Raw genomic sequence first — 483,024 nt, 5'->3', positions numbered from 1 at the left:
ACTCACCTGGTACTAAGTCTATGGCACAGTCATAGGGACGATGTGGAGGAAGAGAAGCAGCACAAGACTTACTGAACACTTCTCTCAGGTCCTGGTACTCTTCGGGCACGTTAGATAAATTCACAGTAATGGGTTCAGTGGCGTGTGAGATGCTGGGAAGCTGTTGTCCATTGAGAGCATTGACAGATATCTTGTACATGAGGGGGGTGATAGGAGTGTGAAGACGGTGAGCCAGTTCTAAATCTATAAAGTTACCTTCTGCCCCCGAATCCAGTAAGGCCTGGGTGTCGTGTGTGTTGGTGGCCCACCTTAGTCTTACCGGAAGGAGAGTAGATGATGATGGTGAGGATGATATGACATGGCCTTTATATCTTTGGTGTTGTATTTCAGTGTATATGCAGTAGTGTATATTGGAGTTTAGTATACGTTTAGAATTTAATACTGGAATTTAACAAGAACTAGTGTCACAATTCACTTGTGAAGAGCATGGAATGAGGGAATGAAGAGTTCTTAAACATCACAGTCTTTTAATAATCTAATCACAACGGGAACGTAGGAGACACAGAAACACATTAAAGGATGTTCAGAACTGACAAAACATTAACTGAATGGACTAGGGCTTTTAAATTCAGGATAATAAGGGAGGAACGAGACACACCTGGGATCAAATTAACAATCAACAAGAGGAAGAAACTGGGTCACAGGGAGCAAAAACACACACAGACGGGTCCATAATCCTGACAACTAGAAGTATTTGATTAGAAAAATGTTTGTAGAATGGTAACATACAGGTGAAACTTGTCATTTGATTTCTATGCTTAATCAAGGCTTTGTGGTTTTAAACATTGTCCTGACAGGTATACATTTTCTTGTTTGTTTGGTTTTCTGTGTGTGTGTAGTAAGCATTTGAAAATTTCATGATATAAAATATAGCTGTGGTAGTGTATTCATTGGTCCCACTTTATATTAGGTGGCCTTAACTACTTTATACTCACATCAAAAAATAAGTATAATGTACTTATTGTGTTCATATTGTGCAAGGTGGGATATGGGTAAGGATAGGGACATGTTTGGTGGTGTGGGTAGGTTTTATTATGGGTTAAGGTGTAAGGGATTGGTCAACAGTTTAATTATATAAATGTAATTTCTGAAATTAATTACAGATGTAATTAAATGCAGGTTTTTTTAAATGTACAATGTAAAAGCATGTATGTACGCAAAAAGTGCATTGTATCAAATATCAATTTAAATGTAAGTAGTTAAGGACACCTAATATAAAGAGGGACCTATTCATTTACACTTATCCAATCATAAAGCAGCCTTTGTTTTAAAGATCCTCTAACAAACCGCCAATTGTTGTTTCCATGTGCCAGTGTTTGCATACAATCTTCACCCCCCCACTACCACCAGTTTGCTGACCGTGTGTAGGCTCCTCATCCCTGCTGTCTTCCTCCAGAGAAATCTGATGTTTGAGCAAAAATCTGTCAAGCCCAAACATGATTGAGCATATTTTTGGGACATAAATCTCCTTAGACAAGTAGCCAGTACTGCAATATGATGATTTTTATGTTACTGATAATAATGTTAGATTCTCAGTCTGGTTCATCTATATTCTCAATCTTCATTGAAAGTGACTTATTTGTTGTTGTTTTTTTGTTTTTGTTTTTTTTGGCTTTAAAAATGTTTTTTCTTTTACCTTTGATGTCTGACTCATGATGGTTTTTGGCGAAGCCACACTCTCAAAGATGAGATTATAGGTAATGCTCATTGGCTAGCACATTTAGTTTACTGCCATAAATGACAACTTTATGTCAAAAAGTCTACTGACAAAAATGACACATTTATGTCAAAAGTCTAACTCAAATGTTTGAAAATAATTTCAAATATGGGTGGGCATCCTGTGTATATATATATATATATATATTAAAATTAAATTAAATTTATGCATTTAGCAGACGCTTCAGACTATCAATTTTTACATATCATGTGTTCCCGGGGAATCGAACCCCCAACCTTGCGCTTGCTTGCTTGCTATTGCAGTGCTCTACCAGTTGAGCCACAGGAACACTATATATATATCTATAGTACAGACCAAAAGTTTGGACACACCTTCTCATTCAAAGAGTTTTCTTTATTTTCATGACTATGAAAATTGTAGATTTACACTGAAGGCATCAAAACTATGAATTAACACATTATATGAAATTATATACATAACAAAAAAGTGTGAAACAACTGAAAATATGTCATATTCTAGGTTCTTCAAAGTAGCCACCGTTTGCTTTGATTACTGCTTTGCACACTCTTGGCATTCTCTTGATGAGCTTCAAGAGGTAGTCACCTGAAATGGTCTTCCAACAGTCTTGAAGGAGTTCCCTGAGAGATGCTTAGCACTTGTTGGCCCTTTTGCCTTCTGTCTGCGGTCCAGCTCACCCCTAAACCACCTTGATTATGTTTACGTCATATAGTGACGCGTGTCCTGAAGCCTCATAAGCGTCACCCTGGAAACAAACGAGGAACACCCGGGAATCTCATCACAAGATCGGTCGCGGCTGGCAGCAATCAAGCATAGACAGTAAAAGAAATGGACACAGCGACCCCATTGGATTCAACAGAGACAAGTAAAGTCAATTAGAAGCACGCACTTCCTGCTGGGTAGAACGTACTGCACAGATTCAAACTGAGCTTGATGATGTAATCATCCACGTTCCCCCGATTGCCTCATAGACAGTAAAAGATTGCCTGCGAGCTTCTCCTCCTGTCCATACGGTAATTTCTCTACTTTGTGCGACAGAGTCATAGGTTATGACCCAAATTTTTGCCTATTTTTACAAAAACTGCTTCTAGGGGGCCACAACATAAGGTAATGGGGCCTATTATACATTTTCGTGTTTCTTTAGAAATAATGAATGGACAAATGGAGTCTTTAAACGCATCAGATGCAAAGTTATTCACTGTCAAAATGACGCAAAAATGAATGGGAGTCAAAGGAATGCTAACAACAGCTGGGGGTCCGCTAGCCAATGGTGACACCTAGGGATGCTTCAATAAAATATGAAACCCTGCCCCCCTGCAATCAAGAGGTGGTAACATAAGCCACTAGCCTGGTAATACCAAACTCTGCTAATTTGCTTTGCTTCTGTCTGGAAGGGCATAATTGACAAGTGGTGCTTGTCTGAAGTTTAAAATCATTGGTTACCCATAAGCCAATCACATAACGTTTGGTTATGACGTGTGTTATTCGCCAACTCAGCCACCTCGAGCTTCCACTGTAAACACAGGAATGCAGCGAAAACAAAACCATCGAGTGAAATACCGGAGTGAACATGGCAGTTCACAATCACAATTATCACCTTGCCGGACTTTGGCCTCCCGAGTTTCTCGCTAATGATCTGTAACAGTTTATAAATTTTAAATTTTTCCCAAAACCTGTTGGGACTCGGGAGTAGGGCCACAACTTCACCCCCATTTAAAATATGAACAAAAACTCCTCCTGTTCAGGCTTCATTTGGCAAATGACGGGAATATTCTCCACAACAGAGCGAATAGCATCCCGTGTCTCCATGTCCACTGTCGTTTTCGATTTCCCTAACCTAAGCTACAATCCTAAATTCGGTGCTAAGTGTCTATGTCATGGCTCTCACCCTGCCCTCTGTTTGTTGACTGGCCGGCTGTTTTGGAGCCGGATGTAAACTGGGAGATAGGTCGCTATCTCAGACTGAGTATAGAAGCGAACTGAAATTGAGCCGAAGTACGAAGTCTGACATAGTCAGGCTAATAAGCCGCTGCCACCTACACACAAGAGAGTGTTCACTCCAGAAGACTGGACGCTTATGTTATCTTTTGGTTGTTCCTTGCAGAAAGCCAGTGACTGATCAGCACCCCACGCATGGACACGCCACACATGGGATACCGCCACTACAAGCACACCAGCCAATGAGCACTCCTGCACTTCCATTTCACGAATTGTAAACAATAAAACCACCCTCCAGGGCCTTTATGGTATTCCTCATTGTCGTGTGATTCTTCACCCATTACTCTGGTTCTTTTATTTATGGCGATTTTGGCTCACATTTAACAAAAAACCACAAATTCTCAATAAATTAGAATATGGTGACATGCCAATCAACTCAGAACACCTGCAAAGGTTTACTTGTTATGGATTGTGAGAAAGGACCCAAGAGTGAAATGCAAGAAAAAGTATTTAATGAAGATAAAGCAACAGGCCAATAAATCAGAAATCCTCTTCAGAGATAAATTCCAGCAACAGCCGTCAATACGATAAGGCAAATAAAAATATCCTCATGAAAAACGAATAAAAAGCACAGCAGAGGGAACAGGTCTGGCAGCGTCAAGCCTCAGTCTCTCAGAGGAGGTACGGCACACAGCTGGTGGGTAGGACGCTCAGGCCGGCAGACATCAGCAGGTAAACTGGACAGAGTGCAGAGCAACAACAATCTGTAAATTGTACAGACCAGATCCAGACAGGACTCTGACTATACAGGAACATGGAAAGGAGAGAAAGCCTCTGCATGGATAACTCTAGGAATAATCTGGCAATTGAGCAGGGAAATGGGAAGCAAGAAGTAGCAAACACAATCAGAGGGAAAGGAGAACAGGTGTGAGAAAATTAACACAAATGCTTATAGCAAACTGGAAACAGCTGACGTGAGTGAAGGTGCGTGTGGAAGAGAGTGAGTGTAATCAAAGTCCTTTCAGGCAAGTCGTGCCACTCGGCCACCATCTTGGCAACACCTCCGGGCAGATATTTCAGAATAACAAGACCAGCTCCTATCTAAATGAATGGGCAGAGAGTCAGAACTGCACTTTCACTGGTCACCGGGACATAAAAACAGCATTTATAGAAACAGCAGTGAAATATGATAAAATTAGCTGAAAAAATTGATGACTTTGCCCCAAAATAAGGTTTAAAACGCCTTTTTGGCTACAGGTTATACCTTTACTACGCATGCGAAAGGGTTCCTCAACTGTGCGCATACGTCAGTGGAACCAGACGATAGGCTTAAATGTTTCCCGGCTTGACTGTTAAAAGCAGATGATTGGCTTCCCAGCTGGAGGGGCGGGACATGTGCACACAACCGCTATCTTTGCCGTTACGGGTTTTCCTTATATAGTTGTATTGAGGATTGAGGAAGTGACATGTCTCTTAGAAACTGTCTCTGGTGTAATGGAGAGTGTGACTTAGTGAGTAACCAGTAGAGGGAGACAGAGACGGATACCAGGCCCATGACAGTAACCCCTACCCTAACGAGCACCCCCTGGCGCTCCCAAGGGAGGAACCTGTCGGGTACGGAGGAAATCTTTAACAAGCGAGTGGTCCAGGACATCCCTGGAGGGAACCCAGCTTGTCTCCTCAGGACCATACCCCTCCCAGTCCACTAAGAACTGGTGTCCACGACCCCGGCGGGCGCATATCAGGGAGCTTACAAACCCTGTAAACTGGAGCTCCCTCAACACAAACGGAAGAAAGAGTAGGGCGAAGAGAAGCACGCACGACAGGCTTGATGCACAAAACGTGGAAGACCGGGTGGATGTGACTTAGGTTAGGAAATAGTTTGAGTCTGACAGTAACTGTGTTGATAATCTTAACAATCTGAAACAGACCAATAAACCGGGGAGCCAATTTGTGGGATACAGACTGGAGTGGCTGAAACCCCAGGCAACAATGAAATGGCGACAGACCGGTGGCGGACATGGGCAGGGAATTATGGGCATATTCAGCCAAGGGGAGCTGTTCAGTCCAGGACGCGGGGTTGCGAAAAGCCAGGCTGCGCAAGATATGACCGACAATTTGATTGGCACGCTCAGCCTGACCATTGGTCTGTGGGTGAAAACCCGACGAAAGACTGACGGATGCTCCGATTAAGTGGCAAAATTCCCTCCAGAACTGGGATGTGAAATGAGGGCCCCTATCAGAAACAACATCAGAGGGGAGGCCGTGAAGCTTGAAAAAATGACTGAACATAATCTGAGTCATCTTCTTGGCAGAGGAGAGTTTAGCAAGTGGGATAAAATGAGCCGCCTTAGAAAATCGATCAACGACGGTAAGTATCACAGTATTACCCGCCGACGGAGGAAGCCCAGTAATAAAATCAAGGGCAATGTGTGACCAAGGACGTGACAGAATGGGAAGATTTCTGAGAAGACCCGCTGGAGGAGAGTTACTCGACTTAGTCTGGGCACACACAGCGCAAGAGGCAATAAAGCGACACGTATCTCATTCATGCGTAGGACACCAAAAGTGTTGGCGAATACTAGCGAGAGTACCCCTAACGCCGGGATGGGCAGTCAATTTGGATGTGTGACCCCAATGAAGGACCACTAAATGTGCAGAAACGGTAACAAAAAGACAATCTTAGGAATTTTACATGGAGAGGTGGAGTGAGATAGAGCGTGCTTAACCAGTCTCTTGATTCCCCAGATTGCAATTCCAACTACGCAACCCTGAGGAATAATAACCTCCTGGGTCAAGGGGACCTCAGAGGAATCAAAAAGATGGGAAAGAGCATCAGGTTTCACATTCTTAGAACCGGAACGGTAAGAAATTGAGAAATTGAAACGAGCAAAAAACAAAGCCCAACTGGCTCGGCATGTGTTTAGTCTCTTAGTGGAACGAATGTACTCTAAGTTCCTGTGGTCTTTCCAGACAATGAATGGAATGGCCACCCCCTCCAACCACTGTCGCCATTCTCCCAAAGCTAAATAAATAGCGAGCAGTTCACGATTCCCCACATTGTAATTACGCTCTGCGGGCGATGGGCGGTGAGATAAGCGCAAGGGGTGAACCTTCTCATCAGAGGAGGAGCGTTGAGAAAGAATAGCACCAACGCCCACCTCTGAAGCGTCGACCTCGACCAGAATTGTTTAGAGATGTCAGGGGTCATAAGAATAGGAGCGGTAGTAAAAAGGGTTTAAAGAAGATCAAAAGCTCTTTGGGCGGACTCAGACCACCTAAAACAGGACTTGACCTAAGTGAGAGCTGTCAACGGTGCGGCCACTTGGCTAAAGTTTCGTATGAAACGTCGATAAAAATTAACAAAACCAAGGAAACACTGAAGTGCAACGTGAGTGTCAGGGACTGGCCAATCAGTGACCGCCTGAACCTTAGTAGGGTCCATGCTAATCCCCTCTGCCGAGATAACAGATCCGAGAAAAGTAACTGAGCGCAAGTGAAAGAGTCGGTTCTTAAGAAGGCGCTGGAGGACCCGGTGTACGTGTTGTACGTGAACTTGGAGAGAGGGAGAAAAAAAAATTGGAATGTTGTCGAGATACACAAAAACAAAAATATTAAGCATATCCCTAAGGACGTCGTTAATCGGTGCTTGAAAAACGTCCGGAGCATTTACAAGACTGAAAGGGAGAACGCAATATTCAAAGTGTCCTAAAGGTGTATTAAATGCTGTCTTCCATTCGTCTTCCTCCTTAGGATAGCGATTCTTGACGGTTATGTCATTCAGCCCTCGATAATCTATATAGGGATGCAAAGAACCGTCTTTCTTCTTCACAAAGAAGAATCCCGCACCAGCGGGAGAGGAGGAAGGAACAAACAGACCACCCGCAGGTCAAGATACTCCTCCGGGACCGCAGTCAAATCAACCGGTTCCTCCTGAAAAACAGAGACAGAGGAAACAGGAGGGAATGCTGACGTTAAACACTCGACATGACAGGACAAATTCCAAGAAAGAATAGTGCCCTTAGAAAAGTTAATGTGAGGATCATGTCTTACTGGCCAAGGGTGCCCTAAAAACTACAGAGAAAAAGGGAGAGTGAAAAATTAAAAAAAGAAAGAATCTCGTGGTGATTACCAGAAACAGTGAGAGATAAGGGAACGGATTCACAGAGTACCCGAGGGAGAAGGCTACCATCTAAGGCGAAATTCATTCAACGGAATACCTTGTTCCAAAGCCCATGCCTTATCGATGAAATTCCCCTCTGCCCCCGAGTCAATCAAGGTGTTAAGGAGACAGAGAAACTGGGCCAGTGAAGTGTGATAGGAATGGTAGTGCAGGGAGGAGAGATCCGAGAAGTTGCACTCACCAGTAACCCCTCCTCTACTGGCGAGCGTTGGCCTTTAACGGGCATGTACTAATGAAGTGACTGGATGAGCAGCAAAACATGCATAAGCGGTGGACAATTCTGCATTCACGAGCTGAGATGCGAAGACCCCCCAGCTGTATAGGTTCAGACTCAGAGCTGGCGGAGGCAGGTGCTGATACGGCGGGAGAGGCGTGAAGTAGGGCGGTCTCTATCCCTCGGGAGCAGCGGCGGAGATCAAAACGCTTCTCAATATGAATGGCTAGGTCAATAAGAGGGTCAAGAAGTTTGGGTACCTCACGGGCGATAACCTCATCCTTAATGTCAGCGTTAAGTCCTTCTAGAAAGCGAGTGACCAGAGCAGGATCGTTCCAACCGCATGTAGTGGCTAGGGTGCGAAACTCAATAGAAAAGTCAGCAGCGGAACGTCTTCCCTGACGGAGGGGAGAAAGGATGCGGGATGCTTTGGCCCCATGAGCAGAGCGATCAAATATGCATATCATCTCCTCCTTAAACAGATCAAACTGATTAATGCACTCTTCCTCAGCCTCCCAGATAGCGGTACCCCACTCACGTGCCCATCCGGTAAGGAGCGAAATGACGTAAGCAATCCAGGCTCGATCCCTTGAGTAAGTGGCTGGCTGAAGAGAGAAAACCACCTCGCATTGAGTCAAAAAGGAACGACACTCTGTTGGCTCACCAGTGTAACAGGGCGGGTTGCTTATTCTGGGCTCAGGAGTCTCCGGTATTTTGGAATGAGTAGGTGGATCTCGACGAAGCTGAAGCACTTGCATGGAAAGATCTGACATCTGGGCGGCCAGGGTCTCAACGGCAGGTCTGGCTGCAGTCAGTTCCTCATCATGCCTACCAAGCATAGCTCCCTGGAGTTCGACTGCCGTCTGAAGAGGGTTCTCCTTTGCTGGGACCGTAATGGCCAGATTACTCTGTTATGAATTGTGAGAAAGGACCCAAGAGCGAAATGCAAGAAAAAGTATTTAATGAAGATAAAGCAACAGGCCAATAAAACAGAAATCCTCTTCAGAGATAAATTCCAGCAACAGCCGTCAATACGTTAAGGCAAATAAAACTATCCTCATGAAATTGGAGCTAGAAGTAGCAAACACAATCAGAGGGAAAGGAGAACAGGTGTGAGAGAATTAACAGAAATGTTGATAGCAAACTAGAAACAGATGAGATGAGTGAAGGTGCGTGTGGAAGAAAATGAGTGTAATGGAGAGTGTGAGTTAGTGAGTAACCAGTAGAGATGGAGAGACAGAGACGGATATCAGGCCCATGACATTACTGAGCCTTCAAAATGGTCTCTCGGTTCACTAGGCTACACAACCATGGGGAAGACTGCTGATCTGACAGTTGTCCATAAGACAATCATTGACACCCTTCACAAGGAGGGTAAGCCACAAACAAAGAAGCCAAAGAAACTGGCTGTTCACAGAGCACTGTATCCAAGCATGTTAACAGAATGTTGAGTGGAAGGAAAAAGTGTTGAAGAAAAATATGCACAAGTATTGAGTACATGTGCAATAAATGAACATACAATGAACATGTTTACATAATTGTTACATCATGATTAATTATTTGACAGAACTAATATATATATATATATATATATATATATATATATATATATGTACACACATCTCTGAGGAATGTTCATAAGTTTCTTGGCACTGTAAAAAACATGTGGACAGCATACAAAAAATGTAGGTATTTAACCATAAAAAAGATGTATATTGACAATATCATGGTGCTATACAGGATCTGTATAGGATCTTTACTTTACTTGAGTATCATTTTTGGGGAGTACTCATGACTTTACACAAGTACATTTGAGAGGCAAATATTGTACTCTTTACTCCGCTACATTTCTATCCACAACTCTTAAGTACCCGTTACTTATTCGGCCCCGTCCACACGGAGACGGAGCTTACCCCGATGAGATCTTTTTTTCCCCTTGTCTCAAGAAATATCCGCGTCCAAACAAAACCACAAAATAAAGTAGTATACATGCCAGACCAGCAAGTGGCACTGTAATTCAGCCACATAGATACACTTAAAATGGAGAAGAAGACATGGACTATGGTCATAAACCTTGCGCGTGGTATACAAACAAACATGGAACAATACATTTATTAATCAGTGTTAATGTTAGTTAATAAAAAGACAATCGTTCAGTGTTTGTTCATGTTTTTGTTGCTGTTACATGATGTAGTGGTGTCTTATTAGGGGCGAGATATTGGGGTGATGACGTCATCGTTTCAGAAAATATACGGATTCGCCATCCAGACGAAAATTCAAAATGGCGGATCCGTGTGGACGAAACGACTGTCCTATAAAAAAAATGTCTGCGTATTCACAGAAACGTGTCTCTGTGTGGATGGAAAAAAAGGACAAAATAAATTATTTCAGAAACCCTCAATATGTTGTGTCCCTCTCAAACGTGATTGGATTTTGCAGGCGCCACTGATTGGGACAGCCTATCAGCAATCACATTCAGCTTTCCCCCAAAGACTTCATGACAGTACGTACACACACACACACACACACACAAAGAGAGTTTAATGTAAGCTGAGCATTTGCTTTGATGTTCTTGAGTATGCGGTGTGTTTAACACAATCAGGTTCAAATGTGGGTGCAAAAAGTCCATTCAAACTCTAGCAGAGGTTTGTCAGAGCGTTGCCATTGTGCTGTTGCCTTGTGGGCAAGTGAGAAATGTTAAATAAAGAAAGTAGAAACATGGTAAAAAGATTGAAATGTCTTGATTTTACTTTCAATTCCTTTTACATTCTCCAAGGTATTAACATTAACATTTTTCATAACTCCATGTAGGACGTTTCTGTACATAAATGTAAGCACTGTTGCAGTAGTAATGCAGTGTTTAGAAAATGTACTTTTGTACTCTTGATACCCAAGTACTTTTAAAAACAAGTACTTCAGTGCTTTTACTTAAGTACACAACTGACTGTAGTACTTTTACTTGAACTTGAGTAAAATTTAGCAAGGGGTATCTGTACTTTTACTCAAGTAATTAAGCTGTGTACTCTGTCCGCCTCTGCATGGCATACATAAAATATTTTGTTTAGTCAAAATATAAATTACTCCAAAGCAGAAGGTAAGCATATGGAAAGGCAGAAGTCATGGTCATGTAGCCAGTTTATTGGGTGATTTATGATTTGGAGTGAAATATGCATGCACTGTTTGTTGCCTAACTAACCCCTGAGTACAGAGGGACTGTGTAAGGCATATTAAATGATGAAACTTTATTTTAAAATTCTACATTTATTAACACGTTAACACACTTTGACTTGCTTACTTTTTGTCAAAAAAAAATATAAATAACAATTGTATATTTCTCTTATTTCACTTGCGTTGCAAAGTTTTGCATTCCGTTGTGATGTGCTACAGTTCTCAGTCGATATAAGATATTTGATATTCCTTCACTCTACACTTGACACTGCACTAAATCACTGTTTTTATATTTATTTATGTATTTATTTATTTATTACATACAAACAAAAGGCCAAAGTTCAGACTGGCCAGCTGAGACATTATCTAATTCGAAAATGAATGACAGGTTTTCTAAATTGGCAAGCTTTTTTAAATGACTTGTCCAAAAAGACAAAGCTGTACAAAAAAAAAAAAAAAGATATTGGAAAGCATTTCAAATCTGAATGACAGCAGGAACATTTTGGAAAATTACTGCTTTCCTCATGTGTCACAATTTTTTTATTTTATTTTATTTATTATTATTTTTTTTTATTTTTTATTTTTTTTCATGAAAAGACAGAATGCAGAATAATACATATATTCTTAGATGTTATATATAAATGTTATCTTTTTATTTTCTGCAATCAGAGGTGATGTGAATTTGGTTGAAAGGGTGGTAAATTTTGACTTAAGTATTTAATTTATTCTGTAAAATAATGCCTGTGAGAAAAAGCATATGACTTTATTTATTTATTTATTTTCCTCTAATGGCTATTTATGAAAGACTTACTTTAGGGGATATATCACGTCAAATTCACTTTTGTTTCACCAGTGGGTTGATGAATCGGCCGTCTGAAGAAATGACGTGCTGTCAGATTTCACTACGGTGGCTCATGAATTTTGCTCCAGGACACTTGTTTCTCCACATCCACTCCTAAAGGAGGGAAATTACTTCAATCAATCATGTCAGGGGCCCGACTGAGACCAGACTTCATTAGGTCAGCAGCTTGGACACCAATCATACTTATTTTTTATTTCCATTAGCTTCTTTTTTGGCTTTTCACCTCATTCAGCCCTGTAAACTGCACAGCTCCTGATGCATTGCAGTGATAGTCCCACTGGTCATTAAAGTGGAAATGAACAAGAGGCCTTGTGTGTCAGTCAATATGGATTTCTTCATGGAAGCTTATGTTAGGCAGTGCAGTAGTAAGAGAATGCCAACAGGTAGCCACCCAATTGGCTATTACACTCACAAAATTATCAATTCACATTTAAGTATAGCATACACCCAAAAAACTGTAATATACACCCTATGAGAAAATCTCCAATGAGCCAGCAATTACCACAGTGATGGTGTGTTTCATCAATATTTTTAGTCTGGGTCCCCACCTCTCTTCATCTCTCTCTTTTGCTCTGTGTATCTGTGTTTCTCTCTCCATTCTGTTCTCTCTGCTGGTGCCAGCATGAGTTCTGGCCTGGGTGTGTTTTTGCAGCTCTCCTTCCCGACAGCTTGACAGCGGGAAACTGACCGTCATTTTCCCCCTCAGCAAACAATTTCCCAGCCCATACCAAGCCCTGCCAGCTAAACCCTATGGGTGCTCTCATCTTTACCTTTAGAGACCACATATAACCACAATTTTCAGTCATGTGTTGGCATTTTACTGATTAAAACAGGATGTTTGGGGAGGGACACTAAATATATTTTGATTGCAACTGTATATATATATATATATATATATATATATATATATATATATATATATATATATATATATATATATATATACTGTTGCAATCAAAATTACTCAACCCCTCATAGACTGCAGTACTTTACAAATACAAGCTTTTCTGAAGATCCAGGATAGAATAGAAATGGGGTCTATAACAGTTCACTGGCATATTAAAAGTGATATTGTCAATATATTATGTAATATTTTTGAATTATGAGATTTTTTAATAATACTGCTATGTCATGATTATTCAACCCCTATTCAACATTGCTGTTTTTAAATCACTTATTTGCATGCTGGGGAATCTCAAAACACAATTAAGCCTTTAGAAACTCTATTACATACATACATAGTTAGCCCATGCATGTGTTGAAGTTGAGTAGAAAAAAATGTCAACAGAGATCTCACAAAAGCTAAAGAGAATAAATACTGTATTACTTTAGAAAAGCTAAGGCTATATGAAGATTTCTAAGACATTGAAACTTCTCAGCCTCAGAGACACAGTTCTCAGCCTTATTCCTTAGCTTAAAGTGTGTTGTACCAGAAAACCTTTGAGGGTGTTGAAAAAAAAGCACAATATCATAAAATGTTTAATCTGAGCAACTGAGAAAAACCTGCAATGTACAGCCAAAGACTTGCAAGATGACCCGATGAAAGGAGGAAAACCATTTCAAAGCAGTGTGTAAGAAGAACGCTAGACAAGTATGGCCAACATGTTGAGACATCTTGATGAATACCACTCTTGATCAAGAAGGACAAAAGGCAGACTTGAACTTGATCAAATTAATTTGTGTAGACCTGTGGAGCTCTGGAGGAATGTTTTATGGAGTGATGTGACCAAACTGGAATTTTTTGGACCCATGGATCAGCAGTATGTAAAAAGGTAAAACTCATAAACAGAAGAACACCATCTCCATTGTCAAATTTGGATGTGGATCAGTCCTGTTATGGGTTTGCTTAACTGTAGCAGGAAGTGGAAATCATGACTGTATGAAGGACATCATGGATTCTTTAAAGTGTCAGGCCATTTTGACAAGAATTGTGATGCCTTTGGTGCAAAGACTGATGCTGATGATCAGTGGACTTTCCTGCAGGCCAGTCATCCCAAAGTACCCATCCAAATCTACTTCTGCTTGGTACAGTGATCAGTTATAGATTGTTCTTGAGTGGCCTGTTCAGTCTCCAGGCTTAATTCTCATTGAAAATATCTGGTTGAATTTGAAGAAAGCAGTGGCAATTTGAAAACCAAAGATTATCAGTTATCTGGAAGCTTTTCAGGCGAGGAATGGGCTAGAAAGACTGTATTAGAAAGGTGACAGAAGCTTCTAAACACTTACAGACAGTGTTTATTGATGATTTTAAAGAATAAAAGATTCTGCACAAAGGAGGTTGAATAATTTTGAAAATGAATGTTTAGAGCCAATTTGAATTTTATCATGATTCATCAATGTTCCATTCTCAGAATCACTCAAAAGTGTATTAACAAACTTCCTCTAATACTTTACTGATGCCTTTGTTGAATTATTTTCATAAAATGTTGTTCTCCACAGCAAAATGTCTTGCAGGTCAAGGGGGTTTAATAATTTTGATTGCAAATATATATATATATATATATATATATATATATATATATATATATATATATATATATATATATATATATATATATATATATATAAATGAACCTGATGAAATTTCCATTCTAGACAGCATTCTAGAATTCAACTTGAGTCATTTTTGAGCATGTTTTCCCTGAAAATAAATTTAATGTATACACTGTAAAAACAAATGAGTTGATTCAGCATAAAATAATTTGTAACCTGGCTGCTTTAAGATGTTGTGTTAGGTAAGGAATGTATTGTATGCACTAGTTCAATACAATACACTAGTTCACCTTGTATTAATGTTTGGGGTGACAAAAATCATGTCTGAACTTTGTATTTCAACTTTAATATTTTTTTTATTTTTTTTATTTTTTATTTTATTTTTTGTCTGTACCAAAAAATAAAAAATAAAAGAGCCATAAAACATTAATCCAAGTTGAGACAACATGATATTAGTGAGACCAACAAACTTTTATTGCTATCTTGAGTGGCATAAACACGAATAATAATAATAATAATAATAATAATAATAATAATAATAATAATAATAATAATAATTTGTTTGTATCTACACATCTTGTTGAATTATCCTACCTTATCTACATCCTATTTGAAATGTCATGTTTATTCAATAAGCTGAACTATGTAACTTAAGTTTGTTATCAGTACTACATTAAAGGGGTCAAATAATGTGATTTAAAGTTATCCTTTCTCTTTGGAGTGTTACAATCTCTTTGTGCATAAAGAAGACCTGTAAAGTTGCAAAGACTAAAGTCTCAAATCCAAAAAGATAATCTTTATATGCCCTCCTAAAATGGCTCATTCTAACACGCCCCCACATCTACATCACAATGTGGGAAGATTTGCATAATGCCACCCAAATGTTCATGCAAAGAAATAATGCATACTTTTAATTCTCATTGTTTGTCACGGCCACCATGTTATGCCACGCTTTGTTTCATTGTGAAAGCGAAGCTACTTTGTTTTGCCTTCCAAAAGTGAAATCAGTGGATAAGTTGAATTTACAAAACTGTTCTGGAATGCATTTTATGGAGGATGAGGGCTGTTTCCTGTGAGAGTAGCCTACAAAGTGATGTTTTATTAACAAATTTCAGGAGGAGCACGCACAGATAATCAATGTGGCCAATTCACTATCAATAACTGCACCATCCATCCAACCACCTGGAGAGAGAACCACACGCGAAAGAAACTACGAGAAAATCAATGCAGTCAATTCACCATCAGTAATCACATCATCTATCCAACCACCACGAGAGCGAACCGCTATAAATAATCATAGCAGCCTTACCTTCATTCTCTCTAGTCTTTCAGCATCCCTCAACCACCCCGACTCCTCACCGTCGGAGGATTTGCCACTGATGATTCAAACGCATGTTTTGAGCAGTGTATAGTAGCACTTGTTGTTTGTCGTTTCTCCGATCACAAATGCAGACATGGTATTATGTTTATGCAGCGTGATACACAACACAATGCTTAATAAGACAGTGGAAGTCATTATAATTATATGTATTTATGTCCCCACTGGATGCAACAAATGCCTCGTTTGTAATGGGTTTTAATTGTTTTTGTATTGTCGTACTGTGACACACATCATCACAGTATGGTGAGGGGCGTAATATTTCTGTCACACGCTTGAGGCATTCGTCCAATCACAACACACTGGATAGCTGGCCAATCAGAGCACACCTTGCTTTTCAGACCGATGAGCTTTGTAAAAAACGATGCATTTCAGAAAGGCGGGGCATAGAGGAGAAACAGTAATGTACAGTTTGTCTCATTTTTTTTTTTACCTTAAACCACATAAACACATTTCATTACACCAAATACACAAAATAATGTTATTTTTAGCCACATCATATGACCCCTTATGATTATTTATTCAAATTATTTATGGACATATAAGAACATTCAGAATGCTATTTTTTTTCAGTTACATTTACCACGGTGTAGCTGAATATTGTCAAACTTCATTAATATGTTTCTTCAAAACATTTATCTAAAAAACTGAATGCAAAATAGTACACATACAAAATCTTAACTTGAGGTGCTAAGGTTCACAATTTATATTTTCCCAATTTCTGTCATTAAAAAAGGCATCAACAAAACATATCAAGAGATAAAAATCACAATACAAACATATCAAGTGAATATCACTTGATATCAAATGTCAAGCATCTAGTATGTTAATATCTCAAAATAAAATGAAAATAAGATCTGTCAAAATAAACAGAAAATGTAAGGGTTTATGTTAAGTACATTAAAAAAGTCCCATCAAACTGCCAAAAGCAGTTGGTAGATCACTAGTGGTGTAACAATATATCGTTCTACAATATACTACAAAAATGCAACAATATGTATTATGGATGTGGACAATTGCATAATTTCATGTTTACCCTCTTTGGTGTGCTCAAGACATAAAGCGTCACAATGTATCTTCAGAAAACCACTACGTTGATAGATTACTTTTGTGTTTTACATACTTTTTGAAGTGTGGACTTTCAATTGAGGGACAGAAATATGCATTTGAAATATTAATCTAAATTGGGTTTAGAATTGATATTTTTGGTTGAACTATGCCTATTAATCACACTGTAAATTCACGCAATCGCATTTCACAAAAATGCACAAAACATTTTTAATGCAAATATATAAAACACTTGCACTGTAAAATAACTGTTGCAGTGCTGTAAAACTATTAACTTTTGACTAATACAAAAATAGCATTGTACAGTGAAAGAATTACAAGATTTACTAGTAATTATCTACTTAAAGGGGTCAACAGATTTTCCACAAGTTGCTATGTTTCTTTAGGGCATATGAAAAAAAAAAAAAATTTACCCTCAAAAATAGCTTTTTTCAGAGCAAGCAGTTTTGTAGCATTTTCTTTTAAATGTTAATGGGCTCTGCTGGCTCTGCTGGCTCTGCCCCTCTCTTCCGAGCTGCTCTCAGAGAGACTGTTTACTTTAGCTGCACTTATCGTGAAACTTGCTAATTAGCACATTATTAGGCAAGGCGATTTGCAAAGACCTTAAAGAGAGATATACTAACTTTTTTCTGTTGATGAAGCTAGACCACGAATGATTCGCACGAATATAGATGTATTTAGGTAGATTAGGGACATATTCCACTGCGTCTTCGACAGCTCAGATGTTGAGAGTAAATGACGACTGCTATGTTCATTATTATATCCAGTTGCTAGCTCCATACTTTACTGTTAGCTACAGGAAGGTTTTGGATGCCATATGTTTTTCATGTGACCTATACTTTTAAATTGTTTATGTGATATAAACAAAACTGTAAACAAAACATCTCAAAATGCAACCCACACATGATCACTGCATTGAGAACTACTTTTCAATTTTACATCGTCTTCTATGGGATTTGATGGTTCATTAGCGTGTGAAAATGTCATGGATCTGTCTAGTGACAGAGTGCTTTCTCAGTGAATGTGACAGATCTGCTGATGCGGCTAACTGGGGGCTCATACCTCAAGTGCTGAAACACAAAAATAGGTCAGTCTGCACCATAGTCCTCTCTTTCAACTGTCTTCAATAGCCTAATGAGCTGCTGTCCTTAAGCTACAATGTCACTCACATAGGCTTTCCAACTGTCATACTTTGGTGAGCCTTCAGCTCTGCTCCCAATATAAATTAAGACTGAGATAACTGCACTGTACGCTCAAACATGATGGCAGGCTATATTTACAGTACTGTGCTTTCATGAGTGTCTTGCAAAAAGAAAAAATGCATTTTGAATACAATGAAGCATATGCAACCACTGTATAAAAGGAAAAAGATTTAATAAATTGTAGAAATGTGTGATTCCCCCATTTACAAATATTGTGGCAAGGATAATGGAAAAAGCATATATATATATATATATATATATATATATATATATATATATATATATATATATATATATATATATATATATATATAAAAAGGGTTTTTTAAAGGGAATTTAAATTAATCCATCTTCTACTCACCCTCGAAGCATCCTAGGTGTAAGTGACTTTTCTCTTTCAGAATAGTCCAATCGAAGTTATATTCAATGGGGGTAAGGGGTGTTTGTTGTCAGCTGTTTAGAAGACATGAAATTAAGTGCACACATCTGTAATAAAACATTCCTCACATGGCTCCGGGGGGTGAATAAAAGCCCCCTGTAGCAAATCCATGCCTTTTTGTAAGATAAATATCCAGATTTCAAATGCAATAAACACTTTTTTTCCCTCACTTCTACTGACTGGAAATGGAAAGATGTGCGGGTGGAAGATGGAAGACGTATGCGTTGCACGCATGTGTGCCTCTGGGAAAATGCAAGAGCAAAGGAAACAAAGTTTCCTTACTTTAGTAAAGGAAAAACAGTCTCCTCTTGGCTTATTTCGAAATCCTCTGATGTTTTTCTTTTAAAATCCTCGTTTTGTACTTCTAATTCGTGACCAGCATTTCGTTTTGTTCTCTATCCACTTCTCGTCACTAACCACGCAGCGCTGACAACATCCACCTAAGATGCTTCGAGGGTGAGTAGAAGATGGACGAATTTTCATTCTCAAGTGAGCTAACCCTTAATTAATTTGATTAATTTTTTTTTTCAAAAAAATCTAAGTGCCCCTATTTCGAATATTGCCTTTCATGGAGTGTGTTATTTAGCTGTATGTGAATGTAAACGATCTGCAATGCCAAAAGTGCAAGATAAATAAAGTTACTGTCTCCGAAAAGAAAGAATTGACTCATCAGTAATTTGAATTCCACTTCCATGTTTGCTACATGTCATTGGATAACACATTAGCATAATGTCTGCCTGTGATTTATGTTGACTGGCCACGAACAACTTGACCTGACCTCACTGTAGTTTGCTTGTGTTGTTAACATCATGTCAAGAAGTCGCTGTACCCTACCCTGTGAAATTAAATTAGTTTTGTTTTCATTTCCAAAGGAGCAGGCTGATTTTTTCTCTCTCTCTCTCACCGTACCACAGCAGTACAGCCCCAGTCTTTTTTGTGTACCCATCATTTTACTGACTCTAATCTCAGGGAGCTCAACGTGGGATTCACAAAATGCTTGCTCTTGAAAGATGGCTCAGTACTCTGCTTATTTGGACTAGCTGGCTCCACTGAATCCCAACTTGTTAGTATGATAAATAATGTATGTTAAAATTTCTATCGAGCATTCAAAATTCAAAACAATGGCAATGGGCTTATCGTTTGAGGTTGATGAACGAAATGACTAATAAAACACTAAACTGACACATTGGTTGACAAAAATGGTTGCAAATACAAAAAATAAAAATAAATACAAAAAAAATAATTCACAAAGAGCCTTTATCAAAGGCAAATAACCTATTTTTCATCCTTGAAATGTTTCATCCTTGTAAAGAGCTGAAACAGGGTTAATAAAATGCCTTTGTCAGTGAAATTGCTAAATTACTTATTTTTAAGAGTTTCAAGCCTTAATTTGGCCATTTTTATGGAAAGTGCCTATTAGTGTTTCAGCTGCCCTGTCTCTGATAAGACTGCAGACAACACTGTATCTAGGTCATCTTATTCAGCTAATCAAAAGCAAGCAGCCATTTAACCTTTTGCGCCAGGCTTATGGTGGTTTCTAAGCAAACAGGGCTTTGGTTTTTAATTTTGAATAACCTATCTCTGCCTTTATCTCCAATGTAATTTCAGCCACAAATATGGGATTAGCCTTGCAATGTCACTTTGTTTGGTTTGATAATTGTAAATCTTGTTGTTATATTACTCACATCAGATTCAAATATTCCTCTCTGATTCTATTCAGTTTTAACATGAATTCATAGGTTTATGTTTCTACATCAAGTTTCATCCACTATTCTGAGTATGAAAGTACTGAACTTGGCATGCAACCAAGTTTGAATTGTCAAATGAAGGCTAATGGGACTAATATAGCAGCATTTTATCCCCCCACACAAGTCAGCTTTTCCCACATGCCCTGAGAAGATAAAGACTTGGCAGTGGATGCTAGCGGCCAAATGAATACAGGAGCTGGGGGAAATAGTGATGCTAATGAAAGCATTTTGGGCAAAATGGCATAAAGCCTCCTTATAGCCACTGAGAAAAATAATGTGTTAGTGTGACTTTGCCCTCAGCAAGCAGGCTCTTTTGCTTTCTCTCCTGCAGATCAAAGTGTATGATCCAGGAGACAAGCAGCTCTGCTGAATACAGAGTGCTTGCTGGAGAGGGGCAGAGGGCAGCAGCAAAATAAAACAGAAGAAGAGATTACTCAGAGCCCAGATAAATGAAGTGTCCTATGCGACCACAAACAAGAAATGATTTGGAGTACACATGCAATGGCTTTGTTTTTCCTGGTTCATTCTGCTTGTTTTGAAATGTGACATGATGAAGGGAGATGGTTACTGAAGAAGCTTTCTGTGCAAGACCAAGTAAAAGGGTTACAATGAGCTAAAACATGGATTTCTAACTTTTATTCAGGCTAAGAACATCCCGATTATGTATGTAACATTAATTCCCTAAAGGAGGGAATGGAGACATTACAACAGTATGACCGACGAATTCGGATCTCTCTTAGCGAGACCAATACATTTTGAGTGTAAACAGACCAGGAGCTAATCTTGTCATGATTCTGCCTTCATGTCCTGACTTTCCTCTAGTCTTGAGGCAGGATCATGACAGACCCGTGTTTTGTGTACAAGCACATGGCCTTGTCTTTGGGCCATGTGCTTGTGTTGTCTCGTTCCCTTGCCCCGCCCCCCTTGTTATCCTAGTTTTGTCGTGATTGCCTGTCCTGTGCCACCTGTTGTGTCTTGATAAGTCTTCTTATTTATATCCCCTAGTGTGCTCTGTCTTGTGCGGTTCATTGTTTCTATATTGTGATTGATTCCTAGTGAGATATTGTATCATTGTAACCCCTTGAAGAAGTCTTTGTATTACCCATGAGTGTTTGTCTGTAGTTAGTGTTCTAGTGTTTAGAGTCTTTGTTTATCATGTCTACCCAGTCTTGTTAAGTTATTTAGTCTCTGCCCTAGTCGTTGTTTCCCCCCTCGTGGGTTTTGTTTTCCCCTTTTGTGTATAATAAATCCTGTGTTTTCTACATCCTGTCTGCAATTGAGTTCATCCCTACCCTCCACATAACAAAATGAACCGCCAAACTAGGAACTCAGCAGACAGGAGGGCCTCCGAGCTTCAGCGACAGTTGGAGTTCCGGAGGCAATGCTGGATGTCATCCCCCACCGACAAGAGGAGTGTCACCCTCCCAGTGTCGTCCCAGGGTGAGTGGATTCTGAAGAACTATGCCTTGGCAGAGATTGACATCCGGTCATTGGAACACCAAAGATACTGCTAGTATGCTCCTTGTAGAGGGCCTGGCACATTTCATTGGCAGCTCAACTGGTTGCAGAGTAGAGACCTGGATTTCATCCCAGGGTCTCAGGCCTGTTTTAGGCTTCTCCTTATTTTTCTATTTTAGACATCTGTCAATTAGTGATGATTAAATGCTGCACTGGTGGAGACAACACGAATCACGTGCTATCGCGGATGTCAAGCACGACTCGGCGGCATTTAGTGTCCAGCAGTAGCAGAAGCGTGCGTCAGCGCAGCTAAATAGTTCTGCGTTCCAATGCATGCAATAAGCTTGCCACAAAGCACCAGAAAAAAAAGTAATTACCATATTACGGGGGAAATATTATAGGGATATTTGAATTATTTACTAATAAACTAGTGTTTTCTGAGTCACTGTCGCAAGGATGAAGTTGTTGATCCTGACTTATCATCTCCTCATTAGACACGCCTTTAGAGAGAAGTGTATCTTTACGGATTGTGAATGTAACTGAATTTTTTTTTTTCGAATTGTTTTATTTAATTAATTGGTATTTTAAAGCTTTCTATAGATATATTTATTATGTCTTTGAGGGATGTAGTCATTGAGTTTTGTTCATTTTTGAACTCCTGTTAAAGAAGAGACTGCAGAAAGCGCATCATGTTTGTTTTCTTTATTTTATAAAAGTACAACATTTTGTTGATATTGTGAGTGCACACAAATAAAAGTAGACCCTTTGCAGTTGTGAATGATTACTCATACCTTTATGAGCAAAAATTATGGCGTATCCACTGAAAAAAATGCAAGTGATTTTGCCTTGCACCTCCATGTCCTGCAAAGAGTATCCAGACAAACTATTGGATATGCCACACATTTATCTAGATTTAAACATTTTTATATGCTTGAACTGTTTTATATCTATAGATTTTATCATCATAATGAAAATTGCTAAATTGATCAAACAAACAGTAGTATCACTGTCTGCAAATGGCCGGTTGGTAATTATTTTCAAAAAAATTAATGAATTAAATTAATGAAAAAAGTACATTTAACGAACAAAAAATGCATAGAAAAAACACGAAGCAAAATATAATCACTTTGCTATTACAAATTTAAATGTAACCATTTTAATAGCTGAAACGTCTTGGTTACGAATGTAACCCTCGTTCCCTGAAGGAGGGAACGGAGACGTTACGAATGGGATCTCGCCTGGGTAGCATATTCCAGCTGGACATATGCTAGCAGGCTGCCTGCCCGTGGGAGGACTTACAGAAGCAGGTATCTACCAAGGTGGTGATACGTAAGAACTCAGGCCGAACTGAGGTACCCAGCCCGCAGGGTGGAAGTTTCAACGACAGAGCTGGCAAGAGGCTTGCCAAGGGAAAGACACATGCTGCGGAGAGACTTACTGTGGACATACACACGTGGGATTACCCAGAAAGGGGAATCACGACACAGGGAGGCACCTAGTCCCACACATGGCTGACCAAAGGGCATGCGCCCAGGAGGAAGCTACGCTCCTAGTTGAGTGAGCTCTCACCCCTAGGGAGCATGGCAGGTCTCGAGCCTGATAAGCCAGGACAATAGCATCCACTAACCAGTGGGATAACCTCTGCTTGGAGACAGCCTTTCCCTTTTGCTGGCCTCCGTAACAGACAAAGAGCTTGTCTGAGGTCCTAAGGCACCGAGTTCTGTCCACGTAGGTGCAGAGCGCACGTACTGGACAGAGCAGCACCAGAGGTGGGTCTGCCTCCTCCAGGGGCAGCGCTTGCAAGTTCACCACCTAATCCCTAAAAGGAGTGGTGGGAACTTTGGGCACATACCCAGGCCGGGGTCTCAAGATAACGTGAGAGTTAGCCGGCCCGAATTCCAGGCACGCTCCGTCAACTGAAAATGCCTCCAGGTCCCCAACCCTCTTCACCGAAGCCAAAGCCGTCAGGAGCAAAGTTTTCAAAGATAAAAACTTTAGCTCTACTGAGAGCAAGGGTTCGAAGGGAGCTCTCTGCAGTGCTGATAGAACCACTGCGAGGTCCCAAGATGGGACTTGCTGAGGGCGAGGCGGATTGAGCCTCCTTGCTCCTCTCAGGAACCTGATGATCAGATCGTGCCTTCCAAGAGACTTACCTTCAACAGGGTCATGGTGAGCCGAAATGGCAGCCACATAGACCTTGAGGGTGGAAGGAGACAGCCTTCGTTCCAACCCCTCCTGAAGAAAGGAAAGCACTGACCAAATCGGGCATTTCAAGGGGTCCTCACGCCGTGAAGAACACCAAGTGAGGAAGAGGATCCACTTCAAAGCATAGGCATGTCTGGTGGACATGGCTCTAGAACCCACACATGTAGGTTCCACAGATCGGGACGTGGGTGCCAGGGGGTGCCCTGTCTCTGAGAAAGAAGGTCCTTCCTCAGAGGAATTGGCCAGGGAGGGGCTGTCGCGAGGAGTACAAGTTCGGGGAACCAGGTCCGGCCGGGCCAAAAAGGCGCAACCATGAGGACCTGCTCCTCGTCCTCCCTGATCTTGCACAATGTCTGTGCAAGAAGGCTCACTGGGGGAAACATCTGTGTGCCAGGGCATCCGTGCCAAGGGTGCCCTTGGTCAGGGAGTAAAACAACTGGCAGTGGGAATTTTCTGGAGAGGCAAACAGATCTACCTGAGCGTCTCCGAAGTGTTCCCAAATCAGCTGAACCGACTGGGGGTGGAGTCTCCATTCCCCGGGGCGAGACTGCTGTCATGAGAGCTCATCGGCTGCACGATTGTGCCTGCCTGGAATGTGAATGGCACGAAGCAACCTCAGATGCTTGTGACTCCACAGGAGGAGATGGCGAGCGAGTTGCGACATGCGGCGGGAGCGTAGACCACCCTGACGGTTGATGTACACTACGGTCGCAGTGTTGTCCGTACGGACCAGAACGTGCTTGTCCTTCAGCAGGGCCCTGAAGCGGTGCAGAGCAAGATGTACTGCTAGCAACACGAGGCAATTGACATGCCACTGAAGTCGGGGTCCTGTCCAGGAGCCTGACGCAGCATGCCCGTTGCACATGGCACCCCAGCCCGTGGCAGAGGCATCTGTTGACACAACAACATGTCTGGACACCGGTTCTAGGGGCACACCGGCCCGTAGAAACAAGGGGTCCAACCACGGGGTGAAGTATCGGCGGCAGGCCAGAGTGATGGTCACTCGGAGCGTGCCCTGTTGCCATGCCCATCTCGGGACTCGGTCGTGAAGCCAGTGCTGAAGCGGTCTCATATGGAGTAGCCCGAGCGGTATGACTGCCGCCGCGGACGCCATATGCCCCAGGAGCCTCTGAAACAGTTTCAGTGGAACCGCTCTCTTGCCCTCGAATTGTCTCAGGCAATTCAGCAGTGACTGCGCGCGCTCGTTTGTAAGCTGCGCGAACATGGCGACCGAGTCTATTTCCATACCGAGAAAAGAGATCCTCTGCACAGGAGAGAGTTTCCTCTTTTCCCAGTTGACCTGAAGACCCAGTCGGGCGAGGTGTCTGAGCACCAGATCCCTGTGCTTGCACAACCGCTCTCGAGAGTTAGCTAGGATCAGCCAGTCATCGAGGTAGTTGAGGATACGGACAACTTGTTCCCTGAGAGGAGCCAGGGCTCCCTCCGCGACCATCGTAAAGACGCGGGGAGAGAGGGCCAACCCGAATGGGAGAACCTTGTACTAATATGCCTGCCCCTCGAAAGCAAACCGAAGAAACGGTCTGTGTCGAGGAAGAATGGAGACATGAAAGTACGCGTCCTTCAGGTCGATCGCTGCAAACCAATCCATCGGACGAATGCATTCGAAAATGCGCTTGGGCGTTAGCATCTTGAACGGGAGTCTGTGAAGAGCTCAGTTCAAGGCACGCAGGTCCAGGATTGGCCGTAACCCACCTGTCTTCTTGGGTACTATGAAGTAAGGGCTGTAAAAGCCATGTCGGCTGGAGGCACTGGCTCTATCTCCCTTTGCCAGCAGGGTCGCGACCTCCACGCGCATGACAGGGGCATCTTTGCCCACCATCGACGCGTGGACACCCCGAAACCTGGGGGGACGCCGGGCGAACTGAATCGCATAGCCGAGCCTGAGCGTCCGGATGAGCCAGCGGGAAGGCCTGGGGAGCTCTAGCCAGGTTCCCAGGAACCGAACCAGCGGGGTCAAGGGGACTACAGGCATACCCACAGTGGGGCAGCGTGGTGGAGCAGACAGCATGAGAAAGCGAAGCATTCTTGAGCCGTCTTTGGATGGAAACTGGCAAGGGGAGAGGGGAACGAGAGCGGCGAGGAAGCACGTCGCCGGCTGTCGTTCGTGGCCTCTTGGGACCTGGAGGTAGAGGAAACAGCTCTCTTAGTGAAGATTTGGGTACCACCGGCCGCAGGGCCAGTGGCAGAACAAAAAGAAAACGAGAACAAAGGATTCTCGACCGGCCCTCCTCCGGGGGAAGGAGTGGTCCTGCTACCATCTCCTGATGAGCTGACGTCTCCAACTCCGGGTCGCCCGTCTCAGGAGCGCCGCTTGGCCTGGCGTTTGGCAGGTTTAGGGGCAGAGACGGGTTGTGCCGCCCTTCTGCGGCCATCTCCTCACTGAGCAGGCTGAGGTTGCGCCGGCGGCGGGGTGGAAACAGCAGTGGGCCGCCGGGGCAAGATGTGTCTGATGGCCTCAGACTGCTTCTGGGCGGCAGAGAACTGCTAGGCAAAGCTCTCTACCGTGTCGCCGAAGAGGCCATCCTGGGAGACCGGGGAGTTGAGGAGCTGAGCCCGATCAGACTCCCTCATGTCTGCCAGGTTCAGCCATAGGTGGCGCTCCTGGACCACCAAAGTGGACATCACCTGACCCAAGGAGCGCGCAGTGAGCTTCGTCGCCCGGAGAGCGAGGTCGGTAGCAGTGCGCGCCTCCTGAAAAACCCCTGGGACAACACCGCCCTCGTGCAGCTGCTGGAGCAGCTTGGCCTGATAGACCTGAAGTGAGGCCATGGCATGCAGGGCAGAAGCGGCCTGGCCCGCAGCTCCATAAGCCTTGGGCACAAGCGTGGATGAGAACTTACAGGCCTTGGAGGGCAGCTTGGGACCACCACGCCAAGCGGAGACGCTCTGTGGACACAGTTGCATCGCAACAGAATGCTCCACCGGGGGAATCCCAGCATACCCCTTGGCCGCCCCGCCATCGAGGGCAGTGAAGGCGGAGGAAGAACCAGAACGGTTTCGGGCAGTTACTTCCTGGTGCACTTCCGGGAAGAAAGGAACTAGAGGGGGGTGCTGGCGATCCGCATGAGCAGCCCCCAGGAACCAATCATCCAGCTTCGAGCGCTCGGGACAGGGTGGAGGATTCCACTCAAGCCCGATGCTCTCCGCTGCCCGGGAAAGCACGGCCATCAGCTCGGGTTCAGACTCGGACAACGCTGGCACTCCCGAGGGAGGCAACGCAGCCGAACCCTCATCTCCCGAGGACTCAAGCCCGCCTTGTGATGCGGCGATCGACATACGGTCCTCTTCGTGAGCCCCGAATGAGATGTCAGGAGCCTGAGAGGGTCCAGCAAACTCATCCGGGAACTCGACCGGCTGCGGCATATGTGAGGGGGGTGTGGCCCGAGGAGGTTCGCTCGTCGGGGAAGCCCACACAGTAACCCTCAGATCACCCTGGCCACCAGCCGAAGTAGCTCTCTTACGAGAAGAAGAGCTAGAACGGGGTGTGGCAGAGGGGACTCTATACCTTTTAAGGTAATCGAGTCTCTATCTCAACCCCGAGATGGTCATGTCCCCGCAATGAGAAAATGAGCCATCCACGAACGCAGTCTCAGCGTGCTGGAAGCCCAGACACGTGACACAGCGATCGTGACCGTCACGAGGAGCGATATATCGACCGCACCCAGAAACACACGGGAGAAATGACATCTTTAAAAAGACGCAAATCGGCCCGTATCTCTTTTGTGAAAGAAATTTGTCTCTTTTAGAGGTGTTGAAGCACTCAGGGGAACGCGGGAGCTGTCGCAGGAAACCCAGACGAACCGCTGAATCGCGCCGTCACACCAACACCAGCTCTTGCTTGTAAACACCCCGGTGATTGCAGCAAGCGATGTGCTCGGCTCCGAAGCGAAAGCTTGAATGCGAGTTGCTCGCGTTGCTCCTTATATACCCGCTCTGCGGGGCGGAGCTCATGATGCAAATTCCGCAGACCAAGGTACTTTGTGTACCATTGGCTCGTTTTGTACCACTTGAAGTTGATTGGGCTCTCGGGCGAGATCCCATTCGTAACGTCGAACGTGACCAACTAAAAGGGAACTGTATTATAAGCTGTTTTGGGCAGAAGGGGGGGGGGGGGGGGGGGGGGGGGGGACGGCCTCGGGTTGGACTTGGGCCGGTAATTCTGATAAGCTGTTAGACATGGGCCAAGCTAGGGCCTGAGCGTCTCAGGCTCTATTGCAAAATGCCAGAGGAGCAATGGTTCATCGAGGGTTGGTTCCCTGGAGGGATTTACCTCCACTGAAACCCTCAGACCACCCGTGCCACTACCTGAAGTAGTCCATGCCTGCTTGCAGCCAGGACGAGAACCAGATCGAGGCAGAGGCAACGGAGCTCCACCCATTTTGAGGTAACAGAGCTTGGCCCGCAACTTCGCGATTGTCATTCAGAAGCACATGGGTGATACGTCTATAGCAACACAGGGGAGATGGCAGCCTGCAACACAAACAACTCTAAATGGTAAACCACCACCACTGAAGCGCCATACAGCCAAAACAAAGAGTTCCAAAGAGCACACTGAACTCGTTCAGTCTTCTTCTCTCAGGCCCCGTCCACACTGAGACGTGTAGCACTATATACGCATACATTTTGTATCGTATAGGCTTTTTGTTCACAGGAATCTGCCATTTTGGGAGAGTGAAACCGATATTTTTTTAAACCGGGTTCCAGAATGGATCAGTTTGAAAATGCTGCCTTTGCATTTTCGCATTGGACAACGAATCAATGTGACCAGCATCATGTTGTTAGTTTCCTCTATGGTGGACATTTTGAACACATTTTATGAGTTTTTTTATAATGTAATTAAAGTTTATTTTATCTACAATAACCCAGTGTCAACTGGTACATTGTTACAGTTTACAATATACATATTTTAATTCAGATATATATTCAAATTCGAGATTAACTTAATTAATTAATTTGACTAAGACTGCCAGTCAAAATGGTGAACTAATAATTAAATAACAATGCAATCATTATTTTATATTTAATTGTATATAATGTAATAATATTTAAATTTTTATTTAATAAATTAAATTGCAATGATGGAGAAGAATCAGGTAATGCAGAATTCTCATTTGTTTACAACCATAAAACAATTGAATCACCAATCTGGTTTCCAAGCTCACAATGACGTCACGCAGCTGCTGCATACCACCAACATTGGCAGGAGTGGAAGATTTGGTTTATTCAACTCATTATGCAACATGACTGGAACTGTCACAGAATCATACATCAAAACGTGTGGTTTGCAGACTACAGGCTCAGGTACCCCAAAAAACCCACGGCCCCTGCCAATGTATGGCTTCACTAAGTCTTTGTTCCACCCCCCTTCTGACATATCACAAATGCTAGATGGTTGATGAAAAACACACACAAAAAATTTACAAAATTTACAATTTAAATTTAAAGCAAATTAAATTAAGTCAATTAATTATTCATACCGGTTACATATACATAGTATATAGTGTATAGTTTGTTTTCATTCGAATGACAAAAAAGATATATGCCCAAATTGAAATGTACGTCTTATATTGATTCTATGCCATATTGATTCTATGCCATATATGCTCATATGCGGCATAATACTGGTGCTACATACCATACTTGTATTACACAGAGGGACCTAAGAGCCAGTTTAATGTGGGCCATGAATTATAGGATAATTTACCATCCTTCACTGATCTTTGAGGATAATCAGCATTCTCAGCATCAGTATAATTGGACAGCATCCATTTAGTATTGCAGAAGCATGCTAGCTGAAACAGAAGTTTTATACTGCAGCCAACTGAACTGTGAAAGGTAGGTTTTCATGCACATATGGGGTGATGCAACTCCAGAACACTCTGGTCAGTGGAGAAACATTCAGGCAGATGGGCTGAGGGTGAGGTAGTGGTCATAAAGACACTAGAAAGTTTGCCTTTGCTTCACTTCTAGAGGACAAAAGAATTTGCTCATCTTTTGACGCAGAAATAATGTTTATGGCTCGAAAACCTGTTTGCCTGGAGAGAAGCACAGGACACAGATTCATATAATAAGTATTGCAAAACCTGCTCTCACTATAAAGCTAAATATTGGATATGATCAAATTCTGATGCACCAGTAGCAACATGATCAAGTAATGTAAAATGTCATGCATACTGCAGACAGATATGAAGATTTGTTCTACATTGGTGGTATGAAAATAAATTATGATACATTTCATAGATTTCAATTTCTTTTTAGCTTTAAGGGGTTAGTGCATATGAAAATATCTATCACTGTAATGCGAGGGGCAGGTACATATGAGCCATTGACCTCCAGTCCTCTAGAGCAGTAAACTCTTTCCTCACGTCCTTTATGCTATCTCTTGAGGGGCATAATAGATAGAGGGGGAAATATCTCACCATAAAACAGTATCTCTTCTAATGCTGAGCTACTTCCTCATTGTTTTGTACAGTATGTGGAGATTAACCATCTTCATGGTTGATATGCAGAGCTGGGTACTGTTTTCATGGAGTCTGTATTATGTAATCAGATTCACAAAATTACGTACTTTTAATAAGATTAAATAACATTTTAAAATACTTGTAATAAGATTACTTTTTTTGTTTATTTTTTGCATGATTACATATCATTCAAACAATACCTTTCTAATTCCTCTTTTAATATTTTTAAATGTTCCTTTCTTAAATTGCCTAACACTTATGTACATCCAGAAAGTGTTTCTGTTTTGTGGACATTCACACAAAGACCAGGAACTGGTCAGATGGCTACACAGCATTTAACTTATGACCCAGGAGGTTATTTAACCAAATATTACAATAGCTTTGGAAGGCTTTTGTGTTTTAAACTCATTAAAATGGACAAATTAATGTTATTTCTTATTTACTTGGGATAATCCCAAAATGTTTGTCTTCTGAACATCTTTCACATAATATATTTACTTGAAGTATCCTGAGATTTAAAAAATAAATGTTTTAATAATTAAGTATCACATTTGCATGTTCACAGTGTTCTCTGCTTGGTTAATGGTCACATGAGATGCTGGTAAACAAATAAAAAAAATAGTAAGTGTTTTATTTAGATTTATGTTATTTTAAAATGACTTATTTTTATTTGACATTTTAATGATTTAATTGATGTGCTTTTCATTAAACTCATGAACCGCTGCAGTTACTATATGAACTATATGAACATCATGTTTAATGCACTTCATGTTGTTAATTACAATGAACTGAACATATTTTCTTAATCTTTTTATTTTTATATAAATATAAAAACCTGTTTAAATCAGTGTGATAGATGACTTAGGTCAAAAGTTATCTAAGAGTACAATCAAAAAGCAGTCTGACTGAATCAACTAAAATATGTAATGTAATATGGAATCATTAATGGACTACAATTTACAAGTAACCTGTAAAACCTACAAGTAACCCAAAATGGGTAAAGGGATTGTGTGCTTACTTTTTATAACTTATCTGGTAGTTGGATTTTTAACAAACAAACAAAGCTTGTAAACAAAGTTTGATAGATTTGCTTACACAACAGAAATGCATGAAGAATATGCAGGGGAACAGAGCAACAATGGAAACATTCTGGACCAATACCTCCTGATTAAGCAGATATGGCAAAGTATCAGGGGCTTAAAGGAGAGAAAAGACAATGGATTCTAAATATCATATACATCTTTTCTTTATGCACCTCTCTGAGGTTCATCCATGAGCCAGCCTTTCATAAAGAAAAAGATCTGCTTTATGTCTCTGACCTCTGTTTGCTTCAAGTCATCAGGTAAGCTCAAAAGTTTCTTACAGCTGCACTCTACTATATGAATAATTTTAAAGTTGGCATCCAAGAAGAATTAATAACAAAGTGTTGTATGTTTTAAAGTTAATGATGCAGAAAATTAAATTAATAAAAATTGATGACAAACCAGTTTGGTCTTTTTAGCACTACAGTGTTATTGTACAGATCTACTACAAGGACTTATTTTAACACTATTATGACACATTCTTGGTTATTTAAAAGCTACCTTGACTTGAGATATGTTTTATTAGAGCCGAATTCACACATTTATCAAAAGATATTGGTCGGCACAGGCTACTTCACTGTAAACAAAACCAATTGGTGGTATTCTGTCAATCATCTTTGTGTTGCCAGTCATCTTTCATAAAACAAAATATTCAATGTTGCATGACGGTGAAAAGAGATGTCTAGCTTTTATATCTTAAAACTGGGGAAGTTAAGATGACAAAACAACTCCATCGCCTTTTATGCCTCGCATCCAGGGAGTTTTCAAGACCTGTTTTATAACAACACTTTGTTTAATCTGGAGGAAAGGCAGATGGTGCCTCTCAATTAATATTTAATCAACACATTAACATTCACTGGTATCGGTTTTCTGAAGAAATTAAGATTGCGACTACATCCTGCAGCAGTGAGACAAGAGCATTATATTGTTTAACCTTGATGTCAGCTTTAACTTCACTTGATTTTGTAACTAATAAGAGCAGATGGAATACATTCAACCATATGTGTGTACTGTCTCTGATCTTTATATGAAGAGTATGATTTTACATGTATTAACGTAAGTCAGTAATGGAAGCTTTATCTGTTTATTTGGAAAGATTTGGTCATCCTTTCATCTTCTTTCAACACAAATAAAGACATAATGTCACATACATCTACACACTTTAGAAACTAAATGAATCATTATAAAGATAATATTGATAAACCTTGGTTTAATTAAGCCTGATAAGATACTGATACTGACACAGATACTGTAGAAAGTTAGGTCATACATTTTATTGGAACCGTCCTATACAGTATGTTCATTGACAAAAAATACAATCCCACATAATCTGACGGCATTTTGATTTTAATCTCTGTTTGAAAAAGGTTAGAATCTGTTATTTATTTATTTTTTTCAGATCTTTGCAGACAGATGGTGGCTTGTCCGGTAGCTTTAATCTCTTGCAGCAGAGTTGCAGATTGGGATGACAAATGTTTAATACTGTGAAATCCAAAGGTTTTAGCTGTACTTTAGCGACGTTGCACATATGGTTAAACATCTGGGGTGAGTGGTGAGCAAAACAAATGAACACTGTGTGCAGTTTGAAGTCAGACTACATATTCAAACAGTGAGGTACTGTAAATGACCCCAGTTATGACATTGCATAGTATGTAAATCACTCTCTTTCAGAAACTGGCCTAATATATAGTGAAATGCAGAAGTGATATGCTGGAAATAATTTTTATTTTTTTTTTAATTGAGATGCTATTTGAAAGTGACATTGTATCATAAGAAGTAGCAGCACAATTTTTTTCATCCTAAACAAACAGCATGCAGATGCATGATTGTGCAAAATAATAATAAAAAATACATTCTAGTGTTTAATTGTCAGCCATTTTAACAGGTTATAAAAACAAATGTGAAAACTACAACAAATAACTCATTTGGACTACCAAGCATATTTTCCGGGATTTGTGATATCACAAATATTGATGAATGGGACGAGACCTGGTTGAGCTGCACTAGAGAAGGCAACCAGTGTTATCACTATGTCAGAGACATGCTAGCTTTCCCAAGGCAGACAAACTTCCATCATCCAGGTTTAAATCGCGCTCAAATTGATTTGATTTTGACGCAATATTTACACTACAGCTCGCAGCAGGCAGCTATGGTAAGGTGCATGACATTTCCTGACCAGGCGCCAAGTGGTGCCAATCACAACACACACTGGCCCAGCAAACCGATCACAGCACATTTCATATTTCAGAAAGTGGGTCTTGATTTGATAGAGTAACTATTCGAGCTGTTCATACCAGACTGGGGAGAGAGGTGTTGTAATAATGTGTCCGAACAAACTATGAGAGCCTGTTCTTTTACACCCCCAAAACAAATTTGCATAATAGGACCCCTTTAAGATGACTTCAAAATAACAAAGCTTATGTTTTGTGTTGGATTTATATTACCATGATAAGTTTAGGAATGACTCACTGTAGTGTGTGAAAAGATCAGATTTATTGTCATGTTGTTAACACTTTAGAATACTGTTTCTTACTTACTAATAAGGAATTATTGAATAACTAACTAACACTGCTGTTAATTACTAAGGAAGATGTGTTAACTAATCAGTATATAATACAATTTTATGATTGTGTTAAGTAACAGTTTTATTTATTCTGTAAAATATTATATTAATTATCTACTAGTTAAGGGTCGAGAAAAATAACAATGAAATAACTACTACTGAACTGTTATATGCAAAATAATCACTATAATAATCAGGCTGTGGCCCACGAAACAAGTACTTTTACTTTCAATGTTTAATTCACATTAAATATAAACTCTTTTAAAATGGTATGGCATGGCACCCATATCTGTTAATTAAGAAAGGGTTTTATGCAAAGTTAATAGATTACATTATTAGGTTACTTTGACCATCGGATACTATAGATCAACATTATCTATAAAGTGAAAATCTAAATATTTAATGATATAGTTCATGCGTTTGGGGATGTTTCGAATAAAAATAATTTAATAAGTGCTCTTGTGGCTGCTGTGTGTCACATGACAACCCTCCCACCCCCACCACACACACACACACACACACACACAAACTTGTGCCCCCTCAAAAATAATGAGTGCATGACACCCCTGAGCATTATTATGGCAATACTCAATATAAGTGCCAGCTCCATTTAAATAGGTAAATAAAAAGATAATGTGAATATTATAAAATGACCGTTTCACATTAGAATGTAAAACGCAAGGAACTGTTACTCTGTGAATAGTTACTCTGTGAATCACAAGGGTATTTAGAGTATACTATTGGATTATTGTGAGCAATCACAATCATTGAATTGACTTTACTTGTGTTTTATTCTAACAACAAAGTAAATTCTGCTGCTTTACTAGATTTGTGATTCCACAGACCTTTCATAATCTTTTCTTTGAATTGCCTGGGAGAAGAAAAAACTCACAAAACAGCTTTTTTAAAGTATTTTTCATAAATTAGATATTTATAGAGAAAATGGCTAATTGTTACCCATAAATTCCCTGCAATTCCTGTTTCCATGGTGTATTTTTTTTTATTTTATTTTTTTAGGATTATAGTGTAGTGCTTCAGCAGTATAACAGTTAAGTTAAAATTGCAAAAAACTCCATCTTATTAACACTTGAATGTTTAAACAACATTTTACATTTAAGGCACTAAATATACACTCTCATCATGCTTGGGGGGCTTTTTCATTTTTCAATTTTGGATTCGGTGGAATACTGGCATTCGAAATCATGGAGAGAGGTAACATAATTTTGTATTTTGATAAGGCTTATGTTTATGGGAGCTGAAATGAAACACATGAAGCCCTCATAAATAGGGCCTACAAACAGCTATGGCTCCTATCCAGATCAACTTACAAAAAGTGCGTTTTGCTTCACATATGTGACTGCCGTGATCAACAGATGGTAAGCACACCATTAACATAATTAGAATTTTATCTTCTACAAACACAAACAAGTGCTACTAATAAACAAAGTAAAAGCTTAGTGCAAATAAAATAAAATAAAAACTTAATAAAAACTGTTGAAAGATGTGAGGCCTTAAGATTGACAAGGATTCTGCACATATGTGCTCAGAACCATCAGGTAGTCAACATTCTTTAAAGCCAATGGCAATACATGTGTGTTAGCAAACCTGTGTTATCGCTAGTTTTCTGTTTAAGCTGCTTTTAAAGCTGAATACGATTCCCCGAGGGCACAGCAAGAAGGCAAGTTGGTGGCATAATGAAATTCTGAAATGTGGTTGATGAGCTTAATAGTGAGTCTGGAGGTGCATTACAGCACAATAGATTAGATTTTGTGTTGTTTTCTCTTCCTAAGAATCTCTTGCTTTGTCTGCTTGTATGTCACCCATGTGTTCCACAAATAAACAGGCCCCCATTTATTTCAGAAAGACGGCTTGACATAAGGTCACAACTCCCTCGCACATCTTCATCAGAGTGTTTACATTTATTACATCTGAGGAAAAGAACACAGGAGCTTTATTCTAAACATTCGGTAACTCGGATTAGGGTTAGGGTTAGGGTTAGTTAGGGTTAGGAGGTTAGGGAGTAAATGTTTATTTTTTAACAGTTTTAACTCATTTGGTGTAGTGAGCACAAACAACAGGTTTCAGAGTTCATTCTTTCTATATGAGCAAATTTCTTATTTAATTTTTATGTTATTATAAGCTGCACATTACAACTAAAACCTTGATGTTATACCAGATGTTTGAGCGAGCCGTTGAATTGCCACATGATAAATACAAACTCAAGCTACACATTTCCCTCATATGACCCGTTTTATCTTCCCTTTTGAACATCTAATTATTCTCTCATGCCCGGTGAGCACATTATTCATTGTTGTTGTTTGTATTGTTAGAAATGCAAATTGGAGTCAGACATCAAAAACACATTTGGATCCCTGAACTGAAACATTGTAGGAAGCTAACAAATGAATCTTTTTTTCTATAGGCAGGTAACTTATACTTTATTCATAAACTTTTTCTGAAAATAATCTGTACACGTATGTATGTATGTATGTATGTATGTTTCATTGATTTTGTAATGTAATTTTTTCTGCCAGGCCACAAGATCATATTTATGGACATACTGATTCAGAGCCAAGAACGGGTTAATCACAAGGTTCAATGCGTTTGTAAAGAAAACCACAATTCTTTCACTTTTATTCAAAGGCCTCCGTAACTGCTCTTATTAAATGACTCTCCTCTTCAGAGCCAGCAGTTCTCATGAGAAAATAATATTGACATTTATCTGTGCAGGCTGTCTGTAATGGTACAATGCAAATAGCTCAGAAGAAAGGGAGGATAGGCAAGTGCTTTGATTAGTGGGGGGAGGAAGAATTTAAGAATTTGATCAAAAATATATTTGCTTGCTTTGACAGATGTTTCTGTCACAAGGGAATTTGTTTATTCATTACCAGTATCTAGGATGCATTACAAACAGAATTCGGCATATTGTAGCAGATTTTAAAGAAAGAAAAAAATCATAAATGTGCCAACATGAGCGTAAAGATGAAATGGGTTTTCTAATTAAAGAAATCAAGCTCCAGATTAATGCAAAACAAAAGAAATAAGAAAAAAGAACAGACTGACTGACTGATCATGACATTGAAATGGAAATAATTTTAATTTGTGTGGTGACAATATGAGGGTTTGATGCAGTTTGTGTCTATCAACAGCAATCCATATAAACCAAAACTGTGAGCAAGATACAAAAGGCTTGTCTGTGAAGTGCCAAATGAATTATTGAGGAAGACAGATAAAAGCGGAAAGAAGATGCCATTTATGACCCCATTATGGAAATTTCACTATTTACTGCCCTGAATGTGGCTGTTGTGTGCTCAACAATGACATCTGAGCAAAAATGATTGAGGTCTCAAGTGCAGAGAATTCTGATTGGTTCAGTTTTACCTGAATGCTAGAAAATATTAATGCATGCCACTAAATATGACCCTATAATGAACACTATTATTAATGTCTCTCCTGGAGCTGTTTGTAAAGACTTAACAAAACTATTTATGGGCAAAATGGATATTTTAACATTTACAATTTGCCTGTATTATGTGTATTTTCCAACCCAGTCTCATGTAACCCAGAAAATATAACTATTATTATGAGGTGATCGTTTTGAAAAAAAAGGTCCACCCCTAAAACTAATAATCAGTGATGTGTAAGCAGACTGTATACAAATTCAAACAGATTAGCCATCATAGCTACAGAACAAACTGCCATGAAAATGTATTGATATTTTCTTGGGATGTTCAAATATCTTCTCCTCACAGATTTATATACAAGTATGTAGTGTTGTGTTTAGAAAATCAGTTTGAAAAAACATTTTTCAGTTCCACTTGGTGATGATAATAAACTACTACTAAAACAGAAACTACCACTAAATCATTGCTGTGTGATGCCAGTTTATAATAAATGTTTAAAATGCATGACACGGAATGGTATATTATAGTAATAGCATAATTTATTATAATAATTTACACAAATACACTGAAATAATTGAATGGGCAATTTAATGTCATCTGTGTTCTCTCTATCATGTCAGAGATGAAGTATATCCCACTGTAAACTACTTTGTTCACATCATACATCTCAGCCAAGGTATACAAATTCGACTCCAAACAATCCCATCAATCAACTAAGAGAGCCAGAGGAAAAAAAAAAGGGCTCTGTCCTTTCAGAGCAGAATGCCAGGCAGGCAGATGGATCTGACTGTCTGACATGCTGTGAGGGAGATGGAGACCCTCACTCAAAAGAAACAGAAAAAAGCTCTTAGCTCTGTGGCTTAAACCATATTAGGCTCAAGGGTAATAGTAGACTCCATTATTACACTATTGCACTGCTCTCAATCACAAACCCTTGCACAGAAGACCACAAGGGACTGTGAGCAGCCATGGTGCGATCTCAACATCAGACTCTTTCAAGAACCTTTCAGCACTCTTTCTGAACATGGTCAGAAGCAGTGTGGTTCAGTCTCGTTGGGGCTTTAATGGAAAGCAAAGTCCTTAAATGAGCACTCAGACTGAGGATGAACTTAAAGCCTCTCCAACGTGTGACATTTCAGTAGAGCAGAGCTAGCACAGAAACCAAGCAGCTTAATAACCAAACAGGATTGAATGTCAGGTCGGCTTAAGAGCTGTTTTCAGTGGGATATTTGCCAGGGTTCCTGCTTGACCTGCTGCTACTATCGGACTGACTGCTTTTACATATCCAACCATCTTTCTAGTGTCCGACTACACAACGCAGCTCAGCATTCAGTGTTAGTTTGAGTGTTGTTTTCTAAGCAGCGAATATTGATTTAGTGGCAACTTTGCAGTGAGAGCATCTGTCTGCTATTGTATTCCCTTGATCACAAGTCTGTGTCAACTTCTGCCTCTATTTGTTGTCTATGTGATATGTGTCTCCACCGTGTCCTGTATGTGTCTAGAAATTCACTTTTTAGACACCATGGTTACTCGCTGGATAAAATATTGAAACAGTCCTCTCACGTCCTATGAGATTACAGTTAAAGACTGCAAAATATTTCGGGTGAGTACAGAGAAATGCAAATAAGCAGCTATGTCCTCACTGTTTAATCCCATTGGAATTGGAATAGTTCAGTTAACAATGAAAATCCCATCATCATTTACTTCTTGTCGTTCCAAACCTTTAAGGTTTTCTTTCACTTTATGGTTCACACAAGATGATATATATATAAGAATGTACTGGCTGCTCTTGAGTTATTGAATGGGTAAAAGCGCTAAGAAACATGGAATATTTCAAACCGATCTCACTGCAATTCGTACATTTTTTATGAGGTGGCTTATTCGTACGAATTCGTACGACCACACTCGTACAAATTCATACGATTTTTGCCAATCGTACGTATTTTACGAGTTGCACAATTCGTATGAATTTGTACAAATGACCTACACCTAACCCCGCCCCTAAACCTAACCGTCACTGGGGTTTAGACAAATCGTATAAAATCATACAAGTGAGGTCGTACAAATTTGTACGAATAAGCCACCTCGTAAAATACATATTTTGCTAATGTTGCACAATGTTGCTAATTTGTGCTAAAATGCTTCAAATTATTTATTTTTTCACCTCCACCAACATTCCATACTCCATAATGACAACAAAAAAAAGGTTTTTGATAACATGCATCAAAGCAAAAATCAAACAGTGAGATCAAAATAACTTCTTGCAGAGCTCAGAAACAGGATTGTGTTGAGGCATATGTCTGTTACACTGAAAGTCCCCATGAAAGAAGGAAAGAGTTAATGGAGGAAACCAGGCACCGCTCATCAGCACAATACCATCTAAACAGTGAAGCAATATGGTGGTAGCATGATGCGGTTGGGGTGTTTTTGGCAGGGACTGGAGAACTGGTTAGGGTATAGCAGCACCTTCCAAAAGGACAATCACTAAGCACACAGCCAATATGATGCAAGGGGGCAAACAGTAGGGACATCTCTGTGACTGTCTTTGAGTGGCTCAGCCAGAGCTCCGACTTTAATCCAATCAAACATCTCTGGAAAGATCTGACAATGGCTGTCTGTCAGCAGTCCCCATCCAGTCTAACAGAATTTGAGATGATCTGCAGAAATGAATGGCAGAAAATCTCCTAATCCAGGTGTACTTATCACACCCAAATAGTCTTGAGGCTTCTGCCAAAGGTGCTTCAACTAAAGAGTTAAAGGGGTCATATGATGCGATTTCAATTACCCTGTCTCTTTGGAGTGTTACAAGCTCTTGGTGCATAAAGAAGATCTGTAAAGTTCCGAAGACTAAAGTCTCAAATCCAAAGTCATATTCTTTATAAAAGTTAAGACTCGTACACACCCCCCTTAAACGGTTCGTTCTAACACGCCCCCACGTGTGTAGTATTTTTGTTGCCGCGCCCCATGTCGTATAGATGCTGTGTATTTCTCTGTGAAAGTGAAACTGCTTTGTTTGGCCTTTTTTATATTTTTTATTTTATAACATTAATAAATTTATTAATGAAGTTCTCATGAAACTGGATTTTGACTTGGAAAATAAGTGATTTTTAAAAAATTTGCATTCGATGTTATATAGCTGACTATTAACAAGTGATCTTTCATTTATTTGTAATAAGGGTTTTCACTTTATTAGTTTAAGAGAAACAGATTAACTTTACATAGATACTGTAATTCTGCCATAGCAACATCCATCTTTATCACTTACATTATACTGTATTAATCTTATACAATTTATTTCTAATTACTTGTCTATCTTTTTGTTAATACAATTCAGATAAACAGGGAGAAAGAGAGAGAGAGAGAAAATTATACAAAATATACATATTCATTTTATTTCTTTTTTTCTTTTTGGGAGAACTTAGGAGTGAGACAACTTGAGTGACAGTGACTTGAGTAGATGAATAGACTGCATCTCAGTGAGATCAATTCTGGGTTATTGCTGCACTCCTTTGACAGGCATGAAAGTAGATTTACAGTAATGGCCACTAAAATTACAGAAATTCTGAGCTTGAAAGCCATTGCTTTTCTATAAAGTCCAGGTTCAAATTTGTTGAATGTGCATTTTAGAGTGCACATTCCCACTGAGACTTTTATTTGCTGGTAAGCAACAATATTTGGTCATATAGATGGTATATTGTAATCCACAAACAGAATCGCATTAACCTACTTTGTGCACCTCACTCGCAGAGGCATTTTAATTGCTCTGTTGTGTTTAGGCAAAAATAATGACAAAAACAAAATCTACTCTAAAATGGATATGAATTGACTACAGCTAAATTCTAACATTGCTCTGCTGCATACCATCGGTCTCATGAATTTTTAAGCAGTAAAACGTATTGAATGCACCAGCAATACCAGGTGGGGGGCTATATGGTAATACAACTGAACTTATATACTTTACAGATATGCATATGTAGGACACAGAGCCTTGGGAGGAGTAGAATATATGAAGCATTGTGGTTGAAGCAGCCCTTTTCTCTCAGTAATTCTAATAGAATTTGAGATGCAGGCCTTGCCAGCTAATGGAAGGAGGTCCTCTCTGCTGTACGCCTGAATAACAACACAGTAAGTACTGCATTCCCAAAAAGACACACCAGAGAATTGAAGCTGTGTTAAATTCTTATGCTGCTATACTACAGCAAAGCTAGTTTGACAGGTACACTGAATAGGCTTTCATACTGAACCTGTCTTGCTCTTTTTCTGAATGTTGTGAATTTCAAATTTCATTGTCTGCCTGGGTATATTAATATATTAACATATTGGAACTGTATGCAGATTATTTACATCAGTGATTTACGGTACAAATACTGAATAGCCTATACTTTTGGACTAGAAAAGTTTTCTGATTTGCTCTTTGTTAAAATTATTTCTGCAGAGGCAAGCCAAAAAGGACCCTGTTGAGTGTTGATTTCCATTAAATATGATATTTTAAGCATATCCCTCATTTATGAATGATTTTCTTTGCATTTCTATGCTATACCATTCAAACTGGTAACAACATAGATAATAAGACCCTTAAAATAGCATTTGATTTTATTTAATGCTGTCAGATTGATCCTACAATATTAGATATTTGTATTATTACTATTCTAGGCCCGGTTCCCCAAAACGTTCTTATCGCTAAGTAGTTCTTAACCTATTCCTTAACCTCTCTCTTAACCTTATGGCACGATTCCCGACACGTTCGTACACTAAGTATATCTTCTGTAAGTCACACTTTCGTAAGGTTGGTCTGGACCATTCGTAAGCTCTTTCTTAGCGTTGTTTGAGCTCAAGACGCTACTGTACAGCAGTCTTTTGAAATCAGCGCAGTGAAGTACAAGTCAAACTATGGTATGTTGACAATGTTGTGGCTCAACAATGATTTTATGTTATTTTTTAAGACTCATAATATATTATGTTCGCAATGGATACAGGCCTATTTATGAAGTTGACTTCATGTGGTATCTGAACTAATATTGTGGTAATTACACTAGGCTTTTTCGTAATGTAATTAAAGCAAATTGGCAATCAATTTTTTTCATAATTAAAATCTGGCAAACAGTTTGGCTCTAAATGGCTAAGATCTATAAATGGGTAATCATGGTTGTGTCCAGTAAGTGACCAACTATAGCAGCGATCCAACGTGTCCTTGTATTGAATCAAAGACGGAGCCGGACACGGAGCCGTTTAGTCCATGTCAATTTTTTTATTCGGCAAAACTTAAGCCCTTTTGACATTTTGCCTGACGTGGCTATATAAAAAAAAAATTGCCTCCCAAGACAGCTCATTATGGAAGAGCTGGACCATCTCAGACCTGCGCTTGCCAGGCTAACGTGGCGGAATTTTGCTTTAAGCCCTAAAGCCCAGCGCTACGTGTTTTTTTTTTTTTTTTTTTTTTGCTACAGAGGTCAAGGTCAAGGTCAAGGTCAAGGTCGTGGGAGAGGGCTATGGCCTAACCAAGACCTCGGTGTGGAGGTGTGTCCACACTGTCACCAATGCCCTTCTGCGCCATGCCGGGTATTACATCCTGGATGGCACACTCATCCCTATCACCAATTCATCAGTGATTGATCAGGCGTAGGCTACTTATCGCGAAAGGGAGACGCGGCCATAAACGTTCAGGTTATAGTGGACCATAGGGGTGTGATCTCTGACCTGGTGGCAAGGTCCAGCAAAACTTCAAGTTCCTCTGACGAGAGGCTTGGTGCCCTTTTTTTACGTTGCTTCCCCACAATATTTTGTATCTAACTCTCTCTCTCTCTGTTCATTGTAGATAGGTTGCTTTTTATTAAAAACAGAAACCAATTGCAATCAATACCACATTAACAGAAGTAACTGCAGCTGCTTGCCAATCAATTCTGATTGTAAAGTACCTTACCATTAATATAAAAGTGTATTATATAATTTTTTATAAGTCGTTAAACCCATGTCAAGAAGCGGCACAAGTGGCACAACAGGATAAGGAGGGTGGATGATTAGCGAGGCATACCCGGTTTGTCTAACCGTCACAACATATCATGTGAACATATTACTGACAATTTGATCATTTAATTTATAGTCTATATTCTACTGATAACTTAAACTATGTTAAAATAAATGTTACTGTAATAATTTGAGGAATGTTTCATTTGCATAGAATGTGTTGTCTTTCTTAACGCTGTATTGCACCTTCGCGTGAAGTGGAAAATCGATTCCTGAGCAATCGATGCCAACTAATTCAGCACCCTAACTTTGGACAGCGCTCTTGTAACATCAGACGTAAGAGGCAGCATGCTAAGAAGCTTCCTTCGGCTTTATTTGGATATTTAGGGGTTGGGTTAGAGTTGGCCTGCAGTGCAATAATTATTAGAATATTTAAACTTTAAGTAGATACAATACTCATAGTTTTTGTTACAATTTAAACAAAACCAATACAGATTATTTCTAAAATGGGATTTTTAAAATTAATGTAAATTTTTAGGGTGAAAAAAAAATCTATACAATTAAAGGGGTCATGAACAGAGAAACCAAAATTACTTGGATCTTTTTGCATATAAGATGTTGTTATACTATACATTGTGGAATGTGCTAACCCTTTGTTGTAATAGTGCTTCAAAACACCACCTCCGCAGAAGAAGATCAACAACTGCTTCTACATAGCTGCCTGTTTAGCCACACCCACCGATTCACGCATGTAATGTATATAAAAAGAGAGGCAAATGCAGGTAGACTATGCAGAAATCAAATAATAAAGCTGATCCAACTACAACAAGATACTGTGCAGTGGAAAAACAGTGTTTGTATTGCCTTCCTTCTGGAAAGAGTGGATTAACTATTTATAAAGGAGTTTTGGTTCATATCAATAAGAATTTGGTTCTTTCTTCACTTCATTTTACCGTGGATTCATTTACAAACAAGGCAAAATTTAACACGGAAAAATTGAAACTTAAGTGTGAGAAACTGTTTTTATTGTTTGATCACTATTGCTTTGTCTGTTTAAAAGATTGTTTGATATGAGTATGTATGCGTTTTTAACCTTTAACCTTTTTAACCACAGCAGCATCCAACTATGAGGGATGTACACTGTCAAACTTACACAAACAGTGGGTGTTTACTTCTGAGTGAACAATCCACCATGCCTATTCAAACAGAGCGTTCTGATGAGGGGGTTAAAACAGTACAGAAAATAGCCTATTACTTCTAAATTATGATGTTTTTTATGTAAAAAAAGAAAAACATCATAAGTAGAGCTCAGAGAACAGTACAAAATAAAAAAACAGAGGCAGTTCATGACCCCTTTAAAGGCAAATCACACTTACATACCATCATTAATAAGTTAATATGAGCACAATTAAAAATAATAATAATAATAATAATGTTTGCACCAGCAGGTGTAATAATGGTTCAATGCAATGCAATGCAATTTGCACATTTTTACAGATTAATAAATATTCTTGAACAGGCCATAATTTTTCCATCAACTTCCACTTCCTACATGTTTGAATATTCAGGCTTCCTGACAGCAATGTTCAGAAGCACTCTATGTATTGCATAAAAGTCACTTTTTTCCAAAAACATTCAACTAGTCATATTCACTCATTTTAATTGGCTACACTTCATGGGAGGCAATTTCAGATCCAAGATGTCATTATCGTTCAAGATGTTTATCTGATAACAGTGGCCTAGTTAAACATGAGAAGATATGCTAGAAGATATGCCAGAAGACGCCTTTGCACCATATTTTATTTACTGCTGATTTAATAGAAGTGATTTTCATGATGTTTGTGTGTTTGCAATTTATTTCATGAGAATAATCGAAAGTTCCCATGTTTTCTCATTTGAGCCACAGAGCTATAGCTTTAGCACATAACTTTAGCTGCAGAATGAGATTTTTGCAATCTTTGATTATTGTTTTGCCTATGGCATTCAGGTGTCAAAGTAATGCCACATGCGTAAAGCCACACATCTCAATTGCAAAAAGAAAAAGCAAATTGTGACAGCCTTTACACAAAAATTTATAGTCTTTATTATGCCTTTCATGCTTGTCATAAAATTGGGGTTGGTTGCCATGGAGACCACCGTCTATAGTACAACCTCTATTGACTGGGAAGTGTGAATGTGCAAAACAAAAAGCAAAACCTGCCTCGTCCTCTTTATTATTGTTCTGTTTCTTTTAATACATATGTACATAATTACTTCCAACATCGTTATTATTTTTGCACTGTTCTGTTTATTGAATTACTGTCTCAAATGCTCATAAAGCACACTGAAACAATGAAAGAGAGACAGCCCCAGTGCCTCAGCCTCTGTAATAAAAGCTGAAGTCAGGAAAAATCTGCACATAAAAGCTTGCGTCTCTCTTATAGCCTCCCGACTGACCTCTAGAGAGCCCAGCATGTGGGATGAGCTGCGGAAATGACCCCAGTTTGTTTCTCGAGAATGACATGGGGAGAACGAGTGTCCTCTGCATCTCGCTGAATAAAAGATGGAATTTTCTGCTGTTAAGATAGATACAGTAGGTTCGCGCTCCATGAGTCATGAGTCTCCAACATTGGTTGCTTTATATAGAGATTCAAAATGAAATGCTCTGAAAAAAAAACTGCATAAACTGTAAGGCATTTGAGAGGTGGTACATTTACAAAGACATAATTTATTAACATAATTTCATATTGTTTTCTTGATAACACATGTATGTATTCATATCTCCTCTAACCACCTCCATTTAGCACTGCTTAACCTGTTAAAGAGTGAAAAAGAAAACTTGACACTTTGTGAAGAGCTTCACTGTGACCTACTTTCACGGTTGTAATATTGCTGATTGTGAATTAAATTAAGTGTATATAGTTAGAAAATTGCTTGCATATTAAAGGAGTATTTTTGTCAGTCAAACGGTGTATGTGTGTGTCTGTGTGTTTATTTGGTAAGCTCAGGAGGAAATTGATTGTGCTGATTCTATCTCTTGAAGTCACCTAAAGGGTGTCTGTAATTTGTCTCAGATGGCTTGAAAAAATGGAAAAATCTTAAAAGAAACTGCAGGCACATTATTGCAGAGATGTGTTGCTTTGCAATTAAAGTACAGTGGCTAAAAAATGCCTCTTTATCACAAGCAAAAGAAATCGTTATAGATATTTTAATGGGGGGTCAGCATCATTGAGAGATCTTTCACCATTAAAGATTGCCTGTGAGTTCTAATTATATGCTCATTTATTATGGCAACCTTTAGCTAATGAATGGGGTCAACCTTTGCCTGAATGTGGTGCTAAGAGGGTTTGTAACTCTGTGATTTGTGTTTAGGCCTATTACATCAGAAGTGAAATTCAATAGAGATCCAATTTTCTATTGTGTAGTCTTGACTAAGTGGCAAATTAAGTGCTATATAGAAACTGAATCTGTTGTCTTTTTTTGTGATCTTTTTAACAATGCACTACACAGATGAAAAGATGAGCAAAAAAAATGGTAGCAAGTGCACTTGAGTTCACAGCTGAGCAAAACAAATCAAAAAATAAAATAAAAAAACAGTAACAAACATTTAACTCTAAGGGTTTAAATTATATATATATATATATATATATATATATATATATATATATATATATATATATATATAAACCCTTTTAAATGTATTCTGACATATGTTTGTAAGTATCATAACACAGGCTCCACTGAGAAAATGTGGGATTTTTGCTTTCACCAAGTGCTAAACAAACAACAAGGGTGTTTCATGCCAGAAGCAAACAGTAAGAAATACATTCAGAAATGACAGTAATGTGTATACAACACTGAACTCTAGAGACAACCATGGTGCATACAGCCTTTTGTCTCATGAATCGGACGCTAATGAGGCTGTGCGTTTGCCAAATAGATTCTAAAGAGTGTTTATCATAACACTTTAGCATGCTCTTTCAGGTAGCAATACAAATGGTTTATTCTCAAAATTTTAGTATTATTATTCTTATTGTTTTTTCTGTCTATATAAGAAAATTTTCAAATCCTGATTATAACATGCTAATACCTCAAGGCTAAGAACTGTAAAAATGCAAAACCAATCCTGCTTTTGTTGTTTTGTCGAACTGTTGCATATGACCAACTAGCTACAAGTGAACAATTATGTCAAACTACTGCTTCTGACTACATTTTCAGATGTTATTTTTATTATTTTTGGGTTCAGAAGACTCACATTATGTCTAAAAGCTGATTTGATTAATTACTGATTTCAACCTAAACTGAAGTATAGAATCAGGATTCAGGAAAGAACTTTTAATAGTTAAGTATATGTAAACAAAACTGAGATTAATGCTAAAATGTAATGCAAATTTTAAGATCACATTTGGAACAGAATCAACCTCAAAAGCTTATAAATTAAAATTGAACCGCAAAATCTGTATTACTACCAAGTCCTTTTTCCTGTAAAAATATAAAATAAAATAAATAATAAAAATAAACCAGTTTAAGGTGCTAAACCAGCAAAATACAAGTTTTGCCTGGCTAAGAGTCCAGCTAGATCAACTAGTGAAAACCATCATGCTTTAGTCCAGATTTTTTTTTTTTTTTCATCAGGGTTTAACTTAGATTTTTAAAGACCTTTAAATAGTTATTTATATACTGATATTGGAAAACTTAAAGAGCCAGTAAGATGAAAATTCTAAGCTTCCTATCACTGTTTATAAGTCCTGTACATTAGGTTTAAATCCATCCAAGGTTAAAAAACATTGTCATTTTGTCAAAATATAATTTTAAAATTACCTCAATTCTCAGAGATCCCCAAACGGTTCGCGCAAAGCTGTACAAAAGATTAAGTTTCCTTAAACCCCACCTTTCGGTAGCATACTGTGTTCTGATTGGTCAACTAACATAGTCAGGTTTGACTGGTTGTTCCGCACACACATCCACGGTAAACTATGCGTTAGCATCTGTTTGGGGTGAATCATGTCTTATTCCTCTAATCGCGAAGCAAACAGTAAAATAAAAAACTTGAACAGTCTCACTGCTTTTTCTTCTGTGTGGGTGTATTCAAGCCGCGCGCTTCAGTTTGAATCTGAATAGCGCGTTCAGCGCGGGGGCGTGGTCACATTAGATATAAAGAAGGGAGACTTGAAAAACAGACATTGCGTTGTTTTCATATGGATTACTTTATCACAGAATATATGTTAGCAGCACTTGTTTAGTTTTAATGTAGACATGTCAAGCTTTCTATAGATATCTCTCTCATGTCTCTTCATTGAGTATTCACGTAGTTACACTTCATTTTAATGACGTGTTTGTACATGACGATCAGCACAGACAGGCTGCAGACAGCACACATACTGATAAGACGCTCGGGAGAAAACAAACACATAACTTCATAATCATACTTCGCGTTGTGATTCGGAGATGCTCGTTGGCCTAAATAAAGTTGGTAATGAACCCTATTTTATGGCCAAACGCTTTGAAAATCCCGCTGTACTCACCGAGATTAGAAAAGCAGTCATCAGTGAAATGTTGTGAACACAACAAAAGGGATTTGTTGTACTGCTCTGGTATTGTGGTGAAAATGAATTTTAGCCATTGGTTCTTCTGATCTTCATTCTTTGGCAGTGAAAATAAAAACACACTGTCTCCTCGACATGATACTATCACACCAACCAGAGCGTCTGTCTGTGGGGGTGGCGCAGGTCAGAGTTCCGTTTCTCTCAAGACGGTAGGCGGAGATTATTATGCAAAGTGCTCCTAGTGACGTACATAGAGTTTGGCAAAAGATTTGAAATCTATAACGACTCGTTTCAGCGATTCAGAGTCGACTCCTTACTTTAAAAGCCAATAACTTTATAAATCGTGTACTTTTTGGTTTAATTATTTGCACATTGTTTACACAGATGGACAGCTACATCATACACTGTAATACAGGTAATTTTTGATTTCCCATCTGTGTGGCTCTTTAAAGCCACATGCCAAGACATCATCCATTTGAGACATCGATGAAAGACACCAATCAGCAAGCCAAAATAAAAAATAAAAACACAGAACAAACACTCTCTCGCAAATACATTTGCTAACACACTTTGCAGCATTTAATTTAGTGAAAGGACGCATTTCTTGGCCGTCTCATTGAACCTGTGCCAGTCCAGCTTCAGAGAGAGGACACTGACAGAATTTAATCCCAAATAGCTTATTGATTGAGGCAGCTTTCTATTGATTTATACTATAAAGCATTCCAAGCTCTGCAGCTATAACTCTACAAAGGAAGAGCGACTGAAACAGATTTGTAAAGCTTGAATAACTTTATTTGAGTCATCAACAAAGCCCTTGCCACCTGCCACTGCCATCTTTGCCCTTCAGGTCACAATGGCTCATCAGCATTCCCTTCACCTTCACAGGTCATTAAACAAACATATACGCTAAAAACGTCTGATTTATGTACCATGGAAATGTTCACACGGGGTTAGATGCGTGGAATTATGACTAAAACACTCATTTTGACTTCAATAGGAGCAGTGAAGAGAGAGGTTTACACCTCAAGTCATAGTCAATAAAAATGTTGCTCTGGGATTTAAGGGGTTTGACCCAGAAGAAAACTGGGCTGTACTCTCTTAAAAAATAAATGTTTTGAAAGGAGGCTTTCACTGCAATGCCATAGAAGAACCAGGTTGGGTTCCCTAAAGAACCTTTCATTCAACTTTTCATAAGAGAACCATTTTTTATTTTTATTTTCTTAGCGTGAAGAACATTTCATGCAATCCAAAGGCATCATGGCTTGTTTAGCCATCAATGCCAATACAGAAACTTTAATTTTAAGAGTGTATGCTGTATGCACTTTAGAAACCCTTGCTGTGCAGAGACTAACAACAGCACTGTAGCGCACATGAAAGCATTCTGTAATGTGAGCTGGTTCACAAGTAACACTTTTCCTAACTTCATTTCTTTTTATGTTGTTTTCAATGTTAGTTGTTGTTCTTGATAAATAGTAAATGTAGGGTATAATTATATTCCACAGTGATAGTCTTTATAACAGTAGTAGATATTATTCGCCATCTTTTTGTTTCTCTTTTGTTATGGTCATGCAGAATAAGAACTAATAAACAACCATGTAACATTGTAAGGTTAATTTACTGCATGTAAGCCAAAGTTGAGAGCCCAAGTGAATTTTAATTAACAAAAGGGGAAAAAAACCTAATGAAACATGATATGAATGACTTAACTCTGGTGATAACCATGATCACCATGGAAAAAGGAAACACGGGAACAATGCAAAACTAAAATTCCATGAAAAAGAAACTGAAACCAAAACTGAATGTGACAGCTAGCTATATGAAATTATAAACCACAGCGATTACAATTATTATTGGTGTAGTGATACAGATTGCTTGCCTTCTGAATAACACAATGTGATTCTCAGTGACAGTGATATTAATGTGACACTACACCCACAGTCAACATGATCAGAATGAATATGTGCATCCATCAATGATTTGCATAATGCCTCTAATATCATAAATTAGATGTAATCTGCACTGCCGTTTTTGAAGCAAAGCCAACACTGGATTACTACTGGGCATCATTTTTCATTGTGGTACGCGTAATGAGACTGCTATTTGACACGAACCCTCAGAATTATGGCAATCATTTGTTATGGCATAACATTTTACAGCTGGAGCTTTGTACTGCTTCCTTCACAAAACCACTGATAAAATCCAAACTATTGGAATCAGGGCAAATCAAATGTTCATAATTTGTCCATCCTTTTTCAAATTATGTCAGTTTATTTCTGTAACAGCTGCTCTGTTGAGCCCAATCAGTAATCTCCCGACTTTCAGAAGAAACCTCTTGAATCCAATATAAATCCGGTCCATGGAAACTGTTGCCAATTTTTTTACGACTCCTGCTGTTTCTTGTTGCAAATAAATGAGAATACAGAAAAAAATCTGCAAAAATCAAGTAGTATGACCTTATGTTATATTATGAGATATTATGTTTTATATGTCCAATTACAGTTAATACAATTACATCTGTTTACTAATAACAAAACTGTCAGAGTTATTCAGTTTGCCTTACAATTTTATGAACGACTGTAAACAAACCCTGTGAATATTATTATACAGTAATTAAAGTGATGAACTAAGAGTTTATGTGCTGCTTATTTTCAAAATGAGTAATACCTGCATGTGTAATTCAAGATGTATTTATGGCTTTTTGTAAATTGGACCCTGGCTGCTTAGTATCAAAACTACAAGACAAAAAGAAAACTCAGTGTTTTGCCTTCAGATTAGAACTCTGCAGGTGTTGGGCTTATTATAGTTTTCAATGCCCTATTAGACTATGTATAATGCATGCACCTGCAATGCATAATAGATGTGATCTTCATGGTAAAATGCTAGCAAAAGGCTAAACAAATGGCAGGCAAGGGAATTATTCAGCTTCATTAGTAAATTATTAACTTTACACAGCAGGGCCAGCAGTGAATCAGCTCAGGCAAATGAACAATATGGTTGTGAAATGTTTATTGAAACTGGATAGACAGTGAAACAATATTGTTTTATATATTATTATGAATTATTTATTCTCTCTCTTGGTGAAATCTGGTCTCTATTTTTTAAGAAAGGACAGACAATTAAAATAAAAAATAAAAAAAAACTTTTAAAAAAGATGCTTTTTTATTAGATATTACTAGACAAGGGCTATACTTAAGCACAACAAAACATCACTTTAATAAACCAGAAGAGCAAATATATGGAAAGTGCATGGTGCAGTTGAAGTCACAAGGTTTCAAATGGATGGTGTTACCTGTTGCATTTCATGTCTGTAGGCAATCTTGATTGAAATTGCACACTTGAACTATGTGCATCATTGCTAACATTTTTATCTTTTTTTTGTGTGTGTGCAATTACAATGGGTTTTTTGCACGTACAGGGAATGTCAAATCGAAAGCACACAGCGCTGATCATGTTTGTTTGAATGCTACTAATAGGACTCATAATTACATGCTCTTCAGTGCACAGTATTTATTTAATGCTATTTAATTGACTTCAGTCTCTGCTTTATTAAAAGGAAAGAAGATTATCTGTGAAGGGAGACAACAGATGACATGAGCATGTCTCCCTTATTGAAAAAGCAATATTAAAAAACAAACGTTGTAGTCGAAGTGAGCTGTCTTCAGTATTGGGGAATGAATTTTCAAAAGTAATAAGTAAAATGAATAGATGTTTCTTCAGCTACAGGCATGTTTACGTCATGGGGTTGATTTTTATTAAAACCAGAAGATTTCAATGTTTCTTTTTTGTTATGAAGGTCACATTCTTTTACACATTCTTTATGATTTATTTTTTTTACACTGCTTTACACTGGATCAGATCCAGACTTTTCCATCATACATCAAACTGCATGATAATGAATAATGAGTAAATTTACTCATTTTAAATAAACAAAAAAATATTTTGATCGTAATACGTACATGTAATACATGACTGCATTGAGCTAAATCCAAAAACACTTTAAAAGTGTTTATGCTGCCTTGTATTTTACATTATTCAATTAGTCAGCTTATATATCTAATTTGTCACTTAGTACAACTTAATATTTCAAACTGAGTCTTACTCAGTCAGTTTTAATGTATAATGTTTTTGAGTGTTACAATAATCTTTGATTAGCAAATTAGGTCAAATTTGTAGTCAAGTGTTAATACATCATTCCAAAATAATTACTGATCGTTTGAAACTGATTTTAAAGCATTTATATCATGGTAACCAACTAGAAAAATATTACCAACTCAATCAGAAGGAAGTACTATCCCAAACCTTATAAAAACTCATAAGATTTCAGTTATTTTTTATTACTAAGGACTTACTATGGTCTTCATTAAGAATTACTTATACATTATGTTTTCATTTTTTAATTATGAAAATGTATAAAGAAGTTCTTATTAGTGCTCTTCAAATTTTGAAAAAAAAAAAATTTTTAATTAGAGTTTCTGTTAGTTAACAATAGTTACTAGAATGCTTATATTTTGTTACCCATTTGTTAGTTTTTCATTAATGATGGAACATGATTCTAAAGTGTTACCCATAATTCTTCTAAGCAACAGTACATATTATCCTTCTACAACCTTGTTTTATGGAAAGTATAACTACTCTCATGACTTGCAAAAGCAAGCAAAACATACACTACTTTGACCTACACTAATGCTAGAGAAAAGTTGAATTTGTTTGATAATGGATAGCAGAGTGTTTCTTTGTGTTAGTTTAGCCTCAGGTCTGCAGTATCTTGAGAAATATATTTTATCTGATTTAACCAGGCTCCCCAGAATAATACAAAATATCTTACTGCACATTCTCCCAGTGGATGGTGAAATGGCTATCTAAGGCCTTCTATCAATGCTGCACCAAACCAAACAAGCTCGGGGAGTCCAACTAGATCATTTATAGCATTAGACATAGATCATCTGTCAATACTGCAGTCTAATCTCTTTCCAAGACTGATGAGTAAATTTAGCCTGGTTTGCTACGGTAAGTGCTTGCTTGAGTAATTGACATCAATACATAGATTGAGGGTTTATCCCAGTCATTTTCAACTTCTAGTCCAGGCTATGTAGAGCTAATCCTTATAAATTATGTGGATTTCTTGTGTCAAGAATTAAAGCATATCATTAATGAATTTATTTTTTTCACGCATTTTCACATTCACAGTTATATTGTGTTATTAACTGTGTTGTGGTTCTTTGTTTTTATGTTCGGTTTACTTTCGGTTATAGTTATGGTTCACAGGCATGTGAAGTGTATAAATCTTCTAAGCTAAGGTCAGTGAACGCTTGAATGACTGAATGAGAGAGAACTATCAATAAATCTCTCATGATAACCTTCAGGACTGTATGTGACGGCTGTTTACATATATGGCCTGCACACTGACAGATCTCTCTAAATAATGAAGTCATTTAAAGCCCCATTTGACTCACTGTTTTGATACATCTGCTGAAAGGGTTTGTGCCCATCCAATAATTAGATGTGAGAGCACCAGAGGAACATTGATTGAGGTTCATTTATCCATGAATGCTGTTTGTTCAGTGAAACACTCTTTCCCTGCTCTAAAAGAGTATTCTACAGCAATTTGTCAGTTTCAAGTGAAGAACTGACTCAAACCTCTGTTATCTTAGTCACAAGGGGTGATATCACACATAGGCATTCTGGTCAACACACCAGAGCAAATCACTGGAGATTTTTCCAATTGAGGTCTAGAAATAGTATTTTTTGCCCTATCTTAGACATCTTTTGATGGTGTACTGTGAGTGGCAGCTGTCCATATTCATTGGGCTTCATTCACACACTTGTTTACATCATCCATACAGCGCTTTGTAATTATAATTCAATCGCTGCAGCATTATAATTTCAATGGACGTATTCTGTTTTTAAACAGTGAATGTGAATTAGCCTTTTCTTATTGACAATTAATAGGCATTATTAAGTGCACCCTTAAAGGAACAGTGCACCAAAAATGAACATTTGCTTAATATTTATTCTTTAACAGGCCAAGATGAGTTTGTTTCTTCATAGGGACAGAGACATTTTCTTGCTCACCTTTTAATGCCAATATTATGACAACATGCAGGGCTGTAGAGTGCGATATATGTTGCACGTGGTATGATAAATAAATCTGAAATCTGAAAAATAAAATCAGTAATAAATTTACCACAGCAGCAACTGTGCTATATAGTTTTGTGATACGATTGTTAACCTTTTTAGAAACCTGTTGTCAAACTAAGTAAGAACATTTAATAATATTTTTAGTCCAGATTCACTGAATTACATCAGTCGAGAGATTGAAATAACTTCCTTTTGTGTTCTGATGTGGTTACATATCAGAGAATGAGACACAAATTATACTATTTTATAGTACTCTATACAGTGATAGAAGGCTATGACAATTAACATTCCATTATAAATATATGTTATTCTTATAAAATTGAAATTAAAAATTATGCATTTAGCAGACGCTTTTATCCAAAGCGACTTACAGTGCATTCAGGCTATCAATTTTTACATATCCTGTGTTCCCAGGGAATCAAACCCCCAACCATGCACTTGATAAAGCAGTGCTCTACCAATTGAGCTACAGGAACACTTAACACTTTTTTTTATAAAAAACCAGGATGGCTTGATAAACACAAATAAATAATTTATTGTTACACTTGTTTATTGTATTGACTTATATCTGAATTTTATTTAGCAACAGCGAAAGCTGGATTTCTTGCCTTTGTCTATAGGTATTTCCTAGAACGGCATAAGTTCTATTATTTCTGTGAGTCACACTTTATGCTGGTTATGATCCTTTTTTATGATTTTATAGTGTATTTGGGCACAACTCCATCCGGCTTTTTCAGATGTACATCCAGCTTTTTCAAAGGCTGTGCATTTCAGAAATATATATGTATGTTTGCATGTATGTATTTGACTCATATTAATAACTACTGAACTGAAACTATCAGACGGCACAATACTAAACCTCCACATCATCACCAAACATTAACCTGTTTGCAGAGGAATAAGCAGTTTATATTTCAAGGCTTTAATCTCAATATTTAGTCTTCTCTTTTTCAAAAGAAAACATATTCTCTACTGGAGAACAAAAGTAATCCTTGGATGCATTAAGTCCTTGGATGCATTTATTTGTCATTGCGAATGGACATGTTTAATCAAAACACAACTTTATTCAATTTCCGCATTCAAAGTCTGTTAGCCAGCCATTTAGACCGATAGACAGAGGTTGATTTAAAAGGGAGGAATGTTGACTATTTGCCAAACATAAGAGGGAGCGTCCATCAGTATTCACATGATAAAGTGCAAACACTGAGAGGATCCTGCCTGGTGAAAAATGCTCAGGATTCATGAAAACCAGCTAGATTTGATAAAGCTGTCCAGCCATTCATGCAAATTATCATTGTCACCAAGTGACTTGCTTAAGTAATGAAGTATTTTTAATCATCTAGTCACTTAGTGTTGATTTTTTTTTTCACAGTTAGTGAAGACAGAGTCCACCTCTTCTCCTGTTATTTCTACTATTCTTTCACGCAAATAATTTTATACTCTATTTTTATGAACATATGAAAATAATAAATGGTAATTCATTCCTTTGACAGTTCATTCCCACCCTTTGTCATCCTTTTATTCACTGTCGACTTTCAAAAGACTTGTCTATTTTTGTCTCTTGCTGTCAAGACATTGATGCAGTTAATGCAAAATGACCTTATTTAATACACCAAACTGCACCACAACTGAGAAGGGAGAGAAAGGAAACTATTGTTCAATTTTCTTTACAGAGAACAATGGGGTTTGTTGTTACACTTTTGACTCTATTAAATATTTCCTAGGGTGGTTAATTTTTGAAAATCAATTTCTATACATACCCATTGTTTAAAATCTTGCAAAAAAGCCATTTAATATTTCTGCAGGAAATGGCCAAGAAAAAACATACAGTACACATATGACATTTTTCATTTAACACACAGCTCATATTATTGTCACACTATATTTGATATGCTCTCGAAATTGATAGCAGTTTATATAAACAAAAATTCATGAAACAGCAAAAATAATAAAAAGTAAAACAAAAACAAAATTAAAATTTAGGAGGATATTGATAACCAGCCCTATAGCCTCTCCTGTGTTACTGTGTTGAAAAGATAATATATTCAAAAGTGTGAACATCTCTGCAATCGTAAAACTAACATAACAAAATCAGAAACTGGGAAAGAGCTTTTTCAGCAAGATTTCTTATCCATTTTAATTTGTACTGTGGCACAAATAAATGTACCTTTCATATTTTTGGTTTCCTATCTCTCTCTCCATTTACAGGTTGCTCCGGAGATTAAGATTGAACATTTGATTTTGTTGTTTCTGAATGAAAGTGAGAAATGGGAGACAATCTGAAAGAACATAAATTACATATACACTGGTTCAATCCAGCCTAAAAGGAAAAACTGACATCTTCAATCTGAAACACCTAAGGAAAATGTTGATTTCACTGTTATATTAAATAGTAAGTAGGTCAAATGAAAATGTATACTAAACCTGCTGTCAACAGTTTTTTTTCCCTTCTGAGGACCAAAAACTTTGATGTATTATTTTAAATCAAATTATTTAACATGTTTTGTTGTTGTTGTTGTTGTTGTTGTTGTTGTTGTTGTTTTATGTAAGGATTGTTGTAAAACTTAAAAATAATTTAAATAAAAATAAAAGTTATATTTAAAAAATAATATGAGGGGTCTGGGTGCAAGTAAAATGAGACACTTGAGACAATGTGGAAAATAATAATACAATACAATTATCACACTTACAATTATAACACTCCAATTCAATTATAACAAACCTTTTGTCTAAATGGTTTAATAAAGAACCTCTAACATCTGAAGAACCTTTCACAAAAGGTTCTTTAAGGTGAAATAAAGTTCTTCAGATTATAAAAAGGTAAGAAAGAGATGGTTCTTTAAAGAACCTTTGACTGAATGGTTCTTTGTGGAATCAAAAATGGTTCTTCTATTGCATCGTTGTGAATAAAGCAATAATCCCCAAGAAGTCGTGGTTTACAGTGAATTTATAACAGCTAAGGATATAAAAGGGTTATAAATTCACTGTAAACCACGGCTTTATGGGGCATATTGCTTTTATAAAACGCTTATTCCACATACATAGTTAGGTTTTCCAGAATAAACAGAGCAAATAAAGTGTAATGAATTAAATAAAAACAGTATTCTTTCACCGAACAATGTAGTTCCTCGGAAACAGTTGTGGTTTCAACAAAGTGGTGGCCAAGCAACACATAGAAGTAAACAAATGTGTATCTTTGTAGTGTAATTTACAACAACTTCGAACGTGGCTCAACCAATCAGAATCAAGGACTGGAACTATCCATTTTGTAAGAACCTTTTAAGCACCTTTGTTTGTAAGAGTAATACATGAACAATAACTGCCTGCACATTTCAAGATCCTCCTGAATGAGTGCTGATCTTCAGTTGCACGATTTTATTCTATGGCAAATTTTAAATGCAAAAGCTGTCAATCTGGGTGATCAAAGGTTAATTTAAAAGGGAGAAACATAGACTGTTTGCCGAACAGAAGAGAGAGCACCCATCAGTGCTGACTTGATTAAGTGCAAACATTGAGAGGATCCTACCTGGTGAAAAAAAGCTCATGATTCATGAACACTAGCTAGATTTGATAAAGCCATCCAGCCATTCAGGCATGCAAACTGTCACAGCCACCAAGTGTCTTTTTCATAGAATTAAGTATTTTTAATCATCTAGTCACTTAATTTTGTTCACTTTTTCACTGTCACCTCTTCTCCAGCAAGCACTCAGTGATTACTATTCTGTCCACACATGCACAATTTTATGTGATCCATCCAATCCCAATATGCTCCCGCTATAAAACAACCCACGACTGCTCTTTCCTCATTTTCCCAAGCCAATTTCATCCAACATACCTAAAACCCAGTTTCTATAGGTTGAGCTTTCTGATGTTTTCAAAAAGCATTGTAAAACACCACATAATCTTTACAACATGATCAAATCCTGGATGCCCTATATCTTTAGCAAAGCAAAATGCAATGCCAGTCTATGAGATTTATCTCAAGATCTATGCATGTCTATTTATGCTGTTTAATTGTAATTTTAAAATAATTTACTTTAGTTGGAGAATAGGCACTGAGGTCCACCCTACTTCACCAAAGTCCAATCCTTTAAAAAAATGTGGCCTCAACACTGGCTCATTTACTGAAAGTCTATTATTTATATAAAACTAGAATCATTTGTTTGATATCATTCAGTCCTCACTAGAGCATGGCATTCTAACTGACGAGATACTGAATCATCAGGATCCTTGTACCAATGATCCAGAAGTCCTCCCCACTGGCCAGCTTGGGGTCGATGTTAATGACCTTCATTGTCCAGTCTGCTCTGAGTCTGATTGGAACGCTAACATCTATCCTGCTGCAGTCTGCTGCTCTACATCTGATTGCAGTACCGACATCCTCCCCACTCCAGGCACTTCAGCATCCTCCAACATTAAGTTTGATCTGTGTAGTTCTGGAGTATTGATGTCCTTTAAACTCCAGTTAACTCGTGAGATTGTGTCTTTGGAAAATAATAGCAAATTGGCGACCATAATTGACGGTCAGTTTAATGCCAAAACACACACACACTCTTAATTCAGTATCTGTAAAGCAGTACCATTTTAATGTCTTCTTCTATTTAGACAAGCTCTTTTCTGTCCTGATGGAAAAAGAGCAAAGAGCAAAAGAGTTGCAAATAGTCCTACAGTGTTTTAGTAAAAATTTAAATGAGCTTAGCTTGATTTAATAATGTTCACACTTGTCAAATTTCGTATTTGTGCCATTATTTAATGCCCAAAGATGCATGTCTTAAAGCCGACGGTAATTTGCACTGCTCTTGGTAGATTGCACTGGTTATTATGGAAATAAGATGTTGCATCTGTGTTTTTTTCCTTTGCACGTTGTCAGTAAATCACACGCAGAAATGTCCACGCCCATAGGCGCTGTTTTGGAATTGCACTCTTTCACTAATTTGCCCTTTTTAGTTAATGACCCTAACTGACTAAATGTCATTGTCAACAGCACTGGTTTATTTAAAATAATAATAATAATAAAACCTCCATCTAAGTATGAAACTATAGAATCTGCGGTTTAAACAGGACACTCTTGAAGAATAATTGATCTATTCCAGGACTGGTAAAACATACTAAAACTGTTTATAAGTTATGTATTATCTTTCAAAGTTCTAGTGCAGCTCTTAAACTTGACTGATGAGAGAATCCAAGTATGTGTCCTGTGTGGGTGTCCTGAAAGCCCTCACTTTTGAAGCACCACAAAATGGGATCATCGTTATGAAAAAAGGGAGTCAAAAATATTTTTGGTTTTGCAGACTTACACAACAGACAAAATTTCTATCCCTAGGAACAGATCTGTATTGCACTCCTCTGTATGCAATGGCGGGAAAGTACCATGGTGAGCCATTCTAGAAACTTTCTGTCAGAGCTCCACTGGACTCTCCATCTCATTCAACTCGTCACGCCTGCCTCCTAATCAGACACACCTGCAACCCATTTCTGCTTATTATGGACTAGATATAATTGAGTCACAACTCAGTTTAACCAGGGACTAGTGAGAATGTGATGCTTTCTCATTTTCCTTTAAAATTGTGCCCTACTCAGTGCTTTCTTGCACTTTACCCATGTGCTCCTCTGCTAATTTGCATCTTCCATTGTTTCCTTGTATCCACTGAAGTATTGGTTTTCCCCTTATCTTCTGCAGTACTGTACTGTGCAGCCTGTGTTGGGTCCTAGCATTATCCTTCCATGCAGTTTGCATCCATTAAAAGAAGACTTAACCACCGACATGGGCCCAGCAAAGGCTAATCTATACGGAGTACTGACAATACCCTTGAATAATTGGTGCAACAGCTCCATCGTTACCTCTAGTGTAACTGTGAGTCACCCCAGACTCTTTGCTTTGTGCCCTTCCTGCTATCCTATTCAGCTGGACCTATAGAAGAACTCAGACAAGAAGATTATTCTCATATCAGCCAATCAGAATATCAACACCACATCCAAAACCTTTGTATGTACAGCAGCACACCATATCACCTGCTCCCAAACTGTGCCCTTAGACCTTGATGCTTGCTGAAGATTCCAGTCACCTATAGTCCTAGAACTCACTCTTTTCTCAGCACAGTCGTGTCGATAACCAACAATACTCTCTCCTTCAATGTAGAGGCAGTCATTAATTCAGAATTGGCAGACAGATTTATCTCTGGGTTTCTCTAGTGCAGGCTCCACCTCTCTACCATACCTTGCGCCTCTGTCCTCTCCATCTGGTCAGGGTCAGCCAGTGGGAAAAGGACTTATCACACATCATACTGATCTGTGACTTTTTTTTAGATGGGCCCTAGGCATGTTGAACATATTCTATTCCTTGTACTTGAAAGAGTTCTACAACAGAATTCCATGACAGTTGGCCCTGTGTTTCCTTCTTCCCTTGAGATCCTGAGAGGAACAACAGTCTTTACAAAAGTAGACTTCCACAGCATATACAACCTGATATACAACCCCCCAAACCCCAATGTAATTTGCACCCGGGGTGTGCAGGGATTATCTGTCTGATAGTGACATGGATGTCATCAATCCAAACCTCTGGTCTAATGCTGGCTTATCAAAAGATGAAATCTTTATCACAGGAAAATAGGTCAATAGATATTTTGAGTCAGGAGGGATGGGCAAAGACCTTGTGAATTACAGAAGAAAAATCATCACCTAGAAAATTATTGTATAGCCTTATATCTTATAACTAGAGGAACAGAATCGCTAAAGACTAAATGGTATGAATAGAACTAAATAGGTAATGAATGAAATTTTGAATGATGCAGAAATCATACAAACATTTTCACTGATAGTTGCAGTAGTCAGTAGCATTTTGGAATATTGCATCTAAAAAATTCTGGATGGAAAAATTAAATGTGCATAATTCAAAAAATGTGCATTGAAAAAAAACATATGCACACCACTGAGCTGGAAAACTTTATCCGATAATAAAAATTTTGCATAAATTACATTGGAAACACATTTACTGAATAAATTCCACCTAGAGCACCAAAGAAAGTCATGTGACTATGCACGATGGGAAGGAATAACTTAACTAACTGAATGTTGTTTTGATCATTCTGGAATGACTGAGCAAGGTCTGTCATCAAAGTAGGCCTATTTCTGTATACAGTAATTGTCTTACACAGCTGCATTCCCAAACAGCAGTCATTCACCTCAGAAAGCGATGACAACGTTTATTGGGTTCTGTGTGCTCGCTCTAAGGCAAGTTTTTTATCATATATAAAAATGATTATATTTAGAGGCTATTCCTACTTTAGTGATATATAGTGCTTGTTTATCATGAAGTGACAATTCTGTTCTCTTTGACTCATTGGATGGAAACGGTGCTTTATTCACAAACTTTTTATGTGATATTCCAGTTTTGCACATACATTTAATTTGACTCTTTGGATGGAAACATAGCTAGCTATTGAAATAAACCAAGTCAGCACCCAAGACCACCCTAAGATCCGGATAACCTGAGAGAGAGAGCTCTTGGACTGTAAAAAAAACTCTCTTACTCAATAAAACCCAGACCTTCCTAGGTTTTCTAGTGCCAGAGCTTGGTCGTCGAGCTGTTTTCTTGACTTGAGTTCTAGAGCTCCACCTCTGCCAACAAGCCCTGATGTCTATCTTTAGAAATGGTAAATAATATGCATGAAATAAATTACTTTTTCCCATAATAACAGTATCATTGATATAATACGGAATTAAATGCTATTTGTACAGCCTTTAAAACCTACATGAACATACATATTACCTCTGAAAACTTTGACAGAACGATTGGTTGAAGAATCAAGCATCACTATTAGTCGGTACACTTCCTACCACCATACACCAAACATTTCAGTTTGACAATATCAAAGATAACTGCTTAAACAATCAATTACCTGAATAACAAATGCCTTAACTGCTTAACTCTTCTGTATTGAATGGTATGTTTAAGGGTGTTAACCGAGTGGGTTATAGATAATTTAAAAAGACTCGTGACCGGCACAATGGAGACACAACTGTTTAAATGTCTTAAGGGATAGTATCTGGCCTAAAGTAGAAATTAAAATTTCTAAAGTATGAATGTCTAGTGTCCAACTGTTTTGATATTCATGCAGAAACAGCTGCATCCAATTACTAGGATTAAGATACCCTTTTTAATTGCTGTGGTACTTTTTTCAAGTTCAGTTTCAAAACTTAGTACGAAGCTGCAAAATGATCATACAGCTCACTTGAAGATTAGCTTTAAAAAAAAAGAGTCAAAACTGCAATACATTGAGAGACTTTACTGTAGAATTTTCTTTTTGCCACGACTTCAGTTATTAAGACAGCTATTTCTGAAGCAGTTTCTCAAACTGTTCCTGGAAGCACATACATTTTCAAAGTTTTCCAAATCAAACACATCTAATTCAATGCATCAACTTGTTAGTAGAGATTCCATGACCTGAAATAGAAGGGTCAGATCAGGGAAAACATAAACTGTGCAGTCAGTGTGCCTCCAGGAACAGGGTTGGGAAAAGACCCTGGGTTGGAAAAGGTGACATAAGGCCACTTACTCATGATGTCCATGAAACAAATCATTGAATAAAAGCTGATTGGCTGTCAGGTGCACCCCACTAACCAAAACATACTAATGTTCTGGCAAAGAAAGAAAGAAAAATGTAGTTTCATCTTTCCTCTAGGTTTTTTGTTGGAATATCGTTCAAAATATTTAGCTGGAATCTAGAGCCTCTGCCATTTAGAGAATACAACCAATGAAAATGTGTCTTTTAAAGCATTTTATGTACTAAATGATTTGCAAAGTATTCACATATGTTTACAGTTATTACAAGGCTCAGTATTAAGAGCATTCACATGAATGAGCATGAGTTATTGAGAGGAACACAATCACGAATCTTGAATTTGAGGCAAAGCCTTGGTTGATATGAAGTCGCCTCGCTGCCTGTGTGGAAAACATTTTCATTTGAGACGAGCCTGAGGCAATAAGTCACTCTGCCGCACTGTTTCTCTCTATGTCAACATGAGAATAGTAGCCTACAAGTCATTCACACTCTCACACAACAATATCTCAGCATGGAGCTCAAATATGACTTTTATAGATCAATTCATGTTTCTCATGTTGTGCTGGTAATCAGTTTGTATTCATGTAAATCCTTCAGTGAAATGTCGTATCAGATTTGTGAAGGAGAAATTACAGAATATTATGAGAGATGTAAAAAAAGATGCATTACTTATATTTGTATTGTGACGTAAGAATATAAACTGCTTCAATTTGGGATGGACTGTGACTTTCTCCTTCAAACATTTATTAAGCTATTCACTACATACTGCATACAGTGTGTTCTTGCTATGTTTATCATCCATGACATCATTTATTTATTCATGATGAGCATTCATTGTGAGCTTTCTGTCTAAAGAATTGTTTTTGTACAGTGCACATATGAGAAAATACACAATTATGCATAATTAGCCAATTTGCCTTGAAATGTTTCATCTGATTTACTTAACATCATGCCTTGTTCATGTGTGGTTATTTATTCCATGAAACACAAAAGAGAAGAAGGGCCCTATTTTAACGATCTGAAACGCAAGTGTCAAAGCGCGAAGCGCAAGTAAGTTTGTGGGCGGGTCTCGGCGCTGTTGCTATTTTCCCGGCGCGATAAATGGCTCTTGCGCCCGGCGCAAATCTAAAATGGGTTGGTCTGAAGTAGCTTCATTATTCATAGGTGTGGTTTGGGCGTAACGTGAAATAAACCAATCAGAGCGTCATCCAACATTCCCTTTAAAAGCAGGTGCGCAAGTTCCATTATGGATTGCTATTATTATGGCGTAATTTACCAGGCGCACGCCAGGAGCGGTTCACAGCCGAGGAGACTGATGTTCTTGTAAGAGCAATGAAAGACAGAGAAGTTGTGTTGTATGGGGATGGGAGAAACCCACCCAAAATAGCGTCGGTTAAACAGGCGTGGGAGGAAATAGACACAATTGTTTCATCGATTTTTTTTTTCCTGGTTCTTGACGGACAAACAAATTTGTCAGATGTCCTTATATACATATATGTCTTGCCACTATTGGGCAAACAGGTCTGATCCTTAATTACTACAATTAGCCTGAATAATTTGTAAGCAAGATTTCACAGTGATTTCCGTCATCTCATGTGTTAATATTTTTTTAGTGTAACAATTTATGATTTGCAAAAATAACTGTTGCATCTGTGTAGATTACATGAGCAAAGTGTGTGCGCGTTGTGCACGCTATACATTATGGTCAAGCATGCGCCCTTAAAATAGCATAATGAACAACGCGCAACGCGCCACTGACTTTAGACTAGGTTTTTTCTGGTCAGTGGCGCAATTGTTTAATGGAACAGCAAAATAGCACCAGGGATTGTTTGCGCCGGAACACGCCTCCTTTTTTGCGCTGAACCGCCCAGGGAGCGCAAGTTCATTCACTAGTTTAGCGACGTGCTTCTGTGGAGGGAAAATCGCACTTTGCGCGGGTGCAAAATAGGAATGACACATGCGTCTGTGTACAAAGTCAATTGCGCTGGGTGCAAGATAGGGCCCGAATATTCATGCAGTTCGTTTCTACAGCTGCCAAGATCTGAAAAAGAAAAGACTGTTCCTATGGCTCAGTGGTAGAGGATTGCGTCAGCAGCGCAAAAGGTTGTGGGTTCAATTTCCAGGGAACACAAATACATACTGATTAAAAAATAAATAAATATAGCCTGAATGCACTGTATGTCGCTTTAGATAAAAGCCTCTGATAAATGTAAAATCATAAAATTGCTCATATGACTCATGAACTATATTCTGAGCTATCTGAAGCCAAACAACAGTTACATTTTTTTATTTTTTTTATTTTAATGATTTGGTTCAATTTTAGTTTCTGATCAAATCATTTTTAACAGAACAAATCATTATTTTTACTAACAGAAAGACACAAGATCTAGGATAACACAAAGATGGTGCCATTTGGTAGTAATACTATTTTTTTTTTAAGAAATTATGTAAAGCCTTTGTTTCTGCATAGCATCTCATATATTGCCATAATGGAGTAATGAAGAATTCTGCCGTCCTCTCATCTTGGCCAGAGTCAGAGGCTTCCTGATCCACTGAAAAACTGTGCTTGGCAAGTAATGAGTCTAGCTGGCTAGTCAGCACATTAGATTGTTCCAAATGAGCACTTAATTCGTTGCTCCCTGTTCAGAGATGTGTAGCAGAATTCGGATGGTAATTGTGGGGGAAACAAGGAGGTCTGAAGAAAGATTCTTTGGTCCAAATACAAAGCCTTTGTGATCTGAGGACTGGCCACAGTGGAAATCAAGCATCGTTGTATCAACATTTAAAAATTCATTGATATGTTAATTTTTTTTATAAGCTAAATTTGAGAATCAGCTTGCATGTTCCCAATACATGTAATTATAATAATAATAATAATTCTGAACAAAATTGAGCTTGCAGTAATGAAAGAAAACAACTTATATATAATAAAATAATTTTCCCAGAATTAACTGTAGAGGTGCCAAGTGGAGCAAATATAAACACTGCAAAATGTTGAGTATTTTAATAACTCAGCACTAATAAATGTGACACTTTAATCATTAGGCACAAATTCATTACATTTTCATCCCTGCACTCAATCTCACTTAGGAGTATGCAGTAATTCATCAACCAAAATCAAGCCCAACAAAACTAACAATTACAAAATAGAACTACACATTTTTGTGGTCCCGAGATGTGTTTTGATTAGATTCCAAGATACACAGAGGCATGCATTCATCCTCTTCACACCTTGTGTTAGTCAAGGCATTCAATAGGATTTTCTTTCATTTGCATGCCTACGGTACTCATTATAAGTTAATCTTGTTCTGTGAAAATTATGCCTTCTGGATATGACCTTAAAATATCCCTCATTTAATCAGTGACATATTTATTCCTGTGTAATGCGCTTAGAAACTCATTTGCATTTATTACATAGTACCATACTGTGCTTATCCATATTCCGAATTATACATTTGGACTTAATTTTGCATTTTTTTATTTTTTTTTTATTTTACAGTATATTAATTATTCAGTCTGCAATGTTCACACAGTGTGCACAGGCACTGTGCAATGATTGAATGAAATCATGCGACCTGCAGATAAACCGTCAACCCCAGTTTATTATGAATGATTGATAAATGCATAGTCATGTAAATGTAACATAACCTTCATTAATGTCATTCTCCAACTAGACATTTGTCTAACTGATTAAGGTCCAGATTTACTAAACGGTGCAGATTAGTATGAAAAAGCAATAAAAGCACTGATGGGAGTGGAAAGTTCTACATGATACAGATAATGAGCAAGTTAAAGAGAACAAACACAGCCATGTCAAGCACAAAGGGTTAAGACATGCTTTTTTATGTGTGTTAAATAATGGTGCAAATACCATTGCACAAGTTATTTAAATGCTCTCCTCCCATAAATTTTACCTATGAAAGAAAACTCATTCAAATGCATATGCAATAACATCCATGTCTATTTATTGCTAATTGTTCACTGCATGTCACAACTCCAGTAGTGTTTAATGCCAAAATATGGTACTAAATATGGCCCTACATTGCTTATTCATTCATTAAAGACCTGATAGAAGTCAAAAGTTTCCATCGCCTATGAGTTTACATTCCACCTGGACAATGCTCTTACGTTGTCATACTTTGTTTGTCTTGCAATTGCAGATAGGAAATGTGAAGCAAGTTTAATCACATTTTCCTCTAGACAATTCCCATAATTAGTTTGAAAAGCCTTGATTAACCTGCAGCTTTGTCACAGCAGATAGTGTGGAGGGATCACTGCAGACTGCTCTCCAGTAATTAGTTTGGGAATATTTGGGAACCAGGAAGGAAAAGTCGCGCCAGGAGTGAAAATGTCATTTTCACAGTTTGAGCTATACCTTCTGACACCTAATATCCTTGACCTCTACTTTGCAGCTGTGACAGTGAAAGAAACACATTTATTTTGAGAATTATATCTGGACAGTAGATACACAGCATAAAATGCGAGTATAATGCCAGTCAAAGTATAAAATATACTAATAAACAACAGCAAAATGTTTTTTTTTTTTTTATCTTTTCAGAATTGTGTGAATTCAACTAAAATCAATCTCTCTCATACAAATTAATGTACTCTCTAAACATAGTACTCTAAACATATACAACATATGCAATGCAATAAATACATTTAGTCAAACACAACCTGTCTTGAAACATGACTTCTTACGTGTATCTAAACCTTTAAATAATTCTACTAATCACTTTGTAAATAACCCCTTGCCTTCTAGTTTGAAATAACTAATCTTAAAGCAAATAAAAGCCTGCTGAACATAAGCATATTCAGGCTTACCTTGGAGATTTGAGCTCAGTATTAGGCCTATACTTCAAGTAAGGTTATCATCTTTCATAATTATATGAGCCTGCCAAAACTGGTCACAGTGAAGAAATCTGTGTACATTGAACATAATTAAGCCTTCTCTTGTCAAAATGTTTTCAAACAGTTTTTTTTCTTCTTCTTTTTCTTCTTTCTTATACAGTCTCAACACCTTGAAATCCTTAAACTTCCTCATCTTTGTATTTGTCTCGACTATCCAAGATATTGATTTGTCAGTAATTACCAGCCAGACACATCAGAGACTAATTTGCCCATTTGTCCATTTATCTGATTTGTTGAAAGGCAAGGATTGGTAATTGCAATCATTCCTACTTATTGAATGTGGATTACAGACATACTAGTTTGGCTTTTGCTTGGTCGTTTTATATCCCCAACTAAAAGTACTTTGCAATCTTAACATTAAACTCTTTACATAATGAATATTGTGCAGGAAGTTGGGTTTATAAACCTAGAATAGTGGAGGAAACATGTGCCCAAGTTACCCCGCTGCATGGTTGGCAATATGGCAGAAAAAGTTTGCTGCTTGGCTGTAGTAAAAACAACTGAAGCAAGGGTTGAAAGGCTCTTGAATGATCAAGAGTCTCGTTGCGTCCTTCTAAAGTACACAGTGTTTCACAGATGAAAAGCTAAAATAGATAAACTGCTATTTTTGAAACTCTGCTTTGCTTTTTCTCAAATTTAATCATTTTCAAATTTGAAACTAGTGCAGTGCCTCACCTTTTTACCCACACTAAACTTAAAAAGGACAAATCATGTACTTTAGAATAAATATTCAGCGTCTGACAGCGTCTTGCTACATCAAACATAATAATACTTTTAAAGCATACAACACTAAGAAAATGTCTATTTTTGGATAAAGTGCAATTCAAAGTCACTTTTATATTACTCTTTATATTTAGGATGGCATTCATCACAGTCCTGTAGCATGAAAGGATAATCTGCTTTCTGAATCTTTTTCAGCTCCTGCAAGATATTCTGCCACAAACACAACCATGACACCCTCTGAACTTGTCACTGGCGTACCATGTCAAACAAGCTTCCTGGCATTTTCCTCCATTATTTATGACTACAGTGATGATGGGACATATTAAGTACTTTAAGCTCACTGGCATAAATCTCTTCAATGTGCTATAAATGTAGTGCTGGTGATGTTTTGACAGTATTTTACTCATATTAAAAACAGTATCTATCTTGATCTTTCTTAGTGAGATTTGAATCCTCTACAATTAAAATCAGATAATGATTTTACACCCTTTATAGGGTACACCTTTATCTAAAGCAACTGAAGCAGTATTATTTGTAATAATTACATAAAATAGATGTTTCTTTCTCTTATTTAAAGGACATTTCTGCTCTGCAAATTTATATATAAACCTGTATACAGTATACTCCCAAAACTCTGTAGCGTTCCCTCACAACATTTACATTCCATCACTTTTATTATTTTAGCAGACCCTAAAAATGTCAAATGTTTAGCATAAAACCCACAATATTATTGGCACACAATGGCAAGTTTAAGTATAGATTTTCTACATTAAGTTGTCTAAATAAAGTTCTTAGCAATGCATATTACTAATCAATATAACGTGCTACTTATGACTGGTTTTGTGGTCCAGGGTCACATATTGTCAACTGCAAAAGTCATGACATGCAAATAAAAGTTAAATGATGCTACCTGCTATCAACCCCCTTAAAAGATAGATCTTCATTCTCACAATGCCTCTCTAAACAAAAAGTTATAATAATAGTAATTAACTCCAGTAATTAGCACTGTATTCATGCTGTATTCACTTTTGACCAGAGAGGTGATGAATTAATTCTGACCAGCAGTCCCAGTCATGTGCTTATTGTATAATCAATCTCACAGCTGACACTCAAAAGGACAACACTTGATGTTTAAAAAGCACCTAAATAAAATTAATTTAGTGTTAATGATGGATAAAGAAAAGACAAACTGCAAAAACCAACCATCTCTTGAGATTTGTCGGTCAATAGATTTAATTACCCTACATTAGTATCTTTCCAGATTTCAGTGTTTACAACTAAATCTACAGTACAATGCAAGGTGTGCACAGTTGTCGGTTTTGTTAAGTTATTTTGCATCATATCAATCAGGCAGCTTAGGGACAGGCTGTCAGTCGTGCTGAATGACAGGGATGATAATGTTCCGCTCTGTGTGACGGATTGACATGTCAGCGCTACAAAGTGGCATGGCAGATTGCTGCGGATGGGGAAATTAGGCTTCCATATCATTGCACTCACAATGATGAACCTTCAAGCCCGTCTTCAGATAAACAAGTGGCGATGCAGCATCTAGGGCAGAAACATATTTAAACAATGCCAGAAGAGGTGCTTGTCATTTTCCTTTTTCCAGAATAATCCATTACATGTATTGCCTATAGCATTTGAATACATTAAACGTGTCTGCATCATACAGATAAAAGAGCGTCACCCGGCGGGGGAGAACCACCTCAGTCCAGCCGTGGCTTTGTAAAAAAAATAATCTGGCTTCTTGTTTATTTAATCTCTTTTTGGTGACAAAAAAGACCGGGCCCTAAAAAGAGAATTCCATTCATCTTTTGTCTCTCTTCATTTCAAAGAACGTCACTTTCGTCTGTAATCGGTATCGAAAAGTAGGAAGATTGAGTATTTGAGCTCAGCATGTGCTTGCCAGAGCTCGGCTCATTTGTCAAAGGCAGCGTGCTGAGCTCTAACACCAGCCCTGTTTTGGCTCGTATTGATCAATTCTGTCATGTGTATCTGCAGCAGGTGATACTGAATATCTTTCCTTGTGTTCTGCATGACATTTAGAGATGGCAAACAGACAGTTGGCCAACGCACAAAGAAGCAAAAGAAGAAAGGAAGGCTTTATCTCACCTTTTTCACAACAATATGTATACTACTACCGTACATGCCTAATTTCCTGATAACAGGTTAGGATTATGAGATGTAACCATAACCCTGCCTCAAGTAAAAGGGAACATAACTTCATATCCATAAGTGTAAACAAGTTGCTTTCCATCTCTTTACAACTTAAGTGGACCCACTGTTGCCAGAGTGCTGCCTGTGGAGGTTTCCCCTTTTTTTTCTTTTTTTTTTTTTTGTCCTGGAGCATGTTTTCATTCCTGGGTCCAAAAATCCTTTCTGTCTTTTTGTATTTTTGTGTTAGGATTATGGTGATTTAAAAAAAAAAAAAAACACTGCATGATCAGCCAATTTTTATCAAAATGCATGAGGTGAAACCAGATATTTTTGATGGCATCAACATTTTGGTTATAGTTTATTTATTATTATTACTATTGTATTAAGATAGCGTTTTCACTTTTAAAGGGAATAGAATATATAAAGTTATTTGTCGTAAATTTATAATTTGAGGTAAGCTGTCACAATGCCATTACTAGCCCAGTTTGAATACAAATATAAAGCAAATCATGATGCAGCAAAAGTAAAAAAGGTATTTTAATTTATGCATTTGGCAGACACGTTTATTCAAAGTTACATTCGCTATCAATGTACACATTTGATCAAATAAATTTTCCTAATTGTTACGGAGTGACTGAGAGATGTGCAGATCCATATGCAAAACTTTTATTAAAAGGTGTGTTCAAAAACAGGCATGGGTCTGACAATGGCAAACAAGTATGTTGAGGACAAGACAAAGAGTATTCTGGTAAACGGGCATGGGTCAATCTACAGTGAATGTAATCCAAAGGGTGAGACAAATGGGTAATCAAACAGACAAACTATAGTCCAGACGAGGAGCAAACAGAGTCCGAAATGGCAAGACAAAGGGATATCCAAGACAGGCATGTGATCAGGAAATAGGCTATTAGGCACAACCAAGATGCAACTAGACTTGGGCTGAGAACTTGAAATGAAGTCAGGGAATTGTCTCCGTAAGGTAGCTATCACTAGGAAAGTGATAATTGCTAAACAATACTTCTGAGAAGAGTCTTAGTGGGTGTTATATGGTGTGTGTGATTAGCTGCAGTTGAGTCTAATCATTGCAATGGAACATGGAGAATGTGACAATTAGCCCCAGATAGTGGTTGAAATGTATTGTTTTTATAATTTTTTTGTATGATTTTCTCTTTAATAAAGAAAAAAAGACAAAAGGCAGCCATCTGTTATGTTGTGTAAGTGTTATATGGATGTGTAACTTTATACACACTATAACATTTCATTCTGATCACTAAAATAGCAGAGCATGGCACCAGCAATGCCATGGTTGTAAATTTTATTTCATGGAAATTTAAACACTAGCTCATTTGAAAACATGCTTTCACCTACAGATTTGTAAAACTGTTTCGAAAACTGTATCTATTTTAAGTACAACTCACTGAACAATTCAGTTTGAAAGTGTCACAAAACATGCAGACATGTGGTCGCCGTGATTTTGTCAAGTATGACATGTTCCTGGATCAACATCTTTTGTTGATCCTGGATCAACATTATTATTAAAAATATAGATTTAACCCAATCCCTACCCTTAAACCTTACCCTACCCATAATTTACTCCTATAAATCAGTGGGAAATTATAGCTGATTAACAAGAGTGTAGAAGCACCTAACCCTGATTTTAAGCCTAAAACAGATTTCTGAATTATCTGAATTCTGATTGGTTGATTGGAATGTTGTTCAAGGATCAACAAGGATGTTGATCCAGGAACATGTTGTACTTGGTGAAATCACGCTCACCCAGACATGTGGCTACAGGCACATTTTCCCAATAAGCCTGGGTTAAAACACAGGATTTGATAGAAAATAAATAAAATAAAAAACATAACACCATTCATTACAATGTAAGTGTATAATATTGAAAGAACTTGAAAATCTGCCTCCTAATATAGAGTTCACTTCCAGTTGTGTAATTTCCTCTTGCTGACATCGTTGTCATTTACTCACATTGTTGTCTTCTATGGATAGGCCTCATTACCCAGCATTGCTATGCCACCTTGCTGAAACCTAAATAATTATGAAACGTGTCTCTCCCAGTTTGAAGCAGTGAACACCTAATTGGGCTTCACATACCCAACTGTTCTCAAGCCTTATCTGCCCCAGTAAACAAAGAGCAGATGATTGGTAATGTTCAGGAGGCGGCAGGTGCTCTCATGTGATTGCATTCACCCCAGCGGCCATTAGAGGCTTATCGGCTAAGCTGGGAGGTGATGGTGGATAAATGTAGCTTCACCATTTGAAATAGCTTGAATGGAAAGACTTCTGTTATTGTGTCTAAGGTAATAGATTAGGCCTGGAAAAGGTGAAATATGTCTTGAGGGAAACAATGTTGGTAAAAGAGAATAGATGGCCATATTTACCATGCAGGCAAGCAGATGTATTCATTCCCTACACTGGCCTTCAGCTTCACTAAAAACAGACTTCGAATTCCCCTGGGCCAGGTGGTCCAGCCAAAATGCTCATTAACAACATGACCGCAGACATGCATCTATTGTCTCGAGGTCCTGGGCACCAACGTCTGATAACAGCAGTGTACTGGAATGACACATTAACAAGGCGTTATATCAGCAGAGTTGCAGGGTAAAGCAAGGGTCTGGGAAATAACAGGATGACTGCTGAAAGATAAAGAGGATAATGATGAAAATGGTGATTTTTTTTTTTTTTTTTGTGACTTCAACCAGACATCACATACAATGTTACTTTGTACCGTAGATACTGACTAGGATACAAGGATAAACTCATTATCATGCATGAGTAAGAAAATATTCTGAGGGAAAATCAAGTAAATGTTAAGATGTATTTGGTTTATATTTTGATTTGATTTATTGTGATTTTTGACATGTTGATTTTAAATGATTGAATTAACCAGGGCATTTTCTAGCCTTTCATCAGTGCCAGGGATTTTGATGCAGTTTTTTTTTTTGTATGGGTACTGTTATGGATATATTTATATAAATAGGCTTTGCTGTATTTATATAAATAAAATGTATATTAAAATAAAATGTCTGTGCTTCATCACTGACAAACAGGACATTTGCAAGTTATCCTTTCTACAGTGGATTGCAAATCTCATGCAGCACTCCTTTTGTGCTTTTATAAAGTCTTATAAAGTATAAGGTTACTATTTCAGTGTGAGAAATGTATGCGTATGTGTGCTTGACCTATTTAAATTAATCAAAATTGTTATGCAAATGAATTTAGACATTTTTGCAAACCTATACTGTAAGAAAAAAATAATTTTTGAGAAGCAATTTAAAATTAAAGTAAATTAAAAGAATATCTCTGTGTGATTGATTCCCATGAGTGTTTTATTTTCAGTTCTTTGTTTAGTGGATGCATTATGGTAATAAATACATTAGTGATAACTTGGTCATTTAGAGGATTTTTTGCTTATTGACATTAATTAAAAGTGCATTAGAAATATTGCTTGATGAAACAATGGAAGTCCACTGATCCGTTTTTCCACCATTTAATTGTGCAAGCTAAGCTGGACTGTTGCACAATCTCTAATGTAATGCTAATTACTACCAGATGGAATATTACACAACAGGCCTTGATGTCTTGAGTGGCAACTGAAGCCCATAAATTAGCGTATCGCAAAGTCACAAGAAAATTGTGAAAAAGGAAATTGCAAAATTATTGATCCACATAGCACTAAATATCCTAACCAAGGTCCATAATGAACACTTGAGGAATTAGCTTTGATAAATAAGACTTGAGAAACAATTTAAAAATAAACTGCAGTATAATAAATGGTTTATATCATCTGTATTGTAAGACAGATCCTGTAGACACACAACAGAAAATCATTCTTTTAATGACTGGTAAAGAAAACTGTGATGAGAGGGGCGGGGCCGAGAGCGTTGGGAAGGGAGTGAGGCCGGTGAAGTAAATGGTAATGCATGACACCTGCGCCATTCATCAGTCTCGAGTCCCACTGAGGAGCTCCGGAAGGATAAAAGGTGGAGTGAAGACAGTGTTGGAGGGAGAGAGGACCAGGCCTGGACTTGAGACTGTCTCAGGTGTAATGCATTCTCCATTCCCATGGCTCTCGGCCCCACCCCTCTCATCACAAAATCCATGATGATGTTGCTAGTATATATGCAAAACAGAATTCCATCTGCCTATCAAGCCCATCCTGACAGTCTTAAAGCTGGAGCAGCAGATGAGGAAAAAAAAATATATATATAAATAAGAAATAATAAAATATATATATATCATTCTCAAATAGAGAATTATACAAATTAAACTCACTTAACAACTGAAAATAGAAAACAAAACATGATAGATTAGTCCTGCATATTTGCAAAGTCATAGTAATGATCGTGCTTGATAAACAACCTCCCACTGAGAGAGAATTTCAGTGATGATATTAGAAAGATGTGATTGCCCGTTATGATCACAAAAAGACATAATAATAATAATACAGAACAATGCAAAAAATAGCACACATCAGTGACATTTATTCCACGTTGTCATGTGGTGACAAAATGTGTCACAAGTCAACAGCTCAGTTGTGTCAGCTAAATGATTGACATTTACTTAATAAATTCTAGCTGGAATATTTTTTTATTCACCATTCATCTCAGATAATTGCACCCACTGTGCTAGAATATATTTGAAATCTGTGCTGAGAGAGTTGAATAGCAGGAAGTTATTTGCATGAAAATTAAAATTATACAACGTCTACAAGATTGTTAAAGTTTTCTTATTTTGCTTGCTCCATCACATGCATAGACACACATTCTCTAATTTGAATACTGTCTCAACTTAATAACGGCACTCTGAATAGTTCCAGAGATTGGCAATATGTAATTCCCCAGCTACGGGTGACTCAATGGTCCCCTAATTCCAAATATCACAGCTCTGACTCAAGCTGCCTCTATTGGGTATTACATATGAGCAGTGATCATTTATGCTTAGTCTGGTTTTAAAGGAATTGTCTTGTCTAGTGTCCCTAAGCTCATAACAGGACTATAGCAAGAACATTTAAAAGCCTTAGGATGAGAAAATATCTGATAGTACAAAAACAAAACAAATCAGTATAACAAAATATGAGATAAAAAAAAATTGTGTAAAGCTCTTATCAAACAGCTGTCCAATAATTATACTAGCATATACAGACAACGCTCTCTTTTTTGCCTGGTAGTGCATCTAGGTCACTGTGATTAGCTGATTACAATGGAGAAATATAAAACTATTGATAGCAGTTTTTTTTCCTTCCTTTTTTATATTTAAATATTTTGAGAGCATGGTTTGAGAAACTGAAACTTTACCCAAAATGTTGGGTACAGTCTCAAAATACAGTGAATGTGAAAAAGTAGTAAAAATTTGTCAATTTAGTGAATGTGAAAAAGTAGCAAAAAGTTGTCAATTTAGTTCAGTTAAATTTGCTGCACCATCATGTAGACAACCTGACCATAATTACTATGTACTTACATCAAAAAAAATAACAGCAGTGTACTTATTGATTTCATATTATATTGCATAACACTTTTGTCGATTTTTACAAAGCTTGTTGTTCTGAAAAGTGATGTGTTCGCTGATTGGCCAGCTGTCTAATGTGTTGTGATTGGCCGAATACCTCAAGCGTGTGGTTAAGTTGTATTTACAACACTGTTCTAGAACAGTTCAACCCAAATATTCAGATGTGTGCAGTGCATTTTACAAAGGATGGGGACTATTTATTGGGAGAGTAGCCTACAATTCCGATGCCTGATTTTATAAATTGGGGCAATTCCAACTTTGCAAGGACAATCTGGGCTTCTGACTAACAGCCTGTAAGTACATTTTTGCCACTGATGATTCAAACGTGAGTTTTGAGCAGTGTAGAGTAGCGCTTGTTGTTTTTTTATTTCTCCGATCACAAATGCAGACATGGTTTTATGTTTACGCAGCGCGATACGCAACTGGATGCAACAAATGCCTGGTTTATAATGAGTTTTATTGTTTTTGTCTGGTTGTGCCGGGAAACGGCATCACAGTATGTTAAGGGTTGTTTCCTCTTTTTGAAGGCAAATCGAAGTAGCCTTTTTTAAAAACGAAACACACAGAATCTCCACAACGTGGTGGCGGTGGCAACAGCAAGAATCGAAGTTGCTCCTTCTTTTTTCACATGAATGTTTGGTGTTATGCAAATCTTCCATATCATGACGAAGAGATGTGGGGGTGTGTTAGAATAACTTTTATAAAGAATATCTCTTTGGATTTGAGTCTTTGAAACTTTAAAGATCTTCTTTATGCACCAAGAGCTTGTAACTGTCACGGTGCGAAAGAGGCGAAGGTCCAGGCAGAATGGTCCTTTTAATACAAAATTGAAACAAAAACTAACAAAAACCACCGCAAGGGGGACAAACAGGCAGACTGGAAACTGTACTACAAACAGACATAACACCACGATGGAAAACAAAATATCAGCACTGGATTACAGACACCAGGAGAATAAATAGGGAACCCAACGAGGGAAACACAGGTGTGGCAACTAAAACAATATGGCACATGGCACACAACACAACACTCACAAAAAGACAGTGTCATCTGGTGGCCCTCCAGGGCACACCAGCTGAAGACTGTGACAGAACCCCTACCTTAAGGAGTGGATTCCAGACACTCCAAAGTCAGAATCATGGAGGGAGGTGGAACTGAGGTGGATCAGGGGGAGGGATGGAGGGCCAGGCCTGTAGATGGAAACAGAGAAAAAAAAACAACAACAACAAAAAGGCCTGGCCCTCCATCCATAGGGAACCTAACGAGGGAGACACAGGTGTGGCAACTAAAACAATAATAATGTAACAAGATGGGTGGGGTCAGAAACTGGACAGGAGAGAGCACATGGCACCAAATAACACACAATAGTCACAAAAAGACAGTGTCATCTGGTGGCCCTCCCGGGCACACCAGCTGAAAACTGTGACAGTAAGACTCCAGAGAGAAAGGAAAAATTTAAATTGCGTCATATTAAACAAATTGATTGAGTGAATGATTAAATAACTCACTTAAACGGTCACCTGTTTTGTTCCTTTCCTTAGGGTTAGTTCACCTAAAACATGAAAATTCTGTCATTAATTACTTACCTTCATTTTGTTCCAAACCTGTAAGACCTCTGTTGATCTTCAGAATACAAATTAAGATATGTCTGATAAAATCCAAGAGCTCTCAGACCCTGCATAGACACCAAGGTTACTACTACGATCAATGTCCAGAAACTTAGCAAGGACATCAATAAAATAGTCCAATTAGTGCAAAAAAAATCAGGTGTTCAACTGTAATTTTACGAAGCTATACTAGAATAGTTTTTGTGTGCAAAGAAAACAACAATTTTATTTAACAATTCAGGTCCCACTTTATATTGTCTTCCTAATACCTGTGTACTTAGTAACTAAATGTGTATGTAGTATGTAACCACAGTTTAAGTACACATTGGTACATCTTCAGCTATAATATTTCTGTAACTACACATATATAACAACCCTCAAGGTGGTTTGAGTAAGTATAAATGTGTAACAAGACATATTTAACTACATTTTGTAACAACAAAATGTATAAGAGTAATTGGAACCATTTGATCCAGGGGTGGAGATGGGTAGGTTAAGGGATATGTAAAGTGAGGAGTTGGATCTAGAGTTGCAGTTGGTGCACCACTGTAATACCAGTGTACTTATATGGTAACTCCTCAGGAACTGTCCATTTTATATAAAGTGTAACATTCTGGACACCAACCACAAAACTGATGTCCATGCTACTGATGTCATGGACCTTGATCTTGGTAGTACCCTTACTGTCTATGGGAGGGTAAGAGAGCTTGGAGCTAATATTTGATTAAAAAAAATATCTTAATTTGTGTTCTGAAGTTGAACGAAGATCTAACAGGTTTGGAATGACATGAGGGTGAGTATGGGGTTAACTATCCCTTTCAATCAATCAATCAATCAATCAATCAATCAATCAATCAATATTTTATTACAGACTCAAGGTCCAAATAAAAAATAAAATAATATACATAAATATAAATATAACATAAAAAACAACATATACAACCCACAGCATCTACCACACACAATAAAGAGCTATAAAATTTATTAAACTATACCAATGTCTTCACAGCTTTGGCTAATACTGTGAAAGTGAAAGGGACATGACATTCAGCCAAGTATGGTGACCCATACTCAGAATTTGTGCTCTGCATTTAACCCATCCAAACTGCACACACACAGAGCAGTGAACACACACACGCAATGTGAACACACACCCGGAGCAGTGGGCAGCCATTTATGCTGCGGCACATGGGGAGCAGTTGGGGGTTCGATGCCTTGCTCAAGGGCACCTAAGTCGTGGTATTGAAGGTGGAGAGAGAACTGTACATGCACTCCCCCCACCTACAATTCCTGCCGGCCCGAGACTCGAACTCACAACCCTTCGATTGGGAGTCTGACTCTCTAACCATTAGGCCACGACTTCCAAAATCAACAGTGCTTTAAAAGTGATTACTCTTGCACTCACAAACATTTCACTTGCACTATGCCATCTAAGTCTCTTTAGTAAAATTCTCATTGCATTATTATAAGCTACTTGCAGCTTCTGTAAACTAGAGTTCTATAGAAACTCCATAATCACGGGAAGAAGGAGGCGGGAACCGGCGGACATTCAAAATGAAACTTTAATAATAAAATAAACACAAAACAGCTCGACAGCCCCTCGCAGACGACTGTCGAGCGCAAACAAAATCCAGACACAAAATAAAGCCCAGGCCTGGTCCTCTCTCGTCCTTCACTTTCGTCGCTCCTCTTTTGTATCCTTCCGATCTCCTCCGTGGGACTCGAGACTGATGAGTGGAGCAGGTTTCGCTCATTTCCCAATCACTCCACTGGCCTCGTTCCATTCCCATGGCTCTCGGCCCCGTCCCACTCGTCACGCATACTTATATCTTTCATTTGTAGACTTTTTACTCAAGCTCAGGTCCTTACCTGGGTCTGCCTGCTATAACCCATAATTTAATCAGTTTCTGTGAAGAGATGTGCATTCCTACCAGGACACATCTACCTCACAAAAATGACAAATCATGGTTCACTGCAAAGCTCAAACAGTTCCGTCAGGCCAAAGAAGATGCTAAAATGAAGGTGTACAAAGTCTTGTATAAACAGGCTAAATACACACTGGAAAATGAGATGGCAAAGAGGAATTATTCTGAAAAACTAAGGACTCAGTTCTCTTCCAGTGACTCAGAATCAGTGTGAAAAGGTCTGAAGGAGATCACCAACTACGAGACACCATCCCCCAGCATTGTGGAGAAACCTCCCTTATCTCCCCCCACTCATGATTATAAACACCACTGTTACGACAGGGGAGTCATTCAGGTTCCTGGGCACCACCAAAAGGTGCATCAGAGGTTGTACTTCCTTCGCCAGCTGATGAAGTTTAACCTGCCACAGGAGCTGCTGAGTCAGTTCTACTCCGCAATCATTGAATCCATCCTCTGCACTTCTATAACTGTCTGGTTCAGCTCAGCTACCAAATCAGACCTCAGAAGGCTACAGAGGGTAATCCGGACTGCTAAGCGAATCATTGGTACAACCCTCCCCACTCTCCAAGAACTGTACTTATCCAGAGTGAGCAAAAGGGCTGTCAAAATCACTCTGGACCCTCTTTGAACTGTTGCCATCTGGTCGACGCTACAGAGCCCTGGACACCAGAATGACCAGACACACGAACAGTTTCTACACATCATTACATTTACAATAGGTAAATTAAGATAAGGTAAATCTGTCAGTATTTACATGATAGACTAAAATGTCCTCCCTTGTAAGTGCTGATTAATCAATTTTGCTCTGCATTGATATTATTTTCATTATTATACATCGCTACAAGATTCTTAACATTTATCACCATAGACACAGGTATGTGATCAGTTGTTACTGTATAGTATAAGATACTCATACCCCTCAGCAAGGCATGTGCATCTGCTGTACTAATACAATGGTCCAACCATGATGTTGTGTTCCAAGCCTCACTAACATAGGTATAGCTATCAACAGGCAAACACACTTTACATGACAAAATTTGATTATTATCTTGACAAAACTCAAAAGGGACAGATTTCCTGATAATGACTGATCTTAGTGCTTAAGAGTGTTTTATGAGTAATTTTACAAAGTTCTTTATTGTTTCATGTGCGTTTCCCAAAAATGCACTTGACACTGTCGTACGTAGCTGTGCTTTAATTGCTACTAGGAGTCGCTATTCATCTGTCAAGTGCTGAAATTTCACCTTGGCTCGTTTATTGAAATGTTAACCTAATACTGTGTTCCAGAAAGCTTGAATATAATATAATATAATATAATATAATATAATATAATATAATATAATACAAATTCTGCCCTTTTTAATTATTTCATATATAAATTCAAATTTAACTATAATGAATAAATCACTTGAATAAATTTAAAGGTGTAATCTGCTGATTGTCCTGCAGGTGACCGTATAAATCTGTCTTCTTACAATGCACTTATGGCTTTACGTTTACTCCAGAGCACTCATAAACTTAAGTTTACGATGATTTTGGGAAACAGACCACAATAATAAAATCAGACGTACAATCGTTTTTACGAACGTCTTAGGCTTACGAAGCTTTTGGGAAACGCAGCTCAGTATGACCGGAAAATAATGAATTTCTAAAATAAATATCCACATTCATATCCCCAATGACATGCACACTAGAAATAGTAGAGCTCTCAATAAAAGAAACGATAAAAGCTAGTTTATTTAAATACTCATTGTGAAGAGTGGAGGCGTGGGAACAGGAGTGAGGCCGGTCCTCTCTCCTCCGTCACTGTCGTCGCTCCAGTTTTACATCCTTCCATCTCCTTTGTGGGACTCGAGACTGGTGGATCGAGCAGGTGTCGCTCATTTCCAATCACTCCACCGGCCTCGCTCCTGTTCCCACGGCTCTTGGCCCGCCCCACTCGTCACACTCATCTTCATTCTGATGGCATTCAAAAGGTATATACACATTTAGGGCCCTATTTTAACGATCTGAAACGCAAGTGTCAAAGCGCGAAGCGCAAGTAAGTTTGTGGGCGGGTCTCAGCGCTGTTGCTATTTTCCCGGCGCGATAAATGGCTCTTGCGCCCGGCGCAAATCTAAAATGGGTTGGTCTGAAGTAGCTTCATTATTCATAGGTGTGTTTTGGGCGTAACGTGAAATAAACCAATCAGAGCGTCATCCAACATTTCCTTTAAAAGCAGGTGCGCAAGTTCCATTATGGATTGCTATTATTATGGCGTATTTACCAGGCGCACGCCAGGAGCAGTTCACAGCCGAGGAGACTGGTGTTCTTGTAAGAGCAGTGAAAGACAGAGAAGTTGTGTTGTATGGGGATGGGAGAAACCCACCCAAAATAGCGTCGGTTAAACAGGCGTGGGAGGAAATAGCCACAATTGTTTCATCTATTTTTTTTTCCTGGTTCTTGACGGACAAACGAATTAGTCAGATGTCCTTATATACATATATGTCTTGCCACTATTGGGCAAACAGGTCTGATCCTTAATTACTACAAGTAGCCTGAATAATTTGTAAGCTAGATTTATGCCTATTTTTTTAAATCTTCGTGGCACACCACAATGATTTCCGTCATCTCATGTGTTAATATTTTTTTAGTGTAACAATTTATGATTTGCAAAAATAACTGTTGCATCTGTGTAGATTACATGAGCAAAGTGTATGCGCGTTGTGCACGCTATACATTATGGTCAAGCATGCGCCCTTAAAATAGCATAATGAACAACGCGCAACGCGCCGCTGACTTTAGACTAGTTTTTTTCTGGTCAGTGGCGCAATTGTTTAATGGAACAGCAAAATAGCACCAGGGATTGTTTACGCCGGAACACGCCTCCTTTTTTGCGCTGAACCGCCCAGGGAGCGCAAGTTCATTCACTAGTTTAGCGACGTGCTTCTGTGGAGGGAAAAGTGCGCTTTGCGCAGGTGCAAAATAGGAATGACACATGCGTCGGTGTACAAAGTGAATTGCGCTGGGTGCAAGATAGGGCCCTTAGAATAATACAAATTTTATCTTGATAAGTAATCTGTAACTTTTTTTTTCAAAGTATGGCTACACCCCCAGATATCCTAACTTTGATTAAATCCATAACAAGATCTACTGTGGATTCACCAGCACCATGAAAGTTATCATCAAGAGAATTACATTTATCCAAATCTTGCATTTCTAAAAATACCACTTGCAAGCATAAAATATCACAGTTCTCCAACAGACTGTCCACAACCATAAGGCGGACTTTGTCCCCAACACTCTGGCCCACATGCAGACCATGACAGTTGTATGAAACAACCCGAATGTCCATGGGGGACACCAACATTTCTTTATTCTACCCGAGGTCGCACACGTTCTCGCGCAACTGGTGCAGAATTTGACCCGATGACTCCCACCTTACGCGACTTCATCCTTTAATGAATAAAAGCATAAATAGAATGAATGGTTCAATTACATATAGTCGCTTCTTCCCACTTATTAATGTAACAATGTCAAATGCAGAAATGTTGACTGAATTTTTTTTTTTTTTTTTTTTTCTTGCATAAAACACAAATAAGAGTTTAAACATCAAATGGAACTTTGTTGTTCACCAGACTTTAAAAAAAATGCAAATAGAAGACTATGTCCAGCACACAACACCGGAATGTAGCCATAGGCAACACATTAACTATTAAAAAAAACAAACACAATGCATTTTAAGTCAAGTGTTTGTTTGCTCACAAAACATAACCTTGAGTGTCCCTACTCAAGGTTATGTTATGTGAGCATTCAAACACTTGAATTAAAATGCATTGTGTTTTTTTTTTTTTATAGTTAATGTGTGATAATATTAACAGTATCCTCGAGGGCATTACAGGTGGAACTGGCTGAGTTCATCTTCTGCTCAGGATATAATGGTTTGTACATTTGTACAAGCTTGGGGCAAAGTTGTCGCTTCTATTTACATTCAGGAAATTAATTGTGTGTTTGTGTGACTGTGTGCGTCCCATGCCCTCTGTATTGGAGACAGATGAGGAGCTCATGGTAACAGCCCAGAATAGAAAGTGCAACGTCATTGTGCTGAGCCGTGTGGGCTGGAGCACTGAGTGTGCAGGTTTGGGGTGACATTGACCTGAGCTGAGGCAGACACTGCAGTGAGATTGTGTTTCAGAGTAAGAGGAAAAGGAAAAGATTGTGTGTGGAAAAGGCAGTGGGGGGTGGGGGGTATGGAGGTATCCTGTGAAACACCTGACAGCGCAAAATCCTAGGAGGTCAGTAATACCTAGAGAAAGCACGTTCGTGTTTATCTCAATGGCAAGGATTTGGAACCCATGTCAATTAAAACCTTAAAAATCTTTGCTCTGGACAGATCATACAGATTTCTGTGGAAGTCACAGTGCAACAGTTTTAGAAACTTTTTACCATAACTATAGCAGGTACATTGTATAAATGTTTTTTGCTTGTTTGTTTGTTTTGTCTTACCTTTGACCCAGATCCAGATTATCAGTGTTACATATGAAGAAAATTCTGATTAAAAAACTATGATAATCTAAACAAACAGTAAAATAACATAAACCATGTATTTAATGTGTGCACGTTTTCCACAATTAGTCAAAATGTGAGGTCAGTAAGGTTTTATTTTATAAATTTTTTTTGGAGACATAAAATTGATTAAATGTGATAGTGAAGACTTTTACATAAAAAGTATAAATAAATAAATCTAATCTATTTCAAATAAATGCTATTCATCAAAGAACTAAGAAGTGAAACTAAGAAACAAAACAAGACACGACCGTGCCATATAGGAATAAAATACATTTTAAAATATAGACAAATAAATGATATGTTATATTAACATTTATTCATATTTTAAAATATTACTGTTTTAGTGTATTTTGATCAAGTAAATGCATCCTTGGTGATCATAATTTATTTTTTAATTTTTAAATTTTTTTACTATATTAGAGTTTTAATTTCTCCTTTCATGAGCCACCAAATAAGTTTGCCTTTTTAGTAGTACAGTTGCACTTGTTTACCAAGGATGCAACAGCACAAGGGACAAAGCTTGAGATGAGAAGTGAGATGTGTACAATTATGGTAAATATCACTTTTAGTATGTATCATTTTGTGTTGGAAATTAACATTTGTAAGACTGAAATCAGTCATCTTCAAAAATATTAAAAATATTATTTCCACCACAGAATCCTATTTAAGACATGATTAGCAGTTACGATATAAGACCTTTTAACTATGCTGTAATTTATTAACAGTGTCTGACATTGTAAGTAAATTAATTAATTCATGATTTGTTTAATTAGCGAGAGTGAGAAACTTGTTTGAAGAGAGTATATTTATTAAAGTCCACTTATTTCTCTAAAAGTGTCTCTTTTTTCTATTCTATTTTTTCTATATGCAAAAAAAAGTTGTATTTCATCACAATAAACAACTACTGCCTCCAAATGATAAAGATGTTCTTTTGCAGCCAGATGGTGTAGTTACAGCGCCTCCAGCCAAACCTTGACCCTTTAGAAACTCTTAATCTCAACAACAGAAACCAGGCCTCCTCCAGCACTTTGAACTCAGACTTCAGTCACCAAATACTATGCTTCCGTTTCACGGCACCATCAGTGTCTCTGCTCTGAAGGTTTTCAATTAGGATAAATAATGAATCTAAATGAACAGCGCCTGACATCTCTGGTTGAACCTAATCAGTGTAATATGTTTTTACTGTTGCCCTTGAGCCAAATTGTATCAAATTATTGTTGGAAGGAACATCGATTAGCTGGAACAGTGGAGAAATATTATGTTATGGTCACTCAGTAGAGGGTGTAATTTAACAGACCTCAAAAGTGATATTCATATCTTGATAGATTGTGAATGATCCACTCCCTGTGGAAGCCAAATGGCCTACACTTTAGCTTTAGATTGAATGTACACAACCATCTCAATCATGAGTAAAAAAGGCCTCACAGAACTAACAGAGCAAAACTATTATCTTCACATGCCCTGAGCATTTCACGCTTGATGTGCTCTCCACATTAAATAAACAGCTTTTATTCCTTTTTGTTTCTTTGGTAAGAGGCTACTTAGCCGAATATAGTGGAGCAGCTCATGTGTTGTGTTTTTAATATGAACGCTGAGGTTTCATCTTCTGTGATTAATAGGAAGCAGAATAGCTTTAGATCCATCGTGCCCACGCTGGCCATATGCTTGCATTATGTCATAAGACTGGTTTCTATATGAAGTAAAATCATTTGTGAACACAATTAGGAAATTATTTCTTCACCAATGCACTCTTGACTATTTATAAAAAGAATTAAAATCTCATTACCACCTATTAACCTGTCACATCTTATTACATCCCATTCAAAATCACCATTTAATATCTTTTTCATTACCATTCGCCTAACAATAATGGAGATGAAGAAAAGTTTAATTTCAAGCACTTTGTCAAAAACTATCTATCTATCTATCTATCTATCTATCTATCTATCTATCTATCTATCTGTCTGTCTGTCTTATCTATTAAAAAATATGCAGATTTGTTTTTTTTTCTTACTATTAAAACTAATGTTGTCAATAAAATGAAATGTGTAAAAACAACATTTTCTTGTAAATATTTCATCATTATAATCAATCTAGACTGTAAAATCTATTTTTTTTCTCTAAATTTTGTGAGGAAATATTTGTCTTAAAATCCAGTTTAAAAGACTAAAAAATATAATAGTATAATAGTAACTATTTTTTTTTTGTTAAGAGAGGGAGAAATTGTACTCAAATTGTGTTTTCTCTCTTGTAAGAATACCAAAAACTTTTAAAATTCAAGAGATGCATTTCATGAAAAGACCAACCATATTCCACAGAGAAATAAAAATGTGTATTATGTAGCCTAAGCATATTAAGTGAAATCTGGTGGTCTTAGTGAAATCTCTTTTAGACTTTATCTTTCCACTCTTGAAGACAATTGTGTGTGAGATTGTTGTTGCAAAATCTAACTAAATGAGCTTGGCCTTAGGCGTTTTGCTTGATTAAACTTGTTGCACATCACTGCCAAAATTTGATTTTAAGATCGCATGTACAGCTGAGCAAAAGAATCACAATGACATAAGCGTACATACTGTCTTATATGATTTATCCATACATCATGCTACACTCAAATAAACTAAACTACTTCTAAAGCAAAAACATAAATATTGAAAAAGCCTTCTGCTAGACCATTGATTGTTGTTTCTGTTTTGGAATTGTGTTTTGTATTCATTTATAAATGCAATTATGTTATAAGATAACCAAATGAATACATTTTTTTGTACTATATGCATTAATCCCTTAAATATGAATTTTTTTGTGTTTAAAGAATGTGTTTAATTTGATATTGTGTGTGGGACAGACAAGCAAACAAACAAGCTTTTGCGTGCACTGTAAAAAATGGCTGTGAAATCTACAGTAATTTACTGTCGATTTCACAGTAACATTACTGTATAAGATTTTTACAGTAAAATATTGTAAAGTTTACAGTAAGACTGTAAAAATCACAGTAGTCCAAGCATTACAGTTGAAATCACAGTAGTCAAAGCATTACTGTAAAAAAATCACAATTTAGCCACTATAGTACTGTAAATAGTAAAGTAAACTACTGTAATTTTCCTTTTTTTATCATATCTTTCTTTGTACCCCTTTCACATGGACAACTCCAGATTATTGTTGTTCATAATTCATTACCGGAATATGATGTAAATACTCGATGGTGAGCTTTAAGTAAAAGTGTAATATTAATAAATTAAAATGTGTCATGTAACTTGTACTCTGATGCACCTGCTGCAGGTTTCTATTCCATACAATATATATTTTTTAAAGAATTCACATAAGATTCCAAGAATATTTTTTGTTAGTTTGTTTGTTTTGTGACTGTAAATGGGTGTTTGGGTGTAAATGGGTGTTAACAGGGCAATAAAATATTTGATAAGCCTTATCTTAAACTTCTCCAAAGTCTCCGCTGACATGGTCTAACAATATAGGCTTCATAAACGCATAATTTTTTGAGATATCATCCTCAGATTTGAACTGAAGCATGACCATTGGTTATAAGTTGCAATAGTATATTCACATAATTATGTATATTAATATTTAAATATTAATATTTTATACATTTATTAAATATAATCTTAATATTTGTTGTTTTTATTTTTGAGCTTATATATCTCGATATTAATAACATCTGATTAATTTTGAGTTTTGAACTTGAGCCAAAACTCTCAAGCTTTGTAAATATATGTAGGTTATGTGTCTATTCAGAATGAATTATGAGCAGCAGCCTTTTTATTTTGGGTAGGCTATGTCATGTGCATTACTTCCCAAAATTGGGGCTGTCTGGTTAACTCATAAATACGTACCATGGGATTTTTATTTTACAAACATCAGTGTTATATATATTTTTTTCCTTCGGAAGCAGGAGAGATAAAGGTGCAAGTTTCCAGAGCTGTTTGGCGAAATCAAAGCGCCAGAGTGGGCGGAGTTTACCCAGTCTAGAACGATCTAGTATCTGTGGGGGAAAAAAGCGCGAAAGAGGCAGCAGCACTTGAATTTCTGACTCGTCGTCAGTGACAGACAAGTTCCGTTAATTCTCAAATCTAAGTTTCTTTACACCCGGTTTTGTCTTGTAACGTTATTTATTTTGTTTTCGTCTTTGTGTTGATTTCTTTAACTTTTTGCCTGAGAGGAATTCAGCGAAAACGTTTCCGTGAGAGCTCCGACGGAGACGTCTTCGCAGCCGTTAACGTTAAGCTCCGTTAATAACAGACTATTACTCAAATTTACGTTTCTTTATACACGGATTTGTCTTGTGGTTGTAAAGTTATTTATTTTGTTTTCGTCTTTGTGTTGATATCTTTCACTTTTTGCCTGAGAGGAATTCAGCGAAAACGTTTCCGTGAGAGCTCCGACGGAGACGTTTTCACAGGCTTTAACGTTAATGTATTTTTCCCACCCGTGGCCTCTGCCGGAGTTTCCATCTTGGAATCGCGGATCCTTCACAGACTGCTTATCGGGACTTCCAGAAAATCAGTAAGTAACTCTACCATCACTACTTAGAGCAAAAAATAAAAATAAAAAAAGGAAAAATAGAAAGTTCAGTGCCACACCCTTGTCAGGCTGTGGAAAGCCAAGTGTATACAGCTAGCGCTAGGAGTATAATTAGTTAGCTTTCCATCAAGATGAATTACTCGTGCAAGCACTGTAATTTCACCACAGCTTCAATTACTGCATTTGTTCGTCATTTGAGCATACACAGAAATCTAGCTAACTTTAGATTTCCATGTGGCGTAGCAAAATGCTTTGCCACTTTTGTGACTCGTGGTGCCGTTCAGAGCCACATGTACCGTTTTCACAAGAAGACCGCTAAACCAGTACTTAAAAGGAACATTGATGGAGTTGATTTGGCTTGCTCTGTTGAAGGTTGTAACTATGTGTCAGCAAATTTTCCAAGCTTACATGAACATCTTCAGTGGCATATTAAATATGGCACAGAAGTGTCATGCCCTTATATTAATTGTTTAAAACATTTCCGTGTCCGTTCAACCTTTGCCTCGCACTTGAATCGGAAACACAAGAGTATATCTACTTCTCCACGTATTAGCCAAAGTTCTACCAGTGCTGCTAGTACTAACATCACCTGTGCCTCCATGTCATCAGACAGTGAACTAGATCACACTTTTGAGACCACTTTTGACGATGATAATGACAACACAGAAGATGAAGTGGACACAGATGATTTTATGAACAATCTGGCCATGTTTTATCTCCGAATGCAGGCTAAAATGCTGTTACCAGCCAGTACAATTCAGACCTTAATAGAGGAAATACAAGAGGTACACAACACTGGTTTGACTCATCTATTGTCTAGGATGCATGAAGAGTTAACAAATCTGAATGTCCCTGAAAGTGATATTAAGAGGCTCCTTGATAATCTCTCAAAAGATAACCTTCTGAAAATGTGCAACGAAGGAGTGTTTAGAACAGATCAAACCCGTAAAACCTTCTTTAAGAGCAGATTTAGCTATGTTGAGCCAGTCAAGACTTATTTGGGCATTGATGCTAAAGGCAAAGAGAGGTTCTACCAGTACGTGCCCATCAAGGATACAGTAAAATCACTCCTCTCTCAGAACTCTGTTAAAGAACAGTATGCCCAAGCTAAAGCTGACACAGAAACAAATCCTGATGTTCTGGAAGATGTGAGAGATGGTAGAAACTTTAAAGAGAATATACTTTTACGAGATTCACCATCTTCATTGTCTCTCATCTTGTATCAGGATTCTTTCGAAGTTGCGAACCCACTGGGCTCAGGCAGAAAAAAACACAAAATACTGGCCATGTACATGACACTTGCAGAGATTGCACCACACAACAGGTCTTCCATTGATCCAATGCAACTTGTTATGTTGTGCAGAGAGGAGGATTTCCAATTTTTTGGACAAGAAAAAGTGTTCTCCACTTTAGTCAGTGACTTAAAAGAAATGGAGGAAAATGGAATTGAATATGGTGCTGAGGAGAAAATAAAAGGCTCTGTGATTGCCATTACTGGAGATAATCTGGGGTCACACAGTATTGGCGGGTTTACTGAAAACTTCAGTAAAAGCACACATTTTTGCCGGTACTGTGTCATCGACAGAGTGTCTTTTCAAACAGATCCCTGCAAATCTGGTCCTAAAAGAACCATAGAGAGTTACAAAAATAGTGTGGCAGACCTGGCAGACCAGGAGATGAACAGTGGAGTAAAATTTGACTCAATTTTCAATCAGTTGAAATATTTTCATGTTTGCCAGCCAGGGCTCCCTCCGTGCCTGGGTCATGACCTGTTTGAAGGGGTTGTTTCATTTGATCTTGCTATGTACATTAAGCACTTAGTGACAGTGGGCAAACACTTTACCTATGGTCAACTGAATCGGACTATATCACAGTTCACATACCTAGGCAGTGATGCAAATAACAAGCCATGTGAGGTTAAAACTAATGCGGAGAAGCTGGGAGGACATGCTGCTCAAAACTGGTGCCTCTTACGTCTCTTTCCTATTCTGGTTGGAGACCGAATCAAAAATCCACTTGATGATGAGGTGTGGCAGTTGTGCTTAAAGCTCAGAGAAATTGTGGATTTGATATGTGCACCCAAGATCCATACCAACCAAGTAGCATACCTTAAGATTCTCATTGAGGAATACATCCAGCTAAGAACTGCCACATTCCCAGAAAAGACACTTAAACCCAAACACCACTATCTTGTCCATTACCCAGAACTCATTCTTCAGTTTGGTCCCCTCATTAGGTTGTGGACATTGCGCTTTGAAAGCAAGCACTCATATTTTAAGCAGTGTGCAAGGAAACTGCATAACTTTAAAAACCTCTGCAGTACCTTAGCAGAAAGACACCAGTTGCTACAAGCATATTTACATGCTGGTAACTTATTTCCTCCAACTCTGCAAATGGGCCAACCAAGTAAATTTGATGACCGACTGTACCAGATTGGCATTCAGAGAGCTATCAGTCTCAAGGGTCTCCGCCCAGAAGACACTACTGAAACACCCTCTGTCACTTTCAAAGGCACTCTGTACAAAAGAGGCATGACTGTTGTAGTGGACCAAAATGACACAGGGTATCTACTTGGGAAAATACTGTTGATACTGGTAAACGAGGCAAACGTACATTTTGTTGTCCAGCAGTATCAGTCTGTGCCTGTTGTGGATCTTGGTGTTTATTGCTTACAAAGCAACTCAGAAGCACAATATCAGTGTTTGACTGTAGAGAATCTTGCAGATTATTACCCTCTTTCTGTATATAATCAATTTGGTCTTAATCTTGTTGCTCTGCATCATTCTGTGTTTCAGAAGAATGAGTAATGGACTCCATTGAGAAGGCAATACAGGCCGTGCTACCACAGCTAGATGAAGCAAAGCTTGAAACTTTAGTCAATGAGTTGGTGAAAGTAGGTGTTGAAGGACCAGATGATCTGCAGTTTATTCAAGAAGATGACATCAAACATCTGCTCACACCCATTCAGTGCAGAAAAATTATTCATTCCTTGAAAGGTGAGATTAGTTCTTTTAATTAACATATATTAGTTGATCCGCTACAATTAATAACTAAATAAATCCGCAATCATTCAATCATAATTTTGTAAAAAAAAAAAAAAAGAAAAAAAAAAAGTTGTTATATGTGGATGTTAGTGTATACCTGGTCCAAGATTCTGTCCCCTTTGGTCAGGCAGGTGACATGTTGATAGAACTTGAGGAGTACAGATTGAGGTTAGAATTATTGAAATCCCCCGCGGCAATAGATGCCCTTCTGGATGTGCAGTTTGCTGTTTGCTAATGGCAGCATATAAAGCCAAATTTGCTTAAAAAAAAAAAAAAGATGGTATATAAGGGAAAAATAAAAACTATATTCTTGCCTCTGCAATGCTGTCTCTGCACTAGATACAGTTATTCCACGCAAAACTACAGACCCACAACTTTCCAAAGAGCCTAATCACTTGATTATAGGCCCAAGTATGTAAGAACAGTGCAATACAGTACAGAAGGATAGTGGTCGCATTGCAATTGAAAACAGCATTTAAAATATTGCCCATATTCCCCCATCCATGCAGATCCCATAGTCATGCATTGCATTTGCTCTTTTTTTAAACACATTGATTTTAACATACACCTGCAATGCGGCTGGAAAAAAGCACATCATCAAAAATATTTCAATGTTAACATGTAAAATAATTTTCTTGTTTGCCATCAGTTGACCTCAAATCACCCATCTAGGCTGATTAGTAATTGAGATGAAGCCATGGCAACCATTTTTGAAATGACCCTTTTCCCAAGGTCACATTTAAATACATTGTAGTCTGTTATTTAGTATTTTTTATAGTTTGTATATTTGAACTGTACCAGAATCCAAAAAAACAAACAAAAATCATTTTATATAAATTTTGTTGGTTTAACCCTATATTGACCCACCTATAAGGACTTGACGGCCACCATTTTGATTTTTTTTTTTTTTTTTTAGTTTTAGTTTAAGTACATCTGATACTATTGTAAACCACTAAGAAAACTTTTGTTAGATTTTTTTTTTTTTGGGTCAAACCTTATTTTCACCTGACTATTCTGTGCTTTCACAGTGTGTAATGCAGGTCCTTCAAATCCCCAGCTGAGCCCTTCATCGTCTGAGCCACTGTCAGTTGCCTATTCCAGCACATGCCCCATATCATCTATAAGTCCCATCTCTGCATGGGTGAACAGTTTTGAGGTGCCATGGAACAAAGTGAGGCTGACTCTTAGAAGAGCAGTAGATGCTGGTGAGAGGCCAGCTCCGGATGACCGCAGACACTTGATAAAAGTCACTGTTGATGCGATGAGAGAGCGTTCCTTGAACCCTACTCGCAGAGAGTGTGTGGTAGTGGCTAAAGCTATAACTCAAAAATATCCAAATAGCTTTTTAGACAAAAATGAAGAGGGGGAGCTAATTGGATGTGGGTATTTCAGCGTTATAAATCAGCTCAAAACCAGAGTAGAATATTTGAATCGAGGCAACTCTCTTTCCCGTCTGAGGAAGCACAAACGCACCCAGAGAGATGATGAGGATGGTGATGATGACCAGCCAGCAGTAGCTACATGTGCAAGAATCGACAGTTATGGGTGTGTTCGTTGGCAGCCAGCGGACTATCCAGATGGGGAAACATCAGCATCATTAGAGGAAAAGAAGCTTGAGATGATTGATATATTCAGCCGAGAGGGACTAAAGGGCGCTGAGAGAGGAAGGGTAGAAGACCTAATGGCAATCACTTATGCCAAACAGCGGGAATACATCAACGCAAAGCCTTCCCCAAGCATTCTGGATGTGGGTAAAGAGTGGCCATTTCTCTTTTCACAGAAGTTTTTATTGTCACACTTCACCACTCTCACCAATGTTGAACTATACACAAGACTGAATGAAGATATGGACAAAAAGGGTAAAAGACTCCTGGATTTCTTCAGTAGTCAGATTACAAAGTGGAGGAAAGAAGTAAGAGCTGTTCTGAAGGAAGCCATAAAGAAGGACCGAGAAGGATCTGATGGCCTAGCAGCGATGCTTGTGATGTTGGCACACTTCAAAGAGCAAGAGGAGTCACTTTTTCTCATTGCTGATGTAAGTTCCTTAATTATTTAAATCTTTTATTTGGAGTTTTCAACAATTAATTGTCACATTTATTGTGGAAGAATCATTTTCCCTGATTAGAGTGAACCCCCCCCCCCCCCCTCCTCAAATTGTTAATGCAGGTTGACGAACCTCCAGTTTTTCAAGTAAATACAGGTTTGTGTCAGGTTTATGTTATTGGTGGTTGAGCACTTTTTCCTTGATAGACCTCACCTCACAATATAACCCACATGGTGCAAGCTTCTATCTCAATTCCTGGGTAAATGCTGGGTAAAGTCACTGTTGTCCACTGTGAGCACAATATTTTAATTAAGAGAAAATTGATGTAGTGTTGTAATTGATAAAGATATTGTGGTACTTAGTTAATTTTTTGTGTAAACCTTTCACAAACCTTCAGAGCAAAAAAAAAAAAGGACCATTGCTCATTGCTTCCTTATTAACAAATTTCAAAAAGCTTTTTCTATCCTAGAGATAATATACAGTCTACCTTGTTTCAAGTAACTCTTATCTTTGCTGGCATAGGAGACTACCACTCCCGCAGACGCAGAGGCCCAGCTGTCTCTCCCAGTCACTCCAAGGATCATCATGCTTGGTAAGTTTCACATTCAATGTTAACGAATCCTTTGAATGTATAGGGCACAAGCAAAGCAAAGTTTCTGGAAAACACTAGTGAATGTGTGTTGTGTCATTCTCTGCTTCTGCACCAGTCAGTAACAGCACAGTCACTCCAAATTTAAGTTATGTGGAGTAATCTCTCATCTTTAGTAGCCACCTATAATGTCGTGATTGCTATTTCAGATTGCTTGCTATGCCTGTATCACTCATAGTTTTTCTATCAGCAAACCAGTTATTGCTGCTTAAAGGATTAGTTCACCTCAAAATGAAAATTTCCTAATAATTTACTCTCACCCCAATGCCATCCAAGATATCCATCTCTTTCTTTCCTCAGTGGAAGAGAAATTAAGTCTGAGGAAAACATTTCTGGATTTTTCTTTGAATAATGGACTTCAATTGTAACCAACGTTTTGAAGTCCAAATCAATGCAGTTCAATTGTTAGGATTGAGCTGGGAACTACATCATCACATCGAAAGGTCGCGCTCCATTTCGCTGGCCATCTTTGTGTATTTCCACCGGCGATATCGAGCGCAACCTTTCGACATGTAGTTCCCAGCTCAATCCTAACAATTGTAGTTAAAAAGTATATAAATTATTATAATTTTTTTTTTTAGAAAATGACCAATCATTTCGCTAGATAAAACCCTAATCCTCAGCTGGGATCCTGCACAGCCCGTTGAAGCACTTCATCTTTGAAACTGCATTGATTTAGACTTCAAAACGTTGGTTACAATTGAAGTCCATTATTCGAAGAAAAATCCAGAAATGTTTTAATCAGACTTAATTTCTCTTCCACTGAGGAAAGAAAGACATGGATATCTTGGATGGCATTGGGGTGAGTAAATTATTAGGAAATTTTCATTTTGAGGTGAACTAATCCTTTAAAAGAACACTCCACCGTTTTTTGAAATAGGGCTTATTCACATTATTTCCTGCATTTAGATAGGTGGGCAAATGCATTTTTGTGTCAGTGCATGCATTGTTTTAGTTTGACTGGGTCGGCGTTAGCTTAGCTTAGCACAATGAATGGAATTCTTTGTTGCCAGCTAGCATGGCCTGAGTAAAAGTGATCAAAATTTTTTAAAAAACCCACCTAATTACTTCTTGTGGCCTGCGTATTCACAACGAGTACAAATAGCGATCCAGATTAACACTAGGCGATTTCCTAGGCAGATATTGACTTGGGACTATATCATGGGGAAGCACAGGCGAAGCACTGCTACTTCGTCGCAGAGATATCACGCAACACATGAAAACATCAACTCTATGTGAATACAGGTATAATATGGGTCGATCTATACATGCGTCATGATTAAAATAATCACTTACTCTGTGGACAGCTGTCCATTTGGTCCATTCGGCGTGGGGCGTTTTTTCCAGTTCACTTTGTCACACCGGAAAAAAAAATCGAGTACTGCAGAATGGATCAGCGCCGTGAAATCCTCTGTAGATGTGACACACACAACTTCGGGCACGCTCATCTTGATTTGACGTGTTGAGCCTGGTCATCAATGGCAAAAACATGTCCCACTCTCTACAGCACAGACACTCTATTTCCGTCGGCATAGATTGGCATATTCCCCCACATTCACACCACCAGTTCATGTTGGCTCTCATCCTCACGTCCTCAGGCTGTTGAGCGAACGCAACCTCCTCCTCCTGTCGTTCTATTTCCAAAGCACGCAGCTCGTCTTCTGTAAACTCTGGTTCAAATAGGTATTGACTGTCTTGACTGTTCTTGACTGTCTGAGAAGTCACCCTCTTCGTCTCTCTCAAAATCAGCCATGTTCATCGCCATTCGTGTACTGTAAGGAAAATAGCCAGGCAGCTACTATTCACGCCGGTATGTTGACGGAAGTCGTGGGATTTCATGTGTTGCGTGATATCTCTGCGCCGAAGTAGCAGTGCTTCGCCTAAGCAGCAGTGCTTCGCCTGTGCTTCCCCATAATATAGTCCCAAGTCAATATCTGCCTAGGAAATCGCCTAGTGTTAATCTGGATCGCTATTTGTACTCATTGTGAATACGCAGGCCACAAGAAGTAATTAGGTGGGGTTTTTTTTATTTTTTTGATCACTTTTACTCAGGCCATGCTAGCTGGCAACAAAGGATTCCATTCATTGTGCTAAGCTAAGCTAACGCCGACCCAGTCAAACTAAAACAATGCATGCACTGACACAAAAATGCATTTGCCCACCTATCTAAATGTAGGAAATAATGTGAATAAGCCCTATTTCAAAAAAAAGGAGTGTTCCTTTAAAGGGTTAGTTCAGCCAAAAATAAAAATTATGTCATTAATGACTCACCCTCATGTCGTTCCAAACCCGTAAGACCTCTTCGTAACACGGTTTAAGATATTTTAGGTTTAGTCCGAGAGCTTTCTGACCCTCCATTGAGAATGTATGTACGGTATACTGTCCACGTCCAGAGAGGTAATAAAAACATCATCAAAGTAGTCCATGTGACATCAGAGGGTCCGTTAGAATTTGTTGAAGCATCGAATATACATTTTGCTACAAAAATAACAAAAATTACGACTTTATTCAGCATTTTCTTCTCTTCCGGGTCTGTTGTGAGCGCGTTCACAACACTGCAGTGACGCCCCTGACGTACAATGCTGCTGACGTGTTTTCTTTGTTATTGGTTGCACCAGAAAACACGTCAGCAGCGTCGTACGTCAACAGTCGCGTTCACAACAGACACGGAAGAGAAGACAATCCTGAATAAAGTCGTAGTTTTTGCTATTTTTGGACCAAAATGTATTTTCGATGCTTCAAAAAATTCTAACTGACCATCTGATGTCACACGGACTACTTTGATGATGTTTTTATTACCTTTCTGGACATGGACAGTAGACCGTACACACAGCTTCAATGGAGGGACTGAGAGCTCTCGGACTAAACCTAAAATATCTTAAACTGTGTTCCGAAAATAAAAGGAGGTCTTATGGGTTTGGAACGACATGAGGGTGAGTCATTAATGACATAATTTTCATTTTTGGCTGAACTAACCCTTTAATGCATTGCTTCGAAGATATGTATGCTCCCTGCCCTGTTTTTACAATAATTTATGTGGAGAAAATCTTTTATAGAATGTATTACTATGAAATATAATTTGTGATGACTCTTGTCTTTACTAAGGAGAGACAATCCTGACTGCAAAAAAATGGATGCTGTCGATCGAGGGGAGGGTCGTAATCCCACCTGGTGCTCACATGGCAGACTTCACCACTGCCTTGGCCGCTCTCTTCGCCTGTTACTATGTATTCAATCTAGAGTATCAGGTGGAAGCCAGCACAACACTGGAGTTTGTTCAGAGGTATTTTTTATCTTAAATAGTTTGATTACAGTGTAAAAGCAAATTGACAATTGAAAAGCTGTTCAAAATCATCTTCTCCCTTTAAAATTAGGGGTGTGAACTGACACTGGTCTCACGGTTCGGTTCGATTACGATTATCATGTCATCGATTCAGTTCAATTCGATATCACAATGCATCGCGATGCACCGCATACTCAATTTGACATTTTTCTTCAAAAGTGATGAGTGCGCGTGTGTGTGCTCGCCTGTTGAAACAGTGACATTCCAGTTGGGAGTAAAGCTTGTTTATGCCATTAAGAAAAGAAAAATCTGTCATATAAATTGTTTTAAAGAAATATTCATTTAAAAGCAGCGTTTATTAATCGGTGTATTATGTTACCATTAAAGATGCACGCATCAACCGTCGCTGAGTCCGCTGTTGAAGGTAACTATCATCCATTTATAATCACGCATAACAACACAGAATAATAGTAATTTGACCATCGGGTGCGGATACTTAAGTCAGAGAAAATTGTTGGGGCGGGTGGATGATTTATTTTTGGCTGTGGATTCAGCGTTGGAGCTCGTCCGTGCATCTCTAAAAGCAATCAGACTCTGCCAGGCGTTAACAGCTCTGGGTGAAAACGGCTAACGTGGTTTATCAAGTTAGTGGTATTACCTCCTGCATATTCTATTTGTGCGTGACATGAGTGCACAAAGTGCGTCTTCTTCAGGATGTGCTTACCAGGTTGTTCATAAAAGCTGAAATGTGCCCAGATGTAGGCTTTAAAGGTAGTTGGAGCATCTTTAATTACTCGCACTCGCGTCTCGCCTCCCTCTGCCATTGTATGCTACCGCGACAAATGACGTCAGAAAAGTGTCAGTACATTATAATCGGTTATGGTCTATTACTGAACCGATACCGTATCGTCCTCATCTGCATCGTAGAAACGATAAATTTTGACACCCCTATTTAAAATGTTATGTAATTGGGCTGGGCGATATGGCTGAAAACTGTATCACAATATAAGTGTTTCATATTGGTCGATATCGATAATTATTGATATTTTTATGACCTATTTAAAATAAGGACCAGGAGAAAAATATATTACATTTAAACATTTTTATTTTAAACTTAAAGGATTAGTTCACCTCAAAACGAAAATTTCTTTCTTTCTTCAGTGGAAAAGAAATTAAGTTTTTTGAGGAAACAATAGCAACCAATGGTGTGATTGGCAAAGGACAAAAAAGCAGGAAAATATAATGCGCACCTATCATGACGCAGTGACAGCACGTGTGATTATTCCAGTAGTTAGGACATCGCACAAGATTTGTGTTAACACAGAACACATTTCATCACTGGATAGTGTTTGTCGTTTATTTAAAGTGTGGTTTATGTCAGCTGAATGTGCTGAACGCTTTTCAGAGAAGATAAGGCAACGTTATTTTAGTACAATTCACACCCAGCGGTAATTCAGGGAAAAAAATCTCGGAATGCTTCACCTGAAACTTCGGTCTTCCAACCTATCATTGTGTCAGTTCTCAATTGATTTTGATGGTAATATCAATTTTAATTAATATGCGCAAAGAAGGGAGAGAGAGCAAGACAGTTTGAAGACTGAGAGTGTGCGCGCGATGCCGGAGGAGGGGCTCTCTTTCTCTCTCTGCTCGTTCTCTCAGTAACATGCGCTTGCCTGTCAGAATTGGCGCAGCAGTCAGTCATCTTATCTACATCACCGATCAAACAAGGCTTTCCACTTATCACTCCACGTCAGTTCTGTTATTGAAGAATCCAACACAAGACAACAATATGGTGCAACTAAACTGTTACATGATTGGCTGGTAGTGTGTTACTCCCTATGTTGCTAGGTTACCAGTGAGTGAGTGCCTTTGTTCATGCAAAGAAAAAAAAAAAATCGAACGTTTTATCGAACGCATTTTTTATTGATATTGATTACATGTCTATCGCGATACATATTGTTAATGTTTTATGGCCCAGCCCTATTATGTAAAGTATCTGAGTATCTAAATAGTGTAGGTTGAAGCCTCCTAACAATTTGAATGCTTTAGGAGGACTGTTGGGCATGTACACACTATATTTTTTACATAAAACCTTTTGGGAGTAATTAAGCTCTTAATTCTTCATTTTTTTTTTCAGGCCATCTGATGTTGAGAATATATCTTCTGGTTGAAGAATTGTAGCTTGTTCAGGAGGTTCTCTGTTGTTTTCCACGTCTCAGATCTTTAAAGGAGTATGGTGTTAATGCTTGAGTCGAATAGCCGTAGTTTGGTCTTGAGTGTCAAATGCAGCTCTTGCCTTGCCCATTCTTGTGGTTAACCATCAAGCTGGCCAGTGTCTTTCTGTTTGCACTTTGGTCGTTGTGCTAATGTGGAGACCTGTCTCAGCTGACTTCTGTTCTACCCCTCTCAGTTTCTCTTACATTTGTTGGTGTTTTTGGGACAGTAATGTGATATAATCTGCAAAGTCTAGGTCGTCCAGTTGTGTAAATGGGGTCCATTGGATCCCATTGCGCCTGTTGTCAGTGGCTTGCAGCATGATCTAGTCGGCTGCATGATCTAGTCGGCCGCATGATCTAGTCGTCCTTCGAAGAGGAATGGTAATCGAGAAAGTAGACAGCCTTGACTAACTCCTGTTGAGATGTGAAATGCCTCTGTCAGCTGGCCTTTATGTATGATTCTACACTGCTCACTGCACTTACAGTTATTCATTAATGTGCGCATATTGTCCCATCCCCTAATTCCTATACTCATGTTCATAGGTTTTTAGTCAGGATTAATCCTGACTCCAACAAGTGCACTGCCAAGGAGCAGATGAGCAAGACGACTGGGAGAGTGGTGAAGCGGAAGACTTCATACATGAACCCCCATGTAATCTCCTTCATCAGGGACTTCACGGAGTTCTATTTGCTAACTGACTAGATACAGGTGAGGTTCTGATAATAGCTTTAATAATAATTATAATACAATTAATAATATAGGTATCTGTGGGTTTAATATAATTAATCATAATTTGATAATAATAATAATAATAATAATAATTATTAGGAATGCACCAATACTGGTATCGATATCGGGCCGATACTAAGCTCAATGTTCTCGTACTCGTAAAAATGATTTTTTTTACTCCGATACCAACAACCGATACCAGGCGTGTAAATAGTGTTTGTGTTTAGAAAAAGAAACACTGACAACAGAGGGTATAATGGGGATAAAAAAGGCAGTATATGAAGTAAATCTATCTTACTAGTGAAATATTAAACGAAATATAGTAAAACACATTGCTTTGGTGCGCGAGCTGATAAGAGAAAAACGTGCTGTGGCTTGAGCGTGCAGCGGGACAGACGCGTGAGCTAGTTGAGCGCATCCATTTATCCAAACGTCATTGGAAAGTTTGTAGTTCAGTCAGATGTAAATGGCAAAGAAAGTCAAACAAGACAATGTAGCTTATCAACGTTAACTGACGAGAGAGAGAGACTTGTTGATTGCTCTTGATTGACTAAATCATATATGTAAGTAAAACATAAACTGTTACCTTATTTATTAGGGCTGGGTAAAAAAATATAGATTTTTTTATTTTAATTGATTCTCATTTTTGCAAAACTGATACTGATTCTTAAACATTTTCATCGAGACATCAGTAGCTATATTACTAATATCAGTGATACACGCCTTCATTCATAAAAATATTCCATTAACATATAGGGCTGGGTAGGGGTGGGTACCGAAAGCTGGTATTAAACGGGCCCCGGGGCTGAATTTTGAAAGACCGCTGTATCGATAAGCTCGGACGTTATCGGTTATGCTGTTGGTACTTGGAAAAATACACGTAATGTTATTATTGCTATAAAGACGTTTTATTTCGCCAACCTTTTCTATATACCATAATATTAAACCATTTGTCTGTGATGCATTTTTGCTATTCGCAGTCCGAGACAGAGAGATGTCCACAGTGCGCACATGACAGCCCTAATGAGTGACGTTGGAGGACAGAACTAAACATTCAAACATAGCCTGGTTACACTTCAGATTTGTGATTACTCTGATTTTATTTTAGATTTTGGCTTCCAAAGATTATAATAATAATATATTTGAGGTAAAACCATTAAAAACTATAGCTGCATTCTGTATAGCGCAACTTAATTCCCTTTGCAGCAGTAGGCTACGCTCTCATTTTTCCCTAAAACTTAAACGTCACGACAGAATCAGATTCAGCATTCAGTGATTGTTGTAAAATGCAGTCTAGCTACTGTTGCTAAATTGTGGAGACGCGTTTAATAATAAAAAGAGCTATTAATAGCACAAAAATATGCTCATGAGATGCTGTTCCCAAGGTGGCGCACGCAACGAGATGAGCAAATTATACTTTCAGTTTCATGTGCACATCTAAACTAGCAAATGTACACAAAAATATGTCTAAAATGGACGTAGGTATGGAAATAGTTGTCAGAAAATATAGCGCATCAGTCGCCTATTAGATCTGCACTCGGTCTTAAAGGGTCAGTGTCTAATAAACATGCTGACGATTGCACCATTACTGTGAATTAAACAAAAAAAAGGCTTAAATGAATAACTTCAGCTTTAATAAGCATTAATCTATCTATGATAAACGATGCAGCGTTATTTTACATTTGATTGCTTTACTAGAATTCTGTTTAGACCATACCTGAACAGTAGTAGACCTTCCTGAAATGAAAGCACTGTGTAGGCCTATATAATGTGTATCTTTGTTAATTGTTTATCTTTTGTTATGTATATATATATATAATATATATATATATATATTTATCAAAGAGTACCGACAAGAATACCGTTAAAGTATCGGATCGATCGATCGAAGCCGTATCGGTAAGAGTAGTAATACCATTAAAACCTTAACGATTCAGATATTCCAATTCGATTTCGATTCGCAAGCTTTCGATTCTTGATTTTAAATTAATAATAAGAAATTAAGAGCCACAAACCTGTATATTAAACTCTTTTTATTTTAGGTACACTTGGGTACATTAAAACAGAACCCAACTCTATATTTCAAATGAATAGAGAGGATTTTTATGCAAGTCAGAACAGTCGCTTGCCTTGATCAAACATGATCAGGTTATTTTATGTTTAAGATTTAACATGCATAAAATCTCACAGCATTAGCTGTAACATGGAGGCTGCAAGCCTATGAACAGTGTAGGAAAACTAATACCGGCTTTTGGGTGATAGATAAATATCAGGGTCTGAATTGCGTTTCATTATTCAGTTAAAAGAAAATTATTAACTCACCCTCCATTTCTCTCAGCCGCCAAAACGAATTTTTGTCCCGCCAAAGCCATTTGAATGGTGTGATGTAGATGACTGCTGCACTTGTGACAGGGCGCATGTTACTGATAGAACGAGCAGAGAGCCCTGGCCGCGCACGCACTCTCACAGTCGTCAAACTGTCTTGCTCTCTCTCGCTCCCTCAGGCATGTTCCTGTGGCTCAGTGGTGTAGAGCATTGCGTTAGCAGCGCAAAAGGTTATGGGTTCAATTCCCAGGGGAACACATGTTAGGAAATAAATGTTAGCCTGAATGCACTGCAAGTCGCTTTGGATAAAAGCATCTGCTAAATGCATAAATGTAAATCTAAATATTAATCAAAATCAATTGAGAATTGACATGATGGTAAAAGATCGGAAGACCGAAGTTCATGTCGAGCATTCAGAGATTTTGTTTCCCCTGAATTACCGCTGGGTGTGAATTGTGCTAAAGAAAACGTTGCCTTATGTACTCTGAAAATTGTTCTGCATCACCTGAAATATAAACACTTTCAATAAACAAACAAAAAACTATCCAGTGATGAAATGTTTCCTGTGTTGACAAAAATCTTGTGCAATGTCCTAAACTCCCGGGATAATAAAGCGCGTGCCATAGTCCGCTACTGACACGTCCGATTCTCGAACTAATGACTCATTTGAACTGATTACATTTAATGAATGGTTAAAACAACTGATCTGTCCAACACTGAACTCGCGAGTCGTCTGAATCGGTGTATAACAAATTGGTAACACTTTACAATATGGTTCGATTTATTAAACTGGTTAACTACATTAGTTAACATTAACTAATAATAAACTGCACTTCTACAGCATTTATTAATCTTTCTAAATGTTAATTTCACTATTTACTAGTAGCCTCCATTATTAAAATAAAAAGTTGTATTTGTTAAAAGAACACTCCCCTTTTTTTGGAAATAGGCTCATTTTACAACTCCCCCAGAGTTAAACAGTTTAGTTTTACCATTTTCGAAACCATTCAGCTGATCTAATGTGTTTTCTTCTTTAATTTCAGGGCTCCAACTAGGATTCTAGGTCTCCAAGGTCAGGGCATGCAAGAGGCCATAGTGGCAGGGGAAGTTTATTTTCCTTTCTGTTTTAAATGTTCATGCAAATGTTAAATATTTTTTTTTTTTTTTTAAATGTTCAATGTTTTATTTTATTTCAGTATTGCCATAGTGTTATTTATTACTCTTTAGAATGTGGTAATAATCAGTTATTTAAAAAGCTTCAAAGTAGTTAAATATTTTGACCGTGTTGTATCAATTTGCGTTATTGTTCTGCCATAGCAACCAGTCATGTGGAACTAGTGAATGAACTAGTAACAGTTTGCTCTGTAACTTTACAAAACTTGTAATGAAATAGCCTCGTTTTGTAAAATTTTCTTAAGTCAGTAATTAAATTTAGCAACAGTAGAATACGCAGATAATAGACTTCACGCCATTAAAAATTACAAACACAGAATGTTCGTTAACTTTGGATGGCATAATGACATGTTGTCCAGTGTCAATTATCCCTTTATGTTGTACCTGTTTTGTCATTCCTGTTCACCAAATGTTTTTAAATAAATAACTGTTAACAATTTTCTTATTGTCTGCAGTTGATTGCAGGGTTTAAGAATATGGGTGATTCTTTTAATGATGGCTAATATTAAGTCATAGTGATACAGTATTTAAATTGTACAGTGAAAAACTGAATTTACAGTGATTAACTGTTATCTACTGCTTATAGTACTGTATTGCATACAATACATAAAAACAGTGCTTAACTGTTTTTTGTATGTAAATACAACTAAAATCACAGTGTTTCATTGTTTTTTTTATTTTACAGTGAATACACAAAATACTGTAAATGGAAGTACAGTACCCTTACTGTAAAACGTATTCACAGTAACTTACTGGCAACAATTAGCCAGTAAGTTACTGTAAATACAACTAAAATCACAGTATTTAATTGTTTTTGATTTCACAGTGTATACATAAAATACTGTAAATGGAAGTACAGTACCCTTACTGTAAAACATATTCACAGTAACTTACTGGCAACAATTAGCCAGTAAGTTACTGTAAATACAACTAAAATCACAGTATTTAATTGTTTTTGATTTCACAGTGTATACATAAAATACTGTAAATAGAATTACAGTACCCTTACTGTAAAACATATTCACAGTAACTTACTGGCTAATTGTTGCCAGTAAGTTACTGTAAATTTTACGGTAAATTTTTTACAGTGTGATGCAGTGACAGTGGCATCCAATGCAGACATTGTGTTAAAACCTTTCTAAGCTGCAATTAGTGCAATTACAACTGTCTTCATACACTTTTGTAAATCCTGTGTACAAATGCCACGTGGCCTCTCCGTTTTTAGTGTCATTATAATTACCTGACTATGCTTGCCTTTGTGTGAACATCCACAAAACTGGAACACTTTCTGAATGTATAAAAGCAGTAGGCTAAATTTAGAAAGGAAAATATAAAAGATGAAACAGAAGAGCGAATAATATGTAATTATGTAATCGATAAAGTAACTGTAATCTGATCAATAGTATTTTCAAATGTAATATAATAATTACATAACATATTCCAGATTACATGTAAACAGTTACTCCCTGTGCGTTGATTGTACTTTTGATAAATAGCATCACTCTTCTTGAAGGTGTGATGGTTTAGTCTGACTGGCTCATATCCCTGTGAAGTTGCCGAGGGGTTTAGTCATGCTGCTTGCATCTCCACTCTGCCACAGCATGAGGTACGGATTCTTTTTGATGTCTGCTTGACGTATTTCAGCGAGACCCCTGATCAAAGTCTACAAACGTGCAACTCTACACCATTTTTGGTCTGTGCCAAGAGACATTTATATGTCAACTGACTGTACCTGTGTGCACCTTCTGTGGGTTTGCAAAGAGCATAATGGCAATATGTTGCCATTCTAACATCAATTGTCAGTAAATGAGAGATCTAACAGATAACAAATACGGTGTGTCAAACCAAAATTTCATTTTTTTTTTCAGTTAAAGAGATGTGAAAAGACTGTCATGATTTGTTCACCCTTATGTCTTTCCAAACCTTTATGACTTTCTTTATTTTGTGGAACAGATATTGAAATCAAAAGCAAATGCTGGTGTACTCACCTGATATTCAGTTGTATAATTATGCCTCTGGGGTGATTATTTATATTCATAGATGTGATTTATATTATGACACTGAATATTAAATAGGTAAAACAGCTTAATGTACTGACTGAGTGATATTGACCAACTGTATCATCTTCATTGTTCTGTTGATGGGATCTTAAAATTGTTTCATTCACTGACATTCACTGTTCCCTCTGCACTGCCGCATGCAGATGCACCGTCTGCTGTTGTGCATGCCTCACTGTCCCCTTCCTTTCATCTGCGTACATAATGGATGTCCATCTGTGAGACACTCATAAACAGAAGAAGGAGATGCAGATGTTAGCAGGACAATGCAGATGGCACGCATCACTCTCGCTGTCATCTGCCCCGCTGGCCTGCGGGCCGACCACATCAGAGCAAAAAGAGCTTCTCTTTAGATGAGGGTGCCAAGAGCTTTTGAAAGTTATGAAAGAATGATTGGACTTGATTTTGGTGCTTTCTGTTTTATAGCAATATTCAGGATGGGCGATTACTATTTATTTGCAAGTAGATAACACATTGAATACCCTTCTGAATGCTACATTGACTGAATGCAGTAATGACCATTGTTTGGCAGGACAGGAATAGAAAATATTTTCCTTTTGCTGTCAGAACAAAAAAGAGATCTACATCAGAGGATTCATTTTATTGTAATTATTTCACATGTAATGTATTTAAAATACAACAATAACATTTTTACAGGAGGTTTTGTTTGTTTTTTTATCATAACCCAGTTTATAGTGTTTTGTATATCCTACTGTACACTTGATATTCAATATAAAATCTGGTTCCTGAAGCAAAACAATGTACAGCCAAAGGCTGCCTTCAAATGCTTTCAGAATTATTCCATATTTACAACTGGAAAACAGTCAGAGATAATTTTGATACCCAGTTTCTGAGTTGGACAGGCCATAAATTTGAAACATGGTGAAGGAGAGACACATAGCCGTAGTACTGTAAAGTTTTTTTTACATCACCTGCCTTGTTTGTATTGAACACAGTGGTAATAGAACATATTTGACCAAAATATTGTCAGCCAGCTCAATATCTTGATAGCGCAGTAAATTTGGATTCTACATTTTATTCAAAACCTGCTGGATATTGACTAAACATTTTCTATGCCTGTGGGCATTAATAAGATTTGCCCAAGAAACAGGAAAGAATGAACTCATGAATTCCATCTACCATCCACCATGATTTCAAATCTTTCCAACATCAAAGCTTTTGAATGAGACAAATTCGTAATTACAACTTCAGAAATGGGAAGTAGGCAGTTTCTGAATTTACTTAAAGTCAGCATCAGTTATTCTACAGTTAGTTCAGGTTATCAAATTTGATTGGATAATTGGATAAAAATTAAATAATTAATTTACCAATTAATTCAAAACAGTAATTAATTTATTTATTTATTTATTTATTTTCACTTGATATCCAGTGTAGGGGCCCTATCATACACCCGGGAAAATGCGGACCAAGGAGCGGCACAAATGTCTTTGCTAGTTTCATCCCGACGCAGTTCTCATTTTCCTGTCCTGCGCCATGTTGCTTAAATAGCAAATGCATTTACAACCATTTGTGCACTCAGGGTTGTGCCGGACTGAAAACGAGGTGTGGTATTTTGAGGAACTGAAAATAGACTGCACCATAGACCAACTCAAAGTCTAAAGTCTGCAGCATGTTTTTTCTTTGTTTTTTAAAGAGCGCTTTAGTACAGGCGGGTCCACAGTGTGCAGCGTACACTCTGCTTATTACACACACAGGGATGCACAGTAGCACACAAACATGCCAGATACAAACAATTAAAGGATTACGATGTCAAAAAAAATATTATTGTGTAGGTTATTTATATATATATATATATATATATATATATATATATGTGCCTACATCTCATAATGGATAGTCATCACATCACATGTATCAGAATTAGGCTCCCTATTTGCTTGCGCATGAGCAGCTCCATTTCATCTCGGAGACGTGTTCTGTATTTGCGCTTGCAAATTCTGTTGTGTAAATAGCAAATCCGTCATGGCACGAGCACAACTGGCGCTTAAAGGGAATGGGAGATGAGACTCTGATTGGCTTATTGCATGTTACGCCCAAAAAACAACCATTACTCGTTAAGAGAATAGGGACAACCAATTTAGACCATGAACCCAGGTGCGCCGACTGTTTTCCCGTCATTAAACTACATGCCCTGAGTGCACCTGTGCTTTAGACAATGTGCTAGATCATATTAGATCATTAATATAGGGCCCTAGAAGTTTGATTCTGAAGAAAACAAGAACTACTTATGTGATACCTATAATATGTGATTAGATCTACATTAGTACATTGACTTAAGTTTGTCTACTTGAGGTTTTTTTGGTTCTTATGTTTTTGGTAAATAGCATGTATTTCAGGCAAAAGACTGGAATGTATGTTGTTTCTGCAAACCTGTTTTAGTGCTACAATTTGGACCATTTTGGTAGTTTTCTGTAAGGAAGCATTGAGTAGATTACCTCAGACAACATTTTCATTTGATTCAAAAGAGAAATGCAGAGTTTTGCTGTGTATGCAGCTAAAGGTCATATAATTCAGGAACGAATGACAGCCACATCAGTTAAACTGTCAACATGTCAGCGGTAACCTTTCGGAAGAAAAATATGAAATTAGAAAATTTAGGAAATATTTCAGAGCAGCCGAGTGTGCAATCATTGCTCATTAATGAAGACCTTAAACCATCTAGAGCTTTTAATTTGTAGAGGCCAGACAGCAGCAGAGGAGACCGTCTGTGAGAAGCAAATTGTTATTCACATCCACATGTGTGGGTTCAGAAATTGTTTGCATGATTTTATGGACTTTGAAAAGGTCAGTGTAGATACCGCTTACAGCAAATATAAAGTGAGCATACTGAACGGCACATTTACAGTGATTTTAACAAACAGATGTACTGTATTTACCTTTCAAAAGACTTCACATATGGTGGGTATATGGATATATTTGTAGGAAAACTCATTGGATTCACCAGAATTTCTACATAAATCGGTCTTAACACACTATGCTTAACCAACACTTAACTGCATAACAAACTTGTGACGGGTAATAATCTTTCCACAGCAGCGTAATGTCACACATTTGTGCTTTGAGAACAGTTTGACATCGCTAACAAACTGACAAATTCAACTGGCTTTCACACCGACCCAGAGAGACAATGATCCAGAGAGAATGCAAGGCCATCTGTCTGCCAACTGAAGCTTGGCAGAAGTTGGGTGATGCAACAGGACAACAACCCAAAGCACAGGAGTGAATCAGAATCGTTCGGAGAGGTCCAGTCGCAGTCCTGATGCTTTAGCATGAGCTCAAGAGAGCGTTTCACACCAGACATCCCAAGAATATTGCTGAAATTAAACAGTTTTGTAAAAAGGATGCAAATCTCTTCCTGACCACTGTGAATGCCTGTTCTGCAGGAGGTTATTGCTGCCAAAGGGGGTTTACCAGTTATTAAATCCATTTCATGCTGGACTATGAATGTTTACAGTTTGTGCAACAAAGACACACACACACACACACATAAAAATATTCCTGTTTGGGTTTTATTTAGTTTAATATTGTATTACATGTATGTCATGTGACCCTTAACCAACATCTGAGAATGTAAACATCAAATGTGTTGTCGAAATCTTATATAAATGTAATTCTTGGTTAAAGTAAACAATGCACACAGACAAGGGATTCAAGGAAACAGTCTTTAATTCAATAATCCAACTCAGAAAACACCAGGACACAAAGGAGAAATCACAATAAACCCGAGCAAAGAACTCCCAAGAAACACCAAGTTTAAATAACAAGAACTATAATGAGATATTAACAGATCAGATTAATGGAAACAGTAGCTGATAAGTCATGACAGGGAGACAGAACAGAACTAAATCAAAACAAAGAGCCAAAACCAAGAACCTGAAAATAAATGACTGAAATAAATCTAGAAATCTCAGGAGGTTTTAGGTCAAAAGCTGACAAAAAAAATAGTTTTCGAATCCTTGCCTTTGAGGGAAAGTTCACCAAAAGTACTAATATTTCACATCAGTTACTCACCCTCAGGTTTTTTGCAAACCCATGACTTTTTTATTTCTTATTCTTATTTACACGAAAGAAGAAAGAAGATGTTTAATGTTTTACTGTTGTTGTGGTTGTTTTGTTTTTTGGTCCATATTATTCAATGTATAGTAGAAAATGTTCTTCAGAATATATTTTATTTTCACATGAGAAAGAAAATCATACAGGTTTGGAGCGACATGAAGGTAAATAAATGCTGAAAGCATTCCTTTTTGGGTGAGCACTTCAAATGCAGTACCAGCATCTGCCGAATGTACAGATATAAATGCAAACATTAGGAACAATTGAGGCATAAATCCAAGTGAATCTTCATAATATTTCTCTTTCTAAGCCACATTTTCTTTACATATCTGCTAAGCCACACATGAAAGCTGGCTCAATGATAGAAAACAGTACGGTTTCAATTTCCAGGTCAAGTATTGCATATTTCTATTTTGAAATAAAATACTGACGACTGACAGTTGCTTCAGATAACTTGTCAGTTTTGTCTCTGTTAGGTTTGAGCTGTCAGAGCATAATGATGCTTTCCCACTAATGTTGTTTTCAAGCGGGGCATACTGCAAAGTGCTCAGGTTATGTGTTTTCATCACATGTATTCCCATCCTCAGATCTTCCCCATGAGTTAACAACAGACGAGTGTTATCTAGCAAGGTCTGAGACATTCTCTGGCCCCCAAACGATAAAAGTGATGAACTATAATGAGCACCGAAAGTGTTTGGACAACAAGCCTTTGCTGCGTACAACAGCTCATTATATTGAAATGACCACCACCACCACATGTATTATGTGAGTGTCAGTAATTTATTAAAGTGCTGGTATACTGTGCATGACTTTCCATACATTAAATAAGAGAGACAGTGTGAAAGCAGCATGCACTTTTCTGAGACTAGACTCTAGCAGAGCAACTACATCTCGTGTGCTAATGGATTCACAGCTGTCCAACCGAAATTCTCTTCGATTCTGTGTGAAAGCCTCAAATCTGTTCACGGGAGAACTTTAAAGCAGGGGCTTTCAACATTTGTTTGTCCATAAACCCGAATCTTAAGAAATTGACAACCTCTTTGAGACACAATAGCGGTGTCTGATTTGTACACAAACTTCTCCTTTTCATTCAATCTGTTGAACGGATTTGCAAATCATTTTGAGTGAGTGTCATGTTTTTATGCTTGACTCAAACTTCTAAATGAATTGTAGTACCGACTATTCATATTCAGGACATAACTATCAGATATTTCTAAACTGAATCTGCTTTAAAAGGGCAACCACTGGTAATGTCTACAAGACTACTAAAAAACACTTTATAATAGGGAACACTTTTCACTTTTAACTAGGAGTTTTCCCTAAACAAACTCCTAATTTGCTGCTTATTAACAGTTAATAGGGTCGTTGATGAGTTTAGGTATGGGGTAATAGATCTAAAATATAATCATGCAGAATAAGGCATTAATATATGCTTACTACTAATGTATGTAATATGCTGTTTCCAATATTTCAGTGTTATCCAATATACTAGTAATATGCTCACTAATAAGCCACTAGTTAATAGTAAATTGTTGGCAAAAAAATTATGAAAATTTACACCCACACTGAAAAAAAAAATGGTATAGAAACAATTTACCTTAGACAAATGTATAATAATAATAATAATAATAATAATAATAATAATAATAATAATAATAATAATAATAATAAATAAAATCACTAATAAATAAATAGTTCAGTGAATCTGAATCTGCAAGTAACATGTTGAATGAAATGCAAAATTTGAAGTAGAATGACAGAAATAATTTTTTATTTTCTTCAATAATCTGCAACGGTCTTATTTGCAACATTTTATAAAAACAGCATTCTTCTTAAAAACAAAATTTCCCTCATGCAACGTCTCCGTACTGGATGCTTATACCTTTATACCACACTACATATTTACACAAATTTAGTTTTTCCTCACATTGCACCTATACATTTCATGATATATAATGTGAAACATGATTAAGCACAACAGAAGCAGCACATGTAAATTACAAGTCTAGCCTATGGTTTTAAACTGGATTAGAAAATACATCAGAGATTCATATATTTTTTATTTAATACTGTTTTGCTTCTTGATGTTCAAAATAAAATTGTGTGCTGAAGCACTTGTCTGCATTGTATTACCTTTTCTGTCATCTTCCTTAGAAGTCTTTTAATTTAAATAAAGCCAAAAGTTTAATATAAAAATCATAATTCGATTACAGGGAGGGCAGAACTTCATAACAGCTTCTCAGACCTTTTTTATGTCCACTAGATTTTTTCATTTTCTGAAGAAAACATGGTGCTTGCCAATGTAGAACTCACCTTGACGATTCAAAGGTGTTCTGAGTTGTTGTAACATGTTGCTCTGCAGTTGCAAAGGTGTTTTGGGTGTTTGCTTGTAGACGTGATATTCTTCTAGCAGATTCTGGTCTAGCTGTGGCTGCAGTCCCTCTAATATTACAGGGTAAGCCTACAGAATTTTTGGTTCCCAATTCACAATGAAGTTTAACATTTAAAGGGATTTTTCAAATAGTGATGCTTAACATTGATTAACAGAAGGGTAGCATTCATTCAGTGTTGCTCATGTAAAAATAATTTAAGTATTCATTTAGTTTTTAGTATTTTTAGCAAGTTTATTCATTTTTTTTATCATCTTAATTGTGAATTTAATTATATTTGTGAATTGTGGATTAAAATGTATTAATTCTAAAAGATTAAGCAATTCAAAACCCACACTTCTATGATCGTCTTGTCCAGAGATGTCAACCCAGGTTGAGTAAGCATGCAAATTTCCCATGTTATTATTTCTTATTCACGAATAGACTTGAATGGATAACCGGCCTGCTGGATTTGAGCCAGTCTATGTGACTGGAAAAATAAACTCCAGATCTCCTACCGAGAGTTAGAGGAGCTTGTCAGAGTTTTATTTATTTTATTCTATCCTTTCTATTTCTTTCTCTAGGAATAGTTCTCAGCAGAACCATGCTGAAAAAAATGTGTGACTATTATGAATGTCGGATATTAATTGGTTTGGATACTGACAGGGTGGCAGCTTAACAATGGCCCAAAAGAAATCTGCGAGGTGTCATATTACAATAAAGATGGCTTTTGTTTCTGCAGTTGCTTTATACTTTCCTCCGTGGTTAATTAGAAACACTAAACAGCCTATGAACTATGTACAGATATTCCCATTACCAAACATCATGCCTGTATTTCATTTCTATTTTCTAATCAACGAGGGCCAGAACAGTGTAATTAATTGAATATAAATCTGTTTTGAAGTGTGCACCCTGCAAATGAAGCATATTGTGATTTTAAAGATGTTTGGTACAAGATTAAAACATCAAGATTTTTTTTTTTCGTCTCAGTCTGCCATATGCGAATTTTAGATACTGTCAGTTCTGAAATGCAAATGCAGATTGGATGTGAATGTACAATCAGTTTGTTTATTCTGAACGGGCGCAGTTGCTGAAAGATCCCAAACAGCCTTCTCGAAGCTGACACTCTGTGAATTTCAATATGAATCGTGATCTAATGATATGCAACCACAGAGGACCGGTCCGTTTGTTTCACTGCGTATATCATGCTTGAGCAAACTCTGTGTTGAAGGGTGGCAGAACTTTGAACTTTTGTGCTACTTCCAAGGACAGCCATATGCTCTCACATGAATATTAATCATTTCTCTGTGGGGTTTCATATTCTACTGCTCTGACATAGTTGTCACCAGCCATATTCATCCCCACCCCTGATATCCCCTGCTAACTAAAGAAGGAGAAGCTTTCAGGAGGCCAGCGGGCAGTGCTGATAGCGGCTTGAGGGTGCGTACAGATGGCTGGACCATGACGGTTCAAGGGCAAGGCCTGAGACAGCCCTGTTCCACTTCTTGCCCTCAGATAATTCCAAGACATCTGACTTTGGAACGGATTTCACAGCTTACGCTTATAAAAGCATGGCAATCTCCAGCTTTTTCCACTGCAGCCAAGGCTGTGATTTACCCTAACAATGGTTTCCCTTCACAGGCTTGGACACATGAATCATTATATCACTTAAAATTGTACTCTTAAAGCAGAAACAGACATGTATTTGGCATCTATATAGCCTATACACACATATTTCATTTATTTTTTTGTTTTTGTTATATAAAATGTAACTTTTGGGGTAAGATTTCCCGCTCATAATTAGTACAGAAGGTCCCAGTTGCATGTTATTATTGTTATTATTTTTTAATTTAATATTTATTTAAATTAATGTGGTTATTATTTAGTAATTCCATGAATTAGATGAACATGTGAGACATTTTCCCTTTTCATTAACAGGCTTATTGAGTGAAATTATCCCATCTGAATTCAAAGTGTCTCTATTATGTCATACCTTCAAGATCTTCAATTAAAATATGGGCAATTAAAAATGTAAATATACATATGCCTGTATTTAATTCACTGAATAGATTTATCTTTATTACCCTCCTTAATATGATTCTGTTTTGTCAGCCATTGGTTATTTAATTATTCAACCAAACTATCAAACACAATTTTAATAGAATAATTACTTTAGTATTTTATAAAAATTAGCAAATTTTAATATATATATATATATATATATCAAAATTAATGTATACATTATGTAAAAATTAAACACCTTGATGCATCATCATACATACACGGCTTAAAAAAAAAGCAGTGCATTCCAAACTTGTCATTATGTTACAATTTATACAATTTATGTTAATATGTTCCAATTCTAAATATGTTCCAATAAAAGTAAATGCACATTGTTCTTAAGGGAGAAGCATCTTCCCCTATCTTCCCCTATGCTTTCACATGGCTGTTATCACCATGCTGTACCACGGAGCGTGCAGTCAATTTTACCTCTCACAGTTTTGCATTTGCAATGCATCGTTAGACGCACCCTGACTGTTTACATGACACTCTGTACTAAAACGTCTGCAATATGCAGCTCATACTGCAGCCGTTTTAGTGTGGAATGTCATGTAAATAGTGGTCATTAGATTGGGATCATATACAGCTTGTTCCTGCTGGTGTGATTTATGATGGCCTTATTGCTGTTTGTGTCATTTTATTTGCCGACATGATGGAGCTGTCAGACCCAGGCTTGATGAAGAGCATGCAGTAGGTTGGACATATTTGCTGGGATTTTCCACTGTCATGTTCAAAGAGCTTGTCTCTCTCAGAAACTGCTCTTTGGTTTATTGCCTGCATGTGAAATTAAATCTAGGGCAAAAACACACTCTTTCTGAACATTAGGTTGAAAGGAGTTTCCAAACACTGACACAGGCCCTTACTGCTACTGTTTGTGCTGTAAAGATTTACATCATAAAGATTTACATATAGTTAAGGATAATTAACTAAAAAATGGAACCATATATGCCAATACACAACAATCAGTTTACCACATAGACATAGTAACTATAATTTCATGGGTCTTCAAGGTCTGTAGGTTTTTGGTTAAGTGCCTGAAATAAGGTCTGTGTTTAACACTAACTATATCTTCACTTTTTCTGAGACATAATATAAGCATACATAAAACAGTGTCTGCTAATGACAGGAAAAAATCTATGTAAATTGTGTAGTAAAGGTGGAAACAGAGTATTCAATGAACAAAACAAATAGAAAACCTTGAACCAGGATACACACAGGGCAGGAACATCAACAACTGACAAGGGTATATATAGACTGGGTTAACAAGATAGCAAACAACACCTGGGGAGATAATCAAGAGGAACCAATCAACAAAGGAACTTCAAAACTAGACACAGGAAACAGGAAATCAGAATTACGACATAAAAATCCAAACACTACAGGGAACACATTACAATGGGACTAGAGATTATTTGGGACATTAGATGTCATCGCTCTGAACATGTAAATCTTCACACTTTTACAGCCTCGTTGTGTTTATAATCGATCTCTCGCAAACTATTCAAAATTATACTTTCATGGAAATGTTATTTAAATAAAGACTGAAAGTGTTTTTGAACGCTTAGTGATGTTGGTTTTGGAGTCATGCAGGGAATCAGGGCGATACTAATTTCCAGGTCAGACTACAACATGTCCTCACCACAACACTCTCAACCCATTTACTGCGGTTCTGTTCCAAATCCTAAATGCACAGTATACACTTGCAGATGTCCTTGCTTTTGTGGCACAATGCCACTTTGATTGTCTGGTGGAAGTCTGCTGCGAAATTCACCTCAGAACCGGCTGGGAAGAAGTGCGGATCGAAGGTATGCAGTGGCCGCAAAGGGGGCGCTCATGAGCACCCTACTAAGACCTTGCAGTCTCGTGGACTTAACGTACTTACACACACACTGGACATTGTAAGATCGCAAGACCCCAAGTGCTCATGAAGTGTGACCCGCATCTAGCACAGGTTCGGTCCTAGAGAGCTGCTGTCCTGCAGAGTTTAGCACCAACCCTAATCAAACACACCTGAACAACAAGCTAATCAATTTCTACATGAATACTAGGCAGGTTTATTGTGGTTTATTTTTTTCAGTGTTGGAGCTAAACTCTGCAGGATAGCGGCACCCTAGGACTGAACTTGCCCACTCTTGCTCTAGAAAGGGGTGGGCAACTTTGATAGTGACGAGGGCCAGCATATTTTCAAGGGGCCAGATTACTAATCCACTGTTTTACTTAATTTCCTTTTTATTGATATAGTATGTGCACCTTGTCATAGAGACTGTCTCTGAGCGCTGTCAGAGGGGAGCGCAACGAGAAGACAGTTCTCATAGAGTACTAATTTTTAATGCTTTTTCAGGCCTTGATATACACAGATATACACAATACACATTGCCTGGGGCCCCGCATTTTGAGGGGGCCCCTGAAAGCTGACCACTTAAACAATCAGAAATGTCATGCTCATTCCCCACATCCTCGCGCTCGGATCATCTCACCTCTACTCGCGCGAACAATTTTATTTTTGTCAGTCGTGGGGCGGGCTTGCTGTTTTAGTTGTTATCTCAAATGTCATTGGTTATTCCCCTTTTCCTAAAGTCAGTATTCGACGCCTGTTAGAAAATGAGTAATAATTCACTTGACTTGACCCATGACTTCATCAGTGGACCAGATACATGCGAGTGATCATTTCTTTTGCTTGTTTAATTTATTTTTGTCTTTAATGTAATTTAATGCATTGTTTATAGAGTAGATCTTTTGTAGATACTTGATTAACTGGAATTCTTCTGATTGCTAGTGATTGCAGTCTTGTAATAAGAGAGACACATATTTTACAGACTGTAATGATGCACACACACACATACTGTACATACATACATAATATATATATATATATATATATATATATATATATATATATATATATATAAATAAATAAATCTAAATGAATCTAAATGAATGACAGTGAAGTGTTTAACAAGCGTTTTATCTTTAATCTTTTAAATAGATACATCGTAATATTTAAAGGTTAGTTTAGTCATTTTTTATTGTTTTTGTTTGTTTTGTTATGAACTTGAATGTCATCTTTTGTGACTGCACTTACAAAAGAGAAACTGGATGGCAGTTTATTTTAAGTTTTCAATTGACTAAAGATATAAGTTATTGTTACATTATGTTGTTAATAAAAGTTTAAAATTTGACAGTGTAATGTGGTACATTGCAAACAAAGGTCAGATATTATATTACATAAAAGTCTAGTTTGAAAAATGACAATCTGTGCTTTAAAGAGAATAAATGTAAAAATCGAGAATCGAATCGAACCGTGACCTTAGAATCGAAAATGCAATCGAATCGAGGATTTGGAGAATCGTGACACCCCTAGTACATAACATACACAGTTTCACCTAATCTCATGTTCATCTTGAGTACCTATAGAGTAGTACTGCATCCTTCATATATCCAAAAGTCTTTAGTTTTATCATATTTGTAAAAGAAAAATACAGCTTTCCGAATCTTTCCAGAAAAAGCAGAGCTCCTGGAGGCATGCCGTGAGCGGAGTTATAATACTGATGTTTTGTGTTGTTTCCATTAACATATATTCACTTATGTGCTAATTTCCAAAAAAAATACAGAAATCTGATACAATTGTACTTACATGAATGGGGTCTTTTATCATAGGGATGGCTCCATGTTTTAATAGCAAACGATGTGCAAATCCAGCATCGACTTGGGCCTTGTTTATAAAACATTCATCACTCAAATGACAAAGGCACTTGATACACTCCGTTGCTGCCCCGGAACAACAACCTGTTCGTGTAACGCTGGGTTCTGTGGGAAGCTGAACATAGTAAACTTTCCCTCACATCCAAAAACCCACACTGTAAAAAATTGTCCTGTAAAATAACAGTAAAGAGCTGGCAGCAGAGACGCCAGCAGTATACCGTTATTTTTACGGTATTCATACGTAAAATGACTTTACAGTAGTAGTCTGTAAACCAGAAAAACGGTATGTTTCTGTATTTATATAATTTACAGTAAAGAGCTGGCAGCAAAGACGCCAGCAATATACCTTTATTTTTACGGTACTCATACGTAAAAAGACTTTACGGTAGTAGTCTGTTAACCAGAAATACAGTTTATGTCTGTAATCACACTGTTAAATGATTTCACAGTCTAATACAGTAAAAAAAAATGCAGCATATCTCTGTGATTTATTTGGAAACTAAAATAATATTGTTTAGGTTGTTACTTTAACTTCTAACATCTACTGTGCCTGTCTACAGTAAACTGTGAGAAGTTAAAGTAACAACCTAAACAATATTATTTTAGTTTTCAAATAAATCACAGATGTATGCTGCATCTTTTACTGTATTAGAAATAACGTAAATTTAGCTGTTTCTTAAAATTCTTCATTGATATTTAAATACATTAAATACATTGATAACCAAATACCTTTATTTCAAAGAGCAATGCCAATGTCAACATGAATACAAAAAAAAATGGAAAGAAAAAGAAAAAATTTCCTCACAAGTCAACTTAAAAGATGTATATATACATATCTGCAATATATTCTCTGCTGTCTGTAAAAATATACTTTCTAAATAACATTTGAACATGCAGAATTGGCAACATTTTCAAAACATACTTAAGAACATTTTGAAAATGACCATTTTGAAACTAGAATATTTTAGCATGATGAATCAAAAATATGCATCAATAAAAACATTTAAAAATGAAACTGTAAGGTAGGCAACTGTGCCACTGCAAGCAAGACTTGCAGGTTACCTCTTAAAATTGTCCTATGAGGTAGGCTTGTGTTTTTACATCTTATTTGTTGATCCAGGAGAGATGACCATCACTTTGGTAGTTGCTGTTCCTCTGTGCAGCATTATTCCAGTACTTCCACTGTCAAAAAACAACAAATATTCATAATAATAAATAAACTATACAATCAGGAATGTACAACATACACTCCAATGCTAATCTGTATGTGTAGATGTGTGTGTGTGTAAGTGTGTGTGCGTGTGCGTGCGTGTGTGTGTGTATGTGTGTGCGCGCATGTGCGCACGTGTGTGTGTGTGTGTGTGTGTGTGTGTGTATTGAGGCTTGAAATGCAAATTTTATGCAAAAAAATACAAACACATTAATTTAATTGTATATATCCATATAATGATGACAGGGAATGAAGGGGTTTACCTTTGAATGAATTCCAGAGTGCAGGCTGCCTCATCTTGATACTGAAGGTTGAAAATGTAGTAGATTGCAAACATATCAACAAGTCCCGTTGCAAATGTTGGTGTGATGCCCTCAAAGATTACACGGCCCTCAAAGGTGATCATCCAACCCTTAATTGTGACTTGCCCTGTTGCACCTGAAACTTCAAGTCATAGCAACATTGGAATAATTGTTGCCTTGTGTAAACATTTGTAAACTCAAGATGAATGGGCGATATGATATACAATTTGTCTATCAATAAATATAAATTAAATGTATATTACCAGGCAGTATCAGGCAAGGACTTGCAGGAAGACTGAGAGTTGTCTTAACGTCAGCTGCAGTGGCAGATACCTGAAGGGAACAAGTACATTATCAAGTACATTATCCTTAACCTTAAATTTTATACAAATAAAATTTTTAAGAAGAATATACGAGTAACCTACAGATGAAAGAAGTAGGCTTCTGAAGTACCTACAATCAAACTGCTAAATAGTTTTGGCATTAAAAATTTAAAGGGTAACAATTTTATTTTTAAAGGTCTTGGGGAGTTCTACTGCAGATGTCTAAAATGTAGTATGAACCCTTTTGTGGCTCTAGAGGAAACTACACATAATATAAATGCTTCCAGTGATGTCACTCAGTGGTCAAGTTGCATTGTGGATAATGTAGGCACCAGGTTTTGAAAAGGAAGAAGAATATTTGAAATAAAAAAGTTAAAACTTGTGTTTCTGCTGTATTGATTTGATCATTTGCTTTTAAAAAAATTAAACAGTGTAATAGTAGGGCAAAGAAGACAAGTGCAATACTTTTTAAAACCTTGCACCTACTTTACCCATAATGCAATTTAGTAACTGTCTGACAACATGGAGGTAATTTATCAGCTTACACGCAGCTTCCTGTCAGCTACAAAATAATTTACACTTCCGTTTTCACAAATGTAGTAGTATTCCCCAAAACGCACTTAAAGGTTAAATTAGGTGTATTTTTATGAATTCTCATGTGCCGTACTGTATGTCACTATTATGGCACAGTTATGACAACAGATCTGACGGGAACATTTTGTTATTGCCCAATGGCAAATTCCTTGTAGACTGAAAATCTACAAACATGTATTAGTCTTGATTACGGCTGCTGGCTGATTTTTAGTTACACCGTATCAGTCTTCATGCAGAAAAGTTTAACCTTAACCGAGTTGCAATGTTAAGATTGTGAAAGAAAAGCAAACATTACCAAAATTAAATAAAATACCACCCAAAAGTAATATGGTTTTGGCTATTCAAATCTAAGCCCCACTGTTAAATGACATGTTCAAATCAAGACAAGCTCCTATCAGTCTGATATCAAGCATTCTTGGCAATATGAATAAGATTTGAATTACCGTTTAATTTGTAGATGCAAGACCAGATGGTTGTTGATGAAGAACACTCAACGATGTGCAGCACGTCATCTAAATTGTGTATCCTCTCCTGGACAATCTCCTATCCAAATGATGGTTCCCAAAGTACCTCCAGGAGTTAATGGCAAATTATTTCTGTATTTCTTAAAGTTGACCAAAAGCAGTAGCCTCAATTTAAAAAAATATTAACGTTGTAACAAGCTTCTGACTATGCTCCAAATTCCCCAGTCAACACGCAGTTTCCAAAAAATACTGTATTGTACCGTAATTTAAAACATCAGCATACTGTTTAGGGCCTCTGTCATGTGGTACCGGTTTAAGGAACCCACAATGCATTGCGAACTACAGTACTAAACTGTTTAACATGAAAACAGTATTTTAGTGTTGAAAATCAGCTGTAAATTTACAGCAATTGCTTACAGTGCACTTATTTGGAGGCATTCTCGAACAAATCCTATTGAGCGCTGCCGACGATTTTGAAGCACGTTGATGTGAATGGTCTTGCTCTCCTCTGGCCAACATGAGTGCAGGTGCGCTTTTCTGACAAAAATGCTCATATAAGGAGTTCCGATCTTGTCTACATCATTAGATCCACGATCAAAAAAACAAAAAAAACAGCCGAAACTTATGCCAACCCGGAAGTAAGAATTTAAAAAAAATATATATATATAATAATAATAATAAAGGCTTTAAATTATGAAACTTTTTTTTTTTTAATGTAGGTTTTATTTTGAGGGGAGTGCTCGTCTTTGTCTACCATGAATAGTTTGCATCCATGGCTACTGTGGCTTGCTGTGGAGAGCCTACGAATCGATATAAATAAATATCATTACATTTACTTGGTTAACATTATTTATTTAGCTCTTCTACTTTAAATTAGTTTAGTTAACATAATTAGTTTTCAAGTAATAACACTAGTTGAGCTAATAAAAACATACCTCAGGTCAACAATGAACCAAGAGAGGCTGTCAGCACTGCCTCTAATATCAATTTAACGGAACATATGAAGGTCTTTGGATACAGAGGACATAGTGACAACATGTGCTGTAGCTAAGGCTGGTAAGCACCATACAGTATCTCACAAAAGACCCTCACATTTCAGCAACCATTTTAGTATATTTTCTCAAGGGACAATACTATAGAAATTAAACTTGGATATATTTTTGTGTAGTCAATGTGCTGCTTGTATAGCAGTATAGATTTACAATCCTCTGAAAAGAACTTAATATACAGCCATTATTGTCAACATAGCTGGCAATAAAAGTGAGTACACCCTAAGTGACAACAAAGCCGCATGTCCTATTCATCATGTTCATGTTTTATCTGTTTGACAGGACCATACAAATTTGTGTATCTTGTATTAGAGCAGTTAAGATTTGGTGCTTTGAGTACAATTCTCTCATACGGACCACTGGATGCTCAACATGGCACCTCATCGCAAATAACTCTCTAAATATTTGAGAATTACAATTGTTGTTCACCACAAAGATGGCCTAGGCTATAGGAAGATCAGTAACACACTTAAACTGAGTTACAGTACAATGGGTCATACAGAGGTTTTCCAAGATGGGTTCCACTTTGAACAGACCTTGCAAGGGTTGATTGAGGAAGTTGAGTCCTCGTGCTGTGCATCAGGTCCAGAAGCTGGCTTCATGAAACAGATGCATGAGTGCTGCCAGCATTGCTTTATATGTTGCAGAAGTGGAAGGTCAGCTTGTCAGTGCTCAGACCATAGGCCACACACTGCAAGAAGTCAGTTTGCATGGCCGTCGTCCCAGAAGCATGGTGGTAGTAGCATCATGATCTGGTGCTGCATGAGTGCGTTTGGTGCTGGGGAGCTGCGCTTCATTGAGGAAAACATGGATTCCAACATGTACTATAACATTCTGAAGCAGAACATGATGCCCTTCCTTCAGTTTTCCAACATGATAACGACCCTAAACACCGGCAAGATGACAACTGCCCTGAAGGTAATGGCGTGGCCAAGTATGTCTCCAGACCTGAACCCTATTGAGCGGAAAGTGGAGAAGCATGTGTCTAACACTTTGGACACAGTTTTGACACGTTCACTCAATTTTGTTGCCTGACAAAAATTGCTATATGTTAAGTTATTTTCAGAGGATAGTTAATCTAAACTGCTATTCAAGCAGCACATATACTACTCTAAAATATATCCAAGTTTCATTTCTATAGTATAGTACCTTGAGAAAATATACTAATATGGTTGCTGAAATGTTAGGGGTGTACTCACTTTTGTGAGATACTTTATATATATATATATATATATATATATATATATATATATATATATATATATATATATCATTACCGTAAAATACAATTACTCATATCGTGATATAAGATTTTGGTCATTACGCCCACCAATACTTCCAGTGGATTAAATGTCTGAATTCACTCACTGGCTTTTATTCACTTATTTAGTTGATTATATTAGTGGAATGATGCACAACAGTGAATATTAGAAAACATCTCACCACTGAATAGAACTATTGAACAGTCTGAATCTAGTATTCCAGAAAGCTGAGTAATAAAAGAGATATAAATTATTGGACCAAAAAACAGTACACAGAATCTTGTAGATTACAATTTGCAACTAGACAGATGTACTGTTACTTCCTCTACAGTCAGAAATCTGGGTGTCATATTAGACAGCAATTTATCTTTTGAAAATCATATTTCCAATGTTACAAAAACTGCATTCTTCCATCTTAGAAACATTGCCAAGCTACGAAACATGCTATCTGTTTCTGATGCAGAAAAGTTCATGCATTCATGACCTCTAGACTGGACTATTGTAATGCACTTCTAGGTGGTTGTCCTGCTTCGTCAATAAACAAGCTACAGGTAGTCCAAAATGCAGCAGCTAGAATCCTTACGAGGTCAAGAAAATATGATCATATTACCCCAATTTTACAGTCTCTGCACTGGCTACCTATTAAGTTCCGTATCAGTTACAAATCATCATCACTTACCTATAAGGCTCTAAATGGTTTAGCTCCTGCGTACCTAACTAGCCTTCTACCACGTTAAAATCCATCACACTCCCTAAGGTCACAAAACCTTGGACTTTTAGTAGTTCCTAGGATAGCTAAGTCCACTAAAGAAGGTAGAGCTTTTTCGCATTTGGATCCCAAACTCTGGGATAGCCTTCCTGATAATGTTCGGGCTTCAGACACACTCTCTCTGTTTAAATCTAGATTAAAAATGCATCTCTTTTGCCAAGCATTCGAATAATGTATATCTTAAATTTTGACTGCAGTTGTATCTAATCAAATGCGCATTCCTATTCTTTAGCTTGGGTTAAACGAATTAATTTTACTTTGTTGGAACAACAGCTATGCTAATAATGTCTCTATTTGTTTCTCTGTCTCCAGTCTGGAACCAGAACACCTGAGAAGAGATGATGCTGACCCTCAGAAGATCTCAGATGATGCTAACCCTGAATCAACAAACAGAACTAACAAATATTGCTACAAGTGTGACTGCATCATATAATAACTGCTGTTAATAGTGTTCGTCTGGCTGACTACGTCTGGTATGATTTTATTCAGAAAAATCCTTTTATATGCGCACAAACTGACAGTCACCACTTATAAGCTACTACTAAATATTGTAGAAACGTAATATTATGTAAAGTTGCTTTGTAGTGATTTGTATTGTAAAAAGCGCTATACAAATAAACTTGAATTGGAAAACTTGAATTGAAAAAGACTATCAACAACATCAAATTCAAGCTGATCTCAAGTTGAAAAATAGAAAGAGAATTACATTTCATGAAACAGAAATAAGAACTCCATTAAATCTCTTTAGCTATGAAGGAGCAACCACTGAGCAATAGCATTGTCCCCTGGCTGCTTCCCCAAATGTGTTTTTAAAATGTTCTTCTCTCCTAAATCACGTTAATTATATCCCTACAAAGCCTTCAGCTCTCCAAATACCTGTCGGCATGATGAAACAGCTTAGCAATTCCCACAAAATTTCAAAGCAATTACAGACTCACACTCCTTTAAACCAAGAAGTGCAGCTTCACAGAAAGTGTTAAAGGAGCGTTCCTTTACAAACACAAACAAGGACTCATTTAAGCCAGCAGTCTCTGCTCTCCTCATTAAGAGTTGCACTCAATTAAGCCTATAGGTGGGTGACGGCAAAATTACAGCAGTAAAATCTAACCTACTCTCATCTGTCCAGACTGAAAGAAACACAGGTGGAAGCAGATCATGTAATGTATTGCAAATGCTGCTACTTCTCTATTTAATGGCACTGCTGTGCAGCATCATGTGGCTCTCATACAAACATTTTACTGTCATTCGAGCTCCCCCTGCTGATCAAGAGCATAACTGCAGCTAGCAGATCAACCATCAACATCCATCTTTGTACCACATCCAGCTTGATTTTCTCCGCTCCATAACACACAACAATGTGCTCCTGCAGTTTTAATGCAGTCCATCTTTGCTATTTAGACTATGCTTTATTTTATTAATGCCGGCCACATGTTTTATGTTTGAAAGCACTGAATCATTTAACATAAGCTTGGAACTTTGCCATCCATTGGAAAGGAAAATCTGATATATTAAAAAAAGCAGCTGAGTCTGTAAAAGATTATTACTTTATTATTAGAATGTCCTGAATAGGTCGTATACTGACAAGATTTAACATAAAAACCTATTATTTGTTTCAGGCTTAAAGTTGCTTTCGAGATTTGCTGTGACTTTTCAGGACACATCTCTGCGTAATTGAATATAAAATGCATCACAGCAGATGCAAAGTGTAAAGACTGCATTCAAAAATGATTTAATTAGCAATGCTTGTCCTCGGAGAAGAACATGCAGTGAATCTCAGGTTAACATCTGCAATGGAGATAACAGTGACTAAGCGATGCATATAATTAAATTCCACCCAATTAATGAGATTTTTGCTGTGAACACAGTGGAACACAGTGTCATTGTCAGTCCAATTCAGTGCTGAAGTCTAAAGAGTTTCTATTATTTTTGTATTAATATCTTTCGTCATGTTTGGGGAATTCTATTTTTATAGAATGTATTTTTGATCTGCACTTTTATGATTCTTCCTTTGCATTGAGTTTAAGCAAAGTAAGATAAATGTGGAATGAACTTGACAGTTTGTAGACACTATAGAGCTTTACTGCCTGAATCAAATGATTTCCACTTTCATCCGTGATCCACTTCCAGGTTTCTGAAAATAAAAATGTGCAGCATAGTTAGGTATTGCAGCAAAGACAACAAATATTTATTTTCCAATATTGAAAAAATTCGGTAAGCAGAAAATAATATTATGTGAATCTATTTTATTTAGTTTTGTGCATCAGACCAAAACTGACATGGAAAAAAATATATTAATTGAGAGCACAGTCTCTGTACCAGCAATTTTATTAATGATGCTAAGCTGTGTTCAAATATGCTGGAAATAGGTGTGAAAATATATGGCTCCTTAGATGCTGGTCAGTTATAAAACGATGTGTTAAATTAATGTCTCCAATCTGAAGACAAATCGAGCTTACGTTCAAGAAACTGGCAATTGTCCAAGTACACAGTTCATGTGCATCTTAAAGTCGTCCAATAGATCAGCATGCTCGTGTTAAAATTCAGGCCTCATGCTCTCTCTCAGTTGTGTCTTGATTTATAATGCTTAAGGACTCAATTAAAACGCTAATGGCTATTACGATTGCTCACTTTGCATTTAAATGTTCTTCTCGGGTCATTCTTTCTCTCACCTTCAACCTGTCATCACTATCCATTATGGAGCCCATAGTAAAATACATCAGTCCCAAGTAAAATGTTACTATTCATTGATCAAATATGGTATGAGCTAGTCAGTGTAAAAGTTTACTAGTCAGTGTGAAAAGAAAAAGAAAAACAGCTCTGCAGATGATTGATTTTTGTTGCTGTTGAAAGCATCAGTTATTTTGAATCAAAAACTGCTGAAATTTACATAAGTTACATAATATTATTGAATAATATCAAATATATTATTAGTATCAGGTTTTAAGTAAATGTAAATTATATGCTAAAAAATTCTTATTGTATAGATAGATAGATAGATAGATAGATAGATAGATAGATAGATAGATAGATAGATAGATAGATAGATAGATAGGCTAATAAGTAATAATATAACTATACCCTTGTTTGGCAAAGTACAGTTTTTCTTAACTATACATTTTGAAATGTAATTGATGTAAAGATGTAATTCTGTCAAAAAAAAATAGAAATGATACATTGTTTTAAAATCAAACTTTTAAAAGGAAGGACAAGTGTTTATTTTATAACAAACAAGGCCACTGGACCTTAAAGAAATGTTTCTCTCCTAAACTAAGCTAGTCTGCAAAACATCTCCAATAATTGAAGTCCTAAGCACAACATTTCCGTTTAATAAAAGCTACTGCCTTTGCAGTGTTCTTCAACTTCCTTTAATGAACTAATTATCCAGTAATGACTTCATTGACCATTTTAAACCCGTTTCTTCATCCTTTCCCGCTGGGTTTTTAACTAGCTGATTGATCAAAATATTTTCAGCTCTCTCTCTCTCTGATTAGTGGAATGTAAAGCTTTTATTTTTAATACCATCCCATCTGCTGTAATGATGTTGCAAAGTTAGGCAGTCAATTAGCCTCTGCCAGGATGCATTTAGACTGATGGGATGCCATGTTTACTGAAATGTATGCTAAGATGATGAAGTGGGCCACTGACATTTGAACTGACTTTGGGGGCAGATGGCTGGATTGTGACTGGTGTACGGATGGTAGGAACTGACGTAGATTCCGGAAGCGATCCGGAAATGGAGAATGATAGGATTGAGGAAGATAGTGGGTTGCACAAACATCCAGACGAGGAGTAGGCTTGGGCCTGGCGTAATGAAGCTTGTTTGGAACATCCTTAGTTTGCAACGTAGAAGAGCGTGATCAGTGTCACAATCTGCTGAATGCAGTGATCGGCAGTGTGATACTTCCTTCAAATGCTCACGCTTCACCAAAACATGGTCAAGTTGGTGCCAGCGCTTAGAACGTGGATGACGCCAGATGACCTTGGAGGAGCTTGAGCCCTGAAAGAATGAGGAGGGGACACAAAGTTTGTGGGTGCTACAAAGTACCAGTAAGCGCTGACCGTTGTCATTCATGTTGCCATATCCATGGTTTCCCAGAATGTTAGGCCATGCACTAGAGTTAGCACCCACTCGGGCATTAAAGTCACCAAGGATCATCAGTGTTCGTTTGAGAGGGTCTTCTGAACAATGGCGCTAAGTTGATTGTGGAATGATTCCTTTTACATCTAGATCAGAAGTAGTGTTGGGGCATAAGTGGCTATGATTGTAACTGGGCCACAGTATGTGTGCAGGCGCAGTAAGGAGAGACGTGAGGAGATGGGCACAGGTTTTTCCACTGAGGACAAACACCATGAATTGGTCTGTCACCGTCTGGGTATCCGTTCCTGAATAAAGTATAGTTTTTTTCCCAGACAGATCCAACACCGGTCAGCCAGGTTTCACTCAGGGCAGCGATGGAGATGTTAAGTCGGAGTAGTTCTGCATCAATCAGAGCTGATTTATGAGGTGAGATGCAGTCCGTGTCAGAACTAACGCCAAGAGAACGCACATTCCAGCATGTGAAGGAAGTGTACACGACAGTTGGATGACGACCAGGTCGCGCCGTACACGCGAACCTTGCCGAGCAACGACAGCTCTCTTAAGGACAGAGTGCTCCCGAGTTGCCAGTCGTGGATGCTGAATGTTAGACATCATAATGGAGAGATAAGATGCTCATAGTAGAGAGCGCCCAGGCAAAATAAGTGAAAGCATGCATGCCCAGGTCAAACTTCCACCTCTGGACTCAGTGCTTACAGATTCCAACGGAACACAGGTGTGTGACGGTTGGTGTAGTTATGAGTTGCCCCGCAGTGACCAACTGACTAGTTCTATTGCCCCGTGACCTTTGGCGAGATGCTTTTCTGCTGACCGGGCGGCTGAGACAGACCGACTCAGGTGCTGTGATAGCAAACGCGCTCTGCAAACTTGCCCCTGCTGCCGGGCTAGCAGGGTGGACTGGATTTTGTCTGGTCTCTCGCCTTTGACCTGTCTGGCTTGCTTGAAGCTACCAGGGGTACAAGGCCCCTGCCAGCTTAGCTCTCAGGGTCATTGGGACTCACAAGCTATTCCGCCACGACAAGGCACCAGTCCATGGAACAGGGTACAGAGTACATATACAGAAAATAATAGATAAATGTAAAAAAGTGATAAATATAATGAAATGTCGAGCTGGAGCTGAATGGGGAGCATATCGGCAATCACTCAAAAGTATTATTATGTGGCACTATTTGGAGCAAATATAGATTATGGTAGCATGGTGTATAGTTCTGCCTAAAACCGAAAAAACTCAACTTGCTAAGATTGAGGCAATTCAGAATCAAGCATTAAGGATATGTTGTGGAGCAATAAGATCATCACCAGTGTCATCACTTAACATTGAGACGGAAGTAATGCCACTAGGAATGAGAAGGGTTAAGTTAAAAATGAGATACTGGGCAAACATAAAAGGTAAATCGGAAAATCATCCAGTTAAGAATGTTTTAAGTGACTGTTGGGAAAATATCCATAAAAAACTAACAAGTTTTGGATGGTTTATTAATGAGGAAGCAAGAGACATGGGGATCAGTGATGTTAATATTGCCACCAGTGTGGTTCTGCCAGCAATTCCTCCTTGGTTTTTACCCATGCCTTCTATTGATATCCAGTAACACAAAGACAAACATAATGCAGAGAATATCCTGGATAGCGTAACGGTACAAGATTACATAGATCATGTATATTATAGTGCCATCCAGATATATACTGATGGCTCAAAAGAACCAGATTCTGGTACAACATCTGCAGCAGTATTTATACCTCAATTTAAAGTCAACATTTTGAAAAGAACATCAAATCACATTTCAGTATTTACATCAGAATTAATAGCAATTATATTAGCATTGCAGTGGGTTGAAGAAGTTCAGCCAATCATATCAGTTATATGCACAGACTCTCTATCTGCAATTGAAAGTCTTGCAAGTGGTATTTCTTTATAGCTAGACAGGACTTAATAAATGAAATATTACAAATTCTTTTTAGAACCAGACAATTGGGAATCATTATTCATTTTCTTTGGATACCAGCTCATATGGGGGTGGCAGGAACGAAGAGGTGGATAGTTTAGCCAAACAGGCCATAAGATGTACAGAAGTTGATGGAGAAGTTGATGAAGAAATGGCAGAAGGAGTGGGACAGTGGAAATAAAGGTTGACATTTATACAACATTTAAGGAAGAGTTGGTTTAGAAAGAAGAAACATTGGAAATAAGAGGAAGGATGTTTTAATTTCAAGAATGTTCATCGGCCATTGTCTATTAAATCAAAGTATGGTCAAGATTGGAAACACCAGACTGGGTATTGTGACAAATGTAGTTCAGAAAATATGGAAACAGTAGTAGAACATGTATTGTTAAAATGTGAGGCTTATGCATGAGAAATATTTTAATTGTTTCAGGCATTAAGAGAAATGGGAATGGAAGTTTTTTTTTATCCAATCAATATTAGGTAATGGCCCAAAGCAATTTAAAATATATGAAGAATTATTTCATTTCTTAGAAGACACTCGTTTAATTAACAGAATTTAGGTCACTACTACCATAACGTTATCCACAATCCAATCCAGTAGGTGGCGGGAATGCACCATTTAGGTTTGGTTTGACAACCGCCATTAAACTGAAAAGAAGAAGAAGAAGAAGAGGACCACTGCTGTCTGCATACAGTCTGATTGGTGATATTTTTAGTGATGGTTCTGCATGCACATTACAATGCTGAAAATGGCAATTAGACACAAGACCAACGAAAAATGGTTCATCCCGATAAGTCAGTGACAATTATTTTGTTTTTCTTTAACAAGTATGTTCACTTACCTTAATGCTTCGAAGGTACAGTACGCTACATCCTAAGATACAAAAACTTAAAGGTAGCTAATATTTGTATAATTTACATATTAGTACATTTTAAAAGGATACCGCCCCAGTGACAGTTTTGCAGGCTACCTTTTTTTCTAAGAGTGTAAATTTCTCAAACTATTTTCGCTTTCAATATAAGTGACCGGTTTGACAACTTAATTAATCAATGAACTGAATGCTGCCCAGCCTTTACTGTCTGCTTTTAAGTAAATGCACTTCCTTGTTTTCAATCACTTGCAGAGATGCTGACGACGGTTACTATCTCACTGCTTTTGAGCGCATTTGCCAGTGTTTTATCGGCAGGTAAGTCAGTGTTTTTTGATACACTTTGACATACATTAAATACATATAGTTTTTAACGTTTCCTACAATGTGCTTTCCAACGAGGTTTTGATAAGCGTGATGTTTGCAGACACTGTATGAATGGTTTTACTGAGGTCGAAAGGAATAAGGAAATAGTTGAGCATAAATGTGTCGTTCAAATTTACATTATGTGAAATTCAGACTGGCTGAAGTGCAATGCGGTGAGGCAGCGTCGATGTAGTTATGGTTGTTTTTTTTCTTTTAAGCGAATGAATGAGCTGAGGACCGATGCATGGGCTGATTATAAGCGTTTGGAATGATCCTGTGATTTCACTGAGAGCAGAAAATAGCTTGCTTCAAGTGCCAGATAGCAGAAAAGTAAAAAAAAAAATAATAATTGTCTTGGTTTTATAAGTGTCAGCAAAACGCGCACTATTTGCTTACATAGGACTACTGGAATGTTTTCACACCATCATGTCACGCGGGGTTGTTGTGCATCACGTGTTGACGTATTAGCGTCATGACGTAAAGACATGACCAAGCATAGACATCATATAAGTCTATGTGACCAAGCATTGACATATAAATAACTAGACGCCTCATTGGCCGCTCTGAGCCGTTGCTGCGATACGTCAACGCCGCCGCCATGTTAGTGAGGGCAAAACTGCCTTAAAAATACATGGAAGTAAACGGGGAGCTGCGTTTTTTTTCTGAATAAAAACATGATATCGTTCACATTTTTCAACCCATTTCAGGTTTGCGATCTACGTGCAATTAAAAACTTTGCCCTCCAGTTATTTATTTAGGTTTGGAAAATTATTAATGTTCGTAAGCAATTGTGACAGCTCACATTTGTCTCACTTCTTGATTTCTTTGATTATTTTCGGTTTACAATTCTAATGTTTATTTAGTATAACTGTGACATATGCATGTAATTTAATTTGAATATACATTAAATGAAATGTAGTTGTTTTATTGCTCAATCCCAACATTTTTCTTTCTTTTCTCTCTTTCGTGTCTCAGATCAGAACACAGTTCATTCCACATGAAATTCTGTGATAAAATCTAAGTAATACATCTTTAAACACTAATAATTTACTATTGTTGAGAAAAATTTAATAAAACAAGTAAATACAAATCAAAAAGTGACACACTATAGCCTACAGATGAACTCCACAACAAATAATAACACATGTAACTGATGAGGCTATGGATCCAGTGAAAATGAAAATATGAACTGATACAGTGCACAGTAGAAAAGTGATATGTTATATTAAAAAGTACATGTAGTACAACTTAAAGTGAATACTATGAAAAGCGAGTACAACGCTACAATAACATATTCGATATAATAGATTTATAATAGTATAAAATTATTTTTATAATATGAATAATACCATAATAAATAACTGAACAACAATAGGTTAACAATAGCAAGAAGAATATGTAATATCAAGGGTGGAATAATACAGAATAGACAAAAATTAAGAATAAATTAATAGTAAATTAAAGAGTAAAATAAAAAAAATTGAAATGAAATTTAAAAATACTATTTGTGTAATAATTATTAATCAAATTCAGACACTATACAAAAGAATTGTGGACATGAGTTCCAAATTGTGTTTAATTAATGAGCTCCTTAAGTATAATATATATATATATATATATATATATATATATATATATATGTATAATATATGAGTGTGTGTATTGTGCATTATAGAACATATACATATATATATATATATATATATATATATATATATATATATATATATATATATATATATGTGTATATATATATATATATATATATGTATATGTTCTATAATGCACAATACACACACTCATGCAGAAAACACACACATTTTGAAACAGTGGTTTATTTTTCCATGTATGTTAACACATATGAATGTTTGGGTGTGAGTGTGTAAGGTTTACCTTGTACCACAAAATCTCAAAGTATAGTTATTTTTATCACAGACCAGAATATGAGATGCTCCCCTCAAAAACTTGATATTAATCAAAATTAATAGTAATTATAACAACATCACAATGAGTTTATCATGATATTGCAGCTGGATTCACTATGAGTTCCTGTGTTTTTCATTTCTAGGCTATTAACATCATGTAGTTTTTGTGTAAAGACACACGCAGTACATTATCAGCATTAAACAGCCTGAGCAAAGCTTTTTAAATGTAGTCTATAGTATTAGAATATGAGCTGGGTCATTCTGTCGATTCATTCAGGGCTGCTCTGGGTTTAGTACAAACACAACACTAGGGAGGTATAGTCTTGTCTCTTGGAAATGCAGAGAACAGCTTTCCTCAGCTTTCCTTGTCCTGTTTGCAAATGGCTAAAAGGGAAGAAAAAAGAATGCATAGAATCAGTTCACAGTTTTATGAAAAGCAATGAAATCCTTATAATCAAGTGATGATAAACTTAATCTGCAACACTTTTGAATAATGGTCCATTAGATAATATTAGTTAACTACTTTAGTTAACATGATCTAAGCAAGAACAATCCTTCTACAGCATTTATTAATCTTAGTTGATGTTTATTTCAACATTTACTAATGCATTATTTAAAACAAAAGTTGTGCTTGTTAACATTAGTTAATGCACTCTGAATTAGCATGAACTAACGATGAAAAACTATATTTTCATTAACTAACATGAACAAAGATGAATAAATACAGTAATAAATGTATTGTTCATTGTTTGTTCATGTTCGTTAATGAATTAACTAACATTAACTAAAGGACTAATATTCTAAAATGTAACCACTTAATCTTTAACGGTAGTGAAATTAAAGAGAGAAGCTTTAGCTCCATCAATAATCTAGACAGTGAAAGGGCTCACTCTGTATATTGTGCTCATAACACCATTTAGTTTATTATGTAAACGGCAATATAAGTTAAAACGTAATAAGAATTCATTTAAACTTTGAATTCTTATAAAGTCTCAGCTTTCACTGCTAACTACGCTAGCGATATTATTAATTGTCTGACACTGGTGGTTAATTAAGCTGTCAACATAAATTAAAAATGACCAAAAAACATAGAGGAAGAACAGCTGAGTCTTACCTGTGAAAGATAACACCCCGAGATCTGTTTTTATTATCGTGTGACTGTTTGTAGGTGTCCAATCTGCCGATGAGTCAGGTATGTTTTCTTCTGTCCTGATGTGAGAGTTATGAGAGTTGCCCGCTCCAATATGGCGGCGACGTTGACGTGCGGTCGAGCGGTCACTTGCTATGATTTCCACAGTTACAGAAATAAAACACCTTCCAATGTTCATGCCTGTTTATTTCATGCTAACAAGTCGGACATAACAACAGTAACTAAGGAGGGCAGGTCTTTGCGAAGTCAGTTGTTCAGATTAAAACCTGTAGGTACATTCATATTTGAAAGGAAATATAATTTATGGTATTCTCTAACATCCTTTTTTACATCCCCTGAAGCCTTTGACATTATACCTGAGAGCGACGGGTTCCCCTTGAAGATTTTCTTTCTGCTCTTTGCTCACTATATATAGATATATGATATTCTCTAGATTAATGTTTCCACAATATTTCGAGTTCAACATGCCATTTCCATCACAACTCAGCGACTTATGTATCATCTAGAGTTCCGTGATTTTTCTGTAAATACAATTTCACTATGACAGGCATGTGCTTTGAACTTGTTACAATATTTCTGACTCCACCTGAAAGATAGGTCTATTTGGCTACATGCAGAGCCATATAGAGAGCTAAGGTCTACAGCCGGATACATCCTTCGAGCACCTGGATTGTTTGAGATGAACTATTTTTTCAAGTCACATGAATTGGTAGGACTTCACCATCACTACAAACAATCGTATCAATAAGCTTAATCTCATTTCCTTGTTTTCCCAGCAGAAGTGTTTCGGTTCTCTTCTTATTATGGGAATCACATGGTTCTGCAGAGGGCCCCAGCCAAAGCAGTGGTGTGGGGATTTGGACAGAATGGTGCCAAGGTTGTGTTGTCATTGTCAGGATTTCAAGAAGAATTCTCTACTACTGTTATCAATGGTAAGTAGTATCATTAACACAAATTATATTTTCCAGTGAAGCATGCTTTAAAGGAAGAGTTCATCCAACAATGTATATTCTGTTATTTACTCGTCAATTCAAACCTAGGTTCTTCTGTGGAAAAGTGATCATTTAATTCAGTAAATGAATTAATATATAGGATATTCAATATCCAGTTGAAACAATTCAATGCAATAACAGTGCATTCTGACTTTAATGTCTCACAGGTATTTGGCGCACAACTCTCAAACCTGTGCAGCCTGGTGGTCCGTACAAATTGACTGCATCTCAGAATATAACTAATAGCTCAATCACACTCACAGATGTGCTATTTGGAGACATCTGGTTATGTAGCGGACAAAGTAACATGGCATTCACTGTTGGTCAAGTAAGTGAATATATCTCTTAACTCAAAGTCTTTGATATGCTTATTCCTCTTCCTTCATATGTGATGTAATACATATGAATGTCACTTGTTCTTCAAAAGGTGAATAATGCAACAGAGGAGTTGGCCTTGGCTTCTGAGTTCCCAAATGTGAGGATCTTCCAGGCTGCCTTGGTGCAGAGTGGTGAGGAACTAATTGATCTGGCAAGAGTGGAAGTTCCTTGGTCCCTACCAACACCAGGTATGGAAAATGGTCTGGAACACAAGCTAATGAGATATTTGTTGCATTCCTGTTTTTTGTTAAGGGTGATGTCCAACTAGTATTTGTCTCTAGAGGAAAGTGTGTTGTTGTTGCTCTTTATTCTTATTTCCTGAAGAAATAAACAGCTGTTCTTGTTGTCTTTTTGTGTTCATTGTTAAAGAATTGCTTGGAGGAAAGAAATTCAGCCATTTTTCTGCAGTTTGCTGGCTCTTTGGTCGCTATCTCTACAAAACACTAAATTATCCGATAGGGCTAGTACACTCAAGTTGGGGAGGCACACCTGTGGAGGCCTGGTCATCCCCAAGGGCACTTCACAAATGTGGACTGAAGAACAGGTACAATGCCAGAACATAATACTTTATGATGTTCTGTATAAAGATGCCATTTTTTATATTACATTGAATTGCTTCTGGTTTTGCATGTTTAACTTCTGTACCTGAATATCCTGCACTGTTCCCCTTAGTGTTGTACATGTACAAAGTTACTTGGAGGGTGCCTTTGTTAAATGGAACAGTACAGTGCTCTGGAATGCCATGATTCATCCATTACTCAACATGACCATAAAAGGAGCCATATGGTACCAAGGTATTAATTCTCGGGTGAAGAATTCCAGCAAAATATATCAAGTATAACATGCAAAGACTTGCTATTTTTACTTTGCTTTTTATCTCAGGTGAATCTAATGCAAACTGTAACCGGGATAAATACAACTGCTCTTTCCCTGTGATGATTGACGACTGGAGGATGGCTTTCCATGAAGGCTCAGGTGGCCAGACTCCACTAGACTTCCCGTTTGGATTTGTACAGGTGCCACTGAGTAGACAGAAATATATCTTAACAATACTTTTGACAAGACCCATGTATCATCAGTACTCAAACATCAAATTGTACTTCCATTTCATCTCTAGCTAAGCACATATCGCAAAAACGATTCAAAAGATGGGTTCAGAGAAATACGCTGGCATCAGACCGCAGACTATGGCTATGCCCCTAATAAGCGCATGAAGAACACCTTTATGGCTGTTGCTATTGACGTACCTGATGATAAGTCCCCCTATGGGAGGTGAGGAGGAGCACAAACTGGGGTTAAAGTGTTATTCAAATAGTTTAATGGAAGTGCTGAACTCTAACATGCTGTTTTGCTTGTTTTGTTTTGGGGGTGGTATAATAGTATCCACCCGGAGGATAAACAGGATGTGGCATACAGACTTGTGCTTGGAGCAAGAGCTGTCGCTTATGGGCAAAATGTATCTTTCCAAGGACCTTTCCCTACTCATGCCGTGCTCGAACAGAATTTAATTCACATTTTGTTCCATCAAGGAATCATCAGTGCCACTACCAATGATCGCTTTTTTGAGGTAAGATGAGCTTCTTCACATACGTTCATTCAATTTGAAAATTATGATTTAAAAAATATATACATTCAGTCGAGGGTAGTTTAAAATGAGAATGCTCCTTCTGAACTGACCTTGACTAACTGCTAATGTTTTCATTTGTATCTTTTTTTTTTTTTTTTACCATAGATATGCTGCTCTGAGGATAAGACGTGTGAATCCGATAATAAATGGTTTTCTGTTGACATTGTAAAACATGGCTCTGATGATGTCTATGTATCTACAAATCGCTGTCCATATGCTAATATTACTGCAGTGCGTTATCTTTGGACAGACTGGCCTTGTAAATTTAAAGCCTGCCCTATCTACAGCTCTGATGGACTCTTACCTGCACCACCGTTCATCCTGGCCATCAGAAAACAGTGACCTACAATAGCATACCGAAACATCAAGTTTAGAAAATGTCTCTTAATGTCAAATAGCAGTGGTCTCAATCCTGGTCCTGGGGGCCCACTGCACATTTGGTATGCCTCTATTATCTGACACACTCAGTTTGGTTGATAAAGCTCTCTGCTGATGACTCGATGATCTGAATCAAGTGTGTAAGGAAGACATACAAAATATGGGTCTTTAGGACCAGGATTAAAGACCACTGCCATTATATAGGGTGTAAAATAATTATATGAATGTGTAAAATGTAAAAAATGTATATTGAGAGAATGCACTTCTTTAAATCTTTTTGAGTGACGATCTAAATATGTTTGTAATTTGAACTCTCTAATGGGAGAGCTGTTTTCCACCAACTTCCACCACAATTTAATCAGTTTGCACTTTACAGTGGGGAAACTATTTATTTGATTTGGTAGGGGATCAAATACTTATTTCACTCACTGAGATGCAAATCAGTCTCTAAACATTAAGGGTTTTTTCAGAATTTTTTGTATGGTATTCTGTCTCTTATCTGTTAAAATAATTTACAGAGCCTTCATTTCTTTGCAATTGGGTAAACTTACAAAATCAGCAAGGGGTCAAATAAATATTTCCCCCACTGTAGACTTAAGGGGTTAAAACTGAGGTAATTTTTCCTTCACTGTAATGAATGTAGAGTTTAAAGAAAATCATGTTTAGATATCATATAACACATTCCACATTTTCCTGAATCAACTGTATTGGACATTTGTAAAATTGTTTTGTTTCATTTTGTTTCATTAAATTACTCTATTAGTACTAATATTAGGCTAATTTTCAAAGTTATGCTGTGAAGGTTTTACGTTCACATAAAATGAATAACATGATACAGTTTTATTCTCGTTGTTCAGTTATGTCCAGAACCGATTATCTTTTTCTACCGGTCATCTTTTGTATTCATAGGCTTATGAAGTCTGACAAGCAGCATAAAACAGTACTTTATGTGTAATTTTGGTTAATTTGGTTAATAATTTAGTCTTCGAACAGACTACATGTGATGTGTTTAAAATGTTCTGCTTGCCAAGTTAATTTTCTGTTACATAACCGTGGGATTTGTCCCTTGGCCTTTACCAAATATATAAAAATGTTGAATTTTTTTAAACGTGCCAGTATCGCCATCTAATGGCCAGTTCATTAAAACGTTTTTTTTTTTTAGTTCAGCATATTACAGTTTTTCTCAGTCACTTTGGTGCATTTTTCAAAACAGAAATGAAATTCTCAAAACAACTTGTACAACCTCCACATCATCTAGTCATTTATACACATCATAAAACCAGTTTCTCGTTCTTTCGAACAAGTTGCGATTGCTTTTGTACATTCATTCAATTGATTATGCATGTTTATCGGCAGTTTCCTGCATTATCAGTTGCTCATGTCATGTTGCTCAAAACGTATTGCATAGTTTTCTGTGCAACAGTCTTACCACTCAAAACATCTAGTCTTTAGTTCATCGTATAAGTCATTAAATGCAAAATGGTTAATCTAGTTGTCAAAAACTGCCTAGCACACTTTTTATATTTATTTTTACACATTATTATTAGACTTTTTGTACATTTGGCATGAATTGTCCAAGTGAATCTTGACTTATGAAGAGAATGTATATGATAAACCAATGATAAACCCTTTCTCTGAAATAGCTCAAAGGTTCATCTCATGAATCTTCAGTTGAAAAGCTTATACTGTATAGACAGAGGACAACACAAGAGTTACACATTCTGAAAATGGACTTATTTTCATATTTGTGTCCATATTTGTTTTTCCTTTTCTATATCACAATGACATTGTAAAGTTTTTTTTTTTTTTTTTTTTTTTTGGTCAGACTTTGTAAAAGTGTAACTGGGAATTCTATCCAGTCTCTTTCAATCAATATCCCACATACAGTAATGTGTAAATGTGTACGTTTGAAATGGATATATGGCATACATAAGCATATGGCATACTGTTCAATACAGTAGTTTACATCAGATCATCCCTCCAGACTAAACTGTTATATTGACAACATGGCTAAGCAATTTGACTGTCTTATCCGTAAACTATGACACAAGGACTTGTCATTCTAATGGCAGTGATATGTTCATTGACAAAGATATTTATTTTTGAGAGATGAACTAAGGATTTTGAGCAGGAGACTGGCTTTTGCAGGTAATCCATGGTGATTTGCTATTTGTACGAGTTGTTTTGAGAAATGCACTTTATGTTTTGCAAATTGTGAGTCTGATTCGAGAAATGTACCAAAGCGACTGAGAAAAACTGTAAACAGAAAGAAGTTGACACTTGCTTTAAAGTGCTGACATATCACATATATTTCTTTTTTTATTAAAAGTTATTTGTTTTGTTTTTTATAAAAACACTGTACCAGTCATCATGATGTTATGTTCTGTAATCGCATTGGCAAGCAGTGGCAAGTGAAACCTTAGCTTTTAGGCAAAGTCCAAGACAAATCTCATATTACAGCACAACACATACATTTATGAGTCAATCTTTAATTCATTTTGCTCTTTTTTTCCCCTGCACATTCTGCCATTGTGCCATATTTTATGAGGTATAGTGGTAGGCATTATACTTTATATAGGCTAATAAAGTTCCATTTGTTAATATTAGTTAACTAGCCGACATGAATTATCAATGAAAAATACTTATTTCCAACATTTACTGATAGGCCTACATTATTAAAATTAAACCTTATATCTGTTAATGTTATTTAATGGACCTAAGTTAAGAATGAGATATTAACAATGAGACTAACAAGCAATATTTTATATTTTAACATGATAAAATAGCTACTTTATCAATGTATTGCTCATTATTGTTAGTTAATGCTTAAACTTATGGAACCCTACCTTATTGTAAAGTGTTTAGCTACCTGTACAGCGCTAATATCTTCTCTAATATACTGCTTACAGCTTAACAGAGACACAAACCCTTTTTTACTACCAAAACCCTATATATGATAACCACCAGACTGATCACAGTTATTATAAGTCATATTAGCTAACTAATTTATTATATCCATATATATATATATATATTATTTGCACGTTTCAAATATCTCACAAACAGTCTAAAACGCCTATAAAGTACATACATTTGCTTTACCCTATAGTGTTCGTAAGCCAGAGTGCGCTTCCTATGGCAGGATTTAGATTCTTACATAATGCAAGTCTACCAGCCCCTCTAGATGTTTCTTCAGCTCGAGGATCTGAGAGCGCGTGCGCGTGCGCGTGCATGGAAACCAGCGGCCTTTTCCACTTGCTGACCGACGTTTGTGTTTTCTATCAAGAAAACTCACACTATACATATTGTAAACATAAACAGGTAATTCATTTAATTCTAGAGGTCGCAGAATATATTTGGTGACGGTCGTATCGCTTCATTGTCAGTTGTTGTAAAATATAGCCAGCTAGCACGCTAGCGGCTCCGCCAGCGTTTAGTAACATAAATATATAATGTGACGTGAGATGTGAATCTTAATAATTGACTGCATTAAAGTTGCACGACCTACGTAGTTTATAGTCTTTGATGTGCGTTCAAAATAACAAGAATAATTTTCAGAATTGACATGTAAGTGAAGTTAGCCTGAGAGGCTTTAGCCACTTGGCTATATCAACGTTACTTTTCTTCAAATTGTTACTGTGTAGATAAATATGTGATATTATTATTACTTGACCTTTACACACTTACAATGTAAAGGTCAATCATTTCAACCATTTTTATACAGTTCTGATGCTGTTTTCGTAGCAAACGCAATCCTCTTCTGCCAGCTCAGTGTCACACTTTTTTTTTAATTAAGGTTAGTTAAGTTAATCTGTAAGCTATACAGTTTTTCTTGTGAGTTCTTGGACACTTGCTGTTCAGTTAATACAGTTTACTAGTTTCGATAACAATATGCTACTTGTATTGTACATTGATTGACACATGACACAAGTGTCATATTTTAAATGTATATTTGCTGCAGTATATTACGTGCTGTGGGGAAATCTATACCGTATAAAAATATGTTAGCATAATGTATTTGGTATGTGTTTTCTCATAATGAAATGTATTTTCTGTAATCCTCAAATTCAGAATGACACCATATGCGACAGCTAATGTGTTAGTTGGTTAGGTTAGGATGATTTGTACCCTCTGTGTCCCATAGCAGCAGCCCTGCCCCGACGCACCCCAACCCCAAGCGGAGCCGTCATGTGGCAGGAGGCCCGCAAACATGAGCGCAAACTGCGCGGGATGATGGTGGACTACAAGCGGCGTGGAGAGAGACGCAGAGAGTTCTATGAGAAAATCGTAAGTTGACAAATGAAAGTCTGTGACCTTGACTGCACTTTTGGTCTTTATTTGTTGAGCACAGCTTAATCTTGGTCCTGGACAGAAATTTTAAATGAACAATCACACTTCTCTCATTCTGTGTAGAAAAAGGATCCAGCCCAGTTCCTGCAGGTTCATGGCCGGGCGTACAAAATCCACCTGGATTCAGCTGTAGCCCTGGCGGCTGAGAGTCCCCTCAACATGTATGTAGCTAGCATTTGGATCAGTGATTTGGGAAATAATAATTTGGAAAACTGCAGTACTGATACTTTTGGCAATGTTCATTTCTTGATTTTAAACATTGCAGCATTAAATTTATTTTTGGATGGAATGTAAAAGCTTAAATCTGAAACATACAGCACATATGATTATTAATAAAATCACAGCCATTGCAATTTTGAGAAATTGCACAAATACTTAATAGCAATTTAGATTTTAGATTTAGACACACCAACATAACAGCTCATATAAAGGTTTTTATCTGGAAATCTGTCACATCTTCATCCTTTGTCCTAACAGGATGCCTTGGCAAGGAGATACCAGCAACATGATCGATAGGTTTGATGTCAGGGCACACCTGGACTACATCCCCACCTATACACCACCTCTCCTCAACACTACGTGAGTATTCTGACCTTAATGCATCTTCCATGTATCTAAAGGTAAAAGAACATTATCTTGATTATGCAAAGAAATGGGTAGGATGCAGTCTTTTCAAAACAGTGGCATAGTGTGGTTTAATTTCCCATTTGGTTTTAAGTTTAACCCTATTTCTCGCTTAGGAGACCGTAAACTTCTTTTAAAATAACTATATATTCCATATTTTGTCCAGTAATATTTATTTTCTAATATTTTCTGTTTTAAGGGAACTTAAAACCTGCTGGTCAATATTCGTTTCTAAATTCTGCACTATTTATTTATATTAACATAAATTATATTATAAATATAAATAAAAATGCAAATGTTCAATTGATACATCATTAAAGTTATAACAGAGCAAATGCATTTAAAATCGAATGAATGGAAGGCAGATTGGCGCCATAAGGTAGGAGAATTAAATAAAATCATATTTAATACCATAGATATTGGGATGTATGTTTTCTAAATTCTTAAAAGGTTATATAAAGTCATATTTTTGGTAGGTTTAGAATTTGAATATATATTTAGACAAGATTGAGGATTACTTTGAGGAAAAAAATGTACCATTCATATACTATGGTGATGGTTATTTCTGACAAATCATTATTTTGCTTTCATATAGCAAGTGCCACTTAAGTCACCAAGTTTTGTACTGTTCTGATGAAATAATACAAATCGATTCAAAACAATAATGTGCAGTTGAAAATGACCGACGGGGTTCAATGAAGTTATAAAATTATGCTGAACTGGTTTGTGCATTGTCATTTTTGAGTGAGTTCATTGTTTCTGTCACAGCACCCCAGAGCAGGAATCAGAAGAGAGGAAGTGCAACTATGAGCGCTATAGAGGTCTGGTGCAGAATGACTTTGCAAACAGTAAGTTTTTATTTCCTTTTTTTGTTAATACAATTCAGTTTTGACCCTTATAATGTTATTTATAAATTTGGAAGAATCCACAAAAAACATTTATTTTTTCATGTTATAGTCTCTGAAGAGCAGTGTTTGTACCAAATCTATGTGGAAGAGCTCTACGGTGGCCTACAGAAACCAAATGAGGATGAAAAGAAAAAGTATGAACTTGTGCATCAGAACATAAAACATATGTGGCTAAAAGTACATTGTTAGAAGGATCACATCATAATTTGTTCACTATTAGACTCGCTGAGAAGAAAGCTCAGATTGGTTACACATATGAAGATAGCACAGTGACCGAAGCAGATGAACAGATGGAAAAGGGAAATGAGGATGACTCTGAAAACAGCGAGTCTGAGGAAGACGAAGTCATCCCTGACATTGGTGCGTTTCTTCAAACTCTGAACACTTCCTGTTAGGATAATTCATTTTTAGTATGTAAAAACACTTCAGAAATGTGATTTACTTGAATGTAGAAGGTGTGTGTGAATGCTTTCCCAATTTGTAGATGTTGAGGTGGATGTAGATGAACTGAATCCAGAGCAGGTGACGGAGATAAACAAGATGGCCATCACTTACGGCATGGCAGATGGAGACTTTGTATGGTTCGTTCGCTCGCTCGCTCATTCTTTAACTAAAAATCGCTGCTTGAGTGTATTTGGACCTAAAGATCTAAATTAATGCATTTTTTTCTACAAATGTGATAAAGTAGTTCAAATCCATTCTGTCTTTTTGGCAGGATGTTGAAGAAGGACAAGGAGGAAGTGGAGGCCATTAAACATGCAAAAGCACTGGAGGCAGAGAAGGCCATGTACTCTGTATGGGCAGAAACCTATTAACGTCCTGCCTTCCATTAAAGATGCTTGTTTGATTTATAAGTATTTGTAATAATAATGTTGTTCTGTTTCCATCAGGGCCGGCGGTCTCGCAGACAGCGAAGAGAGTTTAGAGAGAAGTATATGAAAGGCAGGCAGATCAGCCCACCCAGGTAACCAATACAATATCAGCTACATATTTCCCAATATAAGCAGGGATCTTTTTTTCTGCTCATTTATAAAAATCTAACTTAGTAGTGTCTTATAGTGTTAATTTTAGTTTCTTTTTATTTTATTTTTTTGGTTCCACTGACCACTACTCAATAAAAATTTAGTGTTTGTATATTTTATAATGTGCACCAGTTACGCATGTTGCTGATTATTTTGATAGAAAATTGGATAACTGATTTGAATTCAATATGTACATTTCAAAAACAGCTATGCCAGAAGAGACAGTCCTACATACGACCCCTACAAACGGTAAGTGTTCATGGATTGCTGCTCTGCACATTCATTTTGAATGGTGTATACATAATGTAATCTTAAGCACCAGAATCTTTTAAATTTAGGTTGCCCCAATATTGAATTTATGACCAATACCTTTAAAAAAAAAAAATTTAAAGTCAGTAGAATTTTGTCTAAATGAATTGAAAATTTTAAGTTTTTAAGGAAACTTTTTATTTTTATTCATGTTTATAATGATTCGTTTTGAGTGTTAGAGGATGGCAAAGGTAATCTAAATGTCAAAATGGAAAATGAACAGGCACAATACAGTACAACCAAATTTTTTACAATTAAAATACTTTAACTTAATACAACTGCATACATTACTTTTCAAAGGTTTGGGATCAGTGAGGTTTTTTGAGTCATAAACGGATTACAAGTGATGGTAAATTATATTTATGATGTTACTAAAGATCTCTATTTCAAAGAAATTGTTGTTTTTTTTTTGAAAATGAAAATATTAAGCAGCAACATAAGTTTTCATCATTAATACTAATAAGAAATGTTTATGGAGCACAAAATGAGAATGATTTCTGAAGGATCATGTGGCTGTATAGATTGGAGTAATGTCCCCAAACTTTGGAACAGTAGTGTGCATCATTTATTTATAGTAATGTTTCTTAGTAAGGTTTTCGTTCTTTCTTGTCTCAGGCCAGAGTCGGACTCCAGTTCAGAGTCACGCTCTCGTTCTCGAACCCCAGGCAATGATAAGATCACTTTCATCACCAGCTTTGGGGGCAGTGAGGATGAGGGAGCCTCAGCCGTACAAGCCCCACCTGCAGCGGCGTCAAGCCACACCTCCTCCAACACCGCAGGTCATAGCAGGGGCTCCCGGTCGGTAACTTCCCCTTTCTACATTATGGCTCCTTAGTGGCTTTTTTCTTCATTTATTCATAAGCGTGTTTAGCTGTGTTAGCATGTAGCCAGAGAACTGCCACCGGTTGAGCTTATATGATTGGTGATATTTTGAAATCGTTGAGAGACCAACCAAACCATTGTCTGAGTTGCCTATTTAGCCTGATGATTATTGTTTGTGGCATATTCAGGGTTAAAAACGGTATGGGATAATTAAATGGAAGCTCTTTGGCTTGTTTTGTTTTTTTATTAGTTGCTCGTAATGACATAGCACATTGTGTTTTTCTTTTAGCCGAAGACGGTCTTCCTCCAGCCACTCTTCCTTTTCCTCCCGCTCCTCTTCGCATCGGTCTTCACGCTCATCCTCACGTTCCCGCCGGAGTCGTCGTTCCCGTGGGGGCAGGGACCGGGACAGCCGTTACTCCAGGTCTCGATCTCGTTCTCGCCGGCGGTCTGACTCCCGTTCATGGCAACGCAGTGGAGGAGCTGGTTCAAGGCGACGATACGACAGGACTAGGTCTCGTTCCACAGATCGGGGTAGAGACCGAAACCGTGAAAGAGACAGAGACCGGGACAGGGGGAGGCGGTACACAAGCCGCAGACGAACCAGGCAAGAGATCTTGCTAAAGATATTCAAACCCTTGTAGATGCTTTGATTTTAAAAGAAAAATATGGGTTTTCTTGAGTGAAATTGATCGGAAGAATCACTCTCTCATTCAGGTCTCGCTCGCGTTCTCATTCGGATGATCGTTACCGGCGTCGGAGTCGCAGCTCAGCATACAGGAAGGGCGGGAGCGTCAGTCAGAGCCCCTCCCACTCACCTGCAGCAAGCCGCAGCCTTTCCCCCGCTTCCCATTCTGCTCCACCTGCATCCGCTTCTGCAGACAAACTGAGAAAGTAAGTTGCAACACACCTATAAGTGCTAAAGATACACTTTACCACCTTGATATCAAAAAGTCACAGATGCAATTTTCCGACCTGAGAAATGTGACCCATGTAAAGTCCATGAGTTTGAAAAAAAATCTTGCTTTTTCAAAAATAAATATATTTTTAAAATAAGTAAAATTGGCATTGGCAGGTTATGAAACGTTACTTGACATTTGGCAGTTTTTGCATTTGTTTTGAGAATGCTTTAACCCCTGAGAATGGGATATGACCTAGTGCAATTACAATTTCCAATGGCTACAATTTAGATAAATATTTATATTTACTTCATAAGCTCGACCTGAAGGGAGATGCTTATAAAATGTTGTTTAAAGGCCTTATACTTTTATATATATATATATAAAAAAAAGTATAAACTATCAGAAGACATAAGGCATGTAGTAGATTTTGTCCAACAGGTTTTTCTGGAAAGGTTTGATCATCTTGATTATTTCGTTTAGATTTTCACACTGCGGGCATTGGTGCGCAATTCCGATTTTTGCTCAGATCCGATTAATTATTTTTTTTTTTTTTAATTTTATAGCTGTTCACATTTTTGGTTTAAATGTGGCCAATATCAGATTTCCAGTGTGAACAGAACACGGTTCTGAACTGACATGCATGCGCAAATGAACAATACACTCAGGGTTTCCAGGTTTTCACAACAAATTCCACCCAATTGCTTCTCAAAACTACCTCAATCGCCCTCTGGGGGTAAATATCCCGTTTATGGGTTCTCTTCAACCCACGGAGTTAAAGAACACCACAGTAGTGAGAAGTAACTAAACTGTGGACTTGGCAACATTTGCACAGCACGCTGTTATACTAAAGTAAACACGGAGTACATAAAGTAAGTGATTATGTGTTTATTTAGCCATGTGATCTGCCACAGAAGCCGGCAAAATTTTGCACAGGCAATATGAAAAATAAAGATAAGGATGTGACACAGAAGAGCAGAGTTTTAAAACTTTTATGATCCAAACTTTCATGTTTTGCATTGAATATAGTGTTGTTAATGTAATACTTATGAGTTCTGACAGAGCACTGACCAAAATGCTTGCAGCATCTTGTACATGAAACAGCATTCTAAAAGCACGGCGCTCAAACTAAAAGAAGTTCAACCCCCATATTGCATTTTATTTATTTTTTTCTGATCCACTGCCTGCATCCCATCTTTGTCAACACAAAAGCGCATTCTGTATGAATGGCACCTAGTGATATATTCTATCGGGTGGGCTTGAGTGTCACCTCACTCGTGGTATTGAGTGTGGAAGATAGTGACCGTTATTCACCCCTCCCTCCCTCAATTTCTGACAGACCTAAGACCAGAACCCACAATTTTCAGGTTACAAGTCTTGACTCTTACCATTAGGCCATGAGTGCAGAATCGTGACAGATGTTGATCTAAAGTGACGTAAAAGTTGCATGAATTCCGAAATGATTGTTCAGTCTGTGGTTGCATTGCAAAACATCAAAAAATGTGGGCCACATTTGCCTGCACTTGTGAACGTAGCCTTAGAAATTGGTGGATCGAATATGATACAGTTGAATTTATAGGTTTAAGAAGTAGTAGTATTGCAATTATACTTCTGTAAAATAGTTATTATTTTTAGTTGTATTTGCAGTAGTAGTAGTATTGATTTGTATTATAATTATCATTAATATTACTGTCCTATGCCTCAAAAGTGACTGCTGACCAAAAATTCGTTTATTTTTCTCCCCACAGGCCTGAAACTCCGGGTGGTAAAGAGACTGGAGCTGCCAAAGTCAGTAAGAATTTGATATATCTCGAATTTGTTGCTAAAGACTCCGCCTCCCTCACCCCTGACAGGCTGATGCAGTTAACAATCAGGCTGGGGCTCCTGCCCATCTCTTGACTCTTCAAAGAGCCCTTGTTCTCATTTGAAATGTGGTTCTGATTGGCTGTCCACTTGGTGATCAGCTTCCCTCTATTTGCAGAATGCAGTGGTATTTTGAAGAGCTCATCCAACTCACCTTTTTGCCTTTTTTTTTTTTGTTGTTGTTGTAAGAAAGAGACAGGAAGTGACCAACTCTATCTCTAAAGGACCCAGATATTTCTGTGTGCTCTTTGGAAGTGCTATAGATTTGTCTTCTCTTTAGGGAAATGATACATGTACTTCACATTTATCTTACTATGTATTATCTGAATGGTGGGTTGTTGAGAGACACCTGTGAAAGAACGTGAGCTGATGAAAGGAAAACTTCAAAGGAATAAAGGTTCTTAGCAGGTTTGCTCAGCAGTTAAACAGCTCATGTGTTGCTTCTGCACTGGGCTTGTCGAGACAGGCAGAGCAGCTTCGGTCACTCACACACACAAACACACCAGCATAAGTCAATACAGATCGTCCTTGTGTGTAAGGGTTGAACCGCTTCAAGGAAGCACCTTCTGAAATGGCTACAGTAGCTGCCATTTTGTAATTGTTCCATCAAGTTGACGTACCTGACCTGGTGAGAAGAAGAGTCGACAGCGCTGGCTGCCTCCAATTGCCTGTTCACACTTTGCACTTTGCCATACCCCTACAAATAGATCTTTAACATAAGCATCACAGGCATTTCTGTGAAACAGGACTGTCTGCTGCAGTTCAGCATGCAGCATGTAAATGATCTGTATGTAGTTAACACTCGTCCTTCTGCATGACATGACACAAGTTTAAGCTAGTAAAATAGATCCCTTGTTGTCAGCCGCTGTTCTTTGCATAAACTTTTTCATCGTACTTCTTCTAAAGTCACTTTGTCCATTGCAGCCCAAGATGACACCACAAGAGAAGCTCAAACTCCGTATGCAGAAGGCTCTAAACAAGCAATGTAAGGGACTATCTCAGGAACCATCTTTTTCAATGTTTATTCTAGGCATGCACAGGATATTGGTGCCATATCAGTTAGTAGAATTTTTTTTAATTTTACATTTCTTGTGCATTCTTATTTCTGTCGGTTCTTAACTTTGACATCAGTTAACACTCAAAAGCTTTAATAACACATTTTTTTTTATATAAATATTTTAAACACTGGTGAATGCAATCTTCAGCAAGTCTCCAAAAGAAAATAATGCATCTTTTTTACATTGCTATTCAAACGTCTTTTTTCCTTTTTGTTGTTTATAAACAGTAGTCAACATTTAAAGTGGATCAAAAAGTTCAAAGTTCTAAAACCTAAAAGCGTCCGTGTCTTTGGAAAACTTTGAACTTTTTTGATTCACTTTAAATGTTGAATACTGTGTGTGTGTTTTTTTTTTTTTTTTTTTTTTTTTGGAAAGGAATATTATTTACTGTTACTTTTAAATCCTGGGGAAAAAAATGCAGTTCAGTTTCTACAAAAGTATTAAGCAGCACAGCTGTTTTCAACAATGATAATGTTTTTTGAGCACCAAATCAGCATCATTTTTAAAGCATCTTGTGACTTTTAAGCCTGGAAATGATCTCTTTTAAATGATCTTGTGGCGGCTCAGCTTTGCCTTAGTTTTTTTTTTTTAAGTAATCTCTTATGTTCGCCAAGGCTGCGTCTTTATTTGACCGAAATGCAATAAAACAGTAATATTTTGAAATTATTGAATTTTAAACAGTTGTTTTCTATTATATAAACTTTAAATATATTTGTGTTTTTAAATATAATGCATTCCTGTGATTGCAGAGCTGCATTTTCAGCAGCCAGGATTTAATCGCTTTAGTAAATGGTCTTGAGTGACACTTAATATTTCACTAATAATTTTAATGTTAATCTTAATATTTTTGTGTTAACCGATACTTTTTTCACAATTCTTTGATTTAATAGGAAGTTCAAAAGTTATTTTTAATTTTATTATTTTGTAGTATTATAAAAGTCTTTAATGTCACTTTTGGTCATAAATTTGAAATTTGTAAAGTATTTATTTTTTACTGACCCCAAAGTTTTGAACAGCAGTGTATATACCACTGTTCTAAGCAGCATATGTTGTGTAAAATAAAAGCCTGTTGACCCTGCCTCACCTTCTGCTTTTACCTTTATCAGCCAAGGCGGATAAGAAGGCAGCACAAGCCAAGATCCAGCAACAAGAGAACAAGCGACAGGTAAAAGTGTGGGTGTACAGTTGGTATGTGGGTAGGAGGACTGATTCCAGGTAGTTTTTTACTTTAACGTTCATGTATTTCCTCCTCCCATCGCAGGAACGAGAAGGAGTTCTTCGCGCAATGGCACGGAAAATACGCATGAAGTGAGTCCGAGCATGTATATACATGTGCAGCATGTTCATGTGGGAACTGTCCTCTCGGTTTAAAGAAGAGGATACAGTTTGGTCATTGTTTGGTCTTGTAGGGAGCGAGAACGGCGGGAAAAAGAGAGAGATGAATGGGAGAGACAGTATGAACGTCAGAGTCACTCGCCCTCCCCCAATGCCAAATACAGTGAGTTTATTTGCTGAGCCTCCCACCAAAGAAGAGATGCGTCGTATTCTTATTCACATTATGAAAGAACTGAAGCAAGAGTCTTTCTGTGGATTGAATTGTTTGTTTTTAGTTTTTTTTTTTTTTTTTTTTTGGTAGTGATCGAATTCCATAGATATACACTGTGGTAACGCATGCAAAAACTTACTTGTGAAGAAGATTCTAATCATAAATCTTCACCACCCCACAGGTCGGGACTACAGCTCATCTAGAAGGTATGCTGAAACCAGTCTTGACCAGCCACACTTGTCCATTTCATCTAAACGTACTGTTGTTCTGGCTAATTTCAAACACTTATACTGTCTTCCTCAACAGGAGATCACGTTCAAAATCACGGAGTCCTCACTACCGGTACTGAAGAATCGGCTGATAAAACAGTCGAGGCCATAAGACGTCAAACAGAATGGTGACTTTGATGGCAAGAGTTTACTCAGAAGATTGGGAAAAAATATCAAAAATATGAATCTCACTCACTTCAGCTTCTCTTTTACATCTTCTAATCTGGATGCAATGGAAAGTAAACATTTCTAAAATGTGAAAATTAACACCTTCGTGCTCTGAAAACACACTTCGCCTCCCATTCTTGATATTACACAGCAGGGTTGCCAGGAATGCTTTGAGCTGCTAGGATTCTAATAAGCTTTGCTGATTATTTGGAGTCGATCTGTCTTGATTTTTGTGACATAAGTGGGATGAACCTTATGATCTTCCTTGTATCTTATACCCACATTAAAGAGAGATGACCTTAAAAAATGCTAATTCTGTCATTTACTCACCCTCACGTTGATATAAACACATAGAACTGACTGACAGGAAACACATAATCTGCTTTCGTGTTTAATAGAAGATAAACATGATGAGTGAGAGTGATTAAAAGCATCTACCCATTTTACCTCATGTTTGTATATAGTCCCTTCATGTAAGAGTGATGAAATTTCTTCCACAGAAAATGCTTTTTCTTTTTCACTCGACAGTGTAAATGGCTGGTGGTTCTTTCTTGTATTAGGATCACAGGTTTTGACATTGAAATAAAAATCTAATCATGAATGAAAAAAAAAAAAAACTGGCTTGAGTTTTTTTTACTCGTGAACAGAAAACAAAAACGCATTTTCTACGGCGTCACAACCGCTACCTATTGTAACCGCCAGATGGCGCGCCTCGCTGTTAAAAACACGTGTGATTCGACAAAGATTGCTGTTATTTTGAAAGGTAATTTGACCACTTCATATACACGAAGACAAATTTCAGTCTTGCATTCACCCCCGCCCTCCACAAAAGAGAAGCAAGTGTCTGAAAGTAAACAGACAGTTACTTTGGTTTTCGAAATAAGCCGGACAGCAAAACAAACACCTGTCTCAGCCGACCTCGATAAAGCCACTTCCTCTTCACCCACATCCTTAACCAGAACATTTTATTGGTGTCAAAGCAGCTGCTGCGCGCCATCAAAGCGACTTTTTACATCATTCCTCCAATACGACAGAAAGATAAGAAATAGAAAGAGTTCGGATCATTTAAAGTGGCCCTGATGCTATTGCCTAAGCAGAGTTGATTAACGAGGTCAATTATGATAAGAGAGAGGAGGATGAGGAGGATGATGATGGGCGGGCAGGAGGCGTTGCTCATGCCCTCCTCCTCCTCGTCGTCTCCTGTAGGGCCAGCAGACAGTGTGAACTTGAACACCGACGGCCACAGCACTGAACGACAGTCAAGTCACACATCACTGCCGTTTTATGAGATTTATAGAGTCCGCTTAGTTCTGCTGTAGTTTCAGAGGACCTTCTCTCACTATGTCCAGACGTAAACTCGGCAGCAGACCGCAACACCTGAGCGCAATGCAAGGTAAGCTGGATTTAAGACAACTTAATCCACATTTAAACGCTAAAATGCACATATTAATGGGGATCCTTGTCTGAATAATGTGAGAGTGATCGGCAACCAGTAATCAATGTAATAACTTTTCACGTGGTGTGTGGCTCAATCCCGTGCGTGTACAGAACTTGACATTGGAGTTGAAGTAATAATAATAAGAACATAACTTTACCCTCATGTTTTTATTTGTGCGTGTCGTTGATGAGCCTTCAGTGTCGTATCAGTAGCCATTCTGTGCCAGTTTTATATTTACGGGCTTTTTAAGGGATTTTCGGTTTAAGTTTCTTAGACCGAGTTGGAGCAATAACATAGCACTTCCTTATTGCATCTTCACAATATCTTTGTTTAGTGTCGTCACTTTCATACCTTAGCGTCTACTTTGAATTTCGGTTCCGTTAGGTTTAATTTTATTTAAACCAATCCAAATTTTCTGATGGCAGTGAACACGTTATTTTAACAAGTGCGCTTCGCTTGAATATTGTTTGTTTATGGATATAAATAATTGATTTGATAAACATAGACTCTGTGAAACGTATGGGTGTACATGTTGCTGTGAAATATTGTTTTGATCATGACAGGATCTTTGTGTTGTTTGTTTTATCTTCTAACTGTGGGCAGCTGTGCGAGCCTCACCTGACCACAAGACTTGAGTCTAGTTTAATTGGTGAGTCGGATTTATTCAATGACTCGGTTGAACGAAGGATTTCACTGACGGGGCTAAAAAGCAGCTAACGTTACTTTAAAAACCGAATAGCAGAAAAAGACTACAGATTAAACGTACTAAAATATGATTTTAGCTATAATCGTCGAGACTGTTGTTTTTTTTATTGCATTTTTAACACCCTAACTTATTTAATTTTGAGATGTTATTTAATTTAAGTGTTGTTTATAATGCAAATGCAAATTACAGTTAGGTTCTAACTGTCTGAGCTAAATCGAGGCTACAGTTGAACTGAGAAACACAAATTATAAACATCCACATTAATACCCGTAATAAACCGCAAATGTGCCTATAAATGGCTGTACAGAACTATTTTGGGCATGTAGTATATCCCCACAGCGAGACGTTTTCCCGTTATCACGTGGTCCTTGACAACCGCTGAACGCTTGAAACGAATTGCTCGAAAGAACCGATTCACTTACATGAGTCGGACTTCCAGTTACTAGTGTGTGTGTGTGTGTGTGTGTGTGTGAGAGAGAGAGAGAGAGAGAGCAGCCGCGCCTTTTGCGTGTCGGCACAAACAACCAGAGCTGTTGAAACAGGAAAGGTGACATTTTTGAGTAACCACCAGTGAAATCCTCCCCTCCCCGGGACTGTCTGTACCTGCATCGGCATGGACAGCCTAGCCCGGGCAGGTGGATCCAGTCCAGGGCGCAAGGTGTGTGTGTGTGTGTGTGTGTGTGTGAGTGATCTTGAGCCCATGACCACAGCAGCGGCACCCAGGCCAAAGGGCAAGTTCCTCTCTTAACTTGAGGTTTCTAAACAGCCAAGGTGCACATCCTATGATCTGTGTCTGTATTAATTCACTATGTGCAAAAATTTAAATTACACATAACATGTTTTAAAATATGCAGATTTGATCCACCTCAGGGGGCCCTGGTGCTGCTGTGTAAATGAATGCATCAACACTGCATTCTTAAACGTTGCCTTTATTATTGCAGAGTTGTTATAGTTTAATCTTTCTGTTCAAGAATTAATTTTAAATTATCCTCTGTTTAGCATTATCCAGTTTAAATGCACTTAAATGCAGCTTCTGTGCCACATTTGCAGTGTAAAAACAACATTATATGCACTAAGAGACAAAATATTAAAGTGACTTTCAGTTTAGGCACAGATACATTTTTAAAAGTTTGTATTAACCCACTCAAAGTAGGCTTTTTTCATAGTTTTGGTAGCAAAATCCTGTTTGGCTCAGCTTTGGCCGGTCTAGATTTACATACTGCATCGCTAATTCTCCACAGCGGTTATGAGTGGTGTGAAAGACACCTTGTTTAGATCAGCAGACTTGTGAGCGTGGTAGGACGACTACAGTGCAATGTGCCTGATACATCAGCATGCACTAATTGGCGAATTGCTCAAGCGGGTCGGAGCTGCATCGCGCTACTTCCTGTGCAAAGCAGACCTTGGTGGCAGAGACACAGGAAGTGGTCAGTATCTGCTGACCAGACAGAGCTGTGCTGATGATGACAGTTTAGCAGTACGCAGACGATTGCAGAGAACTGAAAGTAGCACATTAGAAGAGAAACAAGGCTTTTGCAAAGCCACTCAGTTAGGTCCTTTCAAGAGCTCCAAGGGACTCTCTGAACAAAGAGTGTTTTTACAGCTTTTTTGTGTGTTGCTCTGCTCACAGACGCTCCGGATTCCACCGTCATCCCCGCCGACTCTTCGCCGTCCCCTGAGCAGATGCCTCAGCTGGATGATGGAGGCCGTGACCTGCTGACATGTGGCCAGTGTGGTCAAGCCTTCCCATTGGCCCACATCCTCACCTTCATCGAGCACAAACAGGGCGGGTGCGACACAGCCAGAGCCAGGCCTCAGGTCCACACTCCTCCCTCTCCGGCCAACAGGACGCAGCGATTCGGCCAAGGACCGCAGGTGGAGGCGGGTTACGTGGAGCTGCGGCGTATGACGGACAGGAGATTGAAGGAAGAGCCAGGTGTGCGGGTGGAGGCCACCCGAGCCGGTGAGTTCTAGGTGTTAATTAGTGTCTTTTTTTGTAAAACTGTCCCCTCATTTAACGACCTTGTCCCCAGTCCGGCTCATTAGGCTGCCGTTGCTGTGGCACTGAGGCCTTGGTGAGTTGGAGAGTTAGAGATGCCAGGCCTAATTGTGTGGAAGAGATAGGCAGTTCTGCTACGCACGCGAGCAAACGTACACTTATGCATGCACCCTGGGGGACGGCGGAAAGGCACCTGAGCACACCTGAGCATCTCCTTAGCTCTGTCTCTCAGGTGAAGTGGCCAGGTAAACACGGCACAGTCAGGCCACCAAACTCCCAGAGCTCTCGGTGAAGCGGCACACACACACACTTTCCTCAAACCCCTCATTATTCCAGCACTGTCAGTCATAGCAGGTGCTGACATGGTGTGTGTTATTCCCAGAGTCCTATGTGAATTGCTTCGCTTCTGTCCTCTTAATGCGCTATTTTAAAAAAGTCTCAAAATTTGATGGATTTTGTTTTTTTTCGTTGTTGACCTTGAGTTCTGAATCTGTTGCCTGCTGAAGCATCGTACAGTCTTAAAAAAAAGAGGGTTTTTTTCTTCTATAAACTTTATAGAAGAACCGTTTGGGTTCCCCAGTGAACCGTTTGTAATGGGACGCTCTTATCGTAACGGGAAATTCTCTCATCAGTTTGTTTCTTCAGATGAACACAACTAAGATAAATAATCAATTTCTTAGTCTATATAATGCAAGTGTACAGGAAAGCTAAAGTTGATGCTTTGAAAACCACACCAAGCAATCCAATTGATTTATAAATTTCTTCTGAAGCAAAAGATGTGTAGAAATAAATACTAATTAAAACAGCTAAAACTGTAATTTTCCGGTTTTAATATTTGAACACTTAAATAATCAAAGAAGCCTTTTGAGAAAAGGAAAGGTTCCCATGGATGCTGAAGGTTCTTCAATGAAGCAAAGCTTTAGTTTTAAGAGTCGTAAGAGAAGAATTTTGACTGCTCAACAGGATGTTGGTGTGGGTGTGTGTTACAGTAGTGAGTGTGTGTCAAAGAGTGTGTTTCAGTGCAGTAGTTGGCCCTAAAGGGACTCATCGGCCTGTGCAGGTGTTGGTGTTTCTCAGCGTGATGCTATTGAACCGTGACCTGAACTGCTTCCTCATATGGGCAGGATTCTTTCACTCTACAGCATGAGCAAAGCAAACATTTATTAGTTTGTGATAACTTACTGTTTATAGAGGCAATAAAATGATTATTGATTGCTATCAACGAAACATGTTTTTGCTTTCGGGTCACTTCCTCCTATACGTACACATGTTTGCGCTTCCTTCCTTTTTGTGCTCTGCTTCCGACCGTCCATGTTTCTTGCATGGGGTTCAGTCCCTTTTGCCTCTTATTGTGTGTGTGTGTGTGTGTGTGTGAAGGTGTATGTAGCTGATGAAGGTGTTGGGGTGAGAGGTGCAAAATATACTTCTTGGTTTATTATTGACGCAAAGATTGAGGCTTCAGTGACAGAAGAAATAAGTTGAGATGGGGTCTGATAAGGAGCCGTTTAATGTGTAAAAGTTTTGCTTGAAAATGAGCTTGTAATGTATGAGGGTAAGTGAATGGTGAGTTGTTTTTGTTGTAATGGACAGGTTCTGGTTGCCAGATCTGTAATATTTCTCATTATGTTGAAAATGGTTGAAACGGCATTCATTTGAAATCGAAATACTGTAACAATGTAAGCGTCTTTACTGTCAATCAATTTAATGCATCCTTGCTGAAAGTAGTAGTCATTTCTTAAAAGAAAGCGATCTTTAAAATGGTAGCTAATGGCACTGCAAAAGCAAACACACTAATTTAAGAGTCCCTAACTATTTTAAGTATTTACATATAATTTGTAGGGATAGGGATCAGATATGATGTAGGTTACAGCATTAAAAAAGCAAAGTTTAAAAATCATAACCATAGAAAAAGTAAGTACCATTTTTACCACATGTATTTTATTGTGTAGTTAGATATATTATAATGGTAGCATATTGCTTATCCCTTTATATTATTTATATTGCTTTTTAGAATAAAACCCCATACTTGATATTTAATCATTTAACATTTTGATTTAGATTTTTTTTTAATGCTAATATATACTGTAAAAACACAAATAATTGAATAACCTGTATTGGTTTGAAAGTAGTTGTATTGGTCGGAAAACATTATGTTCTATGGGTGGCAGAGTTTAAAAGTTTCCCAATTCTTGGCAAATCTTGGAACCCCAAAAACGATACATTTTTGTGCTGCTTGGGTGGATGAGGGCGTTTTTGTGTGTGTTGTATATAGGCTTTCATTTTGACTCATCCAATGAAGATTCAGTTAGCCCGCAACCCATCAGACAGGAGTGTGTGTGTGTGTGTGTGGGTCAGTGGGTGGGTGTGTGAAAAAGAGTGACAGAGAGAGATTTTGGAGACACCAGTGCAGTGGAATGGATTATTGAATTAGTGTAGACAATGTATCAATAGTCTTATTTTTATTTCCTCCAGCTTTCTCTTAGCTCTTCCTTTCAACTGTCCCTTTATTCTCTCTCTCTCTCTCTCTCTCTCTCTCTCTCTCTCTCTCACTGTGTTCCCTAGAGAGAGAAGATTCTGCCTGCTGCTCGTTAGCACTCTCAGCCAATCTGCATTTTTAATTAGCGGTTATTGCTTCTGCTTAATATGCAATTGCTACCCTGGGCCAAATGGGAATCCTTACAAAAAAGAGTGAGGGGAAAGAATGAAAGAAAGGGAGAGAGGAGAGCGAGACAGGCTGGGTATTGTGTTTCACTTCAAGACCCTGAGACAAAAGCCCCCCTCCACCCTCCTCGCACTCTCCACCCGAGGGAGAGATTTGGGAGCAGAAGGGGTGTTGTTTGGAGGGGGTGAAGGTGCAGTCACAGGGGCGATGATTTTTCAGTTGTTTTTCGTGACCTGCGCAGCCATTTCTTATTGTTCTTAAATGAAATGCTTTTCTTCCATCCTTCCCCTTTTCATCTCCATTTTAACCTCTGTCCCCGCGGCGCAGAGATCGGCTTTTAGATTTTTGACTCGAGTTCTTCTCCATGCACAGAATAGTAGAGGCTCTTTTTAATCTTCTTCTTTGCCCCCTCCCAATAAAATGCAGAAGGATTTTGACTTGAGGAGATGTAAAAGAGGCTTATAGCACTCTGCTTTGAACCCTTTGTAAGAGAATGGAAAAAATGAAATGAATTTTCCTCTCAGTTTTGGGATCCTCTTTGCAGACAGGCTCCATTTATCAAGGAGGCTGAGTCAGGACTCATTTGCATAAAACCTTCGTTTGCCCCGTTCCACTAATTAGCAATTTGCAGCTTAATTGGCGAGCGGCTCTCTGAAATAGAGACAAAGCTAACCACGTTTAAAAATACCACTAGAGCTGCTAAAGGAGCCCATCCGAGCTCATTTGCTTCTGTCTCAATCTTCCTCTCCGCAGTCATCCGGCTCTCCTGTGAGCACACCTTTAATCAGGCAAGGCTTTCTGCTCCGGTCTGACTCAACAGCGGCGCTATTACCAGCTCATTATTGCTCTGACACCTGCAGGGGTTTGTGACATGAAGCTTTCTTTAAAAAAAAATTGCCTGAAAAAATTAGACGAATGAGGAAAACGTGTTCTCGTGAGGTGATGCATGGGTTTTTGTGACGTAGACTGTAGCATACTACTGGAGCTATTGTAGCAGGATGCATATGTAGATTAGAAGTAAAAAAAATTAGCTACATGGAAAATGATGGTCAAGTTTTGACAGTTCTTTCTTTTCCCTTTTATATTCAACCATGATATAAATACTTTACAATTTAAACAATGCATGATATTATATTTGATTTGATTTTACAGTAGGCAATTATTAATTATAAAAACAATTTCTTAATGTCACAATATAAATAAATCATAGTGTTACAAAAAAAAAATATGAGTTTCTGCCTCTGGATTTTGTTTCAATATGATATGAACACGTTACAGCAGGAAATCACATTCATCATAATTTCTCTTTCTTGAATATTTTATTGGAATGGTGAAAACTGACATTTATTCACAATTTGATTTAAAGCTGCTATATAAATTAAACCAAGATGATATCACTGAAATGAGCATGCAGTGTATTGAGGTCATGTGACAACATTGCACCTGTTAGAAGCATTTATTGTTGCATTTCAGCAGTTTGTTTAATTTAATATAGTTTTTAGCAATGCAATATGCCATAAGAAGCTCGGTAGCATTTTTTCTAAACATAGCCTTGGACTGTACCTAGCCTGTTTTCACATGTATTTGTGGTTTTACCGGTTTTGCTCTGTTTTCTGTAAATGATCAAGTTCGCCTGCAGCCTTTTCTTTCAGATGTTTCATGTCATTATGATAGACATTTTTCCAATCCACTCAGCATGTTTTGTTAGAAATATACAGGGTCATAAAGCGTGCGAAAGGCTTCGTTTGTTTGCATTTGACCCACATTGAATCTCCTGAATGTACTGCTATTTAAAAAATGGCATCTGTTAATGTGTTTTGAGTAATTTTACCATGTAAATGTGGCTTTTAGGTTGGTTTACTGATGCATTTTTCTCTCTCTCTCTTTTCCATAACAGAAGAGCCCTCCGTTTTCACCTGCCAGGTGTGTCAGTATGTGTTCTCCAGTGCATGGAGACTCCTCCAGCATGCTCAGAACGCACATTCCCTCAACATCTACCAGGTGGAGGATGACAGCATTGTACAGACGTCAAAACCGGCAGCCACCATGGATCCACGTCACCTGGGCGCAGCACTGGCCTCTGCATTCCAGCCGTCCTCTCGGCGATCCGCCCCCCTTCACAAGCCTCTCCACGGCTCCAGCATTGCACCACGTGATCTTCAGGGCCTGAACTTCTCCATGTGTTTGCAGCGCCTGGCGGAGGTGAGCTGCAACAACGGCGGAGTAGTACCTTCCCCGTCCCAATCTCCACCGGCCGCTTCACCTTTTCCCCACTCAACTCTGCCTCTTCACGCAGCCTTCTCCTGCGAGCTGTGCGGCCAGGGTTTTCAATCTATGCGCAGCTTGTCTGCCCACCGCCGCACTCACGCCTGCGATAGGCCCTACCACTGCGGCGTGTGCCAGCTCACGTTCTCCCAGAGCGGTGAACTGGCACGACACATGAGGAGTCACCGCCGCCCTACCGCTGGACAGGAAACTGATCCCAACTCTGCCAGTGCAGATGAGGACAGAAAACTTGGTGGACAGGGAGATAATGAGATTTCCATTGGACACGGAGCAAGTACGGAGGCTGGGAAGCCTCCAGGAGGTACTACTGTCATCTTAACATCATCGCAGTCCAATCGCAATCTGCTGCGGTACTATCAAGCCCCGAGAGAAGCCGATGAAGAGGGTCACGGTGAACCGCAGCACCCATCTCCCTATGGCAGCCCCTCAGAGGGCTCTCTGGAGAGCGGAGATACAGGTGGAAGCGGCGAGAGCGGGATCGCCAGCGGCAACTGCACACCAAAGCGTCCAGAACGGGAAGATCATCCTCAAGGCGAATGGGAGGGTGAGGTGGAGGCCGTGGAGATGCTCCAGGACTGGCAGCGAGAGAACGAAAGGAAGCAGGTCACCACCGGAGGGGGCAAGAAGAAAAAAGAAGAGGCTTGCGAGTTCTGCGGGAAGTGTTTCCGCAACAGCAGCAACCTGACGGTCCACCGGCGCAGCCACACGGGCGAAAGACCGTACCGCTGCGGCCTCTGCAGCTACGCCTGCGCACAAAGCAGCAAACTCACACGCCACATGAAAACACACGGCGCCCGTGGGACACGTGCTGCTTTTCAGTGCCAGCTATGCTCTGTTCCGTTCACCGTCTATGCCACGCTGGAGAAACACCTCAAGAAGGTCCATGGACTCACTCATGCCAGTGCCGGCGCCTACAGCCAGGGCCCGCTTACTGATTACAACGGCCCAAACATCCAATTGGAGGATGACTCCGTCAGTGACCAATCGGGAGCTCCCATCACAATGCTCACCGAATCCAATGCGGACCTATCAGAGCAGCTCAGAGAGGAGGATGCAGAGATGAGGGTCAGCACTGATGAGCTACCTACCTCTGAGGAAACCAGCAGCACTGTGGCATTAGGTCAAACCACAGTATAAACATAGCATATGACTGATCATGGCCAAAACCACCAAGCTTGATGATCTTCTGCCCACAACCCAGTATGCCCATTTATCAAAAAACCGAGACCTTTCTAGAATTCACCACAGCACTTCGAGACGCTGATACTGTCCGAGGCTTGATAGATTCTCATATCAGTACAAGTGCCTACTGTTAAATCCTGTCATGCAATAATGGAGGACTTCTGAGCTCTTCGTCATCGTGAAGGCACTTCGAACCCAGATTTGCAACTAGCAGAGCACAGTCCAAGAGTATATGGAGATGGTTGCAAGTCACCTTTTTTGGAGCTTAAGACAATCGCACAGAAAGCCTGAGCAGCCTGATCTAGTGATCTACCAATGTTTTTGAATTCTACAATGCAGTTATGAAGTGGGATTACACCGTTGTGGCACTCTACCGCAGAGCCTTAAAGGTTCATGGTTCATAAAAATCAAAAATGGGAGGTGGTCTTACATCAGGGGTGTACAGTCCTGCTCCTGGTGGGACGCTGTCCTGCAGAGTTTAGCTCCTACTCCAATCAATCGAACACACCTGAAACAACTAATCAGAGTCTTCAGGATCTTTACTGGAACTTTTAGTCAGAATAGGATGTTCTAAACACTGCAAGAGATTGACCCTCCAGGAGCAGGATTGTACACCACGGTCTAGTTAATAGACAGTAGACAGATTTGAGCTTATGTTTTCCTAGCTATCTTACAGGGTTGTTTCCTTTTTGATACTGTATATTAAATCGGACTGATTGGGTCTGTGGCAATATATGTTCACTGTCACTTATTACTGTTAAAGTGCATTTGTTTGCCATTTAGAATGTCATTGTGTAAATATATATTTTAGTTTGTGCTGACATTTTGTAATACAATTATCACATACTTGTTAATATAGCCTTTAATACTGCACAAGAAATGAATTTTCCTTGTATTTTGTGAGCCTGTTTAGTTTGTTTACAGATTGTTGCTTTACTGCCGAGCACATCGAAATGCTATGTTTTTTTTTTTATATATATATATATAAATGTGGTTATTCGAATGTAAAGCCTAATTTCTGATGAAAACTGGGTAAGAAACGACAGCACTAACCGTGTTGGACGGTGGACCCATTGAGAGAGCACTTGTGTTTGTGTGAGAGACTTCGAGACCAGATATATCATAAATCTATACAGGGAATGTTTGCTTTGTTACAGTTTTATATGATTATCAATGTCAGTGAACCATTACGTTACAGTTTGTTTGTATGGTAAAAAAAAAATGGTATAATAAATAATCAAATGTAATAAGCAAGTTTTTGTATGAACAAATGTGAATATAGTTGGACATCCAGTTGTGTCCATTTCTTCAGGGAGCAACGAAAACAAAGCTCTTTTTGTCCTCTGTATATTTGTTATAATAATTTCTGTTGATTTGAAATGTCATGTCTTATGTGAAATCTCCCAGAATTCCCTGCGTGGCCCACAACTTGGCTGTTTATTTTGTATTTCCATGCCTATTTGTATGACAATTAAAAGACAGAGGCACAGTCAGAGTGTGTTGTGTGTCAGTATGATCAGTATGTGAGAACCAGAAAGTGTGACGGAACAAAAGGTGAAGTCGAACCTGCCGCTACATGTCTCAGATCACATCACAAATTCACCAGTATTTGGAGAGATAAACCACTCTCCTCTAACGGCTGTTGTTGAGTCATTTTCTGTTAGTAGTACAGTCGTATCTGAATATACCGCTGGGTCATTCCGGTTGGCTTTCTAAGAATAGGGTTAGATGGAATAGATGAGATCGACAGGTAGATTAAGTGACTAAAAAATGTGATCAAGCATCTGGAGAGATGATGAAGACAAGGCTGGAGAGAATTGAAACGGGATGTTGAGAAACCCGAGGGGAGCGGAGTCGTCTTAACAGCTCTCTTCTTTTGTGATGGAACAAAACCTTCACACCGGTATCTCTGGCCCCCCTAATGAGTGGGATGCTCCGTGATCCCTATAGCTCATTAACAAGCAACCTTTTTAATGAGCTTTCAGCCTGGGCTGGGGGAGGTTAGATTGAAGGGACCATATGTAGCCCTCACCCCATCGCCGACGCCAATTATCGCCATTTCGGAGAACGGGAGAAAGATGTCGAATCGTGAGGGAGGGGTCCGGAACGTCATTTACAACTCCGGGAGTTCTGCAAAAATTCCCTACTCCGAATCACAGGTGATCGCCCTGGGACCTGCATCGCTTCTCCTCTATCAAAACCTACACCCATCCCCGCCACGCACCATTTGGTGGCCGCACGGGCCCAATTACATAATGTAACACGAGCTTCTCCGAGTTAAGATGGCCTCTGGCAGACGAAAACATTCCCAGGTGCCCTTTGTCTCTTTTGGGCCGCCTCTCTGCACCTTTTTTCAAACGAGTCGCCCCTCTGAGCTGGGACTGGCCCGTGTTTATCTTTACTGACCAATCACAATGAGGTATTCCTGTCAGGGCGTGGTGACGTAACTGACCGAGCAAACCTGCAGGTGCATGTGTGGGCTTCGAGATGTGTTTTGAGTTCGAGCACAGACCACAATAAATACCCCACTTACCTAGCACTGCTAGCTGGGTAAAAAGGGAAAGTTTGTGGTTTTGGGGTCTCAAACCTACATCTTAACCTGCGCGTCTTCTCAGGGTGGGAAATGTCTGAATGCATTTAACCCTGTTCATTATGAACGTCTTCATATGAATGTCTTTACAATGCTCTCAAGACATTCAATGTCTTTCCAAAGCTCTCCAGACATTGACAGAAACCTTTAAATCAGGCTAAGGACCCTTTTGAATAGAGAGACAGAGTAGGGGGCCCCTGTTATATTGTATAAAACCAATTGTCTGGCTTTTAGCATACATATAGTACCATATGCGTTCACATATTGTGTTATGTTGATTAAATTCCTTATGCATGAAAACGTATATTTTAATACATTAATATAGATATTGATTTATCACCTGCATTGATTAGGGTACATTTTTATTCAATTTCTTATATCTAAATGTGTTTTTTTTTTTTTACATGTGTTATGAGGTTGCATATGCATTCATATAATATTTTCTATCCATAAGGATTTATTGCCTGTTATTGATTAAGTTAAGAGTACATTTTTCCCCCATTTTTATTTACAATTGTCTTAAATTTGAGTTATGTGATGCTTATACTGCATATACATTCGAATGATATTGTTCATCTATAAACTGGATATTTTTATCAGTACTAAATTATAAAATTAATTGCTTGGGGAAAGTTTTTCTTATTATTGACTTGTGATAAAATTTCTAAACTATGATTTAGTGCATTGATTTATCACCTATATTAGGGAAAGGGTACATTATTTTAATTCCTTCCATTTTTTTTATTTTTTATTTATGAAATATTTAAATAATTAAACATTAAATTATTTAATAACACATTGCAGGAGAAGCAACAACATTTGGCAAAACCGTTAAACCTCAATGAAGTCTTTTCTTCACGTTGTAATTATTATTATTATTATTATTATTTTAGATCAAACAATAATTTGCAGTCCCCTTGCAGTAACGTAGCACACTCCCTAGGGGTCTAGGTCCCCTGCTCTAACTGCTGCTGTCTGCAATCACTTTCCTTCATGGCGAGATCACAAGATACAAAACTAGTTCTCATGAAACCTGATGTGAATAGTGAGACGGTTGGTGATTGGCAGGCTGGTAGATTTACGAATAGTAGATCATATCAGATGCACATCTGCAGACAATTAAATAGCTGCATAGCATTGCATTATTAGGAGAGTTGTGCATGTACAGACCTTTATATGCAATAATAATGGAGACCTATGCACTGCAGGCAAAACTTAATAGAGACAGAATGTATGGTATTATTATAACTATTATTAATTGATTTAAAAGCAAATTCATTCTTCAACATACTTTTAATACTACTGAATTCCTCACCTTTCTTCCCACAGGACTATTTCTGGTGTGATAGTATCAGTGAGATATGGAGGGAATGGGCAAAGGAAGGTTGTGTGAACAAGATAAACCACAGAAAAGCTCTCTAGTGTTTCTTTTATCCTTTTCCCCAAACCTGCATCCAATACCATCCTCCTCCTCCTCCTTGTGGTAACGTCCCTCCTTTCCTCCGCAAAGACCACAGAGAGAAACCTGAACCCTAAAATTAACCCCCCCTGCCACAGCGATGCTTTAGTTGCCTTGTGTGGGAGAGGAAGACAACGGTCCAGCTGTCCACATACAGTCTGTGACAATTCCACAGTGCCACGGCGGGAGCAGCCACAAAAACATGACCCATCTCACCACAAAAAACAAGGTGATAATCCTATTTCTACTGACACCCCAGAACATTCCCAGCGGCTGTGGTGGAAGTGGTTTGGCATTTCATATTTTCATTTCATTGTGATCATTTCCAAGCACATCCACAATGATTTTCTACAAAACAAGTTCATGCAGCTGTTTTGAGCAGTTTGAAGAGTTTACTCAAAAATGCAGACATTATCATGAACTAGTATGATGTTAGATTTGCAGTGGAGACTTTTTAAAATATATAGTTGAAAAACAGAACCCAAAAAACAAGAGGAAGAACACTTGAATATCAGTGGTGTTTGGCTGCCAACAGCAAATGAGATTAACTCAGATTTTTTTAACCTGAAAATTAAATTTTCACTTTTTTGTTGTCGTTGAAATATCCCTTTAAACTAGATGGTTGTTAGAATTTAGGATTTTCACGTCCAAGAATGTTTTATACTTGCCAAAGCTGCATTATTTGATAAAAAAAATTTGTATATATATGTGTGTGTGTGTGTGTGTGTGTGTGTGTATGTAGTGTATGTTATAACAGTGTTATTACAATGTAAAATAACTGTTTTCTATTTTAATATATGTAAAACTTTAATTTATTCCAGCGTTATTCCTAAAAATTTTGTTATGAAAATCTTTGGTGTTTGGCTGCCAACATTACACCTGCCCAAATGCACCATTTTTTAAATTAGAAAATGAATTGACAGATTAGTAATTTTTGGTAATTCAGTAATGATCAAATGATAGAATCATAGGATTTTAAATCTTACATTTCTTATCAAATATACTGTATTTCCAACCAAATAAATGCAGTCTTAGTAAACATAAATTATTTTCTAATATTGTAAAAAAAAAAAAAAAAAAAAAAAATATATATATATATATATATATATATATATATATATATATGAAGCTGTGAAATGCTAGTACATTTTAAGTAACATTTAATTTATTTCTTTGATGCAAAGCTGAATGTTCAGCAGCCATTACTCCAGCCTTCAGTCTCACAGGATACTTCATAAATCACTCTAATATGCTGATTTTATGCTCATGAAACATTTGTATTATTATCAATTTTGAAAACAGCAGTGCCGCTTAATATGTTTTTGGAAACAGTGATGCATTTTTTCAGGATTCTTTAATGAATACAAAGTTTATTTTATATAGAGATGTCTTTACTATCTCTTTTGATGAATTAAAACTTCCATGCAGAATAAAAGTATTTGTTTTTGAATGGTAAATTAGCTATATTTAGAAACTGACTTGTAAACTGTGGTAAGACTATCACATAGTTCTAGCCCTGGCACAAATGTGGCATAAATAAGGTCAAATTAGGTGACAGGAAACCTGTGCAACACCTATGCCTTCCCACACACACACACACACACACACACAAGAATTATATGCCACTCCTTCATAACCTCCCAAAAAAGCTGTGTGTGATATTGAGTAAATGGGGGGGTTGAGCAAGATACAGGTCAAAACAGCCGTCTGACGCTGGACAGACAGACTGGTTGAACTAGGCTTTTTCTGCAAAGAAGAGCTTGCAGGCCTCTTTGTCAGGTTCACAATGCTGTGACCTGCCCCGAGGGATCGACCCATACTTACATGAGTTAACTGACTTGTCCTTCGCCCCTCGCAAAATAACACCTTTTCAGTTTCTTGCACAGAATGCAGCGTCTAAAAACAGACTGGGAAAAGAAGGAAGAAAGAGTAGATGTAAATAAGATGTTTCAATTAATCACTGAGTGCATTGCATGCCTGAGTTCTTTCTACATATGTATGTCTTTAAATAGAGAGAGAGAATAGACACAAATGTACAGAGATAGTTAGAGGTGGTTAAATAGAGAAAATACTGCTAGTAAGCGACACACTGATGCACTATAGTTAAATAGCAAGATATATAGTAATTGTCTTTCTGTTGTTGACCTCCTGACCTTCTTTCATCCCATTCTAATGCATCCTTGCATTGGGCACCGCAGCAGTGCCTGGGAACGACTGGTGTTAATTGATGCCTGTGAGCAGATAGGCTCTGGGTTTGGGTTGTGGGAGCAGTAGGGGTCGTGGACGTGACGGTAGTGTGATAATGTTCTGGGTGGGTCAGCGACCTTTGTCGTGAAGAAATAATCCTCTCTAACTGAAAGACCATATAGAACATGGGCATCACTAACAGAGTTAATCGTGAGCAATTGTTCACATGCCCCTCATTATGAGCCGTGTTTATTTAGCCCCTGTAAGCTTGTCCGAATGTCTTTAGCAAAGCGTGGGCAGCTAGTGAAAGTAAGCCAAAGTTTTGAGAGCAGGTGATTTGATTGGTACAAATGTGTGTGTCTATGTATATATATATATATATATATATATATATATATATATATATATATATATATATATATATATATATATATATATATATATATATACACACACACATATATATACACACACATATATACACACACACACATATATATATATATATATATATATATATATATATATATATATATATATATATATATATATATATAAAATCATTAAATGATTGTTTAATCTACTTTGTGTTGGATTATATGTGCAAGCAATGGCAATTTGACCCTGTTGTGCTTTATTTATAGAAGGGTGTCGTTTAACTAGATTATCCAGTGAGTAAAACATAACTGGTAAGAAATTGGCATTAATGTGTTCATTTAGAATAACAATCCACAACTTAGAACTCAACTGAGAACTAGAACTGTGAGACTGAGGTAGTGGCTTGCAGTGCCATCTAGTGATGAAAGTGTTATTTCACGCGCATTTTTTTTTTTTTTTTGCATTTTTACAGTTAATTTTAAACTAGTTTTACGAATGAGTACGTCCCCAAATGGAGGTTTTGGCCGATTTTGTTAGGTTTTGTACAAATTTGTCACCAAAATATTAAGTAGGTACACGCACGCACGCACACACATTTATAACAAAAGTTCATTTTTGTTTAATTCAAATTCCTTTTAAAATTAAAAAAGGGCGTTAGATTCTGAGACACGCATGCACCTATATATTTATATATATATCCCAAAATATTCAGCAGTGACTTATTTGGTATCGAAGCCACATTATTGCTAATAATAGACAAATTATCTAAATATTAACAGCAAGTCTAATTTACATCAAGTATCAGTCGATGTAGCCAAGCTATTGAATCTACTCGTACATTAGCAGACGTCTCAAGTTTCTACGCCTCCCAGGGGCAGTAAACTTGAGAGGGTGGGAATGGGATGGGATGTGCTGCTCCAAACCTTTCTGAAGTTCAGAAACTTTAGCACAGCCTGTGACAGCACTATCGCATCTGATCCTCGCTGCTGATTTGAAGAGATGTCTGAGCTAGGCTCCATTGACAATCCGGTGAAGTTTAAAGATCAAGACTATGACGCCCTGCTGCAGAAGTGCCTCAAATCTGCGTCTCTCTTCTCTGACACGGTGTTTGCAGCGAACCAAAGCTCCCTCGGTGTTCCAGTGGATCCTGATCCTAAAAAGGCAGTGAAGTGGCTGCGCCCAAAGGTAACTTCACAAGTTAGGTTACTTACTACAGTGAGAATAGGCTTTTTTATTGTCAGTATAATATTTTTCTTTTTTCCAGAAAGAATGCCGTGATTTTACAGCAAATTCAATTGGTAACAGTGTATAATAACATTTATCAAAATCATTTTGACAATATTTGACAATAAGAAACATCAGAAAGTGAAGTAGAAAGCAATAACACCAGTAAAGTCATTGAAGGTGATGTTTGCACCACAAGGGAAAATTACATTATTGAGTGGCGATCAAGCATAAAATAAAATGTTTATGGGGAAATCATAATTGCAATCTGCATTGTACTTTTCCACCACTTTCTGGCAATTCTTTTTTAAATTGAATTACAGTTGAAGAATATCACTAGAAAACACAGAAGCAAGTAAAATTACATAAAACAAAAAATTAAACTGGATGAAAACAAAAAAATAAAGCCTCAGCCTGTATTTTCTCAAAATCAGTCAATGATTAAGATATATGTTTTTAATTGGTTTAAAAATACTCCAAAAATTAAAATTCTGTCATAATCTACTCGCCCTCATGCCATTCCAAACCTGTATGAATTTCTTTTGGCTGCTGAGCACAAAAGAAGATATTTTGAAGAATGTTAAGCTAAACAGTTTTGGTTCCAAGTCAATAGGAACTGAAACAGTTGAGATATTCTTCCAAATATTTTCTTTTGTGTTCCACAGAAGACAGAAATGCACACAGATTTGGAATGACAAGAAGGCGAGTAAATGATTTATTCCTTTAAGACAAACCGACCCTGAACCTGTATAGTTCTTGCATGTGTTTTCAGATGTTCCCATCAGCGCATCACATGTACTTGCAAATAGTTTTTGGCTCACACCCATCTTTCTTCCCCACCTCTCCCCCTCTTCAGGAAATCACAAGTAATGCTGTCTTTGTTGAGGGCACCATGGGCACCACCGATATCTGCCAGGGCCAGCTGGGTGAGTGTATGCCTGTGTTAGCGCACGGTTGTTCATATTTTATGCCAGGATAATGGGATAACGCCTTACTGCACTTGTCAGAAACCAAATCAGCTGAATGCACCCTCAAGGCATGAGCACTATCGGTGAAATATCCGTCTTTGGCAATGCTCCCACTATTCCTCTCCTTATCATGCAGATGCCCTCCCCCGATCCTCTTCCACCCAGATCTTCCTCATCATGGTTAATGTACTATCCCAATCCTGCCCCTGTAGCCTCGAGACACTGCGCTGATCTCAGAGCCTCCTGCAGAGTCTCTGCTGAGAGATGCAACATGGAGCCGCCGCAGGCAACTCACATCAAAAACATGACAAATTTACTAGAGACAGGGAGGGATGAAAGCAGAGGGAAGAAGGAGGGAGTGTGAGGACGGATTGGCATCATCTGTACACCCCTCCCTCTCCCACCCCCCATTTCCACCCACATTTTTGTGCACAGCGGGTATTGTTTTATTGTTTTGCCTTGCCCCTCTCGCTTCCTTTCTACATATGGCGTTGATTTGGTGTTGATGGAAAGTGTTTTCTTTGACGTGGAATGCTGGTGAGATGGTCAGCTGTATTCTAGTTAAGTGTCTCCCAACCTTTTTTGTCTTACATACCCCTATGAGAAAGGGTCAGGTACCCCTTTATCAACAGCAGGCCAGAAATTTGCACCTTTTCAACTTATATCAAACATGCCAAGTAAAATCGTAATTCAATTAAGAGTCAACGAAATGTGAAACATCTTTGTTACAGAAATAGATGTATTTAAATCCATAAAAAAATTTGAGTTCAGTGTTTATTTGTGACCACAGAACCAGTTATAAGAGTCAATAATTTGAAATTGAGATGTAAACATCAAATCATATGAATAAATAAGCTTTCCATTGATGTATGTTTATTAGGATAGGAGAATATTTGGCCGAGATACTGTTTGAAAATCTGGAATCTGAGGGTGCAAAAAATCGAAATATTGAGAAAATCGCCTTTGAAGTTGTCCAAATTAAGTCCTTAGCAATATCATTTTGACCCATATATTTATTGTTTGCTGTTGCTACAAATATATCATGCTACTTATGACTGCTTTTGTGCTCCAAGATCACATTTACTATGCATTTTGATGCATGCACCATAGCAAAATCTGTGCCTGTGCCTATATATATGTATATATATATATATATATATATAAAATATATAAGCATTTAAGTATTTGGCATAAAGCATATTGCAATGTTTATTATCTCTGAAATTAGTCCAACTTACTCATTAGACAATTTCCCATTCATGTTTCACCTTTGTATATTTTGAAAATGGCTTCTATTACAATTAAGATGCCATTCACACCAAAATGGAAATGGAATTCAGAAATGACCTTTAAATACGGCACCCTCCTCTGAATCTGCTCTTTAAAGCACTTTAAAAAATGTTTTATCAAATTGTGTCTTATATTTCGAAGGCTGCACCCTTTAGAGGTCGTTTTCGTTAGAAGCATAGATCAAAAGTGGAGCTCAAAACACACCCAAAAATACAAGGAATGCTGAAACGCACACAAACATGTTCTTCTCCACAGACACCTTCCATCTCAAGTTTTTGAACAAAATGCATTCTATATGACTGGCCGCCCTACACGTTTTTGCATTCCACACTGCTGCTTTTCCTTTGTTTGTTTGTTTTTTTGTGTTGTTTTTTTTATGTACACATGCAAACTGACACATTTGACCATTGCGTTTTTATCTTTTGAACAGTCAGAAATTTACGACTGGCCTAATGCAGACTTGTTACATCATACCAATATTCTTGTGCTTTGTTCACATAAAGCATCAAAACAGTAATTTACTGGTAATGCCACAGCTTCTCATTCCAGAAAACTGCCAAAACTAGTTTACCAGTGTTTCTGAAAAGGTCCTGTCCACACATGATCTTTAAATGGTAATTTATCATTAATTTTCTGGAAAGGGCTGACTCCCTTTTGTATCCCTCAAGAATACAATGCAATTTAAGGGGTATCCCTAGATACTTGAGTGGCAATACCAAACAATATCCTTGTCACGGCAACATCTTGCTGTCATTTATTGCGAAATCCAACATTTCTGAGTTGTAAAATGCGCATGCAGAGAACTGAGGGCCTCTTGCATCAAAGCAGGCAGATCTTTGCTTAAATCATGAAGTGTGCATTTGCCACTCAGGATTTGGATGGCCTCTCTAAATAATATATGAACATCGCAAAGCATCACTAAATAATCTATACACAACACGTGGAAATAATCTAATTTGAATGGAAATCTGCCCAACAATTCCTCATCCTTAGCACTTCAAGCAGAAATTTTTATTATTTGTTTTCAAGTGGCTTTCCACGTCAACATATCCAGCCAGTTTGCTTCATTTGAAGATTAATTGGATGTGCTCCATACTAGAGCTGTGTTTGGTGTCATTCCTATGGGAGCTGCTGCGTTAAGTGTGTTTTTTATGAAGTGCCCCATTACGATTTCCCCCACACGGGGCAAACGAACAGCTGTTACCTGTTACAGAGGAATGTCCCCATGCCGGAGACAGACCGCATGTCTCCTGCTTCTTCAAAGCCAGAATTTCCACTTTTCTGTTTGAGGCTGTGGTCATATGTCCAAAATACTGATGTAATTGATGTGTTGTGTAACACAGCCTGTCACCGTGTCTTGCTACAGGTAACTGCTGGCTGTTGGCGGCCCTGTCCTGTCTCACCATGCACCCGACTCTGTTTGTGAGAGTGGTTCCATCTGGACAAAGCCTGAGTGAATCCTACGCTGGCATCTTTCGTTTTAGGGTAAGGGGGAACGGGAAACCTATATTAAAAACAATAATTACCAGACAATTTATGAGGTTATTCTTTAGAAGTCATAAAATACGTCATGTTTTTCCATACACAATTGCTATTAAATCTTAAATTCAACTGAGATTAGTAAATAAAAGATGCATGGGGAATGCTTAAAATAAATCATTGGTCCATTTTTATAGTCTAATTTATAACCTTGTTTTGAATGTTTTCTGTGTAATTATGTATCTGGATTTACCTCTAGCTGGAGATGTAACACGTCGAAGGGAATGGTAATTAGAATCATTCTTCTTTGACCTTACCATCCCGAACAGCTGAGGCTTTTTCCAGAAGCAGCTCCCGTCATCTTCCTTTTGTCCCGATGACATGTACATCCACTTGCCCCTCCCCCTTTAAACACGCACCACATTGGCACAGATGATCATAATTCGGTTGTCTGTTTTTCATTCACAGAGAAGGAACATTGCATTTCGGTTTGTTCCAGTGTTGTGTTTTTGTTGCAGAACCCTTCAAAATCAGCCTTTACCCTCTAGCTACTATTCATTTGGTCCACCAATGAAAGTGACATACAGCCAAGTATGGCGACCCATACTCAGACTTCATGCTCTGCATTTAACCCATTCTAAGTGCACACACACAGTAGTGAACACACACACACACACACGCACACACATGCACACGCACACACAGTGAACACACACCAGGAGCAGTGGGCAGCCATTTATACTGCGGCGCCCGGGGAGCAGTTGGGGTTCAGTGCCTTGCTCAAGGGCACCTAAGTGAAGATATTGCCGGCCCGAGACTCAAACCCACAACCCTAGGGTTAGGAGCCAAACTCTCTAACCACTAGGCCACGACTTGAACTGATTGGAACCATGCTGGTCAGTTAAATCCAAAGTTTGGAATGACCACACCCCTTAAAATTATCCTATAGTTGTAAACTCTCATGTATCCGTGCTTGCCTACAAAATTTCATCAATTACTGATAATAAGAAAAAAAAAACAGATAAGACCAGAATAGTCTTTATTTTGTCCACCCCTCAGGAATCCGGTCAGCCTTGTAATTAAGCAGAAACCACTAGAGAGAGAGAGAGAGAGAGAGAGAGAGAGAGAGACATTTAAAAAAGAAAGCTGTGCTTATAGTGGTAGACTGAAAAAAAAGAAGAGGCCCACTGTGAGGCTCAAGGCAACATGAAAGTAAACTGATTAATGAAAGAATGAAGGTGGGTGGAGTTTGTTCATCTAATTCTGCCAATCACATCACAAGTGTATACAGAGCGCAAATTACAGGGGAGTTTTGGGGGGAATCTCACCTAGCGTTTTGATAGGGGCTAATAGTGACAAAAGACAAATTGTGTTCATAAAACTACTGGCAGATATTACTGAATGAACTATCCTTTTAAATAAGTTCTGTCACCTTTCTCTTCTCAATTACAGGCTGTTGTATATAATGAGCCCTTTATAAATACGTGGTATATATATGATAAATAAGCCACATTTTGCTCACCTACACTTCAGGGTCTCTTTTTCTGAAGCGCAAAGTGACGAATGAACCACTGTGTGTGTAATTATTGCTGCAATGCTATTTGTTTCAGAGAGTTCACCTTGACAAAGCATGCAATAAAACAAGCCACTACAGCTCTCGTGGCATGTGCTGTTATGTGCTTGGTTGTAAACTAAGTGTAAGCTTGTGAGATAACAGCACAGTTAATTAAACAATCATAACATATTAGCACTGAAGAGCTCTTATTGAAGGTTGTGAAGCGTTATGTAATTGTTATGGCGTTCTCATCATATAATTATCTTCTGCCTGATATAGTATTACATTCAGAGGCTAAACAGCTATGCGCAACATGACTTGACCTGATCCAGGAGGGTTAGAGAGGATAGGAAAGAAAGAAGACACATCTAAAATGGAGTGACAGGAGAGAAATGAGAGGCCTGTTGATTGGTGGATGGTTCCTGAAATGTTTAGACTTGTTACTGTAGCCCAAGGACATGGTCACAGACACATGGATATACACATGGAGCTACCTGCAGGCCAACAGGTCCAAACCTGCCTGTCTAACATCCCATAAAGTCTTTAAACTTCACATTTCAGGGGTCATTCGTACAGTTTTTATTACTTTAACGTGTTTACACCAAAACATTCAGCATTTAGTTCCCCATGACTATTTTCCACCGTTTTTGCTGCTGTGCCTTTATGGCTCTTTGGTAAATTAAAGTGTACTACCATTCAGAAGTTGTTTTGTATGTTTGTTTTGTTTTTGTTTTTAAAGAAATTAATACTTTTATTCAGCAAGTATGAATTAAATTGATGAAAAGTGGACATTTATAATGTTACAAAATAATTTCATTTAAAAAAAATGCTGAATCATCTGACACTAAAGACTGGAATAAAGTATGCTATCAAAAGAATAAACAACATTTTTAAATATACTGAATTAGAAAATTGTTAAATGTGCATTTCTGGTCTATTTAATACAGCTTTGGTGGGCATAAGAGACATAATATATATATATATATATATATATATATATATATATATATATATATATATATATATATATATATATATATATATATATATATATATATATATATATATATATAATTTAAAAATTCCCCTCTTTTATTGATATATTTTCATACAATGTACATTTAGTACATTGACCCATTTTAAACAGAGGAAATTTACTGCAAAACCGTGACGGATACAGAACAGTAAAACAGACCACTTTTTTGGGGTACATCTACACCCAGAAGTGCTTGTATAAGAGCAAATGTAACCCTGTTCTCTCTCTATGTGTGTGTGGTGCAGTTCTGGCAGTATGGTGAGTGGGTGGAGGTGGTAGTGGATGACAGGCTGCCTGTGAGAGAGGGCCGTCTGCTTTTCAGCTACTCTCGCACCACCAACGAGTTCTGGAGCGCCCTGGTGGAGAAAGCTTATGCCAAGTCAGTTCCAGCATATGTGTCCTTGACTGTTCATTAGTGACACCGCTCACGTGAAGGCCAATGTTCATTTGTGTTTTTTAAGGACTGATATTTTTGAAAAAAAACATGCAGTTGTGAAAAATAATCAGATGCATTTCATAGATGTAGAATAATTCATGTGAAATCACGCTAACCAATAGAAGCCAATTAGTAATATTTTATATGTGTCTGTCTGTTCTTAAAGGCTGATTGGATCTTATGGCAGTCTGAAAGGGGGAATTATCTCAGAAGGAATGGAGGATTTTACGGGGGGCATTGCCTACTCCCTCCCAGTGTCTTCTCGGCCCCCACGCATGTTCTGGAGGGCCATGACTGCTGCCCTCGCTAGGAGCAGCCTGCTCAGCTGCTTCATACATGTATGGACCCATACACACACAGACACAGTGACGCATACACACACAAACACTACCATTTAAATGTTTAGGGTCAGTAAGATTCTCTCTTTTTTAAAGGGTTACACCACCCCAAAATGAAAATGTTGACATTAATCACTTACCCACCATGTCGTTCCAAACCCGTAAAAGCTTTGTTCGTCTTCAGAACACAATTTAAGATATTTTGGATGAAAACTGGGAGGTTGTGACTGTCCCATAGACTGCCAAATAAATCACACTGTCCAGGTCCAGAAAAGTATGAAAAGCATTGTCAGAATAGTCCTGTACAATCAGTGGTTCAACTGTAATTCTTTGGGACAGTTAAAAGCCTCCTGGTTTACATCCCAAATATCTTAAATTGTGTACCAAAGATGAACGAAGCTTTATGTGGGGAAAGTGATTAATGAAAAAATGTTCATTTTGGAGTGGAGTATCATTAAGAGTTTAACGTCAGGTTCTTTCATTACACTCTAGATGTTGCAGGCTGATGGGTCCCTAACACAAACTAATGATATTCACAGCATTAAACTATTCATGTTGCATATGCAGCCAATAAGCTCACTGCTTTAAATTTAAATCACTGCATTAAATCACGTTAACATTCACTAGAGCAGTTGACAGTACGCTTTCAGAGTTCCTCTGAAACCCTCCACCTCCCCAGCTCCACCTGTATAGATCTGCTACGAGTTATTATACAGTATATCCTACCTAATTTAATGCAAGGATGCATTGAATTAGTTAAAAGTGACATTACAGATGTTTACAATATGACAAAAGATTTCTATTTCACATAAATCTTGAATTTTTTTTACTTTCTATTCACCAGTTTTTTTTAAACATTGCATATTAACTGTGGTTTCTGAGTTATCATGTGACACTGAAGACTGGAGTAATGGCTTTTAAAAATTTAGGAATTCATTTAATTCTAGAATAAGTAATGCTGTAAAAATTATAACAACAGAAAATAGTTAGGTTAAATTGTAGTAATATTTCACAATATTGTTTTTACTGCTTTTTTGATCAAACAAATGTACCCTTGGTGAACATAAAAGACATACAATATAAAATATACATGACTGTACGCATAATAAACACGCATATATTGTGTTTTGTGTGCAGGCTGCAAGTGTCAAGGAGATTGGCACTGTGACATCAGAGGGTCTTATCAAAGGTCATGCATATGCCATCACTGATACAGATAAGGTATGAATATAACACACACATATACATGATTTCAAAAACATGAACACTGGAGGGAGGGATGGGGGATACTTTATTTTACAGTATTCTTTACTATAGTAAATTATGCAAAATTACATGCAACTAATCCTAAACTAAAACCCTATTCCTGATTCTATCCCTATAGTAAGTAGCACATATTTTTAATTAATATTACTCAGTACTTAAATGTGTGATTACACTTAATAACTACACTTATAAAAATTATAATAACATCTACATGGATACTTTAAAATAAAGTGTACTTTTTGGGGGGATTGTAAGATTGTGATTTATTTATTTATTTATTAAATTATTAAATGAAGGGCAGATTATGACCTGGGCATTTGATAGACAGTGAATGATTCGTCCAATTAGTGATTTTTGATAGCTTTTGGCAAACATCTCTGTGTGTTAGTGCCCTTGAGAGCCTAATATACACCCCACAGGTTCTCACATGCTCTGTGTGTGTGTGTGTGTGTCTAGGTCCAGAGGGCGTCTGAAGAGGTCTTACTGCTGAGGCTGCGTAACCCCTGGGGCTTTGTTGAGTACTGTGGACCCTGGAGTGACAAGTGAGAAAGACCTCAGCAGCTCACTTCTTACCAGAGTTGCATCTCAGGGCTGCTAAAGATTGCACATTTGTGTTTGTGTGTGTGTGTGTGTGTGTGTGTGCAGGTGCAAAGACTGGGACGTTATAGATAATGCTCAGAAGGCCAGACTTGAGTTGGCGAAAGTTGAAGATGGAGAATTCTGGTGGGTAAATGTACACTGTACACAGCTTTTTCAGACACCTTTGCATAACTCACACAATCACAATTGTTTCTTGGGACACGCACAGAAACATTTTATGTCAGACAAATCGTGAAAATAAAGTGACTCTGCAGCACGCTAAAAATAGAAACAGGCTGGTCATCAACTGGTGCTGACAGAGACATTGATTTTATCATGGGAGTGATCTCCTCACACACACACACACATCTCCATCTCTCGCTATTGTTGAGCACAAGCCAAACAGGAATCAATTACATGGCAAGAATTATATAACACCACTACTAATAATAACTGCCACTGCAGTCAGCGCATCCTTTAATAGGCCATTTAGTTAAAGTGATAGTTAACCCAAAAATGAAAATTCTGTCATTTAGTTGTTCCAAACCTGTATAAGATTTTTTCCCCCTGTTGAACACATTAGAAAATATTTTGAAGAATGTGACCAAACAGTTGACAGCAACCACTTATTTCCATAGTACCAAAGTCAATGGCTACAATCAACTCTTTGGATACCAATATTCTTCAAAATGTCTTCTTTTGTGCTCAAGAGAAGATTTGAAACAGCTTGAGGGCGAGTAAATGGTAACAACATTAACATTTTGGGGTAAACTATCCTTTTAAATCTACCTGCGTCTGTACTTCATAAGCATTTATGTGTTTTTTTAGGATTGGAATAGAAGACTTTTGTCGGCTGTTTAATACAGTGGAAATGTGCAGTGTGAATCCGGACTCTATGTCGGGGGAGGCGAGTGATGACACGGCCACCCCGTCCTGGACACTGAGCTCACATCAAGGCACCTGGGTCCCAATGTGCTCTGCGGGGGGCAGCCGACGATACCCCAGTAATTGCATGTTTATTAACAAATATGTCTGCTTATTATTAGTTAATAAGGTAGTTTTTAAGTTTAGGTATCGGGTAGCATTAATGATGTAGAATATGGTCATGCAGAATGAGGCATTAATATGTGCTTTATACATACTAATAAACAGCCAATATGCTAGTAATATGCATGCTAAAAAGCAACTAGTAAATAGTGAGAACTGGTCCCTACACTAAAGTTTTACCTATATTATATTATTTTTAGCATTATTTATTTGTTCTAAAAATAGTTTTACAGTGTAACTACTTCCTCTGCTTCCTTAACATGCTTCCTAATCACTTACTCCTCCTATTCAATCCTATAGGATCTTTTTGGAAAAATCCTCAGTTCCAGATGGTTCTGTCTGAGAAAGATGTGGATGATTATGATTATGGGGAGGATGAAGAAGGGGAGGAAGGAGATGGAGAAGACGATGAAGTAGGTGTAGTGGTGGCTCCTGTGAGCAAGACTGAGAAACCGCGCGAGAGAAAGAAGAAGTGCACGGTGCTGGTGGAGCTTCTCCAGAAATACCGCAGACAGAAAGATCAAGTCAACTTTCTCTACATCGCATTTCACATCTACAAGGCGAGAGAATGTTACATATCACATAAAACTAAAATATGTCTAGAGTCTCGTAGTAATGTATTTGCAGTCTTTAAATTAATCATTTTTAGTGTATAGAGGGATGCATATGACTTGATATTATAAAATTTATATAATCATTAATTAAAATTATAATGCAAATGATGCTGAAGACTGGAGTAATGTCTGCTGAAAATTCAGCTTCACCATCACTGGTAAATTACAATTTGAAATATATTGAAATAGGAAATAGCTTCATAAGCAATTATAGTGTAATAATACTTCACAATATTAATGCTTTTACTGTATAACTAATTGAATAAATGCAGCCTTTGGGAGCATAAAAGATGTTTTACAAAGACATTTTTAAAAAATCTATAAACTGTAAATACTGTGTGTGTGTGTCATGTATATATTTGGGGAATCTCATAAATGCACATACAAAAACTGTCACATATGTTGTATTTTGTGTGAAGGCTAATAATAAAAGTATTTCAATAATAAAATCCTAATTATTTAATAATTAAATAGTAAACATTATCCATTCAAATGTGGTAGGTGAAAATAAAACATTAGCTCAATTTTATTCTTTGTAAATGTAGCTTTTTTTATTTGCTTAATGCAGATTTAAAATGTATTTTTTTATTATTATTATTATTATTATTATTATTTTCTCTCTTGTCTTACCTCTTCATTCTCTTTTTCAGGTTCCCCCAGAGGTGAGCAACTGAATGAATATCAGCTAGCAGGATTAAAATACAGACAGAAATACAAACACATGCAAACACTTTCACATTTTTCTACCTTTAGCTGCAGGAGAAACCAGCATCTCTGGACCAGCAATTCTTCTCCAACAACAGTGCAGTTGCTCGCTCTGGAAAGTACCGCAGCATTAGGAGCGTGTGGCGGAAGGTGCACCTAGAGCCTGGCAGTTATGTGATCGTACCCTCCACCTACAGGCCCAACCAGCAGGGGGAGTTCTTCCTCCGTGTTTACACCAAAACCGGCAACATACAGGGGTACAAAGAACGAAAAACATCTCGTTTCTATCAGTTCTCTGTTGTGATTCTGGCACAGTGCTGTTTGCAGTATGTCTGTCCAGCGGTTAACCATAAAAAAGTTTCAAATCTGCTTTACAGGTTCCAGGATTTCCCCTGCACCAACAACTACTCTGTGGTAAGACATCAACTGACTGAGATGAGAAAGTAGAACAACTGTCTTTGTGTGCAAATATGATGATATTAAATATTGCTCTCTTTATGTCCATATGTGTTTGTCATACCACAGATGGTTATGTCAAAGCCAGTCTTGCCAGAGGATCAGTTTAGAGTGCAGAAGTGGTTTGATGAAAAAGCTGGATCAGTAAGTCACATTCTACGGTAGAAAAGATTTGTGGGCATCTGATGGATCATTGAAGAAAGTATCTCTACATATGTCTTTATGTTTTTCACTTTCCAGGATGACAGAGTGAATGCTGTGCAGTTCATGAACCTGGTGAACTCAGGTCTGGATGTACACATGTAGCACAAGCTGTCACCACAGTGATTGTTCACAATAGTTAAGCAAACATAGTTAATGTTTCACAAATGGCCACAAGGTGGAAGTATTATGTAGCTTCACTTATTATAAAGTTAGGCTAGTGTGATGAATTCCAGCAGTGTTACTATACATTCATCTAATTGTATGCATGTAGAAGAAAAACAAAAGTAGATAAATACTAGTACTGTATAAAAAATATGGTTATATAATAAAATTGTTTATATAATACAATAATTTATAGTGAAATAAGTTTTATATTTACCTGGAATGGGTCACCATGTGACAATACATGACCCACTAATACATTTGTTTCATACTAAGCAGTATAGTTCAAATATATTACTTTATTTACTGAGATATCACTTGAGACTCACTGATATAAAATGATAATTAAACTATATTTGGAGTACTACTTGTGCACAATGCACATTTCTTGATATTAAGCCTAGAATGTGTTTTAATGTCACTTTTGATGAGGATTTTAGGATCTTTGAATAATATCGGTCTTTAAATGCAAGATATTTAAAGTGTATCTGAAATATACTTAAATATATCTTTAGTTGGACTACTTCCGCACAATTAAAGTGCATTAAGTACAAAATTAGTTGTTTCAGTTTTGCAAACTTTAAAGGGTTAGTTCACCCAAAAAGGAAAATTATAACTCACCCTCATGTCGTTCCAAACCCGTGAGACCTCCGTTTATCTTCGGAACACAGTTTAAGATATTTAGGATTTAGTCCGAGAGCTTTGTTCCTCCATTGAAAGTGTGTGTACGGTCTACTGTCCATGTCCAGAAAGATAAGAAAAACATCTTCAAAGTAGTCCAGGTCAGTTAGAATTTGTTGAAGCATCGAAAATACATTTTGGTCCAAAAATAACAAAAACGACGACTTTATTCAGCATTGTCTTCTCTTCCAGGTCTGTTATGAGACAAAACACTGCAGTTTAGTGGTATCCGGTTTCGAACAAATTATTCGATGTAACTGGATCTTTTTGAACCAGTTCACCAAATCGAACTGAATCTTTAGAAACGGTTCGCATCTACAATACGCATAAATCCACAAATGACTTAAGCTGTTAACTTTTTTAATGTGGCTGACACTCCCTCTGAGTTCAAACAAACCAATATCCCGGAGTAATTCATGCACTCAAACAGTAAAACACTGACTGAACTGCTGTGAAGAGAGAACTGAAGATGAACACCGAGCCGAGTCAGATAACAAACAATAGACTGAATCGATCACGAGTCAAGAACTGGTTGCATCGGTTTTCGGATCACCAGTAGTTCTTTCGGACAGTTCGATTCAATAAACCGGTTGAAGAACGGTTTCCCAGCGTTCATAACACTAGCATAGAATCAGTTCAGTATCAATCACTAAAAGAATCAGTTCAGTTAAGACGCTCTGTGTGTTGGTCTGCTTCACACTGAATCACACATGCAAAGTATCATCAGCTCCTCGGTTCTCGAATTGGACACATCCGACAGAAACGGTTCTCAGTTCAGTGTGCAACCGGTTCTTGACCTTGAGAATGAGTCAATCTTTTGTCCATTATCTGGCTCGGCTTGGTGTTCATCTTCAGTTCTCTCTTCACAGCAGTTCAGTCAGTGTACTGTTTGAGTAAATGAATTACTCCGGGATATTGGTTTATTTTTTAACTCAGAGGGAGTATCAGCCACATTAAAAAAGTTAACAGCTTAAGTTATTTGTGGATTTGTGGACCGTTTCAAACGATTCAGTTTGATTTGGTGAACTGGTTCAAGAAGATCCGGTTAAATCGAATGATTCGTTCGCGAACCGGATATCACAAACTGCAGTGAGGGCGCTCACAACAGACCCGGAAGAGAAGACAATGCTGAATAAAGTCGTTGTTTTTGCTATTTTTGGACCAAAATGTATTTTCGATGCTTCAAAAAATTCTAACAGACCCTTTGATGTCACATGGACTACTTTGAATATGTTTTTATTACCTTTCTGGACATGGACAGTAGACCGTTCACACAGTTTCAATGGAGGGACAGAGAGCTCTCAGACTAAATCTAAAATATCATAAACTGAGGTCTCACGGGTTTGGAACGACATGAGGGTGAGTTATTAATGATATAATTTTAATATATGGGTGAACTAACCCTTTAAGGATCCCAGTTTAGCATACCAAAATTACAATTGCAGGGTATTTATATTAAATACATAAATATGTATTTGTAGTATACTTAACATTAAATAAATGTATATCAAATACATTATAATGTATTTATTTTTCACTGGGGAGGTTTAACTTGTTTGTGTCTTGATTGTGTTTTAGTGTTGGAGAAAGACTATGAACTTCCACTGGAGACCTGCAGACAGCTCATCTTTGGAGAAGACGTATCCTTCTTCCACGTAGCGATATTTTTAAGAAATGAATACTTTTATTCAGCAAGGATGCATTAAATTGATCAAATGTGACAGTTAAGACTGTTAAATTGTATTAAAAAAAAATGTCAAATACATGATGTTCTAGCTTTCTAGCAGAAGTTGCATCACCGTTTCCACAAGATGTTAAGCAGCTGTTTTCAACATAATAACCTGAGCAGCAAATCAACATATATGAAAGATTTTTGAAAAATCATGTGACACAGAACAATTGAGTAATTGCCATCACAGGAATAAATGACATTTGAACATATATTAATTAGAACACAGGTATTGTAATATTACATCACAATATTACACGTTTTACTGTATTTTTTGTATCAAATTAATGCAGCCTTGATGAGAATAAGAGCCATTTAAACAGCAGCATACTATTTTAGTGCCATGTATATTTTTCTTGGTTGATATTCTTAACGGTTGTGTGTAGACTGGTGGCAGAGGCCGTCTGAGCAGAGCTCAAGCAGAGAAGCTGCTCACCTCCCTCCGCAATCTGCAGGTATCTTAGTTCTCATGCGTGAAAAGGTCACTCTCGGCTTTGGCACAGTGTTAGAAAGAGCAGTGAGGACACTGAGAGCTGTGACAATTATCAGGTTGTGTTAGGTTACACGGAGCTCGTCTTGCGCAGGCCAAAAGACCTTGAAATGTTGCTGCTGTTGTTGTTTATTCTGTTTATCAACTCATTTGCCTTAGTGCTCTGTGCCAGTGTCGTATCGGAGCTAAATCCCAAACACTGGCTTCCTTTCAAGAAAACAAGGAGAAATTACTGCTTGATATTACACTCCATAATTCTTTTTCTCCTCAGTCTATCTTTTTCCAGTTTGATGAGGATTCATCAGGAACCATGAGTCCGTTTGAGCTCAGTTTGGCTCTGAATGCTGCAGGTGATCACATACATACGCTGTGTCAATATCTAAAGGGACAGTTACAGTCTGTACGCTCCTCTGAGGCGCTCACGTTCCCTCTCCCTCGTTCTGTGTCTGTTTCTGCCCTCAGGAGTGGAGTGTGACAATGTTGTGGTACAGTTGTTGTGGGAGAGGTTTGGTGCCGGTGAACAATACCTGCCTTTCAATGGCTTTGTGTCTTGTGTTGCCAGACTGCAGGTGCTCTTTGGTAAGTCCATGAACAGAGTGTTCTTGCTATCCATTTTGCAACACAAAAGTAAGCTTTTTTTCTGTGAATATGTGAGACTTCTGATTCATTGACACTATAGGTGCTAAATAACTAGAAGAAGAATAAAGTATCCAGGTAAAAAAAACAGTACACTTCCATAATGTACTTAAAGCGCTCTATTTTCACACTCTATTTTTGGACTTCATATATACTAAAAATGATTCTTTAGTACTTCTTAAGATAAACTTATGTTCATCCAAGTACTCAACTGTGCTATTCTGGGGCATCATGAATATGAACTAGAATGTGAACTTTTAAAACATTTTTTCTGTATTTGAAAAAAAATAAAATAAAATTACTCACCACTTGTAGTACACTTGATTGAAATAGTGTATGATAGATGGGTTCAAGTTTACCACAAGTAATAATAATTAATAACTAATTATAAAAAAAAAAAAAATAAATAACTAATTATAATTTTTATGTTAGTAATGTACCAGTCTTGAGCGTTATGTCAGTAAATGTGTTAATAGATTTGAAATATACTTAGTATGAAATAAATGTTAAGTGTAGGGAACTTGAATGCTTTTTTCAGCAAGGATGCATTCAAATTAATCAAAAGGGACACTGATGAAATGTATTAAGTTACAAAATTAATATTTCAAATAAATGCTGTTCAATTGAATGTTCTATACAAAGAAATCTATATCAGTTTCCACAAAAATATTAGGCAGCATATGTTACATATACATATACATACATATACATATGTATACATATATACATATATATATATATATATATATGTGTGTGTGTGAAATTTAAATGTATACATCATCTGAAAGCTGAATACGTTTTCCATTTATGTATGTTTTGTTATGATAGGACAATTTTTGGTTTAGATCTGAAAATCTGGAATCTGAGGGTGCAAAAGAAATCTAAATATTGAGCATATCGCCTTTAAAGTTGTCCAAATGAAGTTCTTGGCAATGCATATTACTTATCAAAAATTACATTTTCATATATTTATTGTAGGAAATGTATTAAATATCTTCATGAAACATTATCTTTATCCTAATGATTTTTGTCTTAAAAGAAAAAATTATAATTTTGACCCATACAATGTATTTTTGGCACTGTGACACTGTGACTTATGATTGGTTTTGTGCTCCAGGGTCATATAGGCTACTCAGTGATCATATTAGGTACACCTGCTTAAAGATAAAGTTCATCCAAAAATGAAAATTCTGTGAGCCTTGAACGTGGTAGTTCTGTTGCTGTCTATTCAGGCTTAGAAAGCTCTCGGATTTCATCAAACAATATCTTAATTTGTGTTCCGAAGATGAGCAAAGGTCTCACAGGTTTGGAACGGCATGAGAAGCCTTAATTAATGACAGAATTTACATTTTTGGGTGAACTATACAAACAGCCAATCGTGCAGCAGCAATTCAATGCATAACAGCATTCACATTTAAATAACATTCAGTTCTCATTCAAACCAACAATCGGAATGAGGAAGAAACACGATCTAAGTGACTTTGACCATAAAATGATTGTTAGTGTGAGACAGAATGGTTTTAATTTCTCAGAATCTGCTGATCTCTGACTGATTGTGCACATCAGTCTGTAGAGAATGTGGGAAAAATGCCTTGTTATTCACAGAGGTCAGAGGGGAATGACCTGAAAGGTTTAAATGGAGAAGAGGGTGGCAGTAACTGAAATAACCAGGCATTACAGCAGTGCTGCAGAAGAGCTCCTCTGAACACACAGCATGTCAGATGTGGCACTGGATGTGCTACAGCTGCAGCGAACCATGGGTTCCACTCCTGTCAGCCAAAAATAGGATACTGAAGCTACAGTGGACACAAACTCCCCAAAACTTGTCAGTAGAAGACTAAAGAGTCCATTCCATCTGTGACATGCAAATAAAGGGGTCAGAGTTTCTCGTAGACAAGTGTGAATCCATCCTGCTGTCAAGTGGGAGGTCCAGGTCTAAAATCTCTGAACATCTTGTTGAAAATTAGGACATTGTGAGGAAAATAACACACAGAATTTAACATTTTAAAGCAATAGTTTACCCAAGAATGCAAATTAGCTGATAATGGACTCACCCTCAGGCCATCCAAGATGAGTTTTTTTTTTTTTTTTACTTACCATTGGATCCTATGCAGTGAATGGGTGCCGTCATAATGAGAGTTTACACAGCTGATAAAAACATCACAAAAATACACACTGTTCCAGTGTTTGTAAAACAACAAAACATCAAGACGTTTTTAAACTACAAACCATTGCTTCCTGCTAAAATATGATATTTATAACATTTTTTTCTCCTGCAAAGAAGTTATTCTGAATCAGGGAAGAAATATGCACAGATAAAGCACCTTTTATTAGTGGAAACAATCTAAATTAGTTTAATACAAATAAATAGGTAGATTTTGATGTAAAAAGACAACAGGGTTTTCCACTGGAGAAAGAGTTACTATGGATTACAGACTATGGATTATGAATTATGATTACGAATTATGGATTTGGCCAATAACCAAGCAATGGTTTAAAGTTATAATACTTTAATGATGAACTTGTTTCTCACAAACACACTGTTATTCACTTGACGTTTACTGATTGATTAGAGTCGTGTGGATTATTGTGATGTTTTTGTCAGCTGTTTGGACTCTCATTCTGACGGCACCCATTCACTGCCAAGGATCCATTGGTGAACAAGCGATGCAATGCTAAATTTCTCCAAATTTGTTCAAATTAGGAAACATCTTTTCATTTTTGGGTGAACAATTCCATCAAGCACTGAAATGCCAATCTTTATATCACACAGAAGCAAGATAATAAAAGATTCACATACATCTCTTTGTATCAATTCAGAAAGAGTTAGAGAACTAAATTGTCTGTTATTGCACAAACACTACTCATGCTATGAATTACACTTCCTGTATTACTCTTTATTAGAAAAGTGTTCCACTGAATATATATACCCATTTTGTTATTTATTATTTTTGTTAGCTTGTATTTATGTCATCCCCATTTACATATGGTTATCACAATCTGATTCTAGTGTGAAGGTAAATATAATTGCGTAGCACTGCATCTCATCATGCTGTTTATTGGCATGCCTAAATGCTGTTGAGATGTCCGTGACGTCATTGGCATAGACGTGAGAGTCTATAAACATGTTAATTGGAAGGATTCAGCTTGCCGATTGTTTCTCCTCAGATCTTTTTGAGTCAGAGACCAGCCCAGAGGTGAAGGACAAGGGCATCAACGCTGTAAGAGCTTGTTTGTCAAAATCTGCTCATTTCTTTCTATCTGCTGCACAACCATCTCTAAACACCCTCTGACTAATGTTAAAATGATAAACGCTTTTCCAGCTATAGTCAAGAGAAATTTGATATAAATGTCCTCCACAAAATGTGACATGGGGGAGCAAGGGTGCATTAAATTGATCAAAAGTGATGATAAAGACATTTATAATGTCCCAAAAGATTTCTATTTCAGATAAAAGCTGTTATTTTGATCTTTCTATTCATCAAAGAAACCTGAAAAAAATCTATTCAGCTGTTTTTAAAATAATAATAAAAATAATAAATGTTTCTTGAGCAGCAAATCAGAATATTACAATGAATGCTGAAGGATCTGGAGTAATGATGCTAAAAATATAGCTTTGAAATCACAGGATTAAATTACATTTTAAAATACATTCATATAGAAAACCGTTATTTTAAATAGTAGAGATATTTCAAAATTGTATTGTTTTTGCTGTACTTTGGATCAAATTAATGCAAACTTGGTGAACAGAAAAAAAAATAGAACTTTGACTGGTAGTCTATATTAAAGGTGCTGTAGGGAACTTTTGTAAAAAAAAATATTTTTTACATATTTATTAAACCTTTTATTATGTCCTGACAGTAGAATATGAGACAGATAATCTGTGAAAAAAATCAAAATCAAGTGGTCCTATTTCCATTTGCAGAAACTCCATCGCTCCCGGTAAAAAATAACCAATCAGAGCTGCGGTCCGTAACTTTGTTTGTGTTCAGAATGTAGAAAAATGTATATAATAAGCGAGTACACCATGAATCCGTGTTTTTGGCTCGTCCTGAATCACTAGGGTGCACCTATAATAAGTGTTTATATTCTGACTATTTTAGATTGCTTCGGGGGTACCGTGGCGGAGTAACCCAGTACCTTTGTGATTCTTCATAGACATAAACAGAGAGAAGTAGTTCCGGCTACAATGTTCTTCCGCAAGACGCAAGCAGTTCTGTTTATTAACCGCTAGAGCGTCAAAAGTTCCCTACCGCAGCTTTAATTCATTTAAAATAAACCATAAAACACAAAAGACTATTTTTTTTAAATGTTTTGTGCATAGAAGTTAGTGGTCCCCAAAATGTTTTTTCAAAATATGTTTATGTTCCACAGAAGAAAGACATAAAGTCATGCACATTTGGATCAACATAAGTGTAAATAATTGACTAAATGTAAATTTTTGGGAGAACTGTCCCTTTCATGTATCTATAAAATGTATGTATAATCTAAGCATATATTTATTAATAATGTGCCAAGTATGTTTCCTAAGTCATTTCTCTGGTCTTTGTGCAGTGGCTGCTCAAGCTGTTGGCTGTGTGAGCCTGTCCAGACCCGACACCTCAGCGGGACAGACCTGCTAGGCCAAGACTACTCTGACGTCATCCACCTGGGCCTACGTCTCCTACATCTCCTCCTCTTCTATCTCATTTGTGTTCTGCGGACCTTTGCCCTGCAGTTGCTTCCACCCACTCACTGTTCCATCAGTTGGGGTCTATGACCATGTAGGTCATTACCGCCTGGATACAAAACAGACTTTTGCATTTCATCCCCCTCGCCCCACCCTAACACACCTAACACAATGTGTTCGTGTGTGTGTTTGCATTCCGGATAATCAAAACATTTAAATATTTTACTAGAAATATTTTACTTGTAAATGAACCTTCTGTCATCATTTATTCACTCTCATATCCTTCCAAACCCATATGCTTTTATTTCTTCTGTCGAGCACAAAAGAAGATATTTAGTAGGATGTCCAAGCTGCTCTGTTACCAAACGCAATGAAAGTGAATGGAGACCAGGAACAATTGTGAACACCATTCACTTTCAATGTTAGAGAAGCTTGGACGTTCTTCTAAATATCTCCTTTTATGTTACAAAGAAAAAAGTTAGTCATATGCATAAAGAATTCTAGCGCATTTATCCATTTCATTAGCAAAGCTGTCAGTTAATGTTAATTCAGTGTGATTTAGCACCAGCAAATATTGATATGTGATTAATCAAAATACCATGCAATTAACTCGATAGAAATTTTGAGTCACTGATTGCTCCAATTATTATCGAGGCTGTTTTTATGTACGTTGAACATTCATATCTGCTTTCATATGCTTTTAATAGTCGAGCAGGACTAATGCATTTAAAGCAGGGGCTTGTTATTATGCTCATGCCTGTAACAAGCAGGCTAATTGCATATTTGTTCATTCATACAGCATGAGTCGTACTTCCTCCTCTACTTTTTTCCCCTCTTAGGAACATTTATGTATCTCCGCTTAATGTCTTTAAAAGTTGAGAACGTTTTATGCTTCCAAATATAAAAGCAGAATCATAGTCTTTCATCACGGGGCATTTCTATATTAAATTGTTTCTGTGCGTATACCTACACCTCCACACACACACACACACACACACACACTCTCTCACACACACATTGTTCGGGAGAGAGATAGTAGCTGTGGGTATTAAAAGCGATGTCTCAGCAGCCCTGCACGCACCGGCTCTATTCTTATCGCTCTGACGCCACGCACAGCGTCATCACGCCATCGCTCCCTCCTCCGCTACGCTCTCCCTGCATCCCTCCCTCCAGCTCTCTCTAGTAACTGTCTCATTCTCACAATCTGCTTCCTCCTCCTCGCGTAGCTCGCGTATGCTTGCTCACACACACGCTCGTACGCTCTCTGTCCTGCTGCTCCTATTAATAGAAACCTTTGCTCACACAATGCTTCCTCCATGCTGTAAGGTGACCGAACAGAGGTTGCCCCCAGCAACAGTCCAATCGCCTCTGGAAAGGGCGAGAAAATTCAGGCACGCACGTCCATCATTGCTCTATCAATCGCTTCCTCTTCCATAATTTTCCCAGTTACATATTGTACTTTTTATGCTGTAATCCTTTAGTGTGTATGCTTCACTAAAAGCTGCTCTTGACTCGGTTATCCCTGTCTGCCTGTCTTGCTCTCTTGTCTGTGAAGCGAGCCAGAATAATTTTCCAAAAATACCAGGAGAAAGCCATTCCCATTCATCTCGCCAAAAGTATGCAATTTGAAGTCTGCCATCTTTGCTCACGGGCACCCTGTAGGGCTACTTGTTCTTTGGACCAATCACTTGAGCCGCAGTTGCCATGTGACTAATCACTCTTGATTTGATTGGCTTGATGGCGACACAAGAATGCTCACAGTCCCAAACCTTGGAAGTTGACATTACAATCAGCAGAGAAAAATATGTCAGTTTTACGCTTATAAAAGCCTTCCGGAAAAACATTACCTATTATGAAATAATGGAGATATACACATTAGAGATGTGCATCTCCATAACTGAGGCCGATGCATAGCCAACGATACCATACATTAAAGATACATATATAAAGCAGCTACTGATGCGATGTGATATGATTCTCCCCTGTTCACGAATTGATTCATCACAATATGATACAATGCAATACGAAGCAAAAATGGTACGCTTCTTTGATTATTAATTATAAAATTATTAATAGATACATAATTTTTTCTCCATTGCAAGTGTTTTCGAAACGATGCATCGCGATACAAATGCCAACTTATAACCGATGCATACTTTTTTTAAATCGATGCATCGCATTGTTGACTTGCGATGCACCGATGTGAATAAGCACACATTCCTAATACACACTATTCACCTAATTTAAATGGCAGTCAATGAAGAAAGGTGATTTTTGGGTCCAGATAGTATAGAACTATTTCACATTTCCTAAGTTCTCAGAAGCAGAAGGCATAATATTTGGATACACATAGTTTTAAATGAATACTACAACAAATCAAATGTTTGCTTTCCTATTTGCTCCAATAGCCAAAGGAAAAAAGAGAGAAAGATGTCAAATTACCTGTTACTCCCTCAGCCGTTGTATTAAATTTTTTTAGTTTTCTGTAATTTGGAAAGGTAATAAAACAAGAGTATAGTGTTATAAAAAAAATATATATAAAAAAATTGCTAGATTTATGATGGTAATAACTGTGGAAATGCGCAATCACAGTTTGTGTAAAGGATTCATAATTATATGGCATCTACTAATGCACAGTCTTGCATTTAAATAATATATATATATATATATATATATATATATATATATAGTTCACCAATCTTAAAATTCTACTTTACAATTACATCTGGGACTCTAGAAATAAAACAAAACCCATGAAAGGTCACTTATCATTAAAGTAAGAATAATAATAATGAATACCACACTTTAAAACCACAAAATGCATGCCTTGCCACTAAATACACACCATTCCAAAGCAGTCACAATTGTTTATCAGTGATTTGGCTTAAAATAGAAGTATTAAGTATTAAAAAAAAAACTGAAGGTTAGTGTTTTCCTGTGGATAGAATGAAAGTCTCTGCCAAAAACACAGCAGACCAAGGTTATTCACATAAACACAGTATAGCTTCCTTACAAATATTGAACTTGGCTTAAAAATAGCTGAGACATATTCATTTGCTTGTTGTTATGTAGTTGGAAATTCATTTGTTGCGATTAATTATTAGTAGTAATACAATAATAACAATATTATCATGCAGAATAATTAATAAACCTAAAAAAGAGCTTCTCCCCTTCATTGAGATGTGAAATCCGTCTCTGACGCAATGACTGATGTTTTGAACCTTTCGCTGTGTGCGCGCCGCTGATTTGTATCTATTAAAAAGTTTGCCCACCTGAATGCATAAAAGCCAAGATGACAGATGGCCAGAAATATCAAAAATGTGTGGAGTTTCCATTCTGAGAAGCGCAGCCTAAAATAACCAAAGAATTAGAATGGGGTTTCTGGCAGATAGAACATTTGCTTTGACTGAATCTAATTACTAAGGAGGAAACAGGCACAGCAGCATGCCGAACATGTGTTTGTGTGACATCGACTGATTCACAATCGCAGCCTTGAGTGAATAAATTCCTCCAACCTTTATCCACCTCCCTCCATCTGTGGCCATGTTATCATTCTTTTCTCCGTCACCCCTGGCTTCATTCCCCCCAACTGATCCCATTGGTGCGCCGCAGTGACATGCTTTGCCTCTATTTCTTGCCGGCAATTTGGTACAGTTCTATGGGGGTGGCTACAGGAATAGCTCCAGAGTTGTAGTGCAGCGTGTGTGGGAGCGCTTTCCAGAGTGGAAGCTCCTTAAGGAAGGTGCCTTTTTAAAGTAAACTGCCAAGACGCATTTTTAGACCTGGCTGGAGAACACAATACTACTGAAACTGATGTCACAGGGTGTATTTATAGATATTTAGTATTTCGTGGATTTACGGGGCAACTGTGTCATATTTCAGCTTCATCACCCTGAGAATGTGTATCAGTCGGACGGTCGTTTTCGCGTAAAGTCGTTGCACTATAAATGAAGAGAGTGTTTGGGAGTCAGTGCTTACGAACAACAACAATATGGGTAAAATGTCAACTCTTTGGGTGTGAGTGCATCACACACTGACTAATGCGTCACTCAAACTGCATTTGAATGTTTGCCCCCACGCTGACTACTTAGTTAAATGTGTTCACTTTTACGTCAACTCATTAAGGGCTGACGCATTAATGAAACTGGGGTGAAATTATTCTGCACTTGAGAGTTTATGCATGTTTTTAACAAAAATGCATGGATGGTGTTGGTATTTGTGTGCCCACTGCGGTGAGGTGGCATGTTGGGCAGGAGGAAAAGATTAAAATGGTTATATGATATTAAAGTAATAGGTTGGTAATCAAAAGGAAGGTTTCTCCTCACAGCCCTCTTCTAATCGCTAACTCACTACTTCTGTATTTATGGAATAACAGCTATCGTAATTGCTCATAATTGCACTGTTAAAGGTGCATTAATGCTATATAATTATAGACTGAGGTGTCTTTAGTTCAGTATAATGACAAAAGTGCGGTGTTGCCTAAATTGCTCAGTTATTAAGACTATATGCATACGCCCAGGAACTTGGTCTAGAAATTCTGGCTGTTCGTGTTAGAGGATTGCTGTTGTCATTTATCCATATAGTAGCCTATATTTCACACGGAAAAGTTTGTGTATGAACACGGTGCTCAAAGAAGCTTCAGATCTCAGATTATCTTGAATCTTCTATATCAACCTTCTAATAACCAAAATGTCATGGCTATTCATTAGTAAATCCCCCCCAGGCATTTAGTCTTAATACTAAAGAAACTAAAACCAATGTGCAGTTTATATTACCCTATGCAGCTATTTTTATAAGAGCAAATGTTTAGAACTTCACCTCAGCCCTAGTAAACATTTTTGATCTACTCAGCTGTCATCTGCCAAATTTATAACCGCTCCTGCCTAATTAAAATATGGGATTATGTGAACTCTCTCCATGTGCGATGAAAATAGTTTGGGACATTTACTAGAGTATTTGGTTCCAAAGCATTTCACTTAAAGCGGTAGTCCATGCAAAAATGTTAATCCTGTCATTATTTATTACTCACCCTCATGTCATTCCAAAACGGTCTGTGTTTCTTCTGTGTAATACAAAATATATTAGAAAGAATATTGGGAACTAAAAAACACTGAGCCCCTTGACCTTAAGATATCTTATTTTATGTTACACAGAAGAAAGAAAATCATACAGATGGCTAGGGCTGCAACTAATGATTATTTTGATAATCGATTAATCTGTTGATTATTTTTATGATTAATCGATTAATCGGTTTATGTACTTATATTTTAGTTTTGCCCATTTTTTTATATAAACAACAACCAAACATACCAAGAAGAGCCATGCTTGAACAGGTTCTGCGCGATCCTCTTCATTAATATTCTCTGTGTCTCAATCGGGCTCCAGTTGATAAGCAATATAGAGGACGTCATTGTTCGCAATACAACTGGAGCACATTTTAAGCTTTAGAGGGGAGGGATGTTCAGAGGTTCAGACGCGCTTGAGGCGGTTTAGCGAATCACAACACACTGAGCCAGCTGACCAATCTCAGCCCATCGTATATTTCTGAGGGAGGGGCTTCATAATAACAGGAAATAAATTGAGGTTTTTGTCAGAGAAAGTACAGATCGGTGTGGAATAAAAGTACATTTTTGTAAAAAATAATGTTCATGAACACATGTTAGACTGCACCCCATAAACACAATCAAGCTTATAAAAAACCCAGTCAACCACCCCTTTAAATGAACACTGTTAATTTAAAGTGTCCATATTATAGGTTATAAAAGGCTCATATTTCAGTTTTGGGCTGACATGCATGAAAGGTTTTTTAGTCTTATTGTCTTATTATATGCATTTATTTTGACCTTACTCAAGGACGCCCGAACAATTTGCTCAAAGATAAATTTTTCCAAACCCCTCCTTTTGTATTACGCTAATCTGCGGTGATTGGTCGACTGGTCTCATTTCCATTTCATCGTCTGTAATGCCTGAAATAGCAGCTTGTGAGCACAGTGCTGCTTTGTGTACTGTACATCCGTTCCTGGGGAAACCGCTATTTTTACCGTTCCAAAAGCTGCACCTAGTGGTAAAGAATGCATTTGCAATTTCATTCAGACCAACAGGTGGGCGGGCAATATATTAATGTTTCATGTTGACATCACCATGAAACGGCTTGAGAATTGTTTTAAAAAAAGACTTGTTTCAATGATTCAGAATCGACTCAATAACTTTTTATACGGTGCGCTTTCAGATTTAAAACTTTGCAGGATATTTTCATTCACTTAAAGCTGTGTTTCACACTACATGAAAGGTAATTTCAAACATTCTTAACAGGGGCACATTAACAAGTTAATTAACCATGATTAATTTTGTGATTTCAGAAGTTAAGTTCTCTTCCAGAACTGTATGTTCTTCAATAAAAACAAACATTGTAATTTCATTTAGATTAGAATAATATTATTTTAATATGCTAATAATATTAAGTATTAATATAATATTAATGATTTATTATTCTACATCATCTTGTGTCATCCTTGGAAGTTTGCTGAGGCCCTTTAGGCCTGCGGTTAAGAACCACTGCTCTAGTCTGAGACGTCGCTGTTATGGTGTTAAAAAATTCACCTACATGAATCAGTGAGCCTCAGCTTTCAGAGACACACTGAAACACTCTTTGGACTATTTGAAGTGGAGGATGTATTCAGTTGGATGCAAATGAAACAGGGCTGTGAGGGATAAATGTTCAGTCTGTTTAAACATGTCGTATTGTTGTGTAACCCTCAGTCCGTTTTCGTTTGTCAATTTAAATAAGGTGTTTACATTAAAGGTTCATTCCAGGGAAATCATGAACACATGCGATTCTGTTTACCTTGAATTTACAGACAAAAAGTTGGCCTCAGGTCTCGTAAGCCTCTGAACATAGAGTTGTCCCATTTATTCAATTTGATTCAATCTTACTAAACCATATTCTTGACTTATATATTGACTTATTTTTATATAATACATAGATCAGGGCTCTTGCCAATAATTAGATTTTGCTATTAGTTTATAAACCTTGAATTTGTGAATATGTGAAATATACTAAAAATTGTGAATTTCTGGACTTTTTACTCACTGATGCTCCTCTCTTTTTCAATACAACACAGTGCTCTTTTCTTCTACAAGCTCTTGTAACCTAAATTAAGTGCAGTTCTAAAATAACAAACAGATTTTTGCTTCAAAACACAACGGAAATGCAAACACAAACACAAATCTGCAGTAATGAAGTAATACGTTAACAAACGAGGGTGTGTTTCACCTGTGGATGATATTTGTGATTATATGTCTTGCTAAGAAAATTTCCTAGATTTGACAGACAAACAAGTGTGTTCAGGTGTTTCTTCAAAGCAATGAGATACTTAAAGGATAGTTCACACAAAAATTTAAACTTTCATCATGCATTCACCCTCAAGCTGTCCCAAACCTGCAAGAGCTTCTCTCTTCTACTGGACAAGAAAGAAGATATTTTTAAGAATGTTGGTAAGCAAACAGCTGACGGTAGCCACTGACTTCCATATTTTTTTCCAACATTCTTTAAAAAATCTTCTCTTTAGGGTTCATCAAAAGAAAAAAAACCATACAGGTTTTCCCTTTTGATTGTGTTAAAGCATAGTCCTAAATGATATTTTATTTGGAGTCCCACAGCAACCTTACACTCTTGCCTCAATCGCAATAAACGCCAATCTTGCAGGTGTTTCAGAAAACAAGGTTCATGTTGACTCGACCGTGGGTGAGTGGTGGGGGGTGGAGGCGATGACGGAGAAGAAGAGTGGAGGGCTGGGTTGGGGTGGGTTCAGAAAGGGACAGTTTGTCTTCCACCTGACGTGTGCAGTGTGCACAGACAGCGCTCCTGGACCCCCCTTCCTCCTATCTCCATCATTCCCTCCCACCTGCTCTTTCAATCTCTCTTCCCATCACAACCTCCCCCATAAAAATAGGGCAACTGTTGCATAAGCATTGGAGGAGTGGGGGAGATGGATGAGAAGAGCAGGAGAGAGAATGTGGGGGTTGAGAGAAAGAATTGCTGGAGATGTATATGCAGAGAGGAGGTAGAGAAAGAGTGCAATCTCTCTCTCTTATCCAGCGCTGTGCCTCTCTGTCTGGCATGTGGCCTGCTGAAAGTAGGCTATGTTTGACGCGCTTGAGGTTTACGCTGCCTGAGTCACACTACGCTGCTGAATACCAAACCCACTGATTGCATTTCAGTAATGCTTTAGCCCGCCAGATTGCACAGTCTTACATAGAACAAAATGGCAATTCATGTTCTTCCACACAATGGAGTGCCAGTGATAGCTGGATTAAGACAGACAACTGGCGATGGCGAATTTAAATTGCCGTGTGACGTTCTCAGCAGATTTAAAACCCCGGCCCTGTTCAGGCACTTATCAGTGTTTATTTCCTAAAACGCATTCCTGCGGTCTGATTATGATCGGAATGCGGAAAACGAGTTTAAAAATGTTCCATCGATTATCAAAGACAGCACGCAGTTTCCTTTTCCTTCGCCATTTCCTCGACCGCTCAGAGACAGTTATCCAGACAGGAAGTCATGAATGTAATGGAGAAGTGTAGTTGGTCACATAACTCGCCGTGATTGGTCTGCGGTCTAATATTGGGCAATGTAGTCATCGAAAATACTTGACTATGTAGGTCAGGGTCATCCAGACCATGCTGTTACCTTTGTGATGTTTATGAAGAAACATGCATTGACACACCATTTTACCATTTTAGCTTCGCTTTCAGGGAACAGATCTTAAAAGAACACGTTTTTTCTTAGTGAGAACTTTTGTAAGAGGTTCTTCGTGGAAGCACAGATGCCAAATATTTCAAATATCAGATCCTGAGTTTGTTCCTCCGTTTTTCTTATATTTGTGCCTTCAGCCACCTGAGATTTGTTAAAGCGTCAAGTTGAAATCCAGTTTCTCTAAACAAGTTATCAGGAAAACGAAGGCAGAAGCAGGGGAGCCAATCACAAGACTCTGTTTTCTACAAAAATGTAAATTCCACAGCTTCGCTCTTGCTTTCTTTCAGTGCAGACAGACGTACATGCGTGGCGAACCCGGACAATGAGAGCACAGGGAGGTAGAGCAATGACCTCATGCTGTCTGCCCCTCCAGATGTTTCCAGACACGACTGAGAGTTTCCCCATTTATGAGAAAGAAGAAAAAGGGAGAGTAAAAGAGACTTGTTTCATGATGAACAAAGCTAATATAAATAACAGATATCCAAAAGAATCATAACGACAAGGAAGACAGGAATGTTGAATGTTTAATGCATGTTGAAATTTGTAGTTTCTATGGTTTTGAGGTGGTTTGAAGTGGTTTGAGATGGTCTCCCTATCTGGTTTAGATCATCTGAAAAAGTGCCCAAAACCCTTAATTTGCTCTTAACATGGAGCTCAGGACCCACAAAAATTTGAAGAAGCCACAAGAAGAATGCTGTTCATTGTCTTTAAAGGAATAGTTCACCCCAAAATGACAATTTCGTCATCATTTACTCACCCTCATGTTGTTCCAAACCTTTATAAGCTTCTTTCTTATGAACACAAAATAATATATTTTAAAAAACCAAACCCTTGTTTGTCCCCATTGACTTCCAAGGCAGGGAAAGAAATACTATAGTCAATGTGGACCATAAACATGGTCTGATTACCAGCATTCTTCAAAATATCTTCTTTTATTAGTGGATGAAAATTAGTCCTTTTTGGATAAATCTGACCCATCTGTTACATATTTTTAATGTGTATGGTCCCTCATTAAATAAATAAGACAAAACACAGAATAAATATCTAAATCGTATTTTAATTCACACCCTCAACAACTGTTGTAAACAAAATCCAGTTAACATCTGGGAAACTCATAGAAATTCATTGGTTTAAAGAAATAAGTCTGAAAAACCCTGCTCAAAACCAGCCTGCAGACCAGTAAAGTAAGATTCAAGTTCATATTCTCAACAGCCACATGTATAAAACTATTTCCTTACTCTTTAGCATTTTTTTCAGCAACTAAAGTGTCTACTGGGTAGCCAAAGTCTGTGTAAACAAACCCCATGTTAATAGAGGTTACAGCAGCAGACAGTCACTTTCATTTCAACAGCAGATGTTCCGGCTCTTTGCAACTCCGTGCGTCTGTGCAAACATGGCAGTCCAAGCCCAAAGAGTAAACTCTACGAAGTTCATGCAGTAAAGGTTCAGGACAATAAAACAGAAGAAATACGAGTCAACTTCACATTGATTGTTCGTTTTCTTTGAGAACGTGCAGAGTTTTATGAAACTCCTCCTAATTTTGATTTGTGGTGCTGGGAAGTTAGAGAAAGAGGTTATGCAACGGCAAGGGGGTGCCAAGAGGGGTGTCAACAGCACAGAGCTATTGTGGGATGGGCCTAGCTGTTGCCTGGTTACAAATATTTTGGGCAGGGAACCAGGCAAACATGTCCCGCCTCCCCAGGAAACAAGACGTTCTCGTGATTGCTGCAGGGGTTCAAACTGTACAAAGACCAGAGAGACGAAAACAGAACGTGTCGGGTAAACAAAGCATACAGCGCTCTGCTGCATTATGGAACTTTTCTGGAGCAGGATGGCCCGGGTTAATCCAAGAAAACAAACAGACCAAAGCAGACAATATGGCTCTGAAGTACTGCCAAACCAGGAAAATGGTTTAAAGCTTTATTTTTTGCATAAAGCCAAATGAATGCATGAGAACAACCAAAAGCGTGGAGTGAAATTGGGTTGTTTGAACTGAAATGCAAATAAACACATTTTCCTATTCATTGTTCTGCCAGTACCACACAAACTCCAGTCACCTAAGAAACAACAAAACATGATGATAATCGCTGATTGATTAGTTACTGGCCATGTCAGCATGCCAAATAGCCTGCCTATATGTCATCTCGTAGGTTAACTTACTTAACAAACATTTAAAAAGAATACATTTTGTTTCTACATAGGTGCACATACTAATTCATAAGTATGAAAAATGTGCAAATAAATTAAAACAAATAAGATGAAGCATTTGTTCAGTGAAGCAATTTAAACATTAATATAAAACCTAAACCTTAGGCTGCCTCATAACTTCGGCCTGTATGCTCTTCTGCTTAAGATGATCTTGGAAATGGCGTTATTTCAGATTTTTTACACTTCCGTTTTACTAGAGCTTTAATGACAATCAGTTCACACTGCAAGTCTTTTTTCTTTTTACTTCATAACAACTTTCTCACCACAGTTTCTGTCTTTGGAACAGCTAGACTGCCAATGGTCATTAATAATTTTTATCAATATTCGTTTTTTCAGTACACTTACAGCACAAACTGCATCTCTTAAATCAGTCATTTCGAGTCCTGGTGGCCCACAGCACTGGTATGTTCTTATGTGCCATTCTCGGTTCAGCTCCCAACAAGATGATGATCTGAAACAATTGTGTTAAATAAGGAAGACATACAAAATTAGCAATGCTGTGGCTCCCACCAGGATTGAAAACCACTGTCCTGAAAGTACTGAGTTTTACTACTCAAATATTTTAGTGTAGGATACAACATAATCAGTTAGGTGAAGGGGACAGCAGAAAGACTACTCTAAGCATTATACACAATATACAACAGTTAAATTACAGTCTCTTGATACTTATGAGCATTAGTTTTATAACATTTGCATAGTTGGTACACTAATGTTACATGACACATGCTGTTTTTCATGGAATGGTGCCACATTTTTTAAAAAGCTGTCAAGAACATGGCATTCTGTTCCATCCCTAACCTGCTTCAAGCTTTAATTATAGTGAAATTCTGTATTATTTATTTAATTTTCTAATTAATAGCAATAAACTGAGAGATATAAAGAAATTAAGAAATTGATAATGCATTAAATGCCAAAATATTAAAAATAAACCACTGTTCGCAAATGAGTTCAGTGTTTTTTTTTTGTTTTGTTTTATATTAACATTATACTGTCCTGTTATGTAAGCATGTTTAAATTATTAAAAACTCAAGTCAGTGCATTCAGTACGAAATTAAAATGAATTCTTTAGTGTTATAGTTTTATAACTCGTGGACTGTTGTTTTATACAACGTAAACAACTTTAAAACAAAGACGCCTAAAAGACAAAGACTAGCCGTTAGTCTTTATGCAAACCTAAAATGACTAAACAGAAACAGTCAAACTAGTTGGCTTCAGTAGCGTAAAAGATAAAGGAAGTACGACTTTCGATTGTGAAACGATTTTTTTGTAACGTTGCTTTCTTTTCTAGCAGACTGTCTTGGCTAACAAGACTGCAGGAGACTAACTATCCGACAGATTATACACATTTCGATGTGTGTCTCTATAATCGAGCATGCGAGCATGATTATGATACAGTGCAGATCTGTAATTTAACGTTACTTTTTTAGCAACATGACAGCTACCATTCGTCTGCAACGTTGCACAGTCATGCAAGTTAAACTGGACGATTAGCACACTGGCTAACGTTACATGGCTAAAGGGGCTTACTACTGCAAATATTAATGGCAACTAAGTCTTTTGTTTGGTCTAAATGTAAAAACCGAAATACTCGCCTCTAAAGATCTCGTCAAAAGAATGTAAACATGAAAGCGCACTTTCCCTCAAGTCTGTGAAACCTCACAGGCAACATTAAACCACTTCTCCGCCCCTTTAAGGGTTACCACGGAAACCGGTTGCTACGCAGCAAAAACAAAAAAAGTACCAATCTTCGTGACGTCCTTGCGTCAGACGTGCGGGAACGGCGTTTCCACGGTGACGAGACGTTGTATACACACGCTGGGTTGGTTGTAATTCATAGGGTTGTTTGCTTTAAGAATCCGTTTAACGTTAGTTTATTTTGCGTTAAACCACAAAATGTGAGACGGTTAAAAGAAGTTTGTTTCTGTATTGTTCCCCTTCGTCTGTACATTGCTTGAACTGGAATGGAAACGTTCTGGTGCAGTAGAGCAACGGAACTTATAGAGACAGTTCACCCAAACTAAAAAGTCATCATTTACTTACACTAATGTTGTTCCAAACATGTACGCATTTTTTTCTTCTATTGTTAAACAAAAAGACAGAGTTGTTAGTGACTTACAGTCTCAGTCACCGTTCACTTTCACTACAATGAGAGTGAATGGTGACTGCAACTGACATTCTGTCTAACATTACCCTTCGAGGTCTGTGGAAGAAATAACAGTGATACAGGTTTAGGACAGCATGTGGGTGAGTAAATCTTGACTAGTCAGCTCAGTCTAATTTTTTTCCTTAGCTAAATTACATTAACATGAAATATGCATTAATCAAGCGAGTGTCTGGTGTCCCTCAGAAACCTGCTACACTGTTTTAAAGCTAACTATAGATACTTCTCCCTATCTAGCTGATCTTTAAGCATCCCACATATAATTTCTCTGACGTAACCACCGGTTTTTATTGTTCTGGCGGGTATTGGTAAAATGTTTGCCGCACATCAAAGTACTCCGCATTAGTCATTGCTGTTCAGTCGTTATAATGTCTGCTACAGGACACGGCGTGCTCCGCCGTTGACGTTCAAGTGTTGCTGACTAATTGTTGTTATCCCCACCCTTCCCCACCGTCGAGGTGTACCAACACCGGGGTTCGAACGTTTTATCTCGACATATTTTACCTCCCGAGTTTATTTGAGTTTTACCTTAATAGCATAAGTTTTACCTTACATACGGAGCAATGAATAACCTTTGTTCCTACATGAATTGAAATGTGACAGTATGTGACACTCACTATGACTTCCGTCACTGCAGCCCACTGCCCGACTTGGAACTTGTACATAGCTTCTTGTAAATGGCGAGGTTATCAGCCATAATAATGAGCGCTTTGTTTTGCTGAACAATAACACGAGTGCGAAACTGACACATCCCGTTGATCGCCGTACATAGTATTTCAATCGTTTTAAGCATTTAGTTTAGCAGCTGTTCACTCTGACAAAAGTAATTGTCTTTAACTGGTTTTTAATAAGCAGGCCTACCTTTTCTTTGAATATAGCAACGCTAAACCAATTTTGGCGCATGTGGTGAGCAGATTTATACAACATAAAATAAAAAATAGAAAATGCAGAGCTCTCAAACTTACCCACAATACACAACGGCCAATGTGAATCTCTGCTCCGACCGGTTATCAAGACATAGCGACGAAGAAAGCTCCAGTTTGTCGGGGATTCCGTGGGGCGTGTCGTTGAGAAAGTTTACAGTGGAGTCAAAACAGCTGAAAGCGGGTTTCCCTCCTTTGCTTAACCGCTACCTCGGCAAAATATTCTTCTTTAATTAGCTTTACCACTGCCCACGTGTTTTCTCTTGCGCTGTAATATGTATTTACATATATTTCTACACTATAGACCCACTGAAATTAAAAACTGAAGTGCTGTTGCCTTTCAGTTGAAAGTAAAAATTACAAAGTTAAAACATGCAGTGCTACATACTTAAATCGATAAGAAAGGGTAAATTATTCCGACTATTTAAACGGATTATGATATGACAGGATGGTTTTTGTGCAGTCTATAGTTTTTCATATAGAGAGAAGTCAGTAGCCTACCATGTTTCTTTTTTTTTAAACAAGATTCTTTATTTGGTTATTATTATTCTGTGTACAGAGCTGGTGTTTTAATCTCTTCTCTATATTATAATAAAAAGAGAACATTTTTTCGAGAAAATGGTTTGTTTGAACAATGAGAGTTGCATAAATATTACATAAGGATACTGGTGGCTAAATGCATTTTTTGACGTAAAAAATATTTGCAAACCGTGTGGTTTCTAAATATTGTCCATGAAAACCATGTAACAATTAAAAATATCTTGTGGAAGTAATAGTAAACGTATCTATTCTTGACCGCGATCGAGCTGTCTCTTTCTGTGGGTGAGGGAATCCCTTACACGTCATATTGCTTAGATACCGAAAACAAAAACAGTGCTTTTGGACCATATATGGGCACCTACGTCAGCGGAACACCAGTAAAAGGAGGAGCCAGGACTCCCTACTTTACAATGCGTTCTCAGGCTTCATTCACAAGACGAAGCGCCGCTGCCGAAACACCGAACACTTTCTACTCCCGTTTGTAATAAACACATTCCGGATTATTTTATGGATTTATAAATGCATATTTCACGCATTTCGCGGATTGTACTACGGCCTGGGAAGTGTCATTCAAACAGAGGTTGGATTTTAGAAGTTTCCTCCAGCAGGGAACTGGATTGATGTCTTAATGCAACTGTTTTGGAAAGAGACTAAGGGCATCTTGACGAAGACCCCAAGTAAAACCTGTTACGGTAGGTGACTTTAATATAATATAAATATTTAGATGTAATGCATCCACTTTTCTCTTTTTATGGTGCATTAAATGAAAGCGAATAGTTAATGCCCTTGCGAAAATGCGCTTCAATGTGACTTCTGTTGGGTGACAGGTGACATCCCGTTCTCGCCGGGCACACTAGGTGTTTCGGCTTCTTTCGGCTCCACCGGGGAGATGTTTCAGGGGTTCCCCGGAGACCCCGACACCGGCTCCCGTGGAAGCTCATCTCCTTCTCTTGAATCTCAGTACCTGTCGTCCGTGGAATCCTTCGGGAGTCCGCCCACCACCGGCGCACCGCAAGTAAGTCACAGTATTTATTCGCATTTAAACATCGTGTTTGTCCGTTCAAACTGTTTTGCTAAGCAGCACGGCAGCCGCGAGATTTGCTTGTCTCTGTTAGGGAAGCGCATCGACTTTGCAAAGGGAAGGCATTTGAATCCGTCCGAGTGTGTTTATATGTGTAAATTCGGAATATAATTCAATAGAATACTGACAAGTCAGCATGCGCGCGGAATCAGGCCGGTAGCGACTTGGTGGATTTACAGCACGCCGCGAAACAGATGACAAAGCTGTGGAACTCTCCGACGTTTGCACACGAAGCTCCGCCCTGCGCTCAGTGCTGCTGCTCTCGCTTCTCAGACTTCGGCGTGACGTCAATGCGTTCTATTTTGGAGTGTTACGTTGCGTTGCTAAGGGGAACACCGGGGGTGTGACGGGGGCGGAGGATCAGGGACGGGAGGGGCTATTAGAGGCCGCTTATTGGCTACGGCGTGCTGCGTGTGCATTTGCCTAACACGCTTTTATATGAATATTAATGAAACATGGAACTTACACTTGCATCACTGAGCTTTCTTTTTCTAAAAAAAAGAAAAAGAAAAAAAAGAATAGAAATGAAACCGTAGCAATTTAGATCTTTCTCCTAAATATGTTTTTATAGCTGTTCACAGTATTGGTTAAACGTATAATATCCACGAAGTTTATGTAGACTACTTGTATTTGGGCACTCATTTGTAATTTGTTGGAATTTTAAAGCAGCTTTAAAACAGAAATCTCTGATAAGGATCCATGTCTGTTACATATTTTTGTTGCTTTTCATTATTATTACTCTTTTCCCCCTGTTTACCCGATCTTTAGTTGTTATCTTTGCATGGAGGAAAATACAGCTTTACATCAGTTGGCATATTACTATCATTGATATATAGTCTCTGTTAATATTTTGAATTAAATTTTATTTTCAGATTTTCAGTTGTCATTTTAATTGTATTTACAGTTTAGTAAGTTTGTTTTATATTTTATTTAATTGTATTTTTTTTCCGTGCTTCAAGTTCATCATTTAATCTCCCTCATGCTGTTCCGATCCTGTATGCGTTTCTTTCTTCTGTTGAATATAAAATAAGATATTTTGAAGAGTGTGTAACCAAACAGTTTCCGGTCCCCATTGACTTCCATAGATTGGAAAAAAATACTGTGGAAGTCAATGGTTACCGTCAACTGTTTGATTACCCACATTCTTCAAAATATCTTCTGTCATGTTCATCAGGGGTAAAAAAAAAGAAATTCATACATGTTTGGAACAACCTTTGGTTGAGAAAAGATCTATAATGTTTTGGCAAACTATCCCTTTAGACTAAACGGAAATGTGAAATGCTCCCTTGAATTTATTTCACTCGACATTAATTTTGCTACAAGTAACTAAAACACTTTTTTTTTTTTATTATTTACAGCAAGCTGGTGGAGTTCATAGTTACATATTGTTTATGTTTTTGGTTTCCAGGAGTGTGTATCATCCACTGGCGGGGTAGGGGTGGGTGGAGGGTCAACTGGCACCGGGGCAGGGGTGGAGATGCCCAGCTCATTTGTGCCCACAGTAACAGCCATCACCACCAGCCAGGATCTGCAGTGGATGGTGCAGCCCACTCTCATCTCCTCAGTGGCACCAGGACAAAGCACCATGGGCTCTAGCACCATGACGCAGCCTGTAGCTTTGGATCCTTATGACCTGCCAGGCCCAAGCTTTTCAGCTGGTGGAGGCTTCACCCCACCAAGCTCTGACACCCCTGGCCCAGTGAGACAGTCTCGGAGCCGTCGCCGTGCACGGGATGAAACGGTGAGTGAGAACCATGACGCCATGGTTAGTCATTTGACATTTTGATTTAAAATAGAAATTAAAAATAAAATTTGTTCTGTTCCCAGCTCACCCCGGAGGAGGAGGAGAAAAGACGTGTTAGACGAGAGAGAAATAAAATGGCTGCGGCTAAGTGTAGGCACCGACGGCGTGAGCTCACAGACAGGTTACAGTCGGTGAGCAATGCTGTAACTCACTTTTTACATTACAATATTTAACCCATAATAACAGATGAATGCAAAGGCAGCATAAATACCAGATCCGTAACACCACAATAATTTTTACAATGATAGTTTGTAAATGATTCCAAGACACACATGCATTATGCTGCATTGTAATTAGAACAAAGAGTGCATAATCCCGCATAAAGCCGCTCTCTGAAACTATAGCAACGTGTATTTCTGAAGTAGCTCTGTCTGAAATACTATGGTAAAATTTCATGTGATTATATAATCTCTGTCCCCTTGTGTCCTCCTCTTGTCTCTCCAACCCAAGGAGACAGACATGTTGGAGGAGGAGAAGGCCGAGCTAGAGGCCGAAATATCCGAGCTGCAAAAGGAGAAGGAGCGCCTGGAGTTCGTCTTGGTCGCCCACCAACCCGGCTGCAAAATTCCCTATCAGGACCAGCCCCCCGCACCGCTGCCGCTCCCACAGACGTCCCCGCAGACGCCTTCAGTCTCCGTGGTGGGCTTGACTGTGAAGGAGGACACTTTCTACCTGCCGCCCGCCTACTCGTCCCACCACCACCACCACCACGTCCCGGTCTCACAGCCGGCCCCAGCACAACAGCAGCAAGGGATGATGCAGGAGGTAGCCTTTTCTAGTTCTTTCTATGGGCAGGGCCAGCCGGCGCCGGACGGCCCTTGCCTTGTTGCCGACGGTGGCGGTAACCCTGACGCCGGCAGCTACATCCCCTCATACACATCTTCATTTGTGTTCACCTACCCAGAGGGAGCCTGCGGGGTCAGCGCTAACCAGCGAACCAGCAGCAGCGATCAGTCCTCTGATTCCCTGAACTCGCCCTCGCTTCTTGCACTTTGAGAGCCCTGCGTCTCTCTGGCTCTGCTTGCCTGTCGACAGCGGCACACGCTCATGCACAGATGCAAACACCTCACAGACGTTGACCTGATCTTTAACATTAAAGCCTTTCGATTCGAAACCTTTCGAGGCCCAGATGCGTTAGCGTCTGAGTGACTTCATCAAATGATGTAAGTGTATATTAATTCACAATGAATTCAGGCTTAATATCAAGATGAGTCAGTAGCCCATGCACACACACACAGTCACACACACACTTTAATTGTCATAGACATTTGACATAACAATGAAAGCACATCGGCGCGCTCCCCCTTGCTTTTGTCTTCTCCTGCTCTGGCTTACATTGGTGTACCATCTCCTTCTTCTCTCTCTATGCACGCCAGGTGCCTGCTGTGTATTTGTCTAAGCAGAAAGAAAATGGGGCACAGAACTGCTTTGTGGGTTTTGTTTGGTTTTGGTTTGCATTTCGGGCTACCTTGCTACATGCTTTCTTTCTCCATCCAGTTCATCCACACCTCTTTCTGTGACAAAAGGACATGACCACGCACTCTCTAGCTACAGTACCTATCTCTCTCTTTTTTCTCTCCCTCCGTTGTCCATCTCCACATCTGTTTCTCCTCTCTCCTGTCTCTATGTATCTCTGGTTCTCTCTGAAGTCTTCGGCCCCTGAGAGCCCGTTGGACCCTGAAAGCCCATGGAACCTTGAGTGAGTGCCAGCCCACACCCCTACACCACAAATTCTCTCCGCATGGACCGGCCCACAGTGGAACCTCAGACATTTCAAACAATCTAAACGAACCAGCCGTCTCGGATGCCACCACACTGGCTAAAGGAACGGGACTCTTTATTTCTTCCCAGCACTGAGGATTTCATTGCGGATGAGCGGAGACACACTGGCTAGACTATGGCGAGGCCAGCGGAGGAGTTTTGGAGAGCCCTTGGAATGTGGCGGGAGGTATGAGATGGTGAGAGTATTCGCATGACTATGCTCTCCCTCTCATCTCCCGCCGGTCCTCCGAGAGTTTTCGCAGCGTGCTCGCCCTTTCCCCTTTCTTGAGCAAGTTAGAGGAGTTTGTTTGTTTCTTTGTTTGTTTCATTCTGTGTTTCAATGATATATTAACTCTGATCTCAAAAGTGGCTTACCTGATGATAACATACAAGAGTGGCTCGACACTCTGTGTTTGAAGAGCATTATAACGAGCAACCAAAAAAGAAAAAGAGAAAAGAAGGACAACCTCTTGGTTTTGGATGAGTGGCCTCTGTGCTTCTTAAAGTCCTTGACATCGTCTTCGAGCTGTGGTTGTGGTTTAGCACAGCTCTAGGCTTTGATTGTGAATGGAAGCCACAGAGTACTACATCTCCAGTTGATTTCTTTCTTTAAGGGGGTTGTTGTTGTTAAAATGGAAAAAAAAGCACAAATGCCGGCTGCGGATGGAAGGAACACAAAGCGGTGGCCAGCCTAAAGGACGGCATGTGCTTTTGAATATGAACCGTTTACTTTCCTGTGAATGTTTTTGATGTTTTAAGTTACTGATTTTTCTTGATGCTTTTTCTTCTTTTGCTCTTGATTGTGCCGTTACTGCCGACTTAAAGAAGAATTTTGTGGGGCTGTTAGCTGCTCCTTCTATCTGTTACTGTTGTCTTACTGCAGTTATCACAGATATTGTTATCATGGTTATTATTATTATTATTATTATTATTATTTCATAGTTATCTCTTGTTGGCAACTAAAAAGGCATGTTGTGCACTATGAACCTTTTTTATGTCTAAAACTATATATATAAAATATATAAAAATATGTATGCATATATATACATATTCAGTGTGTATATATATATATACAATGATTGTAATGTAATGTATGAATGTTCAGAAAATGTTATTTTTTCGTCAATGAAGACAGAAGGGAGAGCTTGCACTTGGTTTTGGATTAAACATAGATATTTTTCTAAAAGGACAAAAAGTATATTATAATAAACTATAACAGCCGGCCTTTCCCTGAATATGAAAAGCATTGTCACTGCCTTTCATTTCGAAACGTGTAATATGTATGATGACTGTATTGAAACTGAGGCGCATATTGTGTTATATATGTATCACAGATTTGAGCTGTGCTTGATTTGTCAATTAGGTTGGTTCCACAGCCCTTTTTCATCAACCCCTGTGGACAAAACACACTGGACGCAAAATATCTATAAATGCATAAATAAATCAGTCAAAAAAGAAGATATGAATTGAGTGTCTCAATGTATTCTAGATGAGCATCTGATGTTCAGCTGTGTTTCTCAAGCAGTGGTGTTGCATTGATTTATCATGTCCAGTGTGTGCTGTCTGCTCTTTTGGCTTCTGTGTGTGTGATATTCAGGGCTTGATGGACAACTTCAGCCAGCCCTTATTAATTCACGTTACAGACATGATCAGAACATTATGCATGTCTACGTCATACACAGATGGAAGTATTTTAAAATCAGATGAGGTCCATTGTTCCTATTGACTTGGGCTACATCGTGTGGAGTGCTTTATGGGGCGGAAATGAAAATATTTGTACAGTCGTTTAAATCGAAATGCCTTTTCATGCTACATTTATATACACAGGTGCACCATTGTATTGTTGGTTGAATTTAGACCCAGAGCATCAAACTTAAGCTGAAATGGAGACAACTGCGTGAGCTCCTTCCAACAGAGATTTCTGATGAAATTATGTTCTCATTTGGCAATGAAAACCGAATTAAGGCATCTCGAACAGTGACGTAATGAAGCCCGAGCTGTGATTTCACAAAGTGGGATGTTATCTGATATTAGAAAGCACATTGTCAAACAGCTCCACGCTCCATTACATTGATATCAATTCCACTTTTCTTCAAAAGACGTTATTGTGAGTCACAACAGTTTTATGTTGTTTCGATTTTTCAGCTGTTGGTGCTTTTGTTACTCCTACGCCAAAACATTTTGTTACTGTATCCGACTCCGAGACGATAGCATGAGATGTTGGTTAAATGATACAGTATCAGTGACTCTGTGGTCTTCCACTTTACAAAAACTCTTTGTATAGATTGAACTGCACAGTCATGTTCTAGCTATGACCATCCTAGGTATTTTCAAATTCACAGTGCTTTGAATTGACACAGTGGAATGCAATATTTCAGATACTCTAGGAGAACCATGTAGCAAATCAACTGAATTGTATGATAAAAGTCATCCTTTATGCTACAGTGTCACAGTGAAGAATTGAGACAATTTGTTTTGTCTTTTCCAGTATACCTTGCGTAAGATTTACTCTGCTCAGACCTCAGTGACGGGATGGTTATGCATTATGAGGATGTAAAATGTCAGTACCTCTTGGGTTTTGTGAGTGTCATTTGATAGGTGAACTGTTTCACTTTCTAATGCACATTTGAAGATTGCCTTCAGTATAAAATGAGTGAAATATTAGTCTCATATTACAACCACTTTTTTTGAGGGGAAATGAAAGTTAGGTGTAATAAGAATCACCACATAACATTTCAGAAATGATATGGTGCTTTTTCAATACTGTTTGTCTTCGTATATTCTTGATTAAGAGTGCCGATGATAGAGGTGTCTGGGAGATTTGAGGTTATTGGTTTACGACACTCTTGATTTAAGAGTGTTTTCCTCACCATGACTGCTTCAAGTTCTCATATTGAACAGCATATTTAATACATACTGAACAGCCCTTGTGAATTATATAATCCGCCGTTCTACATTCTTTCTCTTTTCACCCTTTCTCCATTTCATTTGACTTTATGCTATATTTCTAGCCCTTTAATGAATGGAGAAGGACATTTCATATTGTTACATAGACTGTGAAATCTTGGTGTACTGTCCTATCTTAATATCTTTGTATGACGTCCAGTTTTTCTTGTAAACGAAATGTCTACAAAATAAATATATTCACAACGACTTTCTAGCTGTTCTTTTTCCAAACATGCTTTATTCTGTAAAAGCAGGACCCAATGAACGGTGTTTATTTGAAGGAATTTTCTGCTTTCATATTCAGAGGTCTTTTAGCCTAGTTTTATTTAGTTTTATGCATTGAGTTATTTTTTTTTTAATAATGCTTTATTGACAACAACAGGTAGCATGTACAGTGCCATATCTTGTATAACAAAAATATTTCCCATGCCTCAACAAAAAAGGAAAAACTAGAACACACACACACAAAGAAAAAAGAAAAAAAAGATGAGAGGGTACATAAGCATCATTTTACAAACAGATCTACATTATATATATTACAGTTCCATAGGATATTACAATGTTGGTTTTTTTAGGGTTGAAGCTTTAAGTGTTGTGTTTGTTGTTATCCGTTTTTCTACCGATTTTTTTTCAGTGTATACTTTCCATCTCAATGGAAAGATAATGTTTAAATAAATAAATTATATATATATTTAAAAACATTTAAAAATGCATTTAAAACAGCGTCATGATATGAATGAGATTGTACCGTCCTCTAGTGGATAAAATAGAAATAGCACGTAGCATTGGACAATTAGCCAGATCTTAATTTAAAAGGTATTTTCACTCAAAGATGACTATACTATCATCATTTGTTTACCCTGATGTTGTTATAAGGCAATAAGACCTTATTCACGGATTAAAAGGAAAAGGCAGAATGTCATCATTCACTTGTATTGTATCTGTTTTCCATGTTATAAAAGGTGACTGAGGCTGTCTTGGAATATTCCGTTTAATAACACACTTTCAATTTTCATGGTGCTGGAAATTACACACATAATGACCCACTGGAGCAAGAGAACGTTGAATAAGACGAGTTTTGGAGCCAGCGATTGCTCGGGTCACTCGGAACCATTCGGGTCAGTCGAGTTGTTCCGAAGACGGAGAGGATGTTACGTCACAAGATTTCCGCAACGCGTTGGTTTTTCCCTGGGAAGATGGCGACGGTCACAGCAGGTAAGAGAAAGCAATGACCCGAATGTATGAAATATGGTCACTGTACAGGTCCGCAAAGACGCCCAAATCAACATTTAACTACCCGTGGTGGGAAATTCGGAAGAGAGTGTCTTGTGGAGGTTTAAGTTTGGTCTTCACGAAGAGCTAAAGCGCAGTACTGCGGCTTGGTTCAATGAAAACAGGCCACGCTCTGTCTGCATTACACAACAGTTGTTATTTATATACTGTTTATATCACGCAGGCGTTCTTAAATATATTATTTTTAGCCATTACAGGGAAATATTTTTGTATTGTATAATTTAGTCAAATTAATTTCAAGTGTTCTTGCGGTATGCGTCCCTTAAAATGACTGTGGCAGATAGTAAGTGTAAACTAAGAACTTTTTAAGTTATACTCTGCTGAAAAAACAAATACACCACACATTTGTAAAATAACAAAACTGGTTTGCTGAAACTAGTCTCCCAGCCTCGGTCAGGTTGGTCTGTTGGATGATTTAAGAATTATGCAACTTTTCAACTGTGAGGCCAGTTCTTGACCCGCTAAACCAGCTGAACTTGACCAGTGTTTGGAATCAACTTAGACCAGCAAACCATTCTAGACTGTTTTTTTTTTTTTTTTATCCCTTTAGAAAGGTGCTGTAATAAACCTCACATTATGCATTAGTAATATGACTGAAGTACTGAGCGCTGAATATTGAGGAGAATATTAAATGGACATATGCATGAAGACATCTTAACTTAATATTTTTTTGTGAATTAATTTTGACTGTATCCATTCAGATAGTTTTGCTCATCATGTGAACACCCTTGAGCAGGAGATTTCAGTTGCTGACACCAGACTCATGGCTTTAAAAATAACACTCAAGCAGCTGCTCTGACTGACCATGTGTTCTCTCTCTGTCATGCTTGTGCCATATCCTGCTGACCTCCTTTCCATGCGGGGTCTGCAACACTTTTTTTGTGTCTTAGAATTGATCGTTTGAGTCTGTATGTGATTGCTTTTCCCCAAATCATATGAAAACACAAACTGTGTCATCCAATTAATGCCAAATACATATACATTACAATAAATACAGTTTTTAAGTTTTCTTTTCTCCACATTCAGTGTTTTTAGTACATATATATATTCTTCATTATTTGTTTTTAGTTTTTAAAATCAAAGCCACTTAATTTTATCTGCACTTTCCTCTGAGACCGAGAACACGGATATCTGACTGATCAAAATAGTTCACGATCTTGTCTGCGGGTGCTTAACAAATAAGATACATGATAGAACATTGTTTCTACATCAACAGATAAAATGGTGATCTTGACCATAATGTGTAACATTTCTGACAGTTTTAATTTTACAGTCACTTTGTGACAAAAAAAGTCTATGTTTCTCTTTGGTTTAAAATGTATGGTATACTTCAGAATGCATATAAGTACTTTTTATTTTTTAGCCACCTCAGAATGGATCCAGTTCTTCAGAGATGCTGGGATCCCTCCTGGACTGGCTGTCAACTACGCAGTGTCGTTTGTTGATAACAGGTAAAAAAATCATTGGCTTTCACTAGACACTTTTACATGCAACCAAATAATCCATTAGTAATCGGTTTAAAGGCTCAGTTGAACTAAAAATCCTTCATGTAAACACATTAATCGATCTGGGGTGCGTTTTCCAAGAACATCGTTAGCTAACTATGGCAGGTAGTTCCATTTGAAATCTCAACAAAACTCACAACCATAGATGCTTTTGGGAAACGCAATTAGGTGAATTAAGTTTTGACTGGATTGGAAATGGGTTGTGCAGACTTTTCCTAAACCTGATCTAGAGGACATGTGAACCCCCAATCACATTGCAAACTGGAACTGTAAAGTGCCTCGCTTGCATAATGATGTAGAAATGTCGTAATGATGTATGACAGGTGGAACAATTGGTTGTTTTTGCAGAATGAAGTGTCATGAATGACTGTCATCTTATTCAAAAATTCTCCTTCCATTCATTTTCTGGGAAGTGGAGTAGAACAACATCTCATTAGTCCTCACTTCTCTCAGTCAAAGACATCTTGTTATGGCCACAGGAATGGGCAATTTTATGGCTTGATAAATATAAACAGCACAGCACAAAGCGACGTGTGCTTGTCGTCTCCTAATTAGGACCCAAGATAAATATGAAGACCGCTCTTTTAAACAAAGTAAAGAAGCAATGGTAGGAGAACACTGTATATTTGTGCAGTGTGTGCATGTCACAAGATCAAATCTGATATGAAGCTTATGAGATATAAACCCGCACGTCAACCCAATTTATTTAGATGCTGCATTCAGGTTCATCAATCAGAATAATTAAATTCTGACTGAAGCAAAAGGTGTATTTCTAAATAGACATGAACTGGTTCATCTTGTTCAGTGCAGGATCGGTCTCGCCTTGCTTTTGTGTGCTTCACTTGCTAGGTCTCTTCTCACCATTTTGGACAGTCAAAATCTGGCCTTCTCTGAAATGTGAACAGAATATTATTCATCAACTGCACAACTGGATGCTGTAAAAACCTCAACCACTTTTCTGTTTTCAGGATTCAGAAAAGCATGCTTATGGACCTCAGTAAGGAAATAATGATGGACTTAGGAATTACAGTCATCGGGGACATCATAGCCATTCTCAAACACGCAAAGCATGTGTATAGACAGGTGATGTTTATGTTTTAAACGGATAGTTTTCCCAAAAATAAATCATCATCAACAAGGAGTCATCAGTTGCTCACCCTCATGTTTTTCAAAACCCATAAGACCCTCTGAACACACATTAAGATATTTTTGATGAAATGAAAAACAAATCTCCTCCTCCAAATCATGTCTTCCGCCATTATCGAAAGTACCTCTGCATGTAGACAATGTGCTGCGCCTTGTTTACGCTCAGAGAAGCACGCTTATGCATTGTGGTACTCTCGACTATTGGTGAAAATGTGTTTTTTTAGGAGAAGAATTATTTGATAAAGTTGTTGTTTTTGTTTTCTTTGTGCACAAAAAGTATTCTCATAACTTTATAAATTGCAGTTGAACCACTGATGCCACTTGGACTATTGAAATGATACCCTTACTACCTTTCTGGCTCTGCGAACATTTCAGGTGCATAGCAGTCTATGGAGGGTCAGATAGCTCTCGGATTTCATCAAAAATATCTTAATTTGTGTTCTGAAGATGAACTAAGGTCTTAAGGGTTTGGAACAACATCAGGGTGAGTAATTCATGACAGAATTGTAATTTTTGGTTGAAAGAACCTTTCAACTGTTGATTATTGAACCATTTTATTGTTGAAATTTCATCCAAAACTTGTCTTGATCACTAAAGTTTTCTTGTCTTTCATGCATACCCTTGCATTGACATGCTTCAATATTCTAAATGTAAAATAATGATCTTTTATCTACTTAATGCAGGATATGTGTAAAACGACAACAGAGGCCATTTCGTCTGGACAGACTAGTGTACAGGCTGAACTGAGACGTACTGCTAACACTCGTAAGTATCTTAAGTATTAATATGCAGTTTTATATACTTATTTATATGCAGTTCTTCTACTAGTTGCTCAGACAGGGAGTGGTTTATCTTGTTGTGAGTGAGCTGAAGCTGTAGCTCTGGTAATGTTCATGTTCCCCTGACAGCTGCCACACGCATGATTGCCAATGCTCTGAGCCGGGACTCCCCACCAAGCACGCCTGCTCGGCGCCCTGACAACCGAATTTCAGTAACCGTCTCCAATGCCAGTGCCAAAACAGGTACATCTGATTAGGATAACAAGCAGTGATGTTAATCTTATTGCATAAATACTCACATGTAGCATATATACACTCTTGTTTAAATGTTTGGTGTTGGTCAGGTTTCTTAAGTACAGTAAAGACTGTAATATTAAAGTATTAGTGCCATATAAATGAACTGTTTACCATTTTAATATTTTGTCAAATTTCAAAATATCCTTCAGAAATCATTCTAATATGCTAATTTGCTGCTCAAGAAACATTTCCTATTATTATCAATTTTGAAAACAATTGTGCTGGTTAATATTTTTGTGAAAACTGAAACTGATGTTTTTCAAAGTTGATAGAAAATAATTGAACAGTATTTATTTGAATTAAAAAAAAAATATATATATATTTTTTTTTATACATTTTGTGTATCCTTGCTAAATGAAAGTATCAATTTCTAAAAATATAGAAACTTTACTGACCCTGAACATTTGAAAAGTTGAATACATTTTAGGATGAACTATTTCTTTAAATGGAACAGGATGATATAAAACTCTCTTTCCTCCTCTCACAGTGCCCAGCAAGCCAGCAGAAGAAAATGGGTTGAAAGTGAAGCGCCGGCGAGTCACAAGAGAAATGGAGGGGAAATATATCATAAACATGCCAAAAGGCACAACAGCTCGCACTCGGCACCTCCTGGCACAGCAGGCAAAGAAAGGTGCCCTGAGATGCTATATTTTGTTTAGTCTTTAAGCTAATATGATATTGCAGTAATTTGGACTGTTGAATTAGAACCGCCTAACTAATAATTTGAAATTGATACAGATAAGATTGATCTTATAATCTTCCCTTCTTTGACACAGCTAAGGTTTTAAAGCGTGCTTCAGTGTTTGATAGACTTGGGGCAGAGTCTAAGGCAGACACCACCTCAGCCAATAAGGTGAGAAATTGTATTGTATTGATTTTGTCCATCAGATAAACAAGACCGCAAAAATTCAGATACTAAGCATTGTTTTTTCTTTATTATACACAATTACATTACACATTACATTATTATTTAGTTCTTACACTACAGTAACATTTAAATTAGTGCAATTTTTAGGTCATTGATTAATCTAGGTTAAAGTTGATTCAAAAATATGCTATACCGTATTTTTCGGACTATAAGTCGCACCTAAGTAAAGTCGCATCAGTCCAAAAATACGTCATGATGAGGAAAAAAACATATAAGTCGCTCTGGACTATAAGTCGCATTTATTTAGAACCAAGAGAAAACATTACCGTCTACAGCCGCGAGAGGGCGCTCTGTGTCTTCAGTGTAGACTACCGGAGCACTGAGCAGCATAGAGCGCCCTCTCACGGCTGTAGAAGGTAATGTTTTCTCTTGATTCATTTCTCTCGGTTCATGTCAAATTCGTCGCAGGACGAAGTCGCAGGACCAGCCAAACTATGAAAAAAAATTGCGACTTATAGTCCGGAAAATACGGTAGTTCATTGTTAAAGGGAAAGTTCACCCAAAATTGTGAAAAGAGCAATTCTAGGTGTATATGACTTTCTTCTTTAAACTAATGCAATTGGAGTTATATTTAACCAGTCAATAGCAAATACTTAAACTAATAAAAAAAACATACAATACAGTAGCTGATTCAGAATTCAGGGGGGGGGGGTGGACAGAGTCTTAACTGTGATGAAGAATATCTCGTTGGTTTTGAGACTTTAGTGTTTGCAACTTCAGGGGTCTTCTATGCACAATCAGCTTGTAACATTCCAAAGAGAAAGGAAAACTTGAAATCGCATCATATGAACCCTTAAAAAATTTCTTGTAAACAAACATTGGTTCTCATGAGACTAGCATATTCTCACGATGTTGATGTCATATGTCATCTGTTTTAAAATATAACTGATTGCATTCGTCTGAAAGAATAAAGTCATATACACCTAGGATGGCTTGAGGGTAAGTAAAAAATGGGGTAATTTTCATTTTTGGGCGAACTATCCCTTTAATTCTAATGTAGCTTTAACTTAAAATTTTATAAATCTATTTGTATATGTATAAATTTACATAGAACCAAAAAGAATCCTAATGCATTAACTGATGTTCATTTATGGTAAGGTGATTCTATTTTTCACATCACTGTCTTTCTGACACTTTTTTTTTTTCATGCAGCAGCCAACAGGTGTGTTTAGCCGGCTGGGTGAAGCAGAGAAAGAGGAAAAGGGTGGAGGAAAGACCGATGGTGTTGCAGAGGCTTTAGAGGACAATGACAGCGACGGTGAGGGCTCAGTGCTACAATATGCCGGCGTTCTTAAAAGACCCCCACCCAATTCTAAAAAAGAGACTGTTACTGCCAAATCTAAACCCCTCACTCTGCGTAGACTAGGTGCAAAGTACAAACTCCCCTTATCTGAAGGCACACCACCTATCTCCTCCTCTACCTCCTCCTCCAGCCAGGAGGGGACACCCAAACTGGGTGTACTCCAGAGACTGGGCAAGGCCCCGTCAGTCAACCCTACCTCTTCGACCCCTCTAGTCAGTCAGCCTGCAGACACCCAGGACAGTCGTGTTACGAGCAGCAGAAGCAAAGCCCAGGGCAGCTTTGCTCTGGCCAGCCATAAGGTCAGTAGTAGCACAGGCGACACTCACGGGGCTCAGATGGACGCTGGGGCAGTCAGTGTATTCAAGAGACTGGGAGCCCGGAAAAACTAAAAGGCATCCCTTTTTATCCAGTTTGCCCCTTTTATAAATTAAAACCCACCTGAATATCCATTTGAGTGAGTGGAGAAACTCTAGGACCACACTTGATGGATTGGGAAGTTGATATGCCGTTACCTCATGGAGTGTTCTGAATTGATGATACAAGGGGAAAAAAGGGACAGATGCAGTATCTGTTAAATGTGAGTGTGGACATAACTGCTCTCGTTTTGTTTGGTTATAGGAATCATGCTCTATCCCCCATCCTAATTTTATATCTGCTCTCCTGTGCCCCTGTGAGTGAAACATTTTTTCAGATTAAAGTGGGGATTGTAATAAAGATTTTATAATGCATGGCGCCCAGCAACAAATGCATGAAATGTCAAGGTTGTTTTTTTTCCTCTACGGTAGACAAGAGACTTGAGTAAAAGCATGTGCTGTGTTTACCACAAACACCTAAGCTTATAACAAAAAATAATAATAATAATTGTCATCATTTACTCACCTTCATGTCATTCCGAAAATGTATGATTTTGTTTCTTCTGTGGAATTGTTTTTTGATTAATGGATGTCAGTGGGCGCCAAAATGATTTGGTTATCAAAATTCTTCAAAATACAATTTGTGTTCTGCAGAAGACAATAATCATACAGTTTTGGAAAAGAGGAGTAAATGGTGACACTTCATTTTTTGTGTTAACTATTCCTTTCACTTTAAAGGATTTTTATAATAAAGAAAAAGCCATATGTTGGCTTAAAACTGCACACATGAGCATTTCCATTAATGCGCCTTAACCTGCGGACACCCTAGATGTTTATAGAGAAAAAAAAACACAACAAATAATACATCCCAAATGAGAAGACCTACAGGCTACTTCCTTTTCCAAACCTGCAGCTTTAAAGTTTGTGTTATTTTTTTTTTCAGCTAAAAGGTTACATCATGATGTGTCTTTTTATTTTATTTTATTGGTGACGATAGGAATTTTCAGTTCACCAAAAAATTAGACTTGAAATGCCCAAAAATGCAAATTTTTCGTGTGAGCTTGTGTTTCCGGTGTCTCGTTCTCACATGCATACAAATTAAATTTAAAAGTGTTGTGTGACCGCCTCTTTGTGACCACAACTGTAACCATGCTTGACTCATGTTAAAGTGTCTCTGCTCTCAAATGTCCATATCCAATGGGAATTTGTGGTGTTAAGTGTTCCTTGGACAAGCAGAGCAAATATAGCATTGGGGATAGCATGCTGTTGCCAAGCAACACACGTGGAGATGGACCCTTATGTATTGTATAAGTATTTCACCCCTTTGTACTGTTCACTACAGTAACCACTAATCATGCCGTTGTGATAGGAATTCACCTATGCTTTGTCATGTTTTGCCATGTTTTTTTTTAAATATAATATTATAATTTTAAGCATCTTAAATGCAGAATTCCGTTAGAATGTTATGTTTAAAGAATATTAAGAGAGATAAAACATTTTAACTGGTTAAGTTTATGAAATATTGATGAAGAATATTTGTTTTGGGAATGGATTGAATATAAAAAGATAAAACAGAAAAATCTTGAATTGTTTTTTTTTATTAACTATATACAATTTTATACGAAGTGCATTGTTGTTAACGTATAACTGGGTTTTGGAGTATTTTCTAATCATTTTATCATGTTTTTAGGTATAATTACATCCCTATGAATTTTGCATTCCCACTCCCCTCTCTACATAAGCTTTAAAGTGGTTAGGCTGAAATAAATGGCCTTTTTTCCCTTTATGGGGTTGTGTAGCAGAACACAAGCAAGTTGACGAATGACGGTCTGCAATCGTTTGTATGAACCATCATTAATATCCTGCATTCTCATATGTGAGACTTTTACTGCATAATTAGTTTGATAAAGAAGGTCACTATGCAGACATAATGATATGATTTTTAGTTCTCATTGGAAACTGATGTGCTAGCAAAGAAACGTTGCACTGAGCTGCGTTTAATGCATGCTCTAGTAAATGATGCAGATGGTGAGGACTACATAAGCCCTTATGTCTCCAGTGTTGCAGTACACTGAGCGATTTGTAAGAGGATCTCAGCAGTTCATCACTGTTCAACATTTGCCTCTTCATGCTGACACTGTTTTTTTCTAGGCTGGGTTATTAATTTAGCCTAGATACAGTATGTATCTGCATTACAATTTATAACTGCACTTGAAAAGATTTGTGTTTTTATTTTATCATTAATTTAACTTACATGAAAGCAAAGTATAATTCGCTTTTTAAACACTTCTGGATAATGTTATCTATTGTATTTTATTAATGATATTCATCTTTAAATCTGCCTAGTCAGCCTTATGCATTTACATTTACCGGTAGTCATTAAACAGACGCTTTTATCTAAAGCCAGGACAATGGAAGCAATCAAAGTCAACAGAAGAGCAATGCAAGTGTCTAAGTCTAAGTAAGCTTAATGTAGTACATGTAGCAAGGTTTTTATCATATAATAAAAAGAACGAAAGTAAAAAGATAGAATAGGAAAAGAATAGAGCAAGCTAGTTTTAGAGGCTTTTTTTTTTTTTGCTTTTGCTAATTGTATAATTAAAAAAAACTGATTTAATACAAGAAGATTACAAAAGCTAGTGTATGTTTTTTTTTTTTGAATAAAGAAACAAGCTGTTAGTTAATAAATAGTGCAAGTCTAAAAGGGTCATTTTTTAAAGAATATAATTAAAATAGAGAGTGCCTGAGTTAGAGGGTCAAATAAAGATGGAAGAGATGTGTTTTTAGTCAATTCTTGAATTGATTCTTAAAGATAGGTTATGCAAATTGGTGTATAATCTCTTCATCTTCAGCAGACTTAAGGGAGTATTTTACCCCCAAAATTAAAATTTGCAGTAAATTTGACAAAATATTGATGGATTTTGAGTTGAGTGGGTTACTTGTGGATTTTTGTGATGTTTTTATCAGCTGTTTTGACACCCATTCTGACGGCACCCATTCACTACAGTGGATCTATTGGTGAGCTAGTAATGTAATGTGAAATTTTTCCAAATCTATTCCGATGCAGAATAACTCATCTTGAAAGGCCTAAGGGAGTCAATTTTCAGCAAATTCATTTTTTTCCAGTTCCGGCTCCGGGAAAATTAATTATTCAAGCTCCCAGGGAGACTATTTCTACTTTGATCTTGTAGCTAATTTAAGGACAAATTTTACAGGCTTCATGAATCTCATTTTGTCCTGTCCAGGTCTGAGATGGTGAGAACTAGCAGACCATTGTGAACCAACAGCAAAACCACCTACCAGCTAATCATAACATCTCAAAATGGTTAAGCTATTTTAATTTTTTTTTTTTTTTTTTTTTTTTGTTTATTTAAAAAAAAAAAAAAATTATACATGGTAGCTGATGATCATCTTAGACCAGCCACCATGTTCCAAAAAACATCTACCAGATAAGCTGGATTTCCCAATAGGGATTCTACACAGTGTTGCATGCCTCGCCTGTGCTTTTTAATGATAATGACCTAAAGATGACCAGCCTTTGCATATTTTATTTATATTTGGATTCACGACGTTTGGAGATTTACCGCTGCTCTTTAATCTAATCGTGATCCACCAGTAGCAGCATCATCTCACGATTAATTCCTTCCCACAATGCCTCGCGCTAGTGATCGGTGGCGCTGTCTGTGGTGCTGAAGCTGCTCTCGCCGGCGGCTAGAGTCCTTCTGCTCCAGCATCCCCTCCGTGCAAAGGCGTTACGCGCTGGTCAACGACAGACAGCCGCGACCAGCTATTTCAGTCTGTTCTCTGTCTCTTTGAACGCTTTTTAATAGTCAAGAATCCTTAGTGTTGTATTTATCTTCTCCCGGGAAGATACTATCCGGTCGCGTTTGTGTTGTTCAGCTCCAGTTTGGCTCGCATCCTTTATGCACAGCACGCTGCTCCAGCCCTTAAAGCGAACACAGGCATCCGTGTCGGAACAGCATGGCTTCCTGAACGAGATGGAAGCGAAGCAGCACTCGATCAAGAGCCTGAAAAGCTATCCGGAGGCTGGGGGCCGGAGTCTGGCGGCGGCGGCGGGTGGAGACGGCGGAGGTGGAGGGTATCGCGTCGGCGGCGCGGAGATGGAGATGGAGGCGAAAATACAGAAAGCGATCGACTTCAAACTGGAGGGTCACCGATGCTACAAGGAGAAGAAATTCCGGGAAGCTATCGGGAAGTATCACAGGGCGCTGCTGCAGTTGAAAGGGACCCACGTCGTCGACGGAACCACCGGATCCGAGGTGAACCTCCTGAACCAAGCTGCGGCCAAGCTGACGGAAGAGCAGCGGCGAGCGGTGGAGAGCACCGAGATCGAGTGCTACGACAGTCTGACAGGTGAGAACCGCTGCCATTGTTCTGAACGAGCCACTCTGAGATGCTGCCGATGAGGGAGAAGGTCCTGGAGGCTACACAGAGGACCAGGTTCCTAAGAAAAAGCTTTAATATAAACACAGACTTATTCCACAGCAAGAAAACGATTGTGTTTTTATAAAGACAACACTGAAAACAATCAATTGTGCTTAACGACCAGTATGGCCTTCATTGTTCCTGAGCCAGTGCCATAAACTAACTTCATTTAATGTCTCGTTGTGGTTTTTTGAGAGCGCGAGAAGATTATGTTAAGAAACGTAACACGCAAACTATATATTAATATGCTACTATAAGCGCGCTAATCACTTTATTTCATTTTTTTTTTTTACTTAGCCTACCTTTCAAGTTCTAGGAGATGCGTGGTAAACTTTAGAGTATCAGGGATAACTAGCCTACTTAAATAGTTGCAATATAGCTAGTTTTGTTCGATACGGGTTGGCTTGTTTTTGTAATAGCGGGGTTCAGTTGTTGTGAGAACAGCGTGTTTACATTAGGCTACTCGAAAAGATATTCACTTTTTATGCTACAATATAAATCACTGAACGTCGTATAACGCATGATATGGCTATAAAATCAAAGTCTGGGTATCATTTTATTATGGCTGTGTGTAGTCAATACATTCCCCAAGCATTTATTGCAACAGTCTTTAAATGTCAAATCCTATGTGATCAATGCATATTGTTTCCCAAATGCCATTTGTTATAAACTCTGTGAGTTTAGTTGTCGATAAACAGGGATCACATAAACATAAAAAGGATCACAGATGCCGACTGTGTTGGCTCATTGGAAGAATATTGGTTAATACTCGTGCACATCTGCCCGAGCTGGATGGGTGTAATGCCTGGTGTTCATGGCCCTTGATGTCTCTGGTGGTCTCGCATGGTGGTCGATTTGAGGTTTGAATGTTGCACAAATGTGCTTCTGGGGGAAGCATTAAGGTGTGAAAGAGAGAATGGTCCATTTCGTTTTGTTTGTCCTCCTGCAGTCATCCTGATGAGGGTGGGCTGGGAATATATAGAGAACTTATGTAAATGCTTAGGCTATATAAAGATGAATTTTATAGTTACATACAGTGTTTAGGGCCTTGAGGGTTGAGATGCACCTAGGATGCAGACAGAGTTTCATGTTTCGTCTGGGTTTTGTCAACACTGTACTTTCTTTTCATCTGGTTTGGATGACTTTAGACATCATAAAGACTCCTTCTCAGGTTCTCATCTGTTGATGTATTGTCACAGTACTTGATCCATCATACAAATGATTTTAAATGCAAAAAAAAAACGGCTTGCTGTATTGTGCCTACAATGCGTTCTGTTTCCAACAATCACGTGACAAGTAGCCCATTGCTTGTGTGCTGTCACTGGCCTCAGCGATTGTACCAGGGTGGGGTGGGTTGCCAAGTTAGGGGTGATGGGGAGGGAGAGAGCAAATAGAAGAGCCTACTGTGTGATCTACAAATCTGAATAATGCAGTTGTGTGTGTGTGTGGTAATGGGCCTTTTTAACTGTTAGACTGTTTGCTCTGTATTGTTCAACCCCTGTGTGCTCTTTTACAAAGCCTGTTGAGTTGTCTCCTTATTCATAACACCATAAGTTGTGCATTCCCAGGAGGACAGGACAGCATTTCTAAGTGGGTTATGCCTACATGTGGTCAACTTTTTTTGGTAGTGCAGTTACGCAAGATACAGAGAGACTCTTTTTCAGCATACACCTTAGACTAGCTGTTGGTTGCTTTTTAATCTGACTGAAGCTAAAGAAAATATGAAAAATAATGTATAAAATGTCATATATAGCTATTAGTTTACATCATCTACTCACCACAGTAGTATTCGTTAGACTAACATGTTCTTCAGTAGTGAATGGTGGGAAGAATGCATTTGTTTATTGTGTTGTGATTTATATTGCATTCTGTCAAACCAGCGTTCGTTCAAGGCATTGCCAGATATAAGCGCTGAAACTGAGAGCTTGTGAAGTCACTGCACCGTAAAATCAACACTATGTAATTTTAGCACATTTCAAGCTCTAATATCAGAGACAATATTGCTAATGCAAACAGAATGAAGCTGTTTGGATAAGCTTTTATTTTATTATTACTCACAAACTCAGCTGTTGTGTTATAAAGAAGTATCTTATGTTCCCCAAGACTGCATTTATTTGATCAGAAATACAGTGACAATTGTAAGATTATGAAATGTAATTATAATTAATGTATTAAAGCAACTTTTATTTTAATACTATAATTTATTATATAGAATAATTTATTTATAATAAAATATAATTTATTCCATTGATGGCAAAGCTGAATTTTCCAGTCTTCAGTTTCACAGGATCCTTCAGAAATCATTAATATGCTATTTATTATCATCGTTAAATTAATTGTGCTGCCTAATATTTTTGTGGAAACAGTGAAACTTTATTTTTCAGGATTTTATTATTATTATTATTATTATTATTATTATTATTATTATTATTATTATTATTATTATTATTATTATCTTAATCTTTACTGTTACTTTTGATCAGTTTAATAATCAAATTTAGTTTTTTTTCTGAGAATTTCACTTGGTGGATGTTTAAAATATATTTCTTTGATTTAGTTAATTGTAAAAATATGTATGAAACTTTTATTTTAAGTTGTTTTAAGTCAAACAACATTTTGTGATTGTTGCACTTACTCGTACTTGATTTAGATTTTTGTTTTATTACTTTATAAATAAAAATGTTAAGGGTATTCTTTTCACCAGAAGGCTTGGGGAAATCATGTGAATCATGTGTCTTTAAAACACTCAATGACCTTTTGTTCTCACATTACAACAGACAGCGACAGTCAATGAACTTCTCAACCCTGATGTCCAATTAGAAGAGGCCGTATTATAATGAAATCAAGGCTTTCTCTCTGGATTCCTCTCTCTCTTTGCCTGGCTGACTCTGGAGAGTCCAGATAGGTGTTGCATTACATCCATCAACTAAAGGAAGCGCCCTTATCGCTGTCCCAAGAGCCAAGTGCTTAAAAAGAGAAGAAATATTAAATACACTCTTTTCATCTGCCAGATCTCTCCTTCTGGAAGACTTTCTGATGTGCATTAGGTATGAATGCAAGGTGAAGAGGACAAGAAGTGTGACGGAGCGAGGTGTCTGTGTTAATTTTCGTGGTGGTTGGCCAGCAGAGGCAGCTGGTGCCAGGTCCACAGATGGCATGGCATCGCCATAGGGTTCCTCTGGGCACAGGCTTTACTTACTGTACAGTACACTGTATTATGTTATAGCAGCCTGGGGGGATGGAGGAGAAAATGAGAGAGATCACAAAGTACTGGATCAGACGAGGTTTGGCAGTGTGTTTGTGGATATACAGCGAGACAGAAGTGCTTACCTGAACCTTAAAATGTTGCTTAGGTCAAGTTAAGTGAAGTTTTAGGTCATTTTTCATTGTAAAAAGATGAGGAATGGCCACCAAAGCCAAGAATGCATCTATAAGACCCGCTTTCGCTGCAGTTAGGGAAGTAATAGGAGCACTTCTTCTGAAGTTACTCAGCTAATATTCAAATATGTGATTGGATGGAATGCTTTGAAAGTATATTTCTAATAGATATTCGCTTGTCCAAAGTTAGATACTGACTTCAGAAGAGTCCAAATAAACTGGCTTGATATTAAGTTTAAACGCCCAATCAACGTGGAACATCTACAGGCCACACAACTACAATCAAGGTGAAGATTTGGTTCAAGAATATTATAAATAATACAATTCGACTGTATGGTCTAGTATTGAATAAATTCACATCAGCACAAGCTAATAAACGAATTATATGAAAAATATAAGCAATATACAAGATAAACTCATAAGATATTTTAAAGATGTTTGTGAAAAAAGACTCTTATGCTCATCAAGGCTGCGTTTATTTGATATCGTAGAGTAAAAATTTTAATATTGTTAAATATTATTGCAGTTTCAAATAACTGGGTTTTAATTTATTTTAATGTTTGTAGATAATATGTAGCATCTGTTCATGCTACTCTCATGATACCTTTGTGTTCAAGAACATCCTAACATATCTATAACAGGACATGTTACAAAGCACTTTCATACTGCTGCAGTTTTACATTCTGCAATGCAGGAGAGTTCGTGTTGAAACCTATTGTAAGCACATCATAAAAACAGAAAACTCTCCCGTAAGGACTCCAGCAACTCCCGGCAATGTCTTATGATGCTGAGTCATGTAGTGACGGGTGTTTGCTAGAGAGAGAGAGAGAGGAAGCACACCCCGGTGCGTCAACACAACGCTAGTCCTCCCTCAAGAAAATCTCTCTACGGGCCACTGAAGATTTCTCCTGACCTGAAACACTTCTGTGTAAAGGCCTCATTGTAAACAGTGTGTCACCATAGTGCCACAAACTTAAAGGTATAATTCAACTAAAAATTAAAATGCTGTCATTATATGCTCTCCCTCGATAGATAGATCGATTTTCTTGGTGATAATGTATTTTATTGTGGAATGCTTTTTCTCATGCATTGCTGTTGTTTTGGGGAAGCTCTGCACCTAGAAAGCCTACATGTGAGCTTGCACAAGTTTATGTGTGAAGGTTCTTTTAAAATAAAGTAAGTTTGAGCTCCAGATGGTTTTAGTGATGCTGACAGCAGCACACAGCTCCAGATGTGGTCTTTGTGTGCAGGGTTTAAAAGTCTTCTGTTGCATTCTCATTGCAGCAAGAAACAGGATTTTCCTTTAAGAAAGGAAAGCAGGAAAGTATGTTGGAAGTGGTGTAGTGAATTAATGTTTGATGTAAAAAACTTTTGATATCAGAGAAAATGAATGTGCTGTCATCATATATTCTCCCTGATCTTGTTCCAAACCTGTATGAATATGGTGATTTGTGTCCTTTTTGCAGCTTGAAGACCTCAGTCCCTGTTTATTATAACTGTAAAACATAACACAATTTCAATTAGAAAGCACCAATATTATTAAGCTGCCATATTTATGGCAAATTTGGATGGTTTGTGTTGTGAAAACTTAAGCATGAATATCCACTCCTAAACAAGCAGATTGTATGTAAACATACAAATAAGTTTGTACAAATGTATACGCATTTGTCACCAAAACGTAAAATTCTGTATAGTTACAGTTTACCATTAGAGTGTGGGAAAACGGCATACAGTACAAATTTCAGGATTTATCCTTTTGCATTCCATGAAAGAGATGAAGTCATATGAGTGAGGACCAGTAATGCAAATAATGACAAAACTTTGGGCAAACTATTCCTTCAATGTAAAGTAGCTGTAGCCTATAGCTATTTTCAGTGGACTAAACAAGATGTCACTCACTGGAATCCAAGCTGCCAAGCACACTGTTGCAGCAAGAATATTTTAAGATCATTGGAAACTTGCCAGCATGATGTTCTTGAGAACTTCTCTATTTAGAAATATGACTGAAAGAAAACATTCAGTAAAAAAAAAAACAACAACAACAAAAAAAACAGGCATTTATTTCTAGACTTTTATTTGATTCTACATAACAGTGAACATTCAGGATTATAATTCCTGCTGCTTGAACTGTCAACAGAGCTGTTAACAAATGTGTAATTATGCTGTTTTCAGGGGAGAAGCCAATGTTCCCCCGCTTAGTCGAAAAGCAAAAAGCTGTTGTTGTCTGGTGGTGTTTGTCCTCTGAGCGTGAGCTGTGTGCGATCGCTGTAGGGGGCCGAACCGCTGATACACCGTTGGCCATAGGACACAGAGTCATTCCGGGACAGTCGGCAGCCCTCCTCATTAACTTCAACGATACGGGTCAGTGACACCCGCCTGGAGATGTCCAAGTAAAAACCTCCTTGGTGTTGTGGTCATGAATTCTCAAATCTATGATGCGTAATAATGCAGTGTTGTTGATTGTAAGACACTTTTCTTTTTTTTTCCTTTTTTTTTTAATGACCTTATTTGCTTCTAAAGATTGCATTAGTACCTAAATGGTGCTTACAATAATAGCACTTTTTGAAATTGTACCGCCTTGTACCAAGCAAAAATGTATCTCTTAATTACTATTTTACTTTTCTTGGTTTCTGGTAAATAAATAAATTAATTAATTAATTAATTAAATATTGGCATCCTCTGATAAACACTGTTTTATAGTGTAGATATAATTATGCTAAAACAAGAAAAATGCTAAATAATTTTCCAGTGGTGGGGGAAAAAATATACTAAAACATGTTTCAAGTTATGTTTAATAATATATACAGGTCCTTCTAAAAAAATTAGCATATTGTGATAAAAGTTCATCATTTTCCATAATGTAATGATAAAAATTAAACTTTCATATATTTTAGATTCATTGCACACCAACTGAAATATTTCAGGTCTTTTATTGTTTTAATACTGATGATTTTGGCATACAGCTCATGAAAACCCCAAATTCCTATCTCCAAAAAATGCATATTTCATCCGACCAATAAAAGAAAAGTGTTTTTTAAGACAAAAAAAGTCAACCTTCAAATAATTATGTTCAGTTACGCACTCAATACTTGGTCGGGAATCCTTTTGCAGAAATGACTGCTTCAACGCGGTGTGGCATGGAGGCAATCAGCCTGTGGCACTGCTGAGGTGTAATGGAGGCCCAGGATGCTTCGATAGCGGCCTTAAGCTCATCCAGAGTGTTTGGTCTTGCGTCTCTCAACTTTCTCTTCACAATATCCCACAGATTCTCTATGGGGTTCAGGTCAGGAGAGTTGGCAGGACAATTGAGCACAGTAATACCATGGTCAGTAAACAATTTACCAGTGGTTTTGGCACTGTGAGCAGGTGCCAGGTCGTGCTGAAAAACAAAATCTTCATCTCCATAAAGCTTTTCAGCAGATGGAAGAATGAAGTGCTCCAAAATCTCCTGATAACTAGCTGCAATGACCATGCCCTTGATAAAACACAGTGGACCAACACCAGCAGCTGACATGGCACCCCAGACCATCACTGACTGTGGGTACTTGACACTGGACTTCAGGTATTTTGGCATTTCCTTCTCCCCAGTCTTCCTTCAGACTCTGGCACCTTGATTTCTGAATGACATGCAAAATTTGCTTTAATCCGAAAAAAGTACTTTGGACCACTGAGCAACAGTCCAGTGCTGCTTCTCTGTAGCCCATTTCCTGCACACGCCTGTGCACGGTGGCTCTGGATGTTTCTACTCCAGACTCAGTCCACTGCTTCCACAGGTCCCCCAAGGTCTGGAATCACTCCTTCTCCACAATCTTCCTCAGGGTCCGGTCACCTCTTCTCGTTGTGCAGCGTTTTTTGCCAGACTTTTTCCTTCCCACAGACTTCCCACTGAGGTGCCTCGATACAGCACTCTGGGAACAGCCTATTCGTTCTGAAATTTCTTTCTGTGTCTTACCCTCTCGCTTGAGGGTGTCAATGATGGCCTTCTGGACAGCAGTCAGGTTTTGAGTAATGAACCAGGCTGGGAGTTTTTAAAAGCCTCAGGAATCTTTTGCAGGTGTTTAGAGTTAATTAGTTGATTCAGATGATTAGGTTAATAGCTCGTTTAGAGAACCTTTTCATGATATGCTTATTTTTTGAGATAGGAATTTGGGGTTTTCATGAGCTGTATGCCAAAATCATCAGTATTAAAACAAGAAAAGACCTGAAATATTTCAGTTGGTGTGCAATGAATCTAAAATATATGAAAGTTTAATTTTTATCATTACATTATGGAAAATAATGAACTTTTATCACAATATGCTAATTTTTTTAGAAGGACCTGTAAATAGATAAATATATTTTTTCACCTTATTTGATATTTTTTCCATTATTTGATATTATTTTGCAGTGTACAAAATGATGTACAATGCCCAGATTTTACCACTTTGTGAAAAGTTTGTCCAAAAAAATCATTATTGAGAGACAGAAAAAAGTATTAAGTGACCTCTCTAAGGATCTATATCATCTAGCTCTTTCTGCTGTTATGCATATTCATCAAATCTCTGTTAATGCCCGTGTCTAAGTGGAGTTACATCGCTGATGTTTCCATACAGTCATAATGGTCTACTGAAACCTCTGGTGCTAAGTGCATCGCTCAAGGGCTCCGACTGGGAATCACAGTCTGCTCATCATCCTCTAGCCTCAGCATCAAAATTTAATCACGGAAAATAAAAAAAAACGTCCATGCACATTTAAAATCACAGGCATATGATCAAGTGTCCATACAGGGATGTTTTGATTACTGTCAGCATGTGCATATGTTGTCTGAGGGCTTTGTGAAAGGGTGCTGCAGGGATACCCCATTAATATTTCATCCTCTCTTCTTAAACATGCTCAACGATTTTCTCTTTGCTGAGGTTCTGCAGCTTGCAGGCAGATCTGACTGAGTGGTCTAGCCTTTTTCTCTCTGCAATCCATGTTGCACTGTGGGTAATCCATACAGACAGGATAGTGGACATTGACGACAGTGAGGGAAGAAGAGGGAAACCTTGCAGTCTGTACACTGTCTGTTGCAGCATTAGATCAGTGGCACTTGCTTTTTTATTTATAATTCAGGTGAAAAGCACATTCTCTTTCCAGAGAGCGTTTTTACATGCCCAGTAGACAAAACATTTTATACACCCCTGTGGAGAAGATGAGTCATCAATATTTTTGGTCAATTTTCCAGGGAGAGAAAGACTATTTAATGCAAATGCCTGCAAAATGTGTATTGTGGCAACTAGAGATGTCAAAAATGGTGGTAATTTTATTCATCAATGTGAAATAAGGATCTGAGTTGGCTGTTGTTTTTTTCTTATTAGATTTAAAACTGCAAAGTCATATATGCTGTTAGCTCCCCGGCGTACATGTGCATGGGGTGGTAAACAAGGCTGCCGTTCTGTGATTACAGATGGTCAGAGGGAGAGAAATGCTCAGGGAAAAGACAAGGAGTGGAAGCAAAATATGGTGAGTGGGCCTCATCGAGTCCCTTTAGAGAACAGCTCAGCTTTCACTGCGTGACTGCAGGCTTCACCATCACCCACTCCAGCAATCATTATCACTTCAGCCTCATAATAAAGGGGCTCCCTCCAAACCCCACCCCTTCTGGGAGTTAAATCATATTCATTTTCTCCATATAGATTTTCAATGATCACTGTTTCAGCACAGACCTGGCAGCTCTGAGATAAGACCTTAAGACCTTCGCTCGGCTTTGGAACCCAAATTATGTTATACTTGATGAAATCCGAGAGCTTTCTGACCGTGGATAGACAGCAATGCAACTACTACATCCAAGGCCCAGAAAGGTAGTAAGGACATTGTTAAAATAGTCCATGTGACATCAGTGGTTCAACCTTAATTTTAGGAATCATTTTTGTGCGCAAAGAAAACATAAATAATGACTTTATTCAACAATTACTTCTCTTCCTTGTCAATCTTCAAGACATATTCACAAGAGTACCATGTAAATCATGTTTACTAGCCTAATTCTTGGCAGAGAACTACATTACCCATAATCCATGAATAGAGATCCACCAATCAGAAAAGTTATTGTTCCATGGAAATGTGGACAGCTACAAAAGAGCTCAGCAGAGATTCAGCAGAGACCTCCCATGCTCATGTGTGATATAATTGAGTTTCCCTGCCCAAATTTTCCATTAATTTATTGTTTGTTTCTTTGTTTGTATTTGATTATAAAGTATAAATAGATTATATTTTATACTTATAATCAAAGACTGTGAGTCATTCGTTTTATGTTGTAACATAATTCTTTATGTGCCTTGCACTATACTTTTTTTTTTTTTTTGCTTCAAATCATCGGTTGTAATGTTGTGATTTATTGTTATTCAGGCTGGTTGGTTTGGATCATTATGTTTAACTCTATTGAGCAATCTTTTGAAAGCGTTATGAATGGGAAAACCACTTCCAGAAATAAGATTGCTGCAGTATTGTTCTATGGGCTTCATTATGAATTTGCAAATGATAAAATATGTTATATATTCTAGTTACAATGTATAGAATACAACAGTTCCCATTCAACATAAATCCCATTCATTTTCTCCATAGCAGAATAGTTTTTTAATAAAAAAGGTAAAAAAGACAGACCCTACTATGAGCTGCAAGGTTGTTACTCGGTGGTATGCTTTTATAGAAGCCATCTACCACATTTTAAATTTGATTAAAAAAAATAATTGCTTGTGAAAGACTACCTTTCGCATGATTCTGCAAGAAATCTCACCCAATCAGAGAACTGCGACAAGCAAATCATGCCATAAGATACGTAAATATTTTAATGCATATGAATATTTTGCTGTTTTAAATTTAAATTGTATTTCTGTATACACAATCAAAAACTATAAATCAGTAGTTTTATGTTTATCCATCATTTTCAATTTGGTTATGACGTTCACAATGCTTTAACATTGCCTTTTTAAATCACTATTGGAAAAATGTATGGGGAAAATACTTACAGAACCAAGTCCACTGAAAAAGTGGGCGAGCACTGTCTCGCTCTATTGTAAACTTGCAAATTGATTGTGATTGGATAGTCTTCTGGTTGATTATCCCCTCACTCTTTATTTGTCATTTATAGAGCCTTGCTGCTGTTCCAGAAATAGATGTGATTTCTCAGGAAACCTGTTTCAGTGATATATCTGTCAGGTAGTTTGCCTGTTATGTGTTGAATTTTGCTTACAGCCCCTATAACCTGTAAGAAACTTATTACATTCACAGGGAATGTGAATATAATAAGAACAAAGACAAAAACTGTGCAGGGAAGATGATTTTGTAGGCGATAAGATTAATGAAGAAGGTTAAAGTGAATACACAGTTACTAAATTCAGAAGGGAAATGAGATTCATACAATATGAATAGGTCATTTACTCCTCATCAGAAATAGAGAGCTAAAGTTGAGAAGCAGAGGGGGGAGGGATGGGGAGAAAAAGAGCCATCGGCGGCTGCTAAGTCTCGGGGCCTCTTGATTTAGGGCAGCCTTCATCTTAGCGTCCTTCAAGCCACAGTGCACTAACTGACAAGGCCATTATCAACAGGCTTCAGTGCAGGGCAGAGGAACTAGCACTTAGCAGTAACTAATATTTGAATTATACATGTGAGCTCAGTGTCCCTCAGCCTTGTTAAATAAGACAGAAAACCAACTCAAGCGCATCCAGTGCTAAACTATTCTGAGTCCCGCTATTGTTGCTTTTAATGCAGGCTGTTACTGCTTCCTGTTGGGGATGATGTGTTTTATTTGCTGATGGTTGAGCGACTGCCTTATTAAAAGTAGCATGAAGTGGGAAGCTTATAGTGCTGTGTTTTATTTGATATTGATAGATGCATAAACAAATGCATCACACGCAATTGGATAAAATGAATCATGTGTTTATCATTGCACTGTAAACTGTGAACATATTACCATGTAATGTCATATGTGATTGCTTATGCTGACTAAATGCGACTAGATCACTAGATGAGATGGAGAGGAGGGTGGGTTTGGGTGTTATATGTAGTCTCGGCCTCAGTATATTCTTGATCTGACAAGCTTGTGATTGGCTGTCTTTATGTAACTTCCAGTATATTATGTACTTCTGTACTACCGGCATCTCTTGCAAACAAAAAAACATTTAAAATATTGTCATGCGAAAAGTAGACAATAACTTGTATCTCTTGTAAATTAATAGGCTATTATTTTAAATAATGCAATGTGAAAAGTAGAAAATAATAATGTGCATCTCCTGTATACAAATGTTTTAAATAATGAATGTTTGCAAATAGAACACTGCTGATTAAGAGAAAGAGCATGGCACAATCTCATTGATCTTGTCCTGTCACCCACCCTATATGAGTATTTACTCTAGGCTCTAGCTGTCACTTTTAATATGCCACACATGTGTGCGACATTGCAAAACTATGGCAAGCCAAAAGAGTCAGAATTACGCTTACACAAAATTATGTACATACAAAACACAATTTTTTTTATGGTGTTTAAAACAGCATTAGTGCTATCAAATATGCTGTCCTGATAGCAGACGTCATAAAAAATGCGTACATCGTAAAAAACAGGATTACAAATTTTCATTTTAGTGTTCTGATCGGCTTGCCACAGACGTTAAACATATAACATGTCATCATTACGACATAATTAAGTGGAAAAAAAATATTATGCGTGTGGCAGCAATGTGTCAACGTTGGACTTGAACCAGTAGTTGTGGCGGCGGACCATTGCCTCCAACTTCTGTAGCTGCACAGCTTTTAAACATTCATTGACTTCTGTTAGTCTATAGCCTCCTTCCTCGAATCTTGCCCTGGAGGTCCAATGCACTGCGGAGTTTAGCTCCAACCTTGATTAAAGTCACCTGTCTGCAATTTTCGAATGATCCCAAAGACATTGATTGACACTGATTAGCATGCTCAGGTGTGTTTGATTAGGGCTAGCGCTAAACTCTGCAGGAAAGTGGATCTCGAGGTCCAGATTTGAGGATCCCTGGTCTATAGTATGAATGATTTATTGATTTGGAAATTAAATTGCTCAAAGCTAATATAATGTCCTGTTATTTATGTACATAAAAGGTATTTGTATAAAAAAAGTATAGGTTATATATACAATGGGGTTGTTATGCTACAATGCTGGTCATGTAATATTAATAATTACATTAAAGTATGATAAAGACGTGGAATCGGCCTATGTTCAATGTTAGTAGAGATGAAAATATACAAAAAGTTACTACATAAATCAGTTCAGAGGTATTTTGTCCATTAAAACGATCCGTGGTGAATTAGTCTGGTCTGGTTCTGTTCATCATTTATTAATTCTGTACATCAGTGAGAGCAATTCAAACTCACTGGCCATGGAAATCAGTGGGCGTGGCTCATTATACTACAAGGAAAACTCTGTAAATAACACATGCTTTTATGCAATAAGAATTACAAACCATTTAAGCAAATTTTTTTTATGCCGTCTGCTATAATGGTGATAAAGCTGTTTTAAATGCCGTAAAAAAAAGCTTTGTTTTGCATGTAAAAGCTAATTATCTATAGCATAATTCTGACTCTTTTGGCTTGCCATAAAAACACGTGAGTGCAACAGTCATACATGTCTGTAAAGCGCCGATGCGGTAGTATGTTTTTAAGGAGAAAGTATTAATAGGATTAAAAAAAAAATTTAATAACCAACATGGGAACATTTTCACATAAAACTAAACTAATGTGTGTGCACACAAAACTGTTACTTAAAACTGTGCTTTATACTGAATAGTTTTGATTCAGAGTTGTTCAAATACAGTTTTAATGCTGATTAAAATATGAAGTTGGTAATACTAACTGGGGAATTTTGTTGTGATTTATCGTCAAACCTGTGATCGTTCCATCCTATCTGTCTGTCTGTCTGTCTATCTATCTATCTATCCATCCATCCAAATTTGTTCAAATGTTAGTTCTTGTTCAGAGTAAGTTGTGTGGAACAGACCTTTGCTGCTGAGTCAGAGTTCTGGCTATGTGAGAGAAGGAGTTCAGCAGTGGTGTAGGTGGAGGGGAGAGTCAAGACGAGGTCGTGTTTGGGTGAGTAAGGACACAGTGGGAGGGGAGGTGTCATTTAGACTGATGGGTCCCTGCACCAACCATTAAGCATCAAGAGAACTAAGTACCATCAGTGACAGCAGGGTAATCACCACAAACCAACACCGCTTTAAATTAGCTCCACTCCCCTACCTTATACTGTCAGCCCCGCACCTGTCAAAAGAGCAGTGCCCCTGAGAGAGCTAAAGGGATAAAAAAACAAAAACAAAAAAAGCACAGAGAGGGAGAGAAGATAATAAGGAGTGTAGAAAGAGGGAGGGAGTGATCCAGTCCGCTGGAGATGGATGTTCCGGGAGGAGGCCGTTCAAAATCGATTGCCCTCAAGTTCTCACTCCCTCTACTCTGCCTCACCTTTTTGCTATTCTCTTTGCTTCACAAACCACAATCCGTTATCTTCCTGCTTTGCTAATTTATATTCTTTACTAACATTCGTATCTACTAACTGGTAGCATTTCTGGAAAAAAATTATAATACTTTTTTCTTCTTATGTGAAGGTGTAAATATGAGGGGAATCCTGAACATTTATTAACCACTCCTAACTTTTGCTTGTCTTTCTCTCCCACACACACACACACACACACACAAAACAGCTGTCCCTGCACCTGTTAAGTTCTAGGAAAATCGCAAACCATTGATCTCCAAAAACATCTTCCAGTTCACCTGAAAATAAACATTGTGCTATAACTTTAGAAACTTCCTTTTGTTCCAAACCTTTATGACTTTATTACTTCTTAAAAGAAGTTGTTTAGCAGAAAGTTCATGCTGCTCTTTTTCATGTAATAAAAGTGAACATGATTGTTTATTGCCAAGCTCCAAACGACACCATAAAAGTTATCAATGTGACTTTTGTGCTAAATATTTCTTTATATATTTATATATAGCTTTGTGATGGGTACAGACCAAAAATTATGTTGTTAGTTGTTTGTTCACCAAAAAAAAATTATTTACAATTTATTAGTTTTTATGTTTTGTTTGTTTTTTAGAATGTTAATTATTATGTTAATGACATTATTGTTCTAACGTGTGAGGTTTGCAATATTTTTTGGGATAATATCTCATTCTCAACAAGGTTGCATTTATTTGATCACAAATACAGTAAAAATAATAATGTTACAATTTTAAATAACTATTTCTAATATTGATAAATATTAAAATGTAACATCATTTGTGATGCATTTTAAGGATTCTTTGATTAACATAAAGTTCAACAGAACAGCATTTATTTGAAATAGAAATCCTATATAACATACTATCACTTCTGGTCAGTTTAATGAATAAATGATAAATAAAAGTATTCATTTAGGATAGGATTTTAAGCTGAGGCATAAGGACTTATTTTAGTTTTGTCAATTATGTCAGTGCAGTTCATTACTCATTATTCACTGAATTCTGAATATCCAAATGAGACAATGTTTGTGCAAACCAAAGCAAAAAGTGGTGAATGCAAGTATAGTTTACCCAAAACTGTGAAATGACAAGATGTTCATCTTGGGTTTCATCTGGTTTCTTAGCACAAAAATCAATCTTTTGAAAGCTAATGAACCACACAAGAGAACTGACACATCTCTATGTCAATATATAGCAGAGCAGATTTGTTTTACTTTTAGCTTCATCAAGGGTGACGAATGGGTGACAAATCTACCCCACCCCCCTACAGTAAAGTTGGATCATCTCAAGATGGACCATGTTAGTCACTACCCTACTCAGATGACCAGCTCTGGCTTTCTAGCGGTGCTCTTAGCAGTTATGTTCTCATATAACTATGATGCAGCATTAAGTGCATTGGGTCCATTAATATGCGATGCCATCATTATTACACACACAGAGCCACTCAACAGACACTTAAGTGCAGTATCCACAATGCCACGCCTGATCCATTTGTGTGATGAATCAGTCTGCAGGATTCGTGTGTGTTTGTGTGCGTGAGTCTGTGGGTGTGTTGTGGAGAGAGAGAGAGAGAGAAAGATCAGGATATCACAAGAGTTAGGAGCCATTAGACCATTATTGCCTGAAACTGAATACACTGAGAGCTTGCCAGGGTTCCAGTTGCCCAGAATGAAGATGGACATGACGCTCGATGAGCACGATTGTGCTGCTGTGCTGAAAGGCAGTTTCTCTCTCTCCCATCCCAGACCGAATGAGACAGGCTAGCCCAGTTAATCACAAAAACACAGAGATCAAAACGTTAGGATGCATGAAATGACAACAGGAGAAGGCTTTTAATTCATCAATAAATCGCTGTATTGTCTTCGAAGGAAAGTCAATACAAACCAAATGCCGTTATTGTACTGCTGGACAATTTTTCTATTCATGGGGGAGTTTTTATACATCTTTTATAGGAAAAAGGGAGAAAAAAGAAGAAACCAGAGAAAAATATGACAATTAAAAAAGAATAAATGAGACGGTTGGAGAGAAAGGAAGCCTTGACAAACTCTCTAGTCGGAATGGAATTTCAGTTATAACGAACTAATTTAGATGAGATGATTCCTCTCTCGCTTTTCATTTGTCACCTAATCATCGTTTATCTCACTCCTGCTCTTGTTAGTCGGGCCTTCTGTCTTTATAACCTTCATTATGGGCAGATCATGTTCTTCTCCCCCTTTCCTCCGCTGACGATGTGTCTGACTTAACAGCTGTTTGAGAAGTCAGCAGATGTTAGCTTTAGTTACGTCTGTACAGCAGCACATGGCCTTCCTTTTATCAGCGATCTCGGTTTTCTGGCGCTCATGTCATCATTCTCCCAGCATGCCCACAAACCCAGAGCTTTGATTTTGAGCTTTTGGTTTCTGGATGTCTTTAATGGTTGATCATTTTTCATGTAGTACATTATGTTCTCATCATGTTTCTCCAGAATTCCTTTACTTTTTAAATGACTATTAACATGGCTTACGAGTTGGTAGATTTTGGAGGGACACAAAGGGAAACTACCTTTTCTGTTGAATTTGGTTATATAACTTAATAAATCCTGGCACATATATTGGCCCGTCACTCATTTTTTCATTTATTTGTGATTTTTTACAGAGGGTTGTGTTTGTTTGCTGCCGATGAGACACTTTGAATGCTGTGTGGTGAAAAATAATGTTGTAGAGTTTGAATTTGTTGTTGACTGATTTTTTTTTTGGTCTCTGTCACCACTGACATCTTTTAATGTGCCAATACCCCTGACTCATGACTTTCACAGAGGTGTCAGCAGCAGGCTGATGGTGGGAGGAGCTTAACAGAAAAGGACAGAGGGAGGTTGTGGATATAAAGCAGCAGCTTTTGTCCTTGTATTTGGTGGTCAGCAGGCTCTCAGCTGCACAGACAGACATTAACCTTGGCAGGGGTCAGACCGGGCCAACATTGGTGCTGCTCTGATGCAGGAAACCGGTATTGAGCTAGATAATATTTAGAAGATACAGTGGGGTCGCACATTTTTACTGTGATTTCACTTTACTTTGATGTGTGATTGAGTTGGAATTAAACATTCTAAACAACCTAAATAGCATATATTAATAAATACAAATCCATTAAACAACAGAATTAAATAAAATAGAAATAAAAATTTGATATAATAAATATATATTATATTATATAATATATATTTATTTACCATTTACCATTTACCATTCCAAAAGCTTGGGCTAGTATGTTTTTTTTTAATTAATGAATTAGTATTTTTATTCAAGATGCATTAAATTGATCAAAAGTGACAGTAAAGACATTTACAATGTTACGACATAATATATATATATATATATATATATATATATATATATATATATATATATATAAACATGTATTTGTTTAGAGCCTTTTACGATACGATCGTTGCAACTTTACAGAAAATTAAGTTTCTACAATATTTAGTAGTAGCTTATCAGTGCTGACTGTCAGTTAATGCACATATGGCAGAAATGTATGGAAAAATCAAATGAAGATGTAATTAAACAGACGATTAACACTATTAACAGCAATTATTATATGATGCAATCAAACTTATTGCAAAATTTGGTAGGTCTGTTTGTTGTTTCAGGGTTGGCATCATCTGAAGTCCTCTGAGGGGTGGGCATCATCTCTTCTCAGGTGTTCTGGATCCAGACTGGTATCTTGTTTAACCCAAGCTAAAGAATAATAATGCACATATGATCAGATATAACAGAAGTCCAAGATTATGAGATGCATTATTTGAATGCTTGGTGAAAGAGATGTGTTTTTAATCTAGATTTAAACAGAGAGAGTTTGTCTGAACCCTGAACATTGTCAGGAAGGCTATTCCATAGTTTGGGAGCCAAATGTGAAAAAGCTTTCTTCTCTTATTTAGTGGATTTTGCTATCCTAGGAACTTCAAAAGTCCAGAGTTTTGTGACCTTAGGGAGCGTGATGGATTGTGACGTGGTAGAAGGCTAGTTAGGTACGCAGGAGCTAAACCATAAAGGGCCTTATAGGTAAGTAATGATGATTTGTAACTGATACGGAACTTAATAGTTAGTCAGTGCAGAGACTGTAAAATTGGGGTAGCCTAATATGATCATATTTTCTTGACCTGGTAAGAATTCTAGCCGCTGCATTTGCATTAGCTTGTTTACTGAGGATGCAGGACAACCAGCTAGCAGTGCGTTACAATAGTCCAGTCTAGAGGTCATGAATGCATGAACTAGCTTTTCTGCATCAGAAACAGATTACATGTTTCATTAATTGGCAATGTTTTTAAGATGGAAGAATGCTGTTTTTGAAACATGATTTTTAAAAGACAAGTTGTCATGGGATTTTTATGATTTTTAATCTTAAATTTTATGAAAACTATAAGTCAGATCAAGCTGAAAAGATATAGAACACGAGGCTAAGTTTGGTGGTTCTAGCTTGAAAGCTCTAGGAGGATTAGCGTTAAGAAATTTAGTTTAAGAAGAATAATAATGTTTCAAATATTCTCCTGCGTCTCCTTGCTCCTTCAAGCCAGAGTGAATCGTGACAATTACAGCTTTACTGGATTTTTCACTAAATAAATAAATGCAGCATTGGTGAGCATAAGAGATTTCTTTAACAACAACAACAACAACAACAGCAACTCTTAAACAACTCTTGCCAACCTTTCAATCTTTCCTTCGTTCAGCCAGTGCATGATGCAAACTGTGGAGAAGTGAGCTTATGCAAGAGCTTGAATGATGAATTAAATTGCAGACAGTCCTAAACGCCAGATTCCAGACACAGGCCACATACACACAGTAAACTCAAACTGAAATATAAAATTGAGTTTCCCAGCCCCTGCCATCAGTGTCCAGCTATGTCATCTGCTGTTGAAATAAATAACCCTGATTGGACGAGGGGAACATGCACCAGCCGTCTAGCAGGAACCGCAGTAATTCATTTGCCGTGCAGATGTTCTTTCAGGGCCAATCGTCTAATTAGCTGCAGCTTTTTTTGAACCAAAGACCTCCATATTTAGTTCATTCAATGAAATATGGATGTGGAAAATTTTCATATATTATCTGTCATTACTAGCCATTAAAATTTCTAAATCCTGTATTCTTTTTAGTAAAATTGTGTGTGTGTGTGTGTGTGTGTAACTTTTAAAGAAATAAATTATATACACACACCCATTTTAACATTCATCTCTTTCTTTTCTTTAAAGCATGCACATTTTCAGGCACATCCAATACGACTAAGCATCGTTTGGTCTCGTTTGGTTTATTTTCTCTTTAGACAGCAGATAAAACGATTACTTCATCTGTGCCACTGAGCCTAGAGTGGCTAAAAGATGCAATTAGGCCTTCACTTTGTGCTAATGTGGTTATTTGAGACCAAATGCTGTTCTCAGACCTTCAGTGCAACTGATGACTGCGAGAAAACATACTGTCCCTTTTTCAACTTTATCTATCAGTCCAGGGCTTTGTAGACCACTATATTTCACAGCTATTTTTACTCCCTTCTCCCTAGCTGTTCATTGATTAATTCATTTGAGCTGTTTTATTGTTTGTCCTGTCCTTCTGACTGTACTAATTCCTCTCCTTCTCTCTTTCTTTCACACTCTCTGGTTCTTTATAGCGTGCTTGCTGCAGTCGGAGCTGGTGAATTATGAGCGGGTTAAGGAATACTGTTTGAAGGTACTCGGACACCAGCAGGATCACTTTAAAGCCATGTATCGTGCTGGGATTGCCTTCTACCACCTGGGAGACTACGAGCGTGCCCTGCGTTACCTACGCGATGCCAAGTGCCGTGAACCCACAGGTAGGCATTATGATTGCTTTATTATCATAAACAGAAGTGCTTCTCAAATGGTTTTACTTTCATGTATATATAATTTCAATTAACAAGGTAATAACAACACTGCAGCAGTTCAACAGTTGAGAATCATAATGTAAACCATTTAGCTGTGTTTTTGTTATGTTGATGTGATCTAATGAAGCAAGTTTTAGTCTTATGCTGGTTTCTTCATTTCTTTCTCCCTTGCTCTTCTTCTGTTCTGCACTTCCTCCTCTCTCTATCCAGACACAAACGTGCTGCGATACATCCAGCTGACAGAGATGAAGATGAGTAAGAGCGGTCAGCAGGTGCGTGAGAGTGGGAAAGAGTCATTGGGTTAATTCGGCCCGACCCCCAACCGACCCTAACCCTGCTTCTTTAAGTCTCTCCCCTTTTCCCCACAATTCCCCCCATCCCTCGATCAACCAGGATACATGATCTGCGCCCTCCTCTGAAGCGAACTCCAAATGGGCACAGCACCCCGCAACTGTCTTTGTCTCGCTCTGAGATTTCTCTGACCCTTTAAATCCAACGTCCCCGGTGCTTTTCATTTCCCAGGTATTGAGAAATTAACTGATGAACAACGACCACGGAGACGGAAAAAGAAGAAATGCTCTGTTGTAATGATATAAACAATGGCATTACACTTTAAAATGACATGATCGAATGAGGATATCAGCATATTTGGAATGAAAAACGTGATTGGCAGAATTGAATCTGTTGGTCGAGAATAGAGTGAAAGCACACGAATCAAAGCCACACTGCTACTTAAGCGCAGAAGATGACGGTCAACGATTAGCCCAGTGACCTTTGAACTCACTCTGATCCATTGAGAAGCACTCTCTCTGCTCAATACAGAAGAGAAGCAGAGAGGTCGATGTTCAATTCACACTCACCTGCCAACGCCTGTTACTTTCGGTCTCCTTTTTCTCTCTCTTGAATTTGGGCATGTCTCAACTCAATTTCTGAACTGGTTCAATTCAAGGGCTAATTCAAGTGTTTGTAATTTGTCCTTTGATCTTGATTTTGTTTCGCCTCTCGGTTTGCTGTACTATAGTGGTTTGAGCAAGTTGTTACTCAAAGGTACAACATCCTCTGTTCTAATGTTAGCAGGTGTTTTGTGAACCTTGTTGTCCATTTCCCATGTTTTGGACTGTCTCATATCCCCTCCCCATTAAGAGAAGAGTGCATCCTGATGATGTCCCAATGGTTATGCAGCCTGTTGGAATATTATAGACTAATGGAGCCATATTGAAAACTCTTGTGTTTCTACAAGAAATGGGAAAAAGTGCTTAATAGAGGTCTGCTAAACTTGCATAATATATCTACCCCAAAATATCAGCATCACAGCACAGTGGTATGTAAAAGGACACAAATGCTCTGTTGACTCTTGAGAATTGTAGTTTTGACAACCATTAAGTGTTATGTGTATGTCCTCTTCTTCAGGTTATGCTTTTTTGAGCTTTGTTGTGGGAACTGATGATGTTTTGTTCATCGAGGCAGCATCTGCAGTGGATTCATTTGAATGTGAAGACGCCTTTGACAGCACACAGTTTGGATTAATGGCTTTGAGGAGATGAGGACAGACGGATGATATTATCCATCTGACCTAATATAAGAGATTTAATTGTGTCAGTGGGACTCTGGGGATGTTGTGCCATGGTTTCAGATGAGAAGACACACTGATGAGATTCAGAACATATAGCAGGCCATACAAGCAAATCTCTCTGTTACAGTGACACTTGAGGAATATGGAGAAAAAAATAAGGTTTTTTTGCATTTGGTTACTTTTTATTAATTTAAAAATAAAAATCATAATACGTTCAATAATAAATACATTCATAATAAAATTCAAATAAATAGATACATACAGTAGAGTTTAGCAAATATAATTAAAATGATAAATACACACATGCAATCAATACTCCACAGTCACATCGTCTGATGCTACATTATCTACATACTACTATACTAGGCTACATGGAGCGTGCTGCCTTCTTATGGGGCTTCCATGTCTAATAGTAATAAAGACAATAATATCAATAATGACAATTATTAGTTCATTATTATATAGTACTTTCTCCGTACTCAAGGCACTTTATAAAACAGAAATGTATGAAAATGAAGTGAACAGCAGTTAATATACAAACTTCATACACCCATACCAGTAGGTGTCAGTATATGCTTCTCTGGGATGAAAAAGAGTTGGAACAAAAACGTATTCCCCAGGTTTCACAGACAAGGCTTAAGCATAGTCGCAGACTAAAGTGCAAATCTGAGCTGTTTTAATTGAAAGAAACTTTTACTGACTGATCTTAAAATATATCAGTGTCTCTATTTTGTCTCAAAATGCACACCAGTAATGTTTTTCAAAGGCATGTTAATAAAAATTACTTAAATGTCCTAACTGAACGATCTCCTAGTCCTGGTTTAGTCTAAGCCCTGTCTGTGAAACCTGGCAATGAGTGCACGTTTTAATGCTCAAAATCAACTCTTGCTAGTTTAGTCATAAACGATTGGCTAGAGACATCGTAATCTCTTTCTGTGCTGTTCTAACCCATCTCATGAGGAAATGTTACTATTTTACAAAGTGCCCATTTCACATGAATTTGTATGACTGGCAAAGAGCGTGAGATTTTTACAAAAAATGTAAGAATTAAGGTCCACCCTTAACCCACCCAAAAACTAACCTTCAGTGGTATAGCTACCAAAATGTTATACAAAACATAATATAAATTGCCATGACAGTCAATTGGCTGTTCCAATGCTTTCCTCCTTTCCAGCTCTGTCTCTGTATTGTGGCAGTTTTCTCTCCACCTTAACTTTGATATGTTCTTTTGATTTCTGTAAATGGTAAAGGTAATTTTGTCTATAACAGAGCAATGCTGACAACGCTGATGTCCTGTAAAGAATCTCGGTCATCGCCTTTGCTTCTTTCAGCTGTGGTCCATATGTCCCCATGTGCTGGATCTCTTTCTACGCAGATGGAGAAACATCAAATCTGACTGTTGTCAGCAGACAACAACAAAAGCACAAACTGGTTTATGGACAAGCAAATAAACTTACTGTACTTTACTTTTTCTTGGATGTCACTTGAGGTATGTGTTTGTTGAATGTCAACGTAGACTTGTGCGGTTTAAAGACATATTCAAAAGGTTGTCGAAAGCTTTACTTTATTAAATTGTTTTTATCGATATGTGAGAGAGCAAACGAGGACGACAAATAAAAGAGATTTATGGAAAAATATATTTAACATTGTGAGGGGCAACTTTGTACCTGTGTATACGTTTAGTTTTCCTCTTGTATCTTGGCTTATTTGTGATGTCTTAGCCTTGTTTTTTTGTCTGATTGCCAGTCTGAGGATTCAGGGTTTGCCCTTTGACCTCCAGGAAGAAAGGTCGTCTACGGTGGGCCTGGAGGGAATGATAAGTGGGATTTTGCAGATGAAGGGGTGAGGGTACCCTACTGTCCCGAAAGAGAGAGAAAATCCACTGGTTTCTTTTGACTTTTTTTCTCGCCTGTTTTGCAGAGAGAGAGAGAGACTTTGACCCTCTGGTTGTTCCGGTTACTATAATGTTAATGCATTACTGCTGCATTCATTGCCTCTTTGGGAAGTACTGTACATACATCCACCGGACATCAGAAGACCTGCGAACCAGTTATGTTTACCTGCAAATCCAAGAATGCACTATCAATTGGTATTTGAAGTCTACAAATAAAGTTTAAAAAGAGAAACTTTAAGAGTACTATTGTTTGTTTTTTACTGCAAAATCGAATGTCATTTAATACACAATGTTTTTTATCATTCACAGCTCTCCTGCAGAGTTTAGTTCCAACCCTAATTAAACACAACTGAACCAAAGTAATCAAGGTCTTCGAATTCACTAGAAACTTCCTGGCAAGAGTGTTAGGGATGGTTGGAGCTACACTGTGCAGAACATTGGGCCTCAGGATTGTACACCCTGATCTAGCAGACACAGTGCTCAGATTAAAACTTAAAATGTCTTTGGTCTAAAACATCTTTCGATCATCTTTTGCATCTCGCACATGACATGCCATACTAAAAATAGGGTGTTCAAGTTTAAATGAGTTCTTTGCTGCAATGCTTGAATGCACAAAAGCATGAATGAGAAAATAAAAGCTAAAATGTTGAATGGCCCCTCACACAAAACTATCAGAAGGCTTCCAATACGGTGCATGAGTCATATCGACTACTTTTATGGCTTTTTTATGCATTTCAGAGCTTGACAAGCCCTGCCCACTCACTGTATTTTGACGTATTGTATGTAATAGAGCAGCTATGACATTTAAAAAAAAAAAAAAAAACATTTGTGTGTGTGTGTGTGTGTGTGTGTGTGTTCCTCGATAGAAGTACAGCCATACACATTTGGAACAACATGAGGGTGAGTAATTTATGCCAGGATTTTCATTTTTGGGTGAACTATTCTTTAAATGTGCCGTGCATATAGTTGTGGTGTTGCATCTTTACCGGTTTCTCGCTGCACCAGCAGCCAAGCATCCAGAGATTCAGTGTTTGTTTGAATCCTCCAAAGATTCTGAACTGTAACAGTGGAACCGCCAGGCTCTCCTTCTTCACCCTCTCTTTCTTCCATCTCTCTCTCTCTCTCTCTCTCTCAGTAGGACATGGTGTGTCTACACCACTGACTACCTTCCATAATGACATCCATGGCTGTAAATGTAAAAGATGAGAGAAAAACAAAATATTTACACACCTGAATAATACCAGGCAATGAAGAAAAATAATGGGAAAGAAAATCAAAAACACTGGGACAAACTCTCACTATTAGCACACCTATTATGAATACATTGGCTGTTTATGAGTAAATATAAGGCAGTCTTCATGACTTTATTCTGCATCCCTAATCCTACCCAATACCTATAATTTAACCGCTACTTTACTAACTATTAAAAAGCAGCAGATTAGGAGCCTATTGAATCAAAAGTCGTAGTTAATGGTTTAATAATAGCGAGACGTGTGACCAGAAAATCTATATAAGCAATTACATAGATAATTACAGAGAAGAGAAAAAAAAATATATATATATATATATATATATATATATATATATATATATATATATATAACTAACTACGACTTAACTTATCTTGAGGCCACGAGTTAGCTTATCTTGAGGCCACGAGTTAGTATCTTGAGGCCACGAGTTTTTTTTTTTTTTTTGACAAAGTGGTTCCAGAAGGGCTCCGTAGATAATAAATTGTATAATGGTATACTGACAAAATAATTTGTAATATCAGAAAGGTGATTAGTTAGCGGTGGCCAATTTATATATTAGGATTTTTTTTTTTAAAGAATTTGTTATAATGCTTAAAAATAACATTATTATTAAATCAATCGCCGAATCAGGTACTGTATGTATACTGTAGCCTACATGCGAGGGTCAAAGTATGATCTGTGTGTAATTCTTATGACCAAATATACTGCACACTCCCTCATATACTGTATTTGTTTAGTTTGTTATGGCACACTTCCTCATATACTGTATTTGTTTAGTTTGTTATGGCACACTCCCTCATATAGCCTACTGTATTTGTTATGTCCACCATTACATCTTCGCTACTTCTTTGTTGTTGCTTTTTATAGCATTGCCATGGAAGTGAAGTGTGGTTGCTAAGTAACTGACTGGCGTCTGGAAGAGTAAAGAAACAAGAGCCACGCTATGTCCGTGTTTGACTGTGTGTGGCTACATGTGTAGTGAACGGCTGTTACGCTTTATTGTATGAAACTAGCTGTGGTTAGCTTTTTATAGGCACAGCACTGGAGGTAGTCGGCCCAGTTTTAGCAATTACAGTCAGTATCTATATCAAGCAGTTTAAAGGTATGGATTATAATGAAATATTTCTGGTTTATTACATTTTTTGTTGTATAGTTTGTTCTCTCTGTGGTGCTGAATTCCTCAGTGAAACGTTAGTATGATATCTCCCCATTGTCTTCAGAGAACAATCGCAGATGTAAACAGACCAGTCACGTGCAAGATGCAGCCAGACATGGTATTTTCCACAGCTATGTTCTTACAGCTGAATTATAAAATGTTTATTTTGTTTTTATTTGAGTCATAAAATAAGCAAGCGGAAGTGATAATAAAGCAGTTTTTTGCCCATCTGAACATAAAAGCACAAAAACAACATTCACTCTAGGAATCCATTGCGTCATATTTATTCAACTTGCACTGCGGGACTTTGTCGACATCTAGTGGCCATTTTTGTTTTTAATATATCGGTCTTGGGTTTATTGTTAATAAAACGATGGATTGGACTTTCACATTTTTGGAAAGAAATCCTCACCACAACAGATCTGCACTAAGACTTGTGCTACTTGTGCTACCAGTAAAAAGTAAAAAAAAAAATAAAAATAAAAAAATAAACCAACTGGGGGCTGATTTTTTTTTTGTCTCAAAAAATATCTAAATTAAAAGCTTGTGCATAAATACAATAGTTTTAGTTGCTAAATAAATACTTAGCAAATTATTTAAAATGATATACTACTAGTAGTTATCTTTTAACAGCAGTAGTGTAATTATGAAAACACAAGAAAGTAATTAGTATTAAAACCAACACATCACTTGCTTGTAACAATTATTTTAATAAATACTCTTAGTGTTCCTCACACAGGAAATAAGGGGGTGGGTTTGTTCAACCCCTGCACAGAGAGTTACCCCGTACAAATGATAACAATAAGAACACAAACCACATGCACACACACCCGTCCACTCACACACACTCACATAACAGGCATACTCATTGGTGGACAGTCAAAAAAAATACTGTCTACTACCAGGTTTAACGGTTCAGCACAACGGATTTAAAACCCTCCAGTGTGCATCTCTCAGCACCATTCAGTCCACCAAAAGAACATCCTGTATTTCTTGCACAAGTGTGACGTCATTAATGATTTCATCACATGTCTCTGACATGACTGTGTCCTTCACAATGCTCTCTGTGGTGACGCACGGTCAGATCTGGTGCATACATACTGTTCCTTCCCCTTCAGTTGAATTGTTCAGTAGGTGGAGGAAGAACGTCACTTTAAGGAGGTAAGGAAGTGTCTTGTCTGGTACATAAAAAAAAACATGTAGTACACATATTTGCTTTTTATTGCCAATTGTTACAAAAACCCTAATTTTCCCATATCTGTCTTTATCCTCTCAAGATGGTACTTACAGGAGTTGACATTGTTTTGAGGAGAACAGAGGCTTTTTTAGATGAGTTTATGAGGAAAGGGGGAAGTAAATGTCTCCTCTTGAAACACTCTTAAACAGAATGAGTGGAATAGGGGCTTACTCATCCAGTTTTAGTCAGATGGACATCCACAGTAACAAGCACTTTCCACGAATAGGGTACAAAAGCTTAACCTTCAAATAATGTTGAGCGCAGGGGGTCAAACTAATTATTACAGTAAGTTTTTTATTCATTTCCTGTAAGATTTGCAACCATGCTACTAAAATTTGGGACATACACATTCCAGTGCAAAAGTTTGGGCCAGTACTTAAGCTGATCAAAAGGGACAGTAAATACTTTTACATTGTAAAAAATTTTTTTTTGAAATATTAAGCAACACAACCGTTTTTAACATGGATAGTAACAAGAAATGTTTCTTGAGCACCGGAGGATCATGCGACGCTGAAGACTTATAATGTAATGACTTCTCAAAATTCAGCTTTTCTTGCAATAAACATAATATATATATTTTTCTTTAATACAGTTGAAAGCTGAGCTGGTCATATTTAATTTGAGAACATGCAATTACATTTTTTGCTCAAGTTTATTACACTATGCAGGGTTGTACACAAAATGTGAGACAGGTAAACTTTTGCTGTCATTAAAATATATGAATGAACTGAATATCAGTTTATGTATTATATGTATAATGTGTATACATATAATTTAGCATTATATTTGTTGAATACATCAGTAAAGTTTAAGGCTTCTGAGGTGGGCCATTTTAAGGGGAATACAAAAATGTGAGATTTTTCAGTGCTTTCATAACCAAAAAGATGAGATTTATGCCTCTAAGGCTTAAAAAAAAAAAGTGTACCCTATTCTTGGAAAGTGCTAAGTACTTCCACACATGGAGAGTAAGCATCTGCTCATATCTCTTTTCAAGTTTGGACTGCTCTCACATTCTGATTAGGTCATGCAGAGAGTCCTTTGAGATGTACAGTAGGCTGTTAGTTTTTTTTTGTTTTTGTTTTTTTGTCAAAAAAAGAAAAATATAAATTTCTTGTGGTACACCTATTTTTATATTGTATCAATATATTACAATGAATGCAACTCAGAGAAGAGCTCCCTGTGTCATTGCAATTAACTGCACACACAATTCTCCTGAATTTAAAGGGGGGGTGAAATGCTATTTCATGCATACTGAGTTTTTTACACTGTTAAAGAGTTGGATTCCCATGCTAAACATGGACAAAGTTTCAAAAATTAAGTTGTACGTTTGAAGGAGTATTTCTGTTCCAAAAATACTACTTCCGGTTTGTCACAAGTTTCGGAAACTTTTTTTCGAGTATGGCTCTGTGTGACGTTAGATGGAGCGGAATTTCCTTATATGGGTCCTAAGAGCACGTCTGCCGGAAGAGCGCGCGCTCCCGTATAGCAGAGCACTGAGAGCACAACAGACTTCACTGATCAGAACGAGAGCGTCGCGAAATGTCACAAAAGGAGTGTGTTTTTGGTTGCCAGGGCAAGACAACCCTGCACAGATTACCAAAGAAAAAACAGCATTAAGGGACCAGTGGATGGAGTTTATTTTTACAGAGCATCAACGGAGTTGTGCAAGTGTTTGTGTTTGTTCCCTGCATTTCTAAAATGCTTGTTTTACAAACAAAGCCCAGTTTGACGACGGATTTGCTTATCGTTTATTTCTTAAGGATGATGCAGTCCCAACGAAAAAGGGTCACGATTGTGTGTTGGAACCACAGGCGGTGAGTAAAACTGCTTCAAATATCTCTGCCTCCTTGTTAGTGCGTCCGCTTCCATCGGAGACCCGGGTTCGAGCCCCGCTCGGAGCGAGTCGTTGCTGCTGCTGCTCTCGTTCAGTTTCAGCCTTCACAGCTGTCACAGCTTCCAAACGCTCTCAACGCAAAAGCCTACTCGCGCTCGTGATTCTTTAGCTCCGCCCACACGTCACGCCTCCAGGCGCTCGTGTTTTTCCGGGAAAAATCGGGGAAAAATATAATAAAACTAAAGACTTTTTGGAGTTATGAAGGATGCAGTACTACTCTATAGGTACTCAAGATTAACAGGATATTGAGTGAAAACGAGCATTTCACCCCCCCTTTAAATACAGAAAGCATCGCTGAACTTTATAATGCACACACTGGAGGGGGCCAAAAAAACTCTATTTTTTTTCCCAGACCAAAAAACAGGTTGTACCCACGGAGACCATGATGAAGAAGAAGAGGCAAGAGACTGGCCCAATGATAACAGAGATACGGACAAACAAGGAAGGTCACAGACCTACAGTAGGTAAACTGGCCACTCCTGCTCACTACAGGCCACTGTTTAACCAACCGATCGCAACCGTGATGAGGCCCATTAAACTCACTGAAAGAGTCATTGAGGACAGGCTGGGATAAACAAATCAAGGTCATTTATCTTTTAACCTGTCCAGAAGGTGGCTGTCTAGCTACTGCAGAGAGCAGCTTTTCCATTAGAGCTGCCAGAGGATATGGTCTGATGGATCATGTGGCAAACTGTGGGGAAAACTCTTATGACGGCCACAGAGTGCTGGTTCAGGGTGAATGAGCCCGGTCGGTGACAGAAGTCTTTCTACGAGAAATGTTGTCCGCATAGAGTGGCCTGGGGGTGTTTTCCGCACAGGGGGACGGTGTTGTCCTTACTCTGGCCTTCCATGTCCATGTCGAGAAGGCTTTGATGGACGACACCCGCTCCAGCGCTCACTCCGCTGTCACCCGAGCCCAGCGGACTGTCGCAGCTGCTACCTGGAGACGAACTGAGTGTCTGGGACAGAGATGATAGTTTCCAGGGGTCCGGACGTGCCCGAGCCGGGGTGGGTCTGGGGCGAGGAGCAAACTCAAGGGTTTTGGGACGCTCGAGTGTGCCTGTAAGGCTGTCTGGCTCTGGCTTGGGGATGGGGATGGGAGGAGGAGGTTTGCGCCGATGGCCTGAGGGATAAACCACGGATGGGTCAGGCAGGCGTGGAATGTCAAGAGTTTCACGAGAACCTGGAGGAGAACATATGAACGACATGAAGGACTCCTCAAGTTATATTAGAATTCACAAACAAGATATTTAACCATATATCATTTTTCATCCAAAAATCGAGACAAATAAAACATTGTATTTTCTTACTGAGGCTTGCTTTTAATACCATTAAGATTTTTGGCACTCACTGTGACAATTATTTTCCATAAAGCACACTTAAAAAATATAAATATTTAAAATGTATTTACCTTGACATGAAAATAATATATAATTGCATGATTTTAAAATGATATATTCAAATATTATATATAAAAAGGTTATATAAAATATAAATATTATATACAATATTACATATACTGAAAAGCAAAAGTAGAAAAACTAAAGAAAACTATACAAAAACAAAGAAAAATATATTAATAACAATATGTGAATCAATACTGAGAATATAATTGCTAAAAAGGAAAAAAAAAATTCTCATTTCTATAATATGAAACAAATCATGTATTATTTTAAATATTTTAAAAATCTACATTACAGGTGCTGGTCATATTATTAGAATATCATAAAAAAGTTGATTTCCCTAATTCCATTCAAAAAGTGAAAATTGTATATTATATTCATTCATTACACACAGACTGATATATTTCAAATGTTAATTTCTTTTCATGTTGATGTTTATAACTGACAACTAAGGAAAATCCCAAATTCAGTATCTCAGAAAATTAGAATATTGTAAAAAGGTTCAGTATTGAAGACACTTGGTGCCACACTCTAATCAGCTAATTAACTCAAAACACCTGCAAAGGCCTTTAAGTGGTCTCTCAGTCTAGTTCTGTAGGCTACACAATCATGGGGAAGACTGCTGATTTGACAGTTGTCCAAAAGATGACCATTGACACCTTACACAAGGAGGGCAAGACACAAAAGGTCATTGCAAAAGAGACTGGCTGTTCACAAAGCTCTGTGTCCAAGCACCATCAATAGAGAGGCGAAGGGAAGGAAAAGATGTGGTAGAAAAAAAGTGTACAAGCAATAGGGATAACCGCACCCTGGAGAGGATTGTGAAACAAAACCCATTCAAAAATGTGGGGGAGATTCACAAAGAGTGGACTGCAGTTGGAGTCAGTGCTTCAAGAACCACTACGCACAGACTTATGCAAGACATGGGTTTCAGCTGTCGCATTCCTTGTGTCAAGCCACTCTTGAACAACAGACAACGTCAGAAATATCTCGCGTCAAAAAGGACAGGACTTCTGCTGAGTTGTCCAAAGTTATGTTCTCTGATGAAAGTAAATTTTGCATTTCCTTTGGAAATCAGGGTCCCAGAGTCTGAAGGAAGAGAAGAGAGGCACACAATACACGTTGCTTGAGGTCCAGTGTAAAGTTTCCACAGTCAGTGATGGTTTGGGGTGCCATGTCATCTGCTGGTGTTGGTCCACTGTGAGGTCCAAGGTCAACGCAGCCGTATACCAGGAAATTTTAGAGCACTTCATGCTTCCTCCTGCTGACCAACTTTATAGAGATACAGATTTCCTTTTCCAACAGGACTTGGCACCTGCACACAGTGCCAAAGCTACCAGTACCTGGTTTAAGGACCATGGCATCCCTGTTCTTAATTGGCCAGCAAACTCGCCTGACCTTAACCCCATAGAAAATCTATGGGGTATTGTGAAGAGGAAGATGCGATATGCCAGACCCAAGAATGCAGAAGAACTGAAGGCCACTATCAGAGCAACCTGGGCTCTCATAACACCTGAGCAGTGCCACAGACTGATCGACTCCATGCCACGCTGCATTGCTGCAGTAATTCAGACAAAAGGAGCCCCAACTAAGTATTGAGTGCTGTACATGCTCAAACTTTTTAGTTGGCCAAGATTTCTAAAAATCCTTTCTTTGTATTGGTTTTAAGCAGAGATGTATAGTAACAAAGTAGAACTACTTCACTACTGTACTTAAGTACTAAAAGGCGGTATCTGTACTTTACTAGAGTATTATCTTTTTCTCCTACTTCCACTTTTACTTCAGTACATGTTTTTGCTGAGTTTAATACTTTTACTCCGATATTTCTTTTTATGTGCTGTATCGTTACTCGTTACAATTATAAAAATGTTAATGTGAACTGTAGATGGCAGGTTTGATGAAGCTGGCACATCATTGGGCGAATCACGGAGACTGCGTCCGTGCGAATGTCGTGTGCAGTGGAAAGGCGGCTTTAAAATTAACCACAGCATTAACAACGACCTTGAAATAAGAGCGCGAGGATTATCTGATAATCAGATGCATGAAAGTAGCGTTTGTTTCATTAGCAAACAGACATCTGGCGCGTTTTCTCTCAGAATCATTCGCTGATGGAGAGGAAAAGTTAAATAGAGATGAAGACGTTTTCACACTAAAAGAGAAGCGATCTCGCTCTCATAGACGTGCCAGGCTATATCTGCAGCTTAACTGAATAAAAGCCTAGTATATAAAACAATCATAAAATTGCCATTAGGAAAAAAATATTGATTACAAATGATTGATTATTGTCCTGCAGTGTATTTGATTTATTACAGCTAATTAAAAGTAATTAAAAAAGAAGATAATTCCTTGTTAAAAAAAATAATAATAAAAAAACAAAATAATAATAATATTTGTTATTATTATTATTATTATTATATAGGCTACATACATAAAATTAATGTATTTGACATTTCTGTCACTTCTGAAATTATGGCTACGCCCCTGGTGTGACAAAATGTTAGCTTATACATAATACTCTTTAAGCTCTTTTTTAAAAACTTGGCTTACATAAATTTTTACGTATGCCATGTCGCATCATTAAACTAGCATTTAACAATGGACAAAAGTTGTTGTTTTTTTTTTCTAACCTATGGTTCTCTAACCATAAATGCAACTGTAATTTGCCCCCTGACTAAGCATTTAAAGAATTTAGTAGAAGCATTTAAATAATCCCGTGAATGCACTTAAAGAATGCAGAATCGAATCGAATTTAATTGTGAATCGAATCGAATTTAATTGTTCTAAATTTGCAAAAATCGTTCTTGAATCGAATCAAAAACCTATGAATCGTAATCGAATCGAATCGCTGCCTTACCAAAGATTCACACACTTAAAATGATTCAGTTCGATTTGGTGAACTGTTTCAAAAAGATCCGGTTACATCGATTGATTCGTTCGCGAACCGGATATCACAAACTGCTTTGTTTTTAACTGTCTTACAACAGAAACGGAAGAGAAGACAATGCCGAATAAAGTCGTAGTTTTTGCTATTTTTGGATGCTTCAATTCTAACTTCAATTCTAAGTAGTCACATGGACTACTTTGATGATGTTTTTCTTACCTTTCTGAACATGGACAGTATACCGTACACACAGCTTCAATGGAGGGACTGAGAGCTCTCGGACTAAATCTAAAATATCTTAAACTCTGTTCCAAAAATTAACAGAGGTCTTACGGGTTTGAAACAACACGAGGGTAAGTTACTAAAGACACAATTTTGCAAATTGGGCGAACTAACCCTGTAACCGTTTTTGTTTACAAAAAGTTAGTCAAAGGAATTGTGATTGTCCTTTAGGTTAATCATTTGAAATAGTAAAAACAATGTTCAAACTTTTGACTACTTTCTTTAATATGCATAACACAATACTTGTGCTTTTACTTTCAGTACATGAGTAGTAAATTTTAAAATAGACTACTTGCAATACTTAAGTACAAAAAATGTTGAATACTTTAGTACTTCTACTTAAGTGTGGTGCTTAAAGAGCACTTCAACTTCAACTCAAGTCACTTTTTTGATATAGCACTTGTACTTTTACTCAAGTATGGGTCTCTAGTACTTTATACATCTCTGGTTTTAAGTAATATTCTAATTTCCTGAGATACTGAATTTGGGATTTTCCATAGATGTCATTTATAATCATCAAAATTAAAGAAATAAACATTTGAAATATATCAGTCTGTGTGTAATGAATGAATATAATATACAAGTTTCACTTTTTGAATGGAATTAGTGAAATAAACTTTTGATGATATTCTAATTATATGACCAGCACCTGTATGTTTTATATACACACACACACACACACACACACATATATATACACACACACACACACACATATATATAAAACACAATAAAATACTGTAATACAGTAACGGCAATCACTACTGAGCATACAAAAATACAGAAAGTTAGGACAAATATTACTTGTTATGCTATCTAAAAGTAATACAAAATTATATTTAAAAATAATAATAATAATAATCTTACTGATATTCATGAGAATTCATGAAATAAATCCTAGTGGTTCTAAAATATTGTCTTTCATGCTGTTGTGACATTTACTAAATTACCTTTAAAAGCAGAGCAAAAATAAATAAATAAATTTTTTTTTGTAAAGTACTTACATATCATGGAAGTATCATGGAGACATTACAGTTAAATATGTAATCATGCAAATTACGATTAAATATAAGATTATGATAATGTAAATGTTTCAACAGAGATTCACACAATCCCAAACAACTTTTCACCTGTATATGGTGTAATGGTTGGGGCTTGTTCGGGTGGGAAGGGCATACTCCCATCAGAGGGGGTGCGCCGATGTCCCACGACCGTCTGCGCTCGAGGACGGATGGCCCCATCAGAGGGCGTGCGACGGTGCCCGCGGTTTACCGCCATAGCTGCAGAGACATGGGTGGGTGTGAGGGACTGATTGGGCTCTCGTTTGAAGCTCTCCGCCCTCAGGTCCAGCAGAGGGTTTAAAGACAGCGCGGGAGAGACCACCGGGTGAGCACTACTAGGGGTCGAGGCAAAGTCATCAGAATCAGAGGGCAACAGGGACTTGGTGGAGTTGCAGTCAGAGAGGGAGGACAAAGAGAGGAGGGTGACGGAAGGAGACGGGTCCATGCAGGGCAGGGTGGAGTCGTGATGGCGGTTGTGGGACAGGGAGAGAGACAGTGTGCGGCTGGGTGGAGAGGTGCTGCGTCTGAATCGTCCTGTGCGCTGAAACAATCCCTCCTTCTTCTTCCTCTGCTCCTCTCTCAGGTCCTGCTCATCTTGACTCATCTTGAATAATAATAATATAATATAGAGCAATACATATAAAAAACAAAATGAGAATTACTACAAAAAAAATATTTTTAGTAATGTGAAAAATATTTTCTTTATGCTAAATAAATATTGTATTTTGCAGTGAAATGTGAGCTGAACATGTTTATTTCTCTTCAAATAAATATCATTTTCATTATTTTAAAGAAAGAAAATATTTAACTATTTGTAGTATATAAAAATGTAATCACAATATAACCCAAATAATTTGCAGTATTTAATAGTTACTTAATGATTATACATTTTGTGAAACTATTATTTATTTAAATATTAAATTACAAATATTAATTTACTTACGTATTACAAGTAAATGTTAAATGTAACTTACTATTATAGCAACAATAAAGTATGCATAATTACACGCAAGTAAACCCTAAGCCAAACCCTAACCATATAGAAAGTAAATGTAGTTCATTAATACATAATAGGCACAAGGACAGCTTAAAGGGAGAGTTCACCCAAAAATGAAAATTATTTTATAAATTACTCACCCTCATTTCATTCCAAACCTTTAAGACCATCTTCAACACAAATTAAGATTTTTTTATGAAATCCAGGAGCTCTCTGACCGTCCATAGACAGCAATGCAACTGAAATGTCCCCAGAAATGTCTTCAAATAGTCTTCTGCCATTAGTACTCTCATGAGATGATTTGGAGAAGAACAATTGTTGAATAAAATTTGTATTTAAAAAAATTTTTCACACAAAAAGTATTCTTGCAGCTTTGTAAAACTGCATTTGAACCATTGATGACACATGGACTGTTTAAATGATGTCCGTACTACCTTTCTGGGCCTTGAACTTGTCAGTTCTGTTGCTGTCTTTGCAGGGTCAGAAAGCTCTCGGATTTCATCAAAAATATCTTCAAAGTGAAAGAAGGTCTTATGGTTTTGGAACAACATGAAGGTGAGTAAAATGATAATACATTCATTAAAAAAACCCACTTCTCAAACCTCTTATTAAGCCTCTTTTCTTTTGTTCCTTACTTTTCTTTTCCACTTTCCCAGTCTTTCATAATGTGTACCTGCTGTCGTCCCAGCTGGAATATGTCAGAGCCCAGGCCCACAGCGGCCAGTATGGAGGCACAGCCCAGCAGCAGCAGGTCACTCTTCTTCCTTTGGCTGCAGCGCCGAACTGAATCCTGTGAGCCTATTCCCTGCCCTAAACCCACCTCCTCCATCGCTCCATTACTGCCCAGCTCAGGAGCCAGGCGTCCTGGGGAGCTGTCATCAAACTCACAGTGCTCCTCTACACCGAAGATAAGGGTAGTGTATTAATCATGAATAAAGAGAAACAGATCATAAACTTCCTAGTTGTTTTCATTTGATATCTGTTTGATGTTATTGTGTTGGGTCATAATGTTCAAATGAGAGGCAGGTTCATTATATGTCTAGAAGCAGGACTCAGACTCACCCATTTCATTTAGGCTTGAGAATCCAGCTGTCATAGGAGCATGTTTTGGGGACTTCCCCAGATTTGGAGCACTGGAGGACCACACCTTACCTTCCCCAAGTGATTTTAACCTAAAAGGGAATCAGCTTGATCACATTTCAATTAAAAATCAAATGTAGTTATTCAAAAAGTATTATATAAATATTAATATATTATATATATATATTTTGTAATTTTTAAACAAAGAATAATAACTTCTTTAACAGATGTAGCAACTGCTCATTGTTAACGCATGCAACTAAAGTTATCTAATGAGACCTTATTGAAAAGTGTTACCTATCTGTCTTAATAATTATTTTGCAGTTTAATGTTTTAAACGTGTTTCCTTTATACTTTTTTTTTGTGTGGGTAATGCATGATTGTACAGTATTGAAATGTTCAGGTCTTTTTGTTATTAAACCTGTTATACTGTGTTATGTCAACACTTTTTGCAACTTTTTTCAATATCATGTACTGGATACTGTGATAAAAGCTTTGGCAGTAATCACAACATGGAAATTTGATACAGTCACATACCTTAAGAAGCTATGTTTTTAAAATATAAATATTTTGTAATAACAATATAAACTACTGGTCAGTAATTTGGGGTCAGTAATCTTTTTTTCTTTCTTTTTTTTAATAAAATCAATACTTTTATTCAGCAAGGATGTGTTAAATTGATAAAAAGTGATAGTAAAGAAAATATATTATTAGAATATATATTATTAGAATTTTTTTTTTATTTTGAATAAATGCAGTTCTTTTTAACCTTTTATTCATCAAATATATTAGACAGCAGAACTGTTTCCAACACTGATAATAAATCAGAATATTAGAATGATTTCTAAAGGATCATGTGATAGACTGGATGTTACATGTGACACTGAAGGATGGAGTAATGATGCTGAAAATACAGCTTTGCATCACAGGAATAAAATATTTTTTAAAAGTATATTCGAATAGAAATATTATTTTAAATTGTAATAATATTTCACAATATTACTGTTTTTTCTGTATTTTTGATCAAATAAACGCAGGCTTGATGAGCAGAAGAAACTTCTTTCAAAAACATAAAAAATAGTAATGTTTCCAAACTTTTGGTCTGTACTGTATATATATATATATATATATACAAATATATATATACATACATATATATATATATATATATATATATATATATATATATATATATATATATATACACAAATATATATATATATATATATATATATATATATATATATATATATATATATATACACAAATATATATATATATATATATATATATATATATATACACAAATATATATATATATATATATATATATATATATATATATATATATGTATATATATATATATATATATATATATATATATATATATATATATATTCACATTTTGGCACAAAAACATTAATACAACAATAATAATTAATTATTAAAAAGCATTATAAGGGGAGATATACAGCAATTAAACAAGTAAGTGAAGTAAATAAATACAAAAATAACTAGCTTCATAAAGAAAGGTCTACCTGTCCTCTCCACCGACTCTCTCACGCTGATGTGTGGAGCTGGGGCCCCATGTTCGGCCCTTCTTCTTGGTCCCTAGGTCTTCTTTCTTACACACTGCAGTCCGGCCCCACGTCTTCCTTCCATCACTGGGTGTCACTAGACCACACAGCAAATGTTCAATTTTATCTTTGTTTTTGCATACTACATATTGCAGCCTAACTCAGCATAAAGTATGGATTGCATAGAAACACAAGTATGTAAGCTAAGACAGTCTCAATGCACTTCACAGACACATTCAACTCTTTTAAGTGGTATTGATTCACATGCCAATGCAGGCGTACATTAATATTTAATAAGCTACTCCAGTAATGTACTCCGGTCTTCATTTATTCTCCTATGTTAAACCCACACATTCACACATTGATTGACTTACGGCGAATGGCTCTGAGGCGAGGAATGACCCCTGGGCTGGCTGGAGGAGTGGTGCTTTCACTGCCCTGACCTTTCCTCTTGTCCACGCTGGGCGATGCTTGCACCGTGATCTTATGTTCAAAACCTAAAACAGACAGATGCTGTCAGGGACACATATAATGAAATAGACTTTAAGGAGATATTGGCTGGACTCTTCAGATTTCAGTTTGTTTTCATACCCTTGTATGATAAAACAATCTACTGGACAATAACACTAATTTGATTAGACGGGGAAAAAAAATCATTTTATTCTAAATGTACATAATGTTCAAAAGGTTGGAATAATTCAAATTATACTAAAAAGGTCTCTTATGCTCAGTATGGCTCCAATTATTTGATAAAGGAACCAACAATTTTGTGAAATATTATTATCCTTTAAAATAACTTTACATATTATACGTTACATATAAATGCAGCCTCAAAAGAGCAGCACTAAACAAAAGTAACTATTCCAAACTTCTGAAGGGTAGTGTATGTTCCCATTTCACCCACCAGATGGCAGACTAATGGAGTTGCTGTCTCTGCCAAGTTTGAGCAGTCTGCTCTTTTTGAAGTGGCCTTTGCGTTTTTTCACGTGTGGTTTCTCTTGATACATCTGATGGATGATGATGTTGAGCTCTCTCTCCACGATGTCGATCTCTCTCTCGGCTAACTCCTGCTCACGCCTCCTCAGGTGCTCCTCTTGCTCCCTCTGCTCCTCAGCTGCCCGCGCCAGAGCTTCCTCCCAGGATCGCAACTCCTAATGAACAAGCGATTATTTAGACAGCTGATCCACTGAGCCTACAAGTTATTGCTTATAATATTGTTGCTAGTGTAATTTCCCTAAGCGTAGCTGATTTGATTTTCCCACGCATTTGCTGCCTGTTGTATATTGGTTCGCAACACTTGTGTGTAAACATACACTGTAGCTTTTTCCGCCTAATCTGTATCTTTATTAGATCCTATATTTATAAAATATATATCTGTAAATTTAAAATACCATCTAAATGTCTGGAGTTACTACGTTTTTTTTCCCCCCAGCAACTTTTATTCAACAATGACACGTTAAATTGATCAAAGGGTGAGAGTAAAAACGTTTACATTGTTTAAAAAATGTCCTCAGATTTTAGATAAACTTTCTATTCATCAAAGAATACTGTGAAAAACAAATCACGGTTTCTACAAAAATATTAAGCAGTGTTTTAAATGTTGATAATAAGAACATTTCATTGAGCAACAAATTAGCATTTTAGAATGATTTCTGGAAACATGCTGACAAAACAACAAGTTTCATTATTAAATTTCCAATAGTTAAAGTTTAATAAAAAAAACAAAAAGTCATAATATTTTGAAAATATTACGGGTATTACTGTATTTTGATCAAATAAATAAAGCCTTTTCTGAAAATGGGAGAAAACATTAAACGTCCTACCAACCCCATACATTGTACTATATAAAACAATTATTTATTTGTATTTATTTTATACAACCCCCCCCAAGATAATTTTTTTTGTACCTACGGACTGCGTTGACGTGAGTGAATATTTCTCAGTGGCAAAAGCGATAGATGTGTACAGCAATATATTGTGAGAGGGACATGTGTTACTGTGTCCCATACAACTCAAAATAATAAACCACAAAGTTAACAAAACAATGCACTCCACGGTGTTGAGCAAGCGCTTCTCTGCTGTCTTCACGAGCTACCAGAAACTTCCTATTTCCCATTCATGAAGTCGTGATTACGAGCTTGTTGCATTCTTTTCTGATGCTGTCTAAATAATTTGATCAAGAGCACCCCCTCCTGTGACCCATGATTTGTCTGTATGTGTATTCAGAGCCGGTAAGCCACAAACTTTCATAATAATAAAAAATATGCGTTAACGCACGATAAAATATGCGATAATAACATGTTAACTTGCCCAGCCCTAATATATATATATATATATATATATATATATATATATATATATATATACACATTTTTTATATTTCAGAAGTTCACCACTTGCACTCGTACTTTCTCTTTGAGTTGTAGTAAATAAAACAAATATCAGTTCAATGGTCCTTCTTTTAACCTTCTCTTTTGCTCTCAATTCATCAAACATCTGTTGGATCTCCAGCCTCCAGTCTTCCTGCAGGGAATGGAAAGACTCGAGCGGCATCTGAAACATGGCAGATTGCTCAATGTCCACCAGCCTTTTCAAGATACTTCCAAATGAAGGACGCCCATGTGGGTTAGGACACCAACACTCTGCAGAGGGAGAGACATAAATAATGATGCTATGAAATAAAGAGTGGAATATCTCAAAGGTCAGTGTTTCATGTGGTTGAACACTATCTGTTCTTACCTCCCAGCAGCTGTGCAAAGGCCTCAGGGCAGGTGGAGGGGATGGGAAGTGTCAACTTGTTCATGGCAACTCCATAGGCCACAGCCAAAGCATCGATTTCACGGTATGGTACCTCACCAGTCAGCAGCTCCCAGAGTAACACTCCAAAACTGACACGAAAAAGACCACAATCAGCCACAAAACCTCTAGTTAGGCCGCAAAAGACAGTCCAGAGGGGGACGGAAGCTCACCTCCACACATCGCTGCTTTTGGAGAACAGGGACAGCTTGATGACCTCTGGAGCCATCCAGGCATACGTGCCCGCTGCGCTCATCTTCGTGGTGCGATGCCATTCCCGAGCAAGCCCAAAGTCTGTGATCTTCAGAGTCTTCCCGCTCAGGTCGTCTCTCTCCACAGGCTCCAGAATCAGAACTGAGGGAAACGAAGAACAAAGAAAAGTGAAACCAAAGTAGGTTGGAGATAAACGGAGCATATTTTGGCTCTTTGTTGATATTTCTGTATAATGAATAGAGGAAACAATACCAATTTCTTCCAAGAAATATCCAGTTATTAGTCTCGGCGGTGCTCATTAGAAGTCAAACCAGATTATTTGCTTCACACAAAGATGGCAAACAATATCCTTGATTTGCACTTAAGATAAAACTCAAGTGCAAATGTTTAACACACGTTTGAGTCATATGACAATGACACAATGTGAGAACCAGTGCAGTACTTATGTACACAAAAACAAAACTGCATCCACAGATCATCTTAGTTCAGAATATAATATTAACTCTTCCTTTTTCTTTTCCACATTCCCATTCTCATATTATAAATGATTCAATTTGTATTGCAACTTATTTTAGTCTACCGTCTGTGACATATTTCTAAATGAAACTGGATGTTTAACAGGAACTAAATCTATAGCGTGATTTGATGCATCAATTGAATTATGAAAAGTGTTTATTTTTTTGTTTTTTTTGGAAGTGCTCCTACACCCATATTTTAGTACTGATCAATCATAAAACTGATTTAAGTAATGTTAAGAATAAAATAAAACGGACAAATGAAAAAAATCATAAGATTTGACAATTTAACGTGACATAATCATAATACATCATCATAACGCATTAATTATGCATGGCACAAGCAGTTAAAATATTGTTGCCATTTATGTGCTCATAATTTAAAAGGCCGATTAATTAAAAGATCGACATTAAAATTAAATTAAACATTTTTAGAATAGCTGTACATAAATATTTTAAGCAAAACAATTGTGATTATTTCTGAGAACTTTTTACCTGCATGCAGACAGCCTACATTAGGGTACAGTACAAATATTTGGAGCGTCCCTTATTTTCTTAAAGAATAAACACTTGTTTTCTAGAATAATAAACACAATTTTTTAAAGAATAAAAAATAAATAATCACAATTGTCCTATTAGACTATTTTAGGCATTTCATATTGGTCATATTTCTCTTTGTTGTAATAAGCACTTACCACTGTAGGTATAGTAGTGGGAGTAGCTCATGTCTGGTCTCTTCAATAGATTCACTCATAAAATACCTACAAGGCGCTTCAACATCTCCATTTATTTATTATCACAATTTATTTACTACTTATGTTAACCACTTATCAGTATTAATGTTATGTTATATTATAGTAAAGTTTAGAAAAATCAGCATTTTCAGCTATCATTCCATACCAGAAGACATCAATTCATGCCATAGAGATGGATTCGATTTCTAAAAATATTTTTTTTTTATCTAATTAAAGTCATACAGAGACTTCTTGACTTACAGAGTGAGTTGAAGTTGTATTAAATATTTATCAGCCAGTAGTATGTATGCAGGCAACACAGAACCCCAAAGAGAAACAAGATCTCTTAAACACACACACACTTTTTTTTTTTTTGTGAAAAGTGGGGACATCCCACAAGCATAATGGTTTTTATACTGTAGAAACCGTATATTCTATGGCCCTACACCTAACTCTACACCTAACCCTAACCCTCACAGGAAACTTTGTGCATTTTTTTTTTTACTTTTTACTAATTCTGTATGATTTATAAGCGTTTTGAAAAATGAGGACATGGGTTATGTCCTCATAAGTCACCCTCTCCTTGTAATACCTGTGTCATACCCATGTCATTATACAGAGTTGTGTCCTGAAATGTCACAAAAACAAGAACACACACACACACACACACACACTCTCTCTCTCTCTCTCTCTCTCTCTTCCACATAACTGAGGTAAAGTGCAAACTCATCTATACACAACACAAACTTACCTTTACAACACAAGCAAGACACATGACCAGCTCTAACCTATACACACATACTCATAACAGGCACGAGTAAACTGCATGTGGACAACAGTGTCAATATTTCATAGAAGTGGCAATAAATGATCCTGGCATTGTTATTCATTGAGTTCAGATCTATGTTTACTTGTTCACTGAAACTACACACTTGGTTTATTAGAGCAAGAATTATAGAAGTCAATAGGTACATAAGACGAAAAAAGGTTAGGAAACACTAGTCGCGCCACATGAGATTATACAGTTGCCATAAAGACTTAAAAGAGCTCAGCTAGAGTTTAGTTCACATTTACAAACATGAGTCACGCCAGATAGAATAAACCATTAATAAAATGTGGACTATAGCCTTATTTACAGTACTATATGTCATATGCGTGTGCGTGTTACATTTATATATAAATATCTGAGTGTGTACTGTATGAGAGAGTGATGCTAGTCTGTGGTGCCCTTTTCTTTCCCTCATCCCTGTATTTCCTGCTGTTTTTCCTTGTGCGGGCAGGCTATGGAAATGTTTGGAGTGTCAATAGTCAGCTGGACTGGTTTGAGTGGGGTGGGGACGGCTGGAGTGCAGCCTGCTCTACCATTATCACCACACATATGCAAACGGGAGCAGAGAGAGAGAGAGAGAGACAGGAAGAGAAAACGGCTGAGTTTCTGTTTGACCAGCACATCACAAGCTCAGGTTGAACAGGTGCAAGCTTTCTCTCTTTCCCTCCAGATTATGACATTCATTAGATATCCTAATACATTAAAAACTATTGTGTTAATACTATATAATATGAAATGTAGATAATTAGGTAACTAGATGCACGTTCTTTGTACAACTAGATGTTTTGTCAATGAAAATAAATTATGATCAGTTTTTATAATGATCCTATACTTGTTTTTTTTAATTAAATAACAAACTACATACAAATTGTACAACGGATTACATTTAGCATTGCCTATATGCATTTACAATATATAGATAACAGAACATGGGATCATATTATTTGTTAAGCTATAATTTTATTTTATCTTTCCCTATGTGCATTTGTGTGAGTATTTGTTTCTACCCCTGGTCTGACGGGAGATTAGGAGATGGCTGCTCATAATGTTAATAAGGCATTGTTATATGCCTGTCTTAGTGGCCATGTCACCAGAGGGTTGTGAGGGGGTGAATGTGTGTGTGCATGTCACAGAGAAAGAATATATAGACTGTGTGAATATATGTTTGGAGAGAGAAGGAGAAAAAACTTATTCGTTGAACATGTCTGAGGTTGAATAAGCGAGGGTGTGTCAGTGATGGTGAACGTGTGTGTGTGTGTGTGTGTGTTTGTGTGTGTACACTGCATATATGCGCATGTTTGTTCCAATTAACTTTTGTTGTGGTTCTTCACTAAAGGCTACTGCCGGACATTCAGGGCATGGATGGAAGTGTATGTTTATGTGTTGGGATGATATATGAGAGGACAGTCACACAGGTTTTACAACTCGTAACAGTCTAACATCAAACACTCTCAACCACAGGACATCAATCATTAACTCCCATTCATAACATTGATATTTACACTTCATTCACAGTCTGTGTATCAAATTAATTGAGAGATCCCTTAACATACAGGTGCTTCTCAATTAATTAGAATGTCATGGAAAAGTAGGGTTAGGGTTAGTAATTCAACTCAAATTTTGAAACTTGTGTATTAAATAAATTCAATGTACACAGACTGAAGTAGTTTAAGTCTTTGGTTCTTTTAATTGTGATGATTTGGCTCACATTTAATAAAAACCCACTAATTCAACAATCTCAACAAATTAGAATATTTCATAAGACCAATAATAATAAAAAAAATTGTCAATTGTTGTTTACTTCTGGAAAGTATGTTCGTTTACTGTACATGTACTCAATACTTGGTAGGGGCTCCTGTTGCTTTAATTACTGCCTCAATTTGGCGTGACGTGGAGGTGATCAGTTTGTGGCACTGCTGAGGTGGCTGTTTGCTGGCCAGTCAAGCACACCAACACCATGATCATTTAACCAACTTTTGGTGCTTCAGCATCTTCAATAAGCTGGTCAGCAGAAGGAAGCATGAAGTGCTCTAAAATTTTTTGGTAAACAGGTGCAGTGACTTTGGTTTCCAAAAAACACAATGGAACAAACACCAGCAGATGACATTGCACCCCAAATCATCACAGACTGTGGAAACTTAACACTGGATTTCAAGCAACTTGGGCTATGAGCTTCTCAACCCTTCCTCCAGACTCTAGGACCTTTGTTTCCAAATTAAATACAAAACTTGCTCCCATCTGAAAAGAGTACTTTTGACCATTGAGCAACAGTCCAGTTCTTCTCTTTAGCCCAGGTAAGACGCCTCTGACGTTGTCTGTGGTTCAGCAAATTCCTTGACACGTCTGTGTGTGGTGGCTCTTGATGCCTTGACCCCAGCCTCAGTCCATTCCTTGTGAAGTTCACTCAAATTTTTTTTATTGATTTTGCTTGACAATCCTCATAAGGCTGTGGTTCTCTCGATTGATTGTGCATCGTTTTTGTCTCCACACTTTCCTTCCACTCAACTTTCTGTTAACATACTTGGATACAGCACTCTGTGAACAGCCAGCTTCTTTGGCAATGAATGTTTGTGGCTCCTTGTGAAGCAGTCTTCCCCATGATTGTGTAGCCTAGTGAACCAGACTGAGAGGCCATTTTGAAGGCTCAGGAAACCTTTGCAGGTGTTTTGAGTTGATCAGCTGACTGGCATGTCACTATATTCTTATTTGTTGAGATCTTGAATTGGTAGGTTTTTGTTAAATGTGAGCCAAATGATCACAATTAAAAGAACCAAAGACTTAAACTACTTCAGTCTGTGTGCATTGAATTGATTTAATACCCGAGTTTAACAATTTGAGTTGAATTATTGAAATAAATGAAAAAAACTTTTTCACGACATCTTAATTTATTGAGAAGCACCTGTATATAGATCTCCATTTGCAGCTACTTTTAACTAAGCCTGATCATAAGAAAAAGTGGTATGGTGTCAGAGCACAAACATCTGCATTCTGCAACCCATGTTTAACTTTTTGTCATTACAACAAGCAATTTGACCCTTGACCCTTCATGATCTGGAGACTAGACCATTTGTCTCTTCAGCAATCCATGAGAACGGCACATCATCGAGTCTTCACACAGCAGTTTAAATTCAAGAGGGTGATACAATTTTTGAACAGTCATTATTTATAATTAAGCAATAAAGAAGTTGTGTTATTGTGCTAATAGCTTTTACTTTAGCCTTTTGTAATATCTGTTAAATCACACAATCGTGACACAATCCAAGAAAGAGACATGCTGTCTCTGAAACACATTCTCTCACCCACACAGCGCTGTCCTCTTTGTCTCCCTATGGCTCACTGAAAAGGTCTGTGTCTCAATCAATCGCTGAGTCGCCCACTCTTTCATATCTTCTAATCTGAAAGCATGAATTCCCCCCACTCCCCCCACTCAGTAGGGAGCACGAAGGGTGAAATGAAACTGTCCCCTGAAGGCAGGAACAGCTGGTGCTGTGGCTGAATCAGGTCCCTTGTTCCCCCCGCTTCCCACCCCCCAATTTTACCTGCCGCTTCAGCCCAGATACGCAACACTACACTGCTGAGAGAGATTTTTTACAGTCCCGCATGCTGACATTTTGTATTTCTCAGCGGTTCCTATTTTCAGGCCTGCATCTATAGAGAAAAGGGGTAGGCAATGTATCAGATATTTGGAATTATTCTGCTGGTGATGTAAAACATTATGAATATTACAATCAGGCATTCTTGCACTTTTTTATTTTGGCTATTAAACAATGCTGACAAGGCCCAGAAAGGTAGTAAGGACATTAAAATAGTACATCAGTGGTTCAACAGTAATTTTATAAAGCTACGAAAAAAAAAAAAATCAACAATTTCTTCTCTTCTGTGTCAGTTTTGTGGCATTTATAATCAAAATGTTATAGTGTTGTATGTAGTCAAATATATGCAAAAACATGTTGTAACATTGCTGCATAACAATGAACATTAATGAATATTCTCGCATGTGTTTAGGTGAAAAATGTGTAGAAAATACTGATCATTTTAACTAGATCCAGTGTTTTAATTTTCACATTAAACATTTAAAACTTATTGGGTACAATGGCTGTTTGGTTGCAATAATGGATTTATGGTAAAATAAAGAAAAGAAACATAACTCCACATAATTTTCAGACATCAAATGTCATTAATAGGTATTAAAGGTACTATATCACCCACCCCAACACAGAAGGTCTATATATTTAGCTTTGAAAATAATATATCTCCTGAAAACGTGTATATATTTCTAAACTGATAGCTTTCTTATCTAGTTGGTTTAAGCATATTACCATACACAGCCATCAAAGCAGAATTTCACTGAAAAGGTTATTGACTAAGAGCGCTGTTGGCAAGCATGGCTATGGACCAATCAGCAGAGGCATGACTAAGCTAGGCGGGGATTGTTTGGACCAATCAGTGAGTGTGGCCCCCTTCTCCTCCCTATCCTCAGCAGTCTCTGGGAGACTGCGTTTCCTCTTTATCACTGTGCCCTACAGACAATCCCTCTCTCTCTCTCGTTCTCTCCATCTCTCTCTCGCCCTGCCTACCTCTCTCCATTCCTGTATGAATCAGATTCCAGCTGTTGTGTGCTGAGGCATCCATTCTTACACTCAACTAAAGGGGGAAAGAGAAAGAGAGACGGATGATGATGGGAATGGTTGAACAGAGTCTAAAGGAAAGACGCATGGACAAGAGGAATTGGGGCATATCATCAGTGTGTGTGTGTGTTTGTATAAGTATGTATTTGTATTCTTGTGCTTGTGGCTTTGTGTGCTTTATATGTGGGTGTGCTAAACATAGGGAGTGACGTGGATATTTCAGGCAGCAAGTGGCATCAGAATAAGGCAGCAACAGAAAGAAAAGAGAGAGGTGGAAATATATAAACACAAAAGAAGGACTAAAGAAGACCTATATATGGAAGTCTGTTTGGGCTTATAATGTCTAATGAGCCACTCATCATACTGATGGTCCCCATTCATTTCATAAAGCCATGTTAAGAGTGCTCTTTTGGTGTAGCTTCAATGTGTTTCATGTGGTTATTTTGTATCTTTCGTGAATCATAGTCAAAATGGCAAATCTTAAAATTAGAGATCATAAATACAGTCAGGGAGGAGAATGATCTCTACTATGAGTCAGAAACATACCGCATACCCAGTGTAGGCCGATTCCTGAACGAATAACTCAAATGAGTTGGTTCTTTTTAGTAAATCAGAAACATAAAATACAACCAATGTAGTCGGATTCCCAAATGAATGACTCTAGTTGGTTCTTTTTGTGGAAAAACAAAACAAAAGAAAGAAACAAACAAACAAACAAAAACATACGGAGCCAAGTTCTGTAGTTTTGTTTGAATCCTGAATAAAAGAGTTGGTTCTTTTGAATCAAAAACATAAAATGCCAACAGTGTAGTCCAATTCCCAACTGAATCATTCTAATGATTCAGCTATTTTTAGCGAACCAACACAACCAGTGTAGTCTGATTCCCAACAAATTCCTCCAATAATTGTTTCTTTTTAGTGAAACAAACAATTTTATAAATTACATTAAAATTAAAGTAAACTGAATGATGATTTTTTTTTCTTTTAGATTAGTTTGTTTTTAGCATAATAGTTAAGTCCATTTGTTAGACAGTATTTATGCCACTTCTATAAAGATGTCATTAAAAGTTTTGTCTATGACGCTTTGTTTATAGAACTGTTAAAGAATCAGAATCGATAAGAGGATTGACATAACTTCCCCATTCCCATTCCTAGCAAAGTGCTCACTAACAGGCGAAAAAGAGTCTAGGAGAGTGTTTTTGGTTTACAAAGACCTTGTGTCACTGATACCTTTAGTTGGCTGCAGAAGCAACACCAACGGCTCATTGAGCTTTAATCAGTTCCAGCATGGCACAATGTTGCCCTCCAGGACAGATATCACTATGGCTTCTGCGTGGTGTCTTTCAGACATTAGATGCTGCTGCTTTGTTGCCTGTGCTTTTAAAAAGTCCTTGAGGTTCCGCATTCTCATTTAGAGTCAAATTTCTGCCTCTGTTCAAAGTTCAATAATAGACTGCTTATAATGTTAATAGATAACAACGTAATTAGAACTTGTGCTGCATTGATGATGTCCTTGTTCTCTAGACATACGTTGAATCTTTTTTAGGGACATTTGGAATGCAAACACCAGCCGGGAACTGCATTAAAATTTGCCTGTATAGGGACGAGAGAACTGCAGTTGAACTCTGGAACAGAGCCATTCCTTCTTTTCCGTTCTTTTATCCTCTCCAAACACTTTTGTTCAACTTCATTTTATCTTCACATATGAATAGTTTATTTCAGGTAAAACAAAGTATTTGAATTGGTACTGACATTATCTTCAGCTTGTAGCATTTAATGAGTTTTTGCAATAGGACACCAGTGGTGTCAACTGCATGGCCTTCCTCTCAGGGTTAAATGTACCTGTGGACGCCAGCTTTTCCCTGTGTCAGCTGCGCTGCTGTCAGGCCTATTTGAGGTAAATGTTACCTGAGGCACATGCAAAGAGACACTCCATGACACAAGCAGCACCTGACAGTCAGCAAAGCACCTGCCTGCCAGAGCTGCTCCACTTGTGTGTTGTCACACTTGCAAGGAACCCTTTTTGTTAACTCTCCTTAAATAATTAAAGCACTCTATTAAACTCAAAAATTACACACCATCTGAATATTTAGGATTTTTTTGGAATCTAACAAACATATTTACCTTCAAGGTTAAGTATGTTATTGCTGCACTAAACATTAGTGAACTTACAAAACTGAATTACAAAACAAATTAAGGATTGTAGACTCGGAAGTAAATGCTCGCTGCTATGATTGGCTAATAGTTGTGTATAAATGGACGCTGCTGTGATTAAGGTAAAAATTTTAGGCCCCTTAGTGCCAGTTGTGCATTGTTTAAATGCCACGGCCTACCTGAGCATTGTTTCTGACCATGCCCATCCCTTTATGACCACCATGTACCCATCCTCTGATGGCTACTTCCAGCAGGATAATGCACCATGTCATAAAGCTTGAATCATTTCAAATTGGTTTCTTGAACATGACAATGACTTCACTGTACTAAAATGGCCCCCACAGTCACCAGATCTCAACCCAATAGAGCATCTTTGGGATGTGGTGGAAAGGGAGCATCGTGCCCTGGATGTGCATCCCAAAAATCTCCATTAACTGCAAGATGCTATCCTGTCAATATGGGCCAACATTTCTAAAGAATACTTTCAGCACCTTGTTGAATCAATGCCACATAGAATTAAGGCAGTTCTAAAGGAGAAAGGGGGTCAAACACAGTATTAGTATGGTGTTCCTAATAACCCTTTAGTTGAATGTATGTATATATATATATATATATATATATATATATATATATATATATATATATATATATATATATATATATATATATATATATATATATATATATATATACAGTATTGTTCAAAATAATAGCAGTACAATGTGACTAACCAGAATAATCAAGGTTTTTCGTATATTTTTTTATTGCTACGTGGCAAACAAGTTACCAGTAGGTTCAGTAGATTCTCAGAAAACAAATGAGACCCAGCATTCATGATATGCACGCTCTTAAGGCTGTGCAATTGGGCAATTAGTTGAATTAGTTGAAAGGGGTGTGTTCAAAAAAATAGCAGTGTGGCATTCAATCAATGAGGTCATCAATTTTGTGAAGAAACAGGTGTGAATCAGGTGGCCCCTATTTAAGGATGAAGCCAACACTTGTTGAACATGCATTTGAAAGCTGAGGAAAATGGGTCGTTCAAGACATTGTTCAGAAGAACAGCGTACTTTGATTAAAAAGTTGATTAGAGAGGGGAAAACCTATAAAGAGGTGCAAAAAAATGATAGGCTGTTCAGCTAAAATGATCTCCAATGCCTTAAAATGGAGAGCAAAACCAGAGAGACGTGGAAGAAAACGGAAGACAACCATCAAAATGGATAGAAGAATAACCAGAATGGCAAAGGCTCAGCCAATGATCACCTCCAGGATGATCAAAGACAGTCTGGAGTTACCTGTAAGTACTGTGACAGTTAGAAGACGTCTGTGTGAAGCTAATCTATTTTCAAGAATCCCCCGCAAAGTCCCTCTGTTAAAAAAAAAGGCATGTGCAGAAGAGGTTACAATTTGCCAAAGAACACATCAACTGGCCTAAAGAGAAATGGAGGAACATTTTGTGGACTGATGAGAGTAAAATTGTTCTTTTTGGGTCCAAGGGCCACAGGCAGTTTGTGAGACGACCCCCAAACTCTGAATTCAAGCCACAGTACACAGTGAAGACAGTGAAGCATGGAGGTGCAAGCATCATGATATGGGCATGTTTCTCCTACTATGGTGTTGGGCCTATTTATCGCATACCAGGGATCATGGATCAGTTTGCATATGTTAAAATACTTGAAGAGGTCATGTTGCCCTATGCTGAAGAGGACATGCCCTTGAAATGGTTGTTTCAACAAGACAATGACCCAAAACACACTAGTAAACGGGCAAAGTCTTGGTTCCAAACCAACAAAATTAATGTTATGGAGTGGCCAGCCCAATCTCCAGACCTTAATCCAATTGAGAACTTGTGGGGTGATATCAAAAATGCTGTTTCTGAAGCAAAACCAAGAAATGTGAATGAATTGTGGAATGTTGTTAAAGAATCATGGAGTGGAATAACAGCTGAGAGGTGCCACAAGTTGGTTGACTCCATGCCACACAGATGTCAAGCAGTTTTAAAAAACTGTGGTCATACAACTAAATATTAGTTTAGTGATTCACAGGATTGCTAAATCCCAGAAAAAAAAAATGTTTGTACAAAATAGTTTTGAGTTTGTACAGTCAAAGGTAGACACTGCTATTTTTTTGAACACACCCCTTTCAACTAATTGCCCAATTGCACAGCCTTAAGAGCGTGCATATCATGAATGCTGGGTCTTGTTTGTTTTCTGAGAATCTACTGAACCTACTGGTAACTTGTTTGCCACGTAGCAATAAAAAATATACTAAAAACCTTGATTATTCTGGTTAGTCACATTGTACTGCTATTATTTTGAACAATACTGTATATATATATATATATATATATATATATATCTATCAGCATTTCATAAAATATTTATTGGAAAAAGGAAATAAATTGAGCCTGTTTTACCATAATTCACACAACTACAATTTGAGATGAATTCACTCTACACTCTCCAAGATAATAAACTATTTTACCTCAAGGGACTGGTTTATTAAAACATTTCAGCTATGTAATGATCTGTTTACAGGACACTCTAATACAACCTGTTCTAGAGAGGCTCTGCCTTGCTCCCGTCTGCCTTGCTTTCAGTGCTCCAACAATACTCCTCTGACTTCTGTGGCACTATAGAAGAGCAGACCACCGATGGGCATTGTGCCCACTTGGCCATGCCAGTGCGTTCTGTGTACAGAGTTATAGTGGCTGCCTGTGTTGTCAGATTTGCATGTGTTTTTCAGTGTGCATAGCGAGGGTATGTGGAATATAACACTACACACTAGTCTGTGTCCTTCCCACCATATCCATGACGTGCTCTATGCTTTGTCATGTGGTGGACATGGATGTATGGTCTGTGTTTGCTGTACCATAGTAACACCAGTAAACACTTCTGTAAGTGTAAATGTGTGTATATTAGCTGTGTGGACAGGTCTTGCTTATTGACTCTATGGTGCTGCAGTCTATAGTAAACGTGTGTGTGTGTGTGTGTGTGTTGTGCATTATAGTGTATGCTCACTTTGGGTGTGGATAAGCACTTTGTGTGTTTTCTTTGCTTTGTATCACGTGAGCTCTGGGCCAAACCTTGGACTCTAACTCTTTAAATAGAAAACAACTGAGAAATTCTCATGCCTGCAAAAAAAAGCATGTCTGGTTATGTATTAACTAGAACAGTTTCAAAGATACTCTCTCATATGAGGGCTATAGTCTTCAGTTCATTAACCGAGACTATCAGAAAAACTTTTTATTGTCTCTTTATTGATTTATGTGGCAGTTACTGTGTGTATTTACTATCTGGCTCACATTTAAACTGTGTCAAAGTTGAAGCAAAGAAAAACACTGACCTACAACCGTCTCACACACGCCTAGACAAAATAAGTCTCGAAACACACCTGTACTGCAGATGCCCAAGTTTCCACAAAAATGGTATAGTATAATATAGTATAGTATAGTATAGTATATTATATATTTAGATACATAACGCCATGTCAACATCAAAGACTATTTTCAGTTGAAAAAAATACAAAAATAAAATAAAATAAAAAACACCTAACAAAGAAACACAACTTATATCACACAAGATTTTTTACATTTACATATAATACAAATTCTAAAACTTTTCATGGTAAAATTTTACTATATAACCCTTTGGGCCCAATGTGGTGCCAGGCACAAAGCATGTGTTTTTTGCTAGTTTCAGCTCATTTTCATGTCCTGTGCCGCGTTTTTTAAATATCAAATGCATTTGCACCATTTGGGCGCCAATTTGTGTGCTGGTCTGAAAACGAGGTGTGTTCATGCGCATTTGCTGGCGCATTGCTATTTTGAGGCAACTGGAATAGACAGTAGTAGTTTTTTTGTTACTTAAAGAGCGCTTTAGTATAGGCTGGTCCACACATACACTCTTACACTCTTCTTATTACACACACACAGGGACGCACAGCAGCACACAAGCATGCCAAATATAAAAATTAAAGGATTGCAATGTAAAAGATTATTATTGTGTAGGCAAGATAAATATAAAAATGCCTACATGTCATAATGTACAGTCATTGCATGTATCAGAATTAGGGTAGGGCATGAGCATGAGCAGCTCGCATGAGCAGCTCCGTTTCCTCTCTGTATTTGCGCTTGCAAATTCCACCATGTAAAAAGGAAATCCGCCATGGCACGAGCGCAACTGACTTTTAAAGAGAATGGGAGATGAGAATATGATTGGTTTATTGCACATTATGGCCAAAACACATCTATGGCCATTACTAATTAAGAGAATAAGGAAAACCCTTTTAGACCATTCACCGGGCACGCAGACCATTTTTCCCTTCGTAAAAAACTAATAAAAGTGGATTTGGACATGCCCTAAAAAGAGTTAAAAGAGTTTTCTCTATACATTAAAAGCTGGACAGTCCAATAAAATATGTTTAACAGAAAGGGGAATCTTGTCCACCAAAATTGAGATTTTTCAAAAATAAGCCAACTCTGATCTACCGAAGAGTAACAAAGTCAGGGCTGGAGGTCAATTTTACTGAATATAGCCTATATCAAAGAGTAAATAAATGGGAAATGGTGTGAAGTGACATATTTATTCAACAAACACTTATTTATTTACCCCAGAAATACACAATATTAATATATGTTCCAAACCAGGTGCGCTATAGATCATAGTGTTTAAATTTGGCATGAAACTGTCTTTTCTTCCCTACTGTGCTGAACAGTAAATCCAAATGAAATTGCTTCTTGAAATAGAAAACATGTAGAGACTTAATTTTGTCCATTGTGAATTGATTGGATTGTTGGATCGAACTGCTGATCTCATGTGAGTGACAGAGGGGAGGGATTATTAAGAGGGGGAGGGGAAGTTATTGTTTTTGATTAAAGAGTGCATAAGAATTTTTATTTCGGTTAGGCTTTAGTATAGGGACCGATTCTCACTATTAACTAGTTACTTATTAACATGCCTATTATGAACATATTGGCTGTTTATTAGTCCTTATATGGCACATATTCTGCATGACTATATTCTACATCCCTTGTCCTACCCAATACCTAAATTTAACCACTACCCCACTAACTACTAATAAGCAGCAAATTAGTAGTTTATTGAGGCAAAAGTCGTAATGGTTTGTTAATGGCAAAATTGCAATAAAACAAAAGTAGTGATAGCTTTTAAAGTAAATTCTAATTAAACAGATTATTAAAAAGAAAAAACGTCAGGGTGTTTGTTGATTGGATGAAGGTAGATCTGAAAGTGAGCATGCGAGGTGACGTTTAAACAGACTAAATAACTGAGTTAAGATATTTTGGTTAAAGATTGTAAGATAAAAAAGTACCAAAAAACATTAAATGGGTGATTCACAGTATGATCAATAACATGCATCTGAAAAATCGATAGAATTAATTTCCATTACATGCCAACTTTATTATGACTCATTTACCATAATACCATTGAGTGTACTGTAAGTTTATCACAAACAGAAACACCATGAAGCAGAATAAAATGTCAGCAGATTGGACATATTTCACAATTAATGATGTGTAGGACAAATTCATTGCCATATTCATGCCTGCGTAGAGCTGCTGTTGAGAACAGAGTAAAATGAGTGTGTGCAGAGGCACAGATGAGCAAATATATTGAGCACACTTTCATAGAATGTCCTGTTTCTCAAGTAATGCTGGGAAATTCAATTAATTGCACCGAGTTGCTTCACTGGATGTTTCAATAAAGAAGAAAAATGATTCACAGACTTCCCAACACTGCATTAGCGTGAGGACATGGGAGAAAGCGATCTATCTTGATGTCAACCTCTTCGTCAACTAAATGCAATCAAAACAAAATTGTACGTCAAATTTATTGCAAACAATAAAAGAAGAGTTACTGCAATTGAATGACTTGTAGAGTATTCCTCTACATGTGACAAAAACTGAGAATGTGATTTAGAGTTATAACAAGCTGCAGGATTGCTGAGTGTGTTTATAAGGCTGAACAATTGGCGATTATATATCAATATGATTAAAAAAAATCTATTGTTATTGCAAAAAAAAACGATTAGGCTAATAAAATAATTATAATATAGTATATTGTTGTATTATCGTTAATAACAACAATAACAAAATATTTCTATTGTAATATTTTAATGTAAATAAAATTTTCATAAGGGTTAGTTCACCCGAGAATGAAGATTCATCCATCTTCTACTCACCCTCGAAGCATCCTAGGTGACTTTCATCTTTCAGAATAATCCAATCTGAGTTATATTAAAAATTGTCCTAGCTCTTCAAAGCCTTTCAATGGGGGTAAGCGAGTGTTTGTTGTCCCTGTTCAGAAGATGTTAAACAGTGCTGCGTGGTTAGTGACGAGAGTGGAGAGAGAACAAAACAAAACACTAGTCACGAATTAGAAAGCACAAAACAAGGATTTGAAAAAAAAAAATGTCGGATGATTTCAAAATAAGCCAAGAGCAGACTGGTTTTCTTTTGCTAAAGTAAGGAAACTTTGTTTCCTTTGCACCTACATTTCCCAGAGGCATGCGCAATGCATACATCTTCCATCTTTTCCGCTTGCACAGCTTCCAGTTCCCAACAGTCAGCAAAAGTGAGAATTTTTTTTATTACATTTGAAATCTGGATATTTATTTTACAAAAACGCATGGATTCACTGCAAGGGGCCTTTATTCACCCCCTAAAGCCATGTGAGGGACGTTTTATCCTAGATGTGCGCACTTTATTTCACATCTTCTGAACTGTTGACAACAAACATCTGCTTACCGCCATTGAAAGGCTTGGAAGAGCAAGGACAATATTGAATATAACTTTGATTGGATAATTATGAAAGAGGAAAGTCACATACACCTAGGATGCTTCCAGGGTGAGTTTAAGATGGACGGAATTTTATTGTTGGGTGAACTAACACTTAAAGAAAATTTTATAATAATTGTTTACAATTGAGCTTTAACTGTCTTAAATCTTCAGTTTCAAGAATTAAACATTCAAGCTTTCAAACATTCAATAAATCAACCTGATAACCAGTAAGGGCATGAAAATAACAGCTCTTACCCAGAACTTTGTAATACATATAAAATCATTTTAAAAAAGTAACACACTACTCTCAAATTGTCAGTCCCTCTGTACTATACTTGAAAATTCTGGCTTAACTAAATACAGGTATTGCTTCTCAAACTCTAAAAATGGTAATGGTTCATAATGTTTAACATTTAAAAGGCTGGATAAATGACTCATGGTCACTAAAAATGTGCAAACAATGCAAAAAGTCCATGGCCCCACTTTTATCACCATCCCTGTCTGACTCACTCTAATCGGTGGGAAAGGAATGCATCCTATTACTTATTAATGGATCACCTAAAATTGTGAGTGACGTGTGCATTTCATGAAAGCAGGGTGTTGTCCTAAATTTAGGACAGTGGCACTGTGAAACTCTCAGGCATCTTTTTTTGTAGCCTCAAGAGCAAGTCTTCTGAATACAGAGTCTGTGTGAAAGAGATAGTAAAAACAGAAACCTTGTAACACACCAACATAAGTCACAGTTAGATAACTACAGAGTTTGTAATGTAATGTCATGTGCAAGTGCATGTATGCATTTGGCAGATGTTCTAAAATGACTTAAATGACTTTCAATGTATATTTTTATGCGTTTTTTTATGTTTTATGTTCTCTAGGAATTAACCCCATGACATTTCCGTTGCTGGTAGCATGGTCTACAAATTAAGCTACTTAAAATAAAGACATACAACTAGCAATTCATCTGTCATTTGTGACAAATGAGTAGCTCTGCCCTGTACCCCGCTGACCCCAGTGCTTATAACCCACCGCTGAGCCTCTCTCCCTCTGTGTGAGTTCAAACCCTGGGGCTTTTCCAGGACATGTAGCCACACATATATACACATCCCTTAGTATTTTCCTGTCCCCTGTATCCATCTAAACTCTTGTGGTCCAGACGCTCATTTTCTCATACCATCCCCCATTCAGGCAAGTGACTCCTGTCATTGCCGAGGCATCTTTGTCTTGGATATGCAATAAAGGGGTCATTGTTGCTATTCTACAGTGTTCCCAGCCCCTCTCTCGTCCAGTCTATCTCTCAATAATTTATTTTCTCTACACCTGCTGGTAAGACACTATTTGATAAGTTTAATTTTACAGCAGGCAGTTCACATATTCACAAAGCTCAGATGGTATGGACATCACATGACCAACAACTGAACTGTACTCACTAAACTGAACACACTAAAATCAATATTACAGAACAGCCATATCAGGTGTTCAGAAAAAAATCACACAAAAAATAAGCTAAAGAGTCACAAGCAGACAAAGCTTTTGCATGGAGATCATCTGCAAGCTGCAACATTGATATAAATAAAACAGGAACAAAAACTTTATTGACTTAAATTGTATTTCATTTGTTTGTAAAACATTTGTCCCTTGTTCCCCAAACAAACTGTTCCCTTAATGCTGTGTTTTTTGGGAAGTCCTGTGTGCAGTAGTGATGTGTAGGGTCGGGTCGGGGCTCGTTAAGAAATTGGCACTTTATTTGCGGGGCGGATTGGGGCGGGTCACTAAAAACAAAATAAAATAAAAAATCAATTTATGTTGTGTGGAATTTAGTGGTGGAAATTTAGATTCTTTCAAGAGATTTGTTTATTTTCAGTTCGTTCAACAAAATGATTCGTTCGGATTCATTCACTGATTTGTTCAGTGACCATTTCTCATATTACACAAATATGCCACAGCAGGTGGCGAAAAAGAGTGTCTTGTGTTATGTCTTAAGTGAACTAACATATTTACTTGTGACAAAAAATTATTTGGCTTTACTTTAAGTGTGTGTATGATCGCATTAAATAAATAGTCTAAAAAAGTTGTTCTGATGAACAAGCACAAGGTTTTCTTCCAAAATTAAACATTTTAATTGTTTGGTCAGACAGTTCATATATTATATATTCACATTAATAAACCAGGGATTAAACTTGGGAGTTATGTTCTGTATGCTAGGAAAACAAGCGTATGTGCACCTATAACTGCGCTTTGTATCTGCTGATTGCTGATCGAGATTTACATGCTTGGCCGACTGTCCCTGTATACTCTCATTCAGTGGTTCCCAACCTTTTTCAACTCGCGGCCCACACAACCAAACACATATGTTTGCACGGCCCACTGCAAAAAAAATTCACTGACCCTGCTATTGTTGGGTTAATAACTTAGTACTCAGAAGCTAGATTGTTAACTGTATTTATTGAATGAACTAGGGCTGTGCGATATGAAAAAATAAATAAATAAATATCGCGATTTCTTTGATCAATTTAGAGATTTCGATTTTAATCACAATTTTGACACACACACATATACTTTACAGTCATAAATGCATTCAGGAAGATTTTGAAACATATTTCCAAAAGAAACCAATTAGAGCTTTATCAAAACGTTGTGAGGTCTCTAGAGACAAAAGTCAAAATATAGTAAAAATGTAACAAAATAGACTTATGGCAAAAAAGTTATGTTAGATTGTTAGATAGAGCTCATTAAGCAGTGCCTCAGGTTTTGAAATAGATTTGTCATACATCATACAGGGTCACATTGCCTACTCCTTCTGCAATGCATATACAGTGTGCAGAAGCAGCAGCGAGAGCCCGTTATTGTAACGCAAAAGCACATTAAAATAATACACGAGCGCAAATTTCTCAGCTCCCATGCAGATTTCCTTTGCTTTGTCACAAAACCAGAAGTGCTTGCTCAGATACACGCGGCTCTTGCACGGAGAGTGTGCGCACATAAAACGTGTCTCCTCTCACTTAAACTGCGTCCTGTGCACTCACAACTCTCTCTATGCTCATGGGCTAGATATTACTTATAGTTTTTATTTCTAGCCTTTTACCGCGTGCAGTGTGAATGCTCTGATCTGATCCGTTAACATTGGCTCAGAAAAAAGTTACGTTGGCATATGCCCAGTCTGTTCTGTTCTCCAGAGAAGCAAGCAGTCAGGAGGGAACACGTTGACAGTCATTTATGTTGACAGCCATTTATGCATGTTTGAATTTGTTGTTCTGTAGCATATGCAGAAAAAATATAAATTAGTGGTTTATTACTTAGTTACAGGTTAATATTTATTTTTTTGTTATTTAATTATAAATATGAAATTATATTATTATGTTATGATTCAGACATTTTTAATATATTAATAATATTATTATTTTTTTTTATAGTAATTGGCGGCCCACCTGCAATACCACCACGACCCAATAAGGGGCCGCGACCCACAGGTTGAAAACCACTGCTCTCATTAATTTCGTTCTCGAAATTGCTCTCATTAATCTCAGTTCATTGAACTCGTTCACCTACGAGAAGATCGTATTCGTTCACTACATTGAACAAATCACTTGCTCCGTCACATCTTGAGTAACTCTTTGACAGGATGAAACAGTTCACAGAGCTGTTCACGAGCTGCGCATGTGCTAATAGCGCCAAGCTCGTGCGCTGCTTTGGAGGAAAGAACTTCAGTGAACGAGAAATATGAATCAATGGATTCGGTGTACGAGAACGATTTGTTCACCTAAAATATTCATTCACATACGAACCATCACTAGTATAATTTCCTATAGCCTATATTAAATATTTGGAATATATATTTTCATATTTTATTAGGTTCTTTGATAAGGTTACAGTATGAAGGTCTAAGCAGCAACGTTATTCCGTGATGTCCGCGATGCGCGGGGTCAAGAAATGTGACTTTATTTGCGGGGCAGGCTGGGGCGGGCCAAATAATTTCAGAAAAGCGGGACCCACGGGTTGGAAAAAAAGCAGACCCACGCATCAATACTGTGCAGCCCTGCAACCTGAATAAACATGTTGATAGGTGCGCTCTTGCTCTAGGGTATGTTTTCTAAAAGCAAATATGGTCACAAGTACCATCATTACCAATAGAGTTAAAGGGAACTAACGTATATAGTTAACTAATAATTATTTTGGGAAACACACCCCTGGTTGATGTGTGCACATGCTTTTCTGGGAGAATTCCGCAATTTATGACATCATACAAGGCTATATTCGAAAAAACTTTCTGAAACTTATACAAACCCTGAAGTGTATTCGGAACAGAAATAATCGGTCACACATCCAACTCATTTTTTTTAACTTTGGCCATGTTTGCCATGCAAATTGCTTTAACAGCTTCTTCCTCACCTCGCCACAAACTCTTATACACCTTTCCAAAGCCTCCAGCCCCAATTACCTCCTCCAAACACAGCTCTGAGAAATCAATTTGCAGTGGCTACTCCCCACCAACCACACCTCCTGGAGGCAACGCTGGATAGCTGGTGTCCTGTCAGGTAACATAATTACTAGGGAATATGCCCACCTTGTCCTGGATCTTGCCATTCCACCAGGGTTATACAAACCCTGAAGGAGTGCATTTGTAACAGAAATACTCTGTCATACATCGAACTCATTTTTTTTACTTCTGCCATGTTTACCATGAAAATTCAACTCTTTAACACTTGACTTAAGTTAGAATGAATTAAATATCATTAGGACCCCCCCCCCTTAGGTTGAAAATAAGTACTGAACATGTGCCACAACAATTTGATAGCAACAGACAGTGTGGGTTAGCCATTAGCCATCAGCCATTCCTGTATTCCTGTAAAGACCTGCCTGAGGAGTGTGTCAGGGGAAGGTGATCGGGGGTTTAGCATTACTCTCAGCTGAGTCACCCTTCCAGTTGATCCCCATTTCTCTATTGTTTTTGCAAGTGTGTGGGCCATTCTTTAACAATGGTAATATAAGTCCAGTGTGAGCTCAGTTAACAACAAGGACTGACCACCGACTTCAGCCAATCAACTCACACGCACAGAGTGACATCACTTTAAGGGAGGTCACACTAATCAGATTATCCTTGTTATTCAGATGCACTGACAACCAGCAAACCAAGTATGTTCAAATTAGCCCCCCAGGCAACATGAGGGGAGGCAGCTATTACAGTTATTTTGGTATGCTAATGTCAATGTCTTTGTCCCTGACTCTTTGTGTAATTGTTGTATCATCATACATTTACAAAGCACTGTTGATTTACACAAATTGTGAAGGGTTATTTTATTTTGACTGCTTAAATTTAAATAGCAGAGTTAAATTTTGTTACAAATGCTGACACTTGTAAGGGAATGCAATTATTGGTGAGGTAAAAGGGTACCATACACATAATCCCACTACAGTGTGTCATTGAGAGGGGACTGTACTGTAGGTGAGGGGGATGTCTAGGGTGCAATAGAGGGGAGCTGGGAAGAGGCTGGAGGGTTTGGAATCCGCCTCTGTTGCCACGGCAGCTGTGCCAATCTCTAAGAACACCTTCAGTTTGAAGAGGACACCTGAGCTCAGAGCCCCTGGATAATGAGAAGCAGTGAAACTCTAAACTCTGACAGCTAATGCTTTCACCCCTCCTGTGTCTACAGGCGCACGATAAACATGCATCCCATCTCTGGGAGAGGGAGCAGCACTGGAATGACTGCTTTCATGGATTTGACAAGGACAGGGATTAGCAGACTTTACTAAATCTTCTCTTGAGTTTCTGTCAAGCTCTGCTACTGCAAAACCTGCAAACGCCGTACCCTTAGTATCTTGCGTGCAGTGTTCTTTTTCCCAAGTGCATCCATACTCATTCATTCAGCTACACTCTTCTTTCTTCCCACAACAACTCCAACTGTGCTTAGCAGCAAATAGCACAAAGGACCAAAAATAGCCCAACGTTTTTCAGAGCAGAGCAGCTCTCCCTAAGAAGAGGAAGCAATGCCACGACAAGAGGCTTTGAGCACGTCCACACACAGCAACTATTCCTTTTGTTCTGTCACCACAGTCTATCTTTGCAAAACCCATAATACCCATTGCAAATTTGAGAATGCAGAATTATATATTTGATGCACTGCATTTATGTTGGGACTGTATCGGTCATGCCAGAAGTGTCCCACTTGCCACAAGACACTTACCCTTAATCAATATGTTGCTTTGTATGAATATGTGTTGAGTGCATCAGAACACTCTGAAAGAAAAGTGCAAATGTTGTACCCTTAATGGTACAACAGCTTGTCGCTGGGGTTATAGCCTCAAAGGGGACAAATTTGTATCCTTTTGAAACCTTAAAGGTACATATTTGCACCTTAAGGGTTCATTTTACTATTACAAATATACTAATATGGACTTTTAGGCACAGATAAGGTGCAAAGTTGTTGCTTTCAAAAGTATAGTGACAAGTTCTTGTACCCCTGAAGGTACAATTTTTGCTGTGGACTATAAAGAAACATTACTCACTGTTGCTTGATTTGAGGTCTCGATGGATGATTGGTACAAAGGTCTGGTTGTGCAAGTAGTCCATTCCCGTCGCAATCTGCACTGCCCAATTCACCAGTACCCGAGGAGGCACCTTCTTCCCAGCAAGTGCCCGGTTAAGTCCCCCACCACGGGCATATTCCATAACCAGGCAAAGATTTGGCTCCCGCAAACAAACACCTCGGAGGGCAATGATGTTGCGGTGTCGGAGCATCCAGAAGAGTCGGGCCTCCTGCCTCACATTCTCTGCTGTAGCACTGATGTCCTCATCTGGGTCCTGACGAGCTGCTTTTACAGCTACTTCCTCACCTCGCCACAAACCCTTATACACCTTTCCAAAGCCTCCAGCCCCAATCACCTCCTCCAAGCACAACTCTGAGAAATCAATTTCCAGTGGCGACTCCCCACCGACCAGACCTCCCGGAGGCAAGGCTGGATAGCTGGTGTCCCGTCGGGTCACATAATTACTTGGGAATATGCCCACCTTGTCCTGGATCTTGCCAGTCCACCAGCCCTCATCTCCAGACACTTTTGAGTCCTTGGAGAGCACCTCCAGCAGGTCGCCACGTCGCAAGGTCAACTCCTCGTCCGCTGTGGCCTCATAATCAAAGACAGCTGTCCAGTATGTGTTACTGCCTTCATGATGATGAGGAAGATGGGAATCTGGAGAGTCCGCTGAAGAGGGAAAAGTAGAGGAATTCTGGCTGCTGCTGTTGTGTGTCAAGCAGGGTATTGAGTTTGCATTTGCTGGGAGGGCAGGGGGAACTCGGGGGCCACAGGAACCTACCCTACTTTTGCAAGGTAGCGGAGCAGCACTGCCACCACCTCCAGCTCCTACTCCACTCAGTCTTGTATATGGGTCCATCACTGAGTGTTCAGGTCAGCGATGTGGTCTCAAAAGCTGGAGGAGGCCCTCTGTCAACTTGCACACAATATCCATGCAGAGTCCATCTACTGAGTGCAGGCCTTCTTGATGATTAACAAAATCAATAAGTAAAGCTTTTGCTGGGCTGCCCCTGCACTGTCCTCACCGATTGTTTGGACTGTCCACAGCACACTTTGTGTGTGTCTTAACATTTATAGAGCCATTTTAGTCAGTCAGTGTATGCAAACAGCTCTCATATGATGATGCTCCGCTGTTATATAGATTTATAAATTATGACACTGAAAAATAGTTTTGCTAGAGAAACCAAAGTCCTTAAGATTAGGTGAGAATATCCAGTCCATCAAGGTGTGATAATCGTATCTTTTTGGTTACTTGATGCAGCATTGGGCTTTTCCCTCTGAAGAATCACTGAAGGCCATGGACACTGCTTGCTTGGTTTCTCTTTTTAACAGCAGGATTCAGAAGTAAACAAATATTATTAAAGATAACACAGTAACTAGATGGTAATTTGCCTTACATCACACATGATCCTGTTCTAGTAGGGGTTAGGTTCTACCTAAATAGCTTGCACTGGAATGTTGTCTTAACCTCTAAATCCTTTGACCCATGTAAAACTCTCAAATTTGTAAATGTACATCGATGTTACTTTTTTTTTTCTTTTTGCAATGAATTTTAATGAATATCTATAGCCTTAAACAAATGCATATGCAGGCTTAAGACATCCTCAAACATTCAGCTCTGACTCTCAGAGACGCACCAGTTCGCGATCTCAAAATATCCACAATTATTTGCACACGTGTGATATTCACTTGACGTGTCTTTTGTGTTGTATAAATTACAAACATTGCGAACGCTATAAGACAGTTCAAGGAAAGCGCGCGTCCATTTTAAGTTGAGAATCACAACAGAGAGATGGCAGAGCCGTGGCTGTCATTAGCTTTAATCGACATAATGTACGCCACATATTTATTGCGATAAGGAATATATTCGGCATATTAACATTTAATCGATAAATATTACTATAGCAACTACAAGTCTGCTGTATACAATTTAATCCACGTCACAACCCAAAGCGACGGGCGGTTCGTGTTATTTCTATGAACTGCATGTGCAAGTGCTTACTTCGATCATCTCGTCCTCATTTTCCATAATTGTCATTTTAACACTACACATTTTTCATAGAACAGTTGAATCATCAAGCTGGAGTCAGGTGCGTATATAAATAGAAATCTGTAACAAGCTAAACGAAACTTGGATTTGTATAATACAGCGATATTTCTATGAAGAATGAGAGTGATGCTGATGGCTTCCATAAAGGTGACTTTTATCCAGGTCGTAGCGATCAGGCGACAAAATTCTCCATAATATGTTTATGTTGCCCAAATAAAAGCACACATAAGATGTGTAAACCATCTTTACAATGACAATACTACTACTACTACTACTACTACTACTACTAACAATAGCAATAATAGTAATAATGATATCCACCTAATTCCTTTCTAGATTCTGCAGCAATATTTCTATTTTAATCCAGAGATCAGTGTTAAAGTAGCCTATCCATGCCGGTTTTCTGAATTCGGATGTGTTTGCGGTTGCCTGGATCATTCACCGTTCATCACAACATCCACACAGCTCGTCGCATGGGCGTATCATAACGCTGAAATATTCCCCATTTGTTGTGTCATCGAATTCCTCTGAAGGATGCTCTTGTAATCGTGCTCTCAGATGGGTCAGTTAGTTGGTCTGTCGTTCATCTGAATCGAATAGTTTCTTCCCCTGTTTCCTTTCCCTGTGAGAAAGGCGATCTATTCCATGGACCGGGCTGTCAACTCCTAGGCTGACTTTGTATCCAAATACACACCGGCTGGACTGGGGGTGGAAGGCAGTAGGGCATTCTGGGAAATGGAGTTTATGGTGGGAATTTGACCGTCTAAGGATCATTTTATATAAGATAGCATACTTACTAACCACAACAGAGACAGTAACACTACTAAATATTATTAGGCTATAATTTAAAATAATTATTTTCTTTATTCATGTTTTTAAATGTAATTATTTCCATCAGGCATTTCTCTGGTTCTGGGCGTCACGTGATTCTTCAGCGTTCTAATAATAGGCTGATTTGGAGCTCAATTCTAATAAATTATTATTGGCACTCCGTTAGGCTACTAATTATGGTTCTTATTATTATCAGTGTTTTGATACTGAAAATTGCTGCAATATGTTTGTGGACATATTTTTCTATCTTTCTTCCATCTGAAACATAATTCCCCAAACGTTTAACAGGAGTAGGCCTATATCACGTTTCCTCAAACACAATAAGCAGCAAAAACTTTATATCATTGGAAACTTCATTAGAAGTCCTCTTTATTGCCCTGAGACAGAAAATAATGATTTGTGAAATGATGGGTTTAATTCAGTCATTTGCTGTTCTTGAAACGCTGTACATTAGGATCTCAAATTTTTCATTACACAAAAATATAATTTTATAATCTTTATTATCATATGATTATATGACAATAAAGATTATAAAGTGATATTCTGAGTCAGGTAGATGGAAATGCAGCAGACCTGCGCAAGATGTAGACTACAATATGGAGAACAGCTTTGCTCCATTATGTCACACTGCCCCCTGGTGAGATTCTGGATCACATCAATGGCAGTTTTTCTTTTTGGCTTCTTGTAGTCATCATCATGTCTTAAGGTCCTGTTCTCTTTAGTACACACTTTGTCTGCCATGACTAAGTTGGTTGAGCTATCAGAATAGAGGACATAAGATCCCAGTCCCATTTACCCACGCTTCCTGCATCAACAGAGTCAAAGAGATTCATTGCAGATAATGACATACATTCAGAGGATGCAGTTAGATGGTGATTTTAAAGCAAAAAAGAGGATTGATAACAAATTATTTGCTCTGGAAAACTAAACAAACTTGGCATAGACATCAACAATTGTTTTCCAGCACTGTAGTCCATGCATAGAGTCTTTTACTATTTAAATGGGAAATTATGTGATAGCCCGAGGACAAGGTTATATATATATATATTTTTTTTTATTTAAGTTTTTTTTTTTTGTAATCAAAGTACTGTAAAGACATTTAAAAGCTGTTGTATGGTGGTGAATAATGCCAGCACACATTGCTCTTGTGTTTTCATGGCCATGCAAATTCACTAGGCCGCTTCAAAAAGGTTTGCTTATGGAAATTCACACACATTTTTAAGGCTGGCATATTTAAATGTGAATCTCCATTAAAATAGTTTCTGATCATTCATTTTTGTGTGTGTGTCAGAGTCCACAGATACCGTGTCTCTTTTTCAAGGACACTTCTTGTTGCGAGACCTATGTTTGTTGATCTATTCTCAAATATAAAACTATCTATTGTACAAAACGAGCTCGTTTTAAAACTGGCTGCACTTAATAAACAAGTCACTTTTTTGGTTTATAGTTACAGTTCTAGACACATATCTGTTTCTATAATAAGATTCTGCACAAGTTTAAACTTTTTGATTTATAACATTTACAACAGTGTAAGGACATAGGACAAGCTAAACTATGACAATTTTACAAAGTATTAACATCTACTTTGAATATACGTGTAAATCACTTTTCAAAAAATTACAGACTGCAAAGTATTTGCATAAGCGTTTACAATTGAAGAGGGTGTCAAGTCAAGCGTGTTATAACACGAGTGACCACAAGGGTGTGCTATGCGCTGCTCAAAAATGTGCATAACCTGCCTGCCGAGTATAAACGTGCTATAGATAGACATGTATCTAAATTTATGACATACTATAGAGCCCTCCAAAAAATAATTTTCTTTACAAGAGTAAAATGTTTCTGTTGCACGTAGCACATGTGCGCTGGTTGCAAAAATGCTTTGAAATACCACAAAAATATGACACTGCAGTCTGACGTCATGCAATCGCATCAAAGACATTCATTTCCATGTGGAAACATGCTGTACAGTACAACACAACCAAAGTGTCATTTACACATTTAAATAACGTTGTCTCTACTGCAGTCGCTAATGCGAGGGTTTTCCCATTCAGCGGTGTGAGATTGTATTAACTGGTTTAATGCCAATGGCTTCTATAATCGTATATACCATATGGTAGATGGTTATGGATATGGAAATGAAAATGAAACCCACAATATTAATTTGTTTTTGTTATAAGATAAATACTATATTTATAATGCAAAGAGAAAAATTTCACTAATTACATTGTCAAAAACAGGAAAACCAGAAAGACTCGTTGTTTAATAAATAAATACCATTCGATACAAGTGACGCTTATTAGTTGTTTTATTTATCTGTATTGTTTGTACTGCTGTGAATTTGCTCCCCACGTTACATTGCGGAATTCGCTGTCTTTCATACATTACTACAGACACTTGTGAATGCATCCCGCGCATGCGCAGTGGCCTGTGTGTGTGTGCGAGGAGCACCGGGCGTCGTGGTTTCGGTTGGCTGGGAGGAAGAGGAATAACGAATGTGAAGCCAAGAAGAATTCCTCGTTGGCGAACGGCGCTGGGGCGAGAAGCGACAATATCCACAGGATTTCAGAAACGTTTGTACGGACTACCCATGTCTCCTTAGGGAAATTAAGCGAAGTTTTCCCCTCGCGCGTTCCCGACTCGGATAAGGTAAGAGACGTTTACCGGGGATAATTAGTTTTTGCGATCAGGTTTAACCCAACAATGCGAAGTGGCGAGTTAAACTCGGGAGCCTTTGGACAGCTCTCAGATATTGTCGTGTCTTTATTATGCGCACGAGAATATAGTGGGCAGTGGTGGGTTTTATGAAGCAAGCACTGGTCATTATCCAGGATTTAGGATCACTGCGATGTATTTTCATTAACGTTAGCAAATTTAAACGCTTTAGTCCTTCCTGATCAGTTAGCGCGCATGCGTCAGCACCATGTAGTTTTCTCACCTGAACTAAAAGGACGTGCTACAATAGACTAAGGTTACAAGTTTCAAACAATGGTGCTCTTGTTCTTTCCGAAGTTGGTGTCTTTTGAAGCATCTTAGAATGATGTTTGTTGCTGGTGAGGGCAGATTGTTGCTTTCTAGTGAGTTTTTTCGCACATGGAGAATCATTTGAGAACCCAGCGGAAAAGCTTCTAGGCAATACAGTTTGCAAATGTTGCGTTACAGTTCGTTTAGGCAGTTTGTTTGTGTTTAACACATTTGTGCATTATTTGGTAAAAGGAAGAAGACTGTCATTTATCACCTCAATCTTGACCTTTGTATGACAGGTTGTTTGTTTTTTTGTTTGTTTGGGGCAAATACAAAAGTTGTGAAAACACAGCCTCAGTCATTTGCTTTAACTCTGTAAAGCCAGATGTAAAATAATGGTCAGTAATCATCGAATTGTTTGGTAATGTAACAGTTTATTGAACCTTTAAATCAAAGCAACAAAAACAGCAACATTTGGTTTGTAAGTTTTTATTTTATTTTATTATTATTTTATTGATTTTTGTCATGTTCAATAGGTTCTGGTAAGTATATATCTGAAAATCTTGATAGCTTGGAATTTTAATCAGCAGAGATCTTTACAGCAAAGCTGATAGAAAATGCATGTAATTATTTAAATAATAATTAATTTTATGATCAAAGCTCTATAATTTTAATTGTGGGGGCCACAGCACATAATGCTTTGTAATACAGTGATGACTGAATATAAATAAGCATTCATCAAAAGCATTTTAAATAATATTTGACAAAAAAAAGGACACTAGTCAAGTAAACATAAGTTGCTTTCAGTCCAGTAAGCAAGTGTAATTAATAATATAAAAGGTTTTCTTTTTTTTAAGATCTCAAAGTGATGGTTGTACACCATGTTTTCAGCAAATTCTGATCATTAAAAGCCTCTGTGTATCAAATATGTTTCTTTAGGCTCCATAGGGTTCATTTTGAAAACAAGTCCCTACCATTTCTGATTAGGTTGAGAGTAAATTTATGGAATTTATATAGTATTTTATTTTTGGAAGAAGTATCCCTTTAAGGGCTTTGTTATGAATATTATTATCTCTACTGCAGGTCATGCACTGATGTGTAGCTGTATAATTAAAAATCAGCATATGTTTCAGGGGAAGTCAGATGGCATTACCAGCGCACACACACCACACCACCACATTAAACAATATCAAATTAGAGAACCAGACTGTCGTGCCTGGAATTTAGAGGTTTTATTTTAGTAACTTCCTCTCTGGGGCTAATTCAATCACATGAACGTATCTGATACAACAGGTCATATTGGCTAAATTCAGTTCTCATGGTTTGCTTTGTGGACAAATGTGGACATCAGTGACTGCTGCTGATGACACAAACGTAGTCCAAAACCTGGAGCCGATTCTTCTTCCAGGTAATAACTTAAGACAGACTGTGTTTTTGTGAAGAGCTGAATGCTGTTGTAAATCTCAGTAACTACATCCAGGTGCTAGGCTAAACTCCAGTTTTTTTTGTAACATACCCTGTAAAGTAGCAGTATCTCTGTGTGTGTGAAGGACTAGCTGGGGTTCTTTTTCCATCAACTAACCAGAAAAAGCCTCTTAAACTCACAAACACCGTCTTTCGTAGTCTGCTGGTTAGTGAGGGTTTGGAATAGACAGACTCAGCTGAGAGTAGGTCTGGATTGTCTGAGCGATTTGCATTTGGTCATTTGAGTCCTTGCAGGTCTTTTTAAGGCTGTGGTGGCATTGTCTTCTGCAAACATGCCTGATTGTTTTGTTTGTACTTAGGTTTGTGTGTCATTGTTATCAGGCGAAGAGAGAAATGAACAACTTATGGGCCAAGGCACGTGTCTTTTTAAGCTGTAATGATGCAAAATTATGCAATATTTTTGAGCAACAGTGAGGTCAAGAAGTTTAAACCATAAGCAGTTTGAATTTCATGTAGGTCAAGACAAGAGTGAGTTATGAATAATAGCTATATCTTTATTGTCCCATTACACTACACACCCTTGTCTGTGGTCAACAGGCAAAAGAGTTTTAAGATTTTCCTATTCATTTACTAAATAGACAGTATGTTTGTGAGTAACTGAACATCTTTTGTAAATGAGAAGTCTGAGCAACAAAAGGGGAATAGAGAATATTTTGACACGTAATAACTGGATACTAATGTGGACTTTAGTATTCTCTCCGGGTTACATTCTCAGGTAGGTTATCACTACCTGCTTCCATGTCATCTATTAACTGGGCCAGAAATATCCCTAAAGCTGCTGAAGTTTCTTATTCTCTCTCTCTCTCTCTCTCGATCACTCTGCTCTCTGCTCTCTCTTTCTGCCTGTTTGGCCAGAGTAAATATAGCCTGTTTGGTTTTTTGCTAGAGGATAAACACAGATGTCGAATCGAACTGTTTGCCACTGCAGACTCACCCCAACAGTTTCTCTTAGAGATATAGAAACTGACAGAAAATGTATAATCTTTTATAATCAGAAAAGGCTTAATGTTGTCATTAGGGCTGACTGTATCCTTATTGACCATTTTGGCCGGCATGTGCCAAGTCACAGACTCCAAGTTAACAGAGTTACTTCTAATTGTGTAATTACTGTAATAGCTTGCAAGGTAGTTAATATTACATTAGTAATCGCACATTAGCTAGGGAGCTATTTGCATTGTTAGGAGAAATCTGGTCTTTCTGTTTGTTTAGATCAGTTTGAGCGCTAAAACTGACAGCATTGTAATATGATATGGTTCAGGAAAGCATATAGGCTTTTTTTGTGATTGTAGAGCTACTCAACCGAAAGGCAACAAGTGGTTCTGTCACCTCGGTGTCATGACTTATTGACGTGACTTTTCTTGGGAATCCGTAATTTGTAAAAGCGATTTCCACAAAGTGTCGGTGGAAGTCAGCAGGCTGCCATGCTGTTTTTACACCTGCTCCGCTCCAGAACCAGAGAGACCTGATTGACGAGAGAGATCCCACAGAGTCGAGGGAGTTTGAGCGCAGAACAAAAGTCTTTGATATCACCCCCCCATTTAGAAACAAGTCGGATTCATGACAGAAAGCTGAAACCTAAAACTGTCATGCAAAGTTAAAGTGTAATCTGGGGTAAAGTTTAAAAACAAAATAAAGTAGGATGCATTTTGAGTTGCACATCGTAGGAATTTTGTCAGGGCTGTCGATTAATATGTATAGCATTTTTCATTGATAGAGTTTGTGATGTGTTTAAAAGAATAAGAGTGATGCACTGATAGAAAACTACGTTTTATGGTGGCTGATATTCACTGTGTTTATGTGCATTATAAATGTACACTACTATTCAAAAGTTTGGGGTTGGTAAGGAAAGATGAAAAAAAGTATCTTATGCTCCTCAAGGCTTCAGTATATTTGATCAAATGTAAGAACATTACTGTGAAATATTATTACCATTTAAAATAAGTTAGCCTATCTGTTTGGTTATATTTTAAAATGTAATAAGTCCGGCCTCTAGTCTTCAGTGTCACATGATCCTTCAGAAATCATTTTAAAATGCTGATTTAACACTTTATTATTATCAATAGTGAAAACAGCTGTGCTAAATATATTTGTGAAATTTGTGATACCTTTTTTCAGTATTATTTGATTCATTGAAATTTCAAAAGAAAAGCATTTATATGAAATATAAATTTGAAACATTACATTATACATGTTTCTATTGCATCCTTGTTGAATAAAATGATTAATTTCTTAAAAAATGGACCCCAGGCTTTTAAACAGTATTTTATTTTCAAGTGAAATCAAAACATATAGTATAATGTATTGTGGATTAAAAAAAAAAAAAAAATTATTGATTATTGGCTGGTATCTGTGAAAAAGTATCAGCCGATATTTTTTTTCCCTACCGATTTTTCTAATTTAAACAGATGACAATAGACTATGGTTTCCCTTTTAGAGCACATTTCTGTGAGCTGCTGTGTGCACGTAATGGACGTTTTCAGTGTTTATTTTTTTTTTAAGTAGTATAGATTTATAATCTCAACTTTTATTGGTTCAGATATGATGAACAAAATAGTCTTATGTACCGTAATTTCCATATTGGTACATTCCCAGATACAGTAGAAAAGAAAAAGCTTCACTTAATGGGTTAGAAAACATATATTATCTGCAGCTATAGTCTCAGAGAAACCCTGCTTCCCTAATAAAAATGCTTTTTTTATGTGCTGTAACATTAAAGAAAAGCGGTTAAATGTCTTCTGATTTCTTAAACATCCAGCCTGGAACCATTTTTGGATGTGGGAGTACTTGGGAGATCTGAGAGGGAAATTGACTTTACCAATAAGTGTCTCCAAAGGGAAAAGTCTCTTTGTTTTATAGAGGATCTCCATTAAATTAATGACGCCAGATGTTTCAGACCCACACACACAGTTGTGGAAGTAGGCCGTTCATTGTCCCAGGAGATCTCCTTGTTCACAACTTTCTGTTCTTAAGGAATTTCCTATTGATCTGGCCAAGAAATGTATTCCCCTCTCTTTGGAGAGACGGAGCGGAAGAGAGACATCGAGAGGAAACTGTCAGAGCCAGTAGGGGATCCTCAAGAGCATGTCAGCCGATACGCGGGAGGAAGTGTTGATGAACGGACACCGACTGTCTCGAATGTCTCCGGTACCGTTTCTTCCAACACTTCCGGCAGTTTCTAGTCTTAAACCAGACACACTTTCTGAAGTTTAGTTACGTCACCTACAAGTTAACTGTGATGCGGACTTGATAGACCCCATCAAGTGGGAAGTTTTGTTGCGTCTACTTCCATCTGTCTATTGGTAGCATTGTGCGTCACACTGGTTCTTTCTAGTGCACCGTTGGAGAGAAGGGGAACTCAGAAAGGAAATGAGCGAGATGACAGGCCCATGAATCACCCCCACTTTGAGGAGATGGGTCATATCAAACACACACAGTGCGTTAAAATGCCAAATGTTACCTAATCAAACAACAGAAGAAACACATTCACTTCATGTACTGAATCACCCATATATGCAAAGAATTCAGTCAACTTTAAGAAGCCAATGCTTTTTATGAAGTATATATATATAAATATATATTTTTGAAGTTGTAGATAAAACACAGGTTACTACATGAAATTTATTTTTTACTACACTATTTTAGTCTTTCTATATCTATTTTAGAAAAGTTCATCCATTTTATTCTTTCTATCTGCTCCATGATATCGTGTTTCTGGTAGGGTTGGGTATCATTTGAATATTATCGATTCTGATTCATTTCTTATCGATTCCAATAAGATAAAAAAAAATTAAGTCAAACATTTATTCTGTGTCTTTTGAATAACATGAGCAAAAATCAACAGCCTACAGAACAATGCAAGAGGAATTTTGCCTATCCTTTTAACAAAAAATACCACAGCAAAAACAACTTGAATATACATTTCAAATATTAAAGTGTTAAAGACAATAAAACAGTCAGTTATAAAATTGGAACAAACAAATAAATTAGCAATAGCATAAATAAATACAACTGAACCAATTCAGGTACAGAGACTAATTCAAAGTTTTAAAACTGCATAGTTTTAATAAAATATAAATTCATTAAAATTATTATATATATTTAGTCAAGATCGGTGAATAGTTTTCTTTTGTTCTATGATTAACATTTATTACAGGCAGTGCGTTTTTTTAGGAATGGTTTTATTTTTGTGTGGAAAAAAAATAACTTTATTCTGTTTTAGATTTCAACATGCGTTCATGACAGTAGCAAATGTTGTACCTTTTTGTAAGTGTCCTGTATCCTACAAGTGTCCAGGGCTTAATTTTAAAATCGAGAGAGATTCTTTTGAGCATCTTTCAGAAGATCTTTTCATTTCTGAATATTTCTTTCTCTTTCTTGCCTCCTTTGAGAGCCCTGATGTGGTCAGAGCTCGAGGGCCGCACTTTTTCCGCTCTGTGTAGTCTGCACACACCCACACGCATATGCCTACACTCGTTTAAGTAGCCTACACATTCCTGCATTCACTCTATCTTTGGACTGCAATACTTTTCATATTTTGACATCATTTTTAAAGAAGTATTGCAACCAAACACAGTATAGCCATATCATAGGTGGTTTATTGGTTTACTACTCTCTAATCTGTTAAACTGTGATCAAATATTGTAATGATTTCTTAATTAGTCTGTCCTGTATCATTATCCACTGATTTCATTGGGCTCACATCCAAAGTAGTGGTTGACCGATATGTGTTTTTTTGACTGCCGATGCGGATATCTTGGAAAGCAGGGGGGCTGATATAAAGCCGATATGATTTTTTTAAATTATTATTATTGATGGGAAGTTTGTGTGCACGTTTATAGCATTCAATTCACATGGACCGACCATCACACAGAGAACAAGCGATCATGCTGGATACACATACACACTTCACAAGATCTCACAACTGGATTTGTGAAATTAAATGGTTTGTAAAATTGAATATTCATTAGTCATTCAAAGATTTGTTTAAATTATGTAATCGCATATTTGCTTAATGCTGACGGTATTATAATGTTATAAAAGTATTATAATGTTTGCCTTTCTATTACTAATATGCCTAATATAAAAGCAATAGTTATAATACTTTCTTTATACATTAATTCCTTTGTTTAACTGTTCTATCTGATTATTAGACAGACTTCTATTCGTGTAAGACAGAACTGTTAATGAAGACGACAAACGAGAAAGAGTGTGAGCACTGTGTGCGCTCAGGCATCGCTGCTCAAAATAAAAGTCTCGCCTCCAAAACATCGGCCAAGCAGAAAAACATATTGACTGATGCCAATATTTGAAAAATGACAAATATCGGCTGATATATCGGCCTTGGCGATATATCGTTCGACCACTAATCCAAAGAACTGATGACGACCTTTGCAAGGTTCAGTGTTGAAGGATTCTTTTTTTGCCAACATTTCCAGAGGCTCTATCACAAATATGATGCATTACTGGCAAAGTTATTTTATTTATTTTTTTTATCAGAAGTTTACAATAAATAATTATTTTTTTATTATATGCCTTAGAATCTTTAATGTAGGTAGGTTATGTATTGATATATCCAATACCAGAGGTCAGTTTTTTTAGGGTATGCTGTATTTATTTGATCAAAAATACATTAAATCCTTATTACTAAGAGTATTATTGTTGATTTTTCCAGTCTTCAGTGTCACATGATCCTTCAGAAATTATTCTGATGTGCTGATTTGGTGCTCAAGAAACATTTCTTACGTTTATCAATATTGAAAACCGTTTTTTTTTTTTTTTTTTTTTTGAGTAAATAGAAAATTCATATTATAAAATAGAAATATTTTGTAACAATTGTCGTTTCTGCCACCAATTTAATGTGTCCTTGCTGAATACAACTTTTAATCTCTTTGGGAAACACTAATCTTACTGAAGGCACATTTTTGAATGGTAAATAATGGAACAATAGTAATAATTAGTCTATTTAAAATTTAAACTTTTTGAAGTCACGCTCACAGACCTAGATATGATTGCAGTTTGACTTCGTCAAGCATGTATATGCATTAATCGCACTACAGTTTGCAGTTGGTGCATTTAACCCTTCAAATATTTTAATTCATGGACAGACAGATAAAAACTGTAGCCCAAGTATGCAAAAACCTCCTATAAATGTGGTGGTAAAGTATGCTGTGTCGTAAGACTTTGAGGAGAGATTTACCTGTTCTTAAGTTCCTTATTCAGCTCTAGCTTCAAGAGTTCCTGCCCACAGTGACCATATAAACTGAATTATGGCCTGTGGGTGAGTATTTCTCAAATTTGACAAGGATAACTCATACTGAGCTATGAACAAAGCTGCTTCCAGGACCACTTCAAAGATGTGACGTTGGCGGACTCAATGGTACCTTGCCTCGTGCAACCCTTAAATGACTGCTCACAAGCGAGGCGTTTCTGCAGTGCAGAGCTGCCCACCTTCTGTCAGCACACTGGTTGTGGCTCAGACAAAGCTGCAGATTGTTTCCAAAGTGCTGGAGTGCCAGGCTTGGGGTTAATACTGACGCTCTTGCCAAAAGCACCAAGGGCCTCGTTTTCTCGCCACTGTTACAGACTGGAATTTCTTGAGAGGAAGTCGTGTTACTGTATGTGCGCTCGCTTGTGCGGTTGTGTGTGTGTTTGTAACTCTCCATAGCCAAAGTCCGGCAACTGTAGGGTCATTGTTTTAATTCTAATTGAGTTCAGCATGGAGTCATTCCCAGAATGCCATTTAGTTAGTTTTCATCACATGCCTTTATCCATTACAAAATCAGATTTGGTGAAAGGGCAGAGAGTTTCATGATTTAGTACTGTTGAAGAAATCATTGTGTGCAGACTGTGTCACAGATCATCTATAAGCAGGCCTACGAAGAATGTCTGCAGATTTCCACACAATTCAGTTGCCTGAAAATCAAGTTTCGAACTCAAAGAGTTTTGCTTTCAGCTAGTTACATTTGGTTTCGATTATCTGCATGATCTGTCTAGAAAGCATTTTTTCGTGGAATCAACTCGTTCATCCACTATTATAAAAGATTTATTGTACAGACGTTTTGACTATCTTTCACTATTTTCTAGTTCTCACTATCTCTGCTATTTGCATATAATTGTCGCATTTTACCCACCCAGGAACAGTCATTGCCAATCAAGCATATTTGATTGGATTGGTAATTTTTTTTTTTATTGTGTATTCTGCTACTGCAAATTCAATATTTGGAAAATATGTCTTAAATCTTTTGTTTAGTTTCTTTTTTAAATTTTAAATAACTCAAGTATGGCTTTCACCATAAAAATAGCCAAAGAATGGAAAAAAGTATACAAATTCTCACTATTAACTAGTGCTTATTAGAATGCATATTATTAGCATATTGGCTGTTTATTACTTATAAAGCACATATTCTGCATAACTATTATGTATCCCTAATCCTACCCACTAACTAAACTTAACAACTAGATTTACCTTACTACCTACAGTAATTAGGAAATTAATAACGTTTTAGTACAAACAATATTGGTATTTCTTTACTGACGCTTATAGATTACATCACATAAAGTCTAGCCAAAATAAGTTAAATGCTGCAAGTATCTCAAAGCTCCTAAAGCTAGACAAATCTGCATATGCAAATAATTGGAACTCAACAGCTCCTGCACTACTCTCCATTGGAAATGCTTCTTTAGCATATGAGGAGGGGAATTTTGTTCCAGTGAGATTTTGCTGTGGATGCCACAAGATTAAAAGCCTAGCCACAGACAAAATTTCCTGTCGCTCACTGCTGGTTAGACAAAAAAAAAAAAGCTTTATGCTGTATCGCATTGCATGCGGTTCCAAAAATGATGCGACTTGTATTTATCTCCATATATTTAAGTCTCTGAGCAGATTTGAAATGCTGGTGGTATTTGTGTGTTTTTTTTTTACCCACTTATTTATTTATCCCACCAAGGGTTTATGTCTCATGCTGTACAGCACAGTGTCTGTGGGGAGTGGAAAGCTACTTGCCATTTCACACACACACACACACACATACAGATGCTCACTACGTAGAGTGTAAATTAAGAGTAATGACAGTGGGGTGTTGACTGTTGTGTTCCTAGATCTCAGGAGAGTTACAGTAGTAGTACACTGCCAGAGAGAGAGAGAGAGGAAAATGGTTGAGCTCTTATCATCGTGGGAGAGGTAGATATCGACCGATTAGGGATGAGAGAGGCCCGTGAGGGAAGATCTGAAAGCATGCGGGTGAAAGAGTTAGGTGCACCTCTGTGTGTGGATTTTGTGTGTCCTGATTCTGGTGTCGTAGCTTCAGACAACCATTAGCTCAGCTCTAGTCTGGAACTCTTTCAGTCTCTCTCTTTCTCTTCCTGTGTTGATTTTGTCAGTCTGACATAGTTACACGTTTTGGTCACGCTAGCATAAAGAAATCCCCCTTAGAGGCTAGATTGTCTCGCAGCGATTCAAAGGACTTTGTGAGCTGTGTGAGAGTGAGAGATTGATAGGGGTTTTCTAAAACAGAGCAGCCTCTTTCTCATGAACAAGGTTGGGTTATAAATTAGCCTGTGTGAGAGAGAGAGAGGCTTTGGCCACAGCCGTCAACCGTGTTTTATTCTCTCACAGTCAACGAGGATGAGCCATCGTCACTTCTCCTCCCCTGTCCACACGCCTTGAATGATGACGGGAATGTAAAGTGGGCTGAACTATGCGTGGAGCCTATGAATTCCTGCACAGATCAGCAGTATAAACATACACACGGTCACGCTTATGTAGGGGTGCGCCTTTCAACCGGTTCCCACGTCTCAGTTTCGCAGGAATGTTACTTGCCCAATGGGGAGTATTTAGACGTGCTTCCTTTTCTTTGCCTTTATTCCTCTTGAATCCATCTGTTGTATCTTTACCGAGTGGAATATGGAATCAAAGCACTGCTTTACTGTCACTCGGTGCTGAGATCTGTGGAAATGAGAAAAGGCTAGCTCAGATGGGATCTTTGAGCACACACACTTTGAAAACACACAGTACAGCAACAGTATGAGTTCAAATGGAGATAAGTCTTGTTTTATCACTGAAACTCCTGGCAGGAAACTTTATGACCTCATCCTCTTCTATGCAGGAGCCACTATTAGCAGTGTAAAAGTATCTGTCCTATGGCAGCTATTGTCAAAACACCCTTGTTCCGTGTCGAGCACTGAGCTTGTTATCAGTTACAGACTGCTGACTGGACTTGATTTGCGATAAACTATTTTGCACATGACTTTGGCATGAGAACAAGTTTCAGTTGCATCTTACAGTATATGTATGACCTGATGATCAGACAGCTGACATTGTGTGCACCTTTTAGTATTTATTTATATTAGGGATGTGCAACAGTGATCGAGTACTCGACAGCGATGATCGATCACGTAAACGATGATCTAAATTATTTTTATTTATTTATTTTTCTATTGGTTATGGCAGCACGTTGGGCGGCGCCCTGATCTCTGATTGGTTAGCTTCCCACTTGATGCCTCAAAAGACGTAAGAAGACAGATAATCATGGCCTCAAAGTCACGTAGTGATGGCTGGCTTCCCTTTGAGAAGAACTATGAAAATACAGTTCAGGGTAAGCTGTGTAGCGCCAAGCTGTCACACAAATCTACAACAAATACAATGTGCTATCATCTAGGGCTGGGCGATATGGAGCAAAAAATATATCTCGATATATTTTGCTATATCTCGATATACAATATATATCTCGATATCTTTACAGGAAAAATAACCCCCAAAAAACTACTGCAAAAACAAATATGGCAAATATTACATATTAAGGGGCCTATGAAACATTTTATTTTTTTCTTCACCATGTTTTATTGTTACCTAATTCTGTGTTTTAGCATGTGCAATTATTTAAATGCATAAAAACAACTTAATTAGTTAAAAACAATTCTTAAAATAGCCTTATGTGAAATGTTTTTTTCCCTTCAGAAATTCTGTGTATTTACATTTTTCTGATTATCAATTGAAGGCATAAAACATTCATTTAATTTATCTTTTAATTATTTAAAATTAAGCAAACTTTATTTTTTGGTAAACAAAGGGGATTTACTATTAAAAATAAAACATGGGAGAAATGTTGTGTGATTATTCCTTATAAAATTATGTTCGTTTCATTTTAATAGTAGTAGTAGTGGGCTATCTACATTCTGCTGTACAATAGTAATAGATTTCTGTCAAATACTTCTATTTTGACGGGTTTACCTTTACAGTTCTGTGTATGTGATACCACAGTCTATGATGTGATATGAGCTAGTCTTACTCAAATCAAACGGTCAGATGCTCATGAAGTGACTCTCAGTGCAGTTCTGGAGATGTTCCTCATGTGTTCACGTCTTTATTTAGAGAGAGGAAAGACAATGAAATCAGCGCGAGCGTTATGCAATGAATGAAGACGCGCTTCTGCTCCATTCGTTGACACAGACACGCAGAACATGCAGGATTCATATTTAAATAGACTTTTCCGGGTTAATATTTGCAGATATTAGTCCATTTCGCGATTTGATGTAAGTGCATGACCGACTTTTGATTAATTCATTTAAAATTTGACCAATTCCGTGACATTCCGCGTTAAACTGTCCATTTTTATGACTGGATTCCGCGATTCCGTCCGCGTTTCATTGGGCCCTACAGTAGACATCTGCCTGCCGTTCGCCCTACGCCTTAAAACTGAAGTATCTCCATATAATGGAGCCAGTTGTCTTTTTTTTTTTTGACTAGTTCTCTACACGCGAGGTGAGAGGGGACAAAAGCAAGGAGGCGGGGGGCGAGCGAGCGGGGGCGAGCACAGCACAGAGAAGGCAAACAAGCAAAGTGGCGGAATCAGAATATAAACAATATATCGATATATACGATATTTCAAAATCCATATCGTGTTTAAAAAAATATCTCGATATATTTTAAATATCGAGATATCGCCCACCCCTACTATCATCTAAAATGTGTACATAAAATATCTGGCGATAACAGAGCGGCAACTCAGACGAGCATTGAATCATCTGCCGTAAGACCTAAATGCAACGCAGGCAGAACCGAGAAGACGACAAAGCTATTCGCTGAAATGGTGGTGAAAGATTTGCTGCCCATTAGTTTCAGGGACAGAGAAGGTTTACCTGTCCAGTGGTGCCTGGCTGTACCTGCAACATCTGTTCCAGCGGAGCGAATTTATTCCTCTAAATGTGAACAGGCTGCGCACTCGGCTCTCATCTGAGCACGTAGACCGCCTTATCTTTTTCAATAGACATTTGAATGTTTCACCGGTTGTGGTAAATATAATATCCATTTTTTTTAAATAATTATTATTTTAGTTTTAAGTTTTAGCCATAGTTAAAATATCTAAGCTATTTGGCCTCTGTTTTATACCTTATAATAGTTGTTTGGTTAAACTTGGTGAACTTTTTTCTTTATGTTTTAAAAACTACGTTTCACCGCTGGATCAAAATATGCTGCTAAAGTTATACTGGGAGACAATGTTTTGTTAAAAAAAATGCAGTTGAATAAAGTAGCTAAAAAAAGAAAAAGTATCTTTGTGTGTTAATTTTTAAATCAAATAATGAAATGGTCTTTATAAAATAAAAATGCACTGGATATATTTGTAGCCTAATTACAGTAAACATATTCGTACAGATGACGAAATCAAAATTATTTGTTTGTCATTTTTTATCTATATTTTAAATCGTATTCAATTATTTAGCAATAATCAGTGATTTCCATGCTGTTAAATAATACTTTGGTTGATCAGAATGTGCAAATTGAATACAAAATATTAGAATACATAAAAAAAATAACGATAGTATGAATTTATTGTACTTTCGTGTTTGTAAAGCCCAATCAGAGTTACACTTTCGGTCAAGTTCACATCTGCATCGGCAAATTTTTTTCAGATAAAAGTTGCAAGAGCTAGTGTCTGATTAATTAACATGAACAATTATGCTGAAATCGCTGCATATCAGCGATTCGTTTCATGCTCATATAAGCAATGCCCGATAATGATATTGCTCTTAAATGTTTTATTTTTCTACTATTATTGTCATTATTGATGTTATAATAATTCAGCCGAGCTTTTTTTTTCGTCATATTTGTGGGCATAATGTAATTCATATGGCTTCGAAAACGCGCAGGTGGTTTATGGAAAATAAAACTTAATTACAACTATTACACTTAATAACGTAGATGAAAATATAGCACAAATCTGCCATACATTTATAATGAGAACTTTATAGGAATCCTTGCCCATCTTTCAGCGTGCTATCATTAAAACGCATCAGAGTGAGCTCGCACTCTCTCTCTCTCTCTCTCTCTCTCTCTGTCTAACGCATAACTTAGCATTCTATTGTGCTGATACAAGTTGTAATGTTACGTCTGTATCTCAGTTATCTGATTTATCATAGGATGTGTCTTATAATTAGCTTCCGTTTATTGGTAAACTCTTCACCTCATGCAGATATTTCTTGCTCCTTTATTAATAACATTGCTTCATCATAATAATAATCTAACCTGTCCTTATCATGTGTTCATGTATTCATAGACAGATTTTCATGTGAGATTTTTATTTTCATAACAATCTTCAGATTTTTTTTTCATTATATACATTATGGCCATGCCCCCCCCCAACCCGCATAAGCCCCACCCCCGATTAATCGATTAATCGTTTTTGAAACCTATCCATGATCGAAATGAGAAATTTCCCAAAATGCCCATCCCTAATTTATATACTATTACTATTACATTTTCATTATTTTGAATTAGCATTTATTTTAATATTTTAAGTTTTTTTCATTGTAATATTTTGAGTTCAATTTAGTTATTTTTAGTTATTTTAGTTATTAGTAATTTTAGTTATTGTTTTTTTTTTAAGTTTAGTGCTTATTTAATTTAGTTAAAAATTTAACTTATTTTATAGCAGAGGCAGCATCTTTAATTTCAGTTTGTTTTTCATCTTTTCCCCCATATGTTTTATTAGGTTTTCTCAACATTAAAACAAGACATCCAACCATCTGAACATCACATCAAAACAAAATGACTCCAGGACAGCATACAAAACTTAGAAATAATAATAATAGTTAAAAAAAAAAAAAAAAAAAAAAAAAATTATATATATATATATATATATACCTACATACATCTATATATATATATATATATATATATATACACAAATATGTAACTAAATAAAAACAAATAAATTAATAAAATTACACATATACACACCCCCCCAAAAAAAAAAAAAAAAAAAAAAAAAAAAAAAAAAAAAGGTTTTTACAGGGAATAGTTATTTACATACAATATCAGCAGCAATTTACTATTTAACCTTGATATTTTCCTTGAGTTCTATTCTCCTGTCAGGTTTACTTGGTTGCAGAAGTGTAGAAAGGAATTCCAAATGCTATAAAACTCTTTTAACCTCCCTTTGATGATGTATGTCAGTTTTTCCAGAGCAAGATTAGAGGACATTTCCTTGATCCATTGATTAGAAAAGGGTCTTTGAGTCTCTTTCCATTTTAATGCAATGACACGTTTGGCCTGCAGCAAACTAAAATCTATTAGTTTGCGCTTCTTTGTATTCACAACCAGGGTACTTGGGTACATATGAAATAAACACAGTTTTGGGTCAAGAGGAACATTTTCTTCTGTTAATTGACAGATCAAACAAAGAGTCTCCTTCCAGAATTTCTGCATCTCTTTACATTCCCACATACAATGATAAAGTGTACCTATTTCTTCTCTGCATTTTGTACAACAGTCAGGAATATTTGGATTGAATTTATTTAGCTTTACTGGGGTAATGTATGTTCTAAAAAGCCATTTATACTGCAGTAGTCTGCATCTTGTATTGATGCTATGGGTTTGGGCAAATAAACATGCTTCTTCCCATTCTTCTTTCGAAATATTTTCCTGGAGATCATTTTCCCAAGCAGATAGGTAAGATAGAGAATTTTCTTTTGACCCCTCAAGAAGTAAATTGTAAAAAGAAGATAAGTTACCCCTGCTGTTCAAATGCTTTAAAGTGTAATTTTCTAGGGATGCACCGAAATGAAAATTCTTGGCCGAAACCGAAAACCGAAAAAGAGAAAACCAAGGCCGAAAACCGAAACCGAAACACCGAAAGAAAATATGCCAATTATTAGTACCGTTGCATTTATTGCTATGACCGTGTACTAACTTTACTAAAATTAAGACATTGCAATTGCATAAATTAATATTAAAGTTTCAAAAATAATTACAATTACATAACTTATTTAAAAAAAAAAACATAAAAATACATAATTACAAATGATGCAAATATTTATTAAGCACATTGCAACAATGCACAGTATAAAATAAAATTCAAACTAAAAATGTATCCCACTCATGTGTATATTTAATAATAATTTACAGGCCTACTGGCCTGCAGAAAGGTTTTAAAATGAACAGTTCTCTCATAAAAACAAAGTGCATTTAGGTGAAGTGCATTTGAAATTTTTCTATGTAGGACTAGAAAGTGCATTACTTCTCCAGTAGGCAAGACTGTTATCACTTCTGGGGATGGGGACTTCAGACAGATAACCATCTAGCTGTTGAGCAGTTGAGCTTGTCATCTGCCTGACATTTGAGAAATATTTGAGAGAGTGTGTTTAAATAGGGCCAGGGCATAAATAAACATTTTTATCAAATTAAAGCAGAAATCTAGCAGAAAATCTAGCATAAATATGGCTACAATCTGATATTATGTATGTATATATGTTTGTGTGTGTGTGTGTGTGTGTGTGTGTGTGTGTGTGTGTGTGTAGTAGCCTAAGAACAAAATAGCCAACCTATTATTATTATTTGAGGCACTTTCTTTGCAGAATTCCACTGAACATATCAGACAACGAGGGTGCATGCCCCCCTCATCTGGTGCAAAGACCAGTCTTTTTTCTGCGCTCTGATCTGTCTCCTGCACTTGGCGCTTTTCCGTCTCCACGCGGGTTCTCCGCATACAGCGCGGCCTGGATCATTTCTCGTGCGCGCTGCCTTATTTCCGCATACAAGTAATGGTTTTATAACGCGGATCAAGCACATTCGCGATGAAGTGCAGAGGATCCGAAAAGATCTCAGTGAGACGTGTGCTCACAGACTTTATAAGACTGTACTTTTCTATGTTTTTACTTCGTGGTCCGTCTTAATCTCTTTGTTAGGAGACGCTTTAGTGCTGCGAATAAAGGAATACGAAGAGAGAGAATGTTCTCACTGGTGTTAAGTGAATGTCGCGTGGAGCTCATGGTCTGCGCTATGCTGGTGCACGTGCAGGTCGCGGTTTCTGTTTGCGTCATCACAACATTTCGGCCGTGCTGTTTCGGTGATAAAAGTCTATCGGCCGAAAACCGAAAAGGCCATTTTCGGCCGATAATTTTCGGTGGCCGAAATTTCGGTGCATCCCTATAATTTTCAATAGTTGACAGTGGAGGTTCTGTATACGTTTTCATTTGGGAGTACACAAAGCTCCTAACCTGTAAGTATTTAAAGAAGTCATTCTGAGGAAGGCCGTAGTATTTCACCATTAACTGAAAGGACATCAAAGAACCTTCTTCATACAAGTCTTTAATTTGACTAATGCCTTTGAGCATCCAGTTTTTAAATCCAATATCGTTTCTGCCAGGTATGAATACTGAATTACCCCAAATTGGTGAAAGACCCGACAATTTAATTCCTTCCTCTAAAAAGTTATGTGCTTCATACCATACAGATATGGTATTTCTAAGAAAAGGGTTTTTGGTATATTTTTTTAGAGTTTTTATTGGGGAAGAATAAAGATATGTCTGTAAAGAGTGTGTTGTTTCACTGTTTTCCAGATCAACCCATGCCGGAGAGGTGTCCGTATTCTTGAAATAGTACATGGCTGTACAAAGTTGGGCTGCCCAATAGTAAAGTTTAATATTTGGTACTCTAAGTCCTCCCCGGTCATATGGCAGATAGAGAAGGGATAAGCGTAATCTAGGTCGTTTATCATTCCATATGAATTTTGTAAAGGTTTTATTAAGTGTGGAAAAGAAAGAGGTTGGTGGCGGAAGTGGGATTGACTGGAAAAGATATAAAATCTTGGGCAGAACTGACATCTTTATAATGTTTATGCGTCCAATAATGGAAATGGGTAATGCTTTCCACCTCTCAAGTGAGTCTATGATTTTCTTTACTAATGGGTCATAATTAGTCGCAATAATCGTCTTTATATTAGGAGTTATCTTAATACCTAAATATATAAATCCTTCAGGGGTATTAGTAAATTGCCTGTTATATGTAGAATTAATCCTTTCATCTTCATTTAAGATTAGCAGGGCACTTTTATTTTTGTTAATTTTATAACCTGAAAAACCTTTAAATTCTGATAGTATGTTGTTAAGTGTCGGAATAGAAGTCTTCAAATTTGAAAGAAAAACTATAATATCATCTGCAAACAAAGATAGACAGTGTTCCTTTTCTCCTACTGTTATACCTTTTACATCCGGACTATTACGAATTGTCATTGCAAGAGGTTCAACTGCAAATAAAAATAATAGGGGGGACAAAGGACAACCTTGGCGTGTGCCTCTACTTAAATTAAATGGTTTTGAAATTTGGTTATTTGTTATTACTTCTGCTTGAGGTTCTGTATAAAGTAATCTGATCCATTTAAGATAACCATCTCCCAGTCCAAATCTTTTAAGCGTTTCAAATAGATAGCCCCACTCAATTCTGTCGAAGGCCTTTTCGGCATCCAATGACAGGACTGCGTGGTCTTTGGCATTCTGTTTTTTGTATAGTATATTAAATACCCTACGGGTGTTATGAAAGGCTTGTCTTCCAATAACAAATCCATTTTGGTCATTCATGATGAGGTTGGGCACCAGTGTTTCAATTCTATTAGACAGCACTTTGCAGAGTATTTTCGTGTCGCAAGACATTAAAGATATTGGCCTATAAGATGATTTATCCTTGGGAGATTTTCCTGGTTTTAATACAAGAGTTATTATTGCAGATCTTAATGAAGGTGGTAGAACTCCTTTTTCCAACGACTCGTTAAATACATCAAGTAAGTGGGGCATAAGTTTCACTGCAAATTTTTTATAAATTTCTACAGGTATACCATCAGGCCCAGGAGCCTTTCCGTTATTCATACACTGTAATGCTTCTTGCAGCTCTTCAATACTTAAATTTCCCTCCAGTTTACATCTATCCTCATTTGATAAAGTAGGGAAATTAAGTTTATCCAAAAAGGAATTTTGTCTTTCTGAGAAGTTTGCGTATTCTGATTTGTATAGATTCTCATAATATGCCTTTAAAACATTATTAATTTCTTGTGAATCTACAATATCCTCTCCATTTTCATCTATAATTGAATTAATTGTTCTATCCGTTTGAATCTTTTTAATTCTCCATGCGAGTAGTTTCCCGTTTTTTTCGCCCTGATCATAATAAGACTGTTTTAACCACATTAAATTTTTAACTATCTTGCTACTAGTTAATTCATTATATTGGGCTTTGAGTATTAATATTTCTTTTTGTTTCAGAGGATCATATCTATTAAATAGTTGTTGCTCTATTGCTTTAATTTGCTTTTCTAGGTTTCCAACTTGAGCATAATATAATTTGGTTTTATGCCTTGTATAGCTTAGTATCTCCCCTCTTATATAGGCTTTAAAGGCCTCCCATTTCACAGAGGCACTTGTCTGGTTCGTATTCACTAGAAAATACTGATCTATTTTAGTGTCCATAAAATTTACAAAATCGAGATCTTGAAGCCATCTCGCTTGGAATCGGAATCTAAAAGCGGAGAACGAGAGGTTATTAATTTGGATTGATACTGTAATTGGGGCATGGTCCGAAAGTATAATACTATCATAATAACATTTGCCAACTTTTGAAATTAGGTTATTTGAAATTAAAAAATAATCTATTCTAGAAAATGTTTTATAGGTACTGGAGAAGCATGAAAATTCTTTTTTGTTAGGGTTAAGGTATCTCCAGATTTCAGTCAAATTCAAATCCGACATATATTTTTCAATAACCCTTTGGGTTTGTTGATGAGCATTCCCTATTCCTGAGGAGCGGTCATATGATGGATTCAATACACAGTTGAAGTCTCCTCCTATTACATAGTTTCCACTGTATGATGATATGGTGAGAAATAAATTTTGATAAAAATTGGGATCGTCCTCATTAGGTGCATATAAATTTATTAGATTAATTTGTGTGGTTAGAATTGTACCATTAAGAATTATGTATCTCCCTGAAGGATCTATACATTGTCCTTTTAATTGAAATGGGATAGACTTGTGAATGAGAATCATAACTCCTCTTGCACGAGAGGTGAAAGAGGCATAATGAACTTGTCCCGGCCATCTCTTAGTAACTTTGCCAATATCATCTTTTATCAGATGTGTTTCTTGTAAGAAAACTACGCTCGATTTCATTTGCTTCAGTTTACCCAGTATTTGTTTAAGTTTTACAAGATTGTTCAACCCTCTTATATTCCAACTAGTAATTTTGATCTCTGAATTATTAGCCATTAATTACTTTGATTTGTCCTGTAAATATTGCCGCAATGGAGGAAAAAAAAAAAAAAAAAAAAAAAAAACCCCACCACAAGATTACACATACACTTAAACAAACCATTAATGAACACGTAAAGAACAACCCCAAATGCATTCCCCTATCAAAATGCATATATCCCCCCAATAACCAACTTACAGTCATGAACGACGTTTGATCCATAATATGGAGCAAACTTTGCGAGCCTTCATTCACGATATACCCACTGGGCTCGCTGCCAAGTACTTATCTGGTCTGGACCAGAGATCTAACCATTTTAACTTTCACTTATACTGTGGACAATGATGAACTGTATAATTTTCCAACCTATTTTGATACATGGACATGTTGAACTTTTTTATATTAAAGAGAAAAAGAAAACAGTTTTGAACTATTTAAACTAACATAAAGACCTGTAGTTCTTATAATACAGTCAGACTCAAGAATAGTATAACGTTACATCGTTATTCACCTCCTTGGGCATTACCTTCGCCTAAATGAATCACCGTTAGGGTTCAAGTTCGTCATCCGATTCCTGCATCACAGCGTTCAACCTGTAGCTTGCACTGACCGAATAAAGTCCTCTACCTCAGAGACGGATTTAAAAATGTGGCGCCGATCGGCGTGTGTGACTATCAGGTTGGCCGGATATATCATGCCGTAGGGGATTCCCTTGTCTCTGAGCTGGGCTTTCACACTGTCGAACTGTCGCTGTCGCTGTCGTGTCTCAGTTGACAGGTCCGGGAACAGGCTGACTCGTTGTCCTTCATACCGTAGCTCTTTAAGCCTTCTAGCTGCTCTCAAAGATTTTTCTTTATCTTTGTAATTCAGAAATTTCATTACAATCGGTCTCGAAGCTGTTGGGCGGTTAGGATTAATTTGTCCGATCCGGTGAGCTCGTTCAATAACCGGCGCACAGTCGAAAGTGCCGGTTAAAAGGTTTGGAAGCCAATTTTCAAGGAAAGCGCATGTGTCCGAGCCTTCTGCCTTTTCAGGTAGGCCCACCAGTCGCAAGTTGGAGCGCCTTCCGCGATCTTCCAGATCCTGAACTTTATTGCGCAAAAATGAAGTTACTCCTTCCAGTTGTTTAACTTTATGCTGAAGAGCTGTGACGTCTTCCTCGGTTTGCGAAATTCTCTCCTCAGTTTCCCCTATTCTTTTCGACTGAGCCACCAAATCGGATTGTATGCTTTTTATAGCATCTAGCATTTCGGTAGATTGCTTAGAAAGGTCCGCCCTCAAAGAGTTAATTGCACTTAAAATGACTTCGTTTGTAGCCGCGCTCTGTACCTCATCGCCATGTTTGCTAGTCTGCTCTCGGCTATCTCCTTCAACTTGAGTCGGTGACTTCGATTGTTGTCCAGACTTGGTTGCTTTCGGTGGCATTTTATCCCGTGTATCTTTTAATATTATTTCAATCGGCTACATACAAGTTTGGGTCTATTACAAGGATTTATTCAGAGATTTGGCAGCGAGCTCTCCTCGTGCGTCCTACCAGCTACGCGCCATAACCGGAAGTCAGTTTGTTTTTCATCTAATACATTTTATATATACACATTTTATAAGGGTAGATCCACCCCGAAATGAAAATGTTGTCATTAATCACTTACCTGCTTGTCGTTCCTAACCCTTAAAAGCTTTGTTCGTCTTCAGAACACAATTTAAGATATTTTGGTTGAAAACTGGGAGGCTTGTGACTGTCCCATAAACTAAGTTATACTGTCAAAGTCCTGTGGTTTGCCATCAGTGGTTCAACCATGATGTTATGAATCGACGCGAATACTTTTTGTACAAGAAGAAAACAATAATAATGACTTTATTCAACAGTTCCCCTCTGTGTCTCTCCGCATTACCGTTGCACCATTTTGGAGATTATGAGCTGAACGCAGGCAGCGTACGCTCTGAGTTTTCTTTTGAATCAAAGCATAAATATACTTAATATATGTGGAACATATACGTAATGTATGTGGAAAAGTTAATTTTTTCCGTAATTCAACTCAAATTGTAAAACTTGTCTATTAAATAAATTCAATACACACAGACTGCAGTCTGACCACAGACTGAGGTCTTATGAAGTATTCTAATTTGATGAGATAGTGAATTGGTCTTTTTTTTGTTAAATGTGAGCCAAAATCATCACAATTAAAACAACCAAAGACTTGTACTGCTTCAGTCTGTTTGCATTGAATTTATTTAATACACAAGTTTCACAATTTGAGTTGAATTGCAGAAATGTACTTTTCCAGAACATTCTAATTTATTGAGATGCATCTGTACATATGTAATTGTATTACGTCACCCACATGCAATATTGCAATATTGCTTAATGTTTAGCAGAATGTCTTAAATCTCATTTAAATATGGCAAAGCAAAATGTATGCCAGGATTGACACTGATGATGAGTCACATGATAACCAGTGTTGTTAAGAACCTGTGTTATCAAATGAATTGTTTATTGGTGAAGTTTGTAGTTTTGTAGGTTGATTTAATATTTTATTGTATTGTGGGAAACGCACATTCTGCCAATTTATTTTCTTTTGTGTTCCGTAGAAGAAAGAAGATGTATTCTTTGGGGATCACTTTAACACACCTTCCTATAGGGTCTTTACAATAAAAAGTTTTTTTTTTTTTTTTTCCAGGAGTAACTCATTATGTTGATCAATAGTGACATTAAAGACTTTTATAATGTTACCTAAAAAATCCTATTTCAAATAAATGCTGTTCTTTTGAACTTTTTATTCATCAAAGAAATATTATTATGCAATGATATGAATGTTTTATTAAAGTTTTTATTTGTATAGCATTTTTTTGTAAGGTAATCAGGAAGAAAAACAAGGGAACATAAGGAGATGCAGTAATAGGAAGAAAGAGAGACGCTGAAGGTGTGTGTGTGTGTGTGTGTGTGTGTGTTCCCAGGTGGCTCCTGAAGTCACAAAGCTCTATTCTAGAAAGTAAATGGGAAGACCGTAACTCAAAACGAACAGCCTTTAAGAGTCACAAACTGCCTCTCAAACTGAGCTTCCTCCATATGTTTTCTGTTCTCTGCAGCACACACTGATGGCCGTGTTTAGTCTTCAAATGCTCCCTATCACAGGTCTTCAGCTGTTATAAAACTCCTTGCATTTTCTTTGCTAAAATAATATAACCTCAATAGTTTCTATTTTCCTTTTTTAGTGTTACTTATTTCAAGATGACTTTGCAAACACTGCCATTCAGACTACCTCTGTTTTATCATCTTAATGAAATGTTTCTTATTAAAAAAAAGTACTTGCGTAGTGTACTTAAATGATGGTGCTACAAGCTACTTCAAAGAATAGCGTGGTACATGTCATAAAGCCTTAGTTGTACCCTGATACTTTTTGTTAGCTCTCTTTTTTCTCTCCTCCTTCAAAACAAACTATCTGGCTGCTTTTGTGCGCTTTCCTTCCCTTTTCTCTCGCTCACACAGAAATGCAGCCACACCTTGCTCCTTTATATCTATCAGTCAGTGCCGCTTTTGTTGGAAAGACTGAACCTACCGGAGTCCATTCACATCTGCCACAAAACACCTGTTATGTCATGCTGGGTCCGGTGGAATGGAGTGACTCACCAGGGTCTTTTCTTTTAGGCCGGTCTAGGACCAACTTTATTTTTGAACACTGAACCACTGCAGGGAAAACAGCCACACTCTTCATATTCAGTCTAAAGTCTGTCTTGCCGTCGCACCACCTGTCCCACTCAAACTGTTTACTAATGTGAGGCCTTGGCAGCTAACAATATAACACTTTGTCCTCATCTTACTGATGTGCGGCATGAGATAGGGACTTTATCATGAGAAGTATGCTTGTTTCTGAAGCATTAACTGAAGGATTCTGTCCAGAATCCATTGTCCACTCAGACACTCTAAAAGTCTTTTATAAGATTTGAAAGTGATTTGAGTAAGGATGGACATTGGATGAGAATCACACACAGGAAGTTTGCAGCTCAGAGGACTTCTGGAGTGGCCTCACACTGTGTACTAACTAGGTGCGACACATGAAGTGTCAAGTGGCAGATCTCTTCCGTGTTAATCTGAGATGTTGTTCTAAACACTACCATTGGGATGCATGAAGATGCACTCGAGGGTGGACTTGACATTCAGCCCTTATATCCATCCTAGTCAATAAGAATTTAGTTCTGGCTCTTTTCCTCATATGGAAGGTCCACTTCCCACACACATATACTGTATGTATGTATGTATATACTGTATGTATGTATATATATATATATGTGTGTATATATATATATATATATATATATATATATATATATATAATATAGTAATTCAGTAATCAAGCAATGTTTGGAGGGTTTTTTTGTTTTCGTGCGCACACTTTGAGTCAGAACAGCACACAAATGAAACATTTAAATAACTAGTAGGGCTTTCTTAAAAAGCAGATCATGGGGACATTTTTATCGTCCACGATCAAAAATAATTAAATTGCACACCACTTCCCTTGAAAGAAATCGCAGACCGGACCGCAAGAGCACTTTAGCGTTGGACCTCAAAGTGGCAGGGGCTCAAACGGAAAACGGCTCATTCGACCATTGGACTCTTTTCCTCTTTAAGGTTAAAATACTTCCACACTGCTGACATGGCTATTCTGTAAATTAGCTAACTCTCATTCTCATGCGACTATAATTGGCTGCGACTATTATCACGTGACCGGCTGCGTGCTGAACTGGTTGTCGCAGCAAGGGAAATGCTAATATTCAAGCATTTAGGCGATGGTTAAAGCTAGATTTTCCCATGATTTGTGTTGGATGGGTATCGGATTATATTTTTTTTCTCCCCTCCGATCTCCGATCTAGCGTTCTGGGCCAGTATCTGCATGATACCGATGTTGTGGATTGGATGGGGACATCCCTAAAAAAACATCCCAAACTCGTAAACACTAGTGTACTTCAAGGTTCTAGTAAAATGTGTTGTAAATGCCATTTCATATTGAATTCTTAGTTAGATAAAAATGACTTTGGGGTCTGTAAAAGGTTTGATATTTTGACTTATATTCATAAGTCTCTTATGCTGTTATCAAAATTACAAAAATACATTAAGAATATTATGATATTATTCCAATTTAAAATAAAGTTTCTGTTTTATAATTTTTATTAAATAAACAAAGACAAATCAGTAGAGACAGTCAGATGCTCAAAACTTCATAGACACAATAGCAGGGTCACTTAATTGCAACTGTAAAAATACAATAAATATCCTAGGCTTGTTGATATGCAGCATTTTTTTTTTGTCTGACTAAAATCTCCACAAATGCTTGCCACAGCATGTGCTCAAGTGTGATATACAGTAATGCTACAGATGATGATGATATCTCATGGCCCTCATGAGTTCAGCACCTCTCAGGGTTGTGAGCCTTTTACAGTGCACAAAAATGTCCAGTTTTCCATCATCTCGTTCCGCAATGATAGCTACTCTCCTAAGTGTCTCTGGCATCATGCTGACATTCTAGTCATTACTATGGCAACAAAATATATACCGATTTTCGAAATGACAGGGTGTATAGTAAGTCCTAAAGATTACATTTTTTAAAAATGTGTGCAGCGTATGAATAAAGTCCATTTTTAAGCATCACCTCATTAAAACGGAACATTTTAATTATAAATGAGCTTGTGTCATTGTTGATTATAGGTTTTTGTGAGGCAGAGACTGAGAGAAAACAAAAGAGAGGGGAAGAGGAACCGTTCCAGCTGCCTAGTAAAAACCACAACACCTGGGATGAAGGAAGTGAGCGAGCATGTGTGGGTCCCCTACGCCGTGATGTTTCTGACCCCAGCCGCCTTATAAAAGGGCCTTTGATGCAGAGGCAGGCCTGCTTTAGCATGGCAGAGCTTTGTGCTTGCGTGAGTGTTTGTGTGTGTGTGTGTGTGAGCAAGAGAGAGAGAGAGAGATTAGGAGGTAGAGGGTGTACTTTAACCCATTTAGTACTGGGTGCTTGCCAGATTTAGTAGCTTAGTCGACTAATCCCCTTCCGCCTGCCCTTTTCTTACCAAGTGTCCATACTTGTGTCTTTGTGTGCATGTGTTTGTATACATGTGTTTTTGTGAGCTTCAGTGAAAGTAAAAGAGGGGATCTGAGAGAGTTGGGAACCATGTTCACCTCCATTGATTGTTTCCTGGCTGTAAAACATGTTGAGTGTTTCCCTGATGGGATTTGTAACAGACCTGTAAGTTTAACCAGACAGCAGCTGACTCGGCTCTCGTTCTGTAATGTCTCCTGTATTCTCTCTTTCTGTTTTTCACTCCATCGATCCCTCATGGCTGGAGTTTTGGAGCTACTGAAGGGACTTCCATTTTATTTCCTAGCCACAGTTATAAAGTGCTTAAAACAGGTACAATTTTATCAATAAAAACAGCTAGATGTTGTTTTTGTGGTGGGTTGTGGATTCTAATAATCAAATAATTTAAAATGCTTAGTGTAAAAGGAGGGGAAATGAGAATGCAAAATTAAATATTCAATGTCAGCTTATATGATTAAAAAATAAATACCTATAATTGATATGGTATTGATTTATTGTGCATCTCCATCCATATATTTTATTGTTCAAAAATCTATATGTCTGATACTGTATTTTTATACACTAAAGACACTAAAGAATGAGTAATGGCTGCTGAATTAATTTTTAAATGGCTGCAGAAAATCTGCATCATACATTTAAATGACATTTGATATAATTGAATATAATGTATAATTTAAATAATAATGAATATAAATTAATTGATAGGTAAACACATTAATTTCAGATATGCTAATTAAAAGTTAAATTGCAATAGTTCTTTACTGTTTTTGCTTTACCTTTGTTCAAATAAATGTAGCACAAATGTAACACCCCTGCCTTAAACTGCATTTCCATTTACTTACTATAATGTAGCCTACTTTGCTGATCTTTTTTTTTCTTCATTAAATTACTCTGCAAGAACGTCCATATGTTATGCTAGTGACGCCCAGCATTCCCTCTGTTCTTCACAGTAATGTGTTAGACTATACTTTAACCATGATTAAGAGCACTAATGTAGTGTTGTGTTTTTTAATCTGGTTCCATCTGAAGTTTATTGGCAGCGCTGCATTTGAAGTGGTCTGGCGTGTTTGCGTGTGCATGTGCTTCAGTCTCACTGAAGGCCGGGTGCTTTCTGTCTGAGCCGGAGCTATGGCTCAGCGCTACAAAAACCAGGTCAAACAACTTGCTCTGCAGTTCTTCCTCTCTCTCCTCCTCCACCACCACCACCAGGGCAAAAAGTCTGTGAATAATCTGCAGTGATTTTTAATTAACCACAGATGAATTTAGCACAGAAATGAGAAGGATAAAGCTTGTTATCTTAAAAAAGGCCATTTGTTTCTCTTTTGCATGAAGTAATATTAAACGTATTAAAGGAATTTTTCTCCCAGAAATTAAACATTTCCTTTGTGTACTTATCCTTTGTTTCTTCCCTTCAACACAAAAATGATGCTTTGGATGTTTTTTTTTTCCCCCCATGCAATTATGATGAACAAAGACTGAATCTGAAGCTTCAAAAAGTACCCTGGAGGTAAAGATGAAGATCCTGGTCTCTTTCTGACAGAAAGCTCATTTCTTGATTCCTTTTTGAAGCTTGAACGTTTTGGTCTTCATTCATTGTAATTGCATGAAAAAGTGTGGCAGGAACAATGTTCAAAATGACTCGTTTTTGTGATCCGCTTAAGAAACTAAATCAAATGGGTTTGGAACCTGATTAAGTGATGACAGAATTATTATTATTATTATTCCTTTAAACTTAACTGTGAACACATTTCAGTTGTTTAGGACTTTCTATATTTCGCTCACGTTTGTGTCGAGTTATGGCTGGGACTTTATTGTGGCTGCTTGTGATGTAAATCTGCTAATGTGTGCATGAGAGTTTTTAGGTCTGTTACAATTAATAGAGCAACCCTGTCAAACATTGAACACCGTGACTGAGTGTCAGATGACTGCAATAATCATTTCTAACATTATACGTTTTAACAAGATATGGCGCATGTGTTTTGTAGAAACAGTGTTATTTTAGTATAATTTCTATACTATCATAATATTTAATATTTTAAATGAGCTTTTTTATTTTCTAATAAATTTGTGCTTTTGTTATTTAAAACAAATATAGCAATAGCAATTAAAAAAATAACTAAATAAATAATCGTTCACCCAAAGAAGACCCTCCGGCTATGCAGCATGTAGATGATTTTGTTTCTAGATCTGAACAGATTTGGAAAAAGCTTGAGCTCACTAATGAACTCTCTGCAGTGAATGGGTGCCGTCAGAATAAGTGTCCAAACAGCTGATAAAAACAATCAAAATAATCCACAAGTAAACTAATAATGCCTTTTCCCTGTTGTCCTTTATTACATCCACTGACAGTTGTTTAAATCTGTTCTGAACAGTTTTCAGTTGAAAACAGTGTTTGATCTGTGCATATTTCTCCCCTGATTCAAACGAGATGTCTTTTTCACTGGAGAACGCAATTTTATGGATATATGACTTGTATTTCAGCTGGAAGCAATGGATTGATGTTAATTTCTTAATGAGACATTACAACTTTCTTACAAACATACTGCATTTTGCTTGACAAGATGTTAATTGACGGACTGCAGACGTGTGATTTACTTGTGGATTATTGTGATGTTTTTATCAACTGTTTGAACTTGAATTTTTCAGTACCCACCCCGTTCACTGCAGAGGATCAATTGGTGAGCAAATGATGTCAAATTGATGTTAAATTCGCCAAATCTTTTCAGATGAAGAAAAAAATCTTGGATTGCTTGAGGGTGAATAATTTTCAGCATTAAATATTTTGGTAAACTATACAATATTTTTTTTATATTTTATTATATTATAGCTTTATTTCAGTTAATTTTTTTTTTTTACTTTAAGTTAACAATAACAACACCGTTGAATATTAAATAATTCCGCAGTGTGTATGGCAAGGCTCTGGGTCCCTTTGAGTTTGTGCCGAGGACCGCACCCAGTACCCCCGTCTGTGTCCATTTCTGTAGGTGCACACAGCAGCTGGCATTTTGCTGGGCAACTCAGTCAGGGCAGGGCTGGGCAGACCGCTTGCCATCTGGGCTCATTGCTGAATGGCAGCCCTTACATATGAGCCAATGTCCTCCAACCCTCAAAGAGAGCCACAAGAAACAGGGTCCAGACGTCACGAGGACAGCAAGAAGACATAGCTGAACTTCACAGAGAGCATGCCAGCCTGAAGCACTATAATGCACCCTAGATTAACACAACAAAGCACTACCTTAAAAGCTCTTACCTACTCACATTTAGGCCGGAAATGCTGAAAGCAGCAGAGTGGTGAGTGCGGGAGGTCTGCGTTAGCATGTCAGTGTTTCTGTGGCGTTAAAAGCTCAGATGCAGATGCTCGCTGTGCAGCCTTCACTTGCTTGCATTCATTGTTTGTTTTTGTGAGTGTCTGGCTTCAAACAATAAATGTCCCAAGAATCTGGAGCATGTGCGGACAAATGAGGGACTGAGAAAGGGCAAGTTATTTCTGTTTTTCGTCGCCATTTTGTCTCCCACTGACCAAAGTTAAATGGAACTGATTCAATTTCCGACCCTTTGTCATATTTACATACATTAAGATGCTCTTCTCATTTCAACAGCATAAAAGGTAGTAATAGTTTGTCTTATACTTAAGGCCCTTTTCTGTGATTCTGGTATGATTTTATACATTTTTATTTCATACTTTCCATTATTGCTGGGGGATATACAAGTTCAAACGGTTCCCTCATTTAAAAAAAAAATGTCATATCAGTACAAGTGCCTAAGCAGCATAGTGTCGTAACTTAAGAGTAAATCCCTGTTAACTGCATATACTTCTGACTAATGGTTAAAGAACTAATAATAACACACAACTAATTCTTTAACTGGGCTATATGTCAAATATGTTTATGTATGTGTATATATGTGACGGGAGGAGCCAACGACAGACAGAGTGGGCGTGGCGTCAGTCCTCGGAGAGGTCTTTATTAACAGAAATCAAATAAGACGGGATAAAGGTGGCCAAAGGGGAAGAGTGTCCAAAACAATGGGAAAAGCTGGTGTCCTCGTCGTGCTGCGGGGGTTCGTGTGGGTCGGGCAGTGTTCATGGAGGAAGGGTCCAGGTAAGGGACGGAGTCCATCACTTTCGTTGGCCGCGGCACTGGCAGGGGATGGGCGGTACGGCATCTTGGCCCGTTGGCCGTCGGCCGTGTAAACAGGTGTGGTTCTCATCCGGATCGCGGGTCCGGCAGCTCATGTCTCTGGTGGCGCGGGAGTCCCTCAACGCACCCTTCCTGGACCCACGAGGACACCAGTGTGCATGCACGGGGGAGATACCGGTCTCCCGAGGCGCGTTGGGCTTTTAAACAGCGGCGGTGATGAGGCTCCATTTCTTTCAGGTGTGCCCCATCACACGCCGCCAGTCCTGACTCGTCCGGTGCCCCTCCTCTCACACACCCACTCCAGTCGGGAGCCTGGTGAAGGGTGGCGATTTAGGACGGGGTGCTGGTGACAATCAGGGAGGAGGAAGCTGACTCGTAAACACTGTAACCAACAGGGCACTCAGTATTCTTCTAAGTTTGTGTGCAGTGGTAATCATATTTGTCAAATAAAGCCAGGGTAACACTCGTTTTACGTACAGCACACATAGAAAATGACATGAATATGACAGTTGGCAAATGCATTGCATGAAAGTGCAGCATAATTTGAAATCACGAGTTTAAAGTTTAAGGCGTTCAATTCACACGGAGCAACCGTCACAGAGCACACACGATCATGCTGGATACACATCCACACTTCACAGGATCTCACAGTTTGCAAGGCTTGTAAAATAAAATGTTCATTACTCATTCAAAGATTTGTTTAAATTATATTTATAAATGTGTATTTGCTTAATGCTGACGGCAAATTTCTATTACATCGCCGTCAAAATAAAAGTCCCGCATTGGTCAAGCAGAAAAACTTATTGGCCATGGCAATATATTGGTCGACCACTAGTTTTGCTTTCTCAGAATGCAACTTCATTAGGGTCTTTTCTAGTGATCGACCGATGTATCTGTTTACCGATATTTTTCCCGATATTTAAGCATTTTTCCATAATCGGGTATCGGTTTTGTAATATCGGATTCGCCGATTTACGGCGCCATCTTGTGGCCGTTTTGAGATTTCCACCATTGCAGCCCGGGCATCTGAGGAGATCAGTCAACAACTCAGTGCACAGGTAAATATATGTTCTACTTGGTTTGCTTTAATTAATCAACTTTATTTAACATAACAGACATGCACAAATGAGATCTGAGACATAAATTCCTGATATAGTTAATTTATGCAGCTTGTTTTTAAACAATTGAGACGAACTCATTGAGTCACGTAGTGTAATTCATCATGTCCTGCCCCAATAAAGACCTATCTTTTCATGAATTAAATAAAACAGACATGAATGAGTGCATGTTGAAAATAAAAGCGTTGAATTTAATTCTCTATCTGTTGTATTTGCTCACCATTAGTCTAGAAGAGAAAGTTTGTTCATATTGCTTAGCAACTGACGGATGATCTGGAGGCTTAAGCACGGCCACTGAATGAAACTTTTGACAAGATTATCTTGTTTAAACACCCTAGATTATATTATCATTTACTACATAACAATTATTTCGCATATAAATATAGCCTACCGCTTTGTGGAAATTAATTATTTATTATCTCCATGCGCGATCGCGGTTGATTAAGTTATAGTCAAACAGCACTTTGTCAGTTGGCATTTCATGATTTAACGTTAGATTAAATTTAGATCATAAAATGCCAACTGACAAGTGCTGTTTAACTTTATATAGTCTCGGGGAAAAAAGTTTGTTCATATTGCTCAGCACCTGACTGGGTTGATGATCAGGAAGCCTCAAGCAATGCCACTGAATGAAACTTTTGACAAGATTATCTTGTTTAAACACCCTAGATTATATTATCATTTACTACATAACAATTATTTCGCTAATACACATATAGGCTACATATACCGCTTTGTGGAAATTAATTATTTATTATCTCCATGCGCGATCGCGGTTGATTAAATTATAGTCAAACAGCACTTTGTCAGTTGGCATTTCATGATCTAACGTTAGATTGAATCTAGATCATAAAATGACAACTGACAAGTGCTGTTTAACTTTATATAGTCTCGGGAAAAAAAAGTTCGTTCATATTGCTCAGCACCTGACTGGGTTGATGATCAGGAAGCCTCAAGCACGGCCACTGCATAAAATTTTTGAAGGAAGCAGGCTTACAGGGCAGAATGCTGAAAGACTCTGTTTTCTACACTAAAACCTAGTTCTGCTTAACTGGGAGTATTAAGTTACACTACTAAATAGCTATGCACTCCTAAATAGCCCTCCCGCCCCCACCAATATGTTAGAATCATTTTTGTGCTTTATTTTTTTAACTGTTTTTATTTTTTTACCTCATCAAAGCTTTTATTTTAAAACAAAGACACTTAGTAACAGTGCGCTTAAATTTTTTGGACTCAGACCCCTCTATTTATTTGTGTATAAATATAATGTTTTTTTTTTTTTGTATGCAAGGAGGGAGTGATTGTTATAAATAAAATGTTTTTTCAGCTCATTTGTGTTGTAATAATTGTCAGAAACAGAAGTATAACAGTAAATAAATATCGGTTCTGCATATCGGTTATCGGGTACATAAACATACAAATAATCGGTATCGGTATCGGTTATAAAAAATCAATATCGGTCGATCACTAGTCTTTTCAAAATGAAAGGTGGGATGTTTTGTAAACTCAGTAGCGTTGGCTGGCTTGCTGGGGAAGCAGACAGTCGGTTCTGGTTTCCAGTACCTCTTCCCTCAGCTTTAATTGTTTGCAGGAGCTGCAATTCATTACAGTGCTTACAGCAAACCAGCAAACTGCTAACAGCTTTGGCCAAGGCCACCCAGTGGGCCTACAGCTCCCCTTTTTTTCCTACTCTGTCCATCTGGCTCAGAAAAAGGAGTAGAGATTGAGGGGGAGTTAGATTACAACATATCTTAAAGGGATGCAGAGCCCCGTAAACGTACACAGTTGAACTTCACTGCTGACCGAGTGGGTCTGCTCAGTGATAAATGCCTGAATGCTCACATTTGTCCCTGTGGATGTGCACTAAATCTGAGGAATGACTAAAATATTGGTCCTTTGTGATTATGAACACTGAATTGATCTAATATGGAGCACTGACACACTATTTACCATTAAGCAGAATATTTCTCTTTGGTTTCCTGTACGCAGAGTCGCAGACTTGTCGAGACTTGTACGGGATAGTGAGAGGGGTGCACCATTTTGCTTGACATCACCTCAGACCGCATCATTCACTTACCAGACAAATGTCTCTATTTAAGATTGTGTGTTTTGGCTTGGGAAATTTTTCATGCTGGTATTTTTTTTTTTGTCAGGGCAAACGTTATGCATCCAGAAAAGGGTTCAGGAATGTGGTGTACAGGAGAGTAGGGATACTCTCAGGAATCGTGGGAGGGTTGGCAGTCATTGATTGGATTACAACCCAAACACACAGGCCGGGAGGAGCCCTGGGCATGAATAATTCAGCCATTGTCGGTGATTATAGCGTCCCACTGCTGTTTCTGCCGTTCAGCTGTGTTACTGATCGCCATGCAGCGCCACGCCAGTGCGGTCACCCCGCATGAATACTGGAAGACGTTTTGCTTATTACACCACATGAATATCAGAACACTATACGCTTGTTTTACATTCTGAAAGGAAGAAAGGCTTGGAGGTCGTGTGTTGATTTTTCTTCCTGTGAGCGTGTTGACTTTAGTGAGGTTTTGGAGGAGTGAGTCTCAGGATACACTGAAAAAAAAAACGGCTAAAAGAGCAGTTATATTCGGTTGGGTTTGTGGAGTGAATGGAAAGAACAGGAAGAGTAAAAATTGGGAGATTTAAACCAGACAAAGTATAGTCTGGACTGTTATAGTTCTTTAGTAATCCAGTAGCACAGGTATATTTGTAGTAGTAGACAACAAAACGTTGTATTTTCAGATTGTTGTACATCTGCCAAATATTGTCAGAGGTACATGGAAAGCTTATTTATTCAGCTTTCAGATTATGTATAAATCTCAATTTAAAAAAATTGACCCTTATGACTTTATGGTTCTGTGGTCCAGAGTCTCGTATATTCTTGATCCTGTTCAGCAGTCGCTTAAATATGCATATATAGAAAAATATAAATATATAAAAATTAAATCCTACATTACTTCTTACTGAATGCTGTAGTGTCAGTAGTATTTTTACTACCGTTTAAGATTTTATTAAATGTTTTAGAGAGAAGCGTCATATGCTCACTGAGGTCCCATCATGTGATAAATTCAGTAAAGAAGGTTATGCAATGATACATATTTTTTTATTGCATAATAATAAAAACAATAACTTTCCACAATGATATCCTCACTATGTTACGTGACCTCATCATACCAACTTCTAGTTATTGTCTTTAATCCAATTGTATCTACAAATGGCACACCATTGGCATTCTGATCAAACAATGAATCAAGGATGATGTTAAAAATCATAAATAATGTTACTTCTGGTTCATTGTAAGACTGGAAATGTCATGTTAAGCACATTGCATTATGGGATTCTGTATTCCATGCACTGTGCTCTATATTCTGCATATTTTGGGCAAATATAGATATTCTGGTTGAAACTTTGCATGCCGTGCACAGTATTCTTACTGCTGCAGTAAAAGTGTGAAGAGCAGGATGATCTGAACAGAGCCACACATATTCTCTTATTCAGATCCTGGCCTCTTATTAGCTACAGGTAAACTTGAAGAAAAGGACATTTCTGAACTTTTACAGTTTTGAGTTACAAAGTTGTTCTCTTTCCATCAAAATATTTTTGGGCACATTCTTACTTGTTTTATCTAGACTGCGTCTGAGAACACAAGCTAATTCTAAAAAGCCCAAAAGTGACCACGAGAGACTGAAAACTGGAAATGCAATGATCTTTGAATGTATCTTTTTTATCTATTGTGCAAGAGAAGAGCATCTTATTATCTTCTCACTTAATTCTGTTGTTCTTCAACATGGCCCTCATATTTTCCCAAATACATGTTCAGTATTTAACAAGATTTCTTGCAATTTTGAGTGAACTTTTCAGTTTTAAATTATGGAGAAAAACAACGTTAGATTTGAATGTATTCTGGGAAACGATCACAAACAAGACACAGACTCCCTTGGGCCCTAAACCGGGAACAGAGTGAAATTCCCTCTTCTAGTTCTTAACATGGATCACAAAGTCCTCCCTCTCTAGCTTCTCATCTCATTGTTAATGTGTGTAACTCAGAGAAAGGCGTCGTTTCATTAGGGCTAGAGGAGCAGCATTATCTCTATCACTGGGCTCCATCATCCTCAGCATGGCTTCTGCTTTATCTGGTTCTCATGACAGCTCTGAAAAGCCCTTTCCCACAAAGAACCGCTCAGATCTTTACAGCGGAGGGAAAGCGATCTGGGGCATCTTTGGAGACTGATCTGCTCGTGGAAGCACAAAAGCTCTGCAGACTCATTCAGAAATCTGCACACATGCAGTATAAAACATGCGAAGCCAGGCATTTTCAGACGCGCAGATGCGTTTGCATTTTCTCATTTTTCTAAATTCACGCAAGCAACGCTTCAGAGTTCTTTGTTTGAAAAGAGGGAGAAGAGCAGACAGAAGAGAAACTGTGTCAGAGACTCTTTTGTTGGACTACTGTAACCCTCCTCCCCCTCTCTGATGCCTCATGACCCATGCTATTGTGTGTTTGGTCATGTTGCTTAGTTGGTTGGGGTTAGAGAAGGTTCAGTTCTGTTAAATGAGTTTAGACCACATGATAGCTTTGTCTGACCCAGAAAATTAGCATGGGAATGCATGTGTGTCGAGGGCGCCCACACATTTTTATGCAAAAGATTTTGCAAAAGAATTAACATAAGTATTTGAAAAATTTACTTATTGAGACCACTGTAGACTTGTGAGATGACAAGATGCACTCATTTAAATGGGTTATTGCTAAATTAACTCTATTGCATTCCTAACGATGATAGCAGCCTAATTCATGAGTTTTTAGATTAAGTTATTAATCTTATTTTATCTAAAACAATGTCCTCTGATGGTTAGTTACATCTGTGTTCGTTTAAAACAGTGAGGACCATATGATTGCAGAACAACAAATGTCTATATTAATCATATAGCAGTTTTAATATCCAACAAAGCAAAACAAATGATAGCACTGACGATTACATTCTGATTGGACGAGACATGCAAAGCACATCTGTGTGAGCACACAACTCAGTTCTCAGTTCTGCGTTTGTGGGCATTTATAAATGGTATACAGTTTGGTCTCATTTAGGCCAACTATGCTACTTTGAATAATAATAATTATTATTATTATTATTATGTGATAATATAATATTCATATTTTTTATTTGAATTATAGGAATAAACCATTAATATGCTAGTGAATTACCTAAATATTGTTCAGAATATGGCTGTTGTTTATTTGTGTTATTAGTAATAATTAGTAAAATATTTTTTATTTTGAGTAATATTCATTTAACTTATTCTAGATTAAGTTATTATTGATGCTGTTATTTTTTTATGTACTTTATAACATTAATAATAATATTTGTTAATAATAATAATAATTATTATTAGTAGTAGTAGTAGCAGTGGTATTATGTGAGATAATATTAATATAATAATAAGAATAAACAATTATTCTGCCAATGGTTTACCTAAAAATTGTTCGGAAATGGCTGTTTATTAGGGATATTAATAAGAATTATTCAATATATATTTTAGTTTTTTAAATATTAATTTAATTGTTATTATCAATGTTATTACCATTTAATATGGTTTGTTAAAAATAATAATAATAACAATATTATTATTATTATTATTAAGAAAATAAACAGTTCTTCTGCTAAGTAATGTTTGATCTAAATGAGAATATTGTCAATAAACATCAGAAATGTTGGCTGTTTTTTAGTGTTGTTAATATTAATAATTATTATGATAGTTGATTTACTGTTTTTATTAGTATTACTAACAACAACAACATTTATCATAATAATACTAGAAATAAAAAAAAAATTCTGCCAATTAATAGTTGATGAATATAGTTGTTAATTAATATTGTTTATGAAGCAGTTCATTCGTTTTTTTTTATCCATGTTATTTAGGTGTTATTAATTATTATTTTTAAATAACAATAATACTAATTAGTAGCTCTTCCAAGAAGCTCACCTAAATAAGACTAAAATGGAAGCTGTTTATTAATGTTATTAATATTTATTATTAATTACAGTGATGCCTTTTTTTCTTTTTCTTTTTTAGCTTTGTCTGACACTTCTACTGTTGTTTCATTTGTTGCTGCAGTTGTTATTTTCGTAGCAGTCTGGGATTAAGTTTTAATTAAGACTTTTTAATCTATGATTGACCCAATGTTAATCCAAAGTGAGTGTCTATCTTGGGGGAGTTTTTTTTTTCTTCTCAAGCAAAAACTAGAAGAAGGGGAGCTTTAACATTCCCCAATGAAAGTTCAGTCTAGCCTGGCCTGCAAAGCCTCATCTGTGCCCCACCGGATGTTGTTTGTCCTCATCACTAGGTCCATCAGTTCTTGTTAAGCTGTCTGCAGAGTTCTACAGTTACCGGTTATGTCTCGGCCCCTCATGGCACAGCTCTCATCACACACATTCATTATGTGATGACACACTCAATCACAGGGCAGCATGAGTTGTCCCCCCAAATGGGCCTCCATGAATCCTGTGCTGTGTCTTCCCTCGCTAAATATTAGTCACAGCATTTCCCTTCAGGGATCAACTAAGTATCTATGTATCCGTCAGTCTATCATAACATTAATTAGGCTGGGTTAAACTCGATACATGTATGAACATGGTTATGAAAATACATGAATAACCAGAGATGCTTGCATGCTAATTTACTTCGGCATCTCTCCAGTCCCTCAATGTGAGCTCTGACTCAGTCATTGTACTAGTGTTTCACACACTGTGCTTCAGTAAATCTACAGAGCATCTGAAAATAAATTACATTTTCATTGAGTCTGAACTGAATTGATGAGGTGAGAATTAACAGATAATGGAAAATGATAACCAAGAATTATAGAGCTCTGCAGTGATGAAATATTTTGTAGGACAACAGAGACATTAGGTTACATCGGCAAAAAGCCCGTAGGATTTTTCCATTAGCTTTTGGCAGAAAATGAGCTCTGTGACCAACAAAAGTTATGATTCTTCATGATTCATCTTTATGATGTTTTGTCTGTTAAACAATTTTCACAAATGAACACAACTTTGTAAATTTCCCCCAAATGCACGATAGGCTTTGAGTTATCAGTTTGAATCATTCTAATGAATCATTCACTGATTGAACAAACTAAATAAGCCAGTGCAGTGCATCAGTATTGACTTACTGAACTGTTAAGGCGGGCGTACACGGTGCGATTTTTGCTGTCGTACGAATTCGCAGGCGATTTTTTTCAATCGTGTGGAAATCGCGTATTCTCGTATGGTCGCGGCTCGTATCATTTGCGATGAATTACGAGCCGAGCAGAGTGGCTTACGAGCACTTCCCGACCTCCCGATCATTTTTAAACATGTCTAAAAAGTTCGTGAGCTATCGGTTTGAATTCGTGCCATTTGTGCGGTTGAACGAGCCGATTTGTTGATTTATCTGAAGTTGACCAATCACGAACTAGGAAAACCACAGAAGAATAAAGACGAAGACGGCAGCTGAAGTCTGTCAGGGACAGCGAGCGCTGTATGATGTTTCTAGCAACGTATTCCAATGCCTTCTCTCTCTCTCTCTCCCTCTCTCGCTCACACGCGCATTTGTAGTTTACAGGGACTCTCCATAAACGTAACGGTATTCTATACTGTATATCCCCATACACTACCTCTATCATCACGAAAAATGCATGTTTAAAATTTCTATTAAACACCGTATAGTATTTTTTTTAAGCCATTTGGTTTACGAGGGCACAGTCCTCACAAACCATGTTTACATTTCAATACCCATTTCAGATATTTATAAACCATATACAAGAACACACACACAGGGTAACCAAACGTCCCGGTTTCCTATTGCTGAAAAATAACCTGTAGGAAACAGTCATGGCTCGTATCAATATTTTATTTGCAGTTATGACAGAGGGAGTGAGAGCAGTTAGGTGCGTTCCACTTGAAGCACCGCTGCACGCACAGAATGATCACCTGTATGACATCAAAGTACCGCGAGAGCGATTCGAATGCGTTAAAAAAGAAGAAGAAGAAGAAGAAGCGATTCGAATGCATTGGATATGTGTGCTCTCATATCGCTCTCGCGGTAATGTCATACAGTGATCCTTCTGTGCGTGCAGCGCTGCTTCAAGTCGAACGCGTCTATCAACTTCGTGCGATTGCTTCTGGAATTCGCAGGTTGTAAAATCGTGTCATATATCATCTCGTCCGTACGATTTTCAGATAAACTCACTCGTGCCGTGTGCGTGGACATACGATCTTCCGACCATCCGAATTCGCACCGTGTACGCCCGCCTTTAGTGTACAACTTAAAAGAGCAGAAAGTGTCTTGTGTACTTAAACTTAAAGTACACAAAGCACTATTAAATTAGGATTCAATTATTATTTACTTACATGTAATTCACGAGTTTCTCTGTTGATACACTAGATAATAAATTATTTCCATTTTAATTAAAAACATTTAATTAAATCCTTGAAAGTCGTAAATTTTATTAAAAAAAATGTTTAATTAATGCTGTCAAATGATTAATCATATCCAAAAAAAAGTTTGTTTACATAGTAGATGTGTGTACTTTGTATATTTGTTATGTATATATAATGCATGTATATATATATTGAAGAAAAATATGTTACGTTTATATATTAAATATATTTATATACCATAAATTATATGAATATAAAATACAAGTACAAATTAGGGATGCACCGAAATGAAAATTCTTGGCCGATACCGAAAACCGAAAAAGAGAAAACCAAGGCCGAAAACCGAAACCGAAACACCGAAAGAAATTATGCCAATTATTAGTACCATTGCATTTATTGCTATGACCGTGTACTAACTTTACTAAAATTAAGACATTGCAATTGCATAAATTAATATTAAAGTTTCAAAGATAATTACAATTTAATAACTTATTTAAAAAAAAAAACATAAAAATACATAATTACAAATGATGCAAATATTTATAAAGCACATTGCAACAATGCACAGTATAAAATAAAATTCAAACCAAAAATGTATCCCACTCATGTGTATATTTACTAATAATGTACAGGCCTACTGGCCTGCAGAAAGGTTTTAAAATGAACAGTTCTCTCATAAAAACAAAGTGCATTTAGGTGAAGTGCATTTGAAATTGTTCTCTGTAGGACTAGAAAGTGCATCACTTCTCCAGTATAGGCAAGAAGGTTGTCACTTCTGGGGATGGGGACTTCAGACAGATAACCATCTAGCTGTTGTGTGTGTGTGTGTATATATATGTGTGTGTGTGTGTGTGTATATATATATATTAGTAGCCTAAGAACAAAATAGCCAACGTATTATTATTATTTGAGGCACTTTCTTGCAGAATTTCACTTAACATATCAGACAATGAGGGTGCATGCCACTCATCTGGTGCAGAGACGAGTCTTTTCTGCGCTTGGCGCTTCTCCGTCTCCACGCGGGTTCTCCGCATCCAGCGCGGCCTGGATCATTTCTCGTGCGCGCTGCCTTATTTCCGCATCCAAGTAATGTTCTTTATAACGCGGATTAAGCACATTCGCGATGAAGTGCAGAGGATCCGACAAGATCTCAGTGAGACGTGTGCTAACAGACTCTATAAGACTGTACTTTTCTTTGTTTTTACTTCGTGGTCCGTCTTAATCTCTTTGTTAGGAGATGCTTTAGTGCTGCGATTAAAGGAGTAAGAAGAGAGAGAATGTTCTCACTGGTGTTAAGTGAATGTCGCGTTGAGCTCGTGGTCTGCGCTATGCAGGTGCACGTGCAGGTCGCGGTTTCTGTTTGCGTCATCACAACATTTCGGCCGTGTTGTTTCGGTGATAAAAGTCTATCGGCCGAAAACCGAAAAAGCCATTTTCGGCCGAAAATTTTCGGTGGCCGAAATTTCGGTGCATCCCTAGTACAAATATATATATATATATATATATATATATATATATATATATATATATATACTGTATGTATATATATATACTGTATGTGTGTATTTATATATACATAATTATTATATACACAGTACACACAGATATGTACATAAAAACTTTAATTGCGATTAATTGTTTGACGGTGCTCATTTTTATTTATCATTTGAAGTTTAGATAAATGAATGAGAGTTTTGCACTGTTTGTGCGTGAGTTAGACTGCACTCAAAAACCGTGTTCTTTAAGAATGACTGCGTAGTACCAAGTGTTGACAGCTCAGTAATTGGAAACAAATGAACATACCCAGTACTACTACTTCTTCAGTACTTCCTTTTTTACACAGTAGTTATGTATGCCAACTAGAGTGCATTCTGTCGTGTGTGTGTGTGTATGAGCTTGTGCAAACGTGTACATTCGCTCTCTTGGGAGAGGGATGTAGCTCTAGCAGCTGTGGGGATGTAATTTAGTCCTGTATGTTGTCATTGTCAGGACCCCGGTGGTTGCTGGCATAGTCTCAGAAGTTTGCCAACAGAAAGCGGGGACTTAGTTTTGTATATATATTTAATTTTAAAGAATGTCAAATAATAGTGTTATCTGGAATAGAAAGAACAAGAGAAAGTGTGTATGAAAAAGGGTGGGGGACAGAATTAAAGAGGAGATAAATGTTTTTCTCTGGCCGAAGAGTTGGGAGGCAGACAGCTGGAGGAAATGGCCTGAATCCCTGCATTCCTGCTCTGGGTCAAACATGAGTCTGAGAGACCCTTCCAGATCCCAGTTCCTGGAGGATCGCTTTAAACAATAGGACTGTGTTTCTGAAAGCATGTAAAACATTGGGATTGATTCACATCATACTTGGATCATTTAAAGAGTGCCACTTCATGTGCTAATTCTAAACCCTTGAAAATATGATTTTATATTTTTTAAGTATAGTGGCCTTTGACAATTGTGACATTTAAAAATGTTTTGATGCTTGTAAAGTTTGGGCTCAGTAAAATTAATATATTTATTCAGCAAGGATGCATGAAATCAATCCAAAGTGACAGCAAAGATTCCGGTTTCGAATAAATGCTGTTCTTTTAAACTTTCTATTAATAAAAGCATTCATGTTTCCACAAAATATTAAGCAGCACAATTGTTTTCAATTTCAACATTAATAATTTATTTTTTCTTGAGCAACAAATCGCCATATTAAAATGATTTCAGAGGGATCATGTGACACTGAAGAGTAGAGTAACGACTGCTGAAAATTCACCTTTACCATCACAGGAATAAATTATATTTTAAAATATAAGAGAAGATGCGCAAGCTTGTCGAGTAAAAATACTTTTCATCACTGGAAAGTTTGTAGTTTGTAGCATTTATTTTCAACCCTGGGCATCCACGACATTTTAGCAAAAGTGAATCTAGCACCCTTGACTGTATTACTTGTCTCTCTCATTCTGCACCAGTACAAATACATGCACGCATTAATGCGTTTTGTTTGCTTCAGTGTTTCTGTATTAAATGAGTGGCTTTGGAATTTAAAGTGCAGCACATTTCAGATTAAAAAAAATTATATTTGTGAAAATATCACAGTTAGGAGATTTATAATGAGTTATAACGGTTCCCTGCATTGTAACATTAAATTAAAGATGGATGAACCATAGAGCAAAAAAATAAATAAAGAAAGTAACTAAAACTTGTAAAATACATTTTAATTGGCATAATTAAGTGCAAAAATAACCGAAGGATGTAAAGTCAAACCAAAAAGACCAAATATAATTTCTGATATATATATTATATATATCAGATATATATCAGGTCTGGAACGACACGAGGGTTATTTATGAGATAATTTTTGTGTGAACTAACCCTTTAAGGCTAAGGGTTGCCTGACTAAGTGTTAATAGTTGTGTAAATACTGTCATACTAATAGTTGTCTGATTTTTTTTTTTTTTTTTTGATTGTAATCTATTACATACCTTTCATTCAAAGTTATCTAACATTATGAAGTTAAATTTGTTCTCACACAGTTTAACTATGAGTTCTTGTCATATTATATTACCATCTTCTAAACTATAGAGAATAAACTGTGATAATGTGAGAAGGGTTGAAGGTGTCTGAATAAATTTAGGTTTGACTGTATCTACCGTATTTAATAAATGAAGTTAACCAGCTAACATTATAAATACTTTTTTTGTTTTCTGTACCCAATATTTAATTTTTTGTTTTGTTTTCCAAATGCAATAAAAGTATGGGTGTCGGTATTCGGTATCGACAAGTACCAAAAATAAAAGTATCTTTATTGGACAAGTACTGGAAAAAGTGGTATCGGTGCATCCCTAGTAAAAATCAACGCGTTTCGGAAAGGTAGGGCATAGAGGACGAGCAATAATGTACAGTATGTGGAAAATAATGTGTTGTTTTTTTTTCCCTTAAACTGCATAAACACATTTCATTACACCAAATACACAATAATATTATTTTTAGCAACATCATATTACCCCATTAATGGCTACCGAAGTCTTAGCTTGCATGGACTGTGACCCATGTTGAGCATAAGTCTGGGCAAAAAAGGGGAACTGCCAGGGATTATTATTAGTGTCTCTTCACTTAGACTGGCCTGACATCTCCTCCTGTTGCATAATTCCTAGAGTTTCTTGGAACTGAAGGAGAGTAATTAGTCATCAGGCGTAATAGATGGAAATTGCCTCTTTGGCAGCTCTCCTACTGATTGTCATTGAGAGATCTTTTTAAAGCAGTCAATGTGTGTGCAATGGCTGCTCTGTGCTTCTAAGAGTGTATCTTTATGTAATTGCAGGTTTCTCAAGGGCTTTTTGACTGCATTGCATTATAAGAAGTTCCATCAACACGTGAATCAAAAAGCTGTTTACCCCAACATGAGAATGTGAGTGAGATATGTACCTCTTTGACGTCGATATCAGACGGCGAGAATGAATGTGCATGCCAACATCAGATGAGGCGTCGCATGAATGCTGGGATTGAGACACAATAGCGTGCTTTTCCGTGTACATATGGTATGATTCCAGTAGCGGTGTGGGCTTTATCATGGATCTGGGAACTTAGACTTGGACTTAAAGAGCGGAGGCTGGCTGAGTGGAGTGTAAGAGATGAGATGATGCTGAGAGATTGATTCTCAGGAAACCATGAATAGCTCTTTGTTCTGTCTGTGAGTTTGAAGTGAGGTTTTCGTATGTGATTATTCTGGAGTCGTGTATGAAATAAGACATGACTCAGCGGCATGTAAAGGCTGTTGTTATTTGTATGTTGTTGCAGTTTTAACGTGCTTGAGGCTGAAGACCTTATTTCAAAGCAGAGGTCAAGCTCTGAGCCCATGAAAATATATGAATTTTGTATATATGAATCTCTAGCTTCCGTTAGAACCAATTTTTGTCTCCTCTTGGCTTAAATCGAAATCCTCTGACATTTTTCTTTACAAATCCTTGTTTTATACTTCTAATTCATGACCAGTGTTTTGTTTTGCTCTCTCCTCTGCACTTATGCTACGCCGCTAGAATGCCACTCTCTCATGAATGTGTACGACAGTTAGCGGAAGCTGGAGATTACGATTTAGTAAGTTTTAAATATGGATATTTTTCTTATACAAACGCATCGCTTCACTTCAGAAGGCCTTTAGTAATGCTCCAGAGCCATATGGAGTACTTTTTTTTTTATGATAAATGGATGCACTTTTTTGGGCTTCAAAATCTCAACCCCGTAGGAGCCAGGATATATATATATATATATATATATATATATATATATATATATATATATATATATATATTTGTTTTGGATAACTTTTATTCCTCTGAAAGAAGAAAGTCATATATACCTGGGATGGTTTGAGAATGAGTAAATCATGGGGTAATTTTAATTTTTGGTGAACTATCCCTTTAATTTATCACTTGAAAACATGAAACATGAAATAGCATACTGATTTCAATTTTCTTAATTACCCAAATTGTTTGGGGTATAGCAGTATATTGAATGTCAAACACTTGAGCCTCCATGTTTATTTATGTTTAATAAATTACAAATAAAATACATAGTTTAATAAAATACAATATTAAAAACTTTTAAAGTGTATTTATTCAGGGACAGAGTGCAAGCATGTGTCTTGCTGATTCTGTTTTATCTAAACAGTATTTAGCAAAAAACAAATATAACATTGTATTGAACAATTTTTAATTGATTTTGATGTATTAGAGATAATGATAAAAAAAAGAGAGTGTTTTGTATTGTGAGATCAAATCGAGTGTACTGTTACTCACCTACAAACTGGATCTTTTTTTATACGGTTTATTTAATTTCGGAGTGTTTCAGTAAAACTGAATTTTGTCCCTCTGCTCATGTTTCCTTTCCCCGCCTCTCATTATATTGCAGGGAGAGCGAAAGGCATGGTGCTTCTTTTGTGCTGCTTCGTTTGAATGTCAACCTGTTTACACACAAGCACTGCCCTTTCTCTCAGTGTTTAAAAGGTTACATGGAGGGAAGTGAAATCCCCTCAGCCCTTTGGGTTCTCCCCACAGAGCACTTCAAATTTTCATTTAGCAGCCGATATCCTTGGCTCTACTGTAAGCTCACTGCTATTTGTCCAAATTGATGGAAATATCTCTCTATCCGTTACGTGCATCCTTCAACCTCGGCCTGTGTGCCAGTGAGCCCTCTGTTCTGTCACAGTTGCGTCTCAATGTCAGGATGCTGTGTTTCCACTGTCACCCATCCAACCGTTGTAATTCTCAGCTGTCAGGACAGTTACAAGATGCTGCATTTAAAGTAAAAGTGGAAAATTGTCCTCAAGAGCCTCCCAGAGAGATTTTATTGTATTTGGGGCAGCAACCCAGAAGGGATCTGACAGTACAACACGCTAATAGGAGAACAGTTGAGCCGAGGAGACATTACATCATGCAGATTGTGCTTGGAGGCAGATAGTGCTCTGTTTCAGCGGATTCCTCTTTGAGAGGATGTGCTGTATTTGTATTCAGAGTCTCACCCATTTACAGAAACCTCTGGAAGTCAGAGAAACTAAAATAGTCACACTAATAGAAACTTTTTTTTACAATCAGATTGAATAATCTTTCTAATGTGCGGCTCTCCATTGCAAATGTGACTTGCACGTCACAGCGCAGCACCCATTTTAAACGTTGAAGTTTCTTGCAGAGTCAGCGCCTGTAGTGTCTTCCAAACTGCTGTGCCACTAATGATATATGTAAAACAGGAATTCTTAATCTGTTATGAGGAATATTATATATTTTTTTTTTGCATATTTATTTATAGGGTTTTTACATTTCTGCTGCTGCTAAGACAAACAAAGCTTGTTCTATTGCTCATACGTTGATTTTTCCAGTTAGTGGTCGTATATAGTAATATTGGCTTAAACAACCTAATTAATGGTTGATGCAGTTGAGCTGTGTATCTACAGTTTATACTGAAATCTATATACTCAACCGATGCCAAATATCTGCCATTTTGAGATGAGGATATATAGGCCTAAATTTATAGATATCTCGATTTTTGTTCAGATTTATATAGTATACATTACACATTATTTTCTTTTTGATTTTTATATTTAAGTGCCACTGCATTGTCACACTCCAACACCAAAATAAGTCTTACGTAAAGCCATTCAAACATGTCAGATCAGGGTCAGATGAACCTAAACACAGCCTAATTATACCGGACTTTAAGTCCTGTTAGCTGACTGTTAATTCAGGGAAACCACCAACTAATTGTTTCTGAAAACGTAGTTTTGCACACCCTTACATGCCATGAACAAGCATGCATATATCACCCCCAGGGCCTGTTCACTTAATGCTGTCTGTGTTCATAACCTCAAAATACCCTTTCTCTGCCCACTACCTTGGTGTGCTGTATTTTTGAGTCTTGGCATGGCAGGCCTAATTGGATGAAGTGGAGCATGCTGTAATGTGTTGTCATGGTGAAGCAGCTGGGCTGTAATGTGATTTGCTGTAGTGGCAATCAGGGCTGTAAATTCTCACCGATGGAATCAGGAGTGTTTCAGACGCCTAGTGTGTACTTAAACGTAGGTGTGTATCGCCCAAAGCCTGTGATCCATAGGAGGTACACACCGTTGCCAGCTGATATCCACTGGCATACACTTGACCTCCATACAAACAGTCAGGAGAGGAACTAGAGCTGAATTGATCAGTATTGATGGGTGGGAGTCTGTCAGGCCATAATGTTTGCCGCCGCAGGGAATGTTTGTATGCCGGAGCATGTCTCCTCCTGTCCCTTCAGTATGCAAGTGTGTGTGCTTACAACAGGTCAGGAGCACACGTTTTCTGTCTTTCCCTCCAAAACAGCATGTGTCTATGCAGGCGACGTCTGCGTGTGAGAGATAAACCCAAAATTCATGAGCTATGGATCAAGCTTATGCTGCCTTTGATGTCCCATACTACGAGGAGACATTCCAAAGCCTTCTGTGTGTGTGTGTGTGTGTGTGTGGAGAGCGAGCTGTATTAGCGGGTACGAAGGCAAGAGCAGCAGCTGTCAGCTCATACCCATCAGCTTTGCTTTGACTCTATTGTCTGAGGAGAGTGTGTGTAGATGCCTGCAGGCTTGCAGTGCCACACACACACGCCACATCTACTGTTATTTCACACATGGATGTTGTATCGCACCTTGTGAGCTGTAAATCATAATATCAGGCTCATTATTTTGACATGTGCCATGTCATTTTCTCTCTCTGCTGTGTTTCTCTTTCTGATGCTCAGCCAGGCTTGTTGACACACACATATAACACGTAATAATAGCTTGGTGAGCTGCTGCTTCTATAGCAGCAGGTAGTAACAATGCTAACAGCCCACTCTGGTTTCTTTGACAGATCACTCCGTCTTCTGGCAGCTTGGTGACGCCCACCAAAGGAACTGACTGGCCCGTAACTCATGGCTTCCTTAATACTGGGACTTTCTCTGGTAAAATATTCACTCACACATGACTTAAAACAGGGAACTCACAGTGTTGCATCATTCTCCAAGTTCCCTTTTTTCCCCTAATTTAGTGAGCTCACTACCTAGATGCTATGTCTGATTAAACATTTAGACTCTAAGGGCCCTATTTTAACGATCTGAAACGCAAGTGTCAAAGCGCGAAACGCAAGTAACTTTGTGGGCGGGTCTCGGCGCTGTTGCTATTTTCCCGGCGGGATAAATGGCTCTTGCGCCCGGCGCAAATCTAAAATGGGTTGGTCTGAAGTAGCTTCATTATTCATAGGTGTGGTTTGGGCGTAACGTGAAATAAACCAATCAGAGCGTCATCCAACATTCCCTTTAAAAGCAGGTGCGCAAGTTCCATTATGGATTGCTATTATTATGGCGTATTTACCAGGCGCACGCCAGGAGCGGTTCACAGCCGAGGAGACTGATGTTCTTGTAAGAGCAGTGAAAGACAGAGAAGTTGTGTTGTATGGGGATGGGAGAATAATTAGCCTGAATAATTTGTAAGCTAGATTTATGCCTATTTTTTTCACATCTTCGTGGCACACCACAATGATTTCCGTCATCTCATGTGTTAATATTTTTTTAGTGTAACAATTTATGATTTGCAAAAATTACTGTTGCATCTGTGTAGATTACATGAGCAACGTGTATGCGCGTTGTGCACGCTATACATTATGGTCAAGCATGCGCCCTTAAAATAGCATAATGAACAACGCGCAACGCGCCACTGACTTTAGACTAGGTTTTTTCTGGTCAGTGGCGCAATTGTTTAATGGAACAGCAAAATAGCACCAGGGATTGTTTGCGCCGGAACACGCCTCCTTTTTTGCGCTGAACTGCCCAGGGAGCGCAAGTTCATTCACTAGTTTAGCGACGTGCTTCTGTGGAGGGAAAAGCGCGCTTTGCGCGGGTGCAAAATAGGAATGACACATGCGTCTGTGTACAAAGTCAATTGCGCTGGGTGCAAGATAGGGCCCACTATCTATCTTGGTGGAATGTTTGAGCATTATAGGCATGTTGGAACATTTGATTTCTTGACCCTCAAAACTTAGTGAGCTGACTATCTACCTAGGAAACAATTTTGATCATAGACGAGATTCTGAAGCATAAACGTTGTACCATTCAAGCTGGCATGTTCAGATTCAAGTTTAAAACCAAGTAACCTTGTTATAGTAAGCTTACTGCAAAGACAACATTTTTGAGCATCATTGGCATTTAATTTGGCATGTTTGATTCAGCATGTTTGATTAAACACTCAAGTAGTCACTGAGGTGACTACTTAGTGCTACTTTAGTGCTCAGTACAGAACCTGGTGAGCTAGATGGCAGGAGCAGCATAAACATTTGGTTTGATTCAACCTTTAATTTGGTAATCTGACTGCGTAGGTAACATTTTTGAACATCATAGACATTTTTTTTTAAGTTTAATTTTACATGTTCAGTTTTTTTTATTAACTTTATTGCTTAAACAGCACTTTGAGCATCAGTCATCATCTTTGATTCAACACATTAAACTCAATTTTGGATTGTTCAGTTTTAAATATTTGACACTCAAACAAGTGTCTCAGCCCTAAGGCCAACCAGCTTATTCCTGCTTGAAAATCTAAATGTTATTGATAGTGTAAAAAACATCAACTTTGAAGCACATGCTGATTGATGGACTAGCATTACTCAACATTACTTATTACCTTGCAGCAACACTACATTCAGTGAAGGTAAACTAGTAAAAAATATAATAATAGTTCATTTAAATGGAACCGCAATCGGAACCTGAAAATTTGTATACGGTTTTATATATGTTGAATTTTGACATTGCCGACCTGAACCGGAAACTATTATTTTGGTCAATATTGTAATCACAGTTATTTAACACTATTATGTGGGAACAATATGACCAAAACTTTATATGAGTGATTTATTTAAAGATAGTGATACATATCAAATATGTATTTGCTGTAAATAAGGTTGCTATGACATTTACATTATAGCGACCAGCTGAATTACAAACAAACAAAAATTCCTCAAAATTGTTGAAAATAATTAAATTGTCAGTAATCAAATAAAGCAAAGGACAGATACAACAGAAAAGATACAAATGAAACAAACTGCTTTAATGGGTTTTTGTTATGCAAGTCTCAAGCAGTGTGATTATTTCATTTATTCACTATACTATTTATTATTAATGTCTCATTTCAGGTTTAGTTTGGCTCTAGTTTTGTATTTATTGCAGTTTATATGAAAAGGTTAATGTAGTACAGCCTACTACAGTGAATAATCAAACGTAAAACAAAACATAGCCCGCTGTCACTTTAAGAGCTGCACTGATCCAAATTATCGTTACACGCATATTTTCTTTCTCAACTCTTTACGTTCATTTAATACAACTGATGAAGGTATAAATGAATAATCACCAAGCATTCTGACATATTTTGACATAAGCACTGCAAAAGGGGGCGATTATTATATCTCGATTATTGTATCTCGATTATTGTATTTTCATAATTGTTGGAGGCCAAAATCTAAATTAAACCATTTTTTATATCAATTACACAGCCCTAGTTTATACATGCATGTGTGTGTATTTAAATATACATAAATATACACAGAAAACAACCATATATTATGTAAACAAAAACATTTATTTTGGATGCAATTCATCGTTTGACAGCATAGACATGTTGTGATGTTCAAATCTACATGTTTAGTTCTGAATGTTTGATTTGACATATCTGTTTCTATTTTATAATGTTAAGTTTGAAATTCTATTTATTCAACGCTCTGTTTCGAAGTCAAATCCTAGTGAGCTCAATACCTAGATGCCGTTTTTAAGCATCATTTAGCCTACTGTTCAATTCAGCACTCAATACCTAAAGGGCAAAAGACATTTAGGCATCATTTATGACCATTAAATTTGGATGTTCATCTTGAATGTTTGAATGGGCCTATGAAGCCTAAAAATGCTAAGTAGGCAGCTTTCTAGTAGTGTTCGACCGATATATCGGCCGATATTTGGCACTTTTCAAATTGGCCGATGCATTCAAGCAATGGCAGTGCCTGTGCACACAGTGTTCACATTCTCCTTGTTTGCTATCGCCATTAACAGTTCTGTTTAATACAGACAGAAATCTGTGTAATAATGAGAATGAACTGTTAAACAAAGGAATTAAAATGTATACAAAAAAGTATCAACATTATTGCTTTTATATTATTAGTAATAGAAAGAACATTATAATATGTCTCTCATTTTCTGTCAGCATTCAGCAAATACACGTTTATATAATTTAAACGAATCTTTGATTGACTAATGAACATTTAATTTCAATAATCTTGCAAACTTTGTCAAATCCAGCTGTGAGATCTTGTGAAGTGTGCATTTGTATCCTGCACAATCGCATGTACTCTGCATGACGGTCGGTTTATTGGTATAAGGGTTTATCTGTTGAAGAGATAAACAGAGAGAAGGCCACTCCCTGACGCCCCACCTGGGAGATTTTCAGCCTGCAGCCTCATCTGTTTGTTTCGATACTTGATTTGTTTGTCTGGTGTGTGGGCTGACCTGTTTTTCCTCTGCCGTGTTGTGTGTTTGTGTGGTGTGATAATGGCTCGTCTCTCAGTGACCTGAACAAAGCGTGTCTATGCGTGTGTTTGCACTGCTGTGTTTAGGAGCCCCGAGGACAAACTGGTGTTTCGAGTTTTGTTGCCCTTGAGCAGAATTCACTTCCTCCTCCTCTCATTTTATCTTGTTCACCTTCTGGAGTCTTCCAAAAATACTTAGATTCTGGTTTCCTGGCCAATCACGTGTGAATACTGCCAGGTTGTCTTAAACGTGATTATGTGTTTATATGGCTTAAAAGGTCTTGTGTGGATTGCTTGGATGGTTAAATGAATGGGTCAGTACTTAATTTTATCACCGTCAGGTACAATGTGGATATAATAGTACTAATCCTGTTTGTTTCAGCCATTTGCTTAGGACTCTCAGATTGCACATGTTCTCTTGCTTTGACTGTCACATTCACAAACCTGAACACGTGCACTATTTGATCACATGCCAGCCAGATAGCATACATGGGCATTTCCTAGTAACCCGCTGCCCTCCTGAGATCATTTTGTGGTGTTAGTATGACAGAATTGGATACTATTAAGATGGGTCTGGACATCCAACAACCAACTAGTTAGTTAATTAGGTTGATGGTTGATGATTCTTTTTTTTTTTTAATCTGATTTCAGTGGCATTTTTATATTCAGCCTCAAAATGTTGTAACATTGGCATGTTGGAATCTATCATGGGGACTTTCTTACCAGAAGAGGAACCTTTTCATTGTTTCTAGTAGCAGTGAAGGAAGTTTGAGGAACTGGAAACTAATTTAGTTCTAGGAACAGTTTTTGGGGGAACTAAATTCGCTTCTACTTCAGTGGGGTCTTACACAGCACCATTGACGTAGTTGTACAGTAATATGGTCAAATGTATGCCATATGAAATAGCACCCGTTAAAAATGGAACTGTATGTTAAAGTTGTACAAGACATAAACATACAGTATACAGAAAGCTAATGTTAACAGCATTTATGTATCACCCAACTTGTGCATCGTAATTCCATATCCATTATCACAATGATTCCTATTACACACAGCAGAAACACAACTCTGATCATAGCATCCTCCATTCTCAAGCTGTTTACGTTGTTGAATTCCACACTTAAATGATGTTGTTGTCGGCCGGCTTGCGTTACTTCAGAGTTCCTACTGGCAGTGTGAAAGCAACCAGGACAATGGCCCAAAGAGAACATTTAGTTCTTGGCTTCTTCCTATAATTAAGGTCCTATAACTACTGTGTCCTATTACTAGGGCACTGTGAAATCCATTTTATTTTTTTCCCAAATTCCCTTTTTTCCATTTTAATTTTTATGGATTCAGTTTTAATTTTCTGGACTGTGTTTTAATGATTAAATGAAGTTTATTAAACAAAAAGCATGTCTAATTACTAGAAATCATGAAACTTACACAGTTTAACAGGAATGTATTAAATATTTACCAAGGTAAAACATTTTTATGGACCTATTAAATATACGTTTAATTTTTTCTCCCTTTCAGTTTTATTTTTTACCAAATTCTGTGTTTTCCATTTTAACTTTCTGAATCCCATTAAATGTCATAATCAAAAGCTTTTAATCAAATTAAAATTAATTTATTTTTGGTTGGCAAACAAAACATAGAAGAAAATGTTGATTATTCCTTAAAACAATCATGTTTAATAATAATTTTATTAATAGTAGTAATACTATTATTATAAGTCATATTTCTGTCAGAGTTTCTCAAAGTTAAACTGAACTTTTACATTGACAAGTTTCTGTTTTTATATGGTATGATGATTTTTATATGCTAGAATCATTTTCTCAAATGAAACTGTAAAATACTCATGGATTGACTTTCAGAGCAACTCTGGAGATGATGTTCATGACTGCAGAGGCTGAAAACACTGTTAGCGTCACCTGCTTCAGTTTGTGTGTAGTAAATTAAACTGTGCATCTGTGCCATTCATTCACACAGAGAAACTCGGAACATGCACGGTTCATATTTAAATAGTCTTTATGTGGTTTAATAATCTCAGACATATGTTCATGTGCTTTTGATTTAATAATTCAAAGTTTGGCAAACTCCGTGACATTCTGCTTTATATTGTAAATTCTATTTTTATGACTGGATTCCAGATTCTGTTCTGTTTCTGTTCTGAAATCACGGAGCCCTACCTGTCACACATTCAGTTGGATTTTGGAATGTTCATTTTGTTTTCGGTTTGACACTCAAAACCTAGTGAGCTGACTATCTCCTGGAAACGCCATTGGACTAGTTTTGAGAAGCAACTGGGCAGGATTTGTTGTGAAAACCTGGCAGCCCTGATCTGAACACACGTGCTGGAGATATACTTCTAATTACAGGAGCGTCTACTGATGAGATGCGCGTGAAAATCACATTCGATTTTTTTGCACAGCCCTACTATCTAGACTGTTTCTTTGTTCTTTTTTTTTTTGCTTGTTTTTATCTCACATGATTTTAATGGCAGTTCTTTAAAGGTGATAAGTTTAGAAACACAAATGATCTGAGGGTTTTAATACTTATGGCATGCTTTGCATTAACATGTTAACAGTAACTACTCTCAGCCTGGTGCAACTCTCTAAAAAGTTGTCTCTAAATTCATCTTCCTTAAAGTCAGCCATCACAGCTGACATTGTAACAAATCCACCTCCTTCAGCAATAAATTCTCTAGAAAATTAATGTCGGCTGCTGTGAGCAATGTTCCCGTTTTTATGCACACTGTAGGTGTGAATCACAATATGTTTTTTGGGGGGGATTAATGTAGTAGAGTGCAATTAAGTTTTTATTTTATTATATTTAATTTTAGGTAAATGTGAAATCATTTTAATGATAGACCGATATAATATTAAGGTGGCCATTATTTGTTTTTGTTTTTTGGAATTAATGGCATTAATTATTTTTTTACTGTTTGAACAATGAGTGTCAGAAACTGGACTGCACTGGGACTTTTATTTTGACAGATAACAATGTCTGTGTCTAATAACTTAAAAATTGTTATCTGAAGGACTGTCTTCATATTGATTTATTTTTAAAGGATTTCTGATTTAGTACATGTTATGTAAATGAAATATGTATTTAATTGCTGCATGTTTTATTTACTGTCTTTAAAGGAAACGTGATACAATACATAATGTGGGCCATTGACCACCTTGCTCTCTAAGATATCAACATAATCCATAAAAAATGTGGTCAACCACTAATCAAATAATCTGACTTTTTGTGCAAGATCCATCAGTACACACGTTATTCCAAATAAATATTTGTAATAGCATTTAAAGAAAAATAACACTAACTACACAGTTTTCCCCCTGACTAGTGTATATTGTAAACATGCAGAATGTGTATCTCCCACCCTGTGTCACGTGCACACACGACCTCCCATAATCTATCATCCAGATTTGCATGCGTTTTCTTTGCTTTATTGATTAGCTTTCGCTCACACTGGATTTTATGCACATTTGACCTTCACCGCTTATCTTAGTGAATTAAAGGATTGTGAGCCTGCCTGCACACATGAAGCAAATGCGGGTCAAATACACAGCCTCGTGAAACCTCATGTCCCTCTGCTTTCATTTCCTGTGTCACCACCTTTCTTCTGTCCTTCACACCCAGTCAAATAAACCCTATAGGGCAGATCAAATGTGCGGCCCCTGCCCTCCACTCCACATCTATTTCTTTTATTCACACACTGGCCAACTGCTACAGCCAGGGGGCTCATGTCTGACACCCCGAAAACAATGTGACAGGGAATCGATGGAGGAAGTAAGCAGTGTTGTGATTGACAGATCCTGTCCTGGCAGTCCGTGGCAGTTATACGCTGAGTCACTGGCTGTAGGCTGGGTTTGAGTGTGATTTAAAGCCCCAGGGCTCACAAACTGACACCAGACCCTGTCTTTCGATGTCTGATGAAGGGCTGGTTGAGGCATTATGGTGTCTTCACATCAACCCAGATTAACCTTATTAAGATTATAGAATTGAAATCACTACTGGTTACGTGTGTGTGTGTGTGTGTGTGTGGTCTCAGTTTGAAGTAGCAGAATCTGAGCTAATTACTATGTGAGCAATTAAAAACAGTTTGAAGTCTTTCAGCTCTGGCACTTGGTGTTGGCTTGCTTTCCAGGAGTGTTAGGTGAAGGTCTGCATGCTCACACCCATTCACACAGTTCATACAGACTTTTCCCAGTTCACTCGGATGAAAAAACAAACAAACGAAAAAACAAGGAATTTACTGGCTAAAGAAAAACTAAACATTAAATTGAAGAGGAACACCTTATTTCTGCAGCTGTTGTTGTGAACTTGCCCTGTGAGTGTTGGGATGTGGCATCAGCCAAATGTTGGGGGGAGCTTTTACACAGAATTGCCTTGAAGTGCTTGTACACTCATGGAAACAAAAAGCCACCTTCAGTGCAGCTCTATGGCCGTGCTCCACAGTGCATTTGAACTCCGTGACTGTTGCCAATAAAGACTGTGAATAACTGCATGCACTGTTTGTAATGAAAGACTGTGTTTATAGTTCTGACCGGATCGTTTTGAAGTTAGATACATTTCATGAATTAGCAATGTATCATTCTAATTGAATACAGAGGCGATAAACACATGATGTACACTGCAGGACTGAAATGTTGATGTAGAGCAATTATAACTGACGAAATAATAAAATTGTAAGGAAATCTATTGACCCCTTGCAAAGACCCACCCCCCTTAATTACTGTTGCTATGTCCGACAAGCCATGCAGCTCTCACACCACACATCATGTTCTAACGCAGTCACAAACACATTGCAAAGCAAAGAGGAGACTTGACAACACGCCGACAGACATGACAGAGCAGGTTACTTTTGGTACTTTTGTCATTTTTTAAGAAATTCAAACAATAAATACCATTTATCTTTGACTTATGGCATGCTGTATTTTGTCCTGTACTCGGAGAACAATAACAATAGGATTGAAATGAACACTGTTGATGTATCATACATCACCATTACTATCTGTAACCCCCTGATCACAAATAGGGAGACAAGCTGTGGATGTGTAATCTAATATTTGGATGGATGGAATGCGACTAATAGATTGGGAGAGACAATAAAAAGGGAGAGAATGTGAAGTTACACAGAGGAACAGGCGCTGCTGAGTGGCTTTTCATAGTCATTGAGCTGCAGTGAAGCTTGATTCAATCTGACTTTCATATTAAAGCGAGTCACTGGGATTCAGATTCCCTCTCGCTCTCCTGCCTGGATTCCTTCACCACAAAGCCTGTCAGGTTTCCTCTATTCCAGCTCCTCTGTTTGCTCTGCTTCTGCCTCTGCCTAGTATCCTGTCTTTTTGTGTTTGTCTTGTCCTTTGACTCTCTGTCAGTTTGGTTTTGTCTTTTGTTCACAGCAAGAGATGAAGCATGTGGAGAGACCCAGAGACTTGAGGGGCTTTTCTCTCTGTCACAAAGTTTGAGTGTCACTCATTCGAAATCTAGAGTGTATTTCAATCCTATGCTTCACCATTCTCCGTTAAGCTTGTTAACCAGTCCACCTCATTATACACTCAGCAGTCCCCGTCAGTAATCCAGCACAGAGCCCTTGTTATGTAATCTTTTGTTTATAGCTGAATGTGGGCAGAATCTTAATCTTACTTTCGAAGTCTGCTATCTCTCAGCTAATTGGATGCTTTACCTTGCTGACCCAATGACTCAATCTGTCACGCATGTCAGGGTTTTCATGGCTGCTAAAACTATCTCCACCTGTCAAGGAAGCAAGTTGTGTATTCATATAGTTGTAGGTGTGGTATAAGCATCGCTCTCTTGTCAGATGGTGTTATACTTCCTTTGCTAGTAAACACCTATCTGCTTTTTCATCTGCTCTTTCAAATTTTCAGATTTAGAGTTTGCTCCTTTTACATCCAAAATCAAGATTACACAACAATATTGAAGCACCAACTGCTAGGCTAGCGTTTAATACAGTATATCTGCCAGGAAGAGGAATAGAGACTAGCCTCACTGAAGAGTGTGAGAAATCCACATCTGAAATCCTTTCACCCCACTTCCTCTCTCTCCTACAAGCCTGTGTTGTTTTGTTGTCTCCCTTTTTCATCCTACTCCTCTTTTCTCATGCAAGTTTCAGTCAGCTTTTCTCTGCATTTGGTTCTCAAAACTGCTCATCCCTTGAGCAAAATAACAACACAAATTTAGGAAAGAAGGTTTACGGGAAGTGGGGGGTCTAGAGTGCATGGAGTAAGTGTATTGAAAGTGAAAATATCTCAAACCCAAAAAGCACAATTTAATGTTTTTTTCAAATGTTGCATGTAAGTAACCAGATTAAATATATATAATAACAAGTGTATCTTTGTTTCTTTAATTTTTGCAGGTCTGTAATTTAAGTGGCCTTTGAGCTTCCAGATTGGTCCAGAAGGATTAGGAAAGTTGAGTCCTTTCCTACCAAAGAAATGAATGTGGGAGGAGGAAGCAACAGCAGTGTGGAGCTTGTCCATCTCTCCTTCTTACTGAACACCAGCAGTCTCGATCCAGGATGTTCTCTCCCCTACGACCCCTGCCATTCTTTTTGGCCCTGAGACTACAGTGGGCTCCATGAACATGTACAGAGACACAGGGGTGTGTGCCACCCCTCTCTCTCAACCTCTTCCTCCACCCCACCTCCGTCTACCCCTTCATAATGGCCACTCCTCTGTGGGCGATCCAGCCCCGTCCCGTGTGTCTGTGCCCAAAATGGGGGTTCGAGCTCGGATTGCCGAGTGGCCTCCTCGAAGGGCACTTTCACGAGAATCGCTGCTTGAGAATGGCCAGGGTAGTCAACCGGATGACCTCAACAGTGAGGATGGGCTTACACGTGGAGGTATGACCAGGTTACCACAGCGAGGTACCAGAGACGGTGACATCCTTGAATCAGGTCTAATGATGGCTCCAGGCACACCCCCGAGGTTTCGGATGTCTGGATTCGCTCCGCTCCGACAGCGATCCACCAGCGAGATTACATTGAGTGAACAAGATGAAACAGAGGTTGAAGGTTGTTTGTTTCGGGAATATGGCAGTACCTCTTCCATCAATGTACAGGCAGTGTCTGATCAAAGCTTCTTTGACATGCTAAGCCAGTTTCAACAGGAGCAACCTGACCAGCGTAGCACAGCCCCTGTCAAGCTTGGAGAGCTGCTTGGTTCTTTAGAAGGACCCACTTCACACACCTTCTTGTCGACTCCACGGCCAGATGACCGCCCGGAGAATCGTGTACGCAAAAAGAGTGGTGGCACAGAGTCATCTCTTGGTACCTCCTCTTTATTCCGCAAACTCCGCAGCTCCAGTCGGGGAGAAACAGAGACTCCACGAGGCGACTCAGATGATATACGACCCCCTGTGACATTGTCTTCCAAACCCTGGGTATGTGTGCGGAGTTTTGCCCACTTTGACGCTCAGAGTGTTCTGTTTGACTTGCACGAGGCGGCAGCTCGTCGCAGCTACGCCGCCCAACGGCGAAACACTGCCACCGGAGCTTCAGCTGCTTCTTCGGCTGCCGTTTCTTTGGCGGTTTCCAGAGCTATTGCTTTGGGGGGAGTGGAGCCCAGCTTCTCCAGCACTGATGACCTCAGTGTCAGGGACCTATCGGAAGGATCAACCCCAGCACTGGAACTTTCAGAGCAGGGTAGTTTGGCTGGCGTTAATGCCAACTTTCAGCACCAGCTGTTGTTGAGCTGCCCGAACTTCATCAACGAGACTGGAAGCTACACGGAACGGAATGTCAGCTTCCTGAGCTCATCGGCGGAGCGGGCAGAGGCTGGTATCGTGGAGGCCCGACTTCGTCCACGCTGCAGTAATGCCAGTGTGTCCAAACTGGAGGTGCCGCAAGAGCTTCAAGCCACCAGGTTAGAGAGACTGCAGCAACACTGCATCGAACACGTTGACCTGGGTGCCAGATACTACCAAGAGCACTTCTATGAGAAAGGTAGGACATAGGACATTGCATTTGAAACCCAGTGTGTTTACAGGATACATTTATTAATCTTTCTTATGTAATTTACTTCATGTATAGTCCTGTTTTTATTGGCTTCCCTTCATTTAAGCCATGTTTACACTAGTGCATTTTTATTTTTAAACAGTGTTTTAAAATGAAAATGAACCTCATCTACACTGGTGTTTTCACTGTGTTCCAAAAATCTCCATCCACACTACACAACCAAAAACGCATGTCACATGACCATTCATGCTGGTACAACTAAAGATAAGCAAAGGTAGATTCACTATTATTTAAATGGTCGAATGGGGAATCTACCTATACATATCTATGGGTACAACGAGCATGATGCTTTCAAACTAAAACTATGCACCGTTTTCAAAAGTTATGCTTTTTAAAATGAAAATGCACTAGTGTAAATGTATCCTTGGTGTCATTACGGGACAGGTCTTTGGGATTTACACATTGAATAAATTCTGTAAACCAAAGTTCTACATTTAGTTCTACCTTTGGAAGAGATTATCAAAGCATGGCACAATTATCAATGCTTCTTGCTATTAGCCAATAGAAGCACAAACTGGAGCTGGAGCTGCACCCTTGCAACACATCTGCCTCCCAAATGTTAATCTTACTAAAGGTTTTGCTTTCAAAAATGCCAATGTTATAAAAATAAATAAAAATAAACAATGTCTAGAAAATGCCATGTTTGTCACCTCATGCCATAATACATAAATCCTTGCAGATGTGAGGTTATCTTAATGCTCTAATTGGTTGCCTGTGTTCATTAAATAGAATTGGTCAGATAAAGGTTACCATTCCAAAAATAATCTCTGTCATCCAGATTTTTGGAAGCGGGTTTTCGGTGACCAGAAAGGGTATGCAGACTGGGTTATACATTTAGAGCTTAACTTAAAGTTAATAACTTAGAACTTAACTTAGCCATCTAAAAATGTCCCATGTAAAAGTTCTTGAAGGTGAAGTGTGTAATTTTTGCACTACAAGTAGCACTAAAAGCAGACACAAGTATAATTGTCCTTTTTTTTCAATAGCTTATGTTGCTGCATTAGGCTGGTTGAGATTCTTGGTTAATTGGTATATTTTGATAGTGCCACAGTCTTTATACCTGTCGGGAGAATCAACCTATGATTGGCTTAATTACTTGCAGCTCCTTTGCTTGTAAGCTGGGAAAGTATTTACATTTTTTAAGTTACACTTTTCAAGCCTTTTTTATTATTGTGGTCTGTTTTTCTCATTTAAGTGTTAAATGTTTAACTTAATGAGTAAAGATTCCAGGCCACCAAGGTATGTTTCTTTGTGGTACTAATTATTTCTCAATTACTTCTATCAGTTTACTTCATTTTCCAGTACAGCGGCATCTTGTTTGAAATCCCTCTGTTTTGTTTGCGAGTTATTGAAGCAGTGTGCGTGGATGTGTGTTGGAGTGCCCAGCCGTATAGCGATACTGACTTGGCATTCCTCGGTCAGGAAGGGCAACACTGTGTAGTATCAAAATCTTTGCTTCGTTATTAAAAAGCCCATATCTGCATGCTCCTGAGACTTATAATTCTCTCAACTCGAGCTTCCTGAGCTTTCAGTATCCTCACAAAACAACCAAACTCGTATCCTGTGCTGAGAAAAACTGGATGACAGATTAAGGAAACTTAAGAAATGAAGACTGCAAAATTGTTAGATATCACATTCACATGCCTCTTCCAATGTGGTATTTTTGAACCCTGCTTTAATCACATGCAGTAAATTATATAGTCAAAAATAGCAACAACAGCAAAAATGAGCAGCATTGTGTTGTTTTACATGCAAACAAATAAACAAACAGTGCAACGTGCAGTTCATTTCATGGATGAGTTGCATGATAGGTGTGGTCCTTTTTGAAACAGTATTCAAATCCAAATGACCAAAAATTACCACAAGAGTCATCCACCTGAATCATGGACTTTTAAATCACTTCCTCTGTGAGTCACTGATTACTCTTCCACGCACAAACCACGTGTGCTTTGTGCAACTTGAAATAAACTTAATTGCTACTTATGTTTATCTTTTGAAAGCAATGATACAATTCCAAACCAAAAGGTTATTGAAACTTAAATGAGTGAATTCACATTTTAGAGGTCTATATCCTCCACTGCAAAAAGGTGGAGGAGACACAGTTGAATAAAAACTTCCTTCATTCTCAAAAGCATGTGCAATATTGTATTAGCGGCTTTGTCTATGGAATGCTCCTACAGGAAGTTCTATAGCCACCATGACCTAGATTTGTAGAGTTTTCTCATAAATCCCTCCTTTGTCCCCCGTGTCCTCTCATCCTTCATATCGACTTCCACTTTTCTCCTATCCATTGTCTTCACCTCATTAATTATTTTCTTCTCTTCTATATTCTCATTTTCTATATTAATGGTATTAATCTGTCTTTTTTATATCCTCTCTCTGCTTTCATTCATCCATCTCACTTTCTCCCCCCCACAGAGCACTGGAACTACTTTGGTACCGATGAGAAGCTGGGGCCTGTGGCTCTGAGCATTCGAAGAGAGAAGCTGGATGATACCAAAGATTTTAAGGACCAGTACCAGTACCGCATCATCTTTCGCACCAATGAGGTGTGTATGACACAAGCCAGGTTTCCATCTAAAGTTGTGAATTTAACATATGCGAATAAGCACCATTTCCATCCGAAGAGTCACAGATAATAAAATCAACACTTTCTTCTTGGCACAAAATATCACTAAGAAAAGTGGGAGAGGCCACTGAATAGAATAATTGAAATGACTTGTGCATCCAAGCGAGCAAACAAAGCACAATGAATGCGGCCACTGCTTTCGTGAAAGCAGTCGTGTAACAGTTCTGGGAGGCAATAATACAGAAATACTTTGATGACAGACTTTGCTCGGGCATTTAAGAATGACCATAACAACAAATCAGTAGAGTTGGGTATCGAAAACCTATTCCATTTAAGAACCGGTTACAAATTTCCAAGAACCGGGTATTCAGTAAGACGCGTACATTTTGATTCTGCTTCAAGATTTCTGTGTTCGCATTTTAATGTAATTTAAAGCGGGTTAAGTGCTGGAACGGAAAGAACTTGTGGCTTGTTTGCGTGCAGCGCACATGTCTGAAGAACAGATAAAGAACAGAATAGAGAACAGAGGTCTCGGTGTGGGGTCCCAGCCTCGAACCGTTCCGTGCATTTCCACTGTAGAAAAGGTTGTTCTGTGTCGGAATTGACTTCTTTCATATTTATCGAACAGTATGCAGAATGCTACGTCAGTATATCATCATAAAAACTGCAGTTTTTGTCTTAAGTGAACGTAAACAGATGAGAGGGAACAGTATTACACGTGTACATTATTTTTAGATCTCAGTGCATTCAGTGTTAAAGAAACAGCATCCTAATAAATGCGTTGTCTGTCATTTAATGTTAATCAAAGGAAAAAAATAAATGTTTTATTAGTTTTGTTTCTTTACAAACACAAACGTTTATGCAAGATATTTGAAAAATGAATCAAATCATTTGAGAACTTTGGCCCTTTTTTTTGCATCTATGCCATTTTTTATTAACATATAGGAGAACGATACTGGTTCATGTCATGTTTATAGATCGCTCCCATGAAATCTTCTATTACGCTGTAGTTACAATGTAGTTACAGTGTAGTTACACTGTTGTTGAAAATAAATTCTGAGCAAGTTTTGTGCCTTGCGTGCTGTAAAGACCAAGCAGTCATTTTTGCTTAAAAACGGTGTGTTTGAAAAGTGCTGAGCTGTAGTAGTATGACTGCTGCTCTGCTGGGTTTAGTCCGATTACATGGCTGCCTGGACAAATCAAACTCACCCGCTCTGAATAATGCAGCGTCTTCAGTTCTTTCACATCGACACAGTGATTATTCTCACTACAGATGTGATCATAATAACTCATTTCGAAAGTGCCTTGAAAATGTGCAAACTTGATTCAACAGCGTTATTTTGGTCAGAGGTTCGAGTTAAATGATTGAACGGGTGGCTGTCCATGTGACCAGTCATATGACGTCTTCAGATGTATGACAAATGGCACAAGAAACCAGAAACTAGAGACAAATGGCTAAAAAACTAAATATTTGAAGTATTCCAGCGTTTCCACCTGTCTGTACTAATTTTACAGTAGTTAATGGCTTTAGCATCAGCATGTGTGAGGTTGTGAAGGAAGTTGTGCTGCAAGGTGATGAATCAGGAAGCACTGGGGCAAGGATGCCACACAGTGGGCACTTCTGGACTTCATTTTTCAGTTATTCATAATCATTCTCATGCTCTGTCACGTGCTCTCAGAGGATATTTGGGCAGTCATATGATGGTATTTGATGTGATGTGTGTGTGTGTGTGTGTGTGCGTGCGTGTGTGTGTGTGCGCATCTCCCCACATGGTTTCCTGTGGCTGCTGCAGCTGGTCACGTTACGAGGAGCGATCCTGGAGGACGCGATTCTGTCCACAGCAAAGCACGGAACGGTTCGTGGTTTGCCTTTAAAGGAGGTTCTGGAGTATGTGCTGCCAGAACTCAGCGTGTCCTGTCTGCGATTGGCTCTCAGCACGCCAAAGGTCACAGAGCAGCTTCTTAAACTGGACGAGCAGGGGGTGAGTAAATGATGACACACTACTTCCTGAGAGATGAAAGTCAAGTTTTCTTTGAAATAATCTTTAATAATTCCCCAAAAATGAAAAATGGCAGTGTTCCTCATATTTGTATGTGTCACTCTGTCACTGTGTGCGTCTTTACAGCTTAGTCAGAAACACAAAGTGGGCATCCTGCTGTGTCGAGCGGGACAGAGCTCGGAGGAGGAGATGTACAACAATGAAGAGGCTACGCCAGCATTCACCGCCTTCCTGGAGCTGCTGGGAGAAACTGTGTGTCTGAGGGGTTTCAACAAATATGCTGCCCAGCTGGACACCAAAAGTGAGCAAGGCTTTCTGTCTCTCTTACACGTGTCCTAAAAAGGCACAGCATGATAAAGTGTCAAGCGATAAATCGCATCTCTTCCATGTAAATCAGAGTTCTTGTCCTAACCCACCGTGACCCTTCAAAAGCATAGTGTGTAAATACATTTTGATGGTGTCTTGGTTTATAATTGATGCGTCACACTGGGTAGCTCCATGAATTCACAGTAAAAAACTACATTTTGCTCAAGATGGCTCAAACAGACTGTAATTCAGTTTGGTAGTACAGAAATTACACACTGCACTGTTTTGTTTAACAACATTTTGAATGCTTATATCTCACACACACACACATTTACTTTGCTATCGAAATCGGTACGTTCCATAGGCTTCTACTGTTTTTAAATACAGTTAGTTGTAGATATAACCTAGATATAAGTGTAATTGAAACTGGAATAGATAACAGAACAGCTGTTGTTTACACACACTCTATATCCAAAATCATGTAGAAACATCTTGATAGACATTATATGATGTCATTTAATGTACATTAGTGTCCAAAAGTCTGAGATACCTAAAAGGCTTTTCTTTTGCACTTTTGCTGATATAATTGTTAGTTTTCATTACAAATTATATTATAAACATGGCAATTTAAGTGAACATTAACATAATACAATTAAATCATTTCAAAATTTGGTATAGTTTGTCCCTCTTTTGTTTTAATGACAGCAGCACTTGAGCTGCATTAACTTTTGAGTAAAACCTGATGGTCATGTTCTTCAGCATGATTTTACATGATGATGATGTGTGTGTGTGCGCGTGTGTGTGTATATATATATATATATATATATATATATATACATATATATATATATATATACACACACACACACACACACACGCACGTTTATTTTTATACCTTATTTTCAGTGTGTTACATTGACATTGTCTTTATATTCTTTACTATGTATGTGTATGTTTAACAGCGGACTCAACTGGAACACACTCCCTGTATACAACCTATCAGGACTATGAGATCATGTTTCACGTGTCCACCATGCTTCCATACATGCCCAACAATCCTCAACAGGTAAGACACACACACACACACACATGCACATCAGTACATCCAAGAGCCTGTATAGAACTGACATGACCCAACTTATCCTGACACAGCCCTCACCCCCCTCCCACCTGGACAGACTCCCAGAATGTCTTGCACATTGTTCACATGCTGTTCATTTTCTTTGCTCATATTCAGCAGTGTGTTTGTGGTGGGTACTGCATGTGGCAGACCCAGTTTGCAAAGAAACATCTGGAATGGTAGTAAAGTTTATAGAGTGGCAGCAGTAAATCCTGTGGAAATTAAGCAGCTCTTTTTTCACGCAGCACAAGCGGACACAACTTCTGGACGTCCACTTTCTGAGTCTCTATTTTTGTTACATGTGGTTATGAAGGAATTGCTCTTGCTCTTTCTTTTTCGGTTCGTTATTGTCAAGTTCTCTCGCTGGTTTTATATGCACTGGCGTATGAATCAGAGTAGGGTGTGGTTTTCTAGTGATTTCCATACTGTTGATTACGATCCAGTAATGTGGCATCTTCTGCCCTCAGGAAGTTTCATGTGCATGCATATGCGTCAACGGCTTTGCAATGAAAACATTCATTGAAAACACACTTGAAGACAACCTTATTTGCCATCTACATAGTAAGATGTGCATCTGAGTGAAATAAAGTGGAAGATAATGTAGGGAAAGACTTTTTTTGTCTAATTAAAAAAAAAAGTTTTAATTGTTAATCCCTGAGGTAATTGTTATTTATGTATCAGGTATGTATTATTTTACTTAATTTTGTGTACAGTTATGTATTACTCTGAATATAAGACAGGCACATTACAAATAAAATTCATTAATATTAGTATAATTATTAAGCTGTTGATATTTGCATGTTGTATTTTCAGTGGGGATTGGGATGAAACATGTTTAAAACATTTTTTAAAGTTATATTATTTTGCTTTATTTTTTCATGCCTGTGCTGATATGGTTATGTCAGCAGCAAATAAACCTATTTCTGCGAAGGGAAAAAAATTATATATATGTCACATATTATTTGTATAATATAATATAATTGAATATAAATAGAATATTTCAAAATTATTATTTTTGCGGCACCATTTGGTTATGCTGAAATTAGACCACTTTCAATTCATTTCAATTCATCTGATCTGCTCGGTCTCAGATGAGCTGCAGAGGGCAGTGTTTATCTGTCAGATAACTTATTAAAGCACACACAAAGCATGGAGTGATTATGGTGAGGTAGAAAGGGATGTCAGGCTGTAGAATAATTTCAGGGTACAGGAGTGTCCCCCCTCAGAACTCATTAAAGGGAGGGTGATGTCAGCATTCAAGAGAGTAGTGTTTCCATGGTTTTTCCTATGTGTGTTGTTAAAATGTAAGATAGCTTATATAAGCGATGCCCTCACTCTGTTGCGAACGGGTGGGCAGCCTCTATTTCTCTGACTCAGATTGGAGGCTAGTCTGTCACAAAGAGACATAGAGATGCTCCTAATTTCACGCTCTGTTTTTAAATGTAGATTAAGTACGCTTTTAAACATCTGTTCTCAAGATCTCTGCTGTCGACTCTTTTAGTAGATCTCCTAGAGTTCAAATGAGTCCATGAAACTCATAGAACATGTTGCCCTGATCACAGATTGGAATGGAAAAATCAACTCCATACATAAGAGCAGAGAATGGCACTCCTGAATGATTTCAGATGTCTTTTTGCATTGCATGCCGGGCACCAATCTGTTGATATTCGTCAAACATTCTGGTTAGGGTTTGAACTAAACTACTAAGCCTTAGTTATTAAACTCCTGCAGTTAATTCAACTAAATGTTTTGTCTGTTTAAGATTTAATTTCAGCTGTAAGCGTGTTATTTATCAATGCAATTAAAGTTTACATTTGAAACATTCCTATTACCATTGAATGACTGATTTGAAATATATGCTACTATTCAAATGTTTGAAAGAAGTCTCTCATGATTACCAAAACTTTATTTATTTGATCAAAAAATGCAGTAAAAACAGTAATAATAATATTATTACAATTTAAAATTATTTTCTGTGAAATGCTGTTGAAAATCTGAAATTTTCAATGAGAGAAATTTTGTAACATTATAAATGTCTTTAATTTAACTTTCAGTGAATTTAATAAATGCATGCTGAAAAAAAGTATTAGTATTTATTTATAGAAAAAAACACTGACCCCAAAATTTTGAAAGGTAGTGTAATAAAACTCATCAAATGAAGCATGTGCAGGACTCAGATTACTCAAATGGTTCCAAAAGAGTTCCAGAAGACACTTTTTTTTTCAACCTGTCAGGCACAAAGCAGGACACTTTCTGGGCCTGCCATGATGTCTTCAGAAGCATAAAAATACATAGAATACACACACACACATACACAAAAATGGGTTTTAGGTATAGCATGAATTAGTATATTTGTAATAAACATTTTTGTTGCTTTTTCGGCCCTCTTGGATCTTGTATATGTTTTCTTTGAGCCTTCTCTATTGAGGATATATTTAATGCTGCCATGAATTTGGTCAAAGTGAGATATCTTAGAATGCAGAATAATTATCCTGGCTTACAATTTGAAACTCCCCTTGTGATGCCTCAAAATTCAGCTCTTAAAGAGCAAATTTGTTGAAACTGATTGCCGTGACAATTGCAAAGTTAATCGGATGCATTATTTCACTAAAGCACCTTTCACACCGCCATTCCGGCAAATACACGGGTAAAGTGTATCGGCAATTGTTCCAGGGTTGCTAGATTTTGCACTTTCACACTGCCAGTGATTACCTGGGATATGCGTGTGCTTTTACACACAACCCGTAAAGATCCCGTAACGACACGTGACATCAGTGCGTGACGTGTAATGTACGAGTCGAAAATATTAGGCACGTTATACTTTCACTGAAGCAAGCAAACGATCTCTGCGTCAGCGCAGAAAGTGAGGAACTAACTGATCTCTGCTTCATTACAGTTTGCACATATGTTTTCGTCGCGAACATTGATCTTCCTTCAAAACAGCCGGTAAAAGAGTCGCGCGATAACGCGCATCATCACTTCGACATGGCATTAGATCTGGCTTTTGTTCACACAGCGCTCGGGTTGAACCCGGCAATGTTACTAGGTCCCCGACCCGGGTTCAATGCCGGAATCAATCCCGGGATGTGGTTGCTTTCACACAGAAGGTGACCCGGCAATGTTCCGGCAATATGCCGGGTCCGACGTGGAGTGTGAAAGGGACTTTAGAGAAGCTAATTATCTTAGAGAAGATTATATAAAACCTAAAACTTTATCTTTGCTACCTAACACACACTGGTATTTCCTTCAGGAAATGTAATTCGAGCACAACTTGATCTTTTTACAACATGAGTCCATTTTATTGCATGTGTTTTAGTGGCTGTCTCACAGATTGGTGCTACAGTGCTGTTAGCAGGCTCTTTCACACCTCTGCGTCTCTCACCACAGAAGTCATTGTGCATCTATGAAGATATTTCTGCCAGTTCCCTTTTTTCCTGTCCTTCAACAGAACACTCTATCCTTTCTCTCTCTTGCTCACTCACTCACTCACTCACTCTCTCTTTCTCCCAATCTTTCCTTATTGCAGTCTTGCTTTCATATATATACTTTTTTTTCTTTTGTGGGTACATCGTGTGCATTAAACAGTAACATAGGACTTACATTGAAGGACAGACCTGAGCCATATCAAGGAACCACAATATCATAAAGACCTAAGTGCTGCTTTTGCCTTGAGCTCATAAGTGACCACCTATTCTTATCTCAGTTCAGAGTGCATCACATAAGTCTTATGTCTCTTTCAAAGGTGATGCTAAGCTGTAAAAAGGACAGCTGGGGTTGCCAGAAATTTAATGTTAAAAGATATTGTAGTAATTTTATCAGTTTAACAAAAATGTATAATAAACAAAATGTATATTTAATGAACTGATATAACGATAATGTAGCAGTCCTGTTTTGTTCATTTTTAATGTACTGACAGCTATAATTACAATATTTTTTTAAATGGTTCATTTGACTGCATTTTACTGTAAAACTAAATGAAATGTTCTGTTTGACCTAATAATGTTTTTCACTATATAGTAATAGAATTTACTATTAACCAATTAGTAGCAGCATTTGGCATTTTTAGTCGTTCCCCATTAAAATTACAGCGAATTATGGCAAATCCAGTGATTTTGTTTTGATCAAAAGTACCAGAACCTTTTAAACATTTTGTTACCAGATGGACGGATTAAAAAGAAAACCTGTGTCCTCACTCCCAGCATAAATTCAACCAATCAGAGTTGAGCTTGTCAGATCAAGCAAGTAGTTTCCAGTCAGTGAATGTGGCCAAGTCTGAGACAAGAATCCACCTAGTAACCACATAACATCTGAAAACATCCCGTCAAACATCTACAACACTGTGGCGGCATTTTCTAAAAGTAAAAATCTAGTTTTTATTGCATTAAACTTCTGACTTATTCTCCCTTTCGTTTCTCTCACAGCTCCTAAGGAAGAGGCACATAGGAAATGATATAGTCACGATTATATTCCAGGAGCCAGGAGCCCAACCGTTCACACCACAGAATATTCGCTCTCACTTCCAGCACGTCTTCGTCATTGTCCATGTGCACAACCCTTGCTCTGACAACACCTGCTACAGGTTGGCCTTGTTTCCTTGACAACCCTAGCTAAGAACAGTATTGCATGTATGCCTGTAGCCGATTACTGTGATATGTTATGAAAATGTAGTTCAGTGAGTGAAAGTCCTACAGGGATTGGTGGAACTAAGTAATAGATCATTTTTTTCCTGTAGTGTGGCAGTGACCCGCATGAAGGACGTCCCTCCATTTGGTCCAGCACTACCTTCAAATGGCGTGACGTTCCGGGACCCAGCTGCCTTCCGTGCTTTCCTGCTGGCTAAGATCATCAACGCAGAGAACGCTGCACACAAATCAGAGAAGTTCCATGCTATGGCCACACGCACGCGTCAAGGATACCTGCGGGACCTGGCGGAGAACTGCGTTTCCACTACGCCACTCGACACTGCTGGCAAGCTTAACAATCTCATCTCAATGGCCTCCAAACGCAAGGAACGCATCCGGCCACGTGAGGGGGCAGAAATGGGTGCCTTAGGGGCGCTGATTTGGCGTGTACTTGCGCAGGACTTTAGTGGCGGAGGAGCCGAGCTTCCCTGCGCTCTCGCCATCTCCAACGAGTACATTGTCCTGGCGGACTGCTCCACCAAAGAGGTGGTGTTTAACTGTTTCTGTGCTGATGTGATTGGTTGGACGGCAGAGAGACTTGCACTGAAGATTTTCTATGGCAGAGGAGACCACGTTGCCTTACGGGTACCAGAGGGCAGTGCGCAAGACATCAGAGAGGTTGTGCAGAGACTAAAGGTACTGACGCAACATACATGGACAGTGAATTGGTTTGCATTATGGGATATGCCTCTAAACTCATCTCTGTGTTTTTTCCTGCAGGCATTGACTATAGGTTGTGAGACGGTTGATATGACATTACGGCGTAATGGTTTAGGCCAGCTTGGTTTCCATGTACGTTTGGACGGAACTGTGTCCGAAGTGGAGGAATACGGCTTCGCTTGGCAGGCGGGACTCCGGCAGGGTAGCCGTTTGGTGGAAATCTGCAAAGTTGCCGCAGTGACGCTCTCCCACGAGCAGATGATCGACCTACTGCGGACTTCGGTCACCGTGAAAGTGGTCATTATTCCACCTTTCGAAGAGGGAGGGGCCCGCAGGTGAGTTTTATGGGAATTTGCACTTATTCTTTGAGTTTGACGCCATTTTAAAATCTAGATGACTGCTGAATGAGAAATCAAATTAAATCAAATTCCTCACAATAGACACAGTAAACATCAGAAGACATGAGGCATGATTTATTAGGTCACAGAAGCCACAGCTGAAGCGGTATGTAGACAGTAGGGCTGGGATAAACGATTATTTTTTAAACGATTAATCTAGCGATTATTTTTTCGATGCATCGATTAATCTAACGATTAATTTTTCAGACCGATTCAATTTCGATTATCTCCCCATTAATTGACTACTAACAATTTATACATGTTGATTTACATATCTGAATGAAAAAAACATGAATTCCTTAACATTGCAATATATGTTTATTGCTCTTAAAATTACAAAATAAAAGACTGACTAAGAATGCATTACTTTGCACTTGTATGGAGATAGCATTCAATAAAACCTTGAAGCCTTGAAAACACATAGCTTACTGAAACAAGCTAACTGAACAAGGGCCTAGCTTACTGAAAAAAAGTTCTTCTTTCAGATGAAAATAACAACAACTTGATGTCTAGCATTCAATAAAAAAGATCACCCAAAATACTTGTTTAGAGCAACTGAAAGAATACAGTAACCAATGTAAACTTGAGAGGTTTTAAGCTAATACAGAGAGTGCTTTTCCCAAAAAAAAAAAAAAAAATTAACAGGGGGAGCCAGCAGCCTGTCATGGAGAAAAAAAATCTCTGAATGCTCCACGTGAAACTTTGACGTTCTGCCCTTTTTCTATCGTGTCTAATGATTTTGGTTAATATGCACGAGGGAGAGAGCGAGCAAGACAGCGCTCGTGTAGTTTGAAGACTACGAGCGCGCGTGAAACTTTGGTGTTTCGCCCTTTTTCTATCGTTTTTAATGATTTTGATTAATATGCACAGGGGAGAGAGAGAGCAAGAAGCGCTTGTGTTGTTTGAAGACTGTGAGTGCGCGTGCAGCCGGGGCTCTCTCTCGTACACGCCCTGTCACTGTCACTCACCGATCAAATAAGGCTTTGACAGCCGCCAAAAAAAAAGATAAATGCAGAAAAACCCCTGGATTGGTTATATAACGTTGGACAGAATGTTGATCCGGCCATTTGCAAACGTTTTTTAGAGAAATAAAACCAGTTCGACGAATCGATGCACATATTTTGCGTCTACGTATTCTTTGCGTCAACGTCATCGATGACCTCAACGCGTTGTCCCAGCCCTAGTAGACAGTAGCAGTGTGCCGTGCATCACACACTCACATTGTTGGTTCTTGTGCATATCTGACAGATTTTTGGTATGCATATACTAGGGGTTGAACGACTTCTGATTTTTTTTCAAAGTTAACTTTTATGTGGTGTCGAAGTTGACTAGTCGCTGATGACATCATCAATGAACAAATAAGTCTGGAGCTGTGAAAAACACCTTATGCACAGCTATGGCATATGAAAGCGCTGCGTACATGGCTATTACTCCTATAAAATAGCAAATTTTTATCTGTTCTTTTGCCTTTGGGTCATTTTATTTCTCGCAGATTTCTGTTCGTTCTAAATCAGATACAGATAAAGTATCACAGTAAAGATTACATTTATATGAATGCATTAGTGAGAGTGATTGTTTGTGTGAATTCATTCTACATGGCAATATCTCTGTAGTAGTAGTGACACTGTTGGATTTAGTTATTAACAAATATATGCTTGAACTTTTCAGTTTTTAAGCTGATTTATTAAGAAATCACAGAACAGCGTTGACAGTACATTTCTGTGCTGAATGATTTTGTGCGCGAGCGATCTACGCATGATATATGACCTACTGACTATAGCCTATGTGTGTGCGTTACAGTGCAGCAGCGCATTAGATTAGAACAGCAATTAACTTACCTCTACAATAAGCTGTTTAGAACGTGCGCTTTCACGTTCAATTTCGAGCATCTGGTAATATAATCACACATCTCTTGTGGACTTTTCGGAGTACACATTTATTTGTCATTTTTATTGTTTGGAAACGGTGCGTAAATGTGAAAGTCCTTAAAAGATTTATTATCCTGTTGTGCCCTCTATAGGACCGGCGAATAGTCGACATCGAGCTTAAAGCGATCTTAAAGACTAGTCGATTAGTCTGTGCAACCCCTAGCTTATACAATGAATGACTGGGTTCCTCAAATCCAGCCCTCAAGAGCCACTGTCCTCCAGAGTGTAGCTCCAATCCTAATCAAATATACCTGATCAAACAGGTCAAGATCATCAGACGTACTAGAAAATTACAGGTAGGTGATGAGGATGTGAGGTATACTCTGCAGGGCAGTGAGTTTCAAGGGCTGGATTTGAGGAACCCTTGTATATTAGCATCTTTAAATCGTTAAGGTGATTTTTGAAGTGATATGTCTGAAGCTGAATTAAGCTGTCTCAATTTAGTAACTCTTGAAACTAGGGATGCACAATTAATTGAAATGGAATCAAAATCATGATTCAACAGAAGCTGCGATTTAAGTGCTTATCTTTCAGAGAAGCACGTTCTGTGATCAGCAGTAAATCTCCATCCGAAGGCCAGAGGGTGCTCTCGCGCTGAAAATCCAAATAAGCCCCGAAGAAGAAAACCAGGAAATGCCTACCTCTGCAGCTGAATAAACAGAATATTTAACTGCTTTCATTGATTCAACATTATAATAAACACATGCAAATTTTTTTTTTATATGTAAGTGAACTACAGCTCTTTGTAGTAAATGCAGCTCCATCTGAAAGCAGGTGATGATGATTTACTGCTGATTACAGAATCAGCTTTACTAACAAAATGCGCATGACAATCACATTTGATTAATCGTGCAGCCATACTTTAAACTACAGAGCCACTATATATCACTATATATGCATTGTTTTTTATGCAGGGTCAGAAAGCTCTTGGATTTTATCAGAAATATCTTAATTTGTGTTCTGAAGATGAATAAAGGTCATACGGGTTTGAAATGAAATGAGAGTGAGGAATTAATTACAGAATTGTTATTTTTTGGTGGGCTTTCCCTTTAAATATGCTGGTTATCAGTTATCAGCCATAACATGAAATGTAATATATAAATTATGAAGTATAATTATGGAAACGACATAAGGGAAACATTGATCCAGTAATACAGTATTGAATTTCAGTTTAGAGCTGGGGTTCTCAAAGTCTAAATTCAAAGGTCGAAATCTGAATTTATCATGGTCAAAGGTCTGGAACAATTGTTTTCTATAAGCATGCATAACAAATTAACACTATTAAAAAAAAAAAAATTCAAAATACATTGATAACAATTGCAAAAGGGGCAAAACAAATAATTTAAGTTTTGCTAGTATGGATTTTTCTCTAGCCGATGCTGATATTTAAAAATCAGGGCATTGGCAATGGCCAATATATGATGCCAGTTTTTTTTGGAGGGGGGGGGGGGGGGGTTAGGGCATTTTAGGGGGGGGGGGGGGGGTTCATCTCATAAAAAAGTAAGAGTAAATGTTCATTGCAGGGCACAAGATAGTAGTAGTAGTAGTAGTAGAACCCTTATTAATAGTAATAATACATTGCTCAAAACCTGCATATTCATTTTCGGCCAGCAGGAGGTGCTTTTGGAGCAGGAGATATAGCTGTTTCCCCAGCATCGGCTGTAATCGAACAAGTTACTAATAAGTAATCTAATAGCACACAAATGCTTCTTTATCAGGCATTACATTTAAGACAAAATGAAAATGTTCTTTTCGAAGATACATTCATATAAAAACACTGCTCTGCATTTTGATTTTGAAATGTGCAGTGCTGATGTTTATTCAACCTAGTAGAAGCCTTTTGGGAAATCTTGGGGATTCAATTCCCCCCAGATCCGGACCGGAGCCTGGACTGATTTAAAGGTTTCCAATTAGAAAACCTTGGTCCAGGTCAGAACCACAAATCATTATTTATATGTATTTCATTTATAAATACCCTGTTCCTGTACATGCCCTGACAAACAATTTTTTATTGGTTTATTTAAAAATAATTTGCGCAATCCATAATGCCATGTTATTGCTCTTGCAGTAATTTGACATTTCATTTCATATTCTACAAATTCAGTTTAAGGTATGATTGTTTGGACATTTACTGGGAAGGAAATGTAGAGATGAGAGCTCTTGGAACTTTAATTGAATACCCCTTCAGAGGATGGGCAAAGAGCCAGTAGCCCAACATTTTTATCTGAATGTTAGATAGCTCTTGTGACTCCGTTAAATTCATTCCGCTTTGATAAATCATTAAAAGAGAACACCATAAAAGACTGTCGGACTCCAGCCTGTCTCATAGTCTAGAGAAAAGAGCGTCGACTGCTTCCAGTTCCTGTATTGGTGCCTGTGATGTTCCAGAGATCCAGAAAACATCAATTATGTCTGTTTGTGTGGATGTAAAAAAAAAAAAAAAAGCCAGATATATAGTTACAGTCCAGCCCAGCAAAAAACCTGTGCAATCCTGGAATCCTTTTCTTTGAATAAGATGGATGCATCAAATATAATTCCTATCAGTGTTTTCACTTTCACAGAATATACATTTTCTGACAGATGAAGGCAGGAACTCCAACTCAGCAATAGTCATTCTGTACAGAAAACATGCTTAAAATCTGGGCAGCAGCACATTTCAGATCTGACAGTGCTGTTGTTATTGGTTTTTTTTTTTTTTGCACTTTGCACCCCTCTGGAGACCCATTCTCGTTTTGGAAAGATTAATGACGAGCCTCGTGGCAGAATTAATGCTGCTTGTTGCAAATGCCCGCCGGCTGGAAACCCCTCTGACATAATTCAAAGATTCAGAGATGTTTTTATAGGTGATGCAAAAAAACACTACAGTATCTTCAAACAAGAGGGAAAAAGCTTTTGTACCTCCTCTTTGTCTGATGCACCAACACACACTTTCGCGCTCACGCACAAACACAGGCACTCACCAGATTTTGAGAACGTTGGCAGACGCCTCAGTTCTCAGGGGAGCAGTGAGTGGGAGTGTTAGAGAGAGAGAGAGAGAGAGAGAGAGGGACAGATAGAAAGAGAGTGTTAGAAGAGGAGAGGAGAGAAGGATGGAACAGTTTACAAATGTAAAGAGTGATTATGTGAAGCCTCAATTTTGCTGCGTCGAAAAAGGTACATTTGCAAGCGCTTCTAAAATTCGTATTTTGGTCTTAAAACCAATTTTTACATTTAAATTCTTAATGCACATTTAATTTCATAGTGCATGTTTGACAGTTTAGCATCGCGTGACTGAACTTTCTTCTGAGTGGCTGCTGTTAGGGGGTAATTACTCAGCAGCGTGTTTGATTGCGTGCTTGCGGGACATGTGTTCGCCGTTGTGGTTAAATAAACTCCTTTTGAGATATTCTCTCTTGCGCACACATGCATCCCAACACCCCCCACCCATCCTGTGCCGTGGAACGAAAGAGCGTGTTAATTGCATGCTTCGACATGCTTGTCATTCTATCATTCTATCTCTTTCGTTTTCCCTTGTTTGTATCGCTTTCCCTCTCAGCGGTCCAGCCTCTGTTTGTCGAGAAGTGCCAGAGGAGCAGATTGCATGAGACTGAAGCCTGGAATCTGTGAAAAAGGGGCTAAAAATAAATAAATAAAGGGGGTTTAATTAAGAAATGTGTTTGGCGTGAGGCTGACAGGGAACAGGCGGCGTGTTTAGCATGCAGTGAAAGAATATAAAGACCGTAGATGCTGAGGCATGTCTGAGCTCCTCCTCGCTCGGAAACAAAGTGGGAGAAACACCCCTCCTCCTCTTTCTCCCTCCATCTCACCCTCCCTCTCTCTCCTTCCTCTTGTTATCATAGTGAAAGAGAGGATTGGATGGGTGGAGAGCAGAAATCTGTGTGTGCGTGTGTGTACGGTTGTCAGGGCTCGTTTGTACTTCAACTGTCAGTCAGAGCCTCATGGCGCTGCCGCGGACATCCGATACAACAGTCTGGTCTACACTCGGAGGTTAGTGATGGGCTTGGAGACAAAGAGAGGAGGGATGTGAAACGCTGGAGCTCAATTGTATTACAACAATGAATTATACAGGATACTTGGACACGGTGAAGGTGTTGGACGGATAGATAGATGGATGGCAGTAAAAGAGGAGTGGTGGAGCTGAGCTGCCAGCACTCTTTCAGTGATGAAGAGGAAGATTTCCAGTGCAGCAACATGAGGCTGTGCTCATGTATGTCACGCTTGGGCTTTTTCTAGCCTTTGTCCAAGTGTGGCTTCATTCTCTTTGATTAAGAAGCGTTTATGTGTGCTGAAAAATGATTATTTCTTATGTCTTTAATATCTTGTAAAAAAGGGCTCATAATTTTCTCAATATATGGTAGGATTCAAAAGTCTGAGATCACATTGAAAATATGGGATTTTTATTTAATCCTGGAAGTAACATTTTAGGTTTGTAGAAATTTTTGAATTTTTTACAATTTGATTTTAAATATGAAATACATAAGATTTGAGTTGCACTTTATTTTATGGTGCATGCCCTTAATATAAATTAACAACATGCACTTGCTAGATGGTTAGTTACATTCAATTATGCATAATTTATTGTTATTACTATAGTAAGTGTATGTAATGTGTAACAAATATACTGTAAAATAGTGTTACCAAGATTTGTATTAACATTTGTACTATTACTTTTTTTTTTTTTTACTATTTCAAATGTTTTCATATTTTAAATTTATGGAGCCCTACACAGCATTAGGAGGGGATAAAATAGGTTTGTTTATACATTTTTTCCCTCATTTTAGCTGAATTGTAGACATTTAGTGTCCAATTGTTTAATCCGTTTAAACTCCTCCCCTTTTAACAATCGACAGCATGCTCACATTCAGATCTTGGACGGATAGAAGCACTTATTCTGTCGCTACTTTGTTTTTATTGTGACTTTAAAATGCAGTCATGACTTAATTACAAAATGGGAACAAATAAAGTCAAATTATTAATTCTTCGCCGCTATAATACATTTAAAATTACATTTAATTAAATTTTAAATTTATGCACTTGGCAGACGCTTTTATCCAAAGCGACTTACAATGCATTCAGGCTAACAATTTTGTAATAACATGTGTTCCCTGGGATTCGAACCCCCTACCTTGTGCTTGCTAACGCAGTGCTCTATCACTTGAGCTACAGGAACACAATATAATGATTAGAACATGATCATTGGCTTCTGTTATCAAAGCAAAAATAGTTAATTCAAGTTTTCGTTCTCATTGCTATACTCATAGTTTGTAATGAAATTGTTGTGTTAAATTAAAATGTAAAATGGTCCTTTTTATTAGTGGTCTCAGAGATGTTGGGCACCTTTGTAGGTGGCAGGTTAATATAATCACGTTGAGCTGATAGTTAGTATTCAGTTTACGTCCTCTATGTCTTTATCTGCCATCTATACATTCTCAGCGTGTCGTGTAGCCAGTCATGGCTAGTTTGTGTTCCCTTGTGGTCTTCAGAAGAGAGTTTTTGGTGTATTAGACAGAAGGGCTGTGGAGTCTGGTGTGTTTCCCACTCTCCCTCCTCCTCTCACTCTCCTCCTTGTTTCCTTTTGTCTCATTTGGGCTTTCTGACTCTTGGTTCATCTGTCTTTTACTCCCTCCCTGTGGATGGGGGATAATAATAGGTAGCAGCTTACAATAAAGATGAAGATGTATGAAATATAGATGTCAAGGGGCAGAAGGTGCTACTAGAGGAAGGGTTGGAATATCAGGTGAATTGTGCAGAATTGTTGGTTATTTTTGCTATTGGTTGAAATTGGTAGGATAGCCAGGATAGCAGTGCTTTGATAGGCTTCCTAGGCTTGTAACCATATGCTACTGGAAAGATTTTTTAAAATGTTTACAAAGTCTCTGCATTTATTTGATGAAAAATTGTTAATATAGTTAAATATTGTAACAATTTAAAATGACTGTTTTAAAGTATTCTTGTTATGCCATTAGTCTTAAGTGTCACATGATTCTTTAGAAATAATTATATTATTTGAATTAATAATAATTTCTGATTGTTATCAATATATATATTTATTTATTTATTTATTTTTACTTTTGTGGAAATGGATATACAGTTTTTCTAGATTCTTTGATGAACATTTGTCACTATTGATTAATTGAATGCATTTTTGCTAAATGAAAGAACTGATCCTAAACTTTTCTAAACAGTACTGTAAGTTTCTAATGATTTTGTCAGGAAAGACAAATCAAAGGACAGTGACCTTGACTTGAGTCCTTGTATGAAAGTGCTGACGGTGGAGGAGGGGGAGAGGGGGTGGCTTCCGACACAGAGTGGGTTTCAGTTTCTCATCATCATCAGAAAGCAGAGAGACCCAGAAGGATTCTGGCGCTGATGAGAGCGTTTCATCCTCATGCTGTTTGGCATTCAGTAGGGGCTAGTGTACTGGTCAACAGGGATTTGGGACTAATCTGTCAGTGAACCAGACCTGCTGTGCTCAAGTACACACTCAAATTACTGCAGAACTGTTCTTTTGAAACATCCCTTAAAATCTGTAACCTTTAACACAGGATAAAGAGTTTTAGTCTGGCACATAGGCTTTAGAAACGGTCATAATCAACCTTGTCTCACATAGCCAGACCTTTGACTTGAGACGAGCGGTCTGCTCCCATTTTAGCTTTACTTGACCAAGATCCGCTTAGTAGTGTATAAATAATATATTGTTTTGAGGTATAAAGTGATGAACTGATGAGTACTTTTTTACATATTTCAATTTGAATAATGTATGGATGACTGTGTGTTGTTAGGGGCTGTACGGAGGAGTACGAGATGAAGATGATGGAGCAGAAGGGAGAAGCGGAGCCGGTGGCTGCAGGGTATCGTAGTGGGCAGCGAACCCCAGTATGGCGCTGGGACAGCCCACCTGGTACACACAGCTCTGCTCAGCGCTGGACCCCCAGCGGAGCCCCACCAGTCCCCAGCCGAACACCCAAAGCCCTGATCCCCATTCCATTCAGAGAGCCCCAACACATCTCTGCTAAAAGGTGAGGCATTTCAGCATATAGCTCAGATCTCAAGGAAACCAACTACTGGTTTCTTCTCTCAGGCCTGTCTCTTCCCACAGGCCTGTCAGTTACCCAGAGAACCATTACAGTGTGTCTCCTCTTGCCGGGGACAGAGTGATGCCGTACAGAAACCCTTCGGCTAGTTTCTCCAGTCCGGGCTCTGGGTTCATCTCCAGCGCGCTGGGGGTGCCGGGACTCAACGGACCCTTTGTCCTCTATAAACCCACTCGGGACGGGTCAGTTGTTTTGTATTTTGAAGCTTTTGGCATCAATACAACACTTTCATCTGACTTGTCAGTTGTTTTAGTTCAGAATATGAGAATTCTGAGAGATTGACACACTAAAATTCATAGATGGGCCATTCATTGGCAACTAGGGCTGATATTTTTAAGCATTTCGACAATATGGAGATGTACACAATCCTGCCAGGGTTTTATTTTGAGATAATGACCAGTAAATTTAAGATTGCTACACGGCTACTGATGGAATAAATAAATGGATATGTAATAGTGATTTGACCTGAAATTGTTAAGTAAGAAGAAAGTGGCAGTGCATACGTGAATTTAGTGCATTCACACTTAAAATGTGTGACGCTGAGTGGTCAATCACATGGAGAAAAACAATGGAAAAGCAGCAGTGGAATTCAGAAACAACGCCTGACAGTTTGCTCTCCAAAACTGACCATAAAACTGAACTTCCCAACACTGTTTGCTATCAGAGACGTTATCGGATCTGTGTTGCTTTCATATCTTTCACGTAACTTTTGGGAAGTGATACAGAGCAGAAGCAATAAATGATAGCGAGGATAGAAATGAAGATCTTTAGGTGCTGTTTACCATCATCGGTGGGTGTGTCTGATGGTAAATGAGTCTGCGGTTGAGGCATGTATCAGCTAGACCTCGGCTGCTGCTGATTCACAAGCCTATTGTGTGTTTGTGTGTGATTTGTTTATGTGTCTAATGCAGAGATCATGGCATGTACAGACTTTCATTGTGCACTATTGTGTCCTTGGTGGTTGGCTGCCCTGTTCAACCTGAGGAACTTGAATGCTTGGGTTTTTTTTTAAGTTAACATACACTGAATGGCTCACAATAAGACTAGGAACAAGAAAGGAAATGTGCAAAACAAATAATGTTGACCGACTTTTTTTTTTTTTCAGCTTTTTCCTAGGCACATGCATTTATATTTAAAGTAATTAAAAAGTAGGTCATTGATTAGCATATCCTGGTTGTTCTGCATCTAAATTAGGGCTTTTTCCCTCCAAACACCATCCCCATGACAAACACCTTAAATATTTATAGAGCTCACAAAGAGCTTTATTAGCAAGATAATTGTTTCTGAACCATATTTTTAAATCTGCATAAAATCAAAATGGACCCGGATTACTTTTTTTAGGACTCCTTACTAGCCATATAGTAAACTTTAATAAAGTTATTCTACAGAAATGAATCATCTTCCTAATATTAAGTCAACACTTGAAAATTAGCTATCCTTCTGAAATAGCATTTTCATTTTCTGCTGACATCAGTTTTCAGCAGATCATCCTTAAATGTGCCGTATGTAGGATTGACACCGAGTGGTTGAACTAGGTATTGAGGTACAAATTCAAAATGTTGGAGAGGGTTTTTTTTCACTCGACCCCTTCTCAGACTTGACACCCATGCAGGTTTCCAGATTGATGAAACAAACAAGAATAAGGGCACTTTACGATGAATAAAATGAAATAAGATGCGTTTTCCACCAACTGGCAACCTGGGTTGCCGAAATACGTCATTCAGGCCCAGAACGCAAATTTTCAAAGAAGAATAACTGACTGTAGCATTGATTTTCAGATAAACAAGTATGTTAACTTAGCATGTTTCTTAAATATCTGCAAACATACTATGGTATTTTTCTGCTTTAGTAGAGTCAAAATCTTACATATAGCATGTTTAACGCTTCTTTTCCAAACTTCATCTTCCTGTGAGCCAGAGATAATAATGCAATATTCGGTTTCACTTGGAAATACATTTTAATATCAAAGTCAGTTGCATCTTAAAGCTCACACAGTGTTTACAGTTTTCCTGAATGTGTTTACAGTTTAAAGTGCATTAGGGTGTTGTAGAGAGCTGTTGGGGTTCTGTGAGTCTGTTAACATTTGACACTGACTCTGTTTATGATGGTGATTCAGCGAGATGTGCTAATGAGTGCTATTATTAGCCCCATCAGATTCAGCCGTACATCGCCACTCAAACTCTCAAGGTGACAAGTGACAGAACACTTGGGTTGCAACAGATTTTGGATTGAATGTGGCATGTGTGTGATGCAGACTTTGCTGCAGGGTGTCAAAAATGACCCTGTTTGGTTTCTTAATACTCATAATGTGTTTGATTCATTGGTGCATGTACCAAAATAAAATGTTTGGATTGTCTGGAAGTACATCACAATACAGAACAAAAGATCTGTCTGTAATTTCATTTCATTCTGACTTCAAAGTCTTTATCTGCCTCTGGGGCATCTTTCCTTTTTTGGCTTTTGTGTCCAAACTCCCCTTCAGCCACCTGTCATATACAAACCCTTTCTACAATCAAAAACACTCTGATGACTAAAATCCCTATCCCTTGTTTTCTGTGAACAGTGTTTCATGTTGACTTTAAAACTGCTGTAAGCAGTTTCCACTGTTTTGCTCACTCTAACCACGTCGTTCTTCCAAATCCCTGCTCTCCAATAAAATACCAGCCAACCTGAATTTAGCTGGTTAACATAGATTAAATAAGAATGTATTTAATGACATGTTAATATTTGTTGTGTGTGTAGGTTTGGGTCAGTCCAGAGGCCTCTCCAGCCATTTGATCCACACATTACAGTCGATGTCTCGAGTGGAGAATCATCATCTGGTTTCACTAGCCAAGAAAGCACGATGGAGCGCAACAAGTCAGGTAAACAAACACGCATAATCCAAAGACATTTAAGGGGAGCCAGTCTTTAAACAAAAACGGCTGTAAATGCGTTTGTGTACCGCCCCATCACTGAGTGCCCTCTGCTGGAGACACTGGAAATATAGACTTCTTTACAAAAACCATTGGGTTTCACTGGAGATCACTGCTCTTTATTCAGGCATTAATTGAGTCATTTTCTTTATTGAAATAGAACAAAATGTAAATATTAGACGGACAAACTCTAACTAGAAATAAACTATCTGAAATAAATTAGATTTATTCCAATAATGAAGTCCAATAATAAAATGAAAACTGAAATAGTAAAAAATAAAAAATACTAGTTAAAATAACCAAAGCAAAAAATTCCAAAAAAAATTAAAATGGAATCTGAAAATATAAAAATAAAAGCTAATTTCAAAATATTAATAAATACTATAATAGTGTGTGTGTGTGTGTGTGTGTGTGTATGTATATATATATATATATATATATATATATATATATATATATATATATATATAAAATACTAAAATAGTCTGAAATGTATCTTTAGATGTTTATATAACATTCTAAAAAGAAAAATTATTGCTTTGGTTTGAAACTTTTAAAGTGCATGTAAACAGTTTTGTGTCAGTGTGAATTGGACTTCACTCCTCTGGTGTTTTTGCGTTGGACAGAGCCTATGTGGCATGTTCCTGCTTCATCACGTGGTGTGTCAGTGGGCTCAGCTCCAAGAAGACAGACTCGACAGGACGTTGCAGGGAAGGACTCTCCAAACCGCCACTCTAAGGTAAGAACTCATCCTCATCAGGTCAACCAGGAAGTAGTTTCATTCGGCCCTTGTGTACTGATCACTCTTCCTCCTGCTCTCTCTCAGGGTGAGGCACACTATTCCAGTCACTCCAGCAGTAACACGCTCTCCAGCAATGCTTCCAGCAGTCACAGCGACGAGCGCTGGTTTGACAGCGTGGGAGGTGTGGTTTCCGGTGCCCTGAGTGACCCCTCAGACCCCGACCCGGACCATATGGGCAAGGGAGGCTCCAGTGACAGTGGCATCGATGCATCTCTCTACACGCCAAGTCCCAACACTAAAGGAGCCAAACCTAGCCGCAGCCTTGCAGGAACCCCCCATAAACCTTTGCATGGTTCTGCTACCTACAGCGGCTTGCAGGAGCTGTCCGGAGCGGGAGGAGAGGGTCGCCGCAGGGAGTCTTCACCCATCATTGCATCTGCAAATCAAAGCAAGAACTATCGCACCCGCACATTCCCCCCTCCTGGATCAGCCAACGTCGACAACTTCAAACCAAGGTATTGTATTTAATCTGAAATGGATACACTTTTTTTTTTTTTTTTTGAATTTTATTATTTTATTTAGCAACAATGCATTAAATTAATTCGACCAGAAAGAACTGTTGTATACAATGAGTTAAAGGTGAAGTACTACAATAAAAACTTTTGAATGCTAGTGTATCTTGATGGATATAGTGGAGCACAGCACACATATGAGATAATTCAGGTGTGGCTGACAAATATATGTATAATAATACAAATATAGCATGGATAATAATACGTTATGCATGTTATAAATGTGATTTTCAGTGTTAATAATCCTGACCTACCAACATATGAATTGTGTGTATTTTTGTTTCTGGGATTTAGGACCTGCTATACCCCTCAAGGCTACAAGACCCCTGCTGTGGCCGATAAACCCCGGCCTGTCAGATCTTCAACAGTCACACCCACGTCAGGCTCCGCCCAGCTTTCAAACTCCACCCCCAAGTCGTTAAGTAAAACCAAGAGTGCATGGCAACAGGAGGAGAACAGCGCAGCAACCAGCACCACCTCCACTGACAGCAACAGCAACAAGTATGTGTTTATGAAATGTAGATTTGGTGTTCATGAGAAGGCTGATGGATTCTGAAATAGATGCACGACGTATTTAAATCCTGGTCCTGATTATTCTTGTGTGTGCTTTCAGGCAGGTGGATATGAACAGTAAGAACGTGTTCGGACAGCCCCGGTTACGTGCCTCTCTGAGGGACCTGCGCTCACCACGCAGATCTCACAAGAGCACCATTGAAGACGACTTGAAAAAGCTCATCATCATGGACAACCCTACAGAGACACCATCACGGGATGGGGTAAACAAACACTAGAAAGAGACGAGGACAAGAAGACAATCAATCAAACTCATTTGTTAAATGTGTGTTTGTGTTTCTCGACAGTCTCCTCACCGGACCCTGCAACGTACTTTCTCTGATGAGAGTCTGTGCAGTGGACGGAGAGACTCTAGTTATGCAAGCACGCCTCTTTTTGAAGGACAAGTGCCACCCAGTGACCTTCTCTTCACCTGCACGCTGCCTACTCGACGCCACGGACACAACGCCAATCATGGAGCCCTCGTGCCTAGTAAGAAAGGTAAATGTCATTTTCTGGTTATAGTGAGCTGGTATGTCTTTACTCGTTCTCTGCTGATAGCTTTGGGGTACACTTTTTTTGCAGTACCATTGTCTGCATCAGAGTTATCTCTGACTGAGGTGAGGGATAAGGTCCCACCTCTCAGAAGACTGGACCCTGGACTCATGCCCCTTCCTGACACTGCCTGTGGTCTAGAGTGGTCCAGCCTCGTCAATGCGGCCAAAGCATATGAAGGTATGAGGATGTGTTCGTCTGACACCACTGATTCTGATGTCAAACCAAGATACTTTAGGTTATGGAAGCCCATTTTATGTTTTGGTTAATCATAATTATTCCATAAAAAGTACATACAAAAAAAACTTTAAAGTTGATTACCGTATTTTTCGGACTATAAGTCGCACATAAGTATAAGTCGCATCAGTCCAAAAATACGTCATAAAGAGGAAAAAACATATATAAGTCGCACTGGACTATAAGTCGCATTTATTTAGAACCAAGAGAAAACATTACCGTCTACAGCCACGAGAGGGCGCTCTATGTTTTCAGTGTAGACTACAGGAGCACTGAGCAGCATAGAGCGCCCTCTCTTGGCTGGAGAAGGTAATGTTTTCTCTTGGTTCATTTCTCTTTGTTCATGTCAAATTAATTTTGATAAATAAGTCGCACCTGACTATAAGTCGCAGGACCAGCCAAACTATGAAAAAAAGTGCGACTTATAGTCCGGAAAATACGGTATTACCTTTTTTTGGAATTTTATTTAACTCTTCCGGCTTTAATGCAAGTAGGAAACTTTTCTTAAACAAGTAAGCTTACTCAGGGACTGGTTTAGTAGGATTTTACCGGAAAAGATTTTAGATTTTTTTTTATCATATGTTCATTTAAAAAATCTATTATAGTTTTATTTACTGTATTTGTGTCTTTATTTTGTGAGATGGCAATAAAAAGAATGAAATACTACTAATGTCTTTTTGACTATATCTCATTACTTAAACATTTTATATCATAATTCAGACTTTTTATCTCAGTGGCAATTTTTACTCTGAGTTTGACATTTTATGTAATAATAAATGTTTCTAATTTCAACATTATTACATAATTGTGTCTTTTTATCTCATAATTTCGACATTTCATCTCATAATTGCAACTTGTCTCATAATTATAAACTTTTTGATTATGATTTACCACGGTCTAACTTTTTCTTATGTGGCAGAAATGGGCTTCCATATAAAGGTGATGTCATTTTCAATGTACTTGTTCTTAGTATGCACTGACTACAAGTAAGCCTCTTTGTGGTTTGCAGACCATTAAGTTTGTTTTGTTCTTCAGTATAAAAATACTTAAATTAGAAAACCATTGTAATCTAAAAGACTGAATCTGTGATGCTTTTTTGGGTTGTTTCACAGTGCAAAGAGCGGTTTCTTTATTTTCATTGTCTGAGTCCCACGCGGGCGGCAATGAGTTGAGACCCGTCATCAGCCCGGTGCATTTCCACACGCCACAGACTCCCCGCACCACTCCCACTTTCAGCGGGTGAGACAGACAAACAGACACCTGTTCTGTATATACTAGCTCTTCCTCTGAGTTCTCTGCAGTGTAGGGTTTGTTAACAGTAGTGTTACACCACAGGCACAGTGTTAGCTCTGAAAGTCTGCATGAAGTTTGCTTAACCTCAAATCAACTCCTTCTTTCAATAACGGATTAAGTATTTCAATATTTGGAATAATAATTTCTATGCAAGGAGACTGGGATTAATTTATTTTTAATTCGTGTGTTGCAGTGAAGAGGTTCCCAATGATCTGTCTGGGCGTCTAAATCATCTGGAAGTCATGCTGAAACAGCTGAACAATGATCTGGAAAAAGTGAGTTAGACTGAAGGAGCCTGACCAGTGCAGGACAGGTTCACTAGGGACGGGGATTTTGAATCATTGTGTTGTGTATTCAAACACACAGAGTAGTCAGCTGACCATGGTCACATGACTACAGCTGTTTCTGTCTTTATTTAAAGTCTGCACATCATTTGTACAGTTCACCCTGGCCGATAAAATGGACGGTTCTCTTTAGAAATTCAAAATGAAAGAAAATATTTTTTCTGTAATTGTTTCTCTCCTCCTTTTCCCTGGTCTGTTCCTTCCTGTCCCGTCCTCTCAGGAGAAACAGGACAAGGCGACGTTGTTAGCAGAGATGGCTAATCTGAGGCAGAACAACCAGCGCCTGCAGGAGGAATCACACTCAGCCAGTGAACAGCTCCGCAAGTTCAGCAAACTCTTATCCTCTACCATCCCCGAGAGGAAATAACTCTTCCCTTTCACTTGAGAGAAGATGAGATCTGCCTAACAGCTCATTTACTTCACAGTCTCGTATTGTCCAGTACACCCACTGTCCCGCTCGCCCTCATCTAGATCCTCACCACACACCAAACTGTGAGCTTTACCAAAGTGTGACTGAGGGAAACCCAAATCTCCCTGATGACCTGAGACTTGAAATCTTCAACCTAAAGCCGGTACACAAGTACAAGTGTCTATTTTTGAACAAACAAACACACGATTCCTACCTTGAAACGAGCGAGCTCCTCATCTGATCGAACTACTTTTGGGACTATTTTCTCATTGTAGATTTATTTTTGTACTCGACGAGTCGACACTAAGCTTGAGCCAGTAAAACGGAGAGACGCTAAACATCAGAGAGGCCTGTTAACTGCACAGTCAAATCAACACTTGAGCCACGTGAGCGATCCTGCCTTGCCCAAAACCTTGAGAGAAGTCCCGGTACTGTAATTGTGAGGGAGAAGGAATGACTCACAGATAACATGTCACTGAAAAAGTGTAATTCTATATCGCATAATCTCATATGCAGGTACATCGTGTTCATCTCTATGATTCAAACCATCCTCATCTCAGCTGATTTATCCTCCAACAGACTTCCTGTAGTGATTGAAACTCTGCAATAAAGCCTCTGTAGATGGAGAACCGCCGCTTTCTGACCAGTGAAACCAACCACTACTAAAACTGTGATGTTACACCCCAAGTCTTTGATCGGTTCCTCCGTGCGTGGACACCGGTCAGTCTTTAAGTCATGTGACAGGAAATGCCACTTGCTCTCTTTAGTATGGTTTTGGCATAGCACTGTGTGTAAACTTGGGCTGTTAGATTTTGACACTGTATATATATATATATATATATATATATATATATATATATATATATATATATATATATATATATATATATATATGTATGTATATATATATATATATATATATATGTATGTATATATGTATGTATTTGTGCAAAGCTGACACTAAGAAACCCTATTCAGCTGTGTTCCATACAGACTCTATTTTTCTATTTGTATTTAGTTCAGGTTTATCTGGTGAAACGACTGTTGGCAATAGATAGACAGATCATCGTGTTTACATACTAAGACGATCCACACTGTACTCTATGTTATGCGCTCTAACCGGAATAACAGTCAGGCTGGATCGGATATGGTTTATCATGTACCCCGTGTTACTCTGTACATGTCTGCCTTAAAGTGCTCAGCTGTGTTAGAATTCACCACTCATATCAGCTCTCTCAATCCCTTTAACCTGCTGCGACTGGAAAAAATATCTCCTCCTCTCTCAGGACCCGTAAGCTGCCCTCTCGGTGACCCGATCTGTTCATCTCTGACATATTTATTCACGTCAAAACAAAGGCACTGCAACAGTCACTCGACTTTATACTATAAGTGAAAATATAAGGTGTCTGCTTTGCTCAGACAAACACAGACAACTATATACATGCTTATGACAGTGAATAGCACTGTAAAACGCAAAGGTTTTTGGTTATTTATGGGGTGAGAGATTCAAATTAGATTCATTGCAGCTGTTTAGTAATGTGACTGTACAGACAGTGATTTTATACAAAGCTTTGAACTGCTGACATCTAACACGCTATGTGTTCTCCCAACAAGGGAAATTCCAACCAAAACATGAACATTCTTTCATTTTCTCACCCTCATGTTGTTCCAGAGTAGTATGACTATATATTTCTTCTATGGAACAAGAAAGAAATTATTCTGAAGAACTAAAGAGCTTTGGTTCCCATTGACTTCCATTGTGTTCAAAGTTCCAGAGAAGAAAGCAAGACATACAGGTTTGGAACAACATGAGAATGAGTTTTTGGGTGGACTGTACCTTCAAATATAGGTCTGTATACATGTGAGAAGCTTTTATTTATAAATCATCACTCTGGACTTCAAATGACACGAATAATAAGCTCATTTCATCCCCACTGTTTTAGATCACGTTTTACAGGTTTGTCAGATTCTCATCTCATTGCTGTGACTACAAGATCTTACTGTGTGTTTTTCAGTCCGTAAATTGGGAGGTTTTTCAGACTCACTCAGTTCTGGGTTACTGTATGTTTGTTTGATAGTTGGGTGGAGGTGTTTTTAAGTTCTTTAAAATTTTTATAAGGTAAATATGAGTAATATACTTGTGAGAACATCTATGTGCATCTGTGTTGCGCATTCTTAAATCATGGCAAATTGTATAGTCCAGCTGTAATATTTGAAGGTTTATTTTTGTGTAATATTTTGACTATTTATTTTGATTATTTTCGTTCTTTTTTTTAAATACAGAACGTCAAATTCAAGCTGAAAATTACAAGATTTGGTAACATTATTAGAGGGTACTGAGTTTGTCCTTTATATTTTGTTTGATTCATGATCTTTTGTACAAAGCTGATTTTATGCTTTTATTTCTATTCTTTTTTTTTTAAAGAAACATTATTGTAATTCATCTTTTTGTCTCTGTTTCCATTAGCTTCGTGCATGAAACAGTGGCTCTAATTCCTCGTTTAACTATTGATAACTGATCAATCTTTCAGTTTCTTTGGGGGATGTGTACATTTAATATGTGTAAATTATGTTTTCATTATTTTATAAAAAAAAATATTAAAATATTTCATAATGATAACATTCTTGACCATTCATTTTATTTAAATAATATTTTATGCTACACTGGAAGAGCAAAGACACAAATACCGGTTCATTCATAATTTACCCGTTCTGTTGTTAAGTCTGTTCACTTTATAAAGAATACAAGTCTAAAAAGTTTATTTATTTAAATAAAGCTTGCAAAATAATAATAATAATAATAATTTTACTCTAAAATGAAAATTGGTACCCTCAAGTTGTTCCAGCTGTATGATTTTCTCTCTTCTAATGAGCACAGAAGAAGATTTTGAAGAATGTGGGTAACCAAACAGTTTCTGCTCCCCATTGACTCTCATAGAATTTTATTTATCATAATAACCAGAAACTGATTAAATGATGACAGGTTTTCACTTTTGGCTGAATTATTCCTTTATTACCTAAAACCATATCAATGGCACCAATTTTATATAAATTATGCCCTACATAGAACAACAGCGCCCCCCACTGGAACAAGAGGTTGTGTTGACTGTAATTACTTGCGCCCTCTGCTGGTCATAAATGCGTATAGCACGATAAATAAAAGGCATCCTTAATTTATGGTGGGAAATCAGTCAAAATTCAGAAACAATTATTACAAAATATATATGCTTTAAATGGTGGTGTATAGATGACAATATTAATAATGAGATATTTTAATGCATATATTAACAAATATTTTTTTTATTGTTTTTATTTATGAATGAATGAGAGACAAATTTATTGTTGTGCATGTATGAAGCTTTGAATGCTAGGATAATTACCAGGGTTGCCAGATCAAAAACAAAACAATAACCAGCCAGACCAACTGGTTCTCAAAACAAGCTCAGTCAAATTTCGGGAGAAAATGGCTATCAAATATTAATGTTCTTGGGAGTCTAGGCCTACCAAGGTATCCCGTCTTGGTCGACATCATGTTCCAGAATCCGGACCAAAACAAAAAAAAATGGTAAAAAGGTATGGCAACTCTGGTTATTACAGACTTTTTTCCTTTTTGTTTAAACACTGTTCTAAACAAACACGAATTAACAATAAATAAATATATTGTTCTTTATTGTCTTAATGCGAATTAATTAACATTTAATGTAAAGTGTTATCTTAATTGTAATAACTAATATATTTACTTTTATGCCAAAAAATCATTAGGATATTAAGTAAAGATCATGTTCCATTAAGATATTTTGTAAATTTCCTACCATAAACATATCAAGACTTAATTTTTTATGAGTAATATGCATTGCTAAAAACTTCATTTGGACAACGTTTTTTTATTTTCTCTTTTTTTGCACACTCAGATTCAAGATTTTCAAATAGTTGTATTTGATATTGATATGAAATATTGCCTTAACTATACATAAATGGAAAGCTTATTTATTTTCAGCTTCAGCTATACAATAGCTTCGGTTCAGTGGTAACTGTTGAGTGTATCACAGCCCAACCCACATCAGATGAAACCTCTCATACAGCTTCCGTTTAGAGTTCATTTCTTATTAACTGGTTTACGGTGTCACTGCTCCAACAAGACACCTCTCGAGTCGGGCCCCCACTGATTTTTTGGCTACATTTGTTCAGTTAATTTGTGTTACCTTGTCAGATTTTGTTATGTCCCACTAAAACAGCAAGTCGTACAATTCACCAACGAAAACATGTTACCTTAACGTGTACACTAACTCTAAACCTTAAGCTTGGGCACTTTCCCGCTGAGAATAGGTAACCAGTGTTGCCAACTAATTTGCTAAAGGAAGGTTGATTTGTTGCTAAAAGACAATCACGACGCAAAATTGTCACTACATCAAATCTCAGCAAATAATATATGTTTATGTTAATTTAGGTTTGTTCGTAATGCATAATAATATATGTTAAAATATATATAACTTTTTATATACAATTAATTATTGAACATTTACACATATTTGAACAATTACAAGTTGTTGATTTTTTTTTTTTTTTGTAAACTACTACACATTCTGAACAATTCTAGTTTTTAAGCAGTGTATAAGTAGTCAGTATGCTAAATTCTAAGAATCGTTTTTAATAATAAAAAAAAAGACTGATTTGTAGATTTTTGAAAGAAAACGTTTCTCTATGTGACTTCAAATTTACTGATACACGTGTGGCTTTTCTCTACAACTACAAATCGCACTGCCACAGGTGTTCTGTTGTTTTGAATCAAAAATAACTTCATAGAAAAGTGGCTTGATTAAAAAAAACAAGCGCCTGTCGCTTAAAGATGACGTGCTACCTCGACGTCACCATGGCGAAAGCGCGCAGTCAAAAGAGGCTGCAGTGGACTACAACCCTTTCCCTACCATCGCATTACACGCCAGAATAAAAGAAGAATATTGAAAAGGACGACACAGCCTTTGTTAGTTCGACATGCATAAGCATTATAAACATATTATAAACAATTATAAACATCTAGCGAATTCAGACGCGAGAGGAATATTACTGTTGATGATGGTGGTGACGGCTCTCTAGGGCATCCCTGTTGGTATCTTAGTTATTTTTTTAACAAACATAAAATCGCTTTATAGACGTGAAATGTGACGTTTTGAACGGGAAAAGTAATGTTTGTAGAGTAAAAGTCGTCTCTGGTTCTTGTTTACAAGAGGACGTGACACCGCTCGGGCTGAGTATTCGAATGAAAAACACTTTAGTAAAATATTCCCCGTTTCGTTAGGCTCTGAGATATCTTATAAATGCATGTTTTATAGCATCAGCGCGACAGCTGACAAAGTTGGCCGGTTAAAGTACTGACGTGTCTTGTGGCGCGCGGTCAGTGCCGAGGCTGGAGGGACACGCCTGCCGTCAACAGCCCGCCGAGGAGCCAAAGCTGTGCACGTTGATAACGGACACGCGCTGGCAGGATGCGACCCGCTGAGAGCACCGGGGACTGCAGTCAGAGCGTACGGCGGGTAACGCCTCAGCCTGAACAACACATGTTCTACTGCTATCTAAACTTCTAAACTTTCTAATAGCTGATTTGGAGAAATTCACCATTACATCACCTGCTCGCCAATAAATCCTCTGCAGTGAATGGGTGCCGTCCGAATGTGAGTTCAAACAACTGATGAAAACATGACAGTTATCAACCCAACCCCAGTTAATAAAATAACATATTGTGAAGATAAAAGTAAATGCTAAAATATAGTAAATTTCACTATATTGCTTTCTCCATTTAAAATGTAATCTCGTCTGAATCAAGAATATATATATATATATATATATATATATATATATATATATATATATATATATATATATATATATATATATATATATATATATGAACTTGTAAACAGTGCTTGATTAATTTTTATATATATATATATATAATTAATCAAGCACTGTTTACAAGTTCAAAACACCATTACAGGTCTAAACAGATGTGTTGGTAGATTTTGATGTCAGAACCACAGTGGATGGACTTTTTCAGTGAAGAAAGCATTATTATGGATTATGGACTCATATTTTGGCCAGAAGCATTGGTTTAAAGTTAAAAAGCCTTAATGATGTATTTATTTCTTAGAAACATGCAGCTTTTCACATCACAAATTTTAATTGATAGACTATTGATTATTGTGATGTTTTTTTATCAGCTGTCGGGACTCTCATTCTGATGGCACCCATTCACTGCAGAAGATCTGTTAATGAGCGAGTGAAGTAATGCTAAATTTCTTCAACATTTTTACATCTTAGATGGCTTTCAGGGTGAGTAAAGTTTTTGCCATAGTTTGTGCTATTATCTTGGAGCAGGCCACTGATCTGGACATTGAGTTTAAAGTTCTAAAACTGCAGGTAGATCACAATCATGAGGAAGAGGGTTCTTCTAGATTCAGATTCCAAACTCAGTTCTGGAGCACCGTGTCCTGCAGAGTCTAGCTCCAACCACAATTAAACACACCTGAACCAGCAAATCAAGCTCTTATAGGCATACTAAAACCTGTGTTGAGGCAAGTTGAAAGTGAAGTGACATTCAGCCAAGTGTGGTGACCCATACTCAGAATTTGTCCTCTGCATTTAACCCATCCGAAATGCACACACACAGAGCAGTGAACACACATGCACACGCACACGAACACGCACCCGGAGCAGTGGGCAGCCATTTATGCTGCGGCGCCTGGGGAGCAGTTGGGGGTTCGATGCTCAAGGGCACCTAAGTCGTGGTATTGAAGGTGGAGAGAGGACTGTACATGCACTCCCCCCACCCACAATTCCTGCCGGCCAGAGACTCGAACTCACAACCTTGCGATTGTCAGTCCGACTCTCTAACCATTAGGCCACGACTTCCCAGCACTTACAGTGCCCAGCACCGAGTTTGGGCACCCTCATTCTAGATGATTTCTGAGAATCACATGTAAACATATTTAACAAGAATCAGCTGCATCACAGTGCTGAATTAAGCCTCAATTAATGTACATCATTATGAGATGGTGTTGGTGTTTTCTGATGAAGGGGAGGCATCTGAAGAATGGACAGAAACAGACTCTAGAATCCTGACCATCTTCCTGGCTGAGTATCTGAGCCTTTAAACATGATACAGCAGAATGTAATAGTAAGAATAATAACAAAGCCATAGATCAAAATGACCAAAGAGACACATAGCATAATGATGTGTTTATTTGGAGTATGAATGGTACATGATTTTTTCTGCTGAAAAGAGCCATATGCCATAATAGCACAAACACTAATTTCATCCTTTAAGAGACCGTTAGACCATAAGTTTGCGATTTCATATTCATTTGATATGAATTTGAAGTGGAACATTTAATGACTGTTTTCATTTAGCTCATTAATCCTCATTTGTACAGTATTTGCTGATGAACTGCAATTCAAATGCAGTTCATTCAAGCTGTGGGGAAAGGCAGTGGTGGTGCACTTTACAAGAAGGTCAGTATACAAGATTCTCTCAAGAAGACATTGAGAGACAATTGTTTTAAGAGTCTGTGAGTAGAATTGAATGTGATTTAAGAGAGATAGATGATCTTTTTTACATTCCTTAGTCATTGAGCGATTTACATTATGAGCCAAAAGACCACATCAAGGGTCTAATGGATATTCGTAATAAACCTAAAGAGACACTGGATTTGAGTCTATTTATTTGTATTTATTTATTCATGAATTATTCACAATGAGATCAATGACATGCATTTAGAAAGCAGAAAGGGTGAATTTTGATTTCATGCAGAAATCTTCGAGAAGAGAATGTGATTCAGTTATAGCAATGAAACAATATGTAGCGTTATGAGGTGCCACAAATTATTAAAAAAAAAGAAGATACTTTAGCATTTTTAATTCAAACTTTTACTAATTTCATAAGTGAAATAGTAGACAAGTCCTGAAATACAGTAGGGATTTAAGCACAAATGTTAGGGTGCACTACAAACATAACTACAGAAAGCCGAGATGGCATTTGCTGCCAGCTGTAATGATGCTCTGTTTTGGTTTAAAAGAGCTCAAGTTTGACTTTGTAGAAGGTGTTGTAAGCCAATTCAGCCATTTTGCTAACCTACGCAAGACTGTCAACCAACCTCAAGTCAGAAAACACAACTGCATAAAAGGCTCTCTTTTATGCTGCTTACAGCGTCTGGAGCTCACACAGAGACAGCTGTGACTTACAAAGACACTTATTTCAATTATGTTGTCTTTCCAGGTAGATGGAATAATGTATAAAACAAATCTAAATTACAAAACTTTTTTTTTGACTTGTATTCTATTTCATTGATTTCAGTAGTGTGCTGGTCCCAGGTGGCGGAGAGGGGGCGGTTGGGCAGAGAGCTGCTGGGAGCAGGAGAAGAGTGTGCTGGGACTCGCTGGCGGTGAGAGCTCCTCATCAGAGCTCAGAAACGCTCCTGCTGAGGTTCTGCTGGAACATAGGAAGAACTCGGATATAAAACCTGAAATATGTCAAACTGAGATCATATATGTAAACGGATTATTGAAGATTCTTTTGGTTTTTGACTCATCCAGCAGAGGGCAGCGTGGAGCCAATCAAAGGAGACGATAGGAAGCTGCTGCTTTTCATTCAAAGCGTCTAAAGCAGTGGTTCTCAACCATTTGGAAAAATATTTTTATGCTCAGAATTCTACCCAGTCAAATATTTTACAGTTTGCAATAGAAATATGCGTTGCCTATTAATTATAAGTGCCCATGAAGACTTTTCCAGGCCTATAAATTTCCAAAAAAAAGTTTCCAAAGGTGTCAATTAAAATAAGTTTATAAATCTTTAGTTGATTAACATAATTGAATGCTTGGTTTCTCTTATTTTAGATCATTTAAAGTCATTCAGAAGCAAGCCCCCTGGTTGAGAACCACAGATCTAAAGCCAAACATTTAAAGCGGTCTACTTTAAAATGTCAAATTTAATTCAGTGTGTTGCTTGCGGTTTCTTATTTGTAAAATTAACCAGCAGTTTCTGAGGGATCTACTATGTTTGTCCCCTGGAGCATGTAGAGTGAGGGAGCGTTTCTTACCCCTGCCGGCTGGTCGCAGCTCTGTCCCGCTGTCGTCGGTTCTTGAACCAGTTGCTGACTTGTGTAGCAGTGAGTCCCGTGGCTGCAGCCAAATCTCGTTTCTCTCGTGGCGAGGGGTACGGCTTTCTGCAGTACCATTCTCTCAATACACTGCGAGACTTTTCCTGCGAGCAAAGGATGCAACCGAAAGCTCTTGAAACCACTCCCAAAAGGAAACAAGATTATTTTGAGACTCACACACAGATAAATCAGTGCTCTCTGATCCACCAACAGATTTAAACACCTTGAAGCAGTAGCTGGTCTCCTCTCCATCCCAGATGGTACGAGGAAGAGGGAATTTGCGGCGGATGCGGTACTTCCCCACGGCCCCAAGAGGGCGGCCCCTCTGCAATTCAGCCTCCATGTAGTGAGCCCGGAGCCAGAGCTGCTGGAGGAGAGGGTGACTGCGTGGGGAGAACGTGTTCTCCTCTAACAAGCTGTAGAGCTCAGCAAAACGACAGTGGTGGAAGGCGACCGCAGCCCGCGCTTTCAGCACACTCTCTTGACTCTGAGCCATTCCCAAATACAAACTGGATGACGAGGAATTGGAAGGGAAAGAGCACAAGAACGAGGACAAGCGATCCATGCTTCCACTCTGGAGAAGAACCTCACAAACACAGGCCACCTGCTCTGGGGAGAAGCCCATCGCCATGATCGGAACAAGGATGATTGAAGGTCCCACAAGGGATGACGAGGAATTGGTCTGCAAAACAAGTTGTAAATCGTCCCACCTAAAAGTCCATTCGAGGGGACACCCGAGACCTGTTTCAAAGCCAATAACGACAGCAAGCTCCACAAGAAGACTGAAACCTGCAGAAGAAGTGTGCAAAATCAAAGTACCTTCTGATTTGAATGCAATGTAGAGCGTCTCAGGTAAAGGGGATCTCACAATAGCCTTTTTGTTCTCCAGTGACGTGCTAGCCAATAAGTGCAGCCGATGAGTGTATCAGCTTTTTGGTTTTAGCTGGTTTTACCTTCTCCAGCCACAAAGACCCGCCCAGACAACTTGGTACATGCAGGTAATCGGAGAGCATAGGGTTTAAAAAAACAGACAGGCACCAACACACACGCACACACAAACCTTTCAGTCTAAGTGTTGTTTGTATTTGTATCAATTACCTGGGGAAGATGTCAGGTGCACAAAGCAGCTTATTTAAATATGAAGGCAATGTTATTTCCTAATCAAATCATGGTGCAGTATTTGTTAGACAATTTGGTTAGAGATGGCATTGCATATATATATTGTATATATACATATATACACACCATATATGCTTGTAATTATGTGTAAGAGAACCGCAGGTGATTTGCTTCTGGGTAAAAATATATATTTTTGTTGTTGTTGTAGAAAGACAGTCATTTTACTAAAAGTGTTTCACAAATAACTTGAGATTAATGTCAAACAAAAAGCATTCAGATAGAATTATATATATGTTTATTACATATCACAGAATGGAATATAAAAAATAAAATTACTATAAGATACAAAACACGCCTCTATAAAAAGAGACGTTTACAATAATGACAAAAACTCCCTTTACTAAATGAAATGATCAAGAAAAAACTCTTTGGTTTGATCAGCTGCATATTTTTATGTTTGTACATGACGGTGAAGCGAAAGTATTAAAGAGTGAACAGAACAAACAAATATATCGCTACTGACTAAAATACATGTGAATTAACATAGTAATCATTACATTCTGGAGGAGTAATAGCAATACTCACGGACAAACTCATACACGCACACATGCTTTCCAAAAAAGTTCAAACATTTTCCTCGTGCTTGAAAGAAGAAGAAGAAAAAAAAAAACTTTGGCAAGTCAATGCAACAAGTCCTATAAAACATAAATGTGTAAAATACAAACACTTTCATAAAGAAACAAAAAAAGACAATATATCACAAAATGGAGTGTAATCCTAAGCTAGAATGAGGGAAACAGCTTTAAGGTTGAATGACCCCGAAATGATTGATAAATGCATTAAATATTTGTAAAAAAAAAAAAAACACATAGAAACAGGTTAAGGCTAGTGTGACCACTAAGGGTGACTACTGTGCACCAGTCAAAATCTCACAGGCCAAGCCTTATTTTAGTTGAATGGTTTAAAATAGCACCAACATTTGTGGGGCCCAAAAAAAAGGTAAAAGCTCCATGAATAAAAATGATAAAATGTGCAAAATATACAGAACTGTGCTCTACGATAAGCAAACCACTCTGGTAGTGATGATGACCTGTGTTGAAAAAGTCATACTTGTAGCTTAATTTGAGTCACCTAAATTGCATTTGATAAGAATCAAGCAGGAAAAGGGCAAAAACAGACATTTCCTGAAGCTATGTGGAAATTCTACAAATAAAAATATGAAATATAAAAGGACAAGATAAACAGAATAAAAACATTTCACGGTATATGTTTATGGTGGATTTGTAGTGTAAGAAGTGGCTGTTTAAAACAGTAAACAAATCTTAGTTCATGATGAACAGTTGCATAGACAAATATCCAGTACTTCAATTCCCTTCAAACACTCAAGCCTATTAGGTTTATGCACAGTTTTATGGTAATGAGCTGGACTACTTGGGTAAACTCAATGGTTTATCTATGGAAACCAATGTCAATTATCTATTATACTACAAGTGTAGGATATCCATGGTCAGTTTAGTGTGCCATCATAAATGTACGCTGCAAGATACGGTATACATGGAATATAAAACAACATAGAGTGCTTCACTGTGTGTTTGAAGTCTAATGTCAGAAAATCAGACACATTCACCATCTATTCACCTATAAAATGTACTTCAGCCAATTGAACCTTAAAGCAAAAAACAATTAAAACGGCACCTGAACTGAGCAGTGCGGATGTAGTATATCCAATGTAGCTGTCACAGGCACATTTAAAGGCTAGTTTGTCAACCAAGTCTTGTCTTCCACCCAGTGTTGTGAGATTACTGAAATCTGATTTCCTTCTCCCAGCGCAGGGTGCTGTCGGTGCATCCAGGTATCTTTGGGAGCCTCTGACAGGATGACTAGCTCATGTTCAGACTCAATTCATACTTAGATTTGCTCCAAGACAGCAGATTTTGTGACCAGCATAAACATGTACCTCTATTATATTGTATCTCAGAGGGAAACCAAATATGACTTGTTTCTCTTCTTTAAAAGATAAAAGTACTTGTCAGAGTCTAAACTGAGAAGTAACAAAAATGTAAGGCACAAAAGAAGGCATTCCCACATGCTCTTCACTCCTAGATAGAAGAAATTGATTGCCACTGACATATTAGTGCCTTTTTACCACTTAGGGAGTCATGTAAGTCCTTTATAACATGCCTCAAGCTCTGTGTATCACCAAAAAAGGACTAACATGTAGACACAGCCCTAGATTCCTAGAGGTTAATATTGGTTACGCAAATGTCCTCTGTGACTAAATGGCAGTGCCTTCCCTTTACTGTAGTTAAACCTCTATGACATGCCCTTGTTAAATATATAGGTTTCACAAATGAATTCCATATATAAAAGAAAAGTTATTTTCTACGATTCCATTATTATGTTGTATACTTCCACTACTTAAAACTCCATCTACATAAGGAAGAGTGGGGAAAGCCTCCAAAGCTCTGAGGTCATAAATCATAGTTCCTCTCACTTCTGGGACATGGTCGAATGCAAGTCTTGCAGGTTGAGATTTAACATTAACTGCATCTAGTAGTTTGTCAGAAGGACTGGTGATTACAAACCCAGATCATCATCCACAGGGACAGACTGCAGTTGTGTCAGAATTTTCGAGTCCCCATCCATGTCCTCCACATCATCCAGCTGAGAATCTCTGTCTACATCTTCGCCTGGAGGAGGAGTGCCCAACAGGAGGGACTCTCCTCCTGGCAAACCTAACAAAGCAGGGTCCTCTGGAAGATCTCCTTTCCCACGCATGTCAAATAATGTCAGACCAGAGGGGGAGGACAGCGGGACAGGGCTCCAGGCTAGCTGGGAGAGTTGGTGGCCAGTTGCCACACCACTACATATTGGACTGAGTGGGAGCATGCTTTCAGGGCTAAGGGTCTGCTGGAATTGTAGGACACTTGTAGGAGTGGGAGTGCTAGAAGAGTCTGGGGTGTCAGGAGAGGCTCCTGGGGTTGGGTTGGCAATTGTTCCTGGCTCAGGGCTGCAGTAAAGTGTAGAGGAGCCAACAAGCCCCAAATGAGATGATTGTAGTGAATTTGAGGTTTGAGCAATGAGTGAAGGTGGGTGTACAGGTGAGGTTTGAGGATCAAGGGTACTTGAGACCAGACTATCTGGGACGGACTTGACAGGCATGCTGGCGAACTGGATCCCAGCTGGGATAGTGAGGATGAGTTTGCCATTTTGAAGACTAAGGATTGGGCTGCCCCCAATGCCACCTGCTAGTAGGATATTGCCTGGAGACAAAAACAGAATAAATGCATTTCAGAATAAAACAAGCAACTGTTTTCCACTCCTGATGAAATAAGTTTTGTGACCTACCTGGAGAGGAAGAAGGTAGCTGAATCACCCCAGAGTTGAGAAATTGGACACCTGGGATGGTACCAGCAGGGACACTCTGAGGAGGCCCTATTGGACTGAGGCGTATCGGTCCTTGGGCAACACTCAATCCTGCTCCAGATCCAGATGTCAGAATCTGGAAAGCACCTCCAGGGGACGGAATGGAGAGAGATGGTGTTGCTGGGACCACCTGAGGAAAGGACAGGGTTCCAGTTGGAGTTCCCGCAATGGATGATGCAGGTATAAGTTGGGGGAGTGACAGGGGGACCAGCTGAGGTTGGCCCGAGTCTTTGGTTTGGGATATGGGCACAACTTGAGTTGGCGAGGAGATGGGAATGACTTGTGTTTCCATGGAGGTCTGTATCTGTGGAAATGCTGCTGAAGTAGATTCGTCTCCTAGCTGAGGTGTAAGCACCTGTGTAATCTGCCCATCAGCCATCTGGGGGAGTGATAAAGCACTACTGGTGCTTAATGTGTTCGAGCCATTTTGGAGGTGTGCTTGCGCAAGTCTTGGACCAATGTGCAAGGTCTGTGTCTGAAACGGAGGAATGGGGACTTGGGGTAACTGTGAATTGTTCAGGGAGACTGGAACAAGCTGGGGGCAGGATGACACTGTGGCCCCAGATGGATGCTGCATCAGTTGAGAAACTGGTACACCCTGTATTGATGGAACCACCTGGGGTAAAGACAGCACCTGAGGGCTAGAGATGGAGCTGCGAATTGGTGACTGAGACTCGGCTTTTCCTATTACAACAATTTCAGGTGGCTGTGTGGGCAGTAGTGGCACCATGGGACTGGAGATGACTGAACTCATGGAGCCAGTAGTTGATGCAGGAATACTATTTGTGACCAGTGCCTCTGAAGGAAGAGACGTGGGAGAGATGACAGAAGTAGAGATGATGGGTGAAGACATTGAGTTTGTAGGCAGTGACTGAGTGTTATCTGGATCCTTTAAGGGCTCTGGAAGACTGATGAAATCCAATGGAGAGACATTGCTGCTGGCTGTTTTTGTGTCCTCGCTGAGCGAGAGAGGTATTGTGCTAGTTAAACTGGCTTGTGGATTCAGAACCACAGTGGGCAGGCTGCCTTGGGCCTCTATATCACTGATGCCCCGGTCATCTTTGGAGATTACTTGAGCCCCATTTAGTAGCAATGGTGCATTAGCTGTAACAGGACTGAGAGTGACCGTGTGGCCATCGCTCAGTGTCAGCCCATTGATGATGACCCCTGTTCCTGCCCCTGAGAGTATATGGCTCCCATTGAGCAGCAGTGGATGAGAGCTTGTAAAGAATCCTCCTGTGCTGTTCAGAATAAGCTGACCAGTACTGCAAGGAGCCCCAGAGAGTGATATAAGAGAAGCATTTGAGCTGCCGGTCTCGTGAACAGCAGGTTTGTCAACAATATCATCCAGATCTCCCTTGCTGGTTTCATCTTCTGTACTGTGGTTTCCATCAGATTCACTGAAGGAAAGACAGAAACATTAAATTTGGTCAAACAGTCTAAATGTAGTTTCCATGAATGTCTACCATCAATCATCCAAAAGATTTCTGACAGCTGTATCAATAGAGGAGAAAGCTAAATTATTTACAAACCAGATCCAGTGAAGCTTGTGGTTCAACAAAAACCAGATAACTTGCAGCACATATGGCCACTGACACACTTTTAGTTGCGAACATTAAAGTTCATTCATTTTTTACATTTAGCCAACCTGTCACCATGTGCTGCAGTGAACAAATTACAGTACATGATAATGTACATTATTAATGGCTGCTGAATATTGTTCTAACATCTGACAGATAATGTTATCGAAATGTATTTTATAATCAATAAACATAGAATGGAAAAATAAAATTTAGTTTTCTAGTATATTATATCTTGCTGATTAAAATTCACAAAATAGGCATCTGCACAACATACATGTGCTTTTGGGAACAAGCATAATTGATATTATAATAACATTAATTCATGCCTCATGGACCAAATCGAAGTCAACTGCATTTAATGTGATTAGATTTGATAAAAACTTTCCAAAATATTTCTGATAATTGTCGTATGAACATAGTAAGTTCATGATAAAAACTTTCCAAAATATTTCTATTAACTGTCATATGAAGTAAGTTTATCTTTTTATGTAGATAATCAATTTGAACAACATTTCCCTAAGTATTATAGTCCTAACAAAATGTGATTGCAATTATATATAAGGGGGGCAGCAGATTCAAGTTGTGCTGCAGTGATGATAAACATGTTTTAAAATATATGATTTAATTGAACTGAATGGGGGAAAAACACACAGCAACAACAACAACTCTGCTAAATAAATAAATAAATAAAAATTCTAATGATAAGAAATTCCTAGTATGGCTTACTCCTCCCAAGTACTACACTTATATTTTAATGAAGTTTTTTTTAACCAATGTCCTCTCTGCCCTGATATTTAACCCTCCATGGACTACAGAAAGACATTGTGGTGCAGGAGTTCAGGAAACTCGAGCCACTCCTGGCGCCCCTATCTCACATTTCACAACAAAGCAACATGCTTTCAGCCATGTTTTCTAAGACCTCCTTGTCATTTTCACTTGTCACTTCATTTAACAATTAGAATGCATGGCAAATGTTTATGAAATGTTTAAGTTTTTACGTCTGCATCTCCAATCTGTGCGCAAACTCATTTATTTTTAACTTTCCTGTGTTCAAGGGTTTATTAAATACAATAATCTATCATCTGCGACACACTAGGCCTTTAATGAAGAGTACCTACTGTGAATGTAACAGCCTACATCAGACCGGGCAATCTGTTCAGAATCTGTCCAGATTTGTAGTTTACACACTCGTTCTAGTGTAAACCTCGCACACAATAGCGGTTTGTTTACTGCTCTCTTCTCTCAGTCTGCTTCAAGAATGTTTCTCTCGGGTCTGAGACAAATCACTGTTCACATACTTGATACAATGCGCTTACCTTTTGCTGTTGGTACCGGAGGGGGTCCGATCCCTCTGTCGGCGATTCTTGAACCAGTTGCTGACTTGAGTCAATGAAAGTCCGGTGACTTTGGCTAAATTCTTCTTCTCGACCGGAGTGGGATACCTGTTACTCTTGTAACACTCCTTCAGCGCATTGCGCGACTTCTCCTTGAAGCAGTACACCGTCTCCTCTCCGTCCCAAATGGTTTTGGGCAAAGGAAACTTTTTGCGCAGTCGATATTTATCCACGGCGCCCAGACTGCGACCCCGGGACGTCTCAGCCTCCTTGTAGCGCGCCTTCAAGTAGAGGTCTTGAAGGAACCCATGGTTACTCGGGTGGAAGTCATGACTGTCTAGGATGGCGTACAACTTGTTGAACTCCTCCCGGTGGAAAGCGACCAGAGCCTGGGCCTTCAGTAGGGTCTCGTTGCCACGTAGCAGATCGGCCGAAGGAGGGATGGTGGAGAGGAATCTCCACAGGCGATCCACATTACCCGCTTGCAGGAGCGCTTCGCACAGACACGCGACCTGATCGGTGGAAAAACTGAGCGCGGAGTTCTGGAAGCTTTGGAGCAGTTGTTCCGAGACTTCGTCCGGATCAATCTCCTCTTTCACTTTGGCTTCATCTTGCGTGGACTCCTTAGGGCCGTTTTCAGTTTGTTCTGTGGACTCCAAAGACAAGGAAGCCATTTTTATTTTAACTTTTTTTCCTTCAAGTTCCTCCTCCCTCCCCTTCTGTGCCTCTCTCCCATTCTCCCGTAGGCGAGTGAGTGCTGCTGCAGCGCGAGGCGTCACGCCCCTGCGTTTCGTCAACCTCCCCCATCGAGACATCCACCGCCACAGGCCTGCTGCATTTCAGTCCGGCTCCTTCATTACCATTGTGCAATCCTTTTTATCCAGACCACATTTGTTTCCCATTGACAAACAAACAATACACAAGCTTCACAATTTTTTGTTAATGCGTTCAATTGCTTTCAAGCTCAATGAGGACGTGAAGATTTAATAAGACTTAATTTTTATCTATCTATCTATCTATCTATCTATCTATCTATCTATCTATCTATCTATCTATCTATCTATCTATCTATCTATCTATCTATCTATCTATCTATCTATCTATCTATCTATCAGCCTACTGACCACACTCCAAAGTGCATTGAAACTTACTGTAATGAACCCAAGCATGTCTGGAAGTCTTTGATAATTTAAAGGCCAAATTTTGATATTTACCATATTTAATGTTTGATGTTGGGTTCAGTGTCTGTATGAGACTCCACCTGAGACAACAGATGTTGTGAGGTGTCCTGAGTTATATAATGAAACCAACATTTTGTGTGTGTGTGTGTGTGTGTGTGTGTTTCAAAACTTTGCATGCTGGATGGACAGGGAGAGTAAGGGTTTAAATGTGAAAGAGGACACGCACACCTGGATGCAGATGGACAGAATGAGATGAGGCAGAGCTCTATACCTCCATCTCATCCCTTTGCAAGAATGTAAACTTTGTTTTCAGGAAGGCAGGCGATCAGGCTGTGTAGTCTGTCACCCCCATCCTACAACTTTCTATCCCCTCAGCCAATAACCCTTAGCCCTTTGATCTTCTACCTGTGCACACTTGCCTTTTAACATAACGAGTCATGTTTTGCAGTAGAGACATCTGAAAATGAGTAGCAGTTTTCAGAATTACTTTATTTGCCACTGCAGAGAGTTAAATGTGGCTTGTTTATCCTGTTGTTGTTGTTGTGTGTGTGTGTGTATATATATATATATAGCAAATGTGTATTTCAATTATATCAGCTTTCTAGGGAATTTCGCAATTGGTTCAGTAAGGTCCAATAAGCTAACCTTAGTTAAAACAATTAACTAACATTGACAATATATTTCTTTTTACAGTGTAATCATTTATTTTATTAACATTAGTTATTAAAAACACAAATGTTCATTTTAGTTCATGTTAACTCATGTTCATTAAATAATAGGTTAATGCTATACAACATTTGATTCTAATAATATATTAGTCAATGCTTAACAAATGCTTTAACATTTGTTATAAGGTAAATAATGTTGACAACCAATGTATCAAAATACTTGCTTTCTCTCATTTTTGGTTGTAGCTAGTAGTTTTTGATTTTGTACTATTATATATTTAGTTTGGAGTAACTATTACAATAGATAATTTCTGAATGAACTTCCCGTTTTTGCTTTTATTGAGGCGTTTCATGAAACTCTAGCAGCATCGTGTGGAATACATTTAGTACTGCAAGCAGGTGTTCATCATGCATCTTTGGGAGCGGTCTGTTTCAACAAAACAAACAGTGATTGGATAATAACCGTAGCACTGAACAGCCCGATTTGACAGAGTACATATCTCCCGCCCACAGAGAGCCTAATAGCCATTTTCCTATTGGTTGAATCTAAAGTCCCGCCCAATTGCCAATTTTTATTGGCTCTAAGGTCAATGTGGGTGGGCAGAAGTTTCCAGAATCTCGTGGTGTGGTCTTTGACGGAAGAGCTTTCTGAGGAGCTGAAACAAGAAGAAGATATACGGTATTGTTGGTTCGAATTCTGAATAAAGCCCCTAAAATATCAGGTCGTGTGTAACTGATGAGAACTGAACGTGCTGACAACTGACTGAAGCGGTTAATAAAGCTAGAGCTTGTCACGTGAGCGCATGTAAATACTGGCTAGCCATAGCAACCAGCAATATGGCAAATATGAAACCTTGAGTGGAGGCCATGAATAAATTACTGTTCTGATCGCGCATATGTGTTTAGCTGCATGAATAACAAACACACATTTGATTTTCAGCTCGACCACCCCAGCAGCATCAGAGTTTGGTTAGTAACGGAAGATGGACGGGAGTGTGACAGTCATCACCAACCCCACCGTGTCCGTGCGCGTGACCAGCACCGTCAGCTCCTTCGAGGTGAACCGGAGATTCAACCGAGGAATCACGATCGCAGAGTTTAAGGTGCGGCTCATAATAACGTTAACGTTACTAGTAGTATTGCCAAACAGTCAGACATGATGCATGTCAGATATTACACTAACTTTAATATTGCAGAATTGAGGATGTGCAGCTTTGTATACTAAAATGACCCGTGATATTTAGGATATGTTTTGCTATTATTTTCCTGTAAAAGAGCTGGGTAATTGTGTCTTATTTAAAATGTTCAAAACATGTTTGGTGGTAATTTTTTCTAGCTAGTGATGTAATATTCTGGTCATATGCAGATGTTGTCCATTGTGTAAATATGGTCAAATCAAAGTCATGACATCTTTTAGTATAACAGCAGTTGTGATTCTGTAATATGGAGCCCCTAAATGGACATGGTGTGGGAAAAAAAGAAAGGAAGAAAATAATGGGTGTAAAAATTATATTCGTCCACTCACAAAAAAAAAAAAAAAAACAGTTTTCTCCAAAACATGTTAGGCAGGCTAGCCAAATCTATGAAATAGTTTCCTACCAGTTTATATTATAGAAAAGTTTCTTGTGAGTGAGCAAAGTTTATTTGGGAAATGTTAAAGTTTTGCAAGAGTTATTAATAATCTGTTCCAGAATTAAAAAACAAAAAACACCGATTGTAATTGCATATAGTCAGAGTAAATGTGCAAGAAAAAAGTTGTACAAGAGCTTGTCACGGTGTCAGTACCATTAAACAATTATTTTATACATCAACGTTTGAAATATTTATATTACTACTGCTGAGGTTTAATATGTACCTTTAATGAGCTTCTTTGAACCATTTACTGGTAAGTAACGTACAAAATTAGCCTTTAAAGGTATTGCCCGAGTGACTTGTACACATGAAGGTACAATTTTTCTATATGTTTTGACAGGTCATTACAGGTCATCAAACTGTGAGGGTCTGTTTGGAATCATGGATGTTTTAGTTTATTTACTAGTTTAACCTGTATGTTTGCTTCTCAGAGTAAACTGGAGATGATTGTGGGCACTCCAGCTGCCTTTATGGACCTTGAGCTATTTAGCACTTCAGACAAGTTATTACAGAAGCTAGATGACAATGAAGCGCTGCTCGGCTCCTATCCTGTGGATGATGACTGCAGAATACATGTGGGTATTGACTCCTTTCTGACACCCCAGCTACACAGAAAATTAGTGACATGACAAAATGTCACAAGATGATGATTTCTAGAACTTAAAAATTCTGCTGTTCTGGACATTTTTAAACTTCTTCAGTCTGATGGACCTAATGACTGTTTACAATCATTGAACAGACCAAAGATTTATTCTCTCTCCCCCCTCTTTATTATTAATAATAAAGAATAGGGATGCAATGATACCAATTTTCAGAACCGATCCGATACCGAAAATTCAGAGTATCTGCCGATACCGATCCAATCCGATACCAGCACAGTTTTTTTATTATTATTCAATATAGAATTTCTATATTTCTCTGTGTTGGCCTGATCATCCTTCTTTTGTGTTAATCACAATCTACTAAATATACACAAATTAATTTTAATGAAAAATAACTAATTAGAAAATATCTAATATTGCCCACTTAAAAAAAATTTACTGACCCTGCTATTGTTGGGTTAATAACAAAGTACTCAGAAGCTAGATTGTTAACTGTATTTATTGAATGAACTAGGGCTGTGCGATATGAAAAAAAAAAAAAAAAAAACTATTGTGATTTTCTTTGCTCAATTTTGCGATTATGACACACACCGATATGCTTTTACAGTCATAAATGCATTCAGGATTAATTTGAAACATATTTCCAAAAGAAAACCAATTAGAGCTTTATCAAAAAATTGTAACATCTCTAGAACAGACATAAGTCAAAATTATCACTATAGTAAAGATGGAACATAACGTATAGACTTAAGGCAAAAAAAAACTTTTTTTTCTTTTTTGCCATGCATTGTTCGAGCTAATTAATTGTAGCAGTGCCTCAGGTTTTTGCAGTGTTTATACAGTATGTGTATGCAGTCAGCTCTGATCTGTTAACATGGGCTCGGAAAAAAGGCGCATCACAGACAGAGTGTGAACCTGGAGTTACAGGCATGCCCAGTCTGTTCTGTTATTGCGCTAGGCGCAATGCATTATGATTGGATCGGATAGCATACTACGGAGGTCAGGGCCGCGGAAAATCGTGCTATAAAGCGATTTAGAAATCGCACACGCTCAAATCGTGATTTTATGACGATTTCTAGAATGGACTGCAATGAACAGAAAAAAAACTCTGGCTGGCACCGCTCAGCAAAACGGGAAAACCAGATCCAGGCAGAGCTCGGCAGCAGGTAGATAGTCACCGGAGCAAGCAGTCAGGAGGAAACACAACAGCCATTAATGCATGTTTGAATTTGTTGTTCTGTAGCATATGCAGCAAAAATATCTAAGAAAAATTGTTAGTTTATTCTTAAACCAATCAGCGAGCTCAAATAGTGGAAGCATAGTAACAGTTTAATATTTATTTTTTGTTATTTAATTATATATATTAAATGATGTTATGTTATGAATTAGACATTTTTACATATATTAACAATATTATTTATTTTAATAGTAATCGGCGGCCCACCTGCAATACCACTGCGGCCGCGGACCACAGGTTGAAAACCACTGTGTTACACATTGCTCTTTGTATTGTTGTAAAATACATTATTGAAAAAAAACAAATATATACATTTATATAGAAATCTAAAAGATGTTTCTTTTAAATCTATAGCGCAGTAATAAAGGCAGCAACATATCAGATAGGACAGAACAAGAAATACTATTAATAATCTTTGATTTTAACGAAAATATTATAATACTGAAGACGCAAATATAGAGTGCTTATGCACATCCTGTGCGCAAAATGATGAGCTTGAAGCAACACGGAGTTACAGTGTGCAGGCCGCGCAGCCCTTCGAGTCCACATAGAAAGCTGCTCTGCTCGTGTTCATCTTCAGTTCTCTCTTCACAGCAGTTCAGTCAGTGTACTGTTTGAGTAAATGAATTACTTCGTAATATTGGTTTATTTCGACTCAGAGGGAGTGTTGGCCACGTTAAAAAAGTAAATAAATTGTGGATTGATTCTTACAGGAGACGCGAACCGGTTCAAACGATTCAGTCCTATTTGGTGAACTGGTTCACTAAGAAGAACCGGTCAAATCAAATGATTAGTTCACGAACCGGACATCACTAGTACAAAAGGGAACAGATATTGATACATAGACTATTAAATCTGTGCGTTAGTTTAATGAGCCTTTTCTTTGAACAGTTTTAAACCTCAGTTACTGTGCGCTCTTGAAGATAGTTTAATCGTTTTGACTGTAGTAACCAAACGTGACACACAGTTTGTTTGCTGAATGGAGGATGACAGACAGCCGCAGCAGAAAGAAGAGTTTGTGAACTAGAAATTAATGACTTCAATATTAATCTGTACCTCACATTGAACTATGGAGCAGCTTCAGAACACTTGAAATGTGTTCTTGAAAACGTTTTAGTGCTTTATAATATTTTTGTGTCTTTTGTGGAGCTCAACAATAACACAGAATAGTATACACAGGATCGGCTCTGGATCGGTCTCGTCTGTTCGATACCCGATCCACAGGAAATGCCAGGATCGGAGCCGATACCGATCCAGAGTATGCATGATGTATACATATAAAAAGTTCTTTGTAAAGGTGAAATAGATTTAAGATCGAAGTATGTAAAAGCTGATAGAACACTGAAAATATTGCTTCAAAATGTATTGTTTACACCACCAAAAATCTCGGTGATGCAGTGATACTTGTTGTTTTATCTCCTTATACTTCTGTGTTAACAAAAAATTATCCATTCGCCGAATTATGTGGCTGACGTTGGCTCGATGTGCGTGTAATATCCAGCACATGTGCTGTGTGTGTGTGCGTGCAGTCCGTCATCATGGCAAGAGTGAAACATTTGAAAGTGTGCGCTCTCGTTACAAAGTGGCACCAGTGGCAGATGCAATATATGCAGTAGTGTAATAGTGAACGAAGTTAAAACGTAATAGTTAATTTTTCATTCCATTACTTTTTCATTCTAACACAACTTCTACCTCAAGCGATGCACTGTATAATGTCTCGCGGTTTCTAGCTTCAACTGCAACTCGCGAGATACATTCACATCAAATGTCAATTCAGTGGTAGTACTTATTTGCATTCACAAAAGTACATTATTTGCCTGTGCTTTTAGGCCTTGCCGGAGAAAGGTTTTATAAACGTGTTGTTCTAACGTGCTTATTCAGAGCGCATCCACCCGAAGTGTCCATACACTAAAATGCCGGTCAAACAGCACCTGATTACTTGGTTATATTAGTTATGGTCTGATTGTGCTAATACTGTCAAAAACGCACAAGGTTTACATATAAACACAGTTAATTATGTCTTAAGTGAAAAAAAGTAAGAGAGAAATGTTGTGTGCATCTCTTAAAGGGACATTATTAAACGTACTGCAGCTTGTCATTAATTAAGATTGTGTCATTATTTACTCCGTCATGATGTACCTAGCATGTATTAATTTGCATTTATTCTTGTGCTGAACACAAAAGAAGATATTTTGAAGAATGTGGGTAACCAAACAATTGCTGGTCCCCACTGACTTTGATAGTGGGGGGGGGGGGGGGGGGGGTCATTGGGGACCAACAATTGTTTAGTTTCCCACATTCTTCAAAATAATTATTCAAAGTCTTTTTGCACCAAATAGTATCGATAACAGTATCGACAAGTACCAGTATTGATTAGTAAAATATAAACAATACCCATCCCTAATATCATAGTAATATAATTTATGACAGTGATGATATTTTTTTTTCTTTTTACATTAAACAATTAAATATTACATATGTAATATAATGTGTATTTTCATTACAGGATTAGGCCTTAAATTTCATATAAGGTGGTATTAAAAAGTCTTAAGTTGAATTTGTTCAGATCTGCAGAAACCCCGTAGCATTAATAAAGACAGAATTCTTATGTTTTAACGTTGTTTTCTGTGCAGGTGACAGACCGCAGTGGTACGCAAAGTGGGGAGTTCACTGATTTGTCAAAGGTTGAGAAATTTGAGATCTCTGATGAAGCCTATGAAAAAAGGGCAGGTAATCCAAATATCTTTAATATTCAAATTTCAGCCTGTAACACATTTGTTGAGTGATTTTAATTTAAAGAAAATTATAGTGACTGTGCTAATAGTTGAGCTCCAAAAGAAATTGAAACAGAGACATGTTAAGTCTTTCTTATTGTGACGTACATCTTGAGTTAAAGGTCTTTTGAAAATGGGGAAAAAAATTTCGAACAGGGTTCTACATCAGTTGGTGATTGATTGGATGGAGGCAGATCGACTAAATGTGAGCTTGCGTCAATTGTAAGATAGGAGCATGTTTTAAGTGGAGTTAACATTTTGATTGAAAATAAAAATTGTTTATAGCGTGAAATAGTCTTTCAGTAGGTAGTACAAATGGTTCATTTTGATTATACATATGATAAGTACTTGTATACATTTAATGCATTTAGCAGATGCTTTTATTCATCTTAAGTTTTTTTTTTTTATTATTATTATTTTATACCAGTATGTATGTAATTATAATTAATGTAAGCAAATAACCTAGCTTTTCTTTCTTCTTTTGTGTCAGACTCAATACGGAACTTCAAGAAAAATATGAAGTTAGGTCGATTTAATGAGGAAACCAGGGCCAAGCAAGAAGAGGCTCTTGCGAAGAAAGAAGAGGAAGAGAAGGCGGCCGCTGAAGCCATTGCTGTTGGGAACCGATGTAAAGTTCAAGTTCCTGGGCAACCTACCAAGATTGGCACTGTTATGTTTGTTGGTAAGCTTACCCTTATTTTCATATCACACCTCTCAGATTAAGGTTTTGTTTGTGCTATTTGCATGACCTGGTTTAATTGCATCTGCTGCTCTGATTTACCACTTGAATGTTACATGTACTTGTAATAATGAAAAAAAGAAATAAATATAATCAAACTTACATCTAGAATTCATATTGATTTAAATGGTGCATGATGCTTTTCAGAAGGCAATTAACTCTGTGAACTGTAACACACCATCCTGACCTGGGGCTCCCCGTTTTTTTTTTTTTTTTTTCTTCATATATGAATTCCTGTGTTTTCCAACCATATTCAATGGGGCTTAAATGCTTTCTTTGTTTTCAGGTACAGCAGATTTCAAACCAGGCTACTGGGTTGGTGTGAAATATGATGAGCCGCTGGGGAAGAATGATGGCAGGTCGGTGCACGCACAAGTTATTTATGTTTATGAAAAAGACCAGCATGTCTCTGAAAATGACTAATGTGACCCTTACATGAACCTTCTGAGAAAGTGTGATTGATGTGTTATATTTGTCTTGCTTTAGTGTGAATGGGAAACGCTATTTTGAGTGTGAGCCAAAATATGGAGCCTTCGTCAAGCCCCTCTCAGTAACTGTGGGAGACTTTCCTGAAGAGAACTATGGTTTGGATGAGATGTAAGACTCCCCTGATGAGCAGTCAGAAGAAAGATCCTCTTTCTTCCAGAGATTTGACTCCATGCAGTGAGACATTGCTGCAGTTAAAGGTTTCTTGTCGTCAATGCAGATCATTTTGTTTTATGCTGGTCTGGAAGAGATCAGTGAAAATTGTATCTTAATTTCCTGCAGTCAAACTCGAGGAATGATCTTAAACAACATCTGTGCCCTGGCGACTAGAAGTAACTAGTAAAGTAAATGTGAGAACACCAGCCGAGGTCAGAGTAAAGAAAAGCATTCGCTTGCATGTTGATTGTTCATTATTGAATTCCAAAGTTTTACAGCTAATTTGAGCCTAGGCCGAATCAATTTACTTCAAACAAAACCAACCAACCACAGCAGAAAATGTTCTTCACGTTTTTGCAGTTCTATAAATGTCATTTGTACTAATGAATTCCTCCTTTTCTGCAGCCGATTACATTATAATGCCTCAGAATGGCTGTTTTAGGGTATCGCTCCCTCATTCTCTTTAATTGGCACTTTAGCGATTAGCTCACTAATGAGATGTGTAATGTATGTAGAATCCATGGCCTTGGTTTTTCAATGGTTCTGTATTTTCAGTTTAAATTACAGAAATGTGTCAAGAAGACATTGTTTTTTTGTGTGCGTGTATGTGAACATTTTCATGCATGTCAAATTTAAGTTAATCAGAAAGGCATAATGTTTTTATGGAATTCTGATTAGTAAAATCTGTTTTAAAGAAATCCATGTGCCAATTTTGTCCTACCGACATATGTCCAAATTGTTTTATTATTATTTTTTTACTGCCTAAATACATAGCATGGGACTCATGTTGCGGTGAAAAACACTGGTATAGTATGGCCCGAAAACCTTCATACCTCACACAAGTGATGATAAACATTTGGTTTTAGTGCACAGCAAGTCAGCAACTTGTATGATTTATAGGAATGTTATAATTTTTATAGTAGCTTTAACAAAATGCATTGTAAAGTAGGTATTTTGGACACTAGACCAGGGCCAAGCACAAATGCTGATGTTGGATATAGAGACCTCTTTCTTCCTTTACTCAATGCTTACGTTAAGTGGGAATAAAAATAAAAAAACAATTAAGGGTTTTTGTCTTTGACGCTGTTTGATAAACTTAAAGTCTTAGTCACCATTTGCAATTGAATTGATCATTTATCAAAAACGTGGCCATGGGGGTTTCTGGCTCAACTGATCGTGCCTTAGTGCACCAAAGTTTTTCCCCTCCAGACTGTGATGCTTTGCAAAAATAAAACGAGTTTCAAATCACTTGCTTGGACATCCATTACTTTCAAAACTTAGACAGTGACGTTACATTAGATTTGAATGGTGAGCGCCTGCTTTTTACAGTACACACATACACCGACGGATGTGCAAACCAGACCTCCAAGTAGACCACATGGTTAACAGTTTCAGTCGCTGTTGCTGTCATCCAGTTGAGCTGGTGTCGACTAAAACTGGATATTAAAGTCTAATTTCATTATTTATGAAGCGTTCTTGATACCTGAAGCAGTTTGATAACTTCGTCGTTAATGAGGGCAGACTAAGAGCTTTATTCGTCTTTCATGACTGTCGGTTAGTTTTGGGACTAAAGTTTATTCGTAAAGAAAATGAAACGCTGTTTGTGTTTCATCTTCATTCATTCCTGTCTGCTTTTGCCATCCGGTGAGTAAATCTCATTTGTTTATTTGTTAGAACTCTAGAAACCGCGGAAATTGCGAAAGCTTCCAGTGTGTATACGTGTACACGGAGTTTGGGACATTGCGGTTCTGTCTCAAAACTGAGGGAGCTGCTCAACAGACTCCGAGTCCGAAATGAAGCAAGGCTTATGGCAAAGATGCCAAACGTATCAGTTTAAAGTAAAAGTTTATAGTAAGGGAAATGTTGTTTTACAGGCACCAAAACTGTTCTTACTATTATATTACCCTTTTTCTTTTTGTTAACTTTCCACAGATAGTGAGGAAAAGCTGAACGGCAGTACAAGGGTCAGTGATAGATTGGTAGATACTTTTAACATTAGATACTTGTTTACATTTCCTACCCAAGTATATACTTTTTTTCCAGGCCTTGGCTGGTCTAGGTTGACGGTTCACTGCTCACTTTTTTGAGACTATCTTACATGTAAACAAATGAGTTACTCCAGTAGAACAGCCATATGAATCTTACTCAAATTTCCATGAATACACAGAATTACAGCATTCGCAATGTTTTGGACCAGATGTGTGCTATTGCAGCGAAATCTTACACAACACTATAAAAGTACTCTGCTATTGGCTGTTATTGTAATTTCTGTAACATAAGAACAAATAAACTGCTTTTGCTGATCTGGATTTTCCATATGCAGACAGGAGAGCTGTCCAGGCTCATTCAGCTGAAGGAAAGACTTCAGTGACTAGATTGAACATGTCCAACTATTCAACATTACTGCCCAAAGCTGAACCCATCGATCCAACTGAACCGTCTGTGAACACTGTGCACATCTCAACAGAGAGCAAACGGCTGATTTCTGTTACGACAGGTACAGTCTGAGTTTCTGCACTGATTGATTGCACTACTTTAGATCAGCATTAGTTTCACCAACAGCATCATCAGCATTAATACAGTCAATTTTTTTAAACCTCTATTGTCTTTGGATGGATAAAACAGGTGTTCCTCCTAGTAACCCAACAGCAGGTCCTCGGTTCCATGCGGGTAGTTTCATTGGCGGTATGATGCTGGCCTTTATTATCATACTGGTCATCAGTCTGGGCTACAGATTGACTTGCTCACAACGGGAAGTGCGCTACAGAGTCATGTGAGTACCATCAGAGCTGGAGGCTAGTGTTAAAAAAAAAAAAATATTGATCCAAGATATGTCCAGATATATGATGAGTTTGTGAACCATGTACCTCCTATTTCTCAAAAGAACGCATTAGTGCCCATTCACTTTTTCAGCAGCACGGATTTAAAAAAAAATAAAAATTCCCCATAGGGATTGTTAAAAAGTTATTATCAAGAGTAATATACCCAACCAACCAGCTATAAGGTGAATAAAATCTTAAACTTATTTGAAAAAAATAAAAATGGTACTGTATGTATGAGACAAATATTGTGTGTGTGTGTGTGTGTGTATATATACAGTATATATATACACAGTGGGTACGGAAAGTATTCGGACCCCCTTAAACTTTTCACTCTTTGTTGTATTGCAGCCATTTGTTAAATTATAGTTATTTTTTCCTCATTAATGTACACACAGCTCCCCATATTGACAGAACACAAACACAGAATTGTTGACATTTTTGCAGATTTATTATAAAAGGAAAACTGAAATATCACATGGTCCTGAGTATTCAGACGCTTTCCTCAGTATTTAGTAGAAGCACCCTTTTGATCTAATAGAGCCAGAGTCTTTATGGGAAAGATGCAAAAAGTTTTTCACACCTGGATTTGGGGATCCTCTGGCATTCCTCCTTGCAGATCCTCTCCTGTTCTGTCAGGTTGGATGGTAAACGTTGTTGGACAGCCATTTTCAGGTCTCTCCAGAGATGCTCAGTTGGGTTTAACTCAGGTCTCTGGCTGGGCCACTCAAGAACAGTCACAGAGTTGTTGTGGAGCCAGGTCATTGTCTTTTTGGAAGGTGAACCTTCGGCCCAGTCTGAGGTCCTGAGCACTCTGGAGAATATTTTCGTCCAGGATATCCCTGTATCTTTCCCTCTATTGCAACCACTCATCCTGTCCCTGCAGTTGAAAAACATCCCCACAGCTTGATGCTGCCACCACAATGCTTCACTGTATTGGACAGGTGATGAGCAGGTGATGATCTTGGTCTCATCATTTTTTAGCAAACTCCATGGGGGCTTTCACGTGTCTTGCACTGAGGAGAGGCTTCCATCAGGGCACTCTGCCATAAAGCCCAGACTGGTGGAGGGCTGCAGTGATGGTTGACTTTCTACAACTTTCTCCCACCACCCAACTGCATCTCTGGAGCCCAGCCACAGTGATCTTTGGGGGTTCTTTACCTCTCTCACTAATGCCGCGTTTCCACCGAAATTACCCGGAACATTTGTACCAGGAACTTTTTTTCCCCCCAGACCTGTTGCTTTCTGCGTTTCCAGCACGGTGTAAATTACCGGGTAGATGAGGCAAATAGACTGGTGACGTAGGTCTGCGCACATTCCTCAGTACAAAGTACGCTGATTTTGGACGTGAATCCTCGGTAGTTCAGACTTTGTGCATTCGTCTCGGGAGTGTGATGTCCGCAATGACGGAAATCCAGTAAATCTGCAAAAAGCAGCGTACTTGATAACTTCAGTCAGCTGACCATGGCTACTGCAATTTTCCTTACTGTATATTTACAATAAAACAAAATAGGATATCAAATACCACTGCCTCCTTACATTTTCATTTAGACATAATAACAGCTGTAGAAATGTACTTAGTTCAGGGAAATGTGTATATACAGTCATTACAATGAAACTAAATATTATATACATTTTTATATAACATTTTTTTATTTTCATTTTAACATAAATAAATTGAATACAGACCAAAGATTACCTGTTAGATTTACCCTGGGTAAGGTAGTTCCTGGGTTAAGTTCCCGCGGTAGCTCAGTTTGGCCAGATGGCAGCTCTAGGAAGGGTTCTGGTCGTCCCAAACGTCTTCCATTTAAGGATTATGGAGGCCACTTAGGAACCTTAAGTGCAGCAGAATTTTTTTTGTAACCTTAGCCAGATCTGTGCCTTGCCACAATTCTGTCTCTGAGCTCTTCAGACAGTTCCTTTGACAGGTGTTTGGCTTTCCTAATCAGGTCCAATCAGTATAATCGAAGACAGCTGGACTGAAATGAAGATGTAGAACCAGCTCAAGGATGATCAGAAGAAATGGACAGAGTGTCACAGCAAGGGTCTGAATACTAAGGGCCATGTGATATTTCACGTATTTAATAAATCTGCAAAAATGTCAACAATTCTGTGTTTTTCTGTCAATATGGGGTGCTGTGTGTACAATAATGAGGGAAAACAAAAAGAACTTAAATGATTTTAGCAAATGGCTGCAATATAACAGTGAAAAATTTAAGGGGGTCTGAATACTTTCCGTACCCACTGTATATATACACACATATACTACTGTATATATGTGTGTGTGTGTGTGTGTATATACATATATATGTACAGTAAATATAGATATGCAGAGAGATGATTTACAGGATTTGCATTTACTCTGGTGGAGTGTCTGTACAGCATCGTGGGTAATGTAGTTTTTCACCAAAATTTTCACAAAAACTCGTAGCACACAGTAGGTCTGGGTTTCACTTTATTTTAAGGTGTCCTTGTTACGGTGTACATACACTTTTAAATACGGAGTAATATTTATTAACTACATTCTATATGGTTAGGGTTGGGTTATTTTTATGTAATTATGCATCATTTATCATGGTAACACTTTAGTTTAAGGTGTCCTTGTTACACGTTACATGTACTTAATATTATAACACTTAATTATGCATAATTACATGCAACCTAAGCCAAAGCACTCTTATGTATTATCCCATAATTTATACATGTTCATATGGAATAATGTTAAACAGCTAATTTTTATTTAATGTCCCGCAGTGAGGAACACGATGCCATCATTTAAAAATGGAGCCGTTGAGGAAATACAGGCTAAAACACAAGCTAGTCCTCATCTGAAGAGAACGTTTTCACCTTAATGTGGTAAATATGTATAGGAGGCAGTATCTGGTTTGATACATATTAAATTGTAATCTTAAATAGGTTATTCCCTATTCCCTTTTAAATTTTCAGCTGTGAATACTTGAACAATACTTGAAAAACAAAAATGTGTGTTTGTGTCTGTGTCTACGGTCTAGTCCGGTGCAGTCATATAGCGTTTAAAATGTGCTCCCGTAAATCTTCTTAAAGACCTACCAGAGGCAAAAATGATTTGGTTACAGTTCAGGAGCTTTTTCTTTTAAAGTTTCTAATATTTTTAAATAAACGTTCACGATACATTTGTTTGAAAAGTGTTGATTTTGGGTTTCATCATGTATGGAAGAAGAAGTGATCCAATAAAGTGATTTAGTCTAACTGCATGACTGCATGATGTACAATAGAAAACTGATAAAATAACGGATTAAACACAGTAACTACCAAAGTATATACTTTATTCCAGGCCAATTTGAAAGTAATATGTAAAGAAATATAATGTAACAGAACTTAAGGTTCTAAAGTACATGCACATACATTGATTTAAAAAAAAAGAGAGAGAGAGAGAGATCATAATAAAAGGATATATAAATTCATTCTGGGTGCATTTAAAATAAATCTAAATACCAATCCATTAACTTGTGTGATTAGTACTACCACTACAAAAAAAAAAAGTAAACAGTTACTATATATTCTGAACAGTTGCACACTAAGCAAGCATAAAATTTAAAGTTTAAGTGACATACACATTTTAGTCAATGTTTTAGAAACGTGCAATACCATCAGTGTACCCACAATTCATAAAACATTTTGTTGCATTGCTCTCTCCAACACTGTTTTACCCCACTCGAGTCTGCCATCAATACTTTGTTTGCAAAAATATAGTTCTCTTAGCTTGTATTTGCTTTTTTTTTTCTCTCACCACTTTTATTTTCTTTATAACTTCTAACTTTCATTACTATGGCCTAGCTTGCTGTTTTTGATCATAAAATCTGACCATTAAATTGCGCTTACCGAGGCAATTGCGTTATAAACCTTAGCGGTATATTCACCCCCACAGACCACAGACATTATACTGATAAAACTTCACCTTTGTTAAGAAACAAAAAATCAGTACAACACACATTTAGTGTACGGGCCAGTTATTGAGCCATAATCATGTAGTGTAAAGGTATCCATATATTGTAAACAAGAGGAAATGAATTCAAAGCATCTGCAGCAAATTTGTAATGGGCAAAGTCCCTGTAGTGTTCTGCTCTAGTGAAATAATGCAAACCTAGGTAACCTGCCTAATGTGTCTTTAGTACTGACATCAGAGGACCAGACGAATCTGGCTTCATTAGAAATCTCCTCACAAATCAATTCGAACTTTCTCATTAGCTTATGTCTTACGTGTATATAAAAGTATGATAAATTATTTTTTATTTGTTGTTCATTACTAAAAAAAAAAAAAAAAAAAGTCTTTGGAAGCCTCCTGGAAATCCTGACAGAAACGAACATAACTGATTGTTTCCATAAAGTCTACTGTATCATTCATGCCCACTGTTATCAAACTCGAATCCAAGCTAACAGCTAATCTACAGCACTAACCTTTAAGACATGCTCATCTATCCATCTAAACCTATCAGAACCTTCCTCTTCCTGCCCGATATCCACCTCGGCACCAAACATCATCAACATGACTGGCACAGACTCTACTGGAGCTCATATCAGAGATGTCTGTCTGTTCATCAAAGTGCCCTTGAGATTTTGTTCATTGCTTTTGGATTTAAAAAAAAAAAATCTGAGATTTTCGCTAAAATAAGCAAGTAAGCAACAACATACCGACTGAGATTCTATAATCGTATAATAAAATAAAAATATCGGTAATGAAAGGGAACAATCAGGTTGATTAAGATGCTAGCGTCCATCTAGATAGTGTTCTTTGTGAATCAGTTCATGTACTACAAGGCAGCTCTTAGAATAGTTGTTCTGTATAAAACTCTTCAAATGAGAGCAGAAAGATCAGATTTGTTCTTTGATCACACATTAATGCCATAACCCTTGAGAAAACAGAATCAGGCTTAAATAAAACTAACACACGAAGAAGCTAGGGTCCTTTAAAAAAAAAAGGAAAAAAAATCAAACCCTAATTCCCAACATAATATTTTTTTTATAAAACCTTTGCAAAGAAATATACTTTGATTAATGAAGTTAGTAAGTAAAAGCAAATGTCAGATTTGATCTATGATCTGTAGCAGACAGGAACATGTTTTTTTTTGTCTGAAGGCACTTGATTACTCAGTTTCTAGTGTGATATGCTGGCACAGCCAAGCAGCAGTATTTGTTTAACTAAAGCCACACGACTTAGACCTTACAATCACAATCCCTTCACATACAGACGACCTCCTCATCGCTTTTTGGTTTCTCAGGCTCATTACTGTACGAGGAAAAAATGAGCCGAGATCAGGGATGTTCTGAGACGGGAGCTGCAGTCACAGGAGGTTGCGGTATGTTGGTTCCGGGGTTCGTCTGTCTTTATTTCTCTCTGAGCCCTCTCGGCCCTGTTCGCCCAGCGAGGGGAGAAACGACACGTCGCGCACACAACTTCACATTCGCATACTTGCACGCAGTTCAGCCGTGAAAGAGATATGGGTACTTGTGGACACTTGTCTGTTCATGGGCCAGCCTTGAGGATGCAGACATGAAAAAAAAAAGACTTAAGAAAACAAAAAGAAGCCCAAAAAGGACCAAAGGTTAAAATCCCTCTGCTTTTAAAACCAATTCGGCCAAATGTAGTGAATAGAAGATAATGTAAAAACTGTCCAGTAGGGTGAAATGTCTTTCTTTTCTTAACTCAAAGCATCTACACATCCTTCACAGATTGGATTAGGCAGCAGTTCGGCATGTTGGAAGAGAAGGCGTAGCGCTGGATCCAGGTGCTCTATAGCCAGGTTAGAAAGTTTTCCTTGTCGATCTTGGTGGCTGCCAGCACTGACTCCATGTCGTTGAGGATGTCGGAGCTCAGCGCTTCCTGCAGGCTTGGCATCAGCTCCTCACCCTCCACCGCCATGCTCTCCCCCTCCAGGGTGCCCAGGTCCACGTCTGTGCCCGGGATCGCATCTAGGTAGTCTGGGAAACGGCTGGGCTGTGTCGCCATCGAGCTGGGGCCGAGGCTGTCGCCTGAGAGCGAGACGGTTGGTCTTAAAATGTGCTGACATCATGTGTGTGGTTACATTGAGTATTCTTGTTGTGGCGTACCTGTCTCCATCTCGTCCACACTGTTGAGGAAGTCGTCCGGGGTACGGGGGACGCTGTAGCTGCTCATGCTCAGGCCACTGTCTGTGCTCTCGTCTCTGGAGTGATATGTCCCACTGCACAGGAAAAAACACCCGGACACAACTGCTTAGACAACTCTCATCTGCGTACATATGTAAACTGTACACTTACACTACTCGGTCGAACGTTTGAGGCAAGATCATTTGGAATAAAAAATGAAAAGAAGCATTAAAAGACATCTAATATATGTTACAAAAGATTTGTATTTTAAAATGAATGCTGAACTTTATATTGATTAAAGAAACCTGGGGGGAAATGATCATGGTTTACACAAAGATATTACCGTAAACAGCACAATTGTTTTCACGCTGATAATAATCCAAATATTCCCTGAGCATCAAATCATAATACTACTAAAACAGAAAAGAGTTCTTTAAGCTTCTGCTTAAAATTATTCTGCTTAAATTTTGCTAGTAATTGCTTGTACTACTCGCAGTGGCCTGCTTTGAACTGCCTTTGATTGTGAAAGGTGTTGTTTTGCTGGTGGTCTCTCTATAAATAGCACAGTTCAGGCAGTTCAGAATAAAGAGAGCAGAGGACATGCTACAGTGAGAGAAAATACAGCAAGTTTCTTCTAATTAAGAGAATGAAATGCGGCTTCGGTGCATGAGAGCTGCTGGATGAATGAGCTCTTTGTGTGTGCAGCGGAGGTGGAAGAGGGAGGCTGGCCTTGTCTAAGACCGAAACCACATGTTCTCTCGGGCCGCCTTGTTATTCACATCAATCCCTTATCTGCTCACATGTAGGAGGAGATTTGTATGTGCTCGACTGCCACTGGAGGACGCAATTCTCTGCAAAAGCAGCTTAATTCGGATTTACTTTCAACAGCTTCTCCAGCAGGGGTCACTAGTGAGTGTCACTCAAGTTAAAAAAACTAAAAAACACGAACACACAATGCAGCCAAACATCCTTTGTGGAAAAGTTCATTGCCCTTATGTGCCTTTCAACTGGTAAATAATGCCATGTGCAAATGCAAAAGTGATTTTTTTTCTTGTATGACTGCAGTCCTGCAGTTTGATGCATCTTACCTGTTCAAGAACGGGTCAGAACTGTTGGTGGTCATGTTACGTGCGTCTTGTCCCATGCTGGGGGAGGACACAGGGTTTTGAGTGCCGCCATCATGCTCCATGCTGGTCGGCAGCTGGTTTCTCAGGGCGAGCTCCTGTAAGGAGACAAAAGAATATGTGTCAAAGTACGAAATTCATTAAAGTGAGCAGACTGGGTTTGCAGGAACGGAAGCTTAACGCAAGACTAAATTAATGATTTTCTTTGGAATTACTCCAAGCACCGAGATGAGAGCGGATACATTTTTTTCTATTAAAGGAAAAGGACAGAACAAACTATACAGGTTTTTGCTTTCAAACTATGCACACGTACGCGAAACAGTGAGTGAGGTACGGGAAAGAAGGAAAAAAAAAAAAAAACTTAACATACAAGTTTTACTTCGTTTACTTTATCACCCATTTGAGTGAAGTAAAAGCCTTTCCCATCCAACAAGTCATGAGTTGCAAATCTGGTTATCATTTGTCAATGGATTGTGCAAGATTGTCTGTCAACATCCTTGATTATTTTACGGTCTCAGCTCAAACTGCTGGTTTGTGGAGACTCACGCGAAGGTGTGGGTTTATTGCACATCATTTAGGGTACGGCAGAAGGGTCAGATCTTTTTATTACTGACTTCCTATGACTAATTGAACCTTAAATACGGTCACAACTTTCGCCGATTAAAAGACAACTCGACATGCCATCACCACAGAAAAGACTCCAACACATCAACATTAACACTGACCCTACTGACTGACTTTATGCGCTTTACTCAGCTTGTTGCAAATTATTCATTATTTTTTAAAGTTATGTTTTGTGGGCTTTTATTCTTTCTTTTTTTTGGATAGGACAGTTGGTAAATGACATGTCCCTCTGTTTTGACTGACGTCTTTATATGTAGATTTTTATTAAATGTATTTTATTTTCATTTGTTTTTACAGGTCATTTAATCTGTTTATTTTAGCTGTGTTTTAAATGCATATAGAGTTTTCATATTTCATATTTGAGCTGCAAGAGTTTGTGTGTTTAGTGATGTCATTAAAATAAGGGTATTAAATATCAATGCAGCGGAAGGTTGCCACTTGGAGATATCTAAAACTAAAAAAGTGCCCATTTTATTCTTATTTTAATTAGTTTTAGAATGATCCAAATGTCTTAAGTTTTTAACCAAATTATATGTTTCACATACGTTTAAGAAAATGTTATAAATAATATGTTTTTAGTAGGAAATATGCAATAATATTACAACAGGCTGTGAATGCAATTTTTATGATGACTGAGCGATTCATTATAGGATTTTCAGCCACTACATCCATGCCTTTAAATGTATTTGAAGGCCTGTCTTTATTGCTCTTTAAAGAGAGCTGCTTCTAGCTAGAGCCGGTAAGATCATCCCTGATGATCTGTTTATTTAGTTTTCCAGCAGGGGGGTCTGCAGCACTGAGTCAACACTGTGTTTACATTCCAAAGCAGGGGCAGCTGAACCAAACCTCCTCCATCTGCCCCCTCATCTTCCACCCTTTCATTTAGCGCACGGAAACATACACAGCAAGTATCGCTGCTTCAGATTTACCCACCCTACACCATATGTACTGAGAAACAAAGTGCAACAGGTCGCTTTGAGGTGCAAGGTGGACCAGACCTTATGCCAATAATCTTTTGAAACAACCTGCACAATTATACGATACGATACATTACAAACAAAAATACGCAACATGACCAGCGAGTACACACGGCACAGATCAGGCTCGTTTATGCACCAGAAGACCATGTGAGGACAGAATGTTCTGACAGGTGTGTGTGTGTGTGTGTGTGTCTGACCTGGGGTCTCTGGCGAAGGAGCTCTTGTTTGATCCTCATTCTCTCATTCTCCATCTGCATCTGCTGCAGCCTGATCTGGTTGTTTCCACCCAGAACTCCACTCTGTGGACTGGAGGGCAGCTGGGAGCCTTGCTTCACTGGAGCACTCTGGGAAATCCGCTGCTGGTTCATAGCTGAGGACACAAAATCAATTACGTTATGATGCTTCATTCTATTATTGATTAACATTCATTATATAGTTTATATTTAAAAGCAAATATAGTAACACTAGAAAATACAGTATCAAATATGTACATTTTTGGCTTTATAGTGTTATTACTATATTATATATATATTATATAAATATATATATAAATACTACTGAAACGTAATATTAATCAGAACCCAGGATGTTAATCATAATGTACGTTTATGTATGAAATCTAAATATACATTTATAAATTCAAATAAGCACTTACAAATCTGAATTTATTTAGGGAGTCATTGATTACTTTCAGAAAATACTACATATTCAGAATTACATCTACGTTTCCCATATTTAGACCTATAAATGTGTGTGTGTGTGTGTGTGTGTGCGTGCGTGCGTGCGTGCGTATCTATATAAACATACACAAACAGCATATAATTTGAAAATATTTACATGTATATATTTGTTCATAATTTAATGTATAAACGTAATTTTTTTTCTTAAATATATACATGAATATGTTTATAAATACACAATTAATTGTTTGACAGCACTAATATATATGTGTGTGTGTGTGTGTGTGTGTGTATGTTAACGCATAAAGAAAGAGACTGAGAGATTTGTACGTATTTTTTGCATCTATAAATTTAGTGTGACACACAGATTTGCATTTATGAATTTATACTTATGTATAACTATATTCGGATACACATTTATGTTGTCAAAATTATAACATTATATTTTCTGATTTATAAATAAATATTCAGAACTTTTACAAATATACTCAGATTTTCTCAGTCTATACTTTATTTATTTTATTTCACACATTTTATAATAATTGTAATTTATTTACAAAAATGGATGTTCTAATTGTAAATTCATGTTTAATTTATATAAAAACCTAAGATTCAATCTCCAGTCAAAAATATCCATTTCTGAAATCTGTCACTAAAGGAGGCATTAGCATTAGCCATGTGAACCATATAAGGTATAAAAAGCCTATCAATGCAAGTGAATGGAGCAATGCTTATCGCCACAGACGCTAACACAGAAACAAATGTTTTGGACAACAGGAGGTGGGGTGTTACAGTAATTGGACCAGTGAAAATGGCTGTTTACTTATGCACTGAGGCCACCAGTGAAAACAAATCTGTGATGGAGCTGGCGTTGTCATGCGCGAGCGAGGGAGCCCCGTCTTTCCCGCTTATCCTCATCACCATTCAATCAGAGTGTGTTTACACTACCTCAGGCCTGAATGAGTCTCCGCTCTCCTCTCACCATGGGAATCAGATCAGAGACTCACCACGCCTCACAAACACACACACACACACCATCCCCCACACTGCCTGAGGCATGAAAGAGTGTGTGGGAATGTATACGAGTGCTAGTGGGGTGTGCATGTGTGTGTTTGTTTCTCTTTAAAGACCCTTATCTCGCATAGATAGGGGGTCTATTGAAGCTGAATGGTGGAGCATTAATGGCTGATCTCAGGGTAGGAGTGGCCAGCTAAAACAGTTGGGAACACAACAAAAATCTCTTGATTCTCAGGTCTGGATTTCCCTGACAAGTCTGTACTTGACTGCTGTGGGTTTCTCACTTGGGAAACTCCATACCACAGCATGAAGATGACAAGAACACACAAACAAGTCTTATCCATGTGGCAGAATGACTCCGTGTTGCATAAGTTCGTGCCACGGACGTCGTCTTCTAGGAACCAGCAAGAGGAAACGTGCCAGAGGAACATAATTAAAAAGAGAGTGAGAAAGATGAAAGCTCTGATTGACGTACACTAGCTCTGGAGCACATTCATCCAGTAATAAGTCTTAATTGAGCCAGCCAATCGAAGCTCCCCTCTCGTTTGCAGGTGAGACCGAAGGGGTGTTGGGAAACGTCAGGAAACGCAGCGCCAGGACCTTTGAAGCCTCTGTAAATATTTGCTGGCTGTCGATTTAACAGGTGTATTGTATAAAAGCAGCGCTCAAACACCGTTTCCAGTTAAGAGATAAGCACATAAAGCAGAGGAGACAGGGAAACAGAGTCAATCTGTGTCCAGAAGACAAGCCTCTCTATATCCTATCATACATAAACCTCAGCGGGCCACACAAAAGCAAGCTGTGAGCTGCCGGAAGCCAGCATGAGGAAACTCAGCTGTGACTAGAGTGTAGCAAGAATGGAAGCCGTATCACTTACAAGTAGAAACAGCAGGTGGTATATTTATACATCAAGACTTGGGAGACATTTACAGTTATTAGTAGTGATTACTGCAGTGTGAAATGCAAATAGGTTTCCGTTATTCACACTAAGCTACTCAAGTAATATGTATAGCAGTTACATTACAAATAATTGAGCCTGACTGAATACTAGAAGTGCTTTCTAGTAGGTCCTTGGCTTTGTATTTTCACACACCCGGTGTTCTTTCAATATGCTTACCTTATTTAAATCACAAATACCTGATCATCGATCCAATTATTTCACTAGATTACTCTTACTTTACATCCTTTTTCACTCTCTTATCTTTCACCAAAAAAGTACTTGAAACTTTGATCACACTGGAGACACATTGGAACGAAAGGTGTTCATGCCATTTCTGAATTACCATATCAAAACTCGGATTTGTGAAAAAAAAATAAAAAAAACTGTAGAAGTAGATATAATGTACCGCCTGACTGCTGCAATGTCATGAAGAAACTCAAAATGTCAGTGGCTTCAGCAGTTCTGATAAATGATTCCTATAACTAGCTATTGATAATACCTTAAAGCAAAAGGTGTACATTTCATCTGGTAAAAAAAAAAAAAAAAAATCCCAATGAATGGTTTAAAGTGGACAACAGGCACATGGGAGTGGCTTATTTTGACTTGGGCTAGTAAGCAAACACCCAAAACATGCTAGCACCCAAATAGCAATGCCCTAAAACAGAACAACCCAGCAACCACCATTGAAACTGCAAGAGGAAGCACTGCTAACATTTGCTTCAGAATACAAACTTAATGAATGTACTGATAAACTCTGTCACCTTTGAATGAGAACCACTGATGTCACATTCGTCATCCTGTTTCCCAATAAGGCGAGCGTCTTGGGAGTCATGAAGTGTTTATGCAACCGTTCATGAGTTTGTGTGTCAGCTTAAAGCTCTGGAAAAGATGAGTGCTTCACAAGAGCATGACATCACTCTGCATTTGCCAACAAGGTGCCAACTCCTGCACTGAAGTACTAAGAAAATCCCAGCACATGGCTGATAACCAAAGTTTCCAGTCAGCCTTTGGGCTCAAAAACTTCACACCACATACAAAAAAAGTTTGCATCATTGTTTTTCAGTCTAATGGTCGGATGAAGTGTGAAATGCATCATAAAGTCCCATGGTGGACTTTCAGACCAGACCTCTGAGAAAGGAGGCAAACATTTATCCTATGGACTTTCTTCTCTTTTTCTCCTATTCCTCCCTTTATTTTCCCTCTTCCCTTCCCCCTCTCTGGCCCTAACTCCGCCTGCCCCTTTCCTCTTTCTCTCCCTTTCTCTCTCTCTCTCTAACATTGGGTCTCTTTGACTGAAAAGGTCTGGAACAGATTAGGAGCAGAGCTGCAGCATCGAGAGGCCTGGCACCGACTCAAGTCCGTCTAGATGTGCAGCTGAGAACAGTTCTGCCTGCGCTGGGCCTCACGCGGGGTGGGAAGGGGGGTGAGACAGAAAGAGAGAATGGCCAGACTTCAGCTCTCTGTTAAAGGAGTACAATCCCATTCTACTCCCTGCTCAAATTACCCAAGTGTCTCCAATGGGTCAGTGGAGAGCCAGACGGGACAACATGTCAGGTTAGCAACACATTTCATTGTTTTTTGGGGTTCAACTGGTGCAAGGAGGAGCTAACGCGTTTTTTGAAGTTAGTGGGACCTCACCGAGAGGAGCTGAGGGATGAAAACACAAACACCAAGGTCATAATGAAATGCAGACACAAGCAGTTACATAAAAACCGCATGGGAACGCCCAAACATTCTCAACTTGCGGCAAGGAACGAGTTAACCACGTCTACCCCATTGCAGTCCCCCCACCTCACATTACGTCTGTAATTCAGGGGCCCACCAGCCTTGTCCGCTGAACACTTATAAATCTTCAAAGGGCTTCACCCACCAGCGCCGACCCCCCTCCCTTTTTGTCTTTCGTTCTTTCTCTCTCTCTCTCTCCTGCCTGACCCAGCCCTTCACAGACTGTTTACCACTTTCCCCACGACCACTTGTGTGTTAGGTGTATGGAAACTTGTTTTGTAGTCGAGGATTTTGGTCAAAAATGGTGCAGAACATGCTTGTTCATACATGAAGGAGATAGTGAGATAGTGTCCCTGGGGAAAACTGTTTTGGGATGAAGGGAAAACACTTCAAGCGTGAGTAACTCAAAGTGACATAAGTAGAAGCCTTCATCTCTTTGTGAGCCTTACGTGCTCATAGAAAGAGATTAAAGAGAGGGACTGAAAGGGGTAGAAAAAGGACAAACATCTCAGTCTGACAACCTTTCGGTGAACCATTTATCGGCACAGAAAAAAAAAAAAAAAACGATGATTAGATTAACGTGACAGTTCCGCTGCCTAGATAGCTTTCATTGTCTCTGCGTATGGATTATGGATGCATATCTGAACAAGGGGTTTAGGAAAAGGCATAATCAGATGCAGTTTGAGCTAGTTTGTGTTTGTGTGTGAGTCAAGGGATCACATCGCTGAGTCCTGAGTGTGGAACAGTTTTGGCTAACCTCAGTATGAGTCACAGGACGCAGGAATACTCTCCGAATAGTGTGACACAAAAACACACTCTCACTCACTTTCATTCGCAAACAGCGCAGAGAGTAGCCATCTATACTCGGTTTGTAATCAGTATAATAATACAGCAATAAGAGATAGCTGCAGTTATTTTACCACAGTGGAACTCAGGTTCAGTCATACACCAAATTGAAAGTTCTCATGGAGTCAAAAGTAGAAACCAAAAAATAAAATTTCTGTAATTAAATTGGGCTAACTGAACTCGGTACGCAGCTGAGGTTGTCCACAGGTGATAAAACCAGTTGTAGTAAAGTTCGGCCGCCTCTCGATACCTCAACCAAATTTCTTTTTACATCTAGTAACAATTTTGGTCATAGTGGACCATGCAGACATGTTTAAATGTTGTTAGCTTATCCACACTGAACAGATGTTCAAAACACGTCATCGAAGAAGCGTTAACTGTTTCCGTTGTTTTTTCTTTTTTTTGCAATTTCGATGAATATTTTTTTTAGTTGCTGGAATTTTAGTGCATCACTACTCACGAGGCTTATTTCTTTAATAAAATGGTGACGACGCTATCATGCTAAGAGACCAATGTTTAATGAAAAGTATGATTTATAATGATAACTATTTTTAGTATTATGAACTTTTAGGACTTTAAGCTCACCGTAACGCGGGTCAAGTCGTGGGTCCAGCCAAGAGGTGGTTTTGTTCTTGTGATTGATGTAGTAGATCTCTCCTTCTGAGGTAATAGCTTGCTCCCAACCATCAGGAAGAGGACCTGAGAGAGAACAGCCAGTGTACAGAAAATTGTCCATTACTAAGTGAAATTATCGTTTTTGAAATCTTTGGCCATAATCCACACATTTTTTCTTTTTTTTTATCCAACATTTTCACAAGCTTATGAAATTTTGGAGAGAAATCTCCACCAATCACAGGAAAATGGCGAAAAGCAAAAAGTGTTTTTTGCTTTCATTTCGAAGTTTGTCATTTGATTCACCTCGTAGCTGGCTTGTAACCATTTAACAAAAAACTTCCTATAGAAAAAATGAATAGGAAACATTCCTCCGGAATCAGGCTGCTCAAAAAAAGTGGGCAGAAACTGCTGCACTCTATACTTTCCAGGACCAAACGACTTTGCAAAGAATGACATTAACGTCTGTGGGAACACCTTACAACCCTGAACGGGACCAGTCTTGTTGATTCCATCAGTTCCTGTGGAACCTTTCATAATATGGACACCCAGGTCACTATTGTCACTCCAACCAAACATGTCTACCTAATCATCAGCTGCCATTCACATGCATGCATGCATTTGCATTCGTCTGCCCTGATAAGGTCTTTGCACTTGCTGAGGTAGAGGCGGGTTTGGGTGGGATGTAAACAGACACTGCTACACCCGTAGAATTACCATAAGAATGCTGGGACTGAGAGTGTAGTGTTTAATATGAATCGAGTGTCTGGAGTTGCTGACCTGAGGCAGGGTTCATGATGTTCTGCTGCTGCACAGGTGCTGGGCTGGCCGGGGCGGCCTGGTTCATCTGAAGGAGGGCCTTACGTGGATCCTGCCAGGTGGTCGTCTGGTCATTATGGCTATGAGGAGACAGAGACATACATAAGCAGGACGATTAGACAGAAATATTGTGGCTTGACCCAAATCCGAATGAGCTGCCTCTTTGGTTTGACAGATAGGACCAAAACAAACTGCCCGGTTTATACACATGTATGTATGCATACGTACAGTCAAACCAAAAGTCATTCAGTCACCTAAATTTTCTCACATTATCAGTTTATTTACTATAGTTTAGAAATGGTAATACAATATGACAGGAACTTGGAGTTAAACTGTGTCAGAACAAATTCATCTGGATTATGTCAGATAAAACTTTGGTCGACCCACTATCAAGCAATGCTTAATTAATTTTAAAGAAAAACATATAAGCAAAACATGGTCAGGTCAAAGTGTCCGAATATAACATGTCACAGTTTACTTTATTTTGCTATACTCACTCACCTAAACTAGTAAAAGGATATCAAAAATTAGATCTGTTGTCTGAATAATTTTTTGGTTTGACTGTATATATTAATATTACATCCTTTTATAAGTGATTACATTTGTTCTTGTTCTAGCCTGAATAAATCTATAATATTTCAAAGGCAATGCACTACCATATAAACCAGTGTTATATATCCCACATTGGTTTATTTGATTCAAACAGAGTGCTGCTCAGATAAAACTCCCAGCAAGTGGACCTTTTACAAGATCTTTGTAAACAACACCTGAACACAGATCCATTTGGATAGCATCTCAGTCCTTTAATCTGCATAAGCAAAAGCAAGCAGGAACCAAACATCTCCGAAGCCTCCTGCAAGCAAGTATAAATGATGGTCTGTCCTGTTAGCAGTGAAACTCCCATTCATTTCATTTGCCCTGGATGCTAAAACTATGCTCTTATAAAAAAGTCAGTTTCATAAACTTTACAATTGCCACCCACTCTTGTGTTAGATCTGCTGATGCATTGCTGTGGAGGAAGGAGCGTGGATAACCGTAGGCCGTTGAGTGAACTTCGACCCCGTTTACATGGGATTTGCCTGAACCGATGTCATCTGCACATGAAGCCACAGATTACTGTGTAAGGTCAGTGATGAATAACACGGTTAGTGGAAAACGAATCAACGAGTCTAAAAGGACAGACTGAAGCCAGGCTTCCACCCCTCTGTTTATTCAGATCTCAGACAGCAGGGTGGCAGGGAGAGCAGTGCTGCTTGACGCAAATGTTGTCCTCTTTTCACTGCAGTTTATCACTTAAAGGTTAAGCAGTGCATGCTGAAAAAGAAGGCCCAATCTCAGCATGAATACCCAACAGACGTACTTTCATTTGAACAACCAAAAAGAAACAAGTTCACCCTGAACTATTTATCTCCAAAAACTAACATTCGTAAGTTTTCTAACGTACTATCACGGCACATTTCATGATCTAATCTCCCAGCTTCCTTCAAATCAAACCAGACAATCCATGTCCTTCCAAAACACTAGCCGCTAATCTTCCCATTTTCTTTGAAACAAATAAAGTCTTCCAAGAAAACAGTTTTGGTGTCCTGAAGGCACAAGCACGCAATTTACGAGCAGTGTTAGGGACGGAGTGGGCGGTTCAAAAGACCTGCGATAGAGGCGTTGCATGTTCTGTCAGGTCTATCAAACTACAGCCAGTGCGGATTGGTTTTTAAGTCAAAATACTGCTGCAAGTAAACACTCCTGAAGGAAGTAGATTTATGTAACTTCAGGACAAGCTAGGCGGTTGTGAAACACAACTTGCGTCTATTCTACAGTGAGACCTGGCTGCAGCACTCGGTGTAGAGGCATTTCTAATGACGGCTTTGTCTGGGCTTGTTGCTCGATTAAGATGTAGAGTTAACACAGGAAAAGGCCCCTCTCTCTCTCAGGCGAGGGCCTGTACATTCAGGCAGGGTCAGTCATGGGTCTCCTCCCAGGAGGTTTCTTTCTCTCGCTGCCTGTTCCAACACACTGAAGTGTCAGGCTCTTTAACAATCTGGCGCCAGTTTTACAAAGCTTTCACCTGCTGCACAAAAGCTCAGAGCAAGCTACGACCCAAAACCCTAAATGCTATTCACTTGCTCCTCTTTCCCCCCAACTCTGCTCTGTTTGCCTATTTAAGACAGTTTTTGTCACTGAAAACGTAATATTTGCATGCACTGAATTTATGTTTGGGCATCCCGACTAGTAAATCTATTTTGAGAGTATTGGCATTGACTGATAAGCACGTTTGATTGGCTAATAAATAACTGACACCACTTCCTTTTGTCAGTTTTTAAGTCTACTGACAGCCCTGTCAATAGAGGGGGAAAAAAAAGGTCATTTTTATAAAAACATGAAAAATATTCTGTATTTTCAGTAGTTCCTTAATTTAAGCCAATTTATATAAACTTTATTTACATTAAATAATTTAATTATGTATAATTACTTGTCAAAAGTACATTAAATTGCAATCTCCTAATTTTTTTCATAGTTGACACTTTAGTGCCTTAACATTCCTATAAAGCATGATTTTACTGTAATATAGCTAATATTTCACTTGTCGGCATTCCAGTTTGATTTACAAATAAATTATTTGTAAAAAAGTTTAATTGTTTTAGAAATCACTCAGAACAATTCACTTTTTTTTTTAAACATTTTTTTAAATATGTTAGAAATAAATTATAATGCAATAAAACTAGTAATATTGTGAAATATAATTACATCGTAAATATACAATATAATTTTCAGTGTTAGTGATCCTTCAGAAATCAGTTTTTTTTTTCAAGATTCTTTAATCAAAGTTAAAAAGAACAGTATTATTTGAAATAGAAATTGTAACATTTAAATGCCTTACTGTCACTTTTATCAATTTAATGCATTCTTTACTGAATAAAAGAAATAAAAAATCTTACTAATCCAAACCTTTGAAAAGTGGTGCATACTTTTACTACATGGGAAACAATGTATATGAATATACTAGCATTATACAGACCATGAGTCACCAAGAACTATTCATATTGGCTTCAGCGATTGAAAAACCCATGCTGTTTGGACCCTAGTCTTGATAGATAGACGGCTGACCACTAGTCTACTGGAAGAGAAACCACTGGACCAAAAAAAGTTTGACCGTGTGAATAAATGAATACTGTAAATTTGACAGGTTTGCTTTGCAGGACCGAATTGACAAGACCCTTTCTCATCATAAACACAGCCTGCTGACCTTTTTTTTTTTTCTGCCGTCACTTTATTTTTGCCACCAATTAGTCGCTATTCTGCCATCAGTGCCTTATGAGAATGGGAGGGAGCAAGAATAACAAAAAGAGGAGAGAGAGAAAGAGAGCGCCTGACTCAGCACTTCAACACCCCCTCTTCTCTAAGCTCCCTCTTGTTTATGCTTTACTGATCAAAGGATCTGCCAAAAACTGCCCCTCTCCCACCCACCTACCAGTAAGCCACCCTACCCCCAACCCACACACACACTCCAGGAAAACAGACGAGGAACAGGGGGCCTCTTCGGGAGGGTCACGGGGGAGGGCCAAATGACCGTCAAACAAAAAGAAAAGGCCACAGAGGAGGAAAAAACGAGCGTGGAAGCAATCCCTCAGAACTCCATTGGCTGAGTGGATGCTTGTGGTCCTGTTACACTTTATGTCACCCCGATCCTCCCCCTCCTATTGCTGCTGGAAACTATGACAGAGACACGGGGGAGCGAGGGAGGGAGAGGCGGTGCGAGTTAATTTTAATTGGAGAACAGGATGTTGAGTATGAAGATCTCCTCTTGGGTTTCAGCGAGGGCAGACGCAGGCGCACTCACACAGGTGGGCTTTATTAGCCCGAGCGCTCTGCCCACACAGTGCCTCTTCCATGCAAAACACTGACGCTTATGTTTAATTCAGTGTCACGATGATCTAGAACGAGAACTACGGACCGTAACCAACATGAGCGACAGCTTACTTACAACATGCTGTTTTCTGGCAGTGGTTTGAATGCAAAAATCTCCCAACTCAAGCTAAAACATGAGCTTTGTTCCAAAATAGAGTGAGATGGCATGGGCGACTGCCTTCTTGGAGGGCATCATAAACATCATAGAACCTCATAAAAGAATGATTTGGAGTGCACTATATAGTAAGCAGCTCTAAAAACACACATAGGACTCTGTGCAGAAGTTTTATAGAATGAAAAAAATTGCCATTCCTCTCACCTTATTTCTTCACTGACCTCCTGGCAGTGCATTATGGGATTGATATCTTTGTGTAGGATCTCTTAAGCCATGTTTAGGCTACACAACAATGATGTAGTCAAACACGGAAAAGTTTTTCCCATGCATTTTTAACTAGTTTCACATATACACAACAACGTTTTCAAAATGATTCGCATTTACACATATCCGTGAAAACGGTCAAAATGCTGTATTACGTATGCCAGGCCAGTAGTTAGTGCTGTCAGCTTGTTGGTAAACACCTGTTTTGATAATGTATATTATGCATCTCCACTGTTGGATGTTATATTGATGAAGTAAATCAACACTTTGCTGAAGAAGCGTTAGCAAACTTATGTATGTTTTTTTTCGCACTTGCATTTAAAATCGACTCGTACTTCGCAAATCTACATACCCATCACGCATGTGCATGATGTCACCGTTTTCAAAGATTTCTGTTTTGGGAGTTTACACAGAAATGATAACGGTGGATTTTCAAAAACTTGCACTTTCAAACCCGTTTTCAAAAATATGTTTTTTCAGTCCCCAACGAACAGGCAAAATGCATAAAAATGTTCCCATTTTTTTTTATCTGAAAACATTGTAGTGTAAATGGCCCCTTAGAAGGCAGCATATTATGTCTCTCACCTTCTTGAACAGATTTTATGCCTGTGATTCTGCTCTCTAGCTTTTGGAAGAGGACAAATGTGTTCTGTAGTCAAAGGCACACCATCCAGCCTGGGTCAGAGCCCTACCATTGCGTCACTCTTGAGTGTCTGCTCATACAATATGTTCTCTCTGCACTTCCAGCACACACAAACAAACACACTTCACAAATGAGGCAGACTGGCTTCCCTTTACTCAGCGGGAAAGTACCGGGAAAATGGGAGGACAGTCAAGAAGCTGCCAAGAGTAACAATAATAATGAAATCCATATATTTTGCCTGTCATTTATTCATGATGCCAACCTGCATTTGATGAATTGAAGTGTTAGAGATAGTCATAATCATTCATTATTCAGCTTTCAGATGATGTATTAATCTCAATTTAAAAATCAAAGAGACCCTTATGACTGCTTTTATGGTCCAGAGTCACAAATAATAATAAGAAATGGCAAGTAACCTAGGCTGAATGCACATTCACACCAACAAACGAACACCTATGGCTTTGGCAACGGTATCCCACACTCCCACCGGAAAAACATCATCACCACTCAGGGCCATTACAGATCACTGGGGGCCACCAGCTGAGAGGCGTTAATGAAGATTATGGGGCCAGAGATGGACACAAAAGCATAGACAGGATAGACGTCCGCTCAAGAGACCCCCACAAACACCCTCTAGAGTTTCAAACATCATCAGCCAGACGAATGCGACCTTCTTTCAGACTAAGCAGACTGGGAGAATGACAAACAGACAAAGAAAGGTCTACAACCCTGGTCGCAGGCTTTTGCTTTATAGCCAATAGACAGGGAGAGCGGAGGTGGGGATTCTGGCACTCAAATCACATTGAGCCATGACCACACAGGAATCCCTCCATGACACTAAAGGAGACAGTGCTCTATAGAAGCCCACTTCCTGATTTCTTCTCCAGCTGTTATCACTGCTCATGAAACCAGAGAGCGCTCAAGGAGAAGGAGGAGGAGGAGGTGGAGAGTGGTGGTAGGTAGAGAGGGGAGGTTAGCGAGCTCACGGCACTGGGACTAGACCCACCCAAGCGCTCGACATGATTGATGGCCCAATTATCAGGGCCCTGTTTATTGTGCTGCAGTTATTTATAACACAGCAGAGCTCGAGGTGCAGCGATGAATGCTTCTCACAGTTGCACTCGACTTCCCCAGCACTGCATGTTTTCCACTTTGCCTAAGAAACAACAAATATTTGACCTTGAAATATGGTGCATACTGGATGAGCCGTGTTCAAAATAGCAGAAAGTGCCAAGACAGCATTCCCTATTTTCCGTCTTTGTCCAAAATTTGCATTATACTTAACTTTCACCTGAAAATTTAGTGGCTGAAAGCATTATGTCAGATAATTTTTCATTTTAATTTAAGGGATAAACTCAGGTAAGGATTTTGTTGTATTTTATATGAATATTCACTAACACTATTTTAAGGTGTCCTTGTTACATGTTACATGTACTTACTATTTTAATAAAAATAAATGATGCATAATTACACACAAGTAACCTAAAGCCAAACCCTAACCCTAACCCCAACTATACAGTAAGTACATGTAGTTCATTAATATTACTCAGTCCGTAAATGTATAATTACATAATATTATTTTAAGTAAGTGCTCAGTGAATATATTGCTATTTGTTAACACATGAGTGACTGAGCTTCCGTCAGCAGGACATCATCAGCAGAGATTATAGAGCGACCTGCTGACCTCTGGCCGGATTTAAGTTCCTCTTTGAAGGAGGGCTCATATCACAGGAGTCAGTGGACAAATCAGCGAATTAACAGAGGGAACAAGAGAGAAAGATACTACAGAGAAACTTGGCTAAAGGCTATGAAGTGCTCAGAAGGGGTAGGCAAGCTATATTTTGACATTTAAATAATTTATCTTTTACATTTTAATGAAAATGTACCATTAAACTGCTGCTAATGTGAAAGAAACACCGCATGAAGCTGAATGCAACACATTCAACACACTTCCTGTGCTATTTGGTAAATGTAAAGAGTGTTTTGAACGAGACGTTGGTCTGAATGCATAGGCACGGGTTCTTCTTAAGGCAGTTTGTTCCGTAGTGACAGTAAGAGCATTGATGTCTGGGGCAAAGGTGTTACATCAGGACTGGGTAAACACTGGTCTGGATAACTCTGCGATCTATATGTACACACACACACACACACACACACACACACACTCTCACAGATGACACTTCGACAGGAAAGGGGCTTGTTTGTGCGTGGTCAATAAAGCCCAGGCTTGACAAACACACATTTGCTCAAAGTAAATGCTTCACACTAGATGAGCTGAGAAATGAATCCAGCCTGACCTGGGAAACTAAACATTATAAAAAACGAGGCCACTGTAATCTAACAAATGACTTAAACCAGGAAATGAGTCTAAATGGGTCTTCTGCTCACGTCGTAAAGTGCAACGAGTTCAGAAGTCAAAAAAGCATCCTTTCTAAATATTTTTTTTTTTAAATCTTTTTTTAAATCTTTTTTAAATACACAAGTACTTGTTTAATAAATGTAAAAAAATAAAAATATTTTACAATAAAGATACTAAAGCTATACATTTACATTGGTAGTTAACATTTAGTTTTAGTTTCCTTTGTTGCTCACACTCGAAAATAACATTAATCAGTCCTGTCCACTGATATCTACAGTTTTATTAATGGTATACCAAAACCTCTACTGATTCACACATTTCATCACACAGTATTGACCAGTATTACACCACCTGACAGTAAGCCTTAATCATGCATGAAACAAAAGCAGGATTTTAGTCTGATTTTGGGAGGATGACAGGCTCTCCCTGTGATGTTGATCACATTTGCAATCACAAACTTTAACTCCCCTTCACCCGTCCTCCACACAAATGTGCTTCAAATGGAGCTGGGAAGAGAGGCCTGACCCAGATGGCTAAAGCGTTCATCCACCGTCAAAGAGAAGGCCAAAAGCAGTACACAACACGCCTGCTCCGAACGCACACATACGAGGGTGCGTGATTCACACGGAGCCTCCCGATGAGCTTATTCAAACACAGACAGGAGTGGAGGAAAACGAAGTTAAAAATCACATGAACACACAACTCCTCACAATCCTGTCACATCTATACTTTGCCCGTAAAACCCAGATAAACCGTTTCGAAATTGAGATGGATGTGTATTAAGCCTAAGCTTCCTTTCAGAAAGGGGGAAAATAGCTAATATTTTCCCAACTGGCCACAAAAAAAAAAACGGAGTCTGAGTGTGTGAGGAAAATGGAAAGAAAACAGGCCACCCCAGAAGACTACAGCACTCAATAACAAAGACTGTCTAAGCTAGCAGTGTGTGTCTGGACATGTAACGCTTCCAGCAGCAGCACCATTGCACTACAATAGGACAAAAGCTTGCACGTCTGTCACTTGCACCTAATACACATGCTTTCTTCAGAGAGAGAGAAAAAAAAAACAACACCACATTTTCCTGTTTGTTTCTACTGAAGTACCAATGTTAAACCAGTCCTACTAAAATATTAAACTGGCAAAATAACTTTTACAAATTTCCCCTTAATTGAGTACACATACTGTTTTCAGTAATGAGCGATCTGTATAGATTAAATGTATAAATTTTTTATCTTAAATTATGTATTATACTTCATCTCATTTGTTTGATATATCTATAGTAGGACATTTACAAAATATCTTCCATGGAACATGTTTTTTTATTTAATATCCTAATGATTTTTGGCATAAAAGAAAAATTATAATTTTGACCCACACAATGTATTGTTGGCTATTGCTACAAATACCCAACAACTTATGACATAGAAGACTTAAGTTAAGCACAAAAGGCTCAAAAAATTGTTTGTTTCCAATGGAGCACCATTATTAAAAATAAACAGTTTCCCCTTAATAACTCCTTAAGTATTAATATCATTACATCAGTGTGAAACGTGTATATATTACATTTCAGAAAATGTGTTTTGGGGTTTCATTTAATATTTTGTAACCCTATAATATGTTGTAACCAATATGATAGCAATATATCATGCATCTCTATCTTGATAAAATAATCAACTTAAAGAAAGAGTCTTAATGATATATATTCAAGGGAAGACCTGGCATCATGTTTCCTTGTGATTTTCCAGTTTATCCAATCATGCTCACCTCCTGCCCAAACCAAGAAATCCCATGGTGGGAGCAGACATCAGGAAGGAAACAAGGGGGCCATTTTTAGTCTACGGACCTTGAGGCCACACCGAAACCAAACAGTGCTCATTAAATCACTTAACACCATGCTTTTACCATTACCACCTGGTCCCCTCACACTCTTACGATGGGTCATGTCCTTTAACGTTCCTTTTCAAAATATTTTAATATTACTTTATCAGGCATATTCAACAACATTTTGAAACAAGAAAAACATTTGTGACAAACATAAGTCTAAATGCATGTATGTGCAACTAAGTTTTGCCTTCAGGAAAGACTCTAAAGCCCCTTTCACACTCCATGTCTGACCCGGCATATTGCCGGAACATTGCCGGGTCACCTTCTGTGTGAAAGCAACCACGTGCCGGGATTGATTCCGGCATTGAACCCGGGTCGGGGACCTAGTAACATTGCTGGGACAAGCGCTGTGTGAACAAAAGCCAGATCTAATTCCGTGTCGAAGTGATGATGCGCGTTATCGTGCGACTCTTTTACCGGCTGTTTGAAGGAAGATCAACGTTCGCGACGAAAAAATTTGCAAACTCTAATGAAGCAGAGATCAGTTTGTTCCTCACTTTCCGCACTGACGCCGAGATCGTTCGCTTGCTTTAGTGAAAGTATAACGTGCCTAATGTTTTCAACTTATACATTACACATCACGCACTGATGTCATGTGTCGTTACGGGATCTTTACTGGTTGTGTGTGAAAGCACACAAATATCCCAGGTAATCACTGGCAGTGTGAAAGTGCAAAATCTAGTGACCCGGGAACAACTACCGGAACACTTTACCCGTGTATTTGCCGGTATGGCAGTCTGAAAGGGGCTTATGACACACCTTTTGTACAGTAATTAAAAGCAGCATGTTTTAAAGTGGGTGAAGGGGTAACGGTGGTTCCCATCATAGGGTCTAATTCCTGTGATAGTTGGGGTCCACATCCCTGAGGGTCCTTCTCGGCTAGGTCTGGCCTCCCATGGGTTCATCCCCCCATCCACCCCACCCCCCACTGAGGCCTGGCTTTAATAAGACAACGGAAACACTGATTACCCCCTCTATTTGGTCACATTCTCCAAATTAGAATCCTTCATTAGTTTATGACCCTGGTCTCAGTGTTAGTGCCCTGTGAACTTACCCCCCCCCCCCCCCCACCCACCACCTCCTGAGGTCCCAAAAAACAGGCAGGCGAGAACTAAACAAGATGACCCTCAACCGCCCTGAGCCCCCCTTTCCCTCGGACCGAGTCTATTATAAATCAAAGCTCACAGTAAACTGTTGGAGAAAAAGGGAAAGAGGGGAGGTCAACACATCATGTTGACCTTTCCCACTTCTGTCTTCCACAGGGTTAATAATGAAAGCAGGAAGACAAGGAGGAAAAACAGGAGACAGCGACAGACCTAGGAAGTTAAAAAAAGACTAGGCCACAACTTCTTTTAACCTCCAGTCATTCTAGATTCAATATAAACACTCAGACACACACAATGTGCAAAGGGAGTTGTAAAGAATCAGATTTATTCAACAATTTATGAAAAATAAATCAGTATTAAGCAGATTCATAATATGTAAATAATGATGTTATAATGTTATAATTTGCTAGAAGTCAGTATAAATAATACCACTGACCAGAATAACAACACCCTTGACAATGCAGCATATTTTCCTGAATATGCTACATTGTTTTTGTTTAAAAGTGAACTTTTTAAAAGTTGTGCGACTTAATTATTATTTTGTTTGTTAAACGGATACTCCACATCAAAATGAAAACTTGTCATTAATCGCTTACCACCATGTAGTTACAAAACCGTAAAAGCTTTGTTCGTCTTCGGAACACAATTTGAGAAATTTGGGATGAAAACTTGTGACTGTCCCATTGACTGCCAAGTAAATTACACGGTCAATGTCCAGAAAAGTTTGGAACGCAGGCAGTGTATGCTCTTCTTTGTCAGCCGCGCATAATTGTTGAAAAAAGTCATAATCTTTGTTTTCTTCCCATACAAACACTATTCTCGCCGCTTCATAACGTTACGGTTGAACTACTGATGGCAGATGGACTATTCTGATGATGCTTTTCATACTTTTCTTATCCATAATATCTTAAAATGTGTTCCGAAGACGAACAAAGCTTTTACAGGTTTGGAATGACATGGGAGTAAGTGATTAATGAAAAAATGTACATTTTGGGGTTGAGTAAACCTTTAAGCTGATAGATTTGTTCTGTTCTAAGCCCTGCAAAATTTAAAGGATTTGTTGTGCTGTGGGGTACTTTACATTACTTCTTAATGTAATAATAAAATAGGACTTATACACCAATGCAAATTATCAATTTTTTTTTTTTCTTCTCTCCAGCTAGTGCAATTTTGACCCAACTTGTGTCAAATTACAGTCCACTTATTTTCCTGCATTCTCAGGAAGATCCAGAACTAGCATCTGGAAGCGTCAAAATACACAGAACTAGTTCCCTATAATCCTGGCCTTTTGAGGCAGCGTTGAAACGGTCTTCAAATGACTGGGTGTTGCAGATTAATTACGACTTCTGATAGCTTTGCGTTTCCTGTCATTTTCTTCCCGCTATCAAAGTGTCACGGGACACCACTGAGGCCTGAGCAAAGGCTGAACTAAATATAGGACAAAAATGTTACAGTGTAACCATTCAAAGCCTAAATCTAACTAGTTTTAATAGATCTTTTACTGTGTGTTCAGAGCCTTGTTTGTTTGTCTGTATCTGACCAGGTCACATGAGTTTCACTGGATATATAACGCAACCCGCTCATGCTCTCTCTCTCTTCTGTATCTCTACTGAGTGGATTCACAAACTGCGCTTTCATTCATGCCGAAACGGAAACCAGGCTGCTTGTCAGACTTCCCTTAACCGTGTGACTCGCATGTGGCCAAAGCGAGAGCCATCGGGATACTTCGCAAACCTCCGTCTGCTTATCTGCAACCAAAATGAATGGTAACAGATATGCTCTCTAATGAAATCTCCGGTCTTAGGAGAAAACAACTTATGTGAGAGTCGTGTACATGCAGAAAGCAATGCGAGTTAGTCTCAAACAGATTGGCTAACAGCCCTCTCACTGCTCCTCATCTGAAAAAGGCCTGATTATAAATAGGAGTGTGTTTGTTTTCCAGGATAAGCTTCCTGAAGCCTTCAGTGTTTCTAGATTCAAATGACACTTTTAAATATCCAATGGGAGTCGCAAGAAATTGGAATTATTCAACAGAAAATTATTCTGTATTTACTAACTGACTTCCATAGTATATTCTTCAAAATATCTTCTTATTTGTTCAACAGAATAAATATACTCACAGGTTTGGAACAAGTGGAGGGTGAGCAAATGATGACAGAAGTTGAATTTTTGGGTGAACTATCCCTTTAATCTATACTCGACGAGAATAACAACGGATATCAAGTTGTCAGCACTTGACAATGTAACATGGGGAACCGCAAAACTCAGCTAGTTGGTCTAAAAGAAGCACTGTATAATCAGACTGGCTCTTAAGAGTTTTCATAAGACTTAAAAAGCAATGGAACAAAATGTCACATTTTAAGTTGGACTATGGAAAAATGTTCTCGGAAAGACATGAATCAGAATTTTTGGAGTTTACATAAAATGTACAAACCAATGGAACCAAATGCGAGACACATTTTAAGTTAGTCTTAGAAGAGACAATACTCATAACACTCAAAAATATGTTTGAGATTCACTGGCCATGAATCAGGCACATCCTTTGGAGAGTACATAAGATGTATAAAGCAATACAGTGAAACACATGGGTCTTGAGACAATATTTTTAAGAACTTAAATTATTTTTAAGAACTTAGAAACAACCCACAAGATGACTCTTCTTTCAGCTCCTTGAATTTTGATAGTGATATGCACACTACAAAAATGAGGAATTGTTGACGAACCATGTCAACTTCCTGTGGGAAAGAGATCCACAAACAAAGCGAGGGTCAACAACAACAACAAGACGCTGAATAAAATGAGTCTGCATTTCTCTAGAACCCCAAACAAAGAGAAGTTAAAAAAGGAGGGGGTTGTACAGACAAGAGGAGACAAGACTTTCATTTGTGCATTTCAGCAGTGACAGAGACGAGGGGAAGATCAAACCGTGCCAACACACAGACCAAAAGGTAGCAGTCTCAATGTTAGCTTAAATCTTCCCTCATTTATCCGTTGAAGAAGAGGGGGAACTACCAGACTAAATTTGGAGCCTTGTCTCAAGGATTAGGCGTCCTCATTGTTGGATGCATTAGCGGTTGCAACATTTCCAAAACATTAGCCTTGGTCTTGTGAGTCGCCTACACAAATGGCGTTTCCCCCTTCCAGTCCCTCAAACCCCTTTTGCACAGTTCCTGGAGATCTGGTCCAAATGAAGCAGATGTTCGCCAGATGTTCCTCTTCTAAACATCTGTTTTTAAAAGCTCTCTGTTTTATCATAGTAAATTGGAGGCTAATCATGTTTGTCTAGAAGCGATTGATCAGAGGGTCACTGCTTCAGACATCCCAGAAACTTTGCATTCAAAAATTCAGTCCTAATCTAGCAGCTTTTGAACAAACAGCGACAACTTGAATAGGACTTATCAAAAAGACACAATGTAGTCCTTAATTCTGCCTTTTTAACTCGTCCTGTCTGCAGCCTGTGTCCTGTGGACAGGCAGATGAGTTTACCAGGCCGGCCCGTCCTCCACTCGTTCTACGCTGCTACACTGGGCCTTTGTTCCCCTCTGAAACCCAATCCGCAGAAGCACTAAGTACCCCCACACACACACACACAGAGAGAGAAGGAAACCTTGGCACACAGGCTAACACACTAGCAAAGACTAAGATATATAAACCAGCTGGAAAAAAAGACTATTTATTGGGAGTTTTGATTAAAAATAAAAACCAAAGTCATTTTATGTAACTCTCAGCCTGCAAGCTTGACGTCACCCACCACCGTTTTTGGGTCCAAAAGCTCTACGAGTTCCCAAACGCAAACAACAAATGGTGCACTCACAGTTTCTAATACTGTTGAAAAATCACAATTCTGAAATTTATCTTTAAAGGCATTTCAGTTTGTGACAATGATTCAGTTTTTATGAATGGCACGAGCCTGAAGACTGTAGTGCACAATGTGAGTTTCTTCAAAGCTTAGCTTAAGTATGAGATATTAATAAATTGTGCTCATAAAAGGGCTGTTAAAAATAGTATTCTCAATTGAAACATGGATTCGCAAGCAGTATGTGATACATCAAGACCTCAAAGCAGCATTGCAAGAAAATGTTTCCCCACTAAAATTCACCTTTGCTGTAAATCTCTACACGTAGAAAGTCTTCCATCTTTACAATGACTGCAAACTTGACCCCAATCTGAAGGTCAACAACGCCTTATCAATTTAAAAGACACCAAACAGCACAAAATCATGTTGACATATATCATATCAAGCATGACAACGTTAACGACTCACTTTAGGAAGTATCTCTGGCCTGAAGGGGTCTTGGCCATCTCCCAGCCTGGGGGCAGCGGCACATCATCAGGTATTTCGTAAGAAGACTGGCGGAGGTGCTGAGGTGGGGCGTTTGATGGAACCATGCTGCTCAGCGAGCCAGGAGTAACTGCACCCAGCTGCAGGGAGGCGGGTGAGGAGTGTGCCCTGATGTGCTGGGGTGTGAGGGTACCAGCAGTACCTGCATCCGTGCTGGCCTGTACAGGGACAGAGGATTATTTTAGCATAAAGAAGACATTTAGATTAGGATTAGATTTAAAGCAAACAATAAGTCTCTTAAATAGCAAAGAGACTTATGTTTAAACCTTAATAATTTGAAACATGGAGGATGGAAGAACAAGCACGGACACATATGATTCTCAGCCTATCTAACTCAAAGATGCCCCATCATGAAGGTCATATACTTATGCTGCGTTCCAGGCAGGGTTTTGAGCTCGTAAATCACGATTTCAAACCACGACTAACGACTTTGTAGCTCTCCAGGCAAGTCTTCCTGAGCGCAAGCAATTGTAGCTAGATTATAAATTTTATTGCAACGTTAAATTGTCTTAAAATCGTTTTTTCAACGTTTACCACTTGCATAAACACTGCATCCGTAGGCAATATTATTCGTAGGGGCTGCCATCACGTGCTGTGTGACGTCAGAACTCGGAGTACATCGATCTAGTACGAGCTCACGGGTGGGAAGTCACGGGTTTGACTGCCGTTCCAGTGCACCTTCACAGGAATAAGGTTGGAAAAACACCGCTTACGGGTTGCCTTGAACGCGGCATAAATATTTGTATTAAGTTTTCCTCTTGTAGTTCTGCTGAAATGATGACAGAAACTAGGGTTAAAATACATGGATACGTTCATCAATCATGATTAATCTTACAATGTAATTGTTAAAGCATTTATGTTTCTTATTCTTTTTGTTTTCTTTCATCTCATATGTAACAAATCTGTTTTCTTTATGCCATAGTTTCATTTTGCCTAGAGTAACAAATATTATTAAGGGATTTAGCATTTTAATTGTTAAACTATTTAAATAAAATGCTCTAAAATAATAAATAAAACTTTGTGAACTCTGGAGGGTTATCGGAGTATGGGAAATGAGTCATTTCTTTTCCAGTTAATACAGGGAAAGTCAAAGGATAATAATAACGTATTTTCAACATGAATAAAACACCCTAGGCTACATGCATGGAAACAAATAAATGATTAAATTTACACAAGGGGACTGTTGTCCTTTTGAATCATAACCTAGTGTTACTTTCATTAGTTTTATCAGCTCCTTTTACAAAAACAAAAAGTTAAGAAACGGATGTGGCCTAGGCTGCAGACTTCAGGGTGAGCTAAGGAACAAGCTGTCCTGGGGCAACTTTTCAGCAGAACTGAACATGTGCGCATGCGCGTGATGTGATTCCAAACCCGAGAAAACTCGATTACTTTAGTTGAAAACATTTTTATTTTGTTTTTAATTAAGCTTTAAGAGATGAACTATTTTAAGTATCTGAGCTCGTTGAACAAGGGCTGGAAACTACACACTAACCTCATATTGTTTATAAACCGCTTATTGCCATTCTTATATAACACGAAAGATAAAGCATTAAAAGTGAAAAGCAGTTGCAATGAACAAAACACTGAAAAGATTATTTCAGGAATTAAGTCGTATAGGTTTGGGTTTTCTTTCGGCTGTTTAGAATAACACAACCAGCGCGGCCCCGCATCGCAAAATAATCACTCTTTTGAGTCGGTTCTTTTGAACGAACTGTGGCTTTGCAAATAGTCTGAATCATTACGCGATTCATTTCGCAAATAGTCTGAATCATTTCCAGTAGCTCACCCATGAACTGAATCGTTTAGAGAGATTTCACTCCGTAAAACAGTAACAGAATGTTTCATATAACACAGAACAACAACAAAAAAGCACTGGATGAAGTGTAATATTCAGCTATCATCAGCTGAAATCAAACCTGGAAATAAATCTTATCTTGTGAGAGTGATTGACTTTGTACTGTCGGTCAAGATATTTGGACACACTAATCAAATACAAAGAGTGCAGATTGGTATAACCATCACTTTACCTTAGCACCTACAGCCACAGTGGTATCCGTTTTTAAACTTCAACTAGTTCTAGGGGTGAATATAAGTGAGATACAAATATTTTCTTCTTCTGTATTAGATCAGATTTGTTGCAGTATAACTTGCTATACTTTGCGAGCGGTAACTTTCAGATCAGCTATTTTTTCCTGTGGAAAGGTAGCTTGCATAGGAGTTTAAGAGGAATACATTTCTAAGGAATTGTAACTTTTGTGTTATGACAATTCTTTTCATTTTTATTATAATTTCTGTTATAAATTATGCTTGGCACGTTATTATTATTAGCCTCTTATTTTACTTTATAATCTGCTGTCATAGGACATACGTCCGCGTATGCACTTTATTATTTATTTAGCCTTTATTCACTGTATTTATCTCATCCATTCAGTGCTTACTGTTCTTTGCTCATGCATGTAATAAATCTACATTGGCAGAGTTACACCCTAAACGTTATAATAAGAGTCGTGGCCCCTCGCGCCAGTCGCAGTGTCAGGCGCAGGAACAGTTTGTGGAAACAGTTTGAGGTTTCTGTGGGGGTGGTCTCTTACTTGTCTGGAGTGGGACTTTGGCTCTGGCGGCTTGAAGAATGAGTCTGGCAGCTTTCTCATCCTCATCGGCACGGAGGGTGGAGCGATGGTGCTCTTCGGGTTCATCACAGCGTTAAAAAGAGCCTCCAGATCGGTCTCGGAGTCTCCCCGAACATGGACGATCTGATGGCCGGCAGGAGGGTTGTGCTGGCTCGGATCCATGACTCCAGATGAAACGTAGCTCTTCTTTCTATCCGACGGATGAATTGGTGGGAACACTAAAATTGGCTGCAACCATACAATGCCAAAAGATTAAATCCAAACAGCCCAAACTGTTTTCTGTCCGTCCGCTTTATTAATTATCCAAGCCTTGCGAAAAAAGTAGGCAGCGCTGTTTTTCTGCTTCTTGAGAACACCCCAAGAAATGTGGAAACGCGCATATCTACTAAACGTTGTCGTTTAAACTTCTTCTGAAGTATCTGAACTCTTTAAAAGCGCTGTCCGTGTGACTTTCCCAAAAGTTTAGGGCTCCTCTAACGCAGACATTGGAAATGACTGTAGCCTAAAGCGCGTTGAAAATCACAGCCCTCTCACTAACCTAACTTACTTTTTTTCTTCTTTCAACTTCTGAAAGTTTGGGCAGGACATCAAACTTTATGAGTCATGTGACCGCTGACTCAGAGGGGCGGGGCTTAAGCAAGAGCCTAAAAGCTACATCATTTTCTTCTGTGATGGGTCCCATGTATAGAGAACCATAAATATTTATATTTCAGGCATTAGTTTTTTATGGATGATTAATAATGTGTTCAAATATCAGTTAGGGACGTATATATTTATATTATAATTTATTTCACGCTAATACATTTGTATACATATTTGTTATTTACTTTTAACTGTATAACGAAATAAGTTTATGATAACAAAACAATCATCATGAGACATTTACGTTTAATTTTTTTTTATAATTTTTTTTTTTAAATTGTGGTCATTCATAGCTGATCTGTGTGTTTTTTTAGAGGGGCCACAATTTTTCATTCATATTTTCATGAAGTGTCACTCACCACGGAATGAATCTCATTATACAAAAACACACCAGTGAAGTTCAAGCGCTCGGCTTCTTCATGAAGAAATAAATAAATTGTCTTTCATTGTGTAGAAAGCTGCAGAAAAGTAGTTTCATGCGGTTCCCATGATTGTTATGTAAATGAGCCTTCCCGGGCCATTGAGAAATCATTTTGTCAAGACTTTCCCATACATTTAACATTGAGTGACTGATTATGAACCCTTTTAATCCCCTGCGGGAACTGTAAGGGCATGAATGGATTAAAAAAGTTACTTTTGTACTTTCCCTTTTTAGCCAACCAATATTAGGCCCGAACTGTCTCTCCAAGCCATATATAATGAACCACATTATGTGTGTGTTTTTTGTCATTTATTCTGCTCTGAATTATCTCTGTATTAAACTCTAGTGATCATGAAGTGAAAGGGAGACCAGTGAGCTGTTAGTTTTAACGCCATTATTTGTGAATGGTGAGAAATCATTACTGGACCATCACCCTCCTAATGTGACCTTTTGAAAACTCTTTCTTTTTTTTGCCATTTTGAAAGTAAAATGAGAGCAGTGTTAGATGACGGTAGGCCTACAACTGGAATTATTTTAGTACAATTAAATTTGATTACCATAGCTCATTTTAAAATATCAATGTTTACTATAACAAGTTACAGTAGTGTATAGGGATAGGTTATTTGTGCATCTGACATTAATTTACACAGTGCAGTGATAAACAGTAGATTTTAATCAGCTTTATTTTAATCAGCTTTATTTTGTAGCCGACATATTTGGAAATATTCTATCAAATTTTTTGACATAGGTATTGAGCAAAAATCCACTGAGTTACCGTTGTTCATACGAAATCCTCTCTGGTTTCCTCCACAATGTGAAATTCTGATCAAGTTTTCAGTGCAAAATTCTTAAAGTCTCTTTTATCTTACCACAGTATTTGCAACAGTAATATGACTTGATATGATACTCAAAATAAATTGCTGTCTATGAAAATATTCCTTAATTTGATTATCCTGTGTGTGTGTGTGTAAGATCATTAAAGAGTATTAAATTATCCTGAAATGACCGAGGCAGTATTTGAGGTTTGCTCTGGGGGTTACCCTGCCCAGCCCTGGGGCAGACCACCCACTTAGCTGTCCCGAGGGTAACGCCATCATTTAGTCAACATGTCCCAACATCGGTGAGCACAGGACAATTGTCTTTGAGTCTGCGACAATTGTTATTGAATTATTTGTCAGTGGTTTAGGACTGTGAAACAGTAGGCCCTACATCAAAAAATAAATAAATAAATAAACAAATATATACATTTATAGTGTTAATGTTTTTAAAATTATCCTCCCATCTTTTAGATCGCCTGTCATAAATGGGGTAACACCCTACATCTTTTAAAATGAGACATCTTATTTGTATTTTTAATAATCCCCATGATAATGTGGATAATGAAGCTAGTGGAAAAGCTTCCATAATCCTCATCCGAATGGAAATGGGAGCGTTTGTGCGCCCTCTATAGGTCAATGACAGATGAGACGATCTAATCATTAGAAACTTAATTGATTAATCGTAATTCGTTTTTGTGATTGATTAAAAATCTGTTGTCTTAATAATAATATTACTTAATATTTTCTCTCTGACACTCTTTTACCAAGCCTTAAAGAAATAGTTCACCCCCAAAAAATTGAATGAAAATGTACTCACCCTCAGGACAGCCGAGATTTAAAAGAATATGTTTCATCGGAACAGATATGGAGCAATTTAGCATTACGTCACTTGCTCGCCAATGAATACTCTGCAGTGAATGGGTGCCGTCAGAATGAGAGTCCGAACAGCTGATAAAACATCACAGTAATCAATGAGTAATCTAAGTTAATCATGTCTTATTTAAGTAAGAAACTGCATGTTTATAAGAAATAATTCCATCATTAAAGCATTTGAACTTAAATTGCTTTTTTTAAATTCTGTAATATTGTTGGTTTTACGGCACTGACACTATCGGGGGAAAACAAAACTTTAACCTAACTGATCTGAATGATGACACTGTCATCTATAGAACTGCTTTATTGCTTAATCATCATTGTTATGTTAAATTTGATGACTTTTGCCACATCAACACTGGTTAGAACTGCTTCACAGCAGAATATGAATGTGGCTTGTATTTGCTTTATAGTTTGCATCACTGATTTCTGTTAACTTCCTGTTGTGAAGCTGCATGGAGACAGTCTGTATTGTTTAAAGGTGACTTAACTTGAAAAGGTTAAAAATAGGGTTTGAGCGTAGCTTCAGGAAATGGAAGCTAAATGGAGCCACCCAAAAAAAAAAAAAGCAACATTACAACGGTTGGCCGTCAAATAATGAATGATGATCATTTTGATGAAAATAAAGGAGTGTACACTAAAATGTTCTACACAAAACTGGCTTGTAAGGCTGCACAGTAGAAGCCATTAAGCAAAAATGACCATGGAAGCACACCTGAAAAGCTAAAAAAATATGAATAAAAATGTGATTTTGTGTTCAGAATGAGCAATGGTGGAGCTCGCCGTTCTGTGGCACTCACTCAAACCAGCAGGTCTCTGCTGTGGTGCTTGGCAGGGTCTGAGCCTCTAGCTGTAAACAGGTAGAAATGGATGGTGCAAAATATGAGGAAATACTGCAAGACAATCTCTTTCTGTCAGCAAAAACTGAAGCTTGCTAGTAAATGACCTAAAAGAGGCTCATGTCTTGGCTTAGTCATGTTGATCTGAATATTCTGATGAACAAACATTACTAATCTGAACCTGCCTGCGAAGTTATTGTAAAAGACTGAACCTGCTATCGATGGAAAAGGTGACTCTACAAAATATTAAAACTAGAACATTAAGGAATGTATAATCTAAACAGAAGTGTGAACTTATATTTTCAAGTATTTTTACATTTTAAAATTTTAGCAAATTTTGCTATTTATTTTTGAAAAGTTTGCAATCGACCTTGTATTTAAAATCCATCCATCATGCACATTTAAAGAGGTAATAAGTGTGCCTTTATCATTTATAAAATAAGAAAGCAATTCTACTCGAGCATCGGTAACAAATGTGACTTTTTTGGAGGAACCCCAGCTTTCGGTTTTCTTCGACAGAACACTGGTAAGTATGCTACGCTAATCACAGTCAAATTTCCAATTCAGTTATTAACTTAGATAGCAGGCTTACATGATAACAATGCTCATGCAAAAGAGAAAGAAAAACACCCTGATTAATTTAGCTCTGTGTGGTTTAAGATTCGCCCGCGTTCGTTCTGTCAGGTCTTTCTGGGAAGGGTGCAGTCTCTTCTTTGGTCAGCTTGCCTTGGCTTGTTGCAGCGGGTGGAGGAGGTCCCTGCACCTTTGAAGAATTTGGCAGAGAGTGCCTTCCGTCTTTGAAATGTGACAAATTGAAATGTATTGCAAGAACACACTTGCTGAACAGGTTTTCGTCTCATTGTGTGTCTGTACTGTAGTGTCTAAAGGGCAGTTTCTCACCTAAATTTCTCTTTCCACTTGACAGGGGGAGGCTTTCCTTTGCTGACGGATTTTATGTTTCCACTTTATATACAAAAAAATGTTCCCACTCATATAACATGTTTTTAATAAGGGCAGAGACGTGGAACCGTTTATTTCATTATCTTCACATGACTATATGTTGTGCTCTTTTTCACTGTTGTTTTTGTTCCATAAAATGAATAATGGGTCATCATTAACTACATCATAAAAAAAGAGACTACCAGAAATGAGTAAATTAAAAACAAAACAATTGATTATTTTGGGTGTGTTTCATTACTAAAAATCCTAAAATGACTTAGGACATGACTGACTTTGGGTTGATACTTGGTTTTCGGGGCAAACATTTACAGTATCTTGACCCTAAATGTAATCTGGAGGTGCTGCTCGACCACATTTGAGCTCCATTATCATTCTGAGATCAGTTTTTTACGTTTGTATGAAGTGAATACATACAAAAGAAAGGGCATGGCAATTTCCTTGTCAGTCAGCTCTTGACAGATTTTCATGTTATGCAACAATACATTGCAATTAAACAATCACAGACATAGTAGGCTGGGGATTATGAGATAACTGCAGTATAGCCATGCCGAAGAATAGCAAACTGTACAGATGTCCACATCAGCACTCTACCTTTAGAAAACAGTAATAATAATAATAATAATATGAGCGATGTATCTCATAAAATGAGTTTCTTCATTGGAACAGATGTGGAGAAATTTAGCATTTCATCACTTGCTCATCAGTGGATCCTCTGCAGTGAAGGGCTGCACAGGTCATTCACACATCTTGTGAAGTGAAAAGCAACATGTTCGTAATAAACAAAAAAGGTTGTTGTCTGAATCAAGAGAGTAATATGCACAGTTCAAACACCGTTTATAAGGAGTGTAAAACAGATCTAAACAAATATTTTGGTGGATTTTGATGTGAGGATTTTTTAATGGAAGAAGTGTTATTATGGATTATGAACTGATATATTGGTCAGAAAGATGGTTTAAACCATAAAGCCAAAGGAACTCAACTTAATTCAGATGGCAAAAATGAGACGTTGGGGCGGGGTGAAACCAGATTCATTCGAGAGAGCTCTCCTCTGGACAATCATTTCCTAATTTAAGAATTTTACCATGAAAAATGTCAAAAAAAATTCCAAACTGTGTGTTTAGTGATTTAGCAAATTGCTATTTTTTTTGTCTCTAAGGATATTTACAAAATACAATAAATAATTGCATTGGTTTAGAAAGAATGTATTATGTTTCATTTAACCACAGTAGTGGCTGTTACAAAAAAAAAAAAAAAAAAACCTTCCAAGCTATACTAAAAGTTTTTGTATTTTTATTTTAGAAAAAAAATATTCTTACTGATTAATTCTGTTTAACAAGTATGCAAATATGATAAAAAGTGCAAGTAAAGACATTTATAATGTTACTGAAGTTTATTTATTTATTATTATTTCAAATAAATGCTGTTCTTTTTCTTTTCTACTCATCACAGACTCAAAAAAATGCACAAAAAAGTAGCACAAATGTTTTTTACATTAAAAATAAATATTTTTTTGAGCAGCAAATCATTATATAAGAATGATTTCTCAAGGATCATGTGGCAATGAAGACTGGAGAAAATTCAGCTTTTCCATCACAGGAATAAATAAAATTTTACATTTTTAAAAAGATAGAAAATTGAATTTATAGAATTAGAAAGAAAGAAAATGGAAGTGAAAGTAACAAATATATCAAAAATAAACATATAAAATGAAAAAGACATAAAATAGAAGATTTTTGAAAATAGAGAGAATGAAAAAACAGATTTTTTTTAATAAAAAAGAAAAAAACTGAAATGCAAATTTTACTGTACTTTTGATCATTTTTACTGTTAGAATAGGAGACTTATAACAAATACATTTAAAAAATGTTTTATAAAGGCAATAAAAATATATATGCAAGATTCTGCAATAATAATCAAAAAAGCAAACTTGTAGCAAACTGAAAATGTAGCCTTCCTTGATGTAGCAATTGATTGCTCAGAATAGTACGCTTTGTAAAAAGAATGACAGCTTTGTACAGAGGGGTTACATGACATGATGACAGTTATAGGGTGGTAATGACACAAGAGCATCAGGATTCTGACTTCGTTATCCTGCAAAGCCTGTGTGGTGAGTCTCTAATGCACTGCAGTAATTAATAGTCACTCAAACGTCACTGTCACACACCTAGATAAGCTTTCCCATGCATCTATACACTGATTACACACACGCAAACACAAAACATCACTTACACAGGTCACAGGCACACACATACAAACGTAAAATACACACCCAGAAAAACCTGTCATGATTATGCCACACATACAATGTCAATCCGTATCTATTTTATGCTTAACTGACACTTGACTGAGGTCAAGTTACACAAAAAGCCCTTTATCCTGTCTTGGCACTAAGAAAACAAAACAAAACAAAACTTTTTTTTTCTTTCTCAAATTAATTTATTTTTCTCCAAGAGTCAAGATTGTTTAGAATAAAAATACCAGTATGCATACATACAATTCTTATGAAAATATATTTAGAAAAATAAATACCAACTAATTAGAAGGCAAACAACACATGAACATAAAATACATTTTCTTTCAAATGTTTCTTTTTTTAATGTTTTATTAGACAAACATTAAGTATTGCGTATTTTCCTTCTGCAGTGAATGGGTGCTGTTAGAATGAATGGCTTTTTTCACATTATTCCACAACACTCTAGTCAATCTATTATCATCTTATGTGAAAAGCTGGCTGTTTGTAAGAAACAAATCAATAAACTGTTGCCTCCAAAATCTATAGTCGTGCTTCCTCCAGTAAAAACGTTCTGATTTTTTTTAGAACTGTTTAGGACCGTTTTCGCTTATAAACTCTGCTGGATCTGTGCATATTTATCTCCTGATTCAGAAGAGACAACTTTTCACTGAAAAAAAAAAATGGATTAATGGATATTTGAAGTTAAAATGTCTTAATGATAGATTTGTTAATTACAAATACACTGCTTTTCACTTCACAAGATGTTAAATGATGGACTGGAGATGATTTCATCAGCTGTTTGAACTCTCATTCTGACAGTACCCATTCACTGTAGAGGATTTATTTGTGAGCTGCAAGTTATGCAATGCTAAGTTTCTCCCAATCTGTCCAAATGATATATATATATATATATATATATATATATATATAGAAACACATTTTGGATGGCCAGGGAGTGAGTACATTTTCTGCAAATGTTAATTTTTGGGTGAACTATGCCTTTAAAAAACAATTAAATACCACTCAGATAAAGTTTTAGAGTATATCTCAGCAAAATACAGCATATAATCATAAGGTCTGAAGATTTGCTAAGTGCATTTGAGAGAGGGTGCTTGAGGGAGTGGTGGATCATGGGAGGTGTAGTCAGTAACGCTGTTGAGTTCGGGTGCGATTATCAGCAGAGGCTCCTCGCCTACGCACGGTGACTCCTACAGTCTCACCGGTCTGGTTCTTCAAGGATGAGAAGACAGAAAGAAGGGACAGAGCTGTGAGCAGGTCACATTAGTTCAAGGGAACAGATCACTTCCTCTGAACACAATACTCACTAATGCAGGACCCAAAGTAAAGATGCCCCTCACTGCTGGGTTGCCACCAGCTGTATCTTGCACATCTGTTAAATCAAGTGGAAGTGATCAGGAACACAGCTGTTGATATTTTGCAAAGATTAAAACAAGAAAAACACACATAGGGCAAAATGAAAAGGTACTGCTTTCCTCATAATCTGTGATAAACATATAAGCTTTGATTGTGTGATTTTACAATGAAACTGACATTGCAGCCGTTGATTGAGTCTCTCGAGTGACTGCAGGATCTTCTGCTCCTCTTTTGACACAGCACTGACACTGAGCGACTGTATTCTCTGGCTCAATGTTCCAATCGGACAGTTGGAGATCTTATGGGTCTGAGCACAGTCCTCTACTTCTTGAGCACCATCTGACACCTCTGGGCCTGTAACAGTGGGGGGAAAAAGCAATGTTGTTACGCATTAAGTCACGGGTGTTAAAAAATTTGGCTTCTTATAGCAGTGTCTTTTAAAACACACACACTACCATGTCAAAATTAAGTTTTTTAAGGGGTCACATGATTGTGTATATTTGTTGACATGCTTTAATGTTCAAAAAACACATTTTTTTTTTTCAAATTCTGTACATTATTGTAGGTCCTCTATGCCCCGCCTCTCTGAAATGCGTAGTTTTCTACAAACTCCTTCCTACAAGCGCAGTCTGCTCTGATTGGCCAGCTGACCCAGTGCATTGTGATTGGACGAACACCGCAAGCACTCGTTGGAAATGTAACACCCCTTTCCATAATCGTGAGCTTCATCTTTCAAAATAAATGTAAAGACAGTTACTAATGTACTTAGATTTATCATCAGTTCAAACCTGAAAGGGGAACAGAGTCGCGTGACAAACAGTGATGAAGCTTGTTTGTGTTTGCAGTACACAAGCCATGGATGGTTAAGACAGCTTTAAGTAATCTTAAAGATTCCTAAATGCATCTACTTTCAGAAAGCCAAATAAAGTGCTTTTGCTTTCACCTAGAAACACACAGCATCTCCCTGACATGACTGCTTCAACACTAACTGCAGTTACTGAAACCACGCCTTCTTTCTGTGCGTGACCATTTGCATGGCATTACGCAAAAATTTCCCCTTGTCATATGATGCAATTTCAATTTTTCCTTTCTCTTTCGAGTGTAACAAGCTCTTGGTGCATAAATAAGATCTGTAAAGATGCAAAGACTAAAGTGTCTTTGTCCTTGTCAGCTCAAAGTCTAAAATCCAAAGAGATATTCTTTATCGAAGTTAAGGCTCTGCCACGCCCCGCTAAAATGACTCATTCAAACACGCCCCCACATGTCTATGTCACTATGTGGAAATATTGCGTAATGCCGCCAAGTGTTTAAGCAAAGAACAAAGGTTTGATTTCAGTTACCGCAGTTAGTGTAGACATGTTACTGATGTAACATAAAGATTTTAATTATATTTGATACAATTAACGAAATTAATGCGACTCGAAAAAAAAGATTTGTTCATTGCCCAGAACGAGACTCACAGGTCAGAGTCGGTAAAATCATCTGAATTGCGGCCAATCAAAATTCACTGCGTCAGCTGGCCAATCAGAGCAGACTAGGCTTGTCAGGAGGGACTTTGTAGCATACATGCCAACCCTCCCGATTTTTCCGGGAGACTCCCGAATTTCAAAGCCCCTCCCGAAAATCTCCTGGGCCGACCTTTCTCCCGAATTTCTCCCAATTTCCACACAGACAACAATATTGCTACACCATCTGCACTGGGCGCAGTTTCAGACCGAACAATAATAAGGGGCTGTTCACATATCGCGTCTTTTGCGCGCTCAAGTTCATTATTTCCTATGTAGGTGTGCGGTATGGGTGCTCATAATGGAAGCGACGCGGCCGTTTTTTCCACGCGCGTCCACGCGTTTTTGGGCACGATATGTGAACAGCCCCTAAAGAAGTTATTCGAGACTCACCTCGAAGTCAAGCGCAGCAAATTCAGAACGGAAAAAGAAGCAGAAGAAGAAGGGGAAAAGGAAGAAAGAAGAGACATGGCGAATAAAAAGAGAAAATATGACTACAAATTCCTAACTGAATGGAAAAAAGAATTCACATTCATCCAGGACAGCTCGAAGGGGAAGGGATATGCTGCCTGCAAATTTTCTAGATCAGACTTCTCCATTGAACACGGTGGCCGAACGGATTTAATTGTTATTGTACATAATATGTATGTATAAATTATGTACAAATAAATTAATTATATTCTTCTTTACGTTTGTTTGTGTGTGTGATTATATATGAGCCCCCCCCCCACCTTTGAATATCTCCCTAATTCTGAGGTCTCAAGGTTGGCAAGTATGCTTTGTAGAAAACGACGAGTTTGAGAGAGGCGGGGCATAGAGGACCTACAATAATGTAAAGTATTTGAAAAATAATGTTTTTTGAACATTAAAGCATGTCAGCATATTCTGTTACACCAAATAAACAAAATTATGATCTTTAAAAAAGTCTCATATGACCCCTTTAAACAAATAATTTATCAAAAGTGACATTAAAACATATATTTTATAAAAGATTTATATTTCAAATAAATACTGTTCTTTTGAACTTTCTATTAATTAAAGAATTCTTAAAAAAAAAAAAAAAAAATCAGAGTTTCCACCGTAATACATTATCTTTGCCCAGTACTTCACAATATTATATTTCTCCAGTGTTATGGAAGAGACTTAAAACTATTAATGACTCTGGTGTACTGGTAGTGTAACAATTTGCAAAAAAAAAAAAAAAAAAAAAGTAAATGAAATCAAGATTTTTTTCTCATGTTCATATTTATGGGACACACACACACACACACAAAGTATCTTAGTCCAATCTAAGTCCATCTTGTGCATATTCCAAGTTTTCTAAAACTATATTATAACTTTGGGCAAAACAGAATACAATTTCTATCAGTATTCACTGATAATTCCCTGTCAGACTAATTTTATGATATTGTATGGAGAAAGAAAAAGAATAACAGTACCTGGGACTAAAATGTAAATGATGACAATATTTGGAAAAATTATAGTTTCTTGTATAAAAATTATTTTGGTTGTGCAATTAAAAAAAAAAAACATGCTGAACCTTACATGATTAATGTATGTTTGTACATGAGAATAAAAGATTTACATTTTAAAAATGCTTTGCTCTTGCCCTGTTGAAAATCTGCAGCCTCATATATCTACATAACAGGATAACAGATATTGATTTACATGATACATTACCTTCACTGTCAGCTGCATGACCATTTTTATTTGGATATAGAGGACTTGGCACAGTGACCTGTTAAACCCAAAGTCAACAGTTAATGAACACTTATTCCAAAATGTTAAAAAGCCAAAGCAACATAACATTAACATACACTTTGCAAGTATATCCTTAACGTTACTGTTTTTATTTTTACTACACATCAGATAATTGGTAAGCAAACTTCCAAGGGGCTGATTTAATTATGTTTATTTGTATTTATTTATTTAAATGTATCAAAACAATATAGATATCCTTGTCAGCTCAAAGACACCTATGGGCATTTTTTGTGCACAGCAGTCTGAACTAGATGCTATGAATACATCCTTGCAAAATAAACCAGTTGTACGTCAACTCTAGTAGTTTTCTTTGCTTTCTAGGACAGTATCTTTAGAATATGTACATGTTTACCTGATAAGGAAAACTAGGCTTTCTCTGTGTTGTTCTTGCAGTTTGGTTCCTGCTGTTTTCCATTGAAACTCGGCTCTTCACCATATTATTCTCCATAGCCTGTCTCCTTATTGGACTTCTCACTGGTTTACAGAAGAAACTCTGATTAAAAAAAGTACAGTTATATCAAAGCAACACATTTCAGTGATTAGAAATCACTTCGCCTTTGGTAACTGACCCAATTACCATGAATATCAGAAAAATGATGTCTTGCTGTATGGGCTCACATCTAAGCTCTAGCATTAAAGTCTTAAATGTATTATAAGAGCCTGTTTGACATCATTAATTACATAAAACTATAGACTCTTACTGTTAGAGGAAGACAAGAAAAATCCACCCATTTTTGAGGCTCCTTTGACACCACTGACCAGACTATCACCATTGATAGTGACATGGGACAGACTGGCACAGGCTTGAGGCGAAGAAGACAACGGGCCATTGTGAGCAAGAAAACTTTGAGGGTCACCTACAGTAAGTCAAAAAGAAAAAAACAAAAAGACAAAAGAAGACGACGTAAGACAGTTATATTAAAATCGCAGTGCATGAAAGTCAGTTATCCTGTTCTCGAGGTCTCTGTCCTCAAAATGTAGAGGTTTCCTGATGTAATAAAAAAATACTTGACCCCTGAGTAACAACAGTCCATCATTAAATGGATCCATTTCAACAGAGTAGTAATCCCAAGTGGTGCAGTGCTGTGCAGAGGGCCAAAGAAAATTAACAATCATTCCCAACATTTGACAGACGTAAGGCAGATTGGAAAAATACAGAAATAGGCAAGTAAATAACTTTTGTAACTCATCTGTAAGTCGCTTTGGATAAAAGTGTCTGCTAAATGAATAAAAGTAAATGTAAATGTAGTATAGACTTGTTTAAACATGGTGCAACAAGTATTTTTGAAGTACTTTCAAGGACTTTCAAGTTCATTCGACGAATATACACACTGTAATAGAAAATGCTGCACAATGTGACACAATTACAACATAATTATCAATAACAACACAAGTCTCTAATCCATGAACATCAGACACACTTTATTTTAAAGTCCAACTCTTGCTATTAACAAACCACTGACTTTTGCCTCAATAAATTCCTAAATTTCTGCTTATTAATATTTAGTAAGGTAGTTCAGGTATTGGGTAGATTTAAGGATTTAGAAATGGTCATGCAGAATATGTGCTTTATAATTAATAATAAATCAATATGTTAATGCTTATAAGCAACTAGATGAGAATAGTGAGAACTGGTCCCTGTACTAAAGTGTTACCAAATGATCAACACAATTTTTTTTTTTTTGTATACAATCTATCAATGCATATTTAATATTTCATACATTATTTATAGAAAAACTGTCTTTATGCTTGTATGCAGTGTGTTTGTATGCAGTTTCAAAATTGATCAAAATTAATTTGACATGAACCAAGATAAATGAACTAAGAGAAATGAACCAAGAGAAAACATTACCGTCTACAGCCAAGAGAGGGCGCTCTATGCTGCTCATTGCTCCTGTAGCCTACACTGAAAACAGAGAGCGCCCTCTCGCGGCTGTAGACGGTAATGTTTTCTCTTGGTTCTTGGTTCTAAATAAATGTGACTTATAGTCCAGTGCGACTTATATATGTTTTTTTCCTCATCTTGACGTATTTTTGGAATGATGCGACTTATACCCAGGTGCGACTTATAGTCCGAAAAATACGGTAGTTAATAGTAAGTGTTGGTCCTTAAAATAAAGAGTTACAAAAATGGTTATATAATGTATATTTTGTATTTTTGCCATATGTAGTCTACTTGATTATTACAGTTTCAACGCTTTTTTTATTAATATATATATATATATATATATATATATATATATATATATATTATAAAAAATATTTGTGGACATATTTACATTGGAATGATTTTTGGAATTCTGTTTAGTTTATTATTTTTATCTACCACAAAAAGTTCCTTTATTAAAAAATATTGAAATCAGTAATTTAATAAAACATATTTTTTGATCAATAAATTATAATAAAACCCTGATATAAATCAGGCTTTTACTATAATTTATTGACCACAAAAAAATAAAAAAATAAGAATGTACCCTCAGAATATTTCCCATGTCAGGCTTAACATTTTATACACCAATGTGTAGTGGGATTTTAAACTCACTCAGGTGAATCATTTTACAAATGTGTTAGGACAGAAATACAGAGTTTGGGATTTTCTTTACCGTCTTTACTGGCGAGAGCACTTCGGACTCCATGCCAGAGCAGTGAGATCTCCTCATCTGTTGGAGTCCGGTCCAAACATATCCCGCTCTCTCCACACCTGCGCCTGGCATTGTCTGTAGGGGCATCTGGAGGGGAGAGGGTCTCATGGGAGAAGGTACAGTAGGGTGGCACTGGAGAACAGATAGCATCTATTCTGAGGGTAGGTCGATTAACTATTGCCTGGCTATCTGGAGTGTCTTTGCAAAAGGCCAGATCCTGCAGATCCGGTCTGCTCTGTACACCATCGTCAATGCACGATGCCTTTGAGATGTACATGGGACCCTCAGCTAGGTTACACTCCACAGCTTCAGGTTTTGGAGGGGGACGAGGCACCAAAATCTTCCCCTGATTCTTGGCCACATGTTGCGCTTCCCTGGCAGATTGCGGTCTGATGATAGTGCCCTTCCTGGCCCGGGAGGTAACGGGACACGAGCCGACTCTGGCTGAGCGCGCTCTCCGGGGAGTCCGTGGGCCCTCAGTGCAGAAGGCTCTTCTTTGAGAGGTGGGCTCCTGTGTACGGCTTTCTTGGGGCCCTACATCTGCCCAGGCCCGTCTAGTGGATTGGGGCCCAGCGGTGACAGCAGAGGTCTTATTGGAGATGTTCTTTGATACCCCTGTGAAATTCACATGGTCCGAGTGACCTACAGAGAGCTGTTTATGTGTAGGTTGAGGCAGGTTAGAATGCCTGCCGGGGTCTCTAAACACTCTGTCCACCCCCTCAACTCCATCTACCTCATCAAACCAGCGTAGTTTCTTCTTAACTGCCTTATTCTGCTCTGGCTCATTGAGTTTTGTCCTGGCCAGCTCTACACTGTCCCGGATTAATATAGCCACTTCTTTAGTGAAAAGCAAATGGCCAGGAGTATAAGTGAATTTGACATTGCCTGATTTGGATTTTAAATGGTTTTTAAGGATCCCTTTCAAGAATCTGACATTGTTGTTAGGGGGGGAATGGGTCAAGGGGTCTGCAGATGTTCTGTTTGGTTCCTCCGTGCTTTTAGAAGAATTCAGCATTCCAGCTTTTTCCAGTTTGGTGACATCCGTTTCATTTTTAGGATCTATGGTTATACTCTCCTCTATGCTCTGCGGTTTGGATTCTATCTTGAGCCCTGTGGCAGCATATACATCTGGTTTGCATTGATGTGAATGTGAAGAACTCAGTTCTTCTATTGGTTGTATGTTGGGGGATCTTGTGTCAGTCCGATACGTTATGCTAAGATGGGCAGAGGAGCACGAAAAGGCTTCGAATGAACTGTTGCTGTGTTTGCATTTGCTGGCTGGAAGAGCTGTCTGTGTTTCTGATAAATGTTTAGCATATTTTTCCTCCAGGGTTCTTGTCTGCTGCTTGGATTCTGACTTAAAGTCTTTAGTCAGACTTGAGGATTCCAAGGGTGTGGTATCTGGCACGGCTTGTGTTTTGCAGTGGGCAACCACAGATCCTTTGTCTTTCAAAATGTTCCTTTGAGCGTTTCTGTCATTATCATGAGTCATATGTTCTGAATTAGTAGCTAAGTCCTGCTGAGTCAGTTCTTTTTGGCAATTATGGGTGTTGAAGGTCTGCAATTGGTCTTTTGAGTTTACAAATCTTTCTTGCGTGCAATTCCGGAGACTCCTGTTTTCTTCTGTTGACTCACGATTCTTTGGTGAGGGTGAGTTGAGATTGAGTTTGCTTGTTTGATTTAAGAACTCCTCCAGGAAACTCTTTGCTACGGAAGTGGAGTGATGAGATGGTGAACATGGGTTGTTGGACTGTCTGAATGGTGTTGGAGGATTTTTGGGGTCTTGGAGTTTAGGGGGATCCACAGGGAGGTAGAAAGACTGGGTACAGGTGGTGCTCTGGTGGGAGCAACAAACCGGTGTAGTGTCATGGGTCTTCTGAGTGTCTCCGTTCTCTAAGCTGTCCAGACTAGACAGACTCTCTGTCTCGCTATTTGGGGTATCAAGATACTCCTGAAAATCAATATTAAAAAAAAAAACCCATTAGAGCACTTATGCACTAATACTGGCAGATTGGGTGGTTTTTGGAGATCATGTTGCATGCATGCTGCAGAGGGATGGAAAATAAAACATAGGAAGTTAATCTTTAACTCTATAATGTTTCAGGTACATTTTTTTATAATGAATCAAAGAACAGATCAATATACATATACATTATTAAGATATTGATATAGTTTAATGTATTTGAAAGAAGTCTAGATGGAGAAGAAGATGCTAACCAAGGCTGCATTTATTTAATAAAAAAAAAAATAAATAAAAAAAAAAATAAGACAAGTGAAATCATAATATATAATAGCATGCTAAATATCCAGAAGGAAAACTAATGGCAGATAGAGCATGATGGTGACAGACATTCCTATGAAGGGCATTCCATAACTCTGACTACATTTGTGCACTGAATGGAACACTTTTCCAAGAATACCTAAGCGTAAAACCTATCCTATAAATAGGGTTATTACCTTCTGTATCCTGCTCTGTTCACAGTTCACTGTATGAAATGATGTGTTGGCTACAAGCCAGTGCAGGTAACATTCCAGCTGGTGTGTGTAAGAGGACATAACTAAGTGTGCAAGAGTGAAAGAATGTTTGGTTGAGGTATAGAGAAAGGGGATGTGTATCTGTGGTTTTAATATGCGTTTGTGTGATTAAAGCTACAGACTGAGCTCATCTCTTTAAAACCCCTCTGTTTGTTCAGAAGATGCTGCGGCACGTTGTGGCAGGAAGAGCCCTGGGCTAAAATTACAATGTCATTCTGTTTCCCCAATAGTTGAAATTGGATCTTAAAACCTTCACACACTCCTTAAGCAAATCTGACAACAGGCCTTTCAACACACACAATAACGGCGTTAGTGAATCACGGTGAACTGTCACTTGTACAAGGAAGTTGATCACAGTTACAATCTTGTAACTGTAAACAAACAAAAGCTTCAACTCGGCATTACATAAACTTCCAGATGACGGACTAAACTCATCAGTAACATTTTATTATAAAAAACGTTTTTAATTGAATACCATCAGGTATAGTTTAACTAGGCATTTCGTTTTATGAGTAAGCACATTAACCTGTAGATCGGCCTGCTCTTTTTCTTTCAGAGCGGCCTGGGTCTCCTGTTGCTCACTGAGGAAGAGCAGCTGGTTGTTCTTGAAGTTACTCAGACTCTTCTCCTGCAGGAGTTTGGCATAGGCCTCAGCTGCAGATAAGGCATGTAGGTGACGGGCGCCCCCTGAAGGCTTTGGGGAGGGAGTGCAGCTCCTGAAATAAACAGGATTCAATGCAACCATAGTACATAGTACTGTACTAATGAATATACATTTATACAGCAGTTTTATACAAGAGATGCAGCCCAAAGTGTGTTCAATGCTAAAAACATTGCAACAGCATAAAGCCATAATTACCTGAATTAATGTAACATACAATTAAAGATGAAAATTACTATCAAGAAAATGCATACAATTTTTTAAAATTAAAATATAAAAAGAAAAGACAATGCATGGAATGCTTCGGAAACGTCATTGTAATTAAAAGCTGATATAAGCAAATTTAAGTTTTTAGTTTTCTTTTAAAATGATTAATCTGGCTTCCCTAATACTGTGTCTAAATATTGTATAGAACTCCAAAAGTAATGTTTTTAAAAATGTTATTAAAAGTAAAAAAGACAATAAAAAAGTATCTACATTTCCATTAAAGAAGTGACTTTAATTAATAAGATGAAAAAACATTATATAGAACATATTACATAACATTATTTGAACATTTCAAAACGACACAAACCATTTATTTATACGTAAGTATGATATTAAATTTTCTACTAATTGTAAAAATACCTGAAATTATGTTTTAATATTTGATATTAAATATTTTTTTAGATGCACTTCATTAGTTCAAGTTCCAATGTTATGTATCTTCAACCAACAATATTTTGCCATGGCAATGATGTCATACCTGCTAATGGTGAAGCCACTTGCCAGAAATGGAGATTGTTGAGTGTATAAGTGCGGACTGCTCTGAATATGATGAAGTGCTTCATCAAGGTTGAGTGTTCTTCTCTTAAAGGCTCCTGAAGGACACAAATTGCTTTATTTAAATGGAGGATGAGGTGTTTACATCACAGACTGACCTAATAATAGCCCCTAACATACAGTTCAAGAGATAAAGAGAGCATGTAGACACATGGATTAGGCTGTTTTGCTGAACTTACCTGGTCTTTTTCTCTGGGAAGGAGGGAGATGAGCTCTTTGGAAGTTCTCTGTTGCATCCTGGACCCTCTGATGGCGCTGCTGTAGAATGTTCTCCCTCAGTCTCTGCTCCTGAACATCCCACTGTTTCCTTCTCTCCTCTAGAGCCCTAAAGAGACAATCAGACAGTACAAAAAAAATAATTGTGACCTTTGACAGATAGACAATGCTTTGCACACACTGTGTCCTCCTAAAGATATAATTCATTCTTTGAGATGTTTGGCAACCGTGTGTGCAGCATATCAAATGCACCACTTGACTTAAAATGGAAATGAGACTTTAATCTAATTTGCAATATCAGCTCATTGCACAAGCTGGCGTTATCTCAGACGTTTACTTTCCAGGGTCAACAGAAACCCGAGACTTCTGTAACAGATGCATTTCAGCTAAATTCATTTGTTAATGGCACAGAAACCGGTGCATGCCTGAGCTGTCAGTTAGAACTGCAACTAAACTGATGCAAAATCATTTACCATAGTAGCAACTTGAACTAACCTTGCATTAATACATAAATGAAAAGCATGCACATCATGGAAGTGTTTTCACACTGCATGCATGAAATTTGCATTGTTTATTTATTTCTGAATAAAGACAAAAAGGAACGTCCTGTCATTGACACTCTTGCACATAGTCATGAAATTCTGTAATATACTCGATATGTTTCTGGAATTCTTAAATCAGCACAAAAATAGCTCTGGATCTGTGTCCCAGCTTTCTCTGAACTCAGCGGGGGACGCACTCCTCTTCTTCACCATCACTGCCTTTTATAAAGTCATGTTCCTTTGCTCTTGCTGATTAGAGCTTCTATTTCGAGCTAGTAAATCCTGGCTGACAAATAAAGGATTGTATAACAGTATCTGTGCCCTGTAGGGTAGCTTCACTTTCAGTGTGCACAGAGACTGACCAGGTCAAAAACCCAGACTGAGTCATTAACTGCATGGAGACAGTTCTTAGTATATCTGACACTCACTGTCAACACTAGACTCAGCAGCTGTGCACTGCTTCTGATCTCTGGGACACTCACCCGACAGTCTTTTAGCGTAGTTGCCTCCTTGGTGAATATGCTGACGCTAGTTTTTTTCTTGTTATTGCCAGCTCATCTAATAACAAGTCCCCAGAGACTGAATGCCTAGAACTGTGGAGTTTAATATCCACGCTGCAATGTATTAAATGTTTAAGGAAATAGATGTTGACATGCTTATAAATGTATCATTTGGATGGACAGCAAAGAACAACGATTTGTGCAACCATAAACATTAAATGATCTATTCAGTTTGTGTTTTCATTGTTGCTCAGTGAAGAATTTATTTACATTTTCGCCTGAAATGTAGGAAAAGATCTATTATTGACTATTGGCTCACAAATGTTTCCATAATTTTAAATTAAGAGTAGGGAGAGATTACATATTTGTATATAAAAAAATTAATTTGGATAGTGAAACCAAAAAGTTGATTAAAAGTGGTTACAACCTACATGAATAAGTTAGTAAATAAACAACAACAACAAAAAAGCAAAAACGAATAAATGCTTTTAAAGTTTTTCTACAAATTAATGAAATAAATATAAAATCAGATTTGTTTTTGACACACTTACTTTCGTCTGCGTCTTGTTTCCAGGGAAAGCTTGCGAGCCCGAGTTCGACAGTACCTCTGTTCTTGTACCAACACTTCTCTTTCATCTTCATTACCTTCATGTACATCTGATCTAATGTTGCTAATGTGATAGAATGTCAAGGAAGGTATTATTATCATAGGATAAAACATTTATCTCATGATATGCACAGCACACACACACACACACACACACACACACACACATATATATATATATATATATATATATATATATATATATATATATATAGGCAAATTTACAGAACGTGTATAAATATATACAGATGGTGGCCAAAAGTTTGTATGAAGTTTGTATTTTAATTATGAAGTTTTTTTTTTTTATAAAGAAGTCTCTCATGCTCGCCAATGCTGCATTTATTTTATCATTTACAGTAAAAAGTCACATAAGCTTTCTGAAATCATTCTAATATGTTGATTTGGTGCTCAGCAAAATATTTCTTATTTGTTCTGAATATTTAAATGTAAAATTGGGATATACTACCATTGAAAAGTTTGGGTTAAGTACAATGTATAAAAAAAAAAAGAAAAAAAGAAGAAGAAAATAAATTAATACCTTTATTCAGCAAATATGCATTAAATCAACCAGAAGTCATAATGTTTTTAAAAACTATTTAATATAAATGCCTTTAAATTAACTGTTTATTAATCAATGAATCCTGAATTTCTTTTTTATTATTTATATATATATATATATATATATATATATATATATATATATATATATATATATATATATATATATATATATATGAAAGGTTTCCACACATTTTTCAACATTATATATAAGATATTAATGAGAAACTCTATGTAATAATAAGAACCATTATTACTAATTGAGCACCAATAATTGAGCTTCAAATTATTAGAAAGATTTCTACTAAAAATTCAGCTTTGCCATCACATTTTGCAATAAAGTGGATTTTTTATTTATTTCGTTCTTTCTTTCTTTTTTAAATTTTTTAATTTAAATTTTAATAATGTTTCACAGAATAGTACCACCCCTATACTTGGTGATTAGTTAGCTATGTCCATTATACAAACAAATACAGCCTAAATATTTTTCTAAAGTAGCTACATTAGTTTATGTCACTAGTAAAACTTTGACGCTGGTAATTCCGGCAAGGAAAAGGATACGAGTAGTAAAGTGTGTCCTCCAGGACTGGCATCCCGAAGATCAGGATGACAAGCTGATGACAGGTCTCCACACACCAAACTTCTCATCCGAACAAGAAAAGCTGCATCTTATTGATGTTGGAACGGCCGCGCAATAACATAACGTTAGCTGGCACGACCAGAATTAATCTGCTCTGGTAAAATATTGGTGCACTTGAGAATGACAGCAAAATGAAGACTGGCCAGCCAGTTAGTAAATAAATACAGACAGACAGCGCAGAAAACGTACTACCTATGACTTTATAACTTCCAGTAGTTTGATACGAAATTCACCTGGATCAAAACCGACTGAATGCTATCTTGAAATGTAATTTAATTAAAGCAGGCAAAATTAAGTCTTTATCGTCGCTTGCTACAGCTGAAACTGTTGCGCCATGTCGGTAACCATCGACGCGCTTCCTTGACAACAGACACAAACTCGCGGTGGAGGCGTGGTCACGTCTGTCAGAAGCGTTTGACGTTCATCAATCTCAAGGGACGTACTATATTGCTGCCACCTGCTGGATTAAATACGCAACACGGTTTGCCACAATTGTTGCATGCAAAGGCTACATGAGTGGTAATCCCACTAATTTCCGAGAAACAACGTATTTTATACAGCAAGTTCACTGTGAGCAAGTTTCAAAGAACCATTTAAATAATGTGATTATTTGCGTCTTGACGCAATTACGTAATCGCGGGGTTCTTGTTCTTGCGTGGCATGCTAAAACCAAACAGGTAGGCTTAATTTGAAAGTTTATCGTACTTTGTCATTTTTTTTTTTTTATTATAGTCATATCAAAATCCATATTAATAGAAAACAGAAATATTACGTTTTTCTTTTGCATCATTGTAAGGGCATTTGAATACAAAACAAACTAATTATGAAATGCATAAAAGCCTGGTTTTACATTCAAGAACCTAGATTTGTGAATTTAAAACTTTATCAGCATAAGGATGCTATTGACAAGAAAATCATCTTTGTTATTGTTCATTACAAGTCCATAGATAATGTCTTTTAAGGTGAAGCTGTCAAGGTAATGTACCTTTGGGTAAAGCCAGCCATGAGTCTCAGACCATCAGTAGTTTCAATGTCATCACAATGTCATTTATTAGAAACTAATCCAAATCTAAGTTTTAAGTACTCATTGGATGGCTATATCCACTTGAAACATTTAAAATGAATTTCTTTAATTTTGGGAGATAAAGGACATTTTATGTAGACCTATTTAGTTCTAAGAACATGAATGGTATCTTTTTGGAAGTTATAAGAAATTGAATTTCTATGATAGGATAAGAAATGTTGTTAAACAGATTCTTATAATTTTGTTTGAAAGTTAACCTTCTTTAAATTCACAGCCTTCGAGGTAAACACAAGGTCATGGGTTCGTATAAAAGATAGTTTCTTTGATTAGACAAATAAAAGAGGTAGGGATAGCTTTAATAACAGATTAAAAGATTTGTTTCTAACTGTAATGTATCTATTATTCTATAGTGGTGTATTGTGTGGTGTGAAATTATGCATATATAAAATCTTCCAGTGTAACAAGATCTGTTGGTGAAACTGGGAATGGCCCTCGTAGATTTCTGAAGAGTGTTTTTGAAGCTCAAAGTGGCCATCTTGGCTTCACGTCACCGTGCGTCACTCCCGGATAATCCAAAATGGGCAAAAAGGCGGGAGCTGGTTGCTGAAGCTGCAACACATTTAAAAACAACATTAGCCTACTTTTCTTGTTAGGATATCACAAACATTTAAAATTAAAACTCACCACTGACAGAAACAGTCGACTCTCGTGCCTTTTGCATTTAAATCTTTATTACACGCAATCCAACGGGTCTTAAATGTTTTTCTGCCTCTATAAAAGTGCATATATAATATTGCCTTGTTTCTCTAAAGTTGCTCTTTTTCTTGTTTTAAATCTAGCCAAAAGCCACGTGTTGCGTGTGAAACACAGTAAGCTTTAATTAGTATACATTTATTGTGAAATGACTGCATTTCATGTCAATCCATGTTCATTTTTACCGCGAACAGTGCGCTGTCACTTTAATTCAGCACATGCAGCACAGCAAAAATAGACTCTGTACATAAACGATCACTGAACTGCTGCAGACGCACTGCTCCTGGAACGCATTGACGGACCGCAACCGCATGCAGTGTGAACGCTGGAATCCTTGAACATGGGTGCGTAAAAAAATACGCAACGCATACGCACCACAGACGGAGTATGTGTGAAACGGGCGTTAGGTCTCTGCAGAGCAAAAGTGGGCATTTATGACTTTGTCGGTGTTTTCAAACTGCTGGGTGTTTCTAAATTATTCAGTAAAAATGACCCCCCTTACCTAACTCCACCCCTAAACCTACAGTCACTATGACTTCAGCCAATCATTTACCATGGTCTAAAAACATCCTGACCTGGTAACTCCCATTACTTTCCTGCCGAGACCTATACTTGTCAGCAGCTGCAATCCACCTGTCACTCAAGTGTCCATGCCCTTAATTATGCAGAACTTTAAAGGGGGGGTGAAATGCTATTTCGTGCATACTGAGTTTTTTACACTGTTAAAGAGTTGGATTCCCATGCTAAACATGGTCAAAGTTTGAAAAATTAAGTTGTACGTTTGAAGGAGTATTTCTGTTCTAAATATACTACTTCCGGTTTGTCACAAGTTTCGGAAAGTTTTTTTCGAGTATGGCTTTGTGTGACGTTAGATGGAGCGGAATTTCCTTATATGGGTCCTGAGGGCACGTCTGCCGGAAGAGCGCCAGCTCCCGTATAGCACAGCACTGAGAGCACAACAGACTTCACTGATCAGAGCGAGAGCGTCGCGAAATGTCACAAAAGGAGTGTGTTTTTGGTTGCCAGGGCAAGACAACCCTGCACAGATTACCAAAAGAGAAACAGCATTAAGGGACCAGTGGATGGAGTTTATTTTTACAGAGCATCAACGGAGTTGTGCAAGTGTTTGTTCCCCTGCATTTCGAAGATGCTTGTTTTACAAACAAGGTCCAGTTTGACGCCGGATTTGCACATCGTTTATTTCTTAAGGATAATGCAGTCCCAATGAAAAAGGGTCACGATCGTGTGTTGGAACCGCAGGCGGTGAGTAAAACTGCTTCAGATATCTCTGTTGTTAACTTAGCTATCGGTGTGTAAGCACATAATGTAAACAACATGCGATGTTGTCATCAAACTGCACTTTCCACATGTACATCTTAAAAAAAAAAAAAATAGACGACAAAGTGGAACTTAGTCATTTTCCAAAACCGCTAAGCAAATATATACAGTTTCAGTACATACCACATTGAGACTGATTGCTGATGCTGCTCTTGTTCAATTTCAGCCTCTGGATCTGATTCTGGATCATAAATATACGCTGAATCTGACTGTTAGCCATGGTTTGTTTTGATTGGTTTTGTCCTCAGGGTGTAACAGCTTCCAGACGCGCTCAACGCAAAAGCCTACTGGCGCTCGTGATTCTTTAGCTCCGCCCACACGTCACGCCTCCAGCAACTCGTGTTTTTCCGGGAAAAATCGGTACAGACTATCTTTCTCTTATGAATATAATAAAATTAAAGACTTGGAGTTATGAAGGATGCAGTACTACTCTATAGGTACTCAAGAGTAACAGGATGTTGAGTGAAAACAAGCATTTCATCCCCCCTTTAAGGCTTAATATAATGTTTTTTTAGTTTTTTTTTTCTGCTGTAAAGTTGGGTATTTTAACAGGGGGAAGTCTATGGGATTGACTCTCTTTTGCAGCCAGCCTCTACTGGCCAGTTGATGAATTACAGTATAAGTCACTTCCTTGATGCTGCGGTGACGCCACTGTATGGGAACACCTTTCGGTGTGACGAATGTCTGATATAGCGCTTGGCATCGCACTGCGCATGTGTACGCATAGTATACCTGAGTGTCATGCGCTATTTCGCTCAGATTTCATTTCCTTCAGCCGTGTAATAGGTTTATCATGGGAAGACACTCATGAGAGGTATGTTTAGCAACCTCTCTGCATGTTCTCTCTGTGATAGCCTGCAGCTAAAGTTCTGCGCTCGGGAGTATAAATTTTCTCTAGGTCGCTCTCGCGTCTAACCCCCGCCGTATGCTTCTGCGGTTGCCGGGGCGGCGCACGAGTCGGTGGTTTGGGGGGATGTGTGCGGCTTGGATTATGAGGACAGTGATGCACTGGAGTTTTTTCCACTCCGCTCACTCTCCCCCACTCGAGTGTGTTAAATCAGCAGCCACCTTGGCTAATCTCGCTGACATTAAAAAAATAAAAAATAAAACCTGAGTTAGACGGCAAAAGCCTCTCGTCCTTAATCCCCTAACACCAGTTCCTGTTACTTCTGCTGTTCGTCAGTGTAACGATATAAACTCCATACTTATCGGGAAGAAGGAGGCGGGAACCGGCGCACAATCAAAACATAATTTTAATATTCAAAAATAAACAAAACAGCGCGTCAGCCCCTAACGGCGACTGACGCGCACAAATAAAAAGCAAACACATAAAATAATATCCCAGGCCTGGTCCTCTCTCGTCCTTCACGGTCGTCACTCCAGTTTTATATCCTTCCATCTCCTACGTGGGACTCGATACTGGCAGTGGGGCGCAGTTGTAGCTCATCGCCAATCACTACACCTGGCCTCACTCCTCGTTCCCACGCCTCTCGGCCCCGCCCCACTCGCCACAGTCAGCTGTTGGACCGCTATTACACATCCAACCCTGTCACTGCAGTCCCCATGCTCTAACATTGACTGTCTCGCAGCCAAAGGCGCCTCGAGCATCATTGGATTGAGTTATCACTTTGAGCGCCCCCTCAGACACTCTGCACAATCCAGCCTTCATAGTTTGAGGGACGGTACAAGAGGCTGACAAAGATGGCCCATTTATGATGGCCCACACAACTGCCGTAATCTCACTAGCGGCGTGGCCCGATATTCATATTGCTGGATTAAATCCAGTGGTGGACAGTAACGGAGTAGCTTTACTTCGTTACTGTACTTAAGTACATTTTTCAAGTATCTGTACTTTACTGGAGTAGTTTTATTTTGAATAACTTTTACTTTTACTTAACTACATTCCATAGCATAAAATCGTACTTTTTACTTCACTACATTTCATAAAGCATATCGTTACTCCCTATAATACATCACGTGCTCCGACACGCAGAAGCGGTGTCTGATTCATCATGAACGAACTGAGTCTTTTCAAAAAAAACTTTTAAATGGGATCGCGAATCGCACCAAACGATTCGTTTACGAATTAGAATGATCCTGTTGAAGCTGCCATCGTAACAAAGGGTAGAAAGCCGACTAAAACATGACGGAGGAATACATTCACGTAGCCATCGGGTTTCGTTTGACTGGCGTGCACACTCACAGGGGCATGCAGTCATTTATTAAATTGCAACACCTGAACAGCATAATGAATGAACCACACCCCTTAGACTCACAGTCATGTTAGGTGTGTTCGACATCGGCTGCGGCTGGATGCAACCGATCGGCGAGAGTAGCCGCGTGCAGGTGGGGAGGAGCTGAAAACGGAGATATGAAGCCGGACACGTTGTGGCTCCCGTAGTTTGCTGCAATTACGTCAGTCATGGCAGATCACGTGGCGATTGCTTACTTGATCGCGTTTAATGTGTGTATAAGTGGTGTTTTGGAAGGGTCTTGAATGTTGTTAAGTTGAAGTTACAGCAAGTTGTTAGCAGTTTGCTAACCACATGCAGGTGAAGTATAAACACAGCAAAATAAACTAAAGAATATGAAGAAACCAAACAAATGGAGGAACATAATGTATTATGTATCATTTGTATAGGAGCATACATTTATGACCACATTAGATTGTATGCTTTTAAGATTAACATTTTAGTTCTTAAAAATGCTCATTTGAATAGGTTATGCTGCTGAATACTGTAAAAGGTCTGTATAAAAAAGAAAGTCATGCAAAATAAACATACACAAACTTTATATTAACAATAAAGTAAATACAGTAAAACAATATTTAATAAATATGATTTATAAGATGAAGACGACATAAAAACGTATTGAACTGTTTTAAAAGTCCATATGAGAATTTCTGAAACTGAAGCCGACTCGCAGTAAACTTGAAACGCACGTCATCTGTGTCATCAGTGAATCCAGCCAATCGTGGATCAGTTGTGTCGTCATCAGAACCTGTGCAGCCGCTCTTCAGAAGGCTTGTTCGACTTCATGCAGTTTTGCGCAAACCGATCGTCGGCTGACTTGAAGCAGTGCATGCCGGTTAGAAATTTTGTCCGACCTGATACAGCGCTGACGCCACGTGACTGTGACGTGTGCCGTCAAAGTACCACGAGAGCGATTCGAGAGTAGCCGGAGAACTCAGCCAGCGCAGCTTCTGAAGAGCGGCTGCACAGATTCTGATGACGACACAACTGATCCACGATTGGCTGGATTCACTGATGACACAGATGACGTGCGTTTCAAGTTTATTGCGAGTCGGCTTCAGTTTCAGAAATTCTCATATGGACTTTTAAAACAGTTCAATACGTTTTTATGTCGTCTTCATCTTATAAATCATATTTATTAAATATTGTTTTACTGTATTTACTTTATTGTTAATATAAAGTTTGTGTGTGTTTATTTTGCATGACTTTCTTTTTTATACAGACCTTTTACAGTATTCAGCAGCATAACCTATTCAAATGAGCATTTTTAAGAACTAAAATGTTAATCTTAAAAGCATACAATCTAATGTGGTCATAAATGTATGCTCCTATAAAAATGATACATAATACATTATGTTCCTCCATTTGTTTGGTTTCTTCATATTCTTTAGTTTATTTTGCTGTGTTTATACTTCACCTGCATGTGGTTAGCAAACTGCTAACAACTTGCTGTAACTTCAACTTAACAACATTCAAGACCCTTCCAAAACACCACTTATACACACATTAAACGCGATCAAGTAAGCAATCGCCACGTGATCTGCCATGACTGACGTAATTGCAGCAAACTACGGGAGCCACAACGTGTCCGGCTTCATATCTCCGTTTTCAGCTCCTCCCCACCTGCACGCGGCTACTCTCGCCGATCGGTTGCATCCAGCCGCAGCCGATGTCGAACACACCTAGAAGCTGCGCTGGCTGAGTTCTCCGGCTACTCTCGAATCGCTCTCGTGGTACTTTGACGGCACACGTCACAGTCACGTGGCGTCAGCGCTGTATCAAGTCGGACAAAATTTCTAACCGGCATGCACTGCTTCAAGTCAGCCGACGATCGGTTTGCGCAAAACTGCATGAAGTCGAACAAGCCTAATAAGAGCACATTCAACGTCACCAATGTTCAACAGATCCGATTGCAGCCTACTGTCTATAGGCTTGTTCGACTTCATGCAGTTTTGCGCAAACCGATCGTCGGCTGACTTGAAGCAGTGCATGCCGGTTAGAAATTTTGTCCGACTTGATACAGCGCTGACGCCACGTGACTGTGACGTGTGCCGTCAAAGTACCACGAGAGCGATTCGAGAGTAGCCGGAGAACTCAGCCAGCGCAGCTTCTGAAGAGCGGCTGCACAGGTTCTGATGACGACACAACTGATCCACGATTGGCTGGATTCACTGATGACACCGATGACGTGCGTTTCAAGTTTATTGCGAGTCGGCTTCAGTTTCAGAAATTCTCATATGGACTTTAAAAACAGTTCAATACGTTTTTATGTCGTCTTCATCTTATAAATCATATTTATTAAATATTGTTTTACTGTATTTACTTTATTGTTAATATAAAGTTTGTGTATGTTTATTTTGCATGACTTTCTTTTTTATACAGACCTTTTACAGTATTCAGCAGCATAACCTATTCAAATGAGCATTTTTAAGAACTAAAATGTTAATCTTAAAAACATACAATCTAATGTGGTCATAAATGCTCCTATACAAATGATACATAATACATTATGTTCCTCCATTTATTTGGTTTCTTCATATTCTCTAGTTTATTTAGCTGTGTTTATACTTCACCTGCATGTGGTTAGCAAACTGCTAACAACTTGCTGTAACTTCAACTTAACAACTTGACAACACTGTTCACTTTCAAATAGTTGGTCTAAATCACAATATAAATCCAACAGAATTGTGCTTTTCTGTATATGAAAATCAGTGGTGTTATGTTTAAAATGTTAAAAAGCTCAGCAGGAGGGCACTGTAAATCTTGTTGCTGAAACCTTCTTGAAAAACACATACCCACCAGGGAATTTTTTTATAGGTTACTTTTATCATTTTGTATGAGCAGAAACACCCATGTCATACTGATAAAGTATATATCCAATATGGTATCTTGTTTTGGAAGGCACCCTTCCAAAACACCACTTTTTTTTTTTTTTTTCAAAACACCACTTATACACACATTTAAACGCAATCAAGTAAGCAATCGCCACGTGATCTGCCATGACTGACGTAATTGCAGCAAACTACGGGAGCCACAGCAGGTGTGTTCGACATCGGCTGCGGCTGGATGCAACCGATCGGCGAGAGTAGCCGCGTGCAGGTGGGGAGGAGCTGAAAACGGAGATATGAAGACGGACACGTTGTGGCTCCCGTAGTTTGCTGCAATTACGTCAGTCATGGCAGATCACGTGGCGATTGCTTACTTGATCGCGTTTAATGTGTGTATAAGTGGTGTTTTGGAAGGGTCTTGAATGTTGTTAAGTTGAAGTTACAGAAAGTTGTTAGCAGTTTGCTAACCACATGCAGGTGAAGTATAAACACAGCAAAATAAACTAAAGAATATGAAGAAACCAAACAAATGGAGGAACATAATGTATTATGTATCATTTGTATAGGAGCATACATTTATGACCACATTAGATTGTATGCTTTTAAGATTAACATTTTAGTTCTTAAAAATGCTCATTTGAATAGGTTATGCTGCTGAATACTGTAAAAGGTCTGTATAAAAAAGAAAGTCATGCAAAATAAACATACACAAACTTTATATTAACAATAAAGTAAATACAGTAAAACAATATTTAATAAATATGATTTATAAGATGAAGACGACATAAAAACGTATTGAACTGTTTTAAAAGTCCATATGAGAATTTCTGAAACTGAAGCCGACTCGCAGTAAACTTGAAACGCACGTCATCTGTGTCATCAGTGAATCCAGCCAATCGTGGATCAGTTGTGTCGTCATCAGAATCTGTGCAGCCGCTCTTCAGAAGCTGCGCTGGCTAAGTTCTCCGGCTACTCTCGAATCGCTCTCGTGGTACTTTGACGGCACACGTCACAGTCACGTGGCGTCAGCGCTGTATCAAGTCGGACAAAATTTCTAACCGGCATGCACTGCTTCAAGTCAGCCGACGATCGGTTTGCGCAAAACTGCTTGAAGTCGAACAAGCCTAGCGTGTCCGGCTTCATATCTCCGCTTGCAGCTCCTCCCCACCTGCACGCGGCTACTCTCGCCGATCGGTTGCATCCAGCCGCAGCCGATGTCGAACACACCTTATGGATTGCAGCAGTTCTAGAGTCGACCACTCACTGATTCAAATGAACCGTTTAGTGCGAGTCTCCAGAAGTAAGAACCGGGAGATCTTGTGCGCGCGTGCGTCTGATGTTGCTAAAAGTAAGTTATTAATGTCGAAATTTAGGCTTGATTATAGGTCAGATTGTCAGTTGTTTGGGAACTAAATCCGCTGCAAAGAGTGATCTATTTAAGCCCACTGAAATGCTCGAGTGCAGACGATGCAGACACATCAATCATCAAATCATCAAAAAAAAAAAAAAAAACAACTTTAACCTAACACAGATTATATAAAATAACTCGTGCATGTTCAAATTCCCCGATGCCGTAATATTAACAGTTTTATTAAAATGCTACCATGTCCTATGTGACGTCTGTTTTTATATTGTTTATCAACAGTAACGTTATACATATGTATATTGTTTGGATTAACTAGACGAGTAGACAGACATGAATGTTTATTCATAACCGTACTGAAAATAAGTAAATATTGTTAGCTTATAATGCTAACTACCTAAAAAGGTTGCTGGTGCTAAATTGAGGTAATTTTTTATAAATAATGTCCAAATATTTTTATTCAACCATCTATATATATATATATATATATATATATATATATATAGATAGCTATAGAGAGAGAGAGAGAGATCATGTCATATATTACTGTGATGTTCTGTAAAACAACAAACTTTAAAATACTTTGTTCTTACTGGTGAAAATCAGATGGTCAACTCTGCTTTCTCTCAGGTACATCACAGTGTAAGCTTCACAGTTAACATTACTCTCATAAGCGTAGTCCATATCAACAACAAAAATATATCTTGACTCCATATAGTGGTTATTTTGGAAAAAATCCCAGGTATTTTGAGCAGTAGGATTATAAAAAAAAAAAAAAAAAAAAGTTTGCTAATATAAAATTAAATTAAGTAGCCTATATAAAATTTCAAACATCTATCTTTCGGTACTTTTTTACTTAAGTACATAAAAAATTTAGTACTTTTGTACTTTCACTTGAGTAAAATTGTAAAAGGAGTACTTTTACTTTTACTGGAGTAACATTTTACTATACGTATCTGTACTTTTACTCAAGTACTTGATTTGTGTACTTCGTCCACCACTGATTAAATCCTGGCGTGGATACGACAGTGACACATGCGCTTCCCTTGCTTACGGATGCCGTGAGCTTTCCTTGCTCAGACATTCTAATGCATGTGGTAACACTGCAGCCGCAGGTGGAGGCTTTGAAATCACTAATGTTTTCCGGGCTGCAGAGGAGCATTTGCCCGGCATTTGCACTACGGGTGTTACGCACATTTGTCACGGATACACCATTCAGTTTCGAAAGGGCCCGTCTCTTTGCTGTGGAAATCTTCCCACGGTTGTTAAACCAAGGGAAATCGTTGTGTTGTGGCAGGAGATGTCATCTCTGATGGGAAAAGGGACTATAGAAGAATACCCCTCTCAGATGGAGTCAGGTTTTTACAATTGCTATTTTGTTGTAAAAAAAATAAAAAAAAAATAAAGAGTGACGGTTTACAACCGATATTGGAGATACACTGTTTGAATCTTGCACTCAGGACGAGCAAAATCAAGACGTTAATGGTAAAGTCTATTCTGTGGCAGATTCAACCAAACAACTGGTTTGTCACGATCGATCTGAAGGATTAATATTTTCATATTCAGATCATCAAGAGACATAGGAAGTTCCTCAGATATGCTTTAGAGGGCAAAGCGTATCAATACTGTGTTCTTCCCTTCGGCTTAGCCTTGGCTCCTCGAACATTTTCAAAATACATGGATGCAGTTCTGGCCCCATGCAGCTCCAGGGCGTTCACGTATTGAATTACCTGGACGATTGGCTAGTGTTAGCACAATCGCAGACTCAAGCACACTCTTATCGGGATCTTGTGCTGAATCATCTAAACAGCCTGGGCTTACGCACAAATTTCCAGAAAAGTGTTTTCCCTCTCAATTTATTACCTTTCTGGGAATAGACTTGGACTCTCATGCGATGACAGCAAGACTATCTCTCCCTCGTGTTCAATCTCTCACGTCATGCCTGCGCCATTTCAAAGCAGGTCGCACAGTGACGGTGAGTTTGAGCCTCAGACTTTTTTTGGGTCTAATGGCAGCGGCATCCCCTCTAGTATGTCTGGGGTTACTTCACATGTGCCCATTTCTGTGGTGGATGAAAAGCCAAAACATTTCACCCCGTTGTTTTCTGCACTGGACGATTTTGGTGACACAGAGGTGTGTTATGTCAATAAAACAGTGGATGTCAGCCAAATTCCTGGAGTTCAGCTGGGGATTTGTGCTTCCCGTGAGACTGTCACAACAGAGCTGTTTGTCAAGGATGCCCAGCCCACGGAGTATGGACGGTGACACAACGTGGCTGGTATATAAACAAGTTGGAATTGCTGGCAGTTTTTCTAGCTCTCCAATATTTCTCTAATCTGCTGATCGGCCATCATGTACTCGTCAGGTCAGACAACATAGCGGTTGTGTCATATTTGATTCATCAAGGAGGATTACACTCTTGTCACATGTGTAGGCTGGCGAGGAATATTCTTTTTTGATCTCAGAACAGATTTCTGTCAATCCGAGTGGTTCATGTCCCTGGGCACTTGAACTTCGGAGTGGATTTGATCTCCAGACAGAGCCTGGAGCAAGGGGAATGGAGGTGGCACCCCCAAACAGTGAGCCTTATATGGCAAGTATTTGGAGAAGTAAAAGTGGCAAAACACGATTACACATTGCCCGCTGTGGTTCTCCCTGTGCCCTCCATTGCCCCTAGGCTTGGATGCATTAGCTCACGATTGGCCCAGGACCAGCTTATATGATTTTCCTCCAATTCGACTAATTCCAGCAGTGCTATCCAGAATACGTCTGGACAGAGTGGAGCAGCTGCTGTTGGTGGCTCCGTGGTGGTTTGCGGATCTGGTCAATTTGCTAGTGGGCTTTTCATGGGAGATTCCCCTCAGACAGGACTTACTATCGCAAGCACGAGGGATGATTTGGTACCCAAGCCCAGATCTATGGAAGCTGTAGGCATGGCCTCTAAACGGAGTGAGTTAATATGTCCCAGTCTTTCAGTTGAAACCACAGAGACTGTAATGAATTCTAGAGCAGTTTCTACGAGACGCTTATATGCTTTAAAATTAAACTGTTTATTGCCTGGTGTGGAATTCATAATATGGAGACAGTTCACTGTCCCGTGGATTCAGTACTGGAGTTTCTTCAAGACTGTTTTTTTGATTGAGTAACATTAGCCACTCTTAAAGTTTACGTGGCAGCCATTTCAGCTAACCATGTGTATATAGAGATGGTACCTCAGTGGCCGGCATCTGCTGGTCTCTTGCTTTATACAGGGTTCGCAACGGCTAAGGCCTTTCCGCCATAAAAAAACAGTTCTTCTTGTGGCTTTATCCTCCCTCATGTAAGGTGGAGATTTACAGGCTCTTTCTGTTTCGCCCTCATGCATGGACTTTGCACCAGGTTTTGTGAAAGTATTGCTGCGACTGAGGCCTAATTATGTCCCTAACGTCGCCTCGAACCCTTTTCACTTTCGACAAGTGGTTATGGAAGCTTTACCCCCTGCAGAGGCAGGGATAGGAGATCTGAGTCTTTGCCCTAAGCACTAAGGCTTATGTTGATCAAACAGCTCCATGGCGTGGGTCCGACCAGCTGTTTGTCTGTTTTTGGACGTCAGGCGTAATGGTATAGGGTTCCCATACGGTGACGTCGCTGCAGCATCGAAGTGACCTATGAAAGGGAACATCTTGGTTACGTATGTAACCACGGTTCCCTAAATAGGGAACTAGATGCTGCGGTCCTGGCCATTCTGTACCTTGATAGCAGTTTTCTTCAGTTCATGAAAACTTAGCGAAATAACGTGCTGCATTTAGGTATACTACGCGTACACATGCGTAGGGCAGTGCCAAGCGCTATTTGGCCAATAAATTGGTGGGATGGTATAGGGCTTCAGACATTCGTCACACCGAAAGGTGTTCCCATATGGTGACGTCACCGCAGCATCTCGTTCCCTATTCAGGGAACCGTGGTTACATACACCTGGTTAAAACCGAGATGTTATACTACAGATACCATGGTTAAACTATGGTTAGTGTAGAAAAGACATGCTTAATTTTGTTAATGATAGGTAACCATGTTTTTTTTGGTTGTAATTTATTTCATTTTTGTACGGATAAAACATTTTATTTAGAAAGTAGCTTTTAAATTGAATTAACATAAATAATACTAATATTCATGTAACCTGCCAATTGGCTGAAAATTTTCACATAGGCCTATATAACATCACACAATCAAATCATAAATTTACAGTACGTTTTATTCGTTACATTTCTGCTATTCAATTAACTTAGTTTTCGCTTAATTATTCCAAATGCTCACAAGGAATCCCATATGAAAGAGTAAGTAAATCAGTTGTTAGTTGGAGAATTGCTCTTGCAGATTCAATTCGTTTCATGAACAAGTGAACAGGTGTAACTGATTCATTGAACAGAATGATTCATTCACCAATGGGACGTCACTAGTTCCAACAGTCTGGCTTGCTTAGGTTCTACATCGATTTAACTGTAGAGTTAATTTTCTTTATTTTTAGGGTTTTCATACATTAACTGCTTTAAGTGTTAAGTATTCTTGTGGCTCAAGTGGTAGAGCATTGTGTTAGCAGCGCAATGTTGTGGGTTCGATTTCCATGGAGCACATGTTAGATAAATAATGTTAGCCTGAATGCACAGTAAGTCGCATCTGCTAAACTTATTTATTTATTTAAGTCACTTAAGTGGAGTTGTGAAAGGCAGATCCTCCCACCCAAGATAGATCCTGTCTGTCACAGCTGCTGTAGAATGTGAATTCAAGCATAACTGCTGGGTTCGAGATGTTAGACTGTGAATGTAAGTAGCTGACAAGCCATGTTGACCCTTTCAGGTATGGTTCTTCCAGCATGACATAGCCTCTTTTGAACCAGATCGCTTGCTGTCCAGGATTTGTACTTTACTGTCTGCCTGTGAGTGACCCTGGTGACTCTTCAGATGCATCGGTATACTGGAGAATCCTTCTCCTGTGTTGAGCTAGAGCACAGGTGGAGAAAAGAAAAAGTGAGTGTAAATGCAAACTATACACACATGCAATAAAAGAGCAGTGGAGCAAAATAATAATAGGCCTAATAAAAATAAAATAAAAGTAATAATTTATATGCGAGAAAATGAATTGATTTGAATATAAATTTTATATGAATCAATTTTAATTAAAGTAAAAGTACACATTAAAAATACAAAATGAATAAATATTAAGTCATGCACAAATTGTAGCATTTTCTTTAATATATTAGCACTTCTTCACTCATTTAGTAATTATTAGGTCTGTAAATGGCTTCTACACTATAAATTATTCATTTCAGGTTTTTATTTAAACATTTCATGTATTTACTGTCTGCTCTTGTATCTATTAATCATTCAACCATTCATTCATTAGGATTTCTCTTATTTACTGTACAATTCACAAAGTACCACTTTACATCTACAAATAAAGTAGTAGCTGGATTAGTTTTGATTGATATTGGTAAAATCTGACCTTACACAAGCAATCTTTTAGCAGCCATATTGGCTTGTTGCCACAGTTAAGCCGGTGTTTACAAGGGATCTGAAATGAATTAATATGACTTACACTGGCTCTCAGGTTCTTGTTGCTTCTATTTCCCTCTTGAACCCCCGTTTGTACTAAGCAAATAATAAACCCAGGCTAAGCATGCGGAGGACAAATGTAATCCAGATCTCTGTAATCCAGTTACTGTGAGACATCCTCTCTGATCCGGATTTACAGTCACAATGAAACACTAAGGGTGTGCTGCCACAGAAGTGCTCTTCCACACCGCATAGGGATTAAAGCTGTTTATACAATCCTGATATTAACACACATTAACACATTATAAAATTGGCGAAACCCCTTGAGATACTGGTCCCCTTTCATCTTAAGGGACCGAAGGTTCATCGAAAAACAGCAGTGGGTGTTGTGTCTCTGCAGGCACAGTAGATAATTTCCTCCAGCAGGAAACGTTAATGCACCATTAATGGCTCTTAACTGATATCTACTTCTCCGTCTTTGCTCTAGAGGGCGCTGTTGCCCCTTTTATGTGGCTTCAAATCGTGGGTGGTAAATGTGTGGGAAAAAAACAGAATGTCTGGAGAGATGGGGGTCAGATACATTTTGCTTGTACAATTGTGTCGAACTGTCATCTGAGGAGGAAAGTGCTTCAATAGTGCAGAGAGTCTGACAGTGAAAGGCAGCTTTCCTGCCTTTTATCGTGGCCCTCAGGGTAACATGAGTGATCATTTCTCCCAGACTGGCGGCTGACGTGTCACAAAAAGTGTCTCACAAACTGCATCGTCTGGGATTGATTGGTCCTCTCTTTGTTCAGTAAAACACGAGGTAACGGGATTTCGATTGGACTGTGTTTATCCTTTATTATGAAGGATGAATTTGTCCCCATGTTCTGAGAAGGAATAATCAGGAAGTAAATAATGGAGACTGGGACTAGCTGTCACACTTCTGCCTTTATTTCTCAACATCAATTTCTATACAGACACCTACCTTGAAGTCTTGGCTACAAAAGAAACTATTGAATGTTTCCATCTATAAATAAAAAGAGCTGAAAACATGTTGAATCACGATGGATCCTGCTATTAAGCAGCCTGTTATAGACTGTTCAGCACTGCAGTAATGAAACACAAAAGGCAACATGCAAAATGAATAGCAAATGAATAGCAGATTTTGTCTCCTCAATATGATTATTGAACAAAATAGACACACAAGCACAAAATTTAAAGTAGTAACCCATTTAAAGGGGTAATTATCCCAAAAATGAAACTTCTGTGATGCTTTATTCACTGTCATGCCATTCTAAACCTGTGACCTCCTTTCTTCTGGTGAACGCAAACAGACAAGATATTTTGAAATACTCTTTTGTCCACATAATGAAAATCATTTTCTTTTTTTTTTTCCCAAAATGTATATATTTTTGTGTGTGCTTCATAGAAGGAAGAAATGCATACAGGTTTTGAATGACATGATTAAATGAAGAACTAAAATTTTTGGGTGAAGTCAATAGTACTCTGAGGAATAATCATTATGCCATTTCAAGCAAAACCACATACAAATGATATCTCCTACTTCAAAACGAACATTTCCTGTTTAGGTTTGTTGTTTAAAGTCTAATCAAAGTCTAATCTGACTGTGGGTTCTTAAAGATAATACCATTACAAAACCTCATCTTTTAATTAGCCAATTACAGAAATGCTTTAAGGTGAATAACTGCGTGGCTGGTACACACTGTTTCACAGATGAAAGTAAAGTTGCCTTCTGGGCTTCTGCATTTGATAATCTGATGAAGTGAAATAATGAGTCTCCTAGTGAAATTTCCCTCGACGATATTGGTCAAAGCTTCAAAACTTCACATTGCCATGAGGAAAACTTTCTGCATTTTGTGCAGAGAGTAATGGTCTTATCTTTGAAAGCTTTCATTTATTAGCATTACAAAGTCACCAACCCAAGAAGCCTAGAGAGGCAGAATAATTACTGCAGAACCTGAAGGCCACATATACCTGTCTGCTTGCTGCTGCATCCCAGATTTGTTCGGATTCTAGTTTATTTTGTGATCTTGAGGTATGTGGTAAATGCACAAGGTTATAAGGTTTGTGATGATCCGTATGACTAGTCAGTCTGAATCACTTACCTCAGTTCTTTTTGTAAAGCTAGCAGAGTCACTTTTTTACAGGCAAGGTAAAACGTACTATTGATTGTATCATTCTTTTATGACACCGTGTATGGG

At 38.0% G+C, this 483,024-nt stretch overlaps 16 protein-coding genes and 1 long non-coding RNA gene across 33 annotated transcripts; 11 read left to right on the top strand and 6 right to left on the bottom strand.

Moving 5' to 3' along the window:
* Window positions 1-89,591: 89,591 nt before the first annotated feature.
* On the top strand, window positions 89,592-105,663 carry LOC127977879 (uncharacterized). The gene is made up of 7 exons (XM_052583066.1): window positions 89,592-89,740; window positions 92,554-92,754; window positions 93,831-94,837; window positions 95,369-95,438; window positions 98,601-98,778; window positions 101,538-101,703; window positions 105,093-105,663. The coding sequence occupies exons 2-6, from the start codon at window positions 92,565-92,567 to the stop codon at window positions 101,695-101,697; spliced, it is 1,605 nt and encodes a 534-aa protein (XP_052439026.1). The 5' UTR covers window positions 89,592-89,740; window positions 92,554-92,564; the 3' UTR covers window positions 101,698-101,703; window positions 105,093-105,663.
* Window positions 105,664-132,178: 26,515 nt separating this feature from the next.
* Window positions 132,179-140,025, top strand: siae (sialic acid acetylesterase). Of its 4 annotated transcripts, none has more exons than XM_052582996.1 (11): window positions 132,179-132,354; window positions 132,622-132,684; window positions 136,587-136,739; window positions 136,967-137,127; window positions 137,227-137,365; window positions 137,547-137,721; window positions 137,850-137,971; window positions 138,060-138,193; window positions 138,295-138,449; window positions 138,558-138,744; window positions 138,910-140,025. In XM_052582996.1, the coding sequence occupies exons 2-11, from the start codon at window positions 132,624-132,626 to the stop codon at window positions 139,144-139,146; spliced, it is 1,524 nt and encodes a 507-aa protein (XP_052438956.1). In that variant the 5' UTR covers window positions 132,179-132,354; window positions 132,622-132,623; the 3' UTR covers window positions 139,147-140,025. The 4 variants fall into 4 exon arrangements, with proteins under 4 accessions (XP_052438956.1, XP_052438955.1, XP_052438953.1 ...); XM_052582995.1 differs by having other exon boundaries at window positions 136,584-136,739; XM_052582993.1 differs by having other exon boundaries at window positions 132,198-132,292; window positions 136,584-136,739.
* Window positions 140,026-142,348: 2,323 nt separating this feature from the next.
* Window positions 142,349-153,558, top strand: LOC127977199 (CLK4-associating serine/arginine rich protein). 6 transcript variants are annotated; one of them, XM_052581916.1, is made up of 21 exons: window positions 142,349-142,503; window positions 143,330-143,469; window positions 143,596-143,693; window positions 144,010-144,111; window positions 144,925-145,004; window positions 145,114-145,198; window positions 145,285-145,424; window positions 145,549-145,645; window positions 145,780-145,858; window positions 145,955-146,028; window positions 146,294-146,335; window positions 147,011-147,193; window positions 147,507-147,824; window positions 147,935-148,111; window positions 149,865-149,904; window positions 150,904-150,964; window positions 152,144-152,202; window positions 152,299-152,345; window positions 152,447-152,535; window positions 152,765-152,789; window positions 152,890-153,558. In XM_052581916.1, exons 2-21 carry the CDS (start codon window positions 143,371-143,373, stop codon window positions 152,930-152,932), a joined length of 1,938 nt encoding a protein of 645 aa, XP_052437876.1. In that variant the 5' UTR covers window positions 142,349-142,503; window positions 143,330-143,370; the 3' UTR covers window positions 152,933-153,558. The 6 variants fall into 6 exon arrangements, 4 of the variants coding, with proteins under 4 accessions (XP_052437876.1, XP_052437878.1, XP_052437875.1 ...); XM_052581915.1 differs by having other exon boundaries at window positions 142,356-142,503; window positions 143,327-143,469; XR_008158156.1 differs by lacking the exon at window positions 152,447-152,535 and having other exon boundaries at window positions 149,865-149,908.
* Window positions 153,559-154,151: 593 nt separating this feature from the next.
* LOC127977200 (B-cell lymphoma/leukemia 11A-like) lies at window positions 154,152-164,786 on the top strand. Its single transcript, XM_052581919.1, has 3 exons — window positions 154,152-154,413; window positions 156,795-157,127; window positions 161,723-164,786. Exons 1-3 carry the CDS (start codon window positions 154,362-154,364, stop codon window positions 163,246-163,248), a joined length of 1,911 nt encoding a protein of 636 aa, XP_052437879.1. The 5' UTR covers window positions 154,152-154,361; the 3' UTR covers window positions 163,249-164,786.
* A 6,068-nt stretch (window positions 164,787-170,854) lies between these two features.
* On the top strand, window positions 170,855-192,396 carry capn12 (calpain 12). The gene is made up of 21 exons (XM_052581584.1): window positions 170,855-171,092; window positions 171,988-172,057; window positions 174,756-174,874; window positions 177,705-177,838; window positions 178,062-178,233; window positions 179,371-179,454; window positions 179,956-180,041; window positions 180,145-180,222; window positions 180,907-181,082; window positions 181,426-181,685; window positions 182,390-182,401; window positions 182,493-182,701; window positions 182,822-182,858; window positions 182,970-183,044; window positions 183,141-183,186; window positions 185,526-185,587; window positions 186,063-186,131; window positions 186,438-186,516; window positions 186,629-186,745; window positions 189,971-190,023; window positions 191,357-192,396. Exons 1-21 carry the CDS (start codon window positions 170,907-170,909, stop codon window positions 191,381-191,383), a joined length of 2,151 nt encoding a protein of 716 aa, XP_052437544.1. The 5' UTR covers window positions 170,855-170,906; the 3' UTR covers window positions 191,384-192,396.
* A 9,712-nt stretch (window positions 192,397-202,108) lies between these two features.
* LOC127977634 (uncharacterized) lies at window positions 202,109-205,780 on the bottom strand. Its single transcript, XR_008158274.1, has 3 exons — window positions 205,561-205,780; window positions 202,780-202,885; window positions 202,109-202,283 (listed from the first exon to the last, which is right to left on the bottom strand). It is a non-coding gene; the product is annotated as an uncharacterized LOC127977634 (long non-coding RNA).
* Window positions 205,781-206,490: 710 nt separating this feature from the next.
* On the top strand, window positions 206,491-213,857 carry LOC127977633 (protein FosB). Of its 3 annotated transcripts, none has more exons than XM_052582616.1 (6): window positions 206,491-206,750; window positions 206,886-207,073; window positions 208,548-208,880; window positions 208,967-209,074; window positions 209,394-209,708; window positions 210,593-213,857. In XM_052582616.1, the coding sequence occupies exons 1-6, from the start codon at window positions 206,687-206,689 to the stop codon at window positions 210,644-210,646; spliced, it is 1,062 nt and encodes a 353-aa protein (XP_052438576.1). In that variant the 5' UTR covers window positions 206,491-206,686; the 3' UTR covers window positions 210,647-213,857. The 3 variants fall into 3 exon arrangements, with proteins under 3 accessions (XP_052438576.1, XP_052438575.1, XP_052438574.1); XM_052582615.1 differs by having other exon boundaries at window positions 209,848-213,857; XM_052582614.1 differs by having other exon boundaries at window positions 206,599-206,750; window positions 209,394-213,857.
* An 866-nt stretch (window positions 213,858-214,723) lies between these two features.
* LOC127977765 (uncharacterized protein C19orf47 homolog) lies at window positions 214,724-222,834 on the top strand. 2 transcript variants are annotated; one of them, XM_052582883.1, is made up of 8 exons: window positions 214,724-214,865; window positions 216,307-216,394; window positions 217,417-217,531; window positions 218,278-218,359; window positions 218,503-218,616; window positions 219,158-219,301; window positions 219,447-219,523; window positions 220,754-222,834. In XM_052582883.1, the coding sequence occupies exons 1-8, from the start codon at window positions 214,799-214,801 to the stop codon at window positions 221,288-221,290; spliced, it is 1,224 nt and encodes a 407-aa protein (XP_052438843.1). In that variant the 5' UTR covers window positions 214,724-214,798; the 3' UTR covers window positions 221,291-222,834. The 2 variants fall into 2 exon arrangements, with proteins under 2 accessions (XP_052438843.1, XP_052438842.1); XM_052582882.1 differs by having other exon boundaries at window positions 214,726-214,865; window positions 220,751-222,834.
* Window positions 222,835-224,935: 2,101 nt separating this feature from the next.
* On the top strand, window positions 224,936-249,130 carry LOC127976971 (tetratricopeptide repeat protein 9B-like). The gene is made up of 3 exons (XM_052581570.1): window positions 224,936-225,628; window positions 245,192-245,374; window positions 245,636-249,130. The coding sequence occupies exons 1-3, from the start codon at window positions 225,178-225,180 to the stop codon at window positions 245,728-245,730; spliced, it is 729 nt and encodes a 242-aa protein (XP_052437530.1). The 5' UTR covers window positions 224,936-225,177; the 3' UTR covers window positions 245,731-249,130.
* Window positions 249,131-251,991: 2,861 nt separating this feature from the next.
* Window positions 251,992-291,672, bottom strand: LOC127977587 (mitogen-activated protein kinase kinase kinase 10). The gene is made up of 12 exons (XM_052582536.1): window positions 291,276-291,672; window positions 288,881-290,225; window positions 266,684-266,864; window positions 266,454-266,602; window positions 266,181-266,356; window positions 264,619-264,865; window positions 264,089-264,211; window positions 263,676-263,811; window positions 262,119-262,228; window positions 261,730-261,953; window positions 260,129-260,663; window positions 251,992-255,615 (listed from the first exon to the last, which is right to left on the bottom strand). The coding sequence occupies exons 2-12, from the start codon at window positions 289,761-289,763 to the stop codon at window positions 255,200-255,202; spliced, it is 3,180 nt and encodes a 1,059-aa protein (XP_052438496.1). The 5' UTR covers window positions 289,764-290,225; window positions 291,276-291,672; the 3' UTR covers window positions 251,992-255,199.
* A 2,543-nt stretch (window positions 291,673-294,215) lies between these two features.
* Window positions 294,216-385,579, top strand: LOC127977585 (signal-induced proliferation-associated 1-like protein 3). Of its 4 annotated transcripts, none has more exons than XM_052582532.1 (22): window positions 294,216-294,431; window positions 342,865-342,955; window positions 352,925-354,511; window positions 357,002-357,132; window positions 358,946-359,134; window positions 359,279-359,453; window positions 360,421-360,524; window positions 365,000-365,157; window positions 365,311-365,896; window positions 365,981-366,255; window positions 375,029-375,265; window positions 375,346-375,522; window positions 378,083-378,204; window positions 378,882-378,994; window positions 379,082-379,512; window positions 379,864-380,070; window positions 380,183-380,345; window positions 380,430-380,622; window positions 380,707-380,856; window positions 382,026-382,152; window positions 382,400-382,481; window positions 382,771-385,579. In XM_052582532.1, exons 3-22 carry the CDS (start codon window positions 353,146-353,148, stop codon window positions 382,915-382,917), a joined length of 5,133 nt encoding a protein of 1,710 aa, XP_052438492.1. In that variant the 5' UTR covers window positions 294,216-294,431; window positions 342,865-342,955; window positions 352,925-353,145; the 3' UTR covers window positions 382,918-385,579. The 4 variants fall into 4 exon arrangements, with proteins under 4 accessions (XP_052438492.1, XP_052438490.1, XP_052438491.1 ...); XM_052582530.1 differs by having other exon boundaries at window positions 375,328-375,522; XM_052582531.1 differs by lacking the exon at window positions 342,865-342,955 and having other exon boundaries at window positions 375,328-375,522.
* Window positions 385,580-390,728: 5,149 nt separating this feature from the next.
* six9 (SIX homeobox 9) lies at window positions 390,729-393,016 on the bottom strand. 2 transcript variants are annotated; one of them, XM_052582542.1, is made up of 3 exons: window positions 392,332-393,016; window positions 392,049-392,212; window positions 390,729-391,441 (listed from the first exon to the last, which is right to left on the bottom strand). In XM_052582542.1, exons 1-3 carry the CDS (start codon window positions 392,737-392,739, stop codon window positions 391,303-391,305), a joined length of 711 nt encoding a protein of 236 aa, XP_052438502.1. In that variant the 5' UTR covers window positions 392,740-393,016; the 3' UTR covers window positions 390,729-391,302. The 2 variants fall into 2 exon arrangements, with proteins under 2 accessions (XP_052438502.1, XP_052438501.1); XM_052582541.1 differs by having other exon boundaries at window positions 390,729-391,438; window positions 392,332-392,874.
* Window positions 393,017-393,505: 489 nt separating this feature from the next.
* Window positions 393,506-400,536, bottom strand: LOC127977588 (homeobox protein SIX5). The gene is made up of 3 exons (XM_052582537.1): window positions 399,553-400,536; window positions 396,576-398,053; window positions 393,506-396,490 (listed from the first exon to the last, which is right to left on the bottom strand). Exons 1-3 carry the CDS (start codon window positions 400,383-400,385, stop codon window positions 395,805-395,807), a joined length of 2,997 nt encoding a protein of 998 aa, XP_052438497.1. The 5' UTR covers window positions 400,386-400,536; the 3' UTR covers window positions 393,506-395,804.
* Window positions 400,537-401,975: 1,439 nt separating this feature from the next.
* LOC127977590 (tubulin-folding cofactor B) lies at window positions 401,976-410,293 on the top strand. Its single transcript, XM_052582540.1, has 7 exons — window positions 401,976-402,098; window positions 402,360-402,522; window positions 403,483-403,626; window positions 407,524-407,620; window positions 408,155-408,346; window positions 408,690-408,762; window positions 408,890-410,293. The coding sequence occupies exons 2-7, from the start codon at window positions 402,403-402,405 to the stop codon at window positions 409,002-409,004; spliced, it is 741 nt and encodes a 246-aa protein (XP_052438500.1). The 5' UTR covers window positions 401,976-402,098; window positions 402,360-402,402; the 3' UTR covers window positions 409,005-410,293.
* Window positions 410,294-410,401: 108 nt separating this feature from the next.
* Window positions 410,402-415,393, top strand: tmem123 (transmembrane protein 123). The gene is made up of 4 exons (XM_052582544.1): window positions 410,402-410,689; window positions 411,369-411,542; window positions 411,671-411,818; window positions 414,622-415,393. The coding sequence occupies exons 1-4, from the start codon at window positions 410,635-410,637 to the stop codon at window positions 414,644-414,646; spliced, it is 402 nt and encodes a 133-aa protein (XP_052438504.1). The 5' UTR covers window positions 410,402-410,634; the 3' UTR covers window positions 414,647-415,393.
* Window positions 415,156-445,169, bottom strand: LOC127977589 (transcriptional coactivator YAP1-like). Of its 2 annotated transcripts, XM_052582538.1 has the most exons (8): window positions 444,547-445,169; window positions 441,878-442,113; window positions 427,301-427,419; window positions 426,494-426,607; window positions 420,898-421,070; window positions 419,061-419,194; window positions 417,955-418,067; window positions 415,156-417,876 (listed from the first exon to the last, which is right to left on the bottom strand). In XM_052582538.1, exons 1-8 carry the CDS (start codon window positions 444,745-444,747, stop codon window positions 417,638-417,640), a joined length of 1,329 nt encoding a protein of 442 aa, XP_052438498.1. In that variant the 5' UTR covers window positions 444,748-445,169; the 3' UTR covers window positions 415,156-417,637. The 2 variants fall into 2 exon arrangements, with proteins under 2 accessions (XP_052438498.1, XP_052438499.1); XM_052582539.1 differs by lacking the exon at window positions 426,494-426,607.
* Window positions 445,170-451,171: 6,002 nt separating this feature from the next.
* Window positions 451,172-466,093, bottom strand: LOC127977586 (centrosomal protein of 126 kDa-like). The gene is made up of 12 exons (XM_052582534.1): window positions 465,656-466,093; window positions 464,481-464,600; window positions 462,851-462,996; window positions 462,595-462,709; window positions 461,715-461,904; window positions 458,615-460,604; window positions 456,713-456,868; window positions 456,364-456,485; window positions 455,931-455,988; window positions 452,923-453,099; window positions 452,697-452,761; window positions 451,172-452,601 (listed from the first exon to the last, which is right to left on the bottom strand). Exons 1-12 carry the CDS (start codon window positions 465,685-465,687, stop codon window positions 452,515-452,517), a joined length of 3,258 nt encoding a protein of 1,085 aa, XP_052438494.1. The 5' UTR covers window positions 465,688-466,093; the 3' UTR covers window positions 451,172-452,514.
* Between the last annotated feature and the right edge of the window lie 16,931 nt (window positions 466,094-483,024).

Source organism: Carassius gibelio, chromosome B18 (assembly GCF_023724105.1).
Source record: "Carassius gibelio isolate Cgi1373 ecotype wild population from Czech Republic chromosome B18, carGib1.2-hapl.c, whole genome shotgun sequence".
In the NCBI taxonomy this organism is placed as follows: domain Eukaryota; kingdom Metazoa; phylum Chordata; class Actinopteri; order Cypriniformes; family Cyprinidae; genus Carassius; species Carassius gibelio.
Note: the sequence above shows the minus strand (reverse complement) of the source record. Positions and strands in the feature narration are given on the sequence as shown.

Coding starts and splice junctions, on each gene's coding strand:
- LOC127977586 (XM_052582534.1), bottom strand. CDS start 465,687: ATGCCAGTCCTGGAGGACACACTTTACTACTC. Junction 461,905..462,594: donor AGTGGCTTCACCATTAGCAG/GTATGACATCAT, acceptor TGTTTATTTCAG/GAGCTGCACTCCCTCCCCAA. Junction 452,602..452,696: donor TTACTTTGGGTCCTGCATTA/GTGAGTATTGTG, acceptor TCATCCTTGAAG/AACCAGACCGGTGAGACTGT.
- LOC127977200 (XM_052581919.1), top strand. CDS start 154,362: ATGTCCAGACGTAAACTCGGCAGCAGACCGCAACACCTGAGCGCAATG. Junction 154,414..156,794: donor ACACCTGAGCGCAATGCAAG/GTAAGCTGGATT, acceptor CTCTGCTCACAG/ACGCTCCGGATTCCACCGTC. Junction 157,128..161,722: donor GGTGGAGGCCACCCGAGCCG/GTGAGTTCTAGG, acceptor TTTCCATAACAG/AAGAGCCCTCCGTTTTCACC.
- capn12 (XM_052581584.1), top strand. CDS start 170,907: ATGTCTGAGCTAGGCTCCATTGACAATCCGGTGAAGTTTAAAGATCAA. Junction 180,042..180,144: donor TGTGGACCCTGGAGTGACAA/GTGAGAAAGACC, acceptor GTGTGTGTGCAG/GTGCAAAGACTGGGACGTTA. Junction 186,132..186,437: donor CCTCCCTCCGCAATCTGCAG/GTATCTTAGTTC, acceptor TTTTCTCCTCAG/TCTATCTTTTTCCAGTTTGA.
- tmem123 (XM_052582544.1), top strand. CDS start 410,635: ATGAAACGCTGTTTGTGTTTCATCTTCATTCATTCCTGTCTGCTTTTG. Junction 411,543..411,670: donor GCTGATTTCTGTTACGACAG/GTACAGTCTGAG, acceptor TGGATAAAACAG/GTGTTCCTCCTAGTAACCCA. Junction 411,819..414,621: donor GAAGTGCGCTACAGAGTCAT/GTGAGTACCATC, acceptor AATGTCCCGCAG/TGAGGAACACGATGCCATCA.
- siae (XM_052582993.1), top strand. CDS start 132,226: ATGCACATTACAATGCTGAAAATGGCAATTAGACACAAGACCAACGAA. Junction 136,740..136,966: donor CTCTACTACTGTTATCAATG/GTAAGTAGTATC, acceptor AATGTCTCACAG/GTATTTGGCGCACAACTCTC. Junction 138,745..138,909: donor CCAATGATCGCTTTTTTGAG/GTAAGATGAGCT, acceptor TTTTTACCATAG/ATATGCTGCTCTGAGGATAA.
- six9 (XM_052582542.1), bottom strand. CDS start 392,739: ATGGCGATGGGCTTCTCCCCAGAGCAGGTGGCCTGTGTTTGTGAGGTT. Junction 392,213..392,331: donor AGACCAGCTACTGCTTCAAG/GTGTTTAAATCT, acceptor CTTTGCTCGCAG/GAAAAGTCTCGCAGTGTATT. Junction 391,442..392,048: donor GCTGCGACCAGCCGGCAGGG/GTAAGAAACGCT, acceptor CCTATGTTCCAG/CAGAACCTCAGCAGGAGCGT.
- LOC127977765 (XM_052582882.1), top strand. CDS start 214,799: ATGTTACGTCACAAGATTTCCGCAACGCGTTGGTTTTTCCCTGGGAAG. Junction 218,617..219,157: donor CAATGCCAGTGCCAAAACAG/GTACATCTGATT, acceptor CTCCTCTCACAG/TGCCCAGCAAGCCAGCAGAA. Junction 219,524..220,750: donor ACACCACCTCAGCCAATAAG/GTGAGAAATTGT, acceptor TTTTTCATGCAG/CAGCCAACAGGTGTGTTTAG.
- LOC127977590 (XM_052582540.1), top strand. CDS start 402,403: ATGGACGGGAGTGTGACAGTCATCACCAACCCCACCGTGTCCGTGCGC. Junction 408,347..408,689: donor TGGCACTGTTATGTTTGTTG/GTAAGCTTACCC, acceptor CTTTGTTTTCAG/GTACAGCAGATTTCAAACCA. Junction 408,763..408,889: donor CTGGGGAAGAATGATGGCAG/GTCGGTGCACGC, acceptor GTCTTGCTTTAG/TGTGAATGGGAAACGCTATT.
- LOC127977199 (XM_052581916.1), top strand. CDS start 143,371: ATGTGGCAGGAGGCCCGCAAACATGAGCGCAAACTGCGCGGGATGATG. Junction 145,199..145,284: donor AATGAGGATGAAAAGAAAAA/GTATGAACTTGT, acceptor GTTCACTATTAG/ACTCGCTGAGAAGAAAGCTC. Junction 146,029..146,293: donor AGGCAGATCAGCCCACCCAG/GTAACCAATACA, acceptor TTTCAAAAACAG/CTATGCCAGAAGAGACAGTC.
- LOC127977588 (XM_052582537.1), bottom strand. CDS start 400,385: ATGTCTCGATGGGGGAGGTTGACGAAACGCAGGGGCGTGACGCCTCGC. Junction 398,054..399,552: donor TCCGGTACCAACAGCAAAAG/GTAAGCGCATTG, acceptor TCTTTCCTTCAG/TGAATCTGATGGAAACCACA. Junction 396,491..396,575: donor GCTACCTTCTTCCTCTCCAG/GTAGGTCACAAA, acceptor TTTTGTCTCCAG/GCAATATCCTACTAGCAGGT.
- LOC127977587 (XM_052582536.1), bottom strand. CDS start 289,763: ATGGACCCATATACAAGACTGAGTGGAGTAGGAGCTGGAGGTGGTGGC. Junction 266,865..288,880: donor AGACCTCAAATCAAGCAACA/GTGAGTAATGTT, acceptor CGTTTCCCTCAG/TTCTGATTCTGGAGCCTGTG. Junction 263,812..264,088: donor TCGCCTCAGAGCCATTCGCC/GTAAGTCAATCA, acceptor TGTGTGGTCTAG/TGACACCCAGTGATGGAAGG.
- LOC127977879 (XM_052583066.1), top strand. CDS start 92,565: ATGGACTCCATTGAGAAGGCAATACAGGCCGTGCTACCACAGCTAGAT. Junction 94,838..95,368: donor CACTTTTTCTCATTGCTGAT/GTAAGTTCCTTA, acceptor TTGCTGGCATAG/GAGACTACCACTCCCGCAGA. Junction 98,779..101,537: donor ACACTGGAGTTTGTTCAGAG/GTATTTTTTATC, acceptor TCATGTTCATAG/GTTTTTAGTCAGGATTAATC.
- LOC127976971 (XM_052581570.1), top strand. CDS start 225,178: ATGCACAGCACGCTGCTCCAGCCCTTAAAGCGAACACAGGCATCCGTG. Junction 225,629..245,191: donor GTGCTACGACAGTCTGACAG/GTGAGAACCGCT, acceptor GGTTCTTTATAG/CGTGCTTGCTGCAGTCGGAG. Junction 245,375..245,635: donor CAAGTGCCGTGAACCCACAG/GTAGGCATTATG, acceptor CTCTCTATCCAG/ACACAAACGTGCTGCGATAC.
- LOC127977585 (XM_052582531.1), top strand. CDS start 353,146: ATGAACATGTACAGAGACACAGGGGTGTGTGCCACCCCTCTCTCTCAA. Junction 375,523..378,082: donor TATAAACCCACTCGGGACGG/GTCAGTTGTTTT, acceptor TTGTGTGTGTAG/GTTTGGGTCAGTCCAGAGGC. Junction 380,623..380,706: donor CCTCGTGCCTAGTAAGAAAG/GTAAATGTCATT, acceptor CTTTTTTTGCAG/TACCATTGTCTGCATCAGAG.
- LOC127977589 (XM_052582538.1), bottom strand. CDS start 444,747: ATGGATCCGAGCCAGCACAACCCTCCTGCCGGCCATCAGATCGTCCAT. Junction 442,114..444,546: donor CAAAGTCCCACTCCAGACAA/GTAAGAGACCAC, acceptor GTCCCTGTACAG/GCCAGCACGGATGCAGGTAC. Junction 419,195..420,897: donor TCCTTCGCCAGAGACCCCAG/GTCAGACACACA, acceptor GTCTCCTTACAG/GAGCTCGCCCTGAGAAACCA.
- LOC127977633 (XM_052582614.1), top strand. CDS start 206,687: ATGCAACTGTTTTGGAAAGAGACTAAGGGCATCTTGACGAAGACCCCA. Junction 208,881..208,966: donor GCCGTGCACGGGATGAAACG/GTGAGTGAGAAC, acceptor TTCTGTTCCCAG/CTCACCCCGGAGGAGGAGGA. Junction 209,075..209,393: donor TCACAGACAGGTTACAGTCG/GTGAGCAATGCT, acceptor CTCCAACCCAAG/GAGACAGACATGTTGGAGGA.